Source organism: Scyliorhinus torazame, chromosome 2 (assembly GCF_047496885.1).
Source record: "Scyliorhinus torazame isolate Kashiwa2021f chromosome 2, sScyTor2.1, whole genome shotgun sequence".
Classification (NCBI taxonomy): Eukaryota; Metazoa; Chordata; class Chondrichthyes; order Carcharhiniformes; family Scyliorhinidae; genus Scyliorhinus; species Scyliorhinus torazame.
This window is the reverse complement of record NC_092708.1, coordinates 278,360,667-278,855,194: the sequence shown is the minus strand read 5'-3', so window position 1 is coordinate 278,855,194 and position 494,528 is coordinate 278,360,667. Positions and strand designations below refer to the sequence as shown.

The 494,528-nt window shown below is 47.6% G+C and overlaps 1 protein-coding gene across 2 annotated transcripts; it reads right to left on the bottom strand.

Moving 5' to 3' along the window:
* Positions 1-11,568: 11,568 nt before the first annotated feature.
* Positions 11,569-461,539, bottom strand: LOC140398981 (G2/M phase-specific E3 ubiquitin-protein ligase-like). 2 transcript variants are annotated; one of them, XM_072488009.1, is made up of 15 exons: positions 461,406-461,533; positions 435,034-435,110; positions 430,985-431,079; positions 392,695-392,796; positions 301,319-301,443; positions 280,510-280,675; positions 228,342-228,448; positions 227,621-227,737; positions 182,201-182,325; positions 166,906-167,041; positions 148,726-149,042; positions 105,577-105,758; positions 66,630-66,802; positions 15,849-16,063; positions 11,569-14,463 (listed from the first exon to the last, which is right to left on the bottom strand). In XM_072488009.1, the coding sequence occupies exons 1-15, from the start codon at positions 461,423-461,425 to the stop codon at positions 14,213-14,215; spliced, it is 2,208 nt and encodes a 735-aa protein (XP_072344110.1). In that variant the 5' UTR covers positions 461,426-461,533; the 3' UTR covers positions 11,569-14,212. The 2 variants fall into 2 exon arrangements, with proteins under 2 accessions (XP_072344110.1, XP_072344117.1); XM_072488016.1 differs by lacking the exon at positions 435,034-435,110 and having other exon boundaries at positions 461,406-461,539.
* Between the last annotated feature and the right edge of the window lie 32,989 nt (positions 461,540-494,528).

Here is a 494,528-nt window from a genome sequence, read left to right as displayed (position 1 = left end):
TCCCCCCCTCCCCCCCACCCCCCCTCCCCCCTCTTCCCCCCTCCCCCCACTCTTCCCCCACCCCCTCCCCCTCTTCCCACACCCCCCTCCCCCTCTTCCCGCACCCCCTCCCCCCCTGCCTCTTCCCGCACCCCCTCCCCCCTGCCTCTTCCCCCCCCTCCACCCTCCCCCTCTTCGCCCCACCCCCTCCCCCTCTTCCCCCCTCCTCCCCCTCTTCCCCCTTCCCCCACCCCCTCTCCCCCTCTTCCCCCCCTTCCCCAACCCCCTCCCCCTCTCCCCCCCTCCCCCCTCTTCCCCCACCCCCTCTCCCCCCCTCCCCCCCACCCCCCTCCCCCTCTTCCCCCCTCTTCTCCCACCCCCTCCCCCCTCTTCCCCCCCTCCCCCCACTTCCCCCCCTCCCCACCCTCCCCCCCTCTTCCCCCCCTCTTCTCCCACCCCCTCCCCCTCTTCCCCCCTCCCCCCCTCTCCCCCCCCTCCCCCCCTCCCCCCTCTTCCCCCACCTCCCCCCCCTCCCCCCCCTCCCCACCCTCCCCCCCTCCCCCCTCTTCCCCACCTCCCCCCTCCCCCCTCTTCCCCCCCTCCCTCCCCTCTTCCCCACCCTCCCCCCCTCCCCCCCCCTCATCCCGCCTCTTCCACCCCTCCCCCCTCTTCCACGCCCTCCCCCCCTCTTCCACCCCCTCTTCCCCCCTCCCCCCTCTCCCCCCTCCCCCCCCCTCTTCCCCCACCCCTCCCCTCCCCCTCCCCCCTCTTCCCCCACCCCTCCCCCCTCTTCCCCCACCCCTCCCCCTCTTCCCCCTCTTCCCCCACCCCCTGCCCCTCTTCCCCCCCTCCCCCCTCTTCCCCCCCCTCCCCCTCCCCCCTCTTCCCCCACCCCCTGCCCCTCTTCCCCCCTCCCCACCCTCCCCCCTCCCCCCTCCCCCCTCTTCCCCCACCTCCCCCCCTCCCCCCTCTTCCCCCCCTCCTCCCTCTTCCCCACCCTCCCCCCTCCCCCTCATCCCGCCTCTTCCACCCCTCCCCCCTCTTCCCCCCTCTTCCACGCCCTCCCCCCTCTTCCACCCCCTCTTCCCCCTCCCCCCTCTCCCCCCCTCCCCCCTCCTCCCCCTCCCCCCTCTTCCCCACCCCTCCCCTCCCCCTCCCCCCCTCTTCCCCCACCCCTCCCCCCTCTTCCCCCACCCCCTCCCCCTCTTCCCCCCTCTTCCCCACCCCCTGCCCCTCTTCCCCCTCCCCCTCTCCCCCCCCTCCCCCTCCCCCCTCTTCCCCCACCCCCTGCCCCTCTTCCCCCCTCCCCCCTCCTCCCCCTCTTCTCCCCCCCTCCCCCTCTTCTCCCCCCCTCTTCCTCCCACCTCCCCCTCTTCCCCCCTCCCCCTCTTTCCCCCCTCCCCCTCTTCCGCCCCCCCCTCCCCCTCTTCCGCCCCCCTCCCCCTCTTCCCCCCCCTCCCCCTCTTCCCCCCCCTCCCCCTCTTCCCCCCCCTCCCCCTCTTCCGCCCCCCCTCCCCCTCTTCCGCCCCCCCCTCCCCCTCTCCCGCCCCCCCTCCCCCCTCTCCCCCCCCCTCCCCTCTTCTCCCCCCCCCTCCCCCTCTTCCCCCCCCCCCTCCCCCTCTTCCCCCCCCCTCCCCCTCTTCTCCCCCCCCCCTCCCCCCTCTTCTCCCCCCCCTCCCCCTCTTCCCCCCCCCTCCCCCTCTTCCCTCCCCCTCTTCCCCCCCCCTCCCCCCTCCCCCTCTTCCGCCCCCCCCTCCCCCTCTTCCCCCCCTCCCCCTCTTCTCCCCCCCTCCCCCTCTTCTCCCCCCCTCCCCCTCTTCTCCCCCCCTCCCCCTCTTCTCCCCCCCTCCCCCTCTTCCCCCCCTCCCCCCCGTCCAGGTCAGACAACAAAGATTACATACAGAATCGCTACCACAAGCATAGAAAAAACAAAAAAAGTCTAAATCAGACAACAAAGTGATTCGACCATTCGAACACCTCATGATGACTTCTTGGTTACTCAAACACAAGAACACTGACGACATTCAGACGGAAATGACAACATCAACATCACCACTTCAACAACAGAAGAAGAAAGCAACTCAACCATACAAATTCATAAAGTTTAGACTCATAAATTTAAAAAAAATTAAGATTGGACTCAAATATTAATTGGCATTGTATAATCATCAATATAATCACAACTTGTACATATCATCATTTATCTACCTGTGTTGTACAATTTTCTTTAACAAAGTACAGAAAATATATAAAAAGAAACGAGGGGGGTGTAGTGATATGCATCACTGTATATACACAAGGGGTTAAGGTAAATGCACTACAATTAAGTAACCACTAGAGGGAGCACCAGAGATGTTTTTTACATAGACAAACAGGAAGAAAGCTCTCTCTCTCTTCACAGGAACGGCAGCTGGTGAGCAGGACACAGGCAGGCAGCTCAGATGTAACATAGTATAAGCGCAGGAGAGAGAAAAACTCACAGAAATAAAGCATCTACTTCAACTGTAAGACTACGAGCTTTATTCAGAAACAAGGAATAATACACATGGCCCTCTCTCTTAGCCTGTTCAAATCCTTCTGCAGCCCCATTGCTTCCTCAATACAGATCTTTGTATCATCTGCAAACTTGGCAACAGTGCCTTCCAGTTCCTTCTTCCAGATCAATTTTGTATATTGTGATGCGAGCCGAGGTCACGGGGGGAAGCCGAGGTCGGCCAGAGTTTGCTGACTTCTGGGAGCAACATGGGGGGAGTAATTACGCTAGCGGGGGATCTAGCGGGGGGGGGGGTGGGAGGGGGGAATTACTGGGTTGCTGCTGCTGGGGAGAGGGGGGAGCTGGTATGGGAGGGGATGGGCGGGGGGGGCACCGCCTGGGGGAGATACAGCTGCGTGGGAACCGGGTGAGGAGCTGGAAAAAGGGGATGGCTAATCGACAAGGGGGGGGGGGTAGGAAGCCCCCCAACCCGGCTGATCACGTGGAACGTGAGAGGGCTGAACGGGCCGATAAAGAGGGCACGGGTACTCACACACCTTAAGAAACTTAAGGTAGATGTGGTTATGTTACAGGAAACGCACCTGAAACTGATAGACCAGGTTAGGCTACGCAAAGGATGGGTGGGGCAGGTGTTCCATTCGGGGCTAGATGCGAAAAACAGGGGGGTGGCTATATTAGTGGGGAAGCGGATAATGTTCGAGGCAAAGACTATAGTGGCGGATAACGGGGGCAGATACGTGATGGTGAGTGGCAAACTACAGGGGGAGACGGTGGTTTTGGTAAACGTATATGCCCCGAACTGGGATGATGCCAATTTTATGAGGCAGATGCTAGGACGCATTCCGGACCTAGAGATGGGAAAGCTGATAATGGGGGGAGATTTTAATACGGTGTTGGAACCAGGGCTGGATAGGTCGAAGTCCAGGACTGGAAGGAGGCCGGCAGCAGCCAAGGTACTTAAAGATTTTATGGAGCCAATGGGAGGTGTAGACCCATGGAGATTTAGCAGACCTAGGAGTAAGGAGTTCTCGTTTTTCTCCTATGTCCATAAAGTCTACTCGCGAATAGACTTTTTTGTGCTGGGAAGGGCGTTGATCCCGAAGGTGAGGGGAACGGAGTATACGGCTATAGCCATTTCGGATCACGCTCCACACTGGGTAGACTTGGAGATAGGGGAGGAAACAGGAGGGCGCCCACCCTGGAGAATGGACATGGGACTAATGGCAGATGAGGGTGTGTGTCTAAGGGTGAGGGGGTGCATTGAAAAGTACTTGGAACTCAATGATAATGGGGAGGTCCAGGTGGGAGTGGTCTGGGAGGCGCTGAAGGCGGTGGTTAGAGGGGAGCTGATATCAATAAGGGCACATAAAGGGAAGCAGGAGAGTAAGGAACGGGAGCGGTTGCTGCAAGAACTTTTGAGGGTGGACAGACAATATGCGGAAGCACCGGAGGAGGGACTGTACAGGGAAAGGCAAAGGCTACATGTAGAATTTGACTTGCTGACTACGGGCACTGCAGAGGCACAATGGAGGAAGGCATAGGGTGTACAGTACGAATATGGGGAGAAGGCGAGCAGGTTGCTGGCACACCAATTGAGGAAAAGGGGAGCAGCGAGGGAAATAGGGGGAGTGAGGGATGAGGAAGGAGAGATGGAGCGGGGAGCGGAGAGAGTGAATGGAGTGTTCAAGACATTTTATAAAAAATTATATGAAGCTCAACCCCCGGATGGGAGGGAGAGAATGATGGGCTTCTTGGATCGGCTGGAATTTCCCAAGGTGGAAGAGCAGGAAAGGGTGGGACTGGGAGCACAGATCGAGGTAGAAGAAGTGGTGAAAGGAATTAGGAGCATGCAGGCGGGAAAGGCCCCGGGACCGGATGGATTCCCAGTCGAATTCTATAGAAAATATGTGGACTTGCTCGCCCTGGTATTGACGAGGACCTTTAATGAGGCAAAGGAAAGGGGACAACTGCCCCCAACTATGTCTGAAGCAACGATATCGCTTCTCTTAAAGAAGGAAAAGGACCCGCTACAATGCGGGTCCTATAGACCTATTTCCCTCCTAAATGTAGATGCCAAGATCCTGGCCAAGATAATGGCAATGAGAATAGAGGAATGTGTCCCGGGGGTGGTCCACGAGGACCAAACTGGGTTTGTGAAGGGGAGACAGCTGAACACGAATATACGGAGGCTGTTAGGGGTAATGATGATGGCCCCACCAGAGGGGGAAACGGAGATAGTAGTGGCGATGGATGCCGAGAAAGCATTTGATAGAGTGGAGTGGGATTATTTGTGGGAGGTGTTGAGGAGATTTGGTTTTGGAGAGGGGTATGTTAGATGGGTGCAGCTGTTGTATAGGGCCCCGATGGCGAGCGTGGTCACGAATGGACGGGGATCTGCATATTTTCGGCTCCATAGAGGGACAAGGCAGGGATGCCCTCTGTCCCCATTATTGTTTGCACTGGCGATTGAGCCCCTGGCGATAGCGTTGAGGGGTTCCAAGAAGTGGAGGGGAGTACTTAGAGGAGGAGAAGAACACCGGGTATCTTTGTATGCGGACGATTTGCTACTATACGTGGCAGACCCGGCGGAGGGGATGCCAGAAATAATGCGGATACTCGGGGAGTTTGGGGATTTTTCAGGGTATAAATTGAACATGGGGAAAAGTGAGTTGTTTGTGGTGCATCCAGGGGAGCAGAGTCGAGAAATAGAGGACCTACCGTTGAGGAAGGTAACAAGGGACTTTCGTTACCTGGGGATCCAGATAGCCAAGAATTGGGGCACATTACATAGGTTAAATTTAACGCGGTTGGTGGAACAAATGGAGGAGGATTTCAAGAGATGGGATATGGTATCCCTGTCACTGGCAGGGAGGGTGCAGGCGGTTAAGATGGTGGTCCTCCCGAGATTCCTCTTTGTGTTTCAGTGCCTCCCGGTGGTGATCATGAAGGCTTTTTTTAAAAGGATTGAAAAGAGCATCATGGGTTTTGTGTGGGCCGGGAAGACCCCGAGAGTGAGGAAGGGATTCTTACAGCGTAGCAGGGATAGGGGGGGGCTGGCACTACCGAGCCTAAGTGAGTATTATTGGGCCTCTAATATTTCAATGGTGAGTAAGTGGATGGGAGAGGAGGAGGGAGCGGCGTGGAAGAGATTAGAGAGGGCGTCCTGTAGGGGGACTAGCCTACAGGCTATGGTGACAGCCCCATTGCCGTTCTCACCGAGGAATTACACCACAAGCCCGGTGGTGGTGGCTACACTGAAGATTTGGGGACAGTGGAGAAGGCATAGGGGAAAGACTGGAGCCTTGGGGGGGTCCCCGATAAGAAACAACATAGGTTTGCCCCGGGGGGAATGGATGGGGGATATGGAATGTGGCAAAGAGCAGGAATAACGCAACTGAAAGATCTGTTTGTGGATGGGAAGTTCGCGAGTCTGGGAGCGCTGACCATGAGATATGGGTTGCCCCAAGGGAATGCATTCAGGTATATGCAACTGAGGGCTTTTGCGAGGCAACAGGTGAGGGAATTCCCGCAGCTCCCGACACAAGAGGTGCAGGACAGAGTGATCTCAAAGACATGGGTGGGGGATGGTAAGGTGTCAGATATATATAGGGAAATGAGGGACGAAGGGGAGACTATGGTAGATGAACTAAAAGGGAAATGGGAAGAAGAGCTGGGGGAGGAGATCGAGGAGGGGCTGTGGGCAGATGCCCTAAGCAGGGTAAACTCGTTGTCCTCGTGTGCCAGGCTAAGCCTGATTCAGTTTAAGGTATTACACAGGGCGCATATGACTGGAGCACGGCTCAGTAAATTTTTGGGGGAGGTGCTCGAGAAGCCCAGCGAATCATACCCATATGTTTTGGTCATGCCCGGCACTACAGGGGTTTTGGATGGGGGTGACAAAGGTGCTTTCAAAAGTAGTGGGGGTCCGGGTCGAACCAAGCTGGGGGTTGGCTATTTTTGGGGTTGCACAAGAGCCGGGAGTGCAGGAGGCGAGAGAGGCCGATGTTTTCGCCTTTGCGTCCCTAGTAGCCCGGCGCAGGATATTGTTAATGTGGAAAGAAGCCAAGCCCCCGGGGGTGGAGACCTGGATAAATAACATGGCAGGGTTTATAAAGCTAGAGCGGATTAAGTTCGTTCTAAGGGGGTCGGCTCAAGGGTTCACCAGGCGGTGGCAACCGTTCGTCGAATACCTCGCAGAAAGATAGATGGAATGGAAAAAAGAAGGCAGCAGCAGCAGCCCAGGATCGGGGGGGGGGGGGGGGGGGGAGAGGAGGAACCAGAAGGACTCTCAGGGTTGTTAATATATACTGTATAATATGTATAGGTCGTTGCGACAGATAATTATATATTGGACTGTTCAATTATATTTTTGGAGAGTGTTACTTGTGATAAGGCAGTTGCCAATTAGGGTTAGTTTTCATTTTTGTTATTTATTATTTATTCATTTTTTGTTTATAAAATAGGTCATTGTTATTTGTGTGGTTATAATATTGTGTAAAGGATGCACAATGTACTGTGTTGGTTGACCAAAAATTTTCAATAAAATATTTATTAAAAAAAAAAAGAAGGGTAGGAAGGAGCTTTCGATATTTGAGAATCCAGGTGGCCCGGGAATTGGACGCACTGCACAAGTTAAACCTGCCCCAGCTTGTGCAACAAACGAAAGAGGACTTTAAGAGATGTGACATGCTCCCGCTATCACTGGTGGGGAGGGTACAGACCATGAAAATCCCCAGATTTCTGTTGGTCTTTCAGTGCCTCCCCATCTTCATCCCGAGGGCCTTTTTTAAGTGGGTGAATAAAACCCCTCGGATGAAGAAAGTGTTGCTGGAGTGCAGTCGGGGGGAGGGTGGGTTGGCGCTGCCGAACTTTTGAATTACTACTGGGCGGCAAATATAGCCATGACTAGGAAGTGGGTAGTGGGGGAGGGGTCGGTGTGGGAGCGAATGGAGGCGGCGTCATGTAAAGACACAACTTTGGGAACACTGATAACGGCACCTCTCCCGTTCTCGCCGGCCTGATACTCCACAAGTCCGGTGGTGGTGGCGGCTCTGAGAATATGGGGGCAGTGAAGGAGATATAAGAGAGTGGAGGGAGCATCGGTTTGGACCCAGATATATAATAACCATTGGTTTGTATTGGGTAGGCTGGATGGTGGGTTCCGGAGATGGCAGAGGGCAGGAATTAGGAGGATGGGATATCTATTTATAATTGTGAGCTTCCCCAGCTTGTAAGCCTTGCGAGGATAAATTTGAATTGTCAGCAGGAAATGGGTTTAGGTATCTGCAGGCATGAGACTTTTTGAGAAGGCAGGCTCCAGCCTTCCCGCTGCTGCCGCCATGGGGGATACAGGGCAGAGTCGTCTCCAGTACATGGGTGGGAGGGGGGGAAGGTATCAGACATCTACCAAGAACTTATGGAATCAGAGGAAACTCCGGTGGAGGAGCTAAAGGGCAAGTGGGGGGAGGGAAGACGAGCTGGGGGAGAAATAGAGACGGGTCTGTGGGCGGATGCCCGAAGCAGGATTAACACAGCCTCATCATGTGCCTTAGCTTGATACAATTCAAGGTAGTCCACCGGGCACACATGACGGCGACCCAGATGAGCAAGTTTTTTTGGGTAGAGGACAGGTGTGCGAGGTGCGCGGGAAACCCAGCAAATCATGTCCACATGTCTTGGGCACGCCCGGAGCGAAGGCGATGTCCACGGTACTCAAAACACGGGTGGTGCCGAGCCCGGAGGTAGCGATCTTTGGAGTGTCGGAAGAGCCGGGAGTTCAGGGGCTGAAAGAGGCCGACGTTTTGGCCTTTGCCTCCCTGGTAGCCCGGAGACGGATCTTATTAATATGGAGGGACTTGAAGCCCGCCCCCCCCCTAGTGTAGATACGTGGGTCAGTGACATGGCTGGGTTTCTTAGTCTCGAGAAAATAAAGTTTGCCGTAAGAGGGTCAATGCTAGGGTTCACCTGGATGTGGCAGCCGTTCGTCGACTTTCTCGGGGAAAATTAAAATGTCAGCAAAAGCAGAATTCAAAAAAGGGGGGTGGGGGCGGTTGGGCCAGACTGTTGTTTTATTGTTGGGGGGTGTGAAGATTGTGATGGGGGTGGAAATGTTTATTGTGCCATGTTTATGTCGCTGTTATTGGTATCATTATAAAAAATTGCAAATACCGTAATAAAAATATATATATTTTTTTAAATGAAGTGTTTCAAGAGGTTGGTCATGAGTTACATCAATTCCATAATCCCAGAATGTCCTGATTCACTGCAATTTGCATACCGCCACAATCGGTCCACAGCGAATGCTATCTCCCTGGCCCTACACTCATCCCTGGAGCATCTCGACAACAAGGACCCCTATGTCAGACTGATATTCACTGACGACAGCTCCACCTTCAACACCATAATCTCAGCCAAGCTTATATCAAAACTCCAAAACCGAGGACTTGGCTCCTTCCTCTGAAACTGGATCCTCGACTTCCTGACCGATAGACCACAATCAGAAAAGATAAACAACACCACCATGATAGTCCTCAAAAACGGGGCCCCGCAAGGCTACATACTTAGCCCCCTACTAAACTCCCGATACACACACAACTGTGTGCCAAAATCTGGCTATAACTCCATCAACAATGTTGCTGATGACTAGACCGTAGTGGGTTGGATCTCCAACAACAATGAGTCAGAGTACAGGAGGGAGGTAGAGAACCTAGTGGCGTGGTGTAATGACAACAATCTATCCCTCACTGTCAGCAAAACTAAAGAGCTGTTCATTGGCATCAGGAAGCAAAGCATCGTACACACCCGTCTGCATAAAATATAGGAGCAGAATTAGACCACTTGGCCCATCTGGTCTGCTCCACCGTTCAATCATGGCTAATATTTTTCTCATCCCCATTCTCCTGACTGCTCCCCATAACCCCTGATCAATGGTGCCGTGATGGAGATGGTTGACAGCTTCAAATTCCTAGGTGTGCACGTCACCGACAATCTGTCCTGGTCCACGCACGTCGATGCTACGACCAAGGAAGCACAACAGCCCCTGTACTTCCTCAGGAAATTCGGCATGTCCACGTCGACTCTTCCCAATTTTTACAGATGGCCCATAGAAAGTATCCTATCTGGCTGCATCACAGCCTGGTATGGCAACTGCCGGCCAAGACCGTAAGAAACTAGAGAGTCGTGAACGCAGTCCAGTCCATCACCCAAACCCGCTTCCCATCCATTGACTATCTGCACCTCCCGCTGCCTTGGGAAAGCAGGCAGCAAAATCACAGACTCCTCCCACATGGGTTATTCTCTCTTCCAATCTTTCCATCGGGCAGGAGATACACAAGTCTGAGAAAACGCACAAAGAGGTTCGAAATCAGCTTCTTCGCTGCTGTTACCAAACTCCTGAATGACCCTCTTAGGGTCTGAACTGATCTCTTCACACATCTTCTCTACTGAGCAGTCCGTATGCTCACCCGATGCCTGTGTCTATCTAATTACAGTGTATTTATGCATGTCCTATGTTTTTTCATGTATGGAACAATCTGTCTGGACCGTATGCAGAACAATACTTTTCACTGTACCTCAGTACATGTGATAATATATCAAATTCAATTCAATTCAGCCATTTAGGACAGAGATGAGGAGGGACTTCTTCACTCAGAGGGTGATGAACCTATGGAATTCTCTACCACAGAAGGCTGTGGAGGCCAAGTCACTGAATATATTTAAGAAGGAAATATATTTCTAGACTGTAAAGGTGTCAAGGGGTGGGAGAGCACTGGAGCATCGTGTTGAGATAGAGGATCAACCATGTTCATATTGAATGATGGAGCAGGCTCGAAGGGCTAAATAGCCTACCCCTGCTCCTATGTTGGGCAGCATGGTAGCACAAGCCAGGAACCTGGATTCGATTAAGTCCTTGGGAAACTATGCGTGGAGTTTTCACATTCTCCCCATGCCTGCGTGTTTCCTCCCATACTCCAAAGAAAGATGTGCAGGTTAGGTGGATTGGCCGTGCTAAATTGCAGCTTAGTGTCCAAGGTAAGGTGAGGTTACGGGGATAGGGTGGGGGGTTCCGGCCTAGGTTGGATGCTCTTTTGGAGAGCCGATGCAGACTAGATGAGCCGAATGGCCTCCCTCACTGTTGGGATTATATGATTCTACGTATCTAGTATCAAAACATTGGCTATTCCATCTCTGCTGCACTGTTAGCACCCCTGATACTTCACAACTGGCGTACCGCAGCTTGCCATGGCTTTGTTGACAGCATCTTTCAAAGCTTAGAGCAAGGGCAGCAGGTACATGGGAACAACACCACTTCCCGCTTCCCTTCCCAATTTGGAGAGAAGGCTCATCACCACCTTATCGAGGGCACTGCATTTCTGCAACTTGTGGAAAGCAAACCTCAAATGCAAATATAAAGTGACCAGTCACATTTCTCAGTGAACTATACATTTCATGCATTCTCCAATTGTAACAGAACAAAAGACAAATTGAGATAAATACACTAGAAGGTTGCTGGATAAACTGTGAAGAATAATTGGAGTGTCTGTCCTCCTGCATTTGGAGCTTCTGTTTGGCCACTCCAGGTAGTTACCTACAGAAGTGTAGTTCTATCCTAAATTGTCAGAAAAGCGAACTGTATATTATTCAAATAAATTCAAGGCCTATAAAAACTTTATATGAGCATGTGGTTGATAAATGAAAGTAGATCCAATATTTTGCTCATGCCTGAAATGTATGAAAGTCTTAATCAAATGCAAAAAAGAAATCCGTCAAATCTGGTTGTGATTTTAACATCACATCTGCACTAATTTATGAGGTAAAATATAGAAAACCATATTTCTGCCCAAGGCACCAAAGTTATTGGCATGCAAACCAAAACAATATGCGCCAACTTTAAATTTGAAAATAAACAAAAATTAAGGTATAACGATTGAGTGAATGCACATTCTTAGTTTGACTGCAAAGAAAGACATGCTAAATCGACTTCATCTTGAAAATTCAAAGCCAAAAATTATAATATTACAAACTTACCTTTCAAAATTGAGTCTCACTGGTCAAGAAACAATAAAGCTGAAAAATCTGAAGTACATTAGTAAAAATGCAATTCAAAAAAATTTATTTATGCAAACACATGGAAATATACTCATGTTACGAGACTCCATCCAGCTACAATTACAACATTTTTTTTACACAGATCACAGATATCTTCACAATTGGAACATGAAAAAGTTGAAATATTCATTGTTAATAGGTCGGCTTATCCATAGTTAGCTAAAATTATAATAATGAGATTTGATCAATGTCAGACAACATACTTTCTTCTGATGAAGTTATCACATTTTACTCCGAGATGTTTTAGAAAATTTCATGTCAGCTTTTAATTATTAAAAACAACCAGATCAAAACCAGTCAAGTGGATTGAGACATTAAATTCTAAGGCCGGAATTCTCCAGCCTTTGCGATTCACTGTTCCCGCTGGCGGCACAATCCCGCCTGCGTGTTTCCCGGCAGCTGGGGTGGTTTCAATGGGAAATCCCAAATACAAGCGATGTGAGTAGTGACGCTGCTGAGAACCTAAGAATCCAGCCCTATATTTCTGCATAATTCTAATTTGTTATGCATTGCCAGTCATACTCAAAGACTCTGCAGTAAAAGTAAACCATGTGGATTATTGTTTAGGATATATAACTAGTGCAAGTGCAATAGTTTATTTTATTCACAAACAGTCTTCAGTCACACGGTACTTAATTTATACATGGTTATTATACTACCTCCTTTATATGAATTTTACTTTCCTAGCATTGATCATCTTTGTACTGAAAGGCATTAAAAAACGTTCCTTTCCTTTGAATTGTTATATTCATCTTAATTGCTAAACATTGCGTGTTTATTATTTCGAAATTTTACTCAAATGTATATCAAAACAAATTAGATAAATTCAGTTTCAGAATGGTTTTTCCCTATTGTGAAATTTTATGGGATGCAGAAAAAAATGACAAGTGCAAATATAAATTTGAATAATGGCATACTGTATGAATTGTATTTAATTCCAAACATAATTGTAACACTCAATGGTTTCTAAAATTATAAATCAGTGTTCAAATAGCAACTAGTTTTAAGTTGGATAGGATGCGATAAGCCAGTGCAGTACAAGGAAAATGTACAACTTGTGAAACAGAAATGAACAAACATTTGACAATACACCTAATGAACCCTTATGCTGTCAACAACACCAAGCTATTTTCTTATTTTAATACTGTTTAAAGCATTTATTATTTTTTGTTGCAAACAAGTTCTTTTTAGTATTTTTGTTTATAACAACTTCTAAACAACTTTTAGAAAATACTTTTTATGGGGAAGAAAATTAAATGGATTGCCACTAGAAAGTAATTTACAATTACATTACAAGTTGTGATGGTTCTTAGAATATAAAATACCTTTCCAGGCAACAAACCGGAGAAACTTGGGAAAACAAAATCTCAAGTGGAGAAGTAAAAATAAAATCCTCAAATTTCTCATTTAAAAAGGAAACAGTCAAACCTGAAGTGTTTCAAGTCATTCAAACTGTTACTATGGCAAATTCTATTTTATTAAAGTTTAGAAAATTCACAAATTTCATTTAATTGTATTTCTCCCACAAAAGTTGTCTCCTTGAGCCATATTCCAATGAGATATTACTACAGTACATACTGTCCACATGCAGCATCTGATTAGGTATTTATTGCTTAAACATATAAGATTTCATATGAAACAGACTTAAAAAAACTCTTTGAACCAGCAATTTAATAAGCTCATGCAACATTAATCCAAACAAAAATGTAAACTCCCTTCTTGTGGATAATGCATTGATTTTTTAAATTAATTTTGAATCTTGCTGCCGTTTTAATTTTTTTCATTACCTGACTTTTGGTTTTGCTACACCATATTTGCCAGAAAAGCCAGCAAAATTGCGACTCAACACTCACTAACCAGGCAAAGAGAAGTTGAGACATTGTACAGGCTCCCTTTCTTGATTACTATTTACAGATCGTGCACCCAATCTCAGATACTGGAACAGTCCAATATAAATCTGCATTCCTCCCAGCATATTAAAGTTTATCAATATGCTGGGAAGCCAGCCGATTTACATTGGTAGTTCTCACTAGCTTCGATTTCCCTTCCAACATGTTATGTAGTAACACCAAGATGTTCCACCCACAGGGTTGATAGAATTTACAGTGCAGAAGGAAGCCAGTCGGCCCATCGAATCTGCACCGGCCCCTGGAAAGGGCACCCTAATTAAGCCCACATCTCCACCGTGTCCCCATAATCCAGTAACCCCACCTAACCTTTTATGGACATTCAGGGCAATTTAACATGGCCAATCCACCTAACCTGCACATCTTTGGACTGTGGGAGGAAACCGGAGCACCCGAAGGATACCCACGCAGGCACGGGGAGAATGTGCAGACTCCGCACAGACAGTGACTCAAGCCAGGAATCGAACATGGGACCCTGGAGCTGTGAAGCAACTGTGCTAACCACTGTGCTAATGTGCCACTAACCGGGTTCTCTAAAGAGGAATCATTACCTCTTTCCTCTTTTAAACACATGGTTGGGCTCCAAATGTATTTTTGCAAGGCCTTGTTAAATAAACGTAAATTAAAAAAACAAGACTTTTGTAACAAATTTTCTAATACAGAAAGGAAATTGCTGCATACTAACAGACAAGATTTAATATTTGATTGAAAAATCTTTACTGAATTACATTCTTTTTAATCCAGGTGTATTAAAGATAGCAAAATCCACACATTCTTTAAATTCTTCATATGTTTTTGACATTGGCAGTTTCAAACAATTGAGGCATGTTTGTCCTGTTGGAAATCTGTACTGTATTATCCCATCACTATGCAAAAATTTAATTGAGGGGTTTGGAAGAAAGCTGATAGCTGGACTGGCACTTGTACCAGTTGCAAAAGTCAAGATTTGCTCAAAAGAAGCTTTGGTTGTTCCATCTGAAAATTAAAAAAAAGTTAATTTACAAAAAAATAATGTGCAATAGAACCCAGTTATACTGATCAATTTGACCAGTCACCCTGTTTTTTCTTTGCGCACCAGGATACAGCTGAAGAGTCAGTCGGTTAGCAGAGGGAAAACTTTCAAATTAATTATACAAGATAGTTTAACATAAACATATCTTGTACAATTATGTTTTCAGCCTAGATTTTCAATCCTATGTGTAACCAATCAAAAAAAGCAAAATTCCCTCTAGTGGATAATGTATTATGATAAATCATTTTTGAAATCAAAATAATGAGTTGGTCTCCGTGCAACATAATCAGTTGCATTATGCATTAATGCATTTGAGCTGTGAATAATGTAATAACTTCAATTCCGTCCTCAAGAAGTTTAGCTGCAACAGTCTGAAAGTGTCTTTGGAACAACACCACAAACCCAACTGTCACAGCAACAGCCCATCCTTTGCAAGTATTTTGGGGTAGCACTTTACAAAATTCAAACACAATAGGTTCAATTCCATTCTCTGGTCGAGTTGAAATGATTTTGCATCTTATGATTCAAATGCAAACTGAAATTGTGCTACTAGTGTGTGCAATATTCCACAAGGTATCGTTTCTTTCAGGGTCACTATGCATTTGCCTGAAAGAAAATTTAACCTTAAAAAAACCAAACCAGAAAACGCACACATTTTTTGTTTCTATTCGAACCAATTAAGACATGATCAGAGGCTGCTTTCTAAAGATGAAACAGAATGAACAATTATTGGATACCGAAATTAAAGTGCAAAATATTTTAAAGTAATAATTGGATTCTTTGCAAATTCTCACTGTTGCAATTTCAATAATTGAATAGAATAATAATAGCACAGGCTACTTCCTGCCATGTTTGTCCTGGCTCTCTGAAGAGCATTTCAGCTAGTCCCACTCAGCTACCTTTTCCTCAGTCTTTCAATTATTTTCTCTGCAGATCATTCTCTTTTGAAGGCGCCAATTGAATGTGCATCCAGCACACTCTGACAGTGCATTCCAGATCATAACCATTCAGTGCGTAGAGACCTTTTTCTTTAAGTCACTGTTGCTTCTTTCGGCAATTACCTTAAATCAGCACCCTCTGGTTCTTAATCCCTCTGTGAACGGGAATTGTTTTCTACTCTGTCTAGCCCCTCATAATTGTGAACACCTCTTAATCTTTTCATATTTTATAATCACTATCCTTTGACAACCTGAACCCAAAACTGGAAGTAAATCATTTGAGTTCCAATACTATTCATTCTTCAGTCCCTTTTACTAGGAAGAGGCTAGATGAGCTGTACAGAATAGATATTGTTTGATTTTAAAAGGACATAGTGTCATAAATGTATGCTGTAAAATCTTAATCATACCTTCTATATCTGCTAAGTAATTCCTCCAGAAGCCAATCACTCTAGATTCTGCAATCCTTCTGGTGCTTTCTTCTGGTGAAAAGTTGATTGAGAAAAGGTTTTCAAATTTCTCTGCTGTTAACTTCTGAGGTTTGTAGCACAACAGCTCAGCAAATATTTCTGGGTATTTTTGAATGTTTTCCAACACACCAAGTACTTTCAATCCTTCACGGAATCTGAGATAAGGGACCAGAATATTAAGAGATGGCTCTTGTGATATTGCTTAATCTTGTATCTATAGACATTTTGAATCTCACGCTTCACTAGACCATTTCACATTGGAACACCAGAGGGGAAAAATATCCTCAAGAAAATTAGATCGGCAACATAGAGTTCACAATTGTAGAGTGAAAGGATCTTCCACACACTATGGAAGCAGTCTAAGTTGCTCACAGGGAAAATAACTAAGATACATGCTATATAATTTAGTAACAATCTTTTGTATGAAATAAACCTTTTGTATGAAATTATATGTGATTCCTGTTACCTTAAAATTATCAAAACTAGGGGTGTCCCCTGTCCCCCCTGCTCTTCGCACTGGCGATTGAACCCCTGGCTATGGCACGGAGAGTGTCGAGGAACTGGAGGGGGTTGGTGCGGGGTGGGGAGGAGCATAGGGTGTTGCTTTATGCGGACGATCTGCTGCTGTAAGTGGCGGACCCGGTGGGAGGAATGCCAGAGGTAATGAGGATCCTTAGGGAATTCGGGGACTTTTCGTGGTACAAGCTCAATATGGGGAAGAGCGAGCTGTTTGTAGTTCAGCTAGGGGACCAGGAGAGGGGGATTGGCGAGCTCCCACTAAAAAGGGCGGAGAGGAGTTTCAGATATTTGGGGGTCCAGGTGGCCAGGAGCTGGGGGGCCCTGCATAGGCTTAACTTTACAAGGCTGGTGGAACAAATGAAGGAGGAGTTCAAGAGGTGGGACGTGTTGCCGCTGTCCCTGGCGGGTACGGTGCAGTCAGTCAAAATGACGGTGCTCCCAAGGTTTTTGTTCCTGTTCCAGTGCCTCCCCGTGTTTATCCCGAAGGCTTTTTTCAGGCGGGTTAACAGGAGTATAATGGGGTTTGTGTGGGCGCGAGGGACTCCGAGGGTGAGAAGGGTGTTCCTGGAGCGGAGTAGAGATAGGGGGGGGCTGGCGCTGCCCAACCTCTGTGGGTACTACTGAGCCGCCAATGCGACAATGGTGTGGGTGATGGAGGGGGAGGGGGCTGCATGGAGGAGGCTGGAGACGGCGTCCTGTGTGGGTAAGAGTCTGGGGGCGTTGGCAACGGCGCCGCTGCCGCTCCCTCCAAGGAGGTATACCACGAGCCCGGTGGTGGTGGCGGCCCTCAAAATTTGGGGGCAGTGGAGGCGGCATAGGGGGGAAGTTAGGGCCTCAGCGTGGACCCCATTACGGGGGAACCACCGGTTCGCCCCAGGAAGAACAGGTGGAGGGTGTTCGGGGTGGCACAGGGCAGGCATACGAAAGTTGGGGGACCTGTTTGTGGACGGGAAGTTCGCGAGCTTGGGCGAGCTGGAGGAGAAGTACGGGCTCCCCCCAGGGAACACCTTCAGGTACTTACAGGTAAGGGCGTTTGCCAGACAGCAGGTGGTGGAATTCCCACGGCTACTGCCACACACAGTACAGGACAGGGTGCTCTCGGGGGGGTGGGTGGGAGTGGGGAAGATCTCGGAAACTTACCAGGTGATGCAGGAGGAGGAGGAGGCCTCGGTGGTGGAGTTGAAAGGTAAGTGGGAGGAGGAGTTGGGAGAGGAGATCGAAGAGGGGACGTGGGCAGATGCCCTAGGGAGGGTGAACTCTTCCTCTTCATGCGCGAGGCTCAGCCTCATACAGTTTAAGGTGCTGCACAGGGCACACATGACCGGGACAAGGATGAGCAGGTTCTTTGGGGGTGAGGACAGGTGTGTTAGGTGCTCAGGGAGCCCAGCAAATCACACCCATATGTTCTGGGCATGCCCAGCGCTGGAGGAATTTTGAAAGGGCGTAGCGAGGACGGTGTCGAGGGTGGTAGGATCCAGGGTCAAACCGGGCTGGAGGCTCGCAATATTTGGGGTGGCAGAGGAGCCGGGAGTGCAGGAGGCGAAAGAGGCCGGAATTCTGGCCTTTGCGTCCCTGGTAGCCCGGCGAAGGATTCTCCTTCAGTGGAAAGATACGAGGCCCCCAAGCGTGGAATCCTGGATCAGCGATAAGGCAGGATTCATTAAATTGGAGAGGGTGAAATTCGCCTTGAGAGGGTCGGTACAAGTGTTCTTTAGGCGGTGGCAACCGTTCTTAGACTTTCTGGCAGAACGATAGACATTGGTCAATGGCAGCAGCAGCTCGGGGGGGTGGGGGTTTACTCTATTTTTGTTTATGTTATTTACACTGGAAGGGTCTGAGGGGGTGTATACACCTGTTGTGTTAAGTCGGGTGTTAATGTTAATTTATTATTTAGGTACCGGGGGGGGGGGGGGGGGGGGGGGGGGGGAGGGGTTTGGGGGGTTGCTTTTTTGAGATTGTGTTTTGTACTTAACCCTGTTGGGTTCTTTTTTTCTTTCTCATTTTGTTATTGATATTTTATGAAAACCTTTAATAAAAATTATTTTTAAAAAAAATTATCAAAACAAATGGATTTAAATCTTGATTCAAAAAATACAACAAAAACCCAACTTGCACATTTTGATTGTCGTTAATATAGAATCATGGAATGGTTACAGCATAGAAGGCAGGCCCCTCGTGGGAATATGCCTTTAGTGTACCCAAACGATCTCCTCTTTAAAGGCAGGCGCATTGTTTAATTACAGGCTTACATGTCAATCTTTAGATCCCAAATTATCTGGCAGTTTTGTTCTCACCCCACTGAGTTTTGCTCTCCCCAATTTATCAGTCTGTCTTACTTTGGATTGCTGATTGCTCTTTTCCATATGATACAATGATCACCGTCACCCAAAAGGTTCCCCTAATGTCACTTGATCCACCCTCATTTTTCACAGCCAGGTCCAGAAATGCCTACCTGTCTTTTACGTTTTAATTACCATAAATAAACTGGAATCGTCAGTGCCCCATTATAACCATACTATAATTATTGCACTTCTCCATAATTGCCTTGCAAATTTGTTCCTCTACATCTTTCCCACTAGTTGGTGGCCTATGAAATATACTGAGAATTATAATGATACTTACATTGTTTCTTAGCACTAGCCAAATAGATTCTGTCCTCGACTCATCTGCGACATTCTCTCTCTCCAACACTACAATGTTCTCCTTAATCAATACTGCCACCTGTTTTTCACTCCTTCTCTATCTTTTCTAACACCATATATCCAGGAATATCTGGGCTCCAGTCTTGTCCTGCCCATTGAATCAGATATAGGACAGAGGTAGGTTCTTCACTCAAAGAGTGGTGAGGCCGTGGAATGCCCTACCTGCAACAGTAGTGAACTCGCCAACATTGAGGGCATTTAAAAGTTTACTGGATAAGCATATGGATGATAATGACATAGTGTAGGTTAGATGGCTTTTGTTTTGGTGCAACATCGTGGGCCGAAGGGCCTGTACTGCGCTGTATCGTTCTATGTCTCCACTATTTCCACAACATAAAATTGCCATGTGGCAATCTGCACCTAAAGCTCATCCACTTGCACACAATTCTGGTCGTCACTCTATCAGAAGGATGTAGAGGCTTTGAAGAGGATGCAGAGGAGGTTTACCAGGATGTTGCCTGGTCTGGAGGGCATTAGCTATGCGGAGAGGCTGAATAGACTCGGACTATTTTCATTTGAACGAAGGAAGTTGAGGTGCGATCTGATAGAGGTCTACAAGATTTTGAGGGGCATGGATAGAGTGGATGGATAGGCACTCTTTCCCAGGGTGGAGGGGTCAGTTACTAGGGGGCATAGGGACAAAATTTAGAGATCAACAAGGCAGGTTTTTTTTAAATTTTTTTACACAGAGGGTGGCAAGTGCCTGGAACGTGCTGCCAGGGGAGGTTGTGGAAGCAGATACTTTAACGGCGTTCAAAAGGCACCTTGACCAATACATGGATAGGATGGGTATAGAGGGTTACAGCACTAGAAAGTGCTGAGGGTTTTAGCCCTGGGTAGTATCATGAGTGGTACAGGCTTGGATGGCCGAACGGCCTTTTCCTGCGCTGTATTGTTCTTTCTTCTCTCCTCAAACAACAATCCTGCCATCTCAGCAACCATAGAACATAGAAAAATACAGCACAGAACAGGCCCTTCGGCCCACGATGTTGTGCCGAACCTTTGTCCTAGATTAATCATAGATTATCATTGAATTTACAGTGCAGGAGGCCATTCGGCCCATTGAGTCTGCACCGGCTCTTGGAAAGAGCAAAGTCAACACCTCCACCCAACACTAAGGGCAATTTTGGACACTAAGGGCAATTTATCATGGCCAATCCACCTAACCTGCACATCTTTGGACTGTGGGAGGAAACCGGAGCACCCGGAGGAAACCCATGCAGACACGGGGAGGATGTGCAGACTCCCCCACAGACAGTGACCCAAGCCGGAATTGAACCTGGGACCCTGGAGCTGTGAAGCAATTGTGCAATCCACAATGCTACCGTGCTGCCCTTAAGAACAAATAAATCTACACTATATCATTTTACCGCAATCCATGTACCTATCCAAAAGCTGCTTGAAGGTCCCTAATGTTTCCGACTCAACTACTTCCACAGGCAGTACATTCCATGCCCCCACTACTCTCTGGGTAAAGAACCCACCTCTGACATCCCCCCTATATCTTCCACCATTCACCTTAAATTTATGTCCCCTTGTAATGGTTTGTTCCACCCGGGGAAAAAGTCTCTGACTGTCTACTCTATCTATACCCCTGATCATCTTATAAACCTCTATCAAGCCGCCCCTCATCCTTCTCCGTTCTAATGAGAAAAGGCCTAGCCCCCTCAACCTTTCATCGTAAGACCGACTCTCCATTCAAGGCAACATCCTGGTAAATCTCCTTTGCACCTTTCCCAAAGCTTCCACATCCTTCCTAAAATGAGGCGACCAGAACTGTACACAGTACTCCAAATGTGGCCTTACCAAAGTTTTGTACAGCTGCATCATCACCTCACGGCTCTTAAATTCAATCCCTCTGTTAATGAACGCTAGCACACCATAGGCCTTCTTCACAGCTCTATCCACTTGAGTGGCAACTTTCAAAGATGTATGAACATAGACCCCAATATCTCTCTGCTCCTCCACATTGTCAAGAACTCTACCGTTAACCCTGTATTCCGCATTCATATTTGTCCTTCCAAAATGGACAACCTCACACTTTTCAGGGTTAAACTCCATCTGCCACTTCTCAGCCCAGCTCTGCATCCTATGTCTCTTTGCAGCCGACAACAGCCCTCCTCACTATCCACAACTCCACCAATCTTCGTATCGTCTGCAAATTTACTGACCCACCGTTCAACTCCCTCATCCAAGTCATTCATGAAAATCACAACCAGCAGAGGACCCAGAACTGATCCCTGCGGTACGCCATTGGTAACTGGGATCCAGGCTGAATATTTGCCATCCACCACCACTCTCTGACTTCTATCGGTTAGCCAGTTTGTTATCCAACTGGCCAAATTTCCCACTATCCCATGCCTCCTTACTTTCTGCAGAAGCCTACCATGGGGAACCTTATCAAATGCCTTACTAAAATCCATGTACACTACATCCACTGCTTTACCTTCATCCACACGCTTGGTCACCTCCTCAAAGAATTCAATAAGACTTGTAAGGCAAGACCTACCCCTCACAAATCCGTGCTGACTATCCCTAATCAAGCAGATGCTTCCAGATGCTCAGAAATCCTATCCTTCAGAACCCTTTCCATGACTTTGCCTACCACCGAAGTAAGACTAACTGGCCTGTAATTCCCAGGGTTATCCCTAGTCCCTTTTTTGAACAGGGGCACGACATTCGCCACTCTCCAATCCCCTGGTACCGCCCCTGTTGACAGTGAGGACGAAAAGATCATTGCCAACGGCTCTGCAATTTCATCTCTTGCTTCCCATAGAATCCTTGGATATATCCCGTCAGGCCCGGGGGACTTGTCTATCCTCAAGTTTTTCAAAATGCCCAACACATCTTCCTTCCTAACAAGTATTTCCTCGAGCTTACCAGTCTGTTTCACACTGTCCTCTCCAACAATATGGCCCCTCTCATTTGTAAATACAGAAGAAAAGTACTCGTTCAAGACCTCTCCTATCTCTTCAGACTCAATACACAATCTCCCGCTACTGTCCTTGATCGGACCTACCCTCGCTCTAGTCATTCTCATATTTCTCACATATGTGTAAAAGGCCTTGGGGTTTTCCTTGATCCTACCCGCCAAAGATTGTTCATGCCCTCTCTTAGCTCTCCTAATCTCTTTCTTCAGTTCCCTCCTGGCTATCTTGTATCCCTCCAATGCCCTGTCTGAACCTTGTTTCCTCAGCCTTACATAAGTCTCCTTTTTCCTCTTAACAAGACATTCAACCTCTCTTGTCAACCATGGTTCCCTCACTCGACCATCTCTTCCCTGCCTGACAGGGACATACATATCAAGGACACGTAGTACCTGTTCCTTGAACAAGTTCCACAGTTCACTTGTGTCCTTCCCTGACAGCCTATGTTCCCAACTTATGCACTTCAATTCTTGTCTGACAACATCGTATTTACCCTTCCCCCAATTGTAAACCTTGCCCTGTTGCACGCACCTATCCCTCTCCATTACTAAAGTGAAAGTCACAGAATTGTGGTCACGATCTCCAAAATGCACCCCCACTAACAAATCTATCACTTGCCCTGGTTCATTACCAAGTACTAAATCCAATATTGCCCCTCCTCTGGTCGGACAATCTACATACTGTGTTAGAAAAGCTTCCTGGACACACTGCACAAACACCACCCCATCCAAACTATTTGATCTAAAGAGTTTCCACTCAATATTTGGGAAGTTAAAGTCGCCCATGACTACTACCCTGTGACTTCTGCACCTTTCCAAAATCTGTTTCCCAATCTGTTCCTCCACATCTCTGCTACTATTGGGGGGCCTATAGGAAACTCCGAACAAGATGACTGCTCCTTTCCTATTTCTGACTTCAACCCATACTACTTCAGTAGGCTTATACTCCCCGAACTGCCTTTCTGCAGCTGTTATACTATCTCTAATTAACAATGCCACCCTCCCACCTCTTTTACCACCCTCCCTAATCTTATTGAAACATCTATAACCAGGGACCTCCAACAAATCATTTCTGTCCCTCTTCGATCCAAGTTTCCGTGATGGCCACCACATCGTAGTCCCAAGTACCGATCCATGCCTTAAGTTCACCCACCTTATTCCTGATGCTTCTTGCGTTGAAGTATACACACTTCAACCCATCTCCGTGCCTGCAAGTACTCTCCTTTGTCAGTGCTCCCTTCCCCACTGCCTCATTACACGTTTTGGCGTCCTGAATATCGGCTACCTTAGTTGCTGGACTACAAATCCGGTTCCCATTCCCCTGCCAAATTAGTTTAAACCCTCCCGAAGAGTACTAGAAAACCTCCCTCCCAGGATATTGGTGCCCCTCTGGTTCAGATGCAACCCGTCCTGCTTGTACAGGTCCCACCTTCCCCAGAATGCGCTTAAATTATCCAAACACCTGAAGCCCTCCCTCCTACACCATTCCTGCAGCCACGTGTTCAGCTGCACTCTCTCCCTATTCCTAGCCTCGCTATCACGTGGCACCGGCAACAAACCAGAGATGACAACTCTGTCTGTCCTGGCTTTTAACTTCCAGCCTAACTCCCTAAACTCGTTTATTACCTCCACACCCCTTTTCCTACCTATGTCGTTGGTACCAATGTGCACCACGACTTCTGGCTGCTCCCCCTCCCCCTTAAGGATCCTGAAGACACAATCCGAGACATCCCTGGCCCTGGCACCCGGGAGGCAACATACCTTCCGGGAGTCTCGCTCGCGACCACAGAATCTCCTATCTATTCCCCTAACCATTGAATCTCCTACAACTATTGCTTTTCTATTCTCCCCCCTTCCCTTCTGAGCCCCAGAGCCAGACTCAGTGCCAGAGATTTGGCCGCTAGGGCCTTCCCCCGGTAGGTCATTCTCCCCCCCCCCCCCCAACAGCATCCAAAACGGTATACTTGTTTTGAAGGGGAACGGCCACGAGGGATCCCTGCACTGTCTCCCTGTTTGTTTGTTTTCCCCCTGTAACCCAGCTATTCTTGTCCTGTACCTTGGGTGTGGTTTCTTCTCTATCACCCCCTCTGCCTCCCGGATGATCCGAAGTTCATCTAGCTTCAGCTCCAGTTCCCTAACACGGTCTTTGAGGAGCTGGAGTTGGGTGCACTTCCCGCAGGTATAGTCAGCGGGGACACCGGTGGTATCCCTCACCACCCACATCCTACAGGAGGAGCATACAACTGGCCTAGCCTCCATCCCCTCTTACCTTACAGAATATAGCTGCCCAGTGGACCAACTGGATCTCCGCCCTCCGACTCTGCTCCCAGTCAGCTGCACTCTCTGTAAACTCCTGGCTCCCTCCTCACCCAACTCCCTCAGTCACCAAACTCTCACTATAGCACTCAAATGCACCAAATTCAGCACTCCCTCAGTCACCAAAATCTCACTATAGCACCCAAATGCACCAAATTCAGCACTCTCTCAGTCACCAAACTCTCACTCGTGCACTCAAATGCACCAAATTCAGCACTCAGTGCAAACAAAGTCTGCACTGTAGGGGATCACTTTTATACTGTGAATCTAGCCTCTGAAAACTGGCCTAATCCAATTAACTAATTGCACGGTAGCATTGTGGATAGCACAATTGCTTCACAGCTCCAGGGTCCCAGGTTCGATTCCGGCTTGGGTCACTGTCTGTGCAGAGTCTGCACATCCTCCCCGTGTGTGCGTGGGTTTCCTCCGGGTGCTCCGGTTTCCTCCCACGGTCCAAAGATGTGCAGGTTAGGTGGATTGGGCATGATAAATTGCCCTTAGTGTCCAAAATTGCCCTTAGTGTTGGGTGGGTTACTGGGTTATGGGGATAGGGTAGAGGTGTCGACCTTGGGTGGGGTGCTCTTTCCAAGAGCCGGTACAGACTCGATGGGCCGAATGGCCTCCTTCTGCACTGTAAATTCTATGAAAACTATGAAAACAAGCTCCAGCTGCAAGTGCCTACAAGTAGAAGCTTTGTTTAAAGCTGATTGAAAATTCACCTTCTTCTAAACCAAACAGCAACTTTTAAGTTAATTAACTAAATAAAAGAAAGACTAGACTTTAGATAATAATGAAGCCTTAGACTCCCTCAGTCACCAAACTCTCACTATAGCACTCAAATGCACCAAATCAGCACTCAGTGCAATCTGGCGAACCTTCGCTGCACTCCTTCCAAGGCAACAATATCCTTTCTTAGATAAGGAGACCAAAAGTGCACATAATACATCTATAATGGGCAGCACGGTAGCATTGTGGTTAGCACAATTGCTTCACAGCTCCAGGGTCCCAGGTTCGATCCCGGCTTGGGTCACTGTCTGTGCGGAGTCTGCACATCCTCCCCGTGTGTGCGTGGGTTTCCTCCGGGTGCTCCGGTTTCCTCCCACAGTCCAAAAGATGTGCTGGTTAGGTGGATTGGCTTTGATAAATTGCCCTTAGTGTCCAAAATTGCTCTTAGTGGTGGGTGGGATTACTGGGTTATGGGGATAGGGTGGAGGTGTTGACATTGGGTAGGGTGCTCTTTCCAAGAGCCGGTGCAGACTCGATGGGCCGAATGGCCTCCTTCTGCACTGTAAATTCTATGATAAAATCCAGGTGTGGCCTCACCAAGGCCCTGTACAGCTGCAGTAAGACATTCTTGCTCCTGTACTCATGTCCTCTTGCAATGGAGGGGAACATACCATTTGCCTTCCTAGCTGTTTACTGCACCTGCACACTTGCTTTCAGTGACTGGTGTACGAGGACACCCAGGTCCCTTTCTACGTTAACATCTCCTCACATCCACCTCACCTTTCCACCAAGTTTTATGTCGTCAGCAAACTAGGAAATATTACTTTTGGTTCCTTCAACTAAATCATTGATGGATATCATTTTAAAAGATCGCGGCCTAGTTTCGGGAGCCGTTCGGAGGAGGAGGAGCAGTCTCTGTCAGGGAGAGAACCTGAGAACATCTAAGACACTCAGAAGGTAAGGAGGTAAGTAAGTGATTTTTACTCATTTTTACTTGTATACCTTTTTCAAATTGTGTGTCGGGGGGAAACTGAAGTGACATCACAGAAAAGCTGTGACCTGAGTGGCTGGTTGGGAATCTACACTAAATTAAAAAAATTAAGCACTGGTAACTAATTAAACATAATTACTTAATTATAATTTAGAGGGGTATCTAAGCCAGAGATCGGAGCGTACCATATTTAGCTTTTGCATTTATATTAGAAATCTGGTGCTAGGAAACAGATAGTTAACAGTAACATTGAAATTTAAAAAAAATATATATAAATTAATTTAAAAAAACCTTTTAATTTTAATTAATTGACGCAATGTCAGTTCGAGGGGTGCAGTGCTCTGACTGTGAGATGTGGCAGGTCCGGGAGGCTTCCAGCGTCCCGGATGGCTTCATCTGCAGAAAGTGCACCCAACTGGTGCCCCTCACAGACCGCATGGTTCGGTTGGAGCAGCAATTGGATGCACCTAGGAGCATGCAGGTGGTGGAAAGCGTCATAGATCGCAGTTATATAAATGTGGTCACACCCAAGGTGCAGGCAGAGAAATGGGTGACCACCAGAAAGGGCAGGCAGTCAGTGCAGGAATCCCCTGTGGTTGTCCCCATCTCGAACAGGTATACCCCTTTGGATACTGTCGGGGGGGATAGCCTATCAGGGGAAAACAGCAACAGCCAGAGCAGTGGCACCACGGCTGGCTCTGATGTTCAGAAGGGAGGGTCAAAGCGCAGAAGAGCAATAGTAATAGGGGACTCTATAGTCAGGGGCACAGATAGGCGCTTCTGTGGACGTGAAAGAGACTCCAGGATGGTATGTTGCCTCCCTGGTGCCAGGGTCCAGGATGTCTCCGAACGGGTAGAGGGCATCCTGAAGGGGGAGGGCAAACAGGCAGAGGTCATTGTACATATTGGTACTAACGACATAGGCAGGAAGGGGCATGAGGTCCTGCAGCAGGAGTTCAGGGAGCTAGGCAGAAAGTTAAAAGACAGGGTTGTAATCTCGGGATTACTCCCTGTGCCACGTGCCAGTGAGGCTAGAAATAGGAAGATAGAGCAGCTAAACACGTGGCTAAACAGCTGGTGTAGGAGGGAGGGTTTCCGTTATCTGGACCACTGGGAGCTCTTCCGGGGCAGGTGTGACCTATGTAAGAAGGACGGGTTGCATCTAAACCGGAGAGGCATAAATATCTTGGCCGCGAGGTTTGCTAGTGTCACACGGGAGGGTTTAAACTAGTACGGCAAGGGGGTGGGCACGGGAGCAATAGGTCAGAAGGTGAGAGCATTGAGGGAGAACTAGGGAATAGGGGCAGTGGGGCTCTGAGGCAGAGCAGACAGGGAGAAGTTGCTGAACACAGCAGGTCTGGTGGCCTCAAGTGCATATGTTTTACGGGTAAGGCAGATTAACTTAAGAGCTTGGATGAGTACTTGGAACTATGATGTTGTTGCCATTACAGAGACCTGGTTGAGGGAAGGGCAGGATTGGCAGCTAAACGTTCCAGGATTTAGATGTTTCAGGCGGGATAGAGGGGGATGTAAAAGGGGAGGCGGAGTTGCGCTACTGGTTAGGGAGATTATCACAGCTGTACTGCGGGAGGACACCTCAAAGGGCAGTGAGGCTATATGGGTAGAGATCAGGAATAGGAAGGGTGCAGTCACAATGTTGGGGGTAGACTACAGGCCTCCCAACAGCCAGCGGGAGATAGAGGAGCAGATAGGTAGACAGATTTTGGAAAAGAGTAAAAACAACAGGGTTGTGGTGATGGGAGACTTCAACTTCCCCAATATTGACTGGGACTCACTTAGTGCCAGGGGCTTAGACGGGGCGGAGTTTGTAAGGAGCATCCAGGAGGGCTTCTTAAAACAAAATGTAGACAGTCCAACTATGGAAGGGACGGTACTGGACCTGGTATTGGGGAATGAGCCTGGCCAGGTGGTAGATGTTTCAGTAGGGGAGCATTTCGGTAACAGTGACCACAATTCAGTAAGTTTTAAAGTGCTGGTGGACAAGGATAAGAGTGGTCCTAGGATGAATGTGCTAAATTGGGGGAAGGTTAATTATAACAATATTAGGCGGAACTGAAGAACATAGATTGGGGGTGGATGTTTAAGGGCAAATCAACATCTGACATGTGGGAGGCTTTCAAGTTGAAAGGAATTCAGGACCGGCATGTTCCTGTGAGGAAGAAGGATAAATACGGCAATTTTCGGGAACCTTGGACAACGAGAGATATTGTAGGCCTCGTCAAAAAGAAAAAGGAGGCATTTGTCAGGGCTAAAAGGCTGGGAACAGACGAAGCCTGTGTGGAATATAAGGAAAGTAGGAAGGAACTTAAGCAAGGAGTCAGGAGGGCTAGAAGGGGTCACGAAAAGTAATTGGCAAATAGGGTTAAGGAAAATCCCAAGGCTTTTTACACGTACATAAAAAGCAAGAGGGTTGCCAGGGAAAGGGTTAGCCCACTGAAGGATAGGCAAGGGAATCTATGTGTGGAGCCAGAGGAAATGGGCGAGGTGCTAAATGAATACTTTGCATCAGTATTCACCAAAGAGAAGAAATTGGTAGATGTTGAGTCTGGAGAAGGGTATGTAAATAGCCTGGGTCACATTGAGATTCAAAAAGACGAGGTGTTGGGTGTCTTAAAAAATATTAAGGTAGATAAGTCCCCAGGGCCTGATGGGATCTACCCCAGAATACTGAAGGAGGCTGGAGAGGAAATTGCTGAGGCCTTGACAGAAATCTTTGGATCCTCACTGTCTTCAGGAGATGTCCCGGAGGACTGGAGAATAGCCAATGTTGTTCCTCTGTTTAAGAAGGGTAGCAAGTAAGTCGCACGTTTCGGCAGCTCCCGGTGGAATGGACTTTTGGGCTCTTAATAGGAGCCCCAACGGCAATTTTAACGGCTAAAAACACTGTGCGGTAAACCAGAAGGGAATTCCCCCTGGACACAGATGGAAAAAGGAGAGGAAAGTGGCCGGATTGCGGAGGATCAAAGAACAAAGAACAAAGAAATGTACAGCACAGGAACAGGCCCTTCGGCCCTCCAAGCCCGTGCCGACCATGCTGCCCAACTAAACTACAATCTTCTACACTTCCTGGATCCGTATCCTTCTATTCCCATCCTATTCATATATTTGTCAAGGTGCCCCTTAAATGTCCCTATCGTCCCTGCTTCCACTACCTCCTCCGGTAGCGAGTTCCAGGCACCCACTACCCTCTGCGTAAAAAAACTTGCCTCGTACATCTACTCTAAACCTTGCCCCTCTCACCTTAAACCTATGCCCCCTAGTAATTGACCCCTCTACCCTGGGGAAAAGCCTCTGACTATCCACTCTGTCTATGCCCCTCATAATTTTGTATACCTCTATCAGGTCTCCCCTCAACCTCCTTCGTTCCAGTGAGAACAAACCGAGTTTATTCAACCGCTCCTCATAGCTAATGCCCTCCATACCAGGCAACATTCTGGTAAATCTCTTCTGCACCCTCTCTAAAGCCTCCACATCCTTCTGGTAGTGTGGCGACCAGAATTGAACACTATACTCCAAGTGTGGCCGAACTAAGGTTCTATACAGCTGCAACATGACTTGCCAATTCTTATACTCAATGCCCCGGCCAATGAAGGCAAGCATGCCGTATGCCTTCTTGACTACCTTCTCCACCTGTGTTGCCCCTTTCAATGACCTGTGGACCTGTACTCCTAGATCTCTTTGACTTTCAATACTCTTGAGGGTTCTACCATTCACTGTATATTCCCTACCTGCATTAGACCTTCCAAAATGCATTACCTCACATTTGTCCGGATTAAACTCCATCTGCCATCTCTCCGCCCAAGTCTCCAGACAATCTAAATCCTGCTGTATCCTCCGACAGTCCTCATCGCTATCCGCAATTCCACCAACCTTTGTGTCGTCTGCAAACTTACTAATCAGACCAGTTATATTTTCCTCCAAATCATTTATATATACTACAAAGAGCAAAGGTCCCAGCACTGATCCCTGTGGAACACCACTGGTCACAGCCCTCCAATTAGAAAAGCATCCCTCCATTGCTACTCTCTGCCTTCTATGGCCTAGCCAGTTCTGTATCCACCTTGCCAGCTCACCCCTGATCCCGTGTGACTTCACCTTTTGTAATAGTCTACCATGAGGGACCTTGTCAAAGGCCTTACTGAAGTCCATATAGACAACATCTACTGCCCTACCTGCATCAATCATCTTAGTGACCCCCTCGAAAAACTCTATCAAGTCAGTGAGACACGACCTCCCCTTCACAAAACCGTGCTGCCTCTCACTAATCCGTCCATTTGCTTCCAAATGGGAGTAGATCCTGTCTCGAAGAATTCTCTCCAGTAATTTCCCTACCACTGAAGTAAGGCTCACCGGCCTGTAGTTCCCGGGATTATCCTTGCTACCCTTCTTAAACAGGGGAACAACATTGGCTATTCTCCAGTCCTCCGGGACATCCCCTGAAGACAGCGAGGATCCAAAGATTTCTGTCAAGGCCTTTGCAATTTCCTCTCCAGCCTCCTTCAGTATTCTGGGGTAGATCCCATCAGGCCCTGGGGACTTATCTACCGTAATATTTTTTAAGACACCCAACACCTCGTCTTTTTGGATCACAATGTGACCCAGGCTATCTACACCCCCTTCTCCAGACTCAACATCTACCAATTCCTTCTCTTTGGTGAATACTGAGGCAAAGTATTCATTTAGTACCTCGCCCATTTCCTCTGGCTCCACACATAGATTCCCTTGCCTATCCTTCAGTGGGCCAACCCTTTCCCTGGCTACCCTCTTGCTTTTTATGTACGTGTAAAACGCCTTGGGATTTTCCTTAACCCTATTTGCCAATGACTTTTCGTGACCCCTTCTAGCCCTCCTGACTCCTTGCTTAAGTTCCTTCCTACTTTCCTTATATTCCACGCAGGCTTCGTCTGTTCCCAGCCTTTTAGCCCTGACAAATGCCTCCTTTTTCTTTTTGACGAGGCCTACAATATCACTCGTCATCCAAGGTTCCCGAAAATTGCCGTATTTATCTTTCTTCCTCACAGGAACATGCCGGTCCTGTATTCCTTTCAACTGCCACTTGAAAGCCTCCCACATGTCAGATGTTGATTTGCCCTCAAACATCCGCCCCCAATCTATGTTCTTCAGTTCCCGCCTAATATTGTTATAATTAGCCTTCCCCCAATTTAGCACATTCATCCTCGGACCACTCTTATCCTTGTCCACCAGTACTTTAAAACTTACTGAATTGTGGTCACTGTTACCGAAATGCTCCCCTACTGAAACATCTACCACCTGGCCGGGCTCATTCCCCAATACCAGGTCCAGTACCGCCCCTTCCCTCGTTGGACTGTCTACATATTGTTTTAAGAAGCCCTCCTGGATGCTCCTTACAAACTCCGCCCCGTCTAAGCCCCTGGCACTAAGTGAGTCCCAGTCAATATTGGGGAAGTTGAAGTCTCCCATCACCACAACCCTGTTGTTTTTACTCTTTTCCAAAATCTGTCTACCTATCTGCTCCTCTATCTCCCGCTAGCTGTTGGGAGGCCTGTAGTATACCCCCAACATTGTGACTGCACCCTTCTTATTCCTGATCTCTACCCATATAGCCTCACTGCCCTCTGAGGTGTCCTCTCGCAGTGCAGCTGTGATATTCTCCCGAACAAGTAGCGCAACTCCACCTCCCCTTTTACATCCCCCTCTATCCCGCCTGAAACATCTAAATCCTGGAACGTTTAGCTGCCAATCCTGCCCTTCCCTCAACCAGGTCTCTGTAATGGCAACAACATCATTGTTCCAAGTACTAATCCAAGCTCTAAGTTCATCTGCCTTACCCGTAATGCTCCTTGCATTAAAACATATGCACTTCAGGCCACCAGACCCGCTGTGTTCAGCAACTTCTCCCTGTCTGCTCTGCCTCAGAGCCACACTGTCCCTATTCCCTAGTTCTCCCTCAATGCTCTCACCTTCTGACCTATTGCTCCCGTGCCCACCCCCCTGCCATACTAGTTTAAACTCTCCCGTGTGACACTAGCAAACGTCGCGGCCAGGATATTTATGCCTCTCCGGTTTAGATGCAACCCGTCCTTCTTATACAGGTCACACCTGCCCCGGAAGAGCTCCCAGTGGTCCAGATAATGGAAACCCTCCCTCCTACACCAGCTGTTTAGCCACGTGTTTAGCTGCTCTATCTTCCTATTTCTAGCCTCACTGGCACGTGGCACAGGGAGTAATCCCGAGATTACAACCCTAGAGGTCCTGTCTTTTAACTTTCTGCCTAGCTCCCTGAACTCCTGTTGCAGGACCTCATGCCCCTTCCTGCCTATGTCGTTAGTACCAATATGTACAACGACCTCTGCCTGTTTGCCCTCCCCCTTCAGGAAGCCCTCTACCCGTTCGGAGACATCCTGGACCCTGGCACCAGGGAGGCAACATACCATCCTGGAGTCTCTTTCACGTCCACAGAAGCGCCTATCTGTGCCCCTGACCAGAGAGTCCCCTATTACTATTACTCTTCTGCGCTTTGACCCTCCCTTCTGAACATCAGAGCCAGCCGTGGTGCCACTGCTCTGGCTGCTGCAGTTTTCCCCTGATAGGCTATCCCCCCCGACAGTATCCAAAGGGGTATACCTGTTCGAGAGGGGGACAACCACAGGGGATTCCTGCACTGACTGCCTGCCCTTTCTGGTGGTCACCGATTTCTCTGCCTGCACTTTGGGTGTGACCACATTTACATAACTGCGATCTATGACGTTTTCCGCCACCTGCATGCTCCTAAGTGCATCCAATTGCTGCTCCAACCGAACCATGCGGTCTGTGAGGAGCTCCAGTTGGGTGCACTTTCTGCAGATGAAGCCATCCGGGACGCTGGAAGCCTCCCGGACATGCCACATCTCACAGTCAGAGCACAGCACCCCTCTAACTGACATTGCGTCAATTAATTAAAATTCAAATTAAAATTTGTCTTTTCTTTTTTTAAAAAATATTTTTTTTTAAATTTCAAAGTTACTGTCAACTATCTGTTTCCTAGCACTAGATTTCTAATAGAAATGCGATAGCTAACTATAGTACTCTCCGATCTCTGGCTTAGATATCCCTCTAAATTATAATTAAGTTATTATGTTTAATTAGTTACCAAATACTAGCCACAGCTTTTCTGTGATGTCACTTCAGTTTCCCCCCGACACACACAATTTGAAAAAAGGTATAAAAGTAAAAATAAGTAAAAATCACTTACTTACCTTCTTACCTTCTGAGTGTCTTATGTGTTCTCAGGTTCTCTCGCTGACAGAGACTGCTCCTCCACCTCCGAACCTTGACCTGCACAATGCTAATAATATAATAATATAATATGGCACTTACCTCACACCAATGGGTCTTATTATTAGGTTAGAGGAGGAGGGCGGGTGGGAGACACTACACGTGTAGTGCCTCGGGTTTCCTCTCCACCAGAATTTATTGGTTGGGGGGGGGGGGGGGGGTACTTCCCAGAGGTCCGCGGGTCGAACTTCCGGTTCCCGCCTTATATAAAAACAAATAAAACAGAAAAAAAACGGACACGGGACCAGGGAAAGGTTTTTAAATTCACGACTCACCTCCCAGAAGGCCCCTGCGCACCGCTGCCGCCGAAATCCAAAGGGCTGCTCCTGTAAAGGTATGAGTTTTTAAAGTAAGTACTCACCTCCCAGAAGGCCCCTGCGCACCGCTGCCGCCGAAATCCAAAGGGCTGCTCCTGTAAAGGTAAGAGTTTTTAAAGTAAGTACTCACCTCCCAGAAGGCCCCTGCGCACCGCTGCCGCCGAAATCCAAAGGGGATTCTCTAGAGCAGCGGCAAGGAAGGCAAGCACAAAGCAAGATGGCGTCGGAAGGTGGCCGTCTAGTATGGGGCCCTGACCAACAAGAGTTCCTGCGGCGCTGTGTGGAAGAACTTAAAAAGGAGATGAAGAAGGAGCTGCTGTCCCCGATATTACAGGCGATTGAAGGGCTAAAGGAGGAGCAAAAGACCCAGGAGCAGGAGCTTCGGGTCGTGAAGGCAAAGGCTGCTGAAAATGAAGACGAAATACAGGGTCTGGTGGTGAAGACAGAGATGCACGAGGCACAACACAAAAGGTGTGCGGAAAGACTGGAGGTGCTGGAGAATAATGCGAGGAGGAAGAATTTAAGGATTCTTGGTCTTCCCGAAGGTGCGGAGGGGGCGGACGTCAGGGCATATGAGAGCACGATGCTTCACTCGTTAATGGGATCGGAGGCCCCGACGGGCCCGTTGGAGGTGGAGGGAGCTTAGCGAGTTATGACGCGAAGACCGAGGGCTGGAGAAATACCGCGAGCCATAGTGGTGAGATTTCTCCGATATAATGACAGAGAGATGGTCCTCAGATGGGCGAAGAAAACTCGGAACAGGATGTGGGAGAACGCGGTGATCCGCATATATCAAGATTGGAGTGCGGAGATGGTGAGAAGGAGGGCGATTTAATCGGGCCAAGGCGGTGCTTCACAAAAGGAAGGTCAAATTTGGAATGTTGCAACCGGCAAGACTGTGGGGTCACACACCAAGGGAAGCACCACTACTTTGAGACGGCAGAAGAGGTGTGGACATTTATTGTGGAGGAGCAGCTGGAATAGGCGGGCCAGAAAAAGAACGTTTGGGACAAAGTGATTACGTGGGGTGGGGGGGAAAAGGGGAAAGGGATGATCTCTCAAGTTGTTAATCTTGCGACCCTGAAACTTTTCTCTCCCCCCATGTCGTGGGGGGGGGGGGGGGGGGGGGGGGGGGGAGGAGGAAGAGGATGAGGAATTGTGGGCGCAGGCCATTAGGGGTGGGGCCAAGTGGGAAACGCGGGCTTTGTTCCCGCGCTATGGTAATCATGGCAGGAACAGGGAAGCAGGAAGGAGGGGGCCTCGCACAGTGGGGGCCGAGGTCACGGGGGGGAAGCCGAGGTCAGCCAGAGTTTGCTGACTTCTGGGAGCAACATGGGGGGTGCAATTACGCTAGAAAAGGATCTAGCGGGGGGGGGGGGGGGGTTAACTGGGTTGCTGCTGCTGGGGAGAAGGGGGAGCTGGTACGGGGTGGGGTGGTCGAGGCGGGAGGGCGCCGTCGGGGGGGGAGATACGGCTACGTGGGAACCGGGTGAGGAGCTGGATTAAAATAGGGGATGGCTAGTCGACAAGGGGGGGGGGGGGTAAAGAGCCCCCCAACCCGGCTGATCACGTGGAATGTGAGAGGGCTGAATGGGCCGATTAAAAGGGCACGGGTACTCGCACACCTAAAGAAATTAAAGGCAGATGTGGTTATGTTGCAAGAGACGCATTTGAAACTGATAGACCAGGTCAGACTACGCAAAGGATGGGTGGGGCAGGTGTTTCATTCGGGGTTAGACGCAAAGAACAGGGGGGTGGCTATATTAGTGGGGAAACGGGTACTGTTTGAGGCAAAGACCATAGTGGCGGATAGTGGGGGTAGATATGTGATGGTGAGTGGCAGATTGCAAGGGGACGCGGTGGTTCTAGTGAACGTATATGCCCCAAACTGGGATGATGCCAATTCTATGAGGCGTATGTTGGGACGTATACCGGGCCTAGAGGCGGGAAAGTTGGTAATGGGGGGAGACTTCAATACGGTGCTGGACCCAGGGCTGGACAGATCGAGGTCCAGGACAGGGAGGAGGCCGGCTGCAGCTAGGGTGCTCAAGGACTTTATGGAGCAGATGGGAGGAGTAGACCCCTGGAGATTTAGCAGGCCGAGGAGTAAGGAGTTCTCGTTTTTCTCCTATGTCCATAAAGTATATTCACGGATTTTTGTCTTGGGAAGGGCGCTGATCCCGAAGGTGACAGGGATGGAGTACACGGCTATAGCTATCTCGGACCACGCTCCACATTGGGTGGACCTGGAGATAGGGGAGGAAAAAGAACAGCACCCGCCCTGGAGAATGGACATGGGACTATTGGCAGATGAGGGGGTATGTTTAAGGGTGAGGGGGTGTATTGAAAGGTACTTGGAGCTTAATGACAATGGGGAGGTTCAGGTGGGAGTGGTCTGGGAGGCGTTGAAGGCAGTGGTTAGAGGGGAGCTGATATCTATTAGGGCACATAAAGGAAAGCAGGAGGGTAGGGAAAGGGAGTGGTTGCTGAAAGAACTTTTGAGGGTGGACAGACAATATGCGGAGGCACCGGAGGAGGGACTGTACAGGGAAAGGCAAAGGCTACATGTAGAATTTGACTTGTTGACTACGGGTAATGCAGAGGCACAATGGAGGAAGGCACAAGGTGTACAGTATGAATATGGGGAGAAGGCGAGCAGGTTGCTGGCCCACCAACTGAGGAAGAGGGGAGCAGTGAGGGAGATAGGGGGGGGTGAGAGACGAGGAGGGAGAGATGGAGCGGGGAGCGGAGAGAGTGAATGGGGTGTTCAAGGTATTCTACGAAAGATTATATAAAGCTCAGCCCCCGGAAGGGAAGGAGAGAATGATGTGCTTTCTGGATCAGCTGGAATTCCCTAAGGTGGAGGAGCAGGAGAGGGCGGGACTGGGAGCACAGATTGAGATGGAGGTAGTGAAAGGGATTGGGAGCATGCAGGTGGGGAAGGCCCCGGGGCCAGACAGATTCCCGGTGGAATTTTATAGGAAGTATATGGACTTGCTGGCCCCGCTTCGGACGAGAACCTTTAATGAGGCTAGGGAAAGGGGGCAGTTCCCCCCGACTATGTCAGAGGCAAAGATATCGCTCCTCCTAAAGAAGGAAAAAGACCCTCTGCAATGCGGGTCCTATAGGCCCATTTCTCTTTTAAATGTGGATGCTAAGATTCTGGCCAAGGTAATGGCGACGAGGATAGAGGACTGTGTCCCGGGAGTGGTTCATGAGGACCAAACTGGGTTTGTGAAGGGGAGACAGCTGAACACGAACATACGGAGGTTTCTAGGGGTAATGACAGAGGGGGAAGCGGAGATAGTGGTGGCGATGGATGCCGAGAAAGCATTTGATAGAGTGGAGTGGGATTATCTGTGGGAGGTGCTGAGGAGATTTGGCTTTGGAGATGGGTATATCGGATGGGTCCAGTTGCTGTATAGGGCACCTATGGCGAGTGTGGTTACGAATGGACGGGGGTCTGATTATTTCCGGCTTTACAGAGGGACGAGGCAGGGGTGTCCCCGTTATTGTTTGCACTGGCGATTGAGCCCCTGGCCATGGCACTGAGGGGTTCCAGGAAGTGGAGGGGAGTGTTTAGGGGAGGAGAAGAACACCGGGTATCTTTGTATGCGGATGATTTGTTGTTGTATGTGGCGGACCCGGTGGAGGGGATGCCAGAGATAATGCGGATACTTGGGGAGTTTGGGGATTTTTCGGGGTATAAATTGAACATGGGGAAAAGTGAGTTGTTTGTGGTGCATCCGGGGGAGCAGAGCAGGGAAATAGAGAATTTACCGCTGAGGAAGGTAACAAGAGACTTCCGATACTTGGGGATTCAGATAGCCAAGAATTGGGGAACCTTGCACCGGCTTAATTTAACACGATTGGTGGAACAGATGGAGGAGGACTTCAAGAGATGGGACATGGTGTCCCTGTCAGGGTAGGGTGCAGGCGGTTAAAATGGTGGTTCTCCCGAGATTCCGCTTTGTGTTTCAGTGATGGTCACGAAGGCTTTTTTTAAGAAAATCGAGAAAAGAATTATGAGTTTTGTGTGGGCAGGGAAGACCCCGAGAGTGAGGAGGGGGTCCTTGCAGCGTAGTAGGGATAGGGGGGGGGTTGGCACTACCGAGCCTAAATGATTATTACTGGGCCGCCAAAATTTCAATGGTGTGTAAGTGGATGGGAGAAGGGGAGGGAGCGGCGTGGAAGAGATTAGAGAGGGCGTCCTCCAAGGGGACCAGCTTACAAGCAATGGTGACGGCACCGTTGCCGTTCTCACCGAAGAAATATACTACAAGCCCGGTGGTGGTGGCAACATTAAAAATTTGGGGGCAGTGGAGACGGCATGGGGGAAGGACGGGAGCCTCGGTGCGGTCCCCGATAAGAAATAACCATAGGTTTGTTCCGGGGAGAATGGATGGGGGATTTGGAGCATGGCAAAGAGCTGGGGTAGTACAATTGAGAGATCTGTTCGTAGATGGGACGTTTGCGAGTCTGGGAGCGCTGACGGAAAAATATGGGTTGCCCCAAGGGAATGCATTTCGGTATATGCAACTGAGGGCTTTTGCGAGGCAACAGGTGAGGGAATTCCCGCAGCTCCCGACGCAGGAGGTGCAGGATAGAGTGATCTCAGAGACATGGGTGGGGGATGGTAGGGTGTCGGACATATACAGGGAAATGAGGGACGAGGGGGGGGGTATCATGGTAGATGAGCTGAAAGGGAAACCTTATTGAGTTCTTTGAGAAGGTGACTGAACAGGTAGACGAGGGTAGAGCAGTTGATGTGGTGTATATGGATTTCAGCAAATCGTTTGATAAGGTTCCCCACGGTAGGCTATTGCAGAAAATACGGAGGCTGGGGATTGAGGGTGATTTAGAGATGTGGATCAGAAATTGGCTAGCTGAAAGAAGACAGAGGGTGGTGGTTGATGGGAAATGTTCAGAATGGAGTTCTGTCACAAGTGGAGTACCACAAGGATCTGTTCTGGGGCCGTTGCTGTTTGTCATTTTTATCAATGACCTAGAGGAAGGCGCAGAAGGGTGGGTGAGTAAATTTGCAGACGATACTAAAGTCGGTGGTGTTGTCGATAGTGTGGAAGGAAGTAGCAGGTTACAGAGGTATATAGATAAGCTGCAGTGCTGGGCTGAGAGGTGGCAAATGGAGTTTAATGTAGAGAAGTGTGAGGTGATTCACTTTGGAAGGAAAAACAGGAATGTGGAATATTTGGCTAATGGAAAAGTTCTTGAAAGTGTGGATGAGCAGAGGGATCTAGGTGTCCATGTACATAGATCCCTGAAAGTTGCCACCCAGGTTGATAGGGTGGTGAAGAAGGCCTATGGAGTGTTGGCCTTTATTGGTAGAGGGATTGAGTTCCGGAGTCAGGAGGTCATGTTGCAGCTGTACAGAACTCTGGTACGGCCACATTTGGAGTATTGCGTACAGTTCTGGTCACCGCATTATAGGAAGGACGTGGAGGCTTTGGAGCGGGTGCAGAGGAGATTTACCAGGATGTTGCCTGGTATGGAGGGAAAATCTTATGAGGAAAGGCTGATGGACTTGAGGTTGTTTTCGTTCGAGAGAAGAAGGTTAAGAGGAGGCTTAATAGAGGCATACAAAATGATCAGAGGGATAGATAGGGTGGACAGTGAGAGCCTTCTCCCGCGGATGGAAATGGCTAGCACGAGGGGACATAGCCTTAAACTGAGGGGTAATAGATATAGGACAGAGGTCAGGGGTAGGTTCTTTACGCAAAGAGTAGTGAGGCCGTGGAATGCCCTACCTGCTACAGTAGTGAACTCGCCAACATTGAGGGCATTTAAAAGTTTATTGGATAAACATATGGATGATAATGGTATAGTGTAGGTTAGATGGCTTTTGTTTCGGTGCAACATCGTGGGCCGAAGGGCCTGTACTGCGCTGTATTGTTCTATGTTCTATGTTCTATTTGTAAACACGGAGGCAAAATATGAATTTAAAACTCTTCATCTACACACAAGTTCCCTTCTTCATCCCACTTTTTCCTTAAGTATCCGTTTGGCATTATATATTACCACTATATTGGTAAAACATCTTTGGGTTTTCTTTAACTTTACTGGCTAATCTTTTTTCATGCCCACTCTTTGATTTCTTTTTTGTCCCTGCACTACCTATATTCATCTAGGCTATCTGCAGTGCTTAGATCTTTGTGGCTATCGTACACTTTATTTTTCTCAATGATCTTCCCCTGCATTCCTCTAGACAACCAGGGGGAGGGGTCTAGATTTGGCAGTACCACTCAGTTTTGGACGGGACATGTCTACTTTGTACATTTAGGATCTCTCCTTTTGGTGCTTCCCACTGGTTTTCCACTGATTTATCCTGTAGCAGTGCTGGTCAGTCTACCTCAGTCAGGTTCCTTCTCATTTCTGCAAAATTTGCCTTCCTTGAGTTTACATTTTTTACTCCTGCTTGATCTCTCTCCTTTTCCATGATGTGGAGATGCATTGGACTTTAACCTGGTGTTGTAAGACTTCGTACTGTCCTTTTCCATGGTAATACTGAATCTAGCTGAATTGTGATCCCTATCAACGATATGGTCACTGTGTACAGTTTTGGTCTCCTTACTTGAGAAAGGATGTACTAGCACTGAAGGGGGCACAGAGGAGATTCGCCAGGGCTGATCCTGGAGTTGAGAGGATTGGCTTAAGAGGAGAGACTGAATAGACTGGGACTATACTCATCGGAATTTAGAAGAATGAGTGGGGAGGATCTTACAGAAACATCTGAAATTATGGGGACTTCCGGTGGCGGCCATGGAGTGAGTGGTTGCACATGTGGTGGTTCCCGCTCAAGGTGGTATTTTCTGGTGTTCTCCCCGTCCGAAGGGTAAAGATTTTGCGGGCAAGAGGTGCAGGAGTACTGTAGAAGGTGTTACTCCTCTGTTGTGGCTGGTGATGGATCCACGAACTAAGGGAGATGCTGGAACAGGAGCGTCTTTGTGGTACGCCACAGGATAAGGTGGCAGAGGGTAAGGGGGTTGTTCTGCCTGTCCAGTGGTCAATGGAGCAGCTAGTGGAGTTTTTGAAAGCAAAGTTCAGCCAGCAGAGGATGGAGGACCTGGCCAAAGTGGTGGAGCTGCTCAAAGCAGGGATTGAGAGAGTGGAGCAGAGGTTGGAGTCCCACGGCCAGGCGATCCAAAAAGTGGATGAAGTAGTGGGGGAGCACAAGGAGCAGTTGGCCTCATTGGTGGCAGAGGTGACGCTTATGCGGGATACCCAGAAGAGGCTGAAGCAAAAGGTAAAGGATCTGGAGAATCGCTCCAGAAGACAAAATCTGAAGATCATGGGGATGCCCGAAGGATTTGAAGGTGTGGAGGCCGGCATGTATACGGCCAAAATGTTGAAGCAGTTGATGGGAGTGGGGGCCTTAGAACAGCCCCTGGACCTCGACTGAGCGCATAGGGTGCTGATGAGGAGGCCGCAAGCAGGCGAGCCGCCAAGGGCGACGGTGGTGCGGTTGCACCGCTTTCTGGATAAGGACAAGATTCTCCGATCGGCCAGTTAGACAAGGAAGTGCACCTGGGAAGGGAACAAGCTGCGGGTGAATCAGGACTTCAGTGCAGAACTGGCAAAGAGGAGGGCTGGTTTTAACCGGGTCAAGGCTGCCCCCTTTTATAAGAGGGTGCTGTACCAGGTCCGCCTCTGGGTGATTTTGCAAAAGCGTGAATATTATTTTGACAAGCTGTGGAATCCATTATAAACTGTTTCTTAGTGAATGACGTAGGTCTGTGGAGACAGAATGATGGAGGTCTGTGGAGACAGAATGATGGAGGTTGCCGTAACAAGAATGCGCTTTTCTGTAAACTATCGTAACCTCCAAGGGCAGGAGGGGAGATAAGGATGCAAAAGAAGGATTGAAATTGATTGGTTTTTTTTGGTCCATTTGCTCAGTTTTCTATTGGGTAGAATTACTTTCCTTTCATTGGTTTAAAATGCAAGTTTAACTGTGATATTATTGGTGTGTTGGCATGAAAATTAAGGATTAGCTTGCAACTGTAAATCTGTTGGTTGAAAAACCTATAACTGTTCCTGCTTCGTTGGACTCAGACAGAGCAATGCAGTGCGCTCCACTAAGTTGCTCTCCTTGTGCACAAGTCAATAAAGATTGATCAAAGAGTGCTCCCGTCAATGCCTTGCACAATTCCAACACCGGCAGAAGAGGCGATGGAGTTCATGAGGGACAATGGACTGGCAGGAGAGTGAGGACACTGAACTTTGGAGGAGTTTGTGCGAGTGTTTCTTTGTTGTTCTCTGAAAGCTTTTCCCTTTGAAATGTTTCCTTTGTTTTGATGGTGGGGTTTTTGGAGGGATGGCCTTTCATGGGGGAACATCAAGGTGAGTGCACCGTTTGCTGCTATTTGGGGCAGTGTGGACTGGGGGGTAGAGGAAATGCGGGGCAGGAAGGTTGGAGGCCTAGGGCGGTGGCCACCATGCTAGCTGGGCGGGCTAGTTAACGGGAGTGCAGTGGGGGGTTGTCAGGAGGTTGGCACGGGGAGGGGAATGGGTTGATGTTTTGTTTCGGGGGGTAGGTTTGCTGACAAGAGTGTGGTTGATGTGGCGCAGTTGGAAAAGGATCAATGACGGTGGACACTCGAGGGATATGGTTGATTGGAAGGGGAGGGGGTGGTGAGCCCCACCGACCAGGTTGGTCATGTGGAATGTGAGGGGGCTGAATGGGCCAAACGGTCACGTGTTCACGCACCTGCAAATACCTAAACCCATTCCGGGCTGGCAATTCAAATTTATCCTCCAAGGCTTTCAAGCTGGGGAAGCTCCCGTCTATGAATAGGTCCCCCATCCTCCTAATTCCGGCCCTTTGCCATCTCCGGAACCCACCGTCCAGTCTACCTGGTACAAACCGATGGTTATTATAAATCGGGGTCCAAACCGATGCTCCCTCCACTCTCTTATATCTCCTTCACTGCCCCCAGATTCTCAGAGCCGCCACCACCACCGGACTTGTGGAGTATCGGACCGGCGAGAATGGAAGAGATGCCGTTATCAGTGCTCCCAAACTTGTGTCTTTACATGACGCCGCCTCCATCCGCTCCCACATCGACCCCTCCCCCACTACCCACTTTCTAATCATGGCTATATTAGCCGCCCAGTAGTAATTGCAAAAGTTCGGCAGCGCCAACTTTTGATAGGGGAAGATCTCCCCGATTACGCTCCAGCAACACTGTCTTCACTCATGGAGTTTTACCCGCCCACACAAAGCCCAAAATAACCTTATTCACTCGCTTGAAAAAGGCCCTCGGATGATGATGGGGAGGCACTGAAAGACAAACAGAAATCTGGGGAGGACCGTCATTTTCACAGTCTGTACCGTCCCCGCCAGTGATAGCGGGAGCATGTCCCTTCTCTTAAAGTCCTCTTTCATTTGTTCTACGAGCCGGGATAGGTTTAACTTGTGCAGTGTCTCCCATTCCCGGGCCACCTGGATTCCCAGATATCGAAAGCTCCTTCCTACCATTCCAAACGGCAGCTCTCCCAGTCTCTTCTCCTGCCTGGATCTCGAACATCTTGCTTTTCCCCATGTTCAATTTATACCCTGAAAAATTACCAAATTCCCCGAGGATCCGCATAACTTCCCCCATCCCCTCCAACAGGTCTGAAATATACATGAGCAGGCCATCTGCGTAAAGCGAAACCCTGTGCTCCATTGCCCACCTGAACCAGCCCTTTCCAGTTCCGAGAGGCTCTTAACGCCATGGCCAATGGCTCTATGGCCAGAGCAAACAGTAGCGGGTAGAGGGGGCACCCTTGCCTCGTCCCTCTGTGTAGTTTAAAATACCCCGACATCAGCCGGTGTGTACGCACACTCGCTACTGGTGCCGGATAGAGCAACCGCACCCCGTCAGTGAAGCCCTCACTAAACCCAAACCTTCCCAGCGCCACCCACAGGTAATCCCACTCAACCCGATCAAAAGCCTTCTCCGCATTCATCGCTACCACCATCTCCATCTCCCCTCCTTCTGAGGGCATCATAATAACATTTAAAAGACTTCGAACATTGGCCTCGAGTTGTCTGCCCTTTACAAATCCCGTCTGGTCTTCCCCTATCACCCCCGGGACACAATCCTCTATCCTTGTGGCCAGCAGTTTGGCGTCAAAATTCAGTAGCGAAATTGGCCTGTATGACCCGCATTGCTCTGGATCCTTCTCCCGTTTCAGGATCAATGAAATCGAGGCCTGCGACATTGTTGGGGGGAGGACTCCCTTCTCTCAATATCTCTGAAAACTTCTTATAGAATTCCACCAGGTAGCCGGGATCTTGCCCGACTGCATGCCTTCCAGCCCCTCAACTATTTCCTCAGTTTCAATTGGGGCTCCCAGCCCTTCCACCAGATCCTCATCCACCCTCGAGAACCTCAACTGACCCAAAAACTGCCTCATCCCCTCCACCCCAGCCGGGGGTTCCGACTCATATAATTTGCTGTAAAAGTCGTTAAACACCTCATTCACCCCAACTGGGCCCAGGAACGTATTTCCACCTCTACTCGTGACATTCCCTATCTCCCTGGCGGCCTCCCTTTTTCTGAGCTGGTGCACTAACATTCTGCTAGCCTTTTCCCCATACTCATAAATCGCCCCCCTTGCCTTCCTCAGCTGTTCCACCTGTAGTCAACAGCCCAAACTCCGCCTGTACCCTCCGCCGCTCCCTCAGTAGCCCCCCCGAGTATCTCCTGTCCACCTGGAGTATCTCCTCAACTAACCTATCCCTCTCAGCCCGTTCCGCCTTTTCTCTGTGGGCCCGTATCGAGGTTAATTCCCCTCTGACCACTGCCTTCAAAGCTTCCCCAACCGTTGCTGCAGAGACCTCCCTGGTATAATTTGTTTCCAGGTACATAGAACAGTACAGCACAGAACAGGCCCTGTTGTGCCGAGTTTTGTCTGAAACCAAGATCAAACTATTCCACTCCCTGTCATTCTGGCGTGCTCCATGTGCCTATCCAATAACCGCTTGAAAGTTCCTAAAGTGTCCGACTCCACTATCACAGCAGGCTGTCCATTCCACACCCTAACCACTCTGAGTAAAGAATTTACCTCGGACATCCCTCCTATATCTCCCACCCCGAACCAAATAGTTATGCCCCCCTGTAACAGCTACATCCACCCAAGGGAATAGTCTCTGAACGTCCACTCTATCTATCCCCCTCATCACCTTATAAACCTCTTTGAAGCCGCCTCTCACCCTCCTTCACTCCAATGAGAAAAGCCCTAGCTCCCTCAACCTTTCCTCATAAGACCTAGGCAGGCAGCATCCTGGTAAATCTCCTTTGCACCCTTTCCAATGCTTCCAATATAGTTTTGGATGGATTTGTTCACCCGCCCACAAATCGCTTCATTCGTTAACAACCCCACATCCAGCCTCCGTAGCGGGCATTGTCCTCTCTCCAAACTAACCCGTAGATCCACCCAATGTGAGGCACGATCCGACACTGCGATTGCCGAGTACTCCGTATCCACCACCCCCGGTATCAGAGCCCTGCTCAGAACAAAAATGTTGATGCGAGAGTATATCTTGTGGACATGGGAGAAAAAGGAAAACTCCTTCGCCTTTGGCCGTGCAAACCTCCATGGGTCTACTCCCCCCATCAGTTCCATAAATCCCTTCAATTCCTTTGCCGCGGCTAGCACACTCCCTGTCCTGATTCTGACTGGTCCAATTCCGGATCAATGACTATTAAAATCTCCCCCCATGATCAAGTTAGGTGATTCTAAGCCTGGGATCTGACCTAACACCCGCCTCAGAAATTCCACATCGTCCCAATTCGGAGCATACGTTCATGAGTACCACCCGCACCCCTTCCAGCTTCCCACTCACCATTATGTACCTACCCCCCATGTCCGACGCGATTCTCCCTGCTTCGAATGCCACTCGTTTACTGATCATGATCGCGACCCCCCTGGTCTTTGAGTCCAGCCCCGAGTGGAATGCCTGGTCAACCCATCTCGTCTGGTCTATAGCCTTTAGGTATGTCTCTTGTAGCATTGCCACGTCCACCTTCAGCCCCCTCAGATGCCCAAACATGCGAGCCCCCTTGACCTGTCCATTCAACCCTCTAACGTTCCATGTAATCAGTCTGGCCTCAGCCCCCATCAACTTCTCCAGCATTTTTGTCACATAGGCCCTCACATCCGATCCCTCACTGCCTTCAGGGAGGCCGACGATTCTCAGATTCTGCCTCCTGGACTTGTTCCTGCATTCGTTTCTGGCGGTCATTCATCATCTCCATCTTGGTCTCCAGCACGGTTAATTTTTCCTGGTGCTCGGACACCTTTTTCTCCACCTCCTGGATCGCACGTCCGTAGGTTTCTTGATCGGGTCCAGCGGGTCCTTCTTAAGCTTGGCGAAGCAATCTTCAAAAAACTTCACCAGCTGCTCCGTCGACCACTGTGCCGTCTCCCCGTGGCTTACTCTCCACCATGATTTCCCACGTTGCCAGCTCTGCTCCCGCCTTCCTTGTAGCACTTCTTCTCACACGGCCACTTCTGGTCCAATTCTCCATACACTGGAGGGGTATTTCTCCTCACTGTCTCACTTTTCACTGATTTATCCAATAAAATCCGGGAAAAAACAGAGCGAAAAAGGTCCAAAAGTCCGTCACAGGTGGGAACTATCAAATGTGCGACCTACTCCTCCATGGCTGCCACCGGAAGGCATGGGAAGTGGATTTTGACACTGTTACTGTGCCAAGATTGGACCGGTGGGGTGGGGTGGGAGGGGTGTGTGAAGGAATATTAATACTTCTCCCACGTGCACCAGGTGTACTCCTGGATTGACTGGTTTGTGCTGGATAAAACGTTCCTGGCATGGGAGTATTCGGTGATCGTGGTCTCTGTCCAGGTGCCGCACTTGGTGGCTTTGCGAGTGGAGGTTGGATGTGGGGTTGTTGACAGATGAGGAACTGTGCGAGTGGGTGGGGGCAGCCACCCGGGATATGTAGAGCTAAATTATAATGGTGAGGTCACGGCCACCTCGCTGTGGGAGACGCTCAAGGCGGTGGTCATGGGGGAGTTTATGTCAATTTGGGCGCATAGGGAGAAGGCGAAATGGGCGGAGATGGCATGCCTGGTAGATGAGATCCTGAGGATGGACAGAAACTATTTGGAGACCACTGAGGTTGGGATGTTGAAGGAGAGGTAGAGGCTGCAGGTGGATTTTGGATGAGTGTCCACGGGGAAGGTGGTGGGGGGCAGCGCCCAGGGCCAGAAGGGCAGTGTGTGAATACAGCGAGAAGGCGATCAGGATGCTGGCCCACCAGTTGAGGAAGTAAGAGGTGGTAAGGGAGGTTGACAGAGTAAAGGATGAGATGGGAAAGGTGGTCTTGGACCTGGAGGGGGTGAAAGGTTTGTTTGAGGCGTTTTACAGGAGATTATCTGAGTCGGAGCACCCGGCCGTGGGGGAGGGATTGCGGCGGTTTCTGGACGGGCTGGAATTTCCCCAGAGTGGTGGTGGAGTTGGTGCAGAGATTGGGGGCCCCAATCTGCTGAGGAAGGTGATGGAGAGTACGGGAGTGATGCAGGCAGGAAAGGCCCCGGGTCCGGATGGTTTTAGAAAATGTTCGGGGACGGGGGGGGGGGGGGGGGGCACTGCTGATGAGGATGTTTAACGAGGCTAGGGAGAGGGGGGAAACTCCCCATTACACTATTGCAGGCTTCCATCTCCCTGATATTGAAAAAGGACAAGATCCAGAACAGTGTGGGTCTTACCACCCGATATCGTGACTGAACTTATACGCCAAGTTGAGGGGTGATAGGCGAGGACCAAACTGGTTTGATAATGACAGCTATCAGCGAATGTGAGGAGATTACTCAATGTAATTATGATGCCTTCGAAGGGGCAGGAGGTGGAGGTGGTAGTACCGATGGACGGGGAAAAGGCGTTTGACCAGATGGAGTGGGAATATCTGTCGGAGGTGCTGGGGCAACTTGGGTTTTGGCAGTGGTTTGTGGGCTTGGTCCGGTAAGTGTGCGGATGAATCGAGGGAGTTTGGGATATATTGGGCTGCATCGGGGAACGAGGCCGGGGTGCCCAATCTCCCCGTTGCTTTTTGCCTTAGCATCTGCAGGGTCTTCCCCGCCCACACAAACCTGGAAATCAACGCATTAAACTGCTTGAAGAATGCCTTAGGGACAATGATCGGGAGAACAAAGAACAAAGAAAAGTACAGCACACGAACAGGCCCTTCGGCCCTCCAAGCCCGTGCCGACCATGCTGCCCGTCTAAACTAAAATCTTCTACACTTCCTGGGTCCGTAACCCTCTATTCCCATCCTATTCATGTATTGGTCAAGATGCCCCTTAAATGTCACTATCGTCCCTGCTTCCACCACCTCCTCCGGTAGCGAATTCCAGGCATCCACTACCCTGTGTAAAGGATTTGCCTCGTACATCTCCTCTAAACCTTGCCCCTCGCACCTTAAACCTATGCCCCCCTAGTAATTGACCCCTCCACCCTGGGGAAAAGTCTCTGACTATCCACTCTATCTATGCCCCTCATAATTTTGTAGACCTCTATCAGGTCACCCTTCAATCTCCATTGTTCCAGTGAGAACAAACCAAGTTTATTCAACCGCTGCTCATAACTAATGCCCTCCATGCCAGGCAACATCCTGGTAAATCTCTTCTGCACCCTCTCTAAAGCCTCCACATCCTTCTGGTAGTGTGGCGACCAGAATTGAACACTATACTCCAAGTGTGGCCTAACTAAGGTTCTATACAGCTGCAACATGACTTGCCAATTCTTATACTCAATGCCCCGGCCAATGAAGGCAAGCAAGCCGTATGCCTTCTCGACTACCATCTCCACCTGTGAGGCCCCTTTCAGTGACCTGTGGACCTGTACACCTAGATCTCTCTGACTTTCAATACTCTTGAGGGTACTACCATTCACTGTATATTCCCTACCTGCATTAGACCTTCCAAAATGCAATACCTCACATTTGTCTGGATTAAACTCCATCTGCCGTCTCTCCGCCCAAGTCTCCAAACGATCTAAATCCTGCTGTATCCTCTGACAGTCCGCATCGCTATCCCCAATTCCACCAACCTTTGTGTCGTCTGCAAACTGACTAATCAGACCAGTTACATTTTCCTCCAAATCATTTACATATACTACGAACAGCAACAGCACTGATCCCTGAGGAACACCACTAGTTACAGCCCTCCAATTAGCCCTCCATTGCTACTCTCTGCCTTCTATGACCTAGCCAGTTCTGTATCCACCTTGCCAGCTCACTCCTGATTCTGTGTGACTTCACCTTTTGTACCAGTCTACCATGAGGGACCTTGTCAAAGGCCTTACTGAAGTCCATATCAACAACATCCACTGCCCTACCTGCATCAATCATCTTTGTGACCGCTTCGAAAAACTCTATCAAGTTAGTGAGGTTCTGAGACACGAACAAAAACCTTGATAGCACCGTCATTTTTACTGTCTGCACCCGCCCCGCCAGCGGAATGACAGCACATCCCACCACTTGAAGTCCCACCACTTAAGAGCTGCCGGCAATGGTGCTTAGGCTGTCGACGGAAAGGAGGTGGATTGTGCGAGGGGGGGGGGGGGGGGGGGGGGGTGGCACTGAGCATAGGGTCTTGCTGTACATTCCAAATTCCATTTTTGGGATCCACTACCAACCTGATTTTCCCAGCCCAAGTGCATATTGAAGTCACCCATGATTACAGGCCTTTTCTATCTCCTGATTTATTTTCTGCCCTACATCCTGACTTCTGCTCGGGGGCCTGTACATAATCCCATCAGGGTGTTTTTACCTTTGCGATTCCTCCACTCTACCCACAGAGATTCTATACCTTCTGATTCTATATCGCTCCTTGCTATCGATTTAACTTCATTCCTTATTAACAATCCAACCCCGCCCCCTTTGCCCATCTGCCTGTTCTTTTGATAGGACACATAACCCTGTATATTTAGATCCCAACCCTGATCCCCTTGCAGCCATGTCTCTGTGAAGCACACATCGTACCAAAGCTAAAGGGGTTCTGGCAGGGGCTTGCGGACGTAATGTCGGATGTGCTGCTCGTGAAGGTGGCCCCGAGTCCAAAGGTGGCGATATTCGGGGTGTCGGAAGACCCGGGAGTCCATGGGGTGAGAGAGGCCTTTGCCTCCCTGATAGCCCAGAGACCGATCTTGCTTGGATGGAGAGACTCGGAGTTGCCGAAAGCGGGGGTGTGGGTGAGTGACCTGGCAGAATTCCTGAGGCTGGAGAAGGTCAAGTTCGTCTTGAGGGAGTCGATTGATGAGTTCGCTCGGAGGTGGAAGCCGTTCATTGATTTCTTTAGGGAGGATTCAGGGGCCAGCAGGGGGGGGGGGGGTCAAAATGGGGAAGGCAGGATGGGAGAAGGAGGCGATAGTGGAGAGCGGGGGAGGGGGCCGAGTGGGTGTTGGTTATTTATAATATTGTATGATTTTTCTTCTGCTTTGGCTTGTTTTTATGAAAATGCCCGAGTAAAATATCAAAAAAGTAAACATTTAAATTAAGCAGCGAATAGTTAAGATAGAAGCAGGGAGATTGTTTCCACTGGTGGGTGAAACTAGAACGAGGGGGCATAGCCTCAAAATAAGGGAAAGCAGATTTAGCACTGAGTTGAGGAGGAACTTTTTCACCCAAAGAGTTGCAAATCAGTGGAATTCCTGAGCAGTGAAGCAGTTGAGGCTACCTCGTTTAATGGTTTTAAGGCAAAGATAGATAGAATTTTGAACAGTAAAGGAATTGTTTATCCTCACTGATTGTGGTCTATGGGTCAGGAAGTCGAGGATCCAGTTGCAGGGGGAGGAGCCAAGTGCTACATTTTGGAGTTTTGATATGAGCTTGGCTGGAATTATGGTGTTAAAGGCGGAGCTGTAGTCAATGAATAGGAATCTGACGTAGGATTCCTTGTTTGGATCTGCTCCAGGAAGGGCCAGGAAGATGGCGCATGCTGTGGACCAGTTGTGGCGGTGTGCGAATTGCAGTGGATCAAGGCATTCTGGGAGTATGGAGTTGATACGTTTCATGACCAACTTCTTGAAGAACTTCATTTAAAAAAAAAAAAATTTGGAGTACCCAATTATTTTTTTTTCCAATTAAGGGGCAATTTAGCATGGCCAATCCACCTAAACTGCTCATCTTTGGGTTGTGGGGGTGAAACCCATGCAGACATGGAGAGAATGTGCAAACTCCACACGGACAGTAACCCAGGGTCAGAATTCGAACCCAGGTCCTCAGCGCCGTAGTCTCAGTGCTAACCACTGCATCGCAAGCCGCCCTTGAAGCACTTCATAATGATAGATGTCAAATTGATGCCAATTCAGTGTTTGAATCTCAATTTATATTGGGATAGTTAAAGTCTCCTACTATTATTGTCCTCTTGTTCTTACAGGCAGAAATCTGCCTACATATTTGATCTTCTGATGGTGTCAAACATCGAGTGTTGTTGGAGTTTCACTCATCCAGGCAAGTGGAGAATATTCCATTACACCCCTGAATTGTGCCTTGTAGACGGTGAACAGGCTTGGGGTGGGGGGAGATCAGGAGTCGTCGTAGGATTCCTAGCCTTTAACTTGCTCTGGTATCCACAGTATTAATATGGCTAGTCCAGTTCAGTTTCTGATCAATAGTAACCCCCAGGAAGTTGATTTTGGGGAGCCACCTGCTTCTCCTCCCATCCCCCCTTTAATAGCATAAAACCCATCACATTTCTACCTCTCTACAGTTGCAAAAGGGAGACATTTTGGACTCAAAACATTAACCCATGGTGGATTCTCTGGTCCTCCAGCTGTGCGTTTCTTGGCAGTACACCCGCCGTTCACTGGCGGTAGGATTTCTCTTCCTGCCGCTTGTCAATGGGATTTCCCATTGAAGCCTCTCATGCCACCAGGAAACCTGCAGGCAAGAATGTACTGCCAGCTGGAAAAGAGAATTCCAATGGCCGGAGAATTCACCTGTTTCTCTCAGCCTGAACTCAGGCCTGAGTTCTTCCAGAATTTTCAGTTCTTGTTTCAGATTTCCAGCATTTTGCTTTTATTCTGGATTCCTCCGTCTGTTGTCCACAATATGAAGTTCAACTTTGCTTTCAACTGTAATTTCTCACTATTACAAGATATGCAATTGTCTCATGAGATTAGTAAAATTAGAATCTCCCCACCAGTTCTTTCTTGAAATCATCAATCGTTTTCTGGTTACAAACTCTTCAATTAGCCATCTACACAGAAAAACATCTTCATCTGTCTGGACTCAAAATGTCTATTTAAAGCATAAACCGAAAAAGACCCACACGTTCAATACCTGTTTTGTCCACCCCTCATAAGCGTTATGAGAAAAACTGAATAAAAAGTAGTTTGGGCCAGAGTTCCTTCTGATTAGATGCATTTGCACAGAAAGCAACAATTTTAGTCATGCATGTTTGAATGCAATCACCACAGCACTCAAGGCATCCAATACTGGATAAAATACAATTCCAGATATATTCATTTTCAAACATCATATCCACCCAAATTTCACTGCTTCTCTTGGTGTTCTGCCGACCTCTCAGTAGCGTTACGCAAGAGACTGGGATAGCCCCAAAATAAGTCAATTTCCTGCAGCATAATCAAATGTAATATCCAGGTTCATAAGATACAGGGGCAGAATTAGGTCATTTGGCCCATCGAGTCTGTTCCGCCATTCTATCATGGCTGATATGTTCCTCATTTGCTACCTAAAATGTTATAGACCAAGAGTTGGATTGCAAAATCAGTCAGAGCATCTCCTCCCTAGAATACATGACCTAGGAGCAGGAGTAGGCAATTCAGCCTCCCGAGCCTAAATACACTCCCTGCATCCACTGCACTCTGGGGTAGCGAATTCCAGATTCACAACCCTTTGGGAGAAGTAGGTTTTCCTCAAATCTGATTTAAATTTGCTACCTCTTATTCTAAAGATTATGACCTCTCGTTTTAGAATGCCCCACAAGAGGACACATCAGCTCCACATCTACTTTATCCATACGTTTTAGAATCTTGCATACCTCAATTAGATCTCCCCTCATTCTTCTAAACACCAGAGAGTATAGGCCTAAACTGTTTAATCTCTCCTCATATGACAAACCCCTCATTTCTGGAATCAATCTAGTGAACCTCCTCTGAACTGCCTCCAATGCCATTACATCTTTCCTTAAATAAGGTGACCAAAACTGTGCACAATATGCCAGGTGCGGTCTCGCCAATGCCTTGTATAGTTGCAACAACATTTCCTTATCTTTATACTCAATACTTTTTGCTATAAATGCCAACATTCCATTTGCTTTCCTTATTATCTGCTGCACCGCATGCTCGTTTTCTGTGGCTCATGCACGAGGACACCCTGGTCCCTCTGCATCGGAGCACCCTGAAGCCTCTCCGCATTTAGATAATAAGTTGCCTTTTCATTTTTTTGACCAAAATCCATGACCTCACACATATCCACTTTTAATTCCACCTGCCACATTTTGCCCCACTCTCCGAACCTATCTACATCCTTTTGTAAGGTTATTTCCTCATTGCAACTTACTGTCGCACCTAATCTTGAGTCATCCGCGAATTTGGCTATAGTCTTCTATCCCTGTATCCAAGTCGTTAATATAGATTGTAAATAGCTGGGGCCCAAGGACTGAACCCTGTGGCACTCCACTAGTTACATCTTGCCACCCAGGAAAAAAACCATTCATCCAAACTCTCTGACTCCTGTCCGTCAGCTAGTCTTCTATCCAAGCTAATAGGTTACCCCATATGAGCTCACCTTGCAAATTAACCTTCTGTGCAGCACCTTATCAAATGCCTTCCGGAAGTCCAGATATACTACATCTACAGGATCCCCATTATCCACTTTGCTTGTTACATCTTCGAAGAACTCAAGCAAATTAGCCAAACCCTGATTTGCCCTTCATAAAACCATGCTGACTCTGATGGATAGCGCTTTGGCTTTCCAAATGTCCTGATATTACGTCCTTGATAATTGATTCTAACAATTTTCCAACAACAGATGTTGAACTAACTGGTCTGGAATTTTCCACATTCTGCCTCCCTCCCTTTTTGAACATTAGCATTTCCAGGGAATTTTGAATTATAATAATCAATGGATACACTATCTCTGCTGTCACTTCCTTTAACACCCTGGGATGTGGGCCTTCAGGCCTTGGGCCCTTGTCTGCCCCAATCCCAAGAGTTTGTTGAGTACTGTTTCCCTATTGATGCTGGTTGTTCCAAGTTCCACTCTGTTAGCTCTGAATTGTCCGCTCCTATAGGAATGGTACTCGTGTCCTCCATTGTAAAAACTGAGGCAAAGTATTGATTTAGCATCGCTGCCATTTCTGCGTTCCCCACTATTAACTCACCAGTTTCATCTTCCAAGGGGCCAAAATTCACCTTCGCAACTCTCTTCCCTTTTATGTACCTGTAGAAGCTATGCTATCCTTTTTGATATTCTGTGTTAATTTTTTTTCATAATTTACCTTGGCTTTTTAAATTACCTTTTTAAGTGTCTCTTTGTTTATGTTTGAAAGTTTCCCAATCTTCCAGCCTACCATTGTCCTTGACCTCCTTGTTTAGACATGGATGTTTTTTTACCCCTCTTCCTATCTTTCTTCCTCACTGGGATATATTTTAATTGTGAGAAATTGAAGTGTTTCCTTAAACAACTGCCACTGCTCATCAGCTGTCCTACTTTTTAAGCCTTCCTGCCCAGTCGATTCAGGCCAAATCTGTCTTCAAGACTATGTAATTTCCTTTGTTTAATTCCAGAACACAAGTTTAGGACTTCACTTTCTCGCCCCCAAACTGAATCTAGAATTCTACCATATTATGGTCACTACTGCCTAGTGGATCCTTAACTTTGCTACCAAATCGAGTGTAGCCTCCTCCCTGGTTGGTTCCTCAACATACTGTTCCAGGAAGCAATCTCCAGTGCATTCAATGAACTCTTCCTCTAGGCCACCCTTGCTTATTTGATTCCTCCAGTTTATCGGCATATTAATATCACCCATTATTATTGCCATACCTTTCTTGCATGCCCCCAGTATTTCCAGGTTTACACTGTGCCCCACTGTTTGGGACCTATAGATTACTCCTATCAAGGATTCCCTCCCTTTGTTATTTTTTATTTCTACCCAGACTGATTCGACATCTTGATCTCCAATGCTTATGTCATTCTTCATTATAGCACTGATCCCTTTCCCCACCAGCAGGGCTACGCCACACCCTTTTCCTTTCATCCTATCTTTCCAAAATACTGCGAACCATTGGATATTCAATTCCCAGACATAGGCTCCCTCTAACCATGTGTCAGTAATCCCCACTAAGTAATAACGGTTTGTTTATATTTGCGCTGTTAGCTCATTAAGTTTTGTTATGGGCCAGGGCTTAGAAACTACAAAGTGTATTATGAAGTTCACCTTTATGTTGAATTTGGCTAGGATGAGCACAAAAGCCTTCACTTCAGGTGCGATATCCAATATCCAATACCAAAATCCATTTCAAGGGCGTGGCCCAGCACACTGTATTCTTACTTTAATGGGATTGGTCCTGTCCCTGAGATTTTGATCCAGTTTCAACCAGCAGTTTCAAACTCCTTCCGGAGAACAACTTGATCTTTAAAATTACCAAGGCAGTTTGCCCCACACAATGCTTTTCACTGGAACAGCTTTTAAAAATGAAAACAGAGAAAAACAGGGAAAACATTTTTCTCCTTCTGCAGACCAAAGCAACAAAACGAAAACTGAAACCAAAAAAAAACCCCCTCTCACCTGATAGCCACAGCCAGCTCCACACACAAAATGACATCACGGAAGCCGTGCTACAGATCACATGATGAGACCAAACCTTTCATGACTCACATGACAGTTTGTTATGAATGCTTCTTGCATTTAGATACAAAGCTTTTACATTTCTTTTAATGTTGTTTTCCCTACTCTCCTATAATTCCTTGGTGCATAAAGACATTCACCGGTTTTGTCCCTCACTTCTATCTTCTGGTAACCATCCGTCACATTGCTAACCTGCAGTCTTATCTCCTGTAAATTACGATTTCTAGTTTTCCCTCCAACTGACCCCCCCCCTATTTAGTTTAAAGCCATATCTACAGTCCTGGTTACGCAGTTCTCTCAGACACTGGTCCCAGTATGATTCAGATGAAGACTGTCCCTTTGGAACAGGTCCCCTCTTCGCCAGCACTGGTGCCAATGTCCCATGAATTATAAGAATCACAAAATAGGAAAAGTAGACCAATCAGCCCACCGAGCCTGCTTCACCATTCAATAAAATCATGGTTGATTTGATTGTGACTTTCCCCAACATTCCTGCCTGCCTCTCCATCACCCTCAGGTACCCAGATGAAAGTTGCCACCCAGGTTGATAGGGTTGTGAAGGCCTATGGAGTGTTGGCCTTTATTGGTAGAGGGATTGAGTTCCGGAGTCGGGAGGTCATGTTGCAGCTGTACAGAACTCTGGTACGGCCGCATTTGGAGTATTGCGTGCAGTTCTGGTCACCGCATTATAGGAAGGACGTGGAGGCTTTGGAGCGGGTGCAGAGGAGATTTACCAGGATGTTGCCTGGTATGGAGGGAAAATCTTATGAGGAAAGGCTGATGGACTTGAGGTTGTTTTCGTTGGAGAGAAGACGGTTAAGAGGAGACTTAATAGAGGCATACAAAATGATCAGGGGGTTGGATAGGGTGGACAGTGAGAGCCTTCTCCCGCGGATGGATATGGCTGGCACGAGGGGACATAACTTTAAACTGAGGGATAATAGATATAGGACAGAGGTCAGAGGTAGGTTCTTTACGCAAAGAGTAGTGAGGCCGTGGAATGCCCTACCTGCTACAGTAGTGAACTCGCCAACATTGAGGGCATTTAAAAGTTTATTGGATAAACATATGGATGATAATGGCATAGTGTAGGTTAGATGGCTTTTGTTTCGGTGCAACATCGTGGGCCGAAGGGCCTGTACTGCGCTGTATTGTTCAATGTTCTATGTTCTATGTCTGTCCAGCATTCAATGACCCTGTCTCCGCTGTTCTGAGAAGAGAATTGCAAAGATTTAACAACCCTCTAAGGTGGAGGCGAGGAGGGAGTTCTTTCAAACGTGTCACTGTATTTTTTAAAACTGTGCCTTGTCGTTCTCGATTGTCCATGAAAAACATCCTCTCAGCTTCTTCCCTGTCAAGCCCCCTGAAATTCAACAAGATCAACTTCTCACTTCCAATGACCAACCTGCTCCATCTATCCTCAGAAGACAACCCCTTCATCCCAGGAATCCGTCTAGTAACGTGATCTGAACTGCTTCAAATTAAAGTACATCCTTCCTTAATTAAGGAGACCAAAACAGTACAAAGTGTTTTTAGTAAGGACACAGGAAGTCCACACCGAGTAAAATAGGAAACAAAGTTTTATTACACATTCTTCATTAAGGAAGGATGTACTTTTATTTGTGAAAATAAAACTTTGTTTCTTATTTTACTCAGTTCCTGCTGAGATGGGTACCTCACATGGGTTAATTCGGATACCCTTCCCCTGGCGGGGGAGCTCGTACTCCGCAAGAAGTCCGGGGAGGACGAGTATAACCACCTTTTAAGGTTCAGTGCGGGTTATTACATTCCTCTGGTCCCCCCAAAGTCTGAAGACCCCCTCGACAAGCGATGAGATGGAGGAGGAGCAGGTGGAGAACGTTGAAGTCTCTTCAGAAGTCATCATGGAGCTGATGCACCGGATCAGTCAGCGTATACCTCGCCTGTGAACATTGTCTGTGGCAGGAAGTTGTGGCGGACGATAGTCAGGAGGTGGCTGAATTAGAGTTAGTGCCGAGATCTCAGAGGTCTGCATCTCCCTTCTGGAGTCGGAAGACACAACGTTGGGCATGTTGGCATCAAGAGAAACTGGAGGCGTGACAGCAGGCCGGTTCAGCAATGGAGCCGTACAGGTCTCTTCTGAGGTACTTCACCAGGGAGCAACCTCCGTAGGCAAATGTGATCTAGCTGCCGTCCAAACTAGGTGAGACTGTTCCTGTTTGACGGTAGGCAATCCCAGAGAGCCAGCAAGCCACATCGTTGAAGCGATGAGCAAACATGTTGTCAGGATGTCTAAGACATCAATGCCGAACTGGGCAACGCCCTTCAAATCTTGGTTGCGGCGCACTATTGCGCCGATGTCCGGTAGAATCAAACTTAGTCGTGTACAAAGCCTACAACCCATTAACATCTCAGCGGGGGATACCCCAGTTACTGCGTGTGGTGTGGTCCTGTACGAAAATAAAAATCTGGCCAGTCTATTGAGCCAGACATTTGTTTCTTGTGCCACTGTTTGACCGACTGCACTGCCCTCTCTGCCAAGTCATTCGATGCCAGATGGGTGGTCTGGGCATATAGAATCCCGTTGTTTTTTGCAAAAGCGGCAAATTGTTTGCTCATTATCAGTCACAAGCACCTCAGGTATTTGGAGGGTGGAAAAAGAAATGCGCATTCACTTGATATGGACTTCCAGCCACTTTTGAGTTCCCGTCAACCAGGGTGAGAAACATTGAGCCCAGGGATGCTGCCGCAGGGAGCTTCTGGTGCTCTTGACAGATGGAGCATTGTTGGGCCAAATCTCGATATCAGTGTCCAAACCCGATCACCGGATGTGGCTTCTTGCCAGCATCTTCTTTTGGGTACTCCGGGATGTCCATTGTGAAGGTCCTTCAATACGATTGCCTGACCCTTCGCTGGGACAATACCCTGGTATCCCACAGGAGGATACAGTCTTCCACGGTCAGCTCCGACAATTTACAGGAGAATGTCTTCAATGCCCCTGAGAACTGTCCCTGCTGTCCACTGCATAGCACCAGATGTCCACCTTGATGAGTACAGGGTTGGTTTGCGTCCAGTCACAGACACATGAGCAGTGATGGGCAAGGTGTCCATGAAATTTAGGACAGCAATTACTTTGTCCACCATAGGGGGGTTTGCGGATTTGACCTGTAGAGTAACACAGCTCATGCATCTGCAATCTGGATCTCTGGGCGGCGCTTGAAAGAGTATTCATAAGCAGCCAATGACTAAGCCTAGCGTTGGATCTTCGCAGACGCTTTTGACGGGGTTGCCTTGTCTTCAAGGAAGAGGCCTAGCAACGGTTTGTGATCGGTGAAGATAAAAAATGGCAGCCATAGGCATATAGATGAAACTGCTTAACAGCAAAGACAACCACAGACTGTCTTTTTCGATCTGGGCAAATTTTCTCTCGGCTGCAGCCAGCGTCTGAAGGCAAAAAGCGATTGATGCTCAAGGCCGTTGCTCATCCAATAGGACGGAACTGCTCCAAATCCAAAACGGTGAAGCACTGCATATGACTTACGATGGTTTTGAAGAATCAAAATGTGACAACACCCTCAAAGAGTGTCCTCTGCTTCACCTTTTTAAATGCCACATCCTGGGCCTTGCTCCAAATCCAAGGTTGGCGCATCTTAAAGAGCAAGTGGAGGGAGGCTAAGGCGGTAGCCAAATTTGGAATATATTCAAGAAAAGAACGAAGTTCTGTGGCATCTCGCGGAGCGGGGCCATTTTGATCAGCCGTACCTTCTCGGCGACCGGGTGTAGGCCATCTCGGTCCACCTTATATCCCAAATATACCATTCTTTTGCGCGAAACATGGACTTTGCGCGGCACAGGCAGATCCCTTATTTGGAAAACCGTTTCAACACCACCTCGAGGTTCTGCAAATGTACTTGGCCCATGGCCCCCGTGACTAACACGTCATTTAAGTAAACCGCAAAGCACGGCAAACCACGCAGGATGTTCTCCATGACGTGCTGGAAAACTGCACATGCCGAGGATACTCTGAACTGGTGTGGGTGTACTCAGTCCCTTGTGCATATTAAGTGTGACGTACGTCCAGGAGGATTTATCGAGCTCCAGCTATAGATAGCTCATGTGCAATTTTGTGAATGTACAGCCACTGGCCAATATTGTATACGAATCCTCGTGCGTGGTAAAGGGTAACGGTCCAACCTCGAAGCTGTGTTCACTGTCAATTTATAGCCTCTGCAGAGGCGGACTGTCTTATCTGGCTTCATTACGGGGTCGGCGCCGTCCAATCAGTGAAGTGCGCACGCCGAATGATGCCCAAATTTTCTAAAGGCTAAACTTCGGCCTCGACGTTCTTCACTGTAGTGTAGGAAACCGGGTGAGCACCAAAAAATGGGTGCCATGTGTACGTGTCCACCTGGATTTTGGGCACGGCCCCTTGTTTCATAAGATCATAAGTGCTCTGTGCCACCACAGAAATAGTCGCTCCAGTATCCAGCTCCATTTGGAGCACATGAAGATTCATTTGTATTGGAACATAAACAGGGAAAACACACGGCGCTGCCAAACCGTTCAGCTGCAACCCAGCCTCATCGTCTGCCTCTTCTGAGTTAGCCAGATCCAGCCCCAGGACTGACGCCGATCTCGACTGGGGCACGTGACGCACTGGCCCTCCTGCTGCCTGCAGATACGCCTGGACAGGCATCCACACGGGCCGGAATTGCCTTCAGCCGAATCTAGTGACGTTGCATGAACCCCACAGGTGGCTCTTCACCCAGTGGCGTTCAGTCCGGGCGGCGGGGATACGCAATTCTCCAAGACGTTCACCTCCATCCCTTCATCTCTTGAACGTCACGTTCTACGCTTTCTTGGGACAGGGTGATCTGCAGTGGAGTGCCTGCTGAAAAGTTAGGGAGACTTTGGCCAAAAGTTTTTTCTGAGTAAAATATTAATATCACTGACCAAACAATTACAGAGCATATCAGACAAAACAGTTCCATACTCTCAAAATTCAGCTATCTTCCGTAGCTGAGATACAAACTCGGTGATGGACTCTTCGGAGGATCGCCCCGCTGTATTAAACCGATATCTTTTAAAGATTATTGACGGGGTTGGGTTAAAGTGTTGCGCCACAAGTGTCATGAGCTGGTCGAATGATTGCATATCTGGTCTCGCCAGGTTCGTGAGACCCCGGATCACCCCGAACATATGCGGTCCACAGGTCGCATGACCGTCTGGCATTCGTTTCCTGTGATATTGTTACCCCGGAAGAAATAACACATTCATTCAGCATATTGGTTCCAGTCTTCAACACTGCCATCAGATGCATCGGACCGCTCAAACAGAGGCATGGCGAATCCAAACCTATATCCAGAAAATCGGGAGGTGGCTCAGCTGAGTAGGTTGCAGCATCAACAGCAAACCAATTTACTTCTAGTCACCAGTTTAATTAGAACAAAGGGAGCCCACACCGAGTAAAATAAGAAACAAAGTTTTATTTGCACAAATTGTACACTACCCGATAAGATCCCTAACGGGTTCCTGCTGAGGTTAGTGCCTTACTGGCCGACCTTATATACATGGGTTAATTGAGATACCCTGCCCCTAACGAGGGAGCTTGTACTCTGCAAGGAGCTTGGGGAAGACGAGCATTCCCACCCCGTGGGTTCCATGGGGGTATTACAGTATTTCTGTTGCCTTCTTACAAATGCACAGTTTGCCCTATTTCTATATCCACCGCCACGCTACAATAAAGGCCAACATTCAATTTACCTTTCTAATTACTTGCTGCAATTACAAGCTACCTTTATGTGATTCAAGTACAATGACATGAGGATGCTTTTCAAAAATCAGAGAATCTCCACAGTGCAGAAGGTGGTCATTTGGGCCATTGAGTCTGCATTGGCCCTTGGAAAGAGCACCGTACTGGAGCACACCTCTCCATCCTATCCCCCTAACCCTACCTAACCTTTTGAACATGAAGGGGCAAACTGGCATGGCCAATCCACCTAACCTGCACATCTTTGGACTGTGGGAGGAAACTGGAGAATCCGGAGGAAACCCACGAACACCGGGGGGAAAATGCAAACTCCACACAGACAGCCACCCGAGGCCAGAATTGAACCCGGGTCTCTGGAGCTGTGAAGCAGCAGTGCTAACCACTGTGCCACCATATCACCCACAAAAGGGACTCTGAAGAAGCCCTGGCAGTCGCAGAGGGGCTCGGGATAAGCCCTGGCCGTCGTAGAGGGCTCAGGAAATGCCCGGGCGGGTGCAGAGGGCTCAGGAAAAGCCCAGGCGGTGGTAGGGGAGCTCAGGAGAAGCCCTGGTGGTCACAGAGGGGCTCGGGAGAAGGCCTGGTGAGCAAAGGAGGCAGCAAAAAGGTGATGTGCAGTGGGCCACTGCTGCAAGCTACTTTTGCAGGTAGTTGAGCATCTGAGTTTCTGCTGGAATGGAAACTTGAGAATCCAGGGAACAGCGTCTACAGAAACGAGATTGAAACTCTGCCAGGGAAGCAGTTGTTGAAACAGTGAGAATTGGAGTGACTTTATAGAATCATAGAATCTACAACAAGGCCCTTAGGCCCAAACTAGTCCATGCCAACCAAAAAGCCCATCTAAGCTAACCCCATTTGCCTGCATTTGGCCCATCTCCCTCTAAACAGCACGCTAGCACAGTGGTCAGAACAGTTGCTTCACAGCGCCAGGGTTCCATGTTCGATTCCCGGCTTGGGTCACTGCCTGTGCAGAGTCTGCACGTTCTCCCCTTGCCTGCGTGGGTTTCCTCTGGGTGCTGAATAGACTCGAACTGTTTTCATTAGAATGACGGAGGTTGAGAGGTGACCTGATAGAAATCTACAAGATTATGAGAGGCATGGATAGAGTGGATGGGCAGGCACTCTTTCCCAGGGTGGAGGGGTCAGTCACCAGGGGGCATAGATTTAAGGTCCGTGGGGTAAAGTTTAGAGGAGATAAGTTTTTTACGCCGAAGGTGGTGTGTGCCTGGAATGCGTTGCCGGGGAGGTTGTAGAAGCAGATATATTAACGACGTTCAAAAGGCATCTTGACACAACAGTTGGTGGAATTGCGGAGAGCGATGAGGACTGTCAGAGGATACAGCAGGATTTAGATTATTTGGAGACTTGGGCGGAAGATGGCAGATGGAGTTTAATCCGGACAAATGTGAGGTAATGCATTCTGGAAGGTCTAATGCAGGTAGGGAATATACAGTGAATGGTAGAACCCTCAAGAGTATTGAAAGTCAAAGAGATCTAGGAGTACAGGTCCACAGGTCATTGAAATGGGCAACACAGGTGGAGGAGGTAGTCAAGAAGGCATAGGGCATGCTTGCCTTCATTGGCCGGGGCACTGAGTATAAGAATTGGCAAGTCATGTTGCAGCTGTATAGAACCTTAGGCCACACTTGGAGTATAGTGCTCAATTCTGGTCGCCACACTACCAGAAGGATGTGGAGGCTTTAGAGAGGGTGCAGAAGAGATTTACCAGAATGGTGCCTGGTATGGAGGGCATTAGCTATGAGGAGCGGTTGAATAAACTTGGTTTGTTCTCAATGGAACGAAGGAGGTTGAGGGGCGACCTGATAGAGGTCTACAAAATTATGAGGGGCATAGACAGAGTGGATAGTCAGAGGCTTTTCCCCAGGGTAGAGGGGTCAATTACTAGGGGGCATAAGTTTAAGGTGAGAGGGGCAAGGTTTAGAGTAGATGTACGAGGCAAGTTTTTTACGCAGAGGGTAGTGGGTGCCTGGAACTCGCTACCAGAGGAGGTGGTGGAAGCAGGGACAATAGTGACATTTAAGGGGCATCTTGACAAATACATGAATAGGATGGGAATAGAGGGATACGGACCCAGGAAGTGTAGAAGATTGTAGTTTAGTCAGGCAGCATGGTCGGCACGGGCTTGGAGGGCCGAAGGGCCTGTTCCTGTGCTGTACATTTCTTTGTTCTTTGTTTGTTCTTTGACATGGATAGGATGGGTAAGAGGGATACGGCATAAGGAAGTGCTGAGGGTTTTGCCCAAGGTTGGTATCATGACGGGTACAGGTTTGGAGGGCCGAAGGGCCTGTTCCTGTGCTGCATTGTTCTTTGCTCAGGTTTCCTCCCACAAGTCCCAAAGACGTGCTTGTTAGGTGAATTGGACATTCTGAATTCTCCCTCACTGTGTCCGAACAGGCGTGGCGACTCGGGGATTTTCATAGTAACTTCATTGCAGTGTTAATGTAAGCCTACTTTTGACAATAATAAAGACTATTATTAGATTATTAAACCGTTCTTATCCATCTATCTGTCCAAATGCCTTTTAAATGTTGTCAATGTCCCGGCCTCAACCACTTCCTCCAGCAGCTCATTCCACATATGTACCACGTAAAAAATGTTGCTCCTCAGGTTCCCATTAATTATTTCCCTTCTTAACTTAAAAGTATGCTTTCTAGTTCTCGATTCCCCAAACCTGGGAAAAAGATAAGTGCATTCACCGTATCCATGCTCTCATGAACTTATACACCTCTACAAGATCGCCCCTCAGTCTCGTACGCTCCAAAAATAAAGTCCTAGCTTGTCCAATCTTTCCCTATAACTCAGTCCCTTGGGTCCTGGGAACATCCTTGTAAATCTCTGCTGCACTCTCTCCAGTTTAATAACATCTTTCCTGTAGCAAGGCGACCAAAACCAAACACAATACTCCATGTGCCCTCAGTGCCCTGACTGATGGTCAGCATGCCAAAAGCCTTCTTCACTACCCTATCCACCTGTGACTCCACCTTTGGAGAACCTTGCACCTGAAATCTAAGGTCCCCCTGTTCCACGATATTCCCCAAGGTCTAACCATTCACCGTGAAAGTCCTACCTTGATTTGACTTTCCAAAATGCAATACCTCATACTTATCTCAATTGAACTCCATTTGCCATTTCTCGGCCCACTTCCCCAGCCAATCAAGATCCTGCTGCAATTTTTGGTAACCTTCTTCATGGTCTACAATACCACCTATTTTAGTGTCATCTGCAAACTTAATGATCATGCTTTGTACATGCTCATCTAAATTGTTGATGTAGATAACAAACAGCTAGGGCCAAGCACTGACCCCTGAGGCACACCACCAGTCACAGGCCTCCAGTCTGACAAGCATCCTTCCACCATTACCCTCTGCTTCCTACCATCAAGCCAACTGTCTATCCAATTTGCAGCTCTGCCTGGATTCCATGTGAACTAACCTTCCAGAGCAGCCTACCATGTACGTCTTGCCCTCATCGAACTTCCTGGTCACTTCATCAAAGAACTCTCAACAAATTTGTAAGGCATGACCTCCCATGCACAAAGCCATGCTGACTACTCCTAACCAAACCGTGTCTTTCCAAATGTCTGTATATCTTATTCCTCTGATTCCTCTCTAGTAACTTACACACCACAGATGACACACCACAGATGTTAGGCTTACTGTTCTGAAATTCCCAGGTTTTTCTTTGCAGCCCTTCTTAAATAAGGGCCCAACATTTACTACCCTCGCATCTTTTGGTACCTCACACGTGGCTAACGATGATGCAAATGTAAGACTACTTGTGATACTAATAAAGGTTATTATATCTCAGCCAGGGCTCCCGCAATTTCTTGTCCAGCCTCACGCAGTGTTGTTGGATATACCTGGTCAGGGCCAGGAGATTTATCCACCTTCATACATTTTAATACAACTTTTAGAGAGAATTCCTAGTTGAGACCTTCGAGGGTGAAGACTGGAATCCCTCATGAGAGTTTCGACAAGATAGGTTGATTCAGTGTTTACCGGTATCCATGTGGGTTGCTGTGAAATATCTGGAATCTGTCTTGGCCACTTCTGCCATTTATTGTGCAGTGTGTTTGATCACAGTTAATCTGCTAATTCACATGTATCTCATAGTTAACCTTGAATGCTAGGGTGCAGGATGGATATTTTCAATTGCTGTAGCTTCTGTCCACGTATAGTAAAGTTTGTTTATGTTTGTTCAAAACTCGTGCTTTATTCTTAGCATCTTGAATCTCAAACGGTGTCTTTTTTAAACAAAAAATTATTGGTCCCTAACCGGATTGCCCCCAAAACCATGGGGCTCTGGTCCAAGGTCTTAACAGTTCTAACAAATTTGTCAAACACTATTTCCCTTTCACAAAACCATGTTGACTCTGCCTGATTGTAAAACTAGTGCAAAAACCCCGTGCAAAACTAGGATATCTGAAACAAGATGAATGCATGCAGCACTGAGCCAAGAATCACAAGGCCAGCAATTGCAGCAAGTCACTCCAAAATTCGCAGGGAAATCCCTGATTACAAGCACACAACTGAAGTTGGCTGAAAGGAAACCTTGCCCCCAGATGATGTGCAACTCCTGGATGAAAAATTCCCGCATTTGAAAGTGAAGAATGATGAATAAAACAGTCTGGATTTTCGTTTCCACGGAACAAATAGTGTATGTAACATGTACAAGAAATAATGCTAAAGTCTTTTACTGTCCTTCAAACATACAACGTTGGCGAAAATCTACCCACAAGGAACTGTTTACCTCTTTTGGCTTTAAGAATGCGTGGCATCAATCCACATCTTACAGAAAGGTGCAATTTATAGAAGTAATTCTCAATGACAAATATAAAAACACAGAATGGTGTTTGTAATTTACACTTGCAAAGGCTTCTACAATAGCACCTTCCAAATCTGTGACAATGACCGCCTAGAATAAGAACTGCAGGTGTATGTGAACATCACCAACCTCCAAGTCACACACTATCTTGATTTGGAACTCTATTATAGTCATTCCTTCATTGGCACTGGGTCAAATTCCTGGAACTCCCTACCTAACAGTGCCATGGTAACACTTTCAGTATGGACTACAGTGGTTCAAAAAGGTGGCTCCCACCACCTTCTAAGGCAGATTGGGAATGGCAATAAACACTGCCAGTGATGCCCAAATCCCATGATGAAAAATAAAAATTAAATGCAAAACTTGCAAAAAACCTAATGACATTATCCAGATGGAAAATACTCATACAAACAGTTGAAGTGATTAAAGTAGAGCCATATTTAATGCAAGGACAATATACAAAGGCAAACCTTTCAAATGGAGAACGAACTCGACTGATCACATGGAAAATCAACACATCCTTCACCAACATTTCTTTCTCATCCAATGACCATACTGGTCTTAAGCATCCAGCTATGGAAAGGTAGTCAGCATTTTCATTGACAGATAATTTCAACTCTTCCACAGTTGAGGATTCTTTTATCTGAAATAGATGATCATAGGTTATAATTAAAACATACACTGGGGATTCCAGAAATTGTGTTGTCCTCCCCACCTGCCCGAATAGTGTCATGGATTCTTATTGAAACTTAAGAAAGAACTAAGAGGTGGTCATGCAGCCCCTCAAAGTCTGTTTTGTCTTTCAAAAAATCACATCTGATCTTCAATCTCAGCTCTACTTTCCCCACCATATCTCCATATTTCTTGATTACTTCAGTGTCTAAAAATCTGTCAATCACTGTCTTGAAATACTTTATCACTGATGGCTCATTATACTCTGGAGTAAAGAACTTTTAAAAAAAATATATATATATTTTATTCAAACTTTTCGGCCAAACAAAACAATACAAATGTTTTTCCCTTTTTACAACAATAAAACAATATAAATAACAGTGACCGTTTTTAACAAATAAATAATATATAAACTAAATGTCAACTGCCATAACAAAAATAATAACTCTCCCAAATAATAAAATCAAACAATCCAATATACATAACCAAGTACAAATATCTATACAAAAACACCCAAGGACCCACCCGAGCCCTCCCCCTTCCCCTGGGTTGCTGCTGTTACCTTCCCATTTCCTTTATCGTTCTGCGAGGTAGTTAATGAACGGTTGCCACCGCCTGGTGAACCCTTGAGCCGAACCCCTTAATGCAAACTTTATCCGTTCTAGTTTTATAAACCCTGCCATGTCGTTTATCCAGGTCTCCACGCCCGGGGGTTTGGCTTCCTTCCACATAAGCAATATCTTTCGCCGGGCTACTAGGGACGCAAAGGCCAAAACATCAGCTTCTCTCGCCTCCTGCACTCCCAGCTCTTCTGCAACCCCAAATATAGCCAACCCTCAGCCTGGCTCGACCCAGACACCCACCACCTTCGAAAGCACAATCGCCACCCCCACCCAGAACTCCTGCAGTGCCGGGCATGACCACAACATGTGGGTGTGGTTTGCTGGGCTCCTCGAGCATCACCCACACCTATCCTCTACCCCGAAAAATTTACTGAGCCTTGCTCCGGTCACATGCGCCCTGTGCAAAACCTTGAATTGTATCAGGCTTAGCCTGGCGCACGAGGACGAAGAGTTTACCCTACGTAGGGCATCTGCCCACAGCCCCTCTTCAATCTCTTCCCCCAGCTCTTCTTCCCATTTTCCCTTCAGTTCATCTACCATGATCTCCCCCTCGTCCCTCATTTCCCTGTATATATACGACACCCTACCATCCCCCACCCATGTCCCTGAGATCACTCTATCCTGAATCTCCTGCGTCGGGAGCTGCGGGAATTCCCTCACCTGTTGCCTCGCAAAATCCCCCAGTTGCATGTACCGAAATGCATTCCCTTGGGGCAACCCATATTTTTCCGTCAGCGCTCCCAGACTCGCAAACGTCCCGTCTAAGAACAGATCTCTCAGTTGCACAATCCCAGCTCTCTGCCATGCTCCAAATCCCCCATCTATTGTCCCCAGGACAAACCTATGATTATTTCTTATCGGGGACCGCACCGAGGCTCCCGTCCTTCCCCTATGCCGTCTCCACTGCCCCCAAATTTTCAGTGTTGCCACCACCACTGGACTTGTGGTGTATTTCTTCGGGGAGAACGGCAACGGCGCCGTCGCCAGTGCTTGTGGGCTGGTTCCTTTGCAGGACGCCATCTGCAATCACTTCCACGCCGCTCCCTCCCCTTCTCCCATCCACTTACACACCATTGAGATATTGGCGGCCCAGTAGTACTCACTGAAGCTCGGTAGTGCCAGTCCCCCCCATCCCTGCTACGCTGCAAAAACCCCCTCCTCACTCTCGGGGTCTTCCCAGCCCACACAAAACTCATGACACTTTTCTCGATTTTCTTGAAAAAAGCCTTCGTGACCATCACCGGGAGGCACTGAAACACAAAAAGGAATCTCGGGAGGACTACCATTTTGACCGCCTGCACCCTACCCACCAGTGACAGGGGCACCATGTCCCATCTCTTTAAATCCGCTTCCATCTGTTCCACCAATCGTGTTAGATTAAGCCTATGTAAGGTTCCCCAACTCCTGGCTATCTGAATCCCTATGTACCGGAAATCTCTTGTTACCTTCCTCAGCGGTAAATCATCTATTCCCCTGCTCTGCTCCCCCGGATGCACCACAAACAACTCACTCTTACCCATATTCAATTTGTACCCCGAGAATTCCCCAAACTCCCTGAGTGTCCGCATTATCTCAGGCATCCCCTCCACTGGGTCCGCAACATACAGCAATAAATCATCTGCATACAATGATACCCGGTGTTCTTCTCCTCCCGAGTACTCCCCTCCACTTCCTGGAGCCCCTCAGTGCTATGGCCAGGGGCTCAATTGCCAATGCAAACAGTAACGGAGACAGGGGACACCCCTGCCTCGTCCCTCTATAAAGACGTAAGTAGTCAGACCTCTGCCTGTTCGTGACCACACTTGCCACCGGGGCCCTATATTGCAGCTGTACCCATCCAATAAACCCTTCTCCAAAACCAAATCTCCTCAACACTTCCCACAGATAGTCCCACTCCAATCTGTCGACTGCTTTCTCGGCGTCCATCGCCACTACTATCTCCGCCTCCCCCTCTGGTGGGGGCATCATCATCACCCCTAGCAGTCTCCGTATGTTCGTGTTCAGCTGTCTCCCCTTAACGAACCCAGTTTGATCCTCGTGGACCACCCCCGGGACACAGTCCTCTATCCTCGTCGCCATCACCTTGGCCAGGAGCTTAGCATCTACGTTTAAAAGGGAAATGGGCCTGTAGGACCCACACTGCAGCGGGTCTTTTTCCTTCTTCAAAAGTAGCGATATCGTCGCCTCCAACATAGTCGGGGGCAACTTCCCCCTTTCCCTGGCCTCATTAAAGGTTCTCGTCAAAAGCGGGGCCAGTAGGTCCATATATTTCCCATAAAATTCCACCGGGAATCCATCCGGTCCCGGGGCGTTCCCCGCCTGCATGCTTCCAATCCCCTTTACCACCTCCTCCATCTCAATCTGTGCTCCCAGTCCCGCCCTCTCCTGCTCCTGCACCTTCGGGAATTCCAGCTGATCCAGGAAACACATCATTCCCTCCTTCCCTTCCGAGGGCTGAGCCTTATATAAACTCTGGCTGACCTCGGCTTCTCCCCTTGCCCTCGGCCCCCACTGTGCGAGGCCCCCTCCTTCCTGCGTCCCTGTTCCCGCCACAATTACCATAGCGCGGGAGCAAAGCCCGCGTTTCCCACTCGGCCCCTCCCCTAATGGTGCCTTTCCCTTCTCCTTCCCCTTTCCGTCCCACCGGCGCCCACAGTTCCTCATACCCCCCCCCCCCCTCCCAAAACATGGGGAAGAGAGAAAAGTTACAGGATCATAGAATTAACAAATTGAAAAATCGTCCCCCCCCCCCCCCTTCCCCTTCCTCGCCCCACATAATCACCCCACCACTTTGTCCCAGAAGCTCTTTCTCTCGCCCGACTATTCCAGCTTCTCGTCCACAATGAATGTCCACGCCTCTTCTGCCGTCTCAAAGTAGTGGTGCTTCCCTTGGTGTGTAACCCACAGTCTCGCCGGTTGCAACATTCCAAATTGAACCTTCTTTTTGTGAAGCACTGCCTTAGCCCGATTGAAACTTGCCCTCCTTCTCGCCACCTCCGCACTCCAATCCTGGTATACGCGGATCACCGCGTTCTCCCATCTACAGCTCCGAGTTTTCTTCGCCCATCTGAGGACCGTCTCTCTGTCATTGTAGCGGAGAAATCTCACCACTATAGCTCGAGGTATTTCTCCAGTCTTTGGTCTTCGCGCCAGAACTCGATAGGCTCCCTCCACCTCCAAAGGTCCCGTCGGGGCCTCCGATCCCATTAGCGAGTGAAGCATCGTGCTCACATATGTCCCGACGTCCGCCCCCTCGGCGCCTTCGGGAAGACCCAGGACTCTTAAATTCTTCCTCCTCGAATTGTTCTCCAGTGCTTCCAACCTCTCCACACACCTTTTGTGCTGTGCCTCGTGTGTCTCTGCCTTCACCACCAGGCCCTGTATTTCATCTTCGTTTTCAGCAGTCTTTGCCTTCACGACCCGAAGCTCCAGCTCCTGGGTCCTCTGCTCCTCCTTTAGCCCTTCAATCGCCTGTAATATCGGGATCAACACTTCCTTGTTCAATTCCTTCTTCAGCTCTTCCACACAGCGCCTCTTGTTGCTCCGGGCCCCATAACAAACGGCCACCTTCCGACGCCATCTTGCTTCGAGCTTCCCTTCCTTGCTGCTGCTCCAGAGGATCTTCTGCAATCCAGCTGCTATCCTCTCCTTTTTCCATGTGTGTCCGGGGGGACGGGGGGATTCCCTTCTGGTTTACCGCAGAATGTTTTTGGCCGTTTAAATTGCCGTTGGGGCTCCTATTAAGAGCCCAAAAGTCCGTTCTAACGGGAGCTGCCGAAACGTGCGACTTAGCTGGTCATCACCGCACCCGGAAGTCGAGTAAAGAACTTTTAAGGATGACAAACTTCTGAGGGAAGAAATTTCTCATCTCCAATCTAAATTATCCTGACACAATGTCTCCCTAGTTCTTTACTCCATTTCTGTCCAGAAAATAGCCTGAGCATCTACCCATTCAAATCTCTTAGTTATATCTGTTGATCACCTTTCAACTGGAAAATCTATGTCGGTTCTGCTCAATCTCTCTTCTCAGCTGGGAAATCATTCTCGCGAATCTGCAATGCACCACTTCAAAAGGAAAGAGTATCCCTCCTTAGACCTCATGAGACCAGAAAAAGAACGTCAGGTGAGGTTTCATCAAAGTCCCAAAGAATTGCAGCGATATTATATACCAATTACCTTGCAATAAAGACTAGCATAAATTTGTTTTCCTAATTGCTTGCTACACTTGCAGGTTAACATTGTGGTTTATATACAAAGATACCCAAATTCATCTGCACACCAAGCTAGTTTCTCACATTTTAAAAAGTATTCTGCTTTTCTATTCTTCCAAGAAAAGTGGATAACTTCCTCACATTATGTCACCTTCTTACCCACTCCCTTTTTTTGAATTACTTTATCAGTTACAACGCCAGAGCTCAAGAGTGTGGACTGGGGCAAACCCCGAATCCAGCTCCTTGCCTGTTCCAAACATGAATTAAAATGGAATCCAATTCATTGTCGCCGCAAGTGAGACATACCAGATCCAGGCATTACACCTGACCTCACGCTCATCTTAGCCAAAAGGCCGAGAAGTGATTTACCCACTCACTTAACCTCATTTTTACCATTGCAGCCTCTTGGTATCCTTTGTACAGCTTACCCGTAACAGCCTCCCCGAACAGGAGCCGGAATGTGGCGACTAGGGTCTTTTCACAGTAACTTCACTTGAAGCCTACTTGTGACAATAAGCGATTTTCATTTAATTTTTTCATCTTATCCTCATCTTAGTCATTGATATATATTGTAAATAGCTGAGGCCAAAACAACTGATTCTTGTTAAAACCTGTCAACCTGAAAATGACCCATTTTCAATCATTAACCAATCCTCAATCCGAGCTCTCCGTATACACAGGATCTGCTCAGACGAGGAGGAGCGTAACAGACATCTACAGACGTTGAAAGATGCCCTCGTACGAACGGGATATGGCACTCGACTCATCGATCGACAGTTCCAACGCGCCACAGCAAAAAACCGCACCGACCTCCTCAGAAGACAAACATGGGACACAACCGACAGAATACCCTTCATCGTCCAGTACTTCCCCAGAGCGGAGAAACTACGTCATCTTCTTCACAGCCTTCAACATTGATGACGATGAACATCTTGCCAAGATCATCCCCACACCTTGCCTTCAAACAACCGCGCAACCTCAAACAAACCATTGTTTGCAGCAAACTACCCAGTCTTCAGAACAGTGACCACGGCACCACACAACCCTGCCATGGCAATCTCTGCAAGGCGTGCCAGATCATCGACATGGATACCACTATTACACGTGAGAACACCACCCACCAGGTACGCGGTACATACTCGTGCGACTCGGCCAACGTTGTCTACCTCATACGCTGCAGGAAAGGATGTCCCGAAGCGTGGTACATTGGCGAGACCATGCAGACGCTGCGACAACGAATGAACGGACATCGCGCAACAATCACCAGGCAGGAATGTTCCCTTCCAGTCGGGGAACACTTCAGCAGTCAAGGGCATTCAGCCTCTGATCTCCGGGTAAGCGTTCTCCAAGGCGGCTCAGAATCGCCGAGCAGAAACTTATAGCCAAGTTCCGCACACATGAGTGCGGCCTCAACCGGGACCTGGGATTCATGTCGCATTACATTCATCCCCCACCATCTGGCCTGCGAAATCCTACCAACTGTCCTGGCTTGATACAATTCACACCTCTTTAACCTGGGGTTACCCCATCTCTGGATCTGTAAAGATTTAATCACCTGCTAATGGTCGCATTCCAAGCATTGTTTGGCATCTTTGAATTTGTCTATATATATGTTTCTGGAACATACCTCTTAGAATCATAGAAGTTTACAGCATGGAAATAGGCCCTTCGGCCCAACCAGTCCATGCCGCCCAGTTTTTACCATTAAGCTAGTCCCAGTTGCCCGCACTTGGCCCATAACCCTCTATATCCATCTTACCCATGTAACTATCTAAATGCTTTTTAAAAGACACAATTGTACCCGCCTCTACTACTACCTCTGGCAGCACATTCCAGACACTCACTACCCTCTGAGTGAAGAAATTGCCCCTCTAGGCCCTTCTGAATCTCTCCCCTCTCACCTTAAACCTATGCCCTCTAGTTTTAGACTCCCCTACCTTTGGGAAAAGATGTTGACTATCTACTTTATCTATGCCCCTCATTATTTTATAGACCTCTATAAGATCACCCCTAAGCCTCCTACGCTCCAGGGAAAAAAGTCCCAGTCTATCCAGCCTCTCCTTATAACTCGAACCATCAAGTCCCGGTAACATCCTAGTAAATCTTTTCTGCACTCTTTCTAGTTTAATAATATCCTTTCTATAATAGGGTGACCAGAACTGCACACATTATTCCAAGTGTGGCCGTACCAATGCCTTGTACAACTTCAACAAGACGTCCCAACTCCTGTATTCAATGTTCTGACCAATGAAACCAAGCATGCCGAATGCCTTCTTCACCACCCTGTCCACCTGCGACTCCACCTTCAAGGAGCTATGAACCTGTACTCCTAGATCTCTTTGTTCTATAACTCTCCCCAACGCTATACCATTAACTGAGTAGGTCCTGGCCTGATTCGATCTGCCAAAATGCATCACCTCACATTTATCTAAATTAAACTCCATCTGCCATTCGTCGGCCCACTGGCCTAATTGATCAAGATCCCGTTGCAATCCGAGATAACCTTCTTCACTATCCACTGTGCCACCAATCTTGGTGTCATCTGCAAACTTACTAACCATGCCTCCTAAATTCTCATCCAAATCATTAATATAAATCACAAATAACAGTGGACCCAGCATCGATCCCTGAGGCACATCACTGGTCACAGGCCTCCAGTTTGAAAAACAACCCTCTACAACCACCCTCTGTCTTCTGTCATCCAGCCAATTTTGAATCCAATTGGCAACCTCACCCTGGATCCCGTGAGCTTTACCCTTCTGCAACAACCTACCATGCGGTACCTTGTCAAAGGCTTTGCTAAAGTCCATGTAGACAACGTCTACTGCACTGCCCTCATCTACCTTCTTGGTCACCCCCTCAAAAAACTCAATCAAATTTGTGAGACATGATTTTCCACGCACAAAGCCATGCTGACTGCCCCGAATCAGTCCTTGCCTCTCTAAATGCTTGTAGATCCTGTCTCTCAGAATACCTTCCAGCAACTTACCTACTACAGACGTTAGGCTCACCGGTCTGTAGTTCCCAGGCTTTTCCCTGCTGCCCTTCTTAAACAAGGGCACAACATTCGCCACTCTCCAATCTTCAGGCACCTCACCTATGGCTGCCGATGATTCAAATATCTCTGTTAGGGGACCCGCAATTTCCTCCCTAGCCTCCCACAACACCCTGGGATACATTTCATCAGGTCCCGGGGATTTATCTACCTTGATGCGCTTTAAGACTTCCAGCACCTCCTCCTCTGTAATATGCACACTTCTCAAGACATCATTGTTTATTTCCCTTAGTTTACTAACATCCATGCCTTTCTCCACCGTGAATACCGATGAGAAATATTCATTCAGGATCTCACCCAACTCTTGTGGCTCTGCACATAGATGTCCTTGTTGATCCTTAAGAGGCCCTACTCTGTCCCGAGTTACTCTTTTTCCCTTTATGTATCTGTAGAAGCTCTTTGGATTCTCCTTTGCATTATTTGCCAAAGCAATTTCATGTCCCCTTTTTGCCCTCCTGATTTCCCTCTTAACTCTATTTCGACAATCTCTATACTCTTCAAGGGATCCACTTGATCCCAGTTGTTTATGTACGTCATATGCCTCCTTCTTCTTTTTGACCAGAGTCTCAATATCTCGAGTCATCCAGGGTTCCCTACTTCTACCAGCCTTGCCCTTCACTCTAAAGGGAATGTGCTTACCCTGCACCCTGGTTAACACATTTTTAAAAGCCTCCCATTTACCAGCCGTCCCTTTGCCTGCCAACAGTCTCCCCCAATCTACCTCTGAAAGTTCCTGTCTGATACCATCAAAATTGGCCTTGCCCCAATTAAGAATTTTAACTCTTGGGCCAGACCTATCATTCTCCATAGCTATCTTAAAACTAATGGAGTTATGGTCACTTGTCCCAAAGTGATCCCTCACTAACACTTCTGTCACTTGCCCTTCCTTATTTCCCAAGACGAGGTCAAGTTTTGCCCCCTCGCTAGTCGGTCCATCCACATACTGAATGAGAAATTCCTCCTGAATACACTCAACAAATTTCCCTCCATCCAAGCCCCTAATGCTATGGCTGTCCCAGTCAATGTTGGGAAAGTTAAAGTCCCCTACTATTCCCACCCTATTATTCTTGCAGCTATCTGTAATCTCCTTACATATTTGCTCCTCAATTTCCCGCTGACTATTTGGGGGCCTGTAGTACAGTCCTATCAAGGTGATCTCTCCCTTCTTATTTTTCAGTTCCACCCATATAGATTCAGTGGGCGAACCCTCGGATATATCCCCTCTAAGTACTGCCGTGATGTTCTCCCTAATCAAAAACGTCACTCCCCCTCCTCTCTTATCTCCTGTTCTATCCTTTCTATAGCATCTGTACCCCGGAACATTGAGCTGCCAGTCCTGCCCCTCCCTTAGCCATGTTTCAGTCATAGCTATAATATCCCAGTCCCATGTGCCCATCCATGCCCTGAGTTCATCCGCTTTGCCCGTCAGGCCCCTTGCATTGAAATAAATGCAGTTTAATGTAGACTTTCCTTGCTCTCTGCCTTGCTTTCTCTGGTCATGCTTTACACATTCTCCCTTCCTGCCTTTTGTTTCCGTCCCCACTGGCTTCCTACATCGGTTCCCATCCCCCTGCCACATTAGTTTAAACCCTCCCCAACTGCACTAGCAAACACACCCCCGAGAGCATTGGTTCCGGTCCCACCCAGATGCAGACCGTCCGATTTGTACAGGTCCCACCTCCCCCAGAACCGGTCCCAATGTCCCAGGAATTTGAAACCCTCCCTCTTGCACCATCTCTCAAGCCACGTATTCATCCTAGCTATCCTGTCATTCCTACTCTGACTATCACGTGGCACTGGTAGCAATCCTGAGATTACTACATTTGAGGTCCTACTTTTTAGTTTAACTCCTAACGCCCTAAAGTCAGCTTGTAGGACCTCATCCCGTTTTTTACCTATATCGTTGGTGCCTATATGCACCACGACTGCTGGCTGTTCCCCCTCCCCCTCCAGAATGCCCCGCAGCCGCTCCGAGACATCCTTGACCCTTGCACCAGGGAGGCAACATACCAACCTGGATTCTCGTTTGCGTCTGCAGAAACGCCTGTCTATTCCCCTTACAATTGAGTCCCCTATCACTATAGCTCTGCCACTCTTTTTCCCGCCCTTCTGTGCAGCAGAGCCAGCCACGGTGCCATGAACCTGGCTGCTGCCACCTTCCCCTGGTGAGCCATCTCCCCCAACAGTTTCCAAAACGGTAAATCTGTTTTGGAGGGAGATGACCACAGGGGATCCCTGCACTGCCTTCCTACTCTTCCTCTGTCTGTTGGTCATCCAGTCCCTATCTGCCTCAGTAATTTTAATCTGTGGTGTGACCAACTCACTGAATGTGCTATCCACAACTTCCTCAGCATCGCGGATGCTCCAAAGTGAATCCATCCGAAGCTCCAGAGCCGTCAAGCGGTCTAACAGGAGCTGCAGTTGGACACACTTCTTGCAGATGAAGGAGTCAGGGACACCAGAAGGGTCCCTGACTTGCCACATCTCACAAGAGGAGCATGACACGGGTCTGAGCTCTCCTGCCATGACTTAAACCTGAAGTTAAATTTGAACTACACTACACAGCTAAGAGAAAGTCAAGGAGAGGAAAATCACTTACTAGTCACAAGCCAATCACTTACCTGCTGGCTGTGATGTAATTGCTCCCGAGACTCCCTCACAGGTCTGCTTCTCTGCACCTCCTTAAGATGAGCACCAAATTCCCTTAACTAGTTAATTGGATTTTTTTTTTTGGGGGGGAAACTCAACCCCAAACACCAAACTCCAAAAAAACACAGCCCTCACTCACCTCTTACCCGAACTCAGCCTTACCCAAACTCAGATACACTCTGTTTGCTTCCAGCACTCCGTTTCTAAAGGCTCTTCAGCCACACCTTTTGTATCCTTCCTGATTTACAGTGAGCCAATAGGCCTGCTCCCGAAACTGATCTCCCGAAATCAGTCGATTTCGGCGGCGGGAGAACAGCTGGTGAGTCAGTTTCAGCGGCAGCATTGCGGAAGGAGGTTGCTGGGAGGTAAGTCAATCTTTAAAAGCACTTGTCTTTGCAGGGGCAGGCCAGTCGATTTCGGCGGCGGGAGAACAGCTGGTGAGCCAGTTTCAGCGGGAGCATTGCGGAAGGAGGTTGCTGGGAGGTAAGTCAACCTTTAAAAGCACTTGTCTTTGCAGGGGCAGGCCAGTCGATTTCGGCGGCGGGAGAACAGCTGGTGAGTCAGTTTCAGCGGGAGCATTGCGGAAGGAGGTTGCTGGGAGGTAAGTCAACCTTTAAAAGCACTTGTCTTTGCAGGGGCAGGCCAGTCGATTTCGGCGGCGTGAGAACAGCTGGCTGGTTAGTCAATTTCAGCAGGAGCTGAGAATTTTTCTTTTTTCTTTTTTTAAAAAAAATTAGTTTTTTAGGCGGGATCAGGAAGTCGACCCGCGGACGTCTGGGAAGACCCTCACCAATAAATTCTGGTGGAGAGGAAACCCGAGACACTACACGTGTAGTGTCTCCCACCCGCCCTCCTCCTCTAACCTAATAATAAAACCCATTGGTCTGAGGTAAGTACCATATTTTATATTATTATTATTTTTTATAAAAATTTAATTTAGTTGTTAGCCAGATCTTGGTAGAAAGTTAGAGGAATGGCAGGGAAGGGAGTGCAATGTTCCTCCTGCAGGATGTTTGAGGTGAGGGATGCAGTTAGTGTCCCTGCTGATTTTACCTGCAGGAAGTGCTGCCATCTCCAGCTCCTCCAAGACCGAGTTAGGGAACTGGAGCTGGAGTTGGAAGAACTTCGGATCATTCGGGAGGCAGAAGGGGTCATAGATAGCAGCTTCAGGGAATTAGTTACACCAAAGATTGGAGATAGGTGGGTAACTGTAAGGGGGACTGGGAAAAAACAGTCAGTGCAGGGATCCCCTGCGGTCGTTCCCCTGAGAAACAAGTATACCGCTTTGGATACTTGTGGGGGGGACGACTTACCAGGGGTAAGCCATGGGGTACGGGCCTCTGGCACGGAGTCTGTCCCTGTTGCTCAGAAGGGAAGGGGGGAGAGGAGCAGAGCATTAGTAATTGGGGACTCTATAGTCAGGGGCACAGATAGGAGATTTTGTGGGAGCGTGAGAGACTCACGTTTGGTATGTTGCCTCCCAGGTGCAAGGGTACGTGATGTCTCGGATCGTGTTTGCGGGTCCTTAGGGGGGAGGGGGAGCAGCCCCAAGTCGTGGTCCACATTGGCACCAACGACATAGGTAGGAAAGGGGACAAGGATGTCAGGCAGGCTTTCAGGGAGCTAGGATGGAAGCTCAGAACTAGAACAAACAGAGTTGTTATCTCTGGGTTGTTGCCCGTGCCACGTGATAGTGAGATGAGGAATAGGGAGAGAGAGCATTTAAACACGTGGCTACAGGGATGGTGCAAGCGGGAGGGTTTCAGATTTTTGGATAACTGGGGCTCTTTCTGGGGAAGGTGGGACCTCTACAGACAGGATGGTCTACATCTGAACCTGAGGGGCACAAATATCCTGGGGGGGGGAGATTTGTTAGTGCTCTTTGGGGGGGGTTTAAACTAATGCAGCAGGGGCATGGGAACCTGGATTGTAGTTTTAGGGTAAGGGAGAATGAGAGTATAGAGGTCAGGAGCACAGATTTGACGTCGCAGGAGGGGGCCAGCGTTCAGGTAGGTGGTTTGAAGTGTGTCTACTTCAATGCCAGGAGTATACGAAACAAGGTAGGGGAACTGGCAGCGTGGGTTGGTACCTGGGACTTCGATGTTGTGGCCATTTCGGAGACATGGATAGAGCAGGGACAGGAATGGATGTTGCAGGTTCCGGGGTTTAGGTGTTTTAGTAAGCTCAGAGAAGGAGGCAAAAGAGGGGGAGGTGTGGCGCTGCTAGTCAAGAGCAGTATTACGGTGGCGGAGAGGATGCTAGATGGGGACTCTTCTTCCGAGGTAGTATTGGCTGAAGTTAGTAACAGGAAAGGAGAGGTCACCCTGTTGGGAGTTTTTTTATAGGCCTCCTAATAGTTCTAGGGATGTAGAGGAAAGGATGGCGAAGATGATTCTGGATATGAGCGAAAGTAACAGGGTAGTTATTATGGGAGACTTTAACTTTCCAAATATTGACTGGAAAATATATAGTTCGAGTACAATAGATGGGTCGTTTTTTGTACAGTGTGTGCAGGAGGGTTTCCTGAAACAATATGTTGACAGGCCAACAAGAGGCGAGGCCACGGTGGATTTGGTTTTGGGTAATGAACCAGACCAGGTGTTGGATTTGGAGGTAGGAGAGCACTTTGGGGACAGTGACCACAATTCGGTGACGTTTACGTTAATGATGGAAAGGGATAAGTATACACCGCAGGGCAAGAGTTATAGCTGGGGGAAGGGCAATTATGATGCCATTAGACGTGACTTGGGGGGGATAAGGTGGAGAAGTAGGCTGCAAGTGTAGGGCACACTGGATGAGTGGGGCTTGTTCAAGGATCAGCTACTGCGTGTTCTTGATAAGTATGTACCGGTCAGACAGGGAGGAAGGCGTCGAGTGAGGGAACCGTGGTTTACCAGGGAAGTGGAATCTCTTGTTAAGAGGAAGAAGGAGGCCTATGTGAAGATGAAGTGTGAAGTTTCGGTTGGGGCGATGGATAGTTACAAGGTAGCGAGGAAGGATCTAAAGAGAGAGCTAAGACGAGCAAGGAGGGGACATGAGAAGTATTTGGCAGGAAGGATCAAGGAAAACCCAAAAGCTTTCTATAGGTATGTCAGGAATAAGCGAATGACTAGGGAAAGAGTAGGACCAGTCAAGGACAGGGATGGGAAATTGTGTGTGGAGTCTGAAGAGATAGGCGAGATACTAAATGAATATTTTTCGTCAGTATTCACTCAGGAAAAAGATAATGTTGTGGAGGAGAATGCTGAGCCCCAGGCTAATAGAATAGATGGCATTGAGGTACGTAGGGAAGAGGTGTTGGCAATTCTGGACAGGCTGAAAATAGATAAGTCCCCGGGACCTGATGGGATTTATCCTAGGATTCTATGGGAGGCCAGGGAAGAGATTGCTGGACCTTTGGCTTTGATTTTTATGTCATCATTGGCTACAGGAATAGTGCCAGAGGACTGGAGGACAGCAAATGTGGTCCCTTTGTTCAAAAAGGGGAGCAGAGACAACCCCGGCAACTATAGACCGGTGAGCCTCACGTCTGTAGTGGGTAAAGTCTTGGAGGGGATTATAAGGGACAAGATTTATAATCATCTAGATAGGAATAATATGATCAGGGATAGTCAGCATGGCTTTGTGAAGGGTAGGTCATGCCTCACAAACCTTATTGAGTTCTTTGAGAAGGTGACTGAACAGGTCGACGAGGGTAGAGCAGTTGATGTGCTGTATATGGATTTCAGTAAAGCGTTTGATAAGGTTCCCCACGGTAGGCTATTGCAAAAAATACGGAGGCTGGGGATTGAGGGTGATTTAGAGATGTGGATCAGAAATTGGCTAGCTGAAAGAAGACAGAGGGTGGTGGTTGATGGGAAAAGTTCAGAATGGAGTTCAGTTACAAGTGGAGTACCACAAGGATCTGTTCTGGGGCCGTTGCTGTTTGTTATTTTTATCAATGACCTAGAGGAAGGCGCAGAAGGGTGGGTGAGTAAATTTGCAGACGATACTAAAGTCGGTGGTGTTGTCGATAGTGTGGAAGGAAGTAGCAGGTTACAGAGGGATATAGATAAGCTGCAGAGCTGGGCTGAGAGGTGGCAAATGGAGTTTAATGTAGAGAAGTGTGAGGTGATTCACTTTGGAAGGAATAACAGGAATGCGGAATATTTGGCTAATGGTAAAGTTCTTGAAAGTGTGGATGAGCAGAGGGATCTAGGTGTCCATGTACATAGATCCCTGAAAGTTGCCACCCAGGTTGATAGGGTTGTGAAGAAGGCCTATGGAGTGTTGGCCTTTATTGGTAGAGGGATTGAGTTCCGGAGTCGGGAGGTCATGTTGCAGCTGTACAGAACTCTGGTACGGCCGCATTTGGAGTATTGCGTACAGTTCTGGTCACCGCATTATAGGAAGGACGTGGAGGCTTTGGAGCGGGTGCAGAGGAGATTTACCAGGATGTTGCCTGGTATGGAGGGAAAATCTTATGAGGAAAGGCTGATGGACTTGAGGTTGTTTTCGTTGGAGAGAAGAAGGTTAAGAGGAGACTTAATAGAGGCATACAAAATGATCAGGGGGTTGGATAGGGTGGACAGTGAGAGCCTTCTCCCGCGGATGGAAATGGCTGGCACGAGGGGACATAACTTTAAACTGAGGGGTAATAGATATAGGACAGAGGTCAGAGGTAGGTTCTTTACGCAAAGAGTAGTGAGGCCGTGGAATGCCCTACCTGCTGCAGTAGTGAACTCGCCAACATTGAGGGCATTTAAAAGTTTATTGGATAAACATATGGATGATAATGGCATAGTGTAGGTTAGATGGCTTTTGTTTCGGTGCAACATCGTGGGCCGAAGGGCCTGTACTGCGCTGTATTCTATGTTCTATGAAACTAACAGCTGACCTGCAAGGTAAGGAAGTTTTTAAACAGTACTTACCTCTGCCAGGCCGTGAACTTTTATACTCTCCGTTCTGACTCGCAGCTCCCGCGCTTCATTCACCTGAGGAAGGAGCAGCGCTCTGAAAGCTAGTAATATCGAAACAAACCTGTTGGACTTGAACCTGGTGTTGTAAGACTTCTTACTGTGCTCACCCCAGTCCAACGCCGGCATCTCTACATCAAGCCTGATACAGTTTAAGGTGGTGCACATGACTCGGGCGAGAATGAGTGGGCTCTTTCAGGGGGTAGTAGAGGAGTGTGAGAGGTGTGGGCGGGGGCCAGTGAATCATGCACACACATTTTGGGGTTGCGAAAAACTGGGAAGATTCTGGGCGGGAGTGTTCGCGGTCTTAGCCAGGGCAGTGGAGGAGGAGGTGGACCCGGACCCTTTGGTGGCGATAGTAGGGGTTTAAGAGAAGTCGGAGCTCATGGAGAGGAAGAAGGCCGATGTCGATTGGGGCCGATCTCCCCAGTCGATTTCAGCGGGAGCGGTGCGCAAGTGATTTCTGGGAGGTAAGTGTATCCTTTAAAAACTCTTGCCTTCACAGGAGCAGGCCAGTCGATTTCAGCAGGAGCGGTGTGCAAGTGATTTCTGGGAGGTAAGTGTATCCTTTAAAAACTCTTGCCTTCACAGGAGCAGGCCAGTCGATTTCAGCGGGAGCGGTGCGCAAGTGATTTCTGGGAGGTAAGTGTATCCTTTAAAAACTCTTACCTTCACAGGAGCAGGCCAGTCGATTTCAGCGGGAGCGGTGCGCAAGTGATTTCTGGGAGGTAAGTGTATCCTTTTAAAAAAACACTTCTTTTCTGTTTTATTTTTTTCGACCCGCGGACTTCTGGGAAGACCCCCGCCCCCAACCAATAAATTCTGGTGGAGAGGAAACCCGAGACACTACACATGTAGTGTCTCCCACCCGCCCTCCTCCTCTAACCTAATAATAAGACCCATTGGTGTGAGGTAAGTGCCATATTATATTATTATTATATTATATTATTAGCATTGTGCAGGTCAAGGTTCGGAGGTGGAGGAGCAGTCTCTGTCAGGGAGAGAACCTGAGAACATCGAAGACACTCAGGAGGTAAGAAGGTAAGTAAGTGATTTTTACTCATTTTTACTTTTATACCTTTTTCAAATTGTGTGTGTCGGGGGAAACTGAAGTGACATCACAGAAAAGCTGTGACCTGAGTGGCTGGTTGGGAATCTACACTTAATTAAAAAAATTAAGCATTGGTAACTAATTAAACATAATTACTTAATTATAATTTAGAGGGGTATCTAAGCCAGAGATCGGAGAGTACTATATTTAGCTTTCGCATTTCTATTAGAAATCTAGTGCTAGGAAACAGATAGTTAGCAGTAACTTTGAAACTAAAAAAAAATATATATTTAAAAAAAAAAATTTTTTTTTTAATTTTAATTTTAATTAATTGACGCAATGTCAGTTCGAGGGGTGCAGTGCTCTGACTGTGAGATGTGGCAGGTCCGGGAGGCTTCCAGCGTCCCGGATGGCTTCATCTGCAGAAAGTGCACCCAACTGGAGCTCCTCACAGACCGCATGGTTCGGTTGGAGCAGCAATTGGATGCACTTAGGAGCATGCAGGTGGCGGAAAGCGTCATATATCGCAGTTAAGTGAATGTGGTCACACCCAAGGTGCAGGCAGAGAAATGGGTGACCACCAGAAAGGGCAGGCAGTCAGTGCAGGAATCCCCTGTGGTTGTCCCCCTCTCGAACAGGTATACCCCTTTGGATACTGTCGGGGGGGATAGCCTATCAGGGGAAAACAGCAGCAGCCAGAGCAGTGGCACCACGGCTGGCTCTGATGTTCAGAAGGGAGGGTCAAAGCGCAGAAGAGCAATAGTAATAGGGGACTCTATAGTCAGGGGCACAGATAGGCACTTCTGTGGACGTGAAAGAGACTCCAGGATGGTATGTTGCCTCCCTGGTGCCAGGGTCCAGGATGTCTCCGAACGGGTAGAGGGCATCCTGAAGGGGGAGGGCAAACAGGCAGAGGTCGTTGTACATATTGGTACTAACGACATAGGCAGGAAGGGGCATGAGGTCCTGCAGCAGGAGTTCAGGGATCTAGGCAGAAAGTTAAAAGACAGGACCTCTAGGGTTGTAACCTCGGGATTACTCCCTGTGCCACGTGCCAGTGAGGCTAGAAATAGGAAGATAGAGCAGCTAAACACGTGGCTAAACAGCTGGTGTAGGAGGGAGGTTTTCCGTTATCTGGACCACTGGGAGCTCTTCCGGGGCAGGTGTGACCTATATAAGGACGGGTTGCATCTAAACCGGAGAGGCATAAATATCCTGGCCGCGAGGTTTGCTAGTGTCACATGGGAGGGTTTAAACTAGTATGGCGGGGGGTGGGCACGGGAGCAATAGGTCAGAAGGTGAGAGCATTGAGGGAGAACTAGGGAATAGGGACAGTGGGGCTCTGAGGCAGAGCAGACAGGGAGAAGTTGCTGAACACAGCGGGTCTGGTGGCCTGAAGTGCATATGTTTTAATGCAAGAAGTATTACGGGTAAGGCAGATGAACTTAGAGCTTGGATTAGTACTTGGAACTATGATGTTGTTGCCATTACAGAGACCTGGTTGAGGGAAGGGCAGGATTGGCAGCTAAACGTTCCAGGATTTAGATGTTTCAGGCGGGATAGAGGGGGGATGTAAAAGGGGAGGCGGAGTTGCGCTACTGGTTCGGGAGAATATCACAGCTGTACTGCGGGAGGACACCTCAGAGGGCAGTGAGGCTATATGGGTAGAGATCAGGAATAAGAAGGGTGCAGTCACAATGTTGGGGGTTTACTACAGGCCTCCCAACAGCCAGCGGGAGATAGAGGAGCAGATAGGTAGACAGATTTTGGAAAAGAGTAAAAACAACAGGGTTGTGGTGATGGGAGACTTCAACTTCCCCAATATTGACTGGGACTCACTTAGTGCCAGGGGCTTAGACGGGGCAGAGTTTGTAAGAAGCATCCAGGAGGGCTTCTTAAAACAATATGTAGACAGTCCAACTAGGGAAGGGGCGGTACTGGACCTGGTATTGGGGAATGAGCCCGGCCAGGTGGTAGATGTTTCAGTAGGGGAGCATTTCGGTAACAGTGACCACAATTCAGTAAGTTTTAAAGTACTGGTGGACAAGGATAAGAGTGGTCCTAGGATGAATGTGCTAAATTGGGGGAAGGCTAATTATAACAATATTAGGCGGGAACTGAAGAACATAGAATGGGGGCGGATGTTTGAGGGCAAATCAACATCTGACATGTGGGAGGCTTTCAAGTGTCAGTTGGAAGGAAATCAGGACCAGCATGTTCCTGTGAGGAAGAAGGATAAATACGGCAATTTTCGGGAACCTTGGATAACGAGAGATATTGTAGGCCTCGTCAAAAAGACAAAGGAGGCATTTGTCAGGGCTAAAAGGCTGGGAACAGGCGAAGCCTGCGTGGAATATAAGGAAAGTAGGAAGGAACTTAAGCAAGGAGTCAGGAGGGCTAGAAGGGGTCACGAAAAGTCATTGGCAAATAGGGTTAAGGAAAATCCCAAGGCTTTTTACACGTACATAAAAAGCAAGAGGGTAGCCAGGGAAAGGGTTGGCCCACTGAAGGATAGGCAAGGGAATCTATGTGTGGAGCCAGAGGAAATGGGCGAGGTACTAAATGAATACTTTGCATCAGTATTCACCAAAGAGAAGAAATTGGTAGATGTTGAGTCTGGAGAAGGGTGTGTAGATAGCCTGGGTCACATTGAGATCCAAAAAGACGAGGTGTTGGGTGTCTTAAAAAATATTAAGGTAGATAAGTCCCCAGGGCCTGATGGGATCTACCCCAGAATACTGAAGGAGGCTGGAGAGGAAATTGCTGAGGCCTTGACAGAAATCTTTGGATCCTCACTGTCTTCAGGGGATGTCCCGGAGGACTGGAGAATAGCCAATGTTGTTCCTCTGTTTAAGAAGGGTAGCAAGGATAATCCAGGGAACTACAGGCCGGTGAGCCTTACTTCAGTGGTAGGGAAATTACTGGAGAGAATTCTTCGAGACAGGATCTACTCCCATTTGGAAGCAGATGGACGTATTAGTGAGAGGCAGCATGGTTTTGTGAAGGGGAGGTCGTGTCTCACTAACTTGATAGAGTTTTTCGAGGGGGTCACTAAGATGATTGATGCAGGTAGGGCAGTGGGTGTTGTCTATATGGACTTCAGTAAGGCCTTTGACAAGGTCCCTCATGGTAGACTAGTACAAAAGGTGAAGTCACACGGGATCAGGGGTGAGCTGGCAAGGTGGATACAGAACTGGCTAGGTCATAGAAGGCAGAGAGTAGCAATGGAAGAATGCTTTTCTAATTGGAGGGCTGTGACCAGTGGTGTTCCACAGGGATCAGTGCTGGGGCCTTTGCTCTTTGTAGTATATATAAATGATTTGGAGGAAAATGTAACTGGTCTGATTAGTAAGTTTGCAGACGACACAAAGGTTGGTGGAATTGCGGATAGCGATGAGGACTGTCAGAGGATACAGCAGGATTTAGATTGTTTGGAGACTTGGGCGGAGAGATGGCAGATGGAGTTTAATCCGGACAAATGTGAGGTAATGCATTTTGGAAGGGCTAATGCAGGTAGGGAATATACAGTGAATGGTAGAACCCTCAAGAGTATTGAAAGTCAAAGAGATCTAGGAGTACAGGTCCACAGGTCATTGAAAGGGGCAACACAGGTGGAGAAGGTAGTCAAGAAGGCATAGGGCATGCTTGCCTTCATTGGCCGGGGCACTGAGTATAAGAATTGGCAAGTCATGTTGCAGCTGTATAGAACCTTAGGCCACACTTGGAGTATAGTGCTCAATTCTGGTCGCCACACTACCAGAAGTATGTGGAGGCTTTAGAGAGGGTGCAGAAGAGATTTACCAGAATGTTGCCTGGTATGGAGGGCATTAGCTATGAGGTTGAATCAACCCGGTTTGTTCTCACTGGAACGAAGGAGGTTGAGGGGAGACCTGATAGAGGTCTACAAAATTATGAGGGGCATAGACAGAGTGGATAGTCAGAGGCTTTTCCCCAGGGTCGAGGGGTCAATTACTAGGGGGGCATAGGTTTAAGGTGAGAGGGGCAAGGTTTAGAGTAGATGTACGAGGCAAGTTTTTTTACGCAGAGGGTAGTGGGTGCCTGGAACTCGCTACCGGAGGAGGTGGTGGAAGCAGGGACGATAGTGACATTTAAGGGGCATCTTGACAAATACATGAATAGGATGGGAATAGAGGGATACGGACCCAGGAAGTGTAGAAGATTGTAGTTTAGTCGGGCAGCATGGTCGGCACGGGTTTGGAGGGCCTGTTCCTGTGCTGTACATTTCTTTGTTTGTCGTGGCCTTGGCCTCTCTGATTGCACAGCGGCGAATTTTGCTGGAGTGGCGGTCGGCATCGCCACCGGGGTTAGCGGCATGGTTAGGTGACCTGTACTACTTCCTGCGGCTAGAGAAGATAAAGCATGAGTTAAGGGGCTCAGCAGGGGAGTTGAAGAAAAGGTGGGGGATGTTTGTGACCGTGTTTGAGGAGCTGTTCGTCGCAGGGGGTGGAGGGTGGGTGGTGGGGCGAGGGTGAAAAAGTGGAAAAATCTGTACAGACTGCATAGTTGATTGTTGGGAAGTATGTTTCCCAGGGTGTTTATTTGCTGTAACCTGCTTTGATACATGTTTGTAATAAAATAAGTTTCAAAAATTCATATATGTTTGAACGGCTTAACGCCAATGCTTCCAGGTCAGATGCCTCCCTCCGCCCCCCTCCCCAACGTGATGTCAATCCGGCGGGAAACACAATCGGCTTCCAAAAATGCAAACCAGTTGTGCTGTCCACCCGGGGTCCCGCACCCGCAACATCACTGGATAAATTTGAACTTAGCGCCACTTCTGCTTTTTTTTCTCAAAATAAAGGGAACATGGAACGAAAGCTGGTTAAAGCATAAAATACAGTAAAGGTGAATGGATATTTTTCAGACTGGAGAGATCACGGAAACATTGCTAAGTGCCATTTTGGGTGCGTTTAGCGGTGTGTTTCCTGATTGCATTATTGCCGAGGTTGCAGCCCATATTCAACGACATCTTGTGCTGAAAATGAGCCCCCACGAGCTTCTCGCCATTACTGGCTGTCTTGCCATTTGATTCGCCTGACTCGCGCCTCAGCAACCTGCAGCGAACAAAAGACGGAATAACTTTTAAATACTCCCTTCACTACTCACTCCCAGTCAACACATGCATTGCAGCATGCATACCTGCTCCTCACTTTGTGGATGTCACCTGGCCAAGCTTTTCGACACTGTGGATGCGAGACGGGACATCCTATTCTCCTGAGGGGGTCGGAGCCCAGCAGCAAGAGTCAGCAATGCCGCCTGAGACACAGTGGCTGTCAGTGCAGGCTGCATGACCAGGAGGACCACTGTCCACTGTCAGAAGACCAACAACCTCCATGCATTGCAAGAGTGTGTTACCACCTCTCTCCTGGCATCAGTTCCACCTGCCACCCCTCAAATTCCCAATCTGCCCCCTCCCCCCACATATCAATGGCTGAGACCTCGCCCCCTCTCCACACCAATATTCGTGCTTGTCCCTCAGAACCCACGAGCACCCATCAGCACAAACCCTTCATGTCCAGGTGCGGTGTCCACACATTACCTGCCAAAGACCTCCCTGACCCATCAAGCGTGCGGCTCACAATGCCCTCTCTTTTGTCCCTGCAGGAGATGATGGCCCATAATAACAGGAAAGGGCTAAGGCAGGGCCAGAGTCCCAGAGATTTGTGTCTTTGCCCCCTATAAGGAAACCTGGAGATCATGGAGTTGTCCGAGGAGAGGGCAGCCGACAGCGAGGTTGACCTGCTCCACAGGAGGTGAGGATCCACTGCCCCTTTATCATTGTCTCAATGACAAAATGACCCTTCCTTCTCGCTGATCACATGTCCACTGTCTCTCAGGATCTCCATCTGATGAGGCCGGACCATCCAGTGTCGTTTCCCCACCATGTCACCTGAGAGGAGAGCTCCAAGGAGACCACTGGCGAGGCGTCACAGATATCACTCCACCTTCCACCAACACAGACACACACCTCGGTGGACGACATGAGTGGTTAGGTGTCTGGGGCACAATCTGGTGAGCACCACACAGTTGCTGATGCACATCAGGTGGAAGCTGGACCATCCCAGAGACAGCAGTTGGAGGTCTGCTGTATCACAGGACTCAGCTGGGTCCCAGTCAGATGCCAAGCCTCTGGACACGATTCTCTCAGAGTTGGTGCAGATGGTAGGTGAGAGTCGTGACATCCAAGAGGGGATGTTCACAATGTTCCAGCGACTGCAAAGTCAATTAGAGGAGTTCCAAAAGGCTTTGGTCGGCTGAGAAGTTGCGACCATGCGTGGCACCGAGGCCAACATTGCTAGAGTTGTAAGCGCAGTGGCAAACCTGGAACACAATGCGTGTCTTGAGTGTTGGTGCCCAAGGAAAGGCTCAGTCTGCCACAACCATGGCTGAGGGCCTCAACATCATATCCCAGTTGCTGAGTGACATGACCCAAAAGCAGTTGGACATTGCCATAGTGCAGAACATGCCCCAGTCGCTGAGGGACGTGCATCAGATGCAGGTGGATATTGCTTAGGCACTCCAGAGCATGGCCCAGTCACAGAGGAGCACCGCTGAGGGCGTCGACACCATGGTGCAGAAAATGGGGAGCCGCCAGGACTCGCAGAGCCCAATGACTCAGAGGTCCCTGGAACGCACTCCAGCTGCCCTCCATCCCAAGGAGATTCCCAGAACCTCATGGGTATCATCAGGGAGGAAAAAGCGTTGGAGTCCAACCTGGGGCCTTCCACCAAGGAGTCAGCGGCGGTCTCCAGTTCTCCCTAATCTCCCCTTCCTGACACCGGTGCATCTCAAGGGCAGCAGGCAGAACAAGGTGGCATGGAGATGTCTGTAGTACCTGGTGCCCTCTGACTCCAGGCCCTCCAGAGGACATCCGTCAAGGGCATCAAAAGCCACAGGGGGAGTAATGCAGCAGGCTGTCTTCAGTTCTGATGTGCATCCTGGGGGCACATCTACATGAAGCAGTAGACAATGAAAGATCAAGAAGATGGAGGAACACTGAGTGGGCATTGGAGAAGTGGGGGGTGTCTTGCCATTTTCTGTAGCCAGGGAGAATGGAAATGTCATTTGTTCACTATTAAAACACTTGATACATGTGAAGCCCATCACGTTAATCTTCACAGCGTGCCTGCCTGCACCCTCACCCCCTGTTGTCCTCCACCCACCCCCACCACAGCCTCCGGGCACAGTGGTCCACGATCAAATGCCCCCGATGTAGACTCCATTCAGATAATGGGTGAGAGCGCTGTCAGCAGAAAGGAGTCAGACTTTTGCAGAAACTGAGGAGCACCAGAGCTTTCCTCACAGCGAGTTATCATCACTCTCCTGCCTTGCATATTGACCAGCTGGCAGTGCCGACACAGGCCCATCACCTTGGAGTGATGTTACACAGACCCTTAGAGGGTGGTACAGGGAGGTCAGGGAGGGGACATTGTGATGGGGGGATTTGGAAATCAGGTGGGAGAGAGGAGAGTGGTATTGATCTGGCTGATCTCGCCTTGTCCTATGTGGATCAGCCCTCTTTACCCTTCGGGCACATCAGATCTTTGTCACCACCTGTCCTCCAATTATGCGGATCTTCCCCGGGCCCGTGCTCCAACCTCTCCTGGTTCGTCTCCTCCTCCTTCTTAGATGAAGCCACATGTCCTTTCTCCTCCAACATGTTTCCCCACTGCTGTGCCAGTTGTGTAGGGCACAGCAGACCACCACAAAGCAGGAGACACTCTGGGAGGGTGAACTGCAGGGCACCACCAGAACGGTTCAGGCACCGGAACCGCATTTTGAGCAATGCAATGCACCGCACAATGACAGCATGGGCCTCATTATATAGAGTCTCCGCCTCAGTCTTAGACAACCGCACCGGCACCATCAGCCAGGATCTCAGCAGGTACCCCATGTCCCCCAACAGCCAATGCATCTTCCTGGGGTGGTCTTCAAAGATGCTGGGGTTGTCAGAGTGCCCCAGGATGTAGCTATCATGCACGCTCCATAAGACCATAAGACATAGGAGCACAATTAGGCCACTCGGCCCATCGGGTCTGCTCCGCCATTCAATCATATAACATTACAGCGTAGTACAGGCCCTTCGGCCCTCAATGTTGCGCCGACCTGTGAAACCACTCTAAAGCGCATCTACACGATTCCCCTATCGTCCATATGTCTATCCAATGATGATTTGAATGCCCTTAGTGTTGCCGAGTCCACTACTGTTGCAGACAGGGCATTCCACGCCCTTACTACTCTCGGAGTAAAGAACCTACCTCTGACATCTGTCTTATATCTATCTCCCCCAATTTAAGCTATGTCCCCTCGTGCTAGACATCACCATCCGAGGAAAAAGGCTCTTACTGTCCACCCATACCAATCCTCTGATCATCTTGTATGCCTCAATTAAGTCACCTCTTAACCTTATCTCTAACGAAAACAGCCTCAAGTCCCTCAGCCTTTCCTCAGAAGATCTTCCCTCCATACCAGGCAACATCCTGGTAAATCTCCTCCTCACCCTTTCCAATGCTTCCACATCCTTCCTATAATGCGGCGACCTGAATTGCACGCAATACTCCAAATGTGGCCGCACCAGAGTTTTGTACAGCTGCAACATGACCTCATGGCTCCGAAACTCAATCCCTCTACCAATAAAAGCTAACACACCGTACGCCTTCTTAACAACCCTCTCAACCTGGGTGGCAACTTTCAGGGATCTATGTACATGGATACCGAGATCTCTCTGCTCATCCACACTGCCAAGAATCTTACCATTAGCCCAGTACTCGGTCTTCCTGTTATTCCTTCCAAAACGAATCACCTCACACTTTTCTGCATTAAACTCCATTTGCCACCTCTCTGCCCAGCGCTGCAGCTTATCGATGTCCCTCTGTAACTTGTAACATCCTTCCGCATTGTCCACAACTCCACCGACTTTAGTGTCATCTGCAAATTTACTCACCCATCCTTCTATGCACTCCTCCAGGTCATTTATAAAAATGACAAACAGCAGTGGCCCAAAAACAGATCTTTGTGGTACACTACTAGTAACTGAGCTCCAGTCTGAACACTTCACATCAACCACCACCCTTTGTCTTCTCCCAGCAAGCCAATTTCTGATCCAAACTGCTAAATCTCCCTGAATCCCATGCCTCCGTATTTTGTGTAGTAGCCTACTGTGGGGAAACTTATCAAACGCTTTACTGAAATCCATATACACCACATCAACTGCTTTATCCTCATCCACCTGTTTGGTCCCCTTCTCAAAAGAACTCAATAAGGTTTGTGAGGCACGACCTACCTTTCACAAAACCGTGTTGACTATCACTAATCAAATTATTCCTTTCCAGATGATTATACACCCTATCTCTTATAAACCTTTCCAAGATTTTGCCCACAACAGAAGTAAGGCTCACTGGTCTATAGTTACCGGGGTTGTCCCTACTCCCCTTCTTGAACAAGGGGACAACATTTGCTATCCTCCAGTCTTCTGGCACTATTCCTGTAGACAAAGATGACTTAAAGATCAAAGCCAAAGGCTCAGCAATCTCCTCCCTAGCTTCCCAGAGAATCCTAGGATAAATCTCATCCGGCCCAGGGGACTTATCTATTTTCACACTTTCCAGAATTGCTAACACCTCCTCCTTATGAACCTCAAGCCCTTCTAGTCTAGTAGCCTGAATCTCAGTATTCTCCTCGACAACATTGTCTTTTTCCTGTGTGAATACGGACGAAAAATATTCATTTAGCACCTCTCCTATCTCCTCGGACTCCAAGCACAACTTCCCACTACTGTCCTTGACTGGCCCTACTCTTACCCTAGTCATTCGTTTATTCCTGGCATATCTATAGAAAGCTTTAGGGTTATCCTTGATCCTACCTGCCAAAGACTTCTCATGTCCCCTCCTGGATCTTCTTAGCTCTCTCTTTAGGTCCTTCCGAGCTAACTTGTAACTCTCGAGCGCCCTAACTGAACCTCCATGCCTCATCTTTACATAAGCCTCCTTCTTCCTCTTGACAATTGTTTCGACTGCTTTAGTAAACCACGGTTCCCTTGCTCGACCACTTCCTCCCTGCCCTGACAGGTACATACTTATCAAGGACACGCGATAGCTGTTCCTTGAACAAGCTCCACATTTCCACTGTGCCCATCCCCTGCAGTTTTCCTCCCCATCCGATGCATCCTAAGTCTTGCGTCATCGCATCATAATTGCCTTTCCCCCAGATATAACTCTTGCCCTGTGGTATATACCTATCCCTTTCCATCACTAAAGTAAACGTAATCGAATTGTGGTCACTATCATCGAAGTGCTCACCTACCTCCAAATCTAACACCTGTCCTGGTTAATTACCCAGTACCAAATCCAATATGGCCTCACCTCTCGTTGGCCTATTTACATACTGTGTCAGGAAACCCTCCTGCACACAATGGACAAAAACGGACCCATCTAAAGTTTCGAGTCAATATTTGGAAAGTTAAAGTCCCCCTTAACAACTACCCTGTTACTTTTGCTCCTATCCAGAATCATCTTTGCAATCCTTTCCTCTACATCTTTAGAATTTTTCGGGTGCCTATAGTAAACCCCTAACAGGGTGACCTCTCCTTTCCTGTTTCTCACCTCAGCCCATAATACCTCAGTAGACAAGTCCTCATCAAACGTCCTTTCTGCCACTGTAATACTGTCCTTGACTAACAATGCCATCCCTCCCCCTCTTTTACCACCTTCTCTGAGATTACTGAAATATCTAAATCCCGGCACCTGCAACAACCATTCCTGCCCGTGCTCTATCTATGTCTCCGAAATGGCCACAACATCGAAGTCCCAGGTACCAACCCATGCCGCAAGTTCACCCACCTTATTCCGGATGCTCCTGGCATTGAATAAGACACACTTTAAACCACCTTCCTGCCTGCCAGTACACTCCTGCAACTTTGAAACCTTACTCATGACCTCAGTACTTTCAAACTCCTGTATACTGGAGCTACAATTCAGGTTCCCAAGCCCCTGCTGAACTAGTTTAAACCCTCCCGAAATGCATTCGTAAATTTCCCCCCCCAGGATATTGGTACCCCTCTGGTCCAGGTGTAGACCATCCCGTTTGTAGATGTCCCACCGACCCCAGAATGAGCCCCAATTATCCAGAAATCTGAAACCCTCCCCCCTGTAGCCACGTGTTCAACTCCTCTCTCTCCCTATTCCTCGACTCGCTATCACGTGGCACGGTTAACAACCCAGAGATAATAACTTTGTCCTAGATCTAAGTTTCCACCCTAGCTCCCTGAATTCCTGCCTTACATCCCTATCCTTTTTCCTACCTATGTCGTTGGTACCTATGTGGACCACGACTTGGGGCTGCCCCCCTCCCCCTTAAGGATCCCGAAAACACGATCCGAGACATCACGCACCCTGGCACCCGAGAGGCAACACACCACCCGCGAGTCTCTCTCGTTCCCACAGACTCTCCTATCTATCTCCCTAACTAAGGAATCTCCAATGACTAATGCTCTACTCCTCTCCCCCCTTCCTTTCTGAGCAACAGGGACAGACTCTGTGCCAGAGACCTGTACCCCATGGCTTACCCCTGGCAAGTCCCCCCCCCCTCCCCAACAGTATCCAAAGCGGTATAGTTACTAAGGGGAACGACCACAGAAGATCCCTGTACTGACTGCTTCCTCCCAGCCCCTCTCACCGTCACCCAACTATCTTTATTCTTCGGAGTAACTACATCCCTGAAGCTTCTATCTATGGCCACCTCTGCCTCCCGAATGATCCGAAGTTCATCCAGCTCCAGTTCCCTAACGCGGTTTCTGAGGAGCTGGAGATGGGTGCACTTCCCACAGATGAAATCAGCAGGGACACTGACGGCGTCCCTCACCTCAAACATTCTGCAGGAGGAACATTGCACTACCTTCCTTGCCATCCCCTCTAGATAAAAAAAAGAAGAAAGAAAGAAAGAGCTTACCTGTTATTCACTCCCCTTCTCAGCAAGCACTCATTCAGCAACCTCTGCGCCCCGCACAATAACACCGGAGGGAAAATAAAAGAAAAACTACTTACCAGTCACCAGCCAATCCCTTACCTGCAGGCTGTGACGTCACGGTTCAACTTCTTTCTACTTCTACCTGCTCTCGAGCCTTCCTCTTGATCTTTACAGCGGTTGTTTTTTTTGGTTAGGGGGGGGTAGGGAGGGAAACACTGAAGACGTGTTTCGGGTTTAAGTGTCACTTTACACCAGCTCCTTCACAAACCACCTTCAAGGTAGGGTGAGCACACGGACATATGCAAATTTCCCCCGCAACAGCCAGTCAGCAGCTCCGCTCTACTGCCCTCTGCTGGATGCTTGTCTTCATTTGAACAGCTAGGGTCTCTTGCTCAGGTACACCTTCAAGGTAGGGTGAGCACATGGACGTATACAAATTTCCCCCGCATGGCGGATAGTTCCTCATTCCCATTCTCATGTCTTCTCCCCACAGCCCCTGATCCCATTATTAATCAAGAACCTATCTACCTCTGCCTCAAAGACACTCAGTGATTTGGCCTCCACAGCCTTCTGCGGCAAAGTGTTCCACAGATTCACCACCCTCTGGCTGAAGAAATTCCTCCTCATCTCTGTTTTAAAGGATCATCCCTTTAGTCTGGGATGGTATGCTCTGGTTCTAGTTTTTCCTACAAGTGGCAACATCCTCTCCACGTCCACTCTATCGAGGCCTCGCAGTTTCTTATTGAAACTGTAAGTTTCAATAAGATCCCCCCTCATCCTTCTGAATTCCAACGAGTACAGACCCAGAGTCCTCAACCGTACCTCATACGACAAGTTCTTCATTCCAGGGATCATTCTTGTGAACCTCCTCTGGACCCTTTCCAAGGCCAGCATATCCTTCCTTAGATACGGGGCCCAAAACTGCTCACAATACTCCAAATGGGGTCTGACCAGAGCCTTATACAGCCTCAGAAGTACATCTCTAGTCTTGTATTCTAGCCCTCTTGACATGATGCTAACATTGTTTTTGCCTTCTTAACTGCCGACTGAACCTGCACATTAACCTTAAGAAAATCGTGAACAAGGCCTCCCAAGTCCTTTTATGCTTCTGATTTCCTAAGCAATTACCCATTTAGAAAATAGTCTACGCCTAAATTCCTCTTTTCAAAGTGCACAACCTCACACTTTTCCACATCGTATTTCATATGCCACTTCATTGCCCACTTTCCTAGCTTGTCCAAATCCTTCTACAGTCCCCTTGCTTCCTCAATACTACCTGTCCCTCTGCAGATTTTTGTATCATCTGCAAACTTAGCAACAGTGCCTTCAGTTCCTTCTTGCAGGTCATTAATGTATATTGTGAAAAGTTGTGGTCCCAGCACAGTCCCCTGAGGCACACCAGTAGTCACCAGCTGCCATCCTGAAAAAGACCCCATTATCCCCGCTTTCTGCCAGTCAGCCAATCCTCTATCCATGCCAGGATCTTACCCTTAACACCATAGGCGTTTAACCTATTTAACAGTCTCCGAAGCGGCACCTTGTCAAAGGCTTTCTGGAAATCTAAATAAATCACGTCCACTGGTTCTCCTTTGTCTAACTTCCTTGTTTCCTCCTCAAAGAACAGATTTGTCAGACACGATGTCCCTTTGACAAAGCCGTGCTGACTCAGTCTTATTTTACCTTGCACTTCTAAGAACTTTGCGATCTCATATTTATCTCAGCTCCCTGGGAAGCGTGCACACACGTGCACAATACGGAAGCGGTGGCCGCACACAATCTGAACATTCAGGGAGTGGAATCCCTTCCTGCTAATGAAGGGCACTCCCCGATGCCCCAGTGTGTGCAAGGTGACATTCATACCATCTATTACCCCCAGGGCCTGGGGCATCCCGGTGATGGTGGAGATCCATGGCTGGGCATCTTGGTGGGCCTTGTCCAGTTCAAAGGTGACGTGGTTGGATATAAGACATACAAGGCACCCGTGACCTCCTGTATGCACCTGTGGGCTGTAGCTTGATAAATGCCACACACGTCCCCTGGAACGAGCTGGTTGCATAAACGTTAAGGCTGCGGTGACCTTCATGGGCACTGGGAGTGGGTATCATCGTCCTCCACGGGGTGCAATGTACAAGAGGGCGTGGCACAGGTGTTGCACTGTCTCTTGTTGAGGCAAGTTATCCTGCGGCACATGCTGTCCGTCTTCTCATCTAAAGACCAATAACGCCAACGCCTGTACACCATGGGCCATCACTGGCCTACCCTTCTGGGTACTTCTTCGGCCTGATGGGCTGTCGGATTTTCAAGGTGGGTGGCGGCCCCCTGCACGTCGCTGCTGCCGCCTTATTTGCCGCTGCCTGCCTGCCTTGGCTGCCACCAGCAATGCGAGGGCAGCCTCAGCGGGATCCACATCAGCAAACATTTTTTCATCTGGAAGCAAATGGAGGAGAGAGACCGACAATCCATTAGGGCGTCCATCCTGGGACCCTCATATCCCACAGCCCCCCCCCCCCCCGGCAATGATTCTCTCGCTTTTCCTTAGAATGCCGCAAAGCGAGCCAGTGGTGCTGGTAAACCTTGCTCTGCACATACACTCCTGGCCACATCAGGAGACCCGATACCCCGGACCTCTGCCGGGAACATTAGGGAGGCCGTGTTCAGGTGTCCTTTCCTGATTCACACACTAACCCTTTGGCTGCGAAAGGATCCCCAATGCTGAAGACCTGCTCTTTAGTGTTTGATTGTTGCCATCTGCCTCTATGGTGCTGACGTTCTCAGAGTTCAGGCACAGTGTTTAGGCTTCAAAGTTCACTTGAGATGCTAAGTATTAATTATCCTCTGAAGCACGGCATGTGTACCATGGAGTGGGCACTTGTAAGTTCAGAAGCATGAAGTGCTATCACAACGAACAAGGCTAATTTGTCATTTGCAATATCCTTCAGCTGTGAAGCTAGAGGCTGCTCAAAGAGAGTGAAATTGACTTTCAGTATTGAAGGCACAGCAGGGCTCTGTCCTGTAAGTGTTTGATAGGACAGATGGTTGCCCCCGTCATGGGACTCCACAATATTTAAAGATGGCTTGGAGGCCTCACAGACGCAAAGCCACTCGCTCACCAACAGCAATCAATTCAGCTTCAATTTCATGAATGAGATTGAAAGGAATGCAAATGAGGGTTAATAATATTCTCGCCATAATATTTATGCAAGAACTGGATTCGCCATCGGGCGGGGCCAGGTGAATTGCAAACTGGTTCGAACGGCCATCTTGGCCTTTCCTGCTATTTACCTGGTGAGCCCATTTCCGTGCAGGGCGCAGTGTGGTGGTTTAATCGCGCCTGTAATCCATGGCAATCAATGTTGAAACTATTTTTCTTTTTATAAAAGAACCAAATTGAACTTTGGGTATGGGGGGATACAGGTAAAGTTTGAGACAACTTACAAATAGGGAGCATGGTTTATTTTAAAGAGCGCAGAAAGAAGCCTAACAACACCAGGTTAAAGACCAAAGGTATGTTTCAAATCACTAGCTTTCGGAGCACAGCTCCTTCCTCAGGTGAATCAGATTCACCCGAGGAAGGAGCTGTGCTCCGAAAGCGAGGGATTTGAAACAAACCTGTTGGACTTTAACCTGGTGTTGTAAGACTTCTTACTGTACTCACCCCAGTCCAACTGCGGCATCTCCACATCACATTTTAAAGAGGAAATAGATAGATGTCCGAATAATTTTGATGAGTTGACACCATTTTGATAAGAATAGTGAGTGAAAAAATACATTAAATAGTAAACCTTTAAAAGGAGATGAGAGACTAGATGTTCAAAGACAAAAAAATAATGAAATTCGAAAGAGAAGTTGGGCACGTTGATAAGCCTATAAAAGAATATTGGATCTTAAGAGAAGTTTGAATTTAGTAACCTCTGTTTGTTTTCATAATAAATCTGTACAGATCATTTGGTTGGTCTGCAGTGAAGACATACCATTTTCCCAACAAATGGCAAAGTGTTAGGTTTTGACTGAAAATCGGCGTGTCCAGATTTTCTCTCCAGGCTTTCGGACGAGCAGTGTTTTGCGTGGTCACTCTGACGGGGCTGGCAAGCACGACTCTACAGATATCATTATTAAGAGAGCTCCAATCTCAGTGAAAGTAAAGCCCCCCCCCCGCCAATATCCCCGTCCATCGGGGCTTCAGTGACCACAACTCCACGCCCCTCCCAACGTCCAAACATCACTGGCATCCACACTTAACCGCCAGATGCCCTCACATGGAAATACAGCATTGGATAAAAAGAAAAAGGGAGGTTTATGGCAGATGTTGAGGGCTCAAAACAGCAGAATCATAGGATTTACAGTGAAGGAGGTTGCTATTTGGCCCATCGAGTCTGTATGGGCCCTTGGAAAGAGCACCCTACTCAAGCTCACACCTCCACCTATCCCCGTAACCCCACCTAACCTTTTTGGACACTAAGGGGAATTTAGCATGGCCAGTCCTTTGGACTACAGGAGGAAACTGGAGCACCCGGAGGAAACCCACGCAAACATTGGGAGAAAGTGCCAACTCCACACAGACAGTCACCCAAGCCAGGAATTGAACCTGGCAGCCTGGAGCTGTGAAGCAACTGTGCTAACCACTTTGCTACCTTGCCACCCTAGAGGTATATAGAATGTGCAAAAGAGAAGATTAAAAGGAAATCAGAAGTGCAAAAGGGGGACATGAAAGGATATTGGCTGATAAAATAAAGAAAATCCTAAGTACATTAAGGATAAAAGGATAACGAGGGAAAGAGTAGGGCCCATTGAGGACCACAGTGGTAATTTGTGTGTGGAGCTGGAGGACATTGGTAGGGTTCTAAATGAATACTTTGTGTTAAGTGTTCACTCGTGAGAGGGACGGTGTGGGTATAGAAATCAGAGAGATGGACTGTGATAAAATTAATGCAATTAACAGACAGAGAGGAGATTCTGAGTGATCTGGCAGGCTTAAAAGTAGACAAATCTCCAGGGCCAGATGAAATGTATCCCAGGCTGCTGAGTGAGGCAAGGGAGGAAATAGGGGAAATTGGAATAATTTCCAATTCTCTGGCCATAGGAGAGGTGCTGGAGGACTGGAGGATAGCCTATGTGGCCCCATTATTCAAGAAAGGAGGAAGAGATAAACCAGGAAACTACAGGTCAGTCTAACCTGAGTGGTGGGGAAACTATTGGAAGCAATTCTGAGAGACTGAATTAATCTGCGTTTGGAGAGGCAGGGATTCGTCAGGCGAGCATGATTTTGTAAGGGGAGGTCATGTCTGACCAACTTGATTGAATTTTTCAAAGAGGTGACCAGGTATGTGGCTGAGGGCAATGCATTTGACATGGTCTACTTGGAGTTCAGCAAGGCTTTTGATAAGGTCCCACATGGGAGACTGATAGTATAGGTAAGAGCCCATGGGAGCCAAGGAAATTTGTCAAATTGGATCAGAATTGGCTGAGTAGCAACAAGCAGAGGTTGATGGTCGAGTGGTGTCTTACTGGAAATCTGTGTCCAGTGGTGTCCCGCAAGGATCAGTGTTGGGGTCCTTGTTGTTTCTGGTTTACATAAATGATTTAGATATGAACGTTAGGAGGGTTGATCAGTAAGTTTGCAGATGATACAAAAATTGGTGGGGTGGTAAAAGTGAGGATGACAGCCTTATTACAGGAGGATATAGACGGGCTGGTCAGATGGGCTGATCAGTGGCAAATGAATTTGATCCGGATAAATCGGAAGTGATGCACTTCAGCAGGACAAACAAAGCAAGGGAATACATGATGAACAGGGGGGCCCTGGGAAGCACAGAGGATCAGAAGGACCTTGGTGTGCATGTCCACCGGTCACTTATGTTAGCATACAGTGGTTAAGAAGGCATATTGTGTACTTTCCTTTATTAGCTGAGGCATAGAGTTTAAGAGCAGGGAGGATATGCTGGAACTGTATAAAATGTTGGTTAGGCCACAGAGTATAGTGTGCAGTGCTGGAATATACATTATAAGAGGGATGTGATAGCACTGGCAGAGGAGATATACCAGAATGTCGCCAGGGCTGGAGAGTTTTAGCTATGAAGTGATTGGATAGACTTAAACGGTTTTCCTTGGAGCACAGGAGACTGAGAAGGGACATGATTGAGATGTTTTTTACAATTATGAGGGGCATAGATAGACAGGAAGAAACTTTTCCCCTTGGTGGAGGGATCAATGACCAGGGGGCATAGATTTAAGGTAAGGGGCAGGAAGCTTAGGGAGGTTGAGGGGAAAAAACTTTTTACCAAGAGGGTAATGAGAGTCTGGAACTCACGGCCTTAAAACATGGTGGAAGCAAAGACCCTCGTTACATTTAAGTATTTAGATGCGCACTTGCAATGCCAAGGCATACAAGGCTATGGGCCAAGCGCTGGAAAATGGGATTAGAATACTTCAGTGGTTGTTTTTGACCGGCACAGACACATGGGCCAAAGGGCCTTTTCTGTGCTGTAGACCTCTATGACTCGAAGTTCAAGAGGTTTATTTAGAACCTCATCCAAACTGAACTAAGGATGCAGTAGAAGGCAGTTACCTTTTTTCTCTTTAAATATGCAAGTAAAATAAATGTGGCTACAATAACAATTTAGGCTATTGTAACATTAGAATAATGGAAACATTTCCAAGTGCAAAATTTCATTTGAAACAATATGTTGATTTTAAACATAATATTTTACATGGTTTGTTATGCAGTTTTAAAATTAAGTTGTTGTATCTTACTTTTGACTTCCTTCAAATTTTATTTAGAAGGAAAGGTATTAGTTATTTTCACTGCTTTTACTGTTGGCTTACCTGATTGTTACTCCAGCCACCCTTTCTAACATTGGATAGATGGACTTATAAATAGTACACTTTGGCCTGTTCTGTGGATGGTCAGTCTTGCAGCCAATTTAAAAATAATTGTTTAGCACAGGGCTAAATCGCTGGCTTTGAAAGCAGACCAAGGCAGACCAGTAGCATGGCTCGATTCCCGTAACAGCCTCCCCGAACAGGCGCCGGAATGTGGCGACTGGGGGCTTTTCGCAGTAACTTCATTTGATGCCTACTTGTGACAATAAGTGATTTTCATTTCATTTTCATTTCAAAATACTTGGAATTGTGGATGCATATAAATGCGAGAAGATAAAGTCCCATTTTATTTTCTTCAACTAATTGTAGTAGAGACACCGTGAACTGAAACCCGAGGTCGTCACGTGATTAATATAAATTGTTTAGTTGCAATTTGTTTTTGGCTTTATTATAAACTTTGTTTCCTGTACTGAGTTTCTCACCTGTGAGAATACAAGTTGGCATCCAAATAGATTTAACAACGTATTTAGAACAACCTGTTGGCTGCATTGTTGATTGGTTGTCACCACATTTGTAGCTTATTTCAAAAAATAGATACCAGCTTTGCCTGATTTTGATGGCATGTTCCCTACCTGCTCGACTGTACTTAGTTATATTTCAAAATAAGCATTTGGAGTCAATCAGGTGCAAGTGCTATATATACTTTGCAGATGAAGTGTAATGGTTGAACAACAGGTGCAGATGTGTATGAAACAATTTCTCACTTGACCCCACCATTCTTCTCCACAGACCACACAAGGAACTGTATTCTCCAGAAATGGGGCTATGTTGGCAAGTGTAGTCGCCTTTTGGCTCAGACCTGGTATGTCTCTCTTGTGGGGACCATGAATTGGATTCAATTTGAATTTGAATTGTTTTTTGGAGCAGGCAAGGAGCTGGATTAGGGGTTCGCCCCTGACCACACTCTGAGCCCTGGCTTTGTAACTCAGAAAAAGTAATAAAAAGAACGCTGGCGTTTCATTCCTCAGTTTCCTGCAAAAAATAAAGAGCAATTCACTTCCTGCAGGGGGCTAGCAGGGACCCGGAGAGCTTTACGCAGCTTTGGCTGCAGATAAGAGGGCACGCACTTCCGGCTCTTGAGTCCGCGCATCCGCGGATCAGCACTAAGAAAAAATGCCCTCCCTGATCTGCCTGCGCCGCTTTATCCGACTCGCCCGATCGCTTCCCCGGCCGCCCATAAGGCCTCACCCCCCCCACCACCAAGGCGGCCGCGGACTTAGTCCGCAGCAGCCGGGCGGGAGCCTCGACTGGCCAGATGTGGTTAGCTCGGCCGGTCGGGATCAGAGTATCGCTGGGCGGGCCTCTGGCAATGCTCCCCAGCCACGTGGTGTGATTCGCGGGCGAGCGATTCTCCAGGGACCGGAGAATCGCGGGAGTGGCGCCGGACCCGATTCGGGTGTCAAAGTCGATTCTCCAACCCGTGCCAAATGCGATTTCGCCGTGGGGCTGCGGAGAATCCAGCCCAATATTCAAGGTTAAGACAGTTGATGGGGATGATGCTGCTAAGTACACAGTAGCGTTATGTGGACCCTTAGATATGGGGTGAAATCTAATGGCCGCGCTTGAACCGGGACACGACGCAGCTGGTGACGAGATTTCCCCGGTTCGTCACGCCTCACAAGATCTAACGGGCCCTCTCGAGATGTTGTGATCTAGATCCCACCCATAATGGGCGGGACCCAGGTCTGGCTACATTAAAGTGCTGCAGTAAGCAGCACCTTGCTATGCACTCTTCGGTGTTACCCAAGGCGTGAGATCCAACACCTGCGCCTCGGAAAACTTGACTGAGTGCCAGTTGGTACTGGTTTCTACAAATAGGGACAAGACGTACTGGCACTTTGGGGGGGCGTGACTCCCAGGGAATCGGGGGCCTGGCAGTGTCACCTGGGTACCACCCTGCCACTGCCAAGGTTCCCGGGTGGCATTTTGCCCACACCAGGGATTGGGCCCAGGTGTGCCCTTATTAGGTGGGTCATGAGGGGCTCAATGACACCCCGATAGATGAGTTGGGGTATGGGGGGGGTGGGGTTGCGTTGGGGCGTCTCGGGATCAGGGCTCCATTTAAGAATGGGACTAATGCGGCCTCGGCAGGGCGTTCCTCGCTGAGGCCCCAAAATGAAAGAGTCCAGGATGAGAGCGGGGTCTTTCTCGGCACTGCGAACGCCAGGAAACAACAGGCTAAACCCGCTCAACATGGGACTCTGTTACATTTCCGTTAAATTGCGCCCATGATTTAGCCTTTTCTCTGTTAGAGGTAATTAAAATTAGAAACTGAACAGGACAAGGCTGGTGATCATCAATGTCAGAGAGGTGCTTTCCTTCTCAAGGTACAGAGGTTCTGTGAATAGAACACTTTCTACATTTCAAAATGCATTTTGTATCAAAGTCTCAAACCAGCGTTAACACAATCAACACATAATAAAGATTCCATCCTCAGTACCCTCCTCTTAATGCAGAAGAATATTTTCTTCCAATTCCCACACAAGGCAGCATAGAATCTTACATCGAAGGGCAGGATGGTGGCACAGTGGTTAGCACTGCTGCCTTACAGAGCTGAGTACCTGGGTTCGATCCCCGGCCCGGGTCATTGTCTGTGTCGAGTTTACACATTCTCCCCGTGTCTGCATGGGTCTCACCCCACAACCCAAAGATGTGCAGGCTAGGTGGATTGGCCATTCTAAATTGCCCCATAATTGGAAAAAAAATAATTGGGTACTCTAAATGTATTAAAAAAAGAATCCCTACAGTGCAGATGGAGACCATTTGTCCCATCGAGTCTGCACCGACATTCCGAAAGAGCACCCACACCTAGGCCCATGCCCCCACTCTACACCCATAAGCCGTGTAACCCTACCTAACTTTTTGGGCACTAAGGGGCAATTTAACATGGCCAGTCCACCTAACCTGCACATCTTTGGTCTGCGGGAGGAAACTGGAGCACTCAGAGGAAACCTGTAGACACAGGGAGAATGTGCAAACGCCATACAATCACACAAGATAGGAATTGAAACCGGGTCTGTAACGTTGTGACGCGGCAGTGCTAACCACTGTGTCACCATGCTGTCCTTAACGTTTCTCTATGAGGTTCAGTCAGCTTGCATCAAGCAATTGAAAAATGTGTTTTTTCGGATTACACCTACAAGGACTTATATTTACCCCTCATCTCACATGATAACACCAGCAGAAAGGAAAATACTTCTATTGATTCACCAGTTCTTGATGGATTTCATCTGCTTTTGGGTATTTACCTTTATTTTATTACCTTTATTTAAAGGTGTTAGCCCGGTGCCCTGAGAACAGCACTTTAAAAATAGTATAAGTGTCATTAAGGATTTACCTTTTTAATCTTTTGTGCCATCTCGAAATGTGTCACATCTTCCATAGTTGGTTCAGTTACCTCTGGACCATAGGCCAGACAATGAAATAGAGTTGTGGAGAAGAAGTTTGGTGACGGACCACCATGAACTATTGATACTGCAATCATCCGTCCTGCTTCATAATACCAGTCACACCTAAGAGCTATAGAAGAGTATGAACATAAATACATGCATATAAAATTGTGTAATGCAGTTAAAATACAGGTCGAGTATCCTTTATCGGATTGCATTTTGGATTTCAGATACTTTTGGATTTTGGATATCCCATATAAACATACAATAGCCGAAGCCAAGTTTAAATTAAATGAAACAGCTAGAAAAGTGAGATGCATCACTGAATATTAAATACAGGGTACCTGAAATAGGTTTCTTCTTAACATGCTCACCACAAAAATCGCAAGGTAAACAGTGCAGCCAAACAACTAGACTTCCTGCACTAAAAACTGATGGGGTTCAAAAAAAGTGCAGTTTTCAGATTAACAAATAGAGGATACGCAATCTGTAAAAGGAAGCAAAAAGGGAAACGTCCACTCCATATCTACTTCCCTTACATAATAATAATAATAATCTTCATTAGTGTCACAAGTAGGCTTACATTAACACTGCAATGAAGTTTCTGTGAAAAGTACATTCCGGCACTGTTTGGGTACACTGAGAAAGAATTCAGAATGTCCAATTCACCAAACACGCACATCTTGCGGGACTTGTGGAAGGAAACCAAAGCACCCGGAGGAAACACAGGGAGAACATGCAGACTCTGCACAGACAGTGACCCAAGCCGGGAATTGAACCTGGGTCCCTGCCGCTGTGAAGCAACAGTGTTAACCACTGTGCTACCGTGTCACCCACGACAATAATGAATACATCAAACAAGTACTGCGAAGCACTCTGGAATGTCTTGACTCAATGCAAGGCAGATGGACAAAGATACATTAGGGAGCGGTGCCATAATGCAGGAAATCAGACGTTATTTATTTATTTTTTTAACAAACATTTTATTAAGGCATTTATGGTTTTATAACAACAAAAAGTACAAATACAAATGTAAACATAATTCAGTGCATAACACCCCCCCTCATCTCTCACTGTTCCCGCCTAAGGTAAACCAAACTAACCTAACTACCCCTGTCCCCCTTACACCCTACCCCCCCCCCCCCCCCAATTATTGTATCTGCTAACAGTTTAGTTTTCCCCGAAGTCGTCGATAAACGTCTGCCACCTCCGAACGAACCCTAACACTGATCCTCTCAGGGCGAGCTTAATTTTCTCAAGCCTGAGAAACCCGGCCATGTCGCTAACCCATACCCCCTGATTTTGGGGGCTCAGAGTCCCTCCACGCTACCAAGGAGGCAAAGGCCAAACGTCAGCCTCTCTCGCTCCCTGGACCCCCGGGTCTTCCGACACTCCAAAAATCGCCACCTCTGGACCTGGTGCCACCCTCATTTTTAGCACCGTGGACATGACATCCGCAAATCCCTGCCAGAATCCCCTAAGCTTTGGACATGCCCAAAACATGTGGACATGATTTGCAGGCCCTCCTGCACACCTCACACACCTGTCCTCCACCCCAAAAAACCTGCTCACCCGGGCCACTGTCATGTGTGCCCGGTGAACCACCTTAAACTGTATCAGGCTGAGCCTGGCACATGGTGAGGACGTGTTGACTCTGCTCAGAGCATCCTCCCACAGGCCCGCCTCTAACTCCTTTCCCAACAGGCCCGCCTCTAACTCCTTTCCCAACTCACCTTCCTGTTACGCTATATCTCACCTATCTGGGTTTCCTCCCACTCCAGAAGTTCTTTATAGATTTCCGATACCTTCCCCCTCCCCCACTCCCATTCTAAAGATGACCTTGTCTTGTATCCCGTGGCAGTAGAAGCCTGCCTTTGCACAAAAACCCTCACCTGCAGACAACAAAATCCATTCCCTCCTGACAATTCAAACTCCTCTTCCAGATCCTCCAAACAGGAAAAGCTCCCATCAATAAATAAACCCCACAGCCTCTCATTCCCTGCTCTCTGCCACCTCCGAACCTTGTTCTGGGTCCTTCTCCCGCTTCAGGAGCAATGAAATAGAGGCCTGTGACATTGTTGGGGGGAGAACACCCTATTTCCTTTCCTCATTAAATGCTCTCACCAGCAGCGGGCCCAGCATCCCAGAAAACGCCTTGTAAAATTTCACTGGGTAGCCATCCGGTCCTGGGGCCTTACCCAACTGCAAGGCCTCCACTCCCTCTACTACTTCTACAATCCCGATCGGAGTTCCCAGCCCCTCCACCAACCCTTCCTCCATCTTCGGAAACCCCAAACCGTCCAAAAACTGCCTCATCCCCTCCACCCCAGCCGAGGGCTCTGACTCATACAACCGACTATAAAACTCCTTGAACATCCCATTCACCCCCGTTGGGTCCAAGACTGTGTTGCCCCCTCTGTCCATCACTCTTCCTACCTCGCTGGCCGCCTCCCTTTCCCGGAGCTGCTGTGCTAGCATCCTACTGGCCTCTTCCCCTTACTCATATATCGCTCCTCTCGCCTTCCTCAACTGCCCCACTGCCTTCCATGCACATATCAGACCAAACTCCATCTGCAGTTTCTGCCACTCCTTCAACAGCCCCGCCTCCGGGCTTCCAAGTACCTTCTATCCACCTGGAGTATTGCCCTAACCAGCCTGTCCATCTCCGCCTGCTCCACCTTCTCCCTCTGAGCCCGTGTCGAAATCAGCTCCCCCCTAACTACTTCAGCGCCCCCTTCAGCGCCTCCCGCACTGTTGCTGCCGAAACTTCCCCCGTGTCATTTATCTCCAAATAATTCTGGATGGCCTCCCTCACCCGCTAACATCCTACATCCAATCTCCACTGCGGGCGCTGACCCCCCCCCCCCTCCCCCCCTCCTTGCTCACTCGTAGATCCACCCAGTGTGCGGCATGGTCCGTCACGACAATCGCTGAATAACTCGGCATTCATCACCCCGCCAGCAAAGCCCTATTCAAAATGAAAAAATCAATCCGGGAGTACACTTTGTGAACATGGTAGAAAAAAGAAAACTCGTTCGCTCTTGGCAGTCCGAACCTCCACAGATCTACCCCTCCCATCTGCTCCATAAACCCTTTTAATTCCTTTTGCCGCAGAAGGCACCCTCCCTGTCCTTGAACCCGACCGATCCAATCTCGGATCAATGACCGTATTAAAGTCACCCCCCATGATCAGCTTAAGCGAGTCCAGGTCCGGGATCGTCCCTAACATGCGCCTAATAAACTCCGCGTCGTCCCAGTTTGGTGCGTAAATATTTACTAATACCAACGGTATCCCCTCCAGCTTCTCACTCCCCGCGTACGCCACTATACTCCCTACCTCTAAAGACACCCGCTTATTGATCAAGATCGTAACCCTCCTAGTTTTAGAGTCCAGCCCGAATGAAACACCTCCCCAACCCACCCCTTCCGCAGCCTAGTCTGATCCACTGCCCTCAGGTGCATCTCCTGTAGCATTGCCACGTCCGCGTTCAAATTCTTTAAATGCGCGAACACGCGAGCCCTCTTGACTGGCCCATACAGTCCTCTCGTGTTCCATGTGATCAGCCTGGTTGGGGGGGCACCCCCACCACCACCCCCTGCCTATCAACCATCACCGTTCTTAGGCCAGCCTCCAGTCTGCGTCCGCGCCTCCTCAGGCCCGCCCCCGGGTGTCCACCGTCACTGACCTCCAATTTGTCTAACCAAATAGCAATCCCAACCCCCTCCAACAAACTTATCACCTGCTGACCCCCCACTGCGCTTCTGGGAGCTAGCCTGCCCAGCTAGCCTGGTAGCCTCCACCCATGGCACCAAGCAACCTACCCCACACTGATCTCCCTCGCTCCCCACCACTCGAACATACATATGCAAAACATAACAATCCCCCCAACAAACACAAGAAGAAAATTCAACCCACCATCCCCTATTAAGAAGTTCACCCGCCTACAAAACTGAGCAACGGCCCAAAAAGTGGTACAAAAACAATACACACAGAACCCAAAGAGAAAAGAAATTTAGCAGCATAGGTACAGAATTACTCGCCCCCAAGTTCAATGTCCTCCATCACCTGCCAGTCCCCTGTCCTTAAGAAAGTTCATCGCCTCATCCGGCGATCCAAAATAAAGTTCTTGGCCCTCCTAAGTGACCCACAAATGAGCTGGATATAGCATGCCGAACTTCACCCCCTCCTTAAAGAGGGCTGATTTAACTTTATTGAAACTCTCCCTTCTTTTGGCCAGTCCCTCACCCAAGTCCTGGAAAATGTGCAGCTTGTTATCTTCCCATTTGCAGCTCCTCGTCTGCCTGGCCCACCTCAAGATCTATTCCTTGTCCAGGAAACGATGCATTCGTGCCACCATCGCCTTCGGCGCCTCATTTATCAGCGGCTTCCTCATAAGCGCTCTGTGCGTCCTGTCCGCCTCCAAGGGCCGAGTAAATGCACCTTCCCCCAGCAGCTTCTCGAACATACACGCCACATATGCCCCTGCATCTGATCCCGCGCTGCCCTCCGGGAGGCCAACGATCCTCAGGTTCTGCCTACGCGACCATTTCTCCAGATCCTCCACTTTCTTTTGCAGCCTTTTCTGATGGTGCTTCATCAGTCCCATCTCCGCCGCCATCGCGGTTAGCTGGTCATCATGCTCAGCAACCGTCTCTTCCACCTTCTGGATCGCCTGGACCTGGGCTTCCAATCTTTGCTCCATCCGGTCAATTCCCGTCTTAATCAGGTACTCTAGTCTTTGCTGAGCAAAACTCTCCTGGAGGAAGTTCACCAGCTGCTCCGTTGACCACTTGGCCGGCAATCCCAGTCCCTGAGCGTCCGCCATATTTTTCTGTGCTGCAGACTCCACTCCCTTCTTTGACCAACGATCTATCCTTTTCAGACCACCTCTGGTCCACGAATCCATGCACTGGTGGGTAATTACTCTCCTCTATCTCACCAATCTCCTATTTTGCCTATCCAATCCCCCATAAGTCGGGGGAAAATGTCTCAAAGGTCCACCACTAGTGGGAGCTACCAAATAAGCGACCACTCACTCCATGGCCGTCATCGGAAGTCAGAAATTATTTATTTCATTACAAAATATTTGCTATAGTTAAGCATCAAGAAAACATAAGCCCTATCAAACCAAATGTCCTTTGTAGCTTTGCATCAACAGATAGATACTTATTTTCGTGTGTCACTGGAAACAAAATTTGCACTAAAATTATATTAAAATGTAAGCGGATTAGAGTTAATTTTAATCCTCTTTGATTTCTTACACTTATTATGTTATGATCCTGGGCCAGACCCCAACAGTTGCTAGGATACCCCAATATTTTATACAATTCCGAAGACTGTGATAATAGAATAACTCCCTCCAGGAGTGACTCCACGCACAAATAGGGATATGGTATATCAAAAACAAACTTTATTACAAACAGGATTAAATTAACGTTATCATACCAGAAATAGCTTTCAATTACCTGTTAAACAATGCTTAGCAATAAAATGAAACACTTGTGTGTGAGATACTGCAACTTTACAAAATGAGTTTTGTGGCAAAAGGAACAACAGCTTGTACATCTGGACTCTTCACCGATAACACTTTATGCTGAAACAGCAAAAACAAGACTCTCCAAGGGCAACTGATGCCTACTTGATAAAGGATTGTTTAAAAAGAGGCTTCTGCAGCAATAACCCTGGAATCAACATTCGCGGAGAAGAGACTCTGACTTTGGAAACTCAGAAGAATACCCCCTGTGAGCTTGGCCAGTTCTCTCTATTGGGTAGTATTTTGAATTTAAGTTTCCATTTAAGTATTGTAACTTCTTGAGTCGGATAAAGTTGTATTAAATGAAGTTTGCATTGCGTACAATCCAAATTACAACTCATTTGTCTGTTTCGTCAGTTGAAGCCAGTAGAGGGCAAAAACAGTCTGATGTCTCTGGCTAATGTCTGTATAAAAGACAGACAGAAAGCGCACATTAGTAAGCATTGCGCAGGTCAAGGAGACACAGCCTGAGTGAGAGAGATACAGACCGAGTGAGAATTTGGTAATTTGGTGCAGTGAGGTAATTCGGAGAAGAGTGGGAGAAGGTGCTTTTTCCCTACTGTTTTGTTCTCTCTTTTTCTTCGGGCCTAATTTCGGGAGCCGTTCGGAGGAGGAGGAGCAGTCTCTGTGAGTATAAAAACCTAACGGTAACTTCCTGTTTTCCAGTTTTTTTCTTCCCAAAAGTGACGTCAGAGGGAAGCTGTGATCTGAGTGGTTGATAGCAAATCTGCCCCAAATTAAAAAAAAACACAGCTAAACTCATAAACTTAAATTAAACTAATTAATTAATTAGTGATGGCTGGTCAGGTGATGTGCTTGAGCTGCTTGATGTTGGAGCTGGCAGATCCCATTGCGAGCTGCAGCGACCACATCTGCACTAAGTGTTGGCTGCTCGAAGAGCTCCGGCTCAGAGTTGATGAGCTGGAGTCTGAGCTTCAAACACTGAGGCACATCCGGGAGGGGGAGACTTACCTGGACACTGTGTTTCAGGAGGCAGTCACACCTGTCAAAGTAGTTTAAATCCTGCCAGTGGCCAGGGACAGCAGGGTGTGACTGCAAGTCAGGCAGGTAAAGGGAACCAGCAGTCAGGAACTCAGGAGCCTCAGCCCTTGACTCTGTCCAACAGGTATGAGGCACTTGCTCCCTGTGTGGATGGCGAACAGGGCTGCAGGAAGGATGAGTCAGCTGACCAAGGCACCATGGTTCAGCAGGCCATTCAAGGGGAGGGAGTAAATAGGCAAGTTGTAGTTGTAGGGGATTCTATTATCAGGGGGATAGATAGTATCCTTTGTGAGCAGGATAAAGAGTCCCGCATGGTATGTTGCCTGCCCGGTGCTAGGGTGCGGGACATCTCTGACCGGCTTGAAAGGATATTGGAGAGGGAGGGGGAGGATCCAGTTGTTGTGGTCCATGTCGGTACCAACAACATAGGCAAGTCTAGGAAAGAGGACCTGTTTAGAGATTATAAAGAGCTAGGATTCAAATTTAAAAACAGGTCCTCAAGGGTCATAATCTCCGGATTACTGCCCGAGCCACGTGCAAATTGGCATAGGGAGGCAAGAATAAGGGAAGTTAACACGTGGCTGAAAGAGTGGTGTGGGAAAGAGGGGTTACTTTTCATGGGACACTGGCATCAGTTTTGGGACAGGGGGGACCTATACCGTTGGGATGGTCTCCACCTGAACCGAGCTGGGACCAGTGTTTTGGCGAAAAGAATAAATAGGGTGGTCAATAGGACTTTAAACTAAAGATTGGGGGGAAGGGAAAGTCAGGGAACCAAGAGGTGAAGTAATCAGTGGGAAGCGTAGCTGCTTAGGAATACAAAAAAAAGCACGAAAAGACAAAACTCAGGAGAGGTTACGATAGTCCCCATCCCACAAAATATGACACAGTGTATGGAAAGGCTCAGTAAACCAAGGTCCACCACACTAAGAAAACAAAAAGGGACGGTCAATAGAGAATTAAAGGTGCTATATTTAAATGCGCGCAGTGCACGGAACAAGGTAGATGAGCTTGTGGCCCAGATTGTGACTGGCAGGTATGATGTGGTAGGCATCACAGAGACATGGTTGCAGTGGGTTCAGGACTGGCATTTAAACATCCAGGGTTTCACAACCTATCGAAAAGACAGGGAGGTGGGCAGAGGGGGCGGGGTTGCCTTGTTAATTAGGAATGAAATTAAATCAATAGCACTAAATGACATAGGGTCAGATGATGTGGAGTCTGTGTGGGTAGAGTTGAGGAACCACAAAGGCAAAAAAACCATAATGGGAGTTATGTACAGGCCTCCTAACAGTGGTCAGGACCGAGGGCACAAAATGCACCACAAAATAGAAAGTGCATGTCAGAAAGGCAAGGTCACAGTGATCATGGGGGACTTCAATATGCAGGTGGACTGGGTAAATAATGCTGCCAGTGGACCCAAGGAAAGGGAATTCATTGAATGTTTACAGGAGGGCTTTTTGGAACAGCTTGTGATGGAGCCCACGAGGGAACAGGCCATTCTGGACTTAGTGTTATGTAATGAGCCAGACTTGATTAAAGATCTAAAAGGAAGGGAACACTTAGGAGGCAGTGATCATAATATGGTAGAATTCAATCTCCAATTTGAAAGAAAGAAGGTAGAATCAGATGTAAAGGTGTTCCAGTTAAATAAAGGTAACTACAGGGGCATGAGGGAGGAACTGACGAAAATCGACTGGGAGCAGAGCCTAGTGGGAAAGACAGTAGAACAGCAATGGCAGGAGTTTCTGGGAGTAACTGAGGACACAGTGCAGAGGTTCATCCCAAAGAAAAGAAAGGTTATCAGAGGGGGGATTAGGCAGCCATGGCTGACAAAGGAAGTTTCTTCAGCCAGAGAGTGGTGGGTCTGTGGAATTCATTGCCACAGAGGGCGGTGGAGGCCGGGATGTTGAGTGTCTTTAAGACAGAAGTTGATAAATTCTTGATTTCTCGAGGAATTAAGGGCTATGGAGAGAGAGCGGGTAAATGGAGTTGAAATCAGCCATGATTGAATGGTGGAGTGGACTCGATGGGCCGAATGGCCTTACTTCCGCTCCTATGTCTTATGGTCTTATGGTGGGCACGATCTAGGTTCAGGGCAGTCAGTCTGGAGTTAACATCTCAGTCACCCAGCCTGAGCTTGAATTAAGAGGGCAGTGAGCCCCACATGATAGCCAGGATCAAATGGGCTAAGGGAGCATAAAACAAAGGACTGGGTAGCCGAAGAGTTCTAAGGGCGTGCTCTAACCACCAACATTGCAGGCAAATTGTTGGAGAGCAAAAGATTAAAATTAACGGTTGATAGGCAAACCTCCAAAAATGACCCTGGCATGTGTGCAGCAAACTTCAAGTGCGAGGCGAGATTGGACGGGAAGTTAGTGACAAAGACATCTAGGAAGAAGTTTAAATAGATTAAGGAGAGACACACTTTTCTCGTCTCCGCCAATCGGCATCAGACCCCCAAAATGGTCAATTACTGGGTTGATTAACTGAGTTCTGAGAACTGGCTGAGTCTCAGCCAGAATGGGAAACGTCATTTAGGCAGTACTTAAACCGTAAATGGATAGGCAGTTTTGGGAAAGGACTAATTGTTCTGGGACCAGTCAGACAGCGACAGTGGGAAGAAACCCACTCAGAGTTAGGAAAACGCGCGTCTAAATGTGAGACAGCCATAGAAATACTTACTGCATGTGAGAATTAAGTGATGAAGAAATGTAGATAGAAAATTTAAGACATGAATTGGAGCCTGCGAAATAATTACTTTTTAAAAAGATTTTAATTCAGATTTTTTTTTTTTAAATTAAATATTTTATTGAAAATTTTTGGTCAACCAACACAGTACATTGTGCATCCTTTAGACAATATTATAACAACACAAATAACAATGACCGATTTTATAAACAAAAAATGAATAAATAATAAATAACAAAAATGAAAACTAGCCCTAATTGGCAACTGCCTTGTCACAAGTAACACTCTCCAAAAATATAATTTAACAGTCCAATATATAATTATCTGTAGCAACGACCTATACATACTATACAGTATATATTAACAACCCTGAGAGTCCTTCTGGTTCCTCCCCCCCCCCCCCCCCCCCCCCCCCCCCGATCCTGGGCTGCTGCTGCTGCCTTCTTTTTCCCATTCCGTCTATCTTTCTGCGAGGTATTCGACGAACGGTTGCCACCGCCTGGTGAACCCTTGAGCCGACCCCCTTAGGACGAACTTAATCCGCTCTAGCTTTATAAACCCCGCCATGTCATTTATCCAGGTCTCCACCCCCGGGGGCTTGGCTTCTTTCCACATTAGCAATATCCTGCGCCGGGCTACTAGGGACGCAAAGGCCAAAACATCGGCCTCTCTCGCCTCCTGCACTCCCGGCTCTTGTGCAACCCCAAATATAGCCAACCCCCAGCTTGGTTCGACCCGGACTCCTACTACTTTTGAAAGCACCTTTGTCACCCCCATCCAAAACCCCTGTAGTGCCAGGCATGACCAAAACATATGGGTATGATTCGCTGGGCTTCTCGAGCACCTCGCACACCTATCCTCCACCCCAAAAAATTTACTGAGCCGTGCTCCAGTCATATGTGCCCTGTGTAATACCTTAAACTGAATCAGGCTTAGCCTGGCACACGAGGACGACGAGTTTACCCTGCTTAGGGCATCTGCCCACAGCCCCTCCTCGATCTCCTCCCCCAGCTCTTCTTCCCATTTCCCTTTTAGTTCATCTACCATAGTCTCCCCTTCGTCCCTCATTTCCCTATATATATCTGACACCTTACCATCCCCCACCCATGTCTTTGAGATCACTCTGTCCTGCACCTCTTGTGTCGGGAGCTGCGGGAATTCCCTCACCTGTTGCCTCGCAAAAGCCCTCAGTTGCATATACCTGAATGCATTCCCTTGGGGCAACCCATATTTTCTCGGTCAGCGCTCCCAGACTCGCGAACTTCCCATCCACAAACAGATCTTTCAGTTGCGTTATTCCTGCTCTTTGCCACATTCCATATCCCCCATCCATTCCCCCCGGGACACACCTATGGTTGTTTCTTATCGGGGACCCCCCCAAGGCTCCAGTCTTTCCCCTATGCCGTCTCCACTGTCCCCAAATCTTCAGTGTAGCCACCACCACCGGGCTTGTGGTGTAGTTCCTCGAAAAACTCTATCAAGTTTTTTCGAGGAGGTCACTAAGATGATTGATGCAGGTAGGGCAGTAGATGTTGTCTATATGGACTTCAGTAAGGCCTTTGACAAGGTCCCTCATGGTAGACTAGTACAAAAGGTGAAGTCACACGGGATCAGGGGTGAACTGGCAAGGTGGATACAGAACTGGCTAGGCCATAGAAGGCAGAGGGTAGCAATGGAGGGATGCTTTTCTAATTGGAGGGCTGTGACCAGCGGTGTTCCACAGGGATCAGTGCTGGGACCTTTGCTCTTTGTAGTATATATAAATGATTTGGAGGAAAATGTAACTGGTCTGATTAGTAAGTTTGCAGACGACACAAAGGTTGGTGGAATTGCGGATAGCGATGAGGACTGTCTGAGGATACAGCAGGATTTAGATTGTCTGGAGACTTGGGCGGAGAGATGGCAGATGGAGTTTAACCTGGACAAATGTGAGGTAATGCATTTTGGAAGGGCTAATGCAGGTAGGGAATATACAGTGAATGGTAGAACCGTCAAGAGTATTGAAAGTCAAAGAGATCTAGGAGTACAGGTCCACAGATCACTGAAAGGGGCTACACAGGTGGAGAAGGTAGTCAATGCTTGCCTTCATTGGCCGGGGCATTGAGTATAAGAATTGGCAAGTCATGTTGCAGCTGTATAGAACCTTAGTTAGGCCACACTTGGAGTATAGTGTTCAATTCTGGTCGCCACACTACCAGAAGGATGTGGAGGCTTTAGAGAGGGTGCAGAAGAGATTTACCAGAATGTTGCCTGGTATGGAGGGCATAAGCTATGAGGAGCGATTGAATAAACTCGGTTTGTTCTCACTGGAACGAAGGAGGTTGAGGGGCGACCTGATAGAGGTATACAAAATTATGAGGGGCATAGACAGAGTGGATAGTCAGAGGCTTTTCCCCAGGGTAGAGGGGTCAATTACTAGGGGGCATAGGTTTAAGGTGAGAGGGGCAAAGTTTAGAGTAGATGTACGAGGCAAGTTTTTTACGCAGAGGGTAGTGGGTGCCTGGAACTCACTACCGGAGGAGGTAGTGGAGGCAGGGACGATAGGGACATTTAAGGGGCATCTTGACAAATATATGAATAGGATGGGAGTAGAAGGATACGGACCCAGGAAGTGTAGAAGATTGTAGTTTAGTCGGGCAGTATGGTCGGCACGGGCTTGGAGGGCCGAAGGGCCTGTTCCTGTGCTGTATATTTCTTTGTTCTTTGTTCTTTGTAGTTCCTCGGTGAGAACGGCAATGGGGCTGTCACCATAGCCTGTAGGCTAGTCCCCCTACAGGACGCCCTCTCTAATCTCTTCCACGCCACTCCCTCCTCCTCTCCCATCCACTTACTCACCATTGAAATATTAGCGGCCCAATAATACTCACTTAGGCTCGGTAGTGCCAGCCCCCCCCTATCCCTGCTACGCTGTAAGAATCCCTTCCTCACTCTCGGGGTCTTCCCGGCCCACACAAAACCCATGATGCTCTTTTCAATCCTTTTAAAAAAAGTCTTCGTGATCACCACCGGGAGGCACTGAAACACAAAGAGGAATCTCGGGAGGACCACCATCTTAACCGCCTGCACCCTCCCTGCCATTGACAGGGATACCATATCCCATCTCTTGAAATCCTCCTCCATCTGTTCCACCAACCGCGTTAAATTTAACCGATGCAATGTGCCCCAATTCTTAGCTATCTGGATCCCCAGGTAACGAAAGTCCCTTGTTACCTTCCTCAACGGTAGGTCCTCTATTTCTCTACTCTGCTCCCCTGGATGCACCACAAACAACTCACTTTTCCCCATGTTCAATTTATACCCTGAAAAATCCCCAAACTCCCCAAGTATCCGTATTATTTCTGGCATCCCCTCCGCCGGGTCCGCCACGTATAGTAGCAAATCGTCCGCATACAAAGATACCCGGTGCTCTTCTCCTCCCCTAAGTATTCCCCTCCACTTCTTGGAACCCCTCAACGCTATCGCCAGGGGCTCAATCGCCAGTGCAAACAATAATGGGGACAGAGGGCATCCCTGCCTTGTCCCTCTATGGAGCCGAAAATATGCAGATCCCCGTCCATTCGTGACCACGCTCGCCACTGGGGCCCTATAAACAACCCATCTAACATACCCCTCTCCAAAACCAAATCTCCTCAACACCTCCCACAAATAATCCCACTCCACTCTATCAAATGCTTTCTCGGCATCCATCGCCACTACAATCTCCGTTTCTCCCTCTGGTGGGACCATCATCATTACCCCTAACAACCTCCGTATATTCGTGTTCAGCTGTCTCCCCTTCACAAACCCAGTTTGGTCCTCGTGGACCACCCCCGGGACACATTCCTCTATTCTCATTGCCATTACCTTGGCCAGGACCTTGGCATCTACATTTAGGAGGGAAATAGGTCTATAGGACCCGCATTGTAGCGGGTCCTTTTCCTTCTTTAAGAGAAGCGATATCGTTGCTTCAGACATAGTCGGGGGCAGTTGTCCCCTTTCCTTTGCCTCATTAAAGGTCCTCGTCAGTACCGGGGCGAGCAAGTCCACATATTTTCTATAGAATTCGACTGGGAATCCATCCGGTCCCGGGGCCTTTCCCGCCTGCATGCTCTTAATTCCTTTCACCACTTCTTCTACCTCGATCTGTGCTCCCAGTCCCACCCTTTCCTGCTCTTCCACCGTGGGAAATTCCAGCCGATCCAAGAAGCCCATCATTCTCTCCCTCCCATCTGGGGGTTGAGCTTCATATAATTTTTTATAAAATGTCTTGAACACTCCATTCACTCTCTCCGCTCCCCGCTCCATCTCTCCTTCCTCATCCCTCACTCCCCCTATTTCCCTCGCTGCTCCCCTTTTCCTCAATTGGTGTGCCAGCAACCTGCTCGCCTTCTCCCCATATTCGTACTGTACACCCTGTGCCTTCCTCCATTGTGCCTCTGCAGTGCCTGTAGTCAGCAAGTCAAATTCTACATGTAGCCTTTGCCTTTCCCTGTACAGTCCCTCCTCCGGTGCTTCCGCATATTGTCTGTCCACCCTCAAAAGTTCTTGCAGCAACCGCTCCCGTTCCTTACTCTCCTGCTTCCCTTTATGTGTCCTTATTGATATCAGCTCCCCTCTAACCACCGCCTTCAACGCCTCCCAGACCACTCCCACCTGGACCTCCCCATTATCATTGAGTTCCAAGTACTTTTCAATGCACCCCCTCACCCTTAGACACCCCCCCCCATTAGTCCCATGTCCATTCTCCAGGGTGGGCGCCCTCCTGTTTCCTCCCCTATCTCCAAGTCCACCCAGTGTGGAGCGTGATCCGAAATGGCTATAGCCGTATACTCCGTTCCCCTCACCTTCGGGATCAATGCCCTACCCAGCACAAAAAAGTCTATTCGCGAGTAGACTTTATGGACATAGGAGAAAAACGAGAACTCCTTACTCCTAGGTCTGCTAAATCTCCACGGGTCTACACCTCCCATCTGCTCCATAAAATCTTTAAGTACCTTGGCTGCTGCCGGCCTCCTTCCAGTCCTGGACTTCGACCTATCCAGCCCTGGTTCCAACATCGTATTAAAATCTCCCCCCATTATCAGCTTTCCCATCTCTAGGTCCGGAATGCGTCCTAGCATCCGCCTCATAAAATTGGCATCATCCCAGTTCGGGGCATATACGTTTACCAAAACCACCGTCTCCCCCTGTAGTTTGCCACTCACCATCACGTATCTGCCCCCGTTATCCGCCACTATAGTCTTTGCCTCGAACATTACCCGCTTCCCCACTAATATAGCCACCCCCCTGTTTTTCGCATCTAGCCCCGAATGGAACACCTGCCCCACCCATCCTTTGCGTAGCCTAACCTGGTCTATCAGTTTCAGGTGCGTTTCCTGTAACATAACCACATCTGCCTTAAGTTTCTTAAGGTGTGCGAGTACCCGTGCCCTCTTTATCGGCCCGTTCAGCCCTCTCGCGTTCCACGTGATCAGCCGAGTTGGGGGGCTTCCTACCCCCCCCCCCCTTGTCAATTAGCCATCACCTTTTTCCAGCTCCTCACCCGGTTCCCACGCAGCTGTATCTCCCCCAGGCGGTGCCCCCCCGCCCATCCCCTCCCATACCAGCTCCCCCCTCTCCCCAGCAGCAGCAACCCAGTAATTCCCCCCTCCCACCCCCCCCCCGCTAGCATAATTACTCCCCCCATGTTGCTCCCAGAAGTCAGCAAACTCTGGCTGACCTCGGCTTCCCCCCCGTGACCTCGGCTCGCACCGTGCGACGCCCCCTCCTTCCTGCTTCTCTATTCCCGCCATGATTATCATAGCGCGGGAACCAAGCCCGCGCTTCTCCCTTGGCCCCGCCCCCAATGGCCAACACCCCATCTCCTCCACCTCCCCCCATCACCACCTGTGGGAGAGAGAAAAGTTACCACATCGCAGGATTAGTACATAAAACCCCTCTTTGCCCCCCACATTCGCCCCACCACTTTGTTCGAACGTTCTTTTTAATAACCCGCTCATTCCAGTTTTTCTTCCACAATAAAAGTCCACGCTTCATCCGCCGTCTCAAAGTAGTGGTGCCTCCCTCGATATGTGACCCACAGTCTTGCCGGTTGCAGCATTCCAAATTTTATCTTCTTTTTATGAAGCACCGCCTTGGCCCGATTAAAGCTCGCCCTCCTTCTCGCCACCTCCGCACTCCAGTCTTGATAAACGCGGATCACCGCGTTCTCCCATTTACTGCTCCGAGTTTTCTTCGCCCATCTAAGGACCATTTCTCTATCCTTAAAACGGAGGAATCTCACCACTATGGCTCTGGGAATTTCTCCTGCTCTCGGTCTTCGCGCCATCACTCGGTATGCTCCCTCCACCTCCAACGGACCCGCCGGGGCCTCCGCTCCCATTAACGAGTGCAGCATCGTGCTCACATATGCCCCGACGTCCGCTCCCTCCACACCTTCAGGAAGATCAAGAATCCTCAGGTTGTTCCTCCTTGCGTTGTTTTCCAGTGCCTCCAACCTTTCCACACATCGTTTCTGATGTGCCTCCTGCGTCTCCGTCTTCACCACCAGGCCCTGTATATCGTCCTCATTCTCGGCTGCCTTTGCCTTCACGACCCGAAGCTCCCGCTCCTGGGTCTTTTGTTCCTCCTTTAGCCCTTCGATCGCCTGTAGTATCGGGGCCAACAGCTCTTTCTTCATTTCCTTTTTGATCTCTTCCACACAGCATTTCAAGAACTCTTGTTGTTCAGGGCCCCATGTTAAACTGCCACCTTCCGACGCCATCTTGGTTTTTGCTTGCCTTCCTTGCCGCTGTTCTAAAGGATCCACTGCAATCTGGCCACTCTCTCCTCCTTTTTCCATCCGTATCCAGGGGGGATTTCCTTCTGGTTTACCGCACAGTGTTTTTAGCCGTCAAAATTGCCGTTGGGGCTCCTATCAAGAGCCCAAAAGTCCGTTTCACAGGGAGCTGCCGAAACGTGCGACTCAGCTGGTCATCGCCGCACCCGGAAGTCACTTTAATTCAGATTTTAACATTCATAACGTATTACATTACTGAATTAAAACCAATAAAAATCCAACCCCTATCTAACCAACCTTCTCACTTTGCTCCCTCCCCTCCCCCCTAGCAGTTGATGGTAACCAGCTCCTTGAAATGTAATATAAACAGACCCCATCTCTTATGGAACCACTCACAGCAAATTTCACCTTTTCGAAGTACAAGAATTTCATTGAATCCCACCAGCCACACCCAGGCTGAGGGTGGAGAAACCGACCTGCACCCCAACAGAACCTGCCTGCCTGCGAGTGATCAATGAGGTGAAGGCCAAAACATCTGCCATCACTCCGATCTGTAACTCCGGCAAGTCTGACACCCCGAATATGGTTCCCAGGGGACTAGGCTCTAAGTCCACATGCAGGATCATTGACGTGGTGCTGAAGACCGACCTCCAAAATTTTTCCAACTTCGGGCAGGGCCATAACATGCAAATGTGATTGGCTGGGCCCTTCCCACAGTTCCACCCCCTCAAACGACTGCTCACCCTCGATTTCATCAGGTGCACTGTCCTTCAGTGCATCAACCCCAGCCTCGCACAGGAGGTTGAGACACTCGCCCTCCGCAGCACTTCAGACCACAACCCTTCCTCCAGCGCCATCCCCCAGCTCCTCCTCCCACTTAGCCGTCACCCCCTCCACTGAGGCCTTGTCCTCCTCCCATGAAAATAGCTCAGGTGACCCTCCTCTCCAGCCCTATCACTGACAACATCCCATCCAGCAACAAGGGGAACGGTGCCGCTGGAAAAATCTTTTTCGCGAAATCCCGCATCTGCGTGTACCTGAAAACCTCCCCACGTGGGACTCCCAACTTCTCCCCAACTCCTCCAAACTCGCAAACCATACTCTAAAAATAAGGTATCATTTCCAACAACCCGTGCTCCTACCATCCCCCAAACCGTGCATCTATCCTCCCTGGCTCAAACCCAGGATTCCCTCGAATCAGCATCAACTTCGACCCCGTCCCCAACCTAAAGTGCTGCCAAAATTGCCTCTGTATTCATTTTCGATTGTTGTATAACACATCACTCCCATCACTGGACACCACAAAATAATCACTTTTCCCCAAATGTAACTTGTAGCGAAAAGCCCCAAATCTCCCAAGCAGAAATCTCTTAAACTGAAGAGCCCGGGTTGGAGATATACAGCAACAGATCATCTGAGTACAGGGACACCTCATGCTCCAAAACCCCCCTCACTATCCCACTCCATTTATCTGAGCACCTCAGCGCTATTGTCAGCGCAAGCAGCAGGGGGAGGGGGGGGGAAGAGAAGAGAGAAGAGAGCATTGGGTACTCTGCCACATTCCTGTATGCAACGGAAAGTATGGTGAATTCATCTAATTTGTGAGCACACACGCCATTGGATCTTTATACAACAATTTCATCCATGCCACAACCCAGGCCTGATCCCAAACCTCTCCAACACTGCAAACAAATAGCTCCATTCCACACGATCAAACGTCTTTTCTGCATCCAGCGCCATCACCACCTCCAACTCCTTCCTTTCTGCCAAAGAAATCACCACATTCAACAGACGCTACACATTTGATGTCAACTGTCTGCCCTTTACCAACCCCGTCTGATCCTCCCCAGTCACCCTCAGGAGGCACTCCTCCAGCACCTTTGCCAAAATCCTGGCATCCACATTCAACAGAGATATTGGCCGATACGAACCACACTCCACCCGGTCCTTGTCCTTTTTAAGCAGCAATGAAATGGATGCCTGTCCCATAGTCTCTGGCAGATCCACTGCGTCCTCAAACATCTCCACCAACAGCGGTGCCAACTTATGCATAAACTTTTTAAAAAAAAACTCCACTGGGAAAACATCTGGCTCCGTTGCCGTACCCGTCTGCATCTTCCTTATCGCCACCCGCAATTCTTCCACCCCTACTGGCTCCTGCAACCCTGCCCTCTCCTACGTTGGGACACGCCAACCACCTCAAAACTCCCTCATGTCTGACACATCCTCCGTGGCTCTGACTTGTACAAATTATTGTAGAGCTCCTCAAAAGCCTGGTTCACCTGCTCCAGTGACACCACCGGCTCCATTGTCCCATCCTGGAACCAAACAATCTCTCTCACAGCCGTCTGCAACGAAGTGGGTCCACCATCAAGTGGCCGGCCTTCTCCCCATACTCGAACATGGCCCCCCTCACCCACCAACTGCCAAACTCCCTTTCCTGTGGCCAGAAGGTCAAACCGCGCCTGCAATTCCTTCCTCCTCACCAGAAGATCTGGAATCGGATCCTCTGTATATCTTCCATCCACCTCCAGAATTTCCTCTACTAACCACTGTCACTGCTCTCTTGCCTCTCTGTCCACCTGAGCCTTAAACAAGATGACCTTGTTCCTCACCATTGCTTTCAACGCTTCCCACACCGCTGACAGCAAAACCTCCCCGTTCCTATTAAACCCTACATACTCCTCAATCACCTTTCCAATTTTGGTACAAAGGTTTGGGTTTGCCAACAATCCCACGCCCAATCTCCACGCAGGCCACTTTGCAGCCCCTTCATCAGGACCACATCCACCCAATGTGGAGCATGGTCCAAGATGACAATTGCAGACTATTGTGCCTTCCTCACCATCTGGAACCTCACCCTCTTACCGACCAGAATTGCTGTCCCACCGTGCCCTACTATCAAAGCCCAAATGGAACACCTGACTCACCCGGCCCATCCGAAGCCTCATCTGGCCCTTTACCCTCAGTAGCACCATATTGCTTTCAAACCTTTCAAATGCGAGAATACTTTTGCCCGCTTCACCGGTCTCCCCAGCCCTCGCAAGTTCCACGTCACCATTTTAGCTCGCAGCCCTTCGATACTCACCAAAACCCTCTACAGCTCCTCACCCATCGAGGTAAATTGGTCTCTGTACTGCGACAATGCCTCCTCTCTCCCCCCCCATTTCAACATCTTTCCTTACTACCGCACCTCTGTCGACGACTTTGCTAAAGCTTCGGGGCAAGAGTCGCATCCACTCACTCCTCGAGCGAAGTCATCATTTCCTTGCGATGCTTGTCAAAGTGCTCAGAAAACAGTCGTTCAAACTCCCTTGCCATCACTTTGGCCAGCATATCCACCATAATAGGCGTGGCCCCACTCGGTGAACCTGCTCCCACCATCTTTCCTCCCGCTGAACTCCTACTACTCACCGGCTGACTTTCGCTCGCTCCCCTTTCCCCCGGATTCTTTTTCTTAGTTTTCAACATACTTTGGTTGCCTTAGACTTTCCAACGAATAACCATGCAAACTTCTCCCCAAAATCTGGGTGCAAAGGGCCAAAAAACAAAAGCAGGAGTCACCCAATGTGCGACCTCCACCTATATATCGCTACTGGAAGTCCCTGAAGGTAAGAAATTGGATTTATCGATATCACAGAATAAATTACTTAGAGGTGCAATAGAATCAGATGAGTTTGGTACATATGGACCAATTCCAAATGGAAACTGAGAAAGCTTATCTGGAAAGTCAGCGATGCTTAGCTCAGAAAGAAATTGAAAAATTAAATGAAAAATATGCTGATTGTCAAGCGACTGTAAAAGTGTTGCATCAAAAAAGTAAAACTTCCTGACATCAAACTTCGCTGACCATTCAAAATGTCAGCATGAGATCGATAAGTTGAAGTCGCAACTCCAGATCTGGAGGGGTCTGGCGTGCACCTTTGGAGCTGTAGAATTAGAGAATACAGAGGGAGGTGAGGTAGATTCGGGTGAACTGAATTAGTGTCACAGGTAGGCTTATATTACACTGCAATTAAGTTACTGTGAAAATCCCCTAGTCCGGCGCCTGTTCGGTACAGTGAGGGAATGTCCAATTCATTTACAACACATCTTTCGGGACTTGTGTGGGGGAAAGCGGAGCACCCGGAGGAAACCCATGCAGACACGGTGAGAATGTGCAGACTCCGCAAGGACAGTGACCCAAACCAGGAATTGAACCCAGGCCCTGAATAAGTACAGGCAAAGGAAAGGGGAACATCCCACATCCCGCCTGTGGACACGTATTAACGAGGTATATGGATCAGGTTTGAATCGACAAAATCTGGCTGCGCCGAGTTCCCGATGGACTAGAACTTTAGTACCACATTCTAGTGAAGAGGATAAGAAGGTGTATGATACCTTTGGCCTGACTGATGCCACCCTCACAGAACAGTGGGTATTGAGGCACCAAATACAGGCACGGTATAAGGAAATAAGGTAAAACAGACTTTGGCGGGGGGGGGGGCTGGACAAATGACGTTCAAGGCAGAAGCGGGGGAAATAATAGACGGGGAAGGGAACCACCTCTATTGTATGAAGAGAATGAGAGTAAAGGTAGAAAACAGAATCAGGGATCCAACCAGGGTCAAAATTTGAGACAATAAGGACGTAGTTACAGTTGCGGCCACATTGGCCACTGTACTGGATTGTTGGGCACCACGCCAGCAGCTGTTCCGACAACAATCCCAGGGGCAAGGATCCAGTCTGCCGATGCTCCCTCCCTGAGAAGGACCACAGGGGCAGGAACAGGAATATGCTCCAATGGACCCTATTGCAGGGCGTATAAACAACCTTTATCCGGACGTCTTGGGATATAACCAGGGCGCATATTGGTGTCAGGCCTCTCCAACGTGGGTGTGTAGCGCTACATGGAATGGTGTGGAACGTTCTCTCGTAGATGGGATACTGGAGGTTCCCATACCACATCCAAAATCACAGCACACTGGGAAAACCTTAATTTTGAGTGGATTCACTGGCTACTCACAGGAAGAAGTGGAGACCATCCTGCTAGAATTCAGATTCGGAAATTTAGTTTGCTTTCATCTGGCCATTCTAGTAAACTTATATGTAAAAAGTGGAGCATATTTGTGGCTCTGACCTGCTGAGAAAATGTAATTTATCCTTTGACCCAGCACATTTATGTATTTGGCAATTGGGAATGTGACATAAGTCCCAGTGAGGTTACCACAGGAGCCTCAGAGCGAATATGTACTGTAGGAGAATAGTCAGATCTGACGGGTGACCCACAAGCACAAGAAACTATGAAGCACCATGTACAGCATTTGCACAAACATGAGAAATTCGGATAGAAGGTCCAAACTCCAAAAGCATTATGGCTTCCCTAAACAAACAGAGAGTGAAACTATCATGGTAATAATGAGCTTGCTATAGCAAGGGGCACTGCGACCTGTTCCATCGACAAATAATACATTGATTTGGCCTGTAAAAAAGCCGGAGGGATCCTGGTGACTGACAATTGACTATTGAGCATTAAAGAAGGCTACTCCATTGACTGCACCTATGGTTGCGACGAGCCCAAAACCATGATAAAACAGACCCCACAAGCTCGATATTTCACAGTATTACATATAAGTAATGTTCTGTGGTCAATCCCCTTAAAGAGGGAATGTCAGTACAAATTTGCCTTTATATAGAACAGAGTGCAGAAGGAGGCCATTCGGCCCATCGGGTTTGCACCTTCCAAGGCCAACAATACAACTGTATCTGCTTGCCCCCAAGGGTTTCACAATTCACCTTCTATTTTTGACCAAAGTCTAGCCCAAGGACTTGAACATTTTTCCTGGCCTTGGTTTAGAATGTAGATGACCTCCTCCAGCAATCAGATGGGAGGGAGGACTGCCTACAGCATCTAGCCGAGTTATTAATGCTACTTACCTCCCTGGGTCTAAAAGTGAACCTCAAGAAAGCTCAAATCATGAAACCCCAACTCACGTATTTGGGAATTACCATAACTTTTGGAAAATAGAAAATAGAGGGCAAATGTGTAGAATCGATATTAAAGTTTCCTATTCCAAGAGATGAAAAGTCCCTCCGATCCTTTCTAGGATTAGTCGGCTACTGCCATAACCACATTGATGGGTTCACCACAAAAAATGCTCCTTTGTCGGGTCTCCTCAAAAGAACGCCCTATGGCAATGGATGGAACAGCATACTCAGGCCTTGTGGACCTGAAAAAGGCTTTAGCCACAGCCCCAGCTTTACAGACCTCAGATCCATCACTTCCCTTTGCTTTATTGTTACCGGATGGATGCATTAAAGATGGGACAGTAAGTCAGAACCATATAGCCTGATGGACACTAATCTCCAGTTAAGAGAACCACAACACCTACCTTCTTTGCAGATAATAATGCTTATGTAAAGATGAGACATGAAGGTTCAGTTAGGGCGCTCGAGAGTTACAAGTTAGGAAGGACCTAAAGAGAGAGCTAAGAAGAGCCAGGAGGGGACATGAGAAGACTTTGGCAGGTAGGATCAAGGATAACCCTAAAGCTTTCTCTAGATATGTCAGGAATAAACGAATGACTAGGGTAAGAGTAGGGCCAGTCAAGGACAGTAGTGGGAAGTTGTGCCTGGAGTCCGAGGAGATAGGAGAGGTGCTAAATGAATATTTTTCGTCCGTATTCACACAGAAAAAAGACAATGTTGTCGAGGAGAATACTGAGATTCAGGCTACTAGACTAGAAGGGCTTGAGGTTCATAAGGAGGAGGTGTTAGCAATTCTGGAAAGTATGAAAATACTTAAGTCCCCTGGGCCGGATGGGATTTATCCTAGGATTCTCTGGGAAGCTAGGGAGGAGATTGCTGGATCTTTGGCTTTGATCTTGAAGTCATCTTTGTCTACAGGAATAGTGCCAGAAGACTGGAGTATAGCAAATGTTGTCCCCTTGTTCAAGAAGGGGAGTAGAGACAACCACAGTAACTATAGACCAGTGAGCATTACCTCTGTTGTGGGCAAAATCTTGGAAAGGTTTATAAGAGATAGGGTGTATAATCATCTGGAAAGGAATAATTTTATTAGAGATAGTCAACACGGTTTTGTGAAGGATAGGTCATGCCTCACAAACCTTATTGAGTTCTTTAAGAAGGTGACCAAACAGGTGGATGAGGGAAAAGCAGTTGATGTGGTAAATATGGATTTCAGTAAAGGTTCCCCACAGTAGGCTACTGCAGAAAATACAGAGGCATGGGATTCAGGGTGATTTAGCAGTTTGAATCAGAAATTGGCTAGCTGGAAGAAGACAAAGGGTGGTGGTTGATGGGAAATGTTCAGACTGGAGTCCAGTTACTCGTGGTGTACCACAAGGATCTGTTTTGGGGCCACTGCTGTTTGTCATTTTTATAAATGACCTGGAGGAGGGCATAGAAGGATGGGTGAGTAAATTTGCAGATGACACTAAAGTCGGTGGAGTTGTGGACAGTGCGGAAGGATGTTACAAGTTACAGAGGGACATAGATAAGCTGCAGCGCTGGGCTGAGAGGTGGCAAATGGAGTTTAATGCAGAAAAGTGTGAGGTGATTCATTTTGGAAGGAATAACAGGAAGACAGAGTACGGGCTAATGGTAAGATTCTTGGCAGTGTGGATGAGCAGAAAGATCTCGGTGTCCATGTACATAGATCCCTGAAAGTTGCCACCCAGGTTGAGAGTGTTGTTAAGAAGGCGTACGGTTGGCCTTTATTGGTAGAGGGATTGAGTTTCGGAGCCATGAAGTCATGTTGCAGCTGTACAAAACTCTGGTGCGGCCGCATTTGGAGTATTGCGTGCAATTCTGGTCGCCGCATTATAGGAAGGATGTGGAAGTATTGGAAAGGTGCAGAGGAGATTTACCAGAATGTTGCCTGGTATAAGAGGGAAGATCTTATGAGGAAAGGCTGAGGGACTTGAGGCTGTTTTCGTTAGAGAGAAGAAGGTTGAGGTGACTTAATTGAGGCATACAAGATGATTAGAGGATTGGGTAGGGTGGACTGCAAGAGCCTTTTTCCTCGGGTGGTGATGTCTAGCACGAGGGGACATATCTTTAAATTGAGCGGAGATAGATATAAGACAGATGTCAGAGGTAGGTTCTTTACTCAGAGAGTAGTAAGGGCGTGGAATGCCCTGCCTGCAACAGTAGTGGACTCGCCAACACTAAGGGCATTCAAATGGTCATTGGATAGACATATGGATGATAAGGGAATAGTGTAGATGGGCTTTAGAGTGGTTTCACAGGTCGGCGCAACATCGAGGGCCGAAGGGCCTGTACTGCGCTGTAATGTTCTATGTTCTAATTTTAGTTACGATGGGGAACAGCACGAATGTCAGGTTTTGACAGTGAATGATCCCAAAGGACCGTTCATGTCCAAACAGAAAGGAGGGAAGCCTGGGGCGTCAAGGCCCAGACCACTGCCCTGACTCTTAAAAATATTTGTTGACGGCTCCTCTATGATGGCGGATGACATTCGGAAGATAGGTTGTGGCATCTATATGAAAGATCATACCATTGGTAGAATTGGCATTAAAACTACCAGACAAAATGAGTGGCCAGACTGCCCAATTAGTAGCAATGGCTTATGTGGTTAGTCATTCAGATATATTTCACCCACCAGTGGACATAAACTACTGCACATGGACATACTATCTGAGTGGAACAGAATTTCTGTCCCTGTGGGAGGCAAAAGGCTTTGCATCAGCAGGTGCGAAGCCTTTACCACCTGCATCACTTTTAAAGTACATTATTCAGTCAGTGCAGGGACAGGAATATGGGATTATCAAGGTGAAAGCACGTCATTAATTATCGTCTGCGGGGAACATAAGAGCACATAAATTGGCAAAACAGGGTGCCCGCAAAGGGAGCCATGGTAACGCCCAATCGGCGAACAAATTGACACCATCACAGTTTTAATCAGACCATGATAGGGGGCCTGGTAGAGGCACAGAAGGCAGATGAGGATTTGAAACAACTCAGGGATGGAGTTTTTCCAGCATCTTATAACAAATGGAAAGCTAAGATAGAGATAAAGAATGGTCAAGGAGGGAAGGTATGTGGTGCCGACCCAGAATCGGAAACAGCTAATCTATCAATGTCAGGACAGCCAGGAACACCAACAAAATAACTACTTGGAATGTAGTTCTGCCCTTTGTCCTAATGATACTCAGCTCAACCGGGTTTACTCCCCATGTTCTGATGACAGGACTGAGAGGGAGTGAACTCTTGTTGGGATTGGCCATGTCAGAGCCAGAATTTAAGCTGTCGGCCACGAAAAGGCTGAACAACAATTGCTGGATAATATCCAAGCTGCCCACATGGCCATTGTAGTTAAAATGGGACAGTAAAGAAAGGGCAGCAATGCATATTTTGATCTTCAAACATTAATAGACAGAGAACTATAATAAGATAGGGGTTTGGGAGACAGGGGTTTTGGAGGGGTGCTCTTTCTAAGGGCCGGTGCAGACTCGATGAGCCGAATGGCCTCATTCTGCACTGTAAATTCTATGATTCTATGATTGAAGTGTCCGGAGATAATCCTGGGACCCAGTAATGTTAAACATAAGAACAAGGAGCAGGAGTAGGCCATCTGGCCCCTCGAGCCTGCTCCGCCATTCAATGAGATCATGGCTGATCTTTTGTGGACTCAGCTCCACTTTCCGGCCCGAACACCATAACCCTTAACCCCTTTATTCTTCAAAAAACTATCTATCTTGATCTTAAAAACATTTAATGAAGGAACCTCTACTGCTTCACTGGGCAAGGAATTCCATAGATTCACAACCCACAGAATGGTGTCCTGTCTAGATTAAGAGACTACATAATTGACAGACTAGAATATTGTTAGGCCAAGAAGCAGGGAATGACAGGAAAAAGAGTATCACGTGGCGAATGATACGGCAACCCTGTACAGTACAGGAATGACTACTGTTGGCGCTTTAGACTTGCAAAATCTGGATGAAAAATTGATTTTTCAAAAGACAAGTGAAAAATGTATCAGGGAAATTAAATAGAAACATTGAACAAGAAACTGAAGGAATAAACAATTAAGCAGGGTTAAATATTGTGAAAATTCTGGAAAGACATGCAAAAACGATTATCCAAATAATAAAAGAAAGGGATAATTATTCCGACCAGAATCAGGGTCAAATTCTTTGCAGTTTTTATGGAAATTGGATAATAGAGCAATTCAGAGAAAATTTGGACGAAGCGAATAAAGGATTAGTGCCATCATGGATTAGCAATGAGCAATTACAAAATTCGACCAATCGGGATATTAACCCGAAAATTACAGGGTGCCAATTCAGACAACTAACTGAAGTCTGGTTCAATGACGAATGAAAAGAAATCAATGAGAAGCAGCAGAAGGATGGTACTAGGAATTTCCTTCATTCCAACTGAAGAGTCTGGGATGAGGGTCTTTGAAGTAGAAAACATTGGGATCATCTAGCATCATATGGATGGGACAGAAAGATACACTCCTATGTGTGTTAGAATGGAACAAAACATTTAGCAGGAACTATGCTGGCCAAATGTCAGCAAAATTGAAGCCGGACAATTGCTGATGTGTTGGTGGGGCAGCATTTTGGTGACAGTGACCACAACACAGTACAGTTTGTTATGGATAAAGAAATGGACAAGTTGCAAAAATGGTTGTGGATTGGAGTTGAGCAGATTTTAGTAAAATAAGGCAGGATCTGGTCAAGGTAGACTGGAGTTATTAGTGGTGCGTTCAAAAAGGAAATGGTACAGGTCCAACATGTTCCCTCTAGGATAATAGGAAGGAGTAACAAACCCCCGAGAACAATGGGTGACCAGACATTCAGGATGCTATGAGAAGGAAAAGAGAGGATTTTAACAAGGGGAGCAAATCAATGGAGGCATTAGAGTACAAAGTACAGGATACAGTTTAAGAAAGCAATTAGCAGTGAAAAGAGGAGATACGAGAAAGCCCTGACTGGTAAAAATAGGGAAAATCCCAAGATATTCGATAATTATATCAATGGGAAAAGGATAACCAGGGAAGAGTAGGGCCCATGAGGGAAATCTGTGTGTGGAATCAGAGGACATTGGAAGGGTGTTGAATGAATACTTTGTATCTGTCTTCACCCAACAAAATGAGGAGGTAGATGCAGAACTCGGGGAGAGAGACCTTGTCATAGGGAGTGACAAAGTATTGGCAGGCTTAAAAGTGGACAAACCTCCAGGTCAGGATGTATTGTGTCCCAAGATGCTGTGGGAAGAGAGGGAGGAGATTGCAGGGGCTCCTCTCTGGCCTCGGGGGAGGTGCCAGAGAACTGGAGAACAGATAATGTGGTCCCACTATTTAAGAAAGGTTGTAGCAATAAGCCAGGAACTACAGACCAATGAGTCTCATGTAAGTGGTTGGGGAGCTATTGGAGAAAATTCTGAAGGAGAAAATCTATCTCCACTTGGAGAGGCAAGATTTGTTCAGGAATAGTTAGCCTGGCTTTGTCAGAGAGAGGAGGGGGGTTGGGGGGGGGGTGTCATGCCTAACAAATTTGATTGAATTTTTTGAGCACATGATCAGGTGTGTAAATGGGGTAGTTGATGTAATTTACATGGTTTTCGGCAAAGCCTTTGACAGGGTCCCACATGGGAAGACTTATAAAGGCGGCAAATGCACATGGGATACAGGGTAACTTGATAAGGTGGATTCAAAATTGGCTGAGCTGTAGGAGACAAAGGGTGATGACAGACTGGAAATAGTGAGGGGGGGGCGCGACCAAGTTGACCACATGGAACGTGAGGGCCGAATCGGCCGGTCAAGAGTGCTCGCGTGTTCGCGCATTTGAAGAGTTTGACGGCGGACATGACATTGCTACAGGAGACACACCTTTTTTAAAAATAAATTTAGAGTGCCCAATTCATTTTTTCCCAATTAAGGGGCAATTTAGCGTGGTCAATCCACCTAACCTGCACATCTTTTTCGGTTGTGGGGACGAAACCCACGCAAACACGGGGAGAATGTGCAAACTCCACACGGACAGTGACCCAGAGCCGGGATCGAACCTGGGACCTCGGCGCCGTGAGGCAGCAATGACAGGAGACACACCCGAGGGTAGTGGACCAAACTAGGCTGAGGAAGGGGTGGGTCGGGCAGGTATTTCATTTAGGGCTGGACTCTGAAACTAGGGGGTAGCGATCTTGATCAATAAGCAGGTGTCATTTGAAGTAGGGAGCATAGTGGCAGACCCGGGGGGGGGGGGGGGGGGGGCATTATGGTGAGACGGAAGTTGGAGGGGATGCTGGTGGTATAAGTGAATATCTATGCACCAAAGTGGGATGACATGGAGTTTATGAGGCGGGTGCTGGGGAAGATTCCGGACCTGGACTCACATAAACTGATCATGGGGAGGGGGGGACTTTAACACGGTTATGGAGCCGAGGTTAGATCGGTCGTGTTCGAGGATAGGGAGGGTGCCAGCGGCTGCAAAAGAACTAAAGGGGTTTATGGAACAAGGGGGGGGTTAGATCCGTGGAGGTTCGGACGACCAAGTGTGAAGGAATTTTCTTTTTTCTCCCATGTACTCAAAGTGTACTCCCGGATTGATTTTTTTGTTTTGAATAGGGTCCTGTGTTTTGCAGGAGCTGTTGGTGATGGGCGGCCCTTCTGGTGTCCCCCGCCCACGACCCCAGCCACAACCAGAACCCGCTGTGTCAACTAGCGATGAGAACGTTGATAGAATGCATATAGAGGGTTATGGCACAAGAAAATGCGGAGGGTTTTGGCAAAGGTTGGTATCATGACCGGTACAGGCTTGGAGGGCCAAAGGTTCTGTGCCTGTGCTGTATTGTTCTTTGAGAAGGAGAACAACACAGACAGGAGCCCTCGCCCCGTCTCCAGAGACACCCTGAAGCTCGAGTCAATGCAGGATGACGCTGACTCCCTGTCACCACTGTCTCCAACACCTCCACCATCCCAGACACACTCACCTTGGTTGGGCACTTTAGTGAAGAGGCCCACCACATATATGCTCTGTTACAGCAGATGGAGGCAGGAAACCCAAGGGAGTGGACGCTCAGAGGCAGGCGGGCCCCAAAGGACTATCTGCCGTCCAGGCGGGTTTCAGGCTCCTGGAACGGTCAGTCCCATTGATTGTGGAGATACAATTGCTGAGCCAGGGACTGCACGAGGGGTTGTCGGCGAACATCCAGCACCTGCAGGTGCAGTTGGAGGAGTTCAACCGCATGCACGAGCAGGAGGTGGTGCCGTCCATGCATGCCACCCAGGCCAACATCGTAAGGGTGGCATCTGAGTGGAGGTTTTGGGAGCGAATGTTTTGGTCATGGGTCAGGGTGTCCAAGGCCTGGGGCAACTTGTGCAGGCAAGTTCCAGGGCAAGGCTGTCCTATCACAGGCAGTAATGTCCCAGAGCCATCTGGACATTGCGGCGGTGCTCCAAAGTATAGCCCAGTCACAGCGGGCCATGGCCGAGAGCGTTGGCGACATTGCCCAGGCGCTGGCTGAGGTGGCACATCCAAAGATGTGCAGGTTAGGTGTATTGGCCATGATAAATTGCCCTTAGTGTCCAGATTGCACTTAGTGTTGGGTTGGGTTACTGGGTTATGGGGATAGTGGGGAGGTGTTGACCTTGGGTAGGGTGCTCTTTCCAAGAGCCGGTGCAGACTCGATGGGCCGAATGGCCTCCTTCTCCACTGTAAATTCTACGGCACGGACCCAGATGGAGGTGGTCCTGTCCCAGAGGGAGATGGCACAGACCCAGGAGGGGGCACAGTCCCAGATAGAGGTGGTCCACTCCGTGCTCCACGGCCTCGAGCATGCAGGCCCTAGTCGACACGAGGGCGGGCCTCCAGGGCTGGCAGCGCCAGGTGGAACGGGAGCCTCAGGAATTAGTTATGCTTGCATCCCCGAGGGAGGAGTAGGTGATGGTGTCCCTGCCGGTGACTCCCCGCAGGGGAGGTGCCAGAACACCACCGTGCCTCGGGCTCTTCCTCCTCCCCTCCCCTCCTGTTCCTGGCGCATTACATTGGCAGCGGGCAGAACAGGCCAACAACCAGGCCACCTGAGCAGCAGCTAGGCCCATCCACGCCTGGTCGCCCCAGAAGATGGCTGCCAAAGGAGACCCAGATCGATGCGTGGGAATCACAGCAGGCCGCCTCCATTCCTATGTACCATATGGGAATCCATCTAGGCGTGGCGGTGGGATGCTGTGTCCGCGCCCTTGGCCAGTCCCCCTCAGTCAATGAACCTGGAGGCGATTAGAGCGTCATGTGCGCATTGGCCCAGGCACACATGTTGTGCGGCCTCCCCGTGCCCCATGTCCTGCCCATCTCACCCTCCCCCACGTCCTCCTTGTCGGACTAGGACTGGCGTTCGTCCTCTTCCTCCAGCACGTCGCCCCTCTGCTGTGCAATGTTGTGGAGGATGCAGCAGGCCACCACAATGTGGGAGACCCTCCCAGCACTATAGTGTGCTTTATATAGGTGATGGAGAATTGCGATTTGGCGAAAACCTGGCGCCGGCCAGAATTCAAGATCGACTCTCCGCCCAATCGCCTTTTCCGATTTTGCCGTTGGCTGATGGAGAATCCCACCCAATAACTCTAATTATCTACCCCCAAGGGAACCTCTTTCGACATACAGAATTCCATGATTGTTATTCAGGTTAACAAAATACATGGTTGGAATGAATTATGATCTGACCGTTACGATGCTTCAGTTATCCCTTCTGTAGCCAGTGTCTACCTGTCTTTTAAACCAGGATTTTTAAAGAACATTCCTGCAGCAGTCACACACACTAACCCAGGCTTTTACTATTACCAGCTACACATAAATCACATGGTCAACATGCTTATCTCTCAACATAAATATAAAGGCAACATTTGACTCTCAGAGACCCCCTCTTTCTTGTATGTCAAGATGTCAATTAAACATTTCTTACACAATAAATAAAGAGGTATTCTCAACAGCGGTGGGCAAGCTATGGGGGACAGTCAAAACTTATTAAAAATGACAACCGTGATCGAAGAGTCTCGTCACGCCGGTCTTGCTGATGCGATGAGGCCGTCAAATCTCGTGAGAGGCCTCTCATAAGATTTCTGACGCTCAGGACGCCTCGCGGGTTTTAATGCAATCTAGCGAGTGATCCAGATTTACATCTTTAAATGAGCCATGAGACACATTTTTAAAAAGTGAGCCGATTACTCCGAGGCTCAGGATCGAATGCCAGCATCTGGGGAGACTTTGCCACGTGCCGTTTGGCACTGGTCTAAACAAATGTGGATCAGGCATAACGGCACCTGGGGTGATCGCCCAGGCCATTGGAGGCCATTGGTGATCGGTCTCTGGATAGGGTGGCACCCTGGCACTCCTGCTGCACCCAGGCACTGCCAGTGCCAGTGGCACTGCCAGGCTGGCAGGGGCACTGCCAGGGCGTCAGGCCTGGGGGTGCTCTGCACTTAAGAGGTGGGGTGAAAGGGGTGAGGACACCCCAAGAGATAAGTTGCGGAGGGGTTAAGAACCCACAGTGGGGTGGCTGAAGTGGTCGCGAGATCGGGCGACATTTAAAAATGGTTGAGCTCCTCAGTGCAGAAAGCGAGCTCAGTGCAGCCTCGGCAGGTTGTTCCTTGCCGTGGCCCGTTTGATAGCCGGGTCGCTCCCGGTGTTGCAGGGATCGAAAAACACTGCGCTAGTCGCGTCAAAAACGGGACTCTGTTCCCCCTGCTAAAAATCGGACCCAGAATTACTAGTTACACTTCAATTTAGTTTATTCATCTTTACAATTGCCCATAACAGTGAACAAACTGAATATTGGCAATACCTGTTGAAATTGACATGGATAAAACTGAGTGGACGGATCTGGACAGGTTGGTAGGAGAAATCTTACAGGTGGATAGGAAATATTCGGAGTCTCCAAATGAGGAGCTCCTGAAGGAGCATCAGAGACTTCAAATGGAGTTTGGGCTCCTTTCCAGAAGTAAGGCGGAGGGTCAGGTGAGGAGGGTAAAAGGGGCAATATACGAGCATGGGGAGAAAGCTAGCAGGATGCTGGCGCATCAGCTGAGGAAACAGGAGGCGGTGAGAGAAATAGGGAAAATAAAGGGTATGAGGGGGAAGGTGGTGACGGACTCGGAGACGGTGAATGAAGTGTTCCGGGAATTTTATAGCCAGCTATACGAGTCAGAACCCCCGGTTGGGGAGGAGGGCATGAATCAATTCCTGGGGAGACCAGAGTTCCCGAAGGTAAATGAGTAGCTGGTGGAGGCCCTGGAGAGCCCGATTGGGCTTGGAGAGATGATAGATAGACTGGGGGTGATGCAATCGGGTAAAGCCCCGGGTCCTGATGGATTCCCAGTGGAATTTTATAAGAGGTTCTCTGGACTACTGGGGCTGCTCCTGGTTAAGGCTTTTACCGAGTCCAAGGAGTTGGGAGTACTCCCCCCAACGTTATCACAGGCATCAATTTCTCTCATCCTGAAGCGAGACAAGGATCCAGAGAGCTGGGGATCATACAGGCCAATTTCCCTCTTCAACGTAGATGCCAAATTATTGGCAAAGATCCTGGTCAGTCGAATAGAGGATTGGGTCCCGGAGATAATTGGGGAGGATCAGACAAAATTTGTAAAGGGCAGGCACTTGACACCCAACATTAGACGGCTTCTTAATGATGCCAGTGGAGGGGCACGATGCTGAGGTGGTAGTCACCACGGACGCGAAGAAAGCTTTCGACCGGGTGGAGTGGAAGTATCTATGGGATATTTTAGGCAGGTTTGGGCAGGGATATGTGGAGTGGGTCAGGTTATTGTACCAGGCCCCGGTGGCAAACCTAAGAACTAACCCAGTTCGGTCGGAATACTTTAGTCTATGTCAAAGAACAAAGAACAAAGTACAGTACAGGAACAAGCTCTTCGGCCCTCCAAGCCTGTGCCGACCATGCTGCCCGTCCGTATCCCACTTCCTGGGTCCGTATCCCTCTATTCCCATCCTATTCATGTATTTGTCAAGATGCCCCTTAAATGTCACTATCGTCCCTGAATCCACCACCTCTTCCGGCAGCAAGTTCCAGGCACCCACTACCCTCTGTGTAAAAAACTTGCCTTGCACATCTCCTCTAAACCTTGCCCCTCGCACCTTAAATCTATGCCCCCTAGTAATTGACCCCTCTACCCTGGAAAAAAGCCTGACTATCCATTATGTCTATGCCCCTCATAATTTTGTAGACCTCTATCAGGTCGCCCCTCAACCTCCGTCATTCCAGTGAGAACAAACCGACTTTATTCAACCGATCCTCATAGCTAATGCCCTCCATATTAGGCAACATCCTGGTAAATCTCTTCTGTACCCTCTCTAAAGCCTCCACATCCTTCTGGTAGTGTGGCGACCAGAATTGAACACTATACTCGAACTGTGTCCTAACAAAGGGTCTATACAGCTGCAACATGACTTGCCAATTCTTATACTCAATGCCCCGGCCAATGAAGGCAAGCATGCCGTATGCCTTCTTGGCTACCATCTCCACCTGTGTTGTCCCTTTCAGTGACCTGTGGACCTGTACACCTAGATCTCTCTGACTGTCAATACTCTTGAGAGTTCTACCATTCACTGTATATTCCCTACCTGCATTAGACCTTCCAAAATACATTAGTGCATTTTGAACTGAGTGCTGAATTTGGTGCTTTTGAGTGCTATAGTGAGAGCCTGGTGACTGAGGGAGTATAAGGCTTCATTTTATCTAAAGTCTAGTCTTTCTTTTATTTAGTTAATTAACTTAAAAGTTGCTGTTTGGTTTAGAAGAAGGTGAATTTTCAATCAGCTTTAAACAAAGCTTCTACTTGTAGGCACTTGCAGCTGGAGCTTGTTAATTAGTTGATTGGATTAGGCCAGTTTTCAGAGGCTAGATTCACAGTATAAAAGTGATCCCCGACAGTGCAGACTTTGTTTGCACTGAGTGCTGAATTCGGTGCATTTGAGTGCTATAGTGAGAGTTTGGTGACTGAGAGAGTGCTGAATTTGGTGCATTTGGGTGCTATAGTGAGAGTTTGGTGACTGAGGGAGTGCTGAATTTGGTGCATTTGAATGCTATAGTGAGAGTTTGGTGACTGAGGGAGTTAGGTGAGGAGGGAGTAAGGTGCTCCTTTCATTTTGTTTCCTACATTTCCGCAAAGAGTGAGAAGAGAGCCAGGAGTTTACAGAGAGTGCAGCTGACTGGGAGCAGAGTCGGAGGGCGGAGATCCAGTTGGTCCACAGGGCAGCTATATTCTGTAAGGTAAGAGGGGATGGAGGCTAGGCCAGTTGCATGCTCCTCTTGTAGGATGTGGGTGGTGAGGGATACCACCGGTGTCCCCGCTGACTATACCTGCAGGAAGTGCACCATACTCCAGCTCCTCAAAGACCGTATTAGGGAACTGGAGCTGAAGCTGGATGAACTTCGGATCATCCGGGAGGCAGAGGGGGTGATAGGGAAGAGTTACAGGGAGGCAACCACACCCAAGGTACAGGACAAGAATAGCTGGATTACAGTCAGGGGAAAAACAAACAAACAGGCAGACAGTGCCGGGATCCCTCGTGGCCGTTCCCCTTCAAAACAAGTATACCGTTTTGGATGCTGTTAGGGGGGGGGGGGAGAAGAGGGAGAGAGAATGACCTACCGGGGGAAGGCCCTAGTGGCCAGGTCTCTGGCACTGAGTCTGGCTCTGGGGCTCAGAAGGGAAGGGGGGAGAATAGAAAAGCAATAGTTGTAGGAGATTCAATGGTTAGGGGAATAGATAGGAGATTCTGTGGTCGCGAGCGAGACTCCCGGAAGATATGTTGCCTCCTGGGTGCCAGGGCCAGGGATGTCTCGGATCGTGTCTTCAGGATCCTTAAAGGGGAGGGGGAGCAGCCAGAAGTCGTGGTGCACATTGGTACCAACGACGTAGGTAGGAAAAGGGGTGTGGAGGTAATAAACGAGTTTGGGGAGTTAGGCTGGAAGTTAAAAGCCAGGACAGACAGAGTTGTCATCTCTGGTTTGTTGCCGGTGCCACGTGATAGCGAGGCTAGGAATAGGGAGAGAGTGCAGCTGAACACGTGGCTGCAGGAATGGTGTAGGAGGGAGGGCTTCAGGTGTTTGGATAATTTAAGCGCATTCTGGGGAAGGTGGGACCTGTACAAGCAGGACGGGTTGCATCTGAACCAGAGGGGCACCAATATCCTGGGAGGGAGGTTTTCTAGTACTCTTCGGGAGGGTTTAAACTAATTTGGCAGGGGAATGGGAACCGATTTGTAGTCCAGCAACTAAGATAGCCGATATTCAGGACGCCAAAGCGTGTAATGAGGCAGTGGGGAAGGGAGCACTGACAAAGGAGAGTACTTGCAGGCACGGAGATGGGTTGAAGTGTGTATACTTCAACGCAAGAAGCATCAGGAATAAGGTGGGTGAACTTAAGGCATGGATCGGTACTTGGGACTACGATGTGGTGGCCATCACGTAAACTTGGATAGAAGAGGGGCAGAAATGGTTGTTGGAGGTCCCTGGTTATAGATATTTCAATAAGTTTAGGGAGGGTGGTAAAAGAGGTGGGGGGGCGGCATTGTTAATTAGAGATAGTATAACAGCTGCAGAAAGGCAGTTCGAGGAGTATAAGCCTACTGAGGTAGTATGGGTTGAAGTCAGAAATAGGAAAGGAGCAGTCACCTTGTTAGGAGTTTTCTATAGGCCCCCCAGTAGGAGCAGAGATGTGGAGGAACAGATTGGGAAACAGATTTTGGAAAGGTGCAGAAGTCACAGGGTAGTAGTCATGGGTGGCTTTAACTTCCCAAATATTGAGTGGAAACTCTTTAGATCAAATAGTTTGGATGGGGTGGTGTTTGTGCAGTGTGTCCAGGAAGCTTTTCTAACGCAGTATGTAGATTGTCCGACCAGAGGAGGGGCAATATTGGATTTAGTACTTGGTAATGAACCAGGGCAAGTGATAGATTTGTTAGTGGGGGAGCATTTTGGAGATCGTAACCACAATTCTGTGACTTTCACTTTAGTAATGGAGAGGGATAGGTGCGTGCAACAGGGCAAGGTTTACAATTGGGGGAAGGGTAAATACGATGTTGTCAGACAAGAATTGAAGTGCATAAGTTGGGAACATAGGCTGTCAGGGAAGGACACAAGTGAAATGTGGAACTTGTTCAAGGAACAGGTACTACGTGTCCTTGATATGTATGTCCCTGTCAGGCAGGGAAGAGATGGTCGAGTGAGGGAACCATGGTTGACAAGAGAGGTTGAATGTCTTGTTAAGAGGAAAAAGGAGACTATGTAAGGCTGAGTAAACAAGGTTCAGACAGGGCGTTGGAGGGATGCAAGATAGCCAGGAGGGAACTGAAGAAAGGGATTAGGAGAACTAAGAGAGGGCATGAACAATCTTTGGCGGGGAGGATCAAGGAAAACCCCAAGGCCTTTTACACGTATGTGAGAAATATGAGAATGACAAGAGCGAGGGTAGGTCCGATCAAGGACAGTAGCGGGAGATTGTGTATTGAGTCTGAAGAGATAGGAGAGGTCTTGAACGAGTACTTTTCTTCAGTATTTACAAATGAGAGGGGCCATATTGTTGGAGAGGACAGTGTGGAACAGACTGGTAAGCTCGAGGAAATACTTGTTAGAAAGGGAGATGTGTTGGGCATTTTGAAAAACTTGAGGATAGACAAGTCCCCCGGGCATGACAGGATATATCCAAGGATTCTATGGGAAGAAAAAGATGAAATTGCAGAGCCGTTGGCAATGATCTTTTCTTCCTCACTGTCAACAGGGGTGGTACCAGGGCATTGGAGAGTGCCGAATGTCGTGCCCCTGTTCAAAAGAGGGACAGGGATAACCCTGGGAATTACAGGCCAGTTAGTCTTACTTCGGTGGTAGGCAAAGTCATCGAAAGGATACTGAAGGATAGGATTCCTGAGCATCTGGAAAGACACTGCTTGATTAGGGATAGTCAGCACGGATTTGTGAGGGGTAGGTCTTGCCTTACAAGTCTTATTGAATTCTTTGAGGAGGTGACCAAGCATGTGGATGAAGGTAAAGCAGTGGATGTAGTGTACATGGATTTTAGTAAGGCATTTGATAAGGTTCCCCATGGTAGGCTTCTGCAGAAAGTAAGGAGGCATGGGATAGTGGGAAATTTGGCCAGTTGGATAACAAACTGGCTAACCGATAGAAGTCAGAGAGTGGTGGTGGATGGCAAATATTCAGCCTGGATCCCAGTTACCAGTGGCGTACTGCAGGGATCAGTTCTGGGTCTTCTGCTGTTTGTGATTTTCATTAATGACTTGGATGAGGGAGTTGAAGGGTGGGTCAGTAAATTTGCAGACGATACGAAGATTGGTGGAGTTGTGGATAGTGAGGAGGGCTGTTGTCGGCTGCAAAGAGACATAGATAGGATGCAGAGCTGGGCTGAGAAGTGGCAGATGGAGTTTAACCCTGAAAAGTGTGAGGTTGTCCATTTTGGAAGGACAAACATGAATGCGGAATACAGGGTTAACGGTAGAGTTCTTGGCAATGTGGAGGAGCAGAGAGATATTGGGGTCTATGTTCATTCATCTTTGAAAGTTGCCACTCGAGTGGATAGAGCTATGAAGAAGGCCTATGGTGTGCTAGCGTTCATTAACAGAGTGATTGAATTAAAGAGCCGTGGGGCGGCCACATTTGGAGTACTGTGTACAGTTCTGGTCGCCTCATTTTAGGAAGCATGTGGAAGCTTTGGAAAAGGTGCAAAGGAGATTTACTAGGATGTTGCCTGGAATGGAGAGTAGGTCTTACGAGGAAAGGTTGAGGGTGCTAGGCCTTTTCTCATTAGAACGGCGAAGGATGAGGGGCGACTTGATAGAGGTTTATAAGATGATCAGGGGAATACATAGAGTAGACAGTCAGAGACTTTTTCCCCGGGTAGAACAAACCATTACAAGGGGACATAAATTTAAGGTGAATGGTGGAAGATATAGGGGGGATGTCAGAGGTAGGTTCTTTACCCAGAGAGTAGTGGGGGCATGGAATGCACTGCCTGTGGAAGTAGTTGAATCGGAAACATTAGGGACCTTCAAGCAGCTATTGGATAGGTACATGGATTACGGTAAACTGATATACAAAGAACAAAGAAATGTACAGCACAGGAACAGGCCCTTCGGCCCTCCAAGCCCGTGCCGACCATGCTGCCCGACTAAACTACAATCTTAATATAGTGATATAGTAATATAGTGATATAGTGCAGATTTATTTGTTCTTAAGGGCAGCACGGTAGCATTGTGGATAGCACATTGCTTCACAGCTCCAGGGTCCCAGGTTCGATTCCGGATTGGGTCACTGGCTGTGCGGAGTCTGCACGTCCTCCCCGTGTCTGCGTGGGTTTCCTCGGGTGCTCCTGTTTCCTCCCACAGTCCAAATATGTGCAGGTTAGGTGGATTGGCCATGATAAATTGCCCTTAGTGTCCAAAATTGCCCTTAGTGTTGGGTGGAGGTGTTTACTGTGGGTAGGGTGGTCTTTCCAAGAGCCGGTGCAGACTCAATGGGCCGAATGGCCTCCTTCTGCACTGTAAATTCAATGATAATCTATGATTAATCTAGGACAAAGGTTCGGCACAACATCGTGGGCCGAAGGGCCTGTTCTGTGCTGTATTTTTCTATGTTCTATATTACCTCACATTTGTCCAGATTAAACTTCATCTGCCATCTCTCCGCCCAACTCTCCAAACGATCTAAATCCTGCTGCCTCCTCTGACAGTCCTCATCACTATCCGCAATCCACCAACCTTTGTGTCGTCTGCAAACTTACTAATCAGACCAGTTACATTTTCCTCCAAATCATTTACATATACTACGAACAGCAAAGATCCGAGCACTGATCCCTGCGGAACACCACTAGTCACAGCCCTCCAATCGGAAAAGCACCCTTGCATTGCTACTCTCTGCTTTTATGACGTAGCCAGTTCTGTATCCATAGAACATAGAAAAATACAGCACAGAACAGGCCCTTCGGCCCACGATGTTGTGCCGAACCTTTGTCCTAGATTAATCATAGATTATCATTGAATTTACAGTGCAGGAGGCCATTCGGCCATTTGAGTCTGCACCGGCTCTTGGAAAGAGCACCCTACCCATAGTCAACACCTCCACCCAACACTAAGGGCAATTTTGGACACTAAGGGCAATTTATCATGGCCAATCCACCTAACCTGCACATCGTTGGACTGTGGGAGGAAACTGGAGCACCCGGAGGAAACCCACACAAACAAAGGAGGATGTGCAGACTCCACACAGACAGTGACCCAAGCCGGAATCGAACCTGGGACCCTGGAGCTGTGAAACAATTCTGCTATCCACAATGCTACCGTGCTGCCCTTAAGACAAATAAATCTACACTATATCATTTTACCGTAATCCATGTACCTATCCAATAGCTGCTTGAAAGTCCCTAATGTTTCCGACTCAACTGCTTCCACAGACAGTGCATTCCATGCCCCCAGTACTCTCTGGGTAAAGAACCTACCTCTGACATCCCCCCTATATCTTCCACCATTCACCTTAAATTTATGTCCCCTTGTAATGGTTTGTTCCACCCGGGGATAAAGTCTCTGACTGTCTACTCTTATCTTTTCCCCTGATCATCTTATAAACCTCTATCAAGTCGCCCCTCATCCTTCTCCGTTCTAATGAGAAAAAGCCTAGCACCCTCAACCTTTCCATCTTGCCACCTCACCTCTGATCCCGTGTGACTTCACCTGGTGTACCAGTCTGCCGTGAGGGACCTTGTCAAAGGCCTTACTGAAGTCCATATAGACAACATCCACTGCCCTACCTGCATCAATCATCATGTCGGGGGCAAGGCAGGGATGCCTGCTCTCCCCATTACTGTTTGCCCTGGCCATAGAACCCTTAGCAATGGCCCTGAGAGCAGCAAATGCCTGGCTACCCCGCCAGGTGAGGGGGATGGGCACAGGGTCTCTCTCTCTCTCTATGCATATGATTTGCTGCTTTATGTCACAGACCCGGTGGGGGATGACCGGAATCTGGAGGTATTAGGAGAATTTGGACAATTTTCAGGCTATAAGTTAAATATGGGAAAGAGCGAGATGTTCGTGATCGAGGCACAGGGGAAGGAAAGAAGACTGAAGGAGCTATCTTTTAAAGTGGTTGGGAAGAGTTTTAGGTATCTGGGGATTCAAGTGGCCAAGGATTGGGGGGAGCTTCACAAGTTAAATTTGGGCAAAGCAGTGGATCAAATGATAAGGGATTTCCGTAGATGGGACACGCTCCCACTGACGCTGGCGGTGAGGGTTCAGACGGTGAAGATGACGGTCCTTCCGAGACTGCTTTTCTTTTTCAATGTCTCCCGATTTTTGTCCCAAAGGCTTTTTCAGAAGTATGAATGCGGCGATATCGAGGTTTATATGGGCGGGTAAAACCCAGAGAGTAAAGAGGGTACTCCTGGAACGGGCCCGCGGAGAAGTGGGTCTTAGCTCTCCCGAGCTTTATTAACTATTACTGGGCTGCCAACATATCGATGGTCAGGAAGTGAATGAGGGGTTGATTTGGCAGCGGTTGGAGGCAGCATGGTATGAGTTTGGAGGCTTTAACGACGGCGCCCTTGCCGTTCTCGCTGGCTCGGTACTCTACAAGTCCGGTGGTGGTGGTAGCCCTAAGGCTGTGGGGGCAATGTGTAGCCATCTGGGATGGCCACTTTCAGCATATAAAATGGACACTCGCAGAGCATATGGGGAAAAATGGACAATGCAAAGTAAACAAGCAGGCACAGAGCCCGAACGTGTATTTGGAAACAGACTGCAAACGGAACTGAAACTCTTGGCCGATTTGCACATTGATGGCCCATCTCCGATAAACAAAGAACTAGTGCTCAGGTAGCCGATACTGTCCCACACATTCCGGCGCCACTACACCAGCAAGAAGACACAAACAAAGCAAGGCCAACGGCCACTTACGACACGCCCAGCCATCAAGGCACCCGCCCCTTTATTGGCTCAGGTCAATGGCAGTGATCAAGAAGCTGCCCAATTAATTGGGACCAAGTTTAAGGCCCGCCTAAAAGCGCGCGAAGCCCCCCCAAGTATAAGAAGGAACGCTTGCCATGTGTTCCCTCTCTTGGATTCGGCTCTCAACTGGAGAGACTCTTCCATCTGCACCACCAGAAGCAAGTAAGTTCAAGTTCAATGCTCGCGACCAGACGGACGACCTTATCTGCACTCCTGCTACCTCTTCGAACCCAACAGCCTCAGATCCGAACAACAGCATTTGTTCCTCTGACCTAAGTGGGCACCCGAAGTTAAGTATAGGTGTTCATGATAGACATAGTTTAGCCTGTAGTGTTATTGTGCATGAGTAAATCGTACTGTGTGTAAATAAAGTAGCATTGACTTTGAACTAACTAACTGGTGTACTGGCTCGGTATTCGGTTGAACCTTGTGGCGGTATCAAGAGATACCTGGTGACTCTGAAAGCACATTCATAATTAAGATTAAGAAAGGCGACTTTATTAATCGCCATATTTATAGCCATTAAAAGAGAGCAACAAATGGAGGCAGCATATGCAACTGGAGGGGGCGTCAGTGTGGACACCGATCTGTGACAATCACCGGTTTGTCCCGGGGGGGGGTTGGATGGGGGCTTTAAGGTATAGCAGTGGGCAGGGATTGAGAGGCTTGGGGAGGGCTTTCCGACCTTGGACACGTTAGAGGAAGAGTTTGATTTGCCGGGTAGGAACGGTACCTTCAAGTGCGGGACTTTGTACGGAGGCAGGTCCCAAGCTTTCCTCGCCTCCCCCTGAGGGGACTACAGGATAAAGTGCTGTTAAAAACAGGGGTTGGAGGTGGGAAGGTTTTGGAGATATACAGGGAATTGTTAGAGTGGGAAGGGGCGCCTATCAGAGAGGTGAAGAGGAAGTGGGAAGAGGAGCTAGGAGAGTTGCAAACTGAACTGAGGGGAAAAAGCCTTGAAAAGGGTAAATGCATCCTCGTCCTGTGCTAGACTCAGCTTGATTCAGTTCACGGTAGTCCACAGGGCCCACATAACGGTAGCCCGGATGAGTAGGTTCTTTGAGGAGGTGGCAGGCAGATGTGGACGGTGTGGGGGTAGCCCGGCTAACCATGTTCATATGTTTTGGGCTTGTCCGAAACTGAGGGAATTACGGCAGGGATTTGCGGATGTTATGTCAGAAGTCCTGGAAGGTAGGATAACTCCGAATCCAGAATTGGCAATATCTGGAGTGTCAGAGGATCCGGGTGCAAAGGGTGATATCCTGGCCTTCTCCTCCCTGGTGGCCCAGAGACAGATCTTGCTGAGATGGAGGGACACGGAGCCCCCGAAGTCAGGTGTGTGGGTCAGGGATATGGTAGGCTCTCTCAGTCTGGAGAAAATCAAATTCGCTCTGAGGATTAATACAGAGATTTGCCCGGAGTTGGCAGCCGTTCATCAATTTCTTGAAAAAATTGAACGTCAGCTTTAAGGGGGGGAAAGGGGGAGGGGGGGGAAGGAAAACAGGAGGCATGGTAATTTTAAATAAGGACAGGGAACTTAGTATACGGATAATTGGGGACAGGGCGGGAAAAGTGGGTGACGTGGTTTATTGTTTGTTGTTCCTTGAGGGGGTATTTTGTGTGTCGACCCGTGTGGTTGTTTTAGAAATGTCAACTTGTTAAATTGTGAAAATTACAAATGCTTCAATAAAAAATTTTTGAAGAAAAAAGAAATTGACATGGAACAGAAAACAATTTTTCATGTACAAGCACTTTCCAGAGGTTGTCATTTGAGATCAAGAAATGTTCAAGTTATTTGCCGAGACTTTCTTATGGAGATATTTATTGTACCATACTACTGATTTTAACTATTTACTTACCTGAGAATTTAACCATTAGTTCGGAAACATAATGCATCATTACTGATACCTTCTGAACATTTATTTATTTTTAGTATAGGACAATATGCAAATTACTAAAAAGCATGCCTGTGAAAATTTTGGCAATGATCAAGCTAACATAATATTTAGCAATTCATTGTCAGTCTTTTCTCGTACTACATTAAAGTAACATGCAAATAAAAAAGTGAAAATAACAATCATTCTAAATTTTAATATATATATGTTAAAAATGCCTAACCTCGAGAATTTAGAGTCATGTTCTTTGAAGTAGCGGAACCTTCAAACAAGACCGAATTTGCAAGATGATGCATGAGCAAACAAAGAAATTCACGACAGGGATTTCCCAGATCAACAGCAACTTGAGGTTTTCTGGCATCATCTGAAAATGTAACACAAAGTGTGCTGGTGGGGCGGAACATTTTGCGTCTCATCTCCCTCAGAGCTCCTTCCCAGACATTTGTTCTGTCAACATTGATTCTTGAGATGACATTCAATTTGATTTGTGACCTTAAGTCTTTCAAAATGTCTGGAAGTGGCCGTGTTGTGAATATCTGGCTGTTGAAGAAATAGTTAAAAAGGTAAATATTTTGTAGTTGAGGTTAACAGGAAAAGTGCAAAATCACAGGTTTTATTTCACATAAAACATATAATTTTCCAATAAGTGTTGGAATATTTAACAATTTAGAAAACAGAAAAGCCAAAGTCTGAGATATTGCAACAACAATCATTCGAATAAAACAAACAAGAGGTCAGGTCTTCAGCAAAGAAACCAAAAATAAGACATCCAAATCCCAATATTTATTGGGAGGGGGCAGTGAAAACCTGGTGAGGTGTGGTTGGAGATGTTTTGTTGAATTTAATGGCAGGAATCCATCATTTTTTTCTTATAATTCCCAGAATTTGACAGGGAGGCTGGCTGCTGGCAAGACAGCAGCTTGGTCATTGGGAGCAAGCAAGAGAGAAGAGAGGCCATCGTAAGAGGCATGAAGCCAGAAATCATGCCATGGAGGAAAACAAGAGGGCAAAGCGGGAGGAAATTCTCACCTCAGTCTTGATGAATAGTTGGTCTTTTCCTCCCCATAATTTTTGTTTATTCCTATTTAGCAACCTATTATCATTCTCAACCAGGAAAGCCTCCTTTCACATTAAACACCCTCTCCAACAAATAAACCGATGAACATAGAACAATACAGCGCAGTACAGGCCCTTCGGCCCACGATGTTGCACCGAAACAAAAGCCATCTAACCTACACTATGCCATTATCATCCATATGTTTATCCAATAAACTTTTAAATGCCCTCAATGTTGGCGAGTTCACTACTGTAGCAGGTAGGGCATTCCACGGCCTCACTACTCTGCGTAAAGAACCTACCTCTGACCTCTGTCCTATATCTATTACCCCTCAGTTTAAAGTTATGTCCCCTCGTGCCAGCCATATCCATCCGCGGGAGAAGGCTCTCACTGTCCACCCTATCCAACCATCTGATCATTAGGAAGTATTAGTCAACCCCATGACTAATACTTCCACTAATATATCCCCTACAGAAGGGCAAATTTTTCACAAAACTTTGTTGTAGACTTCACTTTCTCAACCTGGTCATATGTATTTCCAGAATCAGAATGCATTGTACTTCAGACAGTGAGACGAGCTTGGTTAGATTTGTGTGCTTTGGATCTGTACAAGGTAAAACGGATGAGGTCATGTGACCTGTTCTGAAGGCTGCTTGATAACAGGCCTGGCAAGTTAAAGATTCAAGGGAGACCCAGACTATGTTACTGAGGCTATGGTGTAAGGTGTTCACATTTGGAAACAATGGCAGCAGTCTCTGCATCCAAAATGAGTACACCAAATCTCAGAATAGAAGTAAAATGAAATTAACGTTTTTTAAATTTGAATGCACAAAATATCTGCAATAAAACAGATGAACCAATAGCACAAATAGAGGTAAATGATTTAGATCTAATTGCCATTACAGAAACATGGGACAGAATTAACTTTGGTGAGCTATTCAAAAGTCCGTTGACTTTGGCGGGGGTCTGTAAAATTCCACCTATGGTTACAAGATGATCAAGATTGGGGAAATAAATATTCTACAGTACATAAAATTTTGGAAAGACCGTGTCATAAATGCTTTAATCACAGAAAATTGTTCACCTTCAAGCACTAAGGTAATTCGGGAATTTAAAAAAAAAAGACACTTTTCCTGAAAGGGATAGTCTATTGCAAGATTTTTGCTGTTCCTCGAGAAGACATTATTTTACAGGAAAATGTAATGAATCAGTTTTAAAGAAGCTGGAAACCTCTTGACCAGAGTGGACTGTTTCCAAAAGGGTCACATGGTGGTTTGTGCCTTCAAAAACAGAGAAACACAATGAGCCGATTTTGGTTTTGCTTTGGAGGAGAGAAGAACAACTACTTAGTTAAAGAACCACAAGCTCCTGAAGCTTCAGACTCAGTCGCACAGCAGAAAATGAATGAAAGTTGCTCTGAAATTGCATCCTGAAATCAACTGACTAAATTTTCCTCGGGTCTGCCTGAAAAGTAGTGCAGAAGTCACATTGTTTTGCAGATCAGTGCTGAGAGACCAATCGTACAACTCAGCTACCATTTCAATCGTACAACTCAGTTACCATTGTCCCATGTTTCTGTAATGGCAATTAGATCTAAATCATTTACCTCTATTTGTGCTATTGGTTCATCTGTTTTATTGCAGGTATTTTGTGCATTCAAATAAAAAAAAAACTTTAATTTCATTTTACTTCTATTCTGCGACTTTGGTGTACTCATTTTGGATTCAGAGTGAGTGTCAGAGAGAGTGTGCGTTAGGGCAATAATAACAATAATCTTTATTAGCGTCACAAGTAAGCTTACATTAACACTGCAATGAAGTTACTGTGAAAAGCCCCTAGTCGCCACATTCCGGCGCCTGTTTGGGTACACGGAGGGAGAATTTAGAATGCCCAATTTACCTAACAGCACATCTTTCGGGACTTGAGAGAGGAAACCGGAGCACCCGGAGGAAACCAACACAGACACGGGGAGAACGTGCAGACTACACACCAAGTGACCCAAGCTGGGAATCGAACCTGGGACCCTGGAGCTGTGAAGCAACAGTGCTATCCACTTTGCTACTGTACATTTGTTGTTTATTGAAGCAACATGGCCATTACGTGGTCATTCTGAGATGAATAGGTTAACGAAAGCACATATTCGGTCATAAAGTGGCACAGAGGCTAACACTGCTGTCTCACAGTGCCAGGTTCAATTCCGGCCTTGGGTGACTGTCTGTGTAGAGTCTGCACTTTCTCCCCGTGTCTGGTGGATTTCCCCCAGGTGCTTTGGTTTCCTCCCACAGTCCAAAGATATTTAGGTTAGGTGGATTGACCATGATTAAAACAAAATTGGCCCGAATGTCCAGGGATGTGCAGGTTACGTGGGATTACGGTGTTACGACATTAGGATGGGGAGTGGGGTAGGCCCTTTCAGAGGGTCAGTGCAGACGCGAAGAATCGAATGGTCTCCTTCTGCACTGTGAGGATTCTATGGCTGGAAAAATCATTTAAATATATGCTGTGCCCGTGGAGTAGGGGAACGTGAGACAGTCAGTGCAGTCCTCCCATTTGAGCTGACAGACAGAATGGCATAGGAGGAGGGGTAGCACTGATAATGGATAGTGAAGACCTTAATATGAACGGATTTGGCCTCAGAATGTCATTAGTAGAATAAGTATGGGTGGAAATTAAGGATAGCAAGAGTCAGAAAACAGCAGTGGGATTAGTTTATAAGCTCCCTAACAGTATTTAGGGCAGCACGGTAGCACAAGTGGCTAGCACTGTGGCTTCACAGCACCAGGGACCCAGGTTCGATTCCCACCTGGGTCACTGTCTGTGCAGAGTCTGCACATTCTCCCTGTGTCTGCGTGGGTTTCCTCTGGGTGCTCTGGTTTCTTCCCACTGGTGCACGTTAGGTGGATTGGCCATGATAAATTGCCTAGTGTCCAAAAAAGGTTAGGAGGGATTATTGGGTTATGGGGATAGGGTGGAAGTGAAGGCTTAATTGGGTCGGTGCAGACTCGATGGCTCGAATGGCCTCCTTCTGCACGGTGTGTTCGATATCGTTGTGAAGTACATTAGGCAAGAAAGTATTGGAGCTGGTAATAAAGGAAATGTAATAATTGTGGGGAACTTCAATGTTCATATAGACGAGGACAATCAAATTGGCAAGAGTGGTCTTGAAGATGAGTTTACAGAATGTTTTTGTGAGAGTTTTGTGGAGCAGTACATTGTGGGACATACTAGGAAAGCTATCTTATAGTATTGTGTAATGATTAATTGATAATGCCATTGTAAAGGACCCAATGGGAGATACCGTTTATAATACCACTGAATTCCATGTTGAACTTGAAAGTGACATTCTCCAATTGAGAATGAGAATCTTAAACTTAAACAAAGCCAACGACGTAAGTTTGAGGGAGAAAAAGCTATGGTTAATTGAGTAAACAGTTTAAAAGGCATGGAGGGAAATGAACAGTGGGAAACATTTAAAGAAACAATCCAAAACGTTCAACAATACATTCCATTGAAATACAAAAACTCAGCTAGACCCATCCGTAGTTCACTCATGGAAGTAAAGGACAGTACTAGATTAAAAGATAAAAGCAAATTGCTGTGGATGGTGGAATCTGAAACAAACACAGAAAATGCTGAACAATCTCAGCAGGTCTAACAACACCTGTGGAGAGAAAAGGGGCCTGACGTTTTTAGTCTGGAAGCTGGAGAGAATTTTGAAATAGCGTTAGGTTTATACTGTTGTGGTGGTGGTGGGGGCGTGGGGCTGGATGGAGGGCTAGCGATAGGTGGGATTGACAAAGATGTAGCGGACAGAAAGACGAGGAATGTAAATTGGGGTGATTAAGGCTAAGAAGGGTGCTGATAGTGGGAATAAAGAGATTAGATTAAAAGTGGCCGATACAAAAGACAGCAGCAAGTCTGAGGACTGGGGGTGTTTCAGAAAATAGCACAGGATAGTGAGAAGATTGATAAAAAGGGACTTTTTCAAGTTGTCAGGCAGTGAATAGTGGAGTGCTGCAGGTTCTCAACTATTTACAAACTTTATTGATAACTTAGATGGCAAGACATAGAGCAATGCATCAATGTTGGATGATGATATCAAGATCGGTGGTAAGGTAAGCCTTGGGGAGGACACAGAGGTTGCCAAGAGGTATGGGCAGATTAAGTAAGTGGGCAACAAGATGGCAGATGGAGTATAATATAGGGAAATGTGAAGTTGTTCACCTTGGTCCTAACAATAGTAAAGCAAAATATTTTTTAAAGGTGCAAAACTTGAAAGTGCTGATGTTCAAAGATGCTTGGGTGTGCGCATACATGGAATGCAGAGAGTTAGGATGCAGGGACAGCAATAAATTAGGAAGGTAAATGACATGCTGACAGTTATTGCAAGGGGATTGGAGTACAGGAATAAAGAAATCTTATTACATCTGTACAAAATTTTGGTGAGACCACATCTTCACCCAAGAGAATGAGGAGGTAGATATAGAACTTGGGGAGAGAGAATGTGAGGTTCTTGAGCAAATTGTCACAGGGAGTGACAAGGTATTGGAGGTGTTGGCAAGCTTAAAAGTGGACAAATCTCCAGTTCCAGGTGAATTGTGTCCCAGGATGCTATGGGAGGCGAGGGAGGAGATTGCAGGGGCTCTGATCCAAATTATTAATTCCTCTCTGGCACCGGGCGGGGGGGGGGGGGGGTGGAGAAAGGGAGAGGAGAGGTGCCAGAGGACAACAGATAATGTGGTCCCACCATTTAAGAAAGGTTGTCGAGATAAGCCAGGAAATTACAGACCAGTGAGTCTCACGTCAGTGGTAGGGAAACTATTGGAGAAAATTCTGAAGGAGAGAATCTAACTCCACTTGGAGAGGCGAGGTTTGATCAGGGATAGTCAGTGTGGCTTTGTTAGAGGGAAGCTATGCCTAAAAAATGTGATTACATTTTTTGAGCATGTGACTAGGTGTGTAGATGAGGGGAGTGCAGTTAATGTAGTTTACATGGATTTCAGCAAAGCCTTTAACAAGGTCCCACATGGGAGACTTATAAAGAAGACAAATGCACATGTGATACAGGGTAACTTGATAAGGTGAATTTAAAATTGGCTTAGCTGTAGGAGACAGAGGATGATAACAGACAGCTGATTTGGTGACTAGAAGCCAGTGTCCAGTGGCGCACCAAAGGGATCTGCGTTGGGTCACCTATTGTTTATCATTTATATAAACGATATATATGTGGGGTAGGATCAGTGAGTTTGTGGATGACACAAAGATTGGCTGGGTGGTTAACAATCAGATTGAGTGTTTTGGGTTACTACTTAAAAGAGTGATTTAAAATCACTCCCAGTGAGCCAGCGGACACATCCAAAGTGAGATACATCGAAGAGTGAGTTTGGGAGCTGGGAATTTCAAGCTAGATGGGAATTCGATGGATGGGGGAGGTGCCTTTTAACCCTCGATTTGTTACACAAATTTCCAGTGAGTGGCCTTGTCTTGCAGCAGGTGACTACAAGGGAGAGCTGATTGGTGACTAGCAGGTAAGTCCTTCATATCGGGAGCAGAGCTGAACAGGAGGAATCCGGAGTGCAATTTGAGAAGGTAAGTGGTTCTCTATAAATCAGGTGACTCGTGTCCTAAACCCTTTCATTCCTAGGCTCAGTAGATTCTGAGGTACATTTTGTAAGGCAAGAGTTTTGTTTTGTGCTTTTTTTTTCTGCTCACACTTACTGGAGGGGAGCAAGCCAGACTCAGTCTCCTCAACGAGCAGGTAAGTGGTTGGCTGGTGACTGTTAAGTAGCTTTTCCTTTCATTTTTCTCTCAGCATTGTAGTTGTTGTATAAGTTAACTTAAGGCTTTAGAAATGGCAGGAGATCCCAGACCCATGTCATGCTCCTCGTGTGCGATGTGGGAGCTCAGGGACACGTCCACTGTCCCTTGCTCCTTCATGTGCAAGAAGCGTGTCCAGCTGCAGCACCTATTAGACAGCTTGACGGTTCTGGAGCTGCGGATGGACTCACTTTGGAGCATCCACGATGCTGAGGAAGTCGTGGATAGCACTGTTTGGCAAGTTGGTCACACTACACATAAAGAATGAGGGAGACAGGAAATTGGTGATCACTAGACAGAGGAAGAGTAGGAAGGCAGTGCAGGGATCCCCTGCGGTCATCTACCTCCAAAATATGTATACTGTTTTGCATACTGTTGAGGAAGATGGATCACCAGTGGAAGGCAGCTAGGTTCATGGCACTGTGGCTGGCTCTGCTGCGTAGGAGGGCAGGAAAAGAGTGGTAGAACTATAGGTGATTTGATTGTAAGAGAAGTAGACAGGCGTTTCTGCGGACACAAACAAGACTCCAGGAAGGCATGTTGCCTCCCGGGTGCAAGGGTCCTGGATGTCGGAGTGGCTGCAGGACATTCTAAAGGGGAAGGTGAATAGCCAGCTGTTGTGCTGCATATAGGCACCCACGATATAGATAAAAAATAGGATGAGGTCCTACATGCTGAATTTAGGGAGTTAGGAGATAAACTAAAAAGTAGGACCTCAAAGGTAGTTATCTCAGCATTGCTACCAGTGCCACGTGCGAGTTAGAGAAGGAATGACAGGATAGACAGGATGAATGTGTGGCTTGAGAGATGGTGCAGGAGGGAGATATTCAGATTTTTGGGATATTGGAGCCGGGTTCTGGGAGAGGTGGGACCATTATAAATTGGATGGTCGACACCTGGGCAGGGCTGGAACCAATGTCCTGGGGGGTTATTTGTTAGCGCTGATGGGGACGGTTTAAACTAATGTGGCAGGGAGATAGGAACCAATGCAGGAAGTCAGAGGGTAGTAAAGAGGGGACAGAAACAAAAGCTCGAAAGGAGAAAAGTGGAAGGCAGAGAAACAGATTGAACTGCCTAGTATGGCAGGGGGGTGGGAACCAGAGCAGTAGGTCAGCGGGAGAAATAACTGAGCAAGAGCTACAGACGAGGCCAGTACGATTAAGAGGAAGAATAGGCAGGGAGTGGTTGGTCAACACAGCTGGGCTGATGGGCTGAAGTGCATTAGTTTAAATGCCAGGAGTATTTCAGGTAAGACAGATGAACTTAGAGCTTGAATTAGTACGTGGAATTATGTAATGTTGTTGCTCTTACAGAAACTTGGTTGAAAGAGGGACAGAATTGGCAACTAAACAATCCAGGATTTAGATACTTCAGGCAGGATAGAGGGGGGTACAAAAGGGGTGGGGAGCTGCATTATTGGTTATGGAGAATATCACAGCTGTGCTGAGGGAGGACACCTTGGAAGGTTCAGGGAGTGAGGCAATCTGGGTAGAGCTCAGGAATAGGAAGGGTGCTGTCACAATGTTGGGGGTTTACTACAGACCTCCTAACAGCTAGTGGGAGATGAGGAGCAGATATGCAGACAGATCTTGGGAAGGTGCATAAACAATAGGGTTTTTGTGGTGGGTGATTTTAACTTTCCCTATATTGACTGAGACACACTTACTGCTAGAGGCATGGATGGAGCAGAATTTGTAAGGAACGTCCAGGAGCGTTTCTTGAAACAATATGTAAATAGCCCAATTTGGGAAGAGGCCAAACTAGACTTGGTGTTGGAATGAGCCCGGCCAGGTGATCGAAGATTCAGTAGGAGATCATTTCGGGAACAGTGATCATAATTCTGTAAGTTTTAAGTTGCTTATGAAAAGAAGGTGCTAGACTGGGGGAAGGCTAATTACAACAGCATTAGGCAGGATCTGGAGAGTGTTGACTGGGCGAGGCTGTTTGAGGGAAAATCAACATGTGGGAGGCTTTCAAATGTCAGTTGATTAGAATTCAGGACCGGCATGTACCTGTGAGGATGAAAGATAGGGGTGACAAGTATAGGGAACCCTGGATAACGAGGGATATTATGAATATTGTCAAAAAGAAAAAGGAAGCATTCATAAGGTCTACAAGGCTTAGGACAGATGAAGCCCTTGAAGGACATAAAGCAAGTAGGAAGGAACTTAAGGTGGCGATAACAGTGGCTTCAAGGAAGGAAGGTCAGACTTGGGTGCTAAATATTCCTGGGTACAAGATGCTCAGAAAACATATTAAAGGAATGAAAGGTGAAGGTGTGTGGTATTAGTTAAGGACAACATTTTATTGCTGGAGAAAGAGGATGTCCCAGAAAGTCAAGAACATAATCAATTTGGGTTGAGCTAAGTAATGAAAAGAGTGCAATTACATTGCTCGACATAATCTATAGGCGTCCAACTAGTGAGAAAGATGTGGAAGAACAAATCTGCAGGGAATTAGAGAGATGCAAGCATAATAGTGTAGTTATAATGGGTGACTTTAATTACCTAATGGTACACTGGAACAGTTGCATTGTAAAGGGCGGAGAGGGCAAAGGTTTCTAGATTTTATTTAGGAAAGTTTTCTGCACCAGCATGTGTCGAGTATGTCATGTGAATGTCCCTTTAAGAAAAGTGTGCTTTATCACATGGCTGCAGTGATGTCATTGTGTGGGTGGAGCTGGGCTCTGCTCTGCTTTTTACTTACGTTTTGAGCTGGGAGCTGCAGTGTGTCTTAGTTTCGCTTTCAGTTGGAGTGCTGCATTCAAACCAAGCAGATGTGTGTATTGATCTCTCTCTCTTCAATCGAAAGAATGTCTCCAGATCACTTGATGATTTCAAAGTAATACCAGTTTCTGCAAGGAATGCAAACCCATGGGCCGGGATTCTCCGACCCCCTGCCGGTTCGGAGAATTCCTGGGGGGACGCGAGAATCGCGCCCCGCTGCCGGCTTACCAATTCTCCAGCCCAGATTCTCGGGCGCCCGCAGGATTGGCGCCATGCCAGTCGGGGGCTGTTGAAAGTGGCCCCCCCTGACGATTCTCCGGGCCCCGACGGGCCGAGTGGCCGCTGAGTTTGGCCAATTCCCGCTGGGGTGGGTTACTCAGCTCCCACATGGCGGAACCTGGAAGGTGTGTATGCAGGGGCCGTCCTGGAGAGGGGCAGGGGGATCCAGCCACGGGTGGGGGGGGGCCTCCACAGTGGCCTGGCCCGCGATCGGGGCCTACCGATCGGCGGGCAGGCTGGTTCCGTGGGGGCCTATGTTCCTCCGTGTCGGGCCCCTGTAGGGCTCCGCCATATTGCCCGGAAGCCAGTGCGGAGTCGAGAACCCATGCACATGCGCGGAATCACGCCGGCCGTTCCGCATCAGCTGGAGCTGTGGGGGCCACTCTGGTGCCGACCTTGCCCCCGAGGAAGTGGAGCATTCCTCATTATTGAGGACTGTTGACGCTGGAGTGGTTGGCGCCGCTTTTCACACTGGCATCGGAACTAGGCCGCGGGATTGGAGAATCCCGGCCCTTGTCTTTGTTAAAAAGTGGTTTTTGACTTATGGATGTTGTTAGGAAAGTTATTACGTGTTATCTACAGAGTACTATATCTTTTGGGGGGGTAATCAGGGTTGATAGTTGATAAGATGTTTACTGTGTGTTTATAAAATGTTAACTGGATTCATAGAATAAATATTGTTTTTGTTTAAAAATGCTTTTAGTTCTCGGTTGCATCACACCTGTAAAGTGGGCCCTTGTGCTCCCCATAACCAAAATCTATTAAAAGTTGTGGGTCAGGTGAACTCCATAATATACTTTGGTGTTCTCTAAACCATGGTCCATAATAAGTGCAACACAAATAGATTAACTGTCAGTGTGGGGAACGTTTAAGAGACAGTGATCATTGTTTCATAAGGTTTCAGATAATGAGAGCATCAAGAAGCAGAGGTAGTTTTAAGTGATGCCTGTATTATCGGATAATAGAAATAAGGTATAGATGAGCTAATTTAATGTTTCTGTGTAATTCATGTTGAACAAAGGTGTTTGCACATATGGGGATTTTTGGTTTCATTTTAAACTGCGGTTGCATTGTTTTGAGAGACTTTACGATGTGTGAAGTAAATAAGACATTGGAAAAAGAATGAGCTATTACTTAGCAGCCAGGAAAAATACTTTTTTTGAATTGAGCTTTAACTGGAAGCCCGAGGAGAAGGGAACATCTCTCTCAACTTGGCTAGATAAAAAGTCATACAGTGGAGTAGGGACAAGAAGGAATCAAGCGCCAGAAATCTAAAGAACAGCTAGTTAAGAAAACTAGAAGTTTCCAGTAAGCCTGGAGTTAAAGTAACAGAAGAAACTGGAAAAGGCTAATTTCATTGAAGTCACAGGCAGAATTCAAAGATATCTGAAGTGATTCTAAGTTGTGAGATGTTTTTCTACAGCCTGTGAAGTGACTGCTGAAACAATTGTGAAGCAATTAGTAGGTGGATCTCAGAGTTTGCATAATAGCTTTCAAGCATTCAAGACAAAGGAATATTGAAAGGAAGGTTGGAAAACCTGGCGGTGGATCCTCAATGAAAACAGCTGAGGGAAAGCATTGCTTGAAAGAAGATTTTAAAGCATGCTTTTTTGAGAGTGGAGTTTTTTGATTTGGAGGGATTGGAGCAGAATTTTTTAAAATATTAATTTAGAGTACCCAATTCTTTTTTTTCCAATTAAGGGGCAATTTAGCATGGCCAATCTACATACCCTGCACATCTTTGGGTTGTGGGGTGAGACCCACACAGGCACGGGGACAAGGTGCAAACTCCACACGAACAGTGACTCAGGGCCGGGATCGAACCCGGATCCTCAACGTCACCATGCTGTCCCTGGATTTGAGCGGAAATCCACAGAAGTTTACTTGGGTGGTGCCAGTCATATCATTTCAAAGTGCAGTGCATTTGACCACAGTTAGACTGTTGGTTGAAAGGAACTGTGTGTTTTCAAGAACATTGTAGCATAAGCTAGATGTTTCAATGTAACTTGCGTCATCCTTAAAATCTGAAAATTTGTGAAGGAGCATTGTTTTATACTCAAACTGTTCCTATTGGCGGCACGGTAACAGAGTGGTTAGCACTGTTGCCAGGGGCTTGGATTAGATTCCCAGCTTGGGTTACTTTCTATGTGGAATCTGCACGTTATCCCAATGCCTGCATGGGTTTCCTCCGGGTGCTTCGGTTTCCTCCCACAAGTAACGAAAGATGTGCTTGTTAGGTGAATTGGATATTCTGAATTCTCCCTCAGTATACCCGAACAGGCGCCATAATGTGGCGACTAGGGGATTTTCACAGTAACATCACTGCAGTGTTACTGTGACACTAATAAAGATTATGTTATAATTTTTTTGTTATTGAAGCTAATTGGTAGCCCTAGACTTTGTTCTTCCATGTTTTCTTTAAAAAAAAGTAAAAGTTACGGTCTTTTAAGCCAGGATTCTATTCTCGATCTTCCCGTATAGTAGTAACATCAATTGGGATCACAACACAAGTGGGGGTTCGTGCTGGATTTCAAAACATGGAGAAAGAATTATTGGATTCTAATTAGTAATTTGTTGAGATACTTTTAAATGTGGGTAGTAGGTTACTGGATGCTAAATAGTAAAACTTGATTTGGGATTTCTTTCTAAAAGGTGGGACCTGTGAACCTTAAGAAATGAGTAAGTGGAGGTATTGGAAATGAGTAAATTAGTAAGTGGAGGTACTGGACATAGTAATTGGAGCTTCTATGAGGAATATTCATTTTGTACGGGTTAGAATCCAAAGTGAAGTTGAAAATTGCTAAGATTTTCTTAAAGATGTAACTTTGACTGGTTTACAGAACGTAACCAAGAGCCAATTAAATGAATTGGCAGATAAACTGGAGTTGAGATTACCTACAGGGATTAGCAAAACTGTGATTAGTGATAGTGCAGCAAAGCATTTGAATGATTGTCTCAAGTTTTCCAAGTAGTGAGGCAGAAATTGAGTTGGCGAAAATTCAATTAGAATAGAAATTAAGAAACCTGAAATACACATGAAAAAAGGGAAAGATAGGGGGCTGGATTTTCCGATCTCCGACTCTGAAATCGTGTTCGACGGCGGGGCGGTGAATTCCTGATGACGCCGGAATCAGGAGCGGCGCCGTTTTGTGATACTCCGCCACCTGAAACGTGGCATACTCGGCGAGTATGCCGCGAGCCTTATCCACGCCCTCCTTACGTTGGCTGAGGCCTGCCCCGCGATGCTCCGTCCCCGACTGGCCGAGTTCCCGACGGAGTGGGTCGCGTGTGGTCTCACCCGTTGGGAACTCAGTGTGGCGGCTGCAGACTCAGTCCAGCGCCGCCACAGTCGGGGGAGGGTCGTTCTGCGAGCCGGGGGGGGGGGGGGGGGGGGGGGGGGAAAGAGACGCATATTCGGGGCTGGGGACACTGTGGTGGGGCGGTCCGGGGCTTGCGAGCCAGTCGAAAGGGGGCACTATTTTTGCAGGCCGGGTCCGCGAGCGGCATCCGCCATGAAGCACGGTGCGCCCGCTGCAGGCTGTCGCCGTGCCCTTACGCGGCCACGGACCCGGCAATTCTCCAGGCCGTATCGGCAGCTAGAGCCGGGTGCTCTACGCTACCTGGCTGCTAGCACCCCTCCCCCCCACCCCCCGTCCTCCCGAACATGGAATCGGTGCCCGTTTTCACACTGGCGTGGGGACTTAATCTCCAGAATGGAGAATCCAGCGCAGAGCTTTTCAAAAGGAAAGTGAAATGAGAAAACTAGACTTGGAAATCGAAACGGCAGAACGAGAATTTCACCTTAAACGACTTTACTTTTGAGTTCTTCCAAAGTTTGAAGAAAAGGAGGTGGAAGCAATTTTCTAATTCTTTTGAAAAGGTAGCTAATCAGATAATATGGCCAAAATAAATTTGGACATTACATTTACAAAGCAGACTGACAGGTAGAGCGAGTTAGGTGAATGTGTCTTAGTCGGAAGAGGTATCTGTAGATTATGATGCAGTAAAGAAAGCTATCCTTAGTGCATATGAATTAGTTCTTGAGGCATAATGGCAGAAATGTCAAAATGCCTGAAACAGCCTGGCCAAACCTATACTGAATTAGCGAGGGTAAGGAAAATTATTTTGACTGTTGAGTACAGGCATTGAAGGGTAGAGGGAACATAAAAATCCCACAGGTAATTATTTCAGAAGAATTTAAAGATTCACTTCCTTTGGTTATTAGAACTCATGATGAGGAAGAAAAAGTTTAAACAGCAAAACAGACAGCAGAGCTAGCCGATTATGAACTTTTTTTCCGTCATCTTTTTAAACCTGAAAAGGATATAAGGTGGGAAGGATAAAGGAAATCAAGTAGTCAAGGAAGTGATGGGAATTGTCAGGAAATATTTGCGATCAGAAGGGAAGGTGCTGAGGGTGAAAGTGACATTCGGAGACCGAATTGTTTCCTATTGTAATAACGTGGGACATATGTGGGCAGGTTATTGGAAACTAAAAGGTTGCAGTAGTAGGAAAGATAGCGCAAGGAAAGGAAATGGCTATAAAACTGTAGCAGTGATACAGGCGAAATGTGCTCCCTCAGAATCTGTGAGAAAGAGGGATAGATCTCAAGATAGTTCAGAGAATTATTTGAGTACTGGTGAAGGAAGTCAGGCCTTTGGAGGTTCTGATTGCTTTGTTTCAAAGTATTCTCTTATTCGTCGAACAAATTAAAATTGAGAGATACCGGAACAGATCAATCACTGATGGCGGCTGATGATACAATGCGTGTTCCGGATAGATTTTACCAAGGAAAAAATATTAATAAGGGATATGAATAGAAGGAACTAACCTATTTCTTGTGTGAACTTAGAATTAATTCAAGAAGTAATTTTATAAATGGGATTGTTACTGTGGGAATTATTTCTAAATTAATTATTGGAGGGATAGATTTCATTCTGGATAATGACTAGGATTGTGGAGACAGTAATGAGATGACAACCGTATTGCAACAGGCAGTTGATCATGTTGATCTTAACAAACTTTTGACAACTACTGTGAACAGAAATGAAACACTTATTGCAGATAGCAAACAGTTGAAGGCAGCATCTAAATGAAACAGAAAATCAATTTTCACATATGAAAGATGAGTTTGTGAATGAAAAAAAAGAGAGTTGGTGAGAACAACTGAAAATCAATTATGGAAAGTAGAACATTTGACTGAGGACTTGAACTATCTAAAGGATAAACGTGAGTACTTTTCATCCGTCTTTACCAAGGAGGTAGGTGTTATTCAAGCCATGGAAATAAATGAGGCCTTGGAAAGGTTCAAAATTGATAAGCAAGAGTTTAATAGACGGTGGGTAAAGTTGACAAGGCACTGGGAGCCACGCATATACATACATAGAAGATAGGGGCAGGAGGAGGTCTTTTGGCCCTTCGAGCCTGCTCCGCCATTCATCGCGATCATGGCTGATCATCCAACTCAATAAGTCTAATCCTGCTTTCTCCCCATAGCCTTTGATTCCCTTCTCCCTAAGTGCTATATCTAGCCGCCTCTTGAATATATTCAAAGCTTTAGCATCGACTACTTCCTGTGGCAATGAATTCCACAGGATCTCCACTCTTTGTGTGAAGAAATGTCTCCTTATATCTGTCCGAAATGGTTTACCCTGAATCCTCAGGCTGTGACCCCTGGTTCTGGACACACCCATCATTGGTAACATCTTCCCTACATCTACCCCGTCTAGTCCTGTTAGAATTTTGTAAGTCTCCATGAGATCCCCCACATTCTTCTGAACCCCAGCGAGAACAATCCCAACCCTCTCGTCATATGACAGTCCCGCCATCCCTAGATTGTCTGGTAAACCTGAAAAGGGTAGAAGGTGGGAAGGATAAAGGGAATCAAATAGTCAAGGAAGGGAAGTAACAGTTGGGAATGGTCAGGAAATATCTGCGATCAGAAGGGAAGGTGTTGAGGGTGGAAGTGCATGAGATGCATCTAAGGATATTGAAACAAGTGAGTATGAAAATTGCAGGAGTGCTAGTCATAAGCTTCCAGTCTTCTCTAGACTCGGGCGGTGCCGGACAACTGGAGAATGACAAATGTTTAAAAAAGGTTGTAAAGGATAGGCCCAGCAATTACAGGCCAGTCAGTTTAACATCAGTGGTGGTCAAGTGTCTCAAAATAATTATTCGGGATATAATTAGTAGTCACATGGAAAATGTGGGTTCATTAAAAAGAACTCGTATGGATTTCTAAAGGGAAAATCTTATTTAACTAACTTACTGCTGTTTTTAGAAGAGGTAACAGAAAGTGTTGATTCTATTTATGTGTTTCTTAAAATTTTGAGTACCCAATTCTTTTGTTCCCCCCCAATTAAGGGGCAATTCAGCGTGGCCAATCCACCTAGCCTGCACATCTTTAGGTTATGGGGGTGAGACCCACGCAGACACAGGGAGAATGTGCAAACTCCACAAGGATAGTGACCCGGGGCCGGGATCGAACCCTGGTGCGCAGCGGTGTGAGGCAGCAGTGCTAACCACAGCACCACCATGCCGCCCTAACAGAAAGGTTTGATGAAGGTAATGCTGTTGATGTGTTTGTGGACTTTCAATGGCAGTTGATACAGTGCCACACAACAGACTCGTTAGAGGCATAAGGAGTATCTTTTGAACTTATCTTCCCGAGGTTCCCTCATGCAGACATCCGAGGTGTTGTGAACCACAACTCTATGAAAAGCTGGCCCGATCCATGAAAATTGCAAATGACAAGGACATGTCCATCTCCACAATGGAGTTGGCCAGGGCAGAAGTGCAGGGTGTGGGCTCACAACCTGAACCAGCCCTCCTGCTTGAAAGGCACCCCAAAATGTAGTCATGAACCACGGAATTGGAACCCGACCATCGACAGAGGCAAGTAAATTGGGTTAGAAGGGCAGGGAATGCTGATCGTGACGGATAAATGGAAGTGGTCAAACACATTTGAGTTTCAGATTTTACAAATTAGAAAACAGTCTGTCTAAATAGATCGTTTTTATAACCCATCATAGTACTAATTATTGTCTCAACATTCTAAAACATCCCCATGAATACAGTTTTGCAATACTTGTGAAGGATATTTATAAATAAAGAGGGAGAATTCATATGTATGTAGGATATTATATCTTAGAATTGAGAAATGGACAAAATATCGCAATTTTTACCCAGAATCCTTAAACTTAAAAGTAGGCAATACTTGCTGACAGCTTTGGTTTCAACAGGTGTTAAACAAATCTCATCTGTACCAAGCATGAAATAGCACCAGGGCCTTTCAAGTTCTCTTCACACTAAGCAAATATAAGAAAAAGCTTTAAAGCCACTGTCATAAGGAACTTAAATCTTTATGATGCTATTGTTTCACCTTATTTATTCTGTAATCGTTCTTAAATCCTACCTCAACAAATTAGAGAAACAAGTTTAAAAAACTATTCTTCTAGAAAAGTTTAAAATCACTTCAACAGAAATAAAACCAACTGGAAGTAAACAGGAACGATAGAAGGGCATATTTTAGAATATGGTGGGCATGTAGTGGCTCATATTGTGAATAATAAAACTATTTTAACAAATAAATAATAGATAAATAAATAAGGACATATCGAAGGGGAAGAGTTAATCAAAGAGGTAACATCCATTGCTGCTAAAGAATTATGTATTCTGATTTAAGAGATAGAGCTGTTCCAGTTTCCTCTCAGAACACAAGAGACATTGTAGAAGGGAGACCTGGGAGAACTCCTTCAATATTTCCCCAATTGTCGAGGAGTTGGATATCACAAAGCAGACAGCTTTTCTGTCCAACTGCCCCAAAATCTGATTCACTCGGGATTTAAGTGAATATTGATGGGTATTCTTATATTAATATTGGCTGCGGCTTTGCATTTTTAAAGTTATATTGGATTTTATATTAGAACTAAGACAATAGTCCATAACTTACTCAGTCCCAACGTCACATTTAGAGGGTACCCCAATGATCACACTGGGGATTCCTTCTTGGAAGTTCCCACATAAATGTCAACTTCTTCTGGACAATTGCACTGAGCTGGGAACCATCCAACACAAGCGATTTAAATCACTAACTTTGGATGGTTCTGCCAATTTTACCCTGATAGTTACTCTTAAAAAGAGTTAGAAGGAAAAAAAAAATCACTTCTAACTCCATAGTAACCATTTAAACATCCAGACCTAGCCTACGAGACACCCCGCAAACCCATGAACCCCTCTCCCCTTCGTTCTGATCCCACCTTCTCCGCTCCCCTTCCAAAATCCCTTTCCCTCTAATCCGAACTCCCCTCACCTCCCCCTTCCCATCTGCCCGTCCACCCCACATTCCCCATCTGCCCCACGTCGAACCCCTCCCCTTTCGCACCACTCCCTTCCCATCCTCCCCATCCCCGTCCCCAGTGTGAAGCTGCTACCTTGAATTCAACCGTTTGAATGTTGAGAGAGTGCTCCTGATCTAGAGTAGTCTATAATTGGGACTAGAGGTGGAGTCCAACTTCACACTAACCACTTTCTGCATTCTTTCCGAGTTTCACTTGATAACCTAGGGCATTTAGAAGGAGAATGCAGCAACTCCTGATTATCTGAAAATTTCCTTTTTGGTGATTTTATATCTTCTTCAAGCCTTCTTTTTCTTAACTTTTCTGTGGAAAAAATGGAAAACAATCTTATAAAGTGAAGTCTGGCTAATTTGAAAGAACATGACATTAATAACGGAATAGTCACAATCTCAGCATTTTCATTTGATTTTCTTTTCACTATGCTCGCAATTGTCTCTTCTATTTCACGCTTTTATGTAGGATCACATTTCCTCAGTTTTACTTTTGCACATAACCTTTACCTGCCTGCCATTCATTGCTTTACATTCCAGGGCTCCAGGTCTTCATCCATTTTGAATGCCTTGACCACAAAAATATTCTTGCTTGTGCTTTGGAACTGTGAGTCATCAGTGCTTCAAATTAACATTCTCTACTCTCATTTGCATATTAATATTTTCTGTGGAGTGCATTCAAAATGTATGCAGCCAGAACAATGTTAAATTCCAGCGTATTTATCTGGAAGGAGGCAGCTGCAACACCACTCCAGAATCTCAGTACCATCCAAGAAAAAAAGCAATCTACTTGAACATGTTCCTTTTTACTTGACTCAAGGGTTAAACGTTGGGCGTGATGGCCGTTGTAGTCACACTTCTATTTTCAAGTTTCCTATCAAATTCATTTTCATGTTGCTGAACATAAACCCAACCACGAACCGCCACAATTAGGCACCATCTCAGAATAATATTGTTATTTTTAAAGAAATAAACATTATATAAACACAATATATATTGTAGTTTAACAAGTACAGCTAAAAATAGACATCATAAAAAAATAAGCATTTTTAAAAGTGTCAATCCACTTGCTGACTACCTCAATTTTAAATTGCTCAAATTGATTTTTTAAAAATATACAGAATCACTCACTATTATGTAGGGGTACAGTAGTTTTAATCAAAATATTACATGCAGAAGCTTTTAAAATATGCCTATTAATGTTTTAGCACCCAAAACGATTTTAAGTGTCTCCTTGAAGGCCTACAAATGAGTTCAATTAGCATAAATTCACAATGGTGATTAAAGGTTTTGAGAGATTCTGGTGCAATGTATTTTGAAATGAGCATGAAAGCTAGCTACATTGAATGTAATTCCCACTTAAACTTCTGCAATTTTGTATGTGATTTATGCCGATTTCAAGGAATTGTGCCTAAAAAGAGCAACACGGCAGAAATTGTACTCCTTCCAAAAGATGTACTGTAGCTGAAGCGCGTATTGTCTATTGGATGCAACAATTTAAAGCTTATTTCAATAGTACCTACTCATCCTATGACCTCTACTCACCAGAAAAACAAGGAGAGCAATGTGAAGGCTTGTCATGAAAACATCACTGAAGTTTCTCTCCAAGTTACAAACCATTGTGATGTAAATATATATCAGTACATATGTACATGTAAACATATACACATGTAAACAAACATAGATACATGTAAAGCAACATATATACATGTAAACAGTGCTCTAATTATTGTCCTGGATCATAATTAATCACTCACTACATGACAGCAAATAAAAACAATTGTATCTATAAAAAGCAAACACTTTCAAATTTATTACAAATGATAAAAAGTAGTAACCACAATAATGAGGTTGATGTGGTTATATTTTAATGATGCTGAATATCAAAATGTTATGCATAGAATAAACAATCAAAATATGAGGGTTAAATAGTGTTTCCATGTTATGATGGAAGCTTTGGAACGGGTGCAGAGGAGATTTACCAGGATGTTGCCTGGTATGGAGGGAAAATCTTATGAGGAAAGGCTGATGGACTCGAGGTTGTTTACGTTCGAGAGAAGAAGGTTAAGAGGAGACTTAATAGAGGCATACAAAATGATCAGAGGGTTAAATAGGGTGGACAGTGAGAGCCTTCTCCCGCGGATGGAAATGGCTAGCACGAGGGGACATAGCCTTAAACTGAGGGGTAATAGATATAGGACAGAGGTCAGAGGTAGGTTCTTTACGCAAAGGGTGGTGAGGCCGTGGAATGCCCTACCTGCAATAGTAGTGAACTCGCCAACATTGAGGGCATTTAAAAGTTTATTGGATAAGCATATGGATGATAATGGCATAGTGTAGGTTAGAGGGCTTTTGTTTTTTGACTTCCCATGTCGGTGCAACATCGTGGGCCGAAGGGCCTGTACTGCGCTGTATCGTTCTATGACAGCAAACTAACGAACTATTCGCTATCATGCCAGTGCCAACACAATTTTGGCATTTGGAGGCTATCTACAAGGTAGAAATTGACTGAACAGTTACAATGTGACTGCAATCACAGTTGGGGATGGGAGTGTTGTAATGTAGTGGTTATGTTACTTAACTAACAATCAAATAAGGTTTGGACAATAATCCAGTGAGTGAGTCTTGTTGTCATAGCAGTTTAAGATTTTAAACTGAGATTTTAACAATTTGGAACTAAAAAGATGGTATCTGTAAAAAGTGCCAATGAAGTAGTCAGATTGGTGTAACCTCAAATGGGTGGCAAGTACTGCTGCCTCAGCAGCAGAGACCCAGGTTTGATTCCGGCCTTGGGTGACTATCTGTGTGGAGTTTGCACAGTCTCCTTGTGTCTGTATGGGTTTCCTCCCACAGTCCAAAGATGTGGTTAGCTGGATTGCAGGCCATGCTAAATTTTCCCCCTAGTGTCCAGGGATGTGCAGGTTAGGTTATGAGGATAGGATGGGGTGGTGGGGGAGTGGACCTGGGTAGAGTACTCTTTGAAGGGTCGGTGTAGACTCTATGGGCTGAATAGCCTCTTTCTGCACTGTAGGGATTCTATGGTTCAATAATTTTCTTTAGGGAAGGAACCCTATCATCTTTGCTGAGTTTGGTTTATGTCCCACACCAATGTAGCAGACTGTTAACTACTCTCTGAATTGGCTTCCGGTTGCGGCTATGCAGAGCTAAGTCGCACGTTCTGCAGCTCCCGCTAGAAATGGTCTTTTGGGCTCTTTTTAGAGCCCGTAACGGCACTTGCTCGACGTTTCAGGGCGTGGGAAGGAGATAGCAACATTCCCCCAATAGTGTACGGCTTGGACCAGGAGTGGGGTGATCAAAAAAGTGGTAGTGAAGCAAAAGAAGGTGCGAGGGAGGAAGACCAAGATGGCGGCGGGTAGAGACCAGGCAGCGTGGATGCAGTGGGCGCAGGAGCAGCAGGAGTTTCTTCAGCGCTGCTTATGGGAGCTGAAAGCTGATTTGCTGGAGCCGATGAAGGCGTCAATCGATAAGCTGCTGGAGACCCAGACGGCCCAAGGGGCGGCGATCCGGGAGGTCCGGCAAAAGGTCTCGGAGAACGAAGATGAGATGCTAGGCCTAGTGGTGAAGGTGGAGGCGCACGAGGCGCTCCATAAAAAATGGCAGGAGGGGTTAGAGGAGATGGAGAAGTTGAGAGGCGGAAGTTTCGGCGGATCCTGGGCCTCCCGGAGGGATTGGAGGGGTTGGACATGGGGGCCTACGTGGTCACCATGCTGAATTCGCTGATGGGAGCGCGATCCTTCCAGGGGCCCACCGAGTGCTGGTGAGTAGGCCCAAGCCTAACGAGCCGCCGCGGGCGGTGCTGGTGCGGTTCCACCGGTTTGCTGATTGGGAGTGCGTGCTAAGGTGGGACAAGAAGGAGCGGAGCAGCAGGTGGGAGAACGTGGAGGTCCGGATCTACAAAGATTGGAGCACGGAGGTGGCCGGGTACAATCGGGCGAAGGGGGTGCTGCACAGGAGGGGGGTGAAGTTCAGCATGCTGCAGCCTGCGCGTCTGTGGGTCACCTATAAGGACCGACATCATTATTTTGAGTCCCCGGAAGAGGCGTGGGTCTTTCTCCAGTCCGAAAAATTGGACTCGGACTGAGGGTCAGGGGCGGGGGGCCGCGGTGAAGGGATGGTTGGGGATTGTTGTGTTGTATTTTGAGGGGGGGGTTCTTTGTTCATGGTTGGTTCTTTGTTTTTCGGGTTGGTTGGGCACTGTTTCAGTTGGGACTGCCGGGTGGGCTCATGGAGGGGGGCAGGTAAACGGCTTGGGGGGTTGATGGCCGGCAGGGGGGGATGGGGGCAAGGGGACCGGGCCTGAAAAGGGAACTGCACCAGAGGAGGCGGGGCCGGGCGAACGAGTGGTTGGGGTCAGCAGGAGTCGGCTGACTTACAGGAGAGGAGTGCAATGGGGGGAGAAATGCAGCTAGGGGGGAACCTAGCTTTGGTTGGGGGGGGGGGGGGGGGGGGGGGGGAAAGAGGAGAGAGAACCGGGTTGCTGCTGGAATGGCCAATGGGGAGCTGGAGTCAGTAGGAGGAGGTCGGGGCGGGGGTCTGCCACTGTGGGGAATGGGCCGTGCGGGGGGCGCGAGCACATGGCTGGCCTAGGAGGGGATATGGCTAGTCAGCGGGGGAGGGGGGCGGGTAGCCCCCTGGTCCGGCTGATAACCTGGAACGTAAGGGGACTAAACAGGCCGGTCAAACGGGCCCGGGTGTTCGCGCACCTGAAGGGGCTGAAGGCAGATGTGGCCATGCTTCAGGTGACGCACCGGAGGGTGGCGGATCAGGGAAGGTGGCGATCTTGGTGGGGAAGAGAGTGTAATTCGAGGCGTCGAGCATCGCGGCAGACAATGGCGGTAGGTATGTGATGGTGAGTGGCAAGCTGCAGGGGTGCAGGCGGTGTTGGTCAATGTATACGCCCCAAATTGGGACGATGCGGGCTTCATGCGGTGTATGTTGGGCCGGATTCCTGATCTGGAGACAGGGGGCCTGATAATGGGTGGGGGGGGGGGGATTTCAATACAGTGCTGGACCCGGCACTAGATCGCTCCAGGTCTCGGATGGGTAGGAGGCCGGCGGCGGCCAAGGTGCTGAGGGGGTTCATGGACCAGATGGGACGGGTGGACCCATAGAGGTTTGCAAGGCCAGGTGCCAGTGAATTCTCATTCTTCTCCCATGTCCACAAGGCCTATTCCCGGATTGACTTTTTTGTCATGAGCAGGGCGCAGATTCCGAGAGTGGAAGATACGGAGTACTTGGCGATAGCCATTTCCGATCACACTCCGCATTGGGTAGACCTCGAGCTGGGGGAGGAGAGGGACCAGCGCCCGCTGTGGCGCTTAGAGGTGGGGTTGCTGGTGGACGAGGTGGTGAGCGGGCGGGTCCGAGGGTGCACAGAGAGGTACCTGGAGGCTAATGACAATGGGGGGTCCAAGTGGGGGTGGTTTGGGAGGCGCTGAAGGCGGTGGTCAGAGGAGAGCTGATCTCCATTAGGGCCCATAAGGAGAGGAGGGAGAAGAGAGAGGGAGAGGCTGGTGGGGGAGATGGTGAGGGTGGACAGTAGGTACACGGAGGTCCCGGAGGATGGATTGCTTAGGGAGTGGCGCAGCTTCCAGGCCGAATTCGATCTGTTGACCACCAGGGAGGCGGAGGCGCAGTCGAGGAAGGAGCAGGGGGCGGACTTCCGGGTGCGGCGATGACCAGCTGAGTCGCACGTTTCGGCAGCTCCCTGTGAAACGGACTTTTGGGCTCTTGATAGGAGCCCCAACGGCAATTTTAACGGCTGAAAACACCGTGCGGTAAACCAGAAGGGTGTTCCCCCTGGGCACGGATGGAAAAAGGAGAGGAAAGTGGCCGGATTGCAGCGGATCCTTTGGAACAACGGCAAGGAAGGCAAGCAGAAACCAAGATGGCGTCGGAAGGTGGCAGTTTCATATGGGGCCCTGAACAACAAGAGTTTTTGAAACGCTGCGTGGAGGAGATAAAAAAGGAAATGAAGAAAGAGTTGTTGGCCCCGATATTACAGGCGATTGAAGGGCTGAAAGAGGAACAAAAGACCCAGGAGCAGGAGCTTCGGGTCGTGAAGGCGAAAGCAGCAGAGAATGAAAACGACATACAGGGCCTGGTGGTGAAGTCGGAGATACAGGAGGCACACCAGAAACGATCTGTGGAGAGGTTGGAGGCACTGGAAAATAACGCAAGGAGGAACAACTTGAGGATTCTTGGCCTTCCTGAAGGTGTGGAGGGGGCGGACGTCGGGGCATATGTGAGCACGATGCTGCACTCGTTAATGGGAGTGGAGGCCCCGACGGGTCCGTTGGAGGTGGAGGGAGCATACCGAGTTATGGTGCGAGGACCGAGAGCAGGAGAAGCTCCCAGAGCCATAGTGGTGAGATTTCTCCGTTTTAAGGATAGAGAAATGGTCCTTAGATGGGCGAAGAAAACTGGGTGTAGTAAATGGGAGAACGCGGTGATCCGCATCTATCAAGATTGGGGGGGGGGGGGGGGGGGGCGAAGAGGGATTGTATGATTAATCCTGCGGTATGGTAACTTTTCTTTCTCCCACAGGTGGTGATGGTGGGAGGTGGGGAGGGAGAGGAGATGGGGCGTTGGCCATGGGAGGCGGGGCCGAGGGAGAGGCGCGGGCTTGGTTCCCGCGCTATGATAATTATGGCGGGAATAGAGAAGCAGGAAGGAGGGGGCGCCGCATGGGGCGAGCCGTGATCACGGGGGGAAGCCGAGGTCAGCCAGAGTTTGCTGACTTCTGGGAGCAACATGGGGGGAGTAATTACGCTAGCGGGGGGTCTAGCGGGGGGGGGGGGGGGGGGGGGGGGGGGAGGGGGGAATTACTGGGTTGCTGCTGCTGGGGAAAGGGGGGAGTGGGTGCGGGAAAGGATGGGCGGGGGGGCACCGTCTGGGAGAAATACAGCCGCGTGGGAACTGGGCGAGAAGCTGGAAAAAGATGATGGCTAACCGGCAAGGGGGGGGGGGGGGTGGGAAGCCCCCCAACTCGGCTGATCACGTGGAACGTGAGGGGGCTTAACGGGCCGATAAAGAGGGCACGAGTACTCGCACACCTTAAGAAACTTAAAGCAGATGTGGTCATGTTACAGGAAACGCACCTGAAACTGATAGATCAGGTTAGGTTGCGCAAAGGATGGGTAGGGCAGGTGTTCCATTCGGGGCTGGATGCGAAAAACAGGGGGGTGGCTATATTAGTGGGGAAGCGGGTAATGTTCGAGGCAAAGACTATAGTGGCGGATACCGGGGGCAGATACGTGATGGTGAGTGGCAAATTACAGGGAGAGATGGTGGTGTTGGTAAACGTGTATGCCCCGAATTGGGACGATGCCAATTTTATGAGGCGAATGCTAGGACGCATCCCAGACCTAGAGACCGGAAAGCTGATAATGGGGGGAGACTTTAACACGGTGTTGGAACCAAGGCTGGATAGGTCGAAGTACAGGACTGGTAGGAGGCCGGCAGCAGCCAAGGTGCTTAAGGATTTTATGGAGCAGATGGGAGGGGTGGACCCGTGGAGATTCAGTAGACCTAGGAGTAAGGAGTTCTCGTTTTTCTCCTATGTCCATAAAGTCTATTCACGCATAGACTTTTTTGTGTTGGGTAGGGCATTGATCCCGAGGGTGAGGGGAACAGAATATACGGCTATAGCCATTTCGGATCATGCCCCACACTGGGTAGACTTGGAGATAGGGGAGGAAACAAGAGGGCGTCCACCCTGGAGAATGGATATGGGACTAATGGCGGATGAGGGGGTGTGCTTAAGGGTGAGGGGATGCATTGAAAAGTACTTGGAACTCAATGACAATGGGGAGGTTCAGGTGGGAGTGGTCTGGGAGGCATTGAAGGCGGTGGTTAGGGGGGAGCTGATATCAATAAGGACACATAAAGGGAAGCAGGAGAGTAAGCAACGGGAGCGGTTGTTGCAAGAACTTTTGAGGGTGGACAGACAGTATGCGGAAGCACCGGAGGAGGGACTGTATAGGGAAAGGCAAAGGCTGCATGTGGAATTTGACTTGCTGACCACAGGCACTGCAGAGGCACAATGGAGGAAGGCGCAGGGTGTACAGTATGAATATGGAGAGAAGGCGAGCAGATTGCTGGCACACCAATTGAGGAAAAGGGGAGCAGCGAGGGAAATAGGGGGGGGTGAGAGACGAAGATGGAGAGACGGAGCGGGGAGCGGAGAGAGTGAATGAAGTGTTTAAGACATTTTATAAAAAATTGTATGAAGCTCAACCCCCGGATGGGAGGGAGAGAATGATGGAGTTTTTGGATCGGCTGGAAATTCCCAAGGTGGAAGAGCAGGAAAGGATGGGATTGGGAGCACAGATCACGGTAGAAGAAGTGGTGAAAGGAATTAGGAACATGCAGACGGGAAAGGCCCCGGGACCGGACGGATTCCCAGTTGAATTTTACAGAAAATATTTGGACTTGCTCGCCCCGCTACTGACGAGGACCTTCAACGAGGCAAAGGAAAGGGGACAACTGCCCCCGACTATGTCAGAAGCAACGATATCGCTTCTTTTAAAGAAGGAAAAGGATCCGCTACAATGCGGGTCCTACAGACCAATCTCCCTCCTCAATGTAGATGCCAAGGTCTTGGCCAAGGTAATGGCAATGAGAATAGAGGAATGTGTCCCGGGGGTGGTTCATGAGGACCAAACTGGGTTTGTGAAGGGGAGACAGCTGAACACGAACATACGGAGGTTGTTAGGGGTAATGATGATGGCCCCACCAGAGGGTGAAACGGAGATAGTAGTGGCGATGGATGCCGAGAAAGCATTTGATAGAGTGGAGTGGGATTATCTGTGGGAGGTGTTGAGGAGATTTGGGTTCGGAGAGGGGTATGTTAGATGGGTGCAGCTGTTGTATAGGGCCCCAGTGGCGAGTGTGGTCACGAATGGACGGGGATCGGCATATTTTCGGCTCCATAGAGGGACAAGGCAGGGATGTCCTCTGTCCCCATTATTGTTTGCACTGGCGATTGAGCCCCTGGCGATAGCGCTGAGAGGTTCCAAGGGATGGAGGGGAATACTTAGGGGAGGAGAAGAACACCGGGTATCTTTATATGCGGATGATCTGCTACTATATGTGGCGGATCCAGCGGAGGGGATGCCAGAAATAATGCGGATACTTGGGGAGTTTGGGGATTTTTCAGGGTATAAATTGAACATGGGAAAGAGTGAGCTGTTTGTGGTGCATCCAGGGGAGCAGAGTAGAGAAATAAAAGACCTACCGTTGAGGAAGGTAACAAGAGACTTTCGTTACCTGGGGATCCAGATAGCTAAGAATTGGGGCACATTGCACAGGCTAAATTTGACGCGGTTGGTGGAACAGATGGAGGAAGATTTCAAGAGATGGGATATGGTAGCATTGTCAATGGCAGGGAGGGTGCAGGCGGTTAAGATGGTGGTCCTCCCGAGATTCCTCTTTGTGTTTCAGTGTCTCCCGGTGGTGATCACGAAGGCTTTTTTCAAAAGGATAGAAAAGAGTATCATGGGTTTTGTTTGGGCCGGGAAGACTCCGAGAGTGAGGAAGGGATTCTTACAGCGTAGTAGGGATAGGGGGGGGCTGGCACTACCGAGCCTAAGTGAGTATTATTGGGCCGCTAATATTTCAATGGTGAGTAAGTGGATGGGAGAGGAGGAAGGAGCGGCGTGGAAGAGATTAGAGAGGGCGCCCTGTAGGGGGACCAGCCTGCAGGCTATGGTGACAGCCCCATTGCCGTTCTCACCAAGGAACTATACCACGAGTCCGGTGGTGGTAGCTACACTGAAGATTTGGGGACAGTGGAGACGACATAGGGGAAAGACCGGAGCACTGGGGGGGTCCCCGATAAGAAACAACCATAGGTTTGCCCCGGGGGGAATGGATGGGGGATATGGAATGTGGCAAAGAGCAGGTATAACGCAATTGAAAGATCTATTTGTGGATGGGAAGTTTGCGAGTCTGGGAGCGCTGACCGAGAAATATGGGTTGCCCCAAGGGAATGCATTCAGGTACATGCAATTGAGGGCTTTTGCGAGGCAGCAGGTGAGGGAATTCCCGCAGCTCCCGACACAAGAGGTGCAGGACAGAGTCATCTCAAAGAAATGGGTGGGGGACGGTAAGGTGTCGGATATATATAGGGAAATGAGAGACGAAGGGGAGACTATGATGGACGAACTAAAAGGGAAATGGGAAGAAGAGCTAGGGGAGGAGATTGAGGAGGGGATGTGGGCAGATGCCCTAAACAGGGTAAACTCGTCGTCCTCGTGCGCCAGGCTAAGCCTGATTCAGTTTAAGGTATTACACAGGGCACATATGACTGGAACACGGCTCAGTAAATTTTTTGGGGTGGAGGATAGGTGTGCGAGGTGCTCGAGAAGCCCAGCGAATCATACCCATATGTTTTGGTCATGCCCGGCACTACAGGGGTTTTGGATGGGGGTGACAAAGGTGCTTTCGAAAGTAGTAGGAGTCCGGGTCGAACCAAGCTGGGGGTTGGCTATATTTGGGGTTGCACAAGAGCCGGGAGTGCAGGAGGCGAAAGAGGCCGATGTTTTGGCCTTTGCGTCCCTAGTAGCCCGGCGCAGAATATTGCTAATGTGGAAAGAAGCCAAGCCCCCGGGGGTGGAGACCTGGATAAATGATATGGCGGGGTTCATAAAGTTAGAGCGGATTAAGTCCGTCCTAAGGGGGTCGGCTCAAGGGTTTACTAGGCGGTGGCAACCGTTCGTAGAATATCTTGCGGAAAGATAGATAGGGGAGAACAAAGAAGGCAGCAGCAGCGGCCCAGGACTTGGGGGGGGGGGGGGGGGGGGGGGGGGGAGGGATGGGGGGGGGGGTGGCCTGAGACAAGGCAGTTGCCAATTAGGGCTAGGTTTTATTTTTTGTTATTTAATATTTATTTATTTGTTGTTGTTTTTGTTTAAATTTAAAAAAGGTCATTATTATCTGTATTGTTACAATGTTGTGTAAAGGATGCACAATGTACTGTGTTGGTTGACCAAAAATTTTCAATAAAATATTATTTAAAAAAAAAAAAGAGGAAGGAGCAGGGGGCGGTATATGAATATGGAGAAAAGGCGAGCCGGATGCTGCCGCACCAACTTTGGAAGCAAGAGGCAGCTAGGGAGATCGGGGGAGTTAAGGATGGAGGAGGGAGCATGGTGCAAAGTGGGGTGGGTGTCAATGGGATCTTCAGGGACTTCTACGAGGAACTGTAACAGTCCGAGCCACCACTGGAGGAGGGAGGGATGGGTCGCTTTCTGGACCGGTTGAGATTCCAGAGGGTGGAGGAGGGGCAGGTGACGGGGCTGGTTGGGTTGGGGGAGTTGGTCAAAGGGATAGGAAGCATGCAGGCAGGGAAGGCACCGGGGCCAGATGGGTTCCCGGTCGAATTATATAAGAAGTATGCAGACCTGCTGGGCCCTCTGTTGGTAAGGACCTTTAACGAGGCAAGGGAAGGAGGGGCTTTGCCCCCGATGATGGCTCGGGCACTTATGTCCCTGATCCTGAACGGGGACAAGGATCTCCTACAATGTGGGTCATACAGGCCGATCTCACTCCTAAATGTGGATGCAAAGTTGTTGGCGAAGATTTTCGCCACGAGGATAGAAGACTGTGTGCCGCAGGTCATTCACGAGGATCAGACGGGGTTCGTGAAAGGGAGACAGCTGAACACGAATGCACGGAGGCTCTTGAATGTTATAATGATGCCGGCGGTGGAAGGGGAGGCGAGATAGTGGCAGCGATGGATGCGGAGAAGGCCTTTGATAGGGTAGAGTGGGGGTACCTGTGGGAGGTGCTGAAAAGGTTCGGGTTTGGGGAGGGGTTTGTCAGGTGGGTAAAGTTGCTGTATGAGGCCCCGGTGGCGAGTGTGGCCACGAACAGAAGGAGGTCAAGAGTATTTTCGGTTACACCGGGGGACGAGGCAGGGGTGTCCCCTGTCCCCCCTGCTCTTTGCGCTGGCAATTGAGCCCCTGGCCATGGCATTGAGGGAGTCGAGGAATTGGAGGGGGCTGGTGCGGGGTGGGGAGGAACATCGGGTGTCGCTCGATGCGGACGATTTGCTGTTATATGTGGCGGACCCGGTGGGGGGAACGCTGGAGGTGATGAGGATTCTCAGGGAGTTTGGGGATTTCTCCGGGTATAAGCTCAATATGGGGAAGAGCGAGTTGTCCGTTGTTCACCCAGGGGGCCAGGAGAGGGGGATTGGTGAGCTCCCACTAAAAAGGGCGGAGAGGAGTTTCAGGTACCTGGGGGTCCAGGTGGCTCGGAGTTGGGGGGGCCCTGCATAAGTTTAATTTCACGAGACTGGTGGAGCAAATGGAGGAGGAGTTTAAGAGGTGGGACGTGCTGCCACTCTCCCTGGCGGGTAGGGTGCAGTCAGTTAAAATGACGGTGCTCCCGAGATTTTTGTTCCTGTTCCAGTGCCTCCCCATCCTGGTCCCAAGGCCTTCTCCAGGCGGGTTAACAGGAGCATTATGGGGTTTGTGTGGGCGCAGAAGACCCCGAGGGTGAGAAGGGTGTTCCTGGCGCAGTGCAGGGATATGGGGGGGGTTGCGCTGCCTAACCTCTATGGGTATTATTGGGCCGCCAACGTGGCGATGGTGCGTAAGTGGATGATGGAGGGGGAGGGGGTGGTATGGAAGAGGCTGGAGATGGCGTCCTGTGTGGGCACGAGCCTGGAGGTGCTGGTGACGGCACCGCTGCCGCTTCCTCCAACGAGGTACACCACGAGCCCGGTGGTGGCGGCTACCCTCAAAATTTGGAGGCAATGGAGACTTCACAGGGGAGAGGTGGGGGCCTCGGTGTGGTCCTCGATACGGGGGAACCACCGGTTTGTCCTGGGGAGGATTGACGGAGGGTTCCTGAGCTGGCACAGGGCAGGTATTAGAAGGATGGGGGACATGTTTGTGGACGGGAAGTTCGCGAGCCTGGGTGAGCTGGAGGAGAAGTTCGGGCTCCCCCCGGGGAACACCTTCAGATATATGCAGGTTAGGGCGTTTGTTCGGCGGCAGGTGGTGGAGTTCCCACTGTTGCCGCCACGCAGGGTCCAGGACAGGGTGCTGTCGGGGGTGTGGGTTGCAGAGGGAAGGATCTCGGCAACGTATCAGGTGATGCAGGAGGATGAGGAGGCCTCGGTGGAGGAGCTAAAAGTTAAGTGGGAGGAAGAGTTGCGTGAGGAGATTGACGAGGGGACATGGGCGGATGCCCTGGGAACTCTTCCTCCTCTTGTGCGAGGCTCAGCCTCATACAATTTAAGGTGCTGCATAAGGCTCACATGACCGGGGCAAGGATAAGCCGGTTCTTTGGGTGCGAGGACAGGTGTGTTAGGTGCTCAGGGAGCCCAGCAAACCACACCCAGATGTTCTGGGCGTGCCCAGCGCTGGAGGACTTTTGGACGGGGGTAGCGAGGACGGTGTCAAGGATGGTAGGTTCCAGGGTCAAGCCGGGCTGGGTGCTCGCAATATTTGGGGTGGCAGAGGAGCTGGGAGTGCAGCAGGCGAAAGAGGCCGGTATTCTGGCCTTTGCGTCCCCGGTAGCCCGGCGAAGGATTCTTCTTCAGTGGAAGGATGCGAGGCCCCCAAGCGTGGAATTCTGGATCAGCGATATGGCAGGGTTTATTAAATCGGAGGGTGAAATTTGCCTTCAGGGGATCGGTGCAAGGGTTCTTCAGGCGGTGGCAATCGTCCCTAGACTTCCTGGCAGAGCGTTAGCAGCAACCGGGGGGTGGGGGAGGGGTGTGTGCTCGGGGGGGGTTTGTTCGCTTTTCTTGAGTGGGCGTGTATATTTGCTTTTGTGTTGATGATGGGGGGGGGTTCTTTTCTTTCTGTATTTTTTTGTTGATATTTTGTGAAAATTTGAATACAAATTATTTTTTAAAAAACTACTCTCTGAATTGGACTAATAGCTAGGCGGTCGTGTGAACCACGATAAAGAATTTCACAAGTCCAAGGTATCCCGCCACTTCCTGTGAATGGGCTATAAATTCTACCAGTGACACGCATCTCCCAAGAATGAATATTAAAGTAATAATGTGGTCACATGTCTGAATTATTATTGGTAACTGCCTTGAATGCAGTTTGATTTAACTTAAAAAGCAGAATATTTGATGGCCAGCAGTCAGTACATCATTTGGCAACAGTGGTTTCTTTGAAAATTACTATGATCAGAAATATACCAAGTTCATTATACAAGAATGTGACCAACATTTTGACATTGCAGAAAAATAGATAATAAAAAAAAGCCCCACAAATTGAATTAATGAAATGAATGAAAATCGCTTATTGTCACAAGTAGGCTTCAAATGAAGTTACTGTGAAAATCCCCGAGTCACCACATTCCGGCACCTGTTCGGGGAGGCTGGTACAGGAATTGAACCGTGCTGCTGGCCTGCCTTGGTTTGCATTAAAAGCCAGCTAAAGCCCACTGTGCTAAACCAGCCCCTGGAAACAAATGGCAGAATTCTCAAATCAAGATTTCCTTTGTGCATCACTTGAACAGACTATCATGGCCCAGTTGCTTTGAACTGCATTAGCCTCCAAGAAGCTATATCAAGTATGTGAGTTGGCCACAAGCAAAGTTCACAAATTAAATTCACCAGATTTGGTGTGTACTACAATCTTCAAACAAATTGGTGGAATTCCACTGACTGCTGTTAGGTCAACTAACAATGGAACAGCATGCAAAGGCGAGATTTGTTATTTAACAAAAAGGTCGCAAAATGGGAACTGTAAAATGTTCAGTCTCTTAGTCTAATTTCCACATTTAGGAAAGTACTTAACAGCATTACATAGAATGTGCACTCAGCAGAATGAGCAGAGGGTAGAAATAATGGGTAGCAAACAGTTTTTCCACTGATAGGGAAGTCCAAAGCTAGGGATAATAAACCCAAGTTAGTCCCTCATAAGTTGACTAAGGAATTTGGGTAACATCTTTCCTCAGTGATGGGAATGCGGTATTCACTACCACAAGGAGTGGTTTAGGAGAATACCGTGAAAGCATTTGAAATGAAGCTGGACAAGTACATGAGGGAAAAAGGAACAGAAGTATACTGCAATGGGGTGAAATGAAGTAAGGTGGGAGGAGGCTTCTGTGGAGCGTAAAACACTAGCATAGACCTATTAAGGCAAATGGTCTGTTTGTGCTACAAATGTTATGCAACGTAGTTTCTGAGGCATGTGTTACTCTTAATCTATTAAAATTCTTTAGAGGAAGATGGTTTTCTACTGAACAGAACCAAATTGGATTGAGATAACATTCAATAAGAGTTCTAATTTAAGTGCATGGACTTCAACTCAGCATTAATCCTTACATTTAATGTTGCAAAGGATGCAATCAACTGATAATGAGGGACGAAACTAGAACTAATTTGAGCAAAATCCTGGCCATTAATATATATTGTTTTACTTTTCAAATCAATATTTAAAAATAGGAATGCTACATTTACCAAAATAGTTACCTGATTTGTACACAATATCTCTACACTCAGGGCACTCCCAATCTTCCATGTAGCTTTCCAACAATGAACAGGCCAGATGAGTCCCGCTGGAGCCACAGTACTTACAGAGTACAATATCCCATTCACTAAAATAGAAAAATTGAACGGCTATTAATTTCTTGCCAAAGTATCTTCTTCCACAACATTTAGGTTGGCACAGTGGTTAGCACTGCTGCCTCAACGCCAGGGACCTGGATTCAATTCTGACCATGGGTGAGTGCCTGTGGGGAATTTGTGTGTTCTCTCCGTGTCTGCATAGGTTTCCTCCGGGTGCTGCGGTTTCTTCCCACAGTCCAAATATGTGCGTGTTAGGTGGATTGGCCATGATAAATTGCCACTTACTGTCAATAGATGTGCAGGTTAGGTTATGGGGTTATTGAAATGGGGGGGGGGGGGGGGGGGGGGGAACAGATATGGGTCGAGTGCTCTTTCGAACTGTTGGTGCAGACCTGATGGGCTGAATGGCCTCCTTCTGCACTGTCGGAGTTCTATGATTTTATCGGTCTGAAAATGATAGCTGACACCTTATATGATGCCCTAAATTAGATTTCACAAAATCGGGAACTGTAAGCACCTAATTCACAAAATGTGACCAACATGAAAGCTGTCCAATCTATCAAAACTTTACATTTTATACATTTCAAGATTAAGGTAATTATAGAGTCAATACCAGCACAGGTGATCATTTGGCCCACCGGGTCCATATTCGCTCCCCAGAGAGTAATCCAGTCAGCCCCACTCCACAGTTCAATCCCCCCAGCTCGGCAGGTTTATTTTCAAATGCCCATCCAATTTCCTTCTGAAATGATTGACCATTTCCACCACCCTCGTCTGCAGTGAGTTCCAGGTTATTACCACTCATTGGGTAAAGAAGTTCTTCCTCACATTCCCCCAGCAGCTCTGCACCTTCTCAAGGATCTCACATCTTTCCTAAAGTGTGGTGACATGAACCAAATGCAATACTGCAATTGAACCTTAGTACAGAGTTCCACAAAGGTTTCCTCTGATCCCCTACAGTGCAGACTTTGTTTGCACTGAGTGCTGAATTTGGTGCATTTTGAGTGCAAGAGTAAGAGTTTGGTGACCGAGGGAGTATAAGGCTTCATTTTTATCTAAAGTTTAATCTTTCTTTTATTTAGTTAATTAACTTAAAAGTTGCTGTTTGGTTTAGAAGAAGGTGAATTTTCAATCAGGAGGTGGGACCTGTACAAATCGGACGGTCTGCATCTGGGTGGGACCGGAACCAATGTTCTCGGGGGTGTGTTTGCTAGTGCAGTTGGGGAGGGTTTAAACTAATGTGGCAGGGGGATGGGAACCGATGTAGGAAGTCAGTGGGGACGGAAACAAAAGGCAGGAAGGGAGAGTGTGTAAAGCATGACCAGAGAGGTCTTGAACGAGTACTTTTCTTCTGTATTTACAAATGAGAGGGGCGATATTGTTGGAGAGGACAATGTGAAACAATGCACAACATCGTGGGCCGAAGGGCCTGTTCTGTGCTGTATTTTCTATGTTCTATGCCGCAAGTTCACCCACCTTATTCCGGATGCTCCTGGCATTGAAGAAGACTCTTTAAACCAGCTTCCTGCCTGCCGGTACACTCCTGCAACTTTGAAACCTTACTCATGACCTCACTACTCTCAACCTCCTGTATACTGGAGCTACAATTCAGGTTCTCAAGACACAGGGGACACATTTAAAATCTATGTCGACGGCTCCTCCACTGTTGAGGATGTTGTAAGAATCACTGTATGCGGGATTTATATGGAGGATTCACAGGGACGCCCACTAGAAGGGGCATCTTTAAAATTGCCCGGCCACTTAGATTCGCAAGCAACATAACTCGCAGCCATAGCTTATGTAATTGACCACTCGGACTCTTTTCCAACGCCTGTGAACATACACTCAGACAGCTTGTATGTCTGCAACAGTTTTACAGAATTCCTTTCCCTATGGGAATCTCGAGGTTTTGTGTCCGCCGACAGAAACCCCTACCCTCTGCCCCTTTCCTGAAACACATCCTTAAAGATGCAGCCGCCGTACATAAGGCATCATTAAAGTAAAGAGCCATCACCGCACCTCCCCACCTGGTAATCGCAAGCCTTAGCTCAAGCTGGATCACGCAATGGGCAACCACCCGAAGGCGTACACATGCATTCAATCCAGGTTTTCCAAAACAATATTGAAGATCTATCCCAAGCACAGAAAGCAGACGACTCCCTTAAACAGGTACTGAACGGCACCTACCCAGCCCCCTATGATAGATGGAAGGACACACTCACAATACAGGACGCCATAGTTTTAAAGGACGGAATTTATGTGGTCCCCACCTAAGACAGAAACCAGTTAATCTACCAGTTCCATGACGGACACGGACATCAGGGAATAGACACCACCATTGCCCATTTAAGACTTTTGTGTTGGTGGCCCGAATTGAAAAGCGATGTCACACATTATCTTGAGAATTGCCTCATTTGCGCTCAGACAACCCCGAACATGATGCAAAGAAGGGACAATTAAGACGCACCCAACCTGTAGAAGGCCCCTGGACAAATCTGCAAATCGATTACATTGGTTCCCCCCCCCCACCCCCCGCAGAAATGGTTTCAAGTACGTGCTGGTTGTTATAGATACATTAATAAAATGGATCAAAGCATTCCCCCACGCTCAAACACAGCAAAGGCCACTGCTAAAATTTTGACCCACCAGATATTTACACGCTGGGGTCTTCCACGCAGCATTGAGTCAGATCAAGGTTCCCACTTCACCGGCAGGGTAATGCAAAACATTATGACTATTTTCGGCATCAAACAGAAATCCCACATAGCCTACCACCCCCAGTCCAGCGGTACAGTAGAGCGCATAAACCGCACTTTAAAAACGACTATTAGGAAAACGGTACAGCAGAACACCACCACTTAGGACACAGTATTACCCTTCGCTCTCATGTTTATCAGGAACACAGTTTCCAGTTCCACAGTTTTCACCCCCCACACGCTCATGTCAGGGAGACCCATGAAAGGCATTGAGTATTTACTCGAACTTGATTTGGCCAATCCGGCAGTAACCGCTCTCACCCACAAAAAAGCAGTGCAACAGGTCACAGAGAACATTAAAGCGACACATCTGGCTGCTGCTGTCCGACTAGGCGCTAGAAAGAAGCATAGTAAAGCCAGCTTCGACAAAAGGGTCCACCCCACAGAATATACAGTCGGCCAGCAAGTAATGGCCTCTTTGTACAACCCCAGTTCCTTCCTGTCACCTAAATTCACACTCCCTTACTCCATTTCAGACAAAGCCCCTCCGTGTACAAAATAGCGTATCCTAACGGTAAGACTGGTTGGTTCCACATCAACCAACTCAAAGCCTACGCTTTGACAATGGGAGAGGATGACATTCTGCCCACTGACGATTCAGCCCGACGCCCCCCCCCACCTCATGACGACACCTTTCCCTCAACTCCGCCCATAGTCACAGGTTTCAACCTCTAACTTGACTCTGATGAGAGCCTCCCGGATTTGATTAACATCCCTGGCAACTGCCGTGATCTCTCCGCCATCAGCTACCCTAGCCCCCGGAACGATGCCTTGGATCTATTCGACCCCTTGTATGACCGTCCCCACCCACCGACTTATCCTCTGCCCACCCCCAGCAACATTGCTTCCACTTCCAGTACATCAGTTCCCGACTACCCACATCACACCACAACCCCGATATTCCTCTTTGGCACCGTGACAATTCCCACAGGTCGGTAAGACATGACGAATTGGACTATCCACAGACCTACACTGCTAATGCCCGAAATCTGCAGACCAGAGTCTGGCAACCAGGAGAAGATGATGATTCAACCGATGAGCCCCTTTTGGGAAATGATTTAATGGAACTGATGCCCGCAAATATCTTTTAAAAAAAATATATATTTTATTAAAGTTTTCAAACAAAATTTTTCCGTTTTACAAATCAACATAAAAGTGATACAATAACTGATAAATAACATTATTTAAATAATATAGTGAACTAACAAAGTGACAAAAAAGTGCTCCCCCCCTCACCCTCGGCTGCTGCTGTCGATCTATTTTCCCTTACCGTTCTGCGAGATAAGTCAAGGAACGGTTGCCACCGCCTGGAGAACCCCTGAGCCGATCCTCTCAGCGCAAATTTCATTCGATCCAGCGTTATGAACCCTGCCATATCGTTTATCCAGGCCTCCACGCCAGGGGGGGGTTTCGCTTCCTTCCACAAAAGTAGGATCCTTTGCCGGGCTATCAGGGACGCAAAGGCCAGAATTATCGGCCTCTTTCGCCTCCTGCACTCCCGGCTCTTCCGCTACCCCAAATATAGCTAACCCCCAGCCTGGCTTGACCCAGACCTTCACCACCTTTGAAATCACCTTTGCCACTCCCCTCCAGTACTCATCCAGTGCCGGACACGACCAGTACATGTGTGTGGGGTTCGCCGGGCTTCCCAAGCACTCCGAAGAACATAGAACATAGAACAATACAGCGCAGTACAGGCCCTTCGGCCCACGATGTTGCACCGAAACAAAAGCCATCTAACCTACACTATGCCATTATCATCCATATGTTTATCCAATAAACTTTTAAATGCCCTCAATGTTGGCGAGTTCACTACTGTAGCAGGTAGGGCATTCCACGGCCTCACTACTCTTTGCGTAAAGAACCTACCTCTGACCTCTGTCCTATATCTATTACCCCTCAGTTTAAAGTTATGTCCCCTCGTGCCAGCCATTTCCATCCGCGGGAGAAGGCTCTCACTGTCCACCCTATCCAACCCCCTGATCATTTTGTATGCCTCTATTAAGTCTCCTCTTAACCTTCTTCTCTCCAACGAAAACAACCTCAAGTCCATCAGCCTTTCCTCATAAGATTTTCCCTCCATACCAGGCAACATCCTGGTAAATCTCCTCTGCACCCGCTCCAAAGCCTCCGCGTCCTTCCTATAATGCGGTGACCAGAACTGTACGCAATACTCCAAATGCGGCCGTACCAGAATTCTGTACAGCTGCAACATGACCTCCCGACTGCGGAACTCAATCCCTCTACCAATAAAGGCCAACACTCCATAGGCCTTCTTCACAACCCTATCAACCTGGGTGGCAACTTTCAGGGATCTGCTCATTCTTGCTCCCGTCATATGTGTTCTGTGTAGAACCTTCAATTGTATCAGGCTAAGCCTGGCACACGAGGACGAGGAATTTACCCTACTTAGGGCATCAGCCCACAGCCCCTCCTCAATCTCCTCCCCCAGCTCTTCCTCCCATTTTCCCTTCAGCTCCTCTACCAGCGTCTCCCCTTCGTCTCTCAACTCCTGATATATTTTGGACACTTTGCCCTCCCCGACCCATACCCCCAAAATCACTATCCTGGATCCCCTGTGTCGGGAGCAGCGGAAATTCCCTCACCTGTTGCCTCGTAAACGCCCTCACTTGCATATATCTAAAGATATTCCCCGGGGGAAACTCATACTTTTCCTCCAGCGCTCCCAGGCTCGCAAACGTCCTGTCTATAAACAGGTCCCTCAGTTTCCTAATTCCTGCTCGTTGCCAGCCCTGGAACCATCCTTCCTGGGACAAACCTGTGGTTATTCCTGATCGGGGACCACACCGAGGCACCCGTCACCCCCCTGTGTCGCCTCCACTGCCCCCAGATCCTTAAGGTTGCCACCACCACTGGGTTTGTGGTATACCTTTTCGGGGAGAGCGGCAGCGGCGCCGTCACCAGCGCCTTTAGGCTCGTTCCTTTGCAGGACGCCATCTCCAGCCTCTTCCACGACGCCCCCTCTCCCTCCCTCATCCACTTACAAACCATCGCCACATTGGCGGCCCAGTAGTAGTCGTTCAGGCTCGGCAACGCCAGTCCCCCTGTCCCTGCTACGCTGCAGGAACCCCCTCTTTACCCTCGGGGTCTTCCCTGCCCACACAAAGCTCATAATGCTCCTGTCTATTTTTCTGAAAAAGGCCTTTGTGATCAGAATGGGGAGACACTGAAACACGAAAAGGAACCTCGGGAGGACCATCATTTTTACCGCCTGCACTCTGCCCGCCAATGAGAGCGGCAGCATATCCCACCTCTTGAAATCCTCCTCCATCTGCTCCACCAGCCGCGTCAGATTAAGTCTGTGTAGAGTTCCCCAGCTCCTAGCTACCTGGATCCCCAAGTATCGGAAGCTCCTTTCCACTCTCCTTAACGGCAAGGCGTCTATTCCTCTTCCCTGGTCCCCGGGGTGTATTACAAAAAGCTCGCTCTTCCCCATATTTCGCCTGTATCCCGAAAAATCTCCAAACTCCCTCAATATCTGCATAACCTCTGGCATCCCCTCTACAGGGTCCGCAAAATATAGCAGTAAGTCATCTGCGTAGAGTGACACTCGATGCTCCTCTCCCCCTCTAACCACCCCCCTCCATTTCTTAGTGTCCCTCAACGCTATGGCCAGTGGTTCAATTGCCAACGCTAACAGTAATGGGGACAGGGGGCACCCCTGCCTTGTTCCCCCGTGTAGCCGGAAATACTCCGATCTTTGCCGGTTTGTGACGACACTTGCCACTGGGGCCTCATATAGGAGTCTGACCCATCTGACAAACCCCTCCCCGAACCCAAACCTCCTCAACACCTCCCATAAATACTCCCACTCTACCCTATCGAATGCCTTCTCCGCATCCATCGCCACCACTATCTCTGCCTCCCCCTCCGCTGGGGGCGTCATCATCACCCCCAGCAGCAGACATTCAGTTGTCTCCCCTTTACAAACCCTGTCTGGTCTTCATGCACCACCCCTGGGACGCAATCCTCTATCCTTGTCGCCAGCACTTTTGCCAGCAGTTTGGCGTCTACATTTAGGAGTGAGATAGGCCTATATGACCCGCATTGCAGCGGATCTTTATCCCACTTCAGGATTAGTGATATCGTCGCCTCCGACATTGTCGGGGGTAGTATCCCCCCTTCTCTGGCCTCGTGAAAGGTTCTCGCCAACAGCGGGGCCAACAGGTCCACATATTTCCTGTAGAATTCCACCGGAAATCCGTCTGGTCCCGGGGCCTTCCCTGCTTGAATGTTCTCCAGCCTTTTAGTCACCTCGTCTACCTCAATTGGCGCCCCCAGACCTGCCACCTCCTGCTCCTCCACCCTCGGGAACCTTAGTTGGTCCAGAAATCGTAGCATTCCCTCCGGGGGTTGGGACTTATATAGCCTCTCATAAAAGGTTCTAAACACCTCATTTACCTTCCCTGCTCTCTGCTCCGTAGTTCCCGTTTCATCCTTAATTCCCCCAATCTCTCTCGCCGCTATCCTCTTGCGAAGTTGGTGGGCCAGCAGCCGGCTCGCCTTTTCCCCATACTCATATCTCATCCCCTGTGCCTTCCTCCACTGTGCCTCTGCCTTTCCTGTGGTCAGCAGGTCAAACTCCGTCTGAAGTCTTCGCCTTTCTCTATATAGTCCTTCGTCCGGGGCCTCCGCATATCTTTTATCCACCCTCAAAATCTCCCCCACTAATCTCTCCCTTTCTTTGCCCTCTTGTTTCTCCTTGTGGGCTCTAATGGAGATCAGCTCTCCCTTAACCACCGCCTTCAGTGCTTCAGTTTTGGTCTCCTTACTTGAGAAAGGACGTACTGGCACTGGAGGGTGTGCAGAGGAGATTCACTAGGTTAATCCCAGAGCTGAAGGGGTTGGATTACGAGGAGAGGTTGAGAAGACTGGGACTGTACTCGTTGGAATTTAGAAGGATGAGGGGGGATCTTATAGAAACATATAAGATTATGAAGGGAATAGATAGGATAGATGCGGGCAGGTTGTTTCCACTGGCGGGTGAAAGCAGAACTAGGGGGCATAGCCTCAAAATAAGGGGAAGTAGATTTAGGACTGAATGTAGGAGGAACTTCTTCACCCAAAGGGTTGTGAATCAATGGAATTCCTTGCCCAGTGAAGCAGTAGAGGCTCCTTCATTAAATGTTTTTAAGATAAAGATAGATAGTTTTTTGAAGAATAAAGGGATTAAGGGTTATGGTATTCGGGCCGGAAAGTGGAGCTGAGTCCACAAAAGATCAGCCATGATCTCATTGAATGGTGGAGCAGGCTCGAGGGGCCAGATGGCCTACTCCTGCTCCTAGTTCTTATGTTCTTATGTTCATCCGCCGTTTTGAAGTAGTAGTGCTTGCCCTGATGCGTGACCCACAATCGCGCCGGCTGCAGCATCCCAAATTTTATTTTCTTCCTGTGAAGCACCGCCTTGGCCCGATTTAAGCTCGCCCTCCTTCTCGCCACCTCCGCGCTCCAGTCCTGATACACTCGTATCACCGTATTCTCCCACTTGCTACTCCGTACCTTCTTGGCCCAGCTCAGAACAGCCTCTCTGTCCGTGAAGCGGTGAAATCTCACCACTATCGCCCTTGGTATTTCTCCCGCCTTTGGTCTTCTCACAAGGACCCGGTGCGCTCCTTCCACCTCCAGGGGGCCCGTTGGGGCCTCAGCTCCCATGAGCGTATGGAGCATCGTGCTCACATAAGCCCCAACATCAGCTCCCTCTGTTCCTTCTGGGAGACCTAGAATCCGTAGGTTCTTCCTCCTCGAGCTGTTCTCCAGGGCTTCCAGCCTTTTGATACACCTCTTATGTAGCGCCTCATGCGTCTCCGTTTTTACCACCAGGCCCTGTATCTCGTCTTCATTTTCGGCTGCCTTTGCCTTCACTCCACGGAGCTCTGTCGCCTGGACCTTTTGTGTTTCCTTCAGCCCATCCATTGCCAATAACATCGGTGCCAGCACCTCCTTCTTTCGTTCCTCCACACACCGTCGAAGGAATTCCTGCTGGTCCGGGCCCCATGTCGTCTGGGCTCCATCCGCCGCCATCTTGCTTCTTCCTTCTCTTCTCTGCCGCTGCTCCAAAGGATCCTTCGCAATCTGGCCACTGCCACGGGTCCTTTCCATACACACCCGGGGGGACACCTTCCTTCGTCACCCCACACTGGGTTTGGTTTGAAAATATTTCCGTTGGGGCTCCCGAAAAGAGCCCAAAAGTCCGTTAGAATGGGAGCTGCCGAAACGTGCGGCTTAGCAGTGCATCGCCGCAACCGGAAGTCATGCCCGCAAATATCTGAGGTGTCCAGATGATGAGAAACGGACGCCGGCTAAGAATTAAAGTGTCCAAATTTCTGATGGAGCCTGCCCATTTTCTTCTATTCTACCTTATCTCCCTTTTCAATACATGGTTTTAACGAATGTCGGCCTGACACCAGATTTCTTTATACAGTCACAGTTACTCTTCTCACAGAGCCATAAGACTCTTGACCAATGGCAGTTAAATGTACACTTGTTGGATCTCATAAGACTACAAATTCTTCCCGCTCATTTCGGTCACCCAGGTAGTAACAGCACTAAACCCTGCCCTACATGAGGGCCCCAGAATTATCCGGTCAATTCAAGCTCGGGTAGTGGAGTGACGGCACTAACCCCCGCCCTACCCGGGGATCCCACCCATTCTTCTCCCGCAGCGGCCCACACGCACCTCATGTTCTCTGGAATGCTTTACTACACGCTTCACTGATTTGGGCAGGTCTTGAATCGTCCTTTCGCTCCACAGCCTAAACCCTTACTTCTTCCACTTTTCTTTAGACACCTTTGGGTCGCTTCCAAATGCTATTTACACTTGAACACAATGGTTGTTGATCACTGCTGCTACCTCTGAGCCCCTGGGACGAAACTTTATAAAACTGGCCACCCTGAAATTCGGCTGGTTAAGCAAAGCCTCAATCTCCAATGGTTGTTAGTAAAGATGGAGAATGGTCGAAGAAAGCATCCGCCCACTCCTCGCATCGACCACACAAGCTGTGAGACACTTGAACGATTGAACTGCAGCACTTGGATTTGTACCTCTCAAAAAAAAAATTTTTTAAACAAAATGGGGGAGTCACACATGGTGACATTAACCAACGATAATGACATGATACTATGCTTGATTCCCTAGGATTACACGGAAAACAGACGCAGCGCAGGATGAATCCAGGACACCTATTCTTCACATGGATCATCGCAGGACTTACCGGACTCCAAGCACAAAACACCAAAGACTCTCCACAGCCTACCTTGTGGTATAAACCTGTGGTATAAATGCAGGAGAATGAGAGGATGGGACATTATGGGTAAAACACACCAGAAGCATCCTATTTGGGTGTAATAACCAAAGGACAATGTATAGAAAGCCCAACGGGACCACATCAGAATGTTACATCAGCACAACTGGGAAAGGAGATTCGTGGGAACTCACTAATGAAGGGTGTCCCGAAATTGGATGTTTAAAGAGAAGTGCAGGGAATACATTAGGAATCGGACAAAATTGCCCCAGGACATCCACTAAAGGTAACTTGGTAATAGGTCCATAAATTAGGACAAACGCCACCACACAACAGACCACCTCCAGTCAGGATACCACCCAGCAACTGTTAGAGATCGAGACCAAAACCCCCACCTGGTGGGAAGACATTGCAAAATGGAACCCACTCTCATACATAGTAGAGGCCCCCCCCCTGATTGCGATAATATATATTGTCATCCTCACATTCTGACTCCGTAACAGTTCGAGCCCCCTTCTTTGGAATTCAATAAAGCTATCATAACTTGCACATGTACAACTTGCAATCAAACTGTAACAACCGCAGCTAAAATGGGCCATTTGTGCCTCTGTACTGATGAAATATGATAAGGAGAAGGAATGAGATGCTGTTTTAAAATTGTGTTGTAAATAAGTTCTTTATGTAGAAGTAGCAGCATGATGTAGTGTAGAATATTTAGTTTGAAACCAACTGTCTTTATATGAATTTAAGTTAAAATATTTTATATGAATCTAATCTTAGAAATGAAATAGCCATTAGTAGTGAATTAATTTAATTAATGTATATAATAATGAATTAGGTGAGATTGTGCAATGACTGTAGGACAAAGCAAAATAGGACCTTTACTGACCGAAGGGTGACCAAAACCAACAATTCAGACATGGGATCAATGCTGTGATCCACCACGATTTGCGTTCAGGATCAAGAGGACGGAATGTTAGCCATCTAAAATGGCCACCTGCATAGGATCATGGGAATTGTGGTCAACTTGGGGCACAGACAAGTACACAGCCTCTCTGTATTGTGCAAAGAAGCCAGACCTGACAGAAAATTGCACCTATTAAAGGTCAATCACCATTTCCCACAGGACAATAGAACTCGAGTCAAGCAACGGCAACAGTAGCAGACTAAGTGGCGCCACTTTCCCTTATTTTGAACGGCATACGTGCCTGGGACAATGACAGCTAGGACCCACCCAGCCATCGAGATATCTGCCCCCTAACTGGCCAGGATCAATGAGGGTGATCGAAACCCTATCGATCCATTGGATCTGGAGTTATGCAGATTGTTGGTCTATCTCCTTCTCCAATTCCTTCAAGTTTAAAAAATGTTTGCTGGTGTGGATCCCGCAGAGCCTGCTCTCGCGTTGCTGGTGGCAGCCGAAGCAGGCAAATGCCAGAGAAAGCAGCAGCAGCGACAATGCAGGCTGGCAGCGACACCCCATGGTGTGAGGGGTGGGTTCAGATTCCTGGGGCATTGGGACTGGTTTGGAGGAAATGGGACCAGTACAAACTGGACGGGCTACACGTGGCAGGACCGGGACTGATGTCAGAGTGGGAGTATTTGCGAGAGTGGTTGGGGAGACGAAAAAGGCGGAGGAATGGGAATGTATGCAAGGAGTCAGAGGAGGAAAAGGGACCAAAACAAAAGACAGAAAGGGGAATACGAAAAGTGAAACCAAGGGCCAGGTTCAAACAGGGCCACAGGGAGCAGAACATGTAATGTTAAAAAGACAAGCTGAAAGGCTGTGTGTCTTAATGCGCAGACCATTTACAATGAAGCGTTTGAACTAATCACACAAAGGATGTTAATAGGTATAATATCATCGGGATTACAGAGACATGGCTGCAGGGTGACCAGGAATAGGAACTGAACGTCCAGCAGTATTCAGGAAGGCCAGACAAAAAGGAAAAGGTGGTGGAGTTGCAGTGCTGGTTAAAGAGGTAATTAACGCAATAGTGAGGAAGGAAAATAGCTTCAACAATGTGGAATCTGTATTGATGGTCATCTTCCACATTCTATAGATACTGGAACAGTTCCGATAGATTGGAGGGTGGCTAAGGTAACTCCACTATGTAAAACGCGAAGTCACGAGAATTATAGACGAGAAAGGTAGTTGGGAAAATTCTAGAATCCATCATTAAAGGTTTCATAGCAGAAACAATGGCAGGATCAGACAGAGTCAGCATGGATTTAGGAAGAGGAAATCATGCTCGACTAACCTAGGGCGGCACGTTAGCACAGTGGTTAGCACTGTTGCTTCACAGCACCTGGGTCCCAGGTTGGATTCCTGGCTTGGGTCACTGTCTGTGCTGAGTCTGCACGTTCTCCCGGTGTGTATGGGTTTCCTCCGGGTGCTCCGGTTTCCTCCCACATGTCTCAAAAGACATGCTGTTAGGTAATTTGGACATTTTGAAGTCTCCCTCAGTGCACCCGAACAGGCGCCGGAGTGTGGCGACTAGGGCATTTTCACAATAACTTCATTGCAGTGTTAATGTAAGCCTACTTGTGACAATAATAAAGATTATTGTACACCGGAATTCTTCGAGAATGTAACTAGTAGAGTTGATGAGGGGGAGCCAGTGGATGTGATTTATTTGGACTTTCAGAAAACTTTTGACAAAATCCCTCACAAGAGATTAGTGTGTAAAATTAAAGTGTATGGGATTATGGGTAGGGTATTGAGATGGATAGAAAACCGGTTGGCAGACGAAGAGTAGGAATTAAATGGGTCTTTTTCAATTGGCAGGCAGTGACTAGTGGGGTACCGTAGAGATCGGTGCTAGGACCCCAGCTATTCACAATATATATTAATGATTTAGATGAGGAAACAAAATGTAATATCTCCAAATTTGCAGATGACACAAAATTGGGTGTGAGGGTGAGCTGTGAGGAGAATGCAAAGATGCTTAAGTGTGATTTGGGCAAATGAATGGCAGATGTAGGATAATTTCGAAAAATGCAAGATTATTCACTTTGGCAGCAAAAACTGGAAGGCTGACTATTATCTGAATGGGGAGCGGAGTGTGCAAAACATCCTTCTACTGCTACCCTCTGCCTTCTACGACCAAGACAGTTCTGTATCCATCTTGCCACTTCACCTCTGATCCCGAGTGACTTCACCTTTTGTACCAGTCTGCCATGAGGCACCTCATCAAATGCTTTACTGAAGTCCATGGAAACAACATACACTGTCCTCCCCATATCAATCATCTTTGCCATCTCCTTAAAAAAATCAATCAAGTCAGTGAGGCAGGACCTCCCGTTCACAAAACCATGTTGTCTATCACTCATGAGTTCATTTGTTTCCAAATGGATAGTCATGTGAGAGTTCCTTGTGTGTTTTATCAAGTGTGTTTTATCAAATGGGTGCAGTGAAGTCATTGTGTGGGTGGAGCTGGAATGTGATTCTGCTATTTACTTTCGTTTTGAGCTGGAAGCTCTTTTTGGCTCTGTGTTTTAGTTTTGCTTTCAGTTGGAGAGCTGCATTCAAACTAAGCAGATGTATACTGGTCTATTTCTCTGTATGGTAAAGAAGGTGCTTAGATCACTTGATAATTTAAAAGTGATAACTGTTCTCTGCAGAGAATTCAAACCTACTGCCTTTGTTAAAAAATGTTTTGGCTCATGGATGTTGTTAGGAAAGTTACTAAGGGTTACCTATAGAGTACTGTATCTTTTTGGGGGGTTATCAGTGTTGGTAAGATGTTTACTCTGGGTTTATAAAATGTTAACTGGATTCATAGAATAAACATTGTTTTGTTTTAATAATACTTTTAGTTCTCTATTGCATCACACCTGTAAACTGGGCCCTTGTGCTCCCCATAACCAAAATCTATTCAAATTTGTGGGTCAGGTGAACTCCATGATATACTTTGGTATTTTCTAAACAATGGCCCATAACAATGGAAATCCTATCCCTGAGAGAATTCTCTCCAATAATTTACCTACTACTGACACAAGGCTTACCGGCCTCTAGTTTCCTGGATTATCCCTGCTACCTTTCTTGAACAACGGTACTACATTAGCTATTCTCCAGTCCTCTAAGATCTCACCTGTAGTCAATGAGGATGCAAAGATGTCAGTCGAGACCCCAGCAATTTTCTCCCTTGCTTCCCTCTATATTTTGGGGTAAATCCCATCCAGCCCAGGAGACTTACCTGCCATAATGTCTTTTAAAACACCCAATACCTCCTCCTTTTTGATGTCAACATGACCCAGACTATCCACACTCCCTACCCAAGAACCATCTTCCACAAAGTCCTTTTCTTTGGTGAACACTGATGCAAAGTACTCATTTAGTACCTCGCCAATTTCCTCTGGCTCAATACATAGATTCTCCTCACTGCCCTCGAGTGGTCCACTCCTTTCCCTGGCCACCCTCTTGCATTTCACATATGAATAAAAAGGTTTGAGATTCAACTTAATACTACTTGCCAAGTACTTCTCATGACCCCTCCTAATTTCCCGCGTAAGTACCTTCCTACTTTCTTGATAATCCTCAAGGGTTTTGACTGTCCCGACCCTTCTAGACTGTATAAAAGCCTCCTGTTTCTTTTTGACTAGCTTCACAATATCCCTTGCTATCCAAGGATCCCTAAACTTCCCATACTTATCCTTCGTTCTCTCAGGAACGTGACTTTCACAGTGGTTAGCATTGCTCCTCAGAGCGCCAGGGACCCGGGTTCAATTCCGGCCTCAGGCGACTGTGTGGAGTTGGCACATTCTCCCTCTGTCTGCGTGGGGTTCCTGCAGTTTCTCTGGTTTTAGCCCGCAGCCCAAAGATGTGCAGGTTAGGTGGATTGGCCATCCAATCTAGAAAAAGGATGGGACCAACAAATCCAGTGAACTCTGGATATCAAGGGAGATACAGTATTGGATACGGAGAAAAATTGAGGTTTATGGCAGATATCGAGAGCTCCGAACAGGAGAAGCACAAGAGGTGTTTAGAATGTGTAAGAGGAAACTTAAAATTAGGAGAGCAAAAAGGGACATGAAAGGATACTGGCAGGTAAAATAAAGGAAAATCCTAGGTTGTTTTGCAAGTACATTAAGGGTAAAAGAATGACTAGGGAAAGAGGAGGGCCCATTACGGACCACAGTGGTAATCATAGAATTTACTGTGCAAAAAGAGGCCATTCGGCCCACCAGGTCTGCACCAGTCCTTGGAAAGAATGCCCGACTTAAACAACGCCTCCAACCTATCCCTGTAACCCAGTAAAATCCCACCTAACCTTTGGGACACTAGGGGCAATTTAGAATGGCCAATCCACCGAACCCGCACATTTTTTAAAATATAAATTTAGAGAACCTGATTATTATTTTTTTCCCAATTAAGGGGCAATTTAGTGTGGCCACACAGACAGTCACCTTAGGCCAGAATTGAACCGCGGACCCTGGAGCTGTGATGTAGCAGTGCTAACCACTGTGTCACCATGCCGTAATTTGTGTGTGCAAGACGTAGGTAGGGTTCTAAACGAATATTGTGTGTCAGTGCTCACGAGTGAGTGGGACAGGGTGGGGATACAAATCAGGGAGAACGACTGTGATAAAATTAAAGAAATTAATAGAGGCAGAGAGGAGGTTCTGAACAGTCTGGCACACTTAAAAGTAGACTAATCTCCAGGGCTAGATGAAATGTATCCCAGACTGTTGAGTGAGGCAAGGGAGGAAATAGCAGGGGCGTTGGCAATAATTTCTAATTCCTCTCTGGCCACAGAAGGGGTGCTGGAGGACTGGAGGATAGCCAATGTGGTAGCTTATTCAAGAAGGGAGGAAGGGATAAACCAGGAAACTACAGGCCAGTCAGTCTAACCTCAGTAGTGGGGAAACTATTGAAAGCATTTGAGACAGAATTAATCAGCATTGAACATAGAACATAGAAAATACAGCACAGAACAGGCCCTTCGGCCCACGATGTTGTGCTGAACCTTTGTCCTAGATTAATCATAGATTATCATTGAATTTACAGTGCAGAAGGAGGCCATTTGGCCCTTTGAGTCTGCACCGGCTCTTGGAAAGAGCACCCTACCCAAACTCAACACCTCCATCCAACACCAAGGGCAATTTTGGACACTAAGGGCAATTTATCATGGCCAATCCACCTACCCTGCACATCTTTGGACTGTGGGAGGAAACCGGAGCACCCGGAGGAAACCCACGCAGACACGGGGAGGATGTGCAGACTCCGCACAGACAGTGACCCAAGCCGGAATCGAACCTGGGACCCTGGAGCTGTGAAGCAATTGTGCTATCCACAATGCGACCGTGCTGCCCTTAAGAACAAATAAATCTACACTATATCATTTTACCGTAATCCATGTACCTATCCAATAGCTGCTTGAAGGTCCCTAATGTTTCCGACTCAACTACTTCCACAGGCAGTGCATTCCATGCCCCCACTACTCTCTGGGTAAAGAACCTACCTCTGATATCCCTCCTATATCTTCCACCTTTCACCTTAAATTTATGTCCCCTTGTAATGGTTTGTTCTACCCGGGGAAAAAGTCTCTGACTGTCTACTCTATCTATTCCCCTGATCATCTTATAAACCTCTATCAAGTCGCCCCTCATCCTTCTCCGCTCTAATGAGAAAAGGCCTAGCACCCTCAACCTTTCCTCGTAAGACCTACTCTCCATTCCAGGCAACATCCTGGTAAATCTTCTTTGCACCTTTTCCAGAGCTTCCACATCCTTCCTAAAATGAGGCGACCAGAACTGTACACAGTACTCCAAATGTGGCCTTATCAAAGTTTTGTACAGCTGCATCATCACCTCACGGCTCTTAAATTCAATCCCTCTGTTAATGAACGCGAGCACACCATAGGCCTTGGAAGAGGAAGCGCTTAATCAAGAACAGTTAGCATGGTTTTGTTAAGGAGAGGTCATGTCTGACCAATTTGATGGAATTTTCCAAAGAGGTGACCAGGTGTTTAGATTAGGGCAATGCATTTAACGTACTATATTTGGACTTCAGTAAGGTTTTTGATAGTTCTAGACCTTCCCAACTGAGGTAGATTTGAGACCTGCCTCTGAAAGTGGAAGGGAATGGCAAACCTCAAAAACGGTCAGAAAAATAGTTTAAGATGAAGCATCAGACGACAATGACCCAACCAACATTGGTTGTTTGCTAGTTTCTAAAACACACCCAACCCTCAGTCTTATTACCATTCTTAGTCATATTAGCCTCTCTTTTCTAATCTAACAATATCCTTAACTTCCTTAGTAAGCCACAGATTGACCTCTGTTGCTGACCATGTTTTGAAATAGAATGCATTTTTATTGTACATTTAATCTTAATGTCAATTCCCTTCATATAAAAAAAATCCCACAGCACTTAACAGTAATCCGGATAAAATTGGCAGCAAACCAGGAGATATTGTGGAATCTTTGGATAGGTGACGAAAAGGTTTTAAGGAGTACCTTAAAGGAAAACTGTTTGGGTTGACCTGAGTTATGAGGGGACAAAGCTTGAACAAAGTTCTTGAGGTCAAAGACATTGTTTGCAGTCCATCCAAAATTGGATATTGGTCAAGCATGCTGACAACACAGAAGAATCATCGAGGTAAGATAGAGCTATGTCTCATAAGGGGCATCACGATAGCACAGTGGTTGGCACAGTTGCATCACAGCTCCAGGGTTTGAAAAGAGACATGAGGCAGGGGTGTCCATTGTCCCTGCTGTTGTTCACCTTGGCAATTGAGCCTTAGGCCATAGCTGGGGGTCATCTATGAGGTGGAGGGGGAGGGGGAAAGAGAACATAGGATGTCTCTGTATGTAGATGATTTGTTATTGTATGTGACCAATCCTCTCTCCAGTGCAGAGGAGATAATGAAACTGCTTTGGAGTTTTAGCTCCTTCTCGGGATATAAATTGAAACTGGGCAAAAGCGAATGTTTTCCAGTGAATCTCCCTGGGAGGGAGCCAATCTGTGGAGGTTGCCTTTTCGTCTGGCTAGGTCCAGCGTGTAACCACCCGAGTTGGCCACTTCCCGACTTAAAATGGAGAACCGCAAAGGCTAAAGGGAAACTCAGCCAACACAGGCAAAGACTATCAAATACAGAAATCATGTATATTGGAACCTGCAAAACAACCAGACAGCACCGAAACCAGCAGCCATCTGCATAGTAATGTAGCAGCCATCTACATAGTAATGTGCGATTCCCAGGCACAATGGCAACAGTTAAGAACATAAGAACTAGGAGCAGGAGTAGGCCACCTGGCCCCTCGAGCGCCATGAGATCAATGAGATCATGGCTGATCTTTTGTGGACTCAGCTCCACTTTCCGGCCTGAACACCATAACTCTTAATCCCTTTATTCTTCAAAAAACTATCTATAGAACATAGAACAATACAGCGCAGTACAGGCCCTTCGGCCCACGATGTTGCACCGAAACAAAAGCCATCTAACCTACACTATGCCATTATCATCCATATGTTTATCCAATAAACTTTTAAATGCCTTCAATGTTGGCGAGTTCACTACTGTAGCAGGTAGGGCATTCCACGGCCTCACTACTCTTTGCGTAAAGAACCTACCTCTGACCTATATCTATTACCCCTCAGTTTAAAGTTATGTCCCCTCGTGCCAGCCATATCCATCCGCGGGAGAAGGCTCTCACTGTCCACCCTATCCAACCCCCTGATCATTTTGTATGCCTCTATTAAGTCTCCTCTTAACCTTCTTCTCTCCAACGAAAACAACCTCAAGTCCATCAGCCTTTCCTCATAAGATTTTCCCTCCATACCAGGCAACATCCTGGTAAATCTCCTCTGCACCCGCTCCAAAGCCTCCACGTCCTTCCTATAATGCGGTGACCAGAACTGTACGCAATACTCCAAATGCGGCCGTACCAGAGTTCTGTACAGCTGCAACATGACCTCCCGACTCCGGAACTCAATCCCTCTACCAATAAAGGCCAACACTCCATAGGCCTTCTTCACAACCCTATCAACCTGGGTGGCAACTTTCAGGGATCTATGTACATGGACACCTAGATCCCTCTGCTCATCCACACTTTCAAGAACTTTACCATGAGCCAAATATTCCGCATTCCTGTTATTCCTTCCAAAGTGAATCACCTCACACTTCTCTACATTAAAATCCATTTGCCACCTCTCAGCCCAGCTCTGCAGCTTATCTATATCCCTCTGTAACCTGCTACATCCTTCCACACTATCGACAACACCACCGACTTTAGTATCGTCTGCAAATTTACTCACCCACCCTTCTGCGCCTTCCTCTAGGTCATTGATAAAAATGACAAACAGCAACGGCCCCAGAACAGATCCTTGTGGTACTCCACTTGTGACTGTACTCCATTCTGAACATTTCCCATCAACCACCACCCTCTGTCTTCTTTCAGCTAGCCAATTTCTGATCCACATCTCTAAATCACCCTCAATCCCCAGCCTCCGTATTTTTTGCAATAGCCTAACGTGGGGAACCTTATCAAACGCTTTGCTGAAATCCATATACACCACATCAACTGCTCTACCCTCGTCGACCTGTTCAGTCACCTTCTCAAAGAACTCAATAAGGTTTGTGAGGCATGACCTACCCTTCACAAAGCCATGCTGACTATCCCTGATCATATTATTCCTATCTAGATGATTATAAATCTTGTCCCTTATAATCCCCTCCAAGACTTTACCCACTACAGACGTGAGGCTCACCGGTTTATGGTTGCCGGGGTTGTCTCTGCTCCCCTTTTTGAACAAAGGGACCACATTTGCTGTCCTCCAGTCCTCTGGCACTATTCCTATAGCCAATGATGACATAAAAATCAAAGCCAAAGGTCCAGCAATCTCTTCCCTGGCCTCCCATAGAATCCTAGGATAAATCCCATCAGGTCCCGGGGACTTATCTATTTTCAGCCTGTCCAGAATTGCCAACACCTCTTCCCTACGTACCTCAATGCCATCTATTCTATTAGCCTGGGGCTCAGCATTCTCCTCCACAACATTATCTTTTTCCTGAGTGAATACTGACGAAAAATATCCATTTAGTATCTCGCCTATCTCTTCAGACTCCACACACAATTTCCCATCCCTGTCCTTGACTGGTCCTACTCTTTCCCTAGTCATTCGCTTATTCCTAACATACCTATAGAAAGCTTTTGGGTTTTCCTTGATCCTTCCTGCCAAATACTTCTCATGTCCCCTCCTTGCTCGTCTTAGCTCTCTCTTTAGATCCTTCCTCGCTACCTTGTAACTATCCATCGCCCCAACCGAAACTTCACACTTCATCTTCACATAGGCCTCCTTCTTCCTCTTAACAAGAGATTCCACTTCCTTGGTAAACCACGGTTCCCTCGCTCGACGCCTTCCTCCCTGTCTGACCGGTACATACTTATCAAGAACACGCAGTAGCTGATCCTTGAACAAGCCCCACTTATCCAGTGTGCCCAACACTTGCAGCCTACTTCTCCACCTTATCCCCCCCAAGTCACGTCTAATGGCATCATAATTGCCCTTCCCCCAGCTATAACTCTTGCCCTGCGATGTATACTTATCCCTTTCCATCATTAACGTAAACGTCACCGAATTGTGGTCACTGTCCCCAAAGTGCTCTCCTACCTCCAAATCCAACACCTGGCCTGGTTCATTACCCAAAACCAAATCCAACGTGGCCTCGCCTCTTGTTGGCCTGTCAACATATTGTTCCAGGAAACCCTCCTGCACACACTGTACAAAAAACGACCCATCTATTGTACTCGAACTATATATTTTCCAGTCAATATTTGGAAAGTTAAAGTCTCCCATAATAACTACCCTGTTACTTTCGCTCATATCCAGAATCATCTTCGCCATCCTTTCCTCTACATCCCTAGAACTATTAGGAGGCCTATAAAAAACTCCCAACAGGGTGACCTCTCCTTTCCTGTTTCTAACTTCAGCCAATACTACCTCGGAAGAAGAGTCCCCATCTAGCATCCTCTCCGCCACCGTAATACTGCTCTTGACTAGCAGCGCCACACCTCCCCCTCTTTTGCCTCCTTCTCTGAGCTTACTAAAACACCTAAACCCCGGAACCTGCAACATCCATTCCTGTCCCTGCTCTATCCATGTCTCCGAAATGGCCACAACATCGAAGTCCCAGGTACCAACCCACGCTGCCAGTTCCCCTACCTTGTTTCGTATACTCCTGGCATTGAAGTAGACACACTTCAAACCACCTACCTGAACGCTGGCCCCCTCCTGCGACGTCAAATCTGTGCTCCTGACCTCTATACTCTCATTCTCCCTTACCCTAAAACTACAATCCAGGTTCCCATGCCCCTGCTGCATTAGTTTAAACCCCCCCAAAGAGCACTAACAAATCTCCCCCCCAGGATATTTGTGCCCCTCAGGTTCAGATGTAGACCATCCTGTCTGTAGAGGTCCCACCTTCCCCAGAAAGAGCCCCAGTTATCCAAAAATCTGAAACCCTCCCGCCTGCACCATCCCTGTAGCCACGTGTTTAAATGCTCTCTCTCCCTATTCCTCATCTCACTATCACGTGGCACGGGCAACAACCCAGAGATAACAACTCTGTTTGTTCTAGTTCTGAGCTTCCATCCTAGCTCCCTGAAAGCCTGCCTGACATCCTTGTCCCCTTTCCTACCTATGTCGTTAGTGCCAATGTGGACCACGACTTGGGGCTGCTCCCCCTCCCCCCTAAGGACCCGGAAAACACGATCCGAGACATCACGTACCCTTGCACCTGGGAGGCAACATACCAAACTTGAGTCTCTCACGCTCCCACAAAATCTCCTATCTGTGCCCCTGACTATAGAGTCCCCAATTACTAATGCTCTGCTCCTCTCCCCCCTTCCCTTCTGAGCAACAGGGACAGACTCCGTGCCAGACGCCCGTACCCCATGGCTTACCCCTGGTAAGTCCCCCCCCCCACAAGTATCCAAAGCGGTATACTTGTTTCTCAGGGGAACGACCGCAGGGGATCCCTGCACTGACTGTTTTTTCCCAGTCCCTCTTACAGTTACCCACCTATCTCCAATCTTTGGTGTAACTAATTCCCTGAAGCTGCTATCTATGACCCCTTCTGCCTCCCGAATGATCCGAAGTTCTTCCAACTCCAGCTCCAGTTCCCTAACTCGGTCTTGGAGGAGCTGGAGATGGCAGCACTTCCTGCAGGTAAAATCAGCAGGGACACGAACTGCATCCCTCACCTCAAACATCCTGCAGGAGGAACATTGCACTCCCTTCCCTGCCATTCCTCCAACTTTCTACCAAGATCTGGCTAACAACTAAATTAAATTTTTATAAAAAATAATAATAATATAATAAAATATGGTACTTACCGCAGACCAATGGGTTTTATTATTAGGTTAGAGGAGGAGGGCGGGTGGGAGACACTACACGTGTAGTGTCTCGGGTTTCCTCTCCACCAGAATTTATTGGTGAGGGTCTTCCCAGACGTCCGCGGGTCGACTTCCTGATCCCGCCTAAAAAACTAATTTTAAAAAAAAAGAAAAATTCTCAGCTCCTGCTGAAATTGACTAACCAGCCAGCTGTTCTCCCGCCGCCGAAATCGACTGGCCTGCCCCTGCAAAGACAAGTGCTTTTAAAGGTTGACTTACCTCCCAGCAACCTCCTTCCGCAATGCTCCCGCTGAAACTGACTCGCCAGCTGTTCTCCCGCCGAAATCGACTGGCCTGCCCCTGCAAAGACAAGTGCTTTTAAAGGTTGACTTACCTCCCAGCAACCTCCTTCCGCAATGCTCCCGCTGAAACTGACTCACCAGCTGTTCTCACGCCGCCGAAATCGACTGGCCTGCCCCTGCAAAGACAAGTGCTTTTAAAGGTTGACTTACCTCCCAGCAACCTCCTTCCGCAGTGCTCCCGCTGAAACTGACTCACCAGCTGTTCTCCCGCCGAAATCGACTGGCCTGCCCCGCAAAGACAAGTGCTTTTAAAGGTTGACTTACCTCCCAGCAACCTCCTTCCGCAATGCTCCCGCTGAAACTGACTCACCAGCTGTTCTCACGCCGCCGAAATCGACTGGCCTGCCCCTGCAAAGACAAGTGCTTTTAAAGGTTGACTTACCTCCCAGCAACCTCCTTCCGCAGTGCTCCCGCTGAAACTGACTCACCAGCTGTTCTCCCGCCGCCGAAATCGACTGGCCTGCCCCTGCAAAGACAAGTGCTTTTAAAGGTTGACTTACCTCCCAGCAACCTCCTTCCGCAGTGCTCCCGCTGAAACTGACTCACCAGCTGTTCTCCCGCCGAAATCTATCTTTATCTTAAAAACATTTAATGAAGGAGCCTCTACTGCTTCACTGGGCAAGGAATTCCATAGATTCACAACCCTTTGGGTGAAGAAGTTCCTCCTAAACTCAGTCCTAAATCTACTTCCCCTTATTTTGAGGCTGTGCCCCCTAGTTCTGCTTTCACCCGCCAGTGGAAACAACCTGCCCGCATCTATCCTATCTATTCCCTTCATAATCTTATATGTTTCTATAAGATCCCCCCTCATCCTTCTAAATTCCAACGAGTACAGTCCCAGTCTACTCAACCTCAAGTTAAACAAAGCCAAGCCAGAGCCCTTGGCGCCAGCAGGAGCCAAGACAAAGGATGTCCAACGGACACTTGGGGACCGCCCAGCAATCAGGGAGCCGCTCCAGCATTGGAGAAATCGATCCAAGTGATCAGAAAGTAGTCCAATCACTTGGAACCAGGTACGGGGTCTGCCCCCAAGGGCGTGAAGCACCTGGGGACTATAAAGTAAAGCCCCCAAGTTCAAATTGTCCTTCTTTGGCAGGGCCACTCAGCAACTTGAATCAACCTGCGAGAGTGACCTGTCTCAGCTGCCGCCAAGCAAGTAAGTCTCCAGTCAATGCTCGCTATGAGATAGGCACTCCTAGCTACAAGTCCATACCAGCTTTTGAATCCTGCAGACTCAGGACCTGAACGAAAGGCCATTTGTTCCCCTGACCTGGTGAGCCAGTCCGAAGCTAAGTATAGGCCTTTTAGTGATCGGAATAGCCTAGAAAGAAGAGTTTATGCATGAGTAGTGATTTTTATTTGAATCTTACTAATTGGTGTGTTGAGTTATTGATCATTACTTGAACTTGAACCTCGTGGCGGTATCATAAAGATACCTGGTGGCTCTAGAGCAAAGATTAAACAAACAGAGCAAATTACGATTTAAGAGCCAACCAAAAGTTAGCAACAAGCTTGTTATCTGGGAATTCGGCGGGCCTTTGATTGGGCTTTGTTCCATAAGCTAAATTTTACGGGTCTGGTAAATGAGGTTATGGCTGCCTAAAGAGTGGGATCACCTCCTTCTGACCCTTGTGGGCAGTGTCCAGTGGGTAAAGATGAATATTTTCCCATGGTTTCACTTTTTGCTTCAGTGCCTTCGGTTTTCCTCCCAAATCTTTCTTTGTAAAAGTCAATGGAATGATATCTTACAGAGAACATAGAACAATACAGCGCAGTACAGGCCCTTCGGCCCACGATGTTGCACCGAAACAAAAGCCATCTAACCTACACTATGCCATTATCATCCATATGTTTATCCAATAAACTTTTAAATGCCCTCAATGTTGGCGAGTTCACTACTGTAGCAGGTAGGGCATTCCACGGCCTCACTACTCTTTGCGTAAAGAACCTACCTCTGACCTCTGTCCTATATCTATTACCCCTCAGTTTAAAGTTATGTCCCCTCGTGCCAGCCATATCCATCCGCGGGAGAAGGCTCTCACTGTCCACCCTATCCAACCCCCTGATCATTTTGTATGCCTCTATTAAGTCTCCTCTTAACCTTCTTCTCTCCAACGAAAACAACCTCAAGTCCGTCAGCCTTTCCTCATAAGATTTTCCCTCCATACCAGGCAACATCCTGGTAAATCTCCTCTGCACCCGCTCCAAAGCCTCCACGTCCTTCCTATAATGCGGTGACCAGAACTGTACGCAATACTCCAAATGCGGCCGGACCAGAGTTCTGTACAGCTGCAACATGACCTCCCGACTCCGGAACTCAATCCCTCTACCAATAAAGGCCAACACTCCATAGGCCTTCTTCACAACCCTATCAACCTGGGTGGCAACTTTCAGGGATCTATGTACATGGACACCTAGATCCCTCTGCTCAGCCACACTTTCAAGAACTTTACCATTAGCCAAATATTCTGCATTCCTGTTATTCCTTCCAAAGTGAATCACCTCACACTTCTCTACATTAAACTCCATTTGCCACCTCTCAGCCCAGCTCTGCAGCTTATCTATATCCCTCTGTAACCTGCTACATCCTTCCACACTATCGACAACACCACCGACTTTAGTATTATCTGCAAATTTACTCACCCACCCTTCTGTGCCTTCCTCTAGGTCATTGATAAAAATGACAAACAGCAACGGCCCCAGAACAGATCCTTGTGGTACTCCACTTGTGACTGTACTCCATTCTGAACATTTCCCATCAACCACCACCCTCTGTCTTCTTTCAGCTAGCCAATTTCTGATCCACATCTCTAAATCACCCTTAATCCCCAGCCTCCGTATTTTTTGCAATAGCCTACCGTGGGGAACCTTATCAAACGCTTTGCTGAAATCCATATACACCACATCAACTGCTCTACCCTCGTCTACCTGTTCAGTCACCTTCTCAAAGAACTCAATAAGGTTTGTGAGGCATGACCTACCCTTCACAAAGCCATGCTGACTATCCCTGATCATATCATTCCTATCTAGATGATTATAAATCTTGTCCCTTATAATCCCCTCCAAGACTTTACCCACTACAGACGTGAGGCTCACCGGTCTATAGTTGCCGGGGTTGTCTCTGCTCCCCTTTTTGAACAAAGGGACCACATTTGCTGTCCTCCAGTCCTCTGGCACTATTCCTGTAGCCAATGATGACATAAAAATCAAAGCCAAAGGTCCAGCAATCTCTTCCCTGGCCTCCCATAGAATCCTAGGATAAATCCCATCAGGTCCCGGGGACTTATCTATTTTCAGCCTGTCCAGAATTGCCAACACCTCTTCCCCACGTACCTCAATGCCATCTATTCTATTAGCCTGGGGCTCAGCATTCTCCTCCACAACATTATCTTTTTCCTGAGTGAATACTGACGAAAAATATTCATTTAGTATCTCGCCTATCTCTTCAGACTCCACACACAATTTCCCATCCCTGTCCTTGACTGGTCCTACTCTTTCCCTAGTCATTCGCTTATTCCTGACATACCTATAGAAAGCTTTTGGGTTTTCCTTGATCCTTCCTGCCAAATACTTCTCATGTCCCCTCCTTGCTCGTCTTAGCTCTCTCTTTAGATCCTTCCTCGCTACCTTGTAACTATCCATCGCCCCAACCGAAACTTCACACTTCATCTTCACATAGGCCTCCTTCTTCCTCTTAACAAGAGATTCCACTTCCCTGGTAAACCACGGTTCCCTCACTCGACGCCTTCCTCCCTGTCTGACCGGTACATACTTATCAAGAACACGCAGTAGCTGATCCTTGAACAAGCCCCACTTATCCAGTGTGCCCAACACTTGCAGCCTACTTCTCCACCTTATCCCCCCCAAGTCACGTCTAATGGCATCATAATTGCCCTTCCCCCAGCTATAACTCTTGCCCTGCGGTGTATACTTATCCCTTTCCATCATTAACGTAAACGTCACCGAATTGTGGTCACTGTCCCCAAAGTGCTCTCCTACCTCCAAATCCAACACCTGGCCTGGTTCATTACCCAAAACCAAATCCAACGTGGCCTCGCCTCTTGTTGGCCTGTCAACATATTGTTTCAGGAAACCCTCCTGCACACACTGTACAAAAAACGACCCATCTATTGTACTCGAACTATATCTTTTCCAGTCAATATTTGGAAAGTTAAAGTCTCCCATAATAACTACCCTGTTACTTTCGCTCATATCCAGAATCATCTTCGCCATCCTTTCCTCTACATCCCTAGAACTATTAGGAGGCCTATAAAAAACTCCCAACAGGGTGACCTCTCCTTTCCTGTTTCTAACTTCAGCCAATACTACCTCGGAAGAAGAGTCCCCATCTAGCATCCTCTCCGCCACCGTAATACTGCTCTTGACTAGCAGCGCCACACCTCCCCCTCTTTTGCCTCCTTCTCTGAGCTTACTAAAACACCTAAACCCCGGAACCTGCAACATCCATTCCTGTCCCTGCTCTATCCATGTCTCCGAAATGGCCACAACATCGAAGTCCCAGGTACCAACCCACGCTGCCAGTTCCCCTACCTTGTTTCGTATACTCCTGGCATTGAAGTAGACACACTTCAAACCACCTACCTGAACGCTGGCCCCCTCCTGCGACGTCAAATCTGTGCTCCTGACCTCTATACTCTCATTCTCCCTTACCCTAAAACTACAATCCAGGTTCCCATGCCCCTGCTGCATTAGTTTAAACCCCCCCAAAGAGCACTAACAAATCTCCCCCCCAGGATATTTGTGCCCCTCAGGTTCAGATGTAGACCATCCTGTCTGTAGAGGTCCCACCTTCCCCAGAAAGAGCCCCAGTTATCCAAAAATCTGAAACCCTCCCGCCTGCACCATCCCTGTAGCCACGTGTTTAAATGCTCTCTCTCCCTATTCCTCATCTCACTATCACGTGGCACGGGCAACAACCCAGAGATAACAACTCTGTTTGTTCTAGTTCTGAGCTTCCATCCTAGCTCCCTGAAAGCCTGCCTGACATCCTTGTCCCCTTTCCTACCTATGTCGTTGGTGCCAATGTGGACCACGACTTGGGGCTGCTCCCCCTCCCCCCTAAGGACCCGGAAAACACGATCCGAGACATCACGTACCCTTGCACCTGGGAGGCAACATACCAAACGTGAGTCTCTCACGCTCCCACAAAATCTCCTATCTGTGCCCCTGACTATAGAGTCCCCAATTACTAATGCTCTGCTCCTCTCCCCCCTTCCCTTCTGAGCAACAGGGACAGACTCCGTGCCAGAGGCCCGTACCCCATGGCTTACCCCTGGTAAGTCCCCCCCCCCACAAGTATCCAAAGCGGTATACTTGTTTCTCAGGGGAACGACCGCAGGGGATCCCTGCACTGACTGTTTTTTCCCAGTCCCTCTTACAGTTACCCACCTATCTCCAATCTTTGGTGTAACTAATTCCCTGAAGCTGCTATCTATGACCCCTTCTGCCTCCCGAATGATCCGAAGTTCTTCCAACTCCAGCTCCAGTTCCCTAACTCGGTCTTGGAGGAGCTGGAGATGGCAGCACTTCCTGCAGGTAAAATCAGCAGGGACACTAACTGCATCCCTCACCTCAAACATCCTGCAGGAGGAACATTGTACTCCCTTCCCTGCCATTCCTCTAACTTTCTACCAAGATCTAGCTAACAACTAAATTAAATTTTTATAAAAAATAATAATAATATAATAAAAATATGGTACTTACCTCAGACCAATGGGTTTTATTATTAGGTTAGAGGAGGAGGGCGGGTGGGAGACACTACACGTATAGTGTCTCGGGTTTCCTCTCCACCAGAATTTATTGGTGAGGGTCTTCCCAGACGTCCGCGGGTCGACTTCCTGATCCCGCCTAAAAAAACTAATTTAAAGAAAAGAGAAAAAGTCTCAGCTCCTGCTGAAACTGACTCACCACTCACCAGCTGCTCTCACGCCGCCGAAATCGACTGGCCTGCCCCTGCAAAGAGAAGTGCTTTTAAAGGTTGACTTACCTCCCAGCACCCTCCTTCCGCAATGCTCCCGCTGAAACTGACTAACCAGCTGCTCTCACGCCACCGAAATCGACTGGCCTGCCCCTGCAAAGAGAAGTGCTTTTAAAGGTTGACTTACCTCCCAGCACCCTCCTTCCGCAATGCTCCCGCTGAAACTGACTAACCAGCTGCTCTCACGCCACCGAAATCGACTGGCCTGCCCCTGCAAAGAGAAGTGCTTTTAAAGGTTGACTTACCTCCCAGCACCCTCCTTCCGCAATGCTCCCGCTGAAACTGACTAACCAGCTGCTCTCACGCCACCAAAATCGACTCTTCTTGAATTTGGGCAGGCAAGACCCCACGGATTTGTACAGTGTTTTTGCAGAGGGAAAGGCAATTGGGGGGGGGGGTCTAGCATTGCCCGATTTCTTATTTTATTATTGGATGTCGAATATTGAGATGGTAAGGGGGTGGTTTAAGAGCGCGGAGAGTGAGACTTCAGTAAAGAAAGACAGGGCGAGACTTCAATAAAGAGCACGGAGAGAGAGAAGGCAAGACTTCAGTAAAGAGCACAGAGACACAGGGTTGGGGTCACCGCTATCGGGTAAGGCAGCTGTTTACCCGGCAAAGTGACGTCACACGAACCTGTGACCCGATTGGCTAAAAGGCAGACTGGGCTAAATTTGAATACCTGTGGAGTTACTGATTTAAATACCAGTTTTGATTTGACTTAGATTACTATTATTTTGAAGTTGATTTGAATTACTATTTTTAAAAAAATTTTAAATGTGACTTAAATAACTATTCTGGGTTGATTTAAATTACTATTTTTAAATTGATTTAAATAACTTTTTAAACTTCAATTAAATAACTATATTTAATTTGTTGTCAGATGAAAAGGGATAAATATTCAGTATCTAATTAAATACTATACGGGGATTGGATTTAATCTGACACAAAAACATCTTTCTCAAGTTTAATTTCAAAGGTTTAATTTAAAGGAATAATTCATGGCAGGACAGCTCCAAGGTGTGGTCTGCTCCTCTTGATCCATGTGGCAGGCTGGGGAACAGTTCCAGTCCCCAGGGTCAGCATGTGTGCAGGAAGTGTCTCCAGTTACAGCTCCTGGAAGCTTGAATTTCAGAGCTGGAGCGGCGGCTGGAGACACTGTGGAGCATCCGCGAGTCGGACAGTATAGTGGATAGCACGTAGAGAGGTGGTCACACCGCAGGCTCAGACTCCGCAGGCAGGAAGGGAATGGGTGACCACCAGACAGAGCAAGAGAGCGAGGCAGGTGGTGCAGGAATCTCCTGTGGTCATTCCCCTGCAGAACAGATATACCGTTTTGGATTCTGTTGAGGGGAATGGCCTCAGGGGAAAACAGCAACAGCCAAACCCATGGCACCACAGTTGGTTCTACTGCAGAGGGGAGGAGTAATAAGTGTGACAGTGCAATAGTTATAGGGGATTCAATTGGAAGAGGAATAGACAGGCATTTCTGTGGCCGTAAACGATGGTATGTTGCCTCCCTGTTGCTCGGGTCAAGGATGTCTCGGAGGGGAGGGTGAACAGCCAGTGGTCATGGTACACATCGGTACAAACGACATAGGTAAAAAATTGGATGAGGTCCTAAAGGCAGAATATAGGGAGTTAGGAAGGAAGTTAAGAAATCGGACCTCAAAGGTATGATCTCGGGATTACTACCGGTGCCACGTGCTAGTTAGAGTAGAAATGACAGGATATATAGGATGAATACACGGTGTCAGGGGGAGGGTTTCAGATTCCTGGGGCATTGGGATCGGTTCTTCGGGAGGTGGGACCTGTACAAACTGGACGGGTTACACCTGGGCAGGACTGGAACTGATTTGCGAAAGCGGCTGGGGAGGGTTTAAACTAAAATGCCAGGGAGATGGGAACCTACGGAAGGAGTCAGAGAAAGAGGGAGCAAGGACAAAAGCAAAAGGTAGAAAAGTGAATAAGAAAAGTGATAGGTGGAAAAACCAAGGACAAAATTCAAACAGGGCAGTGGAGAAAAATATTGGGAGCAAGACAAGCATTGTGAAAAAGACAAACTTAAAGGCTCTGTGCCTTAATGCACGGAGCATTTGCAATAAAGTGGATGAACTAATTGCGCGGATAAGATATAAATGGGTATGATATTGGGATCAGGGAGACATGGCTGCAGGGTGAACAGGGCTGGGAACAAAATGTCCCAGGGTTCTCAGCATTTAGGAAGGACAGGCATAAAAGAAAAAGTGGTGGCATGGCACTGCTGGTTAAAGAGGAAATTAACACAATAGTGAGAAAGGATATTAGCTCTGACAATGTGGAATGTGTATGGGTAGAGTTGAGAAATACCAAGGGGCAAAAAACATTAGTGGGTGTCATATATAGACCCCCAACTGCCATGGTAAGGTTGGGAATGGCATTAAACAAGAAATTAGTGATGCATGTAATAAAGGAATATTGGTGGTCATGGGTGATTTTAATCTTCACATAGAACGATACAGCGCAGTACAGGCCCTTCGGCCCATGATGTTGCACCGAAACAAAAGCCATCTAACCTACACTATGCCATTATCATCCATATGTTTATCCAATAAACTTTTAAATGCCCTCAATGTTGGCGAGTTCACTACTGTAGCAGGTAGGGCATTCCACGGCCTCACTACTCTTTGCGTAAAGAACCTACCTCTGACCTCTGTCCTATATCTATTATCCCTCAGTTTAAATCTATGTCCCCTCGTGCCAGCCATTTCCATCCACGGGAGAAGGCTCTCACTGTCCACCCTATCCAACCCCCTGATCATTTTGTATGCCTCTATTAAGTCTCCTCTTAACCTTCGTCTCTCCAACGAAACAACCTCAAGTCCATCAGCCTTTCCTCATAAGATTTTCCCTCCATACCAGGCAACATCCTGGTAAATCTCCTCTGCACCCGCTCCAAAGCCTCCACGTCCTTCCTATAATGCGGTGACCAGAACTGTACGCAATACTCCAAATGCGGCCATACCAGAGTTCTGTACAGCTGCAACATGATCTCCTGACTCTGGAACTCAATCCCTCTACCAATAAAGGCCAACACTCCATAGGCCTTCTTCACAACCCTATCAACCTGGGTGGCAACTTTCAGGGATCTATGTACATGGACACCTAGATCCCTCTGCTCATCCACACTTCCAAGAACTTTACCATTAGCCAAATATTCCGCATTCCTGTTATTCCTTCCAAAGTGAATCACCTCACACTTCTCTACATTAAACTCCATTTGCCACCTCTCAGCCCAGCTCTGCAGCTTATCTATATCCCTCTGTAACCTGCTACTTCCTTCCACACTATCGACAACACCACCGACTTTAGTATCGTCTGCAAATTTACTCACCCACCCTTCTGCGCCTTCCTCTAGGTCATTGATAAAAATGACAAACAGCAACGGCCCCAGAACAGATCCTTGTGGTACTCCACTTGTAACTGAACTCCATTCTGAACATTTCCCATCAACCACCACCCTCTGTCTTCTTCCAGCTAGCCAATTTCTGATCCACATCTCTAAATCACCCTCAATCCCCAGCCTCCGTATTTTCTGCAATAGCCTACCGTGGGGAACCTTATCAAACGCTTTGCTGAAATCCATATACACCACATCAACTGCTCTACCCTCGTCTACCTGTTCAGTCACCTTCTCAAAGAACTCGATAAGGTTTGTGAGGCATGATCGACCCTTCACAAAGCCATGCTGACTATCCCTGATCATATTATTCCTATCTGGATGATTATAAATCTTGTCTCTTATAATCCCCTCCAAGACTTTACCCACTACAGACGTGAGGCTCACCGGTCTATAGTTGCCGGGGTTGTCTCTGCTCCCCTTTTTGAACAAAGGGACCACATTTGCTATCTTCCAGTCCTCTGGCACTATTCCTGTACCTAATGATGACATAAAAATCAAAGCCAAAGGTCCAGCAATCTCTTCCCTGGCCTCCCAGAGAATCCTAGGATAAATCCCATCAGGACCCGGGGACTTATCTATTTTCAGCCTGTCCAGAATTGCCAACACCTCTTCCCTACGTACCTCAATGCCATCTATTCTATTAGCCTGGGTCTCAGCATTCTCCTCCACAACATTATCTTTTTCCTGAGTGAATACTGACGAAAAATATTCATTTAGTATCTCGCCTATCTCTTCAGACTCCATACACAACTTCCCATCCCTGTCCTTGACTGGTCCTACTCTTTCCCTAGTCATTCGCTTATTCCTGACATACCTATAGAAAGCTTTTGGGTTTTCCTTGATCCTACCTGCCAAATACTTCTCATGTCCCCTCCTTGCTCGTCTTAGCTCTCTCTTTAGATCCTTCCTCGCTACCTTGTAACTATCCATCGCCCCAACTGAAACTTCACACCTCATCTTCACATAGGCCTCCTTCTTCCTCTTAACAAGAGATTCCACTTCTTTGGTAAACCACAGTTCCCTCGCTCGACGCCTTCCTCCCTGCCTGACCGGTACATACTTATCAAGAACACGCAGTAGCTGATCCTTGAACAAGCTCCACTTATCCAGTGTGCCCAACACTTGCAGCCTACTTCTCCACCTTATCCCCCCCAAGTCACGTCTAATGGCATCATAATTGCCCTTCCCCCAGCTATAACTCTTGCCCTGCGGTGTATACTTATCCCTTCCCATCATTAACGTAAACGTCACCGAATTGTGGTCACTGTCCCCAAAGTGCTCTCCTACCTCCAAATCCAACACCTGGCCTGGATCATTACCCAAAACCAAATCCAACGTGGCCTGTCAACATATTGTGTCAGGAAACCCTCCTGCACACACTGTACAAAAAACGACCCATCTAATGTACTCGAACTATATCTTTTCCAGTCAATGTTTGGAAAGTTAAAGTCTCCCATAATAACTACCCTGTTACTTTCGCTCTTATCCAGGATCATCCTTTCCTCTACATCCCTAGAACTATTTGGAGGCCTATAGAAGACTCCCAACAGTGTGACCTCTCCTTTCATGTTTCTAACCTCAGCCCATACTACCTCAGAAGATGAGCCCCCATTTAGCATCCTCTCCGCCACCGTAATACTGCTCTTGACTAGCAGCGCCACACCTCCCCCTCTTTTGCCTCCTTCTCTGAGCTTACTAAAACACCTAAACCCCGGAACCTGCAACATCCATTCCTGTCCCTGCTCTATCCATGTCTCCGAAATGGCCATCAGAGACATTTTGGGGGGTGGGGGGGGGGGGGGGGGGGGGGGTGGAAAGAGAGAAACGTTCATGCTGTTCCTGAGACTGTCAGTTGTGCACCAGAGGATCATGTGCTCATGGCTGTACGCTGGTTCCTATTATCCTTAAACTAGTTTGTTTTTATCCTGTCCTGGTTAGGGTGCTCGGAGGCGCTGACCGCACTAATTGCAATCTAAACCAACTGTACGAATATTTGCTGCTCTTCGCTGTATAAATGTGTGGAATGATGATTGTTTGGGGTTTTGTTGCATCTGATGATTATATGTAAAATACCATTTTAGGACTAGTCCCCTTGCATAATTTTTCTGTAATCTCTTATTTATTATAGTCGAGTTAAAGAATCAGTGACTGGTTTCTACTAAGGTACAGACAAGTCTCGTGTCTGAGAAAAGGAAGTCACAATGTGTTATTGATGCCTCTGGTATGACTGAGGCAGAGGGAAACAAGTTCCGGTGCGTGCCCAAACATGGCGCAAAGATCTTATCCTGAATTCAGAGAGCAATCACCACGTGGGAAGGTGTGCACCATTTTACCATGTTTTCACGTTCTTATCCTCCTCTCCCCCATTCTCCTTATTTATCAACAGATATACTGGAGACACCAAGTTGAGTGATTAAACTGAATTTGATTGTTTCTCTCCTATCCTCGATATTTATGTATGCCTCAAGACATTTTTGTTGTGCTGCACCAATCCTGAGGTTGTTATATTATTTGTTAAAATAGAAAAATTTCAGTAAATATAATACATCCTCGAAGAATTCCAGTACATTTGTCAAACATAAGTTCATAAGAGATAGGAGCAGAATTAGGTCATTCGGCCCACCGAGTCTGCTCCGCCATTCTATCATGGCTGATATGTTTACCTACAATGATACAGACGAAGAGCTGGATTGCGAAATCAGCCAGAGCATCTTCTCCCTAGAACAGATGACCTAGGAGCATGAGTAGGCAATTTAGCCTCCCAAGCCTAAACACCCTCAATGTGATCATGGCTGATCCCATCTTGACCTCAACTCCACTGTCCTGCCCGTTCTCCATAACCCTTCAACCCATTACCAATTAAAAATCTGTCTAACTCTCCTTAAATTTACTCACTGTCCCTGCATCCACCGCATTCTGGGGTAGCGAATTCCACAGATTCACAACTCTTTGGGAGAAGCAGTTTTTCCTCAAATCTGTTTTAAATTTGCTACCTCTTATTCTAAGATTTTGACCTCTTGTTTTAGAATGCCCTACAAGAGGAAGCATCAGCTCCATGTCTACTTTATCCATATCTTTTATATCTCAATTGGATATCCCCTCATTCGTCTAAACTCTAGAGTATAGGCCTAAACTGTTCAATCTCTCCTCATACAACAAACCCCATATCTCTGGAATCAATCTAGTGAACCTCCTCTGAACAGCCTCCAGTGCCACTACATCTTTCCTCAAATAGGGGGACCAAAACTGTGCAAAATACTCTAGGTGTGGTCTCACAAATGCCTTGTACAGTTGCAACAACATTTCCATACCTTTATATTCAATTCCTTTCTCTACAGATGCCAACATTCCATTTGCTTTCCTTATTATCTGCTGCATCTGCATGCTCGTTTTATGTGACTCATGAATGAGGACACCCAGATCCCTCTGCAGCATCGGAGCACCCCAAAGTCTCTCCCCATTTAGATAATAAGTTGTCTTTCCATTTTTTCAACCAAAATGCATGACCACACACTTATCCATGTTAAACTCCATCTACCACATTTTGGCCCATTCTCCTAACCTATCTATATCTATTTGCAAGGTTATTTCTTCATTGCAACTTACTGTCCCACCTATTTTTGTGTCATCTACAAATTTGGCTATAGAACCTTCTATCCCTGTATCCAAGTCCTCAATATAGATTGTAAATAACTGGGACCCAAGGACCGAACCCTGTGGCACCCCACTAGTTGCATCTTACCATCCAGAAAAAGACCCATTTATCCTTTCATAAATCCATCCAGTCTCTGTCCAATCCTGCCGTTGTTTTCCAAGTGTTCTGCTATTAAATCTTTTGTAATGGACTCGAGCATTTTCCCCACTAACGATAGCAGGCTGACAGATCTATAATTTCATGTTTTCTATCTACCTCCCTTTTTAAATAATATGGTTACATGAGCTGACCCTCCAATCTGTAGGAACTGTTCCAGAGTCTATAACATCTTGGAAGATGACCACCAATGCATCCACAAAAATTTCAAGTTGGCTGGGATGTAGATTATCAGGCCCGGGGATTTATCAGCCTTGAATACAAACAATTTCCCCAATACCATTTTCCTACTAATACGGATTTCCTTCAGTTCCTCCCGCTCATTAAACCCTGTGTTCACCAACATTTCTGGTACGTTATTTGTCTCCTCCTTTGTGAAGCAGCAGGTGGGCTAAGACAGATGCTGTTACACAGGTGACAATCAGCAGCCTTGATAATGGAGACAATCTGGGTTCAGGTCAGCCGAAGGGCAGGCTTTCTTCAGTCTGCAACAGTGGCCCAGTGGTAGAAGCAGTGCATGTGTGCGTGGGGGGAAATCAATGGCAACGGCTCACAGGTCTTGGCAGAGTGCATTCAACCGTTCCAGTATTTAACTGCAAAACCTTTATACTCATCCAATGCAAAATGTCAGATAAGCGACATATCAACACAGTGCAAGGGTCAAGAGATGGTGAGTTACAAGTTTAACTAAAAAGATACCACTATAATCAACATTTTGTTTTATCACAACTCATCAAATTATGTGCAGTTTTGGTCTCCTTCTGAGGAAGGATATTCTTGCTCTAGAGAGAGCACAGTGAAGGTTTACCAAACTGATTCCTGGGATAGCGGGACTGATGTACAAGTAGAGTTGAATCGGTTAGGATTGTATTCGCTGAGTTCAGAAGAATGAGGGAGGGAACCTCAGAAACCTATAAAATTCTAACAGGACTGGACAGGGTAAATGCAAGAAGAACATTCCTGATGATGGGCATGTCCAGAACCAGGAGTCAGTCTGAAGATACGGGGTAGACCATTTAGGACAGTGAAGAGGAGAAATTTCTTCACCCGGAGAGTGGTCAGTCGGCCTGTGGAATTCATTACCACAGAAACGTTGTGTGTTTTCAAGAAGCAGTTAGATATAACACTTAGGGTGATGATTATCAAAGGATATGGGAGAAAGCAGGATTACAGTATTGAGTTGGATGATCAACCATGATCATAATGAATGGCGAAGTAGGCACAAAGGGCCAAATGACCTCCACCTATTCCTATTCACTATGTTTCTATGACAATAGAATAGAATTCCTACAGTGCAGGAGGCCGCCATTTAGCCCACCGTGGCTGCACTGACCCTCAGAGCACAGTATGTAGGCCCACTAGTCCGCCGAATCACCCAAATCCCACATAACCCATACACCTTTGGAGACTAAAGGACATTTTAGAATGTCCAATTCACCTGTCTGCACATTATTCGTAGAATCATAGAATTTACAGTGCAGGAGACCATTCGACCCACAGTCTACATTGGCTCTTGGAATGAGCACCCTACTTGAGGCGGCACCTCCACCCTACCCCCGTAACGCAGTAACCCCACCTAACGTTTTGGTCACTAAAGGCTTTTGGACCATCTAACCTGCACATCTTTGGACAGTGGGAGGAAACCCACGCAGACACAGGGAAAAAGTTCAAACTCCACAGACAGTAACCTGAGGCTGGAATTGAACCTGGGTCCATGGCGCTGTGAAGCAGCAGTGCTAACCACTGTGCCAACGTGCCGTCCCATTGTTTCATTAAAAAAAACAATTGACGAAGGATACTAGGCATCTAAGATATGAGGCATTGTACAAATCGTAATTGTTTTCAGGCAATTTATAGGCAATAACTTGTCACTTATAACCTTGGGCATGTATCAGATGGACTTGAAACCCCCTCTTTCCACATAACATGCAGCAACATTTGGCAAGTGTAACCTCAGAAGCAATGAAGATAAACGGGCTGTACATAGCTTGGTGCTTTCTACTGGCTAAAAAAATTAATTTAGAAACACAATTTGTGAGCAGCATGGTGGCGAGGACCTGGGTTCAATCCCGGCCCCAGGTCACTGTCTGTGTGGGGTCTACACTCTCCCCGGGTCTGCGTGGGTCTCACCCCAACAACCCAGATACGCAGATAGGTGGATAGGTGGATTGGCCACGCTAAATTGCCGCTTAACAGGTGGAAAAAAATCGGGTACTTTAAATTACAAATAAAGAATTTATGTGTTGGCTCTCCCAATTTTGTTTGATGGTGACCAGAAGTTCCAGATTCAATTTTATCCAGTCAGCTAATCTCAAGTGGAGCTACAATTAACCTAGATCAGATCGGTGTCTTTGGATTGGGAAAGCAAAAATGAACAATATGGAATTATGTTGTTGGAAACCCCAACATTTTCAGTACCAGAGAGAGAAAAATGGGCAAAAACATTGCAAATGCATTTAGAGCTATTGCCAATCATGTGTATTTGCTTTTGTTTCGTATATTTGAGATAAGCAGGGACAGATGTCAAGTTTGATCCTGCTGGTTAATCAACGATGGTGGGGCCCTCAAAATCAAGGATGGAGTCGGTCAGGCTTGGTGAGACTTGAGATGACAGAGTAGGAGCTTGATTCTGGAACCACTGGTTATTCTGCAGTGGAGGTATGTTGTTGACATAGATTGGGCAAATCAAATTAGCCACAATGCTGTAGAGGAGGAATTCCTGGAGTTTTCTTGACCAATATGTGGAGGAACCAACTAGAGAGCAGGCCATCTTAGACTGGGTACTGTGTAATGAGAAGGGAATTATTGCCAATCTGGCTGTACGAGACCCCTTGGGGATGAGCGACCATAACATGAGAGAATGTTTTATCAAGATGGAGAGTGAAGTAGTTGATTTGGAGACTAGGGGGCTGAATCTTAATAAAGGGAACTATGAGGATATGAGGCGTGAGTTGATCTTGATAGATTGGGGAGAGTTACTTAAGGGATAACAGTGGATAGACAATGGCAAACATTCAAGGAACGCTTGGAGGAACTACAACAACTGTTCATTCCTGTCTGGCACAAAAGCAAAGGGGGTAAAAGGGCCAATCCATGGTTTACAAAGGAAATTAGAAATAGTATCTGATACAAGGAAGAAGCATACAGATTGGCCAAGAAAAATAATAGGTCTGAGGATTGTGAGCCGTTTAGAACTCAGCAAAGAAGGGATTGATTAAGAAGGGTGGCTCTGGAAATAGTGGATGCATTGGTGGTCATCTTTCGGGATTCTATAGACTCTGGAACTGTTCCTGCAGATTGGAGGGTAGCTCACGTCACTCCGATATTCAAAAGGAGAGGTAGAGAGAAAGCAGGGAATTATAGGCCAGTAAGCCTAACATCGGTAGTGGGGAAAATGCTTGAATCCATTATCAAGGACTTTATAGCGGAACATTTAGAAAGCAGTGGCAGGATCAGTCAAGTCAGCATGGATTTATGAAGGGAAAATCATGCTTGACAAATCTGTTGGAATTCTTTGAAGATGTAACCAGTACAGTCGACAAGGGGGAGCCAGTCGATGTGGTATATTTGGACTTTCAGAAGGCGTTTGACAAAGTCCCGCATAAGAGATTATTGTGCAAAATTAAACCGCATGGGATTGGGGGAAATGTATTGAGGTGGATAGAAAACTGGTTGGCAGAGAGGAAACAAAGAGTAGGGATTAATGGGTCCTTTTTAAATTGGCAGGCAGTAACCAGTGGGGTACCACAGGGATCGGTGCTGGGATCTCAGCTATTCACAATATATATATTAATGATTTGGATGAGGGAACAAAATGTAACATCTCAAAGTTTGCAGATGTTACCAAATTAGGTGGGAGGATGAATTGTGACGAGGATGCAGAGATCCTACAGCAAGATCTGGACAGGTTGGGTGAGTGGGCAAACCAATGGCAGATGCAGTATAATTTGGATAAGTGTGAGGTTATTCATTTTGGAAGCAAAAACAGGAAGGCAGATTACTACCTGAATGGTTGTAAATTGGGAGAGGGGAGTATGCAGCGGGACTTGGGTGTCCTTGTGCACCATTCGCTGAAGGTAAGCATGCAGGTGCAGCAGGCGGTAAAGAAGGCTAATGGTATGTTGGCCTTCATTGCAAGAGGTGTTGCTGCAATTGTACGGTGCTTTGGTGAGGCCACACTTGTGTGCAGTTTTGGTATCCTTCTCTGAGGAAGGGTGTTCTTGCTCTCGAGGGAGTGCAGCGAAGGTTTACCAGACTGATTCCAGGGATGGCGGGACTGTCATATGAGGAGAGATTGACTAGGTTGGGATTGTTATCGCTGGAGTTCAGAAGAATGAGGGGGGGGATCTCATAGAGACTTATAAAATTCTAACAGGACTAGACAGGGTAGATGCAGGGAAGATGTTACCAATGATAGGTGTGTCCAGAACCAGGGGTCACAGCCTGAGGATTCAGGGTAAACTATTTCAGACAGAGATAAGGAGACACTTCTTCACACAAAGAGTGGTGAGCCTGTGGAATTCATTGCCACAGGAAGTAGTTGATGCTAAAACTTTGAATATATTCAAGAGGCGGCTAGATATAGCACTTGGGGAGAAGGGGATCAAAGGCTATGGGGAGAAAGCAAGATTAGGCTATTGAGTTGGATGATCAGCCATGATCGTGATGAATTTGAGCTGAGCCACGATAGCACAGTGATTAGCACAGTTGCTTCACAGCGCCAGGGTCCCAGGTCTGATTCCCGGCTTGGGTCACTGTCTGTGCGGAGTCTGCACGTTCTCCCCGGTGTGTGTGGGTTTCCTCCAAGTGCTCTGGTTTCCTCCCACAGTCCAAAGATGTGCAGGTTAGGTGAATTGGTCGTGATAAATTGCCCTTTGTGTCCAAAACAGTTAGGTGGGGTTGCGGGGATAGGGTGAGGAGTGGGCTTAAGTGGAGTGCTCTTTCCAAGGGCCAGTGCAGACGCGATGGGCCCCTTCTGCACTGTAAATTCTATGAATGGCAGAACAGGCTCGAAGGGCCAAAAGGCTTCCTCCTGCTCCTATCTTCTATGTATCTATGAGTACGAAGTCCATCTAGGGGCGGATGGAGAGAAGTGCCTGCAAAGGCATTAGTCTAAGGGTCTTGGTTATGGTTCCTCTTCCATTTCCCCCTGTGAAGCGGCCTTCATATCCGGTGGTTGTGGCCATTCTAAAAATATGGATACAGTTTAGGCAGCATTTCAAGCTGAGCACCATGTCACTGTCAGCCCCACCCTACAGTAACCATCATTTTGTGCCGACAACCTTGGGTTTGTTATTTTGGGCTTGGGGGAGGAAGGCTTGGATCGGTTTGGGGTCATGTTCATAGAAGGGGCGACACAGTGGCTAGCACTGCCACCTCAGGGTCCCGGTTCAATTCCAGCCTCAGGTGACTATCTGTGTGGAGTTTGCACTTTCTCCCCGTGTCTGCGTTGGTTTCCTCTGGGTGCTTTGGTTTCCTCCCACAGTTCAAAGATGTGCAGATTAGGTGGATTGGCCATGCTAAATTGCCCCTTAGTATCCAAAGCATAGGTGGGGTTACTGGGTTACAGGGATAGGATGGAGGTTTGGGTTTAAGCTTAAGTAGGCTTCTCTTTCCAAGGGCTGATGTAGATTCAATGGGCTGAATGGCCTCCTTCTGCACTGTAAATTCTATGATTGTAAGAGAAGTTCGCTAGTTTTAAGGAATGGTTGGGTAAGTTCCAGCTTCCAAGAATGAACCTCTTTAGGTATTATCAGGTGTAATTTTTAAAAATAAATTTAGAGTACCCCTCATTTTTTTCCAAATTAAGGGGCAATTTTGCGTGGCCAATCCGCCTATCCTGCATATTTTTGGATTGTGGGGGCAAAACCCATGCAAACACGGGGAGAATGTGCAAACTCCACACCGACAGTGACCCAGGGCTGGGATTGAACCTGGGACCTCGGTGCCGTGAGGCAGAAATCAGGTGCAATTTGTGTGAGGAGATTGCTTCCTTCCCTTTGGCACCTTGTAGATGGATACGGTTCTTTTGACGCTTTAGCTGGGGAAAGGGAAGATATTGGACATACATTGTCGGCTCGTGTCAGTGGAGTAGGCCTAATTGGATGAGGTCAAAGGGAAGTGGGAAAGGGAGCTGGGTCAGGCTTCAGGGAGGGATGGGAAGTGAAACTCTACAGAGTCAACTCCACATCCCCGTGTGCAAGGCTCAGCTTGATTCAGTTCAAGGTGGTGCATCGGGCACATCTAACCAGGGCACGGATGAGCGGTTTTTTCCTGAAGTAGAGAATAGATGCAAACATTGTTCACAGGCTCTGGCAAATCACACGCACATGTTCTGGTATTGCCCTAAACTGGTGAACTTCTGGGTCTCCTTCTTCAGCATCATGTTAGGAATTCTTGGGATTGAGTTCCAGCCTTGCCCTTTGGGTTCTTCAACTTGCCGGAGCTTACAGACTGGGGTGAAGGCGGATGCTGTGGCCTTCGCTTCGCTGATGGCCCGAAGGCGAGTTCTGCCCGGGTGGAGAACTATGGTTCTGCCCAGTCCTTCATCGTGGTTCAGTGACCTCAAGGAGTTCTTTCACTTAGGAAAGATCACGATTAGTTTGGCAGAGTACAGGTTTAATCTGATGTCTTTGGATGACATTGCCCATTTACAAACAACATGCAGGAAATAAGTGGGAAGGGGACTGAGACTATCAAAATAATTTTAGCATTTTAAAGTATCAGAAAAAGATTTCTGAAACCAATGTGTTTCAAATTCTCAAGTTTTACAAAGAACAAGAACAAAGAAATGTACAGCACAGGAACAGGCCCTTCGGCCCTCCAAGCCCGTGCCGACCATGCTGCCTGACTAAACTACAATCTTCTACACTTCCTGGGTCCATATCCCTCTATTCCCATCCTATTCATGTATTTGTCAAGATGCCCCTTAAATGTCACTATCGTCCCTGCTTCCACCACCTCCTCCGGTAGCGAGTTCCAGGCACCCACTACCCTCTGCGTAAAAAACTTGCTTCGTACATCTACTCTAAACCTTGCCCCTCTCACCTTAAACCTATGCCCCTTAGTAATTGACCCCTCTACCCCGGGGAAAAGCCTCTGACTATCCACTCTGTCTATGCCCCTCATAATTTTGTAGACCTCTATCAGGTCGCCCCTCAACCTCCTTTGTTCCAGTTAGAACAAACCGAGTTTATTCAACCGCTCCTCATAGTTAATGCCCTCCATACCAGGCAACATTCTGGTAAATCTCTTCTGCACCCTCTCTAAAGCCTCCACATCCTTCTGGTAGTGCGGCGACCAGAATTGAACACTATACTCCAAGTGTGGCCTAACTAAGGTTCTATACAGCTGCAACACGACTTGCCAACTCTTATACTCAATGCCCCGGCCAATGAAGGCAAGCATGTGGTATGCCTTCTTGACTACCTTCTCCACCTGTGTTGCCCCTTTCAGTGACCTGTTTAAGCATTTTGTTTAGTATTTATGCACAAATACACACCCCTGCAGTCAATTTAGCTGCAGACACAGCTAAATAAAAAGAAAAACACAACACTGATCACATCAGGTTCTCGCAGATTTACACACCACAGATCAAAACAGTCAGTTCCTCACTGAATAAATTTTAAAACAAATCTTCTGTCAATATATACATAGAAATAAAAGTTGATAATTGGCTAAATCTTTCAATCATATCAAGTGTGGGCTCCTGGCTTTCAAAACCTGGATGGGCTTTATTAGGAAAACAAAGGATTATATTTGTATTGGTAAACATTAGGAATAAGGTTTAATTTAGGTTGTTTAATTTAATGTTTCTAGAAGGGGCCTATAGTTTTGATTCATGCTGGACAAAGGTGTATGTGTGTGTGGAAGTTGGTTAAGTTCCGACTGTGATAGAGCTATCACAGAAAAAAAATACAGTTGCTTAGCAACTAGAGGCCTTTGTAAGAGAAAAAAAACGTTCCATTGCTTTTTAGTTTTAACTGGAAGTCGGTGAGTGCAGATAGACCGCCAGAGCGGGAACAACTTCCACAGCTCTGCTAACAGCAGTTGGAGATGAGGGGAGAGCGAGAAGGCAGTTCTCATAGCTCTGCTCAAAGCAGTAAAATGCAAGAAAGCAAGCTCCAGAGGAACAAGAGACGGTTAGATCTAGAAATGGGCAGCATCGACAAAGCGGAGAAGGGATCGGCTGGTGAGAAGTTAGGTTCTGAAGTAAAGTTTCAGTTCTACAAAACAAATTTTCGAGCAATTGGGAAGATTGTATTGGCTGGATGTCAGAGTTTGTGTTAACAGTGGAAGTCAGTGCAGACAAAGAAATCCTAAAGAAGTTGGTGTAAAACCTGGGGTGATTTGCTTGTAGAAGTGGAATGGAAGAAGCTCTGTTCAAAAGTGTCCTCTGGAAAATAGAGTGGATTTTGGAATGCATCCTGCTAATAAAAAGTCTTATTGAAAGCAACAGATGGTTTTAAAACATGTTTTTGGGGAATGGATTTGGAATTTCTCATGTGACAATCACCTGGGGGGATTATAAGGAGAAATCCAGGCACTAATTTGGTTTCAGAGTGGAATGTGTGTCTGACCACAGCCAAACAGTGTTTTAAAAAAGGACAGTTTCAAATGTACTATGTAAGGTGTGTTAATCTTAAAACCTGTGCGCAGTTGTTAACCTAAGGAGGAAGTAAGGGAGTATTGTACCATACTCCATTTTTTCATGTTGAAACTATGAAACATCTTTCAGTTTGAAAAACACAATGGAATAGGTTTCTGCCAAAGGTAGACTTTCCACCCATCTTCTTCTGAGTGAAAAGATTTCTTCTCAACACCCCTCCCCTTCTGCCAAATACTTTCAATCTATGCCTCCTGCTTATTACAGCACTAAATAAAATAGCTCCTCCATATCCATTGCCCCAGCCCCTCAATTTTGCACACCTGAAGGAAAACACCCTCGAGCCCAGTAGATCAAATCTTTCCCCATAGCCAAAATTCTCAATTTCAAGAAAAATTCCTAGCAATTTCCTCTGTACCTTCTGGTTCTTCTTAAATCTACAACCAGAAAATTATGCTGGTTGTTTGCAGAAAATATTTTATTATGTTGTAGCAGTAATTGAAACCAGCTAATTCCAAGATAACATCTAAAGAATATCTTAGACAACATCTAAAAATGCCCGACATAAGTGTATTTTTAGTGGATACTTCGATAGATTTTGTCAGTTAAAATTCAAAATGTAAACTGCAGATGTAATATTACTTTTCCCCTAAAATCCAATGTATTAGCTTTGAAGAAATCATATGTCACAGATTAACACCATTTCACATTGTTAACACAGCAGTTTTCTTGGAAAAATGAATTGTTACCCATCAGGTTTAGCATATTCTCTTCCATTTTTACAGAGGCATCTTCTTGCATCACATCGCTGATAACGGAGCAATAGTTCCTGAAATGCATTCTCTTCAAGTTCCCAGGATGCATCTCTGTTCAAAAAAAAGGAGAATTTGACAGCAAAATATCAAGTATTACTGTGTAAGTGAGGGGAAGCCAGCCATCTAGTGAGTCATCAGTGTCTGCAAAACATTACATATTCTCTTTAGATTTTGGTGATTCCAAACTTGTTGCATCCTGGGGCTTTATACAACACATTCAACACCACCTATCTTAGAAACCACGGATAAAAACACTGCCATGGTTTTGGTGTTTCAGAAGGTAAAAACAGCAAGCACCGGAAGAGAAGTAGAAAAAGCTGGAAAAACACAGCCGGCCAGGCAGCATCTGTGAAGAAAGAAACAGAGTTAACATGCCGAGGCCAATATGATTTCTTCAAAAGCACTGATTTGGACACCTAGGGAAATGGCTGAGAGAAATTCCTGAAGCTTTGCGGGAATTGGAGTCCATTAAAGTTATGGCAACTAATCAGGCTGTCAGTACTAATATAGTAACCACATGCAATAGTCTTCTCAGCCGGTTCCGCACCAATAACAGAAAAACAAAAGAAAGCCACAATTAATATTTTTTAAAGTTTTACAAATTTAATAAACAAATCGAAGTGGCATAAGCTGTTATTGATAAAAGCACACATACTTTTCTGGGATATGGATCCCCATTCGTAACATCTCCTTCTGGAATTCATCTTTATTACTGCAGATAGTGCACTTGAAGAAGAACACCCCGGCACTCAGTGCCTGATACTACAAATGGAAGGGACAATTGCGTTAAGAGCTTAAAAAATCGTGATAAAGTAGTCTGTTTGACAGTTCAATCCCAAACAAACCCTCCTAAATAGCTGGCAGTTCATTATGTCAAATAACAAAGTAAGAGAATAACAGGGAAACAGCAACCGTGCTAGAGTAAGGTTTGGTCTAATAGAGGATAATGATGAGTCAAAGATAAGAGTACCGGACTGGGGAAAGACAAAAAAAAAAAAATCAACAAAATAAAAGGAAATGGCCCAAATTAACTGGACAGAAAATCTAGTGCTAAGAACGATTAGATAAGGAAACAAAAGGAGGCTTATGGCCGAACAGGAGGTTCAAAATTGTGCATACTCCACAGGAGTATAGAAAGTGCAGGGGGTACATAAAAAATAAATTAGGAGAGCAAAGAGGGAACATGAAAAAGCACCAGTGGGCAAAATAAAGGAAAATCCCACGGTGTTTTATAAGCATATTAAGGACAAGAGAGTAACCGGGGAAAGAGTAGGGCCCATTAGGGGCCAATGTGGCAATCTGTGTGTGGAGCATGTAGGTGAGGTATTAAATGAGTATTTTGCATCTGTGTTCCCCATCGAGAAGGACAATGTAGGTACAGAAAGCAAGAAGGGGAACTGTTATATAATTAAACAGATTAGCATTGAGATGGAGGTGTTAGCAGTTTTAGCGGGCTTAAAAGTGGATAAATCCACAGGTGCAGATGAGATGTATCCTAGGCTCCTGTGTGAGGCAAGGAAGGAGGTTGCAGGGGCTCCAACGTTAATTTTCAAATCTTCTCTGGCTACAGGAGAGGTGCCAGAAGAATACAGGACAGCTAATGTGGTACCATTATTCAAGAAGGGAAGCAGGAACAAAACAGGTCATTACAGATATCTAACATATGTCGGAGGGAAATTATTGAACAAATTCTGAGGGAACGAATTAACCTTCACTTGGAGAGGCAAGGATTAACCGAGCATAGTCAGCATGACTTTGTCAGGGGGAAGATCTAAAAACATAAGAACTAGGAAAGGAGTAGGCCATTTGGCCCTTCGTGCCTGCTCCGCCATTCAAGGAGATCATGGCTAATCTTTTGTGGACTCAGCTCCACTTTCCCACCCGAACACCATAACCCTTTATTCCTTTATTCTTCAAAAAACGATCTTTATCTCGAAAACATTTAATGAAGGAGCTCAACTGCTTCACAGTGCAGGGAATTCCATAGATTCACAACCCTTTGGGTGAAGTTCCCCCTAAGCTCAGTCCTAAATCTACTTCCCCTTATTTGGAGGCTATTCCCCCTATTCTAGTTTCACCCGCCAGTGGAAACAACCTCGCTACTTCCATCTTATCTATTTCCTTCATAATTGTATATGTTTCTAGAAGATCCCCCTCATTCTTCTAAATTCCAATGATATAGTGTGGGAGAGGAGAGTGAGCTCAGCAGAGGTTGGCCAGGGAACCAGGAAACTTAGCACATCAGCAGCAGCACCCTCAGTGTAGACTGGCTGTCTCTGCATATACATGAGATAAACAGTGCAGACAAAGGTGAATGTTTCACTAAAGCTATCAACAGGTCAAAGCTGAATGTCCTTGCTAACAGCACCAAAACTGTAATAAAGATGATTCAGTGACCATTGGCTGAACGGACATTCCATCCATCTACCACTAAAGATTACCAATGGGACGCCATTAAACAGCTATTGTCTTGGGCCTACCTCTTTGTTTCATATGTAAATAATTAACCCATGTGCATGACTAAGAAACAATTATCATTCCTGGAAGTTATAAGAAATGCCCTATAAAAAGGCTGACTGTACACAATTGAGCAGAGCAGACTGAAGAAGCCTTAGGGATTCCCCAGTTCTCCTCTCCTTATCGATAAGGCGGCAATAAAGGATCAATCACCCGCGAACGCCGTGTCCGAATATCTTTTGAGCACCGATAATAGTCCGAGTCTATTCAGTCTGTCCTCATAAGCCAACCCTCTCAACTCTGGAATCAACCTTGTGAATCTTCTCTACACCCTGTCCAGTGCCAGTAACGAGACCAAAACTGTACACTGTACTCCAGGTGTGGCCTCACCAGCACCCTATACAGCTGCAACAGAATCTCCCTGTTTTTAAACTCCATCCCTCGAGCAATGAAGGACATTTCATTTGCCTTCTTAATCACCTGCTGCACCTACAAACCAACTTTCTGTGATTCATGCACAAGGACACCCAGATCCCTCTGCACAGCAGCATGCTGCAATTTTTTTACCATTTAAATAATAGTCCATTTTGCGGTTATTCCCACCAAAATGGATGACCTCACATTTAACAACATTGTACTCCATCTGTCAGACCCTTGTCCACTCACTTAAACTATCTATATCCCATCTCAGACTGTGTCCTCTGCACACTTTGCTCTACCACTCACTTTCGCGTCATCTGAAAAACTTTGACACATTACACTTGGTCCCCAACTCCAAGATCATCTATTTTTAAAAAAAATATTTTTATTCTCCTTCTTTTTCACATTTTCTCCCACATTTACACCCACCAACAATAAACAAGCAGTAGTGAATGTAATGTCAACCCCTGTATCAACAACAACAATCCCACCCTCCCCCCAAACAGAAGCCCGCATGTTGACATAAACAAATAACAAAAAGGAATCAGGAATCAACCATAGTCACCATTAACACATACAGCCCCCCACCTCCCCACCAAATGTTCAATGTAATCCAATTCTCAAAAGTGCATAATGAATAACGCTCATGAATTGTAGAACCCCTCCATCCTTCCCCTCAGTTCAAACTTGACCTTATCAAGAGTCAAGAATTCCAGGAGGTCCCCCACCACACCAGGGCACAGAGTGGAGAGGTTGACCTCCGTCCCAACAGGATCTGCCTTCGGGCAATCAACGAGGCAAAGGCTATAATATCTGCCCTCCGCACCAGTTTCCAACCCCGGCTGGTCCGACACCCCGAATATGGCCTCACGAGGGCCCGGGTCCGGTTTCACTTGCACCACTTTGGAGATTACCCCAAAAACCTACTTCCAGTAATCCTACAGCTTTGGACAGGACAAAAACATATGAACGTGATTTGCATCCCCCCCCCCCCACACGTTCCCACACACCTTCTACCCCCTCAAAGAGCCGGCTCATCCTCGTTCTTGTGAGGTGTGCTCTGTATGCCACCTTCAGCTGTATCAGCCCCAACCTTGCGCTCAAGGTGGAGGCATTCACTCACCGGAGCACCTCACACCAGAACCCCCTCCTCCATACCCTCTCCCAACTCTTCCTCCCACTTCTCCAAAATCATCGATGTAAATTGTAAACAATTGCAGTCCCAACACTGATCCCTGAGGGACACCACTAGCCACTGATTGCCAACCAGAAAAACACACATTTATCCCCACTCTTTGCTGTCTGTTCATTAACCAACCCTTTACGTTGCGGGGGGGGGGGGGGGGGGGGGGAGGATGGAAGTCAGGGAACCAAGAGGTGAAGTAATTAGTGGGAAGCGTAGCTGCTTAGGAATACAAAAAAGCACGAAAAGACAGAACTCAGGAGAGGTTATGATAGTCCCCATCCCACAAAATATGACACAGTGTATGAAAAGGCTCAGTAAACCAAGGTCCACCACACTCAGAAAACAAAAAGGGACAGTCAATAGAGAATTAAAGGTGCTATATTTAAATGCGCGCAGTGTACGGGACAAGGTAGATGAGCTTGTGGCCCAGATTGTGACTGGCAGGTATGATGTGGTAGGCATCACAGAGACGTGGTTGCAGGGGGTTCAGGACTGGCATTTAAACATCCAGGGACTCACAACCTATCGAAAAGACAGAGAGGTGGGCAGAGGGGGTAGGGTTGCCTTGTTAATTAGGAATTAAATTAAATCAATAGCACTAAACGACATAGGGTCAGATGATGTGGAGTCCCAGGTTCGATCCCGGCTCTGGGTCACTGTCCGTGTGGAGTTTGCATATTCTCCCCGTGTTTGCGTGGGTTTCGCCCTCACAACCCAAAGATGTGCAGGCTAGGTGGATTGGCCATGCTAAATTGCCCCTTAATTGGAAAAAATGAATTGGGTACTCTAAATTTTTTATAAAAGATGGCGAGATGTAGCCATCTGGGATGGCCACTTACAATAAGAAACATGGACGGTTGCAAAGCATAACGGGAAAAATGGCCAATGTAAGGTTCAGGCAGACTCAGAGCCTGAATGCATATTTGTGAGCGAAGAATCCAGACAGCAGCGAAACCCCCAACCGATTAGCATTTTTGATGGCCCATCTCCGTCAGACAAAGGACTGATACTTGAGCAACCGATACAATCCCAGACATTTCGGCACCACGCCCTGTACTAGGGAAGCGTAAACAACAGGGTCAATGACCGCTCAGGACACGCCCAACCATCAAGGCACCTTTATTGGTTCAAATCGAAGTGATCAAGGATTACCCAATTAGTGGGGTCCAAACTGAAGGACTGCCCAAAAGAGTGCGAAAACCCCCAAGGATAAAGAGAGAGACCACCATGTGTTCGGCCTCTCTTGGACCTGGTGCTTCGGCAACATCTTTCTCCAATTGCAGCACCACCAGAAGCAAGTTCAAGTTCAACGCCCGCTACCAGATGGATGAGCCCAGCTGAGCAGAAGTTACTTCTACAGACCCGATAGATCCAGATCCGAACAACGGCCACTGTTCCTCTGACCTAAGCCGGGTGCCTGGAGTTAAGTACAGGTTGTCATAGTTGATAAGTGTGGTTTAACTAGTAGTATCTATGTTGCATGACTAATTGTGTGTAATTAAAGTACCCTTGATCTTGAACTAACTGGTGTTTGGCTCTTTGATCGATATCTGGTTGAACCTTGTGGTGGTATCATTTGATACCTGGCGACTCTGAGCAATATAATATCGATATCTAAAGAAAGAAGGGCAACCTTATTGATTGCCATATTTATAGCAGGTTAAAAAGGCAACAGAAGATAATTCTGAGACATGGGCCTTGAATCTTAATAAAGGCAAGTACAATGGTATGAGGCGCAAATTGGCTATTTTTGATTAGGAAACGTTATTTAAAAGGATGACAGTGGATAGACAATGGCAAACCTTCAACAGCATAAGGGGGAACTGTAACAATTGTTTATTCCTGTCGAGCACAAAAGTAAAACGGGAAAGATGGCCAATCCATGGCTTAAAGGGAAATTAGTGATAGTATTCGATCCAAGGAAGAACCATACAAATTGGCCAAGAAAAACAGTAGGTCTGAGGTTTGGGAGCAGTTTAGAATTCAGCAGAGAAGGATCAAAGGATTGATTAAGAAGGGGAAAATAGAGTAGGAGTGTAAGATTGCAGGGCACATAAAAACTGACTGCAAAAGTTTTTATTGGTACGTGAAGAGAAAAAGATTGTTGAAGACAAATGTAGGTTTCTTATAGTCAGAAACAGGGGAATGTAAAATAATAATAATCCTTATAATAATAATCTTCATTGTCACAAGTAGGCTTACATTAACACTGCAATGTTCGGGTACACAGAGGGAGAATTTAGAATTTCCAAATGACCTAATAGCATATCTTTCGGGACTTTTCGGAGCACCCAGAGGAAACCCACGCAGACACGGGAAGAACGTGCAGACTTCGCACAGTCAGTGACCCAAGCTGGGAACCGAACCTGGGACCCTGGTCCCGTGAAGCAACAGTGTTAACCACTGTGCTACTGTGCCACCCTCATATGGCTGAGCAGCTAAATATATACCTTGGTTGTCTTCACAAATGAGCACAAAAGTCAGATACCAGAAATGCTGGGGAATGCAGGGTTTGGGGAGGAACCAAAGGAGATCAATGGTGTTGGAGGAACTGATGCGATTGAAGGCTGATAGTTCCCCCGAGCCTGATAATCTACATGCCAAAGTACTTATGGAAGTGGCTCTAGAAATAATGGATGCATTGGTGGTCATTTCCAGGATTCTATTGACTCTGGAACAGTTCTTGCAGATTGGAGGGTAGCTAATGTAACTCCACTATTTGAAAAGAGAGGTAGAGAGAAAACCAAAAATTATAGACCAGTAAGCCTGACGTCGGTAGTGGGGAAAATTCTAGAATCAATTATTAAATATTTTATAGCAGAGCACTTAGAAAATAGTGGCAGGATCAGACAGAGTCAGCATGGATCTATGAAGAGAAATCATACTTGACAAGCCTACTGGAATTCTTTGAGGATGTAACTTGTAGAGTTGACGAGGGTGAGCCAGTGGATGTAGTATATTTGGACTTTCAGAAGGCTTTTGACAAAGTCCCGCATAAGAGCTTAGCGTGTAAAAATAAAACAAATGGGATTGGGGTAGTGTATTGAGATGGATTTAAAAAATTGGTTGGCAGACAGGAAACAAAGAGTAGGAATTTATAGATCTTGTTTAAATTGGCAGGCAGTGACTAGTGGGGTACCGCAGGGATTGGTGCTAGGATCCGAGCTATTCACAATATATATTAATGATTTAGATGAAGGAACAAAATGTATAGGGTGGGATTCTCCCAACGGGAGTCTAAGTGCCGACGCTGGAGTAAAAACCAGAGTGTTTTACTCCGCGGCGGCACTGCCCACCGACAGAGAGGCCGGCACGCCAATCGGTTGGTCCCGATCACGTACCAGGCCACTCCAGACGCCTCCCCCGGGAACGGAGCCCCCCCCCCCCACAGGTCGCCCCCCAAGCCTTCGCGACGAGTACACGGCAGCTTGGTAGCGTGGTGTGGACGGCGCCTGCAGGACTAGGCCGTTTACGCGCGGCCGCTCGGCCCATCGCAGCCGCAGAATCGCCGCTTGCAGCGATTCTCTGAGCGGCCCGGCGTGGTTCGCGCGGCGCTGGTTTCGGATGGGGGGGGGGGTAGGAGAATCGGGTGCTGGAGTCGGGGTGGCGCGATTCGAGCGGCACCCCGGCGATTCTCCCACCCAGCGGGGGGTGGGGGGATACCGCCCATAATCTCCAAATTTGCAGATGACACCACATTGGGTGTGAGGGGGATGCAGAGATCCTTCAGTGTGATTTGGAAACGTTGAGCGAGTCGGCAGATAAATGGCAGATGCAGTATAATTTGTAGCACAGTAGTTAGCCACAATATCGTAGAGGGTAGCCAATATAACTCCACTATTCAAAAACTGAGGTAGAGCAAAAACTAAAATTACAGACCAGGGACCCGGGTTCGATTTCCGGCTTAGGTCATAGTCTGTGCGGATTCTGCACGTTCTCTGTGTTTGCATTGGTTTCCTCCAGGTGCTCTGGTTTTCTCCCACAAGTCCTGAAACATGTGTTTGTTCAGGGAATTTTACATTCTGAATTCTCTCTGTGTCCCGAAACAGCTGCCAGAGTGTGGCGTCTAGGGCATTTTCACGGTATCTTCATTGCAGTATTAATGTAAGCCTACTTGTGACACGAATAAAGATTTTTATTAATTGGAGGAATGAGATATCTCCATCTTGGTGGCAAAAACAAGAAGGCAGACGATTGTCTGAAAGGCCATAAATTAGGTGAGGGGAATGTGCAATGAGACCTGGGTGTCCTTGTACACCAGTCACTGAAGGTAAGCCTGCAGGTACAACAGGTGGTAAAGAAGGCAAATGGTATGTTGGCCTTCATAGTGAGAGGGTTCGAGTACAGGAGCAGGGATGTCTTGCTGCAATTATACAGGGCCTTGGTGAGGCCACACCTGGAATATTGTGTGCAGTTTTGGTCTCCTTGTCTGAGGAAGGATGTTCTTGCTCGAGGGAGTGCAGCGAAGGTTTACTCCGAAGGAGTGCAGCGAAGGTTTACCAGACTGATTCCTGGGATGGCGGGACTGATGTACGAGGAGAGATTGACTAGGTTAGGATTGGTTAGGATTATATTTGCTGGAGTTCAGAAGAATGAGTGGGGATTTCATAGAAACCAATAAAATTCTAACAGGAGGAGACAGGGTAGGATGGTAGACAGGAAGGATGTTCCCGATGGTGGGTGTGTCCAGACCAGGGGTCACAGTCTGAAGGGCAGACCATTTACGACACATGAGGAGAAATCTCTTCACCCAGAGAGTGGTCGGCCTGTCGAATTCATTCCCACAGGAAGTAGTGGAGGCCAAGACATTGTATGCTTTCAAGAAGAAGTTAGATACAGTACTTAGGGCGAAGGGAAATCAAAGGATATGAGTGGAAAGCAGGATTAGGCTATTGAGTTGAATGATAGGCCATGATCACAGTGAATGGCGGAGCAGGCTCAAATGGCTTCCTCCTGCTCCTATTTTCTATGTATCTAAGAAGAAATGTTGTAGTTATATAAAGGGAAAGTGGGTGGTCAAGAAAAATATAGACCCATTAAAAGCTTAAAATGGAGATATTCTCAAGTGATAATGGGGAAATGGCACACATGTTGAACAATTACTTTGCCTCAGTATTTACAGTTGAAAAGGAGGATAACTTGCCAAAAGTCCCCAAAAAATTAATGGAACTAGAATGGCAAATCCCCAGGACCTGATGGTCTCCATCTGAGGGTGTTAAAGAAAATAGGGGAACACATTGTAGATGCCCTAACAATAATTCTCCAGAGTCCCCCAGATTCTGGAGTAGTTCCTCTGGATTGGAAAATTGCACGTCACTCCACCTTTTAAGAAGGGTAAAAAGGGAAACCAGGGAATTACAGTCCAGTTAGTTGAGCATCTGTGGTAGGGAAACTGCAGTTTATAATCAGGGATGGGGTAACTGAACACCTCAAAAAATGTTGGGTCGATCAGGGAGGGCCAGCATGGATTAGAGAAGGAAAGGTCATGTCTGACTAATGTTATTGAATTTTTTGAAGAGGTAACTAAGATAGTGGACAGGGGAAATGTCTACGGATGCTATTTATATGGACTTCCAGAAGGCATTTGATCGAGTTCCTCATAAGTCTCTGTGAACTTAGGTGGAAGCCCATGGAGTTGAGGGAAAATTATTGACATGGTTCGGAAATTGGTTGAGTGGCAGGCTTGGGTAATTATTCTAATTGGCAGGAGGTGACTCGTGGTGTACCACAGGGATGTGTGTTGGGACCTCAATTATTCACATTATTTATTAATGACTTGGATGATTGCATAGAAAGTCATATATTCAAATTTGCTGATGATACAAAGTTAAGTGGGATTGTAGACAGCCTAGATGATAGAATAAAATTGCAAGGAGATAGTGTAGATGAAGGGCAGAGCAGAGTACTGTCTAAATGGAAAGAGGTTAGGTACAGTGGAGGTCCAAAGAGACGTGGAGGTTCAGGTACACAGATCCTTAAAATGCCACAAACAAGTGCAGAAAATAATCAAAAAGGATAAAGGAACGCTCGCCTTTATATCTAAAGGATTGCAATGTAACAACACAGGGGGTTATGCTGCAGCAATTCAAAACCCTGGTCAGACCCCACTTGGAGAATTGTGAGCAATTCTATAATAATAAGAATAATCTTTATTATTGTCACAAGTAGGCTTGCATTAACACTCCAATGAAGTTACTGTGAAAATCCCCTCGTCGCCACACTCTGGCACCTGTTTGGGTACACCGACGGGGAAATCAGAATGTCCAAACCACACCTCAGGAAGGATACTTTGGCCTTTGAACAGGTGCAACATAGGTTACAAAAATGATACCTGGACTACAGGGGTTAAGTTATGAGGAGGGATTATACAAATTACACCTGTTTTCACTTTATTTTGAAGATTAAGGGGTATCTCATTGAAGTATTCAAGCTATTAACAGGGAAAGACATGGTAGGTAAAGATAAACTATTTCCACTCATTGGGATTCTAAAACTGGAGGCATAATCTAAAAATTAGGGCTAGACCGTTCTGGAGAGATGTTAGGAAGCTCTTCTTCACTGAAAGGATGGGAGAGGTTTGGAACTCTAGCTCACAAACAGCAGTTGAAACTAGATCAGTTGTAAATTTTAAATCTGAGATGGGCCGATTTTTGTTAAGTAATGATATTACGGGATATGGACAGGAGTTAGGTCACAGATCAGCCATAAACTCATTAAATGGCGGAACAGGCTTGAGGGGCTGAATAGCCTACTCCCGTTCCTAAAAAACAATGGGCTAATTCTTATTTCATTATTGACAAGTTATAGACCAACTGGCTATTTTCCAACAATTGGCTAAGGTGGGCTTTCAACTTTAAGGCATAAAAAAGGGTCTTGATAAGTCATTTTGGGTAAGGACGGTAAGGAGAACAACAGCGAAAGGCAGAAAGAGAAAGCAAGAGGCATAAGGAGAAAGATGTGGGTAATGAGGGGGAGAAAAAGATGTTTACGGGAGGCAGAGAAGAGAAATGCTTATGGAGAGGTGCTGAGAACGGTCTTCGATGTTTTTCGATATTGTCACTTCACAACTTGGTTCAAGAACGGTGGCGAGAAGTCTGTTCATTTGATAAAGTTAAGTTTTGTCCTCTTACTGTTAATTGATACTTTGCTTTTTATCTTTCTGACTTGTTACCATAAAAGTATTATTTTTTGTCATATGGTTAAGTCCCTAGGATGTTATGTGATTGACAATTGGGGGAGGGGTTATTACAAACAAATGAGCCCGATAAATCTTAAGTGGTGACCGGTGGCAGCACGTGGCTAAGATTGAGCACTTTAGTGACAACACTTAACACTACATGTTTGGAAACATCTAGCTAACAACAATAGACTTAAAGATGAGGTACAACCTTTCTGTTTTTTTCTCAGTACCAAGTTAATCTAGACTGTTTATCTGGAAAAGGAATTTGAGCTACTAGGTTCTGACTACTTATTTAAAACAATTGATGTCCAATTCTAGGAAGTTTATTCAATCTAATGTCATCAGTAAGACATGGAAGTCTTCAAAATGTATAGACTTTTGAGCTTACGGGACTGCCAAAAGTCCAATATTATTGGGCTGTCAGAAGTGATGTTATTGTTCGAGACAAAGAAGAGAGATTCTTTGAGCTCGAGAAAGAATTGGAACAGGCGAAACAACTCCATTCAAAGCATGTAGCAAACCCAATCAAAGTTGCGAGAACACAAGAGAGAACTCCATTCAAATCAGGTAGCACAGTATTTAGAGCAGGTAGAGCATGAGAGGGAACTTCATTCAAAACATGTAGCAGAGGAAAAGAGAACTTCATTCAAAGCAATTAAAGACCATTAATAAACAGAATGAACAAATTCATTCCGGATTCGACCTCTGAAACAGGGCCATATCCTTGTTTCTGCTAATGAAAGAACTGGTAAAACTAAAGATTATTAGCAGAGACTTTCTCAAGCTGAGGAAGAAATTGTGCGTCTTAAACTGGAATTGCATGACTCACGGGCTGCTTTTAAGGGGTTTTGAAGGAAGTGTGGAGGCTAGACCAATTGAAAAATGAAAATCGCTTATTGTCACAAGTAGACTTCAAATGAAGTTACTGTGAAAAGCCCCTAGTCGCCACATTCCGGCGCCTGTTCGGGGAGGCTGTTACAGGAATTGAACCGTGCTGCTGGCCTGCCTTGGTCTGCTTTCAAAGCCAGCGATTTAGCCCTGTGCTAAACAGCCCCATTTGCATTGCGTATCAAAGATATAGGAGTTAGAAGTTGGAGGTAGGATAATTTAATCACTGCAATTTGACACGGATATCCAGCTCCACGTTTTTCATCAGACACTGCAACATGTGTCAGTATCAATTCAGACAGATTTGCTGTCACTGATTGAATTAGGTGGGCTTGTAGGAGATTGGTTGGATCCTCATCCTTCACTCCCTTTGGTAAGCAAGTCAGAAGAAAGGGACTTTGGGAGAAAATTTGGGAATTCTCTTTCTGTGAAAAGGCATTTTGCAGACTTTTAGCAAGTTTTTTCAGAATTTGAAGACGGCTTGAGAAGGAAAAATACAGTTGTTTCTGTGGATACAAGGGGAGAAACTGTTGTTGGTGCTCCCACAAAAGACTGTAACTATGTTGGCTAGTGAACGGGAGCGAGTGGGGGGGGGGGGCACGGTCGTTGGAACCTGCATATGCAGGTTGCAAAGGGCTGTTACAGGAGACCCACCTGAGGGTAAAGGGTCAGATGAGGCTGAGAAAAGGCCGGTGAGCCACATGTTCCACTTGGGGTCGACAGGAGGATCCGTGGAGTGGCGATTCTGGTGGATAAAGGGGGACGTTCCAAATGGAAAAGGCGGTGGCGGATTAGGTGGGGGCTGGGGCATTGGTAGAGGCTAGTGGTGCTGGTTACTTCGCGGGAGGCAGGGGCGGGGGGGGAAGCGTGTTGGTCAGGTTCATGAAGGAGATGGGAGTAGTGATCAGCGAAAGTTTTTACATCTGTGGGATAGGGAGTATTCGGCCTTTTCGCCGTTGCATAAGGTGTACTCAAGGATCGACTTTCTGTGTGGGGAAGACGCTGCTAGCTGGAATAAAGACATATTACTCAGCGATCATGATATCAAGCCATGCTCTGCACTGGGTGGATGTGGTCTTGGAGAAGGGTCCACCCCAGAGGTTGTTGGCAGATCCAAATTTTTACATTAAGATGGGGAAGGTGATTGAGGAGTAGGTGGTGTTTAACCAAAATGGGGAGGTTTCGCCATTGGTGATTTGGGAGGCATTGAAGGCGGTAGTGAGGGGTGAGGTAATTTCACTTAATTTAAAAAATAAAATAAAATTTAAAGTGCCAAATTATTTTTTGCCCCAATTAAGGGGCAATTTAGAATCCACCTACCTTGCATATCTTTGGGTTGTGGGGGTGAGACTCTCACAGACACGGGGAGAATGTGCAAGCTCCACATGGGCAGTGACCTGGGGCAGGGATCGAATCCAGGTCCTCAGCGCAATGAGGCAGTGCTAACCATTGCGCCACTGTGCCGCCCGTTATTTCATTGAAGGTGGATACAGACGTGCAGGAGGAGCGGCAGTGGTTGATAGAGGAGATTATGGAGATAGTTGAAAGATATGCGGAGGACCCGGTAGCAGTGGTTAGCACTGTTGCCTCACAGCTCCAGGGACCAGGGTTCAATTCCAGCGTTGGGTAACTGTGTGGAGTTTGCAATTTCTCCTCGTGTTTGCGTGGGTTTCCTTCAGGTGCTCAGGTTTCCTCCCACAGTCCAAAGACATGCAGGTTAGGTGGAATTGCGGATAGCGATGAGGACTGTCTGAGGATACAGCAGGATTTAGATTGTCTGGAGACTTGGGCGGAGAGATGGCAGATGGAGTTTAATCTGGACAAATGTGAGGTAATGCATTTTGGAAGGGCTAATGCAGGTAGGGAATATACAGTGAATGGTAGAACCCTCAAGAGTATTGAAAGTCAAAGAGATCTAGGAGTACAGGTCCACAGGTCATTGAAAGGGGCAACACAGGTGGAGAAGGTAGTCAAGAAGGCATACGGCATGCTTGCCTTCATTGGCCGGGGCATTGAGTATAAGAATTGGCAAGTCATGTCGCAGCTGTATAGAACCTTAGTCAGGCCACACTTGGAGTATAGTGTTCAATTCTGGTCGCCACACTACCAGAAGGATGTGGAGGCTTTAGAGAGGGTGCAGAAGAGATTTACCAGAATGTTGCCTGGTATGGAGGGCATTAGCTATGAGGAGAGGTTGAATAAACTCGGTTTGTTCTCACTGGAACGAAGGAGGTTGAGGGGCGACCTGATAGAGGTATACAAAATTATGAGGGGCATAGACAGAGTGGATAGTCAGAGGCTTTTCCCCAGGGTAGAGGGGTCAATTACTAGGGGGCATAGGTTTAAGGTGAGAGGGGCAAGGTTTAGAGTAGATGTATGAGGCAAGTTTTTTAAGCAGAGGGTAGTGGGTGCCTGGAACTTACTACCGGAGGAGGTAGTGGAAGCAGGGACGATAGGGACATTTAAGGGGCATCTTGACAAATATATGAATAGGATGGGAATAGAAGGATACGGACCCAGGAAGTGTAGAAGATTGTAGTTTAGTCGGGCAGTATGGTCGGCACGGGCTTGGAGGGCCGAAGGACCTGTTCCTGTGCTGTACATTTCTTTGTTCTTTGTTAGGTGGATTGGCCATGTTAAATTGAACCTTAGTGTCCAAAAGGTTAGGTGGGTTACTGGGTTAGGGGAATAGGGTAGCAGCGTGGGTCTAAGTGGGATGCTCTTTCCAAAGACCGGTGCAGATTCAATGGGCTGAATGGCCTCCTTCTGCACTCTAGGGATTCTAGATCCCATGACCCGGAGACAAGACTTTTGGTGAGGAGCAAGGAGCTGCAGGCATAGTTTGATCTCCTATCCACGGGGACGGCGGTTCGGCAGTTGAGGTGAGTCAGGAGGATTGTTCAGGAAGATGGTGAGAAGACCAGTTGATTGCTGGCAGGCCAGCTCCGTCAGCAGGCAGCAGCGAGAGATCCTGCCTGTCAGGGATGAAGCGGCTGGGTTGATGGATGCATTGGAACAGATGAACAAGGTGTTTGAAGGCTTTAATAGGGGCTTGTACAAGTAAGAGCCGCCGGAGGAGGAGTCAGAAATGAGGAAATTATGGAACTAATGGAGTATCTGGAGGTGGGAGACGAGGAGAGAGTTGGATTGGAGGAACCAGTGCGAGTGGAGGATGTGCAGACAGTGATAGGGAAGATGCAGTCGGGCAAGGCACTGGGGCTGAGTTCCCAGTGGTATTGTATTAAAATTTCAAGGATGAGTTGGCACCGCTGATGGCAGAAGTATTTGAGGATGCAATGGTAAGGGGAGGATTGCCAGAGACAATGAGGTAGACATCCATCTAATTATTACTCAAAAAGAAGAAGAATCTGTTGGAGTATGGGTCACACAGGTCCATTTCTCCACTGAACGTGGATACGAAGATACATAGGGTGTCTCTGTACGCGGAAGATCTTCTGCTGAAAATCTCGAACCCGGGCTCGCGGTGTGGGACATAATTGCTGAGGAAACTTGGGGCATTTTCGGGGTACAAATGAAATTTAGGTAAGAGTGAATATTTTGTGGTCTGTTCACCAGGTGCAGGGGCGAGAGTGGGAGGGTAGCTACAACTCATTTTAGGTATTTGGGGGTGCAGTTTGCAGGGGACTGGGCACGACTTTGTAAGCTTAATTGCACGAGCCTGGTGGGGAGGGTGAAGGAGGACTTGTCGAGATGGGATAATCTCCCTTTGTCGCTGGCAGGTCATGTGCAGGCAGTAAAAATGAACATTTTGCGACAGTTCCTTTCTGTTCCAGTGTCTGCCTGTCTTCTTGCCAAAATCATTCTTTCGAGGAGTGGACAGGCTGGTCGCATTGTTTGTGGACAGGGAAGGTAGCCAGGATGGGGAAGCCAGTGCTCCAAAGGGGACAGCAGTCCCGAACTTGTTATACTATTACTGGGCGGCGAATGTGGAGTAGGTGCGGGGCTGGAGTAGAGAGATAGAGGCTTTGTGGGTGCGGATGGAGGCGGGTTCTTGTAAAGGGTCGGGGTTGCTGGTTCTGGCAACGGCACCGCTACCGTTCGCCCCGGGGGAGTACTCAGGTAGTCGTGTGGTGGTAGCTACGCTGACGATTTGTGGGCAATTCTGACAGCACTTCAAGTTGAGGGCAGGTTTGAGCCAGGGAGGATGGATGTGAGGTTTCGGTAATGGGATGAGAAAGGGATAGAAGAGAGGAAGGATCTGTTTTTGGAGAGGACGTTTGCATGTTTGGAGGAGTTGGGGGTGAAGTATGGGCTTCAGCATGAGGAAGGCTTCAGTTATATGCAGGTGCTGTTTCCCAAACTTTTCGGTCGCACCGCCCTCCTTGTTGGAGGTGGGCGATAGAGGTGGGGTCGTTTTGGCAAACTGCAGCAGGATTATGGAGGACGACAAGGGGTCCATGGAAGGGATTAAGGCCAAGTGGGCCTTTTGCATACAAAATGATCAGGGGGTTGGATAGGGTGGACAGTGAGAGCCTTCTCCCGCGGATGGATATGGCTGGCACGAGGGGACATAACTTTAAACTGAGGGGTAATAGATATAGGACAGAGGTCAGAGGTAGGTTCTTTACGCAAAGAGTAGTGAGGCCGTGGAATGCCCTACCTGCTACAGTGGTGAACTCGCCAACATTGAGGGCATTTAAAAGTTTATTGGATAAACATATGGATGATAATGGCATAGTGTAGGTTGGATGGCTTTTGTTTTGGTGCAACATCGTGGGCCGAAGGGCCTGTACTGCGCTGTATTGTTCTATGTTCTATGTTCTATGGGAGGAAGAGTTGGGGATGGTGTTGGAGGAAGGATTATGGTGCCAAGTGCTGTGAAGGGTTAACGCCACAACATCGTGCGCAAGGCCGGGGTTGATTCAATTAAAAGTACTGCACAGGGCCCACTTAATGAAGGTGAGGATGAGCCGGCTGTTTGACGGGGGTGAAAGATAGCTGCAAGCGGTGTGGGAGGGGCGCAGCCAACCATGTCCATATGTTCTGGTCCTGTCCGAAGTTGGGAGACATTTTGGGGGTAGTTTTTCAGCAACGTGTCTGAGGTTTTGCACATGCATTTGGAGTTGGGTGGCCTGGAGGCTATATTCGGGGTGTCAGACCTGCCGGAGCTGCAGATGGGTGTGGGGCAGATGTTTTAGCTTTCGCCTCGTTGATGGCTTGCAGACGGGTGCTTTTGGGGTGGAGGTCAGCTTTATGTCCTTGCCGAAAACTGAATTTGATAGTCTGGCCACTACCCGAAACATCATGCCTACAAATAGATACACAAGTAAATACTTCAAGATTTTTTGATTACATCACCTGAGTCAAGAATGTGTTGGCATGATACTGAGATACTGCAAAATGGGTTATGGGGAGAAGGCAGGAGAATGAGGATGAGAAACATATAAAGGAGAAAGAAAAGTACAGGTCAGGAACAGGCTCTTCAGCCCTCCAAGCCTTCGCCAACCATGCTGCCCATTCTAACCGAAAACTTCCGGGGCCCGAATCCTCTATTTCCATCCTATCCCTGTATTTGTCATGATGCTCCTTAAACGTCACTATTGTACCTGCTTCCAGCCACCCACTATCCTCGGTGTAAAAAAACTTCACTCGCACACAGCCTCTAAACTTTGCCCCTTGTACCTATGTCCCCATGTAATCGGCTCGTCCGTCCTGGGAAAAAGCTTCTAACTATCCACTCTGCCCATGTCCCTCATAATTATGAAGACATGACTCAATGGTGGAGTAGACTCGATGGACCGAATGGCCTAATTCTTCTCCTATCTCTTATGGTCTTCTAAGCGTGCACCTGTAGAATCATAGAACCCCTGTAGTACAGGCCATTCGGCCCATTGAATCTGCACCTACCTAGGCCCCTCCCCCACCCTATCCCTGTAACCCAGTAACCCCACTTAACCTTTCGACACCAAGGTGCCATTTAGTATGGCTAACCCACCGAATCTGCACATATTTGGACTGTGGGAGGAAACCAGAGCACCCAGAGGAAACCCACACAGAGGAAAACATGCAAACTCCAGAGTCACCCGGGGTCCCTGCCGCTCTGAGGCAGCAGGACTAACCACTGTGCTACCATGCTGCCACATGTTGCATACGAAGTAACCAACAGAATATGCGGGAAATCAGTTCAAAATGGGCAGGTTCAAATGCACTGAACACACTCTCAGTCATGTGCAACTACTTGACAAACTGCATGAAATGATCAGTGTCGCCAGTAGAGCGAGACAACACCCTTTTTAAAAAAATATTTTTTAAAAGGTTTTTCAGATATATACACAAAAAATAAGAGCAACACTTCAACCGGCCACAAATCCCCAACCTCCCCGATCCCAATACGCCACCACATCCCGCTTCCCCAAATTGTAACCCCTTTTTTCCACCCCCTCCTTGCTGACCCCTCAATCCTCCTTGAAGAAATCAATATTGGAATTCATCCTCCGGGTGAATCCCTCTGCTGACCCCCGCAAAGCAAACTTGACTTTCTCCAACCCCAGGAATTCTGCCAGGTCGCTAACTCGCACACTGCCTTTGGTGCTCCGAGTCCCACCAACACAACAGAATTCGTCTCTGGGTTATCAGGGAGGCAAAAACCAATACATCGACCTCTCTACCCACCCAGACAAATATCGCCACCGCTGGACTTCGGACCACCCTCACATCCAGAACCTTGGACATAACATCGTGAAAACCCCTGCCAGAACCCCCTCAGCCTTCGACACGCCCAGAACATGTGGCCATGATTCACAGGGCCCCCTGCACACCGCCCACACGTTTGCCACTCCCACAAAGAACCTGCTCATCCGCGTCAGGTGGACCCTATGCACCACTTTAAACTGGATGAGGCTTAACCTCGCACTATGATGAGGACGCAATCACCCTCCGCAAAGTCTCTGCCCAGGTACCGGCCCGCATCACCCCTGCCAGCTCCTCCTCCCACTTTCTGTCATAACATACACCAGTATATCATGGTGCAGATACACACATACTGATGGACACACAGCTGCACCAATCAACACACACAACACCGTAGCCAATCACCAGTTAGAGCACACGCACGATAAAGACAGGGGACATCCGAGGACATCCGAGTTCCTGCTCATTCAGGCTGCAGCCTCCTAGTAGGACAGAGCTCACAGCCTGCAACACATATCTTCACCATGTGCTGAGTGCATAGACTAGTTAGGACAAGGCAAAGGTCTTTAGTTCAATCTAATATCGTGTTAACACACAGTGAAAGTATGTTCAACAGTTTCTGACTTAATAAAATAGTGTTGCACTTTTTTCTTTAAAATATATTTTATTCAAGTTTTTTGGCCAAACATAACAATACGTAGTGTTTCTTTTACGCAACAAGAAAGCGATATAAATAACCGTGGCCAGTTTTAAACAAATAAATAAATAATATATAAACAAAAACAAAAAAACAAAACTAAATGGCAACTGCCTTGTCCAAAATAAATACTCTCCAAAAATACAATCCAACAATCCAATATACAATTACATATACCAAATACCTATACATATACAATAACATCCCTGAGAGTCCATCCGATTCCTCCCCACCCCCCACCCTCCCCCCTCCCCCATGGGTTGCTGCTGTTATCTACTTCTTTTCCATTCCCTCTATCTTTCTGTGAGGTAGTCGACGAACGGTTGCCACCGCCTGGTGAACCCCTGAGCCGAACCCCGAACACGAACTTAATCCGTTCTAACTTTATGAACCCTGCCATATCGTTTATCCAGGTCTCCACCCCCGAGGGTTTGGCTTCCTTCCACATTAACAATATCCTGCGCCGGGCTACAAGGGACGCAAAGGCCAACACGTCAGCCTCTCTCGCCTCCTGCACTCCCGGCTCTTCTGCAACCCCAAATATAGCCAACCCCCAGCTTGGTTCGACCCGGACCCCCACCACCTTCGAAAGCACCTTTGCCACCCCCACCCAGAACCCCTGTAGTGCCGGGCAAGACCAGAACATGTGGGTGTGATTCCCTGGGCCTCTTGAGCATCTCGCACACCTATCCTCTACTCCAAAAAATTTACTGAGCCGTGCTCCAGTCACATGCGCCCTGTGTAACACCTTAAATTGTATCGTGCCTGGCACACGAGGACGATGAGTTTACCCTACGTAGGGCATCCGCCCACAGGCCCTCCTCAATCTCCTCCCCCAGTTCTTCTTCCCATTTCCCTTTCAGCTCATCTACCACGATCTCCCCCTCGTCCCTCATCTCCCTGTATATGTCCGCCACCTTACCGTCCCCCACCCATGTCTCTGAGATCACTCTATCCTGCACTTCCTGCGTCGGGAGCTGCGGGAATTCCCTCACCTGTTGCCTCGCAAAAGCCCTCAATTGCATATACCGAAATGCATTCCCTTGGGGCAACCCATATTTCTCCGTCAGCGCTCCCAGACTCGCAAACGTCCCATCTACAAATAGATCTCTTAATTGTACTACCCCAGCTCTTTGCCATGCTCCAAATCCCCCATCCATTCTCCCCGGAACAAACCTATGATTGTTTCTTATCGGGGACCGCGCCGAAGCTCCCATCCCTCCCCTATGCCGTCTCCACTGCCCCCAAATTTTCAATGTAGCCACCACCACCGGGCTTGTGGTGTATTTCTTTGGTGAGAACGGCAAGGGCGCCGTCACCATTGCTTGCAGGCTAGTCCCCTTGCAGGACGCCCTCTCAATCTCTTCCACGCCGCTCCCTCCCCTTCTCCCATCCACTTACACACCATTGAAACATTGGCGGCCCAGTAGTACTCACTTAGGCTCGGTAGTGCCAGCCCCCCCCTGTCCCTACTACGCTGCAAGAATCCCCGCCTCACTCTCGGGGTCTTCCCAGCCCACACAAAACTCATTATGCTCTTCTCAATTCTTTTGAAAAAAGCCTTCGTGATCACCACCGGGAGGCACTAGAACACAAAAAGGAATCTCGGGAGGACCACCATTTTAACCGCCTGCACCCTACCTGCCAATGACAAGGACACCATGTCCCATCTCTTGAAATCCCCCTCCATCTGTTCCACCAACCGTGTTAAATTAAGCCTATGTAATGTACCCCAATTCTTGGCTATCTGGTTCCCCAGGTACCGGAAGTCCCTTGTTACCTTCCTCAACGGTAAATCCTCTATCTCTCTGCTCTGCTCCCCCGGATGCACCACAAATAACTCACTTTTCCCCATGTTCAGCTTATACCCTGAAAAATCCCCAAACTCCCCAAGTATCCGCATTATCTCTGGCATCCCCTCCGCCGGGTCCGCCACATATAGCAACAAATCATCCGCATATAGAGATACCCGGTGTTCTTCTCCCCCCCTAAGTACTCCCCTCCACTTCCTGGAACCCCTCAGTGCCATGGCCAGGGCTTCAATTGCCAGTGCAAACAATAACGGGGACAGAGGACATCCCTGCCTCGTCCCTCTATGGAGCCGAAAATAGTCAGACCCCCGTCCATTCGTGACCACGCTCGCCATCGGGGCCCTATACAGCAACTGTACCCACCTGATATACCCGTCCCCAAAGCCAAATCTCCTCAACACCTCCCACAAATAATCCCACTCCACTCTATCAAATGCTTTCTCGGCATCCATCGCCACCACTATCTCCGCTTCCCCCTCTGGTGGGGGCATCATCATTACTCCGAGCAGCCTCTGTATATTTGTATTTAGCTGTGTCTCCTTCACAAATCCAGTTTGGTCCTCATGGACCACCCCCGGGACACAATCCTCTATCCTCATTGCCATTACCTTGGCCAGAATCTTAGCATCCACATTCAGGAGGGAAATGGGCCTGTATGACCCGCACGTTGCAGCGGGTCTTTTTCCTTCTTTAGGAGGAGCGATATCGTTGCCTCTGACATAGTCGGGGGCAGCTGCCCCCTTTCCCTCGCCTCATTAAAGGTTCTCATCAGTAGCGGGGCCAGCAAGTCCAAATATTTCTTATAGAATTCAACTGGGAATCAGTCTGGTCCCGGGGCCTTCCCCGCCTGCATGCTTCCAATCCCTTTCACTACTTCCTCCATCTCAATCTGTGCTCCCAGCCCCACTCTCTCCTGTTCCTCCACCTTAGGAAATTCCAGCTGATCCAGAAAGCACATCATTCTCTCCTTCCCGTCCGGGGCTGCGCTTCATATAATCTTTCATAAAATGCCTTGAACACTCCATTCACTCTCTCCGCTCCCCGCTCCATCTCCCCCTCCTCATCTCTCACCCCCCCATCTCCCCCGCTGCTCCCCTTTTCCTCAGTTGGTGGGCCAACAACCTACTCGCCTTCTCCCCATATTCGTACTGTACACCCTGTGCCTTCCTCCATTGTGCCTCTGCCTTACCCGTAGTCAACAAGTCAAATTCTACATGTAGCCTTTGCCTTTCCCTGTATAGTCTGTATTGTCTGTCCACCCTCAGCAGTTCTTTCAACAACCGCTCCCTTTCCCTACCCTCCTGCTTTCCTTTATGTGCCCTGATATCAGCTCCCCTCTAACCACTGCCTTCAGTGCCTCCCAGACCACTCCCACCTGTACCTCCCCATTATCATTAATTTCCAAGTACCTTTCAATACACCCCCTCATCTGCCAATAATCCCATGTCCATTCTCCAGGGTGGAAGCTGTTGTTTTTCTTCCCCTATCGCCAGGTCCACCCAGTGTGGAGCATGATCCGAGATGGCTATAGCCGTGTACTCCGTCCCCGTCACCTTTGGGATCAGTGCCCTTCCCAAAACAAAAAAATCTATTCGTGAAAATACTTTATGTACATAGGAGAAAAACGAAAAGTCCTTACTCCTAGGTCTACTAAATCTCCAGGGATCTACTCCTCCCATCTGCACCATAAAATCCTTAAGCACCCTAGCTGCAGCCGGCCTCCTTCCGGTCCTGGACCTCAATCTGTCCAGCCCTGGGTCCAGCACCATATTAAAGTCTCCACCCATTACCAACTTCCCCACTTCTAGGTCCGGGATTCGTCCTAACATACGCCTCATAAAATTGGCATCATCCCAGTTCGGGGCATACACGTTCACCAATTCCACCGCCTCCCCTTTCAGTTTGCCACTCACCATCACGTATCTGCCCCCACTATCTGCCACTATAGTCTTTGCCTCAAACATTACCCGCTTCCCCACTAGTATGGCCACCCCCCTGTTTTTTGCATCTAGCCCCGAATGAAACACCTGCCCCACCCATCCTTTGCGAAGTCTAACCTGGTCTGTCAGCTTCAGATGCGTCTCCTGAAGCATAACCACATCTGCCTTAAGTTTCTTTAGGTGTGAGAGTACCCGTGCCCTCTTAATCGGCCCGTTCAGCCCTCTCACATTCCACGTGATCAACCGGGTTGGGGGGCTCTTTACCCCCCCCCCACCCTTGACGACTAGCCATTTCCTTTTTCAATCCAGCTCCTCACCCGGTTCCCACGTAGCTGTATCCCCCCAGGTGGCACCCCCCCGCCCCGGCCCCCCCTCCCATACCAGCTCACCCTTCTCCCCAGCAGCAGCAACCCAGTTAAACGCCCCCCCCCCCCCCGCCGCTAGATCCCAAGCTAGCGTAATTGCACCCCCCCATGTTACTCCCAGAAGTCAGCAAACTCTGGCCGACCTAGTCTTCCCCCCGTGACCTCGGCTCACACTGTGCGAGGCCCCCTCCTTCCTGCTTCCCTGTTCCCGCCATGATTACCATAGCGCGGGAACAAAGCCCGCGCTTCCCCTTTTAGCCCCGCCCCCAATGGCCGGCGCCCACTGCTCCTCATCCTCCCTCACCCCCTCCCCCACGACATGGGGAAGAGAGAGAAGTTACAGGGTCGCAGGTTTAACAATCTGGGAAGTCTTCTCTTCGCCCTTTTCCCCCCTTCATCCCACAAATTCACCCCCCCACTTTTGTCCCAAACGTTCTTTTTCTGGCCCGCTCACTCCAGCTTCTCCTCGACAATAAATGTCCACGCTTCGTCTGCCGTTTCGAAATAGTGGTGTTTCCCTAGATGTGTGACCCACAGTCTTGCCGGTTGCAACATTCCGAATTTGACCTTCCTTTTACGCAACACCGCCTTGGCCCGATTAAAGCTTGCCCTCCTTCTCGCCACCTCCGCACTCCAATCTTGATACACGCGGATCACCGCATTCTCCCACCTACTGTTCAGAGTTTTCTTGGCCAATCTGAGGACTATCTCTCTGTCCTTGTATCGGAGAAATCTCACAACTATTGCTCGAGGAATTTCTCCAGCCCTCGGTCTTCGCGCCATAACTCGATAGGCTCCCTCCACCTCCAGCGGACCCGTCGGGGCCTCCGATCCCATTAACGAATGCAGCATCGTGCTCACATATGCCCCGACGCCCACCCCTTCTGCACCTTCGGGAAGACCAAGAATCCTTAAGTTCTTCCTCCTCGCATTGTTCTCCAGCACCTCCAGCCTTTCCACACATCTTTTGTGTTGTGCCTCGTGGATCTCCGTTTTCACCACCAGGCCCTGTATGTCGTCCTCATCCTCAGCAGCCTTTGCCTTCACGACCCGAAGCTCCTGTTCCTGGGTCTTTTGCTCCTCCTTCAGCCCCTCAATCGCTTGTAATATCGGGGCCAACAGCTCCTTCTTCATCTCCTTTTTGAGTTCATCTACGCAACGCCGCAGGAACTCTTGTTGGTCAGGGCCCCATATTAAACTGCCTCCTTCCGACGCCATCTTGCTTTGTGCCTGCCTTCCTGGCCGCTGCTCTTGAGGATCCACCGCAATCCAGCTACTTTCCTCTCTTTTTTCCATCCGTGCCCAGGGGGGGATTCCCTTCTGGATTACCGCACAGTGTTATTTGCTGTTAAAATTGCCGATGGGGCTCCTATTAAGAGCCCAAAAGTCCGTTCCACCGGGAGCTGCCGAAACGTGCGACTTAGCTGGTCATCGCCGCACCCGGAAGTCTGTTGCACTATTTTAAGTGTTGGTGGCCTGTATGTGTTCCACGGATCCAGAGCACCCAACTCATCACACCAGGAGTTGAGGGATATTAGAACTTCTTAGACCTACCTGCAAGTGATTTGCCTTCCACCAGCATACCGTCATCCTGCAAAATGGACAGCGTCTGCCCGCCGCCGCCGCCACCGCTCCGCATCACCGGTAACCTAGGGGCCAACTGGAAGATATTCAAACAACGCTTCCAACTCTACCTTGAAGCCACAGACCGGGAGGATGCCTTGGACACCAGGAAGATAGCTCTCTTCCTATCCACGGCTGGGGACCATGCCATCCACATTTTCAACACCTTTGCGGATGAAGTAGATAAAACAAAGTTCAAGACATGCCTCCTCAAGTTTGACACTCACTGCAGCATAGAAGTGAATGAAAGTTTTGAGCGCTATGTATTCCAACAGCGTTGGCAGGGTAAGGATGAACCTTTCCAGTCCTTTCTCACCCACCTCCGCATCCTTGCGCAGTCCTGTAGCTACCAACTCCATGATACGCGACCAGATCGTTTTCGGTGTTCAGTCGGACCCCCTACGCAAGCAGCTCCTCAAGGTAAAGCAGCTCGCCCTAGCGACCGCCATCGAGAACTGCATGCTACACGAAAACGGCACGAGTCGGTATTCCCACATCCAAGCGGCTGAAATGGCGCGGCAAAGTCCCCACGAGGCGGAACGGGTCCAAGCAACCGAGCAACTCCAGGGCCTCAGCCTGGATGAGGGCGGCCATTTTGCGAGCTTTTCGTTGACTCCTGTGCTTGTACGCACCAAACGAGGGGACGGCGAGGTCGCCGAATGTAATGTGCAGACGCGCACCACGTACGACCGCACCGCGCATGCGTGGTGACGCAGCGAACATACTGACGCTCCGACGTGCGGCAACTGTGGCAATGCCCCGCCAAATCCCAACAATGCCTGAGATGTGGCAAACTTGGACACTAGGCTGCCTTATGCAGAGCAGCTCAGCCTGCCAACTCACATCGCTTCAACCAGCCTCGCAGGAATGTCCGGGCTATTCAACCCACGGTCACCGAGTCCGATGCGGACCTGCTGCCCAACATTGACACCGAGGACCAGTAGGTGCCTTTCCGAGTCGGTATCGTTACAAAAAACAGGCTGTCCCCGAAGCAAAGAATCCAGTCTCTATCGGTATACAGCATCGATCCAGACGATGAGTGGTGTGCCACCCTGACGGTCAACCAGGGTTTGTCACCCACCTCAGAGACTTAATTTATGAACCTTGCGGCCTTATAGACTTTCTGAATTGTTTCGTTGCTTTGTTTGATCGTTTACCTGGTTTGTATATAGTGTTCATCACGTTATTCTTGTTGCATACTGCTTCTCTGCACCAGGCACCTTCCCATGTAGATAGCTTAGTTCTCATGTACGTAGTCCTGTAAATATGTCTTCGCACCCCACACGTAGGAACATTCTCACCAGACACTATTTATTGCCACACACATACATTCTTTTATAAAAGGGGGTATGTCATGATATACACCAGTATATCATGGTGCAGATACACACACACACTGATGGACACACAGCGGCACCAATCAACACACACAACACCGCAGCCAATCACCAGTTAGAGCACACGCACTATAAAGACAGGGGGCATCAGAGTTCCCGCTCATTCGGGCTGCAGCCCCCTAGTAGGACAGAGCTCACAGCCTGCAGCACAGATCTTCACCATGTGCTGAGTGCATAGACTGGTTAGGACAAGGCAAAGGTCTTTAGTTCAATCTAATATAGTGTTAACCCACAGTGAAAGTATGTTCAACAGTTTCTGACTCAATAAAATAGTGTTGCACTATTTTAAGTGTTGGTGGCCTGTATGTGTTCCACGGATCCAGAGCACCCAACACATCACTTGCGCTTAATTTTCTCCACCGGAGCGCCCTCCCTCCATCAATTCGTTGTATGTATCCGGCACCCTCCCCTCCCCACTTTGTCCTCCGACACCAACCTGTCCTGCAACATTGCAGGCTGCAGCCCCGGGAAGAATGGCACCTCTTTCCTCACCTGCATGTTCCTAAAACCATTCCCTTTGGGCAACTCTTACAATTTCTCCAACTCCTCCTGCCCCGCGAACATGCACCCTATAAACAAGTCCCTAAAATATTCTATCCCCACTTCCCGCCACCCCCAGAATCTCACATCCAACTCCCCTGGCACAAACTTATGGTTGTTGCACATCGGCGCCCACAACAGCAAGCCCTCCAGCCCAAATTGTTACTCGCACTGGCTCCACACCCGTAATGCCGAAACCACCACTGGGCCGAAACCTGACCGGCGAGAACGGAAGAGGTGCTAACAACGGAGCTCTCAAGCTCGTTCCCCGACATGACGCCGCCTCCATCGACCCCAAACCGACATTTCCTCCACAGCCCATTTCCTCACCATTGCCATATTCGCCTTCCAACAGTAATTTATCAAATTCAGCAATGCCACCCGCCCCCCGCCCCCCCCCCCCCGCCCCTCTCCAGGAACACCCCGCTTCCACCACCCCTCACACAAATCCAAAAATGTTCCCGTTCATCATCCTAAAAACGGACTTGGGGGACAAAGATAAGGAGGTTGTGGAAGAAGAACAGAAACCTGGGCAGCACCATTATTTTCAGTGTCTGTACCCACCCAGCCAGCGACATGGCTTTCCCCCTTTTGATATTTGCCTTCATTCCCTCTACCAATCGTGACAAGTTCAGGTTGCGAAGCTGGGCCCACCTCCGCGCCACCTGGATTCATAATTACCTAAAACCCGCCTCCACCATCCTGAACAGCAACTCATCTCATTGGGCGAAAGTCATGGACAGGTTTCTGGGGCACCATCTGGTGAACACCACACAGCTGTTGATGCACATCAGGTGAAGGTAGGATTCTCCAGGGGTGGGGACAACAGTCGGAGGTCTGCTAGATCCCAGGTCCCAGTCTGATGCAGAGCTTCTGGACCAGATTTACCCGGATTTGCTGCAGTCGATAGGGAGCCGCCGTGAGATACAGAGGGGGACGTCAACGAAACCCCAGCTGATTGGAGGGAAGCGAAAGACTACGGGCACAGATGGAGCCGGTGAAGTGTGGCACCGAGGCCAACACTGCTAGGGTGCCTACCGCAGTCAGCAGCTTGAGTGGGTCCAAGGCACGGCTCAGTCAACGACGACGACGACCACAGCTACCGGCCTCGACAGCACTTTCGAGGCGACATGTGCCAGTCCTAGGTGGACCTAGCCAGGGCTCTCTAGAGCAGGTACCAGTCATGGTGGAGCATCAATGAGGGTGTCAACATCTTGTTGCAAACATTGGGGAGCAGCCAGGGCTTCAGGGCCACTTAATGCAGGGGCATCCCAGACCGGCCCTTCGTCCTGAGGTGACCCCCAGGAGCACCACCTGGGAGGGAAGTGCATCTCGGAGTCACTGTCCAGAACAGGGTGGCACAGTGAGGCATGTGCTGCAGGCAAGTGGGCTGGGGTTTCCGGCCCTGAAGGACGCCCGCCATGCATCAAAAGCCACAAGGTGTCATAGAATCATTGAAGTTACAGTGCAGAAGGAGGCCATTCGGCCCATCGAGTCTGCACCAGCCCTTGGAAAGAGCACCCTATCCAAGCCCACACCTCCATCCCATCCTTGTAGCCCCAAACAAACCTTTTTTTTTTGGACATTAAGGGCAATTTAGCATAGCCAATCCACCTAACCTGCATATCTTTGGACTGTGGGAGGAAACCGGAGCACCCGGGAGGAAACCCACATAGCCACGGGGAGGATATGCAGACTCTGAACCAAGCCGGGAATAGAACCTGGGACTCTGGAGCTGTGAAGCAGCTGTGCTAACCACTGTGCTACATGGGTGTGGTCAGCAACAGGCTGCCTCCACCTCTGATGTGCATCCAGGGGACACACCTAGACATAGCAGCAGAGCAGGAAGGCAGGTCGAGGATGACAGAGCGCTGACAACAGTACATGATTAAAACACGCTGCACCGAGACACGCCCCACCACCTCGCTCTGCACAAGGTACACCGCGTGCAGGTGATGGGTGAGAGAGCGCACTCTGCAGACAGATAGGAGTCAGACTGTGCCAGAGATTGAAGAGCACCAGAGCTTGGCTCACAGCAGGCTACCATTACCCACTGGCCCTCAACAGTGACCCGCTGACAGTGCCGACAGGCCCATCACCCTCGAGAAGGTGGAACTGCGCGGTTGAGGAGTTGCCCGTGCCACGTGATAGTGAGATGAGGAATAGGGAGAGAGAGCAATTAAACACGTGGCTACAGGGATGGTGCAGGTGGGAGGGATTCAGATTTCTGGATAACTGGGGCTCTTTCTGGGGAAGGTGGGACCTCTACAGACAGGATGGTCTACATCTGAACCTGAGGGGCACAAATATCCTGGGGGGGGAGATTTGTTAGTGCTCTTTGGGGGGGTTTAAACTAATGCAGCAGGGGCATGGGAACCTGGATTGTAGTTTTAGGGTAAGGGAGAATGAAAGTATAGAGGTCAGGAGCACAGGTTTGACGTCGCAGGAGGGGGCCAGTGTTCAGGTAGGTGGTTTGAAGTGTGTCTACTTCAATGCCAGGAGTATACGAAATAAGGTAGGGGAACTGGCAGCATGGGTTGGTACCTCGGACTTCGATGTTGTGGCCATTTCGGAGACATGGATAGAGCAGGGACAGGAATGGATGTTGCAGGTTCCGGGGTTTAGGTGTTTTAGTAAGCTCAGAGAAGGAGGCAAAAGAGGGGGAGGTGTGGCGCTGCTAGTCAAGAGCAGTATTACGGTGGCGGAGAGGATGGTAGATGGGGACTCATCTTCCGAGGTAGTATGGGCTGAGGTTAGAAACATGAAAGGAGAGGTCACCCTGTTGGGAGTCTTCTATAGGCCTCCAAATAGTTCTAGGGATGTAGAGGAAAGGATGGCGAGGATGATCCTGGATAAGAGCGAAAGTAACAGGGTAGTTATTATGGGAGACTTTAACTTTCCAAATATTGACTGGAAAAGATATAGTTCGAGTACATTAGATGGGTCGTTTTTTGTACAGTGTGTGCAGGAGGGTTTCCTGATACAATATGTTGACAGGCCAACAAGAGGCGAGGTCACGTTGGATTTGGTTTTGGGTAATGAACCAGGCCAGGTGTTGGATTTGGAGGTAGGAGAGCACTTTGGGGACAGTGACCACAATTCGGTGACGTTTAAGTTAATGATGGAAAGGGATAAGTAAACACCGCAGGGCAAGAGTTATAGCTGGGGGAAGGGCAATTATGATGCCATTAGACGTGACTTGGGGGGGATAAGGTGGAGAGGTAGGCTGCAAGTGTTGGGCACACTGGATAAGTGGAGCTTGTTCAAGGATCAGCTACTGCGTGTTCTTGATAAGTATGTACTGGTCAGGCAGGGAGGAAGGCGTCGAGCGAGGGAACTGTGGTTTACCAAAGAAGTGGAATCTCTTGTTAAGAGGAAGAAGGAGGCCTATGTGAAGATGAGGTGTGAAGTTTCAGTTGGGGCGATGGATAGTTACAAGGTAGCGAGGAAGGATCTAAAGAGAGAGTTAAGACGAGCAAGGAGGGGACATGAGAAGTATTTAGCAGGTAGGATCAAGGAAAACCCAAAAGCTTTCTATAGGTATTACATGAATATTTTTCGTCAGTATTCACTCAGGAAAAAGATAGTGTTGTGGAGGAGAATGCTGAGACCCAGGCGAATAGAATAGATGGCATTGAGGTACGTAGGGAAGAGGTGTTGGCAATTCTGGACAGGCTGAAAATAGATAAGTCCCCGGGGCCTGATGGGATTTATCCTAGGATTCTCTGGGAGACCAGGGAAGAGATTGCTGGACCTTTGGCTTTGATTTTTATGTCATCATTGGCTACAGGAATAGTGCCAGAGGACTGGAGGATAGCAAATGTGGTCCCTTTGTTCAAAAAGGGGAGCAGAGACAACCCCGGCAACTATAGACCGGTGAGCCTCACGTCTGTAGTGGGTAAAGTCTTGGAGGGGATTATAAGAGACAAGATTTATAATCATCTAGATAGGAATAATATGATCAGGGATAGTCAGCATGGCTTTGTGAAGGGTAGGTCATGCCTCACAAACCTTATTGAGTTCTTTGAGAAGTTGACTGAACAGGTAGACGAGGGTAGAGCAGTTGATGTGGTGTATATGGATTTCAGCAAAGTGTTTGATAAGGTTCCCCACGGTAGGCTATTGCAGAAAATACGGAGGCTGGGGATTGAGGGTGATATAGAGATGTGGATCAGAAATTGGCTAGCTGAAAGAAGACAGAGGGTGGTGGTTGATGGGAAATGTTCAGAATGGAGTTCAGTTACAAGTGGAGTACCACAAGGATCTGTTCTGGTGCCGTTGCTGTTTGTCATTTTTATCAATGACCTAGAGGAAGGCGCAGAAGGGAGGGTGAGTAAATTTGCAGACGATACTAAAGTTGGTGGTGTTGTCGATAGTGTGGAAGGATGTAGCAGGTTACAGAGGGATATAGATAAGCTGCAGAGCTGGGCTGAGAGGTGGCAAATGGAGTTTAATGTAGAGAAGTGTGAGGTGATTCACTTTGGAAGGAATAACAGGAATGCGGAATATTTGGCTAATGGTAAAGTTCATGGAAGTGTGGATGAGCAGAGGGATCTAGGTGTCCATGTACATAGATCCCTGAAAGTTGCCACCCAGGTTGATAGGGTTGTGAAGAAGGCCTATGGAGTGTTGGCCTTTATTGGTAGAGGGATTGAGTTCTGGAGTCAGGAGGTCATGTTGCAGCTGTACAGAACTCTGGTACGGCCGCATTTGGAGTATTGCGTACAGTTCTGGTCACCGCATTATAGGAAGACGTGGAGGCTTTGGAGCAGGTGCAGAGGAGATTTACCAGGATGTTGCCTGGTATGGAGGGAACATCTTATGAGGAAAGGCTGATGGACTTGAGGTTGTTTTCGTTGGAGAGAAGAAAGTTAAGAGGAGACTTAATAGAGGCATACAAAATGATCAGGGGGTTAGATAGGGTGGACAGTGAGAGCCTTCTCCCGCGGATGGAAATGGCTGGCATGAGGGGACATAGCTTTAAACTGAAGGGTAATAGATATAGGACAGAGGTCAGAGGTAGGTTCTTTACGCAAAGAGTAGTGAGGCCGTGGAATGCCCTACCTGCTACAGTAGTGAACATTGAGGGCATTTAAAAGTTTATTGGATAAACATATGGATGATAATGGCATAGTGTACGTTAGATGGCTTTTGTTTCGGTGCAACATCATGGGCCGAAGGGCCTGTACTGCGCTGTATCGTTCTATGTTCTATGTTCTATAACACTCTGGATGATGGCACCCAGTCCAAGCATTACCAAGGTTTGACGAGAAGGAAGTGGAAGCCTTTTTCATTTCATTTGAGAAGGTAGTTCAACAAATGAAATGGCCACAGGACATGTGGGTATTACTGATTCAAACAAAGTTGGGAGGTAGAGCTCGTGAAGTGTTTGCATCACTACCCAAGGAGGTATCTGGGACGTATGAGGAGGTGAAAAAATCCATCTTAGGTGCATATGAACTAGTTCCTGAAGCCTACAGACAAGTTTAGAAATGTAAGGAAAGATCCTGGTCAAACATACATTGAGTTTGAAAGGATCAAACAGAGTAATTTTGATAGGTGGATAAGGGCTTTGAAAATAGACCAAACGTAAGAAGCTCTCAGAGAAATTATACTTTTGGAGGAGTTTAAAAATTCAATTCCTGATGTAGTGAGAACTCATGTGGAAGAGCAGAGGGTTAAAACTGCGAGATTAGCAGCGGAAATGGCAGTTGATTATGAATTAGTTCATAAATCAAAGATTGGTTTCCAACATCAGTTTCAGTCGGTGAGGGATAGAAACTTGGGGACATGAGAAATACTCAAGTGGTAAAGGTAAAGGTGATCTGATGGGAGACAATAAAGAGAGTGTACCTCAGATTAAAAAGGAAAACCAGGAGGGTGGAAGAGTCATGAAAGGTTTAAAATGTTTTCACTGTAATAAACTAGGCCATGCAAAGTCAATGTTGGTGGTTGAAGAAAAGCACTGGGAAGGATGTTATGGTAAAACAGGATAAGACAGTGGGGTTTGTTAAAGTGGTAAAGGAAAGCCCAAGTGAAGCAATGGAGGTGCAAAAGGTTGTACAGCCTGATCAAGAGGTGATTGATAAGAAGGTGCCAGATCTCTTTAAAGAATTTACTTGGGTGGGTAAAGTTTATTCATGTGTATTAGGAGCAGGTAAAGCAGTCACAATTTTATGAGATAAGGGAGCTAAGTCAATCTTTAATGGTAAGAGATGAGAAGTTATGTAGTTTGGAAGGAATATTGCCAGAAAAGGTGGTAATATGTGGAATTCAGGGCGAGAAGAGTAGTGTTCCATTATATAAGGTAAGGTTGGAAAGTCCAGTGAAGAGTGGTGAAGTGGTAATAGGAGTAATAGAGAAATTATCTTGTCCAGGAATACAGTTTATCTTGGGTAATGATATAGCTGGATTGCAGGTGGGAGTGATGCCTACTGTGATTGATAAGCCAGTGAAAAATCAGACAACTGAAGTTTTGAAGGGCTAATATCCTGGGATATTTCCGGATTGTGTAGTAACAAGGTCGCAAAGTCACAGGTTAAGACAAGAGAAGAAATCAGAGAGTGAAGATAAAGTTGAAGTTCAATTATCTGAAACGATTTTTGATCGGATGGTTGAAAACGAACAGGTGGAGGATGAGGCGGATATTTTTAGTTCAGGAAAATTGGCGGAGTTACAAGAGAAAGATATAGAAATAAACCGGATGTATCAGAAAGCATACATGGAAGAGGAATCTGACTGTACACCAGAGTGTTATTACTGTAAAAATGATGTCTTGATGAGAAAATGGAGACCTTTACATATGCAGGCAGATGAAAAGTGGGCAGAAGTTCAAGTGGTATTGCCAGTAGAGTATGGAAAGGAGGTGTTGCGAGTAGCACGAGGTACCAGTTGGAGGTCATTTGGGAATAAGGAAAACTCAAGCTGAAATCCAAAAACATTTTTATTGGCCTGGACTACATACAGATGTAGTTAAATTTTGTCGATCCTGTCACACGTCAAGTGATAGGAAAACTCAAGCAGTGATAAAACCAGCACCCTTAATACCCATTCCAGCATTTGAGAAACCTTTTACAACAGTCTTGTAGGGCTGCTTCCGAAAATGAAAAGTGGGAATCAATATTTTTTTGACTATAATGGATGTGTCTACTAGGTTTCCATAGGCCATTCCAGTATGCAATATTCCAGCTAAAAAGATTGTGGAGGAGTTACTTAAATTCTTTACTAGATAAGGACTACCCACAGAAATACAATCGGATCATGGATCAAATTTTACCTCAAAGCTATTCAGAGAAGTTATGGATAGCTTGGGAATAAAACAATTTAAATCAACTGCGTGCCATCCAAAATCGCAGAGAGCGTTAGAAAGGTGGCATCAGACATTAAAGACAATGTTGAGGGCTTATTGTCAAGATTATCTGGAGGATTGGGACAAAGGAATTCCTTTTTTTTTTTAAATAATATTTTATTGAAAATTTTTGGTCAACCAACACAGTACATTGTGCATCCTTTACACAACATTGTAACAATACAGATAATAATGACCTTTTTAAATTTAAACAAAAACAACAACAAATAAATAAATATTAAATAACAAAAAATAAAAACTAGCCCTAATTGGCAACTGCCTTGTCTCAGGCCACCCCCCCCCCCCCATCCCCCCCCCATCCCTCCCCCCCCCCTCCCCCCCCCATCCCTCCCCCCCCCCTCCCCCCCCCAAGTCCTGGGCCGCTGCTGCTGCCTTCTTTGTTCTCCCCTATCTATCTTTCCGCAAGATATTCGACGAACGGTTGCCACCGCCTAGTAAACCCTTGAGCCGACCCCCTTAGGACGGACTTAATCCGCTCTAACTTTATGAACCCCGCCATATCATTTATCCAGGTCTCCACCCCCGGGGGCTTGGCTTCTTTCCACATTAGCAATATTCTGCGCCGGGCTACTAGGGACGCAAAGGCCAAAACATCGGCCTCTTTCGCCTCCTGCACTCCCGGCTCTTGTGCAACCCCAAATATAGCCAACCCCCAGCTTGGTTCGACCCGGACTCCTACTACTTTCGAAAGCACCTTTGTCACCCCCATCCAAAACCCCTGTAGTGCCGGGCATGACCAAAACATATGGGTATGATTCGCTGGGCTTCTCGAGCACCTCACACACCTATCCTCCACCCCAAAAAATTTACTGAGCCGTGTTCCAGTCATATGTGCCCTGTGTAATACCTTAAACTGAATCAGGCTTAGCCTGGCGCACGAGGACGACGAGTTTACCCTGTTTAGGGCATCTGCCCACATCCCCTCCTCAATCTCCTCCCCTAGCTCTTCTTCCCATTTCCCTTTTAGTTCGTCCATCATAGTCTCCCCTTCGGCTCTCATTTCCCTATATATATCCGACACCTTACCGTCCCCCACCCATTTCTTTGAGATGACTCTGTCCTGCACCTCTTGTGTCGGGAACTGCAGGAATTCCCTCACCTGCTGCCTCGCAAAAGCCCTCAATTGCATGTACCTGAATGCATTCCCTTGGGGCAACCCATATTTCTCGGTCAGCGCTCCCAGACTCGCAAACTTCCCATCCACAAATAGATCTTTCAATTGCGTTATACCTGCTCTTTGCCACATTCCATATCCCCCATCCATTCCCCCCGGGGCAAACCTATGGTTGTTTCTTATCGGGGACCCCCCCAGTGCTCCGGTCTTTCCCCTATGTCGTCTCCACTGTCCCCAAATCTTCAGTGTAGCTACCACCACCGGACTCGTGGTATAGTTCCTTGGTGAGAACGGCAATGGGGCTGTCACCATAGCCTGCAGGCTGGTCCCCCTACAGGACGCCCTCTCTAATCTCTTCCACGCCGCTCCTTCCTCCTCTCCCATCCACTTACTCACCATTGAAATATTAGCGGCCCAATAATACTCACTTAGGCTCGGTAGTGCCAGCCCCCCCCTATCCCTACTACGCTGTAAGAATCCCTTCCTCACTCTCGGAGTCTTCCCGGCCCAAACAAAACCCATGATACTCTTTTCTATCCTTTTGAAAAAAGCCTTCGTGATCACCACCGGGAGACACTGAAACACAAAGAGGAATCTCGGGAGGACCACCATCTTAACCGCCTGCACCCTCCCTGCCATTGACAATGCTACCATATCCCATCTCTTGAAATCTTCCTCCATCTGTTCCACCAACCGCGTCAAATTTAGCCTGTGCAATGTGCCCCAATTCTTAGCTATCTGGATCCCCAGGTAACGAAAGTCTCTTGTTACCTTCCTCAACGGTAGGTCTTCTATTTCTCTACTCTGCTCCCCTGGATGCACCACAAACAGCTCACTCTTCCCCATGTTCAATTTATACCCTGAAAAATCCCCAAACTCCCCAAGTATCCGCATTATTTCTGGCATCCCCTCCGCTGGATCCGCCACATATAGTAGCAGATCATCCGCATATAAAGATACCCGGTGTTCTTCTCCTCCCCTAAGTATTCCCCTCCATCCCTTGGAACCTCTCAGCGCTATCGCCAGGGGCTCAATCGCCAGTGCAAACAGTAATGGGGACAGAGGACATCCCTGCCTTGTCCCTCTATGGAGCCAAAAATATGCCGATCCCCGTCCATTCGTGACCACACTCGCCACTGGGGCCCTATACAACAGCTGCACCCATCTAACATACCCCTCTCCGAACCCAAATCTCCTCAACACCTCCCACAGATAATCCCACTCCACTCTATCAAATGCTTTCTCGGCATCCATCGCCACTACTATCTCCGTTTCACCCTCTGGTGGGGCCATCATCATTACCCCTAACAACCTCCGTATGTTCGTGTTCAGCTGTCTCCCCTTCACAAACCCAGTTTGGTCCTCATGAACCACCCCCGGGACACATTCCTCTATTCTCATTGCCATTACCTTGGCCAAGACCTTGGCATCTACATTGAGGAGGGAGATTGGTCTGTAGGACCCGCATTGTAGCGGATCCTTTTCCTTCTTTAAAAGAAGCGATATCGTTGCTTCTGACATAGTCGGGGGCAGTTGTCCCCTTTCCTTTGCCTCGTTAAAGGTCCTCGTCAGTAGCGGAGCGAGCAAGTCCAAATATTTTCTGTAAAATTCAACTGGGAATCCGTCCGGTCCCAGGGCCTTTCCAGTCTGCATGTTCCTAATTCCTTTCACAACTTCTTCTACCGTGATCTGTCAATGCTCCCAATCCCATCCTTTCCTGCTCTTCCACCTTGGGAATTTCCAGCCGATCCAAAAACTCCATCAGTCTCTCCCTCCCATCCGGGGGTTGAGCTTCATACAATTTTTTATAAAATGTCTTAAACACTTCATTCACTCTCTCCGCTCCCCGCTCCGTCTCTCCATCTTCGTCTCTCACCCCCCCTATTTCCCTCGCTGCTCCCCTTTTCCTCAATTGGTGTGCCAGCAATCTGCTCGCCTTCTCTCCATATTCATACTGTACACCCTGCGCCTTCCTCCATTGTGCCTCTGCAGTGCCTGTGGTCAGCAAGTCAAATTCCACATGCAGCCTTTGCCTTTCCCTATACAGTCCCTCCTCCGGTGCTTCCGCATACTGTCTGTCCACCCTCAAAAGTTCTTGCAACAACCGCTCCCGTTCCTTACTCTCCTGCTTCCCTTTATGTGTCCTTATTGATATCAGCTCCCCCCTAACCACCGCCTTCAATGCCTCCCAGACCACTCCCACCTGAACCTCCCCATTGTCATTGAGTTCCAAGTACTTTTCAATGCATCCCCTCACCCTTAAGCACACCCCCTCATCCGCCATTAGTCCCATGTCCATTCTCCAGGGTGGACGCCCTCTTGTTTCCTCCCCTATCTCCAAGTCTACCCAGTGTGGGGCATGATCCGAAATGGCTATAGCCGTATATTCCGTTCCCCTCACCCTCGGGATCAATGCCCTACCCAACACAAAAAAGTCTATGCGTGAATAGACTTTATGGACATAGGAGAAAAACGAGAACTCCTTACTCCCTAGGTCTACTGAATCTCCACGGGTCCACCCCTCCCATCTGCTCCATAAAATCCTTAAGCACCTTGGCTGCTGCCGGCCTCCTACCAGTCCTGGACTTCGACCTATCCAGCCTTGGTTCCAACACCGTGTTAAAGTCTCCCCCCATTATCAGCTTTCCGGTCTCTAGGTCTGGGATGCGTCCTAGCATTCGCCTCATAAAATTGGCATCGTCCCAATTCGGGGCATACACGTTTACCAACACCACCATCTCTCCCTGTAATTTGCCACTCACCATCACGTATCTGCCCCCGTTATCCGCCACTATAGTCTTTGCCTCGAACATTACCCGCTTCCCCACTAATATAGCCACCCCCCTGTTTTTCGCATCCAGCCCCGAATGGAACACCTGCCCTACCCATCCTTTGCGCAACCTAACCTGATCTATCAGTTTCAGGTGCGTTTCCTGTAACATGGCCACATCTGCTTTAAGTTTCTTAAGGTGTGCGAGTACTCGTGCCCTCTTTATCGGCCCGTTAAGCCCCCTCACGTTCCACGTGATCAGCCGAGTTGGGGGGCTTCCCACCCCCCGCCCCCCCCCTTGCCGGTTAGCCATCATCTTTTTCCAGCTTCTCGCCCAGTTCCCACGCAGCTGTATTTCTCCCAGACGGTGCCCCCCCGCCCATCCTTTCCCGTACCCACTCCCCCCTTTCCCCAGCAGCAGCAACCCAGTAATTCCCCCCCCCCCCGCTAGACCCCCCGCTAGCGTAATTACTCCCCCCATGTTGCTCCCAGAAGTCAGCAAACTCTGGCTGACCTCGGCTTCCCCCCGTGATCACGGCTCGCCCCGTGCGGCGCCCCCTCCTTCCTGCTTCTCTATTCCCGCCATAATTATCATAGCGCGGGAACCAAGCCCGCGCCTCTCCCTCGGCCCCGCCTCCCATGGCCAACGCCCCATCTCCTCTCCCTCCCCACCTCCCCCCATCACCACCTGTGGGAGAAAGAAAAGTTACCATACCGCAGGATTAATCATACAATCCCTCTTCGCCCCCCCCCCTCCACTCGTCCCACCACTTTGTCCAAACGTTCATTTTCGTAGTCCAATCATTCCAATTTTTCTTCTACAATAAAAGTCCACGCTTCATCCGCCGTCTCAAAGTAGTGGTGCCTCCCTTGATATGTGACCCACAGTCTTGCCGGTTGCAGCATTCCAAACTTTATCTTTTTTTTGTGAAGTACCGCTTTGGCCCGATTAAAGCTCGCCCTCCTTCTCGCCACCTCCGCACTCCAATCTTGATAGACGCGGATCACCGCGTTCTCCCATTTACTACACCGAGTTTTCTTCGCCCATCTAAGGACCATTTCTCTATCCTTAAAACGGAGAAATCTCACCACTATGGCTCTGGGAGCTTCTCCTGCTCTCGATCCTTGCACCATAACTCGGTATGCTCCCTCCACCTCCAACGGACCCGTCGGGGCCTCCACTCCCATTAACGAGTGCAGCATCGTGCTCACATATGCCCCGACGTCCGCCCCCTCCACACCTTCAGGAAGGCCAAGAATCCTCAAGTTGTTCCTCCTTGCGTTATTTTCCAGTGCCTCCAACCTCTCCACAGATCGTTTCTGGTGTGCCTCCTGTATCTCCGACTTCACCACCAGGCCCTGTATATAGTTTTCATTCTCTGCTGCTTTCGCCTTCACGACCCGAAGCTCCTGCTCCTGGGTCTTTTGTTCCTCTTTCAGCCCTTCAATCGCCTGTAATATCGGGGCCAACAACTCTTTCTTCATTTCCTTTTTTATCTCCTCCACGCAGCGTTTCAAAAACTCTTGTTGTTCAGGGCCCCATATGAAACTGCCACCTTCCGACGCCATCTTGGTTTCTGCTTGCCTTCCTTGCCGTTGTTCCAAAGGATCCGCTGCAATCCGGCCACTTTCCTCTCCTTTTTCCATCCGTGTCCAGGGGGAACACCCTTCTGGTTTACCGCACGGTGTTTTCAGCCGTTAAAATTGCCGTTGGGGCTCCTATCAAGAGCCCAAAAGTCCGTTTCACAGGGAGCTGCCGAAACGTGCGACTCAGCTGGTCATCGCCGCACCCGGAAGTCCCGGACAAAGGAATTACATTCGTACGGTTTGCAATTAGGGATGCACCTAACGAGTCAACCAAATTTGGTCCTTTTGAATTAATTTTTGGTCATGAGGACCACTTAAATTGATTTAAGGAAAAATTGGTGAGTGAGCAGTCGGATCTTAAGATTATTGGATTAAGTGTCAAATTTTAGGGAATGATTAAATAGAGCAGGTGAATTGGCTAGACAGCATTTAAAGGGTGCACAACATGTGATGAAACGGGTAGAGGACAGGAAATCCAAAGTTCGTAGTTTTGCCTGTGGAGATAAAGTTTTGGTATTGTTACGAGTGGTAGGTGAACCTTTAAAAGCAAGGTTTTGTGGACCTTATCAGATTGAAAGGAAAGTGAGGTGAATTATGTGGTAAGAATGCAGGATAGAAGGAAAACTCACCGCGTGCGTCATGTGAATATGCTTAAAAGGTGCTATGAAAGGGAAGGAGAGCAACAGGAGGAAGTTTTAATGATTCTAACTTAGTGACAAACGAAATCCAGATGACTGTGAATTTGACATACCTCAAATTAAATTGGAAAACGAGATTGTTCTTAAAAATTGGGATAAATTGTTGGATTAGCTTCCAGAGGAAAAACGGACTGACCTGAAGAGTTATTGATATCAGAAGGAAACCAGCTATTTCTGATAGGCAAAAGGATTATTGATTTAGCCATTTTGATGTAAATACTAAAGCCCATGTCAAAATTCATTTTAAAATGAATTCCATCTAAGACTGCAAACAGATTACAAAGCGTACAGCTTGCAATAACAAAAGCATAGATTTGAAACATTTGAAATGTTTGCAGCCCAACTAGAAGCAAACGAAACAATTCAATGAAGGTCAAAAAGTGTACCACAAGTTAACATGAATCTACCATTGTTCAAAATGTGAATAAGTATAGTAGTCAGCAGAAACCAGATCTGATTAAAAGTGTAAGTCACATTCCAACACACAGCAAACACTCAAAGATGCAACATATGCACATCTGTGTTGCACATTGATGATTGACAACTAATCATCCAATCAAATGCATTTGAGACTCATCCAAGCCAATCAACACATGACAGGGGTAGGAATTGATGGAGTCAGACTGATAACATTTTCCTTAAAGTACGACGTCTTACAACACCAGGTTAAAGTCCAACAGGTTTGTTTCGATGTCACTAGCTTTCGGAGCGCTGTTCCTTCCTCAGGTGAATGAAGAGGTATGTTCCAGAAACACATATATAGACAGATTCAAAGATGCCAGACAATGCTTGGAATGCGAGCATTAGCAGGTGATTGAATCTTTACAGATCCAGAGATGGGGTAACCCCAGGTTAAAGAGGTGTGAATTGTATCAAGCCAGGACAGTTGGTAGGATTTTGCAGGCCAGATGGTGGGGGATGAATGTAATGCGACATGAATCCCAGGTCCCGGTTGAGGCCGCACTCATGTGTGCGGAACCTGGCTATAAGTTTCTGCTCGGCGATTCTGCGTTGTCGCGCGTCCTGAAGGCCGCCTTGGAGAACGCTTACCCGGAGATCAGAGGCTGAATGCCCTTGACTGCTGAAGTGTTCCCCGACTGGAAGGGAACATTCCTGCCTGGTGATTGTTGCGCGATGTCCGTACATTTTCCTTAAATGTAGAGGTCCGGGCAGTCATTTTCATTCCGGGATCACACTATATCATTTATCGATCTACCCGCTATCCTTATTTCGTATTTTCATATTTATACTCTAACTCTAAAGTCTGCGCAAGCTGTTTGCTTTGAGCAAGAAACCATTACTGTATTTTGAAAGTTCAATCTATTTGTAAACTAAGTTTGATTATATTTCTTCAAGCCTTCTGCAGGGGCTTTCTTGAGAACATTTGATTTGTAACCACAAGAAGATTTCAAACTCTCAATTATAATCAATAGACACAATAAAAGATTTCATTTTGCACTAGAGACGTGGAGCTTAAATTTCTACTGAGTTAAAGTGTATACGAGACTACATTGAACCGCATGGTAGATTTCAACAATATCACATGGGCAAGTTTGTGGAGGTAAATTGGGAAGTACTAAAATGGCTATACATGATGTAGATGTGGGAAATGCTGTTCCAATCAAACAACATCCATATGAACTTAACCCTTCAAAATTGGCAACGGTTAACAAAAATATTGAAAGTATGCTTAAAACAGGCATAATTGAACTGGGTTGCAGCCAATGGAGTTCACCCATCGTGATGATACCAAACCAGACAATACCCAACGGTTGTGTGTGGACGAGAGAAAGGCTAATGCAGTTACAAGAACGGACTCTTATCCTATCCCACGTTTGGAGGATTGCATTGAGAAAGTGGGACAATCAGCTTTTATTTTCAAACTGGATTTACTTAAAGATTACTGGCAGGTACCTTTATCCGAAAGGGCGACGGCGATTTCTGCTTTTGTGACTCCAGATGGTATAGACCAATTCAAAGTTATGCCGTTCGGCATGGAAAATGCCCCAGCCACATTTCAACGGTTAACTAACAAAGTTGTTTCAGGATTACCCAATTGTGCTGTATACATTGACGACCTGGTAATTTTCAGCCAGACATGGAATGAACATTTAAAACATCTGATGGAGTTATTCGATCGACTTCAGGAGGTGGATTTGGTGATAAACCTAGCCGAAAGTGAATTTGGAAAAGCTCAAGTCACTGTCCTTGGTCATACAATCGGACAGGGTTGAATGGTCCCGCGGGATGCAAAAACAACAGTTATTGAGGAGTTTCCGATATCCTCAACAGGACAGGAAATAATGCGATTTCTTGGTAGGATCGGATTTTAACGGAAATTTGTACCGAATTTTAGCAGTGTGGTCGCTCCACTGATGGGCTTGCTGAAGAAACGTCTAAAATTTTAGTGGAGCGGAATTTCAACAGGCATTTGACTGCCTGAAAGTTGTGATAACCAATGCTCCTGTGTTGGAGAATTACAAGGGACTCTGTGATCAGATTGATCTAATGTATCTGACTTTAAAGAGAAATGCCGAAGCGTAGAGAAATGTATGAATCGTGCAGAGACCTGCTCGTCCAAAGAGACTATCAATCAAGAAGCCGGTTCGGTGAAGGAAGAAGAACTAAAATGGACTATGTTATTATACCTATGTTATTATGCATGTGTTGTTTTTTGAAACGAAAAGTATCTTTATTGTGTGCATTTCTTAAAGGATAGTGAAAAGGTGAAAAATGAAACCATCTTGAAGTTGGTGGATTATTTTTTTTTCCTGGGGGGGAGGTGTCATGGGAATGTCACTTCAAGAAATGTTTGTCTGCTCAGGTGGCTGCAGTGATGTCAGAGTGTGGGTGGAGCTGAGCTCTGGCTCTGCTTTTTAGTTTTGCTTTGAGAAAAAGTTTGGGTGTTGTCTGTGTTTTTTAGTTTCGTTTTAGTGTTGGAGCTACAGCCAGCCAAAGGAGGTGTAATTTTGTTCTTTCTGCCATCCAAAGACTATCTCTTGATCATTTGGTGAATTCAGAGTGCTAACTGTTCTCAGTGGTGAATTTAAACCTGTTGTGCTTCTGTTTAAAGTTTTTTTTGTCTTATGGATGTTAAAAAGAATGTTTAAGGATTACTTAGCGTAGTATTCTTTGGGGGTTGTATTTGAGTTGGTGTTGCTAAGATGTTCACTCTATGTTTTAAAAGGGTTAACTGAGTTCATAGAATAAACATCGTTTTGCTTTAAAAAATACTTTTAGATTTCTGCTGTACCACACTTGTAGAGTGGGCCGTGTGCTCCCCATACCACAATCTAGTAAGTCGTGGGTCAGGTGATCTCCATGATATACTTTGGGGTTCTCTCAACCCTGGCCCATAACAATAGGAAAAAACTTTCCCCTCAGACTGCGACATGGTGGCACAGTGGTTAGCTCTGTTGCCTCAGTTCCAGGGACTGGGTTCAATTCTGGCACTGGGTGACTGTCTTTGTGGGGGTTGCACATTCTCCCAGTGTCTGCGTGGGTTTCCTCTGGATGCTCCGGTTTCGTCCCACAGTCCAAAGATGTGCAGCTTAGGTGGACTGGCCATGCTAAATTGCCCCTTAGTGTCCAAAAAAGTTTGGTCGTGTTACTGGGATAGGGTGGAGGCGTGGGCTTAAGCTTAAATAGATTGCTCTTTCCAAAGGCCAGTGGCGACTCGATTGTCCGAATGGCCTCCTTCTGCACTGTAGGGAATTTATAATTCTTAATAAGAGGGGGTCAAAGAACAAAGAAAGGTATGCGCAGGAACAGGCCCTTCGGCCCTCCAAGCCGACCATGCTGCCCATCTAAACTAAAATCTTCTACACTTTCTGGGTCTGTAACCCTCTATTCCCATTCTATTCATATATTTGTCCAGATGCCCCTTAAATGTCACTATCGTCCCTGCTTCCACCACCTCCTCCAGCAGTGAGTTCCAGGCACCCACTACCCTCGGTGTAAGAAACTTGCCTCGTACATCTCCTCTAAACCTTGCCCCTCGCACCTTAAACCTATGCCCCCGAGTAATTGACCCGTCTACCCTGGGGAAAAGTCTCCGAGTATCCACTCTGTCTATGCCTCTCATAATTTAGTAGACCTCTATCAGGTCGCCCCTCAACCTCCGTCGTTCCAGTGAGAACAAACCGAGTTTATTCAACCGCTCCTCATAGCTCATGCCCTCCATACCAGGCAACATCCTGGTAAATCCCTTCTGCACCCTCTCTAAAGCCTCCACATCCTTCTGGTAGTGTGGCGACCAGAATTGAACACTATACTCCAAGTGTGGCCTAACTAAGGTTCTATACAGCTGCAACATGACTTGCCAATTCTTATACTCAATGCCCCGGCCAATGAAGGCAAGCATGCCGTATGCCTTCTTGACTACCTTCTCCACCTGCGTTGCCCCTTTCAGTGACTTGTGGACCTGTACACCTAGATCTCTCTGACTTTCAATACTCTTGAGGGTTCTACCATTCACTGTATATTCCCGACCTGCATTAGACCTTCCAAAATGTATTACCTCACATTTGTCCGGATTAAACTCCATCTGCCATCTCTCCGCCCAAGTCTCCAAACAATCTAAATCCTGCTGTATCCTCTGACAGTCCGCATCGCTATCCGCAATTCCACCAACCTTTGTGTCGTCTGCAAACTTACTAATCAGACCAGTTACAGTTTCCTCCAAATCATTTATAGACTACAAACAGCAAAGGTCCCAGCACTGATCCCTGCGGAACACCACTAGTCACAGCCCTCCAATTAGAAAAGCACCCTTCCATTGCTGCTACTCTGCCTTCTATGACATAGCCAGTTCTGTATCCACCTTGCCAGCTCACCCCTGATCCCGTGTGACTTCACCTTTTGTCCCAGTCTACCATGAGGGACCTTGTCAAAGGCCTTACTGAAGTCCATATAGACAACATCCACTGGCCTACCTGCATCAATCATCTTTGTGACCTCTTCGAAAAACTCTATCAAGTTAGTGAGACACGACCTCCCCTTCACGAAACCATGCTGCCTCTCACTAATACGTCCATTTGTTTCCAAATGGGAGTAGATCCTGTTTCGAAGAATTCTCTCCAGTAATTTCCCTACCACTGACGTTACGCTCACCGGCCTGTAATTCCCTCAATTATCCTTGCTACCCTTCTTAAACAAAGGAACAACATTGGCTATTCTCCAGTACTCCGGGACATCACCTGAAGACAGTGAGGATCCAAGGATTTCTGTCAAGGCCTCAGCAATTTCTCTCTAGCCTCCTACAGTATTCTGGGGTAGATCCCATCAGGCCCTGGGGACTTATCTACCTTAATATTTTTCAAGACGCCCAACACCTCATCTTTTTGGATCTCAATGTGACCCAGGCTATCTACACACTCTTCGCCAGACTCAACATCCACCAATTCCTTCTCTTTGGTGAATACTGATGCAAAGTATTCATTTAATACCTCGCCCATTTCCTCTGGCTCCACGCACAGATTCCCTTGCCTATCTTTCAGTGGGCCAACCCTTTCCCTGGCTACCCTCTTGCTTTTTATGTTTGTGTAAAAAGCCTTGGGATTTTCTTTAACCCTATTTGCCAATGACTTTTCGTGACCCCCTTCTAGCCCTCCTGACTCCTTGCTTAAGTTCCTTCCTACTTTCCTTATATTCCACACAGGCTTTGTCTGTTACCAGCCTTCTGGCACGGACAAATGCCTCCTTTTTCTTTTTGACAAGGCCTGCAATATCTCTCGTTATCCAAGGTTCCCGAAATTTGCCGTATTTATCCTTCTTCCGCACAGGAACACGCCGGTCCTGAATTCCTTTCAACTGACCTTTGAATGCCTCCCACATGTCAGATGTTGATTTATCCTCAAACATCCGCCCCAATCTAGGTTCTTCAGTTCCTGCCTAATATTGTTGTAATTAGCCTTCCCCCAATTTAGCACATACACCCTTATCCTTGTCCAGCAGAACTTTAAAACTTACTGAATTGCGGTCACTGTTCCCGAAATGCTCCCCGACTGAAACTTCTACCACCTGGTCGGGCTCATTCCCCAATACCAGGTCCAGTACAGTCCCTTCCCTAGTTGGACTGTCTACATATTGTTTTAAGAAGCCCTCCTGAATGCTCCTTACAAACTCTGCCCTGTCTAAGCCCCTAGCACTAAGTGAGTCCCAGTCAATATTGGGGAAGTTGAAATCACCCATCCCAAAAACCCAGTTGTTTTTACTAGTTTCCAAAATCTGTGTACCTATCTGCTCCTCTATCCCCCGCTGGCTGTTGCGAGGCCTGTCGTAAACCCCAACATTGTGACTGCACCCTTCTTATTCCTGATCTCTACCCATATAGCCTCGCTGCCCTCTGAGGTGTCCTCCCATAATACAGCGGTGATATTCTCCCTAACCAGTAGCGCAAATCCTCCACCCCTTTTACATCCCCCTCTATCCCGCCTGAAACATTTAATTCGTGGAACGTCACTAACCAGGGGGCTTTAGATTTAGCAGGGATTTGACCCAGAAGGTGGTCGGAATCTGGACCTCACTGCCTGAAAGAGTGGCACACGCAGGAACTCTCACAACAGTTAAGAAACATTTAGATAAACACTTGAAACATCAGAGCATAAAAGCTAGGGTCAAGTGCTGGAAAAAGATTAGAATAGATAGGCGCAGACACGATGGACTGAAGGACCTCTTGCTGTGCTGCAAAACTATCGACTCTAAAGATAATATGAAACAGCCAAACGTTTAGAAGAATATTTGTAGCATGATACCTGCTATATAACATTGTTTAAATAATATAGTAAACTAACCAAATAACACAAAGTAATGCTCCCCCCACCCCCTCTCCCCATCTAGAACACAAACAATTTACCCTCCCCACCCTCCCCCCCCGGGCTGCTGCTGCTGGCTATCTATCTTCCCCCTACCGTTCCGCTAGATAGTCGAGGAACGGTTGCCACCGCCTGGTGAACCCTTGAGCCGATCCTCTCAGCGCAAACTTCATCCGCTCCAGTTTTATGAACCCCGCCATATCGTTTATCCAGGTCTCCAGGCCAGGGGGGGTTTCGCTTCCTTCCACATGAGTAAAATCCTACGCCGGGCTACTAGGGACGCAAAGGCACAACATCGGCCTCTTTCGCCTCCTGCACTCCCGGCTCATCCGCTCCTCCAAATATAGCTAACCCCCAGCCTGGCTTGACCCGGACCTTCACCACCTTCGCGATCACTCCCGTCACTCCCCTCCAGTGCCAGACATGACCAAAACATGTGTGTGTGGTTCGCCGGGCTTCCCCCGCACCTCCCACATTTGTCCTCCACTCCGAAGAACCTGCTCAACCTTGCTCCCGTTGTGTGTGCTCTATGCAGCACCTTAAATTGGATCAGGCTAAGCCTGGCACACGAGGAAGAGGAATTTACCCTGCTTAGGGCATCCGCCCACAAACCCTCCTCAATCTCCTCCCCGAGCTCTTCTTCCCATTTTCCCTTCAGTTCGTCCACGAGCTCCTCCCCCTCGTCTCTCATCTCCCGGTATATCTCGGACACTTTGCCCTCCCCGACCCACACCCCCGAAAGCACCCTGTCCTGGATCCCCTGTGTCGGGAGCAGCGGAAATTCCCTCACCAGTTGTCTCGTGAACGCGCTCACCTGCATATACCTAAAGGTATTTCCCAGGGGCAGCTCATACTTTTCCTCAAGTACTCCCAAACTCGCAAACGTCCCATCTATAAATAAGTCTCCCACTCTCCTGATTCCTGCCCGGTACCAGCTCTGGAATCCTCCGTCCAGCCTCCCTGGGGCAAACCTATGGTTGTTCCTGATCGGGGACCACACCGAGGCTCCCAGCACACCCCTCTGTCACCTCCATTGCCCTCAGATACTTAATGTTGCCGCCACCACTGGGTTAGTGGTAAACCTTTTTGGGGAGAGCGGTAATGGTGCCCTCACCAGCGCCTTCAAGCTCGTCCCTTTGCAGGACTTCATCTCCAACCTTTTCCACGCCGCTCCCTCTCCCTCTATCATCCATTTACGAATCATCGCCACGTTGGCGGCCCAATAGTAGTCGCCCAAATTCGGCAACGCCAGTCCCCCTCTGTCTCTGCTATGTTGTAGGAACCCCCTCCTTACCCTCGGGGCCTTCCCTGCCCACATGAAGCTCATGATGCTCCAATCTATTTTTTTTTTAAAGAAGGCCTTAGTGATCAGTATAGGGAGACATTGGAACACAAATAGGAACCTCGGGAGGACCATCATCTTAATTGCCTGCACTCTGCCCGCCAGTGACAGCGGCTGCATGTCCCACCTTTTGAAATCCTCTTCCATTTGTTCCACCAGCCGTGTCAGATTGAGTCTGTGTAAGGTTCCCCAGCTCCTGGCTATCTGAATCCCCAGGTATCGGAAGTTTCTTTCCACTCTCCTTAGCGGTAGGTCATCTATCCCTCTACTCTGGTCCCCAGGGTGTATCACAAAAAGCTCACTCTTTCCCATGTTAAGCCTATAACCCGAGAAATCTCCAAACTCCCTCAATATCTGCATGACCTCTGTCACACCCCCCCCCACTGGATCCGTCACATACAGCAGTAGGTCATCCGCATAGAGTGATACTCGGTGTTCCTCTCCCCCTCTAACCACCCCTCTCGATTTTCTGGAGACTCTCAGCGCTATGGCCAGTGGTTCAATTGCCAGCGCGAACAGTAATGGGGACAGCGGGCATCCCCGTCTTGTTCCCGTGTAGTCGAAAATACTCCGACCTTTGCCGATTTGTGACCACACTTGCTGTTGGGGCCCCATAGAGGAGTTTAACCCAGCTGACAAACCCCTCCCCGAACCCGAACCTCCTCAGCACCTCCCATAGATACTCCCACTCCACCCGATCAAATGCCTTCTCTGCATCCATTACCGCCACGATCTCTGCCTCCCCCTCTGCTGGGGGCATCATTATCACCCCTAATAGCCGTCGCACGTTGACATTCAATTGTCTCCCCTTTACGAACCCTGTCTGGTCTTCGTGCACCACCCCCGGGACACAATCCTCCAACCTCGTCGCCAGCACCTTTGCCAGCAACTTGGCGTCCACATTTAGCAATGAGATAGGCCTATAGGACCCGCACTGCCGCGGATCTTTATCTCGCCTCAAGATTAGTGATATCGTCGCCTCCGACATTGTCGGGGGTAGGGTCCTCCCTTCTCTGGCCTCGTTAAAGGTTCTTACCAGCAGCGGGGCCAACAAGTCCGCATATTTTCTATAGAATTCCACCGGGAACCCATCTGGTCCCGGGGCCTTCCCTGCCTGCATGTTCCCCAGCCCTTTGATCACCTCGTCCACCCCAATTGGCGCCGCCAGGCCTGCCACCTCCTGCTCCTCCACCTTCGGGAACCTTAGTTGGTCCAGAAACTGCTGCATCCCCTCTTTTCCCTCCGGGGGTTGGGACCTATATAGCCTCTCGTAAAAGGTCTTAAACACCTCGTTTATCTTCCCTGCTCTCCGCACTGTGGCTCCCGTTTCATCCCTAACTTCCCCTATCTCCTTCGCCACTGTCCCCTTTCGCAGCTGGTGGGCCAACAACCTTTTCCCCATATTCATATCTCATCCCCTGTGCCTTCCTCCACTGTGCCTCTGCCCTCCCTGTGGTGAGCAGATCGAACTCCGTCTGGAGTCGTCGCCTCTCCCTGTGTAGCCCTTCATCCGGGACCGCCGCATATTTTTTATCTACCCTCAAAATCTCTCCCAGTAGTCTTTCCCTTTCTTTGGCCTCCGTTTTCCCCTTGTGAGCCCTGCTGGAGATCAACTCTCCCCTGACCACCGCTTTTAGTGCTTCCCATACTACTCCTACTCGGACCTCCCCGTCGTCGTTGGCCTCCAGGTATCTTTCGATACATCCCCGCACCCTTCCGCAGACTCCCTCATCCGCCATATCCAGTCGCCAGAGTGGACACTGCTCCCTCTCCTCTCCTAGTTCCAGGTCCACCCAGTGTGGGGCATGATCTGAAACAGCTATGGCTGAGTACTCAGTTCCTTCCACCCTCGAAATCAGTGACCTACCCAAAACAAAGAAATCTATCCGGGAGTATACCTTATGGCCATGGGAGAAAAAGGAGAACTCTTTGGCCAGTGGCCTAGCAAATCTCCACGGATCCACTCCCCCATTTGGTCCATAAACCCCTTAAGCACCTTGGCCGCTGCCGGCCTTCTTCCGGTCCTAGATCTAGATCTATCTAACTCTGGGTCCAGCACGGTGTTGAAGTCCCCCCCCCATTATCAGGTTTCCTACCTCCAGGTCCGGGATACGTCCCAGCATCCGCTTCATAAATCCTGCATCATCCCAATTCGGGGCATATACATTAACCAACACGACCTCCATTCCCTTAATCAGCCCATTTAGGCCTCTCGCGTTCCACGTGATCAGCCGGACTGGGGGGCTGCCCGCCCCCCTCCTCTGTCGACTAGCCATCACCCTCTCTAGGCCAGTCCCACTTCCCGGTTCCGCGCACCCACTCGTCCCCCAGGCGGCGCATTCCCGCCCCGACCACCTTTTCTTTTACCAGTTCCTTCTCGATCTCCGCAGCAGCAACCCAGTTATCTCCCCCCCCCCCCCTCCTCCTCCTCCCTGCTAGACCCCCATCTAGCATGGTTACTCCCCCCATATTGCTTCCGAAAGTCAGCTGACTTCAACTGACCCCGGCTTCTCCCGCTCTCGCCCTGACCACCCCCCCCCCCCCATGTGAGGAACTCCCATCCACCTTGCGCCTATCTTCCCGCCATCATCTTTCTGAGGCGGGAACAAGAAAAAGAAACCTAGTGTTCTCTAGAGCCGTCCCGCCCCTCGTGGCGCAGCTCCCTCTGCCGCCCCACTCCCATTCCCCATCCCCCACCCGAGTCTCTTCTTCCCCCCCACCGGCGCCCACTTTTCTCAATATCCCCCCCTCCCCAATTTACATTTCTATATACATCAGCATTGTCGTTTCCCCTCCAACATCAGTCGCTCAGTTCTGATCCAGTTTCTCGTTTTTAATGAAGGTCCATGCTTCTTCCGCCGTTTTGAAGTAGTAATGCCTCTCCTGGTGCGTGACCCACAGTCGCGCCGGCTGCAACATCCCGAACTTCACTTTCTTCTTGTGCAGCGCCTCCTTGGCTTGATTGAAGCTCACCACCTCCGCACTCCAATCCTGATACACTCGTACCACCGCATTCTCCCATCTACTACTCCGTACCTTCTTGGCCCATCTCAGAACCGCCTCTCTATCATTGAAGCGGTGAAATCGCACAATCATCGCCCTAGATGGTTCTCCCGCCTTTGGTCTCCTCGCAGGGACCCGATGGGCCCCTTCCACTTTCAAGGGGCCCGAGGGGGCCTCAGCTCCCATTAGCGAGCGTAGCATCGTACTCACGTAAGCCCCGCCGTCAGCTCCTTCCACTCCCTCGGGGAGACCCAGGATCCGGAGGTTCTTTCTCCGTGATCTGTTTTCTAGGACTTCAATCCTTTCGATGCGCTTCTTATGGAGCGCCTCGTGCGTCTGCATTTTGACCGCCAGGCCCAGGATCTCGTCCTCGTTGTCAGTCACCTTCTGCTCCACCACACGGAGCTCTATCTCCTGGGTCTTTTGTGTCTCCTTAAGCCCCTCAGTTGCTTGTAACATCGGGGCCAGCACCTCCTTTTTTAGCAGCTCCACACACCGTCTTAAAAATTTATCCTGGTCCGGTCCCCAGGTCACCTGGGCTCCCTCCATCGCCATCTTGCTCCTTTCTTCCTTCTGCCACTGCCCTCGAGGATTCTTCGAGATCTGGCCACCACCGCCGATATTTTTCTTTTTCGCTGGGGGGGGGGGGGGGGACTCCCTGTTGTCTCACCCCACACCGGGTTTTGTCCCGAAAAAATTCCCCGTTGGGGCTCTTAAAAGAGCCCGAAGGTCCGTTCGAGCTGGAGCCGCCGAAACATGCGGCTTAGCTGGTCATCACCGCAACCGGAAGTCCCAACTCTGTAGAATTTAAGTAATTACTAGGTCCAAAAAGCGTTCCCATTTCATACTGAAGACTACCAACTATAATTTCAAAAGTGCAGGTGTATTGAAATTATTTTTGAAGCAGAGACCACACTACTGAACTTTATCCCCAACAATGTATATAATTAATATTTTACTGTTCACTCACCTGCACACACTGTCTGTGAAACCAAGTGTTTTTACAGCAAGGGCTCTTCAAAATGTCATATGATGGAAGTGGGTCAATGGATTCTAAACAGACAGCACATGTGTAAGAACTACCTGACCATATAGATGGTATCTTTTGCACAGGTCTGTGCTCCCAACAGTAAGATCTGGAAGGTTAAAAAATAGGAACACCATTAAGATAATTTATGAAGTTTGCAAAGTGATTCAGCAATTTCATAGACTCATAGAATCCCTATAGGCAGAAGGAGGCCATTCGGCCCATTAAGTCTGGACCGACCCTCTGAAACAGTACTCCACCCATGTCCCATTTCTATAATCCTTTATCCTAACCTACTGATTCCTGGACACCAAGGGACAATTTAGCATGGCCAATCCACCTAACTTGCACATCTTTTTATGTCATCGTTGGCTACAGGAATAGTGCCAGAGGACTGGAGGATAGTAAATGTGGTCCCTTTGTTCAAAAAGGGGAGCAGAGACAACCCCGGCAACTATAGACCGGTGAGCCTCACGTCTGCAGTGGGTAAAGTCTTGGAGGGGATTATAAGAGACAAGGTTTATAATCATCTAGATAGGAATAATATGATCAGGGATAGTCAGCATGGCTTTGTGAAGGGTAGGTCATGCCTCACAAACCTTATTGAGTTCTTTGAGAAGGTGACTGAACAGGTAGACGAGGGTAGAGCAGTTGATGTGGTGTATATGGATTTCAGCAAAGCGTTTGATAAGGTTCCCCACGGTAGGCTATTGCAGAAAATACGGAGGCTGGGATTGAGGGTGATTTAGAGATGTGGATCAGAAATTGGCTAGCTGAAAGAAGACAGAGGGTGGTGGTTGATGGGAAATGTTCAGAATGGAGTTCAGTTACAAGTGGAGTACCACAAGGATCTGTTCTGGGGCCGTTGCTGTTTGTTATTTTTATCAATGACCTAGAGGAAGGCGCAGAAGGGTGGGTGAGTAAATTTGCAGACGATACTAAAGTCGGTGGTGTTGTCGATAGTGTGGAAGGAAGTAGCAGGTTACAGAGGGATATAGATAAGCTGCAGAGCTGGGCTGAGAGGTGGCAAATGGAGTTTAATGTAGAGAAGTGTGAGGTGATTCACTTTGGAAGGAATAACAGGAATGCGGAATATTTGGCTAATGGTAAAGTTCTTGGAAGTGTGGATGAGCAGAGGGATCTAGGTGTCCATGTACATAGATCCCTGAAAGTTGCCACCCAGGTTGATAGGGTGGGTGAAGAAGGCCGATGGAGTGTTGGCCTTTATTGGTAGAGGGATTGAGTTCCGGAGTCAGGAGGTCATATTGCAGCTGTACAGAACTCTGGTACGGCCGCATTTGGGGGTATTGCGTACAGTTCGGGTCACCGCATTATAGGAAGGACGTGGAGGCTTTGGAGCGGGTGCAGAGGAGATTTACCAGGATGTTGCCTGGTATGGAGGGAAAATCTTATGAGGAAAGGCTGATGGACTTGAGGTTGTTTTCGTTGGAGAGAAGAAGGTTAAGAGGAGACTTAATAGAGGTATACAAAATGATCAGGGGGTTGGATAGGGTGGACAGTGAGAGCCTTCTCCCGCGGATGGAAATGGCTGGCACGAGGGGACATAGCTTTAAACTGAGGGGTAATAGATATAGGACAGAGGTCAGAGGTAGGTTCTTTACGCAAAGAGTAGTGAGGCCGTGGAATGCCCTACCTGCTACAGTAGTGAACTCGCCAACATAGAGGGCATTTAAAAGTTTATTGGATAAACATATGGATGATAATGGTATAGTGTAGGTTAGATGGCTTTTTGTTTCGGTGCAACATCGTGCGCAGTATTTTTCTATGTTCTATGTTCTATCTTTGGACTGTGGGAGGAAACCGGAGGAAAACCATAGACATCTGAAGCCGGAATTGAATCCAGGTCCCAGGCGCTAACCACTGTGCCACCGTGCTGCCGACTTTTCTAGAAACTAGGGATGTGGTGTTGATAGCAAAGCAATTTTAAAATAAAAGCCATAAAGTTATGAGTGAATCAACATAAAAGCCTGGTAAAATCACAGAGCTCAGTGTATGGTGCCACAGTAGCACAGTGGGTAGCATTGTTGCTTCACAGCACCAGGGACCCAAGTTCAATTCATGGCTTGGGTCACTGTCTGTGCGGAGTCTGCACGTTCATTTCATTTTCTCCCAGTGTCTGCACGGCTTGGGTTTCCTGCAGGTGCTCTGGTTTCCTCCCACAGTCCAAAAATGTACAGGTTAGGTGAATTGACCATGATAAATTGCCCTCAGTGTCCAAAAAAAAGTTAGGTGGGGCTACTGGGGTGGCGAAGTGGGCCTAAGTAGGGTGCTCTTTCCAAGAGCCGGTGAAGACTCGATGGGCCAAATGGCCTCCTTCTATGTAAATTCTATGTTCTTGTTATTGCAGATGGTTTTACTACTGCTATTAAAACGAGTAAAGCTTCACCAATGTAATACCATTTCCACTGATAAATAAACCGGACTAATAATGATGCAACCATAACACTTTGAACACACAAGTAACACCTTGGAAAATGACTGAAGAATAAAAATCTGACCATCTACTCACCCGTCGCAGGTTACTAATGGTTAATATTTTTCATTTCTTAAAAGTCCCAGTTGTTTGGATTCAGCTCTTAAACACCAACACTTATCAGCCAATCATTTATGACTTGGTGTCATTGATCACTTTTTTTTGCCAAAATCAAGGTGGTACTCTCTCCGCCTTGCTCTCCCCTCCCCATTTCTGCAGAGCCTTCGGATTTCCTCTCGCCCTTTCAAACTGCAGAACCTACAGCTCTTCTTCCGCAGTTTCAAACTGCGAAGCTGCCGGATCTGTTCTTGCCCTTTCAAATCGCAGAGCTACCAGTTTTCCCTCTAGCCGTTTCAAATGGTGAAGCTCCCGGATATCCACTCGCCGTTTCAAACCACAAAGCTGTCGGTTTCCCTTTCGTTGCTTCATCGTGAAATTTCAGCGGCTCTCCCCTCACTGTTTCAAACTGTGAAGCGGTTCTCGCCGTTTCAAACAACGAATCTACCGGCTCGGATCTCGCCGTTCAATCGCAAAGCTCCTGGCTCTCCCCTTGCCATTTCAATCCATGAAGATGCTGCCCCTTTAAACTGTGAAGCTCCCAGCTCACCTCTTCAAATTTTGAAGCTGCCGGATCTGTTCTCGCTGTTTCAATCTGCAGAGCTTCCTGCTCTCCTCTTGCCATTTCAAGCCATGAAGCGGATCTGTTCTCGGCGTTTCAAACCGTGAAGCTGCCGGCACCTCACGTTTCAAGTCATGAAGCTGCTAACTCTATTCTCAACTATTCAAACCGTAAATTACAAGGCTCTTCTCTCACCGTTTCAAACCGCGAAACATGGAGAATAGGAGCAGGAAGCGTTGCGCAGGGCAAGGAGACACAGCCTGAGTAAGTGAGACACAGACAAAGTGAGAATTTGGTAATTTGGTGCAGTGAGGTAATTCGGTGAAGAGTGGGAGAAGGTGCTTTTTCCCCCGACTGTGTGTTCTCTCTCTTTCTTCGGGCCTAATTTCGGGAGCCGTTCGGAGGAGGAGGAACAGTCTCTGTGAGTATAAAAACCTAACGGTAACTTCCTGTTTTCCAGTTATTTTTCCAAAAGTGACGTCAGAGGGAAGCTGTGATCTGAGTGGTTGATAGCAAATCTGCCCCAAATTAAGAAAAAAACACAGCTAAACTCAAACTTAAATTAAACTAATTAATTAATTAATTAGTGATGGCTGGTCAGGTGATGTGCTTGAGCTGCTTGATGTGGGAGCTGGCAGATCCCATTACGAGCTGCAGCGACCACATCTGCACTAAGTGTTGGCTGCTCGAAGAGCTCCGGCTCAGAGTTGATGAGCTGGAGTCTGAGCTTCAAACACTGAGGCACATCCGGGAGGGGGAGACTTACCTGGACACTGTGTTTCAGGAGGCAGTCACACCTGTCAGAGTAAGTAGTTTACTCTGTTTACTGGAGTTGGAAGAACTTCGGATCATTCGGGAGGCAGAGGGGGTCATAGATAGCAGCTTTAGGGAATTAGTTACACCAGAGATTGGAGATAGATGGGTAACTGTAAGAGGGACGGGGAAGAAGCAGTCAGTGCAGGGATCCCCTGCGGTCGTTCCCCTGAGAAACAAGTATACCGCTTTGGATACTTGTGGGAGGGACGACAGACCAGGGGTAAGCCATGGGGTACGGGCCTCTGGCACGGAGTCTGTCCCTGTTGCTCAGAAGGGAAGGGGGGAGAGGAGCCGAGCATTAGTAATTGGGGACTCGACAGTCAGGGGCACAGATAGGAGATTTTGTGGGAGCGAGAGACTCACGTTTGGTATGTTGCCTCCCAGGTGCGAGGGTACGTGATGTCTCGGATCATGTTTTCCGGGTCCTTAAGGGGGAGGGGGAGCAGCCCCAACTCGTGGTCCACATAGGCACTAACGACATAGGTAGGAAAGGGGATAGGGATGTCAGGCAGGCTTTCAGGGAGCTAGGATGGAAGCTCAGAACTAGAACAAACAGAGTTGTTATCTCTGGGTTGTTGCCCGTGCCACGTGATAGTGAGATGAGGAATAGGGAGAGAGAGCAATTAAACACGTGGCTACAGGGATGGTGCAGGCGGGAGGGATTCAGATTTCTGGATAACTGGGGCTCTTTCTGGGGAAGGTGGGACCTCTACAGACAGGATGGTCGACATCTGAACCTGAGGGGCACAAATATCCTGGGGGGGAGATTTGTTCGTGCTCTTTGGGGGGGGGTTTAAACTAATGCAGCAGGGGCATGGGAACCTGGATTGTAGTTTTAGGGTAAGGGAGAATGAGAGTATAGAGGTCAGGAGCACAGATTTGACGTCGCAGGAGGGGGCCAGTGTTCAGGTAGGTGGTTTGAAGTGTGTCTACTTCAATGCCAGGAGTATACGAAATAAGGTAGGGGAACTGGCAGCATGGGTTGGTACCTGGGACTTCGATGTTGTGGCCATTTCGGAGACATGGATAGAGCAGGGGCAGGAATGGATGTTGCAGGTTCCGGGGTTTAGGTGTTTTAGTAAGCTCAGAGAAGGAGGCAAAAGAGGGGGAGGTGTGGCGCTGCTAGTCAAGAGCAGTATTACGGTGGCGGAGAGGATGCTAGATGGGGACTCATCTTCCGAGGTAGTATGGGCTGAGGTTAAAAACAGGAAAGGAGAGGTCACCCTGTTGGGAGTTTTCTATAGGCCTCCTAATAGTTCTAGGGATGTAGAGGAAAGGACGGCGAGGATGATCCTGGATAAGAGCGAAAGTAACAGGGTAGTTATTATGGGAGACTTTAACTTTCCAAATATTGACTGGAAAAGATATAGTTCGAGGACATTAGATGGGTCGTTTTTTGTACAGTGTGTGCAGGAGGGTTTCCTGACACAATATGTTGACAGGCCAACAAGAGGCGAGGTCACGTTGGATTTGGTTTTGGGTAATGAACCAGGCCAGGTGTTGGATTTGGAGGTAGGAGAGCACTTTGGGGACAGTGACCACAATTCGGTGACATTTAAGTTAATGATGGAAAGGGATAAGTATACACCGCAGGGCAAGAGTTATAGCTGGGGGAAGGGCAATTATGATGCCATTAGACGTGACTTGGGGGGGATAAGGTGGAGAAGTAGGCTGCAAGTGTTGGGCACACTGGATAAGTGGAGCTTGTTCAAGGATCAGCTACTGTGTGTTCTTGATAAGTATGTACCGGTCAGGCAGGGAGGAAGGCGTAGAGCGAGGGAACCGTGGTTTACCAAAGAAGTGGAATCTCTTGTTAAGAGGAAGAAGGAGGCCTATGTGAAGATGAGGTGCGAAGTTTCAGTTGGGGCGATGGATAGTTACAAGGTAGCGAGGAAGGATCTAAAGAGAGAGCTAAGAAGAGCAAGGAGGGGACATGAGAAGTATTTGGCAGGTGGGATCAAGGAAAACCCAAAAGCTTTCTATAGAGATGTCAGGAATAAGCGAATGACTAGGGAAAGAGCAGGACCAGTCAAGGACAGGGATGGGAAGTTGTGTGTGGAGTCTGAAGAGATAGGAGAGATGCTAAATGAATATTTTTCGTCATTATTCACTCAGGAAAAAGATAATGTTGTGCAGGAGAATGCTGAGACCCAGGCTATTAGAATAGATGGCATTGAGGTACGTAGGGAAGAGGTGTTGGCAATTCTGGACAGGCTGAAAATAGATAATTCCCTGGGGCCTGATGGGATTTATCCTAGGATTCTCTGGGAGGCCAGGGAAGAGATTGCTGGACCTTTGGCTTTGATTTTTATGTCATCATTGGCTACAGGAATAGTGCCAGAGGACTGGAGGATAGCAAATGTGGTCCCTTTGTTCAAAAAGGGGAGCAGAGACAACCCCGGCAACTATAGACCGGTGAGCCTCACGTCTGTAGTGAGTAAAGTCTTGGAGGGGATTATAAGGGACAAGATTTATAATCATCTAGATAGGAATAATATGATCAGGGATAGTCAGCATGGCTTTGTGAAGGGTAGGTCACGCCTCACAAACCTTATCGAGTTCTTTGAGAAGGTGACTGAACAGGTAGACGAGGGTAGAGCAGTTGATGTGCTGTATATGGATTTCAGTAAAGCGTTTGATAAGGTTCCCCACGGTAGGCTATTGCAGAAAATACGGAGGCTGGGGATTGAGGGTGATTTAGAGATGTGGATCAGAAATTGGCTAGCTGAAAGAAGACAGAGGGTGGTGGTTGATGGGAAATGTTCAGAATGGAGTTCAGTTACAAGTGGAGTACCACAAGGATCTGTTCTGGGGCCGTTGCTGTTTGTCATTTTTATCAATGACCTAGAGGAAGGCGCAGAAGGGTGGGTGAGTAAATTTGCTGACGATACTAATGTCGGTGGTGTTGTCGACAGTGTGGAAGGATGTAGCAGGTTACAGAGGGATATAGATAAGCTGCAGAGCTGGGCTGAGAGGTGGCAAATGGAGTTTAATGTAGAGAAGTGTGAGGTGATTCACTTTGGAAGGAATAACAGGAATGCAGAATATTTGGCTAATGGTAAAGTTCTTGGAAGTGTGGATGAGCAGAGGGATCGAGGTGTCCATGTACATAGATCCCTGAAAGTTGCCACCCAGGTTGATAGGGTTGTGAAGAAGGCCTATGGAGTGTTGGCCTTTATTGGTAGAGGGATTGAGTTCCGGAGTCAGGAGGTCATGTTGCAGCTGTACAAAACTCTGGTACGGCCGCATTTGGAGTATTGCGTACAGTTCTGGTCACCGCATTATAGGAAGGACGTGGAGGCTTTGGAGCGGGTGCAGAGGAGATTTACCAGGATGTTGCCTGGTATGGAGGGAAAATCTTATGAGGAAAGGCTGATGGACTTGAGGTTGTTTTCGTTGGAGAGAAGAAAGTTAAGAGGAGACTTAATAGAGGCATACAAAATGATCAGGGGGTTAGATAGGGTGAACAGTGAGAGCCTTCTCCCGCGGATGGAAATGGCTGGCACGAGGGGACATAGCTTTAAACTGAGGGGTAATAGATATAGGACAGAGGTCAGAGGTAGGTTCTTTACGCAAAGAGTAGTGAGGCCGTGGAATGCGCGACCTGCAACAGTAGTGAACTCGCCAACATTGAGGGCATTTAAAAGTTTATTGGATACACATATGGATGATAATGGCATAGTGTAGGTTAGATGGCTATTGTTTTGGTGCAACATCGTGGGCCGAAGGGCCTGTACTGCGCTGTATCGTTCTATGTTCTATGTTCTAAATCCTGCCAGCGGCCAGGGACAGCATAGTGTGACTGCAAGTCAGGCAGGTAAAGGGGAACCAGCAGTCAGGAACTCAGGAGCCTCAGCCCTTGACCCTGTCCAACAGATATGAGGCACTTGCTCCCTGTGTGGATGGCGAACAGGGCTGCAGGAAGGATGAGTCAGCTGACCAAGGCACCATGGTGCAGCAGGCCATTCAAGGGGAGGGAATAAATAGGCAAGTTGTAGTTGTAGGGGATTCTATTATCAGGGGGATAGATAGTATCCTTTGTGAGCAGGATAAAGAGTCCCGCATGGTATGTTGCCTGCCCGGTGCTAGGGTACGGGACATCTCTGACCGGCTTGAAAGGATACTGGAGAGGGAGGGGGAGGATCCAGTTGTTGTGGTCCATGTCAGTACCAACAACATAGGCAAGTCTAGAACAGAGGACCTGTTTAGTGATTATAAAGAGCTAGGATTCAAATTAAAAAACAGATCCTCAAGGATCATAATCTCCGGATTACTGCCCGAGCCACGTGCAAATTGGCATAGGGAGGCAAGAATAAGGCAACTTAACACGTGGCTGAAAGAGTGGTGTAGGAAAGAGGGGTTCCTTTTCATGGGACACTGGCATCAGTTTTGGGACAGGGGGGACCTATACCGTTGGGATGGTCTCCACCTGAACCGAGCTGGGACCAGTGTTCTGGTGAAAAGAGTAAATAGGGTGTTCAATAGGACTTTAAACTGGAGATTGGGGGGGCGGGGGGAAGGGAAAGGCAGGGAACCAAGAGGTGAAGTAATTAGTGGGAAGCGTAGCTGCTTAGGAATACAAAAAAAGCACGAAAAGACAGAACTCAGGAGAGGTTACGATAGTCCCCATCCCACAAAATATGACACAGTGTATGGAAAGGCTCAGTAAACCAAGGTCCACCACACTAAGAAAGCAAAAAGGGGCAGTCAATAGAGAATTAAAGGTGCTATATTTAAATGCGCGCAGTGTACGGAACAAGGTAGATGAGCTTGTGGCCCAGATTGTGACTGGCAGGTATGGTAGGCATCACAGAGACGTGGTTGCAGGGGGTTCAGGACTGGCATTTAAACATCCAGGGATTCACAACCTATCGAAAAGACAGAGAGGTGGGCAGAGGGGGCGGGGTTGCCTTGTTAATTAGGAATGAAATTAAATCAATAGCACTAAATGACATAGGGTCAGATGATGTGGAGTCTGTGTGGGTAGAGTTGAGGAACCACAAAGGCAAAAAAAACATAATGGGAGTTATGTACAGGCCTCCTAACAGTGGTCAGGACCAGGGGCACAAAATGCACCACAAAATAGAAAGTGCATGTCAGAAAGGCAAGGTCACAGTGATCATGGGGGACTTCAATATGCAGGTGGACTGGGTAAATAATGCTGCCAGTGGACCCAAGGAAAGGGAATTCATTGAATGTTTACAGGAGGGCTTTTTGGAACAGCTTGTGATGGAGCCCACGAGGGAACAGGCCATTCTGGACTTAGTGTTATGTAATGAGCCAGACTTGATTAAAGATCTTAAAGTAAGGGAACACTTAGGAGGCAGTGATCATAATATGGTAGAATTCAATCTCCAATTTGAAAGAAAGAAGGTAGAATCAGATGTAAAGGTGTTCCAGTTAAATAAAGGTAACTACAAGGGCATGAGGGAGGAACTGACGAAAATCGACTGGGAGCAGAGCCTAGTGGGAAAGACAGTAGAACAGCAATGGCAGGAGTTTCTGGGAGTAATTGAGGACACAGTACAGAGGTTCATCCCAAAGAAAAGAAAGGTTATCAGAGGGGGGATTAGGCAGCCATGGCTGACAAAGGAAGTTAGGGAATGTATCAAAGCAAAAGAGAAAGCCTATAATGTGGCAAAGAGTAGTGGGAAGGCTACAAAAACAAACAGAGGATAACAAAGAGAGAAATAAGGAAAGAGAGGATCAATTATGAAGGTAGGCTAGCCATTAGGAATGATAGTAAAAGTTTCTTTAAAAACATTAAAAACAAACGGGAGGCAAAAGTAGACATGGGCCGCTCCAAAATGACACTGGTAATCTAGTGATGGGAGACAAGGAAATAGCTGAGGAACTAAATAAGTACTTTGCGTCAGTCTTCACAGTAGAAGACATCAGTAATATCCCAACAATTCAGGAGTCAAGGGCAGAGTTGAATATGGTAGCCATCACAAAGGAGAAAGTGCTAGAGAAACTAAGAGGTCAAAAAATTGATAAATCTCCGGACCAAGATGGACTACATCCTAGAGTTCTACAGGGGATAGCTGAAGAAATAGTGGAGGCGTTAGTTATGATCTTTCAAAAGTCACTGGAGTCAGGAAAAGTCCCAGAGGATTGGAAAATCGCTGTTGTAACCCCCCTGTTCAAGAAGGGAACAAGGAAAAAGATGGAAAATTATAGGCCAATTAGCCTAACCTCGGTTGTTGGCAAGATTCTAGAATCCATTGTTAAGGATGAGATTTCTAAATTCTTGGAAGTGCAGGGTCGGATTAGGACAAGTCAGCATGGATTTAGTAAGGGGAGGTCGTGCCTGACAAACCTGTTAGAGTTCTTTGAAGAGATAACAAATAGGTTAGACCAAGGAGAGCCAATGGATGTTATCTATCTTGACTTCCAAAAGGCCTCACGGGAGACTGCTGAGTAAAATAAGGGCCCATGGTATTCGAGGCAAGGTACTAACATGGATTGACGATTGGCTGTCAGGCAGAAGGCAGAGAGTTGGGATAAAAGGTTCTTTTTCGGAATGGCAACCGGTGACGAGTGGTGTCCCGCAGGGTTCAGTGTTGGGGCCACAGCTGTTCTCTTTATATATTAACGATCTAGATGACGGGACTGGGGGCATTCTGGCTAAGTTTGCCGATGATACAACGATAGGTGGAGGGGCAGGTAGTATGGAGGAGGTGGGGAGGCTGCAGAAAGATTTAGACAGTTTAGGAGAGTGGTCCAAGAAATGGCTGATGAAATTCAACGTGGGCAAGTGCGAGGTCTTGCACTTTGGAAAAAAGAATAGAGGCATGGACTATTTTCTAATAGGTGACAAAATTCATAATGCTGAAGTGCTGTCCAGGATTCTCTCAAGGTAAACTTGCAGGTTGAGTCCGTAATTAAGAAAGCAAATGCAATGTTGTCATTTATCTCAAGAGGCTTGGAATATAAAAGCAGGGATGTACTTCTGAAGCTTTATAAAGCATTAGTTAGGCCCCATTTAGAATATTGTGAGCAATTTTGGGCCCCACACCTCAGGAAGGACATACTGGCACTGGAGCGAGTCCAGCAGAGATTCACACGGTTGATCCCAGGAATGGTTTGGGGCTGGATTAGCACACGGCTAAATCGCTGGCTTTTAAAGCAGACCAAGGCAGGCCAGCAGCACGGTTCGATTCCCATACCAGCCTCCCCGAATAGGGGCCGGAATGTGGCGACTAGGGGCTTTTCACAGTAACTTCATTGAAGCCTACTCGTGACAATAAGCGATTTTCATTTTCATTTGTCATGGTAGTCCTAACATATGATGAACGTCTGAGGATCCTGGGATTATATTCATTGGAGTTTAGGAGGTTGAGGGGAGATCTAATTGAAACTTACAAGATAATGAGTGGACGTAGGGAAGTTGTTTCCATTAGCAGGGGAGACTAGGACCCGGGGGCACAGCCTTAGAATAAAAGGGAGTCACTTTAGAACAGAGATGAGGAGAAATTTCTTCAGCCAGAGAGTGGTGGGTCTGTGGGATTCATTGCCACAGAGGGCGGTGGAGGCCGGGATGTTGAGTGTCTTTAAGACAGAAGTTGATAAATTCTTGATTTCTCGAGGAATTTAGGGCTATGGAAAGAGAGCGGGTAAATGGAGTTGAAATCAGCCATGATTGAATGGTGGAGTGGACTCGATGGGCCGAATGGCCTTACTTCCGCTCCCATGTCTTTTGGTCTTAAGAGGCCATTCTGTCCTTCAAGTCTGCTCCGCCATTCATTATGATCCTGGCTGATTATGATCAGAGCAAAGCTGCCGACTCTCCCCTCGCCCTCTCAAAACGTGCCACGGCCAGGTCTATTCTTACCAATTCAAACGGTGAAGTGCCCAGCTCTCCCCTCATCCTTTCAAAACATGAGACTCCCGGCTCTCCTCGCGCCGTTTCAAATCCGGATTCGTTGTTTTTCTTGTTTCAAACAGTGCAGCTTGAGGCTACCCTCTAGCCGTTTCAAACCGTGAAGCTGCTTGGCCTGCTGTTAGCATTTTACACTGTTTAGCTCCTGGCTGTGCCATTGGATTTTTAAACCGGCAAGCTCCCTGCTCTCCTATCGCAATTTCAAACCGAGAATCTTCTGGCTCTCCTCCCGCCATTAAACTCTGAAGCTGCTGGCTCTCTACTCGCTGTCTCAAACCCCTAAAGCTCCACTCACTGATTCAAACGGTGAACTTGTTGGCTCTCCTCTTGCTCTTTGAAACGGTGAAGGTCCAGGTTCACCTCTCGCCATCTCAAACCGTTAAACTACTCGATCTGCTATTGTCATTTCAAACCGCAAAGTTCCCAGTTCTCCCTTCAATGCTGGAAACGGTGAAGGTTCCGGATCACCTCTCGCTGTTTCAAACCCGGTAGCTACAGGCGTTCCTCTCGCCGTTTCGAACTCTGAAGCTGTTGGATCTCTCCTCGACATTTTAAACTCTCTAGCTGCCGGATCTCTTCTCGCTTTTTCAAACCATCCAGCGCCTGGCTTTTCTCAAAGGCAGGCCTTCCTTTCCTTCCCAGGCAGCGCACTCCAGATTCTCACCACCCTCAGTGATTTTTTTTCTCAAATCCCCTTGGAATCTCCTGACCCTCACCCTAAAATTATGCCCCCATGCGACTGACCCCTCAACCAAAGGGAACAGTTGCTTCCTATTTACCCTGTCGAAACCCCTCAATCTTATACACCTCAATCATATCCCCCGTCCCCCACCACCAGCCTTCTCTGCTCAAACGAAAACAATCTTATAGTTCAGATGCTCCATCCCAGCTACATCCGTTTGAATCTCCTCAGTACCCTCGCCAGTGCAATCATCTCCCTCCTATATGAAAGCAAATTACTGCGGATGCTGGAATCTGAAACGAAGGAGAAAATTATGGAAAATCTCAGCAAGTCTGGCAGCATCTGTAGGGAGAGAAAAGAGCTAACATTTCGAGTCCAATGACTCTTTGTCAAAGCTATCAGACAGAGAAAGTGGGAAATATTTATACTGTAGAGTGAGAATTAAAGATGAGTCATAGCCACAGAAACCCAGGGAAACCGGGTGCTAATGGCCACAGAAACCAAGGGGAAAGAGTGCTCTTGGCAATCCCCAGAGGACAAAAGATGTGAACGGTCAAACAGCAGGGAAACTAACATCAGAGGATGAGCTGTAGATGAGGGGAAGGGGGAAGCAAGGAGGAGAAAGGTGAACGAAGAGTGGATAACATTTTGGGGGGGGGGGGGGGGGGGGTGGAATTAAATGTATATTAAGAAAGGAAGAAAAGGTAAAAAAAACTGTTGAAATGAAATGAAAACAAATGGGTCGAGGTGGGGTAGAACTGATCATCTGAAGTTGTTGAATTCGATGTTGAGACCGGAAGGCTGTAGCGTGCTTAACCGGAAGATGAGATGTTGTTCCTCCAGTTTGCGTTGCGCTTCATTGGAACATTGCAGCAGGCCAAGAACAGACATGTGGGCTTGGGAGCAGGGTCTTTTGTTAAAATGGCAAGCAACAGGAAGGTCAGGGTCCTGAATACGCACAGACCGAAGATGCTCAACCTTATGGCACCTTCCCATGCAATCGCTGAAGGTGTAACACCTGCCCCTTTACCTCTTTCATGCTTAACATCCCAGCCCCAAAACACTCATTCCAGGTTAAGCAGCATTTCACTTGCATCTCTTCCAATTTGGTCTACTGCATTCGCTGCTCCCAATGTGGTCTCCTCTATATCAGAGAGACCAAACGCAGACTGGGTGATCATCTACAGTTCATCCTCTGATGTTAGTTTCCCTGCTGTTTGACCTTTCACATCTTTTGTCCTCTCTGGGAACTGCCATTAGCACTCTTTCCCCTTGGTTTCTGTGGCCATTATTACCCGGTTTCCCTGGGTTTCTGTGGCTATGACTCATTTTTCATTCCTACTCCACAGTATAAATATCTCCCACTTTCTCTGTCTGTTAGCTTTGACAAAGAGTCATCGGACTCGAAACGTTAGCTCTTTTCTCTCCCTACAGATGCTGCCAGACTTGCTGAGATTTTCCAGCATTTTCTCCTTCATCTCCCTTCTATAGTGAGCTGACCAGAACATAGATTAACATAGAATTTACAGTGCAGAAGGAGGCCATTCGGCCCATCGAGACTGCACCGGCTCTTGGAAAGAGCACCCTACCCAAGATCAACACCTCCACCGATCCCCATAACCCAGTAACCCCACCCAACACTAAGGGAAATTTTGGACACTAAGAGCAATTTATCATGGCCAATCCACCTAACCTGCACATCTTTGGACTGTGGGAGGAAACCGGAGCACCCGGAGGAAACCCACGCAGACACGGGGAGGATGTGCAGACTCCGCACAGAACAGCACACAATACTCCAGCTGTGCCCTAACCCAATGTTCTGTCCAGCTCCATCATAACCTCCTTCCTCATATTCTATGCCTCTACTGATAAAGGCCTTAACTACCCTACTCACCTGCTCTGCCACCTTCAAGGATCAGTAAACAAATACTCATGTTCCATCTGTTCCTCTTGAGCTTCCTTGTGTCCTGCCATTCATTACATTCTCCCTTGTCCTGTTTCTTCTTCCAAAGTGCATCACCTGACACTTATCATTAAATACCAATCTTCCACTACTCTGCCCATCTGACCAACCCACCTATATCTTCCTCACTCAAGACTTTGAAAATAACCTGGAATTTGTCTCAGAATAAAGATTAAAGTCTACAGGCAGTGATTCTTACATCACTTCTCTATGGGTGAAGTGACAGATAAATCAGCGAGAGGCATTCCATCTTTGTTGCCTGAAAGCTACTTGCAACATCAGGTGGCAGGGCAAATCCCCAATACAGAAGTGTTGAATACCTGACATAAGAGCATACCACCAGAATTCAGCTTTGTTGGGTCAGTCATGGGTTTCATATGGAGGATTCCTATATGGCACAGGCAGTATTCTACAGTCAGCTGAGCACTGGAATCCATACCACAGGGCATCTCAAAGACATAAAGTCAGACTTCAGGTGGTGGCTATGGTTGACCGGTCGCACACAGTGTAGCTCCTGCATGGAAGTGTAGTTTTGGTGCCGAATAGGAAGGAGAGAAGAGGGCAGTGGATTCACCCCCAGTGTGAGATGACGACCGGCTACCAGACCCGATTAAAGTTGGTAAGAACACTTGCCCAGGAGTTGGAAGACCCTCGTGGCGCAACAGCAGTGGGAAAGACGGCGAGAAAGGTGTTTTTTTGTCGACGGCCAATTTACAGATGGAGCAGCAAATGTGTTTCGTCAAGGGGGAATTCAGACTGCAGTGCTAGGGGATGGATGCGAACTGGTCGGTGGAAATTGAGAGTGCGAGTGGAGTAATAGCTGGAGGCGCAGGGAGCGACGAGCAAGGAGATGGAGAGGACTGTATCGGATTAGAGCGATCAAATTGTCTCTTTGGAAGTCGAAATGGCGATGATGGGCTGGGCCGGGGTCAAACCCGGGTCCTCGTCACCGTGAGGCAGTAGTGCTAACCAGTGCACCGTGCCGCCCTTTTCTTATGAAGTGTGATGTTGATGTGTGTGCCTTGGTGTGGTTGGGGTGATGGGGGTTCCCCTGCCTGCGGTACCTGTTGAGAGAAAGGTGGAACTCTGTAGGGCGGCGGGAAGCGAGATGGGTCGATGAGGGGGGTGGGTGGATTAGAATGGGATAGGAGGTGGTGGTGAGGCTCTTTGTTTGGGCCTCCAGGTAGAAGTTGCCATGCTAGTAAACAGAAGCAGAGTGGGGGAGGAAGCTGTGGATCGTAATTGAGAAGCGAGTTGGGGCATTTTGAGCAGATGGGGGGGCGTAGGAAGAATGGATCCATGGAGGGTTCGGCACCCAGGTGAGAGGGAATACTCCTTTTTCTGCCATGTCCACTGGATATACTCTAGAATTAATTTCTTTATGGTGGGGAAGGAGGTGCTGCTGAGGGCGGGGGGTTGTGAGGACGGAGTATGCATCTAAAGTCTTCTCGGATCATGCGCCGTAAGATGTCGATGCGAGGCTGGAGTTGGAGTGGGCACAGAGACCAGGGTGGAAATTTGATTCGGGGTTATTGGCCAATAAACAACTTTGTGATAGGGCGCAATAGACGATAAAAGATTATGCAGAATACAATCAAAACGGGGTGGTCTCTGCAGCCACGTTCTGGGAGGCGTTAAAGGTGGTGGTTCAGCGGGAGGTGATTGAGTTCAAGGCCCTTAAGGATAAGGAGGAGCGAGGGAGGTTGTTGGAAGGCATTGCGGAGGTGGACAGTAGATATGTGGCGGTGTCGACAAGGGAGCTGTTGACGAAAGGAAGGATTTGCAGGGGCAATTTGATCAGTTAACGACAGGGAAGGTAACGGGTCAGCTCTGGAGCCATGCTGTTAGGTAATTTGGACATTCTGAATTCTCCCTCCGTGAACCTGAAACAGGTGCTGGAATGTGATGACTAGGGGCTTTTCACAGTAACTTCATTTCAGTGTTAATGTAAGCCTACTTGTGACAATAAAGATTATTATTAGTGTGATGGAGATAACAGTACTGGTGAGAAGGCCAGTCAGTTGCTGGCACATCAGCTGAGGAGACTTGTGGTCTTGGGCCGAGCAGTTTCCATACAGGCTGTGATGCAGCCAGATAGGATATTTTCTGTGTGCATCTGTAAAAGTTGGTAAGAATTAATGTGGACATGATGAATTTCCTTAGTTTCCTGAGGAAGTATAGGCACTGTTGTGCTTTCTTGGTAGTAGCGTCCACATGGGTGGACCAGGACATATTTTTGGAGATGTGTGCCCCTAGATATTTGAAACTGCTAACCATTTAAACCTCGGCCCCGTTGATGCTGCTAGGGGTGTGTACAGTACTTTGCTTCCTGAAGTCAATGACCAGCTCTTTGTTTTGCTGGCATTGAGGGATAGATTGTTGTCGCTGCACCACTCCAGTAGGTTCTCTATCTCCCTCCTGTATTCTGACTCGTCGTTATTCGAGATCCGGCCCACTATGGTTGTATCGTCATCAAACTTGTAGATGGAGATGGAGCTGGAAAAGATTAACGTAGATGGAGCCGGAAAAGATCAACGTAGATGGAGACGGAAAAGATCAACAAAGTCTTTGAGGACTTTTACAGCGTGTTGTGCAGCTCGGAGCCTGGGGCAGAGGCGGCGGTTATGGGATCAATGAGGCACTGGAGAATGGGGAGCTGCCGAACACGCTGGCGCAGGCCTCTAATTCTTTGATTCCAAAGAAAGACAATGACCCACTGGAATGTGCTTCATACAAGCCAATTCCATTATTAAATATGGATGTAAAGATTCTGGCAAACTCATTGGCCAATCGATTGAAGAGGCGTGTGCTGGAGATAGTGGCAGCAAGATTTGTGAAGGTGCAGTGTTTATCCAGTAAATTTAGGAAGCTACTGAACGTGGTCATGACCCCATCGGGCAGCAGGGTGCCGGACGTGATAGCAGCAGAGAAAGCCTTTGACCGTGTTGAATGGCTATTTGTTTGAGGTACTGAGGAGGTTTGGGCTGACATTGGTGGCATGGGTACGATTGCTCTATTCATTCTCCAAGGATGGGGTGGAGTCAAGTTTTTGTAGGCTGCATAGGGGAACGAGGCAGGGGTCACCGTTACTTTTGCATTGACAATTGAGTCGCTGGTGAATACGCTCCAGGCCTCAGAAGAGTGGTGGGGGATTGTGGGGGTAGCACAGGGTGTTGCGATTTGCAGACTACTTGCTATTTGCAGTGCATACGTTGAATAGCATGGGAAGAATTATGGCGTTGCTGGGAATGTTTGGGGCCTCTTCAGGGTACAAATTGAATGTAGGAAAGAGCAAGGTCTTCCTGGCGAATGAGTTGGGAAGGAACATGAGCCTGGGGGCTCTGCCGTTCAAGATTGCAAAGGTTCGGTTTAGATATTTGGGGATCCAGGTCACAAGATGCCTGGGCAGCGATGCACGGGTGGAATTTAGCAGGACTGGTAAAGGGGGATCTAAAGAGGTGGGATGCCCTGCCACTGGCAGGGAGGGTAGTTTATAAAGATGAAAATGCTGCCCAGGTTAATGGGTTAATTGCCAGGTTTGCGTATACTTTCCAATCTCTCCCAATTTTTCTTCCCAAAGCCTTTTTTCGGAGGGTCAATGGATTAGTCGCCAGGTTTGTGGGTGGGTAAGACAAAACGGGTCAGTAAGGCGTTGCTGCAGAGTAAAAGGCAGGTAGAGGGGTTAGCACTACTGAATCCGCTGCAATAATTTTGGGCAACCAATGTGGAGAAGGTGAGGTAATGGTTGGGCAGGGGTCGGATTGGGTGCGGGTGGAGGAGGACTCCTGTAAGGGGTCAAGTCTGAGAGCCATGTTACCGGCCCAGCTCCCGTTTGCCCCGGGGAAATATTCTAATAGCCCAGTGGTGGTTTCTTCGATAAAGATTTGGAACCAGCTGAATGTTCAATCTCCACACGGACAGTGACCCAGAGCCGGGATCGAACCTGGGACCTGGCGCCGTGAGGCAGCAGTGCTACCCAGTGCACCACCGTGCTGCCCTTGGATGGGATGCATGAGAGGTGGTGAGGGGAAGGAGTAGAATGAGTGAGAGACCTGTATCTGGAGCGGTTTGCGGAGCAGGCGGTGTTGAGCGAAATTAGAGTTGCCGAGGGGAAGAGTGTTCTTATACCTACAGGTGTTAGACTTTGCACTGAAAGAACTACCTGGGTTCCTGTCATTACAGATATATGGGGAGAGGGGAGGATTGGGGATATAAATGGATGGTTTGGAAAAAAAGAATTGGCACTGCTGAATAGGATTAAGGGCAAATGGGAGGAGGAACTGGGGATTGAGCTAGGATGGGGGGATATGGAGTGAGGTGCTGCGCTGGGTCAACGCAATCCCCTCGTGCGGGAGGATGAGTCTTATTCAATTTAAGATTTAATTCACAGGTGTATATAATAATCTTTATTAGTGACTCAAGTAGGCGTACATTGACACAGCAATGAAGTTCCTGTGAAAGTCCCCTAGTCGCCACACTCCGGCACCTGTTTGGGTACACCAAGGGAGAATTCAGAATGTCCAATTCACCTAGACAAGGGCCTGGGTGAGTGGATTTTTCCTGGGGGCAGAAGATTGTTTGGAGGTGTGGAAGGGGGTCGGTGAACCACGCCCATATGTTCTGGGTGTGTGAGATAAATTGGAGGGGTTGGGAGACGGAGACTAAGGTTTTGTCGGAGATACTGGTGTTTGGGGTAACGGCATGCCCCCCTGGTGGCGATATTCGGGGATGTCGGAAATGCAAGAGCTGCAGGGGAGAAGGGGGCCAATGTGGTGGCCTTCACCTCCTTGATTGCCCCGCAGAGGATACTGGTTGAATTGCCGATCGGCAATGACACCAGGGGTGACTGAATGAGCGGGGGATCTGCAGGAATTTCTGAGCTTGTCGATGTGCTGCGATTGGTGAGGCAGAGGCCGGTCCCCAAAAGAGGCCGAATACTGGTTGTGGAGAAGATTAAGTTTGCCCTGAAGAGGTCTCGGAGGATGGGTTCTGCGTGAAATGGTACCCGTTCTTATCCAATTGCTTTGTCACTGGCCGGTTTGGGGGGGGACGGGACATAAGAGGGGGAAAATTTGCACAAACAATGTATGTTAATGGATGTTCTCTGTAACTATAATTGGTTTGAGTTTGGAATAAGATACATTTTTAAAAAGATATAAAGACAATCAGAAAGCCAACTTCAGAACTTGCAAGCTGAATGGGGCGGGGGGGGGGGGGGGGGCACAGAACCTTGGTCAGACCCAAATGGAGAAATCTGCATCAATAAGCAATTTTTGACATTTGAGGAGAACTGTCAAGTGCCTTCAGGAAAAATTAGTAAAGCCAAAGCCTCTAGCCATCCCTCCAACATGGACTTCATATGCAGTATGTGAAATCAAGTATTGGCCCAGTGTCAAACACGAGACGACATCAGCCTAGGCCGTAAAGAGGTTTATGTTGAGCAGTCGACTGTCGAAGTGACAGAGGAATTCTGCTGCTGTTTGCAGCTACTCCTACAAGGAGTACGTCACTCTCCCCCATCTTTTGTCAACATCACACATCCATTGGAGCTCATCAGAAATCACTCTGTGACATGACTGTCATCCAACTAGGCCCAAGTCAACCTCTTTCTGCTGTCCTCCATTTAACGCTCGAGAAGAGATCTCTGCTGCTTTTCAGCTCTGATCAAAAAGTGTGAAGAGAAGCCATGGCAGGTAATGCAAGATATGCAGTGGAGGGTGGTGTGGCCAACCAGGACAAAGGTGCAGACAGGTCGAGAAAGAGGAGGGATAGTTTCCCATGGTTGCAATCACCCAGGATACCAATTTGACTTTGATATGAGCAATTACAGTGCATTTGAGAGCTTCAAACATGGACCTGTGTGAAAGATAGGCACGGATATGGGAAGTGACAAAATGCTCAAAAGACATGAAAGAGGAAAGGGAAGTTGGAGATTGGATAGTAGTTTGCAAGGGCAAAAGGGGGATGATATCAAAAGATTTGAAGGGGGGATCAATAATTGAGGAAAAGGAACTATTAATGTCAACATACTAGGGGGCCAGGAAGGGAAGCTATGTGGTCGCCAATTTGGAAAAAATAGGGTTGAGGTAGCAAGAGGTGGGTCTTGCAGGTAAAATGAGATTGAAGAGGGCATGATGAGAGACAGGAGGGACACTAGTGGGAAAAAAAGTTCACCAGGGAGGCACCTTTGATGAGGTTTCGCCAAGGGATCAGGGGAAGTGAGCATGACATTGAATACACAAGAAAACAACACTTTGTGGGACCTATTCTTTTGTAAACATGTTCTGAGAACTTACGCAAACTGTCCGGTAAACTGGAAAATACATTGGTTCTCCACGCCACAAGGAAAATGAAAGCTCTTCGGACATTTCGTAATGGCACAGCCTATTGATGCACCACGTTGTTTGCAGACCCGGCATTTCTGTAAAAATAATTGAATATCAAACATTTACTGTCTAGTTGGAAAATCTATCAATAGTGTACAAGCTTCAGAAAAAATATTATGAATTAATTTCCCTCCAAGCTACAAGTCCATTGAAATGAGAAATATTTGTTCACAATATATTTGCAGTAACTTTGCGGCTTGGATAATGCTTATATTTCCCAAAGCAAAACAAATAATCACAGGTGATAATTTATTTCTTTCCGCAATCAAAATGCTGTGGTTTCACATTATCTAACTTTATTGATATCCTTTACAAGCAACAGAAGGAAGATGCTTTTGATTCTACCATTTAAAATTTGATATCTTGATATCCAGTGATCAAAGGATGTGTTCAAATTTATCACACCATTCATTCAACAGAACCAGTGTTTAACTAATTACCTTTATTTCAGAAAAGACCCCAAAGGGCTTCAGGGAGACATAGCCATAAAACGGACATCGAGCCAGAGGAGGAGAGTGGTGCCCAAATGTTGATCAGGTGTATTTTAAAGAAGTCCTTTGTAGCCATCTGGGATGGCCACTTACAAAGAAGCATGGACACTCGCAAAGATTCAAGGGAAATATGGCCAGCACAAGATTCAGGCAGGCTCAGAGACTAAATGTATATTTGGAAGCAGAGAACCAGACAGTATCGAAACCCCCAGCCGATTTGCATTCTAATGAACCATTTCCCTAAGACAAAGGACTGGTACTCAGGTAACCGATACAATTCCAGACACATCGGCGCCACTCCCTTTACTCAGGAAGCATAAACAGCAAGGTCAATGTCCTCTTAGGACACGCCCAGCCATCCAGGCACCCGCCACTTTATTGGCTCACATCGAAGGCAGTGATCGAAGTCTGACGAATTATTGGGTCCAAACCCAAGGACTGCCCAAAAGAGTGCAAAACCCCCCAAGGATAAAGAGAGTCACTGCCATGTGTTCGATCCCTTTTGGCCCTGGCACACCGGCAACGTCTATCTCCAACTGTAGCACCACGACCAGAAGCAAGTCCAAGTTTAACGCTCACTACCAGACGGATGAGCCTAGCTGAACCGCAGTTACTTCTCCAGACCCAGCAGATCCAGATTCGAACAATGGCCACTGTTCCTCTGACCTAAGCCGGGTGCCTGAAGTTAAGAACAGGTTGTCATAGTGTTAGGTGTAATTTAGCTCGTAGTGTTTATGTTGCATGTATAAGTTAATCTTGTGTGTAAATAAAGTATTATTGAACTTGAACTAACTAACTGGTTGTTGGGTCTATGATCGATATCTGGTTGAACCTTGGTGGTATCATTTGATATCTGGTGACTCTGAAAGCAATATAATATCAATATCTAGACAAAGAAGGGCAACCTTATTGACTGCCATATTTATAGCGAGTAAATATAGCAACACCTTAAGGAAAGGAGAGGGAGATTGCAAAAGGACGAGAATTCCAACAAACGTCTCTCTGTTCCATCACATCTGTCATGTATGGTGCAAAAAAGGCTGAACTGCAGAAAGTTGCCATGGTGGATTAGGGCAAAGTTATGAAGGGAATTAAATGCAAGGATGAGAATCTGAAATTGAGGTAGTGGAAGGATCCGGAGTCGATGAAGGCCAATGAGGGATGGCTGATGAGCAAGTAGGACATACTGCGGGATAAAGGTTATGTATAAGAAAGTTTTTGACAACGTCCGGGTGCGGTGATGCACTGCTAAGCTGCACGTTTCGGCACCTCCCGTTCCAACAGACTTTTGGGCTCTTATCGGGAGCGCCAACGGAATTTTTTTTCGACCTAACCCAGTGTGGGGTGACGAAGGAAGGAGTCCCCCCGGGTGTGTATGGAAACTCTGGCGGTAGTGGCCAGATTGCGAAGGATCCTTAGGAGCAGCGGCATAGAAGAGAAGGGAGAAGCAAGATGGCGGCGGATGGAGCCCAGATGATGTGGGGCCCGGACCAGCAGGAGTTTCTCCGACGATGAGTGGAGGAGCTCAAGAAAGAGGTGCTGGCGTCGATGCTACTGGCAATCGAGGGACTGAAGGAAACACAAAAGGTCCAGGCGATGGAGCTCCGTGGAGTGAAGGCAAAGGCAGCCGAGAATGAAAATGAGATACAGAGCCTGGTGGTAAAAACGGAGACACACGAGGCACTACACAAGAGGTGCATAGAAAGGCTGGAAGCCCTGGAGAACAGCTTGAGGAGGAAAAACCTACGGATTCTAGGTCTCCCCGAAGGTGCAGAGGGAGCTGACGCTGGGGCTTATGTGAGCACGATGCTCCATACACTAATGGGAGCTGAGGCCCCAACGGCCCCCCTGGAAGTGGAGGGAGCGTACCGGGTCCTCGTGAGAAGACCAAAGGCAGGTGAAACACCAAGAGCAATAGTGGTGAAGTTCCATCGCTACAGGGACAGAGAGATGGTCCTGAGCTGGGCCAAGAAGGCACGGAGTAGCAAATGGGAGAATGCGGTGATTCGTGTGTATCAGGACTGGAGTGCGGAGGTGGCGAGAAGGAGGGCGAGCTTTAACCGGGCCAAGGCGGTGCTCCATAGGAAGAAAATTAAATTTGGGATGCTGCAGCAGGCGCGACTGTGGGTCACGCATCAGGGCAAGCACCACTACTTTGAGATGGCGGAGGAGGCATGGACATTTGTCCAAGAAGAGAAACTGGACTAGATTTGAGAGTTTGATGTTTGGAGAGAAGCAGCGAGGTGGTGGTACAGAAATGTAAAGTGGGGAAAGGGGAGGGCTATTGTACAGCAATGTTGGACGGGGAATTTCTCTCCCCCCGATGGGGGGGACACGAAGAAATGTGGGCGCCGGTGGGAAAAGGGACAGGGAAGGGGAATGAGGGAACTGCGCCATAGGGGGCGGGGCAGAGAGGAAAGCGCGGGTATTTTCCCGCGCTATGGAAATTATAGCGGGAAAACGGGCGCAGGAAGGAGGGGAGCCCCACACGCAGGGAGGTCAAAGAGTGAACGGGGGAAGCCGAGGTCAGCCAGAGTTAGCTGACTTCCGGAAGCAATATGGGGGAGTAATTAAGCTAGAGGGGGATCTAGCGGGGGGGGGGGGGGGGGGGGGGGATCAACTCGGTTGCTGCTGCTGAGTGCAAGGGGGAGCTGGTAAGAGATGAGGTGGTCGGGGCGGGAAGGCACTACCTGGGGACAGACGGGTGCGCGGGACCTGGATGAGGAGATGGCCTAAAAAAGTGGATGGCTAGTCGACGAGGGGGGGGGGTGAATGGCCCCCCAATCCGGCTGATCACGTGGAATGCGAGAGGCTTAAATGGGCCGATTAAGAGGGCACGCGTGTTTGCGCACTTAGAGACTGAAGGCGGACGTAGTCATGCTCCAGGAGACGCACCTGAAGTTGGCGGATCAGGTTAGCCTAAGAAAAGGATGGGTGGGACAGGTATTCCACTCATGGTTGGACGCGAAAAACAGAGGGGTGGCAATATTGGTGGGGAAACGTGTATCATTCGAGGCCAAGAACATAGTGGTGGACAGTGGGGGCAGATACGTGATGGCGAGTGGCAGACTGCAGGGCGAGGCGGTTGTGCTGGTGAATGTTTATGCCCCGAATTGGGATGATGCGGGATTCATGAAGCGAATGCTGGGACGTATCCCGGACCTGGAGGTGGGAAATTTGATAATGGGGGCGGGGGACTTTAACACAGTTCTGGATCCAGGGCTAGACCGGTCCAGATCCAGGACCGGGAGAAGGCCGGCAGCGGCCAAGGTGCTTGAGGGATTTATGGAACAAATGGGGGGAGTGGATCCGTGGAGATTCACCAGGCCAATGGCTAAAGAGTTCTCTTTCTTCTCCCACATCCATAAGGTATATTCCCGGATAGACTTTTTTGTTTTGGGAAGGGCACTGATCCCGAAAATGGCAGGAACGGAGTACTCGGCCATAGCCGTCTCAGACCACGCCCCGCATTGTGTGGATCTGGAACTAGGAGAGGAAACTAGAACTAGATCGCCACTCTGGCGACTAGATATGGGACTACTGGCGGACGAGGGGGTCTGCGGAAGGGTGAGGGGGTGTATTGAGCGATACCTGGAGGTCAACGACGATGGGGAGGTTCAGGTGGGGGTAGTATGGGAAGCGCTGAAGGCGGTGGTTAGAGGAGAGCTGATCTCCATTAGAGCCCACAAGGGGAAACAAGAGGGCAAAGAAAGAGAGAGATCAGTGGAGGAAATTTTGAGGGTGGATAAAAAATATGCAGAGGCCCCAGACGATGGGCTATACAGAGAAAGACGAAGACTACAGACGGAGTTTGACCTGCTGACCACGGGAAAGGCAGAGGCACAGTGGAGGAAGGCACAGGGGATGCAATATGAGTATGGGGAAAAGGCGAGCCGGCAGCTAGCCCAACAACTTCGGAAGAGGATGGCGGCGAGAGAGATCGGGGGAGTTAGGGACGAAATGGGAAATTTGGAGCAGACAGCAGGAAAAGTGAACGAGGTGTTCAAGACCTTTTATGAGAGGCTATACAAGTCCTAACCCCCGGGGGGAAAAGAAGGAATGCTACACTTTCTGGACCAGCTAAGGTTCCCGAAGGTGAAGGGGCAGGAGGTGGCAGGTCTGGGGGCGCCAATCGAGGTGGATGAGGTGATTAAAGGACTGGGGAACATGCAGACAGGGAAGGCCCCGGGACCAGACGGGTTTCCGGTGGAATTCTACAGGAAGTATATGGATCTGTTGGCCCTGCTTTTGACGAGAACCTTTAATGAGGCTAAGGAAAGGGGGATGCTACCCCCGACAATGTTGGAGGCGACGATATCGCTAATCCTGAAACGAGATAAAGACCCGCTGCAATGCGGGTCATACAGGCCTATCTCACTGCTGGCCAAAGTGATGACGACAAGGATAGAGGATTGTGTCCCAGGGGTGGTGCATGACGATCAGACAGGGTTTGTATAGGGGAGACAATTTATGTAACGAAGGTTAGTGTACGAAGGTTGCTGGGGGTGATGATGACGCCCCCACCGGAGGGGGAGGCAGAGATAGTGGCGGCGATGGATGCAGAGAAGGCATTCGATAGGGTGGAGTGGGACTATCTGTGGGAGGTGAAGAGGTTTGGATTCGGTGAGGGGTTTATTAGTTGGGTCAGACTCTTATATGGGGCCCCGATGGCAAGCGTAGTTACAAACCGGCAAAGATCGGGATATTTTCGGCTACATAGGGGTACAAGACAAGGGTGTCCCCTGTCCCCGTTACTGTTCGCGTTGGCAATTGAACCACTGGCCATAGCGCTGAGGGGTTCTAAGAAGTGGAGGGGGGTGCTTAGAGGGGGAGAGGAACACCGAGTGTCGCTCTACGCAGATGATCTACTGCTATATGTTGCGGACCCGGTAGAGGGGATGCTAGAGGTAATGCAGATACTTAGGGAGTTTGGAGAGTTCTCGGGATACAAATTAAATATGGGGAAGAGCGAGCTTTTTGTAATGCACCCCGGGGAACATGGCAGGGGGAATAGATGCTCTGCCGCTAAAGAGAGTGGTAAGGAACTTCCGATACCTGGGGATCCAGGTGGCCAGGAACTGGGGAACCCTGCATAGACTTAACCTGACGCGACTGGTGGAGCAGATGGAGGAGGACGTTAAGAGGTGGGATATGGTGCTGCTGTCGCTGGCGGGCAGAGTGCAGGCAGTTAAAATGGTCGTCCTCCTGAGGTTTCTTTTCGTGTTTCAGTGCCTCCCCATTCTGATCACAAAGGCCTTTTTTTAGAAAAATAAATAGGAGCATTATGAGCTCTGTGTGGGCGGGAAAGACCCCGAGAGTAAAGAGGGGGTTCCTGCAGCGCAGTAGGGACAGAGGGGGACTGGCGCTGCCGAGTTTGAGCGACTACTATTGGGCCGCCAATGTGTCGACGGTCTGTAAGTGGATGAGGGAGGAAGAGGGAGCAGCGTGGAAGAGGCTGGAGATGGCGTCCTGTAAGGGAACGAGCCTAAAAGCGCTAGCAACGGCGCCGCTGCCGTTCTCCCCGAAAAGGTACACCACAAACCCAGTGGTGGTGGCAACCTTGAGGATCTGGGGGCAGTGACGGGTGCCTCGATGTGGTCCCCGATAAGGAATAACCACAGGTTTGTCCCGGGGAGGATGGATGGGGGGTTCCAGTGTTGGCAGCGAGCAGGAATGAGGAAGCTGAGGGACCTGTTTATAGACGGGACGTTTGCAAGTCTGGGCGTGCTAGAAGAAAAATATAAGTTGCCCCCCAGGGAACGCCTTCCGATATATACAATTGAGGGCATTTACGAGGTAACAGGTAAGGGAATTTCCGCAGCTCCCGACGCAGGGGATCCAAGATAGTGATTTCGGGGGCATGGGTTGGAGAGGGCAAAGTGTCCGAAATATACCGGGAGATGAGGGATGAGGGGGAGGCGATGATAGAGGAGCTGAAGGGAAAATGGGAAGAAGAGCTGGGGGAAGAGATCGAGGAGAGGCTATGGGCGGATGCCCTATGTAGGGTAAATTCCTCGTCCCCGTGTGCCAGGCTTAACCTGATTCAATTTAAGGTTCTACATAGAGCACATATGACGGGAGCAAGACTGAGCAGGTTTTTCGGGGTCGAGGGCAGGTGTGGGAGGTGCTCAGGAAGCTCGGCGAACCACACACATGTTTTGGTCATGTCCGGCACTGCACGGGTTCTGGTGGGGTGTGGCAAGGGTAATTTCAAAGGTGGTGAAGGTCCAGGTCAAGCCAGGCTGGGGGTTAGCTATATTTGGGGTTGCAGAAGAACCAGGAGTGCAGGAGGCGAAAGAGGCCGACATTTTGGTCTTTGCGTCCCTAGTAGCCTATTCTACTCATGTGGAAGGAAGCGAAGATAAACGACATGGCAGGGTTCATAAGATTGGAACGAATAAAATTTGCGTTGAGAGGATCGGCTCAGGGGTTCTCCAGGCGGTGGCAACCATTCCTTGACTATCTCGCGGAACGATAATGAAAAGATAGAAATTACAGCAGCAGCAACCCGGGGGGGAGCACCATTTTGTGTTTGTGCTATTTGTTTTTCTCTTCTACGTTTTGTTGTCAGCTCACTATATTATTTAAATAATGTTTAATGTATAATTCCTTGTTGAGTTGTAAAAACGGGAAATTTTTGTTTGAAAAATTTCAATAAAACATTTTTTTAAAAAAGAAAGTTTTTGACAAGATGAAGTTTGTGGAGGGTAAGAGAGGACAACTACGAGCGTTCTGAAAATGTCTTTTGGACGAGTTTTGGTTGCAAATGAGCTGAACAGGAGCAGAGATGGATTGTTATCAAAGTGAAAGAAGACATTTATTATTGGGAGGATAAGAGGATCGAAGCTCAACAAATGGATGGTTCGGTCTCAGGCATTTGCCATAGCTTCTCTATTTTTTCGACCCCGACTAAATTTTCAACCGCTTCAGGATTGTCCTGGAGAACCCCAGTTGTTTTTTTATCTCCTTCCAACCTCAATATCCATTTCCCACATGCTCATTGCCAACAACAGCGTTCATAAAACTCTTGTTGCTAGGTAATGATTTCCCATTTAGTTGCATCTGCATCTTCCCTGCTCCTTCGCCAATTAGATCAAATCAATCTTCTTCCACTCAAGCCTTGAACTTCTATTCAGTTTTTCTCATTTCCCTGCCAAGCCCTCTAAGTTAATCTCATGCTGGAGATCATACCCTGCTCCAACTCCCACTAAGCCCCTGACCATCCAATTTCCTTCTTGATACCAATATGAGCTGTTTTTATAAATAGTACCCTTTCCTCAAACATTGTTCCCCCTCCCTTTCAAAAGAACCTTCACCACCCCACTCATAAAAACTGATCCTCGATTCCTACATCCCAATCCATTACTTTAAAAAAATTAATTTAGGATGAAAGAGCCGCTGGGTAGGTCAGCATTTATAGCCCACCCCTAATTGCTCTTGGCGATGAGCTGCCTTCTTGAACCACTACAGTCCACGTGACGTAGTACACCTGCAGCGCTGTTAAGAAGGGAGTTGCAGGATTTTGGCCAAGTGGCAGTGATGGAACTGCAACATATTTCTAAGTCAGGATGGCGAGTGGTTTTGATTGGGAAGTTCCAGGGTTCAAATGCGTCTGCTGCCGTTGTCCTTCTAGATGATAGTGGCCGTAGGTTTGGAAGGTCCTGCCTAAAGAGCCCTGGTGAGTTTCTGTTGTGCGTCTTTTATATGGTATATCTGATAGAATTTACAGTGCAGAAGAAAATGATTCAACCCATCGAGTCTGCACCAGCCCTTGGAAAGAGCACCCTGCTTAAGCCCACACCTCCACCCTATCCCCATAACCCAATTCCCTCACCTAACTGTTTTGGGCACACAAGACAATTTAGCATGGCCAATCTATCTAACCTGCACATCTTTGAACTGTGGGTGGAAACTGGAGCACCAGGAAGAAACCCACGCAGACCCGGAGAGAACGTGCAGACTCCGCACAGGCAATGACCCAAGCAGTGAATCGAATCTGGGACGCTGGAGCTGTGACGCAACAGTGCTAACCACTATGCTACTATGCCACTGTGCATTAGTGATGTGGATGAGGTGGCAATCAAGTGGGTTGCTTTGACCTGGATGGTGTTGAGCTTCAACTGTTGTTGAAGCTGCACACATCCAGACAAGAGAAGAATATTCCAACACACTTCTGACTTAGGCTTTGTAGATGGCAGACATGCTTTGGAGACTCATTGCAGGATTCCAAACCTCTGACCTGCTTTTGTAGACACATCGCGATCCATCTCTAGCTTCCCGTTCCACTCCAAATTCCGTAAATGTGCTGTCACTACCCAGATATTAGCCCGTCTAATTGCATGAAACCCTACAATCATAGAACATAGAACATTACAGCGCAGCACAGGCCCTTCGGCCCTCGATGTTGCGTCGACCTGTGAAATCACTCTAAAGCCCATCTACTTATTGTCCATATGTCTATCCAATGACCATTTGAATGTCCTTAGTGTTGGCGAGTCCACTACTGTTGCAGGCAGGGCATTCCACGCCCTTACTACTCTCCGAGTAAAGAACCTACCTCTGACATCTGTCTTATATCTATCTCCCCTCAATTTAAAGCTATGTCCCCTCGTGCTAGACATCACCATCCGAGGAAAAAGGCTCTCACTGTCCACCCTATCCAATCCTCTGATCATCTTGTATGCCTCAATTAAGTCACCTCTCAACCTTCTTCTCTCTAACGAAAACAGCCTCAAGTCCCTCAGCCTTTCCTCATAAGATCTTCCCTCCATACCAGGCAACATTCTGGTAAATCTCCTCTGCACCCTTTCCAATGCTTCCACATCCTTCCTATAATGCGGCGACCAGAATTGCACGCAATACTCCAAATGCGGCCGCACCAGAGTTTTGTACAGCTGCAACATGACCTCGTGGCTCCAAAACTCAAACCCTCGACCAATAAAAGCAAATCCTTCCACAGTACTGAAAGAGCCCCATTGAATTGCGCCCAGAGCATCTCTTCCTACAAGGCTGTCATTATCAAAGCTCCTCAAACATCTATCATAGGCTCCCTCTTCATTCCAAAATATATGTTGCACCTTGGCGAGTTAAACCACTGGTGGATTAGCTTCCACGAGCACATTGTGGTGTCAAGCTTTCCACCACCTATTTTTATCTATGAAATTCAAAGCTTGGGTAACACTCAGAGCTTTCTGGAGCCCAAACTCAGATCTAAGTCAATCCATGGGGCCCAACCACAACATAATCCACCTACTCACCAAAAACTCTTTCTCTCCACACCCCTCATCCCCTGCCACTTGTCTAAACCAGACTGCTCACATCATACTGTTAGATCCCAAGCTAAGATTCTGAACAGATAGAACAAACAAAGAACAAAGAAAAGTACAGCACAGGAACATGCCCTTCAGCCCTCCAAGCCCGTGCCGACCATGCTGTCCGACTAAACTACAATCTTCTACACTTCCTGGGTCCGTATCCCTCTATTCCCATCCTATTCATGTATTTGTCAAGATGCCCCTTAAATGTCACTATCGTCCCTGCTTCCACCACCTCCTCCGGTAGCGAGTTCCAGGCACCCACTACGCTCTGTGTAAAAGATATCCTATCGCAAAGGCTTCCACCGTATTGCTCACCAATGAAGCACTCAGCCATACCAGTATCATTTCCAGAACTAATTATTCTGATATACTCTCTATATGTTATTACACAGTAGGCTTTCCTAACCTCGCCAATCCTCAGTGAACTGCATTGGCTTCAGGTTCCCAATGTGTCAAAATATAAAATTCTCATCTTTGTAATTTGAACCATCCATGGACTGATCCCCTCCTCATTGCCTGCCTCCAACACTGTTCCACTGACTGGATTCTTGCGTTTTCCTCTGTCCCAACCCAGTACAGCAAAGTAGCATAGGGTTCTCAAGATCACACTCTTTGGGATTTCCTTATTAAACCCCTGTGCAATTACTTTTTCTTCAAGACCCTCCTTAAATCACTTTGACGAAGCTTTAAAATACTGCTCCTAATTTCACCCTTTTATCTCAGAATCCATGTTTTCCCCCACCTCTAATGTGCCTTGGGAACTCTTTCCACAGAAAGAGTGGGCAGCACGGTAGCACCGTTGCTTCACAGCTCCAGGGTCTCAGGTTCGATTCCAGGCTTGGATCACTGCCTGTGCACAGTCTGCATGTTCGCTCCATGTCTGCGTGGGTTTCCTCCAGGTGCTCCGGTTTCCTCCCACAGTCCAAAGATGTGCAGGTTAGGTGGATTGGCCATGCTAAATTGCCCTTAGTGTCCAAAAAGGTTACTGGGTTATGGGGATACGATGGAGGTGACGGCTTGGGTAGGGTGCTCTTTCCAAGGGCCAGTGCAGGCACGATGGGCCAAATGGCTTCCTTCTGCACTGTAAATTCGATGATAAAAGCATTTCTTAAAGGCAAGGTCTTTTTGAAATTAGCCTACTTTTGAGACTGTAGCATGGATTTTTTGATTAATGACAACAATAATCAACATCAATGAAAAAATAGCTTGGCACCTTGAGAGGCACCAAAATGATCCTAAAGTCAACTATCCCATTTATTTCATTGGTTGTAAAGATGACACAGACAATCTTATTGTGATGGATACTGTGAAACAGCTCAACAAATTAAGAATGTTGAAACTGATTCTTGTTCGAAGCAACATCCCGAGTTTGCCTCCTTTTAAAAACTTAATTACATTATAGTCAGAGTTGGGCAAAGGTTTTTTTTTTATTTGATATTGAGTCCGTTTCACCGCAAACAAATTCTCTATTTCAACAGGTAAAATCAGTTGTCAGTAAAATAAAACATTTTCACACTGCAAAAATATTGACTAAATACCACCAAAAGAATTAAAGTTGAAACTTGAAAAAAACAATACCAATAACTGACTCTACAGACATTGAAAGATTCCCTCGTACGAACGGGATATGGCGCGCGTCTCATCGATCGACAGTTCCAACGCACCACAGCAAGAAACCGCACCGACCTACTCAGAAGACAAACATGGGACACAACCGACAGAATACCCTTCGTCGTCCAGTACTTTCCCGGAGCGGAGAAACTACGACATCTTCTTCTCAGCCTTCAACATGTCATCGATGAAGATGAACATCTTGCCACGGTCATCCCCACACCCCCACTACTTGCCTTCAAACAACCGCGCAACCTCAAACAAACCATTGTTTGCAGCAAACTACCCAGCCTTCAGAACAGTGACCACGAGACCACACAACCCTGCCATGGCAATCTGGGCAAGACGTGCCCAATCATCGACATGGATACCACCATTACACGTGAGAACACCACCCACCAGGTACGCGGTACATACTTGTGTGACTCGGCCAACGTTGTCTACCTCATACGCTGCAGGAAAGGATGTCCCGAAGCGTGGTATGTTGGCGAGACCATGCAGACGCTGCAACAACAAATGAATGGACATCACGCGACAATCACCAGGCAGGAATGTTCCCTTCCAGTCGGGGAACACTTCAGCAGTCAAGGGCATTCAGCCTCTGATATCCGGGTAAGCGTTCTCCAAGGCGGCCTTCAGGACGCGCGACAACGCAGAATCGCCGAGCAGAAGCTTATAGCCAAGTTGCGCACACGAGTGCGGCCTCAACCGGGACCTGGGATTCATGTCGCATTACATTCATCCCCTACCATCTGTCCTCGCTTGACACAATTCACACCTCTTTAACCTGGGGTTACCCCATCTCTGGATCTGTAAAGGTTTAATCACCTGCTAATGCTCGCATTCCAAGCATTGTCTGGCATCTTCGAATCTGTCTATATATATGTTTGTGGAACATACCTCTTCATTCACCTGGGGAAGGAGCAGCGCTCCGAAAGCTAGTGACATCGAAACAAACCTGTTGGACTTTAACCTGGTGTTGTAAGACTTCTTACTGACTTTTTTAAGGTAGAACAAATTACTGCAGATATAGACAAATTTTAAAACCAGACATTGACCTTTAAAAATGGTCAAAGATTGTCCATTTCTGACGTTCAAACAATAGGAGTTAATCTGGCAGTATCAGGGAAACTCGGGATTCATTATCTCTGAAGAGACTCTAATGACCCTATGGGCTGCAAAGACCAAATGCAAAGGTAACTATACCAAGGTCATCTGCCTTTCAGAAACAAGAGCAAACCGAATCTGCTAGGTCACAGAGCCCGCAACCTTCTTTTCAAATTCAAAATGGTTGGACCATTAACAATCTCAAGAAACCAGACAAAGGAATGTACATCCTTTGCCAAAGCCAATGTGAATTGACATCCATCCCTCTCCAAATGGTGGAACTTGCAAAGCTATTTTTACCATCTGCCGCACAGAAAGAGGGCGATGTCCAATTTTGAATTCTTGGCCCCAAAGAAACTCTTTTGACTGGAACCTCTGTATCATTACCAACAAGACAAATCCATCTCTATGTGACCATCTTTTTGTGGAAGTCAAGTCTAATGGAAAAGTGAATTATCCAGCATCAGTTTTCAGCGAGGTGAATCTCTGTGAAGGAATACACCCATTGGATTGTGATTCTGGACTGCGGGACAGAGGCAACTTGATCTAAACCTTTAAAGATCCTGAAGTGTATTGACAGGTTAGATGTGGAGTTGATGTGTCTTCTTGTCGGAGAATCAGGAAATAGGGATCACATCGAGATCAAATAGAGATCCCTCTCCTAGAGTGTTTCTGGAACTCTCTACCTCAAAAGGCAGTGGAAACACAATCTTTTGAGTATTTTAAGGCAGAACATGATAGATTATTGATTAATGAGGGGGTGAAAATTTATAATAATAATCTTTATTGTCACAAGTAGGCTTACATTAACACTGCAATGAAGTTACTGTGTTTATCGAGAATAGAACAGGAATGTGGGATTGACGTTACAATCAGATCAGCCATGATCTTATTGAATGGTGGAGCAGGCTTGTGGGGCCGAGTGGCCTATTCCTGCTCCTAATTTGTATGAGTGTGTAAAGGAGGCCAAGTTGCAACCACCCTCTCGCATTTGAGTGTGTGCAAATAAACTAGCCCACTGAGCTCATTCTTTCTCAAGTTTGCCTTGCGTTATTAATAGAAATTGGTTCACACAGAAACTGAGGGTTTGAGAAAAGACCAATTATAAAGTGGGAAATCAAAATCAACACACCATTCGGTTTACGGATGGATGGTGAGAGAAGAAATCAGAGCTGCTCAAATTAAACCCCTCTTGTCCTGGGAGCTCAAATCTGGATAACCATTTGAATTTGCCCGGAGTTCAAATTAAGAGGTTTAGATTTAGATTGCCCCGTGTACCGAGGTATAGTGAAAAGTACTGTTCTGCAGATCGTCACATGAAAAACATAGGACATTTGATAAATACACAATGTAAATTCATAGACATCGGGTGAAGCATACAGAGTGTCTACACAGTAGAGAAGATGCATGGAGAGATCAGTTCCGTCCATAAGAGGGCCACACAGGAGTCTGGTAACAGCGGGGAAGAATCTGTTAGTGCGTGTTCCCAGACTTTTGTATCTTTTGCCCAATGGAAGAGAGAATAGCCCCAGGTGGGAGGGGTCTTGGATTATGCTGCCTGCTTTCCAGAGGCAGTGGGAGATGTAGACAGGGTCAATGGATGGGAGAGGGTTCAAGTGGTAGACTGGGCTGTGTTCACGACTCTGCGTGCTTTGTAACGGTCTTGGGTCGAGCAATTGCCATACCAAGCTGATGAGCCAAATCTGATAATAAAAGATGAGTCAAATCTGAGATAAAAGAGCCAAGAAGAAAACCTGGTGGCTGGAACAAATTTAATAACACACGTAAACTTGCCACAGCAAATTTATTTTCCCTAACATGAAGAAAATTGCAATGTTTGATGCAGAGATGTTTGTTCAGCAAGGGAATTTGAATGATGGAACTCTAGTGGCCCGCATCACAGAGGGACAATTAAAATTGTCCAGTAAAGTGAAAAGAAATGAATTGGTCCAGTTGCTGTCAGAACATCTGGATTTCATATTACCGGTAGTTCAATTAAATGAACTCGGAATCCCCTCCCGAACTCAATTTAAGCTGCAAAAGCTCAGAATACAGCTAGAATTTAAAGGAGGAGAAACAAAAGTGAGGAGAGCAAGGGAACATGAGAGAGAAACAGAGGCGAAGGAAATGGAACAGGAGTGAGACAAAGAGGGGGAAAGGGAGAGGGATGAATTCAAACTTTGAAAATTGGATATTAAGTTCAGAGAGACACCAAACAATTGGAAGTTGCAAGAGAAAATCTCTCTTTACCCTGCAGCATCCCCCAATCTCACTTATCCAGAACCACTCTGAGGCCTTCAAGTACACTAGATTCATTCACAATTTCGAAAAGAGTGATGTAGAACATAGAACGATACAGCGCAGTACAGGCCCTTCGGCCCACGATGTTGCACCGAAACAAAAGCCATCTAACCTACACTATGCCATTATCATCCATATGCTTATCCAATAAACTTTTAAATGCCCTCAATGTTGGCGAGTTCACTACTGTTGCAGGTAGGGCATTCCACGGCCTCACCACACTTTGCGTAAATAACCTACCTCTGACCTATATCTATTACCCCTCAGTTTAAAGCTATGTCCCCTCGTGCTCGCCATTTCCATCCGCGGGAGAAGGCTCTCACTGTCCACCCTATCTAACCCCCTGATCATTTTGTATGCCTTTATTAAGTCTCCTCTTAACCTTCTTCTCTCTAACGAAAACAACCTCAAGTCCATCAGCCTTTCCTCATAAGATTTTCCCTCCATACCCGGCAACATCCTGGTAAATCTCCTCTGCACCCGCTCCAAAGCTTCCACGTCCTTCCTATAATGCGGTGACCAGAACTGTACGCAATACTCCTAATGCGGCCGTACCAGAGTTTTGTACAGCTGCAACATGACCTCATGACTCCGGAACTCAATCCCTCTACCAATAAAGGCCAACACACCATACGCCTTCTTCACAACCCTATCAACCTGGGTAGCAACTTTCAGGGATCTATGTACATGGACACCTAGATCCCTCTGCTCATCCACACTTCCAAGAACAAACATTCCACATTCCTGTTATTCCTTCCAAAGTGAATCACCTCACACTTCTCTACATTAAACTCCATTTGCCACCTCTCAGCCCAGTTCTGCAGCTTATCTATGTCCCTCTGTAACCTGCTACATCCTTCCGCACTGTCGACAACACCACCGACTTTAGTGTCGTCTGCAAATTTACTCACCCACCCTTCTGCGCCCTCCTCTAGGTCATTGATAAAAATGACAAACAGCAACGGCCCCAGAACAGATCCTTGTGGTACGCCACTTGTAACTGAACTCCATTCTGAACATTTCCCATCAACCACCACCCTCTGTCTTCTTTCAGCTAGCCAATTTCTGATCCACATCTCTAAATCACCCTCAATCCCCAGCCTCCGTATTTTCTGCAATAGCCTACCGTGGGGAACCTTATCAAACGCTTTACTGAAATCCATATACACAACATCAACTGCTCTACCCTCGTCTACCTGTTCAGTCACCTTCTCAAAGAACTCGATAAGGTTTGTGAGGCATGACTATCCCTGATCATATTATTCCTATCTAGATGATTATAAATCTTGTCTCTTATAATCCCCTCCAAGACTTTACCCACAACAGACGTGAGGCTCACCGGTCTATAATTGCCGGGGTTGTCTCTACTCCCCTTCTTGAACAAAGGGACCACATTTGCTATCCTCCAGTCCTCTGGCACTATTCCTGTAGCCAATGATGACATAAAAATCAAAGCCAAAGGCCCAGCAATCTCTTCCCTGGCTTCCCAAGAATCCTAGGATAAATCCCATCAGGCCCCAGGGACTTATCTATTTTCAGCCTGTCCAGAATTGCCAACACCTCTTCCCTACAATGTGAAGTCATTCTTGCCACTTTAGAGAATGCAGCAGGGCAGCTAAAGTTATCAGCAATTGCATCTGGTAGATTATGGATTTATATATCATTGATTTATTCATGATCTTAGGTGCTAATTGAATGAATGGCTAAAGAGTGAAATTATTTTAAATGCCTTGTGTGTGAGAATGCAATTATTGCTTGAGATAGTGAATCAACTATTGAACTCTCGTGTTTTGTCTGTCGAAATTTAAGAAATTGCTTCAGTGAATCTTTCATATAATGAATTGACTATTCAGTGAATGTTTCCTATAATATAAGATCAACCTAACCTACACCCCTTCAATTTACTGCTGTCCATGTCGCTTAAATGTCCCTAATGGCTGACTCCATCACCTCTCTGGCAATGCAATCCACGCACCCACCACTCTCTCTGTAAAGAATCTACCTCTGACATCTCCCCTGTACCTTCCTCCAATCACCTCAAAATTATGTCCCTTGTGACAGCCATTTCCACCCTGGGGAAAAGTCTTTGGCTATCCACTCTATCCATGCCTCTCATCACATCCTACCTATAATGAGGCGACCAGAGCTGGACACAATATTCCAAGTGTGGTCTAACTAGAGTTTTATAAAGCTGCAGCAAAACCTCATGGCTCTTACAACTCAATCCTCCTGTTAATGAAAGCCAACACACCAGCCTTCTTAACAACCCGATCAACCTGGGTGGCATCTTTGAGGGATCTATGTACGTGGACCCCAAGGTCCTTCTGTTCCTCCACACTTCCAAGAATCCTGCCTTTAACCCTGTATTCAGCATTCAAATTCGACCTTCCAAAATGAATCACTTCACATTTATCAAGGTTGAACTCCATCTGCCACTTCTCAGCCCAGCTCTGCACCCTGTCAATGTCCTGTTGTAACCTGCAACAGCCCTCAACACTACCTACAATTCCACCAACCTTGGTGTCATCGGCAAACTTACTAACCCACCCTTCCACTTCCTCATCCAAGTCATTTATTAAAACCACAAAGAGCAGAGGTCCCAGAACAGATCTTTGCGGGACACCACTGGTCACCGACCTCCAGGCGGAATACTTTCCATCCATGACCACTCGCTGACTTCTTTCGGCCAGCCAATTCTGTATGCAGACAGCCAAATTTCCACGTATCCCATGCCCCCTAACTTTCTGAATGAGGCTACCATGAGGAACCTTGTCAAATGCCTTACTGAAATCCATATACACCACATCCACTGCCCGACCTTCATCAATCATAGAATTTACAGTGCAGAAGGAGGCCATTAAGCCCATCGAGTCTGCACCGGCTCTTTTTTTGAAAGAGCACCCTACCCAAGCCCACACCTCCACCCTATCCCCATCACCCAGTAACCCCACCCAACACTAAGGGCAATTTTGGATACTCAGGGCAATTTAGCATGGCCAATCCACCGAACCTGCACATCTTTGGACTGTGGGATGTGTCTCGTCACATCCTCAAAGAATTCAATGAGACTTGTTAGGCATGACCTGCGTCTCATAAAGCCATGCTATCTTTAATCAAACTACGTTTTTCTAAATAATCATAAATCCTATCTCTCAGAATCCTTTCCAATATTTTGCTCACCACAGACGCAAGACTGATGGATCTGTAATTCCCACGGATTTTCCCTAATCCCTTTTTGAACAGGGAAACAACATTCACCTCCCTCCAATCATCCGGTACTACTCTAGTGTAGTGTAAGGACGCAAAAATCATCGCCAATGGCGCAGCAACCTCCTCCCTCGCTTCCCGTAGTAACCTTGGATATATCCCGTCAGGCCCAGGGGACTTATCTATCCTGATGCTTTTCAAAATTTCCAGCACATCCTCATTCTTAATATCAACCTGTTCGAGTCTATTAACCTGGTTCACACTGTTCTCATGGGCAACAAGGTCTCTCTCTCTAGTGAATACTGAAGCAAAGTATTCATTTAGGGCCTCTCCCATCTCCTCAGAATCTTGGCACAAGTTCCCTCCACTATCCCTGATTGGCCCTACTCTCACTCTGATCATCCTCTTATTTCTCACATAAGTGTAGAATGCCTTCGGGTTTTCCCTAATCCTTCCCGCCAGGGCTTTTTCATGCCCCCTTCAAGCTCTCCTCAGTCCATTTTTGAGTTCCTTCCTGGCTGCCTTGTAACCCTCTAGAGCCGAGTCAAATCCTTGCTTCCTCAACTTTACGTACGTTTCCTTCTTCCTCTTGACTAGGAGCTCCACTTCTCTCGTCATCCAAGGCTCCTTCACCTTACCATTCCTTCCTCGTCTCAGTGGGACAAAACTATTCAGCACTCGCAGCAAGTGCTCCTTAAACAATCCCAACATTACTGTGGTGCATTTCCCCAAGAACAATTGTTCCCACTTTATGCTCCTCAGCTCCTGTCTAATAGCAGTATGATTTTACTGCTATACCCATTTTACACCCATACTGTGTGTTCCTATCCCTCTCCATGACTATTGTAAAGGTCAAGGAGTTGTGGTCACCGGAACCGAAATGCTCTCCCACCGAGACATCTAAAACCTGGCCTGGTTCGTTGTAGAGCACCAAGTCCAATATGGCCTCCCCCCTCGTCGGCCTATCTACATATTAAGTCAGGAGTCGTTCCTGGACACACCTGACAAAATCTGCTCCATCCAAACCATTTGCACTAAGGAGGTTCCAGTCAATATTCGGGAAGTTGAAGTCATCCATGACAACAACTCTGTTACTTCTGCACTTTTCCAAGATCTGCCGCGCAATCTGTTCCTCTATCTCTCTGCTGCTATTTGGCGGTCTATAGAAAATTCCCAATGAAGTGACTGCTCCTTTCTTGTTTCTGACTCCATACTGACCACCCGTACTGACTCAGTAGACAAACCCTCTTCAACTACCTCCTTTTCTACTGCTGTGGTGCACTCCCATGTACTGATCCATGTTCTAAGTTCATCTCCCTTATTCCTGACACTCCTTGCATTGAAACAGACACACTTTAACCCATTCCACTGAGTGCAACTTTGCCCTATTGCCCTATCAACTGTCTATCCTTCCTCACAGGCTTGCTGCATACTATTTTTTTTTTTTTTATAAACAGAATTTCGGCCCATCGAGTCTGCACCGGCTCTTCGAAAGAGCACCCTACCCAAGCCCACACCTCCACCCTAACTCCATAACCCAGTAACCCCACACAACACTAAGGGCAATTTTAGACACTAAGGGCAATTTAGCATGGTCAATCCACCTAACCTGCACATCTTTGGACTGTGGGAAGAAACCGGAGCACCCGGAGGAAACCCACGCACACACGGGGAGAACGTGCAGACTCCACACAGACAGGGCCCAAGCCAGGAATTGAACCTGGGACCCTGGAGCTGTGAAGCAATTATGCTAACCACTATGCTACCGTGCTGCCCTGTTTCTGCCTGTTTAACAGCTACCCTATCCTCTGATCCATAGCTCTGGTTCTCATTCCCCTGCCAAACTAGTTTAAACCCCCCGAAGAGCTCTAGCACACCTCCCACCCAGGATATTGGCGCCCCTCCAGTTTAGATGCAATCCATCCTTCATGTACAGGTCCCACCTTCCCCAGAAGATATTCCAATGATCCACATATCTGAAGCCTTCCCTCCTGCACCAGCCCGGTGTTCAGCTGCACTCGGTCTCTGTTCCTTGCCTCACTTGCACGTGGCACCGGTAGCAATCCTGAGATCACTACTCTGCTTGTCCTGCTCTTTAGCTTCCAACCTAACTCCCTAAAATCACTTTTTAGATCCTCATCCCTTTTCTTAGCTAGGTCATTGGTGCCTATGTGTACCACGACTTCCGGTTGCTCCCCCTCCCCCTTAAGAATCCTGTAGTCTCGATCGGAGACATCCTGGCCCTGGCACCCGGGAGGCAAGATACCTTCTGGGAGTCTCGCTCGCGCCCACAAAATCTCCTATCCATTCCCCTAACAATTGAGTCTCCTATCACTATTGCTTTTCTATTCTCCCCCCTTCCCTTCTGAGCCACAGAGCCAGACTCAGTGCCAGAGACCTGGCCGCTAGGGCCTTCCCTCGGTAGGTCATCGCCCCCAACAGCATCCAAAACGGTATACTTATTTTGAAGGGCAACGGCCACGAGGGATCCCTGCACTGTCTGTCTGTTTGTTTTCCTTCCCCTGACTGTAACCCAGTTACTCTTGTTCTGTACCTTGGGTGTGGCTACCTCCCTGTAACTCTTCTCTATCACCCCCACTGCCTCCCGGATGATCAGAAGCTCATACAGCTTAGCATAGGAACTGTCCCTAACATGGTCTCTGAGGAGCTGGAGTTGGGTGCACTTCCCGCAGCTGTAGTCAGCGGGGACACGGGTGGTATCCCTCACCACCCACATCCTACAGGAGGAGCATGCAACTGCCCCAGCCTCCATGCCCTCTGATCTTACAGAATGTAGCTGCCCTGTGAACTAACTAGAACTCCGCCCTCCGACTCTGCTCCCAGTCAGCTGCACTCTCTGTAAACCCCTGGCTCCTCTCATGCTGTTTGAGGAAGTGTAGGAAACTAAACAAAAGGAGCACCTTGCTCCCTCCTCACCTAACTCGCTCAGTCACCAAACTCTCACTATAGCACTCAAATGCACCCAAATTCAGCCCTGTGCAAACAAAGTCAGCACTGTAAGCTGGCTCACCTTGATACTGTGACTCTAGCCTCTGAACACTGACCTAATCCAATTAACTAATTAACAAGCTCCAGCTGCAAGTAGAACCTCTGTTTAAAGCGGATTGAAAAATCGCCTTCTTCTAAACCAAATAGCAACTTTTAAGTTAATTAACTAAATAAAAGAAAGACTAGACTTTAAGTCACCAAACTCTCACAATAGCACTCAAATGCATCCAAATTCAGCACCCAGTGCAAACAAAGTCTGCACTGTTGCTGGCTCGCCTTTATACTGTCACAACCAGTGAAAAGGTTTAAATGAGAACTCATTCAGTGTAACTACATCAGGAGACACAATAAGAGTTAATCCAGATTATACACTTCAGTTTTATTTCATTAAAACTAGACTTTAACATTTGCAAATTGCTTGAGACAAGCAAGGTCAGTGAGCCAACTTGCAAAAAGAACCTACTGTCTTATAAAGAACTGGGCTGAGGTCCCAGTTCTGTTTCTAGGGTAACCACCAGTCCATGGTGATAGGTCCTAGTGGAAAATGTGTTTTTTCAGGCAATGGTATGAGAAATTCACACCGTCTTATTTACACAAGAACATAAGAACTAGGAGCAGGAGTGGGCCACCTGGCCCCTCGAGCCTGCTCCGCCATTCAATGAGATCATGGCTGATCTTTTGTGGACTCAGCTCCACTTTCCGGCCCAAACACCATAACCCTTAATCCCTTTATTCTTCAAAAAACTATTTATCTTTCACATCTTTCGGGACTTTGTGGGAGGAAACCGGAGCACCCAGAGGAAACCCATTCAGACACGGGGAGAACGTACAGACTCCACACAGACAGTGACCCAAGCCAGAAATCGAACTTGGGACACTGGCACTATGAAGCAACGGTGCTAGCCACTGTGCTACCGTGCCACCCATACCTATGTTCCATGTATTTATCCAGCTTCCCCCGAATCCCACATCCTCCCCACTCCCTGTGTAGGCGGGTCCAAGATTTCCCCCACTCTGCGGGGGCAAGTCCCACATTCTCCCCACTTCCTGTGGGGGCGAGTCCCACATTCTCCCCACTCCCTGTGGGGGTGAGTCCCACATTCTCCCCACTCCCTGTGGGGGTGAGTCCCACATTCCCCCACTCCTTGTGGGGGCGAGTCTCACATTCTCCCCACTCCCTGTGGGGGCGCGGCCCACATTCTCCCCACTCCCTGTGGGGGAAGGTCTCACATTCTCCCCACTTCCTGTGGGGGTGTGTCCCACATTCTCCCCACTCCCTGTGGGGGTGTGTCCCACATTCTCCCTACTCCCTGTGGGGGCGAGTCCCACATTCACCCCACTCCCTGTGGAGGTGTGTCCCACATTCTCCCTACTCCCTGTGGGGGCGAGTCCCACATTCCCCCCACTCCCGGTGGGGGCAAGTCTCACATTCTCCCCACTCTGGGTAAAGAAGTTTCTTTTTATTCATTTCTCACTATTGGATAGACACCGACTCTCAATCTGATCTTAGATGCAACTGAAACTCTATCTAAACCTTTCCTTGGTTTCATATCTCTCTGAAAATTGACAGACAGACAGTTCGGCCGAATTGAGAGAAGTGTGAATTAGTTGAAACCAATCACAGCTGTAAGGAAGGCGAAACTTTAAGATATTGATCTTCTTAAAAATCACTTGTCGGGATGGAAAATCCATTCCGGAATCAATCTATCGCTTTCTAAAACCTATGTCTTGCTGCTGTCATTGCTATCACCATTTTTCTTTTGCTCAAATCAATCCGTAATTTCATACTGTGCATTATGATTTGAAGAATTACCACGAGTTGTATTTTAAACTCAGCCACTGTATTCGCTAAAGACAATCAATCTGACCCAAGTTTGTATTAAAACACAGAACATTACAGCGCAGGACAGGCTCTTTGGCCCTCGATGTTGCACCGACCTGTGAAACCAATCTAAAGCCCATCTACACTATTCCATTATCATCCACTATGTTTACTCAATGACCATTTAAATGCCCTTTAATGTTGGCGAGTCCACGACTGTTGCAGTGACGAATGTGATATAAAATAGTTACTTTAAATATATTAGTTACAGTAATGTAGATGGGTCTAATTCATGCTAGTTCACAGACAAAGGATTTCAGAGAGCATGGCAAGGAAGGGGGAGGGGTGTCTACTGTACGAGGAGAAAAGGATGCTTGGTAACAAGAGGCCAGGGGAAGGAATGAGAAGTGAGCCAATTAGGATGTATGGCCAGGTCAGGAGGGGTATAGGATGACCGATGGGCATCGTGTATGTGAAACTTGATGCCATTTGAATGTATCTGTAGAGATTTCTTTGTTCTCCAACAGCACTCGATTCTGGAGACCTAGGAGACTGCTTGTGTTCTGGGTTTTTGTGAAACGAGTCAGACTTGCAAGTCAAATAAAAATAACTAATGCTATGCCTACAAATCCATCTCGAGTTTTATTGAGACCAGACTGACGGGTAAAGAATTTAATGTTTTGTCATTTAGTGCCGGAAACCCGGGATTTCTCAAGACGGTTCTGACCAACCGCGAAAACAGAATTAGACTGATTTTGGACAAGGAAAGTGGAAAAGGGCCCACAATGTACAGCTGGAAAATGACCGCGCATTGATTTTTCCCCTCTTCTTGTGGTCTGATTAGTCTGGTCACTCGCGGTTGGTACGGAAAAATCGTCTCGACGAAATCAAAGGTCAGTCTGGGGATTAGAAATTTAACTGATAGGATTTCATAATTGACGATTCGGTTTTGGGTTAGTTTTGGAATTAACGGTACATCAAAATGATGGTTTAATTCCATGTGTGAGTGATGATTCGGTTTTGGGTTAGTTTTGGAATTAATGGGACATCAAAATGATGGTTTAATTCCATTTGTGAGTGTTTTTGGAGAACTGATGGGACCTCAGTAAGTTTGCAGACGACACAAAGGTTTGTGGAATTGCGGATAGCGATGAGGACTGTCAGAGGATACAGCAGGATTTAGATTGTTTGGAGACTTGGGCGGAGAGATGGCAGATGGAGTTTAATCCGAACAAATGTGAGGTAATGCATTTTGGAAGGTCTAATGCAGGTAGGGAATATACAGTGAATGGTAGAACCCTCAAGAGTATTGAAAGTCAAAGAGATCTAGGAGTACAGGTGCACAGGTCATTGAAAGGGGCAACAGAGGTGGAGAAGGTAGTCAAGAAGGCATAGGGCATGCTTGCCTTCATTGGCCGGGGCACTGAGTATAAGAATTGGCAAGTCATGTTGCAGCTGTATAGAACCTTAGTTAGGCCACACTTGGAGTATAGTGTTCAATTCTGGTCGCCACACTACCAGAAGGATGTGGAGGCTTTAGAGAGGGTGCAGAAGAGATTTACCAGAATGTTGCCTGGTATGGAGGGCATTAGCTATGAGGAGCGGTTGAATAAACTCGGTTTGTTCTCACTGGAACGACGGAGGTTGAGGGGCGACCTGATAGAGGTCTACAAAATTATGAGGGGCATAGACAGAGTGGATAGTCAGAGGCTTTTCCCCAGGGTAGAGGGGTCAATTACTAGGGGGGCATAGGTTTAAGGTGAGAGGGGCAAGATTTAGAGTAGATGTACTAGGCAAGTTTTTTACGCAGAGGGTAGTGGGTGCCTAGAACTCGCTACCGGAGGAGGTGGTGGAAGCAGGGACGATAGTGACATTTAAAAAAATATATATATTTTATTCAAGATTTTTTGGCCAAACATAACAGTACATAGTTTTTCTTTTAAACAACAATAAAGCAATATAAATAACAGTGGCCAGTTTTAAACAAGCAAATAAATAATATATAAACAGAAACAAAACAAAACTAAATGGCAACTGCATTGTCAAAAATAGTTACTCTCCAAAGATACAATCCAACAGTCCAATATACATTACCTATAACAAATGTCTATACATATACAATGACATCCCTAAGAGCCCGCCCGGATCCTCCCCCCCCCCCCCCCCCCCCTCTCCTCTCCCCAGCCCCCCTCCCCCTGGGTTGCTGCTGTTGTCTTTCTTTCTTTTTCATTCCCTCTATCGTTCTGTGAGGTAGTTGACAAATGGTTGCCACCGCCTGGTGAACCCTTGAGCCGAACCCCTTAATACGAACTTGATCCGTTCTAACTTTATAAACCCTGCCATGTCGTTTATCCAGGTTTGGCTTCCTTCCACATAAGCAATATCCTGAGCCGGACTACTAGGGACGCAAAGGCCAAAACATCAGCCTCTCTCGCCTCCTGCACTCCCGGCTCTTCTGCAACCCCAAATATAGCCAACCCCAGCTTGGCTCGACCCGGACCCCCACCACCTTCAAAAGCACCTTCGCCACCCCCACCCAGAACCCCTGTAATGCCGGACATGACCAGAACATGTGGGTGTGATTCGCTGGGCTTCTCGAGCATCTCCCACACCTATTCTCTACCCCGAACAATTTACTGAGCCATGCTCCAGTCATATGCGCCCTGTGTAGAACCTTGAATTGTATCAGGCTTAGCCTGGCACACGAGGACAACGAGTTTACCCTACGTAGGGCATCAGCCCACAGCCCCTCCTCAATCTCCTCCCCCAGCTCTTCTTCCCATTTCCCTTTCAGCTCATCTACCATGATCTCCCCCTCGTCCCTCATTTCCCTGTATATGTCCGACACCCTGCCATCCCCCACCCATGTCTCTGAGATCACTCTACCCTGCACCTCCTGCGTCGGGAGCTGCGGGAATTCCCTCACCTGTTGCCTCGCAAAAGTCCTCAGTTGCATATACCGAAATGCATTCCCTTGGGGCAACCCATATTTTTCCGTCAGCGCTCCCAGACTCGCAAACGTCCCATCGACGAACAGATCTCTCAATTGTACTACCCCAGCTCTTTGCCATGCTCCAAATCCCCCATCCACTCTCCCCGGAACAAACCTATGGTTATTTCTTATCGGGGACCGCACCGAGGCTCCCGTCCTTCCCCCTATGCCGTCTCCACTGCCCCCAAATTTTTAATGTTGCCACCACCACCGGGCTTGTAGTGTATTTCTTTGGTGAGAACGGCAACGGTGCCGTCACCATTGCTTGTAAGCTGGTCCCCTTGCAGGACGCCCTCTCCAATCTCTTCCACGCCGCTCCCTCCCCTTCTCCCATCCACTTACACACCATTGAAATATTGGCGGCCCAGTAATAATCATTTAGGCTCGGTAGTGCCAGCCCCCCACGATCCCTACTACGCTGCAAGAACCCCCTCCTCAATCTCGGGGTCTTCCCGGCCCACACAAAACTCTTAATGCTTTTCTCGATTCTCTTAAAAAAAGCCTTCGTGACCATCACCGGGAGGCACTGAAACACAAAGAGGAATCTCGGGAGAACCACCATTTTAACCGCCTGCACCCTACCTGCCAGTGACAGGGACACCATGTCCCATCTCTTGAAGTCCTCCTCCATCTGTTCCACCAATCGTGTTAAATTAAGCCAGTGTAAGGTTCCCCAATTCTTGGCTATCTGAATCCCCAAGTACCGGAAGTCTCTTGTTACCTTCCTCAGCGGTACATTCTCTATTTTCCTGCACTGCTCCCCCGGATGCACCACAAACAACTCACTTTTCCCCATTTATACCCCGAAAACTCCCCAAACTCCCCAAGTATCCGCATTATCTCTGGCATCCCCTCCACCGGGTCCGCCACATACAACAACAAATCATCCGCATACAAAGATACCCGGTGTTCTTCTCCTCCCCTAAACACTCCCCTCCACTTCCTGGAACCCCTCAGTGCTATGGCCAGGGGCTCAATCGCCAGTGCAAACAATAACGGAGACAGGGGACACCCCTGCCTCGTCCCTCTGTAAAGCCGGAAATAATCAGACCCCCGTCCATCCGTAACCACACTCGCCATCAGTGCCCTATACAGCAACTGTACCCATCCGATATACCCATCTCCAAAGCCAAATCTCCTCAGCACCTCCCACAGATAATCCCACTCCACTCTATCAAATGCTTTCTCGGCATCCATCGCCACAACTATCTCCGCTTCCCCCTCTGGCGGGAGCATCATCATTACCCCTAGCAACCTCCGTATGTTCGTGTTCAGCTGCCTCCCCTTCACAAACCCAGTTTGGTCCTCATGAACCACCACCAGGACTCAGTCCTCTATCCTCGTCGCCATTACCTTGGCCAGAATCTTAGCATCCACATTTAAAAGGGAAATGGGCCTATAGGACCCGCATTGCAGTGGGTCTTTTTCCTTCTTTCGGAGGAGCGATATTGTTGCCTCTGGCATAGTCGGGGGCAACTGCCCCCTTTCCCTAGCCTCATTAAAGGTTCTCGTCAGAAGCGGGGCCAGCAAGTCCATATACTTCCTATAAAATTCCACCGGGAATCCGTCTGGTCCTGGGCCCTTCCCCGCCTGCATGCTCCCAATCCCTTTCACTACCTCCTCCATCTCAATCTGTGCTCCCAGTCCCGCCCTCTCCTGCTCCTCCACCTTAGGGAATTCCAGCTGATCCAGAAAGCACATCATTCTCTCCTTCCCTTCCGGGGGCTGAGCTTTATATAATCTTTCGTAGAATGCCTTGAACACCCCATTCACTCTCTCCGCTCCCCGCTCCATCTCTCCCTCCTCATCTCTCACCCCCCCTATCTCCCTCGCTGCTCCCCTCTTCCTCAGTTGGTGGGCCAGCAACCGGCTTGCCTTCTCCCCATATTCATACTGTACACCTTGTGCCTTCCTCCATTGTGCCTCTGCATTACCCATAGTCAACAAGTCAAATTCTACATGTAGCCTTTGCCTTTCCCTGTACAGTCCCTCCTCCGGTGCCTCCGCATATTGTCTGTCCACCCTCAAAAGTTCTTTTAGCAACCGCTCCCTTTCCCTACCCTCTTGCTTTCCTTTATGTGCCCTGATAGATATCAGCTCCCCTCTAACCACTGCCTTCAACGCCTCCCAGACCACTCCCACCTGAACCTCCCCATTGTCATTAAGCTCCAAGTACCTTTCAATACACCCCCTCACCCTTAAACATACCCCCTCATCTGCCAATAATCCCATGTCCATTCTCCAGGGCGGTTGCTGTTCTTTTTCCTCCCCTATCTCCAGGTCCACCCAATGTGGAGCGTGGTCCGAGATAGCTATAGCCGTGTACTCCGTCCCTGTCACCTTCGGGATCAGCGCCCTTCCCAAAACTGGGCGGCATGGACTGGTTGGGCCGAAGGGCCTGTTTCCATGCTGTAAACTTCTATGATTCTATGATTCTAAAACAAAAAAGTCTATCCGTGAATATACTTTATGGACATAGGAGAAAAACGAGAACTCCTTTCTCCTAGGCCTGCTAAATCTCCAGGGGTCTACTCCTCCCATCTGCTCCATAAAGTCCTTGAGCACCCTAGCTGCAGCCGGCCTCCTCCCGGTCCTGGACCTCGATCTGTCCAGCCCTGGGTCCAGCACCGTATTGAAGTCTCCCCCCATTACCAACTTTCCCGCCTCCAGGTCCGGGATACGTCCCAACATACGGCTCATAAAATTGGCATCATCCCAGTTCGGGGCATATACGTTCACTAGAACCACCGCCTCCCCTTGCAATCTGCTACTCACCATCACATATCTACCCCCGTTTCCCCACTAATATAGTCACCCCCTGTTCTTTGCGTCTAACCTCGAATGAAACACCTGCCCCACCCATCCTTTGCGTAGTCTGACCTGGTCTATCAGTTTCAAATGCAACATAACCACATCTGCCTTTAATTTGTTTAGGTGGTGGAGTACCCGTGCCCTTTTAATCGGCCCGTTCAGCCCTCTCACATTCCACGTGATCAGCCGGGTTGGGGGGCTCTTTACCCCCCCCCCCTTGTCGACTAGCCATCCCCTTCTTTAATCCAGCTCCTCACCCGGTTCCCACGTAGCCGTATCTCCTCCCGACGGCGCCTCCTGCCTCGACCACCCCACCCCGTACCAGTTCCCCCTTCTCCCCAGCAGCAGCAACCCAATTAACCCCCCCCCCCGCTAGATCCTTTTCTAGCGTAATTGCACCCCCCATGTTGGGGGTTCCCCCCGTGACCTCGGCCCCCACTGTGCGAGGCCCCTCTCCTTCCTGCTTCCCTGTTCCCGCCATGATTACCATAGCGCGGGAACAAAGCCCGAGTTTCCCACTTGGCCCCACCCCTAATGGCCGGCGCCCACAATTCCTCATCCTCCCTCCCCCCCACGACATGGGGAAGAGAGAAAAGTTACAGGGTCGCAAGATTAACAACTTGAGAGATCATCCCTTCCCCCTTTTTCCCCCCCTTCACCCCACGTAATCACCCCACCACTTTGTCCCAAACGTTCTTTTTCTGGCCCGCCTATTCCAGCTTCTCCTCCACAATAAATGTCCACGCCTCTTCTGCTGTCTCAAAGTAGTGGTGCTTCCCTTGGTGTGTGACCCACAGTCTTGCCGGTTGCAACATTCCAAATTTAACCTTCCTTTTGTGAAGCACCGCCTTGGCCCGATTAAAACTTGCCCTCCTTCCCGCCACCTCCGCACTCCAATCTTGATATACGCGGATCACCACGTTCTCCCACCTACTGCTCCGAGTTTTCTTCACCTATCTGAGGACCATCTCTCTGTCATTATATCGGAGAAATCTCACCACTATGGCTCGAGGTATTTCTCCAGCCCTCGGTCTTCGCGTCATAACTCGATAAGCTCCCTCCACCTCCAACGGGCCCGTTGGGGCCTCCGATCCCATTAACGAGTGAAGCATTGTGCTCACATATGCCCCGACGTCCGCCCCTTCTGCACCTTCTGGAAGACCAAGAATCCTTAAATTCTTCCTCCTCGCATTATTCTCCAGCACCACCAGCCTTTCCACACACCTTTTGTGTTGTGCCTCGTGCATCTCCGTCTTCACCACCAGGCCCTGTATTTCGTCTTCATTTTCAGCAGCCTTTGCCTTCACGACTCGAAGCTCCTGCTCCTGGGTTTTTTGCTCCTCCTTTAGCCCTTCAATCGCCTGTAATATCGGGGCCAGCAGCTCCTTCTTCATCTCCTTTTTAAGTTCTTCCACACAGCGCCGCAGGAACTCTTGTTGGTCAGGGCCCCATACTAAATGGCCACCTTCCGACGCCATCTTGCTTTGTGCTTGCCTTCCTTGCCGCTGCTCTCGAGGATCCTCCGCAATCCGGCCACTTTCCTCTCCCTTTTCCTTCCATGTCCAGGGGGAATTCCCTTCTGGTTTACCGCACAGTGTTTTTAGCCGTTAAAATTGCCGTTGGGGCTCCTATTAAGAGCCCAAAAGTCCGTTCCACCGGGAGCTGCCGAAACGTGCGACTTAGCTGGTCATCGCTGCACCCGGAAGCCTCCACGATAGTGACATTTAAGGGGCATCTTGACAAATACATGAATAGGATGGGAATAGAGGGAAGTGTAGAAGATTGTAGTTTAGTCGGGCAGCATGGTCGGCATGGGCTTGGAGGGCCGAAGGGCCTGTTCCTGTGCTGTACATTTCTTTGTTCTTTGTTCTCAGGATGAGGGTTTAGTTCAATGAGTGTTTTTAAATCTATAGTTGATTAAGCTAAAATTGTATCCTTGGACTGTAGTGGCGAAAAACCTCAAGTCTTGAGGGCTAGTTGAGATTATGGGGAATTGCTTGGATAACACGAATGATCCAGGCACGCCATTGCAAATATTATGTGATATTTATCCAGATAAAGCGAGAGATGTTAGGAAAATGTCAGCAACCTTAAGGAACAAATTGGGTGATGAATGGCCACTGGGGGGCACTAAAGACCTGGACATCATTAAGAAAATTCAGGGGGAAATCTGGAAAAAGAGCCAAAGTATGAAAGCAAAAGAATTAATTGGATTATGGAGACAATATGGTCAAGAGGACAGAGATAAGATCATGTTATCAAGTTGGCAAGAAAATGCCCTTAAAATGGGAATTCCAATTAGTGAAGGGGGAAACCAGAAAACTCTGGAGATCTTGAAAAAGGAGTGTGCATTCAAAAAACACGCAAGTAAAGAGAGGGTGGACTCGAGTAAAAAAAAAAAAAGGGCTACGTAGTTCAATGGCTAGCCTTGCATTGACAGAGGATGAAGATTTAGAAAATTGGACCAGGTCGGCTAGAGTTCCGACTGCACCAGTAGCATTGTCTGCACTAATTCCGGAACCACCAGAGTATCATAATTTATATGCAGTCACTGCTCTCCAGATTCAAATCACGCCAGCCTCTCCAGCCCCTTCGGTTGATCGCGTGGGTCCTATTTTACCATCTTCACTGTCTGCGAGAGAAGGGGAGCGCTGTTCCACAAGCCCAGTTAGCTCTCGGACCCGATCTCGGACAATGAGAGAGGGGCCTGATCCTATCCAGAAACAATCACACATACCACCTAGATTCCTTCAGACCGATATGGTAGGACAGAAAAGTACGAGAACAAAGAAAGAGGGTGGGGATGGTTCGGAGGAGCTGGAGCTCCCCCTAGTGACAGGGAAGGACGTCGAAGTCTTGGAAGAGCCAGAGGAATCAGCTAGAGCCCCCTAGTGAGACTCTGAGACAGTTGCCGATTAGGAAAATACCAAACCCTGACGCTGTGACGGCGGCGGCCCAGCCCACGATAGATGTTTATTTTCCATGGAGACCCAGTGAGATGATGCCTATTATGGCTGCAATCCCAGACAGGAAGAAATCTCCTGCTGCTTTTGTGGATTATCTGAGAACTACCATCTCAGTTTATCAAGCTGATTCTAGGGACCTCTGGGCCCTAGTCCAGCAGGTTTTAACCCCAGCAGAGTACCGCAATCATCTCAATCACTTGAATTATGCTAGCCACGCCGCACTCCAGCAAGCCCATGCTTTGGACGATGATAGACGGGCACAAATTCTGAATGTGTTGAATGTCACATTTCAAAAGCCCATAATCATTTCTGCTATCTTAGACCTCAAACCTAAAAAGACTGAAGAGCCAGAGGAATTTCTGGAACGTTTTAATGAAATCTACCGTGAGCAGTCAGGAGACTTGCCATACCAAAATGGTCAGAATTCCCCTCAATATTGTGCTATGTTAATGCATTGCCTACCACCTTCCGTGGCTATTGCCGTGAAATGTAATAACATGAATTGGACAGAGAACGACCCTTCTCAAATGGCCAGGGCAGTCAGATTTAATGGAAGGAGGGTGTAGGCCAGGAAGGAGGCTCAGTTACAAAGATTAAGACTGAGTATGTAATGAAAAAGGATGATCTGAGACCCCAACCAGTGGCAGAAACGGTGGCTTACCAGCTGGAACCCCACTATTGTGACCATGGGTGGGTGGATCAACATGGAGTAGGATATCAAACCCACGCAAATGGACCCTCAGCTCCTCTTTATGGCCCACCGTATGCACCAACAGCTTTACAACTGTGAGGGGCCATTCTACTGGGAAGAGAGGACGGGGCAGATATAGAGGGAACAATGCATGTTTTAATTGCGGCCGTGCAGATCACTGGCAACAGGAATGTCCCTTTAAAAGACGGGCAGAAGGAGACCACCCGACCCAAAGGAGGGGGTACCCACCAAGGGGAGGACAAACATGGTACACTGACTTCTCCCAGGCAAACCCTTTCCCAACACAGGATTGACTAGCTAATTTAGTCATAAGGACTCTCCAATCGGACAAGGAACCTATTATTTCTCTGCAGAGAGGAGATCAACATTACCCATTTGTAATCGACACTGGAGCAGCCATGTCTTTGGTGCAATCAGAACTTCGACTACCACTATCCGACCACACGCAGCATTTGTCGGGGTTCCAAGGACAGGTGTGTGAGTATCCTATTTCTGAACCAGTGACAGTCACTTACGAGAATAAGTCTGCGGATCATCAGTTTGTAGTGACTACTGGATTGGACTGTAACTTGTTGGCCCGAGATTTACTGTGTATCTTCCAGCTACAGCTAGAGTGCGGAGACGAAGGGGTAACGGTTCAATCATGGAGGATGAGACAACAGTGCTATATTTCTATCACTCCCCAGTGGTGGACGTTAGACATTGAACATTCACTGCATCACGTTACCCTGGCCTATGACAGAACCGGACAAAACAGGGAGTTGGAGGACAAATACCGGCTGTTAATTGGGACCGAATGGCCAGTCAAGGTTACAGCCACAGTCACGGGAAAAGAAGGTACAGCCGATTTTGTTACAATACCACCACATTTATGGCCAGTCAGCTTTGGTAAGCCCTTATATTACACGTCAGGTCCATGATCAGTACCATGCCAAGGATCTGGGGCCTATGGTAAGGAGGGCAGTGGATCATTCAGATCCAACAGAGTACGCACTTCAAGTCACGCCAGACGGCACTTCCATAAAATATTTTGAGGTCCCTGAAACGATTAACACTCGACTTCAGCATCACGGGGGACGTGATGTTTTGGAATATGTCAATGCACAGGCCTGGGCGGAATACCCATCACAAGCGGGAAAGACAAATGTTACACCTATTAAGGTAACGATTAAGGACCATGTAAAGCTGCCTTCCATTCGGCAATACCCCCTGAAACCCCAAGCTGCCCCATCTATAGACAAATTAATCCGAGAGCTGTTGCAACAGGGTACTTTGGTCCCTTACCAATCAGAATGTAACACCCCCATACTTGCTGTGCCTAAACCAGCCAAACCAGACCAGTACCGATTAGTACAGGATTTACGTTCAATCAATGCCATCGCACAGCCATTACATGCTCGCGTCCCTAATCCTGCCCACATACTGGCTCAAATTCCAGCTAAAGCCCGGGTCTTCGCCATAATTGACCTTCAGCACGCCTTCTTTGCCCTCCCACTCGCATCTGAAAGCCAATATTTATTTGCCTTCACTTACAATGAACAGCAGTATACCTGGACCCGACTGCCACAGGGTTTGTCAACTCACCTACGCTCTTCTCCAGATGTCTGCAGACCCAACTCCAGGCTTTGACATTGGAACATGGTTCCACTCTAGTGCAGTATGTAGATGACATATTGGTAGCGAGTCCTGACGAGCCCAGTAACAGGGATGATGTGATCCAGTTATTAAACCACCTATCCTCGTTGGGTTATGTTGTTTCACAATCAACGGTCCTGGTGGCTCAGACAAACGTCAAGTTCTTAGGAGTTTGACTTACCGCCACAGAAAGAAGTCTCAAACCCAGTAGGATTGAACCAATATGCCAATTCCCCGCCCCTACCATAGCCAAGGAGGTCCGTCATTGGCTGGGTATGGTGAATTATTGTCGGCAGTGGATACCAAACATCGCTGTCTATACAAAGCTGCTGACGCCTTACACTAGTGAAGGGGGGAATTTTACTCTCACCACCGAGGCACTCGAAGCCTTCCGTTGCCTGAAGCAGGCCTTGTTACAAGCACCGGCCCTCGGTAGGCCCTTGTACGACCGACCGTTCCAGATATACTGTACTGTTCTGGAAGGATGTTCAACAGCGGTACTCACCCAGCAACATGGGGACAAGCACCGGCCCGTAGCATATTACTCTTCCAAACTTGATCCAGTGACATTGGGCCACCCTGTTTGCACCCAGATCTTGGCAGCGATATACAATAGTTTGCAGGCTGCTGCCAATATAACTCTCCAACAGCATATTAAGGTATATAGCTCCCACTCGGTAATCGCACTATTGGGGCAACTGCAGACTCAGCATCTTACCGCAGCTCATCAGAATAGGTATGAGATATACCTTTTGAACAACCCACGTCTGACATTTAAATACTGTACCACTATCAATCCAGCCTGTTTTCTTAGCGGTCCCCCGTCCATGAAAACGCACCTGGCCACGACTGTTTCGCCTTGATTCAGGAAACTACCACAATAAGGGACAATCCGAGTGATATTCCATTAGAACAACCGGACATGATTATGTATGTTGATGGCAGTGCATTAATAAGCCCCACTGGCCGGAGACTGTCCGGTTACGCAATCGTAGATCAGGGTGGTCTAATCCTAGAAGCGGCCGCTTTTCAGACCCCTCATTCAGCCCAACAAGCCAAACGTTTTGCCCTTACCCGTGCATGTATACTTGGGGTAGATCGTCGGGTAAATATTTACACTGACTCCCGATACGCCTTCGGGGTAGTTCATGACTTCGGACAGCTCTGGAAGAATAGGGGATTCCTTACCTCGGCCGGCACGGAAATATCCCACCGGGTTTAGTTAATGACCTACTACAGGCCGTCCTTATGCCCGCGCAGATTTCCGTCATTAAATGCGCTGCCCATACAAACGGTAAGACCCCAGTTGACGTTGGTAATGAACAAGCGGACAGCCGCGCAAATTCAGCAAGTGATGGTGCCTAAAATGTTAAATCAGGCTAAATGATCTGCTATAAATATGTCTGCTTCTGACAAGCCAATGCCAACCATCCAAGACGTCATAAGTTACAGGAGAACGCTCCTGAATGATAAACAAATGTGGAAACGGCTAGGTTGTACATATGATTCTGTTTCCTCTTTATGGGCCACGCCAGCACATCAGACTTGTATGTCTGATGTACTGGCTTTATTGGTCATCGAATGTGTACACTTTGCAACTCATTGTAGGGCTCGGGGGACTAGTGATTTGTTGCTGGATACTTGGTGGCACCCTAAAATGCAGGGGTTGGCCCAGAGTATCAGTAATCGGTGTTTAATCTGTCAGCAATATAACACCGGCAAAGGTATCCCTTGTGGTATGGGGCAAACCCCATTGCCCAATGGTCCCTTTGAGACGCTCCAAATGGATTACATTGAGTTAGAAAGGTGTCAATGTTATAAATATGTTTTGGTCATTGTGGGTGTGTTCAGGTGGGTCGAGGCGTATCCGACTACCGATAATAAAGCTGCTACTGTGGTTTAAGTTCTGATGCGGGAAATCATTCCCCGGTACGGTATACCAGCTCGGTTAAGTTCTGATAATGGGCCTCATTTTATTGGACAGATTAACAAGGAGTTCTGCTCCCAGTTGGGCATACGCCAGCAGTTACACTGTGCGTACAGAGCGCAGGCGGCCGGGTTGGTTGAGAGACACAATCAGACCCTCAAAACTAAATTGGCTAAATTAAGAGCAGACATGGCTTAAGTTGCTCCCCGTTGCCCTCTTCCAGCTGCGGGTTACACCTGCAGGACCGGCCCGGCTCTCTCCTGCCGAGATCCTTTATGGCAAGCTCCTTAAAACTCCCTGGAGCCTGCATGTTCCAAGACTGGTTCAGTTTCACCATATGACTGAAGAAATGACCACCTATGTTCTAGCCCTCACTGAGGTCCTCAAGGAGCTCCATGGCCAGGTCCGCGCGGCTCACCAGCCACCGCCCCCATTACGTAGCTCACTTTCAGTGCAGCCCGGTAGTTATGTCATGGTCAAAAATTGGACTCGGAAAGGGTCGGAGCCGCGATGGGAGGGGCCCTTCCAAGTTCTCCTTACCACCCCCACGGCAGTTAAAGTGGAGGGGCGGAGTGCTTGGGTCCACCTCCACCACTGTAAATTGGGTCCACCTCTGCCACTGTAAAAAGGTTGGTTACTAACCCTTCCCCAGCGCTGTTTTACAGGTGTAACCCCAACCAAACTACAAGGACATTTCGGTTATGCAGAGGTGATGTTCTTCGATGCCCCCATATACGAGGGCATGGTATCGACTCATGGAAGGTCATCAGGGTAACGGACAATGCAGGACTCATGAAGCAATTGCACCTGTCCCGGCGATGGGAAGGGAACATTACATGGACATTGCCTTGTTTTTGGAGTACATGTAAATTTGATTTTGGATGTGTTAAGATTGGTGCCATAAAGGTACAATCAGACCGTCAGGAGAGGGTAGGAAGAGGTTGTGAGAGAGGGGGACTAGAGAGAGGATGAGGCGTGTAAGGAGGGGAGTATAACTAGAACGTAGGTTATCAGGAGATACACTTAATTTATTTAGGGCCCAGACTGAGGAAAACCCGGGTAGTATGAATCTCTTCTCCCAGATTTACCACCGCTTGTATGGCCAGGGACGGGTTGTCTGCTACCCGAACCCCGCAGCGGTGTCTAGGTTATTTTCTGTTTCACCGCTTTGGGGCACTCCCCAAACGGTGGTTCATTGTCAGCATTCCGAGCCACTGCCTGAGCAAGTCACTCTTCCTTACGATCCGGGTTCAGCACCACCGGCTATTTGCCTTCCCCTGCCTCGGGATAATTCCCACTCACAGTATGATAGGCTGCAACGGTGGAGGGTGTACATACCTAGCCACTTCTCTCCCAATAGGGACTCCCGGTCGTACGAGAATTGTTTCAGCAGTGTCGGGTATGGCTGTTTGCTGGTAGAGGTGGAAACAAATATAACATGTCTGTTCCCCACCTGTACGGACAGGAGGTGTCATATCACTCAGGCGTCTGGCCAATGCGTTTGTTACAACACCACCTGCGTTCCATTGAACGCCGGCCTCCAGCTCCTTTGTGGCTGGGCGAATGTCTCTCATATCACTGTTGGGACTAGGGCTTTCCGCATTGCTGGGAGGCCCGAATGGGCGTTCCAAAGCTGGATAAACTGGGCTACTGGGGATCCCTACGCAACCGATATACTGATTGTGTTGCAAGCCTGTACACGGAGCAAGGATACTACTTTTTTTTTTAATGGCACAGCGACCAATGTTTTGTCACCCCCATTTCCCTGCCAAATTGCTATTGGGACTCTAGTCCCTACCACAGTCCCCTGCCCCTCGGCGTGGATGCTGCACAATCAGTTGGCACGCCGGGCAGTCTCAGCTGAATTCTGCGGGAACTGGAAAAAACCTCAGGTTCTTGCACCCAACCGGGCCACTCAGCCGGGTGGGGAATTCTGAGCGTCTTGACACTGGGAGGTGTGGGGGGTTCCTTGGCAGTCAGCGATAGGAATTATTTTATTTGTGGCCTTACCATCCTGGGAAACGAAACCTTGGGAGCCCTCGGGGCAATAACCAAGGAATTGTCTCAGCTGCGGTTGTTTGCACTGCAGAACCGGTATGCTCTTGACTATCTTCTGGCCCGTGAGGGTGGGGTATGCGCCATATTGCAGGGCAAGTGTATCATGGGAGTTCAAGACCTAACCGCTAACATCACTAAATTTATGGATTGCATACGGGATCACCTGGACGGAATGCAGGATCCTGGCTCTTGGGGTAACTGGGGATTTGGAGGTTGGAAGGACTGGTTGATAAATATGGCCATGTATTTAGCAGTGGCACTCGACTGCATCTTTGTGGGCCTGGCCATCCTTAAATGCGTGATGGGTAGAATGCGGGGTGCACTGGAACAGATAGACGCCCCTAGAATCTTGGCTGTTAGGATCCACGAGGGTGCAGCGGATGAGGGGGGGCTATAACAGAAATTGGAAATACAGCGACAAATCTTTTTAGATGAGGGGCCGTAGCTACGGATTGAATAGCTGGGTTATCATGAAATGATAAAAGGAGGGAATGACGAATGTGATATAAAATAGTTACTTTAAATATGTAGGCAAGTCTAATTCATGTTAGTTCACAGACAAAGGATTTCAGAGAGCATGGCAAGGAAGGGGGGAGGGGTGTCTAATGTATTAGGAGAAAAGGATGCTGGGTAACAAGAGGCTAGGGGAAGGAATAAGAAGTGAGCCAATTAGGATGTATGGCCAGGTCAGGAGGGGTATAGGATGACCGATGGGAATCGTGTGTGCGAAACTTGATGCCATTTGAATGTATCTGTAGAGATTTCTTTGTTCTCCAACAGCACTCGATTCTGGAGACCTAGGAGACTGCTTGTGTTCTGGGTTTTTGTGAAACGAGTCAGACTTGCAAGTCAAATAAAAATAACTAATGCTATGCCTACAAATCCATCTAGAGTTTTATTGAGGCCAGACTGACGGGTAAAGAATTTAATGTTTTGTCAGCAGGCAGGGCATTCCACGTCCTTCCTACTCTGAGTAAAGAACCTACCTCTGATATCTGTCCTATATCTATCTCCCCTCAATTTAAAGCTACGTCCCCTCGTGCTAGACATCACCATCCGAGGAAAAAGCGCTCACTGTCCACCCTATCTAATTCTCTGAACATCTTGTGTGCCTCTATTAAGTAACCTCTTAACCTTCTTCTCCCTAACGAAAACAGCCTCAAGTCCCTCAGCCTTTCCTCATAAGATCTTCCCTCCATACCGGGCAACATTCTGGTAAATCTCCTCTGCACCCTTTCCAATGCTTCAACATCCTTCCTATAATGCAGCGACCAGAACTGCACGCAATACTCCAAATGCGGCCGCACCAGAGTTTCGTACAGCTGCAACACGACCTCATGGCTCCGAAACTCAATCCCTCTACCAATAAAAGCTAACACACCCTATGCCTTCTGAACAACCCTCTCAACCTGGGTGGCAACTTTCAGGAACCGATGTACATGGACACCGAGATCTCTTTGCTCATCCACACTACCAAAAATCTTACCATTAGCTCAGTGCTCTGTATTCCTCTTACTCCTTCCAAAATGAATCACCTCATACTTTTCTGCATTAAACTCCATTTGCCACTTCTCAGCCCAGCTCTGCAGCTCATCTATGTCCCTCTGTAACCTGCAACATCCTTCCGCACTGTCCACAACTCGACCGACTTTAGTGTCATCTGCAAATTTACTCACCCATCCTTCTACGCCCTCCTCTAGGTCATTTATAAAAATGACAAACAGCAGTGGCCCCAACATAGATCCTTGTGGTACACCACTAGTAACTGAACTCCAGGCTGAACATTTCCCATCAACCACCACCCTCTGTCTTCTTACAGCCAGCCAATTTCTGATCCAAACCGCTAAATCACCCTCAATCCCATGCCTCCGTATTTTCTGCAATAGCCTACCGTAGGGAAACTTATCAAATGCTTTACTGAAATCCATGTACACCACATCAACTGCTTTACCCTCATCCACCTGTATGGTCACCTTCTCAAAGAACGCAATAAGGTTTGTGACGCACGACCTATCCTTCACAAAACCGTGTTGACTATCCCTAATCAAATTATTCCTTTCTAGATGATTGTAAATCCTATCTCATATAATCCTTTGCCCACATCAGAAGTAAGGCTCACTGGTCTATAGTTACCGGGGTTGTCTCTACTCCCTTCTTGAACAAGGGGACAACATTTGCTATCCTCCAGTCTTCTGGCACTATTCCTGTAAGATCAAAGCCAAAGGCTCTGCAATCTCCTCCCTAGTTTCCCAGAGAATCCTAGGATAAATCCCATCCGGCCCAGAGGACTTATCTATTTTCAAACTTTCCAGAATTGCTAACACCTCCTCCTTATGAACCTCATCCCGTCTAGTCTAGTAGCCTGTATCACAGCATTCTCCTCTACAACATTGTCTTTTTCCTGTGTGAATACTGACGTAAAATATTCATTTAGCGTCTCTCCTATCTCCTCGGACTTCACGCACAACTTCCCATTACTGTCCTTGGCTGGTCCTACTCCTTAACCTAGTCATTCTTTTATTCCTGACATATCTATAGAAAGCTATAGGGTTATCCTTGATCCTACCTGCCAAAGACTTCTCATGTCCCTTCCTGGCTCTTCTTAGCTCTCTCTTTAGGTCCTTCCTGGCTAACTTGTAACTCTCAAGCACCCTAACTGAACCTTCACGTCTCATCTTTACATAAGCCTCCTTCTTCCTCTTGACAAGTGATTCAACTACTTTTGTAAACCACGGTTCCCTCGCTCAACCACTTCCTCCCTGCCTGACAGGTACATACTTATCCAGGACACGCAGTAGCTGTACCTCGAACAAGCTCCACATTTCAATTGTGCCCATCCCCTGCAGTTTCCTTCCCCATCCTATGCATCCTAAGTCTTGTCTAATCGCATCATAATTGCCCTTCCCCCAGCTATAACCCTTGCCCTGCGGGAAATACCTATCCCTTTCCATCGCTAAAGTAAACGTAACCGAATTGAGGTCACTATCACCAAAATGCTCACCTACCTCCAAATATAACACCTGGCCTGGTTCATTAACCAGTACCAAATCCAAGGTGGCCTCGCCTCTTGTTGGCCTATCTACATACTGTGTCAGGAAACCCTCCTGCACACATTGGACAAAAACTGACCCATCTAAAGTACTCGAACCATAGCGTTTCCCGTCAATATTTGGAAAGTTAAAGTCCCCAAAACAACTACCCTGTTACTTTCGTTCCTATCCAGAATCATCTTTGCAATCCTTTCCCCTACATCTCTGGGACTTTTCGGAGGCCTATAGAAAACTCCCAAAAGGGTGACCTCTCCTTTCCTGTTTCTAACCTCAGCCCATACTACACCTCAGTAGACGAGTCCTCATCAAACGTCCTTTCTGCCACCGTAATGCTGTAGTTGACTAACAATGCCACCACCTCCCCCTCTTTTACCACCTTCCCTGAGCTTACTGAAACATCTAAACCCCGGAACCTGCAACAACCATTCCCGCCCCTGCTCTATCCATGTCTCCAAAATGGCCACAATATCTAAATCCCAGGTACCAACCCATGCTGCAAGTTCACCCACCTTCTTCCGGATGCTCCTGGCGTTGAAGTAGACACACTTCAAACCACCTTCCTGCCTGCCGGTAAACTCCTGCGACCTTGAAACTTTACTCAAACTCACTACTCTCAACCTCCTGTACACTGGAGCTACAATTCAGGTTCCCATCCCCCTGCTGAATTAGTTTAAACCCTCCCGAAGAGCATTAGCAAATTTCCCCCCCAGGATATTGGTATCCCTCTGGTTCAGGTTTAGACCATCCCATTTGTAGAGGTCCCACCTACCCCAGAATGAGCCCCAATTATCCCGGTATCTGAATCACTCCCTCCCTCCTGCACCATCCCTGTAGCCACGTGTTCAACTGCTCTCTCTCCCTAGTCCTCATCTCGCGAGCACATGGCACGGGTAGCAACCCAGAGATAATAATTCTGTTTGTTCTAGCTCTAATATTCCACCCTAGCTCCCTGAATACCTGCCTTACATCCCCATCCCTTTTCCTACCTATGTCGTTGGTGCCTATGTGGACCACGACTTGGGGCTGCTCCCCCTCCCCTTTAAGGATCCCGAAAACACGATCCGAGACATATTGGTATTGTAACCAAAAGCTTACCAGTGGACACTAAAGCTGACAATAAAGTTCAACATAGCTTTGCCAAAAAGCACAGCCTAAATTTCTGTTATTTGAGAACTAAGAAGGGATAACGCATATCCGGGGTTCCGAATAGACACAGAGATCCATCAACTGGCGCTGCGAGCAGCTCGACACCAACTGGCAACTGGTGCTGCGAGACGAAAGGAGGGACAAGGTGGACTGCATACCGTGCCGTAGACGAGAGTACAAGATACCAAATCGTTAACGACAAGGCCGGAAGGCAGAATCGCTGACCGGAAGACCGAACTTTGACTTCAATCTGAAGATCGGCGGGACTGAGGTAAGAAACCATCTTTATCTCATTAAAAGTCTTAAGCCTCAACGGCTCACGAAACGTCCCCCTACCAACAAAAGAACTTTAAAAGAAAAGACTGTGCAAATCTTTTATCAGACGTCTTATATCGGTGTAATTTGGTATATGGAGCGGCCGGGCTGCACCAGGCGTGTTGACTGATGATATGCGCGGAGATCTTAAATCTTGTATTAATCGGCAGTTTGATTTGTCCGTCGCAAATATGGAGATTAAATTAAAATACAACATTCCCAAGGGTCAATGGTTCCTTGAAAATATAAAAAGAGTTTGGGGGAAAACTACCTGACTGAAGGATAGGGAGCGTGTTAGATGGTCTCGTGTGGTAATGGGCAGCTCCGTAGACGACAGGAGATGATCGCCAAAACAAACAACGATCGCAAACTTAAAATGCCAAAGGTCAAGTCCAGGCAGTCTGTGAACGATTGCAGAAATCAAAACCAAAGCATGAACAATTAAAAACCCTATTGATCGAACACGAAAAAACTAAAATTTCATTAACCGACTCGGACTCCAGAGTTCAACAATTACTATCACAAATTGATGGGCTACAAAATGCAAATAGCCAGTTACTTAAAGAAAGGTGTTTTCTGGAAAAGGAAATGGACGACATGAAATGTCATAACGAATTACTGAGAGAAAATTTGGCAGCGTTGAAGCCGGCAAAACAGTCTTTAAACCCTCAGCTATTTCTCAATTCTCCAACCTAGACAATTCCGCCACAGGCGGACTCAGGATTAATTCTGACCCTGACTGTACTAGCACAGCTCCTGCATTGCCACCAGCCACTGCTACCATGGCGACTATGAATCCTCTGACACAGACTCCACAGGTGTGGTCCGGCCAACAATTCCCCATGTCAGGGCAGGACGGTGGCGCAGTGGTAGCACTGCAGTCTCACGGCGCCGAGGTCCCAGGTTTGATTCCGGCTCTGGGTCACTGTCCGTGTGGAGTTTGCACTTTCTCCCAGTGTTTGCATGGGTTTCGCCCCCACAACCCAAAGATGTGCAAGGTAGGTGGATTGAACACGTTAAATTGTCCCTTAAATTGGAAAAAATTAATTGGGTACACTAAATTTATTAAAAATATAAAAAATAATTAAAAAGCAATTACCCATGTCCGGACCGGATTCAATAGCCCTTGTCCCCACGAACGCTCAACCTCAGCTAGTCACCACAGTCGCCTACAATGTGAGTGTAGCCAGCCAAAACACCCAGCTAACCCCGATTCAAAGGCCTCCCAGGGCAGCTTCAGCAGGCACCGAGATTGTTATCACTACAAGAGGTGCTGAACAAAGGAAATTAGTTAGCTCGGAGGATGATAGTGACGCAAAAGACAAACCTAGTGGCAGGACTGGAGCTTTACGACTCGCCCCATTGCGCACCAAACGGGTTAAGGTTGAGTGACCGAAACAACCGAAAACGATGTAACAACCAATAGATCTCAGCATGCCCGACATTGGGTTCATGATCTAGCAGACCCCGATAAAGTTGACCGATGGTCCAAAGAACTCCCGCACCGTAAAAAAAAAGGGGGTTAGCCACCTGGGATCCGCTCGAGTGCTTACAGAATATTTACAGTCTTCGTCCATTAGGTGGTGTACAGGTTTTGTCAGCGATGGTTCATGCCCGCGATGGTCAAATACTCTCGATGGAAGTTCGGTTTGCCCTAGGCGACGATTTACAAAATCTGGAAGCGGGATGGCAGGCAATTAAAGATTGGCTATTAAGATTCAACCCACCCAAAACTGACTGGGGAAAAATAACATCCTGTGTTCAAAAGCATTCGGAGTATCTCACAGATGAGGAAAGATTTAGAACAGCTTGGAAGGAGCATTCCAGAATGGAGCTCCAGGAAGGAGACAGGACGTGGGATGCGAGTACCCTAGGACCATTCAAAACCGCTTTAGTCGCTGGTTTGAGATCTGAACTGTCTAATGCATTAAACATGGTTTTTCCCGCCCGATCCCCAATTACCCGTATACTAAATTCCCTGTCCTTATTTAATATTACCATGCCTCCTATTTTCCTCCCCCCCCCCCCCCCCCCCACCCCCCATTTTTCCCTTTCCCCCCTCTTACTGCTGATGTTCATCCCTGTAACAATAAAAAGTCAAGCAGCGTGCCTTAATGACTATCGTCCAGTGGCTCTGACATCCATCATCATGAAGTGATTCGAAAGGTTAGTCATGGCACGAATCAACTCCAGCCTCCCGGATTGCCTTGATCCACTACAGTTCGCCTACCGCTGCAACAGGTCCACAGCAGGCGCCATCTCCATGGCCCTGCACTCTGCCCTGGAACACTTAGATAACAAAGACACCTATGTCAGACTCCTATTTATCGACTACAGCTCAGCCTTCAACACCATCATTCCTACGAAACTCATCTCCAAACGCTGTGGCCTTGGCCTCGGCTACTCCCTCTGCGACTGGATCCTGAACTTTCTAACCCACAGGCCACAATCAGTAAAGATAGGCAACAACACCTCCTCCACGATCATCCTCAACACCGGTGCCCCACAAGGCTGTGTCCTCAGCCCCCTACCACACTCCTTATATACCTATGACTGTGTGGCCAAATTCCCCTCCAACTCAATTTTCAAATTTGCTGATGACACCACCGTCGTGGGTCGGATTTCAAACAATGACGAGACAGAGTCTAGCAATGAGATAGAGAATCTGGTCAACTGGTGCGACGACAATAATCTTTCCCTCAATGTCAACAAAACGAAGGAGATTGTCATCGACTTCAGGAAGCGTAGTGGAGAACATGCCCCTGTCTACATCAATGGGAACGAAGTAAAAAGGGTCGAGAGCTTCAAGTTTTTAGGTGTCCAGATCACCAACAACCTGTCCTGGTCGCCCCATGTCGACACTATCGTTAAGAAAGACCACCAACGACTCTACTTTCTCAGAAGACTAAGGAAATTTGGCATGTCAGCTACGACCCTCACCAACTTCTACAGATGCACCATAGAAAGCATTCTTTCTGGTTGTATCACAGCTTGGTATGGAGCCTGCTCTGTCCAAGACCGCAGGAAACTACAAAAGGTCGTGAATGTAGCCCAGTCCATCATGCAAACCAGCCTCCCATCCATTGACTCTATCTATAATTCCCGCTGCCTCAGAAAGGCAGCCAGCATAATTAAGGACCCCACGCACCCCGGACATCCTCTGTTCCACCTTCTTCCGTCAGGAAAAAGATACCAAAGTTTGAGGTCACGTACCAACCGACTCAAGAACAGCTTTTTCCCTACTGCCATCAGACTTTTGAATGGGCCCATTCCAGGAGTACCCTCTTTACTCTCGGGGTTTTACCCGCCCATATAAACCTCGATATCACCACATTAATACTTCTGAAAAAAGCCTTTGGGACAAAATTCGGGAGACACTGGAAAGAAAAGCAGTCTCGGAAGTAGTCATCTTCACCGTCTGAACCCTCCCCACCAGCGTCAGTGGGAGCATGTCCCATCTACAAAAATCCTTCCTCATTTGATCCACTGCTTTGCCCAAATTTAACTTGTGAAGATGCCTCCAATCCTTGGCCACTTGAATCCCCAGATACCTAAAACTCTTCCCAACCACTTTAAAAGATAGCTCCTTCAGTCTCCTTTCCTGCCCAGTGCCTGAAAACCTTCAATAATTGATCCTCTCTTTCCTTATTTCTCTCTTTGTTATCCTCGGTTTGTTTTTGTAGCCTTCCCAATCTTCTGACTTCCCACGACTCTTTGCCACATTATAGGCTTTCTCTTTTGCTTTGATGCATTCCCTAACTTCCTTTGTCAGCCATGGCTGCCTAATCCCCCCCTCTGATAACCTTTCTTTTCTTTGGGATGAACCTCTGTACTGTGTCCTCAATTACTCCCAGAAACTCCTGCCATTGGTACCATGGGGTACGGGCCTCTGGCACGGAGTCTGTCCCTGTTGCTCAGATGGGAAGGGGGGAGAGGAGCAGAGCATTAGTAATTGGGGACTCTATAGTCAGGGGCACAGATAGGAGATCTTGTGGGAGTGTGAGAGACTCACGTTTGGTATGTTGCCTCCCAGGTGCAAGGGTACGTGATGTCTCGGATCGAGTTTTCCGGGTCCTTCGGGGGGGAGGGGGAGCAGCCCCAAGTCGTGGTCCACATTGGCACCAACGACATAGGTAGGAAAGGGGACAAGGATGTCAGGCAGGCTTTCAGGGAGCTAGGATGGAAGCTCAGAACTAGAACAAACAGAGTTGTTATCTCTGGGTTGTTGCCCGTGCCACGTGATAGTGAGATGAGGAATAGGGAGAGAGAGCATTTAAACACGTGGCTACAGGGATGGTGCAGGCGGGAGGGATTCAGATTTTTGGATAACTGGGGCTCTTTCTGGGGAAGGTGGGACCTCTACAGACAGGATGGTCTACATCTGAACCTGAGGGGCACAAATATCCTGGGGGGGAGATTTGTTAGTACTCTTTGGGGGGGTTTAAACTAATGCAGCAGGGGCATGGGAACCTGGATTGTAGTTTTAGGGTAAGGGAGAATGAGAGTATAGAGGTCAAGAGCACAGATTTGACGTCGCAGGAGGGGGCCAGTGTTCAGGTAGGTGGTTTGAAGTGTGTCTACTTCAATGCCAGGAGTATACAAAACAAGGTAGGGGAACTGGCAGCATGGGTTGGTACCTGGGACTTCGATGTTGTGGCCATTTCGGAGACATGGATAGAGCAGGGACAGGAATGGATGTTGCAGGTTCCGGGGTTTAGGTGTTTTAGTAAGCTCAGAGAAGGAGGCAAAAGAGGGGGAGGTGTGGCGCTGCTAGTCAAGAGCAGTATTACGGTGGCGGAGAGGATGCTAGATGGGGACTCTTCTTCCGAGGTAGTATGGGCTGAAGTTAGAAACAGGAAAGGAGAGGTCACCCTGTTGGGAGTTTTTTATAGGCCTCCTAATAGTTCTAGGGATGTAGAGGAAAGGATGGCGAAGATGATTCTGGATAAGAGCGAAAGTAACAGGGTAGTTATTATGGGAGACTTTAACTTTCCAAATATTGACTGGAAAAGATATAGTTCGAGTACAATAGATGGGTCGTTTTTTGTACAGTGTGTGCAGGAGGGTTTCCTGAAACAATATGTTGACAGGCCAACAAGAGGCGAGGCCACGTTGGATTTGGTTTTGGGTAATGAACCAGGCCAGGTGTTGGATTTGGAGGTAGGAGAGCACTTTGGGGACATTGACCACAATTCGGTGACGTTTACGTTAATGATGGAAAGGGATAAGTATACATCGCAGGGCAAGAGTTATAGCTGGGGGAAGGGCAATTATGATGCCATTAGACGTGACTTGGGGGGGATAAGGTGGAGAAGTAGGCTGCAAGTGTTGGGCACACTGGATAAGTGGGGCTTGTTCAAGGATCAGCTACTGCGTGTTCTTGATAAGTATGTACCGGTCAGACAGGGAGGAAGGCGTCGAGCGAGGGAACCGTGGTTTACCAAGGAAGTGGAATCTCTTGTTAAGAGGAAGAAGGAGGCCTATGTGAAGATGAAGTGTGAAGTTTCGGTTGGGGCGATGGATAGTTACAAGGTAGCGAGGAAGGATCTAAAGAGAGAGCTAAGACGAGCAAGGAGGGGACATGAGAAGTATTTGGCAGGAAGGATCAAGGAAAACCCAAAAGCTTTCTATAGGTATGTCAGGAATAAGCGAATGACTAGGGAAAGAGTAGGACCAGTCAAGGACAGGGATGGGAAATTGTGTGGGGAGTCTGAAGAGATAGGCGAGATACTAAATGAATATTTTTCGTCAGTATTCACTCAGGAAAAAGATAATGTTGTGGAGGAGAATGCTGAGCCCCAGGCTAATAGAATAGATGGCATTGAGGTACGTAGGGAAGAGGTGTTGGCAATTCTGGACAGGCTGAAAATAGATAAGTCCCCGGGACCTGATGGGATTTATCCTAGGATTCTATGGGAGGCCAGGGAAGAGATTGCTGGACCTTTGGCTTTGATTTTTATGTCATCATTGGCTACAGGAATAGTGCCAGAGGACTGGAGGACAGCAAATGTGGTCCCTTTGTTCAAAAAGGGGAGCAGAGACAACCCCGGCAACTATAGACCGGTGAGCCTCACGTCTGTAGTGGGTAAAGTCTTGGAGGGGATTATAAGAGACAAGATTTATAATCATCTAGATAGGAATAATATGATCAGGGATAGTCAGCATGGCTTTGTGAAGGGTAGGTCATGCCTCACAAACCTTATTGAGTTATTTGAGAAGGTGACTGAACAGGTAGACGAGGGTAGAGCAGTTGATGTGGTGTATATGGATTTCAGCAAAGCGTTTGATAAGGTTCCCCACGGTAGGCTATTGCAAAAAATACGGAGGCTGGGGATTGAGGGTGATTTAGAGATGTGGATCAGAAATTGGCTAGCTGAAAGAAGACAGAGGGTGGTGGTTGATGGGAAATGTTCAGAATGGAGTTCAGTCACAAGTGGAGTACCACAAGGATCTGTTCTGGGGCCGTTGCTGTTTGTCATTTTTATCAATGACCTAGAGGAAGGCGCAGAAGGGTGGGTGAATAAATTTGCAGACGATACTAAAGTCGGTGGTGTTGTCGATAGTGTGGAAGGATGTAGCAGGTTACAGAGGGATATAGATAAGCTGCAGAGCTGGGCTGAGAGGTGGCAAATGGAGTTTAATGTAGAGAAGTGTGAGGTGATTCACTTTGGAAGGAATAACAGGAATGCAGAATATTTGGCTAATGGTAAAGTTCTTGGAAGGGTGGATGAGCAGAGGGATCTAGGTGTCCATGTACATAGATCCCTGAAAGTTGCCACCCAAGTTGATAGGGTTGTGAAGAAGGCCTATGGAGTGTTGGCCTTTATTGGTAGAGGGATTGAGTTCCGGAGTCGGGAGGTCATGTTGCAGCTGTACAGAACTCTGGTACGGCCGCATTTGGAGTATTGCGTACAGTTCTGGTCACCGCATTATAGGAAGGACGTGGAGGCTTTGGAGCGGGTGCAGAGGAGATTTACCAGGATGTTGCCTGGTATGGAGGGAAAATCTTATGAGGAAAGGCTGATGGACTTGAGGTTGTTTTCGTTGGAGAGAAGAAGGTTAAGAGGAGACTTAATAGAGGCATACAAAATGATCAGGGGGTTGGATAGGGTGGACAGTGAGAGCCTTCTCCCGCGGATGGATATGGCTGGCACGAGGGGACATAACTTTAAACTGAGGGGTAATAGATATAGGACAGAGGTCAGAGGTAGGTTCTTTACGCAAAGAGTAGTGAGGCCGTGGAATGCCCTACCTGCTACAGTAGTGAACTCGCCAACATTGAGGGCATTTAAAAGTTTATTGGATAAACATATGGATGATAATGGCATAGTGTAGGTTAGATGGCTTTTGTTTCGGTGCAACATCGTGGGCCGAAGGGCCTGTACTGCGCTGTATTGTTCTATGTTCTATGTTCATTGCTGTTCTACTGTCTTTCCCACTAGGCTCTGCTCCCAGTCGATTTTCGTCAGTTCCTCCCTCATGCCCTTGTAGTTACCTTTATTTAACTGGAACACCTTTACATCTGATTCTACCTTCTTTCTTTCAAATTGGAGATTGAATTCTACCATATTATGATCACTGCCTCCTAAGTGTTCCCTTACTTTAAGATCTTTAATCAAGTCTGGCTCATTACATAACACTAAGTCCAGAATGGCCTGTTCCCTCGTGGGCTCCATCACAAGCTGTTCCAAAAAGCCCTCCTGTAAACATTCAATGAATTCCCTTTCCTTGGGTCCACTGGCAGCATTATTTACCCAGTCCACCTGCATATTGAAGTCCCCCATGATCACTGTGACCTTGCCTTTCTGACATGCACTTTCTATTTTGTGGTGCATTTTGTGCCCCTGGTCCTGACCACTGTTAGGCCTGTACATAACTGCCATTATGGTTTTTTTGCCTTTGTGGTTCCTCAACTCTACCCACACAGACTCCACATCATCTGACCCTATGTCGTTTAGTGCTATTGATTTAATTTCATTCCTAATTAACAAGGCAACCCCACCCCCTCTGCCCACCTCTCTGTCTTTTCGATAGGTTGTGAATCCCTGGATGTTTAAATGCCAGTCCTGAACCCCCTGCAACCACGTCTCTGTGATGCCTACCACATCATACCTGCCAGTCACAATCTGGGCCACAAGCTCATCTACCTTGTTCCGTACACTGCGCGCATTTAAATATAGCACCTTTAATTCTCTATTGACCGTCCCTTTTTGTTTTCTTAGTGTGGTGAACCTTGGTTTACTGAGCCTTTCCATACACTGTCATATTTTGTGGGATGGGGACTATCGTAACCTCTCCTGAGTTCTGTCTTTTCGTGCTTTTTTGTATTCCTAAGCAGCTACGCTTCCCACTGATTACTTCACCTCTTGGTTCCCTGACTTTCCCTTCCCCCCAATCTTTAGTTTAAAGTCCTATTGACCACTCTATTTATTCTTTTCGCCAGAACACTGGTCCCAGCTCGGTTCAGGTGGAGACCATCCCAACGGTATAGGTCCCCCCTGTCCCAAAACTGATGCCAGTGTCCCATGAAAAGGAACCCCTCTTTCCCACACCACTCTTTCAGCCACGTGTTAACTTCCCTTATTCTTGCCTCCCTGTGCCAATTTGCACGTGGCTCGGGCAGTAATCCAGAGATTATGACCCTTGAGGACCTGTTTTTTAAATTTGAATCCTAGCTCTTTATAATCTCTAAACAGGTCCTCTGTTCTAGACTTGCCTATGTTGTTGGTACCGACATGGACCACAACAACTGGATCCTCCCCCTCCCTCATCCTTTCAAGCCGGACCCATTCCACAAATCCCTGCCCAAACCCAAACCTGCCTAAAACATCCCATAGATACTTCCACTCCACTCGGTCGAAAGCCTTCTCCGCGTCCATGGCAACTCCCACCTCAGCCTCGCGCCCCTCCGCTGGCATCACAATTACATTAAGAAGCAGTCTAATGTTGGATGTCAGGAGCCTGCCCTTTACAAATCCAGTCTGATCCTCCCCAATTATTTCCAGGACACAATCCTCTATTCGAGTGGCCAGGATCTTTGCCAATAATTTGGCATTTACAGTCAAGAGGGAGATTAGCCTGTATGATCCACAGCTCTCCGGATCCTTGTCCCACTTCAGGATGAGAGAAATTGATGCCTGTGATAACATTTTGGGGGGGGGAAAAGAGAAGGGTGGAGCGTGAGTACTCCCAGCTCCTTGGACTCGTTGAAAGCATTAACCAAGAGCGGTCCCAGTAACCCAGAGAACTTCTTACAAAATTCCACTGGGAACCTATCACGTCCCGGGGCTTTACCCGATTGCATCGCCCCAGTCCATCTATCGGGCAGCACGGTAGCATTGTGGATAGCACAATTGCTTCACAGCTCCAGGGTCCCAGGTTCGATTCCGGCTTGGGTCACTGTCTGTGCGGAGTCTGCACATCCTCCCCGTGTGTGCGTGGGTTTCCTCCGGGTGCTCCGGTTTCCTCCCACAGTCCAAAGATGTGCAGGATAGGTGGATTGGCCATGATAAATTGCCCTTAGTGTCCAAAATTGCCCTTAGTGTTGGGTTTGGTTACTGGGTTATGGGGATAGGGTGGAGGTGTTGACCTTGGGTGGGGTGCTCTTTCCAAGAGCCGGTGCAGACTCGATGGGCCGAATGGCCTCCTTCTGCACTGTAAATTCTATGATCATCTCCCCAAGCCCAATCAGGCCCCCCAGGGCCTCCACCAGCTCCTCATTTACCTTCGGGAACTCTAGCCTCCCCAGGAATTGATTCATGCCCTCCTCCCCATCCGGGGGTTCTGACTCATATAGCCGGCTATAAAATTCCGGGAACACTTCATTCACCACCCCCGGGTTCGTCACCGTCTTCCCCCTCAAATCCTTTATGTTCCCTATTTTTCTCGCCGCCTCTTGTTTCCTCAGCTGATGTGCCAGCAATCCACCATCTTTACACAAGGTTGGTGGAATTGCGGATAGCGATGAGGACTGTCAGAGGATACAGCAGAATTTAGATTGTTCGGAGACTTGGGCGGAGAGATGGCAGATGGAGTTTAATCCGGACAAATGTGAGGTAATGCATTTTGGAAGGTCTAATGCAGGTAGGGAATATACAGTGAATGGTAGAACCCTCAAGAGTATTGAAAGTCAAAGAGATCTAGGAGTACAGGTCCACAGGTCATTGAAAGGGGCAACACAGGTGGAGAAGGTAGTCAAGAAGGCATACGGCATGCTTGCCTTCATTGGCCGGGGCATTGAGTATAAGAATTGGCAAGTCATGTTGCAGCTGTATAGAACCTTAGTTAGGCCACACTTGGAGTATAGTGTTCAATTCTGGTCGCCACACTACCAGAAGGATGTGGAGGCTTTAGAGAGGGTGCAGAAGAGATTTACCAGAATGTTGCCTGGTATGGAGGGCATTAGCTATGAGGAGCGGTTGAATAAACTCGGTTTGTTCTCACTGGAACGAAGGAGGTTGAGGGGAGACCTGATAGAGGTCTACAAAATTATGAGGGGCATAGACAGAGTGGATAGTCAGAGGCTTTTCCCCAGGGTAGAGGGGTCAATTACTAGGGGGCATAGGTTTAAAGGTGAGAGGGGCATGGTTTAGAGTAGATGTACGAGGCAAGTTTTTTACACAGAGGGTAGTGGGTGCCTGGAACTCGCTACCGGAGGAGATGGTGGAAGCAGGGACGATAGTGACATTTAAGGGGCATCTTGACAAATACATGAATAGGATGGGAATAGAGGAATACGGACCCAGGAAGTGTAGAAGATTGTAGTTTAGTCGGGCAGCATGGTCGGCACGGGCTTGGAGGGCCGAAGGGCCTGTTCCTGTGCTGTACATTTCTTTGTTCTTTAATGCCTTAACACCAGACCTTCAATGGTTTTCAGTTATAGACATGGCCAATGGTTTTTGGTCAGTAACACTGGCAGAGGAGGTGCAACCATGGTTTGCTTTCACCATCAGACAATACACATGGACCAGACTACCACAAGGGTTTCACAACGGCCCTACTATTTTTCACATGGTGCTACAGGACCACCTGAGGGAACTGCGTGATATGCCCTCCACCATTATCCAGTACGTAGTTGATATTCTGGTGCCCTCCATTAATGAAGAAGACTATGAAAGAGACTTATGTTTCCTTTTAGACCACCTTAGCTACAATGGACACAAAGCCAGCCTCATTAAAGCACAAATTTCCCAAGATGAAGTTATCTACTAGGTCAGAAAATATCCAAAGGCAAAAGGGAACTTACCTAGGGCAGAACAGCTGTAATTAAAGCCGCCAAAGTGCCTACAACTATCCAGGAGGTGAGATCCTTTTTGGGACTATGCAAGGTTAACAGAAATTGGATTGATTCATTTACTCAGATGGCTCAACCATTGAATGACCTCTTAAAAGGCAACCAAACATAAAAAGACATGGTTGACCTCACAACGGAACAGAAAGAGTCATTCTTGAACCTGGAACATGCCTTGTGCTCAGCACCTGTCCTCGGAATTCCAAACAATGGAAAGCCTTTCACCATATTTGTTCATGAGAAAGAGGGGTACATGACAGCAGTACGAGCCCAAGAGCATGGTGACCAGCTAAGACCAGTTGGATACTACACCGTAAAACTGGACAACGTGGCCCTGGCATATGGCAACTGCCTCAGAGCCATGGAAGCCATATGTCGAGTTGTGATGGCTACAGCAGGTCTTGTCCTAGACCAGCAATTGACCATCAAATGTCCTCATGCAGTCCATTCTCTATTCTCCATGAACAGAGAATCACAAGTTACATCAGCCAGGTGGACAGCTGTTTTGGAAGCACCTAAGCTTTACTTCCACCGTGCAAGCCCCATAAATCCATCATCTTTTCTCCTGCTTCCTGAGGAGCAAAAGGGGGGAGAAGAAGAAGAACATGGCTGTGTGGAAGTAACAGAGGAAATGGAGGAGGCACGCCTGGTAGAACAAGAACCACTACAAAATCCAGATTTGGTTCTATTTACAGATGGTTCCTCCTTTACTGACAAGGGTATCAGAAAGGCTGGATGGGCAGTCACAAGCCTGTACGATGTTATGGCAAAAGGAAGTTTGTCCCCAGGAACATCAGCTCAACAGGCCGAATTGAGGAAACTAGCAGAAGCATGTCGTGTGGCAAAAGATCAAACAGCTAACATCTATACAGACTCCAGATACGGTTTTGGAGTAGCCAACGATTTTGGCCACTTGTGGAGAAAAAAAGAGGATTTCTCACCACAGCAGGGACACCTATGGGAAGGAAGTACGAGACCTCCTAGAAGCCATAGCTTTGCCAAAAGAAGTATCTGTTCTAAAGTGTAAGGCCCATACTCAAGAAAACAATATAGAAGCACAATGAAACACCCTTGCAGACCAAGCAGCAAAGGAAGCTGTCTCCAGAACCAAGACACATCTACAAATTGGGAGTGACCAATTTATTACAAGATCTACGTGAAAGGCACATGACAATCCAATGTACAAAGTTCTGTATCATATTGACTTGCCATGTTCATGTCTTGCTATGCGAGCTTTCTTTCTTTTGTGTTACGAGGGGGGGGGGGGCTTGTTTGTAAGGTTGAAACTAGTGTTAAAAATTTCTTAATAAACATTTTTTTTAATAAAGTGAAAGGCACATGACTCTACACAAGCAGAAAAATGGACATGGTTAGAGACAGGTATTCAGTTGTATGATGAGGATATTTGGAGACAAGTTCAGACTGATAAACCAGTTGCACCACAGGTGCTGACGTTATTTCTGGCTCAACAGATCCATTCATGGGGACATTTATCACCTCAACAGATGATTCCAGAGAAGTTGGTGTGGCAAAGGATTCAAAAAACATGCACAATTGGTATCAAACCGCTGTGTAACCTGTCAAAACAACAACTTAGGACCTATAACATCAATGCCTCAGCTTAAAGCTCCTGCCCCTGCAGGACCATTCCAGAACATACAGGTTGATCACATCACCCTTCCTGCATGTCAAAGATACACTGACGTCCTTGTAATAGATAGTGGATAAGTTCTCTAGATGGGTCGAGGCTGTTCCAGACAGGAACGCTACAGCCAAAGTCCTACGCAAAGACCATATTCCCAGATGGGGAGTACCAGCTAGCATTGACTCAGACAATGGAACCCACTTTACAGGTGCTATTTGCCAGGTGGTGTGCAGGTTACTGAACATTGATTGTAATCTACACTGCCCTTCTCATCCTGAATCATCAGGACAAGTGGAACGCATGAACCGGACTTTAAAAGAATGGTTGTCCAAATACAACCAAGGCGGCATGAATTGGATTCAAGCCTTGCCAGTAGTTTTGTGCAGTATCAGAGCAACCCCAAACAGAATCACAGGCCTAAACCCATTTGAGGTTATCACTGGCAGACCCATGTCCCTGCCAGGAACTTCAGGACTTAAGAAAGGCAGACTGTCATCTGATGAGTGATGCTTTACTTAGTTATTGTCAAAACTTAATAAATGCTGTCTGTTATGCTTCTCAACAGGTTTCGGCGGCCTGGGGAGATCCTCCTGAGGGGGGCCACAACTTGGTGCCCGGCGAATCGGTGTACCTAAAAACTACAGCGGGAGCCATTAGGGGCTAAATGGGAAGGCCCCTACCAGGTGCTTCTTACAACCCAGTCGGTGAAACTCCAAGGAAAGAAAACCTGGATTCACGCGTCACATGTGAAGCGTGCGTACCAAAATCAGAATCTGTAAAAATGTTTGCCATAATATTGATTTTCAGTTACATGTTTGGCCTAGCAGGCCTTACCCAGGAGTTCAATGTCAACACATTCCTTTACATATCCTATAACTATGCCAGAGACTTTAACGTCTCTAAGTGCTGGGTGTGTTCTTCTAGCCCTACCAATTCCCAAGCAGGTATCCCACTACAGCCTGTCCCTTTTACTTTATCCCAAATGGCAGAATGGTACATTTTCCAAAATCACGACCATACCTTTCCCGAATGTGGAGATACCAGAACCAAAAAAATTATAAACAATGAGGTTAAGATATGGCAATCTGCAGGCCACCCATTAAACACTTTCAAAGGATGGTACCAACATATCTATAATCGAAAGCTGACGCCACCCCAAGTAACCCTCCCAACTGGGACCATATGTTTAATTAACTATAATTATAGAAGATGGAATGCAGGATACAGTAAATGTAAATATTATTTGGATGTGAGTGCCAGTAAAAGGTGCACTCATGACACAAAATAAATGGTAATGGTCTATGGACATGAAGAGGATCCCATTGACTTTAAAGGGCTACCTAATTACACCGATGGGACAACTTTTACAGAACGTTGGTACCCACAAGTGGTTGCCCAGTATTCTACCTATAATGGTACCTATTACATCTGCGGTAATACTGCATACCCTTGGCTCCCAATGGGATGGAGAGGAGCGTGCCATTTAGGATTCATTGTCCCCTCCATTCGCCATTCCCCTTCCCTTTCGCTTGTCGATGTTGTGAACGCAAATTCAAAATATGGACATCTCATCCCGCAGTTTGACAGATATCCACCTACCAATATCATCAAAAGGTCTAAACGCAAGATCACAGGGGCTGAGAAATTCTCCTCTGCTCTCATCCCTGCCTATGGCGTTATCGTATTGACCAGAGAATACATTAAATTGGCCGCAGCCTTAGAGAAAATAGCCAATGACACTGCCCGAGCCCCAAGTAGCATTTCAGCTGAGATGCTTGCCATTTCAACTGCGGCTTTACAGAATCGGATGGCATTTGACTATTTGCTAGCCGAAAACGGTGGCATTCGTGCCCTGATTGGTGCGGAATGTTGCACCTACATCCCAGGTAATTCAGAAGAAATCAAAAGCTTGGCAACACATATTCAAGAAGAAGTTAGGAAACTTTACCAACCCTCTGGTAACACTCTTTCGGAATGGTTCTTTGGATTGTTGAGAGGCACAAGAGTTTCCATCATTCAGGGACTTCTCTTACTTTGCATATTTGGACCTCTCATTTACATAGTGATCTCATGCGTTGCCAATGTATGGCTACCCATAATGCCCCACCAATCAAAGTGGTTCACAGTAAGTCCGACTGCACCGCCAGCCCATGACATTGAACAAGGCTCATACTATTGAACGGTTATCTATTGCATTAACCAATTATTACTGATTAATATAATCAACTTCAATTATTACAGAATTGCTATTGTACTACATTATCACTTTTTGAATAAAATAATTCTAGAATATTTGTAACGCTTGCAAAGCTTTGCCCGCTCCATTGTTGAAGGCTGTTCTCAACCATTAAAGGCAACGTGAATGAGTTCTTCTCCTCGCTAACTTCTATCCTGTTGCATTTCTTCCTTAATTTCTATTCGTTATTTTGATTCATCTTATTAATCTTTAGAAGAGTCAAAGGGGGGGACTGATAGAAATCAGCTTTTCTGGTTAGCTATAGATGAGATAGATAAAAGGTTTAAATGAGAACTCATTCAGTGTAATTACATCAGGAGACACAATAAGAGTTAATCCAGATTATACACTTGAGTTTTATCTCATTAAAACTAGACTTTAACATTTGCAAATTGCTTGAGACAAGCAAGGTCAGTGAGCCAACTAGCAAAAAGAACCTATTGTGTTATAAAGAACTGGGCTGAGGTCCCAGTTCTGTTTCTCGGGTAACCACCAGTCCATGGTGATAAGTCCTAACAGAAAATGTGTTTTCTCAGGCAATGGTATGAGCAATTCACACTGACTTATTTAAATAGATATTCTCTCAAAATTGACAGGCAGTTCTGCCGAATTGAGAGAATTATAAATTCGTTGAAGTCAATCACAGCTGTAAGGAAGGCAAAACTTTATGATAATTATCTTCTTAAAAATCACTTGTCGGGATGGAAAAATCATTCCGGAATCAATCTATCACTTTCTGAAACCTATGTCTTGCTGCTGCTTTTGCTATCGCCATTTTTCATGTTTAAATCAATTCGTACTTTTGTACGATGTATTAGGATTTGAAGAATTACGAGTTGTATTTTAAACTCAACCACTGTATTCGCTAAAGACAATCAATCTGACCCAAGTGTGCATTGTAACCAAAAGCTTACCAGTGGACACTAAAGCTGACAATAAAGTTCAACATAGCTTTGCCAAAAAGCACAGCCTGAATTTCTATTATTTGGGAACTAAGAAGGGTTCCGAATATAGACACAGAGATCCATCAAGACTGTACAGATGAAAAGGGGCATTAAACCAAAGCCCTTTTGATTTATCTTTTACCTCGTCTGCTTCAACTGCTTTCCATTTCTACCTTGTGTTTGATATGGTGTTTCCTGTAACTCACTTTTAAAGCCACATCTCCTTCCTCAGTGACAATTTCCAGCCCTGACTTGCCCCATGTGGATTACAACTGAAGTTCCATTCTTCATGTTTCAAATCCACCCAAGATTTGGACCCCAGCTATTCACAATATACATTAATGATTTAGATGAGGGAAAAAATTGTAATATTTCCAAATTTGCAGCAATTTGGGTGGGAAGGTGAGCTACAAGGAGGATGCAGAGATCCCTCAGTGTGATTTGGACAAGTTGAGTGAGTGGGCAAATGAATGGCAGACAAAGTAAAATTTGGAGAAATGCATGGTTATCCACTTTGGTAGCAAAAAACAGAAGGCAGACGATTATCTGAATTGCAATAAATTAGTAAAGGAAAATGTGAAAGAGACCTGGGTGTCCTCGTTCACCAGTCACTGAAGGTAAGCATGCAGGTACAGCAAGTGGTAAAGGCGGCAAATGGTATGTTGACCTTCATAGTGAGAGGATTAGAGTACAGGAGCAGGGATGTCTTGCTGCAATTATACAGGGCCTTGGTGTGCAGCACCTGGAATAGTGTGTGCAGTTTTGGTCTCCTTATCGGAGGAAGGATAGAACATAGAACATAGAACAATACAGCGCAGTACAGGCCCTTCGGCCCACGATGTTGCACCGAAACAAAAGCCATCTAACCTACACTATGCCATTATCATCCATATGTTTATCCAATAAACTTTTAAATGCCCTCAATGTTGGCGAGTTCACTACTGTAGCAGGTAGGGCATTCCACGGCCTCACTACTCTTTGCGTAAAGAACCTACCTCTGACCTCTGTCCTATATCTATTACCCCTCAGTTTAAAGTTATGTCCCCTCGTGCCAGCCATATCCATCCGCGGGAGAAGGCTCTCACTGTCCACCCTATCCAACCCCCTGATCATTTTGTATGCCTCTATTAAGTCTCCTCTTAACCTTCTTCTCTCCAACGAAAACAACCTCAAGTCCGTCAGCCTTTCCTCATAAGATTTTCCCTCCATACCAGGCAACATCCTGGTAAATCTCCTCTGCACCCGCTCCAAAGCCTCCACGTCCTTCCTATAATGCGGTGACCAGAACTGTACACAATACTCCAAATGCGGCCGGACCAGAGTTCTGTACAGCTGCAACATGACCTCCCGACTCCGGAACTCAATCCCTCTACCAATAAAGGCCAACACTCCATAGGCCTTCTTCACAACCCTATCAACCTGGGTGGCAACTTTCAGGGATCTATGTACATGGACACCTAGATCCCTCTGCTCAGTCACACTTTCAAGAACTTTACCATTAGCCAAATATTCCGCATTACTGTTATTCCTTCCAAAGTGAATCACCTCACACTTCTCTACATTAAACTCCATTTGCCACCTCTCAGCCCAGCTCTGCAGCTTATCTATATCCCTCTGTAACCTGCTACATCCTTCCACACTATCGACAACACCACCGACTTTAGTATCATCTGCAAATTTACTCACCCACCCTTCTGTGCCTTCCTCTAGGTCATTGATAAAAATGACAAACAGCAACGGCCCCAGAACAGATCCTTGTGGTACTCCACTTGTGACTGTACTCCATTCTGAACATTTCCCATCAACCACCACCCTCTGTCTTCTTTCAGCTAGCCAATTTCTGATCCACATCTCTAAATCACCCTTAATCCCCAGCCTCCGTATTTTTTGCAATAGCCTACCGTGGGGAACCTTATCAAACGCTTTGCTGAAATCCATATACACCACATCAACTGCTCTACCCTCGTCTACCTGTTCAGTCACCTTCTCAAAGAACTCAATAAGGTTTGTGAGGCATGACCTACCCTTCACAAAGCCATGCTGACTATCCCTGATCATATCATTCCTATCTAGATGATTATAAATCTTGTCCCTTATAATCCCCTCCAAGACTTTACCCACTACAGACGTCTATAGTTGCCGGGGTTGTCTCTGCTCCCCTTTTTGAACAAAGGGACCACATTTGCTGTCCTCCAGTCCTCTGGCACTATTCCTGTAGCCAATGATGACATAAAAATCAAAGCCAAAGGTCCAGCAATCTCTTCCCTGGCCTCCCATAGAATCCTAGGATAAATCCCATCAGGTCCCGGGGACTTATCTATTTTCAGCCTGTCCAGAATTGCCAACACCTCTTCCCTACGTACCTCAATGCCATCTATTCTATTAGCCTGGGGCTCAGCATTCTCCTCCACAACATTATCTTTTTCCTGAGTGAATACTGACGAAAAATATTCATTTAGTATCTCGCCTATCTCTTCAGACTCCACACACAATTTCCCATCCCTGTCCTTGACTGGTCCTACTCTTTCCCTAGTCATTCGCTTATTCCTGACATACCTATAGAAAGCTTTTGGGTTTTCCTTGATCCTTCCTGCCAAATACTTCTCATGTCCCCTCCTTGCTCGTCTTAGCTCTCTCTTTAGATCCTTCCTCGCTACCTTGTAACTATCCATCGCCCCAACCGAAACTTCACACTTCATCTTCACATAGGCCTCCTTCTTCCTCTTAACAAGAGATTCCACTTCCCTGGTAAACCACGGTTCCCTCACTCGACGCCTTCCTCCCTGTCTGACCGGTACATACTTATCAAGAACACGCAGTAGCTGATCCTTGAACAAGCCCCACTTATCCAGTGTGCCCAACACTTGCAGCCTACTTCTCCACCTTATCCCCCCCAAGTCACGTCTAATGGCATCATAATTGCCCTTCCCCCAGCTATAACTCTTGCCCTGCGGTGTATACTTATCCCTTTCCATCATTAACGTAAACGTCACCGAATTGTGGTCACTGTCCCCAAAGTGCTCTCCTACCTCCAAATCCAACACCTGGCCTGGTTCATTACCCAAAACCAAATCCAACGTGGCCTCGCCTCTTGTTGGCCTGTCAACATATTGTTTCAGGAAACCCTCCTGCACACACTGTACAAAAAACGACCCATCTATTGTACTCGAACTATATATTTTCCAGTCAATATTTGGAAAGTTAAAGTCTCCCATAATAACTACCCTGTTACTTTCGCTCATATCCAGAATCATCTTCGCCATCCTTTCCTCTACATCCCTAGAACTATTAGGAGGCCTATAAAAAACTCCCAACAGGGTGACCTCTCCTTTCCTGTTTCTAACTTCAGCCAATACTACCTCGGAAGAAGAGTCCCCATCTAGCATCCTCTCCGCCACCGTAATACTGCTCTTGACTAGCAGCGCCACACCTCCCCCTCTTTTGCCTCCTTCTCTGAGCTTACTAAAACACCTAAACCCCGGAACCTGCAACATCCATTCCTGTCCCTGCTCTATCCATGTCTCCGAAATGGCCACAACATCGAAGTCCCAGGTACCAACCCACGCTGCCAGTTCCCCTACCTTGTTTCGTATACTCCTGGCATTGAAGTAGACACACTTCAAACCACCTACCTGAACGCTGGCCCCCTCCTGCGACGTCAAATCTGTGCTCCTGACCTCTATACTCTCATTCTCCCTTACCCTAAAACTACAATCCAGGTTCCCATGCCCCTGCTGCATTAGTTTAAACCCCCCCAAAGAGCACTAACAAATCTCCCCCCCAGGATATTTGTGCCCCTCAGGTTCAGATGTAGACCATCCTGTCTGTAGAGGTCCCACCTTCCCCAGAAAGAGCCCCAGTTATCCAAAAATCTGAAACCCTCCCGCCTGCACCATCCCTGTAGCCACGTGTTTAAATGCTCTCTCTCCCTATTCCTCATCTCACTATCACGTGGCACGGGCAACAACCCAGAGATAACAACTCTGTTTGTTCTAGTTCTGAGCTTCCATCCTAGCTCCCTGAAAGCCTGCCTGACATCCTTGTCCCCTTTCCTACCTATGTCGTTGGTGCCAATGTGGACCACGACTTGGGGCTGCTCCCCCTCCCCCCTAAGGACCCGGAAAACACGATCCGAGACATCACGTACCCTTGCACCTGGGAGGCAACATACCAAACGTGAGTCTCTCACGCTCCCACAAAATCTCCTATCTGTGCCCCTGACTATAGAGTCCCCAATTACTAATGCTCTGCTCCTCTCCCCCCTTCCCTTCTGAGCAACAGGGACAGACTCCGTGCCAGAGGCCCGTACCCCATGGCTTACCCCTGGTAAGTCGTCCCCCCCACAAGTATCCAAAGCGGTATACTTGTTTCTCAGGGGAACGACCGCAGGGGATCCCTGCACTGACTGTTTTTTCCCAGTCCCTCTTACAGTTACCCACCTATCTCCAATCTTTGGTGTAACTAATTCCCTGAAGCTGCTATCTATGACCCCTTCTGCCTCCCGAATGATCCGAAGTTCTTCCAACTCCAGCTCCAGTTCCCTAACTCGGTCTTGGAGGAGCTGGAGATGGCAGCACTTCCTGCAGGTAAAATCAGCAGGGACACTAACTGCATCCCTCACCTCAATCATCCTGCAGGAGGAACATTGTACTCCCTTCCCTGCCATTCCTCTAACTTTCTACCAAGATCTAGCTAACAACTAAATTAAATTTTTATAAAAAATAATAATAATATAATAAAAATATGGTACTTACCTCAGACCAATGGGTTTTATTATTAGGTTAGAGGAGGAGGGCGGGTGGGAGACACTACACGTGTAGTGTCTCGGGTTTCCTCTCCACCAGAATTTATTGGTGAGGGTCTTCCCAGACGTCCGCGGGTCGACTTCCTGATCCCGCCTAAAAAACTAATTTAAAGAAAAGAGAAAAAGTCTCAGCTCCTGCTGAAACTGACTCACCACTCACCAGCTGCTCTCACGCCGCCGAAATCGACTGGCCTGCCCCTGCAAAGAGAAGTGCTTTTAAAGGTTGACTTACCTCCCAGCACCCTCCTTCTGCAATGCTCCCGCTGAAACTGACTAACCAGCTGCTCTCACGCCACCGAAATCGACTGGCCTGCCCCTGCAAAGAGAAGTGCTTTTAAAGGTTGACTTACCTCCCAGCACCCTCCTTCCGCAATGCTCCCGCTGAAACTGACTAACCAGCTGCTCTCACGCCACCGAAATCGACTGGCCTGCCCCTGCAAAGAGAAGTGCTTTTAAAGGTTGACTTACCTCCCAGCACCCTCCTTCCGCAATGCTCCCGCTGAAACTGACTAACCAGCTGCTCTCACGCCACCGAAATCGACATATGTTCTTGCTCTACAGGAAGGGTGGCGGAGGTCTACCAGACTGATCCCTGGAATATCAGGACTGGCGTATGAGGAGAGATTAAATCAGTTAGGATTGTATTTGTTGGAGTTCAGATAGAATGAGGGGAATCTCACAGAAACCTATAAAATACTAACAGGACTAGACAGGATAGATGCAGGAAGGATGTTGCTGATGGTGGGTATGTTCAGAACTAGCGGTCACAGTCGCAGGATACAGGGTCACCATTTAGGACAGATGAGGCTAAATTTCTTCACTGAGAGTGGTCAGCCTGGGGAATTCATGACCACAGGACGTAGTAAGGCTAAAACATTGTATTTTTTCAACAAGCAGTTAGATATAGCATTTAAGGCGAAGAGGATAAAAGGATATTGGCGGGGGGGGTGGGGGGGGTGGGGGTGGGGGGGGGGGGGGGGGGGGAGGGGAGAGCCGGATTGATTATCGGTTGGATGATCAGCCACAATCGTAATGAATGGTAGATCAGGCTCGAAGGGCTGAATGGCCTCCTCCTGCTCCTATTCTCTATGTTTCTATGACTACGTTCCTCAAACCATATTTATTGCTGCATCACAAGATCCATACTCAGCGTCATGCTCCATCACATGCACATACTCAACCTCTCCCTTCAGCAGATGACGCACACTATCTCAAAAGTTGTCCTGGTCCACAGTTTAATTTCATTCCCTGCAGGTTGATTGGCATCATGACACAGGTACCCAATCAAGTGGGGTAGTTAATAGGAATGTAGCAGCAGTTAAGGACATTATAGTTGCGGCAGCACAGTGGCGCAAGTGGTTAACACGGTTGCCTCACGGCGCCAAGTTCCCAGGTTCGATCCCAGCTCTGGGTCACTGTCTGTGTGGAGTTTGCACATTCTCCCCGTGTTGGCGTGGGTTTCGCACCCACAACCCAAAAGGTACGCAGGATAGGTGGATTGGCCACGCTAATTTGTCCCTTATTTGGAAAAAATGAATTGGATACTCTACTGACACAATTCTCTGTAATCGAGAGCATCAGGCAGCTGCGTTGCCTGTCTGGAGAATTCCGGGACATCTGCTTGAGGAGAATGAGGAGTGGGAGAGGAATGACCCTGTAATCACAATCACGTTGATATCAATGAAATAGACAGGGCCAGTAAGGAGGTTCTGCTATGGGGAGCACCCGAGTCATGAGCAAATAGGCGGGGGTAAATAAGACGAGGTAGACGAATATGCTGCTCAAGGACTAGTATGAAAAAAATGAGTTTTGATTCATGGGGCACTGGCATCAGTACTGGGGAAAATGGGAGCTGTACCATACGGAACAGTCTTCAGCTGAACTGTGCAAGGATCAGTGTTCTGGCTAGTCATATACTTGGGCAATAGGAACAGTTTTAAATAGTGGTGAAAAAGGATCATGTGGGAGGAGATGGACGATATCAAAGGGTACTAGAGAAGTGAAGCATTTTGGCTTAAGGTAACCACCAGCGTCCCTTCTGGGAGGGAAATCTTCTATCCTTACCTGGTCTGGCCTACATGTGTCTCTGGCCTCATACCAATGTGGTTTCCTCTAGAACGGTGTGATAAGCCATCTCAGAAATTATATAATTTGTCCAATGCATTCTGGATGTGGGCAGAATAGTAATGGATGAAATTGAAAGCAGACAGATTAAAATACTGTGCAGAGAATGGAAAAATAAGCGACACATGTACAAGATAAAACAGAATTATGAAACTGAAAGAGATGTAGGCGTCTCCATATTTAAATGACTAACCAGTACAAAACCAAAAAAAAATTGAACCAGAAGAAATCATGTTCAAATTGGATGATGTTGCAGTCAGACTGGATATTGCATCCACTTCTGCTCATCAAGCCAGAGAGATTCAACTGCTGAACTTAAATGCAGAAAAACTCCATGAGTTACAACAAATTGGATTACAAAGAAAGACTGGAGAAATGTAGGTTCTGCAACTTTGGACGGTGATATTCGAACTAAAATAATTGACATAATTTAACATTGAAACATACCAAGGCCTTTCATAGAGGTGTAACAGCCATCTGGGATGGCCACTCACAAAGGGAAATATGGCCACTTGCAAAGAATCAAGGGAAATATGACCAATGCAGGATCCAGACGAACTCAGAGCTGAAGTGTATATTTGCCACTAGATAACCAGACACTATTGAAACACCAGTCGATTTACATTCTAATGGACCATTTCCCCGAGGACAAAAGACTTGTACTCAGGTATCAGATACAGATACAGACTCATCGGCGCCACTCCCTTCACCCAGGAAGCCCAAACAGCCAAGGTCAATGACTGCTCAGGACACACCGAGCCATCAAGGCACCCTTCCCTTTATTGGCTCAAATCAAAGGCAGTAATCGAAGCCTGCCGAATTACTGGGTCCAAAGCTAAGGACCGCCCAAAAGAGCGCGAAACCCCCAAAGGATAAAGAGAGACACTGCCATGTATTCGATCTCTTTTGGCCCTGGCACACCGGCACTCTTCGGCCTGGCCTATACCTGAAGCCAACTGCAGAACTACGACCAGAAGCAATTTCAAGATCAACGACCGCTACCAAACGAATGAGGCCAGCAGAACCAAAGTTACTTCTCCAGACCCAGCCATTCCAGATTCGAACAAAGGCCTTGTTCCTCTGCTAAAGCCAGGTGCCTGAAAGTTAAGTACAGGTTGTTGTCATGTTAGGTATAATTTAGTTTGTAGTGTTTTTATGTTGCATGTGTGAGTTAATCTTGTGTGTAAATAAACTATTATTGAACTTTAACTAACTGACTGGTTGTTGGGTCTTTGATCGATATCCGGTTGAACCTTGCGGTGGTATCATTTGATACCTGGTGACTCGGAAAGCAATATCCTCATTAATAACAGTCAGATTAATATCTGACTGGAGTAGATACCCCAGACGTGGCAACATTATTGGCGTCTCTAGTGAAGATTGGCAACATTATTGGTGACGCTGATGGGATAGTATTCCACTTGTTGAAAAGAGCAACACTGGACACCAAGCTAAAGATGGAGATACAACGAGAGTGCAGCTTTGAACAAGTTTTCAAACAGATCTATTAACTCAGGATTAGGCATATACAACACACTGTGGGCCATCAGACTCAGCAGAATTATATTCAATCTCAGCCTCCTCCAGCGGTCACCAGCATCACAGATGTCTGTCTTTAGCCAATTTGATTCACTCCATGTGATATCAAGGAACAGCTGAAGGCACCGGTTACTGTAAAGGCTATGGGGCTTGACAATATTCCAGCAATTGTACTGAAGATTTGTGCTCCAGCACTTGCCACGACCCTAATCAAGCTGTTCCAATATGGCCACAACACTGACATTTACCTGGCAATATGAAAGATTGCCCAGGTATGTCCTGCACACAAAAAGCAAGACAAATCCAACATCGTCAATTATCACCCCATCGATCTACTCTCGATCATCGGTAAAGTCTCAGAAGGGGTCATCATCAGTGCTATCAAATGGCACTTGCTTAGCAATAAATTGCTCACTCAGTTTGGGTTCCGCCATGGTCACTCAGCTTCTGATCTCATTCCAACCTCGATTCAAACATGGAGAAAAGAGCTGAATTCCATCAAGGCAGCATTTGACAGAGTGTGGCATCAAGGAGCCCGAGCAGAACTGGAGTCAATGGCAATCAGGAGGAAAACTCTCTCTTGTTTGAGGTCATACCTGACACAAAGATGAATGGTTGTGGTTGATGGAGGTCAATCACCTCAGTTCCAGGACATCACTGCAAAAGCTCCTCAGGGTAGTGTCCGAGATCCAACTATCTTTAGCTGCTTCAACAGTAACCTTCCTTCAATCGGAAGGTCAGATGTGGGGATGTGGATTGATGATTGCACAATGTTCAGCACCATTTGCGACTCTTTAGATACCAAAGCAGATCATTTCCAAATACAGCAACACCTGAACAATGTCCAGGCTTCGGCTGGCAAGTGGCAAGTATCATTCTGTGTCGATCAATAACCATCTTTGACAAATATAATAAACAATCACCCTTTGACATTCAATGGCCTCAGCATCGTTGAATCCCCACTAACAACATTCTGAGGGTTATCATCGACCAGAAACTGAACTAGACTAGCCATTGAAGCATTACAAGAGCAGGTCAGAGGCTAGGAATCTTTTCTTAAAATAGTAATTAATGGGATGTGGGCTTTGCTTGCTCAGCCAGAATTCATTATCCATCCTTAATTACCCTTGAGACGGTGGTGATGAGCTCTGAATCCTGCAGTGAGTAACTGACCTCCCGACTCCCCAAAGCCTTGAGAGTATTAATGACCTCAGAGTGAAGGTGCCCCGAGGTAACAATCATATTATGATTAAATTTTACATTATTTTGAGGGACAATACAATTTTTCCACAGCTAGTGTGTTAAATTTAAAGACGACCAATTTCGAGGGCATGTAAGCAGAGCGAGTTACAGCAAACTGACAAATTAAGTTGTCGATGGGTCAAGAGAGATGAAGACGCAGACATTTAAAAGGAATATTTCAGAATAGATACATATTCCAGCATACAAAAGCAGGTATTAAGAATTTCTATGGATATTTTAAAAAAGGAGTTAAAGTGGGGCAATGGCAAGCATTCAAGGAACGAATAGGTGAACTCCAAAAGTTGTTTATTCCTATTTGGTGCAATAGTAGAAAGGAAACTGTGGCCAAGCCATGCCTTACAAGTGAAATTGGAGATAGTACTAGATTAGCTAGAAAAAGCAATAGAGCTGAAGATTGGGAACAGTTAAAAATTCAGCAAAGGCAGATCAAGGGATAGATTAAGGAGGGGAAAAAAACAATTTGAAAGTAAGAAACAACTCACTCCTTCAAAAGGGGGTGGAAGTGGGGGCTCTGAATAGCAGGAAACATTAAAAACTCACTGTAAAACTTTCTAAAACTATGCAAAGAGAAAAAGATTGATTCAAAACGAACCTAGGCCCCATATAGTCAGAAACGGGGAATTCATAACAGGGAACAAAGAAATGGCTGAGGAACTAAATTCTTCCTTTGTTTTGGTCTTGATAAATCAAGACGTGAATAACCTACCGGAAATTCTGAGAAACACAAGTTTTGGTGAGGAGCTGAAGGAAATTAGTGTTGGTAAAGAAATAGTTTTGGTGAAATTAATGAGATTGAAGGTGGACAAATCTACAGGGCCTGATAATCATCATCCTAGAGTATTTAAAGAAGGGGCCCTAGAAATAATAGATCCATTGGAGGTCATTTTCCAAAATTCTTTGGACTCTGGAATGGTACCTACAGATTGGAGGGTAGCTAATGTAACCCCGCTATTCAAAAAGGGAGATAGAGAGTCAGTTGTAGGGAAATTGCTGGAATCCATTATCATGGATTTCATAGCACTGCATTTGGAAAGCAGTAGTGTAATCAGACAAAGTCAGCATGGAATTACGAAAGGAAAATCATACTTGACAAATCTACTAGAATTCTTTAAAGATGTAACTAGTAGAGCTCACCAGGGAGTGTTATGTTCTTTGTTTTGTTCTCCAAGATAGCCAAAGATGTAGTGTTGACAAAGAACAAAAAACTATGTTTAAATCAAAAATAATTTATTTTACACTACTTAACTTGATTTGGTTCGCACACACTGAGTAACAGGTAACAAAATAATACTACTGAATCTGTGATACAGTCATTAATAATCTCTCTAATATATAAACTACACTAACTCAATTACACGATCCTTCTACATCGCATTCTCCATCAGTTTCCCCCAGCATGCCTAGAGACGCAGCCTTTTAGAAGATCACTGTGATGCCATCTAGTGTTGCAATCTCTCTTGTTAACAGTAAACTGTACTGGGACTATTTACACCCCCCCCCCCCCCCACTTTCTAGACGTTTATGTACATTACAAAAAGGAAAAATATGAATGACATTAGAACATGATACATTGATATGTCTACAAAAGTTAACAAGCGAGTTTAAAAAAATTCTTTAAACAGTTCATTTGTGTTTCTTCACAAATTAAGTCTGTCGGGTTTCTTTATGATTCTGGATGATCTCCTCAATCCAGTCAGGGAAGTGGTAGATGTCTTTAACGGCTTCTTGAAGTCATCTGGTATCTTGTCAGATGTTGTACAGAATAAATTCTCATCAAATTGAAGATTTGGAAATAACGTACTAGAAGATTTAACTTTCAGAAGAGCATGTCAATTTCTTCTACTGATATAACCATCAGTCGCCTGAACAATGTACGAATGAGATGCTGCATGATACAGAACCATCAGTCGCCTGAACAATGTACGATTGAGATGCTGCTTGACATATGACCTTAGCTAGATCCATCCTCCAGTGGGAATCTGAATTCTCATTTGATCACCTGGATGAAGTGGTTCCATGATTTTGCATGTTCATTGTAGCATTTGTCCTGAAGATTCTTTTGGTGTTTCATTTTTTGGATGACTGGTAAAGATCTGGATCAGGTAGTCGTATACATGGAAGAGTTGTATGCAACGATCTGTTCATTTACAGAGCAGGAGAATTGAAAGAGTAGCTCTGTAATTCAATAAAGCCAAGAACATATCTGAATCAGCATCAAGAGCTTTCTCGAAGAGTTGTTTCACAATGTGAACGCCTTTTTCAACCTTGCCATTGGATTGTGGATAAAGAGAAGTCATACGAGTGAAATTATATGTACAAGCAAATTCTATCCACTCTTGGCTATCTGTCATGACTCTGCAAGGTATCCCATGTCAAGCAAATATTTCTTTTGTTGCTTTAATCACAGATTTTGAAGTAGAATCAGACAACTTCATCACTTCTGGGTAGTTTGAGAAATAATCAATGATTAGGGCATAATCATGACCAGGAAAGTGAAAAAGATCCATACCAACTTTCAACCATGAAGTCTTCCCAAGATGAAGAGATGCGAGTTGCTCTTTCCTCGGAGTCGACTGATTTCGCTAGCAGGTCTCACATTCTAGAACTAGATTGGTTACGCCATTATTTATTCCAGGCCAATATACTGCCCGTCTCGTTCGGCGTTTGCATTTCTCTGCGCCTAAATGACCTTCAGGAATTTTTTGGGAGTATCATGTGTCTTAGCGTCATAGGAATAACAATACGATCGAGACGAAGTGGAAAACCATCTACAACAGTGAGGTCAGATTGATTATTTCTGAATTTTGAACAGCGTCCTTTCGGCCAACCATTTTTCATATGGCTGATGACTCGTTGCGATATTTCATCTTTTTTTCTCTCCTCTTCGATGAGTTGAGTTTTTCATCAGAAACAGGAAGAGCATCAGCTAGAAGTTGCACTCGAGCTTCAATTTGTTGAACGATCTCTGGTTGTTGTTCTTCTGTGTTGGTAGCACGAGATAATGCATCAGCAATTATAAGATCTTGACCAGATGTGTAGACAAGTTGAAAGTTGTACCTTCTTCATTTCATGAGGATACATTGTAGTCTCAAAGTCATGTCATTCAAATCTTTGGGAATCATGTGTACTAATGATCGGTGATCTGTTTCGACCGTGAACATTGGTAGGCCATAAAGGTAGTCATGGAATTTCTGTACTCCAGTACACAAGCCTTTTCCGATCTGAGCATACCTTTGCTCAGTGATAGTCAGATCTCGATGCATAAGCAATAGGTGTCCAAAAGGAATCATCATTTCTTTGAGGACTGCTCCAATTCCATTCTGACTTGCATCTGTGGAAACCTTCATTTCTCGTCCAAGGTCAAAGGAGGAAAGGACAGGTGGGTAGTCAATGTTGACTCGAGGTCAAGCCATTCTTTTGTGCTCTGCCGTCCACGACAATGATGTAATTTTCTTAATGAGGTTACGCAAAGTTGTTGTTCTTGAAGCTAGATTGGATATAAATTTTCCCAGAAAATTTACAACACCTAGGAATCTCAACACTGCTTTCTTGTCCTCTGGGGCTGTCATCTTCTGAGTGGCAGCAATCTCATCATCGTCTGCTTGCACACCATGTTCTGAGATTTGATCACCCAGAAATTTTAATGATGAGATATCAAAGTTGCACTTAGGTCGATTTAGCTTCAATCTGAATTTGTGTATTCCCTGGAAGACTTGCAGGAGTCTTGCATTATGTTCTTCTCGCGTAGATGGGATACAGAACTGGCTAGGTCATAGAAGGCAGAGAGTAGCAATGGAAGGGTGCTTTTCTGATTGGACGGCTGTGACTAGTGGTGTTCCGCAGGGATCAGTGCTAGGACCTTAGCTGTTCGTAGTATATATAAATGCTTTGGAGGAAAATGGAACTGGTCTGATTCGCAAGTTTGCTGACGACACAAAGGTTGGTGGAATTACGGATAGCAATGAGGACTGTCAGAGGATTTTGCAGGGTTTAGATCGTTTGGAGACTTGTGCGGAGAGATGGCAGATGGAGTTTAATCCGGACAAATGTGAGGTAATGCATCTTGGAAGGTCTAATGCAGGTAGGGAATATACAGTGAATGGTAGAACCCTCAAGAGTATTGAAAGTCAAAGAGATCTAGGTGTACAGGTCCACAGGTCACTGAAAGGGGCAACACAGGTGGAGAAGGTAGTCAAGAAGGCATATGGCATGCTTGCCTTCATTGGCCGGGGCATCGAGTCTCCAAAGTTATGAGGGGCATAGACAGAGTGGATAGTCAGAGGCTATTTCCCAGGGTAGAGGGGTCAATTACTAGGGGGCATAGGTTTAAGGTGCCACGGGCAAGGTTTTGAGGAGATGTACAAGGCAAGTTTTTTTTTTTTTTTTTTTTATACACAGAGGGTAGTTTGGTGCCTGGAACTCGCTGCCGGAGGGGGTAGTGGAAGCAGGGATGATAGTAACGTTTAAGGGGCGTCTTGACAAATACATGAATAGGATGGGAATAGAGGGATACAGACCCCAGAAGTGTAGAAGATTTTAGTTCGGGCAGGCAGCATGGTCGGCGCAGGCTTGGAGGACCGAAGGGCCTGTTCCTGTGCTGTACTTTTCTTTGTTCTTTGTTAGATGACCATATAATAGTGTCATCAACATACACTCGGACTCCATCTATGCCTTCTGTCATCTGTTCCATGGCACGATGAAAGATCTCACATGCTGAGATTATGCCAAATGGCATTCTGTTAAAACAGTAACGACCAAACGGTGTGTTGAATCTACTGAATTTCTTACTTGTGTCATCCAGCCGCATTTGCCAAAAACCTCTGGAAGCATCCAGTTTAAAGAAAATCTTAGCACTCGCGGTCTCACTTGTTATTTCTTCACATTTCGGTGTTGGATAGTGTTCATATCTGATATTCATATTCAGATCGTTTGGATCAATACAAATCCTTAATTCTCCATTTGGTTTCTTAACGCACATCATCGAGTGACCCAATCTGTCGGTTCTGTGATCTTGGAAATGATTCCAAGGTGCTGCATGCATTCCAGTTTGTTTTTAGATGATCACGTAACGGAGCAGGGACTCTTCTTTGGAGGGTGTAACACTGGTTTCGTATTCATTTTCAATTGAATCTTGTATTGAAAAGGAAGAGTACACATACCTTCAAATACCTGAAGAAATTTAGTGAGGATTCCTTTCAATATCTTCCTGCACAGGTCGAAGAGGTTTGCTGGTGCTGTAGATTCTTTTCACAAGGTGTAAATCCTGACAGGCTTGTGCACCCAGTAATGAACATCTGTTGGCTTCAACAATCTCGAACCGTAAGGATAGCACAGTGTCGTTATCACGTAACTGTCAGTTTTCTGAATCTTAGGGCCATGACAAAGTTGTGATAAATCATGAGTGTTTATCACATCCGCAGAAGCTCCAGTGTGCAGCTTGAACACAATCTCAGAACCATTGACTTGTAATGGAGTGTTCCATTCAGATTACGTGTTAATCGATTGTACTATTTGTGGATTGTAAGTGTTGCTGGTTTAGCATGGGGCTAAATAGCTGGATTTTAAAGCAGACCAAGGCAGGCCAGCAGCACAGGTTCAATTCCCGTACCAGCCCCCCAAACAGGCACCGGAATGTGGCGACTAGGGGCTTCTCACAGCAACTTCATTTGAAGCCTACTTGTGACAATAAGCGATTTTCATTTCATTTCATTTCTTCACAGTTGTGTGGAGCTTCTCAATAACTCCCACAATGAAGGAATCGTCTAGACTATAAGCATCTATATGTTGTCAATTTTGGAGGTGTCTGCACTTGTATTAACACTTCATATATGTCTTCATTATGTTTGAAGATTTGAAGTGTGTCCCCTTTTAGTGCAGTTCTGCACTGAACAGCAAAGTGATTCAATTTGCAACATTTTGGGGCATTTTTTATTTGGGTGGGCTTGCCCACAACATCATGATGTTGCTTTCGTCACGGGCAAATTGTCTTCAACCAAATCGCGTCGTTTTTGAAGTGCGCATGTGCGGGATGGTTATGCGCATATGTATTATGGTTGCCGTCCGAAACGCGCATTTTTATCAACCCCGCCACAGATCCAACGCAGTCGGCCTCGAGGTGCGCTCTTTTCTATAATCAGAATTTCAGAGTACTGATTTTTAGAAATTTCATTCACTCGACGCATTTCAATAGCATCTTCCAATTTCAATTCTTCATGTCTTAATAAACGTTGAGTTTCTCATCTGTGATGCCAAAAACGATTTGATCTCTGATCATAGAGTCTGACAATATAGAGAAGTTACAGGTTTGTGATTTTAGCCTTAAATTTGTTATGAAGCAATCTACGGATTCCGCATCGTTTTGGACTCTCTTCTTAAGGATAAACCTTCCATACGTCTCATTAATTTGAGCTCTACAATGCAGATCAAATTTTTCAATTACAATATTATATTTCTTTTTATCTTCTTCTGTGGAGAATTAGAAAGAGTTATAAAGTTCAATAGCATGTGGTCCAGCCATTGTTAAAAATAACGCAAGTTTTCTGTTATCACTGGCATCTAAATCTGATGCAGAGAGGTATCGTTGAAATTGCTGCTTAAATACTTTCCAGTTTATATCAAGGTTACCAGAAATCCTGAGCTGTCGTAGAGTTTGCACTTTCTCCATAAGTTCGGGACTTGTCTGTGTATTGAAGTAGCAGGTCTGGAAGCCGTCGAAGTCTGAGTCACGTGGCAGTTTTCTGTTTTCTTAGAATCTGACTATTTTGTATCTAAATTACTTCAGTAATAACCTGGTACCATGTTATGTTCTTTGTTTGTTCTCCAAGACAGCCAAAGATGTAGTGTTGACAAAGAACATAAAACTATATGGTTAAATCAAAACTAAATTATTTTACACTACTTAACTTGATTCGCGCATACTGACTAACAGGTAACAAAATAATACTACTGAATCTGTCATATGGTAATTAATAATCTCTCTAATACATAAACTACACTAACTCAACTACACGATCCTTCTACATCGAATTCGCCATCAGCTTCCCCAGCATGCCTAGAGACGCAGCCTTTTATAAGATCACTGTGATGCCATCTAGTGTTGATTATACATGCAATCTCTCTCGTTAACCCTTTATATACTTAGACTATACATATCCTTACAGGGAGAATAGGTGGATGTGGTTTATTTAGACAGTCAGAATGCTTTCGACAAGGTCTCACAAAGCAGATTAACATGTAAAGTTAAACTGCATGGAATTACTGGCAGGGTCTTGAGATGGATAGAAAGCTGGTTACCAGACAGGAAACCAAAAATTGGAATAAATGGGTTGTTTTCTGATTGGTAGGCAGTGACTACTGGGGTATCGCAGGGATCTGTGCTAGGACCCCAACTGTTCACATTATATTTTAATGATTTGGACGAGGGAACTAAATGCATTATTTCCAGATTTGCAGATGTTACAAAGTTAGGTGGGAGGGCGGGTTGTGAAGAGGATGCAGAAATGCTTCAGCAGATTTGGACTGGCTGAGTGGGCACATGCATGGCAGATGCAGTATAATTTGGATAAATGGGAGGTTATCTGCTTCAGTAGCAAAAAGAGGAAGGAAGATTATTTGAACGGGTGTAAATTGAGAGGTGGATCCTCAATGAGACCTTGATGTCCTCATGCATCAGTCACTAAAAGTAAGCGCGCAGGTACAGTGGGCAGTAAAGAAGGTGAATGGTATGTTGGCCTTCATAGCGAGTGGATTTGAGTATAGGGATATAGGTGTTTTACTACAACCGTAGGGAATTGGTGAAGGGCTCACCTGGCGTATGAGTGCAGTTTTGGTGTCCTTATCTGAGGATAGATGTTCTTGCTATGGAGGGAGTGCAGTGAAGGTTTACCAGGCTGATTTCTGGGATAGCAGGACTGTCACATGAGGACAGACTAAGTTGGGTAAGGATTGGAGTTTAGATGAGGGAGAGCGGATCTCACAGAAACTTACAAAATTCTACCAGGATTAGACAGGGTAGCTTCAGATGGTGGGGTGTCCAGAACGAAGGGGGTCATAGTTTGAGAACAAGGGGGTAAACAGTTTACCCGAACAGTCGCTGAGTGTGGCGACTAGGGGATTTTTACAGTAACTTCATTGCAGTGTTAATGTATGACATTAATAATGATGTGGAGATGCCAACGTTGGACTGGGGTGAGCACAGTAAGAAGTCTTACAATACCAGGTTAAAGTCCAACAGGTTTGTTTCGATGTCACTAGCTTTCGGAGCGCTGCTCCTTCCTCAGGTGAATGAAGAAGTATTCACCTGAGGAAGGAGCAGCGCTCTGAAAGCTAGTGACATCGAAACAAACCTGTTGGACTTTAACCTGGTGTTGTAAGACTTCTTAGTGGACATTAATAAAGATTATTTATTTGTTTATTTAAACCTTTCAGGGCTGAGGCGAGGAGAAATTTCTTCACCCATAAAGTGGTGAACCTGTGGAATTCGCTACCACAGAAAGTAGTTGAGGCTAAAACATTGTGTAATTTCAGGAAGGAATTAGATATAGCTCTTGGGGCTAAAGTATTAAACTTGGATAATCAGCCATAATCAGAATGAATATATAATGAATAGTGCCAGAGGACTGGAGGATAGCAAATGTGGTCCCTTTGTTCAAGAAGGGGAGTAGAGACAACCCTGGCAACTATAGACCGGTGAGCCTCACGTCTGTTGTGGGTAAAGTCTTGGAGGGGATTATAAGAGACAAGATTTATAATCATCTAGATAGGAATAATATGATTAGGGATAGTCAGCATGGCTTTGTGAAGGGTAGGTCATGCCTCACAAACCTTATCGATTTCTTTGAGAAGATGACTGGACAGGTAGACGAGGGTAGTGCAGTTGATGTGGTGTATATGGATTTCAGTAAAGCGTTTGATAAGGTTCCCCACGGTAGGCTATTGCAGAAAATACGGAGGCTGGGGATTGAGGGTGATTTAGAGATGTGGATCAGAAATTGGCGAGCTGATGTGAAAGTGGTGGTTGATGGGAAATGTTCAGAATGGAGTTCAGTTACAAGTGGCGTACCACAAGGATCTGCTCTGGGGCTGTTGCTGTTTGTCATTTTTATCAATGACCTAGAGGAGGGCGCAGAAGGGTGGGTGAGTAAATTTGCAGACGACACTAAAGTCGGTGGTGTTGTCGACAGTGCAAAAGGATGGAGCAGGTTACAGAGGGACATAGATAAGCTGCAGAGCTGGGCTGAGAGGTGGCAAATGGAGTTTAATGTAGAGAAGTGTGAGGTGATTCACTTTGGAAGGAATAACAGGAATGCGGAATATTTGGCTAATGGTAAAGTTCTTGGAAGTGTGGATGAGCAGAGGGATCTACGTGTCCATGTACATAGATCCCTGAAAGTTGCCACCCAGGTTGATAGGGTTGTGAAGAAGGCCTATGGAGTGTTGGCCTTTATTGGTAGAGGGATTGCGTTCCGGAGTCATGAGGTCATGTTGCAGCTGTACAAAACTCTGGTACGGCCGCATTAGGAGTATCGCGTACAGTTCTGGTCACCGCATTATAGGAAGGACGTGGAAGCTTTGGAGCGGGTGCAGAGGAGATTTACCAGGATGTTGCCTGGCATGGTGGGAAAATCTTATGAGGAAAGGCTGATGGACTTGAGGTTGTTTTCGTTGGAGAGAAGAAGGTTAAGAGGAGACTTAATCGAGGCATACAAAATGATCAGGGGGTTAGATAGGGTGGACAGTGAGAGCCTTCTCCCGCGGATGGAAATGGCTAGCACGAGGGGACATAGCCTTAAACTGAGGGGTAATAGATATAGGACAGAGGTCAGAGGTAGGTTCTTTACGCAAAGAGTGGTGAGGCCGTGGAATGCCCTACCTGCAACAGTAGTGAACTCGCCAACATTGAGGACATTTAAAAGTTTATTGGATAAGCATATGGATGATAATGGCATAGTGTAGGTTAGATGGCTTTTGTTTTTTGACTTCCCATGTCGGTGCAACATCGTGGGCCGAAGGGCCTGTATCGTTCTATGTTCTATGAATGTTGGAGCACGCTTGAAGGTCCGAAAGGCCTCCTCCTGCTTCTATTTTCTATGTTTGAGAATTAGTCCTTTAGAAAGTGAATCTGGGGAGCACTTAAGGGCAGCACGGTAGCACAGTTGCTTCACAGCTCCAGGGTCCCAGGTTCGATTCCCGACTTGGGGCACTGTCTGTGCCGAGTCTGCACGTTCTCCCAGTGTCTGCGTGGATTTCTTCCAGTTTCCTCCCACAGTCCAAAGATGTGCAGCTTTGGTGGACTGGCCATGCTAAATTGCCCCTAGGTGTCCAAAAAGGTTGGTTGTGTCACTGGGATAGGGTGGAGGCGTGGGCTTAAGCTTAAATAGATTGCCCTTTCCAAAGGCCAGTGATTAGTTTGCGGGTATAGCAAGTAACAAAAGCTAATATGGTTTATTGCAAGGGGAATTGAATACAAAAGCAGAGAGATTATGCTGCAGGGCATTGGTGAGAACACATCTCGAACAGTGTGCAGTTCTGATCTCCTTATTTAAGGAAGGATGAAAATGTACTGGAAGCAGTTCACATAAACTTGATTAGACTAATAATTGGAATGGGAGGGTTGTCTTATGAGGAAATAAGCTAGGTACTGTGAATGCTGGAATCTGTAACACAAACTGTTTAAAAATATGGGGTCACCCATTTAGGACAGCGATGAGGAGAATTTATTTTTCCTCAAAGGGTAACGAGTCGTTGGAACTCGCTTCCTCAAAAGGCGGTGGAAGCGGGATCTTTGAATTTTTAAGGTAGACCGAAATAGATTCTTGATAAGCAAAGGGGCTAAAGGTTATGGGGGTGGCTGGGAATGTGGAGTTGCATTTACAATGAGATTAGTCATGATTTTATTCAATGGTGAAGCAAGTTCAAGGGGATCAGTGGCTTACTCCTGATCCCAATTCTAAGTTTGTATATGAGAACATGCAATGAAAAGCTTGATCAAAGAGCTGGATTTTAAGGAGGATCGTAAAGGCAAAAGGAGGTGTGATATGTCAGCAAGGGCTGCAGCTAATCGCAGCAGTTTAGGCAGCACAGTATTGGAAATTATGGTCATTCAAGGGAGACTTTGATGAGAGAAAGCATATTGCCACCTATTAAATTAAAGCTATGATGTCAATCTTCGAATTGTGGATGGCAAGGGCTTTTTTTGCAAATAGAATGGAATTCTGGAAGGTATGTAGGAGAGGGGTAGGGATTGCTTATCTGATGAGCGAGACCGAGGGGGCACAGAAGTGGAGTTTGCAGGATGAGAAGGAGATTTTCAAGATTAGCTCCCAGTAGTTATGCTGGGTGGGAACATCGACAAGCAATGACGAGAGCAGGCAACAGAGTAGCTGTGTAAATATCCAAGAGGGGTTCAAGCTTGTGATCATGGCAAACGAGTAAGAAAAGGGGAGTAGTGAGAGGTTGAGATCGGGATTGAGGTGATAAATTACCCAAGAGAGGGAAAATGAAACATGGCAATGACAGGAAGGGACAAGGTCATAATAGAAGGACAAATTAAATCTTTGGGACATAGAAGTAATGGGCTCAGAGACAAGCTACTATCTGTAGAAGAGAGGAATGAAAATTGTCAAGAAAAGATCAACTGTGGAAGCTGACTTACATATTCACTGCCTTTTTCAATGAATGAAAATTGGGTGGGTTATTTAATCAGTGGGCAGTGGGAAATGCATCGTCAAATTACTATCCAGCTAGTCTTAATGGGGATGCAAAATCACAGGCATATTTTTTGTTCAAAGTAATACAACAAAATATTATCCTCAGGAATTTTCCCAACTATTAGTGCCATTTACCATGATTGCTCAAAAGCAACATTTAGGAATTTTATAAATCTTGGTCCCTGTTTGTTATGGAGTTACTCTGAATTAGGAAGCTACCAATCACGAACATCACTGCTGCAGGAAGTGCCTTACTGGTGATAACATCCAACAAAATGTCTCTTTTGATGAAATAGAAAAGTACTTTCAACAAAAATAATCTCTAGATGTTTTTACCCATTTAATCAATACTTAACAGTTCTGAGCGCAAGGACAACAGTCCTAATTTCCATAATACATTGTTGAAGTTTTATCTCAAAAAGAACAAAAATTTAAGGCTGCTTGGTACAGATTTTTTATTTAGAATAGAAAAGTTAATCAAGATGACTTCTGACGGCGGCTATGAGGGAGTAAGTCGCACATTTGGTGGCTCTGGCCGGACTTTTGGACCTTTTCCCCCGACTTTTTTGCGGTTTTGAGCACTGGCTTTGAAGGCAAAGTTAATTTGGCACTGGTTCTACACATTGGTGTATGGAACGAAGAACCCCAAGGGACCGAAAAGGAAGAAAGAAGACAAGCAAGAGCTGGGTGGAGGTTGCGGCAGAAGACAATATGGCTTTTGTTCGGACCCCTGCTGTGACGGCCCAACCATCAACGGAGGAGTTGATGCAGATCATTCAAGAGGGCTTCACTAGGCAGAAACGGGACTGTCTTGATCCGATAAAGGAATCGATCAATCGGCTGGAGTGCAGGCTGGATGCCCAGGATGGGACGATTCAGAAGCTGGAGAAAACGCTGGTGGACCAGGAGGAGCACCAAATGGTAGTTGAACTGGAGGTGGGGATGCTGAAGGATCAGCAAAAAAGACTGCTGGAGAAGGTAGATGACCTGGAGAATAGAACTCGCTGGCAGAACTTAAGAATTGTCGGTCTCCCGGAGGGGGCTGATGCTGGCACGTTTGTGGCGAGTGTGTTTCAGAAGCCTCTGGGGGAGGGGGCTTTTCCCCGATCGTTGGGAGGTGGACAGGGCGTGCAGAGCGCTGGCGAGGAAGCCGCGGCCGGGGGACCCGCCCCAAGGGCGATGGTGGTCCAGTTCCACAGGTTTTTGGACAAGGAGTGTGTTCTCCAGTGGGCCAAGCGTACGCGGAGCTGCAAATGAGACAGCAGCATTTTGCGTATTAAACATAGAACATAGAACATAGAAAATACAGCACAGAACAGGCCCTTCGGCCCACGATGTTGTGCCGAACCTTTGTCCTAGATTAATCATAGATTATCATTGAATTTACAGTGCAGAAGGAGGCCATTCGGCCCCTTGAGTCTGCACCAGCTCTTGGAAAGAGCACCCTACCCAAACTCAACACCTCCACCCACCACCAAGGGCAATTTGGACATTAAGGGCAATTTATCATTGGCCAATTCACCTAACCCGCACATCTTTGGACTGTGGGAGGAAACCGGAGCACCCGGAGGAAACCCACGCAGACACGGGGAGGACGTGCAGACTCCGCGCAGACAATGACCCAAGCTGGAATCGAACCTGGGACCATGGATCTGTGAAGCAATTGTGCTATCCACAATGCTACCGTGCTGCCCTGAAGAACAAATAAATCTACACTATATCATTTTCCCGTAATCCATGTACCTATCCAACAGCTGCTTGAAGGTCCCTAATGTTTCCGACTCAACTACTTCCACAGGCAGTGCATTCCATGCCCCCACTACTCTCTGGGTAAAGAACCTACCTCTGATATCCCTCCTATATCTTCCACCTTTCACCTTAAATTTATGTCCCCTTGTAATGGTGTGTTCCACCTGGGGAAAAAGTCTCTGACTGTCTACTCTATCTATTCCCCTGATCATCTTATAAACCTCTATCAAGTCGCCCCTCATCCTTCTCCGCTCTAATGAGAAAAGGCCTAGCACCCTCAACCTTTCCTCGTAAGACCTACTCTCCATTCCAGGCAACATCCTGGTAAATCTTCTTTGCACCTTTTCCAGAGCTTCCACATCCTTCCTAAAATGAGGCGACCAGAACTGTACACAGTACTCCAAATGTGGCCTTACCAAGGTTTTGTACAGCTGCATCATTACCTCATGGCTCTTAAATTCAATCCCTCTGTTAATGAACGCGAGCACACCATAGGCCTTCTTCACAGCTCTATCCACTTGAGTGGCAACTTTCAAAGATGTATGAACATAGACCCCAAGGTCTCTCTGCTCCTCCACAATGCCAAGAACTCTACCGTTAACCCTGTATTCCGCATTCATATTTGTCCTTCCAAAATGGACAACCTCACACTTTTCAGGGTTAAACTCCATCTGCCACTTCTCAGCCCAGCTCTGCATCCTATCTATGTCTCTTTGCAGCCGACAACAGCCCTCCTTACTATCCACAACTCCACCAATCTTCGTATCGTCTGCAAATTTACTGACCCACCCTTCAACTCCCTCATCCAAGTCATTAATGAAAATCACAAACAGCAGAGGACCCAGAACTGATCCCTGCGGTACACCACTGGTAACTGGGATCCAGGCTGAATATTTGCCATCCACCACCACTCTCTGACTTCTATCGGTTAGCCAGTTCGTTATCCAACTGGCCAAATTTCCCACTATCCCATGCCTCCTTACTTTGTGCAGAAGCCTACCATGGGGAACTTTATCAAATGCCTTACTAAAATCCATGTACACTACATCCACTGCTTTACCTTCATCCACATGCTTGGTCACCTCCTCAAAGAATTCAATAAGATTTGTAAGGCAAGACCTACCCCTCACAAATCCGTGCTGACTATCCCTAATCAAGCAGTGTCTTTCCAGATGCTCAGAAATCCTATCCTTCAGTACCCTTTCCATTACTTTGCCTACCACCGAAGTAAGACTAACTGGCCTGTAATTCCCAGGGTTATCCCTAGTTCCTTTTTTGAACAGGGGCACGACATTCGCCACTCTCCAATCCCCTGGTACCACCCCTGTTGACAGTGAGGACGAAAAGATAATTGCCAACGGCCCTGCAATTTCATCTCTTGCTTCCCATAGAATCCTTGGATATATCCCGTCAGGCCCGGGGGACTTGTCTCTCCTCAAGTTTTTCAAAATGCCCAACACATCTTCCTTCCTAACAAGTATTTCCTCGAGCTTACCAATCTGTTTCACACTGTCCTCTCCAACAATATCGCCCCTCTCATTTGTAAATACAGAAGAAAAGTACTCATTCAAGACCTCTCCTATCTCTTCAGACTCAATACACAATCTCCCGCTACCGTCCTTGATCGGACCTACCCTCGCTCTAGTCATTCTCATATTTCTCACATATGTGTAAAAGGCCTTGGGGTTTTCCTTGATCCTGCCCGCCAAAGATTGTTCATGCCCTCTCTTAGCTCTCCTAATCCCTTTCTTCAGTTCCCTCCTGGCTATCTTGTATCCCTCCAATGCCCTGTCTGAACCTTGTTTCCTCAGCCTTACATAAGTCACCTTTTTCCTCTTAACAAGACATTCAACCTCTCTTGTCAACCATGGTTCCCTCACTCGACCATCTCTTCCCTGCCTGACAGGGACATACATATCAAGGACACGTAGCACCTGTTCCTTGAACAAGTTCCACATTTCACTTGTGTCCTTCCCTGCCAGCCTATGTTCCCAACTTATGCACTTCAATTCTTGTCTGACAACATCGTATTTACCCTTCCCCCAATTGTAAACCTTGCCCTGTTGCACGTACCTATCCCTCTCCATTACTAAAGTGAAAGTCACAGAATTGTGGTCACTATCTCCAAAATGCTCCCCCACTAACAAATCTATCACTTGCCCTGGTTCATTACCCAGTACTAAATCCAATATTGCCCCTCCTCTGGTTGGACAATCTACATACTGTGTTAGAAAAGCTTCCTGGACACACTGCACAAACACCACCCCATCCAAACTATTTGATCTAAAGAGTTTCCACTCAATATTTGGGAAGTTAAAGTCGCCCATGACTACTACCCTATGACTTCTGCACCTTTCCAAAATCTGTTTCCCAATCTGTTCCTCCACATCTCTGCTACTATTGGGGGGCCTATAGAAAACTCCTAACAAGGTGACTGCTCCTTTCCTATTTCTGACTTCAACCCATACTACCTCAATAGGGTGATACTCCTCAAACTGCCTTTCTGCAGCTGTTATACTATCTCTAATTAATAATGCCACCCCCCACCTCTTTTACCACCCTCCCTAATCTTATTGAAACATCTATAACCAGGGACCTCCAACAACCATTTCTGCCCCTCTTCTATCCAAGTTTCCGTGATGGCCACCACATCGTAGTCCCAAGTACCGATCCATGCCTTAAGTTCACCCACCTTATTCCTGATGCTTCTTGCGTTGAAGTATACACACTTCAACCCATCTCCGTGCCTGCAAATACTCTCCTTTGTCAGTGTTCCCTTCCCCACTGCCTCATTACAAGCTTTGGCGTCCTGAATATCGGCTACCTTAGTTGCTGGACTACAAATCCGGTTCCCATTCCCCTGCCAAATTAGTTTAAACCCTCCCGAAGAGTACTAGCAAACCTCCCTCCCAGGATATTGGTGCCCCTCTGGTTCAGGTGCAACCCGTCCTGCTTGTACAGGTCCCACCTTCCCCAGAATGCGCTCCAATTATCCAAATACCTGAAGCCCTCCCTCCTACACCATTCCTGCAGCCACGTGTTCAACTGCACTCTCTCTCTATTCCTAGCCTCGCTATCACGTGGCACCGGCAACAAACCAGAGATGACAACTCTGTCTGTCCTGGCTTTCAACTTCCAGCCTAACTCCCTAAACTTGTTTATTACCTCCACACCCCTTTTCCTACCTATGTCGTTGGTACCAATGTGCACCACGACTTCTGGCTGCTCCCCCTCCCCCTTAAGGATCCTGAAGACACGATCCGAGACATCCCTGGCCCTGGCACCCGGGAGGCAACATACCTTCCGGGAGTCTCGCTCGCGACCACAGAATCTCCTATCTATTCCCCTAACCATTGAATCTCCTACAACTATTGCTTTTCTATTCTCCCCCCTTCCCTTCTGAGCCCCAGAGCCAGACTCAGTGCCAGAGACCTGGCCGCTAGGGCCTTCCCCCGGTAGGTCATCCCCCCCAACAGCATCCAAAACGGTATACTTGTTTTGAAGGGGAACGGCCACGAGGGATCCCTGCACTGTCTGCCTGTTTGTTTTTTTCCCCCTGACTGTAACCCAGCTATTCTTGTCCTGTACCTTGGGTGTGGTTACCTCCCTGTAACTCTTCTCAATCACCCCCTCTGCCTCCCGGATGATCCGAAGTTCATCCAGCTTCAGCTCCAGTTCCCTAACACGGTCTTTGAGGAGCTGAAGTTGGGTGCACTTCCCGCAGGTATAGTCAGCGGGGACACCGGTGGTATCCCTCACCACCCACATCCTACAGGAGGAGCATGTAACTGGCCTAGCCTCCATCCCCTCTTACCTTACAGAATATAGCTGCCCTGTGGACTAACTAGATCTCCGCCCTCCGACTCTGCTCCCAGTCAGCTACACTTCCTGTAAACTCCTGGCTCTCTTCGCACTCTTTGCGGAAATGTCGGAAACAAAATGAAAGGAGCACCTTACTCCCTCCTCACCTAACTCCCTCGGTCACCAAACTCTCACTATCGCACTCAAAAATCACCAAATTCAGCACTCAGAGCAAACCAGGATCTGAGCATGGAGATGGCCAGAAGGAGGGCAGACTTCAATCAAGTTAAGGCGATCCTGTTCAAGAAGGTGGTGAAATTTGGGCTGTTGCACCCGTCGCGTCTTTGGGTTCTGCACGAGGACCAGCACCACTATTTTGAGTCGCCCGAAGACGCAATGGTCTTTGCCAAGAGGAAAGGGCTGGTGCTGAACTGAGAACTTTTTGTTTTACGTTGTAACTTTTTGAGTGATGTTTATATGTTTCGACTGCCATTTCTCTTCTGCATTTGAGTTTGGTCGAAGATGGGGGAAGTAAAAGTTATTCATTTCTGGGGTTTTCAGTGTTATGGGGGGGGGGGGGTCTGGTGGGGCTTTTTACTTTGTATTACTTTGATTTGCACTATTGGGGGGGGGTTTCGGTGTGTTTTTCTTTTTGGGTTGTCTATTATGTTAATTGGGCGATTGTTTGGGGCCGGTTTGAAGTCTTGCTCACCAGGCTAGCTGGGTGAGCAAGACTACGGAAGCACAGTGGGGGGGGGGGGGGGGGGGTGCATATGATCACTCTATGGCTGGGGTTAGGTTACAAAGTGTTGTTGCAGGCAGAGGGGGGGGGGGGGGGGGGGGCGGAGTTACTCTGCTGACGAGGGAGGGACTTAGGTTTCGGGACAGAGAGGAGGTCGGGGGTGGGGGCTGCCAGGAGGCGGGCCGATGGGGGTGCGGCACATGGGCTGGAGGCGGGCCCAGGAAAGGGGATGGCTGATCGGCGGAGGCATGGTGCCCCCCCAACTAGGCTGATCACCTGGAATGTTAGAGGGTTGAATGGGCCGGTCAAGAGGGCACGTGTGTTCGTGCATCTGAGGGTTCTGAAGGCGGACGTGGTAATATTGCAGGAGAGACACCTGAAAATGGCAGATCAAGTCAGGCTAAGGAAGGGTTGGGTCAATCAGGTCTTTCATTCGGGGCTGGACACCAAGACTAGAGGGGTTGCGATTTTGATCAACAAGCGGGTGCAATTTGAGGCAGGCAGTATATTCTCGGACCGGGGGGGGGGGGGGGGCTTATGTCATGGTTAGCGGTAACCTGGACTCGCACAAGCTGGTTACGTGGGGGAATTTTAATGCAGTCATCGACCCCTGCCTGGACCGGCCGTGTTCGAAAACCGGGAGAGTGCCAGCAAGGGCAAAGGAACTGATGGGTTCATGGAGCAGATGGGGGGGGCGGGGGTCGACCCATGGAGGTTTAGGCAGCCGGCGGGGAAGGAGTTTTCTTTTTATTCGCATGTTCACAAGGCTTATTCCCGGATTGACTTTTTCACTTTGAGCAGGGATTTACTGGAGGGGGACACGGAGTATTCGACCATCACTATTTCGGATCATGCCCCACACTGGGTGGAACTACAGGTTAGTGAGGAGAGCTTCCAGTGCCCGCAATAGAGGTTGGATGTGCGGTTGTTGGAGGACGAGGAGGTGTGCGAGAGGCTGAGGAAGTGCATGCAGAATTACTTGCAGGTTAATGACACGGGGGAAGTCTCAGCAGCGGTGGTCTGGGAGGCACTGAAGGCAGTGGTGAGAGGGGAGCCGATTTCAATCTGGGCTCATAGGGACAGGACGGATAGGGCAGAAACGGACCGACTGGTTAAGGAGATCTTACAGATAGACAGGAGGTATGCGGTGACCCCAGGGCGGAGCTCTTAACATAGAACATAGAAAATACAGCACAGAACAGGCCCTTCGGCCCACGATGTTGTGCCGAACTTTTGTCCTAGATTAATCATAGATTATCATTGAATTTACAGTGCAGAAGGAGGCCATTCGGCCCCCTGAGTCTGCACCGGCTCTTGGAAAGAGTACCCTACCCAAACTCAACACCTCCACCCAACACCAAGGGCAATTTTGGACACTAAGGGCAATTTATCATGGCCAATCCACCTACCCTGCACATCTTTGGACTGTGGGAGGAAACCGGAGCACCCGGAGGAAACCCACGCAGACACGGGGAGGATGTGCAGACTCCGCACAGACAGTGACCCAAGCCGGAATCGAACCTGGGACCCTGGAGCTGTGAAGCAATTGTGCTATCCACAATGCTACCGTGCTGCCCTTAAGAACAAATAAATCTACACGATATCATTTTACCGTAATCCATGTACCTATCCAATAGCTGCTTGAAGGTCCCTAATGTTTCCGACTCAACTACTTCCATAGGCAGTGCATTCCATGCCCCCACGACTCTCTGGGTAAAGAACCTACCTCTGATATCCCTCCTATATCTTCCACCTTTCACCTTAAATTTATGTCCCCTTGTAATGGTTTGTTCCACCCGGGGAAGCTGCAGGCTGAGTTTGGGGTGTTGTCCACAGGTAAGGCAGTGGAGCAGCTTAGAAAGGCGAGGGGGGCGTTTTACGAACATGGGGAGAAGGCCAGTAGAATGCTTGCACAGCAGCTTAGGAATAGAGAGGCAGCCAGGGAAATAGAGGGTGGTGGATGGGGATGGGAACGTGGTAGGGGAGTCGGCAGGGTGAAAAAGGGCGTTCAGGGACTTTTACAGTAGGCTCTATAGCTCGGAACCCCCTACGGGGCCGGAGGGGATGAGATGCTTTTTGGACGGACTGATCTTCCCCAGGGTGGGTAGGGAGCTGGTAGATGGGCTGGGGTCCCGATTAGGGCCGAATAAATAGTTGAGGACTTGAAGGCAATGCAGTCGGGTAAAACTCCAGGGCCGGACAGGTACCCGGTGGAGTTCTGTAAAAAGTTCTCGGGGATTTGGGGGCCGCTGCTGGTAAAGGTTTTCAATGAGGCAAAGGACAGAGGGGTGCTGCCCCCGACTATGTCACAGGCCACTATTTTGTTGATAATGAAGCGGGACAAGAACCCGGAGCTATGCTGGTCATATAGGCCTATCTCACTGCTTAATATAGATGCCAAATTGCTGGCCAAAAGTTTGGCCTCCAGGATTGAAGATTGTGTGCCGGATGTGATTATGGAGGACCAAACCGGGTTTGTCAAGGGCAGGCAGTTGATGGCCAATATAAAAAGGCTGCTCAGTGTGATTATGATGCCCCTGGAGAGGAGGGAGGTTGAGGTAGTTGTGGTAATGGATGCGGAAAAAGCGTTTGACCAGGTGGAGTGGGACTATCTAGGGGAGGTGCTGGGCGATTTGGTTTCGGTAGGGGCTTTATTGACTGCGTCAGGCTGTTGTACCAGGCCCCGGAGGCTAGTGCAAGGACGAATAGGACAATCTGGGACTATTTTAGACTGTACTGGGGGACAAGACAGGGGTGCCCCCTCTCCCCACTGCTGTTTACGTTAGCTGTCGAGCCGCTGGCAATTGCTCCGAGAGCTTCAAGGGGTTGGAAGGGGCTGGTTCGGGGAGGGGTGGAACGTAGGGCCGCGCTGTACGCGGACGACCTGCTCTAATACGTATCAGATCCAGGAACAGGGGTGGGCGAAATGATGGCGATTTTGGGGGAATTTGGACGGTTTTCGGGGTATAAACTAAATATGACAAAGAGTGAGATGTTTGTAGTCCAGGCGAGGGGTCAGGAGGGTCGGCTGAGGGAGCTGCCGTTTAGGTTAGTAGGGGACAATTTCAGGTACTTAGGGATACAAGTGGCGCGTGACTGGGACCGGTTACACAAGTTGAACTTGTCCCGGCTGGTTGAACAGATGAGGGGTGAGTTTCGGACATGGGATGCGCTCCCGCTGTCGTTAGCTGGGAGAGTGCAGACGGTCAAAATGACGGTCCTACCGAAATTTTTACTCGTATTTCAGTGTCTCCCAATTTTCATCCCGTGGTCCATTTTTAAGAAGGTTAATAAAATCATTCTGGGCTTTGTGTGGGCGGTGAAGTCCCTGCGGGTGAAGGTGATGCCGAGCGGAATTGAGGGGGGGGGGGGCTTGCGCTACCGAATTTCAGTAATTATTACTGGGCGGCTGATATAGCCATGATAAGGAAGTGGGTGGTGGTGGGGGGGTCGGCTTGGGAACGGATACAGGCAGTTTCATGTGGGGACATGAGTCTGGGGGCGTTGATAACGGCACCTCTGCCGTTCCCGCCGGCGAGGTACTCCACCAGCCCCGTAGTGGTGGCGGCCTTGAGGATCTGGGGTCAGTAGAGGAGGTACATTGGAGCAGTGGGAGCATCGGTCTAGTCCCCAATATATGACAATCACCGGTTTGCCCCGGGGAGCTTGGATGGGGGGTTCAGAGTATGGCGAAGGGCGGAAATTGAGAGGGTGGGGGACCTGTTTTTAGAGGGGACCTTCCCTAGCTTGAGGGCGCTGGAGGAGAAGTTTGGGTTGGCAAGGGGGAACAAATTTAGATATTGACAGGTGCAGGGACTTTCTGCGCAGGCAGGTAACATCCTTCCCACTCCTGTCACTAAGGGGGATCCAGGATAGGGTAGTGTCTAGGGGATGGGTGGGAGGGGAGCGCCTCAGACATCTACAAACATCTCATGGGGGCGGAGGAGACGCAGACTGAGGAGCTGAAGCGTAAGTGGGAGGAGGAGCTTGGTGGTGGGATGGAGGATGGCTTATGGGCGGACGCGTTGAGCAGAGTCAAGGCGACCGCAACATGCGCCAGGCTCAGCTTGATCCAATTCAAGGTGGTCCACCGGGCCCACATGACAGTGGCCCGGATGAGTAGATTCTTTGGGGTGGAGGACAGGTGTGCAAAATGTGCGGGAGGACCAAAGAACCATGTCCACATGTTCTGGGCGTGTCCAAAACTTAGGGGATATCGGCAGGGGTTTGCGGACGTCATGTCCAGAGTATTGAAATCGAGGGTGGCAATGAGTCCAGAGGTGGCGATTTTCGGGGTGTCGGAAGACCTGAGAATCCAGGAGGAGAAAGAGGCAGATGTGCTGGCCTTTCCTTCCCTGGTAGTCTGGAGACGGATACTGCTAGCTTGAAGGGACTCAAAGCCCCCGAAGTCGGAGACCTGGCTAACTGACATGGCGAGCTTTCTCGGCCTAGAGAAGATTAAGTTTGCCTTGAGAGGGTCACCGTTCGGGTTCGCCCAGAAGTGGCAACCATTCATCGACTTCTTCGAGGAGAATTAATCGTCAGCAAAGGGGGGGGCGGGGGGGGTTAGGGTAGCAGAGAATAGGGGGTCAACTAGGCGGGTCAGGAATCGGTGATTGCACTATATTTGTTGTTCTTTGTACATTGTTTTTATACTGTTATTGTTTTTATACTGTTGTTGTTCGTAATGCCAAAAATACCTCATTAAAATTGTTTATTTTTTAAAAAAGAAACGTTCATCAAAAAGCATTTGAGTGCAGGCCTTAACATGAAACAATAAACACTCCAATTACTGAGAAAATGCCATGAAATCCAAGACTGAAAGAAATACATTAACCCCCATTTTCTGATAAATCATCAGTTCAGTTAGCAATTAACTCCATTTTCTAAAAGATCATTACATGTATAACTGAAACTTAACAACAAAAAAAAATCTCAAGTTCATAAGAGTAAATTTGACATACCATTTTTGAAGCTCTGCGAATCTCCTTTCTGATATCCGCAGCTAGGAATCCATAAATGCCTTCATTCTCTTTCCCACGCTGATACAAGCCACTTGACATAATCTATACCAGGTGTAAAAATACACACTGGAATTATTCCAATTGCATGACTTAAAAGAAAACCAAATATAAGATTAAAAGCAAATTATCTCAAAAGCCAACTCTTTATTTAGAAATGTCAGTTACCTATAGCCTTTTCAAGTTAACAACTACAATATCTTTGAAAGTGATATATTAGAAAATTTGATAGCCTAAGCTGATAGGCTCACTAGTGAGTGGGTGGGGGAGGCCCGCAGGAGTTGGTGGTGGGGGGCCGACAGGAGTGGCTGGGCTCTACTTGGCCCCACTTGAAAGGGGGCATTACTGTATCTGGTGCTGGGAAACAAGGTGGGCCAAATAAACTAAGAGTCTGTTGGTAAATGTTTGGGCAAGAGTGATCATTGTATCATAAGTGTTTATATTAATAATGGAGAAGTGCAAGGAACGATCTAATACAGAACTTCTAATCTGGAAGCAGGTGAATTTAATGTGATAAGAAGGGATCTAGCCAGGTTAAAATCCTGATGTACAATCCATCATTATTTGATCCAGATTTGTGTTATGTTCCTGGAAGATCCTGGTTGAATTTGGACAATGGGGAGCAGAATTAAGTCAAAAAAATCCTTTGTTGATTGAGGCGGTCAGAGATGGCCAGAGTGGGACCCAGTTCGCAATGGCGGTTGCGCTGGTGGGCAGGCCTACGCTTCAGTGACGCTGTTGCCGTTGAGATGATGACTGCAGTTGTGAGTGAAGTTGTGGATGACAGTTTCAGCTCCCAGGCACAAGGTATTGGTACTGGCATTAATGAATTGCCAGTTTTCTTGAAGAGAATGGATGAAGCGAAGAAGAAAATCCTGTCAGTCGCTAGGGTAGTTTCCTCAAAAAGGACTTGCCTTCAGTCCTTAGAAATCTTGCTGCATGGTATGCTGAGCATGCTGGTTGATTCAGGGAGATGGGGCCAGAGACGGAGTATTTGTATATCTGATTTCCCAAGGGAATTCCAGGCGGAATTTGAGAACTGGCTTTCAGACTCGATTTGAAGGTTGGGGTTTTGAGTTTGACGGCGTCATGTATCTGATCTTTGAGACCTGGGATCGGTCAGAGACACCAATCCCTGGTTTTACTTTGTCTTGTTCTCAGTGATCATCGAGAAGGGTTGGAGGTGGCCGGACATGACGGATCTTTGTCACCCAGGCCTCGGTGTCTCTTTCCTGGGGCTCTGGAACGACAACATGGTGGAGGTCGAAGGACTTTGTAAAACTCAGGATGGATCCGGATTGTTGCTCGATGATCTCGTCATGACAGTGGCCTTTCCAAGTTCCGTGGGAAATTATATTATCTTGCTGTTCATCATTAATCCTTTGTTCCCTTGTGATTTTACTCCTGATTGCGTGTTACTGCCTTTTATCTTCTGGTCACCCTGGATCTCTTGGCTTCTTGCAAGCTAATGACTCCTGGTCACAACTTTGCATAATTGAAGTTTGTCCTGAAACAGGAAATAAACGGTCTGCAAAATTTCAGATTTGGATTGGGGATGGGGAGATTTTATTAGAATAAGGCAGGATCTCTCCTAAGCAGACAGCAAACAACTTCTTGTGAGAAAATCTACACGAGAAGGAAATATAGGAATGGGGGGCCTTCAAAAAGGAAATATGGGGAGGGGAGAGGCCCAACATCGTCCTTGTCAGGTGAAATGTAGGTGCAACAAGGACCCTGGATCTAGCTATATTCAGGGCTGGCTGAGGGGGAAAAAAAGGAAAAAAAAACAAAAGAGGCTTTCAGCAGGTACAAAATGAACAAATCAGTGGAAGCCTTCGTGGAGCACTGAAAGTGGACGGGGGAGCTCAAAAAGCAATTAGTAGGGCATAAAACATGAAAACGCACTGGCGGGTAGGGCTAAGGAGATATTCTGTAAGTAGATTAAAGGGAAGAGGATAAGCAGGGGTGAGTGTAAGGCCCTTTCTAGGGATCAAGGGGCAATCTGTGCGTGGAGCTGAAGGACATTGGTTAGGTGTTGAACAAGTACTTCACATCCGTCTTCACTCAGGGAGGAGAATGCAGGTACAGACTTCGGGGAGAGGTAAGTTCTTGGACAGTTTGACATAGGGAGTGAGGAGGTATTGGGAGGTTTTGGTAGGCTGAAATGATGCCAAATTCCCAGGTCCGAATGGGTTGTATCCCAGGCTGCCAATGGAGGCAAGGTCGGAAACTACATGGGTTCTGACGCAAATCTTTAAGTCCTCTCTGGCCACAGGGGAGGTGCCAGAGGATTGGAGGACAACAAATATGGTTCCACTCTTCAAGAAGGGTGGGAGAAATAAACCAGGGAATTACTATAGAATTCCTACAGTGCCGAAGGAGTCCATTCAGCCCATCGAGTCTGTACCAATCCTCTGAAATTGCTCCCTGTGCCCACTCCCCCTCCCTGTCCCCCATAATTCCACCTAAGTTACACATCCCTGGACACGGAGGGGCAATTTAGCATGGGCAATCCGCTAACCTGCACATCTTTGGACTGTGGGAGGAACCTGGACCACGTGGAGGAAACCTGTGCAGACACGGGAAGAATGTGTCCACACAGACAGTAACCCAAGGCCAGAATTGAACCGGTTCCCTGGCACTGAGAGGCAGCAATGTTAACCACTGTACCACCGTGCAGCCAAATTACAGACCAGGGAGTCTCACATCTGTGGTACGGAAACTACTGGGGAAAATTCAGAAGGAAAAAATTAATCTCCACTTGGAGATCAGCAATTTTTGTCAGAGGGATGTCCTGCCTAACTAATTTGATTGAATTTTTTGAGTTGGTGATCAGATGTGTTGAAGAGGGATAGAACATAGAAAAAAAACAGAACATAGAACATAGATAAATACAGCACAGAACAGGCCCTTCGGCCCACGATGTTGTGCCGAACCTTTGTCCTAGATTAATCATAGATTATCATTGAATCTACAGTGCAGAAGGAGGCCACTCGGCCCATTGAGTCTGCACCGGCTCTTGGAAAGAGCACCCTACCCATAGTCAACACCTCCACCCAACACCAAGGGCAATTTTGGACACTAAGGGCAATTTAGCATGGCCAATTCATCTAACCTGCACATCTCTGGACTGTGGGAGGAAACCGGAGCACCCGGAGGAAACCCACGCAGACACGGGGAGAACGTGCCGACTCCGCACAGACAGTGACCCAAGCTGGGAATCAAACCTGGGACCCTGGAGCTGCGAAGCAATTGTGCTACCCACTGTGCTATCTATGAACATAAATAGATAGAAGAGCGATTTGTGAGGAGGATATGAAGAATCTGCAAACAGATGTAGATAGGTTAAGTTAATGGGCAAAGATTTGACAAATAGATCCAATTATGAGGGCATGGACAGGGTGGATAGAGAGCAGCTTTCCCCCATAGTTGAAGGATCAGTTATGAGGGGACAGAAGTAGGGAAGATTTCAGGAAAACCTTTTTACTCGGAGTGGTGACGGTCTGGAATACACTGCCTGAGAGGATGGTAGAGGCGGGATACCTCACATCCTTTATAAACTACCTTCAGAACTTTCAACTGACCTAAATGCTTCTGCTATTCTGTGTGGGCCCCTGGTTGCAAGGCCCGGTTTTTAAAAAATACACTGTTGGCTTTTAGGGTCCAAAAAACCTAATTTATAATAATAATCTTTTTATTATCACAAGTAGGCTTACATTAACACTGCAATGAAAATAGTATGAAAATCCCCAAGTCACCACATACCAGTGCCTGTTCGGGTACACGGAGGGAGAATCAGAATGTCCAAATTACCTAACAGCACATCTATCGGGACTGGTGGGAGGAAACTGGAGTATCCGGAGAAAACTCACAGACACAGGGAGAATGTGCAGACTCCGCACAGACAGTGACCCAAGCTGTGAATCGAAGCTGAGACCCTGGTCCTTTCAATGCAGCTTTCTGAACACAGACTTTTGGAAAATATATTGTCATGTGAGAATCCCTTTAAGAAAAGTGTGTTTTATCAAATGGCTGCAGTGAAGTCATTGTGTGGGTGGAGCTGGAATGTGATTCTGCTATTTACTTTCGTTTTGAGCTGGAAGCTCTTTTTGGCTCTGTGTTTTAGTTTCACTTTCAGTTGGAGAGCTGCATTCAAACCAAGCAGATGTATACTGGTCTATTTCTCTGTATGGTAAACAAGGTGCTTAGATCACTTGATAATTTAAAAGTGATAACTGTTCTCTGCAGAGAATTTGAACCTACTGTCTTTGTTAAAAAGTGTTTTGGCGTATGGATGTTGTTAGGAAAGTTACTAAGGGTTACCTATAGAATACTGTATCTTGACTTCCGGGTGCGGCGATGACCAGCTAAGTCGCACGTTTCGGCAGCTCCCGTTGGAACGGACTTTTGGGCTCTTAATAGGAGCCCCAACGGCAATTTAAACGGCCAAAAACACTGTGCGGTAAACCAGAAGGGAATCCCCCCGGACACGCATGGATAAGGGAGAGGATAGCGGATGGATTGCGGAGGATCCTCTGGAGCAGCGGCAAGGAAGGAAAGCTCAAAGCAAGGTGGCGTCGGAGGGTGGCCGTTTGTTATGGGGCCCGGACCAACAAGAGTTCCTGCGGTGCTGTGTGGAAGAGCTGAAAAAGGAGTTGAAGAAGGAGCTGTTGGCCCCGATATTACAGGCGATTGAAGGACTAAAGGAGGAGCAGAAGACCCAAGAGCAGGAGCTTCGGGTCGTGAAGGCAAAGGCTGGCGAAAATGAAGACGAAATACAGGGCCTGGTGGTGAAGACAGAGACGCACGAGGCACAGCACAAAAGGTGTGTGGAAAGGCTGGAAGTACTGGAGAATAATTCGAGGAGGTAGAATTTAAGGGTTCTGGGTCTTCCCGAAGGCGCAGAAGGGGCGGACGTCGGGACATATGTGAGCACGATGCTTCACTCGCTAATGGGATCGGAGGCCCCGACGGGACCTTTGGAGGTGGAGGGAGCTTATCGAGTTTTGGCGCGAAGACCGAGGGCTGGAGAAATACCTCGAGCTATAGTGGTGAGGTTTCTCCGCTACAATGACAGAGAGACGGTCCTCAGATGGGCGAAGAAAACCCGGAGCTGTAGGTGGGAGAACGCGGTGATCCGCGTATACCAGGATTGGAGTGCGGAGGTGGCGAGAAGGAGGGCAAGTTTTAATCGGGCTAAGGCGGTGCTTCACAAAAAGATCCAGTTTGGAATGTTAAAACCGGCGAGATTGTGGGTCACACACCAAGGGAAGCACCACTACTTTGAGACGGCAGAAGAGGCGTGGACATTCATTGTGGACGAGAAGCTGGAATAGTCTGGCAAGAGAAAGAACTTTTGGGACAAAGTGGTGGGGTGATTATGTGGGGCGAGGAAAAAGGGGGGGGGGGGGAATGATTTTTCAATTTGTTAATCTTGCGATCCTGTAACTTTTCTCTCTTCCCCATGTTGGGGGGGGGGGGGGGGGTATGAGGAACTGTGGACGCCGGCCATTAGGGGCGGGGCCGAGTGGGAAACGCGGGCTTTGTTCCCGCGCTATGGTAATTATGGCGGGAACAGGGACGCAGGAAGGAGGGGGCCTCGCACAGTGGGGGAAGCCGAGGTCAGCCAGAGTTAGCTGACTTCTGGGAGCAACATGGGGGGTGCAACTACGCTAGAAGGGGATCTAGCGGAGGGGGTGGGTTAACTGGGTTGCTGCTGCTAAGGAGAAGGGGGAGCTGTTATGGGATGGGGTGGTCGAGGCAGGAGGGCGCCGTCGGGGGGAAACACGGGTACGTGGGAACCGGGTGAGGAGCTGGGTTAAAAAAGGGGATGGCTAGTCGACAAGGGGGGGGGGGGGGGGGGGGGTAAAGAGCCCCCCAACCCGGCTGATCACGTGGAACGTGAGAGGGCTGAATGGGCCGATTAAAAGGGCACGGGTACTCGCACACCTAAAAAAATTAAAGGCAGATGTGGTTATGTTGCAGGAGACGCATCTGAAACTGATAGACCAGGTCAGACTACGTAAAGGATGGGTGGGGCAGGTGTTTCATTCGGGTTTAGATGCGAAGAACAGGGGGGGTGGCTATCTTAGAACATAGAACAATACAGCGCAGTACAGGCCCTTCGGCCCACGATGTTGCACCGAAACAAAAGCCATCTAACCTACACTATACCATTATCATCCATGTGTTTATCCAATAAACTTTTAAATGCCCTCAATGTTGGCGAGTTCACGACTGCAGCAGGTAGGGCATTCCATGGCCTCACTACTCTTTGCGTAAAGAACCTACCTCTGACCTCTGTCCTATATCTATTACCCCTCAGTTTAAAGTTATGTCCCCTCGTGCCAGCCATTTCCATCCGCGGGAGAAGGCTCTCACTGTCCACCCTATCCAACCCCCTCATAATTTTGTATGCCTCTATTAAGTCTCCTCTTAACCTTCTTCTCTCCAACGAAAACAACCTCAAGTCCATCAGCCTTTCCTCATAAGATTTTCCCTCCATACCAGGCAACATCCTGGTAAATCTCCTCTGCACCCGCTCCAAAGCCTCCACGTCCTTCCTATAATGCGGTGACCAGAACTGTACGCAATACTCCAAATGTGGCCGTACCAGAGTTCTGTACAGCTGCAACATGACCTCCTGACTCCGGAACTCAATCCCTCTACCAATAAAGGCCAACACTCCATAGGCCTTCTTCACCACCCTATCAACCTGGGTGGCAACTTTCAGGGATCTATGTACATGGACACCTAGATCCCTCTGCTCATCCACACTTTCAAGAACTTTTCCATTAGCCAAATATTCCACATTCCTGTTATTCCTTCCAAAGTGAATCACCTCACACTTCTCTACATTAAACTCCATTTGCCAGCTCTCAGCCCAGCTCTGCAGCTTATCTATATGCCTCGGTAACCTGCTACTTCCTTCCACACTATCGACAACACCACCGGCTTTAGTATCGTCTGCAAATTTACTCACCCACCCTTCTGCACCTTCCTCTAGGTCATTGATAAAAATGACAAACAGCAACGGCCCCAGAACAGATCCTTGTGGTACTCCACTTGTGACTGAACTCCATTCTGAACATTTCCCATCAACCACCACCCTCTGTCTTCTTTCAGCTAGCCAATTTCTGATCCACATCTCTAAATCACCCTCAATCCCCAGCCTCCGTATTTTCTGCAATAGCCTACCGTGGGGAACCTTATCAAACGCTTTGCTGAAATCCATATACACCACATCAACTGCTCTACCCTCGTCTACCTGTTCAGTCACCTTCTCAAAGAACTCAATAAGGTTTGTGAGGCATGACCTACCCTTCACAAAGCCATGCTGACTATCCCTGATCATATTATTCCTATCTAGATGATTATAAATCTTGTCTCTTATAATCCCCTCCAAGACTTTACCCACTACAGACGTGAGGCTCACCGGTCTATAGTTGCCGGAGTTGTCTCTGCTCCCCTTTTTGAACAAAGGGACCACATTTGCTATCCTCCAGTCCTCTGGCACTATTCCTGTAGCCAATGATGACATAAAAATCAAAGCCAATGGTCCAGCAATCTCTTCCCTGGCCTCCCAGAGAATCCCAGGATAAATCCCTTCAGGTCCTGGGGACTTATCTATTTTCAGCCTGTCCAGAATTGCCAACACCTCTTCCCTACGTACCTCAATGCCATCTAATCTATTTACCTGGAGCTCAGCATTCTACTCCACAAAATTTTTTTCCTGAGTGAATACTGACGAAAAATATTCATTTAGTATCTCGCCTATCTCTTCAGACTCTACACACAACTTCCCATCCCTGTCCTTGATTGGTCCTACTCTTTCCTTAGTCATTCGCTTATTCCTGACGTACCTATAGAAAGCTTTTGGTTTTCCTTGATCCTTCCTGCCAAATACTTCTCATGTCCCCTCCTTGCTCGTCTTAGCTCTCTCTTTAGATCCTTCCTCGCTACCTTGTAACTATCCATCGCCCCAACTGAAACTTCACACCACATCTTCACATAGGCCTCCTTCTTCCTCTTAACAAGAGATTCCACTTCTTTGGTAAACCACGGTTCCCTCGCTCGGCACCTTCCTCCCTGCCTGACCGGTACATACTTATCAAGAACACACAGTAGCTGATCCTTGAACAAGCTCCACTTATCCAGTGTGTCCAACACTTGCAGCCTACTTCTCCACCTTATCCCCCCCAAGTCACGTCTAATGGCATCATAATTTCCCTTCCCCCAGCTATAACTCTTGCCCTGCAGTGTATACTTATCCCTTTCCATCCTTAACGTAAACGTCACCGAATTGTGGTCACTGTCCCCAAAGTGCTCACCTACCTCCAAATCCAACACCTGGCCTGGTTCATTACCCAAAACCAAATCCAATGTGGCCTCGCCTCTTGTTGGCCTGTCAACAAACTGTGTCAGGAAACCCTCCTGCACACACTGTACAAAAAACGACCCATCTAATGTACTCGAACTATATCTTTTCCAGTCAATATTTGGAAAGTTAAAGTCTCCCATAATAACTACCCTGTTACTTTCACTCTTATCCAGGATCATCCTCGCCATCCTTTCCTCTACATCCCTAGAACTATTTGGAGGCCTATAGAAGACTCCCAACAGTGTGACCTCTCCTTTCATGTTTCTAACCTCAGCCCATACTACCTCGGAAGATGAGTCCCCATCTAGCATCCTCTCCGCCACCGTAATACTGCTCTTGACTAGCAGCTCCACACCTCCCCCTCTTGTGCCTCCTTCTCTGAGCTTACTAAAACACCTAAACCCCGGAACCTGCAACATCCATTCCTGTCCCTGCTCTATCCATGTCTCCGAAATGGCCACAACATCGAAGTCCCGGGTACCAACCCATGCTGCTAGTTCCCCTACCTTATTTCGTATACTCCTGGCATTGAAGTAGACACACTTCAAACCACCTACCTGAACACTGGCCCCCTCCTGCGACGTCAAATCTGAGCTCCTGACCTCGATACTCTCATTCTCCCTTACCCTAAAACTACAATCCAGGTTCCCATGCCCCTGCTGCATTAGTTTAAACCCCCCCAAAGAGCACTAACAAACTTAGTGGGGAAACGGGTACTGTTTGAGGCAAAGACCATAGTGGCGGATAGTGGGGGTAGATATGTGATGGTGAATGGCAGATTGCAAGGGGAGGCGGTGGTTCTGGTGAACGTATACGCCCCGAACTGGGATGATGCAAATTTTATGAGGCGTATGTTGGGACGTATCCCGGACCTGGAGGCGGGAAAGTTGGTAATGGGGGGAGACTTCAATACGGTGCTTGATCCAGGGCTGGACCGGTCGAGGTCCAGAACCGGGAGGAGGCCGGCAGCGGCCAGGGTACTCAAGGACTTCATGGAGCAGATGGGAGGGGTAGACCCCTGGAGATTTAGTAGGCCTAGGAGTAAGGAGTTCTCATTTTTCTCCCATGTTCATAAAGTATACTCACGGATAGACTTTTTTGTCTTGGGAAGGGCACTGATTCCGAAGGTGACAGGGACGGAATATACGGCCATAGCTATTTCGGGCCACGCTCCACATTGGGTAGACCTGGAGGTAGGAGAGGAAAAAGAACAGCACCCACTCTGGAGAATGGATATGGCCTTATTGGCGGATGCGGGGGTATGTTTAAGGGTGAGGGGGTGCATCGAAAGGTACTTGGAGCTTAATGACAATGGAGAGGTTCAGGTGGGAGTGGTCTGGGAGGCGTTGAAGGCGGTGGTTAGAGGGGAACTGATATCCATCAGGGCACATAAAGGGAAGCAAGAGGGTAAAGAAAGGGAGCGATTGCTGAAAGAACTTTTGAGGGTGGACAGGCAATATGCGGAGGCACCGGAGGAGGGACTGTACAGGGAAAGACAAAGGCTACATGTGGAATTTGACCTGCTGACCACGGGTAAGGCAGAGGCACAGTGGAGGAGGGCACAGGGTGTACAGTATGAGTATGGAGAGAAGGCGAGTCGGCTACTGGCCCACCAATTGAGGAAGAGGGGAGCAGCGAGGGAGACAGGTGGGGTGGGAGATGAGGAGGGAGAGATGGAACGGGGAGCGGAGAGAGTGAAAAGTTCAAGGCATTTTATGAGAGGTTATATAAGGCTCAGCCCCCGGAAGGGAAGGAGGGAATGATGTGTTTCTTGGATCAGCTGGAATTCCCGAAGGTGGAGGAGCAGGAGAGGGCGGGACTGGGAGCACAGATTGAGATGGAGGAGGTGGTAAAAGGGATTGGGAGCATGCAGGCAGGGAAGGCCCCGGGACCGGACAGATTCCCGGTGGAATTTTATAGGAAGCATATGGACTTACTGGCCCCGCTTTTGACGAGAACCTTTAATGAGGCTAGGGAAAGGGGGCAGCTGCCCCCGACTATGTCGGAGGCAACGATATCGCTCCTTTTGAAGAAGGAAAAAGACCCGCTGCAGTGTGGGTCCTACAGGCCCATTTCCCTTTTAAATGTAGATGCTAAGCTCCTGGCCAAGGTGATGACGACGAGGATAGAGGACTGTGTCCCGGGGGTGGTCCACGAGGATCAAACTGGGTTCGTTAAGGGGAGACAGCTGAACACGAACATACGGAGGTTGCTAGGGGTAATGATGATGCCCCCACCAGAGGGGGAGGCGGCGATAGTGGTGGCGATGGACGCCGAGAAAGCATTCGACAGAGTGGAGTGGGATTATCTGTGGGAGGTGCTGAGGAGATTTGGTTTTGGAGAAGGGTATATCGGATGGGTACAGCTGCTGTATAGGGCCCCGGTGGCGAGCGTGGTCACGAACAGACAGGGGTCTGATTACTTCCGTCTTCATAGAGGGACGAGGCAGGGGTGTCCCCTGTCTCCGTTACTGTTTGCATTGGCGATTGAGCCCCTGGCCATAGCACTGAGGGGCTCCAGGAAGTGGAGGGGAGTGCTCAGGGGAGGAGAAGAACACCGGGTATCCTTGTATGCAGATGATTTATTGCTGAATGTTGCGGACCCAGTGGAGGGGATGCCTGAGATAATGCAGACACTCAGGGAGTTTGGGGAATTTTCGGGGTACAAATTGAATATGGGTAAGAGTGAGTTGTTTGTGGTGCATCCGGGGGAGCAGAGCAGGGGAATAGATGACTTACCGCTGAGGAAGGTAACAAGAGATTTCCGGTACTTAGGGATTCTGATAGCCAGGAGTTGGGGAACCTTACATAGGCTTAATTTAACAAGATTGGTGGAACAGATGGAGGAGGATTTTAAGAGATGTGACATGGTGCCCCTGTCACTGGTGGGTAGGGTTCAGGCAGTCAAAATGGTAGTCCTCCCGAGATTCCTCTTTGCGTTTCAGTGCCTTCCGGTGATGGTCATGAAGGCTTTTTTCAAGAGAATTGAGAAAGTGTCATAAGTTTTGTGTGGGCCGGGAAGACCCCGAGAGTGAGGAGGGGGTTCTTGCAGCGTAGCAGGGATAAGGGGGGGGGGGCTGGCACTACCGAGCCTAAGTGAATACTACTGGGCCGCCAATATCTCAATGGTGTGTAAGTGGATGGGAGAAGGGGAGGGAGCGGCGTGGAAGAGATTGGAGATGGCGTCCTGCAAGGGAGCCAGTCTACAAGCAATGGTGACGGCGCCGTTGCCGTTCTCCCCGAAGGGGAGAATGGATGGGGGATTTGGAATATGGCAAAGAGCAGGAGTAACGCAACTGAAAGATCTGTTTGTGGATGGGAAGTTCGCAAGTCTGGGAGCGCTGACCGAGAAATATGGGTTGCCCCAAGGGAATGCATTCCAGCATATGCAATTGAGGGCTTTTGCGAGGCAGCAGGTGAGGGAATTCCCGCAGCTCCCGACGCATGAGGTGCAGGACAGAGTAATCTCAAAGACATGGGTGGGGGACGGTAAGGTGTCAGATATATATAGGGAAATGAGGGACGAGGGGGAGATTATGGCAGATGAGCTGAAAGGGAAATGGGAAGAAGAGCTGGGGGAGGAGATTGAGGAGGGGCTGTGGGCTGATGCCCTACGTGGAGTAAACTCATTGTCCTCGTGTGCCAGGCTAAGCCTGGTTTTGCACAGGGCGCATATGACCGGAGCAAGGCTCAGTAAATTTTTTGGGGTAGAGGATAGGTGTGGGAGATGCTCGAGAAGCCCAGCAAACCACACCCACATGTTTTGGTCATGCCCGGCACTGCAGGGGTTCTGGGTGGGGGTGGCAAAGGTGCTTTCGAAGGTGGTAGGGGTCCGGGTCGAGCCAGGCTGGGGGTTGGCTATATTTGGGGTTGCAGAAGAGCCGGGAGTGCAGGAGGCGAGAGGGGCTGATGTTTTGGCCTTTGCGTCCCTAGTAGCCCGCGAAGGATATTGCTTATGTGGAAGGAAGCCAAACCCCCGGGCGTGGAGACCTGGATAAATGACGTGGCAGGGTTTATAAAACTAGAGCGGATAAAGTTCGCACTAAGGGGTTCGGCTCAAGGGTTCACCAGGCGGTGGCAACCGTTCATTGACTACCTCGCAGAATGATAAAGGAAATGGGAAGGTAGCAGCAGCAACCCGGGGGGGGGGGGGGGGGGAAAGAGGGCCCGGGCGGGTCCTCAGGGATGTTAGTGTATAGATATTTGTACCAGGTTATGTATATTGGATTGCTTGATTTTATTTTTGAAGAGTTATTATTTTTGATATGGCAGTTGCCATTTAGTTTATATATTATTTATTTATTTGTTAAAACGGCCACTGTTATTTTACTGTTTTATTGTTGAAAAAAAGGAAAACCTTTGTATTGTTTTGTATTGTCTCTTAATAAGAGCCCCAACGGCAATTTTAACGGCTAAAAGTACTGTGCGGTGAACCAGAAGGGAATCCCCCCTGGATACGGATGAAAAAGGAGGAAGGTGGCCGGATTGCGGTGGATCCTTGAGAGCAGCGGCAAAGAAGGCAAGCAAAAACCAAGACGTCGGAAGGTGGCAGTTTAGTATGGGGCCCTGAACAACACGAGTTTTTGAAACGCTGCGTGGAAGAACTCAAAAAGGAAAAGAAGAAGGAGCTGTTGGCCCCGATATTACAGGCGATCGAAGGGCTAAAGGAGAAGCAAAAGACCCAGGAGCGGGAGCTTCGGGTCGTGAAGGCAAAGGCTGCCGAGAATGAGGACGACATACGGGGCCTGGTGGTGAAGACGGAGATGCACGAGGCACACCATAAACGGCGCGTGGAAAGGCTGGAGGCGCTGGAGAACAACGCGAGGAGGAACCACCTAAGGATTCTGGGTCTTCCTGAAGGTGCGGAGGAGCGGACGTCGGGGCATATGTGAGCACGATGCTGCACACGTTAATGGGAGCGGAGGCCCCGGCGGGTCCGCTGGAGGTGGAGGGAGCATACCGAGTGATGGCGCGAGGACCGAGAGCAGGAGAAATTCCTAGAGCCATAGTGGTGAGATTCCTCCGTTTTAAGGACAGAGAGATGGTCCTTAGATGGGCAAAGAAAACTCGGAGCAGTAAGTGGGAGAACGCGGTGATCCGCGTATACCAAGACTGGAGTGCGGAGGTGGCGAGAAGGAGGGCGAGCTTTAATCGGGCCAAGGCAGTGCTTCACAAAAAGAAGATAAAATTCGGAATGCTGCAACCGGCAAGACTGTGGGTCACATATCAAGGGAGGCACCACTACTTTGAGATGGCGGATGAGGCGTGGACTTTTATCGTGGAAGAAAAATTGGAATGAGCGGGTTATTAAAAAAAAAGAACGTTTGAAACAAAGTGGTGGGGCGAGTATGGGGGGCGAAGAGGGGGGTAAAAAGGGGGGAAAGAGGAGTTTTATGTTACTAATCCTGCGATGTGGTAACCTTTCTCTCTTCCACAGGAGGTGGTGGGGGGAGGAAAGGAGGTGGAAGAGATGGGGTGTTGGCCATTGGGGGCGGGGCAAAGGGGGAAGCGCGGGCCCGGTTCCCGCTATGATAATCATGGCGGGAACAGGGAAGCAGGAAGGAGGGGGCGTCGCACGGTGCGAGCCGAGGTCACGGGGGGAAGCCGAGGTCGGCCAGAGTTTGCTGACTTCTGGGAGCAACATGGGGGGTGTAACTACGCTAGTGGGGGATCTAGCGGGGGGGGGTGGGAGGGGGGAATTATTGGGCTGCTGCTGCTGGGGAGAGGGGGGAGCTGGTATGGGGTGAGATGGGCGGGGGGGCACCGCCTGGGGGGGACACAGCTGCGTGGGAACCGGGTGAGGAGCTGGAAAAAGGGGATGGCTAATCGACAAGGGGGGGATGGGTAAAAAGCCCCCCAACCCGGCTGATCACGTAGAACGTGAGAGGGCTGAACAGGCCGATAGAGGGCACGGGTACTCGCACACCTTAAGAAACTTAAGGCAGACGTGGTTATGTTACAAGAAATGCACTTGAAACTGATAGACCAGGTGAGACTACGCAAAGGTTGGGTGGGGCAGGTGTTCCATTCGGGGCTCGATGTGAAAAACAGGGGGGTGGCTATATTAGTGGGGAAGCGGGTAATGTTTGAAGCAGACTATAGTGGCGGATAGCGGGGGCAGATACGTGATGGTGAGTGGCAAACTACAGGGGGAGACGGTGGTTTTGGTGAACGTATATGCCCTGAACTGGGATGATGCCAATTTTATGAGGCGTATGCTAGGACGCATCCCGGACCTAGAGGTGGGAAAGTTGGTAATGGGGGGAGATTTCAATACGGTGTTGGAACCAGGGCTGGACAGGTCGAGGTCCAGGACTGGAAGGAGGCCGGCAGCAGCCAAGGTGCTTAAAGATTTTATGGAGCAGATGGGAGGAGTAGACCCGTGGAGATTTAGCAGACCTAGGAGTAAGGAGTTTTCGTTTTTCTCCTTTGTCCACAAAGTCTATTCGCGAATAGACTTTTTTGTTTTGGGAAGGGCGTTGATCCCGAAGGTGAGGGGAACGGAGTATACGGCTGTAGCCATTTCAGATCACGCTCCACACTGGGTGGACTTGGAGATAGGGGAGGAAACAGAAGGGCGCCCACCCTGGAGAATGGACATGGGACTAATGGCAGATGAGGGGGGGTGTCTAAGGGTGAGGGGGTGCATTGAAAAGTACTTGGAACTCAATGATAATGGGGAGGTCCAGGAGGGAGTGGTCTGGGAGGCGCTGAAGGCAGTGGTTAGAGGGGAGCTGATATCAATAAGGGCACATAAAGGAAAGCAGGAGAGTAGGGAACGGGAGCGGTTGCTGCAAGAACTTCTGAGGGTGGACAGGCAATATGCGGAGGCACCGGAGGAGGGACTGTACAGGGAAAGGCAAAGGCTACACGTAGAATTTGACTTGCTGACAACGGGTACTGCAGAGGCACAGTGGAGGAAGGCACAGGGTGTACAGTACTTTTTCCCCAGGTGGAACACACCATTACAAGGGGACATAAATTTAAGGTGAAAGGTGGAAGATATAGGAGGGATATCAGAGGTAGGTTCTTTACCCAGAGAGTAGTGGGGGCATGGAATGCACTGCCTGTGGAAGTAGTTGAGTCGGAAACATTAGTGACCTTCAAGCAGCTGTTGGATAGGTACATGGATTACGGGAAAATGATATAGTGTAGATTTATTTGTTCTTCAGGGCAGCACGGTAGCATTGTGGATAGCACAATTGCTTCACAGATCCGTGGTCGCAGGTTCGATTCCGGCTTGGGTCATTGTCTGTGCGGAGTCTGCACGTCCTCCCCGTGTCTGCGTGGGTTTCCTCCGGGTGCTCCGGTTTCCTCCCACAGTCCAAAGATGTGCGGGTTAGGTGAATTGGCCAATGATAAATTGCCCTTAATGTCCAAATTGCCCTTGGTGTTGGGTGGAGGTGTTGAGTTTGGGTAGGGTGCTCTTTCCAAGAACTGGTGCAGACTCAGGGGGCCGAATGGCCTCCTTCTGCACTGTAGATTCAATGATAATCTATGATTAATCTAGGACAAAGGTTCGGCACAACATCGTGGGCCGAAGGGCCTGTTCTGTGCTGTATTTTCTATGTTCTATGTATGTATGTCTGAGGCAACGATATCGCTTCTCCTAAAGAAGGAAAAGGACCCGCATTGAGCGGGTCCTATAGACCTATTTCCCTCCTAAATGTAGACGCTAAGATTCTGGCCAAGGTAATGGCAATGAGGATAGAGGATTGTGTCCCGAGGGTGGTCCATGAGGACCAAACTGGGTTTGTGAAGGGGAGACAGCCGAATAAGAATATACGGAGGCTGCTAGGGGTAATGATGATGCCCCCACCAGAGGGGGAAGCGGAGATAGTGGTGGCGATGGATGCAGAGAAAGCATTTGATAGAGTGGATTGGGATTATTTCTGGGAGGTGCTGAGGAGATTTGGTTTTGGAGATGAGTATGTTGGATGGGTGCAGCTGTTGTATAGGGCCCCAGTGGCGAGTGTGGTCACGAATGGACGGGGATCTGCATACTTTCGGCTCCATAGAGGGACAAGGCAGGGATGCCCTCTGTCCCCGTTACTGTTTGCACTGGCGATTGAGCCCCTGGCAATAGCATTGAGGGGTTCCAAGAAGTGGAGGGGAGCACTTAGAGGAGGAGAAGAACACCGGGTATCTCTGTATGCGGATGATTTGTTGTTATATGTAGCGGACCCAGCGGAGGGGATGCCAGAGATAATGCGGACACTTCGGGAGTTTGGAGAATTCTCAGGATATAAACTGAACATGGGGAAAAGTGAGTTGTTTGTGGTGCATCCAGGGGAGCAGAGCAGAGAAATAGAGGACTTTCCGCTGAGGAAGGTAACAAGGGACTTTCGTTACTTGGGGATCCAGATAGCCAAGAATTGGGGTACATTGCATAGGTTAAATTTAACGCGATTGGTGGAGCAAATGGAGGAGGACTTCAAGAGATGGGACATGGTATCCCTGTCACTGGCAGGGAGGGTGCAGGCGGTTAAAATGGTAGTCCTCCCGAGATTCCTCTTTGTGTTTCAGTGCCTCCCGGTGGTGATCACGAAGGCTTTTTTCAAAAGGATCGAAAAGAGTATCATGAGTTTTGTGTGGGCCAGGAAGACCCCGAGAGTGAGGAAGGGATTCTTACAGCGTAGTAGGGATAGGGGGGGGCTGGCACTACCGAGCCTAAGTGAGTACTACTGGGCCGCCAATATCTCAATGGTGAGTAAGTGGATGGGAGAAGAGGAGGGAGCGGCGTGGAAGAGATTGGAGAGGGCGTCCTGTAGGGGGACTAGCCTACAAGCTATGGTGATGGCCCCACTGCTGTTCTCACCGAAGAAATACACCACAAGCCCGGTGGTGGTGGCGACTTTGAAAATTTGGGGACAGTGGAGACGGCATAGGGGAAAGACGGGAGCCTTGGTGGGGTCCCCGATAAGAAATAACCATAGGTTTGCCCCGGGGAGAATGGATGGGGGATTTGGAATATGGCAAAGAGCAGGAGTAACGCAACTGAAAGATCTGTTTGTGGATGGGAAGTTCGCAAGTCTGGGAGCGCTGACCGAGAAATATGGGTTGCCCCAAGGGAATGCATTCCGGCATATGCAACTGAGGGCTTTTGCGAGGCAGCAGGTGAGGGAATTCCCGCAGCTCCCGACGCATGAGGTGCAGGACAGAGTAATCTCAAAGACATGGGTGGGGGACGGTAAGGTGTCAGATATATATAGGGAAATGAGGGACGAGGGGGAGATTATGGCAGATGAGCTGAAAGGGAAATGGGAAGAAGAGCTGGGGGAGGAGATTGAGGAGGGGCTGTGGGCAGATGCCCTAAGTAGGGTAAACTCATTGTCCTCGTGTGCCAGGCTAAGCCTGATTCAATTTAAGGTGTTACACAGGGCGCATATGACTGGAGCACGGCTCAGTAAATTTTTGGGGGTAGAGGATAGGTGTGCGAGATGCTCGAGAAGCCCAGCGAATCACACCCACATGTTCTGGTCATGTCCGGCACTACAGGGGTTCTGGGTGGGGGTGACAAAGGTGCTTTCGAAAGTAGTGGGGGTCCAGGTCGAACCAAGCTGGGGGTTGGCTATATTTGGGGTTGCACAAGAGCCGGGAGTGCAGGAGGCGAGAGAGGCCGATAGAGGGAATGGAAAAGAAGAAGGCAGCAGCAGCAGCCCGGGGGGGGGGGGGGGGGAGGAACCAGAAGGAGTCTCAGGATTATTAATATATATGTATAATATGTATAGGTCGTTGCTATAAATAATTGTATATTGGACTGTTAAATCATATTTTTGGAGAGTGTTTATCTGAGACAAGGCAGTTGCCATTTAGTTTAATTTTTGTTTTTGTTACATATTATTTATTCTTTGTTTATAAAACAGGTCATTGTTATCTATACTGTTATTGTGTAAAGGATACACAATGTACTGTGATGGTTGACCAAAAATTTTCAATAAAATATTTTTTTTTTTTTAAAATACATTAAATCTCTGTTGCATCTCATCTGTAAAGTGCTCCCCATAACCAAAATCTATTAAAAGTTGTGGGTCAGGTGAACTCCACGATATACTTTGGTGTTTTCTAAACCCTGGCCCATAACAATATATATATATTTGTTGAATATCAGAGGCAAACATTAACCACATGATCAACATATAAATAACTAACATATATAGGTAACAAATAGCTAAATACGTACATTCATCTTTCTATCTATAACAAATAAATTAACCTCATCTTTGCAACTATAACAGACATACCAACTCCACTATAAACTATCCCCTTAACATTTGACAGTGTCCAGTTCCTTAAGAAATTAGGTAAATGGCCACCATCTCAGGTAGAACTTCACCACTGATCCCCTAATGACACCATTATTTCAATATGCCGGAGAAGGTGTGGGCCTTTATTCAGAATGAAAAATTGGACTCGAAATAATGGTTTGCTGTTGGTTTTGGGAAAGCTAGGGAGTGGGAAGGGGCGATTGGATGTGATGTGCGTGCTTTAATAGGCATGGGTATTGTTTTGGAGGGGCCGCTCCTCGCGTTCGAAGGGGGGACAGGAGGCCCTGGGTCGGTGGGAATTGGGGAGGAAGGAGCTGCGCCCCAGGGGGCGGGACCAGCCCAGGTAGAAAATCGCGGGCTTTTTTCCCCGCGCTAAAAGGGGGGCGGGGGCGTGGCCTGACACAAGGGCGGTGCCGGAGGGGTGTCCGTATCGACTTGAATGGGGAGGGGGGACTTTGACGGGGAATCTAAATGGGGGATCATTGGCAGAGGCGGGAGCGGCTGGGGTCAGCAGCAGTCAGCTGACTTACGGGAGTGCAATGGGGGGAGCAAGGGGGCTAGACAGTTGTCTAGCCGGGAAGGGGGGGGGACTGGGTTGCTGCTGCATTGACCGAAGGGGAGCTGGAGGTAAGAGGGAGAGTCGACGCAGGGGTCCTCCGCCTGGGGGACTGGAGAGTGCAGGAGGCGTGGGCACGTGGCTGGCCTAAGAAAGGAGATGGCTAGTCGGCAGCGGGGGGGGGGGGGGGGGGGGGGGGGGGGAGTCCCCCGATCCAGCTCATCATATGGAACGTGAGGGGCCTGAACAGGTGTGTCAAGAGGGCCCGCGTGTTTGCGCACTTAAAGGGACTGAAGGCAGATGTTGCTATGTTGCAGGAGATGCACTTGAAAGTGGTGGATCATGGACTTCCGGTGACGGTGGGCGGGAGGCAGCCGCACATTGGAGGGCTCCTGTTCGGGAACGGCATTTTCGCAGAGTAACGCCCGGTCCTAGGGCCAGCGACGGCAGTAAAAGTCGGGGGATAGCGCAAGGAGAAGAAGGATGTCGAAAATCACCAAAAAAACGGGCGGGAAAAAAGCGGCTGAAAGTCCGTTGGAGAGGGGAAAGGTGACCGCGGGGTCAACAAAGAAAATGGAGGCTGGAGCACCAGGGGAGGCCGCAGTGCTTACGGCTGAAGAACTAACTAAGGTGATGGCTGCGGAATTCCAAAAGCAGTTGGCGCAGATTGAGAAATGTATGGAAATGGTGAGGAAGGAGATATGGGAGGTTTTGAATGTGCCGGTGGAGGAGGCGGTTTACCCGGTGAAGACGGCGGTGGCGAGCGCAGTGGCGGAGGTGCGAGAGCAAGGGGAGGCGCTGAAGGAAGTGGAGACGACGGTATTGCAGCACGGTGATCAACTTGCCTCGATGGGGAAGGTGATGCGGAAGGTGATGGACACGAACAAGAATCTGAGAGGAAAAATGGAAGATCTGGAAAACAGATCCAGGCGACAGAATTTGAGGGTCGTGGGGCTGCCCGAAGGGGTTGAAGGACCGAAGCCGACTGAGTATTTTGCCGCGATGCTGGCAAAACTACTGGGGAGGGGGAGGACCCCTCCCGATATGAACTGGATCGGGCTCATCGGTCGTGGAGGCTTCCGTAGGTACAGTGTGAAGGAGAAAGTCCTGAGCTGGGTCAAACAGAAGCGGGTGGTGCAGTGGGCTGGAGCTGGTATACATGTATACCAGGACTTTACGGTGGAGCTGGCGAAGAGGCGGGCTGCCTTCAACCGGGTGAAGAGGGCACTGTACATTAGCAAGGTGCAGTGCGGCATTGTATATCCAGCGAAGCTGAGGGTGACTTACAAGCTCAGGGACTTTTATTTTGGAACGGCGGAAGCAGCGGAGGAGTTTGCAAAGGCAGAAGGACTGTGGCAGAACTGACAAATTGAGGAATGGTCATGTGCCGATGTAACCTCATGACTGTATTTTCTTCTTTTTTTTGTATCACTGCGCGCGGGTGTAGAGACTAAAGGAGCCATTGTTGCATATATTTGGACAAGGGAAGGGACGGGACTTTCACTCGAAAGGAGGGCTCTTTGGGGTATTGGTGGATATGCGGGGTTTGTGTGCTAAAAGGGGATCTTTGGGCTTTCCTAGGGCCGGGCAAGGGGGGAAAGGGAACCGGCCGGCGGGGGCCTCCACGCTGGCCGGTCTAAGCCGGCCAGTGAACGGGAGTGAGGTGGGGGGGGGGGAGGGGCTGCGGCCATCGGAGCCTGACAGAACTGGGTCCGAGTGGTCTAGTCGGGGTGGAAAGTTGGGGGGAGGGAACAGAGGTTGGGGGAGGGAACCGAGGTTGGTAGGAGGAGTTTTACAAGAGGCATTGGACGGGAGGAGCTGGAGACTTGGGGGGGGGGGTATACAACTTTGGGGTATCATGTACGGTACTCTCTTAGAGGCTGGATGGCGTTGGTTGGGGGGGGGGGGGGTGGAGAGCCGTGTAGATTAAGGGTGACCACGGGTAATCCCTGATTCCTTTTTGTTATTTGTTTATGTAAACAGGCGGTTTGGGGGTTGGTGGGCGGATGGGATCGTTGTTATTATGGGGTTTGACATATCGTGTTGATTATTGTTTATTGTTGATGGGTGTAAATGTGGGAGAAAACGTGAAAAAGGAGAATTTTAAAAAAAAAAAAATTTTTTTTAAAGAAAGTGGTGGATCGTATCAGGTGAGAAAGGGATGGGTGGGGCAGGTCTTTCATTCGGGGCTGGATGCGAAGAATAGAGGGGTTGCAAGCCTGGTGAGTAAGCGGGTGCCATTCGAGGCGCTGAACGTTGTGGCTGATAATGGGGGTCGATATGTGATGGTGAGTGGTAGGCTGCAGGGGACCCGGATGGTGCTGGTTAATGTGTATGCCCCAAATTGGGACAATGCAGGGTTCATGATGCGCATGCGGAGTCGGATCCCGGATCTGGAAGCAGGGACCCTGATAAGGGGGGGGGGGGTGACTTAGGGGCTGTTTAGCACACTCGGCTAAATCGCTGGCTTTGAAAGCAGACCAGGGCACGGTTCGATTGCCGTAACAGCCTCCCCGAACAGGCGCCGGAATGTGGCGACTAGGGGGCTTTTCACAGTAACTTCATTTGAAGCCTACTTGTGACAATAAGTGATTTTCTTCTTTTTCCTTTAATACGGTACTGGACCCGGCACTGGACCGATCCAGGTCGGGCAAGAGGCCAGCTGCGGCCAAGGTTCTCAGTGGGTTTATGAATCAAATGGGGGGAAGCGGATCCGAGGAAGTTTGCTCGGTCGGCGGCCAGAGAGTTCTCTTTTTTCTCCCACGTGCGTAAGGCCTATTCACGGATAGACTTCTTTGTGGTGAGCAGGGCACAGATTCCAAGAGTGGAGGGAACGGAATATTTGGCCATAGCGATTTCGGACCACTCCCCGCACTTGGTGGAGTTGGAATTGGGGGAGGAAAGGGACCAGCGCCCGCTGTGGCTCTTGGACGTGGGACTGTTGGTAGATGAGGAGGTTTGTGGGCGGATCCGGGGGTGCATTCAGAGATACATAGAGGCCAATGATAATGGGAAGTACCGGTTGGCGTGGTTTGGGAGGCTCTGATAGCGGTGGTTAGGGGAGAGTTAACCTCAATTAGGGCTCACAGGGAGAAGAAAGAAAGAGAGGACGGAGACAGAGAGGTTGGTGGGGGAGATACTAAGGGTAGATAGGAGGTATGCGGATTCCCCTGAAGAGGGGCTGCTGAATGAGCGACGGAGTCGCCAAACGGAATTTGATTTGTTGACCACGGGGAAAGCTGAGACCCAGTGGAGGAAGGTGCAGGGGGCAGTATACGAATATGCGGAGAAGGCGATCCGGATGCTGGCGCATCAGCTACGCAAGAGGGAGGCGGCGAGGGGAATTGGAGGAATCAGGGACGGAGGGGGGAACACAGTGCGGAGTCCGGCTAAAATAAATGAGGTAGTCAGGGATTTTTATGGGAACTTGTACAAGTCGGAGCCCCGTGGGGGGGGGGGGGGGGGAAGCAGCGGTTCCTGGACCATTTGAGGTTCCCAAGAGTGGAGATGGGGCAAGTGGAAGGCCTGGGGGCCCCAATTGGTGTAGATTTATGGGGTTGGGGAGCATGCAGGCGGGCAAGGCCCTGGGGCCTGATGGGTTCCCGGTCGAATTCTACGGGAAGTTTGTGGATCTGCTGGGTCCGCTGCTGATGAGGGGGGTAGGGATTCTCCCCCCGACAATGTCTCGGGTGCTGATCTCGCTGATTCTTAAGCGGGACAAGGACCCGCTGTAGTGTGGCTTGTATAGGCCGATCTCGCTCCTTAATGTAGATGCCAAGTGGCTGGCAAAGGTCCTAGCCACAAGGATTGAGGACTGTGTCCCGGGAGTGATACACGAGGACCAGACGGGATTCGTGACGGGCAGGCAGCTAAATGCAAATGTGCGGAGGCTCCTGAATGTGATTATGATGCCCTCAGAGGGTGGGGAGGCAGAAGTGGTGGCGGCAATGGACGCGGAGAAGGCCTTTGATCAGGTGAAGTGGGAGTACCTCTGGGAAATGCTTGGCAGGTTTGGGTTCGGGAGGGGTTCATAGGGTGGGTCAAATTGTTATACCAGGCCCCGGTGGTGAACGTATCTACGAACCGGCGGAGATCAGAATATTTTAGGTTGTACCGTGGGACGAGACAGGGGTGCCCCCTGGCCCCTCTGTTGTTTGCTTTGGCAATTGAGCCGCTGGCCATGGCGTTGAGGGAATCTAGAAACTGGAGGGGGTTGGTCTGGGGAGGGGAGGAACATCGGGTCTCGCTGTATGCTGATGACCTGCTTTTGTACATCGCAGATCCAGTGGAGGGGATGGTAGAGGTCATGCGGATCATTAGGGAGTTTGGGGACTTCTCAGGCAACAAGCTTAACGTGGGGAAGAGTGAGCTCTTTGTGGTGCATGCGAGTGGCCAGGAAAGGGGGCTGGAGGAGCTGCCACTTAAGAGGGCGGAGAGGAGTTTCCGATATTTGGGTATCCAGGTGGCCTGGAGTTGGGGGGCCTGGCAAAAGCTTAATTTGGCGCAGTTGGTAGACCAGATGGAGGAAGACTTTAGGAGATGGGACGTGTTGCCACTCTCCCTGGTGGGCAGGGTGCAGTCCCTTAAGATGACAGTCCTTCCTAGGTTCCTGTTTGTGTTCAGTGCCTGCCCATCCTCATCCCCAAGGCCTTTTTTAAGCGAGTAAGCAGGAGCATTATGGGGTTTGTATGGGCAAGTAAGACCCCAAGGGTCAAGGGGCTGTTTCTGGAGCGTAGTCGGGACAGGGGTGGGCTGGTGCTACCGAACCTGTGTAGTTATTACTGGGCAGCCAATGTGGCACTGATTCGGAAATGGGTAATGGAGGGAGAGGGGGTGGCATGCAAAAGATTAGAGGCGGCATCTTGCATGGACACTAGCTTGGGAGCATTGGTGACGGCACCTTTGCTGCTACCGCCGACACAGTACACCACGAGCCCGGTGGTGGCGGCGACACTTAAGATCTGGGGGCAGTAGAGACGGCACAGCGGTGAGTTGGGGGCCTCAATTTGGTCCCCAATTCGGAATATTCATAGGTTTGCACCGGGCAGGATAGATTGTGGATTCCTAAGCTGGCATCGGACGGGAATTAAAAGGATGGGGGACCTATTTATCGACGGGGTATTTGCTAGCCTGGGGGCGCTGGAGGAGAAATTTGGGTTACCCCCGGAAATGCTTTTAGGTACATGCAAGTGAGGGAGTTTGTGAGAAGGCAGGTAAGGAAATTTCCGCTGCTTCCCGCACGGAGGATTCAGGACTGGGTGACCTCGGGTGTATGGGTGGGAGAGGGCAGCACGGTAGCACAGTGGATAGCATTGTGGCTTCACAGCGCCAGGGTCCCAGGTTCAATTCCTCGCTGGGTCACTGTCTGTGTGGAGTCTGCACGTTCTCCCCGTGTCTGCGTGGGTTTCCTCCGGGTGCTCCGGTTTCCTCCCACAGTCCAAAGACGTGCAGGTTAGGTGGATTGGCCATGCTAAATTGCCCTTAATGTCCAAAAAGGTTAGGAGGGATTATTGGGTTATGGGGATAAGGTGGAAGTGAGGGCTTAAGTGGGTCGGTGCAGACTCGATGGGCCGAATGGCCTCCTTCTGCACTGTATGTTCTACGTTCTATATCTATCAGGAGTTGCAGGAGGAAGCCTCGGTGAAGGAGCTGAAGGGAGGAGGAGCTGGGCGAGGAACTGGATGAGGGCTTGTGGGCAGAGGCCCTGGGCAAGGTTAACTCCTCCTCAGCTTACGCCAGACTTAGCCTGATCCAGTTCAAAGTGGTTCACAGGGCACATATGACAGGGGCGAGGATGTGCAAATTTTTTGGGGTGGAGGACAGATGTGTGAGGTGCTCGGGGAGCCCAGCAAATCACGCTCATATATTCTGGGCATGCCCAGCGCGAGAGGGGTTCTGGAAGGGCTTCGCAAAGGCTATGTCTAAAGTCTTGGACACTCGGGATAGCAATGTTCGGGGTATCAGAGGAGCCAGGAGTACAGGAGCCGAAAGAGGCCGGAGTTCTGGCCTTTGCGTCCTTGGTAGCCCGGAGGAGGATCCTACTAATGTGGAGGGATGCGAAATCCCCAAGCGTGGAGGCTTGGATTAATGACGTGGCAGGGTTCATCAAGTTGGAGAGGATAAAGTTTGCCTTGAGAGGGTCTGTGCAGGAGTTCTCCAGGCAGTGGCAACCATTCCTAGACTTTCTCGCGGAACGCTAGGTGGAGGTCAAGAGCAGCAGCAACCCAGGGGGGAGAAAAGGGGGGGGGGGCGGTTTGGCTTGTTCTTACTATTGTAAGGGGCGTTTGCCCTATTTTTGTTCTTAGTTTGTGAGACAGTTTAATGTTTAGTGGTTTAGGTTGTTGGAGGGGATGGCGTAAGGCATGTTGCAGCTGTACCAGAGTTTTGTACAGCTGCAACATGACCTCATGACTCCGGAACGCAATCCCTCTACCAATAAAGGCCAACACTCCATAGGCCTTCTTCACAACCCTATCAACCTGGGTGGCAACTTTCAGGGATCTATGTACATGGACACCTAGATCCCTCTGCTCATCCACACTTCCAAGAACTTTACCATTAGCCAAATATTCCGCATTCCTATTATTCCTTCCAAAGTGAATCACCTCACACTTCTCTATATTAAACTCCATTTGCCACCTCTCAGCCCAGCTCTGCAGCTTATCTATGTCCCTCTGTAACCTGCTACATCCTTCCGCACTGTCGACAACGCCACCGACTTTAGTGTCGTCTGCAAATTTACTCACCCACCCTTCTGCGCCCTCCTCTAGGTCATTGATAAAAATGACAAACAGCAACGGCCCCAGAACAGATCCTTGTGGTACGCCACTTGTAACTGAACTCCATTCTGAACATTTCCCATCAACCACCTTTCTTCTTTCAGCTAGCCAATTTCTGATCCACATCTCTAAATCACCCTCAATCCCCAGCCTCCGTATTTTCTGCAATAGCCTACCGTGGGGAACCTTATCAAACGCTTTACTGAAATCCATATACACAACATCAACTGCTCTACCCTCGTCTACCTGTTCAGTCACCTTCTCAAAGAACTCAATAAGGTTTGTGAGGCATGACCTACCCTTCACAAAGCCATGCTGACTATCCCTAATCATATTATTCCTATCTAGATGATTATAAATCTTGTCTCTTATAATCCCCTCCAAGACTTTACCCACTACAGACGTGAGGCTCACCGGTCTATAGTTGCCGGGGTTGTCTCTACCCCCCTTCTTGAACAAAGGGACCACATTTGCTATCCTCCAGTCCTCTGGCACTATTCCTGTAGCCAATGATGACATAAAAATCAAAGCCAAAGGCCCAGCAATCTCTTCCCTGGCTTCCCAGAGAATCCTAGGATAAATCCTTTCCTTTTTCTCTTTCCTTTTTGGAGTATTTTGTAAAAATGTATTGACAACCTTGAATAAACATATTTTGGGAAATAAAATACAATTTGAAAGTAAACCAGCAGGGAACATAAAAACAGACTGTAAAAGTTTCTATAGGAATGTAAAAGAGAAAAAGATTGCTATACAGGCATTTTACAATCAGAAACAGGTGAATTCATAACAGGGAACAAAGAAATGGCTGAGGAACTAAATTCGTACTTTGTTTCTGTCTTCACAAAACAAGACGTGAATAACTCGACTGGAAGTTCTGTGAAACACAAATTTTAGTCAGGAGCTGAAGGAAATTAGTATTAGTAAAGAAATGGTTTAGGGGAAATTAATGGGATTGAAGATAGACAAATCTCCAGGGCTTGATGATCTTCATCCCAGAGTACTTAAGGAAGTGGCCCTAGAAATAATAGATCCACGAAGTTATTTTCCAAAATTCTTTGGACTCCAGAATCGTTCCCATAGATTGGAGGGTAGTGAATGTAACCCCGCTATTCAAAAAAGGAGGTTGAAAGAAAACTGAACGAAAGACCAGTAAGCCTCACGTCGGTAGAAAGCAAGTTGCTGGAGTCTATTATCAAGGATTTCATAGCACAGCATTTGGAAAGCAGTGGTGTAATCAGACAAAGTCAGCATGGAATTACAAAAGGAAAATCATGCTTGACAAATGTAGTAGAATTCTGTGAAGATGAACTAGTTGAGTTGACCAGGGAGAACAGGTGGATGTGGTTTATTTAGACTTTCAGAAGGCTTTTGACAAGATCTCACATAGCAGATTAATATTTAAAGTTAAAGCGCATGGGTAGTGTCTTGAGATGGACAGAAAGCTGATCAGCAGTCAAGAAGCAGAAAGTTGGAATAAAGGGGTCTTTTTCTGATTGGCAGGCAGTGACTAGTGGAGTACCAAAAAGATCTGTGCCAGAGCCCCAACTGTTCACAATATATATTCATGATTTGGACAAGGGAACAAAATGTATTATCTCCAAATTTGCAGATGATACAAAGTTAGGTGGGAGGGCGGGTTGTGAAGAGGATGCAGAAATGCTTCAGCAGATTTGGACTGGCTGAGTGAGTGGGCAGATGCAGTACAATGTGGATAAATGTGAGGTTATCTGCTGCAGTAGCAAAAGTAGGAAGGCAGATTATTATTTGAAGGGTGTAAATTGAAAGAGGTGGATACTCAGCGAGACATTGGTGTCCTTATGCAGGTCATTGAAGCACGCAGGTACAACAAGCAGTAAAGAAGGCATATGGTATGTTGGCCTGCGTAGCAAGAGGATTAGAGTATAGGAATAGGGATGTTTTCCTGCAATTGTGTAGGACATTGGTGAGGCCACACCTGGAGTACTGTGTGCAGTTTTGGTGTACTTATCTGAGGAAGGATGTTCTTGCTATGGATGTAGTGCAGCGAAGGTTTACCAGGCTGATCCCTGGGATGGTGGGACTGTCATATGAGGAGAGACTAAGTCGGATATGATGATATTCATTGGAGTTTAGAAGAGTGAGATGGGATTTCACAGAAACGTACAAAATATTAACAGGGTTAGTCATGGTAGATTCAGAAACAATGTTCTCGATGGTCATGGGGTCATAGTTTGAGGATAAGGGTAATCCTTTTTGGACTGAGGCTAGGAAAAATTTCTTCACCAAGAGAGTGGTGAATCTGTGGAATTTGCTACCAATAGAAAGTAGTTGGGGCTAAAACATTGTGTAATTTCAAGAAGGAAATAGATTTAGTTCTTGGGGCTAAAGATTTCAAGAGATATTGGGGGCGGGGAGATCAGGGTATTGAACTTGATGATCAGCCATCATAACGAATGCGGAGCAGACTTGAAGGGCCAAATGGCCTCCTCCTGCTTCTGTTTTCTATGAAACTTAGTCTGGCGCAAGATGAGAGCTTCCCTCCAAGCCTCATCAGTAAGCATAGGCCCAGTTCTCTCTCCCATTTTTCCTTCACTGCTTCCAAGGGGACAGGATCCAAAGAAAGAATGAGTCCATACAAATTTGAAACAGAACCCTGGTCCTGGTGCGGCCAGGACAGGATCTTCTCCAACAAAGAGGAGGTTGCGGTCACTGGGAAGAAAAGAAAGTTGAGAAATCACAAAACGAAAAAGGTCGGAACAGGGCAACTTCCCAATCCAGAGCTTTGTAAAACTGGCAAATCACCCTTATCAGGGAGAAAGCACAGCAAGAAGCCTTACAACACCAGGTTAAAGTCCAACAGGTTTGTTTCTAATCACTAGCTTTCGGAGAACTGCTCTTTCCTCAGGCGAATCACCTCAGGGAGAAATACGCTTACTCCCCAACATCTGAACGCTGGTTCCATGCCTAAAGGCAAAATAAGGTGATTACTGCAAATCGGGGCCAACAAAGATAAGGAAAGTACGTTGAAATGTTGCCAAAATTGTTTCCAAATCCTGAGGAAGAAAGTCACCACAGGATTCGAGGAGAAACCTCCAGGGGAGATCGTGCAGTGCTGTAGTCATGGCAGAGAGAGAGGAGTTGGTGGAGCACAACTGAACCTCCATTTCACCCCAAATTGAGTCAGGGTCACAAAGCCATGGCAGGATTTACTGAAATGTTGGCAGCCCAATAATAAAACAAAATTATTGGGAGAACCAAACGTCTCAAACCCCTGTCTTTCTGAAGCAGAGTGCTCTGGACTTTGGGATACCTGTCCGCCCAGATAAAAGCCAAAATCATTTTGTTAACCATAATAGAAAGTAAGAAGTCTTACAACACCAGGTTAAAGTCCAACAGGTTTGTTTCAAATCACTGGCTTTCGCAGCACTGCTCCTTCCTCAAATGAACCAGGGCAAGTGATAAGATTTGTTAGTGGAGGAGCATTTTGGAGATAGTGACCACAATTCTGTGACTTTCACTTTAGTAATGGAGAGGGACAAGTGCATGCAACAGGACAAGGTTTACAAATGGGGTCGGGTAAATACGATGCTATCAGCCAAGAACTGAAGTGCATAAGTTGGGAACATAGGCTGTCAGGGAAGGACACAATTGAAATGTGGAACTTGTTCAAGGAATCCGGGAGTACACTTTATGCACACGAGAGTAGAAGGAGAACTCCTACACTTTCGGCTGCCCAAATCTCCATGGGTCCACCCTCCCCATCTGCTCCATGAACCCTTTTGGTTACTTTGCCATTGCTGGCACCCTGCCCGTTTTGGAGCTTGACTGGTCTAAACCAGGGTCAATAGCTGTGTTGAAGTCCCCTCCCATGACCAATTTGTGCGAATCCAGGTCCGGTATCTTCCCCAGCATCCTCTTTATAAATTCCACATCGTCCCAATTTGGCGCATACACATTTACTAGTACCACCTGCACCCCCTCCAATTTCCCACTGACCATAATGTACTGGCCTCCCACATCCAAAACTATTCTTCCCGCCTCAAACACCACTGGCTTGTTGATCAGGATCGCGACCCATTTAGTCTTTGAGTCCAGTCCAGAGTGAAAAAATCTGTCCAACCCATCCCTTCCTTAATCTAATCTGGTCAGCTACTCTAAGGTGCGTCTCCAGCAACATTACTATGTCCGCCTTCAGTCCTCTCATTCGTGCCCTTTTGACTGGCCCATTTAGCCCTCGTACATTCCAAGTGATCAGCCCAGTTGGGGACTCATCGCCCCCCCCCCCCCCCTTCACCGATCAGTCAACCCCTTTCTTGGGCCAGTCTCCAGCCCCACGCCTCCACCGGCCCACCCCCAGGCATCCACCGCCCCAGACCTCCTCTCTGTCCCTTAGCAAAAGTCCCTCCCTCGTCAGCAGAACATTTCCCCCCCACCCCGCCCCCACTTGTAACAGCACAAAGTAAATCGACCCCTTCAATAGGCCTAACATCTGCTCACCCCCCCCACTGCGCTTCCGTGAGCTAGCCCACCCAGCTAGCTTGGTGGCCCCCAACCCTGGCACCAGACATTCACCCACCTATTGTTCCCCCCCACTCATATTCAAATTAAAGACAATCCCAACACAATTGCCCGACAAAAAAAAAACACTAAACAAGGAAAAGATCAAGCAAAAGATCTAGCATCTGACAAACACGCTTCCATCCCACAACAGTGCAAATGTAAACTTTAACTCACCCAGCTCTGCAACTGACCCCAAATCAATACAGAAGGCATTACAAATAACATCCACAGAACGAAAAACTAGAAACTTTTTTTAAACATGAACGTTGCAGCAAAGTTCAAAGTTCTCAGTCCGCCACCAGCCCTTTCCTTTTCGCGAAGTCCAGCGCTTCCTCAGGCGACTTGAAATAGAAATGTTGCTCCTCGTACGTGACCCAGTGACAGGCCGGATACAGGAGTCCAAACTTCACCTTTTTCTTAAAAAGGGTCGGCCTTATCTGGTTGAACCCCGCTCTTCTCCAGGCCAGCTCTGCACTCAGGTCCTGATAGATCCGCAGGATACTGTTCTCCCATTTACAGCTCCATGTCTGCTTGGCCCACTGTAAAATACGCTCCTTATCCAAATACCTGTGGAATCTCACCACCATTGCCCTCGGGGGGGGGGGGGGTCTCCCATTCGCGGTTTCCTCACGGTCGTTCTGTGAGCCCTTACCACCTCCAAGGGTCAGGAGAATGTCCCCTTCCCCAGGAGCTTCTCAAACATGCCCGCTATGTATGCCTCAGCGTCCACTCCTTCGGACCCCTCCGGGAGCCCAACAAATCTCATGTTCTGCCGGCGGGACCTATTCTATAGGTCCTCCACCTTCTCCAGGAGCCTTTTCTGCTGGTCTCTCAGCAGCCCCACTTCCATCTCCACCGCAGTTTGATGTTCCTCCTGGTCAGCCAGCTCTTTCTCTACTTCCTGGATCACCCGATCTTGGGCATCCAATCTAAGCTCCAGCCACGCAATTGACTCTTTAATGGGTCCAAGCAGACCTGCTTCTGTTTGGCGAAGCCCTCCTGGATAACTTGCATCAGCTGTGCTGTTGACCGCTGGGTCGACAAGCCAGAGCTCCGGTCATCCGCCATGCTTTCTCCTACTGCCGCCTCAGCCCAAGCCTTCTCTGTCCGTCTGTTTCTGCATTTGCGAGCACTTCTAGTCCGCCTCTCCATGCACCGATGTGGGAATCCAGTACACAATTGCCTCTATCATCGATTTTCCAAATCAAGTCCGGTAAAAAATCGCGGGGAGGAAATGTCCAAAAGTCTGACCCGAGCGGGAGCTACCGAATGTGCGACTTACTCCTTCATAGCCGCCACTGCAAGTCCGAAACCAGCTATTTCTGATAGGTAAAAGGATCATTGATTTAGCCATTTTGTTTTAAATACAACCTAGTTCAAAAAACATTTTAAAATGGTTTCTGTCCTAAACCACAGAGTTGAACAAATTTCATTACAATTTAGAAAAAACACATAGCTTAGAGAAATCTGCAAAGCATGGATGTGAAACATTTACAGTCTAACTAGAAGCAAATGAAACAATTCTACTGAAGGTCAAAATGAGCACCATAGTTAACATGAATCAACCATTGTTCAAAATGTGAATAGTATAGCAGTCACCAAATACCAGATCTGACAATAAGTGTAAATTACACTCCAACACACAGAAAACACCCAATGAAATTTGTTCAACATAGTCATATCTATGTTGCACATTGATGATTGACAACTAACCATCCAATCAAATGCATTTGAGACTCATCCAAGCCAATCAGCACATGTCAAGGGTAGGAACAGATGGGAGTCAGATTGGTCACATTTTCCTTAAAGATAGAGTTCCGGGCAGCCATTTTCATTCCAGGATCACTCTATACCATTTATCTAACTACTCGCTATCCTTATTTCGTATTTCCATATTTTTATTCTAACTCTGAAGTCCGCGCAAGCTGTTTGCTTTGAGCAAGAAATCATTACTGTATTTTTAAAGTTCAATTTGTTTGTACACTAAATTTAATTATATCTCTTAATGTCTTCTGCTGCCAGGGGCTTTACTGAGAATATTTGATTTGTAACCACAAGAAGATTTCAAACTCTCAATTATAATCAATAGACACAATAAAGATTTCATTCCGCATCCAAGACGTGTGGCTTAAATTTCTACTTTAAGTGTATACGAGACTACACAACCACGGGTAGATTTCATCGCAATGGTTATGGGGAGAAAGCAGGATTAGGCTATTGAGTTGGACGATCAGTCATGATGGTGATAAATGGTGTAGCAGGCTCAACGGGCTTAATGGCCTCCTCCTCCTCCTGTGTAAGAAGTCTTACAACACCAGGTTAAAATCCAATAGGTTTATTTTGAACCATTAACTTTCACAGCACTGCTCCTTCCTCAAGTGAATGACTAGTGTTCCAAAAGCTAGTGATTCAAAACAAGCCTGTTGGACTTCAACCTGGTGTAGTAAGACTTCTTGCTGTTCTCACCCCGGTCCAACGCAGGCATCTCCACATCATCCCATCTTCTATGTTTACATGTTCAGCTTTAATTTAACCGACATCTAAAATGTGTGTATAAAATTTGAATATGAGCCTATTTATTAGCTGCAAAATGCTTGGCTTTAGGAAAGTTTGACTTAGAATAGAGTCATAAAACCATACTGCACAGAAAAGACTGTTCGGCCCATCGCACTTGCATCGGTCAAAAAACACCCAAGCATTCTAATCCCATTTTCCAACACTTGGCCATAGTCATAGAATCATCCAGTGCAGAAAAGGCTCCTGGGCCCATTATGTCTGCGTGAGTTAAAATCAATCACCTAATCATTCTAATCCCATTTTCCAGAACTGGGCCAAAGCAGTGTATGCCCTGGGACCACAATAATAATAATAATAGCTTATTGTCACAAGTAGGCTTCAATGAAGTAACTGTGAAAAGCCCCGAGTCGCCACCCTCTGGCTGAAGAAATTGCTCCTCATCTCTGCTTTAAAGGATCGTCCCTTTAGTCTGAGATTGTGTCCTCTGCTTCTAGTTTGCCCTGTACATCTTTGGGTCGTGAGGGTGAAAACCATGCAGACACAGTGAGAATGTGCAAACGCCACACGGACAGTGACCCGGGGTCGGGATCGAACCCAGGTCCTCGGCGCCATAAGAAAGCAATGCTAACTATTGCACCACCGTGCTGCCCCGGCCTGCTTAACCACTTTATCTATCTGCCCTGCTACCTGAAGGGACCAGTGTACATGCAAACCAAGATCCCTCTGATCCTCTGTGCTTCCCAGGGTCCTGCAGTTTATCATGTAATCCCATGCCTTGTTTGTCCTGCTGAAGTGCATCATCTCACACTTATCTAACTTGATTGACATACTTGATGTGCATACTGTACCATTTTATTGTAAGATTTGATCTCCCATGACATTGCACTGAGGGAATCAAAGCAAGACTAGTCTTTAGGTGAAGTAGTATTACAGTGCAGGGAATAACTGGATCAATGTGGGCAATTGCAATTTAGCCCCCACTTGGAAATCAAATAATATGCTTCATTTTTGCATAATATTTCAACTTTATGTTGATAAATCAGTGCCAGATCACAAAATAACAGTGGGATATCACTAGATAAGCTTGCTGAGCCAGAGGAGTCAAAGTCAGAAAGGCTGTATTGCAAATTGCCAAATCAGCTGACAACCAGAGCAGCATGTATCTGCAGCAGCTTTGGATCTAGGCTCCCTGTTGCAATCGAGGAATGAGAAATATAGCATTGGGGTTTTCTGCTGTGCAGCCTGAAGATCTGAGAAGGCAAAACTGAGGTGCTGTGAGCATTACTGCCTTAAGGGCATGATGGCAAATTCACATTGGTAGGCTGTGGACATTGAATTTTCATTTGGAAAAATCTGACAATGGGTGTAATGTTTTATGGAAAAGAATCATGCACAGATCCAATATTGTTAGGCAGAGGTTCTGAGGAGCAGTAGGGCATTCAGCCCTTTGAGCCTGCTCAGCCATTCATGGCTGATTTGGTTGGCTCAACACCACTTTGTTATCTGGCCCTTGGACTCTCGTACCTGAGGCTCCTTCATACCATTGTGTATCAAAAATCTCTCTCATTCTGACCCAGTTCTGCTTTCTGGGGAAGAGAATTCCACACTCTTTGCAAGAAAAAAAAAGATCTTCTAATGTCTTATTCTTAAACAGTATCCCCTAGTTCTAGTCTCCTCAGATGGAGGAAACATTCTTTCTGTACTCACCCTATTAAGGTCCCTCAGGATCATATAGTTGCTTTTACCCTCAGGATCATATAGTTTCCATAAGATCACCTCTCATTCTTCTAAATTCCAATGGATATAGGTCCAACCTTTCTTCATAAGATGAGCTCCTCTTATGAGGAATGAGTCGACAGAGCCTTCTCTGAACTACTTCTAACAAAATTCTATATTTTCCCAAAATAGGAGACCAAAACCCTGACCAGTGTTCCAGATGTGGTCTCACCAAAGCTACGGAAAAACTTCCCCACTTTTATGTTCCATTCCCCTTGCAATAGATCCCAACATTCCATTTGCCTTCCTAATCACTTGGGGAGTACTAAATGAGTACTTTGCATCAGTATTCACCAAAGAGAAGAACTTGGTGGATAATAAGTTGGGAAGGGTGTGCCACATAGAGATCAAAACGGAGGTGGTGTTGGGGATTTGAAAAATATCAAAGTCCCCACAGCCTGATGGATTCTACCCCAAAATACTGAGTGAGGCAAGGGAGGAAATTGCTGGGGCCTTGACTGAAATCTTTGTATCCTCACTGGTTACAGATAAGGTCCCAGAGAACTGGAGAATAGCAAACGTTCCTTTGTTTAAGAATGGTAGCAAGCATAATCCAGCAAATTACAGGCCGGTCAGCCTTACGTCAGTGGTGGGGAAATTATTGGAGAGGATTTTTCGAGACATGATTTACTCCCATTTGGAAGCAAGCGGACATATTAGCAAGATGCAGTATGGTTTTGTGAAGGGGAGGTTGTGTCTCACCAACTTGATCGAGTTTTTCAAGGAAGTGCGAAGTGGATGTTGTCTACATGGACATCAAGGCATTTGAGAAGGTCCCTCATGGCAGACTGGTACAGAAGATTAAGTCACATAGGATCAGAGATGAACTGGCAAGATGGATACAGAACTGGCTCGGTCACAGAAGCTCCCAGTGGAAGGGAGCTTTTCTGAATAGACGGCTGTGACTCCGCAGGAATCAGTGCTGGGACCTTTGCGGTTTGTAGTATATATAAATGATTGAGGAAAATGTAACTGGTCTGATTAGTAAGTTTGCAGACGACACAAAGATTGGTGGAATTGCGGATAGCGATGAGGACTGTCAGAGGATACAAAATCGGTTGGAGACTTGACAGAGAGATGGCAGATGGAGTTTAATCCAGGCAAATGTGAGGTAACGCATATTGGAAGGTCTAATACACGTGGAAAAATATACAATAAATTGCAGAAGCCTTAAAAGTATTGACAGGCAGAGGGATCTGGGTGTACAGGTCTACAGGTCACTGAAAGTGGCAATGCAGGATTTCTCAATTTCCCCCCAGACTCTTGTCTCACTGGAATTGTCTTTCACACCAGGGTTTCCAATCTCCAATCTCAAAGCCTTAGATCTTCTCCCAACTGACACTTTCTCTTGGATGTTGTCCCCAAAAGATCCACATCCAGGGTTTCAACCTCTCCTTCCAATGTTCAACTGCGCTGGATCGCCTTCCGCATTTAAGCTTTCACTTCCAGAGTCTTTGAAATTCCCAGCTATGTGTCAACAGAACACCACTGCTTCACAAGCCCGTAGTAAGGAGTCACCAATCTTGGGTCTCCTTAGATCATTGGTTTCTTGCAAGTCGACGGTACTCCAGGTCTGCAACTTTTAGCTTGGAGCCTCTGCTCCTCGCTCTCAACTTCACTCAATAGGACCTTGTTGTTCCGATTGACTAGGTATTATTTTTCTGTCCCTCTCCCTGAATTTGGGACATTTCTGTTCTTTAACTTCGGATCTGTTCTCTGAAAGCTCCCTTTATGTCTGTTCCAGCAGATTGTGCGAACAACTGCTTCCAACTGGGTCACATTCTCCCAACTAAAATAATTGCTTTTGCTGTCTCTGTGGGTCTCTGTTTACTAAACAAACACACAGGGTGGGATTCTCCGATCCAGCGTCGGGTCGGAGAATTGGCAGGAGGGGGTGGGGTCCGAATCCCATGACGCCGCTCCGACACCGGGCCGCCAATTCTCCAACGACCGGAGAATCGTCGCCAATGGCGCCGGTTGGGGGCCGCTAAATGTGCCCCCCCCTGGTGATTCTCCGCGCTCGACTGGCCGAGTGCCCGCCGAGTTCCGCCGCTGTCATTCGCGCGTGGTCCTACCCGGCGGGACCGCAGCATTCTGGTTGCGGGGGCCGTCCTGGTGGTGGGTGGGGGACGGGGGGAGATCAGACTCCGGTGGGGGGAGGGGGCCTCCACGGTGGCCAGGCCCGCGATCGTGGGCTACCGATCGGCGAGCGGCTTAATTCCAGGGGAGGCCTATGTACCTCCGCGTCAGGTCCCTGTAGGGCTCCGCCATGTTGTGTGGGGACCGGTGCGGAGACAGCAACTCACACGCATGCGCGGACCCGCGTCGGCCGCGGCACACATGCACGAACCCGCGCCGGCCGTGCTGGGGCACGCATCGGCAGCTGGAGCTGCGTGAAGCGCTCCAGTGCCGTGCTGGCCCCGTGGGTTGGGGGTAATCGCTGCTCCTGGCGACCAGATGACACCATCGTAAAACGCTCCGGCGTCTATGACGGCGTCAACACTCTACCGTTAAAATGGAGAAACACGCCCATAATTTTTCTACTTTAAATGTCATAAGACCTCAGGAAAATGCTGGCACCCTTTAAAGGGAAACTAAAACTCAAGATACCATAACAAACAAATACAGAAATACTAATTTATCTTAAATGTTTATTCCGAACACACAAAGACAAACAAATTACCAAACACTATATTTATTTCCCAACGATACACTAAGGAATTGAATGAAGTGAAAAATCAATATTTGAGAATACACTCAAATGGATACTGTAGTTGAACCATTCTCAATAATGGTGATCATGGAACCATATAATTACAGAATCCCTTCATTACATTCAGCCCTTTGAGTCTGCACTGACTCTCTGAAAGAGCATTCTACCTGGGCCCACCCTCCTACAATCCCACAACCCTACCTAATCTTTGCACACCAAGGGACAAATTAGCATGGTCAATCAACCTAACTGAACATCTTTGGAATGGGAGGAAACCCACGCAGACACGGAGAAAGTGCAAACTCCATACAGACAGACACCCAAGGCCGGAATTGAACCGGGTCCCTGGTGCAGTGAATCAACAGTGCTAACCACTGTGCAACCCTATGTTCATGAAACAATTGTCATAAACCCATCCTGGTTCACTAATTTTTTTATCTGGTCTGGTTTATTTTTTTACCTCAGCCCCAGAGTAATGCGGTTGACTCTTCCCTCTGAATTGGTCGAGCAAGTCACTAAGTCTAAAAAGAATGAACTTCCTTCCTCACAGCACTATTGGCACCCCATGGACTGCAGTGGTTCAAGAAGGTGGCTCACCACTACCATCTCAAGGGCAATTAGGATGGGTAATAAATGTTGGCCTTGCCAGCAATGCTCACATCTCGTGAAAGAATAAATAAGAAAGGTAAAAATGGTTTCAACTTACCAAACAATAGTAATGAAGAGTTATCCCATTATCGTAGGTTTTCTTCTCGCCATATTTTTCAGGACAGTCATCATTCCTTCGACAAAATGCACAAGCTACAGGAACAAACAAAAATGTGAGTGACTACTTTTGGAATCTGAGTAACTAATAGTGCCGAAGAGGTGGGCACCTGTTCTCTACAAGGACTTCAAATCAAAAAAGTGCCAAATACTAATCAGGTGCAATAATAGTAATATCCATTTGGAAGATTTTATTTCTTTTTGGCTTTCTTTACCTGCCTGACACTTAGGAGAACAGTAATCTTTCTGCCAGGGCCAGACATGAATCACTATAACTTAGGACAGCTTCACTTTCAATGAGGGAAGTTCTATGGGACAGCAGTAGTAGAAAAATTACTTTTTTTATTTGTATCACAAGTGCCTCGCTCTCAAAACGTGAGACGCGTTGCTCATGTACAACAGGCGCTGTGCAACACACACTAAAATATGCTGCAGCTCTTGGATGTTCATTAGCCTATAAGCAATGTTACTTGTCATAAAGAATTATGTCATCAGAACAAAGACTACCCATTCCATGTAAAGACACATACATTCAACACTAATATGCAAGTGTTCCTATGGAAAGAGAAACAAAGTGTATTTCCGAGTGACGAGATCAGAGTAATCACAAATTTACCCTCAATTTGCTCAGCTTTTCATAATCAGAATGAAAATCAGTGGAGGTCAAAAAAATATGTAAATAAATCTTAAACAATAAAATGTGTGAAGTCAGGAATAGGATGAATATTACTCAAACTGTCTGAAGGTTCAAGAATTATCAAGTAAGCACATGAATTTTACAGACTTGGAAAGATCCAACATTCAATTCTGGGTTTTTGCCAAGTTAACTGATGTACTGCAGTGATAGCAAGGGCATTATTGGCGACCTTACTGTCTCTGGGTTAAGAAAGGGAAAATCAGCATCTACCTTGCTCCTTTATACCATCCACTGGTACTACTGGGTGCAATGGTTACTGGACATCAGGTTTGTGTGTGTTGCATTTCAATGTTAAACATCAAGGTAAGCAGATGGGGACAGAGTCTTGGGCTCATATTCAGGTGGCACTAGGCCACTGATCATCTTATAAATGTATTATACATGAAAGCAATAATTCAACTGTGGTCAATCCTACCAACTTTTGTATTTCTTAAAATGGACTCTCAGAATATAAAGCCATGAAAGACCTTCAGCACAGAAAAAGCCCTCCAGCTCATCATGTCTGTTTTGGTCAAAAACAACACGAAAGTATTCTAATCCCATTTTCTAGCACTTATGCCCATGTATGCCTCGACTTATAAAGGCAAGTATACCACATACCTTTTTAACTAACCACTGTACCCACCTGCCCAGTTACCTTAAGGGGCCAGTGTACATACACACCAAAGTGCCTCTGATCCTCAGTGTGTCCCAGGTTCCTGCCGTCTATCATGTAAACCCTTGTCTTCTTGCCCTGCCCAAATCACCTCACACTTATCCAGATTGAATTCCTTCCATTTACCACTGATCAGTCCATCTTACCAGCCCGTCCACATCTTCCTGTAATCTGAGGCTATTTTCACTATTTACCACCCCACCAATTTTAGCATCATCCGCGAACTTACTGGTCAACCCTCCTACATTAATAGATTAGAATCCCTACAGTGCAGAAGGAAGCTATTCACCCACCGGCCCTTGGAAAGAGCACCCTCCTTAAGCCCATGCCTCCACCTGATACCCGTAACCCAGTGTTGCTAACTTTTGCCTTAGTTTAACTGCTCTGTTGCTCTTGAGTCACCAGGTATCTTTATGATACCGCCACGTGGTTCAAATCCGAGTAATGATCAATAATCCAATACATCGATTAGTAAGATTTAAATCAAAGCACATTTATTATACACAGTAATCACTACTCATGTACAAATTCTACGTCTAAGCTACTTCTACAGCTAACAGGCCAATACTTAACTTGGAACTGGCCCACCAGGTCAGGGAAACGAATGGCCTTTCGTTCGGGTTCTGAGCCTGCGGGATTCGAAGTTGGTACAGATTGGTAGCTAGGAGCACCTATCTCGTAGCGAGCGTTGAAGTAAGACTTACTGGATATCGGCGGCGGCTGAACCGGTCACTGACTAGGGTTGGTTTGCGTTGCTGAGTGACCCGGTCAAGAAGAACGATTTGAACTTGGGTTTAATTCTTATAGTCCCCAGGGGCTTCCCGCCTTTCGGGGCGGACCCTGTACCTGGTTCCAAGTGATTGGACTTTGTCCCAATCACTTGGCTCGATTTTCTCCAATGCTGGAGCGGTTCCCTGATCGATGGGCGGTCCTGAGGTGGTCGTTCACCTCCCTTTGTGTAGGCTTCTGCTGGCGCCGAAGAGTCTGGTTTTGCTTTATGTGTCTAAATGTTGCTCATTGTTCCTGGGGATTGCTCATTAATATGCAGATGGCTGATGTTTTGTTATGCTGATGGTTGCTGGTATCGATCTTGTCTGGCCTTTCCAGAGGTAAATACACACTCAACCTGCAGCTGCTTGTTTGTGTCCTGTTGGCTGACTATCCCATCAGCCTTTGCCGTTCACCATTTTAAATCGGGAGTTAGCCATTTTAAATCGGGAGTTAGCCATTTTAACTGGCTACACCAGTAACCCCACCTAACCTTCTGGACACTAAGGGGCAATTTTATCATGTCCAATCCATCAAAACTACACACCTTTGGATTGTGGGATGAAACCGGAGCACCCAGGAGGAAACTCACGCAGACACGGTGAGAAAGTGCAAACTCTACACAGGAAGTCACTCGAGGCCGTAATTGAACCCGGGTCCCTGGAGCTGTGGGGCAGCAGTGCTAACCACTGTGCCACCCTGCCATCCTTCATGATTCATGTCCAAATCATTTATATAAACCACAAATAGCAAGAACCCCCAAAATGGTCCCAATGTCCCAGAAATCTAAAGCCCATCGTCCTGCACATCTCTCCAGCAACACATTCATCTGGACTAACCTCCTATTTCTATACTCGTTGGCATGTGGCACCAAAAGTAATCCAGAGATCACTGACTTCTGGGTCCTGTTTTGTTTTTTTAAAATGTACTTCCTAGCTCCCCAAATTCTGCTTGCAGGACCTCTTCCCTCTTTCTGCCTACATCGTTAGTACCAATGTGTACCAGGATACCCATATCTTTTCCCTCCCCCTTCAGTATGCCCTACAGCCATTCAGTGACATCCCAGACCCTGGCACCAGGGAGGCAACTTACCATCCACGAGTTTCTTTTGCAGCTGCAGAAATGCCTGTCTGTTCCCCCAAACAATTGAATCCCTCACCACTATAGCCCTGATGTTCTTTCTTCTTCCCTCTTGTGCAGCAGACCCACACATGATGCCATGAAGTTGACGGTCACTGATTTCCCCTACACAATCATCTCCCCCAACAGTATCCAAAATGGTATGTATTTGGCTAAAATGAAAAAAATCTTATTGCAAGGAAGAAAACATGAAAATTGTGATCATAGAATTCACAGTGCAGAAGGAGGCCATTCGGCCCATCGTGTCTGCACCGGCCCGTGGAAAGAACACCCCACTTAAGCCCACTCCTTCATCCTATCCCCATAACCCAGTAACCCCACCTAACCTTTTTGGACACCAAGGGCAATTTAACATGGCCAATCCACCTAACCTGCACATCTTTGGACTGTAGGAGGATACCGGAGCACCCGGAGGAAACCCACGCAGACACGGGGAGAACGTGCAGACTCCGCACAAACAGTGACCCAAGCCGGGAATCGAACCTGGGACCCTGGAGCTGTGAATCAACTGTGATAACCACTGTGCTACCGTGCTGCTGATTGTACATAATTTATAGAAGCAACCAAGGTACTGAACTTCTGCTCATCATCAACTAGCACTAATCCCAAATGATGCATTATGCAGATAAGATGAAATACCACCTGATCACACGATTCATCTCTTGCACTCCCTCTTTCTGATAAATAAGTTCAAAATGAAGGCAGCAGGTAAAATAACAGAAGTACTCACGAGGATTTTGTCTCTGTTCCAGCTTCTGCCGCACATTTGGAGCAAAGTTAATTGCAGTGCCTGACTTGGGCAACTTCCTAGATAAAAGCACATAAAAACTTTAAAGTATTAGCAGAGGACAGATTGTCCAATTACCAAATTCTCGAGATTAGAAACATAGAAATCTGGAGCAGGAGTAGGCCAATCGGTCTGTCAAGCCTGCTCCGCCATTCAACATAGAGTCATTGATGTGTACAGCATGGAAACAGGCTCTTCAGCCCAGCTTGTCCATGCCGCCCATTTTTTTAATCACTAAGCTAGTCCCACTTGCCTGCATTTGGCCCATATCCCGCTTTACCCACCCTGCCCAGTAACTGTCTAACTGCATTTTAAAGGAAAATTTTGTACCCACATCTACCACTGCCTCTGGCAGCCTGTTCCAGATGCTCACCACCCTCTGTGAAAAGAAATTGCCCCTCTGGTCTCTTTTGTATCTCTCCCTTTAAACCTATGCCCTTTAGTTCTAGACTCCTCTACCTTTGGGAAAAGATATCGACTATCTACCTCATCGATGCTCCTCATTATTTTATAGACCTCTATAAGATCACCCCAATCATGGCTGATTCTCAATCTCAATGTCATATTTCTCCTCAATCCATTTCATGCCATTAAAATCTAAAACACTATCCATCTCTTTCTTGAATGCAATAGGAAGGTGCGGTGGCACAATGGTTAGCACTGATGCCTCACAGCTCCAGGCACCTGGGCTGAATTCCGGCCTCGGGTGACGGTGAGGAGTTTGTACATTCTCCCTGTGTCGGCATGGGTTCCCTCCAGGTGCTCCGGTTTCCTCCCAGTCCAAAAATGTGCAGGTTCGTTGGATTGGCCAATTATTATTATTAAATTACACCTTAGTGTCCAAAAGGTTAGGTCAGGTTACTGGGATAGGGTGGAGGCGAGTACTGAAGTAGGGTGCTATTTCCAAGAGCCGGTGCAGACTCGATGGGCAGAATAGCCTCCTTTTGCACTGTAAATTCTATGATTCGAGGAATAGAAACATATCAAGTTGCATTTCAAGTGCCACAGGCGGCACGGTAGCACAGTGATTAGCACCGTTGCTTCACAGATCCAGGGTCCCAGGTTTGATTCCCGGCTTGGGTCACTGTCTGCACTTTCTTCCTTTGTCCGCGTGGGTTTCCTCTGGGTGCTCCAGTTTCCTCCCACAAGTCCTGAAAGACGTGCTGTCAGGTAATTTGGACATTCTGAATTCTCCCTCTGTGTATCCGAATAGCGCCGGAATGTGGCGACAAGGGACTTTTCACAGTAACTTAATTGCAGTGTTTATAAGCCTACTTGTGACAATAAAGATTATTATTATTAAGTCAAAACATACATCTTTGATTAAGCTTTTGTTCACCTGACTCAATCAACTTGTGTCGTTCGGTGTGAATTTTGTTTGATAATACCCCTGTGTAGCACCTTAGTGGATGAAAATACCCTAAATGCAAACTGTTGCGATGCTGATGTTCCAAATGCCCAAGTTCAATGCCGCCTTCTAGGCTTATTCATTACAACTACTTAATTCATGTGATTCATGGAATAGAATCACAGAATAGAATCATAAAATCCCTACTATGCAGAAGGAGGCCATTCGGCCCATCGAATCTGCACCCCACCTAGGCCAATCCCCCACCCTAACCCATCACCAGGAACAATAGGAATAAATAACTTTTGGAGTTCCCCTATTCGCTCCTTGAATGCCTGCCATTGCCTGTCACTATCTTTCTTTCAGAAATGTTTTCCAGTCCAGCATAGCCAACTCATGCCTCATACCATCATATTCTTTATTTTGAGATTCAGGACCCTACTCTCAGAATTAACTACCTCACTTTTCATCTTCATAAAGACTATCATATGGTCACTCGTCCCAAGGGTTCTCTCATCACTAGATTGCCAACTAAGCCTTTCTAATTCCACAACACCCAGTCCTGACGAATGTGATATAAAATAGTTACTTTAGAGTTACTAGTTAATGTAATGTAGAAATAAGCCACTTTGATTCTTGCAGTTAGGGACAAAGGAATTTGAGACCGCATGGAAAAAGCAGGAAGAGGTGTGTCTATGAGAGTGATGCTGCATTGATAGGGGCCAGAGAAAGGGATTGGAAGTGAGCCAATCAGAATAGATCGAACAGGTCAGGAGGGACATAGGCTGACCTATGTCCGTCGAGTATGTGAAACTTGATACCATTTGAATTGATTTTGCAGAGATCCCTTTGTCTTTTAGTTCAGTCGTTTTCTGGGATGTAAGAGGCTGGATGTCTCTTACGTTTCTGTAAGATGATTCAAGCTTGCAAGCTAAATAAATAACTTCTGTTTACGTGCGAATCCGTCTCAACTTTTATTGAGGCCAGACTGACAGAGAAAGAAATTTGGAGATCTACATTTGGTGCCGAAACCCAGGATTTCTCTGGGCGATCCTGATCCAACTGCGAAATCAGAATTAGACTGATTATGAACAGGAAGATGGGGAACAAAGGGCCCTCAATGTAGAACTGGAAAACGACCGCGCATTGATTGTTCCCCTCTTCTTATCGTCTGATTAGTCTGGTCACTCGCGGTTGGCACAGAAAGACCGCCTCGACGAAATCACAGATCAGTCTGGGGATTAGCACTTTAATTGATGGGATTTCATATTGTTGTTTCGCCTTGGGTTAGGGTTTTGGGCTGATGGGACTTTAATAATGAAGGTTCAGTCTATTATCAGGGTTCAGAGGCTGATGGGACTTAATTAATGAAGGTTCAGTCTATTATCAGGGTTCAGAGGCTGATGGGACTTAATTAATGAAGGTTCAGTCTATTATCAGGGTTCAGAGGCTGATGTGACTTAATTAATGAAGGTTCAGTCTATTATATGGGTTCAGAGGCTGATGTGACTTCATTAATGAAGGTTCAGTCCAGTATAACTGTTTTTAAATCTGAAGATGGTTCAACTCTATGTGTGAGTGTTTTAAATATATAGTTGATTAAGCTAAAATTGTCTCCTTGGACTGTAAAGTTCCGAGGTCTAGTTGAGATTGTGAGGAATGCTGCATATTGGTTGAAGCAGAAGTCTCTCAAAGGGTTAACAGCAGCAGGCGGAGTTGAAAACAGACAGTGCTTCTCACTCAGGCTTTGAGATAACAGCAGCAGCCGTAGTGTAATCGGATACCTTTCCTTTGAGTCAGTGAACACCAGCAAAGTTACGTTTTGAATTAATTAAAGGAAACCAGTGGGTTTCTCCACCTCTTTGATAAAAGTTATCATTTTCGAAAGCAATTGATTGAAATTGCCAGAATCTTAAATTTTACTTACTTGAAATAAGGTTTATCTCATTTTATCTGGAGATTAATAGAAACTTAAAGAAGATCATGGACACCATTTTAAAAAGTGTCAATCTGGAGATGATAGTTGATTTTGCTAATACTTATGATAGTTGATTTTGCTAATACTTGTGTATGTAAAAGAAAAAAAACTTGTTAAAAGAAAAATTGTTAAGATAAAGAAATAATTAAGTTGTAAATGTTATACAAGTTTGTGTTAAGCAAATTGTAAATTTAGTTCTGAGTTGAGATCAGAGCTAAGCTTGCAAGTTGCAGTAATTCAATTTGAATTTTCAAACATTTTTAAGTTTTAAAAAAAAAAAGAGAGCAAATAGAGAAAAGAAGGACACAGATCTTGAATGCGTTGAATAGCACATTTCAAAGGCCCATAAATCTTTCTGTTATCTTAGACCTGAAACCTAGGAAGATTGACGAGCCATAGGAATTTCTGGGGCGTTTTAATGAAATCTACCGGGGGCAGTCAGGCGATTTGCTGTATCAAAATGGTCAGAATTCCCCTCAATACTGTGCTATGTTAATGCATTGCCTACCACCTTCTGTGGTTACTGCTGTGAAATGTAATAACATGAATTGGACAGAGAACGACCCTTCCCAGATGGCAAGGGCAGTCAGATTTTACTGGAAGGAGGGTGTAGGCCAAGAAGGAGGCTCAGTTACAAAGGTTAAGACTGAGTATGTAATGAAAAAGGATGATCTGCGATCCCAACAAGCGGCAGAAATGGTAGTTTACCAGCAGGAGCTCCAATATAGTGACTTTGGGTGGGTGGATCAGTGAAGAGGAGGATGAGACAACAGTGCTATATTTCTATCACCCCCCAGTGGTGGACGTTAAACATTGAACAGTCACTGCATCACGTTACCCTGGCCTATGACAGAACTGGACGAAACAGGGAGTTGGAGGACAAATACCGGCCATTACTTGAGACCGAATGGCCAGTCAAGGTTACAGCCACAGTCACGGGAAAAGAAGGTACAGCCGATTTTGTTACAATATCACCACATTTATGGCCACAGTCAGCTTCGGTAAGCCCTCATATTACACGTCAGGTCCATGACCAGTACCATGCCAGGGATATGGGGCGAATGGTCAGCATCTTACCGCAGCTCGTCAGAATAGGTATGAGATATACCTTTTGAACAATCCACGTCTGACATTTAAATACTGTACCACTATCAATCCAGCCTGTTTTCTTAGTGGTCCCCCTGTCCATGAAGACGCACCTGGCCACGACTGTTTAGCCTTGATTCAGGAAACTACCACAATAAGGGGCGATTTGAGTGACATTTCGTCAGAACAACCTGACATGATTATGTGTGGTCAAATATCCCACCGGGGTTTAGTTAATGACCTACTGCAGGCCCTCCTTCTGCCAGCGCAGATTTCCGTTATTAAATGCGCTGCCCACACGAATGGTACAACCCCAGTTGACGTTGGTAATGAACGAGCAGATTGTGCAGCGCGCACAGCCGCACAAATTCAGCAAGTGATGGTGCCTAAAATGTTAAGTCAGACTAAACGATCTACTATGAATGTGTCTGCTTCTGACAAGCCAATGCCAACCATCCAAGACGTCATAAGGTTACAGGAGGACGCTCCTGAGAGTGATAAACAAATGTGGAAACGGTTAGGTTGTACATATGATTCTGTTTCCTCTTTATGGACCACGCCTGCACATCAGACTTGTATGTCTGATGTACTGGCTTTATGGGTCATCGAATGTGTACACTTTGCAACTCATTGTGGGGCTCGGGGGACTAGTGATTTGTTGCTGGACACTTGGTGGCACCCTAAAATGCAGGGGTTGGCCCAAAGTATCAGTAATCGGTGTTTGATTTGTCAGCAATATAACACCGGAAAAGGTATCCCTTGTGGGGAGGGGCAAACCCCGTTGCCCAGTGGTCCCTTTGAGACGCTCCAAATGGATTACATTGAGTTGGAAAGGTGTCAATGTTACAAATATGTTTTGGTCATTGTGGATGTGTTCAGCAGATGGGTGGAGGCGTATCCGACTATCTATAGTAAAGCTGCTACTGTGGTTAAAGTCTTGATGAGGGAAATCATTCCCCGGTACGGTATACCAGCTCAGTTAAGTTCTGATAATGGGCCTCATTTTATTGGACAAATTAACAAGGAGTTTTGCTCCCAGTTGGGCATACGCCAGCAGTTACACTGTGCTTACAGACCGCAGGCAGCCGGGGTGGTTGAGAGACACAATCAGACCCTCAAAACTAAATTGGCTAAATTAAGAGCAGACACGGGACTGACATGGCTTAAGTTGCTCCCCGTTGCCCTCTTCCAGCTGCGGGTTACACCTGCGGGACCAGCCCGGCTCTCTCCCGCCGAGATTCTTTATGGCAGGCCTCTTAGAACTCCTTGGAGCCTGCAGGTTCCCAGACGGGTTCAGTTTCATCAGATGACTGAAGAAATGACCACCTATGTTCTAGCCCTTACGCAAGTGCTCAAGGAACTCCATGGCCCAGTCCGTGCGGCTCACCAGCCATTGCCCCAGTACCTAGCTCACTTTCAGTCCAGCCCGGTAGTTATGTCATGGTCAAAAATTGGACTAGGAAGGGGTCGGAGCCGCGATGGGACGGGCCCTTCCAAGTTCTCCTTACCACCCCCACAGCAGTTAAAGTGGAGGGGCAAAGTGCTTGGGTCCACCTACATCACTGTAAATTGAGTCCATCTCCACTACTGTAAAAGGTCGGATACTAACCTGCCTCCCTTCTCCAGTGCTATTTTGCAGGTGTGGAGCATGATGGAGTGGCTACGCATAGTCTGTCTGATATTTGGCCTCACTTCGCTTGGCGTGTTATTGGCGATGGACATGGAAAAGGGGAATATTATGTATCTGTGTAGCCCCAACCAATCTACAAGGATACATCACCTATGCAAAGGTGATGTTCTTCACTGCCCCCATATACGAGGACATGGTATCGACTCATGGAAAGTCATCAAAGTTAAGGAGAATGCGGGAGTCATGAAGCAGCTGCACCGGTCCCGGCGATGGGAAGGGAACATTATATGGACATTGCCTTGTTTTTGGAATACATGTAAATTTGATTTTGGATGTGTTAAAAGTGGTACAATAAAGGTAACATCAGGCTGTCAGAAGAGTGTAGGAAGAGACCATGAGAAAGAGAAAGGGACTAGAGGGAGGACGGGGCGTGTGAGAAGGGAAGTACAGCTAGAACGTAGGTTACCGGGAGATGCACTTAAGTTAATTAAAGGCCAAACTGAGGAAAACCCGGGTAGTATGAATCTCTTCTACCAGATTTACCACCGTCTGTATGGCCAGGGACGGGTTGCCTGCTACCCAAACCCCGCAGCGGTGTCTAGGTTATTTTCTGTTTCACCGCTTTGGGGCACTCCCCAAACGGTGGTTCATTGTCAGCGTTCCGAGCCATTGCCCGAGCACGTCACTCTTCCTTACGATCCGGATTCAGCACCACCGGCTATTTGCCTTCCCCTCCCTCAGGATAATTCCCATTCACAGTACGATAGGCTGCGACGGTGGAGGGCGTACATACCTAGCCACTTCACTCCCAATAGGGATTCCCGGTCGTACGAGAATTGTTTCAGCAGTGAAGGATATGGCTGTTTGCTGGTAGAGGTGGACACAAATATAACATGTCTGTTTCCCACCTGTACGGACAGGAGGTGCCATATCACCCAGGCGTCTGGCCAATGCGTTTGTTATAACACCACTTGCGTTCCATTGAACGCTGGCCTCCAGCTCCTTTGTGGCTGGGCGAATGTCTCTCATATCACTGTTGGGAATAGGGCTTTCCGCATTGCTGGGCGGCCCGAATGGGCATTTCAAAATTGGATAAACTGGGCTACTGGGAGGTCCTTACGCAACCGATATGCTGATTGTGATGCTAGTCTCCACACGGAACAAGGATACTACTTTTTATTTAATGGTACGGCGACCAACGTTTTGTCACCCCATTTCCCCGCCAAATTGCTATAGGGACTCTAGTCCCTACCACAGTCCCCTGCCCTTCGGCGTGGAACCTGCATAATCAGTTAGCACGCCGGGCAGTCTCTGCTGAATTTTGCGAGAACTGGAAAAAACCTCAGGTTCTTGCACCCAACCGGGGCCACTCAGCCGGGTGGGGCATTCTGAGCGTATTGACACTGGGAGGTGTGGGGGGGTTCCTTGGCGGTTAGTGATCGGAATTATTTTATTTGCGGCCTTACCATCTTGGGAAATGAAACCTTGGGAGCCCTCGGGGCAATAACTAAGGAGTTGTCTCAGCTACGGTTGTTTGCAATGCAGAACCGGTATGCTCTTGACTATCTTCTGGCCCGTGAGGGTGGGGTATGCGCCATAGTACAGGGCAAGTGTATCATGGGTGTTCAGGACTTGACCGCTAACATTACTAAATTTATGGATCGCATACGGGATCACTTGGACGGGATGCAGGATCCTGACTCTTGGGGTAACTGGGGATCTGGAGGATGGAAGGACTGGTTGATAAATATGGCCATGTATCTAGTGGTAGCTATCGGCTGCATCTTTGTGGGCCTGGCCATCCTTAAATGTGTGATGGGTAGAATGCGGGGTGCACTAGATCAGATCACCGCCCCAATCACCGAGAAAAAAAATTTAACTGTTAAAATCCATGAGGGTGAGGCAGATGAAGGGGGGCTAAGACAGGAATTGGAAATGCAGCGACGGATCTTTTTAGATGAGGAACCGTAGCTATAGATTGGATAGTTCGGTTATCATGGAATGATAAAAGGAGGGAATGACGAATGTGATATAAAATAGTTACTTTAGAGTTACTAGTTAATGTAATGTAGAAATAAGCCACTTTGATTCTTGCAGTTAGGGACAAAGGAATTTGAGACCGCATGGAAAAAGCAGGAAGAGGTGTGTCTATGAGAGTGATGCTGCATTGATAGGGGCCAGAGAAAGGGATTGGAAGTGAGCCAATCAGAATAGATCGAACAGGTCAGGAGGGACATAGGCTGACCTATGTCCGTCGAGTATGTGAAACTTGATACCATTTGAATTGATTTTGCAGAGATCCCTTTGTCTTTTAGTTCAGTCGTTTTCTGGGATGCAAGAGGCTGGATGTCTCTTACGTTTCTGTAAGATGATTCAAGCTTGCAAGCTAAATAAATAACTTCTGTTTACGTGCGAATCCGTCTCAACTTTTATTGAGGCCAGACTGACAGAGAAAGAAATTTGGAGATCTACAGTCCAAGATGGCCGGTTCCCTTGTTGGTTCCTCAACATATTGGTCCAGAAAACTATCCCGCATGCACTCCAAAAATTCCTTCTCTCTTGTACTGTGACTAATTTGATTCACCCAATCTATATGCAGATTGAAATCACCCATAAATCACAGATGTTCCTTTATCACATGCATCTCTGATTTCCTGTCTAATGCTGTTCCCAACATTACCACTGCAGTTTGATGGTCTGTATACAAGCCTACAAATATTTTTTGCTCCTTGGTGTTTTTTTAAACTCAACCCATACAGATTCCACACCCCTCAATATCTTCTTCTAATCAACAATGAAACTCCACCACCTTTTCCTTTCTGTCTGTTCTTCCTAAAAACTGAATATCCCTCAATGTTTAGCTCCCATCCTTGCTCACCATGAGCCATTCCTTATTAATCCCAACTATATCATACTCCTTTATAAACATCTGCACAACTAATTAATCCATTTTATTTACCTGAACGCTTGGAGCATTTGAAATAAAAAATGGATGAATTAGTTGCGCAGAAGAGTCCTGTACACAAAAACAAGGAAAATCCAACCCAACCAATTACCGCCCTATCAGTCTACTCCCCATCATCAGCAAAGTGATGGAAGGAGTCGTGAACGCTGCTGTCAAGTAGCACTTACTCAGCAATAATCTGCTCACGGACACTCAGTTTGGGTTCTGCCATGGTCACTCAGCTCCTAACCTCATTACAGCCTTGGTTCAAACATTAGACAGGAAATCAATTTTCCATATTGCCGGGTAAGATGCCAATGGTGTAGCTGTACTGGAACAGCTTGGCTAGGGGTGCAGCAAGTTCTGAGGCTCTCGTCTTCAAAACTTGGATGCTCCAAAGTGTCTCCAGCCGCTGCTCCAGGTCTGAAACCCAGTCTTCCAGGAGCTACAGCGACAGAAACATCCTGCACACATGCTGGAAACATTCCTGGTCTCCCACGTGGAGAAAGAGCACACCATAGTTTGGAGCCCTACTGCCATGACTTACCCTTTAAATTAAATACATCCTTTTTGATATCAAATAATATTAACCAATGTTAACTAATATTAACTAGGACCTTTCTTCTCTTAAAAGAAGTTAAAATGTCTTCACGAGATAGCTGAAGGTACCTTTCTAATTCTACATATTGAACAAAAGTTCAAAAAGTCGAACAAGATTTGCAAAATACTCCATGTACAATGTTGAGTATAAGTTACGGTTTATCCACACTTGCGGGGGTTCAGTCACTGTCATTTTCATTTCAACCAGGCTATGTATACGCAAGAGAAAGTTTTTATGTTAACTCTTGATCAACCAAAATATATTCAGCGATTTGCTCTCTTTTAATAGAAGGGTCATCTCTCATCTCCCTTTAAGCATGGAAAAGGGATAGCATTCACTTTATCAGTTACCATTGCTTTTTAAAAACAAAAACATGCATGTATAGGTACAAACAAGACAGCAACATTTTGATTTTTGCCACACTCTTATCTTGTTGAATTCTATTGCCGAATGGTGCTGGAACTGGATTATCAAACAATGTTTCACGGCTTCTTCATTGACTGACCTTCTGCAACATTTAAACAAACGCCCTGATTTTGCCCCTCCTTAATTCTACAGTTTCTCTTTCAGAATTAAGGTTTTTCTGGAGAACAACTTGGGAATTTTATGTTATACTGGAGGGTAGCCAATACCGCCCGACTATTCAAAAAGAGAGGGAGAGAGAAAACAGAGAACTATAGACTAATGAGCCTAACCTCAGTAGTAGGGAAGTTGCTGGAGTCCATTATCAAGGATTTCATAGCACAGCATTTGGTATAATCAGACAAAGTCAGCATGGGTTTATGAAGGGGAAATCATACTCGACAAATCTATTAGAATTCTCTGAAGATGTAACTAATAGAGTTGACCAGGGAGAACACCGCGGTGGTGGATGTGGTTATTTACACTTTCAGAAGGCTTTCGACAAGGTCTCACACAGCAGATAACTATATAAAGTTAAAGCGCATGGGATTGCAGGTAGTGTCTCGAGATGGATAGGAAGCTGGTTAGCAGATAGGAAGCAAAAAGTTTGAATAAATGGGTCTTTTTCTGATTGGCAGGTTTGCTTAGGACATATGTTAATGATTTGAACGAGGGAATTAAATGTAGTATTTCTAAATTTACAGATGATACAAAGTTGGGTGGGAGGGTAAGCCGTGAGAAGGATGCAGATGTGCTTCAGCGGGATTTGGAAATGCTGAGTGAGTGGAAGGCAGATTATTTGAATGGGTGTAAATTGAGAGTAGTGAATACTCAGCGAGACCTTGGTGCCCTTGTGCGCCAGTCGCTGAAAGTAAGTGCACAGATACAGCATGCACTAATGAGAGCATACGTAATGTTGGCCTTCATAGTGTAGCCACCTAAATTGGCCAACTCCCGATTTAAAATGGCGAACGGCAAAGGCTGATGGGAAAATCAGCCAACATAGACAGAAACCAGCAGCTGCAGGTTTGCTGTGTATTTACCTCTGCAAAGGCCAGACAACATCGATACCAGCGACCATCAGCATACCAAAGTAGCAGCCATCTGCATACTGATGAGCAATCCCTGGGAACAATGAGTAACATTTTGGAAGCACAAAGCAAAGCCAGACTCCTCGGCGCCAGCAGGAGCCAACACAAAGGAAGTGAACGAGCACCTCAAGACCGCCCATCGATCAGGGAACCGCTCCAGTATTGGAGAAAATCGAAACAAGCGATTGGGACAAAGTCCAATCACTTGGGGCCGGGTACAGGGTCCGCCCCGAAAGGCGGGATTCCCCTGGGGACTATAAGAGTTAAGCCCCAAGTTCAAATCACTCTCTCTTCAGCTCTGCGTCCTGCCCGGGTCACCCAGTAACACGAACCAACATTAACCATGACCACTGCAGTGACTCCCGACAAAGTAAGTCTTGATTCAACGCTCGCTACGAGATAGGCGCTCCTAGCTACCATTCCGTACCAACTTCGAATCCCGCAGACTCAGAACCCGAACGAAAGGCCATTTGTTCCCCTGACCTGATGGGCCAGTCCGAAGTTAAGTATAGGCCTGTTAGTTCTAGAAGTAGTTTAGACGTAGAATTTGTGCATGAGTAGTGATTACTGTGTATAATAAATGTGCTTTGATTTAAATCTTACTAATTGGTGTATTGGGTTATTGATCATTACTTTGACTTGAACCTCGTGGCGGTATTATAAAGATACCTGGCGACTCGAGAGCAAAGGTAACAAAACAGAGCAATTGAACCAAGGAGAAAATCAGCAACAATAGAGAGAGGATTTGAGTATAGGAATAGGGATGTTTTACTACAATTGCATAGGGCATTGATGAGGCCACACTTGGAGTAGTGTGTGCAGTTTTGGTGTCCTTATCTGAGGAAGGATGTTTTGATGTCCTTATCTGAGGCAACACGGTAGCATTGTGGATAGCACAATTGCTTCACAGGGTTCCAGGTTCGATTCCGGCTTGGGTCACTATCTGTGCGGAGTCTGCACATTCCCCCGTGTCTGCGTGGGTTTCCTCCGGGTGCTCCGGTTTCCTCCCACAGTCCAAAGACGTGCAGGTTAGGTGGATTGGCCATGATAAATTGCACTTAGTGTCCAAAATTGCCCTTAGTGTTGGGTGGGGTTACTGGGTTATGGGGATAGGGTGGAGGTGTTGACCTTGGGTAGGGTGCTCTTTCCAAGAGCCGGTGCAGACTCGGTGGGAGAATGGCCTCCTTCTGCACTGTAAATTCTATGATATGATGCTATGGAGGGAGAGCAGCAAAGATTTGCCAGGCTGATTCCTGGGCTGGCAATACTGTCATATGAGGAGAGACTAAGTTGGTTCGGATTACATTCATTGGAGTTTAGAAGAGTGAGAGGGGATCTCATAAAAGCTTACAAAATGCTAATAGGATTAGACAGGGGAGATTCAGAAAGAGATGGTGGGGGTGTCCAGAACTAGGGGTCATAGTTTGATAAGAGGATAAGCTGTGAATCTTTTAGGACTGAGGTGAGGAGAAATTTCTTCACCCAGTGAGTGATGAATCTGTGGAATTCACTATCACAAAAAGTGGTTGAGGCAAAAACTGTGCGAATTACAAGGAGGAATTTGATATAGCTCTTGAGACTAAAGGGATCAAGGGATATGGGGGAAGGCTTGATCAGGGTATTGAATGTGATGATTAGCCATGATCACAATGAATGCCGGACCAGTCTCGAAGGGCCGAATGGCCCCCTCATGCGTCTATTTTCTATGTATGTAAATGCATTATGAGCCAACATCATTGCGTTTTCCTCGAGTCAGAAGAAACTTTGACTTCCAGAAGCAATTTCAAAAAACTGATTTTTTTAAAAAAAATATAAACCTGCTCTGGTCTGGCACCAGAAATCCTGCTAGCCTGACAGAAAGAACAGAAAATAATTATCTTTTCCTTTGAGTATAAAGTTTTGATTCATAGACACTCAACTTTGTGAAACACCGAAAATAGGAGAAGTAGGCTTGCTCCACCATTCAACAATGGAGGGTTGTGACTTTGGGCGTTCCTCAGGGATCAGTGCTGGTACCTTTGCTGTTTGATATATAGTTCTATAAATGATTTAGAGGAAAACGTAATTGGTTTGATTCGTAAGTTTGCGGGCAACACAAAGGTTGGTGTTGCTGATACAGATGAGGATTGTCAGAGGATACAGCAGGGTATCACGCGGCTGGGGACTTGGGTGGAGAGATGGCAGATAGAGTTTAATCCGGACAAATGTGAGGTAATGCATTTTTTAAGGTCGAATGCTGGTGGGAAATATACAGTAAATGGCAGAACCTTTAAGAGTACTGATAGGCAGAGGGATCTGGATGTACAAGTGTACAGGTCACTGAAAGTGGCAACACAGGTGGAGAAGGTATTCAAGAAAGCATACGGCATACTTGCCTTCCTCGGCAGGGGCAGCGAGTTCAAAAATTGGCAAGTCATGGTGCAGCTGTACAGAACCTTAGTTAGGCGGCACTTGGAACGCAGTGTCACGCTACCAGAAGGATGTGGAGGCTTTGGAGAGGGTACAGAAAAGATTTATCAGGATCTTGCCTGGTATGGAGGGCATTAGCTATGGAGGAGAGATTGGAGAAACTTGGTTTGTTCTCACTGGAACGACGGAGGTTGAGGAGCACCCTGATAGAAGCCTAAAAGATTATGAGGGGTATCGACAGAGTGGATAGTCAGAAGATTTTTCCCAGGGTGGAAGAGTCAATTACTAGGGGGCATAGGTTTAAGGTGCGAGGGAATGTTTTAAAAGAGACGTACGAAGCAAGTTTTTGTTTACCCCAGAGGGTGGTGGGAGCCTCAAACTCGCTGCTGGGAGAGGTAGTGGAAGCAGGTACGATAGTGACTTTTAAAGGGGCTTCTTGACAAATGCGTGAATAAGATGGGAAGAGGGATATGGTCCCCGGAATGGTAGAGGGTTTTAGTTCAGACGGGCAGCATGGTCAGTGCAGGCTTGGAGAGCTGAAGAGCCTGTTCCTGTGCTGTAATTTTCTTTGTTCTTATTATCACGGCTGATCCTCCATCTTAATGCCATACTCAAGTGCTGTCCCACCCCTTCACAGCTTTAACATCTAGAAGTCCCTTTCCTTAAATATATTCAGTGACTTGGCCTCCACAGTCTTTTGTGGCAGAGAATTCCACAGGTTCACCAGCTTCTGAGTGAAGACATTTCTCAGTCCTAAATGGCCCAACCCATATCCTGAGACTGTGACCTTTTGTTCTCGACCTCCCACCCATCCAGACGAAACAACATCCCTGAATCCAGTCTGTCCACCCAATCAGAATTCTAAACGTTAGATCCCCTCTCATTCTTCTCTATTCCAATACAGGCCCAGTTGACCCAATCTCTGCTCATGCGACAATCCTGCCACCCTAGCAGAACCTTCACTGTACTTCATCTACGGCAAATACATCCTTTCTTAGATAAGGAGACCAAAACTGCACATAATACTCCAGCTGCAGGAAGGCACGCTTGCTCTTGGGACTGAAGTCCTCTTACAATAAACCAACATACGATTTGCCTCCCTGACTGATTGCTGCACCTGCATGCTTGCTTTCGGTGACTGGTGCACGAGGACACCGAGGTCCCTTTCTACGTCAACATTTCCCAATCTATCACTATTTAAATAATACTGTGCCATTCTGTTTCTCCATTCGAGTGGATAACTTCACATTTATCCGCGTTATACTGCAAATGCCATATATTGTCCCACTCACTCAACTTAGCTCAATCCCTCACCTTCCTACCAAGTTTCATTGCAAACTTGGAAATATTACTTTTGGTTCCCTCAACCAAATAATTGATGTATATCATGAATAGCTGGGGCTGAAGCACTGGCCCTTGCAGGACCCCACTCATTACCATCTGCCACTTGGCAAAAGACCCATTTATTCCCACTGTTTCCTGATCACGAACCAACTGTCAATCAATATTACTCCCGATCCCAAGCACTTTAATTTACACACTAACCTCTTATGTGGGACTTTATCACCCTTATCTGTTTTTTTTTTTTTTAAATATTGTTATTCTCCTCCTTTTTCACATTTTCTCCCAGATTTACACCCACCAACAAAAACAATAATCAGTAATATGTCAATCCCCATATCAATAACAACGATCCCATCCTCCCACCAAACCCCAAACATTAGCCCGCATGTTCACATAAACAAATGATAAAAAGGAATCAGGAATCACCCATAGTCACCATTAACACATACAGTCCCCCTCCCGCCCCCCCCCCCCCCAACTAATGCTCGATGTTATCCAGAATGAATAACGCCAATGAATTGTAGAACGCCTCCATCCTTCCCTTTAGTTCAAACTTCTCAAGAGTGAAGAATTCCAACAGGGCACGGGGGGGGGGGGGGGGGGGGGGAGAAGAGGTTGCTCTCCATCCCATCAGGATCCGCCTTCGGGCGATCAACGAGGCGAAGGCGACAACATCCGCCTCCACACCCGTTTCCAACCCCGGCTGGCCCGACACCCCGAATACGGCCACCCGGGGGCCCGGGTCCAGTTTTACGTGCACCATAGAACATTACTGCGCAGTACAGGCCCTTCGGCCCTCGATGTTGCGCCGACCTGTGAAACCACTCTAAAACCCATCTACACTATTCCCTTATTGTCCATATATCTATCCAATGACCATTTGAATGTCCTTAGCGTTGGCGAGTCCACTACTGTTGCAGGCAGGGCATTCCACGCCCTTAATTTAAAGGCGTGTCCCCTCATGTCATCAGAGTAAAAAGGCTCTCACTGTCCACCCTATCCAATCCTCTGATCATCTTGTATGTCTCAATTAAGTCACCTCTTAACCTTCTTCTCTCCAACGAAAACAACCTCAAGTCCGTCAGCCTTTCCTCATAAGATCTTCCCTCCAGTAGAAGACATGAGTAATATCCCAACAATTCAGGAGAGTCAGGGGGCAGAGTTGAATATGGTAGCCATCACAAAGGCGAAAGTGCTAGAGAAACTAAGAGGCCTAAAAATTGATAAATCTCCGGGCCCAGATGGGCTACATCCTAGAGTTCTAAAGGAGATAGCTGAAGAAATAGTGGAGGCGTTAGTTATGATCTTTCAAAAGTCACTGGAGTCAGGGAAAATCCCAGAGGATTGGAAAATCGCTGTTGTAACCCCCCTGTTCAAGAAGGGAACAAGGAAAAAGATGGAAAATTATAGGCCAATTAGCCTAACCTCGGTTGTTGGCAAGATTCTAGAATCCATTGTTAAGGATGAGATTTCTAAATTCTTGGAAGTGCAGGGTCGGATTAGGACAAGTCAGCATGGCTTTAGTAAGGGGAGGTCGTGCCTGACAAACCTGTTAGAGTTCTTTGAAGAGATAACAAATAGGTTAGACCAAGGAGAGCCAATGGATGTTATCTATCTTGACTTCCAAAAGGCCTTTGATAAAGGTGCCTCACGGGAGACTGCTGAGTAAAATAAGGGCCCATGGTATTCGAGGCAAGGTACTAACATGGATTGACGATTGGCTGTCAGGCAGAAGGCAGACAGTTGGGATAAAAGGTTATTTTTCGGAATGGCAACCGGTGACGAGTGGTGTCCCGCAGGGTTCAGTGTTGGGGTCACAGCCGTTCTCTTTATATATTAACGATCTAGATGACGGGACTGGGGGCATTCTGGCTAAGTTTGCCGATGATACAAAGAGGGGCAAGTAGTGTGGAGGAGGTGGGGAGGCTGCAGAAAGATTTAGACAGTTTAGGAGAGTGGTCCAAGAAATGGTAGATGAAATTCAACGTGGGCAAGTGCGAAGTCTTGCACTTTGGAAAAAAGAATAGAGGCATGGACTATTTTCTAAACGGTGACAAAATTCATAATGCTGAAGTGCAAAGGGACTTGGGAGTCCTAGTCCAGGATTCTCTAAAGGTAAACTTGCAGGTTGAGTCCGTAATTAAGAAAGCAAATGCAATGTTGTCATTTATCTCAAGAGGCTTGGAATATAAAAGCAGGGATGTACTTCTGAAGCTTTATAAAGCATTAGTTAAGCCCCATTTAGAATACTGTGAGCAATTTTGGGCCCCACACCTCAGGAAGGACATACTGGCACTGGAGCGGGTCCAGCGGAGATTCACACGGATGATCCCAGGAATGGTAGGCCTAACATACGATGAACGTCTGAGGATACTGGGATTATATTCATTGGAGTTTAGGAGGTTGAGGGGAGATCTAATTGAAACTTACAAGATAATGAATGGCTTAGATAGGGTAGACGTAGGGAAGTTGTTTCCATTAGCAGGGGAGACTAGGACCCAGGGAGCACAGCCTTAGAATAAAAGGGAGTCACTTTAGAACAGAGATGAGGAGAAATTTCTTCAGCCAGAGAGTGGTGGGTCTGTGGGATTCATTGCCACAGAGGGCGGTGGAGGCCGGGACGTTGAGTGTCTTTAAGACAGAAGTTGATAAATTCTTGATTTCTCGAGGAATTAAGGGCTATGGAGAGAGAGCGGGTAAATGGATTTGAAATCAGCCATGATTGAATAGTGGAGTGGACTCGATGGGCCGAATGGGCTTACTTCCGCTCCAATGTCTTATGGTCATACCAGGCAACATTCTGGTAATCTGGAGATCCTCTGCACCCTTTCCAATGCTTCCTATAATGCGGCGACCAGAATTGCATGCAATACTCCAAATGCGGCCACACCAGAGTGTTGTACAGCTGCAATATGACCTCATGGCTCCTAAACTCAATCCCTCTACCAATAAAAGCTAACACACCGTACGCCTTAACAACCCTCTCAACCTGGGTGGCAACTTTCAGGGATCTATGTCCATGGACACCGAGATCTCTCTGCTCATCCACACTGCCAAGAATCTTACCATTAGCACAGTACTCTGTCTTCCTGTTATTCCTTCCAAAATGAATCACCTCACACTCTTCTGCATTAAAGATTCCACTTTAGAGATTACCCTAAAAACCTCGTTCCAGTAATCCTGTAGCTTTGGAAAGGACCAAAACATATGAACGTGATTTGCTGGCCCACCCCCACCCCGCAACATTCACACACATCTTCTACCCCTTCAAAGAATCAGCTCATTCTCGCCCTCGTGAGGTGTGCTCTATACACCACCTTCAGCTTTATCAGCCCCAACCTCACACACGAGGTGGAGGCATTCACTCTCCGGAGCACAGAACCCCTCCTACATACCCACTCTTCCTCCCACTTTGCTTTGATCCCACAAATCTGTGGTTCCCCCGAACCGGCATTTCCCTTGACCCTGCCCCCAACCCGAAATGATAGTGAAACTGCCTCCAAATTCCCAATGAAGCTATTATTACCGGACTCCCTGAGTATTTCCCCGGGGCCATCGGGAGTGGCTCTGTTGCTAGCGCCTTCAATCCCGACCCCCTGACCCTCATCTATTCTACCAGTTACATACAACATAGAACAGCACAGTACAGGCCCTTCAGCCCACGAATTTGTGCCGACCATTTATCCTAATCTAAGATCAACCTAACCTACACCCCTTCAGGTGCCTGTCCAAGAGTCGCTTAAATGTCCCTCATGACTCTGACTCCACCACCTCTGCTGACAGTGCAATCCAAGCACCCACCACTCGCTCTGTGAAGAACCTACCTCTGACATCTTCCCTATACCTTCCTCCAATCACCTTAAAATTATGTCCCCTCATGGCAACCATTTCCACCCTGGGGAAAAGTCTCTGGCTATCCACTCTATCCATGCCTCTCATCACCTTGTACACCTCTAACAAGTCACTTCTCTTCCTTCTTTGCTCCAGCGAGAAAAGCCTGAGCTCCCTCAACCTTTCTTCAGAAGACATGCCTTCCAGTCCAGGCAGCATCCTGGTAAATCTCCTCTGCACCCTCTCCAAAGCATCTATATCCATCCTATAATGAGGCGACCAGAACTGGACACAATATTCCATGTGTGGTCTAACCAGTGTTTCATGAAGCTGTAGCAAAACCTTACAGCTCTTAAACCCAATCCCCCTGTTAATGGAAGCCAACACACCATACGCCTTCTTTACAACCCCATCAACCTGGGTAGCAACTTTGAGGGATCTATGTACATGGACCCAAGATCCCTCTGTCCCTCCACACCTGCAAGAATCCTGCCTTAAACCCTGTATTCAGCATTCAAATTTGACCTTCCAAAATGAATCACTTCACATTCAACTAGGTTAAAGTCCATCTGCCAGCTCTGCACCCTGTCAATGTCCTGTTGTAACCTGCAACAGCCCTCAACACTATCTACAACTCCACCAACCTTGGTGTCATCGGCAAACTTACTAACCCACCCTTCCACATCCAAGTCATTTATAAAAACCACAAAGAGCAGAGGTCCCAGAACAGACCCCTGCGAGACACCACTGGTCACCAACCTCCAGGCGGAATACTTTGCACTACCACTCGCTGTCTTCTTTCGGCCAGCCAATTCTGTATCCAGCCAGCCAAATTTCCCTGTATCCCATGCCCCCTAACTTTCTGAATGAGTTTACAATGGGGAACCTTATCAAATGCCTTACGGAAATCCATATACACCACATCCACTGCCCGACCTTCATCAATGTGTCTCGTCACATCCTCAAAGAATTCAGGATGTGTGAGGCTTGTGAGGCATGACCTGCCCCTCACAAAGCCATGCTATCTTTAATCAAACTATGTTTTTCTAAATAATCATAAACCCTATCTCTCAGAATCCTTTCGAAAATTTTGCTCACCACAGACGCAAGACTGACTGGTCTGTAATTCCCAGGGATTTCTCTATTTCCTTTCTTGAACAGGAGAACAACATTTGTTTCCCTCCAATTTTGCACTGAGTGCTGAATTTGGTGCATTTGAGTGCGATAGTGAGAGTTTGGTGACCGAGGGAGTTAGGGGAGGAGGGAGTAAGGTGCTCCTTTCATTCTGTTTCCGACATTTCCGCAAAGAGTGCGAAGAGAGCCAGGAGTTTACAGGAAGTGTAGCTGACTGGGAGCAGAGTCGGAGGGCGGAGATCTAGTTAGTCCACACAGCAGCTATATTCTGTAAGGTAAGAGGGAATGGAGGCTAGGCCAGTTACATGCTCCTCCTGTAGGATGTGGGTGGTGAGGGATACCACCGGTGTCCCCACTGACTATACCTGCGGGAAGTGCACCCAACTTCAGCTCCTCAAAGACCGTGTTAGGGAACTGGAGCTGAAGCTGGATGAACTTAGGATCATCCGGGAGGCAGAGGGGGTGATTGAGAAGAGTTACAAGGAGGTAACCACACCCAAGGTACAGGACAAGAATAGCTGGGTTACAGTCAGGGGGAAAAAAACAAACAGGCAGAAAGTGCAGGGATCCCTCGTGGCCGTTCCCCTTCAAAACAAGTATACAGTTTTGGATGCTGTTGGGGGGGGGGATGACCTACCGGGGGAAGGCCCTAGCGGCCAGGTCTCTGGCACTGAGTCTGGCTCTGGGGCTCAGAAGGGAAGAGGGGAGAATAGAAAAGCAATAGTTGTAGGAGATTCAATGGTTAGGGGAATAGATAGGAGATTCTGTGGTCGCGAGCGAGACTCCCGGAAGGTATGTTGCCTCCCGGGTGCCAGGGCCAGGGATGTCTCGGATCGTGTCTTCAGGATCCTTAAGGGGGAGGGGGAGCAGCCAGAAGTCGTGGTGCACATTGGTACCAACGACATAGGTAGGAAAAGAGGTGTGGAGGTAATAAACAAGTTTAGGGAGTTAGGCTGGAAGTTAAAAGCCAGGACAGACAGAGTTGTCATCTCTGGTTTGTTACCGGTGCCACGTGATAGCGAGGCTAGGAATAGGGAGAGAGTGCAGTTGAACACGTGGCTGCAGGAATGGTGTAGGAGGGAGGGCTTCAGGTATTTGGATAATTGGAGCGCATTCTGGGGGAGGTGGGACCTGTACAAGCAGGACGGGTTGCATCTGAACCAGAGGGGCACCAATATCCTGGGAGGGAGGTTTGCTAGTACTCTTCGGGAGGGTTTAAACTAATTTGGCAGGGGAATGGGAACCGGATTTGTAGTCCAGCAACTAAGATATTCAGGACGCCAAAGCGTGTAATGAGGCAGTGGGGAAGGGAACACTGACAAAGGAGAGTACTTGCAGGCACGGAGAGGGGTTGAAGTGTGTATACTTCAACGCAAGAAGCATCAGGAATAAGGTGGGTGAACTTAAGGCATGGATCGGTACTTGGGACTACGATGTGGTGGCCATCACGGAAACTTGGATAGAAGAGGGGCAGAAATGGTTGTTGGAGGTCCCTGGTTATAGATGTTTCAATAAGATTAGGGAGGGTGGTAAAAGAGGTGGGGGGGTGGCATTATTAATTAGAGATAGTATAACAGCTGCAGAAAGGCAGTTCGAGGAGTATCAGCCTACTGAGGTAGTATGGGTTGAAGTCAGAAATAGGAAAGGAGCAGTCACCTTGTTAGGAGTTTTCTATAGGCCCCCCAATAGTAGCAGAGATGTGGAGGAACAGATTGGGAAACAGATTTTGGAAAGGTGCAGAAGTCATAGGGTAGTAGTCATGGGCGACTTTAACTTCCCAAATATTGAGTGGAAACTCTTTCGATCAAATAGTTTGGATGGGGTGGTGTTTGTGCAGTGTGTCCAGGAAGCTTTTCTAACGCAGTATGTAGATTGTCCGACCAGAGGAGGGGCAATATTGGATTTAGTACTGGGTAATGAGCCAGGGCAAGTGATAGATTTGTTAGTGGGGGAGCATTTTGGAGATAGTGACCACAATTCTGTGACTTTCACTTTAGTAATGGAGAGGGATAGGTACGTGCAACAGGGCAAGGTTTACAATTGGGGGAAGGGTAAATACGATGTTGTCAGACAAGAATTGAAGTGCATAAGTTGGGAACATAGGCTGGCAGGGAAGGACACAAGTGAAATGTGGAACTTGTTCAAGGAACAGGTGCTACGTGTCCTTGATATGTATGTCCCTGTCAGGCAGGGAAGAGATGGTCGAGTGAGGGAACCATGGTTGACAAGAGAGGTTGAATGTCTTGTTAAGAAGAAAAAGGTGACTTATGTAAGGCTGAGGAAACAAGGTTCAGACAGGGCATTGGAGGGATACAAGATAGCCAGGAGGGAACTGAAGAAAGGGATTAGGAGAGCTAAGAGAGGGCATGAACAATCTTTGGCGGGTAGGATCAAGGAAAACCCCAAGGCCTTTTACACATATGTGAGAAATATGAGAATGACTAGAGCGAGGGTAGGTCCGATCAAGGACAGTAGCGGGAGATTGTGTATTGAGTCTGAAGAGATAGGAGAGGTCTTGAACGAGTACTTTTCTTCTGTATTTACAAATGAGAGGGGCGATATTGTTGGAAAGGACAGTGTGAAACAGATTGGTAAGCTCGAGGAAATACTTGTTAGGAAGGAAGATGTGTTGGGCATTTTGAAAAACTTGAGGATAGACAAGTCCCCCGGGCCTGACGGGATATATCCAAGGATTCTATGGGAAGCAAGAGATGAAATTGCAGAGCCGTTGGCAATGATCTTTTCGTCCTCACTGTCAACAGGGGTGGTACCAGGGGATTGGAGAGTGGCGAATGTCGTGCCCCTGTTCAAAAAAGGGACTAGGGATAACCCTGGGAATTACAGGCCAGTTAGTCTTACTTCGGTGGTAGGCAAAGTAATGGAAAGGGTACTGAAGGATAGGATTTCTGAGCATCTGGAAAGACACTGCTTGATTAGGGATAGTCAGCACGGATTTGTGAGGGGTAGGTCTTGCCTTACAAATCTTATTGAATTCTTTGAGGAGGTGACCAAGCATGTGGATGAAGGTAAAGCAGTGGATGTAGTGTACATGGATTTTAGTAAGGCATTTGATAAAGTTCCCCATGGTAGGCTTATGCAGAAAGTAAGGAGGCATGGGATAGTGGGAAATTTGGCCAGTTGGATAACGAACTGGCTAACCGATAGAAGTCAGAGAGTGGTGGTGGATGGCAAATATTCAGCCTGGATCCCAGTTACCAGTGGCGTACCGCAGGGATCAGTTCTGGGTCCTCTGCTGTTTGTGATTTTCATTAATGACTTGGATGAGGGAGTTGAAGGGTGGGTCAGTAAATTTGCAGACGATACGAAGATTGGTGGAGTTGTGGATAGTAAGGAGGGCTGTTGTCGGCTGCAAAGAGACATAGATAGGATGCAGAGCTGGGCTGAGAAGTGGCAGATGGAGTTTAACCCTGAAAAGTGTGAGGTTGTCCATTTTGGAAGGACAAATATGAATGCGGAATACAGGGTTAACGGTAGAGTTCTTGGCAATGTGGAGGAGCAGAGAGATCTTGGGGTCTATGTTCATACATCTTTGAAAGTTGCCACTCAAGTGGATAGAGCTGTGAAGAAGGCCTATGGTGTGCTCGCGTTCATTAACAGAGGGATTGAATTTAAGAGCCGTGAGGTGATGATGCAGCTGTACAAAACTTTGGTACGGCCACATTTGGAGTACTGTGTACAGTTCTGGTCGCCTCATTTTAGGAAGGATGTGGAAGCTTTGGAAAAGGTGCAAAGAAGATTTACCAGGATGTTGCCTGGAATGGAGAGTAGGTCTTACGAGGAAAGGTTGAGGGTGCTAGGCCTTTTCTCATTAGAACGGAGAAGGATGAGGGGCGACTTGATAGAGGTTTATAAGATGATCAGGGGAATAGATAGAGTAGACAGTCAGAGACTTTTTCCCCGGGTAGAACAAACCATTACAAGGGGACATAAATTTAAGGTGAAAGGTGGAAGATATAGGAGGGATATCAGAGGTAGGTTCTTTACCCAGAGAGTAGTGGGGGCATGGAATGCACTGCCTGTGGAAGTAGTTGAGTCGGAAACATTAGGGACCTTCAAGCAGCTATTGGATAGGTACATGGATTACGGTTAAATGATATAGTGTAGATTTATTTGTTCTCAAGGGCAGCACGGTAGCATTGTGGATTGCACAATTGCTTCACAGCTCCAGGGTCCCAGGTTCGATTCCGGCTTGGGTCACTGTCTGTGCGGAGTCTGCACGTCCTCCCCGTGTCTGCGTGGGTTTCCTCCGGGTGCTCCGGTTTCCTCCCACAATCCAAAGATGTGCGGGTTAGGTGAATTGGCCAATGATAAATTGCCCTTAATGTCCAAATTGCCCTTGGTGTTGGGTGGAGGTGTTGAATTTGGGTGGGGTGCTCTTTCCGGGGGCCGGTGCAGACTCGGGGGGGCCGAATGGCCTCCTTCTGCACTGTAAATTCAATGATAATCTATGATTAATCTAGGACAAAGGTTCGGCACAACATTGTGGGCCGAAGGGCCTGTTCTGTGCTGTATTTTCTATGTTCAATCATCCAGTAGTACTCCAGTGGAGAATGAGGACGCAAAGATCATCGGCAACGGCGCAGCAATCTCCTCCCTCATTTCCCGTAGTAACCTTGGGTATATCCTGTCAGCCACAGGCGACTTATCTTCCTGATGCTTTTCAAAATTTCCCCCACATCCTCCTTCTTAATATCAGCCTGTTCGAGTCGATTAACCTGGTTCACGCTGTTCTCATGAGCAACAAGTTCCATCTCTCTAGTGAATACTGAAGCAAAATATTCATTTAGGGCCTCCCCTATCTCCTCAGACGCTAGACACAAGTTCCCTCCACTACCGAGGCAGCACGGTGGCATTGTGGATAGCACAATTGCTTCACAGCTCCAGGGTCCCAGGTTCAATTCCTGCTTGGGTCACTGTTTGTGCGGAGTCTGCACATCCTCCCAGTGTGCGCGTGGGTTTCCTCCAGGTGCTCCGGTTTCCTCCCACAGTCCAAAGATGTGCAGGTTAGGTGGATTGGCCATGATAAATTGCCCTTAGTGTCCAAAATTGCCCTTAGTGTTGGGTGGGGTTACTGGGTTATGAAATGAAATGAAAAGAAAATCGCTTATTGTCACAAGTAGGCTTCAAATGAAGTTACTGTGAAAAGGGTTATGGGGATCGGGTGGAGGTGTTGACCTTGGGGAGGGTGCTCTTTCCAAGAGCTGGTGCGAATGGCCTCCTTCTGCACTGTAAATTCTATGTTAATCTATGTTTATGTTAATCTATGTTAATCTTCAGCAAACTCCAGTAGGTTTGCCAAACATGATTTCCCATTTATAAATCCATGTGATATTTGCCAAGAGTCCAGATATTGCACCCTTACTGACTCTAGCATTTTCCTACTACTGATGTTCGGGCATTCAGTCCGCAATGCCCTGTTTCCCCCCTCTCTCCTTTACTTAAATAGCAGGGTTAAATTTTTCCACCGTCCATTCTGCCAAGGCTGTTCCAGAATCTATAGAACTTTGGAAGATGACAACCAATGGTTTGACTATTTCCATGGCCAACTCCTTTAGTTCCCTGGGTGTAGAATATCTGGCCCCATGAATCAAGTGTTTCTCACAAAGGGCAATATCAGGATGCTGGTTAGCTTTTCTGGAAGACGATGCTATCCAAAATCTACACTAGCATCCTTGTGATAAACCCGAGCAATAGCTGACTGGCTACTTAACTCACAATTAAATGCCTGATAGCTTGCCAGTTTAAAGCTATTTTTAAAAATTTAAATGAAAAGTAAGTTCATATTGGTAACTCTGGATTTGTTACTGATACTTCCTTATACACTGGATGATGTAGGAAATTTCGATTCAGGTTTGTTCGTGTTAATGAGTGAAGTGTTCTGCATTAATAATGTGTCCAATAGATACAGGACCAGGGGAGGGGGGATGAGGGGCGATGGCATGGGCATCGAGGGCAAGGGCAGGGGGGCGCTACAATGGCTGAGTGTGTGTGTGTGTGTGTGGGGGGGGGGGGGGGGTAATGAGGAGAAACTGAAAGAACAGCCAATGAATGGGCACCGGCTGATACAGAAAAATACAATGTACATATTAGAAATTCGCCAATGAATTAGACACAATTCCAATAAACAGTTTCAGACAATGACAGACTACAACGGGTATTACGGTGATAAAACGCGAAGTCGAATTGATATTGACAACAGATTTACTGTTTGAAACCACCTCTCCAGTAGGCAATTTGGCAGATATTTAGTGAGATGACTCGCTATCACTTATTTTTTCCCAACGACCTATGTCGAAACCGGAAATTTAGATAAAATTTCGACCTATATAACAATTATGCTTCAATAAACAGGAACGGGTTCAGGGACCCGGGCTTCAGGCCCCAAACCGCCCGCCTCTTTACTCTTCCGCTACCTCAGCTTTGCTGTCTTAAGTCTAAAGCACCAGAGTCGCACGGACAATTTCCACAGCGCCATTCAGGCTTCAACCTAACTCACCGTCGCACTGGTTTCCTCATCCCCTGGATTAACCTCTTCCAGCACCGCGTCTCCCTCCTTCTTTGTTACTTTGCAACGGCGCTCAGATTCAAATTCGCAGCTTCCGGCGCGTAGTTCTGTTCAACCCGGAAGCCCCAACAACAACTGTGACCTCTGGCCAGGGAAGGGCGTGACCCACAAATGCCATGAGCTTTCAAACCGTGGCTCTTCACACTGCGAGACATTCCAGGACGGCGATCTTCACAACTGCGGGAGAGCCCAGGACGGGGATCTTCACACTGTGTGAGTCCAGGACGGGGATCTTCACACTGCGGCATATTCCAGGACTGGGATCTTCACACTGCAGGAAATTCCAGGACGGGGATCTTCACACTGCGGCATATTCCAGAACTTGGATCTTCACACTGCAGGAGATTCCAGGACGTGGATCTTAACACTGTGGGAAATTCCAGGACAGGGATCTTCAAACTGCGGGAGATTCTAGGATGTGGACCTCCCACTGCGGGAAATTCCAGGACATGGATCTTAATGCTCCCGGAGATTCCAAGACGTGGACCTTCACACTGCGGGAGATTCCAGGACTTGGATCTTCACACTGTGGGAGACTCCAGGATGGGGACATTCACACTGCGGGGGATGCCAGGACATGGATCTTCACACTGCCGCAGATTCCAGGATGAGGATCTTCACACTGCGGGAGATTCCAGGACTTGGATCTTCACACTGTGGGAGACTCCAGGATGGGAATATTCACACTGCGGGGGATTCCAGGACATGGACCTTCACACTGCCGCAGATTCCAGGATGAGGATCTTTACACTACGGGAGATTCCAGGACGTGGATCTTCACAGTGCGGGAGATTCCAGGACGTGGGTCTTCACACTATAGGAGCTTCACACTGTGGCAGCTTCCGGCGCGTAGTTCTTCTCAACCCGGAAGCCCCAATAACAACTGTGACCTCTGGCCAGGGAAGGGCGTGGGCCACAAATGGCATGAGCTTTCAAACCAGGGATCTTCACACTGCGAGAGATTCCAGGACGGGGATTTTCACACTGCGGGAGATCCAGGATAAGGTTCTTTACACTGCGTGAGATTCCAGGACGTGGATCTTCATACTGCGGGAGATTCCAGGACAGGGCTCTTCACAACTGCGGGAGATTCCAGGATTGAATATTCACATTGCGGGAGATTCCAGGATGGGATTCTTCACACTGCGGGAGATTGCAGGATGGGGATTGTCACACTGCGGGAGATTCCAGGACGGGGATCTTCATACTGCGGGAGATTCCAGGACAGGGATCTTCACAACTGCGGGAGATTCCAGGATTGGATATTCACACTGCGGGAGATTGCAGGACGGGGATCTTCATACTGCGGGAGATTCCAGGACATTGATCTTCACACTGCGAGAGATTCCAGGAAGGGGATCTTCATGCTGCGGAAGATTCCAGGACGGTGATCTTCATACTGCGGGAGATTCCAGGACAGGGATCTTCACAACTGCGGGAGATTCCAGGATTGTATATTCACACTGCGGGAGATTCCAGGATGGGGATTTTCACACTCCGGGAAATTCCAGGACAGGGATCTTCACACTGTGGGAGATTCCAGGACGGGGCTCTTCACACTGTATGAGATTCCAGAACTTGGATCTTGACACTGCAGGAGATTCCAGGACTTGGATCTTCACACTTGCGGAGATTCCAGGACCAAGATCTTCACACTGCAGCAGATTCAAGCACGTGGATCTTCACACTGCGGGAGATTCAAGGCCAGGTATCTTCACACTGCGGGAGATTCCAGGACGGCGATCTTCACACTGCTGCAGATTCCAGGACGGGAATCTTCACACTGCCGCAGATTCCAGGACAGGGATCTTCACACTACCGCAGATTCCAGGACGTGGATCTTCACACTGCGGGAGATTCCAGGATGGGGATCTTCACACTGTGTGAGATTCCAGAACTTGGATCTTCATACTGCGGGAGATTCCAGGACAGGGATCTTCACAACTGCGGGAGAGCCCAGGATTGAATCTTCACACTGCAGCATATTCCAGGACGTGGATCTTCACACTGCGGGAGATTCCAGGACGGGGATCTTCACACTGTGTGAGTCCAGGACGGGGATCTTCACATTGCGGCATATTCCAGGACGTGGATCTTCACACTGCAGGAAATTCCAGGACGTGGATCTTCACACTGTGTGAGATTCCAGAACTTGGATCTTGACACTGCAGGAGATTCCAGGACTTGGATCTTCACACTGCGGCATATTCCAGGACGTGGATCTTCACACTGCAGGAAATTCCAGGACGTGGATCTTCACACTGTGGGAAATTCCAGGACAGTGATCTTCAAACTGCGGGAGATTCTAGGATGTGGACCTCTCACTGCGGGAAATTCCAGGACATGGATCTTAATGCTCCCGGAGATTCCAAGACGTGGACCTTCACACTGCGGGAGATTCCAGGACTTGGATCTTCACACTGTGGAGACTCCAGGATGGGGACATTCGCATTGCGGGGGATTCCAGGACATGGATCTTCACACTGCCGCAGATTCCAGGATGAGGATCTTCACACTGCGGGAGATTCCAGGTCTTGGATCTTCACACTGTGGGAGACTCCAGGATGGGGACATTCACACTGCGGGGGATTCCAGGACATGGATCTTCACGCTGCCGCAGATTCCAGGATGAGGATCTTTACACTGCGGGAGATTCCAGGACGTGGATCTTCACAGTGCGGGAGAATCCAGGACGTGGGTCTTCACACTATAGGAGCTTCACACTGTGGCAGCTTCCGGCGCGTAGTTCTTCTCAACCCGGAAGCCCCAATAACAACTGTGACCTCTGGCCAGGGAAGGGCGTGGGCCACAAATGGCATGAGCTTTCAAACCAGGGATCTTCACACTGCGAGACATTCCAGGACGGCGATCTTCACACTGCGGGAGATTGCAGGATGGGGATTGTCACACTGCGGGAGATTCCAGGACGGGGATCTTCATACTGCGGGAGATTCCAGGACAGGGATCTTCACAACTGCGGGAGATTCCAGGATTGGATATTCACAATGCGGGAGATTGCAGGACGGGGATCTTCATACTGCGGGAGATTCCAGGACATTGATCTTCACACTGCGAGAGATTCCAGGAAGGGTATCTTCATGCTGCGGGAGATTCCAGGACGGGGATCTTCATACTGCGGGAGATTCCAGGACAGGGATCTTCACAACTGCGGGAGATTCCAGGATTGGATATTCACACTGCGGGAGATTGCAGGACGGGGATCTTCATACTGCGGGAGATTCCAGGACATTGATCTTCACACTGCGAGAGATTCCAGGAAGGGGATCTTCATGCTGCGGGAGATTCCAGGACGGGGATCTTCATACTGCGGGAGATTCCAGGACAGGGATCTTCACAACTGCGGGAGATTCCAGGATTGGATATTCACACTGCGGGAGATTGCAGGACGGGGATCTTCATACTGCGGGAGATTCCAGGACATTGATCTTCACACTGCGAGAGATTCCAGGAAGGGGATCTTCATGCTGCGGGAGATTCCAGGACGATGATCTTCATACTGCGGGAGATTCCAGGACAGGGATCTTCACAACTGCGGGAGATTCCAGGATTGTATATTCACACTGCGGGAGATTCCAGGATGGGGATTTTCACACTCCGGGAAATTCCAGGACAGGGATCTTCACACTGTGGGAGATTCCAGGACGGGGCTCTTCACACTGTATGAGATTCCAGAACTTGGATCTTGACACTGCAGGAGATTCCAGGACTTGGATCTTCACACTTGCGGAGATTCCAGGACCAAGATCTTCACACTGCAGCAGATTCAAGCACGTGGATCTTCACACTGCGGGAGATTCAAGGCCAGGTATCTTCACACTGCGGGAGATTCCAGGACGGCGATCTTCACACTGCTGCAGATTCCAGGACGGGAATCTTCACACTGCCGCAGATTCCAGGACAGGGATCTTCACACTACCGCAGATTCCAGGACGTGGATCTTCACACTGCGGGAGATTCCAGGACGGGGATCTTCACACTGTGTGAGATTCCAGAACTTGGATCTTCATACTGCGGGAGATTCCAGGACAGGGATCTTCACAACTGCGGGAGAGCCCAGGATTGAATCTTCACACTGCAGCATATTCCAGGACGTGGATCTTCACACTGCGGGAGATTCCAGGACGGGGATCTTCACACTGTGTGAGTCCAGGACGGGGATCTTCACACTGCGGCATATTCCAGGACGTGGATCTTCACACTGCAGGAAATTCCAGGACGTGGATCTTCACACTGTGTGAGATTCCAGAACTTGGATCTTGACACTGCAGGAGATTTCAGGACTTGGATCTTCACACTGCGGCATATTCCAGGACGTGGATCTTCACACTGCAGGAAATTCCAGGACGTGGATCTTCACACTGTGGGAAATTCCAGGACAGTGATCTTCAAACTGCGGGAGATTCGAGGATGTGGACCTCTCACTGCGGGAAATTCCAGGACATGGATCTTAATGCTCCCGGAGATTCCAAGACGTGGACCTTCACACTGCGGGAGATTCCAGGACTTGGATCTTCACACTGTGGAGACTCCAGGATGGGGACATTCGCATTGCGGGGGATTCCAGGACATGGATCTTCACACTGCCGCAGATTCCAGGATGAGGATCTTCACACTGCGGGAGATTCCAGGTCTTGGATCTTCACACTGTGGGAGACTCCAGGATGGGGACATTCACACTGCGGGGGATTCCAGGACATGGATCTTCACGCTGCCGCAGATTCCAGGATGAGGATCTTTACACTGCGGGAGATTCCAGGACGTGGATCTTCACAGTGCGGGAGAATCCAGGACGTGGGTCTTCACACTATAGGAGCTTCACACTGTGGCAGCTTCCGGCACGTAGTTCTTCTCAACCCGGAAGCCCCAATAACAACTGTGACCTCTGGCCAGGGAAGGGCGTGGGCCACAAATGGCATGAGCTTTCAAACCAGGGATCTTCACACTGCGAGAGATTCCAGGACGGGGATCTTCACACTGCGGGAGATTGCAGGATGGGGATTGTCACACTGCGGGAGATTCCAGGACGGGGATCTTCATACTGCGGGAGATTCCAGGACAGGGATCTTCACAACTGCGGGAGATTCCAGGATTGGATATTCACAATGCGGGAGATTGCAGGACGGGGATCTTCATACTGCGGGAGATTCCAGGACATTGATCTTCACACTGCGAGAGATTCCAGGAAGGGGATCTTCATGCTGTGGGAGATTCCAGGACGGGGATCTTCATACTGCGGGAGATTCCAGGACAGGGATCTTCACAACTGCGGGAGATTCCAGGATTGGATATTCACACTGCGGGAGATTCCAGGATGGGGATTTTCACACTGCGGGAAATTCCAGGACAGGGATCTTCACACTGTGGGAGATTCCAGGACGGGGATCTTCACACTGTGTGAGATTCCAGAACTTGGATCTTGACACTGCAGGAGATTCCAGGACTTGGATCTTCACACTTGGGGAGATTCCAGGACCAGGATCTTCACACTGCGGGAGATTCCAGGACAGGTATCTTCACACTGCGGGAGATTCCAGGACGGGAATCTTCACACTGCCGCAGATTCCAGGACAGGGATCTTCACACTACCGCATATTCGAGGACGTGGATCTTCACACTGCGGGAGATTCCAGAACTTGGATCTTGACACTGCAGGAGATTCCAGGACTTGGATCTTCGCACTTGGGGAGAATCCAGGACCGGGATCTTCACACTGCAGCAGATTCCAGCACGTGGATCTTCACACTGCGGGAGATTCCAGGACGCCGATCTTCACACTGCCGCAGATTCCAGGACGGGAATCTTCACACTGCCGCAGATTCCAGGACGGGGATCTTCACACTGCGACATATTCCAGGACATGGATATTAACACTGCAGGAGATTCCTGTACTTCGATGTTCACACTGCTGGAGTTTCCAGGACGTGGCTCTTCACACCGTGGGAGATTCCAGGACGTCGATCTTCACATTGCGTGAGTTCCCATGACGGGAATCTTCACACTGCGGGAGATTCCAGGATGTGGATCTTCATGCTGTGGGAGATCCCAGGACTTGGATCTTCACACTGCGGGAGATTCCCGAATGGGGATCTTCACACTGCAGGCGATTCCAGCTCATGGAGCTTCACACTGCGGGAGATTGCAGGACGGGAATTTTCACATTGCAGATGATTCAAGGCCATGTGTCTTCATGCTACGGGAGATTCCAGGACGGGGATCTTCACACTGCGGGTGATTCCAGGATGTGGACCTTCACACTGTGGGAGAATGCAGGATGTGACTCTTCACACTGCAGGAGATTCCAAGATGTGGGTCTTCCTACTGTGGCAGATTCCAAGACGTGCATCTTTACACTACGGGAGCTTCACACTTTGGCAGATTCCAGGACTTGGATCTTAACACTGTGCATCTTCACACTGTTTCAGGACGTGGATCTTCACACTGCGGCAGATTCCACGGCGTGGCTTTTCACACTGCGGCAGATTCCATGACGTGAACCTTCACACTGTAGGAGATTCCAGGATGGGGATCTTCCCACTGCGGAAGATTCCAAGACTTGGATGTTCACACTGCCGCAGATTCCAGGACTTGGATCTTCACACTGTGGGAGATTCCAAGACGTGGATCTTCACACTGCGGCATGTTGCTTTATGTGAACCACAAGCTGTTTCTTATATTGACCAAATGACCACACAACCAGTATGTTAGCTCAAAAACACAGTTTATTAATAACACAAGACTTGTATCTCTATGCAATAATACAAGCGGCTCCGTACTAAACTACACCTAACGACTAAGATGACCGTTACTTAACTTTGAGTGACCGGCACTGTGCGAGATAAGGCCTTTATCTTGGTCCACGTGGTCGGTTGGAAGTTGTTGGGGTCGTCTATGCTGGGCTCGTCCTTCAGGAATGGTCGCGGGTCCTTGAACTTGGTTGTTCTGCTGCAGTTGGTCGCGCACAGACCGGCGCCAAAAGAAACAGATCTCTAGTGTGAAGGGCTTTTTATCCTTCGTCTCTTTCACGCCCTTTGGGCGGTCCTTACTCCAGGTCCAATGGATCATTAAGGTTTTCAATCACCCTCATCGATCTCAGCCAATTAGGGGGCGGATACCTTGAAAGCTGGGCAGGTCCCAGCTATCATTGTCCCAGGCACGTAGGCCTTTCCAAATAAGGGGGGTGGCACCGGTTAGTCTGCTACTGTTGTAACTCCTTGATTCAAACTCTATTGTCCTGGGGGAAATGGTGATCGACTCTTAATTGTTATGGGCGAGGCATTTTCAGAACCCCAAAATGTATCATGGAGTTCAACCAACCTCTCCCTTTAATGGATTTGTTGCTTTTCCTAGCACACGGCTTTTTCCCTAGCTGTGGGATTACAATTATGGACATGTGGGTTTTTAAACACAAAACACTGTTTATTCCATGAACTCAACTTAACATCTTAAATAAACATTGGATCTCTTAACACCCCTTACTTCAAAGATAACTCAGAAAATATTGCAACAGTAAATAACTCCGTAAAATGTTCCTTCAAACTTCCAAGAGACTTAACACCTTTAAACAGTATCACATCAGGTTAAAGGATATATATATATTCTGTTTTATGGCTGCGATATATTAGCTTGGGTGACTTCAGCACCAGCACCTTGCTTTCTTCATGCAGCTCTCTGGAAACCCACAGACACACCCACGCTGCTTTCTCAAACCTGGCTTTCTCCCTTCAAGTAGATCACAGCAAACCAGAACTTCTCACGCTGTTGTCTCAAACTGGCTTTCTACATTTAAACTGCTTTCAGCAAAACCAGCCAGGCACTTTTTAGCTGCTCTCAGCAAAACCAGCCAGGCACTTTCAAACTGCAAAACCAAACTGCAAAATGGCTGACCTGAGCTGAGCTCCAACCACTCTATGACATCACTGTTTTCTTAAAGGTATATTGCTGAAACACCAGATCGTCGATGTATACAACACAATTGGGTAATCCTGAAACGACTGTATTAGTTAACCGTTGACATGTTGCTGGGGCGTTTTTCATGCCAAATGGCATAACTTTGAACTGGTATATACCATCTGGAGTCACAAAGCTGAAATCTCCTTCGCCCTTTCAGATAAAGGTACTTGCCAGTAACCTTTCAGTAAATCCAATTTGGAAATAAAAGCGGATTGTCCCACTTAATGCAATCCTCCAAACGCGGGATAGGATAAGAGTCCGATTTTGTAACTGCATTCACCTTTCGATAGTCCACGCACAACCGTTGGGTACCGTCTGGTTTAGGTACCATCACTATGGGTGAGCTCCATTGGCTGCAACCCACTTCAATTATGCCATTCTTCAGCATACTCTCAATCTCTCTGTTAACCTGTGCCAATTTTAAAGGATTAAGTCTATATGGATGTTGTTTGATAGGAACAGCATTTCCCACATCTACATCATATATAGCCATTTTAGTACTTCCCAATTTATCCCCACAAACTTGCCCATGTGATATCAATAACTCTTTCAGGTCAGTTTGTTTTTCCTCTGGAAGGTAACTTAACAATTCATCCCAATTTTTAAGAACATTCTCATTTTCCAATTTAATTTGAGGTATGTCAAATTCACAGTCATCTGGATTTGGTTCGTCACTTTGAGTTAGAATCATTAAAACCTCCTTTTTCTCTCCTTCCCTTTCAAAGTACCTTTTAAGCATATTCACATGACACACTCGGTGAGTCTTCCTTCTATTTGGTGTTTTTACCACATAATTCACCTCAATTAATTTCCTTTCAATCTGATACGGTCCACAAAACCTAGCTTTTAAAGGCTCCCCTACCACTGGTAACAACACTAAAACTTTATCCCCACTGGCAAAACGACGAACTTTGGATTTCTTGTCCTCTACCTGTTTCATCACATTTTGTGCAACTTTTAAATGCTATCCAGCCAATTCACCTGCTCTATTTAATCGTTCCCTAAAATTTGACACGTAATCCAATAGTGTAATTTCCGATTTCTCACCCATCAATTTTTCCTTAATCAATTTAAGTGGTCCTCTAACCTCATGTCCAAAAATTTGTTCAAAAGGACTAAATTTGGAAGACTCACTAGGTGCATCCCTAATTGCAAACAATACGAATGGAATTCCTTTGTCCCAATCCTCTGGATAATCTTGACAATACGCCCTCAACATTGTCTTTAATGTCTGGTGCCACCTTTCTAACGCTCCCTGCGATTCTGGATGGTACGCAGTTGATTTAAATTGTTTTATTGCTAAGCTATCCATGACTTCTCTGAATAACTTTGAAGTAAAATTTGTTCCCTGATCCGATTGAATTTCTGTAGGTAGTCCATATCTAGTAAAGAATTTAAGTAACTCCTCCACAGTCCTTTTAGCTGTAATATTACATACTGGAATGGCGTCTGGAAACCTAGTAGACACATCCATTACAGTCAAAAGATATTGATTCCCACTTTTTGTTTTAGGAAACGGTCCTACACAATCGATAGGACCCTTGTAAAAGGTTCCTCAAATGCTGGAATGCGTATTAAGGGCACTGGTTTTATCACTCCTTGAGGTTTCCCTATCACTTGACACGTGTGACATGATTGACAAAATTTAACTACATCTTTATGTAGCCCAGGCCAATAAAAATGTTTCTGGATTTTAGCTTGAGTTTTCCTTATTCCCAAATGACCTTCCACTGGTACCTCATGTGCAACTCGCAACATCTCCTTTCTATACCCTACAGGCAATACTACTTGATGAAACTCTGCCCACTTTTCATCCGCCTGCACATGTACAGGTCTCCATTTTCTCATCATGACATCATTTTTATGGTGATAACACTCTGGTATACTCTCAGATTCCTCTTCCGTATATGCTTTCTGATATATCCATTTTATTTCTACATCTTTCTGTTGTAACTCCGCCAATTTTCCTGAACTAAAAATACCCGCCTCATCCTCCACCTGTTCTTGTTCTTTTTCAACCATCTGATCAGAAATAGTTTCTGATAATTGCACTTCAACTTCATCTTCACTCTTTGATTTCTCCTCTTGTCTTAACCTGTGACTTTGCGACCTCGTTACTACACAATCTGGAAAAATCCCAGGATATTCGTCCTTCAACACTTCAGTTGACTGATTTTCCACTGGCTTATCAACCACAGTAGGCACCACTCCAACCTGCGATCCACCTACATCATTACCCAAGGTAAACTGTATTCCTGGACAAGATAGTTTATCTATTACTCCTACTACCACTTCACCACTCTTCACTGGACTTTCCAACTTTACCTTATAGAACATAGAACAATACAGCGCAGTACAGGCCCTTTGGCCCACGATGTTGCACCGAAACAAAAGCCATCTAACCTACACTATGCCATTATCATCCATATGTTTATCCAATAAACTTTTAAATGCCCTCAATGTTGGCGAGTTCACTACTGTAGCAGGTAGGGCATTCCACGGCCTCACTACTCTTTGCGTAAAGAACCTACCTCTGACCTCTGTCCTATATCTATTACCCCTCAGTTTAAAGTTATGTCCCCTCGTGCCAGCCATATCCATCCGCGGGAGAAGGCTCTCACTGTCCACCCTATCCAACCCCCTGATCATTTTGTATGCCTCTATTAAGTCTCCTCTTAACCTTCTTCTCTCCAACGAAAACAACCTCAAGTCCGTCAGCCTTTCCTCATAAGATTTTCCCTCCATACCAGGCAACATCCTGGTAAATCTCCTCTGCACCCGCTCCAAAGCCTCCACGTCCTTCCTATAATGCGGTGACCAGAACTGTACGCAATACTCCAAATGCGGCCGGACCAGAGTTCTGTACAGCTGCAACATGACCTCCCGACTCCGGAACTCAATCCCTCTACCAATAAAGGCCAACACTCCATAGGCCTTCTTCACAACCCTATCAACCTGGGTGGCAACTTTCAGGGATCTATGTACATGGACACCTAGATCCCTCTGCTCATCCACACTTTCAAGAACTTTACCATTAGCCAAATATTCCGCATTCCTGTTATTCCTTCCAAAGTGAATCACCTCACACTTCTCTACATTAAACTCCATTTGCCACCTCTCAGCCCAGCTCTGCAGCTGATCTATTTCCCTCTGTAACCTGCTACATCCTTCCACACTATCGACAACACCACCGACTTTAGTATCGTCTGCAAATTTACTCACCCACCCTTCTGCGCCTTCCTCTAGGTCATTGATAAAAATGACAAACAGCAACGGCCCCAGAACAGATCCTTGTGGTACTCCACTTGTGACTGTACTCCATTCTGAACATTTCCCATCAACCACCACCCTCTGTCTTCTTTCAGCTAGCCAATTTCTGATCCACATCTCTAAATCACCCTCAATCCCCAGCCTCCGTATTTTTTGCAATAGCCTAACGTGGGGAACCTTATCAAACACTTTGCTGAAATCCATATACACCACATCAACTGCTCTACCCTCGTCTACCTGTTCAGTCACCTTCTCAAAGAACTCAATAAGGTTTGTGAGGCATGACCTACCCTTCACAAAGCCATGCTGACTATCCCTGATAATATTATTCCTATCTAGATGATTATAAATCTTGTCCCTTATAATCCCCTCCAAGACTTTACCCACTACAGACGTGAGGCTCACCGGTCTATAGTTGCCGGGGTTGTCTCTGCTCCCCTTTTTGAACAAAGGGACCACATTTGCTGTCCTCCAGTCCTCTGGCACTATTCCTGTAGCCAATGATGACATAAAAATCAAAGCCAAAGGTCCAGCAATCTCTTCCCTGGCCTCCCATAGAATCCTAGGATAAATCCCATCAGGTCCCGGGGACTTATCTATTTTCAGCCTGTCCAGAATTGCCAACACCTCTTCCCTACGTACCTCAATGCCATCTATTCTATTAGCCTGGGGCTCAGCATTCTCCTCCACAACATTATCTTTTTCCTGAGTGAATACTGACGAAAAATATTCATTTAGTATCTCGCCTATCTCTTCAGACTCCACACACAATTTCCCATCCCTGTCCTTGACTGGTCCTACTCTTTCCCTAGTCATTCGCTTATTCCTGACATACCTATAGAAAGCTTTTGGGTTTTCCTTGATCCTTCCTGCCAAATACTTCTCATGTCCCCTCCTTGCTCGTCTTAGCTCTCTCTTTAGATCCTTCCTCGCTACCTTGTAACTATCCATTGCCCCAACCGAAACTTCACACTTCATCTTCACATAGGCCTTCTTCTTCCTCTTAACAAGAGATTCCACTTCCTTGGTAAACCACGGTTCCCTCGCTCGACGCCTTCCTCCCTGTCTGACCGGTACATACTTATCAAGAACACGCAGTAGCTGATCCTTGAACAAGCCCCACTTATCCAGTGTGCCCAACACTTGCAGCCTACTTCTCCACCTTATCCCCCCCAAGTCACGTCTAATGGCATCATAATTGCCCTTCCCCCAGCTATAACTCTTGCCCTGCGGTGTATACTTATCCCTTTCCATCATTAACGTAAACGTCACCGAATTGTGGTCACTGTCCCCAAAGTGCTCTCCTACCTCCAAATCCAACACCTGGCCTGGTTCATTACCCAAAACCAAATCCAACGTGGCCTCGCCTCTTGTTGGCCTGTCAACATATTGTTTCAGGAAACCCTCCTGCACACACTGTACAAAAAACGACCCATCTATTGTACTCGAACTATATATTTTCCAGTCAATATTTGGAAAGTTAAAGTCTCCCATAATAACTACCCTGTTACTTTCGCTCATATCCAGAATCATCTTCGCCATCCTTTGCTCTACATCCCTAGAACTATTAGGAGGCCTATAAAAAACTCCCAACAGGGTGACCTCTCCTTTCCTGTTTCTAACTTCAGCCAATACTACCTCGGAAGAAGAGTCCCCATCTAGCATCCTCTCCGCCACCGTAATACTGCTCTTGACTAGCAGCGCCACACCTCCCCCTCTTTTGCCTCCTTCTCTGAGCTTACTAAAACACCTAAACCCCGGAACCTGCAACATCCATTCCTGTCCCTGCTCTATCCATGTCTCCGAAATGGCCACAACATCGAAGTCCCAGGTACCAACCCACGCTGCCAGTTCCCCTACCTTGTTTCGTATACTCCTGGCATTGAAGTAGACACACTTCAAACCACCTACCTGAACGCTGGCCCCCTCCTGCGACGTCAAATCTGTGCTCCTGACCTCTATACTCTCATTCTCCCTTACCCTAAAACTACAATCCAGGTTCCCATGCCCCTGCTGCATTAGTTTAAACCCCCCCAAAGAGCACTAACAAATCTCCCCCCCAGGATATTTGTGCCCCTCAGGTTCAGATGTAGACCATCCTGTCTTATATAATGGAACGCTACTCCTCTCACCCTGAATTCCACATATCGCCACCTTTTTTGGCAACATTCTTCCCAAACTACATAATTCCTCATCTCTTACCATTAAAGATTGACTAGCCCCTGTATCTCTTAAAATTGTGACTTCTTTACCTGCTCCTCCTGATACACATGAGTAAACTTTACCCACACAAGGAAATTCTTTAAATACATCTGGCACCTTCTTAACACCTTGTACAGGCTGTACAATCGTTTGCACCTCCTTCGCTTCCCTTGGGCTTTCCTTTACCACTTTACCAAACCTTAGCCTGTTTCACCACATCAGCCTTCCCAGTGCTTTTCTTCAACCACCAACACTGACTTTACATGGCCTAGTTTATTACAGTGAAAACATCTGAAACTTTTCCTTTCTTTTCCACCCTCCTGGTTTTGTTTTAAATCTGAGGTACAATCTCTTTATTGTCTCCCATCAGATCACCTTTACCTTTACCACTTGAGTATTTTTCATGTCCCCAGTTTCTATCCCTCACCAGCTGAAACTGATGTCGGAAACCAATCTTTGATTTATGAATTAATTCATAATCATCTGCCATTTCCGCTGCTAATCTCGCAGTTAAACCCTCTGCTCTTCCACATGAGTTCTCACTACATCAGGAATTGAATTTTTAAACTCCTCCAAAAGTATAATTTCTCTGAGAGCTTCATACGTTTGGTCTATTTTCAAAGCCCTTATCCACCTACCAAAATTACTCTGTTTGAGCCTTTCAACTCCATGTATGTGTGACCAAATTCTTTCCTTAAATTTCTAAACCTTTGTAAGCTTCAGGCACTAGCTCATATTTCTTCATCTCCTCATACATTCCAGATACCTCCTCCGGTAGTGATGCAAACACTTCACTAGCTCTACCTACGAGCTTGGTTTGAATCAGTAACACCCACATGTCCTGTGGCCATTTCATTTGTTTAGCTACCTTCTCAAATGAAATGAAAAAGGCTTCCACTTCTCGTCAAACCTTGGCAATGCTTGGACATATTTAAATAGATTACCACCAAGCCTTCGACTATGACTATGAATGGGCAGCACGGTAGCATTGTGGATAGCACAATTGCTTCCCAGCTCCAGGGTCCCAGGTTCGATTCCAGCTTGGGTCACTGTCTGTGTGGAGTCTGCACATCCTCCCCGTGTGTGCGTGGGTTTCCTCCGGGTGCTCCGGTTTCCTCCCACAGTCCAAAGATGTGCAGGTTAGGTGGATTGGCCATGATAAATTGCCCTTAGTGTCCAAAATTGCCCTTAGTGTTGGGTGGGGTTACTGGGTTATGGGGATAGGGTGGAGGTGTTGACCTTGGGTAGGGTGCTCTTTCCAAGAGCCGGTGCAGACTCGATGGGCTGAATGGCCTCCTTCTGCACTGTAAATTCTATGGTGATAATCTATGACACTCTCACTATCATAGAACATAGAACATAGAACAATACAGCGCAGTACAGGCCCTTCGGCCCACGATGTTGCACCGAAACAAAAGCCATCTAACCTACACTATGCCATTATCATCCATATGTTTATCCAATAAACTTTTAAATGCCCTCAATGTTGGCGAGTTCACTACTGTAGCAGGTAGGGCATTCCACGGCCTCACTACTCTTTGCGTAAAGAACCTACCTCTGACCTCTGTCCTATATCTATTACCCCTCAGTTTAAAGTTATGTCCCCTCGTGCCAGCCATATCCATCCGCGGGAGAAGGCTCTCACTGTCCACCCTATCCAACCCCCTGATCATTTTGTATGCCTCTATTAAGTCTCCTCTTAACCTTCTTCTCTCCAACGAAAACAACCTCAAGTCCGTCAGCCTTTCCTCATAAGATTTTCCCTCCATACCAGGCAACATCCTGGTAAATCTCCTCTGCACCCGCTCCAAAGCCTCCACGTCCTTCCTATAATGCGATGACCAGAACTGTACGCAATACTCCAAATGCGGCCGGACCAGAGTTCTGTACAGCTGCAACATGACCTCCCGACTCCGGAACTCAATCCCTCTACCAATAAAGGCCAACACTCCATAGGCCTTCTTCACAACCCTATCAACCTGGGTGGCAACTTTCAGGGATCTATGTACATGGACACCTAGATCCCTCTGCTCATCCACACTTTCAAGAACTTTACCATTAGCCAAATATTCCGCATTTCTGTTATTCCTTCCAAAGTGAATCACCTCACACTTCTCTACATTAAACTCCATTTGCCACCTCTCAGCCCAGCTCTGCAGCTTATCTATATCCCTCTGTAACCTGCTACATCCTTCCACACTATCGACAACACCACCGACTTTAGTATCGTCTGCAAATTTACTCACCCACCCTTCTGCGCCTTCCTCTAGGTCATTGATAAAAATGACAAACAGCAACGGCCCCAGAACAGATCCTTGTGGTACTCCACTTGTGACTGTACTCCATTCTGAACATTTCCCATCAACCACCACCCTCTGTCTTCTTTCAGCTAGCCAATTTCTGATCCACATCTCTAAATCACCCTCAATCCCCAGCCTCCGTATGTTTTGCAATAGCCTACCGTGGGGAACCTTATCAAACGCTTTGCTGAAATCCATATACACCACATCAACTGCTCTACCCTCGTCTACCTGTTCAGTCACCTTCTCAAAGAACTCAATAAGGTTTGTGAGGCATGACCTACCCTTCACAAAGCCATGCTGACTATCCCTGATCATATTATTGCTATCTAGATGATTATAAATCTTGTCCCTTATAATCCCCTCCAAGACTTTACCCACTACAGACGTGAGGCTCACCGGTCTATAGTTGCCGGGGTTGTCTCTGCTCCCCTTTTTGAACAAAGGGACCACATTTGCTGTCCTCCAGTCCTCTGGCACTATTCCTGTAGCCAATGATGACATAAAAATCAAAGCCAAAGGTCCAGCAATCTCTTCCCTGGCCTCCCATAGAATCCTAGGATAAATCCCATCAGGTCCCGGGGACTTATCTATTTTCAGCCTGTCCAGAATTGCCAACACCTCTTCCCTCCGTACCTCAATGCCATCTATTCTATTAGCCTGGGGCTCAGCATTTTCCTCCACAACATTATCTTTTTCCTGAGTGAATACTGACGAAAAATATTCATTTAGTATCTCGCCTATCTCTTCAGACTCCACACACAATTTCCCATCCCTGTCCTTGACTGGTCCTACTCTTTCCCTAGTCATTCGCTTATTCCTGACATACCTATAGAAAGCTTTTGGGTTTTCCTTGATCCTACCTGCCAAATACTTCTCATGTCCCCTCCTTGCTCGTCTTAGCTCTCTCTTTAGATCCTTCCTCGCTACCTTGTAACTATCCATCGCCCCAACCGAAACTTCACACTTCATCTTCACATAGGCCTTCTTCTTCCTCTTAACAAGAGATTCCACTTCCTTGGTAAACCACGGTTCCCTCGCTCGACGCCTTCCTCCCTGTCTGACCGGTACATACTTATCAAGAACACGCAGTAGCTGATTCTTGAACAAGCCCCACTTATCCAGTGTGCCCAACACTTGCAGCCTACTTCTCCACCTTATCCCCCCCAAGTCACGTCTAATGGCATCATAATTGCCCTTCCCCCAGCTATAACTCTTGCCCTGCGGTGTATACTTATCCCTTTCCATCATTAACGTAAACGTCACCGAATTGTGGTCACTGTCCCCAAAGTGCTCTCCTACCTCCAAATCCAACACCTGGCCTGGTTCATTACCCAAAACCAAATCCAACGTGGCCTCGCCTCTTGTTGGCCTGTCAACATATTGTTTCAGGAAACCCTCCTGCACACACTGTACAAAAAACGACCCATCTATTGTACTCGAACTATATATTTTCCAGTCAATATTTGGAAAGTTAAAGTCTCCCATAATAACTACCCTGTTACTTTCGCTCATATCCAGAATCATCTTCGCCATCCTTTGCTCTACATCCCTAGAACTATTAGGAGGCCTATAAAAAACTCCCAACAGGGTGACCTCTCCTTTCCTGTTTCTAACTTCAGCCAATACTACCTCGGAAGAAGAGTCCCCATCTAGCATCCTCTCCGCCACCGTAATACTGCTCTTGACTAGCAGCGCCACACCTCCCCCTCTTTTGCCTCCTTCTCTGAGCTTACTAAAACACCTAAACCCCGGAACCTGCAACATCCATTCCTGTCCCTGCTCTATCCATGTCTCCGAAATGGCCACAACATCGAAGTCCCAGGTACCAACCCACGCTGCCAGTTCCCCTACCTTGTTTCGTATACTCCTGGCATTGAAGTAGACACACTTCAAACCACCTACCTGAACGCTGGCCCCCTCCTGCGACGTCAAATCTGTGCTCCTGACCTCTATGCTCTCATTCTCCCTTACCCTATAACTACAATCCAGGTTCCCATGCCCCTGCTGCATTAGTTTAAACCCCCCCAAAGAGCACTAACAAATCTCCCCCCCAGGATATTTGTGCCCCTCAGGTTCAGATGTAGACCATCCTGTCTGTAGAGGACCCACCTTCCCCAGAAAGAGCCCCAGTTATCCAAAAATCTGAAACCCTCCCGCCTGCACCATCCCTGTACCAACGTGTTTAAATGCTCTCTCTCCCTATTCCTCATCTCACTATCACGTGGCACGGGCAACAACCCAGAGATAACAACTCTGTTTGTTCTAGTTCTGAGCTTCCATCCTAGCTCCCTGAAAGCCTGCCTGACATCCTTGTCCCCTTTCCTACCTATGTCGTTGGTGCCAATGTGGACCACGACTTGGGGCTGCTCCCCCTCCCCCCTAAGGACCCGGAAAACACGATCCGAGACATCACGTACCCTTGCACCTGGGAGGCAACATACCAAACGTGAGTCTCTCACGCTCCCACAAAATCTCCTATCTGTGCCCCTGACTATAGAGTCCCCAATTACTAATGCTCTGCTCCTCTCCCCCTTCCCTTCTGAGCAACAGGGACAGACTCCGTGCCAGAGGCCCGTACCCCATGGCTTACCCCTGGTAAGTCCCCCCCCCCACAAGTATCCAAAGCGGTATACTTGTTTCTCAGAGGAACGACCGCAGGGGATCCCTGCACTGACTGTTTTTTCCCAGTCCCTCTTACAGTTACCCACCTATCTCCAATCTTTGGTGTAACTAATTCCCTGAAGCTGCTATCTATGACCCCTTCTGCCTCCCGAATGATCCGAAGTTCTTCCAACTCCAGCTCCAGTTCCCTAACTCGGTCTTGGAGGAGCTGGAGATGGCAGCACTTCCTGCAGGTAAAATCAGCAGGGACACTAACTGCATCCCTCACCTCAAACATCCTGCAGGAGGAACATTGCACTCCCTTCCCTGCCATTCCTCTAACTTTCTACCAAGATCTGGCTAACAACTAAATTAAATTTTTATAAAAAATAATAATAATATAATAAAAATATGGTACTTACCTCAGACCAATGGGTTTTATTATTAGGTTAGAGGAGGAGGGTGGGTGGGAGACACTACACGTGTAGTGTCTCGGGTTTCCTCTCCACCAGAATTTATTGGTGAGGGTCTTCCCAGACGTCCGCGGGTCGACTTCCTGATCCCGCCTAAAAAACTAATTTAAGAAAAAAAGAAAAATTCCCAGCTCCTGCTGAAATTGACTAACCAGCCAGCTCCACTCCCGCCGAAATCGACTGGCCTGCCCCTGCAAAGAGAAGTGCTTTTAAAGGTTGACTTACCTCCCAGCAACCTCCTTCCGCAATGCTCCCGCTGAAACTGACTCACCAGCTGCTCTCACGCCGCCGAAATCGACTGGCCTGCCCCTGCAAAGAGAAGTGCTTTTAAAGGTTGACTTACCTCCCAGCAACCTCCTTCCGCAATGCTCCCGCTGAAACTGACTCACCAGCTGCTCTCACGCCGCCGAAATCGACTGGCCTGCCCCTGCAAAGAGAAGTGCTTTTAAAGGTTGACTTACCTCCCAGCAACCTCCTTCCGCAATGCTCCCGCTGAAACTGACTCACCAGCTGCTCTCACGCCGCCGAAATCGACTGGCCTGCCCCTGCAAAGAGAAGTGCTTTTAAAGGTTGACTTACCTCCCAGCAACCTCCTTCCGCAATGCTCCCGCTGAAACTGACTCACCAGCTGCTCTCACGCCGCCGAAATCGACTGGCCTGCCCCTGCAAAGAGAAGTGCTTTTAAAGGTTGACTTACCTCCCAGCAACCTCCTTCCGCAATGCTCCCGCTGAAACTGACTCACCAGCTGCTCTCACGCCGCCGAAATCGACTCAATCACTCATCACTATCATGATGAGTGCCAATTTTAACTGATTGTCATGTTTCATGGCCATTTTCTGAAGTTCAAACTCCCTCTCTTTATCTTTTTCCCTGATCTGTATCTTCCTTTCTTTTTCTTTGTGTTCTGCGAGGGCTATTCTTTCTTTTCTCCTTTCTTCTCTCTCCTTTTCTTTTTTCTCTCTCTCTCTTTCTTTTTCTTCTCTCTCACTCTCATATGCCAGCCCCTTTAATTGTTTCTCATGTTCCATTTGTTCAATTTGCAACTGAATTTTTGCCATTTCCAGTGAGTCAAACGGTATCTCAGGCAACGTTAAATGCTTAACCACTGCCATAATTACCTCATCTTTTCGCATTTTGTCAGGTAATGTTAACTGCAATTTTTTTGCCAGATCCAACCGTCTGTTTTTAGTCTCTGTCCGTAAAGTACTACGTGTGACATTCTCCACCCCCAAAAACTTCTGAGCCTCTGAAAGAGCCATTGTTCACAACTCTCTCCCCACTTAAACTAAAATACCATACCGGAAAAGCAACAATCCTTCACTGCCTTTTAAGTTCACAAAAGCCAATCCAATAGATAGACTTTTATCCCCCTCGAGCCCCCACTTGTTATGGGCGAGGAATTTTCAGTACCCCAAACTGTATCATGGAGTTCAACCAACCTCACCCTTTAATGGATTTGTTGCTTTTCCTAGCACACAGCTTTTCCCTAGGTGTGGGATTACAATTATGGACACGTGGGTTTTTAAACACAAAACACTGTTTATTCCATGAACTCAACTTAACATCTTACGTAAACATTGGATCTCTTAACACCCCTTACTTCAAAGATAACTCAGAAAATATTGCAACAGTAAATAACTCCGTAAAATGTTCCTTCAAACTTCCAAGAGACTTAACACCTTTAAACAGTATCACATCAGGTTAAAGGATATATATTTTTTCTGTTTTATGGCAGAGATATATTAGCTTGGGTGACTTCTGCTCCAGCACCTTGCTATCTTCATGCAGCTTTCTGGAAACCCATAGACATACCCACGCTGCTTTCTCAAACCTGGCTTTCTCCCTTCATGTAGATCACAACAAACCAGAACTTCACAAGCTGCTGTCTCAAACTGGCTTTCTACTTTTAAACTGCTCTCAGCAAAACCAGCCAGGCACTTTTTAGCTGCTCTCAGCAAAACCAGCCAGGCACTTTCAAACTGCAAAACCAAACTGCAAAATGGCTGATTTGAGCTGAGCTCCAACCACTCTATGACATCACTGTTTTCTTAAAGGTACATTGCTTAAACATCATGTCTCACATGACATAATGGATATGTGTTTCAGCCAAGTCTGGTTTCTTTGCACAATACACAGAGGCTGTGTACATGTCTGTGTCCCAAATTGACCACAATTCCCATGGTCCTTTGCAGCTGGTCATTTTACATGGCTACATTCCGTCCTCTTGATCCTGAACGCGAAGCGTGGCGGATCACAGTCTTGATCCCATAGTCTACCTTATCAAGCCGGCCACTGGTCAGTCACTTCAGGTCCTACTCTACTCTGTCCTAAATGTATTGCACAATTTTACCTAATTCATTAATATTACATACATTCATGAAAACAATTCACTATAACTGGCTATTTTATATCCAAATTAAATTCATATAAATTAATTAAACTTAAATTCATACTAAACGGTTGGTTGCTAAATAAACTTTCTATGCTATACCCATGCTGCTGTTTTTACCTAAAGAACTTATCTATAACACAAAATCTACAAAACTTAAACAACAGCACCACATTCTTGCTTCTTATCACGTTTCATCAGTACAGGGGTATAAAGGGTCCATTTAGCAGCGGTTATCACAGTTTTTGTAAGTTGTACATTCTTAGTAGAGCTCTATTGGATTCCAAAGAGGGGGGGGGGGGGGGGCTCGAACTGTGTATACAGGGGACCGGGAGGCTTTTGCTTTCCATTTACAGAGTTTGAATGTGAGGACTACACTATAGATTACTGCAATCAGGAGGGTCTCTATTCTGAATGAGAGTAGGTTCCATTTTGCAATGCCTTCCCACCAGGTGGGGGTTTCGGTCTCTATCTCTAACAGTTGTGTGGTATCCTGACTGGAGGTGGTCTCTGGGGTGGTGTCACTCATAAGAACATAAGAACTAGGAGCAGGAGTAGGCCACCTGGCCCCTCGAGCCTGCTCCGCCATTCAATGAGATCATGGCTGATCTTTTGTGGACTCAGCTCCACTTTCCGGCCCGAACACCATAACCCTTAATCCCTTTATTCTTCAAAAAACTATCTATCTTGATCTTAAAAACATTTACTGAAGGAGCCTCTACTGCTTCACTGGGCAAGGAATTCCATAGATTCACAACCCTTTGGGTGAAGAAGTTCCTCCTAAACTCAGTCCTAAATCTACTTCCCCTTATTTTGAGGCTCTGCCCCCTAGTTCTGCTTTCACCCGCCAGAGGAAACAACCTGCCCGCATCTATCCTATCTATTCCCTTCATAATATATGTTTCTATAAGATCCCCCCTCATCCTTCTAAATTCCAACGAGTACAGTCCCAGTCTACTCAACCTCTCCTCGTAATCCAACCCCTTCAGCTCTGGGATTAACCTAGTGAATCTCCTCTGCACACCCTCCAGTGCCAGTACGTCCTTTCTCAAGTAAGGAGACCAAAACTGAACACAATACTCCAGGTGTGGCCTCACTAACACTTTATACAATTGCAGCAGAACCTCCCTAGTCTTAAACTCCATCCCTCTAGCAATGAAGGACAAAATTCCATTTGCCTTCTTAATCACCTGTTGCACCTGAAAACCAACTTTTTGCGACTCATGCACTAGCACACCCAGGTCTCTCTGCACAGCAGCATGTTTTAATATTTTATCATTTAAATAATAATCCCTTTTGCTGTTATTCCTACCAAAATGGATAACCTCACATTTGTCAACATTGTATTCCATCTGCCAGACCCTTTGCCCATTCACTTAGCCTATCCAAATCCCTCTGCAGACTTCCAGTATCCTCTGCACTTTTTACTTTACCACTTATCTTAGTGTCGTCTGCAAACTTGGACACATTGCCCTTGGTCCCCAACTCCAAATCATCTATGTAAATTGTGAACAGTTGTGGGCTCAACACTGATCCCTGCGGGACACCACTAGCTACTGATTGCCAACCAGAGAAACACCCATTAATCCCCACTCTTTGCTTTCTATTAATTAACCAATCCTCTATCCATGCTACTACTTTCCCCTTAATGCCATGCATCTTTATCTTCTGCAACAACCTTTTGTGTGGCACCTTGTCAAAGGCTTTCTGGAAATCCAGATATACCACATCCATTGGCTCCCCGTAATCTACCGCACTGTTAATGTCCTCAAAAAATTCCACTAAAGGGCACGACCTGCCCTTTATGAACCCATGCTGCGTCTGTCCAATGGGACAATTTCCATCCAGGGGCTGGCTTAGGTCCTACTCTAATTATGTGTATTGCCAAATTACCTTTAGTGGGTGTCCCGGGGCAATTTTGTCTGATTCTTATTGTGTTCCCTGCAATTTTATTTTAACATCCAATTTCGGGGCACCCTTCATTAGTAAGTTCCCACCAATCTTCTGTTCCGATTGTGCTAATGTAACATTCTGATGTGGACCCTTGGGCTTTCTGTAAATTTTCCGTTGGTTATTGCACCCAAATATGACGCTTGTGTCCTTACGCACCCAGAGTGTGCCACTCTCATATTCCCCTGCATCTGGGGGGTGGTACCACAGACAGCCGGGCTGTGGAAAGTCTTGGGTATCTTGTGCTTGGAGTCCGGTAAGTGCGGCAACTATCCAGACAGCGATCATGGGGGCTGGGTTCATCCTGCGGTGTCTGGTTTCCATGTAATCCTAGGGAATGAAGCATAGTATGATGTCAGTATCGTTGGTTAATATCTGTGTGTGTTAGTCTCTCTCTCTTAGTTCCAATTTCCCTTTATGATTGTCACCATGTGTGACTCCTCATTTTGTTTAAAAAAAATTTGGAGAGGTACTGATGCAAGTGTCTCAATTCAAGTATTTAAGTGTCTCACCGTGTGGTCGATGCGAGGAGTGGGCGGATGCTTTCTTCGACCTTTCTCCATCTTTACTCGCAACCATGGGAGGTTGAGGCTTGGCTTAACCAGCCGAATTTCAGGGCGACCAGTTTTATAGAGTTTCGTCCCAGGGGCTCAGAGGTAACAGCAGTGATCAGCAACCATTGTGTTTTTAGTGTAAATAGCATTTGGAAGTGAGCCGAAGGGTCTTAAATTATCATAGAATTTACAGTGCAGAAGGAGGCCATTCGGCCCATCGAGTCTGCACCGGCTCTTGGAAAGAGCACCCTACCCAAGGTCAACACCGCCACCCTATCTCCATAACCCAGTAACCCCACCCAACACGAAGGGCAATTTTGGACACTAAGGGCAATTTATCATGGCCAATCCACCTAACATGCACATCTTTGGACTGTGGGAGGAAACCGGAGCACCCAGAGGAAATCCATGAAGACACGGGGAGGATGTGCAGACTCTGCACAGACAGTGACCCAAGCCGGAATCGAACCTGGGACCCTGGAGCTGTGAAGCAATTGTGCTATCCACAAGGCTACCGTGCTGCACAGAACAGCAAGAACGGTGGGCAGCACGGTAGCATTGTGGTAGCACAATTGCTTCACAGCTCCAGGGTCCCAGGTTCGATTCCGGCTTGGGTCACTGTCTGTGCGGAGTCTGTACGTCCTCCCCATGTGTGCGTGGGTTTCCTCCGGGTGCTCCGGTTTCCTCCCACAGTCCAAAGATGTGCAGGTTAGGTGGATTGGCCATGATAAATTGCCCTTAGTACCCAAAATTGCCCTTAGAGTTGGGTGGGGATGCTGGGTTATGGGGATAGGGTGGAGGTTGTGACCTTGGGTAGGGTGCTCTTTCCAAGAGCCAGTGCAGACTCGATGGGCCAAATGGCCTCCCTCTGCACTGTAAATTCTATGATCTAAGAACAAAGGGTTTAGATTTGGAGCGGAAAGGAAGATTCAAGACCTGCCCAAAGCAGCAAAGGGTGTAGTAAACCATTCCAGAGAGCAGGATGAGAAACGTGGGGTGTGTGTGAGACGAATGGGTGGGATCCCCGGGCAGGGCGGGGATTAGTGCCGTTACTCCACTGCCCGAGTGTGATTGACCGGTTAATTTTGGGGCCCTCAGGTATGGCGGGGATCAGTGCCGTGACTCCCTACCTGGGTGACCGGGATGAACAGGAAGAATTTGTAGTCATATTGTAGTGCCTTCAGCTGCCATTGGTCAGTAGACCGTGTCTGACGGTTGGACCAGAAGAGTAATTACGACTGCATAACCGAGTGTCGGGCTGACATAGATTAAAACCATGTGTTGGAGAGAAGAGGAGGTTAAAAACAAGAAGATGGGCACGCTCCATCAGAAATTTGGACACCTTAATTCTTAGGCACCGTCCGTTTCCCATCATCTGGACACCTCAAATATTTGCGTGCATCAGTTCCGTTGAATCCTTTCCCAGAAGGGGCTCATCGCTTAAATCATCACCTTCTCCTGGTTGCCAGACTCATGTCTGCAGATTCCGGCGGTAGCCGCATAGGCCTGTGGGTGGTCCGATTCGTCATGTCTTACCAACCTGTAGGAATTGTCACGGTGCTAAAAGGGATTATTGGAGTTGTGTGGCGATGGGTAGTCGGGAACTGGTGTACTGGAAGTTGAAGCAATGTTGCTGGGAGCGGGCGTAGGAAGAGTCGTTGGGCAGGGACGGTCGTACCAGGGGACAAGAAAATCCAAGGCGTCGTTCCGGGGGCTAGGGTAGCTGATGGCGAGGCAGTCGCTAGGGATGGTAGTCAAATCCGGGAGGCTCTCATCAGAGTCAAGTTCGAGGTTGAAACCTGTGATTATGGGCGGAGTCGAGGGGAGAATGTCGTCCTGAAGGGGGGGAGGGTTGGAGTGGGTGTCGGGCTGAGTAATCAGTAGGCAGAGCATCATTCTCTCCCATCACCAAGGCTAAGAGTTGGTTGATGTGGAACCAACCAGTCTTACCATTGGGGTACGCTATCTTGTACACAGAGGGGCTTACTTTGTCAAAGATGGAGTAGGGGCCTGCAAATGTAGGGGCTAGGAAGGAGCTGGTGTTGTACAATGAGATCATAACTTGCTGGCCAACTGCATACTCTATGGGGTGAACCTTTTTGTCAAACCTGGCTTTACTCTGCTTTTTCCTAGCGCCTAGTCGGACAGCAGCTTGTTGTGCTGCTTTAATGTTTTCTGTGACCTGTTGGACTGCTTTTTCATGGGTGAGCGCAGTTACTGCGGGATTCGCCAAATCAAGCCCTAAGAAATATTCAGTGCCTTTCATGGGTCTCCCTGTCATAAGGGTGTGCGGGGCGAAACCTATGGAACTGGAAACTGTGTTCCTGATAATCATGCGAGCAAAGGGTAGTACTGTGTCCGAAGTGGAATTGCTCTGCTGTACCGTCTTCTGAATGGTCGTTTTTAAAGTGCAGTTCATGCGCTGTACTATGCCGCTGGACTGGGGGTGGTAGGCTATGTGGAATTTTTGTTTGATACCGAAAATGGTCATAACGTTTTGCATTATTCTGCCGGTGAAGTGGGAACCTTTTCCTGACTCAATGCTGCTTGGAAGACCCCAGCGCGTAAAGATCAGTTTTAGCGGTGGCCTTTGCCGTGTTTGAACGTGTGGAGAATGCTTCAACCCATTTTGTAAATGTATCTGCGATGACTAGCACGTACTTGAAACCGTTTCTGCAGGGGGGCGGGGGGGGGGGAGGGAGAGGAGGGGACCAATGTAATCAATTTGCAGATTTGTCCAGGGGCCTTCTACAGGTCGGGTGTGTCTTAATTGCCCCTTCTTTGCATAATAAGAACAGGAGCAGGAGTAGGCCATCTGGCCCCTCAAGCCTGCTCCACCATTCAATGAGATCATGGCTGATCTTTTGTGGACTCAGCTCCACTTTCCGGCCCGAACACCATAACCCTTAATCCCTTTGTTCTTCAAAAAACTATCTATCTTTATCTTAAAAACATTTAATGAAGGAGCCTCTACTTCTTCACTGGGCAACGAATTCCATAGATTCACAACCCTTTGGGTGAAAAAGTTCCTCCTAAACTTAGTCCTAAATCTACTTCCCCTTACTTTGAGGCTATGCCCCCTAGTTCTGCTTTCACCCGCCAGTGGAAACAACCTGCCCGCATCTATCCTATCTATTCATAATTTTATATGTTTCTATGAGATCCCCCTCATCCTTCTTGAATTCCAACGAGTACAGTCCCAGTCTACTCAACCTCTCCTCGTAATCCAACTCCTTCAGCTCTGGGATTAACCTAGTGAATCTCCTCTGCACACCCTCCAGCGCCAGTACGCCCTTTCTCAAGTAAGGAGACCAAAACTGAACACTAATGTTCTGGATTGTTCTGGGCGCAAATGAGACAATTCTCAACATAAACGCTTTTTAATTCGGGCCACCAGCACAAGGGTCTTAAATGGGCAAGGGTTGTGTCTATTCGCTGACGTCCGTGTCCATCATGGAATTGATAGATTAACTGGTTTCTGTCTTGGGTGGGGACCACATAAATTCTGTCCTTTAAAACTATTCCGTCCTGTATTGTGAGTGTGTCCTTCCACTTATCATAGGGGACTGGGTAGCTGCCGTTCAGTATCTGTTTGAGGGAGTTGTCTGCCTTCTGTGCCTGAGATACATCCTCAATATTGGTTTGGGAGATCTGGATTGAATGTTCACACTCGGGGGGGGGGGGGGGGGGGGCGGGGGTGGTGTTGCCAGAAGTGGCCAGTGCATGATCCAACTTTAGCTAAGGCTAAAGTTTCTTTGCGATTCCCTTCTGGGGGGGAGGGGGGGGCGGTGATGGCTCTTTACTTTGATGATGCCGTATGTGCGGCTGGTGGCTTTTTTAAGAATATGTTTCAGGAGAGGGGCGGAGGGTAGGGGTTTTCCGTCGGCGGATACAAAACCTTCTGTTAGACTGTTGCAAACATACAAGTTGTCTGAGTGTATGTCCGCAGGCGTTGGAAAGGAGTCTGGATGATCAATTACATAAGCTATGGCTGCCTGCGAACCCAAGTGGCCGGGTTATTTTAAAGATACCTCTTCTAGTGGGTGTCCCTGTGAGTCCTCCATGTAAATCCCGCATCCTGTGATTCTTACTCCATCCTCAACAGTGGAGGAGCCATCTACACATAGGTCTCTGTGTCCCCTGTGCCTTGGGAACTTTGTGTCTCACCGTTTACACTTGTAATGATTTGGGAACAAAGGGTCATGTGGGGTGTGTGGCTGCAATTATCTGGCATTCGTGTGGGGTCCCTGCGTATTGTAAATTATCTGCTGAGAACGTGTGGGTCTTGGTGCGTTTCACAGAAATAAGAGTAATAAGAGTGTCCAGCGAGCTGCTCTGATCTGGCTAACTGAACCATCTTTTAGTTTGCCGTCTAACAACAGTTGGGTGGGGATGTGCTCGGTTAATACCGTGACTGGGCTGAGGCCTGTAATGTAGGCAAAGTACTGAACTGCCCAGAAGAATGCAAGCAAGTGTCGTTCACAGGCAGAAAATCCTTGTTCTACGGGGTCTAAAACTCGAGAGGTATAGGCTACCGGTCCTAATTGGTCATGGCATTCCTGTAGGAGCACTGCTGATAGGGTTCGTTGGTGGTTGCTACTTCTATGGCGTAGGGCAATGCGGGGTCGGGGTCTTGTAAAGCGGGAGCTGTACCTAGGGCGAGTTTCAAATCGCCTATGGCATCTGTGTGCTGGGGAAGCCAATTCCATGGGGTGTTCTTTTCAGAAGCTCTGGCAAAACTATCTATATAATTTCTGCAGTATCCCACTAAACCTAGAAATGAGCGGAGTGCACTTACATTATTACGGGGCAGGAGCAAGTTCACAATGGAGTGAATTCATTTTTGTTCAATTTCACATTTGCCGTGAGTAATAGTGGTGCCTAAATATAGTACCTATTCCCTCAATACCTGTGTCTTTTTGGGGCTTACCTTACATCCTGTGGACTGGAGCAGGGTTAATAATTCGGCCAATAGAGCCACGTGCTCTTCCCTGGTATCGGTTTGCAGGAGCAGGTTGTCTACATACTGAATTAGACATTCAGGGCGGGAGAATTTGGAAAGACCAGCAGCTAGCTGTCTGTGGAAAATGGAGGGGGAATTATGGAAGCCTTGCTTAAGCATGGTCGTGGGACTCGTGGCAACGGTGGGTGCTATTAAAGAGATAACTTTGTTTAGTTTGCGGTAGTCAGTGGTGAATCGCCATGAACCATCTGGTTTCTTTACGGGCCAAATCGGGACATTATTAGTCAAAGCTACGGGTCGAATCACTCCTTGTTTCAACAGACTGTTAATTACCTTTAAAATTTCACCCTCAGCCTGTGGAAATCCATACTGTTTCTGTGGTTTGGGATCGGGACCTGAGATCATAATCGTACCTGGAATGTGCCCGCAGTCGAGCTTGTGTTGGGCAAACGCACCTTTGTGCGTGGCTAATACCGTCTAATGGTGTCGTCTGTGCTAATTGCCGAAGGGTTCAACCAATAGTCCCCTACTGAGCAAATCCTGTTTTCATAATCTCCTACTGAGAGCATGGCGCGGGCTCTAGCTGTCTTCGACATTCGCCAGACACACTTGTTTACGGGGTCGAAGGAGAGGTTATGGGAGTTCATATAAAGTCTATTCCTAGGATGTGTTCTGCAGTCGGGGGTAGATCCACTAGAATAACAGGGTGGGTAGTGGCTACGTTTCCTATTTGGACAGATATGGGGCTGTGATGTATCCCTCTTGCATGGGGCCTGTGAATCCACTGAGTGTGATCGTATCTGTGGTGGGCCAGGGTGTTTTTTGGAATAGGTTTGCGGAGTTTAGTGTGGTTCGGGATTCTCCTGTGACCCAAAGAAAATCAACTGCTTGTCCCCAGTCTGTGCCTGTGACTACCGGCCTTCCGACATCCCAGCGCGTGTCACAGACCCATGTTGGAGACTTCGGACACCATCAATCTAGGGAGTTATAAGCGAGGTTATCTGATCGGTCGTTTACGTAATGCATGGGGCGAGCGTTGCCTTCTAGCTGTCGCGGCTGGCGATCATGGTCTGGCTTATTGTTTCTGGATGGAGGGTTGGGCTGTTGGGGTCGTTGGTGGTGTGGGGGATTTTATTTGCAATCGCGGACAAAATGTCCTACTTGTCCACAATTGTAACATGAACCTCGTGGTGCATGGGCTGGGGCTTGTGCTCTGGGGTACTGTTCTCGGGGGTAATGTTCCTCTCTTCTGCCCTCATTTATCTATGCGGGTTCCTGGTGTAGCTATCTGGGATGGCCACTTTCAGTATATAAAATGGACACTCGCAGAGCATACAGGGAAAATGGACAATGCAAAGTAAACAAGCAGGCACAGAGCCTGAATGTATATTTGGAAGGCAGTCTGCAGACGGAACCGACACTCGGGGCCGATTTACAGATTGATGGCCCATCTCCGGGAAACAAAGAACTAGTGCTCAGGTAGCCGATCCTGTCGCAGACAGTCCGGCGCCACTACCCCAGCAAGAAGACACAAACAAAGCAAGGCCAACGGCCACTTAGGACACGCCCAGCCATCAAGGCACCCGCCCCTTTATTGGCTCAGATCAATGGCAGTGATTAAGAAGCTGCCCAATTAATTGGGACCAAGTTTAAGGCCCGCCTAAAAGCGCATGAAGCCCCTCCAAGTATAAGAAGGAGCCCCCGCCAAAGATTCACTCTCTTGGATTTGGCTCTCAAACGGAGAGGCCCTTCCACCTGCACCACTAAAAGCAAGTAAGTTCAAGTTCAATGCTCGCTACCAGACGGGCTACCTGAGCTGTACTCCTGTTACCTCTTTGAACCCAACAGCCTCAGATCCGAACAACGGCCATTGTTCCTCTGACCTAAGTGGGCACCCGAAGTTAAGTTTAGGTGCTAGTGATAGATAAAGTTTAGCCTGTAGTGTTATTGTGCATGAGTAAATCATACTGTGTGTAAATAAAGTAGTATTGACTTTGAACTAACTATTGGCTCTTTGATCGGTATTCGGTTGAACCTTGTGGCGGTATTGAGAGATACCTGGCGACTCTGAAAGCATACTCATAATTAGGATTAAGAAAGGCGACCTTATTAACCGCCATATTTATAGCAAATAAATATAGCAACATTGCTGGCGACATCTGACGGGACTCGACCTAGAAGTGACTTTGTCACTCCGAGAGAACCCAACTTTGAATTAGATACCCAATTGGAAAAAGTAAAAACCACAAGCGTAAGACCAATATCGATCAAACCTCCAAGATTCGGAAGTGTGTTATTTGCATGCGTACTAACAAGGAATATAAGGTAACCTCGATATATTTGTTGCGTAAAACTGTTGCGAGTTTTGTAGACCGGAAAATAGCTTAAGCCGTACCTGTGTTTGCATCACCACTTTATTCCCCCCTTTCCAAATTTACAGTAGAAACCCAGAGATTACAGTAGAAATGGCAATGGAATGCCTTATGAACCCCCAGGAATTCGAGGTCGCAGCGACCAATAGAGCAGAGCAGTGTCCCATATGGGAAGAGGAAATTCGGAAATATCTAAAAGGGAAAGGATGGCCCCTTTGGAGCGAATTTTGTGCAAATGAGGAAACAGGTCCTGGAAGTACAGGCCAGACTTGGTGGGAGAACCTGACAGAGATTCATAAGAAAAACTTAGGAAAAGTTTGTAAGCCGATGGCAATCGTGTCCTGCTTGGCACAATTGCGAGGCACAGAGAAGGTCGTGAAGATGCTCCGCAGAGAGATTCAGGACAGAGAGAAGAATAGCGAGTGCGAGAAAGTTAACAGGCAAGTTAGAGAGCAGTTAGCGGCGAAGGACAAGGAGATGGCTGATGTCAAATGGGCACACCAACCTTGTCTCACTCACCTAAGCAGCTTTCAGTCACAGTATGATAAGGCCTACCAAGACACGCAACAACAAGTACGAGAACAGACAGAACTTCAAGTTGAGCAATTAAAGAAACAATGCCAGGATTTAAAAGCAGCCCTACGAGCACTCCACAGTTCCACAACGGAACAAAGGCAGAGTTCGGTGGACCATGCCAAATGCCGAAAGCAAATTGCAGACCTGCAATCCCTGCTCTCAGTACAAAATGGTTTCAAAGATACATTCGGACCCCAGCTAGATCAGGAAAATGGCCCCAATTGACAGGAGTTAAATGAAACTGCCCACCGGTATGTACATGGAACATGTATTCCGGACAAAACCCAGAAGAGGAAAGCACCCCCACCCCCGACTGCACAGGTAGTGCACAACCCCATGAACCCTGTCACCACACAGCGCAGGGCCACAACAAATGAAGACCCCATTAACCGTCACCCAATTAAGAGACGCGTGTGACAAAATAACACCGTTCCAACCCACATCGGACCCGCACCATTATTTTGCAAAGGTTAAACAACAGGCGACCACGTACGGCCTGGACGAAAGAGAGCAAGTTATCTCACAGTTTTGAGCCTCGACCCCTCAGTCGTGGCAGCCCTTCCCGACCCACAAAATGCATCCAGCGATCCGAGATGCGATCGACTACAATAAGGGAGATCCCGTAGAAGACCTCAATAAATGCAGGCAGAAAAGGACCGATCACCCAACAGTGTTTGCTGGACGCCTTTGGACTCACTTTACAGCAGTCTTTGGAGAGTTAGCCCGCGCCCATTTGACACCAGAAAATATGGCCAAATGGACTCGTATCCTAGTCTCCCACGCGATTGAAGCAGGACAGAGAGCTTGCGCCAATTATGACCCCTCAGACGATACACATAATGAGAAATGTTTTTTTTAAATATTATCCCGAGCTTGGGAACAGTCCCTTCAGGGATAGTCAGAATACGGAAAAGCAGATGAAGAGCAGGCAGATGCTAACATGCATCCAGTCAGGACACATCAAAACCCCGCATGGGTAAACGAGGGAAGAAACAGCCCACAGCAGTCTAAATCACATGAGTGTTATAATTGTGGCCAGTTAGGACATTACGCACGAGAATGTCAAGCGTCCCAGAAACAGTTGCGAAACCAGCAGGCAAATACCCTAAATAATACCCACAGTCCAACATTACCCTCAGCGGCTTCACAGGACACTTACAGCAGGGACACATTACAGCCCCTCTGGTGATTAAGATAGGCAACATTAAAACCAAACACTCCGCCGTTTTAGTAGATCTACCCCAGACAGCCGGACACATTTTGGGGATAGACTTTATGAGCTCCCACAATCTTTTGTTCGACCCCGTCAATAAGTGTGTGTGGAGAATGGCAAAGGCAGCACGAGCCCCCGCCATGCTCACAGTTGGAGACTACGCACACAGGATTAGCACAGTAGGAGACTTCTGGTTTGATCCACAAACCATTAGCC

Coding starts and splice junctions, on each gene's coding strand:
- LOC140398981 (XM_072488009.1), bottom strand. CDS start 461,425: ATGAGGAAACCAGTGCGACG. Junction 167,042..182,200: donor AGATATTGTGTACAAATCAG/GTAACTATTTTG, acceptor TTTTTTCCACAG/AAAAGTTAAGAAAAAGAAGG. Junction 66,803..105,576: donor TGGCACAAAAGATTAAAAAG/GTAAATCCTTAA, acceptor CATCTATTTCAG/ATAAAAGAATCCTCAACTGT.